Here is a 576,716-nt window from a genome sequence, read left to right as displayed (position 1 = left end):
CATCCAGCCTGACCATGAATGTCTACAAGGATGGAATATCCACCAAATCTCTGAACAACCTGTTCCAGTGCTTCACCTCACTCACTGTAAAAGAGTGAGTTTTCCTTATATCTAACCTAAATCTGTTCTCTTTTAGTTTGAAACCATTTCCCCTTGTCCTATCATAACAGTCCCTCCTAAAGAATCTGTCCCTTTCTTTACTGTATCTCCCTATATCCTATCTAGATATTGAAAGGCTGCTCTCAGGTCTGCTCAGATTTTTCTCTTCTCCAAGCTGAACAGCCCCAGCACCCTTAGCCTGTCCTTGTAGGAGAGATGCTCCATTCCTAGAATCATTTCTGTGGCCCTCCTCTGGATGTGTTCCAATCTGTCCATATCTCTCCCGTACCAAAAAGCTCAGTACTCTTCTTTACTCAGTCACTTCTGCATAAAGCCAACCAGAGTGCTTTTAAGGCTCTTTAATTTGGTTTCATTTCTTCTTGTAGGTAAACAAGCTTCATTTCAGCTACTTATCAGGACTCAGAAACCCAGAGTCCAGCTCCAGTCTGACGTGTGCTTGCAGAGCATCTCCCAGTCACAAAAGGTACCCTGACAAGTCAACTCTTTCAGAGTTCCTCATTTTTTCTCTCCATTTTTCACTGTCTTTTGAAATTTCATATGCTTTTCTTTCCTCCCAGGGATGGCAGCATTTTTGGAGTGCTTATCCATCAGGAAATCTATCTGCTGACACACTATGTCACCTCTTTGTGCTGCCAAAACTGGTGCATAGAAAGCAATTGTGATCCAGACCAGGACAAACATTTCTGCATGTGAATCTCTGGCAGATAAATTGTTCTAGTCATTTTATTTCATTAAATCTCATTTCAGTGGCCTGTCTTATTCCTCTATCTTGCTATTTATAGAACCAGTTTGCAACAGACCTCATTTTTCTAGCACAACCTCTTGCCTTAGCATGGTTAGCTATGAGTTCAGCAACCTCCCACCAGACGCCACTTTGATGTCTGGCTTCATCTTCACTGTAGGTTCTGGGTGTGTTACTGGATCCCAACACATCTGGCTGTTCTCTGAACTGAACAAGCCCAGATCCCTCAGCTTCTCTGTGCAGAGCAAATGCTCCAGCCCCCTATCATTATAGTAACATCTGATGAACTCCCTCCAATTCACAAATGTCTTTCTTGAACTGAGAGGACCAAAGCTAGATGCAATGTCCTAAAAGTGGTCTAATGAGTGCTGAGCAGGCCCACTGCTAGCTCATGTCTACCTCCCCATCTACCAACACCCAGGACAGCTTCAGCAGAGCTATCCTACAGCAGCTCTTCTAGGCCTGTATTATTGCCAGTGATCCTCCCCACCCCAGAGAAGAGCTTTCAATTTTTCCTTTTTGAATGTCAGGAGGCTGCTGTTGGCCCATTCCCCCAGGCTGCCCATGACCCTCTGGCAGCCTTGCCCTCGAGCACATTGTCTGCACCCTAACTTGGTGGTAAGCTGAAAACTTTCCTCTACTTTCCCCAGGCAGTCTCTGCTTTCTCCTCACCCCCTCCCTTTTCTTAGATCCTATTTGTTTGTATGTTACTGCTTACTAAGCACAAGGTAAATTGAACTCTGCTCTGCTGTTAGAGCTGACAAGCAGAAATCTGCATGTTTTAATCCAGATCGCATTCCTTCTGACTGAATCCTTTCTCATTCATAACATCCAACCACATGGACCCAGAGAATGTAAATTTTCTCCCTGCTGCAACAAGGCATTTTTCTCTCAGCTATGTAAAACCTTAATCAAAGCTTACAGTAGCAGGGAATGCAACAGTGCACTTTTGTAATGCATCAGTAAGACCAAATGCCAGCTCCTTCAGTGCCAGCTGATTAGTTTAATCTCAGGCAAACCAGCTAGTAAACCATGCTATAAGAGTTCTTCCAAATTGGATTCCTTTCTCTGATATGCAAACAGTTCCTAAAGACTTCTAAAGTGCTATTTTTATTTTAATGAGTAGAATTTTCATAATGAGCAGGGGTTTTTTTAATGTTCATTAGTGCGTATTTTTAGCAGTGATAATACTCAGATCAGCATGGTTCACAGGTGCTGATACTTCCAAAGGAAGGAAGAGTTGGTCATCCTGTATGTGCTTTAGCTTATTGTTTCATTATACAAACTAATGAATTATTAATTTTGAATATATTTATATAAAGCTGCCTGAAATTGTAAAGCCTGGAGCCCAGTTATTGTTCAATATTTTGTTGTTCCCCTAAAGGAAAAAAAAGAGTAGGGGTCATTTGGTTATAAAAATACATGCAGAATATATTTTGCATATCAAATACATGTCAGAAAGTATTTATGAATCAAAATAGGATTACATGAAATAGATTATACTAAAAATGTCAATGAAAATATTAGAATGGAAATACACCTCCTGTTTGTTTATCAGCCAAATACTAAACCAGGACTAATGTTTTTCTTTTGCCAACCTAGTCTGGCTTTTTCAAGCCTATGATTAGCATTGAGGAGAAAACCGTGTGTTCTGTGTGACTGTAAATATTCATATATTGCATTCCCCTGAGCTGCTCTTTTGTCCCCTGACTGAGATGTATGGATGTTCACCTGAAAAACAAATGCCTGACTATCATTACTCATGTCTGAATGCCAGCTGCAGAACCAGGAGAAGCTTAGGCTATAGAAATAAGCAGCAATCAGGACAAGTTTTGGCAAGGTAGATACTGGAACTCTGGCAGCAGCCTTTGTATGGTAAGCTTGTTCCCTTCGTGAAGGCTGAAGAGACAGACTAATTTCAGGCTCAAGAACTGTATCCTTCCTCCAAACACCACTTAACAGTTGTTTTGGTAATGTCCAAATCAAACTAAAGAGAGAAAATAATATCAACTAAAGGACACTAAAGATAGTACTAAAGACATTGTATAGAAATACGGTTCCTGTTTATTTGTCAGGCACATGCAAACCCAGGTTTAGTACTTTCTTTTTCTAAGCATCACTCAGTGTCACACATATTTGGAGTTCCCTCCAGCAGTCAAGTTGCTGGATGCCCCGTGCCTGTCCTCTCCAGTAAAGTACATTTTATTGGAGCACACATAGCTTCACAAGAATTCATTCACTGCCTCACATTAGAATAGTTCAGGATTATTGGTCATAGGTGTATTAGGACTCCCAGACAACAGATAGAGATGGGCTGGGAGATATTCTTTTAATTGGTATCACAGCAGTACTGAACTGAATAAATGTAAATATTTAAGTGAGGTTTTGTATGGAGGCAACTCTACAGAAGAATACAAGAGGTCCCACGCTCTTCGCAGCTCAGAACAGAACTACTGGATGGTTTTGCTCTTGCTGTGAGTAGTTTGTTCACTATGGAGAAATCTGTGTGGTTAGCACAACAAACCTCACTTCAGGAGGTGTAAGAACTAGTTTTAGGTGCTGAGACAGTCCCATGTATGTGCAAATAATTCACCCGGAGACCCTATTTTTCTGGTACTTGGGTTTCTTAAATGGAAAAAGCCCCACACTTATCAGATCGTTTTCCATTTAGAGCATGAACTGTTCACGTCAGCTTGCAGTTTTCTGCAGATCTTTAATTTTTTAAAAGCAATTCACCGCAAACGCTCCTTCTCTTTGAGTAGAACACTGAGAGGAAAGAAGGACACGCAGAGGAGATCACGCTACTCTGCACTATGGCATTCTCTCCCCACTCCAGGTGGAACAAGCAATGTAACCAGTAATGGATTTTGTAATCAGGATGCCCCACGTTGCATTGTAGTCTGGCCTCTGTCTAACAGAGTCATTTTAAGCCTTGTGAGTTAGTTAACTCTGGTGTAAAATCAGTCCAAAGATACGGACTTACCAGGACTTCTCAAAAAAAAGTTGTTCAGTGAATTCATATTTTCCAAACTTCTTAAGGCTTTTTAAAGAACATACCTGACAAAAAATTATCACAGAATTATGAGACATGTTTTCAATGTAGGGTTATACATGGTGTGAAAACACTTCATGTAATGCTTAATGACTATTTTTAGGATCTTTAGTACTTTCTTTCTTCAGTACCAAAGAAACTGATCAAAAATATTTATTGAAATAACTACAAAAATGATGTCATGAGGTAGAGAAGGTATTTCATTCTGGCTTTATAAATAGGAGTTTGTCTTGCAGACAAACTGACATAAACCTGGCTGTAGCACATTGGAGATGGCAGAACTGGGAACAGAAATTTAGGATGGAAGTCATCTCAGCACTTCAGTAAACTAAATGTTAAATATCTGGTCTAAAGTAATCTCTGGGAGAGGAAGAAAGCTATCTCTCACAGTATGTGATATCTAAGAGAGATGGCTAAGGCACTGCCCTCTGAGAATGCCTCTCCTCACTGACAGTGACAGAAGCTCAGCTAGAGCCTTCAAGCAACTTTCTGACAGCTGAAGCCCAAAGTTTAGCTTCAGCACTCTTCCTTCCTGTGTAAAAAATTAGTATAGAATCACTGAGCTGTCCTTGCTCCTGCAGCCCAGGAAGAAGCCTTACAGGCACTTTTTTCCCCCACGCATATCTGCTCACATACAGAGGAGACTCTTCAATAACATCATAACAGTTTTGATTCAGTTGCATCGCATCAGCCTTTCTCTAGTCCTGAAGTCCTGAAGGGAGAGGAGGAGTCATGCTGTTTTGGTTGCTCACATAGTGGAAAATAAAATCTGTTATGAAATAATAAATGCAGTTAGTAACTGAGGTATGAAATACCCAGTGCAAGTCTAATCACTCTTCAAATCTTTGTCTTAAGTGGGAAAAATGCCTGTGTTTCTCAATGACAAAAAGTAAGGCTGAAGAAAAATAAGAAAGAAGAATAAAAATGCTTTAATAGGCTTCCTCTTTTCCCCTTCCATCCCAAAGTCTTAACTCCAATACTTGATTCATGTCTGCATTAGTCAGAAGTGCCATGCAATAACAATGGATCTGCAGGGTGAAACACCAGGAGCTGAGGCACTGGAGGCCACTTGGCCAGGGCTTCAGGGATCAGTACTTCAGATAGCTCTGCCTTCATGGACTGAATGCCCATCACTGGCTGGAACATGCCCAGGCTCTCCTGAAGCTGTGTTCAGTTCAACCAAGAGCACATGTTCAGATGCTCTTCTCCATTACACAGGAGCAAATGGGAGGTATTCTTCCTTAGTCCTTACTAAAGTGATCTGGATTTATTAGACATTTTTCCAAAGATGTGCTGGCAAATAAAAACTGCACAGCTAAGCAGTTGTCTTTCTATAGCTTAGTCTATAGTGCTGAAATTAGATTGTCAAAGCCCCCTAACAGGGATGCAGCTCATATCCTGAAAAGGAACAATTTTACTGGCAGCATTACATCATACTTGTGAGCACCAAACTTTATATTGGCACATTTTGCCTGAATAAACTACCTACAAACTGCAGTTTTCATGTTCCTCGCTAACTACGACTTCGGCAAAACTTTTTCATCCAGACTTTTCACCGACGCTGTGAAGTCTACTCTATTCTGAATGAATTAAAAACAAAAAAAAAGTCAGGGAAGGAATTGAATTACCCAAACCTTCTCCCTTCCTTTGGTGGACCAGAATGCTTTTCCTAAGCACATTTGATTCCAGCAAAATAAATCTGGCCTCATGCACTAAGCGCCTGTTCCACGTCAGTCTTAGCTGCACTAATCGGATATTTGCGTGAGCTGGAATCTGCTTCAAGTAATGCTTAAATAATCATGGAAAGAATGTGGACTGTGAGAAGCCTTTAATCCTCTCATTTCCCCTACATCACCGCCCCCAAATGCAGGTGCATACAATAACACTGTGCAAAATTTTGAGCATGGGTTTCCTTCAACCTTTAGTGCTCTTCAGCCACTTTTCATATATAACCATTTCTCCATGTCACCTCACACATGCATTCTCTCCATGTTCTTCAATACGTCTTGATATTTGGATGATCCAGTTTTGAAGACACGAGAACCTGAAAATGATGTTGCTCAGGGTCTTTGCGGGGGCTCTCAGCTGTCAGAGTGAAACCCAGAGTTGAGATTTGGCTTCAAAAACTCAGTTATCAAAGGGACATGATCCTTACAGTAACAGCTGTCTAAATCTTGTCATTGGGAAAAACAGAACATAACAGAAGGTCTTAAACTCTGACCCTCTCATTTTAACTGAGACAAGATTGCAAGAAGATACTTTACATATATTTTTCATATACATACTTTGGACACACTGGACACACTGAAGAGCATACTGTTCACTGGACAGCAACAGTCTCCGAAGGATGGTAGAGAAGTGATCTCTTGCATCAAATTGCATGTAAGCTGAAGCTGAAATTCTTAAATACAGTTTATTTGAGTCCTTGAAAGTGAAACTGAGCAGAGAGCAGGAGGACGAAACTTCTGCAATATAATTCAGGAATTTTTCAATTCTACCTTGATCTTGTTTCACACATCCTTTTCCTGGCCAAGCCTGAATTTTGATGAGAAGGAAAGCCAGAAAACATTAATCCTAATCTGTTATAATCAGCCATCATATACTGGAATAGATGGATGCTCACACAGGTTCCATGTGTTTCCAATCTAGCGCTTTCTAAATGCTTTCTAGTTACCTTACAAAATCTGGCTGGTTGGTTATCTGCACAGCGTAAGTGTAAAGTTGGTACTGTAATAAAACATTTTAAAATTTGGAGCTGTGTGTAGAGCTATAGAGGTGTTTTTTTGCTTTCTGTCCAGCCTTCACCACCCTTTTGTTTTCTCCAGATGGCTCTGAATCCAGTTAATCTCCTGGCTGTCACTGCAAGAGCTGAACTACACTCAGGAGGTCAAGCTGGACTACCAGACTGTTTGGCACCGACTCTCTTTAGAGAAATGTACCTGGCACCTTTTTCCTTTGGAAAGACCAGGATGCTCTATAAAATGCTGTACTACTGCCTTTTGAGAGAGGAGGAATCCCCATACGGCCTCTGAACTGTTCCGCTTAACAATATACCACACAGAAACTCAATGACAAGTGTAATAAATTTCTCCAGGACCAAAAATCCAGCATTATTGAGCACATATAAAAGCTTTTTTGTAGTCTTGAGTCTATGGAAATGACAAATATGCAGACAGCTAACCAAATTTATCACCTCAGAACTACATTTGAGGCTGACACATACACCTTGACTGGCTTCACTTTGGGTTTTTGCAGTAATCTTAATGTCTCATCAGCTTGGAGAGCTGGATTTCGTATCTGGAAAGGACAGAGTCTGAACTGGCAGCACATGCTTGGCTTCATCTCCAGGCCATTGCTACTGCTTGGAACTAATCACATTCCTACTGGCTTTATAGAATAGTACATCTTGTTTTGTTCAGTTCTTTTAAAAGTGAAGAAGCAAAAAAGGGGTGTGCTTCAGGCCATGGCACTTTCATTTTTTGTTCTTTAAAACCAAGAGGGTAGTGGAATCACTAGGAAATCACTTGTGCAGTACTGTTTTTGGGGGGCATCTTTGAGAATCTGACAGCCGAGACCACTCACTCATGAAATTTTCCATAACCTTTGGCAGTCAAAGAACGAGGCCATTATGGATGTCTTAACTGTTTGAGTTTCAATAGGGCCAAGTGTCGGGTCCTGCATTTTGGTCACAACAACCCCAGACAACCCTACAGGCTTGGGAAGGAATGGCTGGAAATCTGCTTGATGGAAAGAGACCTTGGTGCACTGATGGACAGTTGGCTGAATATGAGCCAGCAGTGTGCCCAGGTGGCCAAGAAGACCAGTGGCATCCTGGCTTGTATCAGGAATGGAATGGTGAGCAGGACTAGGGAAATCATCCTGCCCCTGTACTCGGCATTGGTGAGGCCTCATCTCGAGTGCTGTGTTCAGCTTTGGGCACATCAGTACAGAAAGGACATGGAGGTGCTGGAGCAGGTCCAAAAAAAGGCAGCAAGGCTTGTGAAGTGTTTGGAAAATATGCCCAATGAGGAGAGACTGAAGGGGCTGTTTAGTCTAGGGAAAAGGAGGCTTATTGCTCTCTTCCAGTATATGAAAGGTGCTTACAGAGAAAATGGGGTTGATCTCACTGCTGACAGGTGACAGAACAAGGGGAAATGGCCTCAAGTTACACCAGGGTAAGTATAGGTTGGATATCAGGAAACACTTCTTTACAGACAGGGTTGTGAAGCACTGGCATAGGCTGCCCAGGGAGGTGGTTGAGTCACCATCCCTGGATGTATTTAACAACCATTTGGATGTGGTGCTCAGGGACATGATTTAGTAGAGGGTTATTAGAGTTAGGGTAGGATGGTTAGGCTGTGGTTGGAATCAATGATCTTTAAGGTCATTTCCAACCTGAGCAATTCTATGATTCTTCTGCAAAGCCTTTTGCACAAATTGAGGAAGGTAGAAAGGTTATCCTTAAATAACCCTCTCACACGGTAAGTGGGATATAGCCCCGCCTGTATACCTCATGTAGACACATAGTACATTGTTAAAAAAAGGTGAATGAAATGCATTTAAGTAGATACCTGGAATAAACTTCTGTTAGAATACTTGTCTTGTTCATTTTATTGATTACATATGCAAAATAAAATGATTTTAAATGAATTTCTGATGAAAGCATAAAGTGATTATAAATAAAGCTTAGAATGAAATGGTGAATTATAATGATCTCCTGAATGAAGAAATCTTCTCAGTATGTTTTATTAATCAAGCAGTTGGAGAAAAAAAAAACATTTACTTTGGGCCTTTGAAAGTAAGGTGGTGTCCAGTAGAATATTAAAGTGATGTAGATTACGCTGACAATGTAAACAAACTTAATAGCAGCAATTCTTTCTCTCTCTGTAACTTCCCTTTTCATGGGAGGAGAACTAGTTATCCAAGTTTCCATAAATATTACATTGGTCATTACCATAATTAGAAACTTTGAGATGAAAATGAAATAATCTCTTTTTCAAAAACTTTTCTCAAAGACACGCATGACCATGATGAACAGAGAAAACTTAGCATTGCCAGAGGACAGAAAACACTCTTTGAATATTCTTCTGAGTCTCTGGGAATGCAGTACAGCAAAGAGACTAATTGATCTCACTTGACATAGGGTATCCACACAATAGACACCAACTTTTAATGTAACTGAGGGCTCCTCTATTAAGGAGGGAAATAGATTTTTTTAGAGCGTGACTTCATAGCTACTTCAAGATGAGATTTACAGCACCTGAGAAGCTCTTGCTTCTTTCCACGGGCTAATAGAAGACATAGATGGAAAGTTCAGATATAGATGTTCACAGTAGATGTCTACAGCTAGTCACCGAAATCTGCAATAAGTGAATAACGGCATACATGCCTAGTTGTAGCATGGTGAAATGTGATGAAAAATTTTTACTCTTTACCCTGCTGATACTCAGGAATGATAGTTATTAGGCCTCTCCTTCTTCTCCTTCTTATATTTTATTTTAAGGCCAGTATTTTGTGAACATGAACATGGGTGGATGTGGGAATACATTGCACTGGGAGGAGTGGCTGACATGCCAGAGAGCTGTGCAGCCATCCATAAGGACCGAGACAGGCTGGAGAGTTGGGCGGGGAGAAATTTAATTAAATACAACAAGGGCAAATGTAGACTCCTGCATTTGGGCAACAACAACCCCAAGTATTAATATAGGTTAGGGACTGACCTGTTAGAGAGCAGCGTAGGGGAAAGGGACCTGGGAGTCCTGATGGACAGCAGGATAGCCATGAGCCAGCACTGTGCCCTTGTGGCCAAGAAGGCCAATGGCATCCTGGACTATATTAGAGGGAGTGTGGTTAGTAGGTCTGAAGAGGTTCTCCTCCCCTTCTACTCTGCCCTGGTGAGTCTGCTTCTGGTATATTGTGTCTAGTTCTGGACCCCTCAGCTCAAGGACAGGAAAGTTCTTGAGAGCCACAGAGATTATTAAGGGAGTGGAACATCTACCTTACAAGGAAAGGCTGAAGGATCTGGGTCTCTTTAGTTTGGAGAAGAAGAGACTGAGAGGTGACCTCATTAATGTTTATAAATATGTAAAAGTGGGTGGAGCCAGACTGTTCTCAGTGATATCCAATGATAGGACAAAGGACAATGCGTACAAGTTGGAACATAGGAGATTCCACATAAATCCCAAAAAGAACTTCTTCGTGGTGATCGTAACAGAACACTGAGACACAGAATCTTAGAGTTTGTGGGGTCTGATTCTTGGAGACATTCAAAACCTGCCTGAACGCATTCCTGTGTGACCTAATCTAGGTGTTCCTGCTTCACCAGAGGTCCCTTCCAATCCCTGACATTCTGTGACTGTGATTCTGTGATTGGCTTATATACTTGAAGTAATCCACTGATTTCAAAGGAAATCCATTTATTCACAAAGGATTTGTGAATATGTTTTAGTAAGAGTAAGGCCTACACTGCAAGTTATTTCAATATTCCCATGGCAGTTTAATTACATAAAATGGTCACTGACTATGCAGTTTCTCCTGAAAAGGGTCAGGAAATAAGAAAGAATTTACATGTTCTAAAAGTCTTGTCTGTAGTCTCTATTTATCTTCTCCCATTAAATTTCTGTCATCTTTCTCAGGAAAGTCTAAATAGCTGTAAAACTAGATTAAGTTTCTTACACGGATACTAAGCTAAACAGGGCTAAATTCAATTTCATTTGCTTTTCTTCTAAAATCCAAAGGAAATTAAATTATTGTAACTGAAAATATACTTCATTTCATACAGTAGTTTTTACTGGCATGGGGGATTCATGTAACTTCAGTAATCAATTTCAAATCTCTATGTTTAATTTAGGAATTTTTCCCTCAGCATCAAAATGTGGACAAGCTCTGAATGGGAGTTATTTATTATAGTGTATAAGCCCCTAAGAAAGGATTAAGAATACTCTTAAATAAATAAATGAATAAACAAACAAACAAATAAATAAATAAATGCCAAAAGAAGAGTGGCCAACAAACAGCAATATAGAATGTCATGGTTCTCAGTCAGCCATTGCTGATGGCTATTAGGTGTGCCATGGCTTCACCAGCAGTCTGCTGACACAATCTACTGTTGCATTTACAGAGCAGTAAAAAATATTTTTAAAACAACGTGGTGACAATGAATTTGGATGACCTGATTCTACTGGACTCAAACAAGCCAGTTTGCTGAGCTCTTCTCCAAACACATCCCACATTGTAGGTCACAGATTAGACTTTGATACAAGCTTAGCTTTTAGAACAGCTTTTGCATTCCAAAAATATTGTCACGGGCATGGGATTGGACTGCTAATTTGGCAGGATACCATTCCTTTCACTAGCACTGTGACATATGGGGGTGGAAGAACAGGAGAGGTGGGAGGAAAAGGTGGTTGGTTTGCATCCCTACTCAGCTCTACCTCTATTTTCTTTTTAACACAGTCATCCATTGCAATCATTCATTGAATAAAGTTGGCAGTCACAGGGATCAGATGTCAAAACCTGGCTTTGACAGTAACTCTCCAATGCTGGCATTTGGTTGTGCCATTAACTTATTCCCAAGCAGCCAATTTCTTTCTTAAAATGGTAAAGCCGTTGAGTTATCTTGGTTGTCTCTCTGCATCCAATTCAATTATTTGCAAATAGCCATTTTGCCATGGAAGATCCAAGAAGAGGGTAAGAATATGTAACTCCATCCCTATTATTTATGCTAGTAGGAAGGAAGTAATATATGGTTAATTAGCTATTTCGTTCGTAATCTGTAGTTCATTATAGTGGTATTGAATCCAAATACTTGTTTGTTACTAGTTTATAAGGACTCCAGTGTTCCCTCTACTCTGCTTTTGCATTTCAGATCTATTGTGGATGCATGCCAGTAAACAGTAAAGAAATGTCACAATAACTTGTGTATTAATGGGGTCGTGCTCAAAGAGAGCTATATTTCAAAGATAATTAGAAAAAAAGATCTTGGAGAAAGTGAAAGGATTTCTCTAAAGTGCTGCTGTATTCGACAGCTGCAGACATGTACCAGAGCTTGCCACCTTCTGTGGGGAGTTTCAGTTTTCTTATACAAACTCTTCTGCATGAACAGGCAGTTGAGATGGGCCCATAATCAAAGAATTTAAAGTCTGATTCCTTTTGTGGAAAGAGCAATCTGCTACCCAATTGATCGGAGATGTATCCATGGAGCTATATATTGCTGCCCAGTGATGGGGGAGAGATGTGGGAGATGTGTCATCATTCCAGCTCTTATAAAAGAAAAATGAAAGCTATTAGTTGGAGAAAGAAGATGCCATTATTAACAAGAAGAATGAAGACTTCAAGGAGGAAAAAAAAAAAAGAAAAAAGCAAAAAAGCAATTGAGAGAAAATGCATTATAATATTGTTTTAAAATATTCATTTCCATGAACCAAAGATACTGTTCATTTTTATTGACTAAAGGTGCTTCACATTAATATTGGAAGCTTCTATATGGACTCTACTACATTTTAATTATTTCTTAATAATTTATTATTAAGAAGATATCCCTTAATAATTTATTATTAAGGGATATTAATGTTGTGATTACCCTTGAAAAAATATTACCATTTGTGATTTATGCAAAACTCAGCCAATTCTAAGACTCTATCAGTTTGAATTAAAAGAAGCAATGGAGGAAGTATGTTTCTATCTTGTAAACTGTAGATCTTCATTATTTTTGATAGTTGATATGGTCAGTGTACTTAAAGCATTGCTACAGTCAGTGTTCTGGAACTCTTAGTTTCCTCAAGCAACAAATCACTAAGTGAGAAAAAAAGTTTGAGGTCTCCACAGTTATAGATAAAGGAGTATAGTAATACCACAAAGTAATGTGTTTCATTTGCTTTGCTTTGTTTAGATTCAGCATTTCAGGCCAATGCTTTTACATTTTAACTGTTAATGGCTTAGCTGGCCAGAAATTGTCTTTAATAGATACAGTTTTCTGATTATGTTAAGCTTTATATGATCCATCTCATGACACTCTATGCGGTTGGATTTAATCATAAAGTATTTGTACTCACTGAAACTGAGTTACTGCAAATGTTCAATAGACTCATTTATCTCAATGACTTAAGATATCAGGAGATCAGAAAATGCCACTGTGAATCCCAAGGATCCTGTTTCTCTAATTACTAATTTGGCTGTGGTCATTTTAAATCTCATCTGGAGTTGGCAGTTCCTTCCTAAATCCATTCCAGAGCTTGTGAACTTGCTTTTCTGGTCAGCAAGGGATCGTTTTGCTTTCCTGGACAACAAGAAACAAGGCCGTGATGCTTGATCTTAAGGGCAGCTTTACTTCAGTCTATTCAAAGAATGAACTACCTCACTGTCTTAAACTGGAGTCACTGAATCTTTGCTCCAATCTAAACAAACTGTCAGGGAGCTTTTGACTACCATGGAATATTTACCTTTTGATCCCCAGAATGGAAACATTTTTGAAACAGAGGAAGAAACTGGTAAAAAGTGAGGCGTTTGCATGACAAGGCTGCTAACAGCATTAAGCAGATGTTCGTCACTTGTAAAAAGAGCATTTCTCTGTTCTCTTCACTGTATTCAGTCCCACTGGCAGCCTCGTAGAAGCTGTAGTGTAAAGACAACAAAACTGTCACGATGCCAAGGCACAAAGTGAGAAAGTTTATTTTATTCTGTTTTCCACACTGTTCTGTAAACAAATAAGGGATATACTAAGATATCCCACAATTAATATTATTGCTTAGATTTCCTCCACAGGAAATGCAGTATACAAAAGATAACATGAGGCCCCATTTGTCACCCAGGCCCACTCCCCATGGCATGTCTTTTTCTGTTAAACCTTGTTTTCCTTCCACACTACAGCTATGGAGACATCCAGATGTGAAAGTGCTGATCACAAATCAGTCTAAAAATCCAGGTTCCTGGGTGATATTCGGAGAAATAATCCATTTAAAAAGGATGTCACAATAGCCAACATGTTGTGTGAAATACATCAAGTTCAGGTACCAGAACCTGTACTCCTGTTTTTAAAAGACAGTGGGTTGAATATCTGTTATTCATTTGAATGAGTTCTGATTCTTCAGAAGAATACTTGCATTAACATACACTCCAGAATATATTTTCTAGCCAGAGCGAATAAATGTGCTTTCCTTGCAACACTCACTTAAATATCTTGTGTCTATCAACGGACAAGAGTTTCTAGAGCTACAGTGGCTGTCTCTATACACTATCCCTCTCAGTATGATGTTTTGAGTCACCAGGTACCACTGGAATTATGCATAGAGTATGTTGTTTTCACTCTGAGACAAAAGCATCCACTCTGGTTCTTCTATACTCTGTCTTTTCATTAGAGAAAAGGTCAAACACTATCTTACACTACCTGCTTTACAAAAGCACTTCTTTATTTCCTATACTAGCAATGAAATTATATGAGTTGAAAACTATCTGAAAATACAGTACAAAGAAAAACTTATAAGGAAATTTTCAAAAGAGAACACACCGAAATATATTGGTTTAACTACAATTGCTATTGCTGGATATATTAGTTAAACACTGAAAAAGCTATTGCAGTTATCTGGGGTTTTCATGAAAACACCATAAGTGTGTACAGCACTTTGTAAACTCAGGAACATACATGCTGAGGAAATTTTTACCTGCCTTTTAAAAAAGCTGAATGTGTACTTGCTGTGTTTCATTCAAACAGGCGTAGGAAGTCATTTGAAACACTCTGCATTTCTGCTAGACCACCATTACAGTTTTTTTTCTGGTAGTTTCCTTGACTAAGTGATAAGCTATCATTTTCTCTGTGTACAAGATTTACTGTGGGTAGAAGCCACAAGGAATAATTATCATGTTATCATAAGGCAGATTACTCATAGACCACTGTGGACACTGCAGCTAGACCCAGAGAGTGTGCTCATCTGGTCTGCCTTTATTGACAATTTCTCCCCATGACTGGAAAAAAGCACCAAACATCTGCACTGTAGATAATAGTACCCATCTCCTGCTGAGTGAGATCACACAGTCTTCTTCAGTACTTGCAATGAGAAGTTGAAAAGTACTTTCAGCCCTCACTATTTCATGAAGCGAAACATGTACAGTGGCTGTCTCCAAGATAGGAGCTCTCTGTGTTGACCCTGAGAGCATCTCTTAAGTGTTGTCAGAATGACAGCACTTTGAACAACCACGCCCAAAACATTATTTTTGGCAAGCCAGAGTGGGGTGTCTGGATCATCCTCCTGCAGCCTGACCCCAGTGTGGGCAATAGGCCCACTTAAAGAGTGAGAACATGCTCTTCATTCAGCCTATGATGTACTGCACAAAGAGAAGCTGCAATATACTCTGAAAGACAAATAGCCAGTCCAGGAATCCTTCCACACCGTTATCTCAAGAAACTAGACTGTCCCTTTCTCTTTCCTGGCTTCCTCATAGTTAACCACAGGCCATATTCCCGGCTCATAGTTGGACTATTGACCTCTAGCATCTGCTCCAGCTGCATGGCCATGTGAGATTTTCCAAATGGTAGTACAGAAACACAGAATTGCAGGGGTTGGAAGGGACCTCCAGAGATCATTGAATCCAACCTCCCTGCTAAAGAAGGTACTCTACAATAGGTCTCCAGAGACGGAATCTCTGGAAAGCCTCTCTGGAAAGCCTGTTTTACTGCTCTGTCACTCTGACAGTAAGGATGTTCTTCCTTTGTTCACATGGATCTTCTGTGTTCCAGTTTCTGCCCACTGCCACCTGTTCTACTGCTGCATGCCACTAAAAAGAGACTGTCCCCATCGACTTGACTCTCACATTTCAGAAGGAAGCTTTTAGGTCCAATCAGCTTCACCATTATGACACCAAGACTTGTGTGTCAACAGGCACTGTTTATAAAGCCTGTCAGCAAAGAGGCAGAACTCAATTCATTTGCATAATGTTCCCCAAGATTACAGTTGTGCAAATGTATTATCACCATTCTTTTACTTGGACCTTTTAGTCACTCAGAAACTCTTGCTTGTGTAACCACCAGCATTCTGGGGCAAAAGTGCTTTACTTTACATACACTATACTTTACGTGTTCCCTTCAGTCAGTCTGACCATAGTTCAGATCAATATGGGATACTGAAAGAGTCTTTAACCAAAAAAGTCATGTCTGCCAAGAGTCACTTAATAAGAAGATAGTCATACAAACATGAAATAACCAGTAAGGAAGCAGGGATACTGTAACAGTTCATAGATGCTTAGGAAGCAAAGCTTAACAAAACTAAAGCTAAAAGAGGGTAATTTCATTTTCTATCTGTAAGCCTTGATGACAAAGTACGAAACTGTCTCTAAAAAAAAGTGAATGAAACCCACTACATGACTCAGCAAATCTTTTCCTATTGTTCTCCACATTCCACTGATGTCTTCTCCAGTTAAAAATTCATTTTCTGGGGTGTACAGATCTTAGTATCCTTATTCACATCACTGTGGGATCCTTCACATTTCACTGAGACTTAACACTTGAGTCAAATTGCTGAAACAAAGCTGGACTGGCCAGTGCATGCATAAGTAAGAAGTCAAAGACAATATTTTTGGTCCAGTCTTTGATTAGATAATGCTTTCCAAAGTCCAATTTCCCCACTTCTTTTGCCAGCTCAGCATCTGTTAGAGGAGCCGTGCTTCCCTAGAATGTCTTCCAGAATGAGTCTTCTTCAGCAAATCTTACAAGATCAGGTAAAAAAATGGAAGCCCCAATCCATTTACGAACTTGGATATAAGTAACCAAGAATAACATGGACATGACAGCAAAAAGACTGTTCACCCCAAACCAAATAGGTGAGGGAGACTCCAAGAATTTACTTTCCAACAGCTGAAATGCAAAATTCCCCAAGCCCTCTGTCTCGACCCTCCATCACTTTTCAGAATTAGTAGCACTTTCTCACTTCAAACATTTCTTAAAAACAAAAATTCTGCTTCCTCTGCCTTTCTGCAGGAAAATAACAGAAAAGTTTATTGTAGTGTCTTCTTATATATGTATGACTTTTCACTGGCTTAAAGGGATTTTCCATTCAGCATCTGCTAAACTAAAGCTTCACCTCTTGCTGCGACTGTTTGCCAGATGATAAGCCAGAACGACATTTTTTTTATGGTGCAATATGTACACATATCTGAAAACAATGAGTTTAGTGCCAACAATAGATTGACTTTTAATGAGAACAGCATTTACCAACATTCACCAGAAATTCACTTAACACATACTCTCGTTAATGTACCAGTAATTTTAAATTGCTGCTGCCTACAGAAGCTTTGCTTACAGGGTCCTATGAAGTCAGCATCTTTGCCTTTATGTAGGCTGTAGCACCTTGCTTGGCTAGAGAATCTAATGTGTCATTTATTTTTACTGCCTCATTTGTACATTGTTCCCATTTCTTTCAGAGGCTCTGTTCCCCTTTCCATGACCAAGCTATCTATCAAATGAATAAGAGTCTCTTTAAAAAGGCTCAGTGCCAAATGCTGTACCTTATTGAGGCAGAAATACATACTGCCACATTGCATTCTGAAAAGCAAACAAAAGAACTAATTGAAGAGTTGCACGATCTCCAAAGAACTGTTCAGCAGATATCTCAACATCAGAACCACTGGGATTATTAAAGGTGGAGATGGCTTAATTTCCCCACTTGCCATAAGAAACTCTTTCAAACTGTGTACAGAGAGCAATGTGCGTGAACTGCCCAACATCTCAGGACAGCATTTACTTAGATGTTATAATTAATTAGAAAGAGGGAGAGTTGTTACCACATAGTTCATGACAAAGACTGTGAATATATCATTTCATTGTTTAAATTATTTCTGGGGGGGGGGGGAGTGAACTCTTCTAAACCAGCCCAGATAAATGTGCTTGCAACATCTCTCATCAATCAGGAAAGAAGTCAGATTTTTTACAACTGAGGCTCAAAGATAAAGCTCTGGAAAGAGGAGGTTTTGTAGTTCACACTGATGTTTCTATGCCCATTCTTTTTCTTCTTCTTCTTTTTTTTTTTTTTTTTTTAAATTCTTTGCAAAAATCAGCTTTGTTAAGCAATTTGCAACATTAGTAATGCTGAGATGACTGGCCAGAAGATGCAAACAACCAGTAAATTCTATAAATGCACCATAAAACTGCCAGCAAACAACCAATTGCCTCTATCCCTTCTCTTCAACAAGGAATAGTTCAACATTTAAATCACAATGTCATTTTTTGTCATATTTGCTCATAGAGAAGTTACATTCATAGCCTAGAAGCAAGCAGTAGGTAGACTTGAATTACCATTTATTTTAGAATACCCTTACTTGGCTTCGATCTACACTGGGAGGGCAAAAACTGGAGGGAAAAATATGCAGTCATTACAGAGGAATTATAGTAATTTGCAAACTGAAAAGTGGGTCAAATCTCCTGCATAAATTATTCATAATGAATTGTTCGTTCACATCTATATTAGATAGGTTTGAAAACTCACTGAAAATGAGATCAGAATTGCTGTAAAGGTAAAACTACTAGCATATTACCAAGAACAGCTGTATTATTTTACTTTACAAAATATCAAATTGACATTTATTTATTCATTAGGGTTACCGACATTACAGATCAACCCATTCACCCAGGAATCTCAAAGCACAAAATGCCACAAAGAGAGCAGGCATTGAGTTGAAAGTTAGCATTTAAGGAGTGTGAAACTTAGACAGAACTTGACAAAAAATATCTGCCAGAACTAGAAAATCACATAGAGACTTGAGTCTCCTGGGTAATAAGGTGCAGGGCAGTTTGGCAGGCTCAGAAGCTGAATGCAAGATGCATCTGTCTATACAAGTGATTCATCCTTTCTGCTGGCATAGACTGTTTTCCCCAGCAAGCAAACATTTAATCTAGCCCCCTGGGGATGTTTATGCTGATAGATAAAAAGAGCTCTGTTTCGATCTCACTAACTAGCTGTTTCCCATTCACGTGCACTCTAAGCAGTACTAGCCATAGGCATGGTTAAGGTCATTATGTATAGATCAGTGCCAGGATTTATTGAGAGGTATAGAGGGTAAGGAGGTCTCTATGGACTCCCCTGGCACCTCTCTGACCCTACTCCATTATGGAAATGCATCTCAGGGGAGACCCAGGCCAAGCCCTTCAGGTACTGGACCAGAGCAGTCTCTGCAGCCCAGTCACTTGAGCAAAGACAATATGCTGCCACAAGAATTTGCCTTCTACTGATGTCTTTCTGGATCCCAGCAGGAGCACTAATTTGGCTAAGCTGTGGGGCTTTGGGGAAGGGAGGGAATCTGTTTCATTTTCCCTAATTTTTTGTTTTGTTTCCCCTAATTTATTCTTGGCAACCGCTTTGGTTTAACAGGCACATCTCTTGGAATTCTTCTCTCAAGAGAAATTTGTCCTTGACAGAATTTCACTGATTGGAATACTTATATCAGGAATGAATTTGGCCAATTATCTTTTCAAGATGGGTTAACATCACTTAGCTGCTTTAGCATGATTTGTTCAGATAATCAATATTTATAGCAGACATTAAAATGAAAGCACATCCACTACATAGATCCACTGGAAACAGCTGACAGTACATGCTATAGAACTTTGGCAAGATAATAGAAGTGTTGCAACTTGAAAACACACCTACTATTTCTCCTTCAGCCAAGGCCCATTCCTGGCTTTGATGCCCAACAGAATACTTCCTAAATGCTCATGACTTTCATTCCTGTTTTTCAGTATAATTGGTACAAAAGAGAAGTACCTTGGCTCTTAATATTGTGCAGGATTACACAGTATTAGAAAGATGACCTTTTTATTCTTCTCCTCAAGTTACATAAAGTGCTTGTAAAACATGCTGAGCATTGCTCTCTGGGTTGCTGAGTGGCAGAGAAATTATAGCAGCTGAAAGGGAAAGGTACAGGTTAGATAACTATTTTAAGAGAACTTTTTGTCTAGAAGCAGCAGCAGCATTTTATTTATTGTACATTCAAAAAAAAAAAAAAAAAAAAAAAAAAAGTGATACATCTAATTTTCCTTACTTATTGAATCAGTAGAGGGGGAGGCATTCTTCTGTTTTGCAGATGTTAAAATTTTGCATACCTTTTTTGCATATCCTTACTCAGTAATACAGCTGCCACCTAGGACAAACTCAGCATCAGTGTCTTATTTTCAGCTGGAATGGAATTGTTTTCTTAGCATTGTCTGGTGTGATGTTATATCTTGGTTCTAGCAGAAAAACAGTGTTGATAACATGCTAATGCTTATAGCTGCTGCTAAGCATTGCTGTGCAGAGCCAAGATTCATGGAGAAGGGCCCAAGGAACTGGGAGGGAACAGAATGAGGACAGCAGACTAAACTGGCAAAAAGGACATTCCATACCATATGACATCAAAAAGAAGTTTTGAAGGGGGGTAGGAGTTAATCTTGCTCTCTTTCACTGCTCTGGGGGCAAGTTGGGCACTGGTTGGGAGGTAATGAGCAATTGCTTGTGCATCAGTTGATATATACATTTATGTATACATATATATATATGTATTTGTCATAATTTTGTCCTTTTCCTTTTCTCTATCTTAATAAATACTTTTATCTCAACCTGTGAGTTCTATTTTGTTGTTTGTTTGTTTGTTTGTTTTTCCCTGATTTTCTTCTTCATCCCACTGGGAAGGAGGGGAATAAGCAAATGACTATGACGTGATGAGACACCTGCTGAGTTAAACAATGACGATCAGACACATCATCTACCCTTAAATCTCCTGGCCAGTTTGCCTCAAGTCAGAGGTGCTGGCTATGACATGGCCACCCTCAGCTGACATCTGGGATTCCTTTAAAGTATGGCACTCCAGTGTCCAGCTCTCCCAGGACCAATGCTGGACAACTCCTTTCCTTCACTCTCTTTCTCACTGAAATATCAAAGGTTATCTTTGTTCCCCAGAAAACAGCTCCAACCTGTTAAAGCTGGCATCTCAGGAACTCAAGGGTAGATGTGAATCTGTGCATCTGGAACATCAAAGCCCATGAAATTCATACGCAGATCACAAAAGGCTGGTAAATCTGTGGCTAAAAGGGTTGAAATCAAACACAGAGAAGTCCTAATTCATCTCCCTCTGAAGAAGGGATCTTGCTCTTTAGCAGCTTCCAGGACCTCCTCATGAGGACTTCATGGTTCTCAAGGCCTTCATCCAGACATGAGAGGCTCTGCTATTTGTCCCTTAATGTTTCAGCTGGAGATCTGACATTTCACATGGTCTGATAGTGATAGGATGAGGGGGGGGGGGTTAAGCTAAAAAAGGGAGATTTAGATTAGATATTAGAAGGAAATTTTTTACTGAGAGAGTGGTGAGGCACTGGCATTGGCTGTTCTGAGAAGTTGTGGATGCCCCATCCCTGAAAGCATCCAACACCAGGCTGGATGGGGCCTTAAGCAGCCTGATGTTGTGGGTAGCAACCCTACTCGCACCATGGGCTTGGGACTGAGTGGGCTTCAATGTCTCCTCCAATTCAAATCATTCTGTGAGTCTGTGAATCTTGACTGATTTGGTGTTACCATTTCTGAAGGTATCATGGAGAACATGTCTGTTCTCTCAGCTGTTAACTGACTGTTAACAGCTGATTGTCTTTGCTTAGACATGTTTCTCCTTTGAAATTTCATCACAAGGTGGGGTTTTAAAAAGAAACAAACACACAGGACAGATTTATACATAACAAAATGGCCTTTTATTTATAGGAACAACCAGAGAAGCTGTGTGTTTTTTGATATGGAAGTGGGCAGACATGAATGAAATAGTCATAACTAGGTTACACCTTCAGCAGAAATGAAATAGCACTCTCAGCATCTTACCTTCCTCAGATCTTCATCCTGCAAAATAACAGAATCACAGAATGGCCAGGGCTGGAAGGGACCTCAAAGATCACGAATCTCCAATCCCCCTGCCACATGCACAGCCACCAACCTCCACATTTAATATTGGACCAGGCTGCCCAGGGCCCCATCCAACCTGACCTTGAACATCTCCAGGGATGGGGAATCCACAAGCTCTCTGGGCAGCCTGTTCCAGCATCTCCCCACTCTCATAGTAAAGAACTTCCCCCTGACATCCAACCTAAATCTTCCCTCCCTCAACTTAAAACAGAATCACAGAATCACAGAATCACAGAATCACCCGGGTTGGAAGGGACCTCAAGGATCATGTAGTTCCAACCCCCCTGCCTAGCAGGGCCACCAAACATACACATTCAGATCAGGTTGCCCAGGACCCCGTCCAACCTGGCCTTGAACACGTCCAAGGACGGGGCATCCACAACCTCCCTGGGCAGCCCATTCCAGGGCCTAACCACTCTCCTTGTAAAGAACTTCCCCCTAACATCCAACCTAAATCTTCCCTCCTTCATTTCCCCTTGTCCTGCTGTTATCTACCCTTTCAAAGAGTTGATTCCCCTCCTGCTTGTAGGCTCCCTGATGTTCTTGGCCTCATACTTCCACCTGCTAAAGCTGCTCCAGACGCATGGAGCCTCAGGGCTTTTGTACTGAAGTATGTCATTATGTCACAAAAGAGGACACAAAAGTCTCAGCTCTGGAGCAGCAGATGCTCCATCACTTGTGTTGGAGCTGTGCCCTCCACAGGGCATACTGAGACAGCTGCTAATAGCAAATGACTGTCACTTTGGAGATATGCATCAGGGACATTGGAAAGCAGATTTACAATCCCCTCATTAAGGATTATTTATGCAAAGCAGTGTTATACTGTCAGGAAAGGCCTTTCCCTCTGTGCCCCACACAGTTCTTGTCTCTCTGGAAGTTCTCTTGGGGAAACAATGCAATCTTGTACCTCTGCAAAAGAGTGGAACCTGGGTTCTCCATCACCTACCTTAGAGAGTGTTCCCATTCTTATACATAAGGGAGTAGGTGTCAGAAAAAGTAGTAATATCACCTCCTGAGTTTTGCCTCCTCCATCACCTTCCTTTCTGCTTAAAATCTCTACTCAAGTTCACAAATTGTCCCAAGATAAATGCACTCCTCAAGAAATGCAGTCATTGAAAAAATCAGCTCCTTTTGTTAGATGAAACCTGGACTGAAACAGTGAGCCTCATTTTTGTCAGAAAATGAAGATCTTCACACTCTGGCTCTAAAATGGCCATCAGAGATTCCCTCAACTGCCTCTCTTCTCAGTGCCTTTTCATTAGTTCTCATTTAGGAGTTTCTCCTTGTAGAAAGCTGTTTCTCCAGCACACAATAGAAACCAGTACACCAGCAATTTTGTCAGGAAAAAGGAAGAGTAAAAGGGATCAGTGATATAGCTTAGCAGAGAGTCAGGAATGACAGTTTGAGGCTTAAGATATTCCATTGTATAATCTGAATACTACAACAGCTTGTGGAGAGCATCCTTCGAGTGCACATAAGTAGGGCAGTAGGTCATGGGACCAGGATGGATACAGCCTTCCACAATCACTCCTACTCCAATTTTAACACTATAATCACACAGGATATGATCCTACATACTGTTTTTCATATTCTTACTTATATTTGGAAAGGCTGTACCAATTGCCAACACTCTTATGACCCGGTGTCCCAATTACCAGAGCCTTGAAATCGTGCACTTCAGGGAGCATTACTCCATATTTAGTGCACCTTTCAGAGCCTTCCCTGTTACCAGAAGAAAATATTAGAAATCACCAACAAATTTATGTTTTTTGTTCAGCTGCTGCAACTGTTCTGCAGTACTCTGCCATCACCTCAGTGCAGAATTAGCAGTCAGAGGTGCTGAGGAGCAGAGGCTGCCATCAACACCACCCTTACCCAGTACAGGACTGTAAGGAATTGCAAGGGAATGGCTTATTCCATCACTAAACAAGATGAAAAATATGGGGGAAAAAATCTCTTTTGGCCTATCAGAGGCATCAAGAAATTGACTAAGCATCTTATTCTATTCTTGGCAAATTTATTTGGCACAATTTTATTTACATTTGATTCACAGACACAATATCTTACTCACAAGAGGAAGATATAACACTAGACAGAGGCAAGTGTTATGTGACAAGAGTATTAATCTCATGAAACAATCACCTGAATCAAATGATTGGGGCAAGAAAACAGACTCTTAGTAGTACTTTCTACCATGCCACACAACTACAAATTACTTCACATCATTCCATAAAAAGATGCTGAACTACTTATTTGAACTATAAATCATTTTTAAAACATGAATAAAATCTAAGTTGATGTCAAAGGTTATTTCCTAATATTTCTTTTTTTTTTTAATTGGATTCATATTCTTAATGTTACAAATTTCTCTCAGATAAAGTATTTTACGTGTTAGTAATTTTAATTGTAATCACTGAATGTGCATTAATTATCTATGAGCTGCGTTTGAAACACAGACTCTTATTAGCTGGTTGCAAAAATGTGTATAAATGCAGTTTAATTTGATTTACTAACCAAGGAATAAGCCACAATTTCATTAAGAAATAGCTGAGGAAGTGAAGTTTTCTTCATTAACTATAAACAAGTAATGAGCAGCCCAGCTGTTTTACAAACCAGCATACTGCTTATAGGCTGGCACACTGGCATCCTAGCAATCCATTGCTATACCCCATTAGGGCAGCTTTGAGTTCTTCTTTAGAGTGAATTGCATTTGGAAACAAGCTTATTTCAAATTTTTAGTTAAAAAAGAAAATAAGACCTTGATATTTTCTAAAGTATTAGTCAGGCAAACTCTTGTGATATGATGTTTTGAGGATCATGAAGAAGATGTGCCAAGGAATAGTGCAGCCTTGGCACTTCCAGTGGGGCTGTGAGAAAAAGCAAATATCGATAGGGGTAGGGGGCTGCAATTCCTCCTCCATCCTCATCCTATGAACAAACATGCTGACAGGACTTCACTCAAGGCAGGGAACAGGAAGTGGGGTGTAGTTTGGATTCCAAGAAGTTCAGAGGTGTTTGATACATGATTTCTGGGGAAGTGGTCAGAAATAGACCATTTCCTGATTTACCACCTACTTTTAGCTGTGTCTGTACCCTTCTGTGAAGCTCTGCCCCAGCAGATGAAATTAGAAAGTCAGGAAAAGACGTGCAACACATCAGGGTGTCCCCTCACATTGATGCAGGCATAATCTTATTTTCTCTAAGTCGGTTAACTCAAACCAGGTTAGGAGAGAAAAAAGATGGCATTATGTCACTTCTGGCATAATTCTCTACTTCTGATTTGCAAGTTATTGGCTGTACTCTCCCAGACAGACCCTTCCTTTTGCATGAGGCATTCTTTCAACTGCAAAAAGGAATCAGCCTGGGGCAAGCAAACAAAATTACTCCTTGCTTAGTGAAACCATATTTGTCAAGGCACACAACTGAGTAAACAGCCTGAAGAAAAACCATTCATCATAACCCAATGTATCAGAATGTAAATAAAACACAAAGAATGTAAATATCCCTTAAAGATGTCCCATAAATAGAATTATAGCAAGCTTAGTTTATTTGCTCAGGTACTGCATGTATAGTATGGCAGTCATCGATCTGTACAGGTAAAATTCAGGCAAAAAGCAGTATGATCGATCAAATCTGAAGCTTTCCTGCAAATGGAGAGAAAATTGCTTTTTAGGCGATATACAGTATGGCATAACTGCATGACCATTGACTTTGAATCAGCTGGGACACATGCAAAGTCCACCAATCATGAAGAATTTTCGCAGTACTGGTGCAACTTCGTAAAAGATTTATTATTTTGCATACGTCCTGCCACAGTGTTTCAGTGCATGGTTTCTTTCTGAGATATCTTTGCTTAATAACTATAGCTTCAAACAATCTGCCCATGCAGCAGTGTAACTGTGCATAACATTTGTGAATTACTTCCAAGGTCACTCTTAACTAGTGGGAATATTTCATTGTGTGGGGTGTTTTTTTGTTTGGCTTTTTTTTTTTTTTTAGAATAAAGCATGTTGAAACACAGTTGGTAAAACATGGAAACTCAAAAGGTCTACCTCTTCACAGTTTTAGGTTAAGCTTAGCTTTGAAGGTTAGCAACTTCATCTCCAAGAAAATCTCTCAAAGACTGAATTGAAGGTATCAAGTCCTCTTATTTCACATACTCCATTTGGCAAATTGAGCACAGTCCTACCAAAAAGGAGATGGTGGTAATGGTGGATGGCAAGTGGACATGAGCCAGCAATGTGCCCTCGCAGCCCAGAAATCCAACCATATTCTGGGCTGCTCAAAAGGAGCATGGGTAACAAGTCAAGGGAGTGATCCTGCCCCTCTGCTCTGCACTGTGAGACTTCACCTGGAGTACTGAATCCAGGTATGGAGTCCTCAGTACAGGAAAGACATGGAGCTGTTGGAGCGCATTTAGAGAAGGGCCACAACAGTGATCCAAGAGATGGAACACCTCTCCTGTGAGGACAGGCTGAGAGAGCTGGGGCTGTTCAGCCTGGAGAAGAGAAGTCTGCAGGGAGATCTGAGAGCGGCCTTTCAGTATCTAAAGGGAGCTGTAAGAAAGAAGGGGACAGACTCTTCATGTTGTGATAAGGGGCAAATTGTTTCAAACTGAAAGAGAGGAGATTTAGATTGAACATAAATAAGCTTTTTACAGTACAGATGGTGAGGCACTGGCACAGGTTGCCCAGAGAGGTGGTAAATGCTCCATCCTTGGAGACATACAATGTCAAGAGGGATCAGGCTCCGACCATCCAGATCAAACTTTAGGTGTCCCTGTTCATTGTAGAGAAGTTGAACTTTTAGAGGTTCTTTCCAACTCAAATGGTTACTTAATTTTATGAAATTGGATTACAATTGCAGCAATGCACCTTTGAACAGCAAGAACTAATGTGACCTGGCACAGTGAAGGAGTCCCTATTATATAAGTCTGTTATAATACAGTTACCTCAACCTACTCAGGCACAATCTTTGCATGTAATGACAGTTGTTTTCCTGAGTGTTCCCATATGAGATCCCACAAACCATTACTGAGCAGCCCAAATAGAGTCATTGTACAGGAGCAATTGGCTGGAAGGTCAAATCACGTCTTTGTAGCTATGGATGAGAGAAAGTGATTTTTTCTCCCATTCAAAGGATACTGAAGAACTCATCTGGTATTACATGATAAGGTTTGCACAGCTGTGAGGCTGTTGGGTGGGCTCTGTGAAAAGAGTCAGCAATGTGCACTTGCAGCCCAGAAAACCCATTGCGTTCTGGGCTGCATCAACTGAAATATGACCAGCAGGGTGAGGGAGCTGATTGTCCCTCTCTATCCCACTCTCAGGAGATCTCAGCTGCAGTACTATGTTCAGCTCTGAGGCTCCCAGCGCAAGGTCATGGACCAGTCATGATGAAGTCATGCTGAGGGAGTTGAGGTTGTTCCAACTGGAGAAGAGAAGGCTCCAAGGAGACTTAGATTAGATATAAGGAAGAAATTATTCACTATGAGAATGGTGAGGCACAGGGTGCCCAGAGAAGTTGTGGATGTCCCATCCCTGGAAGTGTTCAAGGTCAGTTTGAATGGGATTTTGAACAACCTAGTCTAGTAAGAAGTGTCCCTTTCCTATGACAGGGTTGTTGGAACTAGATGATCTTTAAGGTTCATTCTAACAAAAACATGATTCTATGACTCAGCTACAGAATCTGTAGCTGGGCTTGTAACAGCTGCTTCTTTGGAAAACAAGCCTGGGAAAAGCCTGTGCAACTCAGGGAGTGTCTGTGAGGCTGTATTTCTCTTACTAAGTAGAAGAAGGCAAAGCTGGTTACATTATTTCAAAGTCTCTAGAATGTGTAAATCACTACTGCACAGGAAAGCCTAATGAGAAGTTCAAGTGATGACCTGAGCTGGAGAAAAATATTTAAAAAATGTATATATATATATGGATACATATTAAAACAAAACAAAGCAAAGCAAAACAAAACAAAATAAACAGGCATTTATTTAGATTCTGAGGCACTTCATGTAGTGTTAGAAATATGAGAGCTTTATAGTCTTTGAGTAATAGTTAACTAATGTACTTTGCCACATATTTTACATCATTCTTACAGTAACAGAGGAGAATCATGACTCTTTATGTATTCTATAGCTGAAGAACATCAATAATGTATAATTCTGGTTTTTATTCCAAATGAATTGGAGCTTAAACCACTGCAATAAGAAGCTGGCATCTTTTTACTGCGGCACTGTTATCATTGTGTTATATAGCAATGTGAACTACAAAATGAAATGTTTAAGTTGCACAAACACGTAGGTAAGTATTTAGTGAAAATCTATCTGGAAAAGAGGGCATGATTTGTTTGAAGTAATGCCTGAGCAGATGTAACAAACACAAACTGATGCTGCTCTACCTCACCTTCGGTGTTATATTTCAATTTAATTTTTCACCTCCTTAAGCAAAAATTAGCATCCATGAAAATACAGGTAGCCTTAGAGAATGACTTTGTCTGTGTGCTGTAGCACACCTGTGAGCAGCCCCACTACTGTGATTCAGAAAACTGCATAGCTTTGTTCACATGAGACCCATGGGCAGGATAACAGGACAGAGTAAAGCATATACAGAGCATAATGTAACATAGATAGTGCAGCACAGAATAAGACAGGAATCATAAGGCAAAGGTGATAATCATTTTTCTGCCATGCACCCAGGCCTGCATGCATGTACACTCAATACTAGTCATGCTGCCAAAAAAAACAAAGGCACTAAGTCAGTAATGCCCATGGAAGAAGAGAGGCTGCAGAGGCTCACATCTGTTCACAGCTGATTGTCCCACTGAGCTGGTATCCTCTGGCCCTCCTTTGCAGCAGCAGAAGCAAAGCAGTGCCCATTTACAGCCATCTCCTGGTCACACTGTGCCCTATGGTGAGAGGCAACACGAAGCAATGAGCAACGACTCATCTGAAACTTTAAAGCTAAACCTCACCAGCAGAATGTCTATGTGCTTTATTACTATTAGAATGAAAAAGGACATTTTGCCATTTCAGAGAAGGAAGTCAAAAGTGCAAAATATAAAGAAGTTTATGGAGGAGAAGAGAAAACTAAAGATGCTCTCCCAATGTATGCAAATTAGATGGAATTTGGCAGTTAGATAAGGATGGAGGTGCTACCATATGCTGACTTCTGATTTACCTTTTATTGTCCTGGCTCAGCAGCACTGGGTCCAACATTGCACGAGTCTTTCTACAGAGGATTTGATACAAAATGAAATCCTTCTGACCTTCCTTAATTCTTCTCTGAACAGCTGACATCCTCACAAGTCATAGATCAAATTCACCACCACTTGTAGCAGTCACGTCTGTTAGCACCATTCTTTCTACTTTAAAAATAGACACTATATAATTTACCATCTCACTTCTCCAGACTCTCAAGTTTTACAGATGAGCCTTTCCTTTATGCAGCAGAAGGGAAAATACTTCAGCTCCCCAAAGGAAGAGGCCCGGATCATGGACTGAGTGACTTCATATTTTTATGAAGCTCTTTGTTGGAAAAGTGAACAGCATTTATCTTACTTATAGTTGAAGTCTACCTACCACTTACCTGCCACATGCTGCTGGATTTATCAGGATGATGGCAGGATGCAATTGAGATGCACTGCCCCCTCACATGCTCACAGCTTGACTTTCACGGGGAAGAAGAAGAAGTAGAGATGGAAGGACACTTCATCTTCTTTACAGTTCAAATCCAGATCTGCAAAAGAATGGAGTACAGAAACACATTCTATCTAACACACAGAAGGTCTGACAGGTGCACAGCTTTTGATACGGCAAACATAAGCAGTACAAACTTTATGGAAAAAAATATCAATTAATTTAGGAAATCGCACCAGTTCACAGGACAGATACAGGGAAAACATACGGTATTAAAAGTATCCTCAGTCAGAGAACACCTCAGGCTGCCCACAGAGTTGTGGTTTCCTCGACACAGGTATTCCTTTCTTTCTTCCTCTTCACCCTGCAAAAATATTTTTTTCTTGTCTGTACAGTTGTTTACGGAAACACATCAACCCCTGGCTTAGGCAAGTCCCTGTGTGATGCACTTTGCACACATGCCCTGCTTTTATTCTCTTCTGGATATATGCTATTAGTCATTTCTAGACACAAAATACTTGGTTACATTAACCTCTTTCAAACTGTCCTGACCTCAGGATGATTTCCAGCCCGCTGCAAAGCTGCCATAAGATTTCCACATTAGTAGTCCTCCCTTCCATCTTTCTTTGTAGATGTACATCACCAGCTACACAAGGGACATCTGCTTTTTTTTTTTTACACCTGACAGATGCTGCTGCCAGAGCCAACCCATGCCCCTGGGAGATGCTTTCAGCTAAGGTTCACCCATGGGACCCAGCTGGAGCTGCAACCCCTGCCACCACGCAGCCCAGTCAAGAGGCCCTGGATCAGCAGCTTTCCTTATTCTCACTGAGAAAGTAACAGAAGCATGGTCAAAAGTATCTATCACAATTATTTATTGCCCTCTTTCTTCCTTCCATATTAGAATAGCAACCTAAGTATGAACAATTATCTCACATGACTTTGGCATGCCTCAAGGCACAAGTACCCAGCACAGGAGCAGAAATGAGTACCTTCCAGGCATTGCAATGCTATAAGGTATGGTTGACAATCACACAGAAACCCAACTGGTCTTTCCTTACATGTCTAGGAAGGAGTTCTTTAGAAGAAAGGAAAATATTCTGCTCTAAATTTCAGTCTTCATAAACATTCTCCTCCCTCTTCTGATAGCTGCTTGGAAAACACTACTTTCTGTGTTTCCATATATAGTACATATTTAGCAAAAATATAGAGAGAGCTACACCATGTAAGATCTTGCCTTTCTTTTTGTTTCTTAAAACGATGAAGCAAATCCAGTCTCAAACACTGTTCAATAGTTGCAAGAACATAAATAAGCCAGACACATTTGTCTCGGGGATACGATCTCAAACGTGCTGAGTGACACTCTATTCAAGGCATAATGTATCAGAAGAATTAAAATGGCTCCATATAAACACGTATTTTTGATTATACACTTTATGCAACATTAGAGATTCAGCTTACATTTGCTGTAACTGTTAATTAAGAACAAGCCACAGATACGTTTTTGGACATGAATTTCTCTGAGATAGGAATGCTGAAATCTAATATGCAAGGTCTGGCCTCCTGTCTAACAGAAACGTGCTCAGTCAGAATTGGTCTTGTTAAAAATCTAACACACTAGATCCAAATCTGGCTTTATTGTTATTCATTATTATTCTGCAATTTCATTCTGTTATTTATTAAGCCTTTGCTTAGAAAAACAACCATGCAATGGCATGCAAATTTTGTTCATGCACTTCTGTCTTTTTCCTGGGAGGAGATGCATTCCTATGGGCTACTTCTGGCTCCACAAATTTCTGAAATCCGAATTGTCTGTGAAGGTGTACAGGACTCTAGGCTACAAGCTGCTTAAAAACTGAATGACAGGGTCTACGTTTCAGGTGTCTGAGAAAGGCAGTTTTCATAAATGGAAGAAACAGACAGGTATACCTGTCCATGCGCCAGTTAGGAAAGTTTTTTACGGGGTATAACTTAAACCACAGTTCCGTCCTTATTAATTCCAGTTTGTTTGGTGACCTTCAGTGCTCAGTAAGATTTGTATCACATCTGAAATTCTGCCAGGCCTGTTTCTGAACAGCAGTCCTTGTTCCAAGCACATCTTGCCTCTGCTTCAAGGAATAAGTGGGAAAATATCAATTTGAAAAGCCAGAGAGAACTTTTCATTGATATTGACATGCCAAGGATATAAGATACGTTTTTCCTTGAACTTCTGGGCATCCCTGGAAGCTCTCTTGGAAAGACTTACTAGAATTACTGATTTAATAGCCAGTAATTAGTGATTTACAATTTGAATTTAAATGGGATTGCAGAAAATGCTACGAGAGAGAAAAAAGTCAGAAAATTTAAAAATAAATAATAAAGCATAAAAAACAGAAAAGAAGATTAAAGAAAAAAAGGTGTGCATGATAGGTAGAAACAGCTATGCTAAGTTATTTACAGCAGGAATGTTACTTATGGCACAATTGTATAACCAGTATGTAAAGAATGCCCCCAAACGAGTGTGAGAAAAGCTACAAAGACAGAAGAGTGGCAAAATGGAAACTCAAGACTTGGCTGTAAAACCAAGGAATGGATCCAGATATTTCAGAATTAAAGAGTGTCTCATACTAGTACAGTAACATTCAAAACAGAATGGTTTCTACAGAGTTTGGTAGGCTTTTACTCAAACCCCATTTCTTTCAATTGGTTCATCCTTGGAAAAAAAGACTTCCATTGTTCAGAAACAGCTGAGGAAACTGCTGTTTTGCCCCACTGAGACAATCATCAGGAGAAGGATGTGCTGTACTTTCCTTCATTCAAGTAATCTCTGGAGAAAACAATGACTGTTTCCAACCGCAGCTCTCAAAATATTTACAATTTACTTTCTTTGTATATGCATTAATTAGACCTCTGTGTCAATACCCTGTATTCTTAGTTTACTTAACAATATTACTGTACCTATTTATGTCCTAAAGAATCCCTAATTAATCAAATTATCCATCTAGTCTGATTACTGGTGGTAACTGACCCTGGAGATTGATTAATACGTTCTCAAATTATTCAGGAAGGCTCTCGAAAGAGCCTACAAAATTTACCCTTTTCGAAACCGCAAAGTGCCTTACGAGGCCCACAGCTGCCTGAGGGTTGAATATAATCAATAATCCATAAAGATAATTGTTCCCACATGATTGGTGAACAACCTCAAGCTGAGTGCATAAGGGCTAACACAGTAATTGATGTTTTGCTGGGTTTCTACACTTAATGCAATTTGCCTTGAACAAGCCAACTCATCCCTTCTGTTGGACAGTAAATATAGATTTAAGCTTTCCTCCGGGGTATTACACATGAAGAGAAAACATACTTTACGCTCTGTTGTTAGTTAAAAGCCTGAGTTTAGCAGAATTTATATTTTAATTGCCCAAAATATTGCAACTAATAACACTAATACTTTACAGCCATATAGTAACTTCCATCTCATATGTTCTTCCAAGTGATTAGCACTGCAGCATTGCTTTGAGGCAGTTAGTTATATTTATCCCAGTTTCACAGATGAGGAAATCATTACAACCCAATGCCATGTGTTCAAAAGCATTGTGTCAGGGCTAAAAAGCAAGCAATTGTTTTAGAAACCCTAAGACACTCATTTTTAGCAAAAAAAAAAAAAAAGTTATTGTTTTCAGCTATTAGTGAGCTCAGAAGACTAAACATCAGGACTTTCTCAAGACTTGGCAGTAAAAACTGCAAGGAAGCCTAGCATCCTGATGTCATAAAGTTTGAAGCTTGAACAGAAAGAAAAAAAAATGACAGATTACAACGTGAAATAGTGGGAAGAAAGTGATGTCTCAAAATCATTCAAAGTCAACATTCACAAGAGGAGACCAGGACTCAGACCTCTCTGAAGCCACGTCATTTTTTATTCTCAAACTTCATTAAATTTATGCTGTGAGAGTTCAGCTTACTCTCTGTTTTAGTCCTCCAGATATTCCCAAGCTCTAGAGGAATTCCAGCAACAACTTTTCTGGTTTTAGACTTAATTTGCAAATGCACTGGCATGAAATACATGCAGCACCATTACTTTGTGACTCAAATGTGGGCATCCTTTACATGTTCATGCACTGGCAAGCTGTGGGCGTCACATGGGCTTTCCTGGGTGACCTCTCCACAAACCCAGAACTGCAGTGGGCAGGCAGCATCACAAAGCCCAACACAAGGTTTCTCATCTTGCCAGGGAAGGAAGAAGTGGAATAAGCAGTTATTCAGAGCATTCAGGCTCTCAGTAATCTTATTAGAATGCAATACTTCCAAGTACCTTGGCTAAAATCCTTGTATCCTTGTATGCATGTATTACTGTTCATTGCAGTACACAGGGATAATTCCTGAAGCTATTTTAATTTGAAGAGATTCTCAGAGACTCAGAAAGAGGGAAAGAAACAGTGAAACAAAGCACACTGTGGATGTTTCCTCTTTCTGGAGGAATGAGGATCATAACTGAGTGCAGGAAATGCTATAAACATAAAATTCAATTATTACCAAAACAACTGGAAATCTTACCAAACAATTGTAAACGTACTAAACCTTTAATTACATATATACATTCAAAATCTAAAAAGAAGAAATAACCTCACGAGAAGCTAGGAAATAGCTGAAACTTAGTGATGCCTTTTGGAAGAAAGCAAGTCTGATGCTTACTCTTTTTCCTTTAGCATTTTTCCTGTATTTTTGCCTTTTCATTCCTCTTGAGATTTGCAAACACTAATTTTTTGTTTTTCCCAGACAATATTTCATCATGTTTAGGAGAGGAGAAATAGGGTTGTGCTTGACTTTACCCATCTTAGGTCATATCACACTCCTAAAGATTTTCAAAAAGGTTTTTTTCTCCCTCTTCCCAACAAGTCTCTAAGTGTTTCCTCTCAAGAGTACCTGGTTGCTGCACCTCTCATACACTGGAATTTGACTGGTCAGATTTATAATAACAGCAGAAATCAGACAATTCTCTACTTGTTCCAGGTCTTTACAGGTATCTGTGTTGACCTGTCAGAAGGAAAATAAAATATAAAAGAACAAACTAGCCTGTGCAATTATAATTCATGACCAAAAAATGCTTTAATATTAACCAACGATGAAAGTAACTGCTAGAGAAAGAGCATTGTCATTCAGGTCGTCAAAATATTTAATTGCTATTAAAGAGCAAACGTGAAGGATTACATCAGCTTCCATCAGCAAGAGTAGAGCTGTGCCGATCTCTGAACTGCACAGAACTGATTTAGCATGGGGAAAAAATCCTATTCATCTCCTTCTGTGGTTGCAAGCCAAACAGCAGGAGAAGACTGAAGCCTATTTTGCCTGAGGTTGCACCTTGATATGTTGAAGTAACAAAGTATTTTCCAATGATTATGAACTCTGAACTCACACACACTTCTATCATTTCAACTTCCCTCTTTTCAGCAGTCTTGAGGAAGTGTGAGTCTTTCTATTTATTCCGTACTACAAAAGAAAAAACATTGGATGATGTATAAACACCAAAGGATGTTAAGTTGTTGGTACCTTTTGTGGCAAGAGCAAAAGATAAATACTTGCTGAGATATTTTACCAGTGATGGCATGAATTTAAGAAAGGGACAGTCTCTTCAGCAGACTCTGCTGTGATAGGATAAGGGGAAACTCTGTTCTGATAGGATAAGGGGAAATGTTTCCAAACTGAAAGAGGAGGGATTTAGGTTAGGTCTGGTACAGTTTGCCCAGAGAGATGGTGGATGCGTTGTGCCTGGAGACATCCAAGGTCAGGCTGGATGGCACTCTGAGCAACTTGATCAAGCTGTAGGTGTCTCTATTCATTGCAAAGGACTAGATGACCTTTAAGAGTCCCTTCCAATCCAAATGATTCTATATTTTTCCTAGGTTTGGGATTTTTTCTGTCATTTATCTTTACATTACGCTGCCTTCCAGATATGGCAGGGATTTTAGACTCTGTAATTATATGTAAAAAATATTCACAAAATGTAAGGTTTAAACTAATTAAGGCCAAAGGTATGAGTTGCAATATTCCCTAAAGCTGTCATCTTTCTGCTTTTCAGCACATAAGACTATTTAATTGCATGTCAAATAATAGGAAAGCCTCCCAACTATTGTATTCCACATAGCTATTTTAACCTGTCTAATAACTTAATCACAGATTCTTTTTTCTATATACTAGTAGTTATGACAACCTGAACCAATGGAAATGTTTCTTACCCACCATAAAATTTTCATCATTGTCTTGAGGGAAAACTGTAATAAACACAAAGTTCATGGAATTAAAGGAAATATATGTTACACAAGTATGAATTAGGAATAGGAAACACAGATTTTTGGGGGGAAAATCAATACTTTCAGAGTAGATTGGATATACTAATGTGGTCTAGGAATTCTTTATCACATTATGGAGCAAATTTTAAATGTTTTATGTGCACAGATATACCTACTGACCTCCTTAGAGATTCAGGTTGTTGGTTTTTTTTTTCCCTGTAAAAAAAGAACAGTTTTCCCAAATAAATTTGTATGCAATATAGAGCTATTTCCTTATACCAGAATAAAAGATATTTGGAAGAATATAAAAGTCATATCTTTGGAAATTCTGATGCCTATTTCTGGCTTTATGATGTGTATTTTAGGTAAAATATTCATGGCGAAACTGATCTTTATTGGTGTACTGTCATGGTTTTATGATTTTTGGTTATCAGTATTCCACATCATCACATCATGTAGTGTACTGGGAGTTAAAGTGTTAATGCTCCAGTTCTGGGTACCTGTCCAAAAGAGAAGAAGAACTATGTAACCCGGGGGGCTTTGCGGTCAGAGAGCAAATAGAACCCCTGGCAAAGTCACCTGTTGTGCTCTTCTTCATCAGGCTCTTCCTGCTGTTCAATCAGACTGCGCATCTCACCTCAGTGTTGTGGTGAGTCCTCTCTGTCTTTCGGACACTCTCATTATATCTGATTTATTAGCTTCAATTCTAATTATATTGTATCATAATGTGTTATCTTGCATTCTGATTCCATATTTAGTAAATTAGTTTGTTTCTCCTCAGATTGTTGCCACTGTTTTTAATTACTTTGGGGTCCCCTGTTTCCCTTTTCTGGAGGCGCGGATTTTGCAAAATCCCACCGCCCCATTAGTCACGGAACCAGGCCTAACTGTTGACATGTACATTTACAGGAACAGAATAGCATGAAGTAAATGCCCCTAACACAGTGAAGAGAAGGAGAATGAAAAACTCATTGCAGAAAACGATGACAAAAGAATTCAAAGGTAACTGTGGGTTATAATGTTTAAATGTAATTTGAAAAACAGGAGTTTCAGCTCTCTCTCTGATAGTCATTTGCAGATCCAAAATCAGTCCTATCTGATTCCAGCCCAGGAGCTTCCTCACCTGGTTGTGACAGATATTTAGGAACTGTCTCTGAATTTCTCTTCCACAGGCTGGTCTGTCCTCCCATTTAAGCTTTAACATCCACAAAAGCCACAGGCACTTTGTTCACAGGTTGACTACACTAGATGAAAAATATCTCTTTTTCTTTGCTTGATTTTAAATTGCCTTGTATGCTCAAATTTTGCTACTACATTTATTGGGAAAGGTGGTGGATATCAAGCCCTAATCCTCCTCTTCATACCTGTCATGGAGCTTTGGGCTCCTGTCTTATCCCCTTCCACACAAGCCTCTTTCCCAGCCTGAACAGGCAGTTGATGCTCAAGTGGAAGTTGTTCAGTTCACATACTCATTTTCGCTGCTCCTCACAGAACCTTCGTCATGTCAAATATCTCCTTTTGAAGATGAGGACACCAGTGTTCTATGTTGTACTTAAAACATGGGCAAACCATGAATCTTTACAATGGCATTGTAACATTTTTTATTTTGTTCTTTATTTCCGTCTAATGATTCCTGACAATTCCAGTTGTGTCTTCTGGATATCAAGACTGACATTTGGAAATATTTATTGTAACTTCAAGATCTTACTCTTGACTGGGAATGGTCAGCTAAAAGGCCATTATTTCACGTGCAAATTTATGGTTGTTGTGTTTGTTTTTTACCTTTCACTTTCTTAATTTTATTTACCTACATTGAATTTCACCCATTTTTATTGTCCAATCATCCAAAGATCTTTCTGCTGGTCTTCACATTCAGCCTTTGCCCTCAATCCCACTACTAGTAATTCTGCATCATCAGTAACCTTTGTCACGTTATTGTCTTCTACAGATTGTTTATGAATTTGTTTAACAGTCCTGGTGCCCATTCAATATAAGTTCACCAGTGCCCTCCCTCTGTTGCCCTCAGTCTCCAGTCATTTTTTCTGACTGGGATCCTAGCTTTTAAACAGTAAGTCCACAAGGAGAGGAGAGGAGAGGAGAGGAGAGGAGAGGAGAGGAGAGGAGAGGAGAGGAGAGGAGAGGAGAGGAGAGGAGAGGAGAGGAGAGGAGAGGAGAGGAGAGGAGAGGAGAGGAGAGGAGAGGAGAGGAGAGGAGAGGAGAGGAGAGGAGAGGAGAGGAGAGGAGAGGAGAGGAGAGGAGAGGAGAGGAGAGGAGAGGAGAGGAGAGGAAGATGATTTCACTGTGGATATTTTTAACAAATTTTCATGCTATTCAGCATAAAACTCTTCTATCACATGTTCAGCATTTACAAGCAGATGTGACAAAATGCTCCTTGGAGCAAAATTCACAACTTTCAAAAAATGGTAGTTAAGAGAGAACTTTAAGTGTATCAAAACAGCTGTGTGTTTTAAATTGGTCTTCATTTAAGTAATCAGCAAGGAGTTACTATTATAGCACACACCTGTGTTTGTATAGTGTTCAATATACATACACATACTTTATCCTTACTGATAAAGTTGCAAGTTAGTAGGAAGCAGCTAAATAAATACACGGACTACACCTACCTAGCAGCATCAGCTATGACTACCACTTCAGAAGGGGAAAGTTTTATAACAAACTAGATTCCTTCCAGAAACTTGGTTACAAGGGATACAAAGAAAGCTGAGGTGCTCAATGACTTCTTTTCCTTAATCTTCACTTGCAAGGGCTCTAGCCACCCAAGCTGCAGAAAGAAATGGTAAAAACAGGAAGAAGGAAGATTTTCTCTCTGTAAGTGAATATCAGGTTTGAGACCATCTAAAGAACCTGAAGGTGCACAAGTCCATAGGACCCACTGAGATCCATCCACTTGTTCTGAGGGAACTGGCAGATGAAATTGCAAGCTGTTATCCATCACATTTAAAAGGTAATAGAAATTTGGTGAATTTCCCACTGTTTAAAAAAGGAGAAACACAACCCCCATTTATAAGAAGGAAAAAAAAGAAGATTCAGGGAACTACAGGGCTGTTAGCCTCACCTCTATGCCTGGCAAGATCATGTAGCATATTCTCCTGAAGGCCCTACTAAGACACAAGGAAAATAAAGATGAGGTGATTGGTGGTAACCAACATGGCTTCACCAAGGGCAAATCATGCCTGACAAACCTGGTGGTCTTTTATGATGGAGTTACAGCATCAGTGGATAAAGGAAGAGAAACTGACTGGACTTGTGCAAAGCATTTGATACTGTCCCACATGACGTCCTGGTCACCAAATTGGAGGAAAATGGATTTGATGGATGGACCACTCAGTGGATGAGGAATTGGCTGAATGGTCACACTCAGAGTTGCAGTCAATGGCTCTATGTCCAAGTGGAGACTGGTGATGAGTGGCATTCTTTGCAGGTTGGTGCCAGGACTGGTGCTATTTCGTATCTTTGTAGGTGACATGGACACTGGGATTGAGCACACCCTCAGCAAGATCACAGATGGCACCAAGCTGAGTGGTGCAATTGACATGCTAGAGGGAAGGGATACCATCCAGAGGGACCTGGATAGGCTTGAGAGATGGAGGCATGCCAACCTCGTGGAGTTCAACAAAGTCAAGTGCAAGGTCCTGCACCTGGGTCAGAGCAATCCCAAGCACAGATATAGTTTGGGTATATAATGGCTTGAGAACAGCCCTTGAGGAAGAAGGATTTGGCATGTCATTTGATGAAAGATTCAACATGGGCTGACAATGTGCACTTGCAGCCCAGAAGGCCAACCATATCCTGGGTTGCATGAAGAGCAGCGTGACTTGAGGGAGATGATTCTGCTTTGCTCTTGTCATACTCCACCTGCAGTACTACATCCAGTTCTGGAGCACCCAACACAAGACGGACATGGAGCTGTTAGGGCAGGTCCAGAAAAGGACAATGAAGATGATCGGAGGACTGGAATATCTCCTCTCTGAGGACAGCTTGAGAGGGCTGGGGCTCTTCAGTCGGGAGAAAAGGAAGCTGGAGAGGGACTTTTTATACAGGCATGTAGTGACAGGACAAGGAGAAACAGTTTTCAACTGGGAGAGGATGGATCTAGATTGGTATTAGGAAGAAATTCTGTACTGTGAGGCTGGTGAGACACTGGAACAGGTTGCCTGCAGAGGCTGTGAATGCCCCCTCTCTGGAAGCATTCAAGACCAGACTGGATGGGGCTTTGAGCAATCTGGTCTAGTGAGAGGTACCCCCTGCCTATAGCAAGGGAGTTGGAACTAGATGATCTTAAAAGTTTTAAAAGTCTGATTCTACGATTCTATGAAAAATTGCTAGGGATGATTGGCAACAAGAATGTATTATTCACACACAATTCTGTTGACTAGACATTTTAGAAGTCTAAACTGAAGGATCATCATTCATCATGAATCACAGAAAATTAAGAAAATTAAGAAAATTCTGGGGAAAAAAGTGGGACCAATAAAAAGATCTGAGATGCTCAGAATGCTGCATTTCAATTGTTCTGCTCAGAAATTTTTTACATCAGTATTCAAATGAGACAAGGATATATGATATTGTATAGAGACATACAAAATGTTATCAAAAAGCATACAAAAAGCATCTTATTGCCACAAAAAGAATTAACAAAAAATCTTTTAAAGAAAGTGTTCTCCTTTTTCCTATTCAAAGATTTGCAAAAATACAGCACTTTCCAATTAACACCCTTACATCAGCAGAATATATTATTTTCTAGAAAAACTACTCCATTTAAAAAACAAAAAGTAGATTTTTTATCTGATCACTTAACTTGACTATATTCATTCAGTATCAGACCACAACACAAACTTTTCTGCGCTCTTTTTTCTTACCCATGACAAGTACTTTCCTTCTTATATTTTAATTTCTGGAATCATCCATGGGGAAGGATTTGTATGGAGACAACTTTATCTCCTAGAAAGGTAGTTCATAAATTTACTTCAGGAGTTCTATTGCAGAAAATTTTAACTAGAAATATGCAACAAAAAGTGGGATTCAGCTAATCCATGTTAACCATTTAGAGTAATTTTTTGGTGAGTGGAGAAAGACAGGAGCTGCCCACTTGCTCTCTAGAGAGAGGGTATAGATTTATATAGCATGGTGTGCTGTGATGGTGAATAGCAAAGGTATGTAACTAGGGGAAAGGGGGGGGGAGGAGGGAATATCAGATAGAACAATCCCATTAATTTGCAGGAGAGCTGCAGATTTTAACAAAAACTAAAGATGGAGTGTAGTTCTGTCCTCCCACTTCAAGAAGTGACTGTATATCGTTGGTGATGGTGGATTCAATATTGCTGTTGTTCTTGAATTAGAAGGCAGCTATTCCATGGAAAGTGCTGAATCAAACCTTGGTTCACAAATTAATATTTAGGACAGGAGTAAGAAGTCAAGAAGAAAAGGAAGGAAATCAGCATGGCTAGGCAAGGACCTGCTGGTCAAACTGAGGGAAAAGAAGGAGACGTACATGCAGTACAAGGCCTGAGAAGAATACAGGGATAATATCTAGACATGCAGAGATGGGATTAGGAGAGCCAAGGTGCAGATGGAACTGAACTTGGCAAAGGATGTGAAACACAACAAGAAGGGGTTCTACAGGTACCTTGGTCAGAAGAGATAGACAAAGGAGAGCGTATACCGTATCTGATAAATGAGAAGGAAGCCACTCTCCATTATACTTGAAAAGTCATGGCTGTCAGACAAAATCTCCAGTGACTGGAGAAAGGGAAACACCACTCTCATATTCAAGAAAGGGAGAAAGGAACACTGGGGGAACTACAGGCCAGCGAGCCTCACTTTTCTTCCTGGGAAGATCATGAAACAGATCCTCCTGGAAGAGATGTTAAGGTACATCCAAGATGAGAAGGTGATCCAAGACAGTCAGCATGGCTTCACAAAGGGCAGATTATGCCTGACCAATCTGGTGGCCTTCTACAATAGAGTGAGAGCATTAATGAGTGGAGAAATTTGGATTTGAAGGCTAGACTATTCAGTGGATAAAGAATTAGTTGGATGGACATAGCCAGAGGTTTGTTGTCAATAGGTTTATTTCCATGTGGAGGCAGGTCACAAGTGGTGCCCCACAGGGTCCATCTTGGGACCAATACTCTTCAACATCTTTATCAGTGGCATAGACAGTTTGATTGAGCATACACTCAGCAAGTTTGCAGATTACACTAAGCTGAGTGGTAGAATTGTCAAAATAGAAGGATGAGATGCCACCCTGAGACATAGGCTTGAAAAGTGGGCACATGAGAATCTGATGAAGTTTAACAAGGTCAAGTGCTAAGTATTGTACCTGGGCTGGGGCAATTCCAGATATGAGTAAAGTCTGGGAGAAGAGTTAATTGAGAAGTTCTGGTGGACAAAAAGTTGGGCATGAACCAGCAGTATGCACCTGCAGCATGGAAAACCAACAGTATCCTGGACTGCATCAAAAGAGAGGTGGCCAGCAGGGCAGGTTGGTGATGGTCTCCTTCTACTCTGCCCTCTTAAGGCCTCTTCTGGAGTACTGTGTACTGCTTGTGTCCAAGCCTGGGTCTCCAGCACAAGCTGTTGTAGTGGATTCAGAGAAGGGCTGGAGCATCTGTCCTATAAAGAAAGGTTGAAGAGTTGGGCTTGTTTAGGTCGGAGAAGAAAAGGCTCTGAGGAGAACTCATTGTGGTCTTCAGTACTTGAAGGGATCTTACAAGCAGAACAGGAGTGGATTTTTGCATGATCTACCAGTGATAGGACAAGAGAGAATGGCATTAAACAAAAAGAAGGGATATTTAGATTTGGTGTTAGAAGAAAATCTTTACTCAGAGCATGGTGAGGCTGCCCAGAGAAGCTGTGAATGCCTCATCCCTTTTCAACTCAATTGAAATATTTCCTACCTTCCTGTCAGTAATGTATTCACTGGAAAAGAGGGGGAAGGGACTATTCCTAGAAAGGCTTCTGAGTTATGTAGTTTAATACGTTTTCTTACTGCCGTCACTTGATAGCTTTCTTAACTGAAAGGGAGTTTTTCCTGTAGAGCCATGCTAGGTATTCCTGAGAGAACACAGCATTGCTCCTCAGGAGACCTGAAACGATCCTGAGAATAAATCTAGCCATAAGACAGGCCCTCTGTGTGTTAATAACCAGTTAATTATGGCTCTCCTGAGAGTGGCCCGGCATTGGGCACATATTCATAGAGAATTTCTATAGCAAGGCAATGAGAAAAATAGGAGTGGATGCCTTCTTCTGCAAAACACTTCTCCTCTCTCTATTTCCCTGCCCCCCCCCCCCAAGGGAAAAACTCATAATTGGAAAAGCACAGAGACTTGCTTATCTCACTTTTGCTTCTTTTCTGTCCTGGGGAAGGCCTGAGAGTACCTGGTAAAGACACTAAATGATGCTGACTTCACTGGTGCTGTCAGGGAAGATAGCCTGAAGCACAAGCAACAAAGAAACCTCCAGAGGACTCTGAGAATGGAGGAATGGTAGGAGCCTTTGTATCCCCAAATCAAAATCATCTGAAGTTGATGTTCTAATGAACAGTCTTTCGTGTTTAATTAAAGAAATAATCAAATAGGTGCTGTACCTATGATTACCTCTAAGATATCCTTGCAAAGGATAAAGTTTAAAAGGAAAATGCTTGTATGTAATTAGTACAATTTGTTCTGACCTGGCTGTCTGAACCAGTCAGTCACAGTGCATATGAGCTGCCAAGGAGCAGTGGAAAATAGAAGCGTCCATTGATCGACAGATGGATTTAATAGGCATTGAGAGTGAGATTCTCTCAGTAAAAATATATTTGGGACTTAGCACATCAGCTGGGCATTGTGTCACTTTTCAAATCCACCCTTACCTTTGTCTTTGAGTCGGGTGGAAGGACAGACTTCCAAGTCATGATGTCCCTGGCAGAAGGTGAAAGGTGATGACTGGAAATGTGTTGCACGTGTCTACTGGGCACCAGTCAGATCACTCAAAGTTGCATGAAGAGCAACCCAGAGACAGATAGTGTCAGGGTGGTAGCAGGGCTGGCAACCTTCGCAGTCCTTGGCAAGCACTCTTAAGCCTCAGCAGTGAGAACAGAGTTCCTGAGTTTGCCAGTTCCATGTCCTCACATGCCTGCACGTCTGTACACCCAGCAGATGCCCAAACTGTTTTCATTAATGTTGCTACAATAGCAACACATAAAGCAGTGAGTGAGCATGCTGTTAAGTCTGTTACAGGGAGTTGCATACATTCCTTTCTAATAGCATTATAGATGCAGCTAGTAAATATGCACCTTAATTTTAACAGCCATTCTGTGATCTTCTCAAACTCAGTTATTTTAGGCAATAAAGGCATTCTGTCTCCCTTTAAACCACAGAAAAATTTTCTACTGCATATAGCCTCATGGGTCAGAAGCCCCTTCCCCTACTCCATTCCTGAGTGCTGTCATCTTTCAAGTGAATATCAGATTGCCTTTTTCTGTATGAGAGTTAAAATGATTCAAAATATTAGGACACCACATTCAGTCTCCTATTTCTCCTTGGCAACATGCCCAGGCACTCCATATCATGCATCTCCCATGACCACCTACAACTCCTGTTTGCTGGATGTACACAGCTGTCTCCCTAGCACTCTGTTATCTTGAGTCATTCGGGCCTTTGCCTGTCATAACCACTTACAAGAACCAGCAGCACTTTTCAATAAATAAAGAGATAATAACATGAGAGAATGAAATTCTTTATGGCTGCATGCCGATATTTTTGTCTCAAAAATAATTCATATCTACCTCATTTTTTAAGTCTGTGTTAAAGGTTTGTTATGTTTATATTCAGCAGATCTCTGTTTACAATACCGGATGCATACTTCACTTGCATGTTCAAAACCTCACTTTTGTTATCTGTATGTTTCTTCTTGATTGAAGGAAATATTCAACAATATTGAGCAGAAAAAAAGAAATGACAACACTAAATTGATTTGCAAAATAATTTGTCATCTAGTAATAGTATATACCCTGCACTACTGCATCTGAAACTCTGAACAGTTGGGTGGCTTTGTATTTGCAGAAAATAGTTTAATTCATTATATAATGCTGACACATGAGTGATAGGCATGTGAAAAGCAGGTATTGAAGATTCAAAAAGAATAAAGAGAAGATTAAACATCACACTGCATTCCAATGAAAAGGGAAAAAAAAGGGAAAAGCTACTAAGGCGGGTGTCTGCTCCCATGACTAGCTGTTGCTCACTCTTCAGGAGCAGAGAGATAAAATGGAAGGAAGAATCACAGCTACATGAGAAGCAGATTTGGGTTGGCTGAATAGCATCATAAGGAGCAAGCACCCTCTTCAACTTGAAAAGAAGAAAATGTCATATTTTTCATATTGCTAACGATGGCACATGGTGTACAAACAAAGTGACAGTAATGATCTGCATCTGCATTCAGCCATCCTTGCGCTCAGAGTGTGGGTGCTACAGCTGTCACTTTTGAGCCCAGGCATAGCTCTGGGAGCCTCCCAGGACCCTGAGATACCCTGCTCTGCTCAGCCTCAGGGCTGCTTGGATGATAATGAAAGCTTTTGCATTAGTAAACAGCAGAGGCAAAGATTCTGAGGAAACATTTGTAGTTCAGAAAATATGTGGCAATCCTGGGCTGCATTAGAAGAGGGGTGGACAGCAGGAAAAGGGAGGTGATGGTTCCCTCTGCTCTGCCCTCATGAGAGCCCATCTGGAGAGCTGTGTCCAGGCGTTGGACCTCAGCACAAGGAAGTCATGGAGCTCTTGAAGCAGGTCCAGAGGAGGGCTATAAAGATGCTCAGAGGGCTGGAGCACCTATCTTGTGAAGAAAGGTTGAGGAGATGGGCTTGTTTTGTCTGGAGAAGAGAAGGCTCTGCCGGACCTCATTCTGGCCTTCCAGTAATTGAAGGGAGCTTATAAGCAGGGAGGACAACAACTTTTTATATGGTCTGATAGTGATAGAAGAAAGAGACAGCGGCATTAATGTAAAAGAGAGGAAATTTAGATTAGGTGTTAAGAGTACATGTTTTACTCAGAGGGCAGTGAGGCACTGGCACAGCTGCCCAGAGAAGTTGTGGATACCCCATCCCTGGAGGTGTTCCAGACCAGTTTGGATGACATCCTGGGCAGCCTCATCTGCTGAGTGGCATCAACCCATTGCAGGGGCATTAGAACTGGACGATCTTCCAACTCAAGTCTTTCTATGATTCTAAATATGATAAAACATTTCTATTGATAAAGAGTACACAGGTATAATTTATTTATTTATTTTTTGCAGCTGATAGTGCTGTAAGTAAAATATGTGAAATATAAAATCTAATTAGTGTGACAGATTAGTCAAGTGTTTTGAATTCAGTTATCTGAGCAGTCAATTCGACCTATCTATCATTTCAAATCCTAGAAGCCTTCCTTAAAATAATGGCTGTTCTGTGTGTGAATGTTTATGTTCAGTACTGCACAGAAACATATTTTAAGATCCACTTTGTAAAGCTAATGAAAACCTTGAAAAATCAGCAATGATAGAACAGAAAATAGCAAAGTAATTTTATTTTATTACTTTCATTTATAGGCCTCAACTGAAATCAAATGCCATTACACTAGTTACTACATGAGTGGGCAGGAAGCACTACTTCCTTCATGAAGATCCTACTATCTGAGATTGATTATAAAATAGACAATAGATGAGATTGATCTCACATAACTCTAGCCACATAAAAATTTGGATTGAGAGATGAAACAGTTGTCAGAGCTCCTCCAAAGCACAATGGAATGGCAAAACCTCTTCCATAGTTGAAGATTTTATTTCATCCATTTCAGAAACCTCTCCTGAAATGAAGAACATGCAGCTCTCTAATTCTTCCAGTCTCTCTCCATCCAATATATAGAGACCATCCTCTCAAATTTGATTTCATTTGAATTCATAAAGTCAATGTACTCTGTGGCAAAGGTATCCTGATATTTGTTCATTTCTCTGACACAATTAAGTTTTTACATGTTTACTTGGTCCTTCAGTGCTCTAAGAGTAAATAACACAATATACGATTATAATGCTAAGATCCAATACTGCTAACTAGAAGCTGAAAAATGAGAAGAAGCATCAGGAAGTAAATATGTAGAGTGAGTTAAATTTAAAAAATAATAATATTAAAAATGGTCAAAATCTAGAAAATTTCCACTCCACAAAAAAACCTATAGAAATGTTGGAAAGCAAAGAAGGACCTCAAACAAGCTGAAAAATGGAAGGAGGTATGAGTTAGGTTCTCCACTACCTAAGAATAAGCACCAACTGAGATTAGTGTGCCATTATGTCTGAGACCAAACTGATACTGAATATTTTCCACAGACTTGTCCAGATCTTACAGCTTGTGAAACAAGGAGTCAAAGAAGCAAAATGACGTATGACTGCAACTCAGAAATTTTTATTTTTTCATTATTATCATCTGTTTTTTTTTTTTTTTACACACTACTGGAGTGAAAGTCAGAAAAATAATTGAAAACTTATAAGAATTTCACAGGCAAGCCCAAACCAGGAGGTCTGCTTGAAGTCCTAGATATAGTAATGACAAACATATTTTTAATAATTGCAAACTCTTGACAGGTTACTGGTAATAATTGTGTATCCTTGGAAATTAACTAACAATGGTAGCACTTCTTTTCTTTCAGCTAATTTGCTTGCAAGGATATTTGTCTAAGTTCTTTCTTCCCCAGTCAAATCCTCCTAGTTCACTGTGAGATGAGATGCATGCAAAATGGCTAAAACTGAAACAGCATTAAATAGTTAAATTAAATAACAGAAATACCAAGCCACAAGCTTAATGGCTGCTGCCATGAAGTTTCACCATACACCATTTGTTACATTTCCCCATATCACCTTATTGCTTTTTTTAAGGCCTGTTCTTGCAGTTCACAACCAAGAAGATGGTAGAGCTGAATGGAGATGTTAATATGCAAGCTCCTCAGGGTACAAACTTTGTCATGGAAATAATTCCATGTGGTGCACAAGACACTCGTAGCACTGCACAAATATTACCTGAGAAAACATAACAATAAGTTCCCCACAAAAGCCATTTTACTGTGGATCTATAGATCTTCAAATGTCTTCCATTATAGCAGAAAAAGAAGAAACATATTAAGCAGCCAGTTCTCACTCCTACAATGCTATTCTTAAGGGATTACCCAGTACCATCACATCTTTTACTGACACCAAGCATTAACAACATCTGCAGTACTTTCAACAATGTTATCATCATCTTTAGTGCACACATCAAATAGCTGAAAAGAACCTGCTGGACATCAATACTTAAATGTGCTTTACAACATGGCTGGGGTAATGGAGCACCTAATTCTGGCACTGCTTCTAAGGTGATAAAAATCTAAGTAGTGGAAGAGATGAATTGAGTAAAATAGAGCTCACAGTCAAGAAACATCCAGGTTCTTTACAGAATATGTTGAATTAAATTAATCCTACTGAATTACAAAATGCAAGGAATTCATCTAGTTCAGTCCATGCCTGAGGCCTAGTAGGAGAAGCTCAGACTGAGAACAAATCAATTTATTTCCAGACAGGTCTAAATTTTTGAGAGATACCTGGACCACTGCTGCTGTTTGGGGTATAGAGTTACTACCACTTTAATGGACACTATTAATACCAAGGCTCAGTGCAGCACAGAATAGAAGGAAAATGTCTTTCCCAAAAACTTCTCTCCAAAAGGACCAAAGTGCTTGTCTTTCACTCCCAATTTAAAGGCTTTTATGCTGCTTTGATGTCTTAAATAGTATTAAGGAAAATGTGAGCTTAAACGAGACAAAGCCCAGGCAAGCCGAGGTGACCGTCCTCTTCTCTCTGGGGTGCAGACACATAGGGGTACAACACTTCTCAATCTATCTGCACATTTGACTATAATCAGAGCTGCAGGGAGGTATCTTCTCCTTTTTTGTGTGCTCTGCCTTGCATAGTCTTGCAAACCTGGTTTAACTCCATTACATCAGCGAAAGGACAGTAACATAAAACTGAGTGTGAATGAGGTCAGATGGACATAGATCTCAGCTAATGTGTAAAATGCACTCTTGGTTTCATATCATTGATTTGATCCACCGTTCTGCAATTAACAATCAAACATTTTTTTAAGAGCCTGACATCCAGACCCAATATTTCAAATCAGGAAATAAAATACTATCCAATCACATTAAGGAAATGGAGAGCATGAACTGAAGCTTGATATCTAATTACATTATTAATATCCACGGTGCATATTCAGATTACAAAATTCTTGACTAAAGTAGTTTGCAAAAAAAGGTCTCTGATTTCAGCTTACTCAGAGGCTGATGGACAAGAGGCTTCATGCAAAAAGAAATGTTTCACAAAGAATACGTACTCTGACAATGAACCAGGATCCTGCATGTGAAAAATTCATGATGAGCACTAGGTCCTCCAGTGCTCCAAAGGAGATAAAATAAATAGAGCTAAAAAAAAAAGGGGGGGGGGGGGGGGGGGGGGGACAATGAGCAAGATCTATCCTGTACTGTCTTGATATTCACTGGAACATTTTACTGTGAATTGAAATCTCCCTTTATAGGCAATGGAGGGATTGAAAAGTAAAGGATGGAGCCAAGTAGGAGATTCTCTCTGGAGCACCATTCTACATGAGCCTTGTCCTAGAGGCAGTCACTAGGGAATTCCCACCCTCCTGAGGGCTTGATTCTGGTCACAACAACAACACTTCTGCCCAGAGTGCTGAGCCTTGGCTAAGGGGAGGCACTCAAACACACAGCACTCACTTATTTCAAGCTACAGAATGAGCAATGGAGAGGCATGGCGGCTGAGATCTTGATCCCATATTCTCCTGCCTGATGAGGTTGTATACAAATGAGCACACAAATGCAACAGACTTTAGACTTTCTTGGATCAAGGAAAGAGTAGAGAGATTCTAGATGATTTCTGGACAGCCAAGAAGGAGCTTTCACAAGACAGAAAGACCTAGAGTGAAGGACTGTGGCTTCTGCTTCAAAGTTAGGTCACACAGGTAGGAGACGGGAGTTCTGTTTCCTGAATATGGCTTTTATCAAATAAAGATCTAATGTAATATGCGTAAGCAGTCCAGGGACTTTTGTTGATCATTGCCTTAATTGACTAAAGTGCAAGGATACTGTTCTAAGTATTGATTTTCTAATCAAATTTTACCCTGGTATTTACCCTCCATATGTTTATTCCCCTGTTGTGCAAGGACCACTAATGGCCCACAGGGATAGCATCTAATTCATAACTTTATTACCCTTCTCCTTCTCCAAATATGCACAGAATGCATCACACTGTCATTGTCTCATAACTATGAAAAACCAAATGAGGTGGAGAATTTTTTTAGTCACCTAATCTGCTTTGCATTAAGGGGAATCAGTTCATTATTGTCTGCACTGCTTCAAATTTATTCTTTGCATGAAAATGGCCTCTCTCTGCCTCAGTGTCCCAATAAAAAAAAATGTGATGAAGACTTTGGAATTTTAGGGCCAGAGGCAGCAGCAATTAGACCACTGAAGTCTCACTTGGAGTAGAGAAGGCTGCAGCATCTCTGTCCTGACAAGCTACTTCTGCTCCTTCTTACTCTGACATTTCCACCAGCTCCTCCAGCTCCTTGACCTGAGAAGTGAGTCTGGGATTTGGTCCTAATGAACAAGGGGAAAAAAGGCATAAACATTTCAGAAGACTCGCATAATGCGAAAGGGAAAAATCTTGTTACAGTACACTCCGAACAGCTCAGACTATTCAAGGTAATCACATTTATATTTATTAAATGAGGCAGCAGTCACAAAATGTCAGTGTTGAAGCCAAGACATAAACAAAGTTACCCGAGACATAGTCCAGAAGCAACAGAATGGTTTATGACACTTCCTGTTTTCAGAGTTCTCCTCTCTCATTCCTAATGATCCTTAATAACAGAATGTACCAACTTGCATGCACAGCCATCTCCAAGCTAGCTGCTCCATATGAATGCCTTTCTCAATAAAGTGAAGGAACATCAAGCAAGGTGGCATAGTAAAAATCAGTGACAAATTTCTTAGCTTAAAATGTAGTTATGTATACTCTAACATATCATCTTCATCTCCAGTAGGTTTTAAAATGTTTACTTTTCAGATGAAAATGACTTTTGTAAAATAGATGTAAATTGAATTCAGTTACTTATCCAACGATTTATTTAGTGAATCCATAGTAAAAGGAAGCAAGTATAACAGCGTGGATCTGAGGCAGTTGGAGGTTATGAGAAAGCTGTGGGAATTTTCTTTGTGCGGAAATGTAAACACTCTGAAAACAAGCCCTTTCAGAGCAAAATCAATCTAAACTGAGGGATCTGTGCAAAGGGGTTTCCCTCACTACTGGTTCATGTGACAAGACAGCTGGAAGAAAGATTAAAACTAAAAGAATTTGGCTTATTTTCATCTGAAAAAAAGCAAAATATGGCACCTGAAAATATACCGTAATTGCAAACGGTAATATTCCAAGATCACTGAAAATAAGCACAGAACAATAGATGATTTTAAAAATAGGCACTAAGTCTTGTTGAATATAGATGTGATTCCAAACCTTGAACTGTGAAATCCTCTGGGCAAGATTTTGACAATGGATCTGAAGTTGCCAATACATCAACATCACGCTTTAATGAATTTTTACACAAAGAATTGAAGAGTGTTTGCTTCAGGATTTTCATACACATCACCACCGAGGATGAAATTACTAAATTTTAAGACAATGCATTTGAAACAAGTCTGTAGTGGTAAAGAAAAAAGGAAGGTTACTTCAGAACCTGGAATTTGTCCTGTGCTATGGCTCTTTTAATCAAAATTCAAACAGCAAAATCAGCATTCCTTCCATGGAGTGATAACGTGAGATGATCAGTGCACCAGAAGGTTGAAATTCACTAAGAGAATCAGCATGATGTCATTTAAATTGAACTTACAAACCATAAATAAATACCCCCCACCAAAACTGTACTCATAAGACCTTTAAAATGATACACAAATGTATAGAATAATGGATATTTTAATCAAGATGCCTTACTATTTTCTATGGTACTTTACATATTGAAACACTTCCCCTTCTAGGCTTCAATTGCTATTTGTCTTCTTTTATTTTGATGTGGCTTCCAAGAAAGGCAAAGCATTGTAGAGTGTGGTTATCAGGTCTGTAATATGCTCTGATGGGCAAAGCATTTCTGCTGTCTTAGAGACATTTATTAATGGATGGGCTGATAATGCCTATTATTTGCCTGAGATAATCTCAATAGAGCCAGCAAATACAGCTAGAGGTGAATAGTGTCTGTTCTTGCGAGGTTTTCTTGGCAATAAATTGGATTTCCAATGCAAATACATCACATTTTTGAAGAAAAAGCAATCAGAACTTTGAGGGTCTACTAGCTGTGGAAAGTGGTCGGGAAATAAGCAAAGGCATATGGCATGTCTTCAAAATCATTTAATTCATCAAAGGGTAAAGAAATCAGCATCCCATTGAAACGCAGCCTTCTGGATCTTTGTTTTAATTCAAGAGAGGGAATACAAGTTCTCAGTATTACACTCTCTGGTAAGCAGGATTGACAAAAATACAATCATGTAACTAAGATAATAAAGAAGAGGTGACCCTCTTCTATTTCCCTGATTAGTATTTAATCATATATTTCAAAAGAATATCTGAAAATATAGATTTTCCTGGTACTATCACACTTTAAGATTCACAGCTCCAGTTAATGCTAAAGTATTTATTTGTAACAGAATGCATGCTTTTAAATGAAATTAGTTGTTGAAGCTTACTTTTCTGCCAACTATTATTTGTCCGGCAGGAAAACAGCTCCCTGAAGAAATGCAAATCATTCATGGATGCTAAGGGTTAGGGGACAATTGCTGTGCCATGTGAGTTCTCAAAATTGCAGTAAGTAAGTTATATAGCCTTGGCATCCTCCTTCCATATGGCTGCGTCTGAAATAAGATGCTTAGGTGGGTCGCAATGTGACATAGGTTGAATACGCATAATTGTATCTTAAGCTCAGCTACAAGGCCAAGGCCAACCACCAGTTCAATAAGGGATCAGACGGGGGGGTCAATTAAATTCTTTGAACGTTTTATTATCTGTGAGCTGAATGTCTGTAGCTGAGATTAGGCAAATGCCAGTCTTCGCAGATTACAAATACTGCACCAGTGCACTGTTTCCAAGTTAAACAATGAAAATTGTCTCATATCAGACCTAAAACCAAAAGGAAAATAATGTGAACAGGTAATTGCAAGAGACACTGAAGAAAAAGAAATGATTCTGTAACTTTAAGGCTTTAGACACGTTATATAGTCCCACCTTTCTAAAAGCTTTATGAGCAATTAAGTAAGAGAGAAACAAAGACAAAGCTGGTAGCTCTTCTAGACATGAAAGTGTAAAATATTTTTCTGCTGTCAGACTGCATTTTTCACTGGAAAAGACTTTGCACCAAAGTTTCTGATCAGCTTCTAATTGTTGCTCATTTCTTCACAATGGCCAAATTGACAGTATTTATTTAAGACAGAAGAGGTGGCTTTTCTCTCTGTTTAGCAAGCCTGTCTTAAACTGCACTGATTGACAGAGTTCTTTAGGAAATATCACAATGCTGCTTGTAAGAACACACAGCGGGGGCCAGCAGTTACACTAAGTGTTTCTGCTATTCTTCTCATCACCACATTTCGTCTTTCTAATGCTTCATGTTATTCCAGTGAGATGGACTGCAATGTGATATACAAAGCCCCAGATCACAGAAAATTTGTTTCTTTGGGTTTTTTTTTGCCTTCTACTGTCCTCTCCTTTCTCTTCCTAATTATCTTGTAACTCTCAAAGTCATTTGTAGTTCACTCTTATTTTAAAATATTGGTAATTCTTTTTTTATTCTCATTATTCTTGCAAAATTGTATGATTTTCCTTCCCACTTTTAGGTATTTTAGGTAGCATATTCAATGCAAAACAAATATGAAATTTCAAATTCATATTTAGAATTAATATTCAAAACTAGATTAGGAGAGTACTCTTTTCTTAACAAAAAAGCATTTTAGCTACTTCACAACAACAGTTACTGGATTTGGACTCTGTTCTGAGGTATGTGCAAACTCGGTCTTAATAGAAGTTCTGTGGATCATAAAGCAGTAATGGAAGTAGAGGAGGGGACATATCATTGTTTCCCCAAGCGACAGTAACTTCACTATACAGAGTCTGTAAAAAAGCAATTGACAGCACAGATTATATGAGTACATAAATAGATCATCGAAATGTAATTTGAAACTAAAAATTAACTGCTTATATTTTCTGGAGCAAACAGCGTCTGATATTTTGCAGTTTGATATCTTATCACTCTTAGACTCCTCACGGATCTCGCTTCTTTGTTTACCGAAGGCATGGTACTTTGTTTAGTCTAAAATGTAAGCACAACCACAAAGACAAATGGCAGGGACTCCTACGCAAGGAATTTCTAAAATAATAATTTTAAAAGCAGCATTTTTAAAAGATAAACTCAATTCTGTCATTAAGAAGGCCTATGGAAAGAAAGCCCTTGAAAGTAGATGGACATTTCTGTCAGGTAAGTCACAGATGTACTTCAATTCTACACAGCACCACATTCAAACCCGCTGTCTTTCTTAAAAATCTAGAGATTTTTTAGAAGATTTACTATAAAGGAAAAGGAAAGAGTATATACAGCACTTACAGCGAAGTTTATCATATCAGTGAAAAAATGAGGTCCAAGATGGTTCAAAATAAAGCCAGGGTGGGTCTGCATTTGGAATTTCAACAGTGGATTTTGAGCTACATGTCATAGTTTAGAATGACCTGGTTTACAAACAGTAGTACCAAACATTCCAAATTGCACAAGAGCAGCATGTGTTCACCTCTATGAGAACAACTTCACGCCTAGCTGTGAGGGTACAGATTACTTTGTGTTGTCATTTTAAGAGGTTTTGCCTTAGTGCTTGGTAGTTCACGAAATCAATATAAAACATCAAATGACCAAATAGGTTTTCTAAGCTAACATCTTGCTATGCATTTCCCTAAAAATATCGCAGGTACTGGAACTAATCATAAAGCTGGAAAGATTTTGATACAGAAAGTAACGAACAAAAACAAAAACAAAAAAAAAAAACACTGTTCATGATTTCTAATATAGTAATGTCTAAAAGTCAGATTCTTCTCTTTGTTGCACACCTGTGTGCACATAACAAACAAATACTTTCTACCCAAAATAGTCTAAATAATAGTCTAAAATTCAACCAACTGTTGTTGCATAAGAGAGAGGAAATGGCAGAGGTCTGTGAAACAAACGAATCACAATATCACAGAATCATAGAACTATTTGGGTAGGAAGGAACCTTATAAATCATTTAGTTCCAACCCACTTGTGGACAGGAATGTCTTCCAGTAGGTCAGATTGCCCAAAGCTCCTTGCACCTGGCCTTGAAGACCTCCAGGGATGGGGCAAGCTGCACAAGTACAGGCCATGTGCTCTGCTTTATCCCCTGCTGTTGCATGAGAGGCAAAGAACGTTTAATGAAATCAATGGTTACCCAGCTGAAAATTGCTGCAAGAATACATATATTTTGATGAAATATAATTGGACTCAGAATTCACTATGACAAGTTGTCACCGAAGGTTTCTACACTGCTAAGTAAAAAGTGGACCAGAGAGTTGCTGGGCCTCTGGGCATTTCAATTGCTTAAGTGTTATCTTAATTCTTGACTCTCTTCTCAGCAGCATCAATTTGCTTTCTTGCAAAGCAATATTTGGAAGTAGTTCCCTTTGGGCACAACAACCTGTATAGATGATAAAACACCAGTTTGTCTCCTTCTGCACTGTTCTGTCATCTGAGGGTATCCTCAAAGGCCCAGATATTTCCAGATGCTCTCCAGGCCACAAAAGACATGTCCCCAGTAGATTCTGACATAGTGCTGCTGCTATGTCAGATACTTTGAGGGGAAAAAATAATAATAATAAAAAAAAGAAAATAATTATTATGCCCTAGGACTACTATTTGAGTCTTCAGGAAATACTAAGCCAATCTGTTTTATTATGACACACTCCAGTGTGAAGTGGCAGTCTGAATGTTAGCCAGATGGTGCCATCAGTCCTGGGGATGGAGATCATTTCCTGGCCTTCTGAAATGCAAGATGTGCCATAACACTTGCCCTCAGGCAGACAATAGCACTGGATCTGTTATATTTACTGGCATAAATTTAATCAATGAGTGTAATAACTCAGGATGACCAAAAAAGTATCTGGTGGTTGCCAACACAGCATGAAAACTCACACAAATGTACAAAACAAATGTATCCTTAGCTAAGAATCCTTATCTTTCAAGATGTAACTTAGTAGCTAACACTTGTGATATTGTACTATGTGTACAAAAACCCTTCACACACTACTGTTTTGATTCAGTCTGGCAACTTCTGTGATCTTAATACTGTCACCCAGTTATTGATCACCCAATATATCCCTCAAAACGATAGTCAAATAATTCCTTTGCTACCACTATTATTTACAAAGTTTATGAATTTAAAGCTTTAACCTATTTCCATCATGAGGTGCTATATTATCACAATAAACTATGCTAAGTGTCTACGAGTTCTTCCCCACAAGGCATGTGTTTTCTGATATTAAGAACTTCCTGAATGAAATGAGTGTTCTCCCCTTAGTGAAAGTAGGAGATGCCTAGCATTTCAGGATTATACTTGAGCTTCTCAATCCTTGCCTGATTCCTGCCAAAATCTGTCGTCTGGCCAATATACCACAAGTTCAGTTTGCAATCACCACATGATCCTTCTACAAGTAAAACTCATTGGGAAAGATTTGTTGAATGAAAGGTAGACAGCTGAAAGCATATGCTCCAATGTGACCTAATTGTGTTCCCTTCACTGGCCATGAAGGGAATACGAAGTTCTACAGAGCAACCCATTTAAAGCAGCACAGGACACTGGCTAGAACTGACTTCATTACTTCTAAAGGACACATGCCTTTTAGAAGTATTCCAGACACAACCACATGAGATGTCTAACACTAAGTGAGGTGAATCCCACCACTACTTAATGTCATTCAACAGCTGTATCAGTTGGACTCAGTCCATGAGCTCAATGCAGGTACTGCATGATTCTTACATGCACAGAGTTGCTTTCTGCTGCTTCTCGTTATGCACAAAACTGCACACATGCCATAATTTTTCAACTCTTTGAAGTGTTCTACAAAAAGGATTAGTTCTGCAAATAAAAATCCCTTTGCTATTATTCTTAGACTACAACAGAACAACACAATACCCACTCTATCCATCTTCTTTTTTTTTTTTTTCTTTTCCCATGGCAATTGGTCAGCAGCACAAATGCCAAACATCAGCATAAATTGCTGTTGTTGCTCCAGCTCCCACAACAGACTCTGCTGCTGCTCACTTCCTGTGACAGGCTCTGTGGTCACTCCAACCCTTACATCTAAAACAGAGAGTCAACCTGTGCTGCTATGAGTTGCTCCTATATACAACACAAAACAATGGCTGCAAAAATCAGCTTATTTGGTAAGAAAAGAATCTCCTACTATGAAAGAAATGAAAGAAGAGGATGAGGAAGACTGCAGCGAAATAGGGCCATCACATGGCTGGAAGGAGGAAGAGGCAGAACTCATAAAGGAAGTCAGTACCTAGAAAAACCTTCACGTGTTACCATATCAGAATTAGATTCAGGTATATATGCTCCCACTACTAACACCCTAATGCCCCTAACACCACCACTCAGCCACATGTGTACAAACATCAACAGTGAAATGGGAGACCTGCAGTCACTTTGTTCTTCTGATGCCCTCTTCCTACATGGTTTCCTGAGCCACCATTCTACACTAGCGTAAGGCAGAAAGGAGGAAGTAGAGACAACATCCTGCCGAAGCTCTTTCTTGCTGCAGACAGGAATGAGGCAAGAGAGCAAGTATGAGAAGAAACTTGGTGAAATTTCCCTTCAGAAACAAAAACAGAGAGAAAAAATTGGCACTCCTGTTCCTATTTCCTGGTTTTCAGACACATTGCACAGATTGATTTGGAAACACAATTTTTTTTCTTTGTCCTTTACCTATATTTTCTTGGGTACTCTTCTAGAACAAACAAGATAAAGATGTTAAACTACTGAGACTTAGGAAGAAATTAGGGCTGCTTTATAGGCACCTCGTGGCATTTAACCCAATATGTGAAAGGAAAATAAACACAACTACATTTTTTGTGAGGAATCGAATCTTTGCATCATGAACTCTGCATTACTGAAGAATCAGAGATCTAAGGGCTTACAGGCAAAAAGATTCTTATCTGAGTTGTCATCATATTAGGGCACTGACTCAAGGAGGAGAAAATTTTGGCATAAAAGGGAGCTTTCAAGTGAAAGCCTTGGTACCCTAGATGTTAATGGCATTTGGTTAGGTGCCTCTAGATAGATAGAAACTTTGAACTTTGAGGAATTGCAAGCACCTGAATTTTTCTCTAGTGTCAAATCCCCCTGTACAGTTTTTGTACCATCTGAAATAGCAACTATCCTTCAATTGAAATAAGGTAGTATCTAAAATTAAAATAGAGAACAATGTGCTAGAAGGACAAGGAAGCTGAATAAGAGTAGAGTAGGAGAAGAAAGTGAGCAAAAAGGGTGTAAGAAGAGAAAGGCAGAATTAGGATGGAGTGGGAGAAAATGAGAACAATCAGAATTAAAAATAAATGCCAGCCACTTTTCATGTTGCAGCTTGCAGCAAGCAAGCTAATTGGCATCTTACAGCTCTGCAAGAGTGTTATTAAAAGAGCATTTGAAGTTACTGTAACGTGTTTTACATATTTCATAATCACATTTGTTAATTGGAAGTTGCATGATTTTGTATGAACTACGGTCTAACACTTTACCACTAGATTATAATTAGTAAATCTTGCTCAGGAATGAATGCGGGCTTACTTTCTGCTCAACAAAATTGTATCTACATTATTGGAAGAATACCATTAGGACTGAATGCCAGACAAGACTGGCTTTATTAATTTTCATTTTCTCTAACATAAATATATGAACTTTTGAATTACTTCAAAATCCTAGTGGCATTCAGCTCCCCCCACTCCATACTTCTCCCTCAGCTCTCTTCCATTTTCAGCAGCAGAGAACTTCCTCCTGCTAACAATAAACTCCATTTGCAGCTGCCAAAACTTAAAAATAAATCAGACAAAATTAAAATTAATAAAATAGGCAAGGATAATTGTTCATTTTGTTATGACCTGGATTCAACCTATTAAGGAAGAGTCTAAGACTCCCTTCTAGTTAAATTGACTGAATCATTCTGCAACAATGGAGAATAATAAAGCACAATTAGAAGTGAAAGTGACCTGGGGCTTTAAATACTCAAGAACCATGTTAACAGAACAAGAAGACCATTTAAAGGTCAGCAGCTTATAAACAATATCCTCAGAGCAATTTCTCAAGAGGAAAATCATTTCAGATGAATGTGCCACGTAGTTTATAAAAGAGAAGGCTTATTCCATCCTGAAGGAAGCCAAGCAAAATTAAATGCCTACCAGGAGTCTCTGGCAGCCATTGTTTCATGTCTCAGGTTCAGGAGAAGCTAATCTTATTCCAGCTGGCATTCAATGGGATTGCCTGGCAAGGAGTATCTAATACCATGCTGATGGTGTAATGCAGTTTCCAAAAGACTTGCTTCTTTGGAGAGAAAATCTGGGCCATTATCCATGAGTTGTGCTGCACAGCAGGCAGTGAGCATCCAACACCTTCACTGCTGCAGAGCAAAAGGCAAGAGAAAACACTGAAACCTGCAGTTCTCTCTGAGCAGATCTCCCTTCTCACCCCTTCCTGGCTGCGCTTCTCTGGCACAGGCTCTTGTGAACACTCATCTCTCAGCACAGATCGGGATACTGTCAGCCTGCAAGTGTTCTGGCACCAGTGCAGGGGTCTTCAGCCCTCCTCTGTCTTGCGTGCTCTGGTCTATGACTTGGGAAATTTGTATCTATGAGTGAAACTATGGAAACCACTATAAAAACTCCGTATTGTTCTTTATATTTATGGATATGCTGCAAGCATCGTAAGAATAAAATAAAAAATAGTAAGGCCTTTATTTCTTTATTTCCTTCTTTTTTTTCTTTTTTTTTTTTTTCTTTTTTTTCTGTCTCTCTATTTTTTTCCCCATTTTGACCTCTGAAATACATTTTAGATATATACTTCTCTGGTGAAGGATGAAGTAAACTGTCTTCTTTTCAGGTTTAAGGCCTGGTTCTAAAAATCTTGGTTTGCAAGGAAAGACTCAGAGATAGTATTCCATTCAAGCTGGGTCTGCAGCAGAAAGCTAGAAATATAGATTATAGCCCAGAACCTCTGTGTGTAATTCACTGCAGGAAAGTAAGCCAATTCATGTGAACATCCATCAGAAATCTTTTGAGAATGTATTGCCAGAAAATTAATTTTTGCCAGGCAGGAATATCAAATACAGTGGTTCAACAAAGACTGCTTTGTATGCAGCAAAAACCGCTAGGTTAGAAATGCAAGATCCAGCAAGTTATTCTATATTATTTAAAACCACACCAGAGGGAAGAAAAAAAAGATTGTACATATTCTGCACTTCTTTCTCCATCTGCTGCCTTTCTTCATTTTACAAGCTCATTGGATATTTTATTTACTCTGCCTTTCATTATTTTATACAAAAAACACATCAACCCAATGACTTGAAGTTTGAACCCTACTGTGTTCAGGTTTGTTCAAGAATTAGCCAGAAGCATTCATCCTGTTGTGGCTGTGTGTCTTCCATGAAGTTCCATGTGTTTTTTTTAAATCCAACGTTACACTGTTACTGATTTTACCAGAAAATGAGTCTCCCCTCCATTTTTCGCCAGTACAGCTCCTTTCCAGCAGGCTGACCATGCACTCACTGTGCACAGACAGTGCATGCAGAGCCACAGGAGCAGCTGATCAAACACAACCAAACTAAATTCAACTCAGTGTATTTTCCATTGCCTATAAAATCAATTTGTTTTTTACAGATTTTGTCTGGGTATCACTTCTGAGCTATTGGTATAAAAATAAGACAGGAAGCTGGGCAGATTTTCTTGTCTCAAAACTGTAAAATCTCTCAGTAAATTTTCTTCCATAATAAAACCCTTAAAACGATGGTTGAAATCCTGGCTCCACTGGAGTTAATAGTAAAACTCCTTTTCACATCAGTCAACTGATTTCTGTGCTAATGAAAGCCCTTTAACAACACCAGGTATTCTACATAATGCCCTAATAGAATAACATGTTAAAAGTTACATACTTGTTTTCCAGTCAAGATTTCACAATTTTTTTGCTAATATTACATTTTTAGAAAACACTGATTTTTTTTTTTTTTTTTCCAGCAAAAAGGACCATATAACAATTCCCATTAATGCAAAACAGCAATTTAGGAAAGTACTCCTAAAGAAGACTGTGGAGATGAAACTGCAGAGGGAATTTACGCAGGCAGAAAGAAATGGCCAAGGTTGTTTTTAGTCTCTGCTGGAAGCTGGTGTCTCTAGGATCAAAGTAAATGCTAAAAGCATCTTTGGTCAAGATAGATTTGTTAAATTCATACAAAAACTGGGAGGAATTTGTAGTTTTCATCTAAGCCTTATATTTTGATTTAGGTTGATTGGAGCATAGATATTAAGCACTCAGGCAGAAAAAAATAAATAAATAAAAAAATAAAATTAAAAAAAAAAAATTCCAGTTTATTGCTAGCAAAAAATGGATTTTGAAGAGAGATATTCACTTTGTCAAATGTCTGTTCACAGTGCTGATAAATCCCAGTGTGTAATTGCAGCATTAGTCATGCTGGCTAACAAAGGCACCACAGTGCAGGACTGACCACAGAGATATCATCATCTGCCCAAATCATGAGTTTTCCTTATAAGTACCAAGCATTGAGTGTGATGCAGAGCCGGTCAGGACCTGTTGTCCCTCCATCCCCTGCTGTTGGCTTGTCTAAGGGGTAGGCCACCACCCCTGCTGCTTTTGTGGGTGGCTGTAGCTGGGCTAAGGTCTTTCTGCGTGGCATATCCAGCACAAGAGGGACAGACAGGACCTCCACATTGTTGCTGTGTAACCATTCCTTCCCTTGTTTTGTGAGAAGGATGACAGAGGCACAAGGAGGAAGAAGCTTACATCTGAGATGATCTTCCTCTGAATCCAAGCTTTGGGGTAACAAGTGCAGATCACAGTGTCTGAAATGAAGCCTTTCTCTTCAACCAGAGATCTGTTTTGAAGACACTGCCCTACACTTTTTCATTATATCAGTACTACGTTAGGATTTTAATTCAGATCTATGCAATTCATGCAATTATTCCATCATTTTGCAAATAGTGACAGGGGAAGAATATTTCTCACAATGATATCTCTCATATCAAGCAAGTATAAGATAAGAGCAAAAGGCAGGGCAGTGTGTAGAAGCTGACATCAGACGAATTCAGACAAAAATAAACAAGTTGTCACTGTTTGCTCTAATGGATGGTCAGAATTATAAATACAAAACTACGAGAGCAATCTATCAAAGAATGTGTGAGATTGTCCACCACTTGAAATCCTCAAATCAAGAGCGGATTTCTTCAAAAAAAAACACTGCAGCTCAATCACAAGACAAGGTCTGTGTTACCAGCCTTCATTGTTTATGCACCGTATAAGCAGAAGAACACAGAAGCTCTTGCACACATTTACAGTTGCGAATCTTTGAATCTACTTTGCCAAACTGTTTCAGATTTCTTTAAATCCCAAGATTCTGAGTTATTTCATCTTTCATATTTGCTAGCTTGAAAAGAAATATCAAAAACAAAGGAACAAAACCCAGTCTTTCAGGATATAAATAGGTTACCAGATCCTAGAGGGAAAGGTACCTGAAAGACCCTGACTGAGTTCTGGGCCCTCCAGAAGTCTGTCATTAGATGCAGTTTTCACAAAAACCCACTGTTAGGGGTATTTGAATTGGAAGCAGTTCTTGGCCACAAAACAAGCTCTGAAAGCACACTTCCTTGGGGGTAAAAACTTCAGAAACTTTTGTATAGGGACTTAAAAGCATCTGAGGAAAGATTTTAAAATACAGTATAAAGGTAGAAGAGCTGAGGACATAATTTCTTTCAAAGCTTGGAGAGTGCTGATGCAGATCAAGAAAATGCTTCAGTGTTGCAAAGCTGAAGCATGCAGCATCACACAGAACAAACCTGCACCATTACTCCAGTTCTGTTTCCTCCTCCTCTGTGTGTTGTATGCCAAGGAGGAGACATGCCAGTATGTAAATTCCAGCCACTGGCTGGAAGCAAACCTTTTTTATTTCTTTTACCTGGTCATCTAGATCGCAGTGTTATAAACTATAAGAGATTGACCACAGTTGAAACTAAACCCTCTACCTTAACATCTGACACTGCCCACATATGTACCTCAGGAGTCTCTCCACTGGCACGTCGTGCAAAAATAAGACCTTGGAATGGCAGGATCTTAAATCTTGCTATGAAATGAACATGGGATTCACACTGAAGCCATACAAATTCTTCAAACTGTACCATTCCGAAAATGGAACACTTTTTCCTTTAATACTCAGTACAGTAATGCCCCTGGGACAGATAGGCATTGCTGCAGCAGAATTCAGTACAGCAGAGTAAGTAAAAAAAAAAAGTTGATTTGCATGACTAATCAATAACATTTCCCTGAATTGTTAAGTTTTTTGTTAACTTTCTGGTTTTACCAACCCACTAATTAATAGCCATTGTCTCCAATCATCCCAAGCCTTGCTGCAAAGTACTGCATATTCCCTGTATGGGGCAGGAAGCAAGGTCAAATGGGCCATGTGCAAACAGCAGCCTCAAATTTCAGACTCCTTTACTAATTTTAGGTGCTTTTGCAATTTGGAGCCCTGCAAAAAAACATACAAACTTGAAATCAAAGAGAAATAAGGGCAAGACTGGGAAAAAAAAAAAAAAAAAAAAAAAAAAAAAAAAAAAAAAAAAAAAAAAAAAAAAGAGAGAGAGAGAGAGAGAAGAAAGGAGGGACAGAGAAAAAAAATGTTTCAGCCAATCTGAATTGAGGAAATATATATAGTGTGTGTTTTGGGGCTGAAAAACAAAGCATGTAAAAAGTAAAAGCACAGGAATCCAAGACGAAAATAGCCACTGTGAAAGAAAAAGCAAGGGAAGCTGGGGAAAGGTGGTGGGAATAAATAGGAAACAAAAGTTGTTTCTTTCTAGCAAGCAGTAAATGCTTCTTTTGTGCTCAAAGAAGCACAAAAGTTCTCACCTTGAAGAACCTGGCGTGTTCTCTAGAGGATGATGGGCTTCTGGAACCTGAAAGGCCACACTGCATGGGTCCGTATGCACCATGAGAGGTGTCCCTGCCCATGGCAGGGGGCTAGGACTAGATGGTTTTAAGATCCCTTCCAACCCCAACCATTTTATGATTCTATGAAAGAGGATCCTCATGGTAACCTGCCAATGGTCTATATGTTGGTTTAAGCCAGCAAGTTGGGAGTGGTCTCACACGTCCTCCACCCACTGATATGCAAGTGTCTAGCAACTGCATTTGTCAGCAGTGCTGATTTCTGTACTTGCAGATTCAACCTTTGCCTGGGTTGTGTTAGATATGTATACGCATAGGATTAAAATTGCTCATCAGCTCTTTGGAAAGAATTCTGTGTCTGCCCACCCCCTCACTGTAACCTTTGGGCCCCTACCATTCCCTATCATCTTGAATAAGCCATCTTATGTCCTTCTCTGAAGACCACGGTAATATAATTAATAGTAAGAGCTAAGCTACAACTGTACGCATTCTCTCATATTCTCAGCCAAGCAAATCTTTCATTTTGTTGGTTAATTTTTTTTTAATGTGGTGGTTGCTATTATTTCTTGATAGTGATAAAAGACCTAAAGCAAAACTCTTTTTCAGAGAATTTGAGATTAACAAAAAGTCTTTGTTGGCTGAAAGGAGCATATTTAATGCATGCAGAAGGTGTTAATTAAAAAGCTTAAAGCTACCATTATAGCCCTTAAAATCGGAATATTTTGAGTCTTAAATGTCTCAGTTATCATCACAGAACATGTCTGCTGTGGCACCCATTTCTCTGCCCTGAGGCATTAGTATAAAATTAAAAATGGCGTTTGGAGCTAGTAAGCTTTCATGTAATTGAATTCATGGTAGGATCAAATCATAATATGCCCACGATTTTTTGATCCCATTCCTCTCTTCTAGCAAGATTTTGTCAAGTGATACTAATGGACACTTAGAGCCAGCTAAGACATTGGCTACAAGTTGCTTTTATTCAGTGTGTAATTTACTGCCGTGTAGAAGTTTATCTTGAAAAACAAAACAAAGGAAAAGGAAAAAAAATGTACACACAGCAAACGGCAGAGGAAGCTTCCCAGTTGCTAAAATTCAGTAGGTATCATTTGCCCCTATATGTTTTTCTAGCTTAGTGCACAATATACTGTGCAAAGTTGAATTTAATTAATTTTGGAAACAATTTCTTTTTATACACTCTCTTCTGCAGATCCAATTTCTCATTTGTTCTAAGAATTCATTTGGTATGAACAGAGTTTGTAGAAGAAAAACTGATGAATATTAAATCTCCTCAATCTAATGAATAGTGCCTACCTGAGTTTCAGTGAAATACAGATGTCTATATAGATACACCTATATGTATATTTATCTACATATAAATATAAGACATAATCAATGTATAGGTTTTATTGAATTATAAGTAGAGTTTCTAAATAAAAAGTATTTTTTTCTCTCTTTTTAAAAAAGTTTTAAGCTAGAAAAAAAAAAGAGTATTTGCAGATAAAAAGTGGCACCAGTCATCAGTGAACAGAGCGCATGGAATCTGAAATAGCAAAGCAATTGAACATGAAAAGTTTGGCATAGAAAAGAAGAGTGAGTAATTTAAACCCACTCAGGAACAGGTGTGACTTGTTCATAAACCAGTCATGAAAAAAATGTGTTCAATTACTCCTCTCTGGTAAATAACAAATTACCATAGCAACTCCATCTTCAAACAACATATGCATATATTTTGCTTCTGAAAGGGTTGAGTCAAAAACTGCATTTCCCTACCATGCCATTCCTTCTTTGTTAACTTTAAAATCCAAATTCTATGAGCTTGAAGTTACTCATTTATACTCAGTGCCCTGCCCATGAGCTGAAACCACCAGCTCAGGGCTGACTATATTGTTCATTTCACATGTTTCTGCCTGTTGTCGAGACTGTTACATGGAGTCAATCTCGACAATAGTATATAGTAACAGATAGGGAGTGTAAACTGTTGTCATTTTGGGGGTGGATTTCAAATGATTTGTTAAAATTGAATGGTTTGGGGTTGTTTTTTTTGTTTGTTTGTTTGTTTTCAACAATTACAAATAACCTAAGGTATACACGTGTGAATTTCTGTTTTTTAAAATCATATGTTTGTGGCTGTAGTTAGGAATCTGCAAGCATACACTCAGTTGCTTTCAAATTATGGTCCAGGCTTTAATGGACACAAAATTTCTCAGCAGCAATTTATATACAACATATAATGCTAGCATCATTTAAGATTAAACTTTCTATAGAAGCAACTCAAACATAGGCAGTGTCACTGCCTCTGTACCTAGATCTATGTAAAAACATGTAGAGGCTACAGAGGCTCTGTCAGGTAACATCATTTTAATACTCCTAGTGTTTAGAATTCATATGATCCTAACCTCACACCTTGAAGAGTAACTATTTTTTCACATTCATGTACTGAAGGCTTTCCCACCTGGTTGAAATATGTTCAGGCTGAAAATAGACTCCAAGTCATCTTCAGATGAGGTGAGGTGACCAGAATGTATTGTTACTGACAGGTCTCCATTTTGCAGTCAGCAGCAAGAGAGAGTTTATTCAGTGTTCCCATAACCATCTGTTACCTACTCAACTGTAATTTCACTCTGGATACTTCTATCCTATCTATGTTTACATGATTCAGAAATAAATATCAGAATGTGCAGCAGAGTAATGAACACCATTGCCTTCAATTTGAGAAATATTTCAAATCGTTTCTGATTTTATAAAACCATACTAGAAGATTGGCCTGATAAAGGTGCCACTGTAGGCTCCCCATTTTTCTGAATAAGGGAATAAGGTGGAGATGAATACGAAAATATAGGTACTTATTTCTTAGCTAGTCTCATCTTATAGTTCATTGGGCATCATTTTTGCTTGAAGACATGCTCTAAACCAAATCACTCAGTCATCAATAGATGAAGTAAAACAAATCTCTTCTCATTCCATTGGAAATATACAAACAGTAATACATCTCCTGCCTGAAGAAGAATTCCCTGTTCACACCACAGTAATTTGTCTCGTAATATTGTCTTGCTTTACTTAGTCTCATTATTTTGCTTGTTTGAAGCACTTAAAAGAAAGAAAAAATCATCAACAGAGCAAACACAATTAGTGGATCAGGTTCACCTGTGTCCAGTGACTCAAACTGAACTGCAAATCTTTTTCAGGTCATGATATATGGGTTGCATCAATGTAGTAGCACGTTAGAAGAATCTATAGAAGCATTTTATTCTGTGGCATCCGTGCAGTTTTGAAAGAAGTCTCCTAGTTGTTCCCTACTTTCAGTACCTTGGTTGACATTGTGGAGAAGAGTCAGTATGCTCCAGCTAGGTCTCTCTCAGTGGACCTAAACTGGGAGATGTATTTCAGGGGAGAATGTCAGGCACTCAGACCACTCATGGCTGTTCAATTCAAGCAAGAAGGATAGAGCTATGCCACAGTAAGACTCCTTGAAATGCAGATAGACACCAGGTCCACAGCCTCGGATGCTTTGCTCTGCAAATCCATTCCTCTTGGGCTGCATTGCCTACTAATATATGTTTTGCCACAAAGCCTTGCTTCAGAAGACTTTCTTGCATGAAGTGATTGTGTCACAGGGATGTTATTAATATCTCTGTTAACATTACCTCCTGCCACCTTCTGATCTTTGCATTCAGGTAAGAAATGCAATTTTACAGCAGCATAAACTTATCACATCCTTGTCATAAACTGAGTGATACACTTGCCATAAACTGAGTGACACAATAACTTGTCTTGTCAGATAGTTTCACAGTGTTATGCATCAGCTGGAAGGCTGAGAAAGAAGCAAACACTGAAAGGTTTTCATACCTCCCCTCGAGCCATGAGAAAATGTAAATACTGATATATAATGACAGTACGGTTGGTTTGGGAAAATTCTGTAGAGTTGCTTTAGCACCAAGATGGCAGCTATTATGCAAGGAGTAGCAGTATCTTCTCTCAAATTCTTCATTTACTCTTTTTTCATGAAGTCTGAACATACTCTAAATACAGCGAGCTTTCCTTTTAGATACTGAGAACCGAAGAATTTGCTTAAACAAGCACATGCAACTTTCTGAGTAAGAGATATAGGGGCTTGAATTAAAATTGCACTCTTCTTCTCCCAACATTGTAAAGATGCCAGAAGTATGCAGATATAAAATGAAAATACTGTTCTAACAGCTGAAGACATCTTTCTTGCAGCATCTTTTTTACAATTCTGAATTTTCAAATTCTTTACCCTGTAGCAGTGAGTATCATGCAGTCATAGAACATCCCCTCTGTCCAAGAGGGTCATCTGTAAGATCTTGACTTGCTACACCTCTTGTGGTCTGAGCAATAGAACTGCAGGACTACATTTTTCCTTGGCTTTGGGGGAGCATCTAGTCAGCAAAGATTTCCTGATATAGCTGTTATATTGACCTTTCAACAGTATCACTGGTCATAATCAAGGGTAGAAAGGCATTATAAAGAGATTTAGACAAATTGGGGGGCTGAGCAACCAACTGCACAAAGTTTAATTTGGCAACTGCAATATTCTGCACCTGGGATAGGGCAGTTCTAGATCTACATACAGACTGGGAGGATGAGATGCTGGAGAGCAGCCCTGTGGAAAAGGATCAGGGAATCCTAGGTGGAGACAGATTCAGTGTGAGACAGCAGTGTGTCCTGGCAGCCAAAAGAGCCAACCCTGCCCTGAGGTGCATCGGGCCCAGCCTTGCCACTGGGCAAGGGGAGAGACTGTTCCTTCAGTGCTGTATGGCCCCACCTCCAGCACTGGGTGCCACAGTTTAAGAAGTCTTTCTCCATAGTGCTGCTCTCAATGAGTGTTTCTCTCACACAGTACTCATATCTGGGAATGCCTCAACTGAAGTGCAACACTTTTTGTTGAATCTCATAAGATTATTTTGTACCCACTTTTCAAATGTGTCCAAGTCCTCTGGATGGTGTCCCTTCCTTCTATTGTGTCAATTACACTGCTCAGCTTAGTGTCATCAGCAAACTTGCTGAGGATACACTCGATTAGCTGTCTATGTCATTGATAAAGATCTTGAAGAGCATGAGTCCCAAGATGGACCCCTGGGGGATATCAGTCATGACTGGCCTCCACCTAGAAACAGAGCTGTTGACAATAAAGGCTGTTGATGTAGTCTGTGTAGATTGGAGTAAAACCTTCATCACTGTCTCCCATAGTATTCTGTATTCTCCTGGAAAAGCTGGCAGCCCATGGCTTGGACAGATACACTCTTCGCTAGGTAAAGAACTGGCTGGACGCTGGACCCAGAGACTGATGGTGAATGGAGATAAATCTAGCTGGCAACCAGTCACAAGATGTTATTAAGCACTTCTGACTGCATCTAGCCCAGTTTCAATTTTAATTAAGAGACTACAATCAAATTGCAAGGAAGGGAATTATACTCATGATGACCACCTCTGCTGGTTCTACAGTGAAATCTCCAATACTTTTAGAAAACTTGCAATTTCATTCTTCTCTTTTATTCCAAGTGTTTGCTGTGTTTTTAAACCCTTTAACTCTTTCACTGTGGTAGAAAGTTGCCTCTCTTTTAAACTTCTTGGGGGTCTCCCAAATGTCAGCTTTGTCAGTTTGGTTTTTCTGCATCAATTTTTTCACTTTATCAGTTGCATTGTCAGAGCCTGGCTTTCACAGTCACATCTAATTTTGTTTAGTAGCTTCTTACAGTGTGAAATTTCTTACAAGGGAGCTCGTAGCTGAGTCCCTACTCCTGAAGCACTTTGAAAAACATTGCAGGAATTCCTAGAATACACACGAATTCTGTCAGTTATACTCACACAATTAAAACAACTAAAATTTAAATTGTTACACCTATCACAAGAGATGCAGAGCAGCATAACCTCATCCTCCACTTTCTTATCCTCAGCAAAACAGTTGCTTATCCTGTGTGAAAAATCAGCCAAGGTAGTTTGCTTCCATAAAAAAAAGCATCAGAAACCAAAGTGGCTGCAGGAAAATTTAACAGTCAGGAGACCTGGATGTCTGCTCACAAAATTTGCTTGTGTGAGAAACGTGCTGAACTGTGCGGGGCATTGAAGGATCACTAGATCACATTCACCTCTGTGGCCCACAGAGTGCAGTTCTTGAGGGGAATTCCCACCTACAGTTCTAGAGGTGAATCAAGAAGAGTATACACATGGCAAGGTCACTGAGATGGTATGCTGAGAAAATAATGGGTCATCTGTTTAAAATTCTTTGGCATTTTATAGTTACAATGATGGAGCATTTGTGTCCCAAAATAGTGTATTTGGGAACCTCTGCCATTATGTGACAAATCAGGACGCTACTGACATTTCTTTGCTTCACAGCAGACCTGAACTCTGGGGCTATCTTACAAGGAAAACTGTGCAAGTATCATCACCTGAGAATTTAAAACCAGGCTGAACAATACGCCAGAGAATATATGATAAGAAATGATCTTCCTCTGACAAGTGACCTAGACTGGAAGGTAGAGTAGGACTTCTCCAGCTTTTACTTTCTTTATTCCTTACTATGTGATTATTTGGAAAGGCATAAAACTTCCTGTCAATTCATAGACTGTCTTTTTATATGCAAAATTCAGAGTACAGATCTCAGCACTACGAAGTGTACTTTGCAAATAACATTTTCAAAAGCATTTCTAGAATCCCATTTTTATCAGGTACTGTACAAATATCCAGCCAACCTAAATAAGAGCTATCCAGTTTCTTAAATCCTGACTTTGCTTCACCGACTCTATTTTGATACCATAATAAAATGGCATGTAGGATTTTATTCTTTCCTTCATTCATAATTGCCCCGTTGATTTTGAAAATAATGCTTCTCGCTAACAGCAGTGTGAGCTGCATTCAGTTTGTTATGTTACCATAATTTGAGCAAATATTATAAAGCAGTTCCACAGAGGGACAGAGTGTTCTCATTTCTTCAATTACTCACATTTTAATACAATGTTCACAAGGATACTTGCACTTATTCTTCTTTCTTATAATTGAAAACCTTAAGATTAACACTGTTGTTTAAAATAAGATACATTTGAGTCAACAAGCTTTTCTAAACTTTTTTGACCCCACAGATTACTCATTTTTTTCTGCTGTAACATTCGAAAGCAAACATATTTATCACAGAAGTGTACATTTTTAAATGTTATTGCTAATTTCAGCTCAGTTTGTCACGGAGATCCTAAACTAATGATGCCTGCTCAGCTGCTATAGCCACTGAAAGCATCCTTCTAAGGGACTTGTCATTACCTAAACTCAATAAAATTCTACAGAGGGTCATTGAAATGAGTTTTGAACATATCACCACTTAGCATGAACAACCAGTTTCTCAGATTCATGCTTGCATCTTCAACTTTACGTATACACCTAGCAAGTTATGCTAGAGCCGAGTGTAAAGGAGGAAGCATTGTTTTGTAAACCAATATGCTATGTTCACAGACTGCAGAGCTCTTTGACTGTTTCTGGGAAAAGAGTATCTCCTACAAAAAGGCAACAACAATCCCTGGAAGCATTCAATTCGTGGAAGTGTTCAAGGCCAAGTTGGATGGGGCCCTGGGCAACCTGATCTGGTGAGTGGCAGCCCTGCCCACTGCAGACAGGATGAAGCTTGATGATCCTTGGGGTCCCTTGCAACCTAAGCCATTCTATGATAAGCATGTTTGCATATAACCAAAAGGGGCTCCTGGGGTCATTGATTCTGGTCCCTTGATACTACTAGCAATCATGTTATATCAGTAGCCCAAGCAGTACAAGAAGCTGGATCGCTCTCTGTCTCACACTTCATGCAGTTATTCCAGCCTGTACTCACAATGAGAGGCACTTGGCCCCACAGCATCTGCTTCCTGCTAGCCTGCTGGTGGAAAGCAGCTGGCACCCAGGATTAGTCAGGCTTATCGTCTATCTGCATAAGAGTGCTCACTGGACTGAGGATATCACAATGGATGGGTTCCCAGATGCCACACTCATTTCACTTGCAAGTAACGCTCCTACATAAAAGCACATCAAAGTTCAGTTTTTTACCACTTTTCAAAATTAACTTTCAGGCCTTGAATTTGGAATTCAGAAAACCTTGAGTTGGAATAGAAATGTTGATGCTTACCAGCCCCAGTCCAACACTGCAAACGAAGATTACTGCGGAAACTGCCTGTAGAAACTGGACAGTACACAATGCCATCTCCCAGGTATTGTCCCTTCAGCTATATACCTGGCCAGACAAGGTATGGGCATACAACTTCTCCATGGGCACCGCTGTAGAGGAACCAAAGCTCCTCTCCTTGACTCCTCTTTTCCTTTTAATTTCCCCAGAACTGTGCCTGTGCTTTTATAATAGAGATTGAATAGAGAAATGCGGCATTTTTTGACAACAGAAGATAACTTCTGTCTGGAAATAGCATGAAATGTTGAATGCTTTCACAAGCACACAATACGAAGAAGAACAGTGACATATTAGTGGCTGGAAACAGAGAAATGTAGGTATTTAAAGATGATCGGGGCTGGAGCACCTCCCCTATGAAGACAGGCTGAGGGAGCTGGGTTTGTTCAGACTGGAGAAAAGAAGGCTGCAGGGTGACCTCATTGCAGCCTTTCAATACCTAAAGGGAGCCTACAAACAGGAAGGGAATCAACTCTTTGAAAGAGTAGATAACTGCAGGACAAGGGGAAATGGTTTTAAGTTGAAGCAGGAAAGATTTAGGTTGGATGTCAGATGGAAGTTCTTTACAGAGAGAGTGGGGAGGTGCTGAACAGGCTGCCCAGAGAGGTTGTGGATGCCCCGTCCCTGGAGGTGTTCAAGGCCAGGTTGGATGGGGCCCTGGGTAGCCTGGTCCAGTATTAAATGTGGAGATTGGTGGCTGTGCATGTGGCAGTGGGGTTGGAGATTTATGATCCTTGAGGTTCCTTCCAACCTCGGCCATTCTGTGATTCTGTGTTATTTTATTTCATCAGTGTGGTAGTTAGTGTTACAAACTGAAGGAAATCCAACCACAGGTATATGAGACATAGCAAGTGGATTAAGGGCATGGCACATACCTGTAAGTAGGAACATGTTTCTATTCAAACTTGTATCAGGATGTACACATAGAAAGATTTTTTAACTCTGTGGCATAGCTCAGAAATATTCTTGATCAATCTTTTATAGTAGAATGGTCGTAAGACACATCATACTTGGAGTCCACCCTCAAATAAAGAGTACTTTTTTCATGACTTGAATTACTAGTGAGCAGTCATGTCCTGCCTGGAAAAGGACGTCTTTCGGTTTAGTGAATTGGACTGCTTCATTCTTTGTGCGTGGAATGAACGGCCCGTTTGAGACATACTTAACATAAAAGCATTCTGGAAGTTATTTAAACCAAACGAAAGAAAGTGAGGCCAGCCTTCAATACCCTAGTGGGGTTTGTGCCTGCATATTCCTTTTTGATTCCCCAAAAGTGATGTACTCATTAAAATGTCACCTTAAAATAATTCCCTAGTGCACTGGCTTCTGCCTTCATTAGCAGTCAAACTAAAGCTAGTAATGGAAAAACAGATTACCTTGAATTTATGATGGGCTAATTCCACTGCTTTTAGCCATAATGGTAAATCACCCACTTGATTATAATTGAAAGACCAGTAATCTTGAGCAGAATGTAGAATAGATGGAAGAGTACAGTTTTAACTATAAGCACAGTTCAATAATGGGCCCAGAATTGACACCACAGTCAACAATTCAAATGTGAAAATAAGCTCTGGTAAAGACCAGCGAACACTTTCAAGCTGTCCTTTAACCTTCTATAATGGCATTTCACTTGTGGAGAATTTGCTGCCACAGACACAATATCTTTAAAAGAGAAGTGTAATCCTATACACCTGAGCAGAGACTTCATTTCTGGAAGATCATCAACTAAAATTTATTAGGATTGAATGCTGAAGCATGTATAGAAAGAATACACTCTAAAGTAGGAGCACTTAATTTTGCATTTCTATGGCTTAGGGATCATCCAAAAATATGCAGATTTACTCTAACTTGTGTTCCCTCTGCAGGTGCTCTATCAGAGCACTGCTGTGTAAGTACTTGTAGGCAAACTTCAGAAGTATGGGATAGATGAATAGACAGCAAGATGGACTGAGAACTGTCTGATCAACTGTCAGAGCTAAGAGGACAGTGTTCAGTGATGCAGAGTCTATTTGGAGGCCTGTAGCTAGTGGCTACCCTTTACAGGGGTTGGTACTGGATACAGTCTTGTTTAACATCTTCATCAATGACCTGGACAAGGAGATAGAATACATCCTCAGCAAGTTTGCTGACGATACAGAGTTGGGAGGAGTGGTTGACACACCAGAAGGCTGTAATACTATTCAGTGAGACCTGAACAGACAGTTGTGCAGAGAATTTGATGAGGTTCAACAAAGGAATTGCACATTCCTACACCTATGGAGGAATAACCACATACATCAGTAAAGGTTAGGGGCTGACCTGCTGGAAAGGAGCTCTGGGGAGAAAGACTTAGGGGTCCTGGTGGGCAACAGGTGGGCCATGAACCAACAGTGTGCCCTTGTGGCCAAGAAGGTCAATGGTATCCTAGAGTGCATCAAAAAGAACATGTACAGCAGGTTGAAGGAGCTGATTGTTCCCCTCTACTTTTCCTAGTGAGGCTACATCTGGAGTACTGGAGTGTCCAGATTTGAGCTCCTCAGTTCAAGAAAGATGAACTACAGGAGAGAGTCCAAGCAACAAAGACAATTAGGAGCACAGTGCATCTCTATTGTCTAGAAAGGTTGACAAACCTGGGGCTTTAAGCCTGGAGAAGACTGAGTGGAAAAGACTGAGCATCTTATCAATCCTTATAAATACTTAGTGGGTGGAAGTCTTTTTCAGATGTGGAAGGGGCAGGGGACAATAGGTCAAACTGGAACACAGGAAATTCCATACAGACATGGGGAAAACTTTACTTTAGGAGTGCGAAAGCACTGGAACAAGCTGCCCAGAGAGTTTGTGGAGGCTCCTTCTCTGGAGATATTCAAAATGTGCCTGGATGCTTTCCAGTGCAACCTGCTACAGGGAACCTGCTTTAGCAGGGCACTAGACTAGATTATGCGATGATGTCCAGAGGTCCTTTCCAACCCCTATGTCTCTGACTCCTTGCATCAGCAAAAATTAATCTGTACTGAAAAGACCCTCTGAGTAAGATGTCTCAGTTTGTTTCTCTGGCTACATGGAATAGTTCAGTGTTATTATATTAGAACTTATACTAGAACTGACCTTCATTTCTTTAATTCTTTAATGGAAAAAAATAAAGAAACAGAAAGAAAATAGTAGAACAAAAAGAGAGAGATATCATGATGAAGCTACTAATGCTGAAAAGGTAACAGAGTTTATTTCCAGAAAAAAACTCCCCAGATAATCTTTGTAGTGGATGATAATTCACACTGTATTGTTGTTTTTTTTTTTTTAATTAACTTGTGCTTTTTAATCCTGCTTTAAAAACACGGATAGAAAAAGTCAATTAATAGAAATGAATAACACATAGCCACTTAGTGTTTCAGCACAAGGCAGGAAAAGGTCTCACCCTTGTAGGCACAGTAAGGGAATGTGGAGTCATTACAATGTATTGGAGATGATAGCAAATTCTAATTTATAACACTGTGCAGATACAACATATGTGGGGGGGGGGGTTAGAAACTTTTCCTAAGAGCTTTTTTATACCTGTCAAAATATACTGCAGTTCTGTAAAGAGATAAGTATGAAAATTTGAGTTAAAATTATCAGAGTATAAAGTAACTGAGTTTCACTTCTGCAAATTACTTTTCATACGTCTACATATCTAATTGCGTATCTGTACTTTCTGTATTTTCCAGCAATTTATCTGTTCTGTTTCAGCAAATTAGGAAAAGCACAGAATACTAAGTGGGAATAAAAAGGGGGGTAAAGGGGGATTTTATTGGCATAGAAGTTTCCTAAGGGATGAAATGAAATATTTTTGTTCATCAGGCAAATATCATGCCAGCTTCCAATAAATAATAAAGAATAATATTCTCATTTAACTTATTCAAAGAAAGCAGTCCTCACAACTACCTCACGTTCCTTTTGCTTTCCAATGAAGAAAAGTTGTAATTATGCATATATATAACTGTTGAGATGGGGAAGCATCTATTAAGTTTGTTTGCTCCAGAAAAAAAGTAACTGTTCTCATCCTTTTTTTTTTTTTTAACCTTCAACTCTCTCTTTGTCTTTTTTTCTTTTCGAATGGACTTTTATTCTCTCATAGTGGATTTATTGCCTGATTTCAGACAGCAGAAAAGTAAATGAATACCCTGATAAAAGATGTGTTCAACATAAGATGCAATCTGGTATAGACCACTCACACAAATAAGTTGATTTAAAAAGCTCTTGCAACTATCTTCCTCTCAACTTCAATGACATAAGAATCACATTCCTACTCTGCAGTGGACAACCAATGTAATCCTGCTTACTGCATTCAGAAAGAGACTCAATTTTGCCCGAAGAGCAGAGTTTATCAGAGCGAAAGATATTTGATAGAAGTATAAACTGAAATATGCTGCAAACTTGCTTCCTCCAAACTGCAAAACAACTGCTTTCTGTGTTTTATTTTATAAATCTCCATGAATGGATGTGTCAGGAACACGTTTCTCAGACACTGTGAGAATACTTTCCTTTCTTCAACAGTTTGGTTTTTTTCACTTATTTAAGTCATAACACCTTCAGGATATTTTACTCTACAAATGCGGAGTGAGATCATTCACTGCACATGCTTGGAGAAGCTATCAAACTTGTCAGCTGCACTACTTTTATTTATCTCATTGATATTTGGTGTTTTTCCTAAGTGCCTAAACTCCCTGGCTGAGGCAATTAAGAGTTGGGTGGAGGAAATATCTCAGCACTTGCGGTTAAAGGAAGAAATCTGTAAAACTTTAACATTAAAGCAAACAGAGAAACCAATACTTCTGAAATAGTGAGATTGTAATTCCTTTCAAAACTTATTAGACTCGATGTTAATAAAAATGTTGCCACGACGCACATAATATGTAGTAGGCAGAATGTTTGCTAAAAACAATCCTTCATTAGCAAGCTTCTGTTCCAACAATGAAATTTAACCAAAAATTAATAAACCATGTAGCCATGTGAGTATTTATTTACGTGGCTGTCATTTTCCTCCCAGTATTATGAAAAAACTCTTCACTGTCTTTTGCCTTCCCTGTTTTTATGCTGACAGTTGTGAAAGTCTCTCTTTACAAACAATTACAATAGTCCCTTTGAATAGTCACCTTACTATTTTTGGTTAACAGTGCTGACTTAACCTAAAAATTACTACAAATATCTCATGTTTTCCCATCCCTTCCCTCAACAAATTTGGAAAAAAAGTTCCAACATTTTCATAGAATCATAGAATCACCAAGGTTGGAAAAGGCCTAAAAGATCATCCAGTCCAACCGTTCACCTACTACCAATAGCTCCCACTAAACCATGTCCCTCAACACAACATCCAGTCTTACCTATCTTTTTCTGCCTTGCAGGTCTAAATCAGAATCTGCCGTTATGGTTTTTTCTCTCAAGGTGTTTTCTACAGATAACTCATTAGAAAAATCATTTTGATAAGCCAATTTGGAGAGAGTAGATGTCTAAACTATCAAGTTCTTAGTGATAATAGCACCTTGTTACAATGGCTGGCTGGTCTCTCTGAGTGTCATGTACCTGACTGCCATTCAGGATGAACGCAAAACTCCTTCCTTCAGCCCTCTCACAGGGACATCAGGGACATTTCGAGGGACTTCAAAGCAGTAATTTCTCCTAGCCCATAATAGCTCTAAAGGGATCTTTAGACTACCTACAAACTGTGGGACAGACCCCAAAGTCAGGCAGACTGGAAAGGGTACACAGCTGATTTCTGGTCATTTTCTTCCACTGGCAGATGCTCTCCTTTCTCCCTTCTGGGGAATCTTCAGTACAACTTCAATCCAGACTTTTGTTTGACAAGCAATGAAAATACACACCTGTGATGTGCCAGGCACTATCCTTGTAGTCCAACCAAGTAACATAGATTTTTATGAAGAATTCAACTTATTCTGAGTATGTTTCAAATCTACATGTCAAATGTGCTTTTTATCTTTTTTTATATGATACTGCAGAAATTCGTAGAGAAGAAAAGAAAAAAAAGAAGCAATTAATTAAATATAGCCCAAAACAGTGGGTTATATAATAAGATTACAGTTAAGGTTAGGGTTAGTGTTTGGGTAATGGCTACAGTTACAGTTAGGGTGTGATAAAACATACAACCTCTGTCACTGAGTTATCATCATCATGGCACTGACAATTTGAGCTGATGGTTCACAACTAGCCCTCAACTAACCTGATCAGCTTCCCTAATGCCTTTTCTGTAGGACTTTTTCTCCATACAGACTTTCTCACATCTTTTTCTGAGCATTTTGTGTTGAGGTCATGCAGTTGTGTTGTATCAGAGCTTCATCTTGGGTCCAAGCCCGTGGTCAGAAAGCCTGGATGGCAGGGGATGGCTTACAGCCAGGCCCGTGGAGGTTGCAGCAGTTACACACAAATGTAATACATTTCTAAGAGCATAAGTATAAATCAATTGTTTCCATCATTATAATGAATCCAGAAATATATATATAAGTTCCCTGTGAATTATAAACATCTTAATCCTCAAGCCAGCTAGTTACACAGGATTCTACATGGCAAGATACGTAGGACAAGTCCCTCAATACACTAAAGTAGTATATAAAGTGTTAGCATCTCTAGATACCCATATCTCCTAATCTACTGAGAGCTTTGGAGACACAACATCTGTAAAACTGGACACAAAATGATAGAAAAGTATTGAAGTTTATTCAGAATAATTTACTTCAGCTTTGGGTATTCGATAGATGATAGAGCTTTTACTTGTTGCAATTGTTAGGAAGCGTTACAAGGACAAATGAGAAACAGAAATTTATAGATTGATAAATTTTAATGCCAGAAGAGCCGTCTAATTTGACCTGCATCACGTAGAGGATGAAATTTTACCCAGTAATTTTTTAAAAAAGTTCATTAATTTGAAGCTAAAGGATCTATCTTATCTCCCCATAGTAACAACTGCCAAAGAGCAACAGAAAAATACTTTTTAAAAGTTAGAGTGAAATAAAGAAATTTGCTAATGCAATTCTATTCATCATCTTCTTTTTTTTACCCGTTTGGTGAATGTTTTCAGAAAGCTGTACTGCAGTAAGATTATAGAAAATAAACGAGAAGTACCTATGCAGTTTGCACATGACATTGCAATTTTTGACTATCTAGCAGCCGCAGAGAAGAGGATAATAAATTATCTTTATGCAGCAAGCAAGAACTGAGGAGTTAAAATAAACACAAAGAAAACGAAAGGTGACATAATGCATTTACACACAAGGAAAAATACTTTTGGCAAATGGAAAGTAATAAAAAAGCCAAAGCATACATTTGCTTTAGATAGCTTTTCACTTTAGAAAACGATGATCATGAGCAAGAAATTATAAAAGAGCCCAGTGCAGAAGAATCTAGGATAGATGGAGAGCGTTTCAAAGGATGAACACAGTTCTGGAAAACAATAAAGGAATGAAAATACAAGAAGATAGGTTGGTAAATGAGCAGTGAACAAAGTTAGTAGATGAACAGCAGTGCTAAAAAAAAACCTTGCTTTATATGGATTTGTCACATGTATCCCACATCATAGTACCTCCATCTGCCCACACATCTCTCCCCTGTCTGCCTCTTAGGACTTGCTGGCTGGTGAGAAGCAACATAGGTACAGAATTAGAATCTCACCAATCATTCACCAGAAGTAAGAAGTAAATCAAGATCAGATTTATTCCTTTCACTCAGAAGAAGCACGAACAGGATCAGTCTCCTCTACTTGGTCCCCCACTTACCAGAAAATTTGTAATATTTAGTAGCCTTTGAGGCCTCTACCAAAATTGGTTAAAGCCAGACATTAGGGGGCAAAGGAAGTAGAGGACAATGAGATAACACAATCTCATTGTCAATATTTCTCTTAAAACCAGAGGGGAAAAAAAAAAAAAAGAGAGAGAGAGAGAGAGAGAGAGAAAACATCATCTTTACAGGACTATATGCTGATGTGCAGGGTTAATAGTTTGCAAACAAAAGCCACTTTTACCTGATTAGGCAGGATGCCAACGCCTAATCAGAATAATTGGAGGATCTCAATATTATTCATCAGTTGTTTTTTTTTATTGTATGTGAGTTGTATGAAATTGAGTTTAAACATACTGGTCAAAAATAAGGCCTTTGAAGGAGAAACACACTTTAGATGTTTCCTGAGGAGAGTAATGTACAATTACCAGTAAAAAAGATGACACAAAATGTGAACATACAGGAAGGTGAAAGAATATCCAAGGTATAGCTTGAAATTAATCAATGAATGAATAGATTAATTAAATAGATGCAATGGCAAAAGCAACTTCTATGAGAACTAAGCCATTAGTTCTGTGTGCCATTTTAATTTAAAGTTCTTCATTTCTTTCAACTATAAATACTGCAGAATCTCTTAGCATATAAACTTATATGAATAACTGTTTAAGTAAATAACACTTCTATAAATATAACAAATGTTTCTATAAATGTGACTGCATCCTGATGAATAATAATTATTTTTCTATTTTCTCAAGTCTCTCAGCAATAGATACTTGAATAAATGTGAGACAGCATCATTCTAACAAATGACTGTAGGAGAAACTGGGGAGATAGGAAGGAGATGGATCATGAATTATTTATCTTTGTTACTGCTACAGGTTTTTGCAAAAAAAAACTGATGCTTGAGTGCCACCTGGAACATGGAACTGAGCTGTCTCCCTGACTTGATGGAGTTTCATGCTACTGATAGATAGATCAGAACCTCCCGCAGTGATGCTGATAAAACACTGACAAGCCCTTCAGTGAATAGACATCATTTGGCTAAAGGAGATCCAATCTGCCTATTTTTAGGATGGCATTTTGTTCCCTAAGCTTTTCTTCTAGAACAAGTTGTTGGCCAACTGCTGCTTTTTCCCAAAAGAACAGTCAGTAGGGAACTTCTGCCTTGTCTTTTTCTCCCTGTTCTTAAGTACTCTATCAGAAATGAAAGCTCCCACTTAATGCCAAATCTGAGCCCACCTAATTTCAGCTCTTGTATCCTGTACTGAAGTTGGTCACTAAGCTTCCACCACAATCAGTGGAGTACTTTCAGTAGTTGATCACCCTATTTAGGAATCAACTTTAAGTTTGAAACTATATTTGGAGTACTGATCATTATTTGCACAGTTAGGAGTTGTACTTTGCTGGGTGGTTCATTCTTCTATGACTGCAGACTTTAAGGCTGCAATCAATCATGACCAAATAGGACCAGCCTGCTTTGAACTTAGATACAGGAATTTTTGACTATGTTCAGAATTGTCTGTAAGGTAAAGGCACATATGCATTATATAGATACATTTACTGCAATCAGCTTCACGTGACAGTTGTCCAGGTTCAGTCAGGAGGAAGAGTTGCCCCAAGGACACCCAGCACACCAATGGCTGGAGATGTGCTGCATATGATTCCAATTACACACGACACAAAATCTCACGCCTTGATGAAATAATTACTGAAGCTTGCAGGAAGCTGCAACAATTCATACATATGCATCAGGAACCCTACCGAAATATGGGCAAACAGCAGCTGACTTCAACTCAGTATCGTATTATGAAGGGGTACTCCTCATATCCCTAGGGGACTGTAGGATCCATCCCCCCTAGAGTAGATGACACATTTATTACTGTAGCAAGCACAAATGGTGCAGGTTATTCATTAGGAGAAGAGTCCTAACAAGAAATAATATTTAGTCTTATGCCAGAGAACAAAAAGTGGGTATTATTTTCTAAAGTTCATTTTCCTCCTTGCCCCTTTTTGTTCTGTGCTTAAGAATACACATCTCTGAGAGAAGTTGTAAGACCATATAACAAGTACAACACATAATATATTCAACATATATATATATTATATATTTTACAAATGCTTAAATGTGTTAGAGTTCTGAGATGATGCACAGCAGCACTCCGTAGAGCTGCCCCGAGCACATGCAGACAGGTAGGCTGCAACGTAGGCAAACCATGAAAATGGTGCATAGGATAAAATTACAACATTCTTCACAAATTAATGACATTTTATTCTGTCTTCTAATGTATAACAACTAGTTTTACTTGTCCTATTAATATTATCTTAATATTATCTTAATAATGTATAACCTGTAAACTTTGTATTTTGTATTTTGTATACTAGCCTCCTAAATTCCTTTGCATTATGAATGTATAGACACACACAATCCTACAATTGCATTTTCTATCATGATTCCCACCAGCTAAAAAGCATTAGGATTATCCCTGGCTGAGGGAAAGTAGGCTCTGATGGGGACCAAGGCAGATTTGAAGAGTTGGATGCCAGCTCTCTAAGTGAATCACCTTGAGAAGCAGCTCATCTGTGAGCTGAAGGGAACACAGCTTGAAGCCAAAACAATGCGCAAGATAGCTGTAAAGTTTGTTATTATTTCCCTTCCCTGTGCTTGTCCTAAATATAGAAACCGATCCCTTACCTTTGCATTTCAGTCAGATTTAACTCATTTTGCTGGGAGGGTGGAAGTTTGCCTGTAGACTAGCAATAGTTCTGGCAAGGTGCAAGTACCGCATGCCCCTGGACAGAGAGCCCACAGACCTGGAGCCCCGGTGCTTTCCCACCAGGGATCTCTTAGACACCAGCAGGAGTCTCAGAAAAGCACCAAGGCTCTGCTTCCCCTGGCAGAAAGGCCAAAGGGGAATTTGGCAAGTGTGGACTAGCACCCCACAGGCAGGGTTTCCCTCACCCACCTGGGAGGGACAACTGGAGACAAACTAGAAGATGACACCATCGTTCTGAACTAATCTTCACTGAGTGCAACTCCCATGACAGGAGCAATATTCAGTTATGTAAGTGACCTAGCATTTTATTGTACTTCACAGAGAAGGGAGGTAGGGGAAGCTTGCTCCTTGGAGATCTCCAAAAGCCGGCTGGACGTGGCCCGGGGCACCCTGCTCTGGATGTCCCTGCTGGAGCAGGGATCAGCCCAAGTGACTTCCAGCAGTTCCTTTTCACCTCAACCTGATGTGAGTCAGTGATTCCACAGTCTTCTTAGTCCTATTTTGTTAGCAATCATATATATACAAATGAAAACACATCGATAGCTGGAAGCTCTTAAATCATATTCTTCTATGAAGCAGATGTAAATTCTGAGGCCTATAAGGATATGTTTCCTTGACTGAGCATTTCTGCTTTTCTGCTTAGGGTGAGGAGCAGGGTGAAGGCTGCTGAAGGAGGATGATGTGCGGCTGCAGTTCAGGAGCAAGAGTCTGCCTACAGCAGTCCTCCGATCCCTTATCCCTCCTGTACAACTGCTTCTGTGTCCTTTATTTTATTTCTCTCTTTTTACCACTAGATGGTAGTAGTAGGTAAAGGCTTGTTTTTTTGTTTTTTTTTTTTTTCCCCCTTTTCCTCCCTTCCCTTTCTTTGTTTACTGTTTCTGCGTAGTTGTAGGACCCTAGTTCCAGCACAAGGTTGATTGTTTATTCTAAATGATCAAATGATTATATAAAATAAGTGCTTCCTTCTTTTCCTAATCCTCACAGCTCCTCTCCCACGTGACCTCACTGGATCTGACCAAAGAGCAGAACACACACTTTCACCCAGTGCCAACCATGACAGGCAGAAAAAAACCTTCTCTCCCATGAAATCCCACTGAAGACTTCTTTATGCACTACATATTAGATAGCATTTTCATCAATTGCTTCTTTATGGGTGTTAAGGAGTTGAGGCTGCTGCTGGTAGCCCTCCAAAGCACATCACTTCCCCATCCTGTGCTGTGCCTTTCTTCACACACTTGCTGGGTTTTGGTGCAGGGCACCAAGGCCCCTTGGCTTTGTTGGCCACAGACAATTTTTTGGAGTGGGACAAAAGGTACTGTATATTCCCCCTCAATATTCTTTTTAGATATTTTTCTTTGGATAAAGGCAGGCTTATCTGTTCGATTTTTAAATGGAACACATTTTTTGCTCTGTAGAAGAGGCCAGAGGTGATTAATAAAACATTGCTTTAAATTATTTAAAATTATACCAAACCCTTACTAAGAGTTCATCAATATACACCCTAAAAAAGCTGTTCTGCACAATGATCATCCTGTAGGAAGGACAGAAAACGCAGTCAAGTGCAGCTGTCATTTGATATTATCAAATATCCTTTTCTACTGATGGAGTATCACAAAAGCATCATTTAGGAAGTGCTCAATGACACAAATATGGATTTTAAGATGGAACTTTCTCCACAGATGTTTATTCTAAATGTACCAGAACAAATTAAGTACTACAAAGTTACAAGTACTGTACACACTCTCTTAGTCCCTGAGGTATATCCTCATATTCACTTTTTTTCATTTATGTGACCCCATCTATTACTGCACAGGACAATTTACTTAGAGCCTTGTTTACTTTTTACATGAATGGTACCAACCTACAATAATGATAACTGAAGGAGAAGTCATCCTTTCATTTAGAGAGAAAAAAGCTTTCCATAATTTCCTCAGTAGGCTTATCTTACCATCGTGTATTTCAATACAGATGAAAGTGCCTGTTTAGCAGATGGTTCGGGACTCAGTTCTGCTGATATTTTTATCCCTATTGCATTATTATGGGCACAAATCAAAATAACACGCAAGGAAAATGAAAATACTTATTCCTTTTTTTTTTTTTTTTTCTTTATGATAACCTTTACTTAAGACATTGAAGATGTATTTGTTTCTTCTTTCATACTGACTTCTTTCTGACTCTCCAACTTCTTGCTATAGGAGGTAATTAAATGCTTTAAAAAATTAAGTTAAAACTCAGGTGCTGAAAATCAATATTGCTCTAATGAACTCAATTTATGCAAATTTTTCTTAGCTGTAAAAGAGGGCCCATAGGACTTTAATTGCACTTCAGCAGCTGATGTACATTTTGATAACAAAAGAAGAAAGCAGGCAGTTCTAAACAGCCCCTGAATTTTCGCTAGAATAAAGTGGTGTAGTGAAGCAATTTACAGCTAGAATTTCTCCTTTCAATTTCTAAGTATATGCACTCTCAATTCTGTAGCCTGCATATTCCATGTTCATTTCCATGTACCTGGTTCAATTATAAAATGTTCAGAGAAATGAATGCATTAATAAGTCAAACCTCTATCACAGGAGAAATATGTTCTTATGATGGAATATGTTCTTATGGTTTATGCTGGTATCCAGGCATTTTGGACAACATGCTCTCCCTGACACTTTCTGTGTGTTCCTCCATAGGTCACATCCATCCATTTGGGCCCTGAGTGATAGCCCAACAACAAGAACTTCATATCCTGAACTTCATTGTGCTCATATCAAACACTCATTCTTTGACACAGAAGGCAGAGCTGATCTAGCAACTACAGTCCAAAAAAACTCCTGCAAGTAAGCATCTACAATGAGGTATGGCACTGCTGATCTGAATTTCACAAATATTTTAAGTCAACAAAAACAGCAGTCCTACTCTTTCTCTGCCCTCTAGCACCTCGGTGCACACTCCTCCCTTTCTCACGTCCCTGTGTGAGTGGTGGTGCAATTGCATGTCAAATAGAACTGATAAACAAACTTGGACCAAAAACGATCCAGAAAAAAGATTCATACCATCCTACATACGCTGCCCATCTCCATAGCATGACAGTTGCCATCTGGCAGAGTGTATGCAAGCAAGTAAAATGGGTCATGGGCAAAAGGTGTGGCAAGGTATCCTCTACCATAGGTAATTTTTCCTCAAAATTAAGATGAACTCATCCATATTGCTTACTAAGATCTATACTGTGTCCTAAACCAGGTCTGAACATGGTGTTAGATGGTGAAGGCCAAAACTGTGCTGACAGAGGCCTATTTCGAGCCTACTCAGTTTACTGTCCCATCTCACGTCCTCAGAAGCATTCAAGATCAGGCTGGACAGGGCTCCAAGCAACCTGATGTAGCTGTAGGTGTCCCTGTTCACTGCAGGGAGTTGGACCAGACGACTTTTAAGGATCTGTTCCAACTCAAACAATTCTATGATTCTGTGACTGGTGTAGACAGAGCACCATGCGAAGGAGTAGAATCTGCTAACAGTGCATAGCGACTGTGTTTGTGACAGGGAGGAAGGAAGCCCTAATCTCTCCAGATATATGTTGTCTTGCCCAGTTAGGTTTGTACAGTCCTGGAGAAAGTCAAACTGCCACCTGAGTGTTTTGAGTAAGAATTACTTTCTCATGGGAAAAAAAATTCTAAGGCAAAAATTGTTTGAATCACAACATTTTGTTTTAGTGCAGTTCAGTAGGAACTGGATAATAAAGCATGCAGTTTTAGCATCTTCCATCTTCTGTGGTTAATTCCCTGCTCAGTCCCTATATACAGGCACAATGCACTCCCTCCTCTTGCGGTCATCCCCACTGCTGCAGTGCAGTGCCAGAGATGCAGCCCTCGCCCGAGGTCATACCACAGAGGGCAGAAGGACACAATAGGAGATTCAAACTCCAAACCCCACTAGGCAGCGCAACACTGGAAATATGCAGCTTTTGTGCTTAGCTGGGAAAAGAAGAAATGTTCAATTGTTTCTGAACCCACGGATTGCAGAACATTCTGTCCCACGGCGCATGTTGATATTTTGACTTCTTGTCCCAAAGCGGATGGAAATTCCAACTTTTATTCAGCCCTTGCTGCACCCTCTAGCTACTGCTGTAATAGAAGTAAACCAGTTACAACGAAAGAGAAAGAGCTCTTAACAAACAGAAGTGCAGTTTCAATGATGCCTTTTACTACAGTCCTAATATTTTAAAATTAAAATTTATTCTTTACGGAATGCAAAAGATTTCAAGTTACTCATAATAGCAAATGGCCAGTTCCTATCATTCATGTTACATTTTGTGCATGCTATATATTTCTTCTTGGCCTGACTCATGACAGGACTTTCAATCTTAAGATATAGTACATTCTGCTCTCAGTTACTTTGGTGCAACCACATTGATTTTAGGGTCTGTGCTGAGCTTTGAATTCTGTTCCCACAACCGCATGTTCGTACACTCTGCAGTCAAATATATTCTCTGTTGCATTCCCTTGGGACACAATTTCAACAGTGAGTCAAGATGTCTAAAAACTCCAGTAGTGGTTGTCGTTCAATACAGTTTGTGCCTGACGGTTATAATTAATCAGAGCTTTTTACTCTCACTGACATTGTGATTACTTCTGATTTTTCTTTTTTTCTTCTTTTTTTTCTTTTTTTCCTTTTTTTTTTTTCTTTTTTTTCTTTTCCTTTTTTCTTCTTCTTTTTTTTTTTTTTTTCTTTTCCTTTTTCTTCTTCTTCTTTTTATTTTTTTTTTCCAAGACAAAAAAACTGAGGAAAGCAAAGATCATTTCTAAAAATATATTCCAGAAAAGCTTATTATGCCATGTTGAGTTACTGCTGGGAGTGCTTTAATATTGGCAGATCGCTTATGGTTTGAAATCAGATTGCAGTTCTGTTTCTTTGTGGAGGGGAAATCTTTTGCATTATAGAAAGCATAGCTTGCAGTATAATGAAGATAATGAATGAGTGTGTTCTTAACAGCAACTACATATAAGGAGGTGCACATTCTAAGTGGTTAAGCTGGCTGCAGGTTTTTCTTTCACAGAATTTGTCCAGATATGAACATTTGTCTATATGCTGAATGATATAACAGTGCTGTATTTTTAAAAATCCAACTCTGATTTTTGTTGCTGCTTTTGATGGATGATTTAATTAGCACACCATCATACCAAACCCTAAAATCACAGTTTTAGGCAGCAGCATTCCTTTTATGCCCAAAACTTCAAGCATCCCATTCTCTGAGGTACACAGGGGAGGGCTGTTTGAAAGTCAGTGGCTTACCAAAGAGCGGGAGAAATACTCAGATAGCACGAGAGTACCTCTTCATGTTTAAGGACTCCATTGTATCATCAACAGTAATGACAAGGAGAGAGAAATCTCTACTAAGGAAAAGTCTTAAAGATTATCCATATCACTTTAGCAATGCGTTAGGAACCTTAAAGATCAGATCTGATTTGCGCTAGTAATGCCTTTGCTTTTTCATTTCACAGATGCAAGCCATCATATTGAAGGCAAATTTCTGATAAACAGATCAGGCTTCTAGCAGCTTGAGTTCTCACGTGTTCAGCTTTCTGTCAGCATCCTTTGCTTATTTAACTGAGTGGTGGAAAAATAGAATATGTTACAAACAACTGCTGGTATCAAAATAGTTTTTTTAGATATGTCACAGATCAAGGTGTAAAGACTTTTCAGAGAAATTTTGCAATCATTTCTGTAGGCTTAAGGCAGGGACAGATTTACAGAACATATCAAGGGCTTCATCTGCAGTGTAAGCAACCACATCCTGCTCAGATGAGCTCCAACTCTGTCCTCAGCTTTGTACAGATCCTCTATATCTCAGATACCTATTTCTATACTGAGTCTCTGAGTATATTTGCTCAGTACTGAGACTTGTAGGTGCATGCTGCAGGTTCCCTACATAGAGAAAATATAATCGTTAAGAAGTGACTTGTGCTTTTTGTGGGACACCTACCTCTTCTTCACATTTCCAGCATAGAGGTGATTTGGGTTTGTTTTCTGTCAGAAATGGAAATTCAAACCTTAGATGGAATGTTTCCAAGTTAAAGAAGGGAACAAATCCTCTAAAATACTCCCCATGAGTTTGCTAAGCTGGAAGAAAAAAACATTGAACATTCACAGCAAAGTGGACTTAGTTCAAGAATAATACAATGGCCATGCAACTCCTCTGCATCCAGTGGTACGTATCAGATATGAGAGCTAAGCAGAGAATGGGATTACATCTTGTTAAGTATCAGCAGTGGAAGCAGACTGCCCAGGTGAAGGAAGGAAACTGCTAGAGGACACTTGTCCCAGGCTTTATATGCCTTGGAGAAAGAAGTTTAGTTTCAATACAACATCTTGATTTTAGGAGATAGAGGTCACTGTCATAATCAATTTCATGTAACAGCTGTGTCTCCAATTTGTATGAGGCATTCCATGGGCAGTCCACATGACTTGTATGTATTGCAACTTAGTAAAAATATTCTTATACTTTTCATCATGTTAATATGTTTGATGGCAACTCCAAAACTATAATTATGTAGAGAAACACACATAATACAGAGTGGAGAAGACCTAAAGGGACTTTACATCCATCCATATGCCAGTAATGGCTACTGTACTCTTTATCTCACAGCTCTTCATATGTTTCCATATTATTTAAATCAGAGACTTTTGAGTCACTGAGACCTGGTATTTCCTGAACAAGAAATACCAGTCCTCTGCAACCCCCCACATGGAACAGCCAAAATGAGAACAGACTACAGCTATTGTCTCAGTACTTTGGCAATTACCACCTTTGCATTTTACTGGCCAATATGCTTTTAAAACCCAATCAGTGTTTTACAGCAAACGCATAAAAATCAGAAATGAGTAATGCAACCACTCACTGGAATCAATTGTATAAAAACCCTACTCAGGCTATGAATTTAACTCATTAATCATGGCAAAAATTGCAAAGGCCTGCTTATAGAACCAGAGGGGTTTTATGTTCGTTTTTTCCCTGTTTGCCTGCCGTTTTGAATGTATGAGATCAGGTGAGATGCAATTGGAAGGAGGAGACAGAAGATGAATTATAAAAAGTTATTTTGTATGCTCTGCACTTAAATTAAAATGAGCACACTGTAAAAGTGCTTCGTTTCCAAAACTCAGGAAATTCCTCCCAGATATATTAATATAGACATACTTGCAGGTAATAGTAAATAGGATGCATAAGCTTACCGGATTGTGGAATGTGTTAGAAGTCTATGCATTGCCCTGCCTCAGTCCTGGCATTGGTCCTGGCATCATTCCCAGTTCTGTCCACACGAGACTTCAATTTTTTCAAAGTCAGCATACTTGGTAAATCATTTAAGTCTTATTTGTTGCCAGTTGCTCCACTATGAAACTGGGATTCCCCCTTGAGAGCATTTCCTTGTTTGTATTAGACTACTCAATTAAAATGAGTTTGGGGAGGAAAAGGCTGTTATGGGTGCTGAGTAGGGCATGCTTGTACCTCCTGGTGCAAAAGCATAAGCTTGTGAGCTTACACCATGGTATTTATACTTCCCAAGCTTGATCTACACACAGTACTAAACTTCAGTAATTATGTACTTTTCAAGGTAAATTCTTTGCATGCTAATAGGCTATTTTTAAGCTGCCATAACAGGAAATAGCTTTGTCTTGTTTGTGGTTCACATGGTGAATCGAGTTTTTCAGAGACAGAAACTTCTCTGAAATGAGAACTGGTGGAAGGTGGTGAATGGAACATAAAATAAACAGAATGTGAATTCAGAAATAGCAGTGGCAAACTGTTCATTTGCAAGTTCGAGGATATTATAAAGCCACAAAGAATAGCACCTGGTCTGTGATTCTTAATAATAAGACCTGACTAAAGTTGATGATTGTGGATGAATCTAGTTGCAATTCAGTCTAGAATAAGAAAAGCAGAAGCCTTTATAAACTTGAATACAGAAATAGCCTGTTTTGCTATTATCTGGAAATATTCATCCAGAAACAATGTTCAGTGGATATAAAGCACTGCTACTGATGGCCCCAGTCTTGCTTGCAAAGATACCCTAGCTAGCTCCAAATATGATTAAATCTGATCTGCTGGATTATCAGCAAACCTTCTCATTCCTTGCATTAAGCTAGTCAGACAAAGTATCATGCCGGTTGAGATTATTTTCAGTGCAAGGAAGATACAAATCACTGAATCATAGAATCATTAAGGTTGGAAAAGTCCTCCAATGTCATCTAGGCCAACCATCCAGCTAACAACAGCATTTCCTCCCTAAACCATGTTCCTTAGTACAACACTGAAACATTTCTGGAACACCTCCAGGGACAGTGACTCAAACACCTCCCTGGGCAGCCCATTGCAGTGTCTGACTGCTCTTTCAGAGAATAAGATTTTCCTGCTATCCAACCTGAACTTCCCTGGCACAACTTGAGGCCATTCCTTCTCATCCTATCACTGTGTCAGAAGAGGCTGACCCCCACCTCAATACAATCTCCTTTCAAGCAGTTGTAGAGAGCAATATGGTCTCGCCTGAGCCTCCTCTTCTCCACAAGGAACAATCCCAGCTCTCTCAGCCTCTTCCCATAAGATTTGTGCTCCAGGCCCTTCACTTCTCAGGACACGTTCCAGGGCCTCAATGTCTTTCTTGCAGTGAGGGGCCCAAAACTGAATACAGTACTCAAGGTTCAGCCTCACCAGTGCTGAGTACAGAGGGATGATGACCTTCCTGCTCCTGCTGGCTGCACTGTTTCTGATACAAGCTAGGATGCCTCTGGCCTTCTTGGCCACCTGGGCACACTGTTGGCTCATGTTCAGCCAAGCATCTACCAATACCCTCAGGTCCTTTTCCTCAATGAAGTCTTCCAGCAACACTGGTCCAAGCCTGTAGTGTTGCCTCGGTGATTGTTGTTTTTGTTGTTTTGGGCTTTTTTTTTTACCAAAGTGCAGGACCTGGCACTTATTCTTGTACTTCAGACAAAAAATATTATTAGACGAAAGTATTAAAATAGAAATTATCAGGCAGTAGGAGTGAAACAGCCACCGATGTGGTGAAATTCTTGAAATCTTCCCTTTTGTTTAGCTATTAAATTCTTAAAAAAATCAAAATAAAAGAAGAAACTGCTGTAGGCACAACCTGGCAACCTGAACTATTGTCACAGGGTTAACTAGATCAATCTATGCCCATGACAGGGGGGCAGTAGGCCCCTGGGTCCCCCCAGCCCCACAAAATGGGAAGGGGAAGGGAAAAAGAATAGGGAGATAGGAGCTGGGCTCAAGGAAGGAAAAAAAACAGCGGCAACGACTATGGAGGAAATCTTATTTTACTAACTATGATATCGGAATGCAAGATAACACAATATAATACAATCTAATTAAAATTGAAACTAATAAATCAAATAAGATAGAAGAGAGAGAGTTCCTGAGACCGAGTCAAACCTGAAAAGCTTGGAACAGCTAGGAAAGCACCCTCCAACACCCACTGCAAGGCAGTAAGAGAGCGCCGCACCCAGTAGGGCCAGATCCCATGACTTCCATGATGTATAGGGATAGGTAGCTGGAACTGAAGCATTAACATTTCAACTCCCAGCACACTACATGATGTTATGATGTGAAATACTGAAAACCAAAAAACACAAAACCGTGACAACCATAAGAATATGAGAAATGAAGAATTCCAGTCTAAGATATCGATGACTGTCAAAAATATATGATGTTGTGATTCAGGAAAAATCCATGGCACGAGTTCACAGAAGTCTGCATTATAAGATTTTCACTGAACATTACAGTGGAGGGCCTGTGTATGGGAAAGCTGATAGATGGCAATTCAATATAATGATTCTGTACAGTGTTTGATAAACTGAGAAACTGGAAGGTAAAACATGAAGGTCAAAGATGATTTCCAAAGAAGCATGAGATCCTTGCGACATGTCTGAGAACACGTTTCATTTTCTTTTGATATGATAAGACCATGGGTAATGATAGCTTCTAGAAAGGGGAGGTTGAGTACTGAGAATAAATGTCTTCATGAATTAAGTGTGCCATGAAGGAAGCACAGAAAATGCATTTAAGAAAACAGGAAAGTTTTTTAACTTCTTCACTAGCAGCTCCAGAGAGTGGTAGGTCTATGACACAAAAAGAGTTCTAATTTGATAATGGAAGTCTGTAAAACTGAAACCTGGATCTCTTAATGTCAAGAAAATGTCTTAACCACAAAACCATTCATCTTCTGCTCTGTTCCATAGTTTCATCACCACAAACTACCATGAATAATTCAGGAAGCACTTTGACACTGATCTCATTAATAAGACATATAATCAAGGAGATGTTTAAATAATGATGTAGGAAAGACAGAAGAACTCAATAAATATCTAATTTCATAAGAAGGCAAAGAAGTGCTTCCCAGTCCATCCCTAGTAAAGAAGAAGGGTGTTAAATTGAATGCCTCTGAGATGTGGATATTGGAGAACAAATGGTTTAGGTTAATTTTTAATAAATCTCAGATTACTAAGGAAATTCCTAAAGACAAAAACAGTGCTAATGTTATGTCAGTGTTCACAAAAGGATACTGCAATGGCTGGTAGGTCTTTTGAGCATGGAATAGGCCAGGACCTAATAACAGAAAAACTGTAGTAAGAGATGAGAATAGAATTTCAAGAAGCTAAATCAATCTGGTCAAACCAATCTCATTTTTTTACACTACAAATTTGTTTGATAAAGGAAGTGTGGCAGAGGTTTGTGAGGTATTTGCCTTTGTATCACATGACAACCTGATTAAACAAGAAGCTCAGAGAGCTAACAAAACCTGGCTTTCTAGGGAATTGCCTCTCTCTTGGTTAATTGACTGTTCAACAGTATTACACTTAGATTTTCTGTTTACTCTGCATATATCAACACAGGGCTATTATTTCCTGCTGCAGAGTAGTTAGAACTGACCAACATGGTACCATTTTTAACTATAGAAAACACTCAGCGGAATTAGAAGTTATTGAGACTAATATTTGAACTCTAGTAGTGTTTTTCTATAACTATCTACTCTTATGAAATATAGCTATGTTTGATGTGTTTATCTCTCCACAAACGTGCTTCAAAATGATAAACAGGCTGAAAAATTATTGGCAGAGTGAGGGCAAAAACAGACACCTTGCTTCTATGGGAATTGGAGTTTTATAATCACAGTAAAACCCTAGAAGAAAAAAAGGTCTTGCATGGGTTGGAAACTCTGTCTGTTCAGAAAGCAGTACTCAGTACAAAATCATTATTAAATAATAGTGTTTATAAAGTAACCCCTCAGAGGTTGTATTAAAAAATATTATCAGATTCTGAATGTTAAAAAAAATAATAATAGTGAGCATAGAAAAGACATGAGAGTAATTTATACTTCGGACCCTTAAAACTACTTTTTAGGAAAATAGAAATCAATACCCAGTAGCCAGGAACAAGTGAAACAAGCTGTACTACAGAGCTGAGGAATGTAGCCTAAAAAGCATGAATTTCAGGGAGGGTTTAGAGATCAGTGTTAAGAACTGAGTCAGCATGGGGCTACTGTGAAGGTGTGTGAAGGGATCTTATTCTATCCAGGATGTAACACAAGAAAAATATATTTCACATTTATACAAGGCTCTTAAACCCATCCTGACTAATGGCTATGAGTAACTGTGCTTATAGTGGGTAATCCAACTGACTGCCTTTGGAAGAAGGAAACTTCAGAGGTCAACAAAGGTTAGTAAAGTGCAAGATTTAAAACTTCTCACTAGCTGGTGATGCCTGTTCACAGAATTACAGAATCACAGAACTGTGGGGTTAGAAGGGTTAGAAGAGATCATTGAGTCCAATCCCCCTGCAAAGCAGGCCCCCTACAGCAGGCTGCACAGGTAGGCGTCCAGGCAGGTCTTGAACATCTCCAGAGAAGGAGAATCCACAGCTGCCCTGCATAGAATAGGCCAGGACAGCCTGTGCAGTGCTTTGTCACTCTCACTGTGAAGTTCTCACGCACATTTGTGCAGAACATCCTAAGATTCATTTTCTGGCCTTTCCCCTTTTCTTACCACCACACGTCACAAAAAAAAATAGTCTGTCCTCATCCCTTTGCCTCCCACACCTTAGATATTTATAGGCATTAATCAGACTCCCTCTGAGTCTTCTTTCCTTAAGGCTGAACAGACCCTGGTCACTCAGCCTTTCCTCGTAAGAGAGGTGTTCCAGGCCCTTTATCATCTTCGTGGCTGCCTGGTGGACTCTTTCCAGGAGATCCCTGTCTTTCTTGTACTGGGGGGACCCAGAACCAGATACAGTACTCCAGATGAGGCCTGACCACGGCAGAATAGAGGGGGAGGATTACCTCCTTTTAATGCACCCCAGGATGCCATTGTCCTTATTGGCCACCAGGGCACACTGCTGGTTCATGGCTAAAAGCCTGTTCACTGGCTTAGAGGAATGCTTTGGCCATGACCATACAATTAAGCTGCCTTCTTCCAAGGCAAAATGGCCACATCCAACCTGCCTCTTTGAACAGATATTTGACTCAGAAGTTTGTTAACTCCTGAATGCTGTAACATTGATAACATAACAGCACCAGGAATCATTCCAACAGTTTAACCTTGGTGATCATCTGGGGCCATGTCTTGGTGTCTCATGATTTGCAATTGCCAACACAGTGACTAAGAAGAAATCATAGTGTTGCACAAGTGGTGCATTTTGCAGCATGCTCTACATTCTCTGGCTGCCTGGATGACTGTATGAAATGAATCTCTGCAGCCCCTGCACCATCCCCAGCACTCTCATCTTTGTTCAGACCCATGCAGGTATCTTCCCACAGTGAAAGCCTCTGTGGAGTGAGATACTTCTTTTCAAGCCCTTGCAGAAGAACACAAGGAGTGGAAGGTTTAGCTCAGCAACACTTTCCTCAGAGAATATTAATTATTGTGAAATGTGGGATTTTTACCATTTTATCTATTACATCTAAAAAGAATGAATGCACAGATGGTCATTGAACTCTTGCAATACACTATATGCTGCATATTAATCACTGCAGCAGAAACTCCCATGAATACACAAGAGGAAGGATTTTCTGGGGCATGGATTTCATTCATACATACCTTTTCACAGATCATATTTGCAGTCCTCGTATAGGTATTACATTCCATCCACCTCTTTGTGCTTTCATGTTCATAACTAATGGGATTCTGAGACATTATCTAATCAATATTCATTTATTTAATATATTCACAGAAGTACCATTAAAAATGGAAGATTTTTGCTTTTATCCATTTAATATAATTTACTCTCTGCTATCAGGTGTCATTAAAGTACAGTCATCTTAAATCGGAATTTTCAGCAGAACAATGAAAACCATAGCTACACATCTCTGATTAATTTCAATTTTTTTCAGCAGTTTTTTGTTTTCAATGTGAGATCTGTTCAGACTTAGATTGAATAAAAAGGCTTTCTCATCTTCTCACATGGTTACTTCAATCTAGAAAATAATTTAACAAGTTTTTCTTTAAAAATACTATATCTGATCTAAGTATATCAGATTACAACTGATAAAGAAAAACCATGAAAGAAAATGTTTATAAACAATGCATTTTCATCCTTTAGAAGGCTAAACAAATAATTTTGGCACAATATCTTACCAAATGCATGTGTCAGTTTTAATTTTTCCTGTTGCCATATAACCAATCACAGTATCAGCTTTGTTTATAATGGCCCTCTGTATATAATGCAATGATAGTATCACAGAATCATGGAATTGTTTGAGCTGGAAGGGACCCTTAAGGTCACCTCATCCAACTCCCTTGCGATGAACAGGGGCACCTACAGCTCCATCAGGCTGCTCAGAGCCCCATCCAGCCTGACCTTGAATTTCTACAGGGACAGGGCAACCTGTTCCAGTGCCTCACTACCCTCATTATAAAAAATTCTTCCTTATATCCAATATAAATCTCTCTTGTTTTAGTTTGAAGCCATTTCCCCTTGTCTTATCACAACAGACTCTGCTAAACAATCTGTCCCCTTATTCCTTGTAACCCCCCTATAGATACTGAAAGGATAATAACTGAAAGTGTAACTATATACTTCTAATGGCCTGCAAGTACCTTCAAGTCCTAGCAGCAGAGAAAGACCCATATTGTACCAAATGCTGTACAAATATAAAACAAAATGGTAGACTTTGCCTAGCAGATTTTACTCATTAAATAGTAAGGAGACTCATACATAATCACTTTTCTTCCATGGAAACTGAAGAATCTCACAGGGAGGTAAAACTTGTTATCGCTATTTTGAAAGGAACGAAACCTGCGTATAAATTCAGTGATTCAGAGCAATTTTGTACAGCAAGTCAGTGGTGAAACTATTAGGAGCCAAAGCTGGGTATCATTGTCTGCAATTCCTCATTCATTTCTGTTCATAAAATGTGTGAGGCCTGAGGGCTAAGCTTTTTGTTTTATGACAGCATTTCCCACTCTTCCCGCTTCTTTACTTTTATACCTACATCAGTGTCCTGCATTCTTGTCTTATAATGGCCATAAAACTGAAACACTGATTTTTCTTTCAGTTCTGAAATACACTATTAGAATTAAATAAACTATTTTCTATTGTATAGTGAAACTAAGTGAATGTCTGTATTTATATTCAAAAGCAGTTTGTAAGACTAGCGAGCACTGGTGGGGACTAGAAGTACCTGGTATCCTTAGCCAGTGTCACAGGTGGGTTTCTGACTTCAGGGCCTTATGCCTCTGCCTGCACCTAGACCAGCCTGGAGGACACAAATCAGGTGCAGGTTTGGATAGGGGAAGCAATGAAACTTTCCTGGTTTTAATTTCCCTACTATTCATTTACGGAGGGATATGGAAAAAGATGGAGAGGATTTTTTTTTGCAGCATTTTCTTTTCCAGGCTTAGTTTTCCAAGTTGGTAATGCCCTGAGCCCCTGCAGCCCACCTTCTGCATCCCACTGTAAAAAAATACTTTATATATTTTGTAGCCCTTCATAAGTCTGCAAAACAGATAAACTGGAGTTCGAAGTTTATTTCATTGGGGTAAACCCTGTCGTGGAAATCCCTCTTGGGTAAAAGTATCTCAGGAAGACACAGCCACACACTGGGGATTAGAGTCTGGCTGGGTGGCAATGGGATCACCATTCCAGTTGGGTTCCCTCTCCTCTTGAATGAGGTTTTTGGGTGCCTCTGCAGCCAGCAGGTTGTCTGGCTGTGCTCTAACCACCTGCACTGTAGTGTTGTTCCACATCTTTGGACTTCCTCAAGGACGTAGGACACAGATGCATGTTTCAATCCCAGCTCTCCACCGAGCTGCTTTCTCTTCCCAGGATCTTATTGCCTGCCTTTATTGGTCAGGGAGGCATAAAAGGTCTTTATGCAACTGTAGGAATCAGTATTTTACTTGCTTGAATAAAAATATCTCTCTTGCACATTGTTTCCATCTGGTGAAGCTGCTAGCTAAACAACTTTGATGGATGCTTCGCAGTATGAAAAGAGGAACAAATCCCTGACCTCACAAAGGGTAGAGCCGTGACCTAAAGCATGATAAATGAGCCATGGATTGTGCAGGTTGTGCATCTGCCCCCATGAGTACCTTCACAGTTGCTTCATCCTTCTTTTGAGAGCAGTTTGGCTGGGAAGCCTGTGCACTTGCAGATTCATGAGCACACCTCTGCTCTGGAGTTCACATTTCCCCTTTCCCAAATGTTCCAAACACCTCTGTTGTGTGCTTTGGGGGAATACACCTTCTGTACCATACACCACAGTATCATCAGGAGTTTCCATAGCATGGTCAACACTGGGGAGTTCTGTGTTTGCCCTTCCGTTTTCTTTCTTTTCATAAGCATACTTATTTCCCTTTCTTGCATCTTTCTATTTGCATTTCCCACTAATTCTTCCTCCAGAAGGAAATCTGTGTAGAATACGAGCTGTCAGATGTCATTACATATCAGCAGGAAACTACATTGCTATGTTTTAAGAAAATGCATATTTCAGGGCACACTGATCCATAATGTTTGCATACTTAATACATTTTTGCATATATGAATCTCCATGCCATTTGGAGAATTGCCAATCAGGGAACTGCCTGAAGAGAGGAAGTCAGCAGCAGGAAGGAGAGTGATTCAGTGCCTGATCACCTATTCTGCTCACTGTTAGCTGGCAGTTCTAAAATGGTGATGCTAATGCAAGCAACAGCAGAGCTGATCTGCCATTGTGATTAAAATAATTTATGTTGTCTACATGTCAAGAAGTGTTCAGTTGTGCTTACCAACAAAATAATAGCAATAAGCACTAAGCACTGATGCAATGATATTAACACCCACTGATTCTTGGTAAACCAAAACTGTTTCAATTTCACATTAAATAATAACAATAAAAAAACCATCTCAAATCACATTGAGAAGTTAGCAGTGTACCTTATGCAATGGTTCTTTATTGTTGACTGAAGGTGCAAAAAAGCAGCTAAGAATTAAGTGTATCTATGAAGCTATGTAATATTATTCTGTGCTCATTCTGCTTTTAAATTTTCTTCATTGTTCCTGTAATTTACTAGAGCTTGTCAAATCAGTTGTCATCTTGTTTTGAACACAGAAAGTCAGGTTTTTTTGCTGTTGTACATTATTTCTTGTGAAACTGACATACATATATATATATGGATACACTTATACATGCAGCAAAGATTCATATACAAAAAAAAGGTACCTTTGTCATTAAGATACATGACTTAAGAGGCAGAAAATTTTTCCTTCTATCCTGCTTTAGGTAGTTTCTGTTTGCCCTTAGAGATAAAAACCAATGTAGTTAGTTTCTTTCTTTCTCCATAAAATAATGTCCTAAACAATTGCCTGTCTTGTAGAAACATTGTTTAAAGCAAGTTTCTTTCCTTGGCAGCAAGCTGCAGTGTCACATACGGATTGATAGTTATTAGCAAGCATTGATGAACATCATTGAGTGCCATGTTTTCCATACTGAGGAATTCAATAACGCACCTTTTCTTCATGCACACTCCAATGTCAGACACCATTCTGTCAGTCTGCCTCTCTGCTGCCATCTGCCACATGGCAACAACGTGTACTGATGAAAACCTTCAACCTCTATTGTCATACCACCAACATCTGCCTCTGAAGTCGCGGACCAGCATAATAAAACAGGAGGCATTACTTTTGGAGCAGTCCTTGTGCAATAGTATACACGTTTAGGTTTTGTGAAGCCAACTTTGAAATTTCATATAGTATATGAAATTCATGAATTCATATAGTATATAGTATATATAACATGTTAGAGTAGTTTCTGTACTGTAAATACCTATCTATTGAAGCATCTCTCATCACTTTTCACGGGCTGGAAATGACACTGAGTCTGTTTTGCTGTCTCTTCCCTCTGTTGCTCTATGAGACTCATGCAGGCACCACTGGTGCAAATGAATGCACAGAAGGGCTGCCACAGAAATCATTTCTGAATGGGCGATCTGCAGTGGAGTCATCTGAAATGCATAATGCATATTGCATTTCAGCTTGACTATGATTGAGTGGAAAAAAAAGACCAATTTGCATTTCATGTCAACTTTAAATATGATGATGGCAATTTAAATGCAACGTTAAATTGTGAACTACATCTGAATTAAGAAAGCATATGTTAGATTTTGTAAGAAAGAAGATACTGCAGTAACATGTCTGGCATAGAAAAAGTATGTATGTTTAGTATTTGTACTGTAGCCAAAAGGAGAAGCTCACTGGCCTGGGGTCATGTAGGACATTTAATGAATATCCCCAAACAGTTTGCAGGCACCTGAATGTGTAGTCAGGCTGCACAGACCTAAGGGTGTGCAGCAAAAGAGAAATAAGCAGACCAGGCCTGGGCAAAATGTGTGCAGGATAGCAAGGATAGCTATGGGTGCACAACAGTACACCCATTCTGTACAGTCAAAAAAAGTGGAAAAACACATACATACAAAAAGTGCCTGCTTTCCACAGGTACGATGATTTCACTTTGGTAACATCTGGAGATCATCACAGGACACGTGAGCATCAGGTGGCCAATGTGGAGATTTTGGTGGAGTTCTGCCACACGAGTGGGTTGGGGCCCAATTAACACCAGTTCCCCTGTGCTACAAAATCACTACTAAGACACACGTGAAAGAGAGTGTAAAGTTGCTGACATCTGTGTGTTCTGGTACATACTTTAATAAGATCTTGAGGATTCTATGCTTCTTGCTTGTTTTATTTGTCTTTAAACATAATGTGTTGTTGCGGTAAGAATATACATCAAGGTCCAGCCAGGCACTGCGTCTTGCATACCATAATCTGTCATCCCAGCTTGCATGAAATGTCCTCCCAGAGCCATGGAAGTTGTTGTTCCCAGGATAAGGTCAAAACTAAAGTGAAAAAATGGTTACTCATGTTATTTCTGGCTCAAGCTCTGGGAGGATTCTTCTGCTGATCTTTGTGTATTGCTGTTTTCAAAGGCTGAGCCCCAGCAATTTCAACAAATTGTTCCACTCTGTTGAGAGGGTTGCTATGGAAATGAACATCATCAAGAACTGCTAAAGAGCACTATGATAGAGGATGGGGAACATTTTTAAAAGAGCAGAGTGGAGGGGTTTAACATCTTTGTTTAATCTGAAGCTGACAGTTTCTGTGGGTTTTTGAATTTTGCCAAATGGGCAGAGATTGGGTGATTTGTTGTTGGGTTTTTTTGTTTTGGTTTGGTTTTTGTCTTTCTACAGAAAATTAATGTAAATTCAATTAAACAAGATGCAAGCAGATGATTTTGAAATCGGTCTCCAGGAGTAAGCTTGTACAGACATAAACATCTGTATTGAATTATTTTGTGTTAATAATGCCTAGCAGAAAAATGTGATTATAATGGAACTGAAGGGGTTATTGAAGCATAACGCGTTACATGTTTTTTTGGGATAGTTACAGTTTGCCCAAAACCTGAAGCAACTGTGGCATTCAGAACATTTGGATGGAAAAATATTGCTATGGCAACAAATTACTTTTATATTCACATACAGCAAAAATAGATCTCTCTCCCTTTGTGGGAAGCACATATTTTAAAGTGCATGAAAGATTAAAGGTGATAGGCAGAAACAGCTGCATGAATATATTTTCATTTCTTCATTAGGTTTATACATATTTCTGTGGGAATCTGAAATGCAGAAATAATTTACAGCTAGGAGCATTTTGCAGCTAGAAAGTAGAAACAGACTAGGAAAGGAGAAAATGTATAATACAGTTGGAGTTTATTTTGATTGTAGTGTAGCAACATCAGACTTCAATTGATTAAAACAAAATATTCCCAATGTCATTCAAAAAGGAGAGAGAAAATCCTTTTCTTCTATGTGTATCTAGAAGGACTGAAATCATGTTGTATCCATAATTTAAGTAAAAGACAGTGGTCTTTTTCCTAATTTTTGGTCAGTCGTGCACACTGTCAAGCTAAGGAAACAGACCTAATGACCTTTATTGATTGCTTCATTTCAGCTGTATCCGTTTGTTGGATCTTTTTATTTAGAAGGCAGGAAGCTTTTACTTTTGTGGAGTGAAGAGTTTATGAATCATCTGATATGTGTGCCATCTGCAAAGGATGTATAATCTGTCTATATTCTATATTCTAAGGTCTATCCTAAGTTTCCCTCTCAGTTATACATGACACATGAGCTGTATTACACCCTCTATATCTCTTTTACCATGCATTGCAGAGAAGCCCACATTTTCTGCTTCTTAGTTGCAAAAGAGAGGCCTGCTTAGATGTCTTTGCTGTTTTTCCAGCTGGACTCTATGGACAGCAAAGAGAGGTACCAAAGAATTGCAGGTCAGAAGCACAGAATATGAAGGACTCTGCGGGATGGTCACTGACTTCCCGTTCTCAGACAACAACACAAAGGAAATGGTGGCAAAGGGGATGAGCTGGGGCGAGCTAAAAGTGTAGTAGTTTCTGACTGAATTTATCTGGGGGAAATGTAGAGGTTTATAATATAGTTAGTTTGCAGACCTGAGTTTGAAGGCACCTTCAAAACTGACCAGACATTTCAAGGGGCATCACATCCCTTTTGTCAATGTCCAGAGCACAAGAGGGGCTGTAAAGGATTTCATGATGCCACTAAGATGAATTTAATATTGTCCATGCTATGTAAGAGTTTGCAGAGATAAAATTTTAGGATAAGGAAGGAAAGGCTCTAGATATAATGGATACAGAAAGGGGAATCAAAGGAGTATTGAGTTATCCTGCATCGCTGCAAAATCTCATAAGCTGTTTCTCTTTCTGTACTGCTTAACAGGAATGTGCTACAGAGAAATACTTGAACATAAGGCCATTTGAGGCAAGCTGGTTCGCATCTTGATTGCCCAGGGCAAGATCTTTGTCAAGCAGATTGGCTTCATTCAGTCTATAGAATCATAAAATGGTTTGGATTGGAAGGGACCTCAAAGATTATCTAGCTCCAATCCAGCTGCCACAGGCAGGTTCCCAACAGCTTAAGTACTAGCTCAGGCTGCCCAGGGCCCCATCCAGCCTGGCCTTGAACACCTCCAGGGATGGGGCATCCACAGCTTCACCGTGCAGCCTGTCCCAGTGCCTCACCACGTTCTCTGTGAAAAACTTCCTCCTGATATTTAATTTAATTTTCCTCTCTTTCAGTTTAAAATCATCTCCACTTCTCCTATCACTATCTATCCATGCAAAACATTCATTTCCCTCATGTTCATAATCTCCTTTGGAATACTGGAAGGCTGCAATGAGGTCTCCGCAGAACCTTTTTGTCACCATGCTGAAAAAGCCCAGCTCCCTCAGCCTGTCTTTGTAGGAGGGGTGCTACAGCCATCTGACCACCTTCGTGGCTCTCGTCTGGACCCCTTCCAAAAGCTCCATATCTCCTTTGTGCTGGGGGCTCCAAGCCTGGCTTCCATCTTCCAGTGAGGCTCATGAGGGTGGAGCAGAGGGTGACAATCCCCTCCCTCTCCTTGCTGTCCGCACCTTTTTGCTGGAACCCAGGATACCGTTGACTACGTGGGATGCAAGCACATATTTGACTATGAGTTTCCCTATATCTCAAGTGATGCCTTTTTAAACAGTATTTTGTTAGGTTGAGTTGTCTCAAATACTGTGACACCTTTGCTGGAGCTCTCTACATTCATGTTTGTGCAGTGTGACACAAGGATTATGTCATGCCCTGAGATGTGGCAGGAGAGGACATGAAAGAGCTTCAAGATCACAAGCAAGACTATCATAAGCCACCTAGCTGCAGTTACAACTCTGCTGTGCATTGCAGACAGTCTCTAGAGTGAGCTCTGCTCCTGCCTTGGGTGTCTTGGAGAGATCCAGTCCGGCCTGGTTTCAGCTGACACAGAGTAGATTTTCTTCACGGTGTCTGCTATGATGCTATGTTTCATGTTTTGGCTTCAGCAGAAAAACACTGTTGATAACACATGGATGTTTTATTTGATGCTGAGCGGCACTGCACACAGACTAGGGTGCTTCAGTTTCTCAGCTTCTCGTACTGTCCTGCCAGTGAGGGGGATAAGGGACACAATGAGCTGGCAGGGGACAGAACCAGGACACCTGACCTAAACCAGCCAAAGGGATCTTCCATACCATATCACATCGTGAACAAGCAGTCACTGCTGAGGGACTGGCTAGACCACAGTGCAGGCAAAGAAGCTCAAGGGTTAAGCACTGCAGGTGAGCAGAGATCTCCTCTAACTCAGTCCCTGGCTCACTTCAACACTGTGCTGGCACAATTTTGACCATACTTGTAGTCATAAACAAACTCTGGCCCTGAGTCAGGAGTAAACATGGGCCAGAGACTCTCACAAGCCAGAACAGGTGCAGCCAGCCTATACAAAGCAGTAAGAGTTTTTGGTTTGTCTGTTATGTCCCAGTTGGCTGTTGTGTCCCAGTTAGCCTCAGTGCCAGCACAGTTCCAAGCACATTTCAATTATTGTTGTTGGCTGCAATATTAATACCACTAGACATGGTGTCACAGAGCTACGATCAGAGTAACCCAAATAAAAAGTTGCATCTTGTATATTTACATCTCTGCAGCAGTTTATCCTGGATTTGGAAGGAAAATTGAGTTAAATAGGCTTTATAACACAACTCAGTCTGGACAAAATTTTAGTACTTAATATTTTCTGGCATAATTGTCAGCAAAAATTTTGGATTCCATCCACAGCTACAGTATTTTGAGTACACTAACTAGATACTTTAAAATTTGGGCATAATCACTGAAACCAGAATTACACCTTAGAATGCCATGTTGACACATCCCCAATTAGACTGAAGCAAATTTGATTTTATCAAAGGAACAGAAATGGACAAGAGATATTTTTATACTTGTAACTTGTATACAGAAAGGGAATGGAGAGGTATGCCATGTGAACCTTCTTTAATGTAGTCCTCAGAAGTACAGAACTCTTCTGCATATTCTTCCCATTTTTCACGTGCACAGATGCGTCCTCTGTGTTCTCATTTTGGTTGTGCTCATAGATGTCAAATGCAAATGTAGTCATGCCTTTAGTTTGGAATAAACAGTAAAGATCTTGATCACTGTATTCTGTGTACTTTCCATTAGGAAAAGGTAGGGTAGCATGCATTTCATGTTTCTCTCTTGTTTTCTCTCTAAGAAGAGAGAAGATTGAGGAAAATGTGCAGCATGACAGAATGCACATATATAACTTAAAACATCTGAAGTAATTCACCCCATTTTGCAAACAGAAGTGGGTAATGACGTGGTATAAAGCTGTCCTAATCTAATTTTTTTTTTTTTTCTCATTTGAACCTCCTATATTCCTTTCCACTCTTACTGCATAGGTATTTTTGGAGCCCTTAAGGCTCTGTTTGGCACTGTGGTTTTTTTAATTACTTAAAAATGAATGGAGTTTTATATGTCTTTTTTAACACTTCTCCCCCAGCGCACTCCAAATGAAGATGAGGCTCAATGATTTTAGTAGCAAGTGGTGCATCCTCTCCCAGTGATGCTCCCACTGGTGGTTATTTGCTAATGAGAAGTCGAACAGTGAAGGTATTCACAGGAAGCCATTTATCATATTTTGTCAGCCAAAATCCAGTGACTGTTTTATTACTGCAGATGTTGCTGTACACTACCTGTAACATACTGTTAGTAATACACTGTGCATGGTGTCTTCTACTGATATAAATCAGTATCGTGAAAAGCAAGGAATTTTGGAGGGAGACTTCAACAGGCTGTGACTAGAGTATTCATTTATTCCTCTATTGTTGGTGCAATCTAACGGAATTGCTGCACAAGTGTTTTTTGTTTAGTTTAGTTTAAGGAAGTTCTTGCAGAACAATGAACAAAGGGATTTGGGGATTTATACATTCCATTAGAGATATAGTGGTGTTTCCATGACCCTGTTTAGAAGAGTAAATTTTCTATTTCTCTCCTGCTGATTCTGTCAACATTAACACATTAAGTTCAGTAGAAATCCCCCAGGTACTCCAGTGTCAGACCACAAAGTCATTTCAGCCTTTTAAAGAAAATGCTGTGTTTCAAGGAACAGGGACTATGGGGAATATTTTGTGCAGTGGAAACCTGGAGCAGCAATGCAGACAAAAGAACGGAAAGGCTGTGCACAGAACAGAAAGCAAGGAAAACAAAATGACAATATATGTCTTCTGAGTTTAGTTACCTTGGTGAAAATATGCAGTGACTCCACAACGTCTACAGAATCTCCAGGAACAGCTCAGATTAAAATACGTGCCTGCCTGAAGATAAAATGAACTGCAATAAACAAAGAGGAGAAACACTAACCTGTGCTGGCAGCAGATATTTGGGGAGGCATTATGAGTTTTATGGCATTATGAGTTTTTCTTTTCTTCTTTCCACAAATATTTGTCTTGCAGATTAATTCAGACCCATTTAAACAAAGTCAGTCATTACAGAATCCAATTACTTAATATTCATTTCCTGCTTTCTGAAGGATACTCAGTTCATGCAGTGATGTTGCTCTGTGTGCCATACACTCCTTTCCCCAGAAATTTGTTAAAATGATGGCTGATTTTAACCAAAATAATGGACAGGTAACAGGCTCAAAGGTACCAAGTTACAACATACACAGAAAATTTGGTGTGTGTAGAGGAAAGAAGTACAAACCCACCAAGGAATAAGTGAGTATAAATTATCCTTGTACCCTTGTACTTCTCAGACAAAGGGTCTGATTTTTGTGTGGTCCTGTGTGGAGCCAGGAGTTGCATTCAGTGATCATAGAATCATAAAATCATAGAATCATAGAATTGCTCAGGTTGGAAAAGACCTTAAAGATCATCAAGTCCAACCACAAACTAACCATTCTACACTAACAACCCTCTGCTAAATCATGTCCCTGAGCACCACATCCAAATGGTTTTTAAACACATCCAGGGATGGTGGCTCAACCACTTCCCTGGGCAGCCTATGCCAGTGCTTCACAACCCTTTCTGTAAAGAAGTGTTTCCTGATATCCAACATAAACTTATTCTGGAACAACTTGAGGCCACTTCCCCTCGTCCTGTCACCTGTCAGCAAAGAGAAGAGACCAGCCCCATTCTTGCTGTAAGCACCTTTCAGATACTGGAAGAGAGCAATAAGGTCTCCCCTCAGATTCCTTTACCCCAAACTAAACAGCCCCCAGTTCCTTCAGTCTCTCCTCATAGAGAGAGACATATCTCCTCCCATATTCTCCAAGCCCTTCACAAGCCTTGTTGCCTTTTTTTGGACCTGCTCCAGCACCTCCATGTCCTTTCTGTACTGAGGTGCCCAAAGCTGAACACAGCACTCGAGGTGAGGCCTCACCAGTGCCGAGTACAGGGGCAGGATGATTTCCCTAGTCCTGCTCACCACACCATTCCTGATACAAGCCAGGATGCTACTGGCCTTCTTGGCCACGATCCAGTCTATCCAGGTCCCTCTACAGTGCTTTTCTACTATCTAGTAGTTCAACACTCTCCCAGCTTGGTGTCATCTGCAAATATAATCCTTATATGGGTCCCTTCCAATGCTGGATATTCTGTGATTCTATGATTTTGTAAGGCAGTGATGACTAGATGTTCCATATGTGTTTGCTCTCCCCAAGGCCATGGACCTAGGTGAGTGTGGCACACAGAGCACCAGGATTTTGAGGTCCTTATAAAATACAAAGGGAAAATTTCATTGCTACGCACAGAGGTAACAGCTTTGGTTACTATACACAGAGGTAACAGCTGAAGCATGAAAGAGGGCACATCAGAGCAAATCACAGAGAGTTAGAAATGGTGGTTGAACAGTGAGATGAGAGGGACACGAGACGAAAGTGTCAGTATGTCATATCTTATGCAGAGTATACTGATCTTGGAGCTTATAAGGCATAATGGCATAGAGTAATGCTAAAAAGGATTTGAAGGATGCAAATTACACATTCTTAAAACATGGAGCTGCATTTTATTTTGTAATATAGAACTCGTGCTGAATTGCTGAAACAACAGCAGAAAATAGGATGATGATAGAGCAAGTTGCATCTGCTTGTTGCAGAGCACTATTGATTTGGCAGTATCTTACAACCTGATGCCTTCTAAAGTGTACCCTGTGGACCTAAAGAGAAGTTTCCTCAGGCTATGGTTGGCAAAACACAGCACATGCCAGATGTGTTATTTCCACACTTTGGTATATGCCAGTTTCCCACTACAAGGGCTTTTGATATTTGCAAATCACCAGTAAAGATAATCTGCATCAGGCTGGATGGTTTCTCAAAATAGAGTTTAGGTTTGGATTTGGTTGTGTAGGATAAATTATCATCATTGCATAATGAGGACAGGGCTGGTATGGATTCTGTATAATTTTCGTATTAGCTGTACAACTTGAAGTACCAGCTCTAACAGCCTTGGATTTTCATTGGTGTAATTGAGAAGACAGAGACTTTCAAAACACTTTAAGATTTCCCAACCTTCAATCTGCTGAAAATGTACATATTCCGAATATCTTTCTCTAATTGGTTTAACTTTTGGGAGCCAATGTGAATCAAAATTTCACACTCCTCAGTGATTCTTTTTGTGGCTTTGCAAAGAGGATGCCCACTTAAAGTTTCGTGTGAAGAAACCAGTGATACTGTATCATCTGGCATTCAAAGTCCAGATTCCAAATCCCATCACAGCAAAATATTTACTTGTCAGATCTCGTTTGTTGCCAGTGTTGAAATGCATGTAATTTCCTGCAAGGGAGGGTTTTGGATTGTGAGGCCACAGCAGTAATGAAGGGAATTTGTATGGTCATTGAACTGGTAGAGTGAGTGTGAGAACTCTGCATTTTAAAGTCAACACAATGCCAGCATTAGCATTCAGATGAAATTCAGGCTTCTGTGAAGAGGCTCTCATCCAGTCAATTTGTCAAGATAAAACCTCACTGTGCTTATACACCCTGCAAGTGCATCTGCAGTATTTCAGAAGTGAAGTGCAAGCGCTTTCTGGCACACTGCTGTTGTTCCTCCTTGGTATGGGGTCCTTTGGAAAAAATGAGAGCTTTTGGCAGCTGGTCCCTGTCTACACAGGCTCTTGCCTGTATGTTACACAAATAACCGAGCACTGTTTTAACTATTTAACATGGAGTGGTACTTAGGGTCATGGACTGGGACCCTATGGTGCAAGGCACTGCAAAGACGTGGACAAAAGAGCTTACAATTCACCTTTGTAAACTTTTGCTTAGAGATACGAATGGCTGTTGTCCAGGGGCTGCATTTTCCCTAGCATGGTGCAGTGCCCAATGAGGAACAACTCTACCAGTTCAGCTAATGCGGTTATTCCATTTCCAGTGCAATTGTATTACCACAGTACAGATGCATCAGAATGAATATTTTATAGCCAACATGAGCTGGAAGCAGTGTGTTTATGTCTGCCACAAAGGCAGCTCGGACCGGAACTCAGGAGACAGCATGGGGTTGTTAGCAGGCAGGGGAGTAAGGGCGATGGAAAGGCAATTGTGAGTCAACAACCATCTTGCTACAACAGCATAAGCCTTTTCTACTCCTTAGTGGAGTCCAGATTGATCCTGATTAATTTCCCACAAAGAATGCAAGGTTGTAATGTTTTTAACCAGGTACGTAACTGGAGCCCAAAGACTTCTCATTCGGCCTCCACTGTGTGGAGACATTCTGTTAAATGTAGGGAGGCAGTGAAAAATAACAATCTCTGGTCAGCAGGTGGGCTCACCATGTTGTACACCCTCAGGTCCTCCTACACGTCACCCAGCTGGAACCCACAGTATGTGCTGTCAGTATGGGCAAAGCAAAGCTCACAAAGCCTTTGCTGAGTAGTGGGAGGGGAAAATGAAAACTAGAACACAGCACCTACTAAAAAATGTATTTCTCTAATTTATTAATGTTTTTGAATGCATTTTCAGCCTGGTGCCTGATGAACAGATGGGCTTAGTTTGTCCTTTAGGAAGGGTTTGATAAAAAAAGTTTTTTTCATAGGAATTCGTTAGTAAACTTAGAAACCACAGAATGAAAGAATGAAAGTCTTCTCATGAATTTAAAGCAGCATAATACATGGGGAAAATCATAGAGTTATAGAATGGTTTTGGTTGGAAGGGACCTTAAAGATCATCTAGTTCCAACCCTGTGCCACAGGCAGGGCTGACAGCCAGCAGCACAGGCTGCCCAGGGCCTCATCCAACATGGTCTTGAGCATCTCCAGGGATGGATGCAGTAATAAACCATCCATTCTACACAGTCACAGATAAGTTCGTGCTGTGTCCTGACCGTCATCCAATGGGATGCAACAGTAAATGTGTTCAGGAGTTAAATAGCCAGTGGGCAAAATACAGTAGTAACACAGATACAGAACTAAATCCAACCTATCAGATACGTAATTGGTCGAGAGTGCAGATTGAAAATTCCATTTAAAATTTTAACCTGATTTTTAAATAGTAGACAAGTATACAGAATTGTCTCTAATTTAGGTTATATTTATACATAAAGCAAATTTTCAGGAAGCAAGACTCTTACGGACAGAGGAGCTGGTGTGTTTTTTTGCTGCTGTGACTGTGTCAGTCAGCATGTGCCCAGTCTTCCTATGAATTGAGTGAACTGTACAGTTTGTCCAGTTAACTAGTTCTGCATGGGTTGGGATATGACCACACAAATGCAAATGCTTTTAACTTTCTTCAGAATCACACAAATGCTTGTAATGAGAAACAGCAAACTGCAGGTGTAGAGGGCAGGAAAAATACATACCTGGAAGATGGTTAGAATTCTTTTGGTACTTACATTCTAAATTTAACACCTGCACAATAGCTTTCTCCTTATTCTCATGACAAGATTATTGTCTGACCAGCAGTCATTAATTTAGAGGACAAATATTTTCTAAAGGCATCAATGAGATCATACTAGAGCCCCAAATACTCCTGCATAGAATTGGTGTCAAAGCAGATTTAATAAAACTGGCATTTGTATTCCAAAGAAGAATAGAACAGCAAGATATAGAGGATATAACACAGTCAAAAGGCACACAGAACAGCTAGAAACAAGGTAAGAACAGAAAGTATTTCATAAGATAGAAGTGGCCCACTTTTGTAGAAAGGTGGCAAATATTTTTGAAATAAAGGAAAAACTACATAGGGTGAAAAACATTGTGAAGGGATAATTTAAAATGAGTGTCATTATTTTTAAACAAGTAAACTTTCTTATTTGAAAGCATACACAATACATATATACTAATTCATTGCACGTGTCAGTAAGCATATTCTTTGTCGTTTAACACAGGGATACATTTTGCAGTTGGTTGAACCTTCATTCAAGGGAGAAGAGGCAGGACAGGCAGTAACAAATCTATTCTGCATAGGATGATGATAATCACTCCCAGGAATGATACAGATTTCCCTCAGAGTTCCTGATATACCCTGCATCAGAGCCAGACCTCCAGGCCAGAAGCACCTTCGGGCTTTTCCAGCGTAGCAATTGATTTATTTATGGGTTTAAACCTGGGCCTGCAGAAATGTTTATGAGCCATTACTGACATAACGTGATCTAAATTAATCTTGTTTCATCTATTTCAGATAATGACTCTTTAAAAATTGGTATTCAGTGGAGAACAACTATGCTTATAAGAATTTTCAATTTTCCAAATACGTAATCCAGAATTTGTAATTAAAAGAAAGGCACCTTTCCTTTCTACTAAATAAGTTTTTGGCCTCCCAAGATATGAATTATACTGAAAGATTTAATGTCTTATGATTAACTCTAATTTACATGCATACTAGTGCTCTGTGCTAGTGGAATCAAATTCATTCATCCATGTGTCTCAGAATCTTTACTGCTAAGAGATAATTGAAGTTTTTCTATAACATAGATAGAAGGGAGGTGTGAAAAGGTAATTCTTCTCCATCTTTTTGACTTACAATCCTGAGAATTGGTTGATCTCTGTCACAAGTTATTTGGTTCTACATTTCTTTACTCAGTGCTGGCTACGACCCCACGTACAACCATGGCTTCAATGTTGTTCTTGCCATGAAAGATCACTTATGTAGTGAGACATAGACACTTAGGTGTGTTGCTTTGCATGAGCCATGAATGTGATACCAAACTACAGGAGCTCCTTGTGCAAAAAGGCCACACTCTGGTCTCCCTAAAGCACTTTAAACAGAAATGATGACTTCAGATGACTTACAAATCTGGAACTTTAATCACTGCAAAAACAAATAAATTCATGTGTTGCTGTAGTTCACCAAGAGTTTCACTTCCTCAGTGAACCCTGTATGCTTTATTGACTTTTCAAGCTCTTATAGGCCATGATATCAAACATATCCATCTTTTATAGACATTTTCAATCGCCATGGTTTCATCTAAGAGCTACTGTAGGACACAATTCTTCTGAAAAGCATAAATGACTGTTCTAATAGGGAACATTTATTTCAGATTCTAGAAAGTTTTAGCATCTCTCTAAGTAGCAAAGGTTTTCACTTCCCTTGGAAGCTTGGACTGATGTCATTCTGCATGGAGCAGATATTTTGACACTGAATTTCTCTGATTATTTTGCTATACAAGGAGCTATATTCCAGTCTATTCACCATCTGGTCATTGTTCCATTATCTTTTCTTACTCCACTGAAGAGAAAAACGTGGAGAAAAATTACAATTTTGTCAATTTTTCCTTTAATTCCACCATAAAATGTTATTGAATTTTTGGCACCTTATATCTCATTCCTTAGGTCAAGAACACTGAATAGGACAGATTGAATACACAAGAAAATTACTATTCTTTGTCACAAGTTACAGTCCTGATGGGGACACTGAAGCGTTCCTTTGGCTTAAGAAGAAACTTCTTTATTTTGAATTATAAAACTGTATTTATTCCAGAATGTACAGGACTGCTCTGAAAGTAATGCCTCCTATTTTATTATGTTGGCCCATGACATCAGAGGTGTTGGTGGTATGGTGGTAGAGGTTGAACCTTCCCACCTAATATCCCATTACATTTTGTTGCCGTGTGACAGCAGAAACGGGACAGTCTGATAGAATGGCATCTGACATGGAAGTGTGAGTGAAGCAAAGGTGTCACTGAATTCCTCCTTGAGGATAAAATGACACCCACTGACATTCATTGACAGTTGCTGAATGTCTATGGAGACCAAACAGTGAATGTGAACACAGGGAGGTGGTGATGGTGTGTTTCAGCAGTGGTGACAGCAACATGAAAGACATGGATGAGAGATCTGGATGACCATGTAGACTTTTACAAGAGTGGCACACAGGATCTTGTTCATTGCTGTCAAAAATGCATGGCTAATGATGGTGACTATGTTGGAAAATAGTGTTTTGTGGCTGATAATTTGCTCTATTAAATATTGTTATTGTGCACTTTGTATGCACTATAGTTCCCATGGAAATGAATAGGAGGCATTACTTTCAGAGTGACTTAACTATTTCTGGCAGCTTATGTATTTTTTAAATCTCTATATGTTCTTTTATATAAGTGGCTGAGTTATTGCTAGCAAGTGCACTTTATTGCAGAGAACAAATCTCTAAATTTTGCACAGCTTCTGAATCTCACACACGCCAAGGCTTTCGTAGACTTGAATTCAATCAGTTTTTTGGACTGAGGGACATGTGAACCTCGCCCCCATTAGAAGGAAGGGAACCTATTTGTTATGTTGGTCAGCACTTTAGAAAAGAGATAAGAATACTCTACAGATCCACTTTGTCCTAAATAATGTTCACATTAAAAGCAGGTCAGATGCATATCTCATGGCAATAATAATTGGTACAAAGTCACATCACTTTAAGATCAGGCTCCTAGTTTTTGGCTAATTTCTTTTAGTATATCCAAATCCTGGAAATAACTACAGCTCACTGAACACTTTTAAAACACCTATAAAACAGAGGAGTGTAGGAACTGTACCGATGACTTCAATAAAAAAAATTTCAGTGCCAAACTGTGAATTCATTCATGCTGGTATAAAGGCAGTTTCTGTTTATAAATATAAATATATATATGTAATATCTGTTTATATCACTTGCATTACTTTGGCATTACAATACCATGACACAAACTAAACCGTAGTTTAAAAGTGGCTCCATAGTGCATTGAAATTTTAATGGATTCCTTTTTCTCTCACTTGTTTTCTTTATTTCATATTTGTTTGGTTTGGCATAAGAAAATAACTTAGGCTTTCTCCATAGCCTTGGTTTTTTTGGTTTTTTTGTTTGTTTGTTTGTTTTTGTCTGAAGTGAGTTCTATAGGGTTTTACTTTGTTCTGAAAGCAAAGAAATAGCAAGCAAATTGCAATTATTTTCATTGTGAGCCAGCAGGCAACAGTTCCTATTCTTTGTATTTCTGAAGGGTTTTTAAAGTTTTGCCTTTTTTAAGCTGAAAGGTGTTGCAAAGTGATCATCCGCTCTGTCTGTTTTCATCTCAGCAACATAAACCTTGGAGCTGTGCGCACTATTTGCAGACAGGTTAAAATCTGGAGGCCTGAAAGACTGGAGCCTTGCAACTGTTGTAACTGTCAAAAGTAATTCTGACCAGAGGCATCTGGGCTTTGTATTCGGCATAATTGAAGAGACCACTTGGAATTGTTTGCATACAAGGAAGAAAACAATAGGCATTGAGACTTCATTATTGAAAGCAGCTGCAGCAGAGGAAGTCCTGCAGCCAGGGATAGGTTGGTAAATCGTGTTCAAGACATTGTAATGCTGCAATTCAAATTCTCATGATCCTTTCTGTGAGGCTGGAGGCTATTTTGCACTGTCTTCTTTTCTGCCCCGTTTTTTCCTCCAGTATAAGGTGTATCAACCCTGTCAATTTTAGAACTGTTGGAGGACCCACTCTGATTCCACAGAAAAGTGTGGGAGTAAAATATGGGATTGTATATAACACCCCTGCAAACACGATGAGATGAGCACTGTAGAAGCAGCTAGGTCACTGTAGAAGCAGCTAGCTAAGAGGCTATAGCTGGAATTCACTGTTAAGACTTTTCAGCTTCGGTGGACTTCTTACAGTAGCCTTTAGTTGCTTATGATGAAATCATTCCTGTTTAGCTGAGGCACCGCTACACAAAGTGAAATTTCTTGTTTCTTTCTCTTTGGTAGGGTAGAGCAAGGAAAGAAGGGATGATGGGTCAGTCTACTTAACAGAAGTGCAAATTTCTTACAGTTTCAACAGAGAAAAAGTGGATCCTTCAGAAATCTTCTTGTTATTTAACTACAGTGCTTTTGTGTTTTGACTGGCTGTGCTGAGTATGTGGATTTTATGGAGGTTGGTGGCCCTGCCTATGGCAGGGTGGGTTGGAGCTTGATGGTCCTTGGGGTCCCTTCCAACCCAAATCATTCTATGATTCTATGATTCTATGTCTCTTCCTATTGCTTAAGATGCTACCCCAATCACCAGCTTCAAAGCTGATGCATCCAGTTTAAATCCAGCATTTGCTGAGTTGAAAGGAAGGAAAGCCAAAAGGAAATATGAATATCTTCATCTACTGTACTTCATTTGTACCGTAGAATTTACTTTTGAGGAAAATTCGGGGCAACAGGAAACATTATTTCTCAACATCAGTGGAGGAAATACAGCAAATCTCAGAGCATTGCCTCAAAATGTTAATGGCTCTAGTCAGCCTCTCTGCTCTGGAGCGTCTCCTAATGACAAAGTAATAGAGTATCTTAGGCAAAAATATTGTGTCCCTTTGTCTGTGTTTAAACTGCTGAATTAAATGTGATCCTGAGAACAACACCAACTCTTTTTTAATCCTGCCATCACCTACCACCTCTTTATAGCATGTGCAACTTAGAAAAAACTAGACAGGTCATTGAAACCCAAAGACAGAGTGTGAGCTAACAGCAGGGCTGCACCTGAAGGTTTTGTCTATGGTATTAAAAAGAAGTTAGGGACTAATTCCACTAATTCCCTGATGTGTAGGACAAGTGTAACAGTCTAGCTTGTGTCTGTACTGTTTAGGACTGGCTTCTTTTAGAGCAGATTGGCACATGGCTGTCACTGTTTTCTGAGTCTGAAATGTTAATTCTGAGCCCATAAGCTATGATTATGTGAGACAAGAGCATGCTTTCTTTTTGTTTTCTAACTGTGTAGTCACACCTCTTTTATTTGCTGATCGGTAGACAATAACCATGGAGTAGACGATGTTCAGATGTGTCAAACCCTTACTCTGACCTCGTGATCAGAGTGCTGAGCCAGAAAATAGCAGTGTTGGTATCCATGGCTTAGATTCCTTAAGTGTGTTTGTATTTTATACCAAAATTAAAATTCAAACCAGCATTGGGACAGTGATTAGAAGTCCACATCCATCATGTTTCCAGCTCAACTCACTAATATTCAGGAGAAATTGATTGCTTGTGTTCTACTGGAGAAAATCTCCTGACTGCCACACAGTAACCCTGCTTCCACAGGAGACTGTAGTATCTTCTGCCTCTACATTTTCTCTTCTGTGTGCTTGCTGATGGGAATAGAGCCTTCTGTATGCTAAATCACAAAGCCTAAACCAGTGTTCTCACTATTGGAGTGTTGTACTAGAGGCTGCAAGCAGCAAAGTTAAAACAGATGAAGTTGATTGTATCATTGATCAGCTCTCCTGTTCCAGAGGGGCAAGCTTGGAGTTGAGATATACATCTGGACTGGTGGCAGTATCATCATTCAGAAGGATACCAGCAGGCTGAGGAAACAGGCAAACAGTAACATCGTGAAAGCCAGCAAAGAGAAATTCAGTCCTGCACTAGGGAGGATTAATCCCTGAGCTGTCTGTGTGCTGAAGGCTAACCAGCTGGAAAGCAGCTGCACAGAAGGACAAGCAAATTCATCTGGGCTACACTAGGAAGAGCACTGCCTTCCAGTCAGCACTGGTGAGGCCATACCTGGAGTGCTGGGCCCAGTTCTACCTCCTCAAGCCAGCACAGGAGGCATGGTCCTACAGGAAAGAGGCCAGTGAAGGCCATGAAGACAATGAAGGACCTGGAGCACCTTTCTTGTGAGGAGAGGCTGAGAGAGGTGGGGCTGCTCAGCTTGGAGAAGAGGAGGCTCACAGGGATCTCATCAATGTCTATAAATACCTGAAGGGTGAGTGCAAAGGGCAGAGACAGGCTCTGCTCAGTAGTGCTGTGACAGAACGAGAGGTAATGGGCATAAACTGAAATACAAAAAAAAGGTCTGCTTAAACATAAGAAAAATTCTTTCTATCGCTAGAGCGATTAAACAGTAAAGGAATTTGCTTGCAGAGAGGTTGTGGAGTCTCTACCTATAGACCTTCAGAATGACTGGATATGCTCCTGAGCCACCTGCTGCAGCTGACCCTGCTCTGAGCAGTGAGGTGGACGAGATAGTCTTCAGAGGTACCTTACAAGGTCAACTATACTGTGATTCATTGATTGTAAGCAACAGTGCCCATCATCACCTCAGGAGATATTTGTGGGCATCCAGAACTGCTGTGATTAGCAGTCAGAATTCGGGGTACTTTCCATCTGAACAACAGTGCATCTCATGTTTGTTCAAAGCACTCAGCAGGGCAGGAAGGAAGGCAAGGGTCTGCTTACTGGGACTAAGGTAGGTGTTATCAGCCTATTGCATCAGCCCAATCACAGTGGTCCTCTCCTTAGATTAGGCCACTGCACTTTGTGCTTTGTTGTTTTGGGGCTGTTTTTAGCTTGGAGTAACTAATGAAATGGAGTAAAGAGTGCAGATCTCTATGAGGAACAGTTGAAGAGCTCTCTTCTCACTGCCTTGACTGTCACACTTCAGCATTTCTGTAGCACCAGAATTTTAGAACCAACTTTTTAGGGGGCTCTAGTCTGTTGGATGACTTTCTTTTCTCTGTTCTTACACAGATTAGATTACCCATCTCCCCCCAGGCTTTATCTCTGGTTGTTGGTTTTGTATTTACACTTGTATTTTTCATTTCTCTCTCTATCTCACTAGGTAGCTGCTATGCCATGGCTTCATTCCTAAATCCTTCAGAGATGTTGTATTAACAAGCACTGTAGCACAGAAGAAGATGGAGTAGGGAGAGATCCTTCTGGCATTTTAGAATGGTTCTTCCATGCGGGGCCACTGTGTCATCTCTAAATGGACAGGATGTTTTAATGACAGTCCAAAGTAATGTGAAAACAGATTATTGACTTTTCTTTCATAACCTGCAATGATGCTTCCATGTGTGCTTTGATGTTTCATTTTCTCTGTATTTTCTGCTCTGTAGTTAAGGGTAGAAATAGAGGCGAGGAAAGGGGAAGCTTGTTAAAATGATCGTAAATCAAGAGCTGATAAATTACCTATTGTGATGTCAAAACTGCAGCTGTCACTAAGCAAAATTGAAAACACCATTCAACTTGGCTGTATCTGAGCAACTTAATCCATCTCTTAGTTCTATCTCTATGTTCTTCTTTTCCCAGGAGGGAATACAAGGCCAGGAGCTCCCATTTCCACTGTATGGCAGATGTCCCCCAGGCCAGGCTGGGCCAAGCATGGGAGTTATGAAGCGGAGAACTCCTCCTCCACAGCTGAACTGGCAGGGCTCTACATCATCTGGTTTTCTCTCCACTTTTGTAAATCCACAACATTTAAATCCTTAGTCCTTCACTGTTGAATTATTGCCAGTGGTTTCCAAATCCTAACTCTTTATTAAATAAACAGGATCAGACAACAAGCTGGAGCGCAGATGACCAGTGCTAATATAGATTGCATTTATCTGATCAAAACAGATTTGTAAGGGTGTGCTGGATACATGCAAAAAAAGATTACCAGACACAGATGGCAGTGCTCAGTTATAGCAGTAGAACAAGAATGTAATAGTATTAATGAATGAAGATTCTTATGTTGTACATGGGGAAAGTGAACGTATTACAGAGAGATGCAGGAGAGAAATTTGATTATGTGAGAAACTGGCAATCTTTTCGTGCCTAGTTAATTGTCAGTGACAGGAATGACAATGCTTAGAATATTTCCAAAGGTATTAGCATTTTAGCCCCTGTGTTTTAATGCTGCCTTGAGCCCAAGGTGGGCAGGGTAAGGTGAAATAGAGTGTATAATGTGTCCGTGGAAAATCTCTCAAGTGCAGCTGCATTGTCCATACTGTCTTGTCTTGTGCACTGGGGTGTTCACAAAGACTTTTCTCAAAGCTGGACAGGCTGTCAGTCTCACTCCTCCACAACACTGTCTCTTTTACTCATAAGCAACAGGCAAAAATATCAAGATATTAAACCTCAGTGATCCCTTTAATAAAAGAATATTCCCCATGGAAGATGCACCTATACTGGATTCTCTATTAGATAAAACCTAAGCAAGGTGATTTATACCCTCTTCAGATGCTTTTGTGAAATTTGCCTTCATGTCCTTACTGTGTTGGTCCTGTGAAGATGGAAAAGGAGAGCAAGAGGGTTTTTTTGTCTGTTAATCCAAATTACAAAGTAATGGATTCAGTTAGTACAGACACAAACATTTTCAAGCACATATATGGCTATTTTGAACTGATTATAAGATTTTTCAGACTTACTGCATGTAAATAATTTATACAGCTTTGCCTGTATCAAGATAATATGCCTGACACTGCTACCACAAAATACCTACTGCTTGGTTAGTTTCGGTGCAGGTGTTAACAGCTGTTTCTTCAGGTGGCTTCATCTCTTTTGTTTATTTGCTACAAATCATTAAACCTGGTAATCATTTACGTTCAGGGAATTATCAGAGGTTTGGTGAAAAGTAGTGTTGGATCACGTTTTACTCTGAAAAGGTCATTGACTGAAAATCTGTAAGAAAATCCCATTGCAAGAGTGAGCAGCGATCAACATATGCATTTTCTTGACTGCGTGGTTATTTGCCATTGTTCATAAATTGCTTTTGATTTTTTACTGTTGTTGCGGCAGTGGTTTCTTTTAAACAGAAAGTTCTATATTGAGAATTATTTTGCATGATATCCCTGTTCCCATCAGTCCCTGAACTGTAAAATGCTGTCATGCACTGTTCTGTTCAGCTGACTAACTGCATCTACATCTATAAAATGGTTCAGTTTTCAGTGCCCACAGGCTCGTCTTATTATTTTCTTCCACTTAAATAACTCTTTAAATAAAACACTGAATGTGCAGTTCATTGGTTTTATTGGCTTTTTTTATACATATATAAACTATTATCTTTCTGAAGTAATTCAATTCTTCAAGGTTGGAATTCTATATGTAAATATTAGCGCAAATAATGGAAATCACATGCATAAAACCTTAAGCACAATGCTGGAAACATTTCTTCCTCTTTGTTCCCAGGTACATTCCATCTTTGTGCCTGAGGCTTACGAGAGGGAAGTGGGGAAGGACTTGGCTGTAACACAGTTCACACAGATACATACTTTTTGAAGGTCTCTGGAGCGGGGAAGGGGAAGCACCCAATTTACAAGAACTTCAGTTTAATGCTTCTGATTTTATGCTTTCCATTGGTACAATCACGTCAATTTTTATCATGGCATAAAGTAGCACTATAACATTCAATCCAAGATAATCCAATTACTACTTCCCTTTCTTGGGCATGTCTTAAACAGAAAAAAACCCACCAGATTATTTTATAGATTTGCATATACACTGGGTACTATAAGTATATCCTGTTACTTTGCCTTTGTTTTCCCATGTAGCTGTTACAAAGAGGCTGTTTCAGTGCTGTGAAAAGAGATGATAGTTCTAGAAGGTTATTTCATAAACTCTTAAAGGACTGTCATTGTTATAAGCAAATTTGTCGATGTCTCTAACAGATGGAGCTTGACTTATTAGGGAGGGATGTACCAACACGCAGAGTTTAATTCAGCCTCAAGAAGGTTTGTATGATGAGGAATCTGAGTCTTATCAGTGTTTTCACAAAATGCTGCAAATGAAGCTCACAGCTTCTTCTGATGGAAGGGCAAGGGCTGATTCAGCTGGACAGTGGTGTCTCACTGGCTCTGCTTTAGATGACTTTCTCTGATACTTAAATGCTACTACTGGATAATGCCAGCAACCAATATAACCAGAGCATACAAGCTGGTGCTCACTTCCTTGCTGTTAATAGCATATACCTATGGCAAACTGGGCTGCAGCACCCAGGAGTGGCACCATGTGTAAAGCACGTCCCTAATACACTCCTACATAAGGAACACTTTGGAGAGACATTGGCTCTCATTTGCAGGGCAGTTCTTCATTTGGAGCGTTTTCTTCTGCTCCGTTTACCATAGCACTTCATGCAGCAGCAGCATTCTTAGCACAGATGCATCTCCAAGGGAAATTTTGTTGCTTACCTCTCTCTCCCAGCAGCAGCACCATGTCAAGAACAGTGATCTATGATGATGCAACTTCGGTATATTACTTGTAGCAGTTGCCAACAAGTTTTTATAAAAATTCTCTTCAGATGTCAGATGAATTGGGCAGGACATGAAATTTTTGTCACAACTCCAGCTGAGAAGAGTCAAGTATAAGAGGCACAGCCACATAGCTTCTGGAAGTGATGTCTCCACAAGGGATTTGTAAAAAATAATAAAGTTTATTTTCTTTCCACGTTAGGACAGAAGGATTCTTTGGTTCTTTATTTGAATTTCTCTGTTTCTTCCTTTTCTGAGCGATAGCTGTTGCTCCTTTCATATATTGCATTTACTCAGGCACTTACAAGGGGTTCCTAGGAAAAGATGTCGTACAGCTACACTCGCAAAGGGCTGAGATTGACAGGTTATCATTGCAATACAAGCTAGCAAGATAGACTTCTGTCCATCTATGAAGGCAACAAGGACAGGTACTGAGGAATCTTATAAATGGTTATTGCTAGTAATTCAACCACCATGGAAACAAAGAAGTCCAAGAATATAGTGCTGACATGAGACAAAGTGGATTGACAGTTATTTAACACTTGGGTATCGTGTCCTAAATTCTCTCAACATGCTTTGCCTCCCTTATGGAAATATACAGACAATACTGTTTTTTATATAAATACTAAAATTCAAATCCTGAAAGACATGGAGGTTGTCAGTGTGTAGCTTAGATCTCTGACATCTGGCTCTTTCTCTAGTCTAAGGGGCCACAGTTTTCCATTTCCATCAGGCCCTGCTTCTGGACTGCACTCTGTCACTGTGGAACCAGGTTTCCACAAGGATACCCAGAAAGCACCATCATCTCTTCAAAATACTCAGGCTTTACTCAAGGATTATTTTCCTGGGAGAGTGAGCCTGTATCAGTGTCTGGTTTTCCATAAGTTCTGTGTTTTTCTGAGTGAGCACCACCTCAGTCTCACAAATCCTATCCTTCCTATCTAGTTTTTCCTTCCTGTTTCTCTTGCACATAATCTTCCCCACACTGTAAACACAGAAAGGCACGTACAGACCTTCTGCTGCAGCTCCCTTTGGCTTTAGAAAGGTGGGAGTGATGCAGCCACTGTAAGAGGATGAGGATAGGGCTGTGGGATGTGCTTCAGGAACTAGGAGCCTGTAGGAAGGCTGCATCGTGCTACAGAAATGTTAATACAGCATGGTGGTGAGCCCCTAAATGGCTGATTAACTGTCAAATTGTGATGCTGTGCCAGTGCATGATGGTACCTGGGAAAAAAGGCACCAAGGGAAGCTAATTAAATACTAACCTGGAGTTTCTCTACAAGTCTTCACTTTTTTATGTTCTCTTCTTTTTCTGCTTTTTTTTTTTTTCTCCTCTTTTTAATTTTCTTCCTTACCCTTCATTTTACCTCCTTAATATTTATAAAATTCCCTGTTATCGTTTTCTTCCCATATAACTTCTTTTAGCTTTCCTTTTCTCCCCATCCCACTGTGCCCTGTGTTGTGTTTCCCCTCCTGTTAATCAGTATTTCCCCACATACTGACATCTCATGGAAGTTGTTGTTCAAGGCCCTTAAAAACACTTCAAGCTTTTCCTCTCTTGTACTTTTTTTTTGTATTCTCCTTGAGGGTAGAGGCTGCAAGCTTGACTGATAGAGTGGTGTTGTGTCTGGTCCTGGAGGTGGAAGAAGAACCTTACTGAAGCCCCTTTACCATTGTGACAGCTAGCATTGGGATGACTCTGAAGTTTTGCTTCCAAAATCACAACTGTGCCCGTAAGAATGTGATGCAGTTCAATGTTTATGTATAAGGTGGGAATGATGGTAGTGAAGGTGATACAGAGAAGGAAAATAATTAAGCAGACTTTCAAAAGGTATCATCATGAAAATATTCATTGAGTTTCCAAGGATCCATCACCTGCAGTGAACAGAACTGCTCCTGATGGTTAGAGGGAAATCTCTTGTGTGCCAGTGTTTGCCCATGGCCTCTAGTCCTGGCACTGCATACAACTGAACAGAGCTTGGTTCTGACTTCTTTGCACTCTCCCGATAGTTATTATGGACACTGATGAGATTCCCCTGCATCTCCTCTTCTGAGCAGCCCAGATCTCTCAGCCTTTCCTCACAGGAGAGGTGCTCCAGGACCTTCATCATCTTCATGGTCTTCACTGGACTCCCTCTAGTATATCTATGTCTCTGTAGTGCTGGGATGCCCAGGACTGGACTCAGCATTCCAGATGTGTCTCATCAGAGCTGAATAGTGGGGAAGAATTACTTCCCTTGACCTGCTGGCAACACTCGGCCTAATGCAGCCCAGGATACCATCAGTCTTTCTTTGCTCTAAGGTCACATTGCCCTTATGTGGGATTATTTAAAACTAATTTTTCCACCCCAAAACAATGTTTTTTTAAGATTCATATATAAAACTTAGGAGTTTCTTCTAGAAGAAGAGGAATCTTCAAGAGGAAGTTTTTCACGCAGAGGGTGGTGTCACACTGGAACAGGTTGCCCAAGGAGGCTGTGGATGCCCCATCCCTGGAGGCATTCAAGGCCAGGCTGGATGTGGCTCTGGGCAGCCTGGTCTGCTGGTTGGTGACCCTGCACACAGCAGGGGGGTTGAAACTAGGTGATCATTGTGGTCCTTTTCAACCCAGGCCGTTCTATGATTCTGTGAACTTGTAACACAGCAGAAACCACCACACCAGGAGAGTGATGTGGATTGTGCTCTAGATATGGGAGCCAGAGCTGCCTCCACCAGCTCCCAAGGTGGGCCTCTCCCTAGGGGTGCTCAGGGCTGTGGAATTCCCCCATGCATGGGACATGTGCTGAGGGCTTGTGTCCTGCATGAGTATACAGAGAACTCAGAAAGTTAACAATCATTTGGAAGTTTTTAATGGATTTAAAACTCAGATTTAATTTCACATTCAATCTGGTTGAGTGAAATTTAGTTTAGATTTAGGTAACAGGTATTCAGTCTGTACTGCTGCTCTGCATCTCTTTGCTTTCCTGCCTATTCTGATGAATAGATTTTAATTTTTTGCTTTTTCATGAAGGTAGCGATGTGTGTCCCGTAAGGAGAGACCTACATTCCCCAAAGCCTCTGTTATGCATGTAAGCAAACAATAGCAAAGTAAAATGTCATTATGTGACATTTGAAGCACTCAGTATCCAATTCTGTGTTGAAGTCTTTGAGGTACAGATGAGCATGTAGAAATCATATGTTTGAATGTGAATCAGTCCCTTAGAAATGATTTTCCCCCAGGCCAAGTTGGTTAGGATATCTGCTTTCTGATTATGTTTGCTCCTTGTTTTTGTCATGTAGGTTATAACCACCTTCCTAGGATTGTCTGAATGTTTTTTTACTCTATGTGCTCAAACATCTCTCAGATCTCCTCCTCTAGTGCACAGTACTGTATACGGTTTTGGGTCTGTTGTGCTAGAAGCATTAAATGGAGCATTGACAAGTATTTTGTGGTTTTGAGCTTGGTTAGCACAAGAGATGGGTGTTCACTATACTTCTCTAAGCAGAAATGTCTATAGCGCAGCTGCTTGTGGTTACTGGGCACTGGTCAGGCTGGTTTTCTTGTCCTCCAGCCTCCCTGCAAAAGAATTACCTTCTTAGAAGAACAGTATAGAAAACTCAGTTTAAGAGTGCCTTATAGAACTGGATTTTTGAAATTCAGAGAATCCAGACCGTTATCCCCACTCCTGAAGCTACCAATTTAGAACAGACCATACTACAAGCCTTTGTTCCTTTTAGGTGAGAATTAATTAAAGCCTCCATGACATCTCTTTTGCTCATGTTCCAGAGAAGTGACCATGAATGCACGATTCAGGTATTTTGGTTTGTTTGCTTGTTTTGCTGTTTTGGGTTTTTTCTTTTTATTTAATTTCTTTTTGCCATTGTTTGAATGGATGTCTTACTCTATGTGTTCTCTTCTGCTAGGTGCTTTCGTAAGTTTATTCTTTTTTTTTTTTTTCACAGTGATTAAGCATCTTAAGAAGATAGGTTTCAATTCCCAGGCTACCGCTCTGCCTCAGTGAGCTACACTGAGTATAAGCCTGGAGTTAAACTGAAGCAGTTCTGTTCTCCTTGCTCTTGTGATCTTATATCAGTTCACCAGTTATTATTTCCTCTTGTCAAATGAAGCAATAGCAAAGCTTTAAAATGATGTTGCAGCTCTTCCAAAGAACAATTTCCCTCTCTTCTCTCGCCTCCTTCTGCCATTCCCTGTATATTTGAGAGTACATCAGCTTCCTCTTGATATGATCCCCAATAGAGCACTTCAGTTATTTCAACCATAGTTTTCTTGAAGGCATTTTTTAAAAACTAGCTGCTACAGCAGAGTTTGGTTTTAATGAAGAGCAATAAAAAAAATCCTTCTGCCTTGGAAAGCCGTCTTTTATGCAGTAATGCATGTGGTGAACTCTGTGCTTGGGATATCCCCACTGAATTCCCATTTCATGGCACTGTTTGTGCACACAAAGTTAAGCACCTGTGTAAGTGCCTGCAACAGCTTTAAATCTCACCAGAAGCTTAAGACAGATGTCATAAAGCACAGGAAAGACAATTCAGAATCATTTTTTTTCATTACCTGTGATTCTTAAGTGGCTGCCATCTAGTAACACAACCAATGAAGAGAACAACATTGATCTTCCAAATAATCTCTTTACTTCATTCCAACATTTCTCATCACTTTGATACAGACAGAATAGTTGGAAAAATTTCAGTGTGGGCCATTTCACAGCAATGCTGAGTGAGCATCTGATATGACAGAAGAAAGCAAGGCCACTGAATTTAATCCTAGCATAGTTTTTCAGATCTGTAAATTACATGACCAGAATCCCTCTAGAATCAATCTCTCACTGCTGCTTACCGCAGGACTGAATCTTATCTTAGTCCTTTGATGTAGTTGCCTAGAAAATCCCTGGACACATCTTTGGAGTCAACAGGATTTCAACTGCTTATGAGTTTGAAAATCAGGAGCATATCAGGAGTGTATCAGGGGTCAGATGAATGGCCAATATGCACTGCAGACATCTTGGGTGCTGTCATGGATACCTTTGGCTCAGAGAAGTTATTCTCCATGGAGTTCTTTGCAGGATGTGAGCAGAAGAGGAGAAGTCTGTCTTGGTGGCCCAAACCCTCACATAATTCAATGGCAGTGCTGACATGGACAGCATATGTTTAATGAAGTTCACAGGTTTTTTAGCTACATCAATTGTGTTGGCAGTTTTTTCCTTTACAGAACTTCATGAATAACTGAGCCATAACTTAGGATGCAATAGGCTGTTCACAATACCAAGGGGTTTTCCTACAGGCATTGTTTATTCTAGTTCACCATGGCAATCCAGAACAGCTGCAAAAAAAAAAAAAAAATGATTCTTGGAAAGCTTGTTCACAGTAACAAATGGTGCCAACATGTTGTTCAATGGGAAGGCCATAAGCATGCATCTTCCAGAGCACTGAATGAAGAGGAGACATCATGGGTCCTGGGGATTTTGTTTCAGATTCCGAGCAGCTTTTGGTATTTATCATCATTTTCAGTTGCTCTTTTTAAGATGTGTCTGAAACGAAGAACTGAAGAAGTACCTTTTCGAGGAGAGTTTGAAAAAGGGCAGAAGGCTTTATGAAACAAAACTTAAAAGCTTCCGAAGTACAACAGTATAAGCAAGTTAATAAACATTGAATACCAGATCATAAAATTCCCATCAGGTTTATATCAGAAAATGGTACATTGGTTAATATCATACAATAGATACCTTTCTTCCTTTAAAAGCTTCAACAGTTTCTCTTTAACAGCAACATAATATTTGGAGCTACTGTTTACTAAATAATGTCATCCTGCTTAAGTTAACAGAAATGCATGTTGGTAACAAGTTTCAGTGATTGTGTTTCTCCCACCCTTTCTCTAAGACGTTGGTGAATTAGCCCAGCATTATCTGTGATGGAGAAGTAAGCAAATCAATTGAACAAGGACCTCGTTCATAGTTTATATGAAAAAAAATTGCTCCTTACATCAACGATGCATGCTACAACACATGCCCAATGAGCATCTGTGCATTTCACAAGAGCAACAGGGAGCCTCATTGCTCCAATTGGTGAGTGGGGCTGTTTGTTATATTGATAAAGACAGTTCAGGTATGTTTTCTCCTTCTAAAATCAGTATTTATAGCAGAAGAATTTGGAGCCTGCAAATCGATTAAATCAAAACATTCAGACCAACTACCAAATGTTTCTCCTATTTTGCTTTACCATTCTAAGGTATTATTGGTTGAGGGAACTGGGCTTGTTTTGCTTGGACAAAAGAAGGCTCTGGGGAGATCTCATTGTGGCCTTCCAATATTTGAAGGGAGCATATGAACAGGAGGGGGTATGACTGTTTACAAGGGTGGATAGTGATAGGACAAGGGGGAATGGTTTTAAACTGAGACAGGGGAGGTTCAGGTTAGGTATCAGGAGGAAGTTTTTCACACAGAGGGTGGTGACGCACTGGGACAGGTTCCCCAAGGAGGCTGTGGATGCCCCATCCCTGGAGGCATTCAAGGCCAGGCTGGATGTGGCTCTGGGCAGCCTGGTCTGGTGGCTGGCAACCCTGCACAAGGCAGGAGGGTTGAAACTGGATGATCATTGTGGTCCTTTTCAACCCAGGCCATTCTATGATTCTACGATATGATTCTATGATTCTATGAAGATGATTATGAAGTCTGACTTTTCTCAGCATATATTAGTTTTGAATTTCCCCCAAAGGAAGGAAGGAGGGAAGGAAGGAAAGAAGGAAGGAGGGAAGGAAGGAAGGAGGCAAGGAAGGAAGGAAGGAAGGAAGGAAGGAAGGAAGGAAGGAAGGAAGGAAGGAAGGAAGGAAGGAAGGAAGGAAGGAAAAGAGAGAGAGAAAGAGAGAAAGAAAGAAAGAGAGAGAGAAAATCTGGGCTCTGGCCCAAGTTTAATGTCTGATACAAGTACAGGCATACACAGGATGTGAACTATGGTCTGCATAAGGTGCAGGGAATTATGTTAGCCAGATGCATTTATCTCCCTGATCTTATTCTGAACTACAGTTTTTATGATGTAAGTGAGGAAGCAAGATTTTAAAATCGATATTCTACTTTTAAATGCATGACTTTATGTAGTGAAGTCCAGATAACTCTGCAAACAAATTACCAAAATTTTCATTAAGATCCATTTTACTGCTGACGTTAAAATAGTTCTTATCTAAACATGTTTGCCTTTATTTCAACACGAGAAGTATTTCAGTTTGGGAAGATGCAAATTTCCGTGTCACAGGCCCCATTATGAAAAGGAAATTGTGTGAGATACCAGAAGAAGAAACTCTGCTGTTGTCATGGTGACAGCAATTAGTAGCACTTAAAACAGCAAACAATGGGTTTAATGGTTTGGTCTAATAGTGGCTTAATTGCTTAGTATCCTAGTTTGTCTATCAGCATTTCTATATAGAGAATATTTTGGTGCTGTGCTCCCACTATGTGGTGATTTCACTTATCATTTTGAGTCTATTACAAGGAGAACTGCAGCAACATCATTACCATAAATATTTTTGATTCTGTATGTAGTGGGAAGACCAAGGTAAATGCTCTCTCGCAATCCTGCTTGAGCACCTCCCGTCATGCAGCACAGAGCCTGCTAGACAGATAGGAGCACTCTGTGATCATTTTACTGTAATAGTAAAAATTCATCTGAATTTCACTGCAATTGTATCTGTTCCCAAATGAGTGGGGATTTTCAAACTATTGCAGCCAGCCAGGGGCTCAGTTCATTATGGCTTGTGTAAGGAGCACATTTTCCTTGGTGCAGACACCGAATGTCTGCCTTTCTTTCTCATCATTTTTTCTTCAAGCTGTGGAAATGGAAAATATGTTCGTATCAGTTCTCAAGTCTATAAGCTAGGCAGCAACTCCTGCTTCCTGATGTTGGAATCAGCACAAAATGAAGGCCATGAAGCGATGGTAAACCATCGCTTGTGTCTGCTGTACCAAGGGAAGAGCATCCCTATCCACCAGTGATGGAAAATTCTGCATAATGTTTATGTCTATAGCTCAGATTTGTACAAGGCCTAAGGTTTTTAAGCTGTCTTCTCAGCCTCTTCTAGGTTAAATTTGTGATTTTTATTTCTCCTTCAGTAACCAAATTTGAGTTGTGTAGACAGAAGAAATCCATCTTAGAACAAGAAAAAAATAGCATTGCAAACACAGTGACAAACTGCAAAATGGGTAAGTCACACAGATATGAGTTGCACTCTAGCAAAGCGCTACTAGATACAATGTGAAAAAGAAGAAAGAAAAAGCTTATCTGTGCTTTATCACACAACAGAGACGTTAAACAGTCTCTGTCCAAAAGGCAGTGTAACAGAATTTGCTTAGGAAGACTTGGGAAATTTCCCAAGCACAGTATTAAATCCTTCTGCTCCTTCCCAAACACTGCTTTTTATTCCCACTCTCTACAGTCTGTCAGCCAACACAGTTGTTTCTGTGCTTATGAGAGGAATGACCATAGCACGCATCCAGCAGAAAGGAACCCAGCAAAAAGATTGTTCTCAGCTGAATTAAATCCCCTTTGCTTCACTGCAGCAAGGCCTCTTACAGCAAAAGCAAGGGATAGCAGAGAAGAAAAAGGAGCCAACAACAAAGCAAGCAGAAGTACTTATTTCAAAGGCATAAAATATCCATCAAATAACATCAAATTTCACTCCTTGTCAGATTTTCTCTTGTTGTTTAGTTGCCCTTTTCTACCTAACTTAATGATGGAGGTACTACTTGCCTGCCACTTTGAAAGCAGACACGGAATGGTAGCTTTAGTCTTTGTTATTTTTCTCTTAAGTTTTGAAGTTTCTTGTTAGGAGCCTTGAAATTACTCAGCCGCTTCTTACAAGTGAGGTGTTGAGGTTATGCTGATTAAAAGTAGGACGATACTGTAAATTAAACAAATTACACTGCTCAGCAAACTTGATTTCCCTTTTCTCAACAAAAGGAGTGTGAAGGTCTCTAAGCCCTCTTACATCAAAGTGCAGTGTTAATATTTCACATCTCCTAAAGGCAGTGAGTAGCCTTACACAGCCTCTCCTCCATGTCTCAGGTGACCTTTCTTTAAGCCCTGGAGGACTTTACTTTTTAAGTTCAGGTTTATGCCATATATTTTGACATTTGATAGAATGTTGAGTTTGCAATGTTGTCTCTGGTCCCTCACTCTACAGGGCTATGAACCCACTCATATGCAGTGTCTGAAAATCTTCCAGTCATAAATTAAGAAACATGCCCGATAGCTGACAGTCCTTTATTATGATATTCAGCATGTTCTGGAAATCTTGGGTAAGGAAGTGAAGGATAATTCTACCCTGTTAGAAAGAGTAAATAGGAGTGTTCAAAAACTGCCTGTCTGGAAAGAATCTGTGCCTCAGGACTGCTTCTGACCAGACTCAGAAGAGTAGTGTGGCTGAGATTGTCACTGAGATGAGGATGGACTACGGATATCTCCATCTACAGCAAGCTGAGAGCTCTGTTTGCATGTCTGCTGGGTGAGGTGAAGAACACAGAAAGACATTTATGCTACAGGTGGAATTACATAGGCACCGAATGTGGCCCATTCGTTAAAATGGACTATAACATGGCTGCAAATTGCAAAGTTACCTGTTACAGCCTCCACCCTCACAGATCATGTGTGAACCACGCTCATGATCATTATCACAGAAACACAGAATGGCTTGGGTTGGAAGGGACTTTAAAGATCATTTAGTTCTAGCCCCCTGCAGTGGGCAAGTTTACCACCTGAAAAAATAGGCTCAGGTGCATTGTAAAGTTGCAAATAACGTGTTGCATTGTTGTGTCTACCTGTATATACATATATATGTATGTATACATGCATACATATAAACTAAAGCCAGGTCTGTGGTAGGAAAAATTGGCAGATTAGTAATGACAATCCTAGCTTAATGATTTTTCCTTGTTTTCAGTATCTATTGCATATGAACACATAAATAAGCATTTTTGCAAGTTCCATGAGTGGTGTATCTTACATTGACAGGTTAAATATTAGGAGGAAGCTTTTCATACAGAGGGTGGTGATGCACTGGAACAGGTTGCCCAAGGAGGCTGTGGATGCCCCATCCCTGGAGGCATTCAAGGCCAGGCTGGATGTGGCTCTGGGCAGCCTGGTCTGGTGGCTGGCAACCCTGCACACAGCAGGGAGGTTGAAACTCGATGATCACCTTGGTCCTTTTCAACCCAGGCCATTCTTTGATTCTATGACAGAAAATAAATCTAGACATGATGAATCAGCAACATTTTAAAATGCCCTGCTTTCAAAGGCATAAAATGTCCATCAAATAACATCAAATTTCACTCCTTCCTGCACAAGGAGACCAATTTGCCCTGTGAATATGCAGTTCTTTCCATGTTTCCACAGACTTAAGAAATCGTATTCACTATCCCAGTGCATTCACAGCATTGTCTTAATTGAGATTTAATATTATCAAACAACAGAAATAAGTGCCTTTGCCATAAATTGATGAAGTCATTCCTGTGTTAATGAAATTAGCACTTCTACTTACAGTAAAAGAGAACACACACATCTTTCCACTTTGGCTAAGGAATTGCTCACATCCACAATTCAGTATGGATTTTTTAGCATAATTTTATCTTTGTCAAGATGGTTTTTTCCTTTACTTAGAAAGATCCTGTTCTGTGTTAATAAAAATCTTTTACATGCTGAGTTCTTAGACTTTGATACAGGCGGGGGATAAAAAGCAGGTTTTTTCTATTAACTTGGTTAACTAATTTCTTTCTTCCAAATATAAAGGTGAAGATCATTTTCTTCTCTTAGTAGGAGTCCAATACTCAAGTCAGTGAAGGTAAATTATATTACTGAAATATCTGATCATACTCTTCATCTCAGTGGGGAAAAAGGTTTCCATAGTGAAGTGCATCAAATGGCTTTCCTTACCAGCATGTGAAAATTAACTTTGTTTTAATCAGTAATCTTTTAGTTATGTGGTAATTTAACAGAGAAAGTCAGGGGTAACTTAGGGAGGTAAGGCCACACAGTCCTCTAATTTACACCGTCTGAGAAGGATGCCTGTGCAATTACAAAGAGTGTAAGTCTTACAATTTACGATGTGGAAGAGTTTCTTAGGGAAAAAGTCCAAATGAAATGCTCAGGAGTGTTTGCTACGATGTAAGTTCTGTCTTTATGGTAAAAATCAATGAGACACTGAGCAGGAGGAAACCAAGTGATCAGAAGAAGAATCATATTGGCGTGGTTGTATCACACTCTGGGGCCAATTAATATGAGCACTACATGGGGATGCAGTGATTCCATTCTTTCTTTACCCCGAGAAGAAAACCCGCATTTCTGCATAACATTGGTTATTTCTGCATACTGCTGAGCTGTGTCGTACAACCACTGCTACCTGCCACTTCTCCAAACTTCTATTTTTCCTAAGGATCAATTGGGAACATTCTAATAAGGTTTTTCTTTTTCCAAGTAAAATCCAGCGTGAATAGAAAATGATATTCCTTGAAAGTAGTGATAAGAAAGGCAAAATAAACATTCTTTCCAAGTGTAAAAGACAGGTGTAACAAGGTCTGCCATGACAACATTAGGAACTTTCTAAGGCCATAGAAATTTGAAAAAAATTACAAAAACTATCAATAACTGTAAGTGCAAAGAACTAAAGTCAGAATGACTACAGCATAACAAGAATTATAACTAAAAAAAGGTTTTATAAATGTATGCAAAGCAAGAGGATAACAAAAAGGGGAAAAAAAACCTAAATAACCAACAGAGAAAGCTGGTGATGTCAGTGTATTTTCCTTTGGTCTTTACAAAAAGGTATTTGTGATCAGCTATAATTAGATTTTCAATCAGGAGACAAGAATTTAAGCAGTGAAAAACAAATAGCTTGAAAGTATTAGAAAACGGAGGTTACACAAATTGTCAGGAAATCATGAAATTCATCTTGATGAGCTACTCAGATTTGGCACATTATCTTTAATCATAGAATTGTAGAATCATTAAGGTTGGAAAAAACCTCTAATATCACCTAGTCCAACCATCTATCTTACACCAATATTTCCCCACTAAATCATGTTCCTTCATACACCTTCAACACCTCTGAGGGCAGTGACTCATCCACCCTCCAGTGCCTGACCACTCTTTCAGAGAATTTTTTCCTACTATCCAACCTGAACCTCCCCTGGCACAACTTGAGGCCATTCCCTCTTCTATCACTGTTACATGGCAGAAGAGGCCAACTCCCACCTCACCACAACCTCCTTGTAGGCAGTTTTAGAGAGCAATAAGTTCTCCCCTGAGTCTCCTTCAGACTGAACAATCCCAGCTCCCTCAACTGCTCCCCATCAGACTTGTGCTCCAGATGCTCCAGGGCCTCAATATCTTTCTTGTAGTGAGGGGCCCAAAACTGAACGCAGCACTCGAGGTGCAGCCTCACCAGTGCTGAGTACAGAGGAACGATCACTGCCCCACTCCTGTTGGCAACACTATTTCTGATACAAGCCAGGATGTCCTTGGGTGCCTTGGACACCTGGACACTCTACTGGCTCATGTTCAGCCAAGCTTTGACCATCATTCTCAGATCCTTTTCCTTTACGCAGTCTTCCAGTCACTCAGTCTCAAGCCTGTAGTGTTGCCTGGGGTTGTTGTTGCCAAAGTGCAGAACCTGGCATTGGTCTTGCTATACTTCACCATATTGGCCTCAGCCCAGAAATCCAGCCTGTCCAGATCCCTCTATATGGCCTTCCTGTCCTCAGGCATATGAACACTGCCCCCCAGCTTGGTATCATCTGCAAACTTACAGAGGATGCACTCAATTCCCTCATCCCAATCTCAATAACGACAAATAGGAGGGTCACAATACTAACCCTTGGGAACAGATCTCCAGCAAGCAAAGAAAGGCAAACATGGTACTTGTTCTCAATACAGAAGGGACAACAAGAGAAAGCCAACTTAGCTTGGATTTATGCAGATTTACTTGAATAAATAATTTAAATAATCTAATTTAAATAGAATAAACAATTAAAATCTACAGAATGACAATACAATGTGAAAGAGCCGACAAGCACTTGTCAGGAGCAAGTCAATCTGTTTTCCATCTTTAACAGGGTAATCATCTCGATAGATAGAGTGGTGGGAGAAGGCATGATTTATCTTGACTCTGCTGTCCTTGTTGTAAGTAAAATAAGTAGTTAAAAATACAGGAACATATAGGACTGAAAAATCATTCTCAAAATCGATACACTTTTTCACTGCTCAATCAGAACACATTTCAAAGAGGATCCTCTTGGGATCCACTTTACCTGTTTCTATTCAAATTTTTAATTAACAACTTCTATTGTAGGCTAGATAGCATATTGAACAATTGGAACAGTAGGAGTTGCTTTGGAAGATGAGATGATGTGCAAATGATGGAGAGGCTGTTTGAAATCAACAAGGAGAGACACATGAACCATCCAGAGGAAAGTACCATACTTGGAAAGAGAATATTAAATGAACAAAGTAAGAAATAACAGTTAGATCAGATGGTCCACAGACCAAATATATGTGGGTAGCATTGAGCTATTACAAAAACAGGCAAATACCCTTCTGCTGTTTTATGGAGGCCAAAAGAATGAGCTACACTCCTGGAGTTGGTACTTTTTAGATCCAAAATAGAACATGGTATCTGCTTTTGGGAATCACACCTTTAAAAGTTTGCAGTTAATGTGGAGATGTTTTCAATAATTGAAGTTTAGGAAATATGAATTATTAGACTGAAAGAAGCATAATAGTCTTCATCTTTACTTTACACAGGAGGGAAAAAGAGATAATCATCCTAACCTTCAGCAAAGGTTGTTTGCTTCAGCTTAGCCTAAGTTAAGTTGGTTTTCATTTGGGCCAAGTATTTTATTCTGCCTTGGAGCCAGGATGAGAACTACCTTTTTTTTCTGTATTTGCTCAAATGTGCTCAAATCTGCTCAAATGCAACCTGGCCTTTTGGGGAAAAATCCATCGTCTATCCTGTATCCTGCTGCCCTTCTGCCAGTGACTAGCTCTTCTCCCAGGAGGCCGGAATATCACAAGAGGGCTCACAAGCAAAGCAGAAATCCCACCCATATTGGGAATTCCTGTTTTTGATGAGATGACCCACCAAGAACCCTTGCTTCTTTTGAGACATCTGCAAGTTCTGCTTTCAGTTTTGGCCTCATCACCAGTAATGTTTTACTTAATGGGAATAGGACAGTCATTTCTATGCATGCAATGGCAAATTCTTACAGATGCAGAAAGGTGCCATACGACCTGTGGCTGACATTTGTGGTCTTTATCTGTTGTTCACACAGCTTCTCTCCCTGGTCTTGTCAGCTGACAGCGCTGTGCATCACTGCAGATCTCACCAACAGCAGGGAGCTTGATTTTTATCTCAAATCAGAAGTTTTGTGTTCCTGCCAGTGAAATTTTCATGCAAGTTATAACTGATTAATCAAAAAATATCCCAATCTTATTTCCATACTTATGTCACGATGGGTTCAGGTCACAAAACCTGACATTTTTTTTCCTTGGAAAAATGCACATCACAAAAAAACAACCTCTGCCCCTTGTGGTTTTTCTAATTCCAAGTAACTGCAGAGCAGAATTAGTACAGAATCCAAATCTAGCTTTCTATTTTGTATAATACAAAATATGTAATACGGTATAAAACCTGCTCAGCGTTTCTAAAGGCAATTATTTATTTTAGACCACAGCAAGCTATTAGTGTCCTTATTAAGTTTGTCGTGTTGATAGTACACCTCTTTTCAATCTCAGCCACATGTTCTTTACAAATGTTACCTGGTTACAAGGCCTTGACCAGCTGTGTCATTTAATGAGTTGACAGCATGGCTCTGGCTTGTTAGCATGTGGCTGATATCCTCTGCTCTGACAGCACACAGAGCAACACCAAGGCATGGAGAGCCAGAGTGGATCCAGAACGGCGTTCGGGCACCTGAGATGGCTGTATCTGCATAGTGCCAAGGCTTCTTTTGCTGATTTTAGCTATAGGTGTCCCCATGTCTTTGTTGCTGTGATGAGCATTTCAGCTTCTCAGAATTATCTCTAATATAAACACAGAAGGAATCCCACTGAAATCAGCGTAGCCACTCAGATGCTTAAAGTTAAGCATGTAATTATATTCCTGAATCAAGACTTTAATAAGCTAATTAAATTTCATAATTAAAATGATTTTTATAAAGGCAGCACTGTCATTTGCAAATGCTAACCATTAAAGAAGAAATAAGTTTTTCAATCTAAGTAATTAAAGAGTTATATTTTCAAAAGAAAAAAAAAATAATGGAAAAACTGTTTGTCCAGCAATTCTTTTTAATAGTTCTTTTTTATATTTATTTTTCCTCCCTTTTTTGTCTTTGATACAACCCTAATAAAGGAGAACAAAGTCATGCTGAACTTACAATCATGCTTTCTGTATATGTTCCAATTGTTCCTATTATTAGAACAGACAGAGATAAAGTGACATCTGAAGTATATGAACAGTATATTCAAAAGAGTCTCTGAGATAAAGATTTTGTGATCCTTAAATACTTTCCAAACGTCTCTGAAGGGATTTAACTCGAGGGAAGAAATTTGACTGAGAAAAGCTATTTGTGATTACACAGATTTCTTTGCCATTTAACAGGGTTCAAATTGAATTGCTGACCTAAAATATTCATTCTCAAAATGACTTCTTAAAAATAAATCAAAGTTCTTGATGCTTTCAGTTCTGTTCTCCAAAGATGACTGAGTGACTTAGAAGTGTATCTTACACTGTCTGTTTGTCCTAAATTATCACTTTGAGTAGGATTAGTCACAGTATTAACTTAAGAGAAAGAGCAATTAATTATATTCTCCTGAAATGAAGAAGAGAATAATCTTTGAAATGTTCTCCCTCCCTTCTCACTCCTTCCGTTTCAAATCTGAATTCAATTATGTATTTTCAGTTACAGAATATCTTTCAGTTTTCAATTTAAACAGAGTGGTGGGAATAAGTTGCGCGTAGCACAAAATTATTTGTTGATTAACTTTCAGGAACACTGGGGAACGTATGGCCAAAATCAAAAGAAATGCTTAATTGCTGAAAACTGCTAACTAAAATGTGAAGGTGAATGGTGGAACTGGATGATCTTTTAGGTCTTTTCCAACCTTGGTGATTCTATGATTCTACGATTCTGTGATTCTATGATTCTAAAATGTGAAGTCTTGCTGCTGCATGAAGCTGGGGGTGAGGGAAAGGGTGATTGGACAGTGCTCTCAGACATTGGGATTGGATTTGGGATGGTGCTGTGTGGAGACAGGAGTTGGACTCGGTGATCCTTGTGGGTCCCTTCCAATTCAGAATGTTCTATAATAAAAGTGTACAAGAACTGCACAGCAGCGAAAAAGCTTTGAATATTCTTCTGTGGGGAAAAAAAAAAAAAAAGCAGGAGGATAAACTTCCAGAAGAAACGATTGCAGGCAGGCAGATGAAAGAGAAGGGTGTAATAATAAGGATGTATCAGTTGCTCTGTGGTAATCTTGGTGAAAATGACCACAGAGTACCAGGAAAGATTGCAAGGGCTGTGAGGGCAGCAAACACGATATTGGGAAACTTCAATTATCCATATGTAGGTTGTATAAATGATACACAGAGGCATGAGGCCTCTTGGAAAGATTAATCTGATAATGAAGAAAAGGAAGAAAACTCTTATTAGGCTGAATCAGGCCCACATCAATAAGTAATTGTACAAGAGCCATGTTCTCTCAATGTAATGTGGCCATAATCAAACCTTCTGCTAGAAATAAAAATGCTATAAAAATCCACCGTGTAGGACTTTAATACCAAAAAGAAAGAAACTGTTAAAGAAAATGGAAAAGCCAAAAGGGTGAAATGTTAGCAGACAAGTATGGAAAGAGCTGAAAGACTCCTGGTGAAGGCTTAGTGTAGGTGTATGGCATCTATAAAAAGGACGCTGTTCAATGCTGTTTAAATTCCTGTGTGATTTGTGACTACAAAGGAAATGAATAGGCTAGTGATAAAGTCTGCTGATGTCATAGAGCTATTCAGGACTACAGACCGCACAGAATCACAGAAAAGTCTCTCACAAAACTAATGACCACACTGCAGAAAATTACTTGTTGCTAAATGCTCAGTAACGTGCATAGGAAAAAAGAACTAAGCCTACATCCATGGTGGTACTCTATTGCTCAAGAAAGAAATGTTGAAGTTGTTTTCAGTTCTCTGATAATATTTGCTACATATTCAAATCTGGCCAAAAAACAAAAAACAAACAAACAAAAAAACCCAAAGCATTCAAATGTGAAGAAAAAAAATGAAAACAATCCCAAAGAGAGGAATGGCAGAAAAAAAAAATAACCAGTGCATCTGTATCTTCAATGCTGATCAAAATCCAGGTATTCTCCATCTCTGCAAAGATATAGAACAGGTAAAGATCCCTACAAATATCAGAGATGCAAACTATTTATGTATGAGGATTAGTTAGTGGACTGGTGCTCTACATCTAAGAAAAAAGAATATCATAAATTATCACAGAAAAAGTGTACAAATCATGCTCCTCCTGAGAAAGAGGAGATAACACCCTGGACCCCTCTAATTATGTAAGATCACTGAGTAGGTAGATAGTGAATTTCTGTGGCTCCTTGCAAGAGGAGAATATGTGTGGAACCATTAAGTAAATAGGAATTAAATTGCAGACTCCTTTGGCAGATGAATTTGAGCAATCAGATGTAGAAGCAAATGCAAGAAAGTGTCCATAAAGGATGAATCCAACACTGATTGTTAGATACAAGGTCCTGCCTGGCACTGAGGATGCTCTTAAGCTGTTGACCACAGGAAGCCAAAGAAGGGAGTCACCGTCTTTTCCTTATTTCTTTCCCAAATATCTGTTGCTGACTGCTGCTGCTGACTGCTACAGCAGAAAGATGTTTAATCTGACCAAAATGAGTTTCCTCTGCCCTATATGCAAGCTTCTTTTCTTTTTGTGGTTTAAAAAAAATATTTTTTTTCACTGAAAGTACCAGGCATAAAAAATACTCCTTCAAGCATATGGACCCTTGTTCTATAGTGCTAGAATGGTGGGAAATCCTTCAAATACATCAAACAGCAGGAGAAAGGTTGTACTAGGAGAACAGTGCTGAGGTATCAGCCCCAGCACCATCCATCTGCCTGTGTGATCTGCAGAAGGTGCAGATTTCAATCATCTCTAGCAGAAGGGTGCAGGCTCCTGGGCTGAGATCAGGTTCCTGGGGGAGTGTTTGAGCCTCTGTGGCATCTCTATATCTGACAGAGCACCATTACAGCACATTACAGATGGTTCAGTTTAAATAGAGCTTCAGTATACAAGGAATTTAATGTAAAGAAAAAATGTATAATTTTTTTATAAGCAGCTTTCTTTAGGTGAGTGCGACTGCATGGTGACCATGGAACCTGCCAGGTTCAAAGCCATGAATAGCAATTCGCAGGATGATTTGTGATTTCTGTACAATGCATTGCTGCCCCACACAGACATTCTGTTTCATAGAATCATAGAATCCTTAGAGTTGGAAGGGACCTTTAAAAATCATCTATTCCAACTCCTCTGCAATGAGCAGAGATCCTACAGCTAGATCAGGCTGCTCAGAGCCCCATCCAGCCTGAGCTTGAATGTCTCCAAGAACGGGGCATCCACCACCTCTCTGGGCAACCTGTGCCAGTGCCTTAATACCTCTGTGTAAAAGACTTCTTCCTGATGTCTAACCAAACTCTACCCTCTTTAAGCTTGAAACCATTTCCCCTTGTCCTATCATTGTAGACCCTGCTAAAATACCTTTCCCCTTCTTTCCTTTAGATATTAAAAGGCCTCTCCTAGATCTCCCCAGAGTCTTCTCTAAGCTGAACAGCCCCATTTCTCTCAGCCTGTCCTCATAGAAGAGGCATTCCATCCCTTGGATCATTTTTGTGGCCCTCCTCTGGATGCACTCCAACAGCTCCATGTCTCCCCTGTACTGAGGACTCCACATCTGGATGCAGTGCTCCAGGTGAGGCCTCTCAGCACAGAGCAGAGGGGCAGGATCACTCCCTTGCTCTGCTGGCCATGCTGCTTTGGATGCAGCCCAGGATATGGTTGGCTTTCTGGGCTGTGAGGGCACATGTCCATCTTGCCATCTACCAACACTCCCAGGTCTTTTTCAGTAAGACTGCACACAATCCTTTTATCCCCCAGCTTGTGTTCGTAGTGGATGTTGCCTTGACCCAGATGTAAGACCTTGTACTAGGATTTGTTGAACGTCATGAGGGTTGTGCATTTTTAAACACAATGTATCATCTGTAGCTTTCAAAATGATCTGACAAATTTACCTCAACAACACCAAAACTTTACTCAGCATGAGATTTTATTAATAAACCGCAATTTCTTAAATGGCACTTTATGCCTTTTTAATTAAAAAGGCCATGATGTTTCAATGTCAAAGTCTCAACTACTGCTCAAGAAGACCTAAGCTTTTTTGCAATTGATTTCTGTTCATCTCATCTCCAACAAGTGAATCCTCCAGGCAGAGCAGCTGAATAACTAAACTTAAAAGGCCCTATTCCTTTAAAGCTTGCCTTTTGATCCTCACATTGCTGCCGAGGCTCTGAATGCATCATTCAGGGCAAGCAGAGTGTTTTCCTATCTCAGCTGGATTTCACACTGTTATTCTTTTAATTGTAAAGAGTCCCTTTTTCTGAGGCAAAGTGGATCGGATGGTGAATGGCTGTCCTGACAGGCACATACAGGCTGCACGTACAGCACTTCTGCTGGTATTTCCTATAGTTACCTCTTCTGAAAGAGTTGAAAGCTCACACCTGTTTTTTTCCCCCTTGAAAGAAAAAGGGTTTGGGGTTTTTTGTGTTGTTTTGTTTTGTAAAAACCAGCACCTCAACAGTTGAACAGGAAAAAAAAAAAACACCAAAAAAAAAAACCAAAAACCACCTAGTTTGTTATAACCTGAAGTGGTTCTTGTAGAAGTATCTGCCCAAATTGGCGCAGGCATTTTCACTGAAGAACATAAAAGTCATAAAAGTTTGGATAAATGTGTCCACATCTATTGCTTTTTATTTTTTTCGGCATCTTTAATGTTTGCCCTTTTCTTTCTGTCACTATTCTAAAACTGTTCCATATGTCAGATTCTTATGTTCTGTTTCAGATTCTCATGTATCATGTGACATAATTCATTTGGCACAGCTGAGATGTTGCTGAAGACCCTCCTGTGCACCAGGACCTGACCAACCTCAGCGCCTGCTGTGACCTCCACAACTACACATTCTGAGACCAGATAGCTATCAACCTGCAGAGCTGCCATCAGGCAAGTTCTGGACAAAACACAAGACCAATTGCCTTATTCGGGACAAACTTTATCAAATTAGAGTTAACCCTAGACTAAATTCTTGCTCCAGCAAAGATGTGCAACTTCAGTTTCACCACTGTAACCATGAGGTGATCTTGCCATGCATGTTTGTGTTGTGTGTACGGTTACACAGTGAGAGTGGGATTTCCTAGCTATTTGTTTTTGTAAAAAAATGCATGATAATTACAGAAGTAGACAATTGTTGGCCAAGTGTCATTCACTTGTACGTTCATGATCTAGATGCATCCAAAACCAGTAGGGACCCTTACCTTCTTTGTTTTTGATGCCTGTCAGTAAAGGAGGAGAAGTGTGCAAGCAGGTTTAACTTAGCCTTACTTAAATGGATATTATCAGCATAATCACTAGCCTGGCTATTGCAAAAACCATGTGTAGCCTCAGTATATGGCTTCCTGGTCAGAAGTGCTTCTTTCAGGTTATAGATGAGCATTAAGCAAGGATAAAAAAGCAGCAGGTTGCTTTGCTACCTGCAGTAGACAGTATTTACAGACAGTAATTTTGTGCTGAGAAAACGTGGCTGTTGTGATGTTTACTGCTGATCTGAAAGATGTTGCTTGTTTCAACATGCTGAAATGAATTTCTAAATTCTAATGTGCTTTTAAAATAAGTCGGTGTGTTATGAACTCCTGTCACAGCTTAGAGATAGTATAACAATAGCACAGAACACAGCAGAAGATAAATGATCCGCTCCTGTGGTGCAAGCCAACAGCTGCCAGAGTGCCAGAGCCAGTCCCTGTCCTTACCTCTGCATTCATTAGTGTCCTGAGGGATGCTTCTTCACCTTATCTCTTCTCTTCTAGTGAGTCTCCATTTTTCAACAGGAGAGAGGTGTATGCAAGCCATAAAGGAGATGGCTCGCATCTGGAGAATAGGAGGCCAGATAATGATATATGTGTGGGCAGTAGAGCACAAGCAGAGATTCGAAAAGCAAGATGTCTTTGTTCCTTGGAGTCCTTCACCTCCTTCTTGCTCCTCAGGTCCTGCTGGTGCGCAAGGAATACACAAATCAATTTTCAGGAGGACATACAGCTGGCTTTGAACCAGTCCTGCCTTAAGTGGGATAGGGCTTGAGAGGCTCACAGAAAAGTACAAAGCTCATCCTGCAGAGGGGAGAAAAGCTGTCATGCACGGTGACAGATAAATCTCTGAGATGGTGTCTCAGGATCACTTCACTCAGTATTCAATTTGATTGATCGAGAAGAGCTATTACAACGCTCAGTTGAATGAATTAAACAGGAAAAAGAAAGCTGAAATAAAAAAAAACAGAGTGTGGCTTTCTGAAACACATTTCCAACTTTTTTCTACACTGAAACCTAAGTTTTGAAAATGCAGCAGCTTTTGAAGTGCTTGTTAAAGTTGTGCTGCCCACGTCACATCGATCCAAGGCTGTCAGAATTTGCTATTCAGAATTAGGGCAAGCAACTACACAGCTCCCTATGGCTGCAGATACTATTTGTGATTGCAGCAGAGGGGTGATCTGATTTTGTATCAGAAAGAATTAGCTGTCAGACAGGCAACTTAAAATAGATGATCACCAAAACAAGGAGCTTGCACAAACCTCAGGATAGGCCACTCTGCAGAAAGAGCAAGAAGTGTGCAGCCTGACCACACACAGCAGGCAGCAGTGATGCCCTCATGAGACCTGGCTGAGATATCACCATGTTTCTAAAGAAGGGATTTTGGCTGAGCTGATAGAACATCACCATCCCTAGCTATTATTCATTCATACATTGGCCGTGCAAATTTGTGTGTGATTGCAGAAAATAATGAAGTGTGGAAGATCTGGGGAAACATCTCGATTGAAATGCACAATGAGCACTTCAGGGTTTTCTGCCTTTTGAAAGCTCAGTGCCTTTGAAAATCCTTCCTAAAGCTTTTTATAGCCCTGGGTTTGTTTTGGAGGAGAGGGGGGAGTATGAGGAGGAGTCTGCTTTGAAATTCCCAGGTTCTGTAACTTTTCTTCTTTGATTTTGTTCTTAAAATACATTTCTATTGAAATATTTTTCCTAGTGTTATTACCTCTGACTGAGCACATTTTAGCACACTGATCCCCTTTAATAAACAGCTGCCAGCTGTGTTTTACTGCTTTAAAATAGGTAAAATACATTTGGAAGTGGATTGCTGGATTATTTTTTATGTGTGCATTAAAAGTCTTTGTTACCCATTTATAACTACATCATCATTCACATCAGCTTGTTCTGGCAAAATTTACTGTACTCTGACACTTGTTGTAACATACCACAGGAAGTAATTGAAAGATGGACTATTTTATTGCAGGCCTCTTTGTCATCTTATATAAAACTTCTGACTATACCAGGTAGGCAGTCTTTTACAGGAATTACTGGATGTGTAGGGCCCTTGTGACAGGGACAGTAACTCATGACACTACCATAGTAGAGGTCTTTTTCATTGCCTCATAACCATCACAGTCAACAAAGCAGATAAATATTTGCCTCCATATATGTCACTGCATGAAACCCTCTAAAAACAGATTTAAGAGTGAACTCTACATGTATGTTTGAGCTTGAATTGCTATCCCTCTGCCAGCAAAAACAGGAGTTAGAAGGATTTAATAACCCATTCAAATCTGTAGAATAAAAGAACATAGCTAAGAAAACTGGCCCACTGACCATTGGTCTACTGAGAACAGGTTTGTTAAAACCAGCATGAAGTAACAATGCTTTTATGTATAGGTCTGCCTTTTGCAAAGAAGTGAAGTTCAGATTCATTACCTGATTTTTAAAGATGAAGAAACAGACGTTATTAAAGTTGCTTAAAGTAATGTGAACCAAATATTTGAAATAAAAAAGAATTCCAAGTGACATCGCTGCTTTGCTAATGATTATTTACATCAGGGATATTTGTTGATAATTCTACTTTCTGCCCTGGTTTATGTGGGTTTGTGAATCAGCAAGTCAGTGATCAAACCTGTTTTACGGGAAGTATGCCCCTGTATATTATTTATGGGCCTGTCAGTAGCAGATCATGTCATCTTTTTAAGAATAGCATGAGACTGCACAGTAATGGGAGGTTTTTTAATGCAGCTTTAATTCAGTTTGGATGTAATATCTGTAATCACATTTCTGCTACTTCCTCCCATGGAGTTCACATTGGCTGTATCATACATCTTGTGTTTTCAGGTGGGGAAGCTGGAGGAGCTAATCAGCATCCTCCATCAGTAATCACTGCCTCTGTGGTGCTCTGTTTTTACCCCTAAGAGTAAGCGTCATTGTGCAAGTGAAAGTTTCTCAGTCACAAAACATTGATGCCATTCTGATCTGACTAGGCTGTTGCCTTCAGTTCACGCCTTTTTCCATGCCAAAGAGGACTTGATAACGTTTTACTATTTTTTTAATACAGCTTCAGGTTGTGCTAAACAACAGGAACAGCACATTGCAGGTCTGAGCTTCTGTGTCACGTCCTTTCCTGCTGTTCAACATGTTCCTAACCCAGAGCACACACCAGCAAAATACATTTGATCATTGCTGCCAGTCCGTGTCCTCAAGCACACCTGGTGTTTATTTGTTCTGGAAATCAACCCAATTATTTTAACTGATCCTCACTATTCCCTTCAGAAGGGTTTTGCTGGCTCCAGTATTCACTGAACAAGTGGAGCTCAATGACTTCAGCTCATGACACTACCAGATTTCTCCTAATTCTAATACCCCAGGTCTTCTTCATCCAGGCCAGGTACTTCTACAGTAGAGCCATATCACCTTGAGCTAATGGGTACATGAGGGAAATGATGGCCTTTGGCTGAATGGGAACTCTTCCAACTGCTCTCCTAAGCAGAGATTAGTCTTCATTTACCTTCCTCTTGTAATCTTTGCTTTTCTGAGCTAGATTTTAAAACTGAAGGGTACAATTTTTCCAGCCATTTTTAGGCCTCAGGCTTGCTCTGTGCCCTGAATTGCCTGCAGCATTAACAGCAAGAAATATATCCTTTAGGGGATGAATCCTGAAACATGCCTTGAGCAAATGCTGGAGTTAGAGAGCTCGTGTTCTGCTCCTGCTCTTCTCTGTCTATTGCTGACAGGAGGAGTTTGGAGAAGAACTTAGCCTCAGACTTGGATGCTTCAGTTAGCAAAGATGGATCCTATGTAGGATCTAAGAATGGAAAAGAGGAACATGAACCACAGTAAAGCCAGACATATTCTTCCCCAGATACCTTTTGGTCAAGCACTGCCATCTGTATCTCTGTTTTGCAGAAAATGTCATTGTTAAGTAGGAAAAAAGACAAGAAGCAGCAACTTAGCTTTCATGGTTTTGGCTGGGATAGAGACAATTTTCTTCCCAGTAGCTGGTAGGGTGCCATGTTTTGGTTTTAGGATGAGAATTATGTTGATAACACAGTGATGCTTAGGTATTGCTGAGCGGGGCTTACAGAGCCAAGGACATTTCAGCTCCTCACACTGCCCTGCCAGTCAGAAGTGAGGGGCACAAGGAGCTGCGAGGAGACTGAACCAGCACAGAGCATCTCAATTCTGAACTCAGTTGCCTGCTGGGTTAAGCCACAACACCAACTCAGCTCTTCTGAGGTGTAAAGATACTTCTTTAGATCATCAGCCACACCAAAGCTTATGTCCATTCACTTGCACAAGGGACACTCAAAAAGTCTTAACACCATCTTTGATCTACCAGTGATTTTCACCTTTACAGATAAAGCCAGTGCCTCCTTGCTCCTTCTGATTTCCTGCTCCCTAAAAAACTTCCAAGTGTGGGAGATTTCTCAATTTTCTCCACATACATTCCATACGATGATCCTAATATCTTCTGTGGACCCCTTGGAAACCATCCATATACACACTGGGATCCATGAGTACACCCTGGGGTCCTCTGTTCTGTGCTCTCATGTTAAGCACTGTCACATTGTGTTTAATGCAGATGCCGTGAAGCTGGCACAGTGGCTGCAGCCAGTGATGCTCACATCCCTAGAGCTAAGAAACTGTGAGCAAGCACTGTTTATCTTCCTCTAGCATAAACAGGTTCGATGAGGATGAGCCTATCATAAAAGACTTCTGCCCACTGGGTAAATGTCTTTTCTCTAATTGTCTGCTAATTGGCAAAGAGCTAATCCCACTTATTATCAAGATTCTTTCTCCTGAGAAAACTCAGCCAAGAGCTTCATAAATCCTTTTCCCTCATCCTTCTCAATTTTAAAAGCTATTCCAGTATCATTTGGTGGCTATCACCTAAGGAGGTGTTACGTTTGAGTTAATCAGCTCCTGCAAGGTTATATATGATATCCAAAAGTGCGTTAGTCAGCATCTTAATTTCTGTCTTAATTAGTGTTTGCTGGACTAAAATTGTCATTTACTATAGGCATTTGTACTGACCTCTCAAATTACGATCACCCATTAAATTAAATTTGGAAGAAACCCATTGGGTCACTCATCCTTTTCACCAAAGCGTATTACTCGTGATGTGTGGCAGGGAACTCAAGTGTAGAATATGATTAAGAACACTGCAGCTAACTCGTCTCTGAAATGTAAATACAATTAATGAGTGTACCTGTCCTCCTCTGGCTTGCCCTTGTCTGCTTCATCCTTCTGACTTCTTTGTTTGGGTTTTTGATGTCCTTGCCTGCCTCCCCACTCAAGATTGCAAACAATGTTTTGCAAAAGAATTCCCAGTGACTAAAATTACTGGAAATATTTCACAGATTTCTCAGGATGTTTGTTGCACTTTAATATACCTTTAACATCTAATTGTGACCAGGACTGTGCTAAGTGTCCCTTTCATAATTTGGCACCACAAATAATTTCATGTGAACATGGTAAATGCAGTATTGAAAGTTGAACATCAGTTGGCTTGTGGTGAAAGCCTATATTTGCAACATCAAGCTGTAGTACAGCCACATCCATTCATTGGCTGTCACAGACTTCCAAATAACAGCAAGTGCACTAGGAAATTGAAGACATGCTTGGGAAGCACTGACTGTGCCATGGCAGGAGGCCCTGACACTGCTGGATGAAAAACAGCGAGCTTTGTTGCATGCAGCAGCCTGGAGCTCTGGGGAGGAGGAGGATAAACACTGGGGATACCTGAAGATACTGTGTTTTAGGGCAGGGACAGGGGGGTGTTCCAGCACCTCCACACAGAGAAATGCACACAGGCCAGTGGCGCCAGTTTGATTTGGATAACGAAAGCAGCAGTAAAGACCTTCAGCCTTCTTTCACTTGTGTTATCTTATGTCTGACTCATACTTGAGTCCCCACTGAAACACTATCTAAAACTCAAATAATTGATACCATTTTTTCCTCGTTCAAGAGATTCTGAAACAGAGTATATCATTTCTTCCAGAAGTTCAACACACACTGTACACAAACATAGAAGAAAATCTGTTATAAGCATGATTAATAGCTAATTGGCTCATTTTTCAGATAAGAAAATCATCCACTGCTTTAAATATATATATATATACACCAAATGTGTTAGGCTTGGTTGTCCTAATTAGTTTGGACAGAAAATTATTTCAATTTCGATGTTTTGATGACAGAAAAAAAACCAACTGAGTCAATTCTTCAATATAATGAAGTTAATGGCAAACTCCTTGATCATGTTGTGAAGCGAAACCAATTCCTGACACGTAACTCAGATGACATACCATTTACTGATTAGTCTGCAGGGCACATGGATAGTAAAGGCTGATTCCTTTTGCATGCCTCTATACTTGCTTTCCTTCCCTCCACATGAAAAATAAAGAAGCACTGAATCCAGTAGTATCTACCTGCCTGTGGCAGAGGGATTGGAGATCTTTGGAGTCTCTTCCAACCCAAACATTCCGCAGTTCTGTGATTTCAATAACTAGAAGAACGTTTCACTGTCATCTTCAGACAACTTTTATTTAGTGGGCTACAATTTGGGTTTTGTTTCGGATCATTGACTGAAATCCAATGCAATAAATCCATATAGCACTAATTGTAAGTGCAGGCACAAAGCATTAAGCAAGGATTAAAGACTGCTCAGGCATACCAGAGTTCTTTCCAACAAGACAAATTGCAGTTATTATTTTATATCAATGAACTGTAATAATCTTGAATTCCCTGCACTGATAGAGAAATTTGTGATAATGAACTCTTATCTATCTTACCTTCTAACCTGCAGAGAAAGTTTAACTAAAGTAGTTACCATCTTAGGTTTCTTGATCTTTTTGATAAAAAAAAACCTTTCACCTCTGACTTGTGCTGGCAATGAAGCTGACTCCTATGCAACCTCTTAGGCTGTGCAGAGTTTAAGTCCCACCTGGATAGGAGCAGTTTTCAGTTCTCATTTTGAACTAGCGGGAGGTGATGCTGGATGAAAGCAAGGCTAATCCTCTCAGCACGCTACTCAGAAGCAACTCTAAGCAGATCTCAAAAGGTGAAATCAGCCAAAGAAACATCACCTAGAAGTCCTGTACTATTCAGTTTAGTAGTCTTTCTGACTGCCTCTCCTGCTAGGTATGTGAAGCAGGAGCGCACTGCTCAGCGTACACTGTCATGAAGAGAGCTGTTGTGCATTTACACACATACAGGAGGCAGAAATACCCACACCAAGATGCTTCCTCACCCCACAAAGGTTCTGCTTCTGTGGTAGACATACTAGGCTACCACGTGATAGCGCCATAAGTGGAAAAACCAGCAGAAGTCTCCATTTTTTCCTGGTAACCATCTGCTCATACAGTCCCATGAACCCCACTTGCTGATACACAGGCTCTGCATGGCAGCAGTGCCAAACCTGCTGGAGTTCAAGGAGCACTTGAACAACACTCACAGATGTAGGGTCTGGATTTTGGGTGGTATTGCATGGAGCCAGAAGTTGGATTTGATGATCCTCATCTTTCCCTTCCAAATCACGCTGTTCAGTTTTGATGACTACCTCTAAGCACACTGAAAAATTTTTGTGTTGAAGAATTCTACCACTTACTAGCAGTCCTGGAAACAAATGCACTTCTTCTCATACAGGCACTGTAGGAGACATGTATAGACTTATGAGATTCTGTGCCTGCATACTTAAGTTTGCATGTTCCAGGCCACGGCACATGAAGAAGCACGATCAACAGAAAGAAACAGCAGCTTCCTGAAACAGCATCAGCCATTTGCTCCACTACTGATCATTACCCTTTTTCTTCCCCATCCTTGATTACTCATCCCAGGTGAGGTAGAGCACAACAAAAATGAAACCACTCAAGCAGATGAAGCACAGCCACAGTCACGTTGGGATTTTAAACTTCTGCATTGAGCAGGTGAGGTCCTTTGTAGCAACAATCCACTGTCTCCAACTGACACATTTTTTCTCTCTTCTCCATGTGAATACTGATCCTGTTTAATTTATGAGAATGAGTCACAGAGCAGGATGTTAAGCTACAGATGATACAATTTCAAAACACAGTAACAGATAAATGATGAAGAACAGAACTCAAAGAAAGCAGGATGGGAATAGAGAGGCAGGTTCACTAAGTTTTCCAAGTCATTATGCCTTTCATATCCTTTCACACTCTTTCCACAGACAATGCATTAAAAGTAGAAGCTAGCAAATATTTGTACATGGTGTCACTTAGCCTTATCATGACTTCCTTGAGTTACAGCGGGCAATAAGGAAGTCATGGTTGGTTTTGAAAATGGGTACGGACTGGCCTCCTGAAAGAGCAGGCAATTAGTACACGTTGTAATTACACCCCCCTTTCCCAGTCCAATGCTCTCTCACGTAAAATAGTTGAGCGTTTATCTCCACAATTACTGATTCTGCTAACTTACTTCAGAATTAACAAAATGAGTTTTCTGGGATCTCCATCAGGATTCTCACAGTGCTGTAGATCTGTGGCACAAGAGTAAAGACCAAGTCCATCCTCCAGACTTTCTCAGTCACGAAACCAGTTCATTATAAAGCATGCTAGCACTGAACAGGAAGGTAAGATGTGTATTAACAGAACACACATAAATGCTCCAGCTTCTAAAGACTATGAATGAGGAGAGGTGATTAGGAATTGAATTCATTTCCATATAATATTTTTTCCAAGTATCTAGCAGTTGTCTAATCAGACAAGTGAAAAAATGACAAAAAAAGCATTAATTTAGTCAATAGTAAGGAACCCACAGTACATAGAAATAACATATGAAAGACCTGCAGAACAAATTGATGTGGCTTCCTTTACTTTGATGTTTCCCTGAAGACACACTAGGAGTATTGCCCTAGTGTATAGGGGAGTATTGCCCCACTTTTCTCAAAGACAGTTTATATCAAAGTAAAAGAATGCATATACCTGGTTTAAGAGTTTAAGGTAATCACCTACATGGCATAGAACACTGTTTCAGTGTTTAATCTGTTGTTCACATTCTTTTCTTTCACATCTTAAGAAGATATACTTGTTAAAATTTGAAACCTTACCACTGATTACACCAGTCAAAGCAATTATCTTTACCTGAGCAGTTATGTGTGTTAGAACTAACATGAAAGCGTCAGCTGGCATGTGGTCTTAATTTATATGGGCATGTTCCTTTTAAACAAAGTTTGGTGCTGCCCAACTGACTTACAAGCAAGACAGAAGTATTACTCATCTAATTTCAGCACAACTGCTTACAAATGAGAGTCAGAAAACATTGTGTCACCGCATCACTGACAATATTGTGGCTAAAACAAAGAAACAAAACAAGCAAACAATGAGATATATGAGTAGGCAAAATATATACATGTTCAAACAGCCATTTACAACATGGATATATGTCTTACTAACAGCTCCGGCCCTAAAAAATTAAAAACAAACAAAAAGCATGTTCTCGCTTATTAATGTAAGCTTACAAATACTACAAGTAGACACCATCTTATCCATCTTCAGAGGTAATCTTTTGCCTTTCTGAAAGCACAAGGTATTTTCCATAGATCTACTGATGCTGTTAAACAATCCATCTGATTTCCAAAACCAAACTGTTCTTCAGTTCATCATGGTTTATATCCATAATCCAATAAAGTATTTGACTTTGAACTAGACCCACATGCCAAGAGACATGGACAGCAGAAAACTACCATGGCATACCTATGATACAACATTTTGTATACAACTACAGGTATTGGGCTTAGAACATCATGTCATCTAGTCCATCCTCCATAAATTTCTTGTAAATTGCCATAAACTTTGCTACAAATGCTTCAAGATGATAAATGGCTTTGCTGCCCAGTTGCAAGCGGTGTTCATAGAAGGCTGCCATCTGTGCAACTTCTCCTTTCAGTTGTCCATCACAGTTATTCAAAAGTTCTGTCAGGAGACCCTAAAAGGCAAAAACAAGGCAATATTTAATAAGTTTTACATTTTTAGTTAAGAGAATAACCTCAGTTTTCCAGAAATAGCCAAGCAACAACCACCAGCTCATTCAGGAATCTAACAGAAAAGATGTTCAAGAATCTTTATTACATCATATGTCAAATGAAACTAGATTTATGAAACTGAGTCTCTTCACAGCATTCTTACTGGATAAGTAATTCACACCAAAGCAGCAGGTAGCTATTATACTCTTAGATGAGAAAACAAAAATAATTTAACTACTTGTGCTTTAATAAATGAATAAATTAACATCATCTTCAAATACTACAACATATACTTGCATACAGGCATATGACCAGGAGAATTATAGGTAAAGTTGGCTAAAATTGCTTATTTCCTATTTCCACTCTTCATGATTTTACTGGTCACAAAGAGTAATAACCTACACAAAATAAGGTTTTACAAAGATAATCAGGGGACTGGAGCACCTCCCCTACGAAGACAGGCTGAGGGAGCTGGGCTTGTTCAGCCTTGAATAAAGAAGGCTGTGAGGTGACCTCACTGCAGCCTTTCAGTACCTAACGGGAGCCTACAAACAGGAAGAGAGTCAACCCTTTGAAAGGGGTTGATAACTGCAGGACAAGGGGAAATGGTTTTAAGCTGAAGGAGGGAAGATTTAGGTTGGATGTCAGGGGGAAGTTCTTTACCAAGAGAGTGGTGAGGTGCTGGAACAGGCTGCCCAGAGAGGTTGTGGATGCCCCGTCCCTGGAGGTGTTCAAGGCCAGGTTGGATGGGGCCCTGGGCAGCCTGGTCTAGTATTGAATGGGGAGGTTGGTGGCCCTGCATGTGGCAGGGGGTTGGAGATTCACAGTTCTTAAGGTACCTTCCAACCCAGGCCACTCTGTAAGATAAGAGCTTATTTAAAGCTTATGTATAGGTTCTTGTATGGGCACAAGATACTTTACAATACTTTACTCATGAGAAGAAAAAAAAAAAAAAAAAAAAAGCACTTCGATAAGGAAGAAAATCTCAGCAAATCTCTATTAAAACTTGGGATCAAGCAAAAAGTATCATGAGCATATCTGAAGTTGAGGAAGGAAGAATGGTCTTTATGCTGAAAGTGTACACTGAGAGGACAATGCAGGATGCACTAGCCCACTATCAGCAAGGATGATTAAAGCAAAATAAGTACTGTGACCATCACAACACAGAAGTCAGTTAAAACGACCCAAAAAACCCATATTGTTTTGTAATCATGTCCAATAGCAATGTCCAGCTAGGGTAGCTGAAAACATGAGCTGCTCCTTTTTTTATTCCCGCCCTTTCTTCCAGCATCTCCCTAATACAAGAACATACACATCCCATTTAGTGGGAGGTTTTTGTGGATTGACTTTCTTTGGATAAGAAGAAATCAGCTGCTCTAGTCATGAATGTCAATGAAGGAAACATAGCAACTTCTAAATATTTCACAACATTTTTACCAAAAAGAACAAACTGGATCAAATTTAGTCCGTAAAGCACGCCTGTGCTTCAATACAGAAACACAGCATAGAAATTCTGAGGTGGACAAAGTGTATCCTCCATTTTTTTACTCAGCTTTGCCATCAATGACACAGTAAGTTTTAGTAAATCAGAGAGATCTGAACAAGGAAGCCTGAGAGGGAAAACATCTGGTGTATTATAAGTTAGAGAACAGAACCTTCCTGTCCTCAAAAGCTACACAACTCAGTCAGGATCCAAATGTATGCAGCTATGAACGTAACAGTCCAGTAGATCTATTCAGAATAATTAGAATTGAATGTTATGCATCTACGTGTGCAGAACAAGGTCTTCAGCCAGTGCTTCAAAGCAATAACTTGGACTATTTTGGTTACTTAGTAGAAAGAAACACAAAAGCATCATAAAGTCACTCACAACCATTTGGAAAGGACAAAGGTTTTCTTCAACATCTGGAAGATTTTGATTTCCATTTTTATTTTTTTTAATTAAGATTACCAGTGTTAATATCTGTACTACAGTTAAGAGTTAGAATACCTTCATTATAACCTCAGGAGGAATGCAGTGTGTTAGGAGTTCATAGAGCCGTCCACGAACCTCTAGAAGTCTGTAGGAGAGACCATGAAATATCAGATGTAAATCCACAAGGCATACTCATTTTCACTACTTGAAGTATGTCACAGGACAGGAAAAAAAAAAAGCAAACCAGGTAGAGGGTTCTTGTCTTGTAGATTCTAAAACCAGAAGCATTGCATCTTGGATAGTTTCAACTCAAATAATACATATCACCTTCTGTTCAAAACAATAAAGTATAATACATACAGCATATTTACATGCTTTTGTAATTTACAGCTAACTTTGAAGCTAAAAGGCTATCAGAATTTGTTTCCTTAAATTCTACTTTCCATCTAAATTCTTATTATTTACATTTAATATCAGTAGAAGACTACAAAAGATTCTACATGTACAAGACATGAGTTGGACTAATGCAGAGAGCACCTCACACTGTTCTTGAAAGAGAAATCACTGATTTATTATTTCACATGAAGTTATTTCACAGAATCATATTATGACAGAGGTGATGAAACAAAAGCTTTAAATACTGAAAAATAAAAAGAAAGCAAACAGCATAGCACTCAACTAAGCTTATGTTCACTTTTGAATACAAAGCTACAACAAATTGCACAGAAGATGCAGAGAAAGTGATACTTCACCACCAGACTGAAGCAATCAAGAAATCACTCCAATTTAACCAAAGAACTGAATATAGTTAAGAGACCTAAAAACTCACGAACATTCAAGACAATCCATCTCTAATGCCTCAGATTACTGTATTTCGTATTTATGAGCAATGACAATCAGAAAAAGGGCTATTCCTTTCTTCCTTTCAAGTCTTTCTGTATCTTCCCACTCTCTAAATATCATTCTTTTCATAGAAGTAATGTTATCTATTCTCTGAGCATTTTTGTCCAACTTCCGCAAACTCCAACATTCACTTAAAACTTTCCAGCGCAATACTTAGAAATGGATATAGCATTCCAAAGCAAGTCTCACTAATAATACATAAATAGCATAGCAGAGATAACTGAGACTTACTAAGCTTTCATGCAGGCTGTTTGTTATCTTGTATATTTATCTACTAAATTACAAAGTCTAGTGAAATGCCAAAAAATTACAGATTACAAGAAATGCAATACCTAAAAAACACAGCATCTTTAGCATTCAGCATAAAGCAAACAAACAAGTGCAATTTGTAGCTATGAGTATATTTATCTACCTCTGTGGTGTCTGTTGACTGACAATAGCATTTGCAGTTTCCCTCAGATAAATTTCCCAGTCCATCTCAGGAATGTCTTGATCAGCACTGAAAGGATACCTACATTGAAGGTAATAAAGCAAACTTTGTCATCTGGTCTAACAACAATACACACATTGATTCATATGTCTAAAAGCATAGGTTGAATTAATTATTAGCAGCCACTTACTGTTGTACTCTGCAAGACTCACACATAAGTAGTGCTTTCCGAAGATTCCTGCCAGATTTCTCTGCAAGCCTTTGAGCCAGTTCCTGAGGAAGAGTCAGGCCCTCTTTCTTACACACACTGGACAACACATGACAGATCTAGATGGGAAACAGCATGAAGTGTGACATTTAGCAAACAGTTTAGCACCTACAGATTCTCCTACTTGAAATATTTCTAAAGCAGAGCTGGACTGAGCTATCATGAAACACGCTTGACAAGTCACCCACCACTAAAAACGAGGTTACTCTGTGGAAATAAAATATCACCTCAGCCCACAACAAGAACTTATCTAGTAAGAAGTTTTAAAGGACCGATTTCTGCTTCTGTTCCAACGTACATCTTCAATGCTGGGAGCAGGCACTCGTACTGTCAGGCACCTGCTTTGAATAGGTCCTATAATTTTTGATATGGAGTTGCAGCACAGGATCAGTCTGCAGGTTGCCATGTACTTCTCCATTGTTCTTCGCAAAGCGTGCTGGGCATCTTTAGTGAGCTTGTCGACTTCTGTTAACAGCACCACTGAAAAAGGAAAAAGAAGCATACTGTACTCCTTAATAAAAGGTGTACTTTTATGTTAAAGTGATAATGCTAAAATGAATCACACAAGCAGCAAAGAGGTAGCACAGTTGCACACATACGAAACCAAAGCAATAGTAAGACAATCTGTGTGCTTTTTTGACTGTGTAATCTGCTTCTCCCTCATATTCTATGCCCATGTAATAGAATTTTCTTCAGAGCCAAGAAGTAATTCAGGTAGGTGTAGAAGCTTTCACCCTGATAACAAGTACAATAACTTTTTAGAGAAATTCTATGTAAGAAACACAAAAAGCATTTATGGCATAAGGTCACAGCAAAAATGCACACGTTTCCTGAAGACTCCCCCCAGTATATTTTATATTTAAAGCTGATGTTTTATCTTAGCAAAGGAGTGACAGAAAGCTGTTGTGTTATAGTAGCTGCAGGTATATCATGGTATTTCAAGGAAAGAGAAAAACATTTCAAAAGTGCTTTGGAACAATCAAGAGATGTCTGACATGAAACTACTAAAACATCAAAATTCAACACCATTGTCAATTATTTTTTTCCCCTCAAGATTTCCTCTCTCCTTCAATTTCTTATTATATAGTTCTAGTTTTGCTCTTAATTTATTCAAGAAGAGGAAAAATAAATCAGTTGTAGAAACAAGTGTCTTAAAAGACTCAACGAAAGCCATCTTCATTTTCTTATTCAGAATCCTGCTGTACATTGCAGATAAAATGCTTATGAACCTTCTGCTCAGTGCAGCTCAAGGCACCTCATCCTCCAAATAAGCAACTAACTCAACACAGCACCATTAACATAATCATAGAATAGCCTGGGTTGAAAAGAACCACAAAGATCAACTTGTTTCAGCTCCCCCCCCCACCATGTGCAGGGTCATCAATCAGCAGACCAGGCTGCCCAGAGCCACATCCAGCCTGGCCTTGAATGCCTGCAGGGATGGGGCATCCACAGCCTCCTTGGGCAACCTGTTCCAGTGTGTCACCACCCTCTGTGTGAAAAACTTCCTCCTGCTACCTAACCTACACCTGTCTCAGATTAATGCTTTCCTGCCCCTCAATTTAATATTAAGCATCAATAACTCAATAACTACTGTAGATCACCAAAGTAAGTTACAGTGCATTTAAGTGGTAGACTTGAAAGAAAACAGTGGGAATCCCAATTCCATTTGCCCAGCCACTGTCATTCAGCTACATCCAGTCTTCCTTAGAAACAACACAAGATACAACCTCATATTGAGTATTCAACCACAAACTTTTCACAGAAAAAGAAAAATGCTAACTTGGTTAACTTGACAGAGGCTTACTTGTATTCACATACAAGACACATGTACACACAAAACAATCACCTGAAATCTTTTTTAAAAGTTTAATTATTAGTACTTGGACTGGGTTTAACTGCTTTTACTCACCTTTAAAGTCTCGTTGAGTACTTGTTTCAAGTTGCTGGGATTGTGCTACTGTCTTCAAGAGTTCCTGAATCACTACACGATCATTATTTCCAGCATCACTATATTAAGAGTTCAAATAGAACTTTTAGAACAACTTCATACAACATACAAAAACTATGGTCTTAAAGTAGCCCCTTGGTCAACCAACTGACAACAATGACAAAATATTTCAGAAGATATCAAGGTTAGAATTAACCTCAAAACACATTTTATGAAAGTTACCTTCCTAGTAATAAAAGTCTCAGAGCTTATGAAGGCACAGCTGGATTATCTGCACTGTTTTGGAAAGCAGCAAAACTGCTGTCAGATGATTTTAATCAGCTCATTAAAACAAAACTTTTTTCCTTGTATGAAAAAATCAAGTTTTATCGCTTGCAGTTTGGACAGATATTTACTGTGAAGGTTTTTGCCCATGATTACAAGAAAAAGTCTAACCACAGGGAATGGTGACTAAGTCAAAGGACTGATTTAAGTGCATTTTCCCTTCAAGTTACATGCTAATGTAAAGTTGAATGGCAGGCACACTCTGAAGTTCTAAGAAGTTACTAATGAAAGACAGATATTGCACAGGTGGTTAGTTTGTTTCTCTTAAAGTCAGGAAAACATGAGGAAATAAGGTGATCTTCCTAGTTCTTCTCCATACTATCACCCACAGTGGCACTAAGCAGCTTTCTTGGTCCCTAGGATGTATCTAGGTCAGCTACATACCACAGTCACTGGGGGCTGACTTGCAACCTAGATTACTGACACAGCAAAGGAAAGAGGAAGCAGCTCTGCAACATTTCACTGTCAAGCAAATGAAGAAAGCATTTGTTTGTCCTGCTCAAGTCATCACTCAACCAGACCTTTCCTTTTCTTGCCAAGGAGCAGGCAGCAGAATAGGCAGAAGCAGCATATCATCAGCTTAGTTCAGCAGTTCACAACCTGCTGAACACATTATGCTGATTCTGACTGAGGTGCCTACTCAGTTTAGAGATGTTTCTTTCACAATCTGATCTGCAATTACAGAGGGAAAAAAGCAAAAACACCAACACTTATACAATCTACTTCTACTCTATGAGTTACACCAGCTTTTGGAATGAGTTTTTAAAAATACTTTCCTAGCATTTGAAGTGCTTTCTGCAGTAACAAAGAATCCAAGGTCATAATTTCATACTGAAAGACTATCACTGATACTATGCAATCAGAGCAAATAATCCAGGAAAACAATATGCAAAAAAGCTAACTTCACCCACAAACATACTTTTCACTGTTCCTTTTTCTTTCACTTCCAAGTTACTCAGGGGTATCTATTTTATAGAATCATAGAATGGCCTGGGTTGAAAACAACCACAATGATCATCTAGTTTCAACCTCCTGCTGTGTGCAGGGTCACCAACCACTAGACCAGGCTGCCCAGAGCCACATCCAGCCTGGCCTTGAACGCCTCCAGCTCAAATAACTACTCAAATACTACTGTTATAGCTCAAATAACTACAGTTCAAGCAACCAGCAGACAAGGCTTTGGAATTAAGATGACAGTTTCCTTTTGGAGGAAAAAGGAATGGTTCTGCCTAACAAAGTTCCATAATGAACTCAGTGTCAGTAGTATCCTACCCTTTTCCAGAAGCTAATTTCCTTTCCCTGATAGCCATTTATCATGTTACAAAAGACACACTACACAATCTCACAGTATTATAAATCAGTCAAAATTCACAGACCAAACTGATAAGCATGAAGACAACACACACAGGTTCACTGGCTAGTCAGACATAAACATGGCAACTGTTATCACTTCAAGTCCATGCATTAACTCTTACAACTCAGTCATTGTATATAATGCAGCAATTCCACAATTTTAGGATTTTTTAAATATAAATAACACACATTTATTATGTTGTTTCAAATTGAAATTACTCTAGAAAGTAATGAGCATTTGTAGTATTTGGTTAAACAGATCGGAAGACATCTCTCATATCACCAAAGTAACATTTATTTTTGTTTATTCTTGTGTATACAGTTCATTAGCAAAAGCCTTAGCTTCACTTGTCTGAAGTGAATACCAGCAGATACTCACTAATCAATATACAGAAACTAAGAGCAGCACAAGTTTTTAAAGGAACACATGTGAAAACTACTTTGAAAAAGTAAAGCAACATGAGACAACATTTAGTAATTAGCACAATGCTAGAAGTTACTTCAGGATAGACACAGTCTTAGAATTCCAACTCTGGAAACAAAGCTACCATAACCAAAGCCTATTGCTGCATACAGACATTTACTGTCCTGTGATTTAAAGCAACATGAATGAGCTTCAGGTAAATGTAAGTATTACTTTGGGCTACTGTCACCAGCAATTCCACTACTGTCAAAGAAGGCATACAGCACAGCATTATAGCTCCTGATATTCAACTCAACAACTTATCTACTTCACGACAGGACTCCCAGTATTTTGTGAGCATTTCCATTGTTACTACTGTTTTTCTTTTAAAAGGGGGAAAATTCACCTCTCTGCTCCATGCCATTTTAAGACTTACAGGGTAAACCTTGCTTTCAAGTCACTTTATTTTTGTATATGTGACAGAAGTAATGACCTAGGATCACTGGTTCAAACAGAAGTTTCTGGTTGCAACATAAATGAGTAAACCAGAATTTTTCCTGGGTAGTGAGTCCTCTGCACACTTATAGTTAAGTTCTGGGTAGTTAAGCAGAACATTACTGCTAAATACACAGAAATCCAAGTTGTCTGCTCACTCAAAGCTGTTTAATTAAAACTCCTTTCCCTACCCTTATTTGCAACCCAAACTTCAAATCATTATCTAGTTTGCTCAGGCAATAAATTGAGCAGTCAGGCCCTTATATACTCATCGCAAAACCACTTCAAATGTAAGACACTGATCACATTGCATGTGGGACTTCTTTTTAGGGTATACTTACCTTGGGTTAACTTCAAGGTGGTAATTACTTGCAATCGTGCTAATTTCAATTTTCTTTTTAGAAGGTGCCTATGTAGAGAGAAACCATAATAAATTAGTATCCAAAGAACTCTTCAAGAAAAGAAATCTTGCAGATTAGAAATTGTTAAGTCTCAGATCAAATGAACACTAAGACACTGCTCCTATGCATCTCCTACCCCAGGAGGAGATAGAGGAGAAAAGGAGCACTGATGCATCATCCAGCCAGTAGAACAGTAATTATAGCAACATGCAGCTCCCATTACTGCATCATCCAGGTATTATATTTGTTCCACTATTGTTTTTTTTCCTTCACAACAACCTATAAATAGGATTTGGTAATTCCTTACTGGTTAAGTTTTCCATAATAAGGATTTTGAGTAGATAATTAGTTATTACTAGAAGGTTGTATTAAATGCCTAAAACCAAGGCAGATTAAAAAAAAAAAAAAAACACAACAGCTTAAACTAATTAATGCTGAAATTGTCATTTTGAACATTGAACATTTGAACATTCTGTTCTCATTCAATGAGAACAGAAGTTATAAATTGCATGAGAAAAGTAACGCTTACAATTTGAAAATTAAGGGTTACCTTTACAGAAAATTGAAATTCTCTACTAGTCTATTATATACACTATTGTTCAAACTGGTATAAGAAATAAAAACAAATCACACCCATCCACAAACATCTAAGCAACAAGAATATCCATTAACAGTGGTAAAAGTTATCTATTCAAGTAACCAAACAAGTATAATTAATTGCATAAACAAGCTAAAAGATACTGAATACAGAAATATATATATAAATGCATATAAATATAGATGTCTCACAAAAGAAATGTGACAGTACACAAATATCTGCAGTGCTTAGCAGGAGAGGAGAATTATTTTTTCTACCGTTATACTCTGATGCTCAATCCTCAGTTTCTCCACACCTGCACCATATAATTCTCTTAACAAACACATTATCCTTGTCTTCTTCCCAGCTCCTGATGGCCCATACACCAACAGATGAGGGAAGTCACCACACTGAACCTGAACACAAAGCAATAAGATCCATTAGTTTCAACGGTATTTTCCTTAAGTTGCAAGAGAACATTTGTATATGCATTCATAGAATCACAGAACAGCCTGGGTTGAAAAGGACCACAATGATCATCCAGTTTCAATCCCCCTACCACGTGCAGGGTCACCAACCAGCAGACCAGGCTGCCAGAGCCACATCCAGCCTGGTCTTCAATGCCCCCAGGGATGGGGCATCCACAACCTCCTTGGGCAACCTGTTCCAGTGCATAACCACCCTCGTGTGAAAAAATTCCTCCTGATACCTAACCTAAACCTCTCCCATCCCAATTAAAACCATTCCCCCTTGACATATTGCTACCCGCCCTCGTAAACAGAATTGTCATACAGTCCACTGTCACACAAGTTCACATGTCATTGTTTTTCTTGTACAACTCAGTCCTAACTCATTAAGAACTTAACTCCTTTCCTGCAATATTTTCTCTGGAACATTTTCCCATCAAGACAATGTATAGCCTCATTTACCTATAAATCTCAAAAACAACCAAAAAACAAACAAACAAAAAGGAATCTAGATTCACAACAGTTGGAAAAGGTCAAGAACATCCTGACAATCGTTTTGATCATCATCTAAAATCACCCGATCCGATCACCAGCCCCCCACCACTATGCACACTAAACCATGGCCCTCAGTGCCACATCCACATGGTTCTCAAACACCTTAGGGAGGGTGACTCCACCACTTCCCCGCACCAATACCTCACCACTCATTCTGAGAATATTTTCCTAACATCCAATCTGAACCTCCCCTGACACAGCTTGATGCCATTACCGCAATAAACATAGAACCACAGAATGGTTTGGGTTGAAAGGGTGCCCAGAGAGGTTGTGGATGCCCCGTCCTCGGAGGTGTTCAAGGCCAGATTGGATGAGGCTCTGAGCAGCCTGGTCTAGTATTAAATGGGGAAGTTGATGGCCCTGCATGTGGCAGGGGGGTTGGAGATTCATGATCCTTAAAGTCCCTTCCAAGCCTGGCCACTCTGATTCTGTGAAGACCATCGAGTTCCAACCCCCCGCTATAGGCAAGGGGGTGATGCCACGCTAGATGCCTCCCTCTAGACCAGGTCGCTAACAGCTGCATCCAGCCTGGCTTCGAATGCCTTCGAGGAGGGGGCATCCACGTACAAGGAAAAGGAAGAAGACAAAGCTTAGAGGTGTAATATATACACGCACTCAGCTCCATCAGGTGCTCAGAGACGCTCCAGCCTGACCTCGATTGCCTCCCTGAACCCTCACAACTTCACAGCACCAGGTATCATCGAGGCTCGCTTCAGACCTCCGCCTAAAGTCAGCTAAAGAAGACAAGCCCCGCTATCAAAACCATCGACCTCTCCCACGTACAACACGGGCAACGCCAGCCCGCCAGCCCCTCGTTCCAACCCCACCTCACGCTCCCCCTCCCCCGCCACGACCCCTTCAAGGCCAACCCGCACAATTGGGTCCTTAAAGGCACGGCCGGGCCCCTCACCAGGCTACGGAGCTGCGCCGCCTGCTCACGGTGGAAGTCCAGACGGCTGAGGGCGCTGGGCCGGTACTTGTCCACCCACAGGCTCATGGCGGTTGAAAAGCGCGCCGTTCCAGCGCCCCGCGCAGCCCCGGCCGCTACCGGTGGGAGGAGCGGTAGCTACGGCAGCCGCCGAGGACACACAGCGGCGGGCAGCGCTTTCCTCTCCCGCCCTTCCCCTCATTTCCGCCCTCCGCGATTCCAAGCCCTGGCTCCACACCACCGTCCAACAGCCGATCCCGATGTCTGAGAGTGTCCAAGCGCTCCTTGAGCTCCGACACTCGTGGCCGTGCCCACAGCCCTGGGCAGCTGTTCCATGCCCACCGTCCTCTGGCGCAGCCCCTTTCCCTCACCCCCAGCCGCCCTCCCCTGACGCAGCTCCATGCCGTTCCCTGTCGCTGTCACACGGAGCGGAGCTCAGCGCTGCCCCTCCGCTCCCTGTGAGGAGCTGCGGCCGCCATCAGGCCTCCCCTCAGCCTGCCCTGCCCTGGCGCTTTTTTCTGCCCTAATGAACAAGCTAAAATGTGTCAGCATAATGCTATACATCATTTTTGGAAGGAAAAAAATGTATGTATATATATATATATATATATATATAAAATTAATAGTTCATGTGACTTCCAATTTTATCAGCTCTGTGTTCACATTTATTCTCAGTCAGAAAGCCATAATGTAGGTAATGGGTTTGTTTTCCCAGACACTCATGTTACTTCTAAAGGTCTCATCAACTAGTGGGGGCAAAGAGAGCACATCAACAAGTAACACGGCCGGTTTCTTTGGAAAAGTCATGTTATGTACTCTTCCAGATGCTTGCAAATCAGTTTTATTTGCAGATTGCCTTGAATGAGCAAATTCACCTTGTACTGCTTGGCAAGCACCGTCCTTAAACGTGATTGTGCCTGTGGAAGCACCAGGCTGTGTGTACCTTTGAATCCCTTTGCTCTGCCCATCACCACAGCATGACCTGTTCCTCTGCTGCTTTCTAAATTTACATTTTGCAGTCTACAGTGTTTCTCATGTGGCTCTCCTCTACCATCTGTTTCTCAGAGTAATCTCTAAATTTGTCCATGAGTGCTTATTTTCCTTTGTCTCTTTTGTTAGTCACATTTATGACTCGCCTTTACAAGCTTTTTCAGATTCTCTGTTCATTTACCTGGCTTTTAATAATTTCTGATTGATGTGCTACTCTTTTGTCTATCAGTGTTGCGCTAGACTTAATTGCAATCTCTGACAGAACTCCTTATAATAACCCTCTGAGTGTTTCCAGCCCCCAGAGGTACTTTGTGTTTACAAATTCCTTCCACCTTCTCTCAAGTGCTTTGTCAGACTCCAGGCTTTTGAAAGTATCAGCAAAACCAAATCTTCTTTGAATGAGATCAAGCTTAAACAGGTAGGACGCCACCCAGCAGGCTTTCGATACTTTCAGCGCTCAATGAGATCGAGCAGAACTGAAGAAATCTAACAGCTCTTAAGAGCCCTAAGCTCTTTTTACTGTTAGGTCATTAAATTTCCTTAGCATCTCTTGTTTTTCCCAAGGAGAAAATGTTGGCAATTGTGTGCTGCCTCAGTAATGTATGGGCCTACACTTATGTTTTCAGTTAAATTATTCCTTGCCTTACAAAGTAATTAAACAGATGAACAAAATTGTTTTGCTAAGTAAATATCTTACCATTTTAAAACCTGGGTCTGCATGAAGCATTGCAGTTGTGGTACCTTTTAATAGATTAAAGTGCCCTAGAAAGCTTTGATTTTCTACTTCATTAATTTTTCAACTTCACTATAAATCTAAACAAAAAGAAGTAAATATCCAAAATGGAATGGTTTGACCATGTGCATTACAAATAAATTAATGTGAAGGATACAGGAGATTGTGGTAATTTCAGTTGCAGCCACAATTCACTCAAATGTAAGGACTGTAATAATACATTTTCACTCATTTTGTTCAGTCCAGCATAAAGTTCAAGAGGTAAAATGACTTCTCTGCGTGAATAAACTAGGGAATGTGTCTTGAAATAGAGATTTTAATTACATATGGCATTCTGAGCCCCCTACTAGCAGCCATGTTATTAGAATGTGACACCATGTCAGGCACTCTGAAAGAAGCCCCATCCTGTACTAAATTGAAGTAAAAGATCTGGGCTCGGTGTTTAAACATACACATACATTTTAACCAATTTTAAACTGATTATTAATGCAACGTTAGAAGAAATTAGAGCGTTCTTACACTGACCTCCTCAGTCATTACAGTGTGATTGCTTCTAGCAATCCAAGTTAGCTTTTAACTTGTCCAAGTACCATTTTGTTGTACAACAACTTCTGTTTTTCTGACAAGACTGTCTGGCATCCTTTGATCCTTCAGGCTGCTTACTTGTCTGAGATAAATTTTCTTTTCAGTTTCAAATATTTTAGTAGATTATTGCCACTCTGTTAGCTGTCAGTCTCGGTTACATCACCCTGTCCCCATCAGAGTGCCTATATTGCTGCAAGTAAATTGTAGCTTATCAGGAAAGAGTAGATCACTAATTAGAATAAAAAAAAAAAAAAAGACTGCAATAAAGTGACATCTGTTCTGTTGGTGACATGCTGATGTCATGCAGATTGAATGTGACAGTGGGAAGAAAAACACTAAAGGTGATAGCCAAAAAAAATCTAAAATAACAAATATTCCATATAGACTAGCAGCACCGAAGAAACTGCTTCTTTATAGGATGTGCAAAATGAAGAAATCCAAGGTCTTCAGCAGTCTAATAGGTTATCTTACAATCCTGTTTTTACCCTGGAAGAGTAACGTAAGAAATATAGCACAGAATTTATCTATGCAAGGATTAGGCAAGCTATAAAAAGGCACAAGAAGATACTGAAGGAGCATAATGGAAAAGGCAACAGAGATAACATTTAATTGGAGGATACATCTTGTCCATCAGGCATTACTGCAAAAGCTTTTCTACATCTTTCCACCTCAAAAAGATGACGCAAATTCTTTTACTAAAGAACAGGTAGGATGAAAAGAAATAGGTCTATTAAAAAAAAAAAAAGAGAAAGTTAAATCATTGTATGTTCACGCACTCAGGACACTTAGCAGTATCATAAAATTATTTAATCACTACTCTACATTCCAATTTCTGTTGCTAAGGACCAGACCCTTCTCAGCTTTTCAAGTCTCTCGCATGCCTGGAGAATTAAAAGATGAGATACACTTTACTGTTCTTAGCCCTCTGTAGCCACATTTAAGTGTAGCTGTGCAAACCTAAGATGTTTTGTTCTACCACTAGGAATTGTTAAACTACGCGTTTAAGCAAGATTTACAGCAACACAGTTAATCAGGGCAGAAAACATAGAAAAAGAAATGATGTTTTTATAATATTCTGAACATAAATTCATAAATTCAAACATCTATTTGCAGACATAAAGACTTGTAGGTCCATTCTACAGTATTTTGAATAAATATTCATTTTCTACAGAATTTTGGGATAAAATCCATAGGTTATTATCATTCATAGTTTAGGTCTTTCCCTCAGATTTACAAGGTCACTGACTGAAATATATATAGCCATGTTCTTCAGTTTTCATCAGCCTGTATTTTGCAGTAAGAGAAGAGCTGGAGCAGAGCAAGTTCTATCCATTAAGACCTGAAGCTATGGATTTACTGGTCTTTTGAAAGTCTTGATGTATTAAGAAATATTCAACATTCTTTTCTGGGTATATCCTAAATAAGAAACAAGCTCTTATAGAAGCTAATCACGCAGCTCTTTGAAAATAACATGTTGTCAGATACTTAAATATATAAACAAATATTGGCACTTGATGTTAATTAAGAATTAATTTTGCAAGGATGCTGACATTTGGCATTTTTTATCTCTGGGCAAGGAAGTATAGGGTTGACAAAGGACTATGAATTATTTTGAGATGTGAAATTATTTACTTCTATTTCCACCAGAAATTGAAGTAGATTTTTTTTTAATTGACTGGAGTTGCATTTTGATGAAAAAATCACCAAAAATAGTGCATTCTAAATAACGTAGCCAGCATAATAGGTGTTTTCTAGATTTCTTTAACTTTCACCAAGATAATAAGTGGTCCAGCTCCTTTGAAGTCATAGAAAGTTTGTAAAAGAAATCCAGAAACCTCTAAACACATATTAAGGTATTTCCAATTATGGTAATAATTGTGGGATGTAAAATGAAATTCCTGTTGTATTGCTAGGGAGAAAGTTCTCGTAATCTTTTGTTTTCTGCTGTGCAATGGGCAGAACATACTGTTTGTCCCTAGTTATGGTTTGTATGCATTTACTGAAACTTGAAGGTCTTATAGCATTAACTATGTTTTATGAACTAATATTTCAGAGCTTGACTACCATAATTTCATCTCCTATGAAATTTTACTGTTCCTAGTAGCTATCTAAATATTATCTTTGTGGGATTTCCTTTTTTTCTGGGGCCGGAGTGATCTTTCTCCTAATTCACGTCTCCTAATTTGTCTTTCACTTGTAGAATAATCATATTTGTGTTGGCTCAACAAGTGTACAAACGCTTTTGAATTTCTTGGTTTTCTTCTGTGACTCTTCATTTTCACTAGAGCTTTAATCTCTAAGTTTGATGTTAATTTCAGTATAGTTTGCTGATGTTTCACATTTTGATCTGAGGCCAGCCCTGTTTATACACACTGAGGTGGAATCGGCTTATTGAGATGGGAACAGTTCTCTGTAATCCAGATGAAAGGTAGCAAAGAGTGTATGACCAACAACAATTTATCCTCACACTTTTCTGACAAGCAGCACATTTTCACAATCTCAATGACCATCTTTCACTTATAAACGTAATTTTAAAAATAATACATCATGTTACACATCACATTTTTATATATTTAAATGTCCAGTATGCAATTACAAGATAAATGTGGGATAGAAATGTAATTTAGAAAATGTTTACCAGAGACACACAGCTTTTCGTTACAGTAGATGTACACACAACATTATCACATAACTGTGATCTTGGAAAATTACCACAGAGCAATAGACACTGTGAGCAGCTATTAGTATTGATATGCCTTCAGACAGCTGTATTGCTATTGATGTGAATTGGAACAAACCACAGTCCCAGAGCTCTTCATGATGAAAAGCTATACTGGCTGAGATTAAATGACTGAGTTCCTATTGTCTGATATTACAACTCTATAGTGACAGAACTGCTGATTTTTGTATTACTTGATGAAAAGAAAACTGCCATAAGTTCTTCTGATGGTTCTTCTTGCTCTTATCTGTCTTAAACAAGCTCACTTTAAAATAAGTGGGTTTTCTTATAGTACTCAATGCAAAACCAAGCACTGACATACCTTGTGGAGAAGACTGCTATGCTGTTGAAATTAAGAGGGGCGGGAAAAAAAGGATAACTTCTGTCATTAGATATAGACATTTAAGTAAGCATTTTGCATTAGGTCTCATTATTGCTTTTCATACTTTGTGTTCTCAAGGAGTCTGTCTGAATGTACAGTTCTTTACACTGAAATAAAGAATTGTTTAAAGATTCTCTTTGTTTCATCTGAAGTGTAAGTACAAGTAGAACTGAGCTAATATAAATAATGTGCTATATTCATGACAAATCTGTTCTCGTTTTACTTTGCCTCAGGTGTCTGCCACTAGGAAGAAGCAGCTTAAACTACTAGATGTGCTGGCTCTGAAGAGCAATTAATGCAAGATATGCAGCTGTTTACATTTATGGATTATTTTCTAGCTTCATGTATATGGAACAACACTGTATTTTGTGATGAAGAAACAAAATAAGGTGCATATGCATAGGCTACCGCTCCATAACATTTTAAAATTATCTAAATTGTGGCTGCTGTACTTCCTTCTCTCTGCTCCCCATCCCTCCAGTGTTCTGCTCTTTACCCTTTGTTGTCATTGTGCTTATCCAACTCACTGAAAAGCTGGTTTAGTGAACTAAATGGGCAATAACTATAATCATTTCTTTATCAGTTTATATCCCTGGAATTTGTGCTGTAGTCAGCTTTGTGTAGGGATTTGGCAAGATTTGGCCACCTTCAATCAATTTAAAATCTTATGGAGCCACACTGTCAGAATAATGCACCAGGGTTATTTTTGCTGTCCTGCCCTTAACTTCATTTCATTTTCATATGCAGACCTAAGTGACGGAGACCAGCTCAAGACGCCTGGGACAGACGGGCTTAGGCTCTGGTGGCGCAAGAAGCAAAGTTTATTGTTGTTACAGGGTTTTTATATCTTTTAGCTACAGGAGTATACAATACTTAAATCAGATAACATTCATGCAGCTGACAGCAATACATCATTACTTAATTAGCTCTTTGTGGATTATGGTCAGTACAGTGATCAAAATGTGTTCTCTCCACAGAACACGTTCTGCTCTTGGTCATGGAACGAAGAAGCTGTAACTTATGCTTGCCAGTTTCACATGGCAGTCCTTCCCTTTCAGGAGGGGCCGCATGTTTCACGTGGCAGTCCTTCCCGCATGTTTCACATGGCAGTCCTTCCCTTTCAGGAGGGGCCGCGTGTTCCCTGTTTGACCCTTTCAGGCCAGCCAGGTCTGTTTTGCTTAACAGTCTTCCTCACCTAAGAGCACTCTTGATGCTTTGGTAATTTGCTTCAATTTTATAGCTCCTTGTATGAGTGACCAGAAACCTTCCTGATTCTAAAGTTTTTCACCAAGTCAGCTGTTTTCAGGGATGTGTGTGGTGGCTTCTTAAAAGTCTATCAGAATTTAGAACAGAGATGAGTTCTTAGTAGCAAAATGATAAGCTAACAAGCTTTATAGGAACGAGCTAAAGAGAGAGAACAAGCTCACCATGTTTTGCCTCTTTGGATGGCAGCATATGTTTTTGGGCCTGGCCAATGGGTCCTGACATGCTGCATTGCAGATAGTGTCCAGAAGGCTACATAAACTTGTACGGTACTATTTGTGCAAGCATTTCCTTCTTTGCTAATCACAACCAGCATCTACATATAGTAGTAAATAAAAGCAGAGTGACAATTCTAGGTTAACAAGATTAGCTATCACCAAATGTTAAGGAGTTAGGACACCCTGTTGTTTATTCCTATCCATCAGGCCTATTGAGAATAGAATGTGACCTTTGATAGTCCCCAAGCTACATTCAAGCTTCAGTTTGAGTAAGTATTTACTGACCCAAGATAAAATCATGCCAAGGATCATGTAAACAGTTCAATGATACCGGCCCTCGCCCTTTGTGACGCATTTATACAGATACAACCTAAGGCTATGCCTGTGCTGCATTGTTGAATTAGGCCTATGGACCATTCTCTGGGCCTTAAGCTGAGAGATGAAGACTGTGCCTAGCCTAGAGACATTACGCTTGGCTATCAGTCTCCTCTGGTCCCTAAGAGGACTACCTAAGTACATATACAAGACCATGCAAAATTATTTTTCTGTGTGCCTATTCATCATAAGTGTCTGATAGAACGCAAGGACTGAGTTGCATCCAACAGAACAAAGCTGTCACAGCGTGACTCTGAAGGTATATGTGACATATCCTGGAGCTGTACTAGAGCATGAAGGGTCTGCTAGAGTAGTGCTGGAGGAATGGGTTAGGTGGAGAAAGGCAGCTGCTGCATGTTCCACATCCTTGGAGACACTTGAGCTCAGGCTGGATGGTGCTCTGAGCAACCTGACCTAGCTGTAGGGTCCCTGTTCATTGCAGGGGAGTTGGACTAGATGACTTTTAAGGGTTCCTTCCACCTCAAAAGATTCTATGATTCTGTGAGTGACACAGGACTGACTTGCATTCTTTGGCCTTTCTCACATGCCAATACAAGTGAACATGAGTGCTGTATGACTTCCTGCTCATAGCATTTGCTCACTGACCAGTCACACTTGACTGTCTCCTAGAAAATCCTGAGTGGCACAAAGGACTGTTTCCTTGGAATAATACGGGCATGTACTAAAAACAGCACTGCACAGGTTCAAAACAAGGAGGATAGTGTGGAAATTCTCTGAATACATGGTAACACAGCAAAAGTCCTTGCCACAAGACGCTGTAGAGGCTAAAAGTTCACATGAGTTCAGTGAGTTCTTACAGAAGAAAAATCTTTAATTTTAGTGAATTTGTGGAAGGTAATTCTGGCTCAGATAGACCCTAGGAGGCAATTGGTGAAGGCTGGCAGAATGTGCATGCAGATTATCACTCCATCTGCCCCAGCTTTTCTGCTCTGCCTTGTGCATCTTCTTTGTCCGCTGCAAGCAACTGGATGCTGAGAAGTGCTGTGCTCCCACACCTTTATCTTCAAGCCTATCTCCATGACTGTGCATGTGTCTGCTGAATGCAGATATATAGAGTTTGTCTGCAGTTTGGATTGCTGATTTTTTTTCCATTGCTTTATGTGGATACTTAAACCAGATAGGATCAAGTTGTATGCATTTATTCAGGATCAGCGGACCTAGGATCTTTTGTCATAGTGAGCTTCCTGCTTAACTTACTAAGCTCTTAATTAGCTTCTATATCTTTTCTGTCAGTCTTCCACTAAGCCATGGCAGATTTTTGCTCCTAGGAAGCAGAAATTAGGTTTTTTAGGCCATTTAGTACCTCTGTTGGGAAATTATTTTGTCCCAGAAAAGACTACTGTGATTCTTCATCATTACCAGGCAGTGAACCCCTTCATGCTCTTGTATCATTTCCTGTTAGCATCTTGTTTATCTTTCTCCAGAAACTGTTTTTTGATGCTTTGCTGGCAACCAATGGAAGCAGTCTTGAGCCCATCTGCATTCTGCTGCAGCATGCACAGTCTGAGTGCAGCATTAAGTGTCTGTGCTTACTATGTCAGATCCGTCATGCCTTTTCAGTTTCAGTTCTGTTACCATTTTTAACTGCATGTCCTTCAATTGGCCCATCTTCTGGAAAAGTGAGCAGTAATTTACTATGACATAACTTTCCCTATTAAAAATGAGTACATCTGTTCACTCAGCTACAGCTTCCTCAGCATCCTCCAGTAGGATCATAATTAAGAGCTCTGATTGCAACCTGCTAATGATTCCTTCCCCAGATATCCCCCAATCTAATTTTAAATGTGACATAACAAATGGAGCTAACAAACTTTAAGAAAAGAACATGATAAGGATAAATGAGTTATAGTAACACCACATATGAGCATTTATTTAAACATCAGTAGAAGTGTAAACTCACAAGCTTCTGTAACATTGTAGGAGAATTGTCTTGGAACAAGGTTTCTAAAAGATCAAGAAAGGTTTTGTTTCATATTTATGGGTGTGTAAGATGACAAAGATAGATATAGGGGTGCATTCAGGATCACATTGCTGTGGCTATCTTGCATCTATTGTAGCCTTATCTAAACTTACCGATACCAAAGATATATAAAAAAAGAAATCTTTTATTTCTAGCAAGCCTTAATTTTGTTCTAGAAAGTGTACTGTTCTTGTGGAGGAACAGTGATTACCAAAGTACTGATAATCAGAATATTTCAGAGACCTTTCTCTGATTTCAGAAGGCATCTGATCAGCTTTACTGTTTAGCTGCTTGGATACATATGAAGGCTGTATGCTATCAGTAGTCAAAGCATGTCAGAGAAAAGTCAAAGGCATGTAATTTTAAAAGATGACACTGCTGAAGTTTTCTTGTACTATCAAAAGCTTCAATTATTAAATAGTTACAGAAATGGGTTAAATTGTAATCACAGCGAAGGAAACGGTTATTTTGTTGTTAATTTCCATAGGCTCGGGATTTTGACTAAAATGAACAAATAAACTTGACTTAAAATCTTAATAATTTTAAAATATATTTAATAAGATAGTGGAATATTCATTCTTTGCCATTCAGTTGTTCTGTTAAATGTTACAGAAGCATCACAGATTAAGAGTCATTGTATTCCTTCCTGTTTTATTTCCAACATTAGTTTATCATTGAACACATGGTGCACATCCTGAACATCATTCATCAATATAATATAATGCTTTCTGTTTCACAGTTGTTGATCTTGGAGTCAGTTATCCTGCGATTTCAGAATACAGGGGTTATACAGAGATTGTTTCTTTCCACCCATCAAACATTATGGTTGAATTTTTATATAAATCTAATTACCTTCTATTAAAATTAGAAGATAAAAATAGGGTTATGTAAATCTTATGCATCAAAGACTAAGCAGATTGCCAGCAAAGGCCTAAAAGAATTTCTTTGTTCTCATGGAGTAAGCGATAAATAGGTGGATGGTTAAGAACAGGGCTTTTTCTTCATCCTGCAATATCAGATATTGGCAAAAGTCTGAAAGAGGATTTGGTATATTGATCTACGGTCTTTCTAATTTAGAATGCCATCTTTCTTAAAGCTTTGAATTATATTGTAGGTAACTAAGAAATAGGCATGATGAGTAGGTTGTTCTGCAGTTTACTTAGTTCTCTGTGTGCTAGGATTGCCAAGAGAGCTGCAATGATTAGCAGAATTCAAACTTTATCACCACTGTAAGAAAATGCTTATGAGGTTATGTCAAACATTTTGAAGCTATTCAGCTGGAGGTAAGGGTAATAGGAAGAAATACTGGTTATTTTTAATATTTGAAAGTAATTTAAAGCAGCTCCTGAGATTGTTTTTTTTTCTATATGTTGTTTGGTTTAAATGATGCTTTATGTGATTTTTTTAAATGATATCATCTTTGACTTTTACACATCATATAAGCAAGATCTTATATGATGTGTACATTTTAAGAGAGAGAGAATTTTGAGAGAATTTTAAAATCTCTCTATTAGCAATGCAAGGCCTTAGAAACCTTGTTGCAGTAGTCAAGCTGTATCAGAAAAGAAACTGCCCAGTACTGCTCAGTGAAATACCAACCTGAGGAAACTCTCAGTATAATTCTGTAAACCTGTTTGAAAATCACAAAAAAAGATGAGAGTCTCAGAAAAAAAATGCCTTGCAGAAAATCAACAGTATAGCTTTGTTCTGTTTTTGTGTTTCTGTACTGCATGATGGGCATTTCTCCAGATCCTGCTTAGAATTATGATTATTAACTTGTTACTTATTAAACTGTACTCTGTAGTGGCTCATTTGGAGCTTGATTTTTCAGTTTGGTTGATAAGCTTTGTCTAGCTTCAGCAGGAAAGGGATTCTTTTATTAAAGGAAAATGTGAAGGTGCAACTTGATGCAAATTTGTGTAAATTGGTGTTTTCCATAATTTTGAATGGATGTCATTTCAAACTGTCCGTGTAAGTAAAGTAAAATCCCCACTGCTTTTGAAGAGAACAGGAGATAGCTTTGAAAAACTTAACTCAGACAAGATAGCAAAGAGAAAGAAAGGGTTTTCAACCCTTGCTTCCACCTATTTCCATCCCAGTTCTCCTCCCTCATATCCCAGGATATAAAGTCCTATAGGCTGACTCTGATGCTGCCTGCTGCTGGCTCTGCTAGGTTGGGAGTGCTGCATGCAGAGGACATCCTTAACCTCTTAACTCTGGGATCCTAAAATCCCAAGCCCTTTGTCAGTGAGCTTGGGAACCACACTGATTTCAGTGCCTAGGAAGCCTGGATTTTAGGGTGAATGAACTATCTGTTTTTAATGTAATTTTGAAAAAGTGCTGGTACGTACAGTCTCAGGACAAATTAAAACCTCAGCAGGAGTAATATCACACTGTGAATAGGTTGCAGTTGATGCTTCTATTCTTTACTGTAATTGTCTGAGGGCTTCAGGATTATGTACACCAGGCTCTGAAGGAAAGTGTGTTCATAAGCCCTATGACCTGTGCCATAAACTGGCATTTTGAGCAGCACAGGGATATGAAAGAGAAAAATAATACCAAATAAGGGCTGGATGAGAAAAACAAATTAGCGCTTTCTCCTGTGGTTGTTGCTGCTCACAAACTCACAGGTTTGGCTTTGTTCAAAAATAATAAAAAATGCTTCTTAGCTTTAAAATTAAGTTATTGATAGTAAAAACTAAGGAGGCAGATGTTTTCTAATCAAGGTCAGCGTAAGAAAAATACACACCATGAGTAGCTTCCCACTGTGGCAGAATTCAAATGGCAACAAAAATGGAAGTATCAGTATAAAGGACAAATCAGCAGGGGATTTTATTGCACTGGCCTGAATCATCAGGTTGTTTCCTCATAGGTGAAGTGATGCAAATCTCACTGCAGCTGCATGTGTCCCTCTAGTCTCTGCCTTAGCTTTTTAAGCCAGGCTGAGCAACTCTCTCAGTGGTACCAGAAAGTATTGTGTTGTGTGTCCTAACATTTTCCTTATCTACCTATCTACTGCTGCTTAACTATTGTTAAACAAATTGATTTTATGTGACTTCAGTACAAAGCAGATAACATAGCAAAGTCACCTAAAATCTCTCATGATAGCATACTTGATTTATTTATTATCTTAAACGTATTTAATACAGAAATAATTGTTCTTAGTACATTGCTTAAAATCTACTGAAATGCGCATTTCTTTTCTTTCTTACCTTTTATCCCTGTGATTGGAGCAGTTCAGGTAGGCTTGCTTGGCCACCAGAGAAAGAAAATCATTTTGTACCCATTTCATCAGCAATTCATCTACTACCAGAAGTTCAGAGATTTATCAAATGATGAACAGTTTCAATTTGAATGCACTCAATGTTTGCATTCTCAGCTTACTTTGGAAATGAGACTTAAGGGATGAAAGCTATATAGATATACCGAAGTATTTTCTTTAAGCTCACTTTTTCTTTGTTTCATCGGAGAAATAACAAAAGTACCATTTCCTTTAAGAGCTGGGCATGTTTATTTAGACAAAAATGATTCCTTAATACATACGTGTATCCCTGTAAATGTGGCATTTTCACATACATTTCGTCTTTTTTTTTTTTTTTTTTTTTTTGTGGGTTCCCACTTCAAGTGGTTACATGAAACATAAAAATCTTTTCATTCTTCTCCTGATAGATTACATGCAAACTGTTTGTTAAGTGACATGGCTGAAATTGCCTCCAAGTGTTGCGGACAGCCGCGTTTATGTCACAAGATGACCTCATTGTTTGGGCGCCTGCCACAATCCACTGCACTGAGACTTTCTCCATTGCAGCACACAGTAATTTATGTGAGCGATGGATCGCGTGTTTGTACCCAGTCAAGTGCAGGAAGGCAGAGACATGAGATAATGCTGGAGAAGCTGTAGAACAAGAGCTCATCCACACTTTCCAAGCAGTCCAGACCATTTCGATCCTCTTAGGCAGGAAACAGTTCTGCTCAAAAGTCAAAAAGCTGTCAGTGCAAAAAGAAACATTCGATAAGTAATATTCTCACCTTGAAATCGGCAAGCTTGAGTTTACAAATGCTTAATAAAAGTACAGATATATTCTTTCAACGAAAGACATTTGTAGGCCGAACCAAACGATGTATCCGCACGGCCCCCAGCTGCCCACCAGGTGGCGGAGCGCGCCCGGGGAGCGGCGGGGAGCAGCCCGGCCTGGGCGCCATGGCAGCGCCCGCCTCACAGCCCTTTCCCGCTTCCTCGGCTGTCGGCAGCCGGGCTTCCTTTCCGCACGTAGAACGTTAACTTCTTTAGACCCGGGAAAACAGTAAGACGGATGTGGACACGGAGCTGAGTTTTTCTGTTGTTCTCAAACCAAATTTGTTCAGATTTACTCGTCTTTCAGCTTTTCGAGGAGTAAATGTGAAATGTCTGAGATGCTTTGAAAAACGTTCTCCCACAAGGAGCGTCTGTCGTGATTTAGAAATGCTGGTCACAGAGCTTCTGCATCCTCCTATCTGTACCCAGACCAATGGGAAAACACCTGAGGGTGACTTTCTTCTCTTTTCTAACTCCCGGGCATTAAGGGAAAGCAGATATAATTAGTGCAGTGCTAAATGAGAGTCAGCATATGTTATTGTAGGAGTTGGTAGGAGTGTGGTATTCATACCAAGTGTGCCAATCCCTCTGAAAGAGCTGAACAGGAGACTTGTTTAAAGAGATTAAACGATGCAGAATAAAGCTTTCAAAAACTGTAATTGAAAGTGACAGAAACATTAGCTTTGAAACAAGTAACATTTAATCACACAGATTATACAGAAACATAATTTTTGTATGTTGTTTTCTTCAACAGAATTTAATTTTAATCTGTTGAGACAGCTCATCACTTTCAGCTGCCTACTTCCAGAGGCCTGTCAGGGTACGTAAATGGAGTGGCTATGACGAGGAGCGGGACCTGTTCATTCCAACGCTGGCCATAACTGCCTAAATTACAGTTGCCCATACCTGCATCTGTGGGTTGCAGGTTTAAGTGGTTGCACTGCTTCTGACTTCTGTGTGCACCATTGAAATGGTTAGATTAATGAGCTAGGGCAAGCAGTGGCCCCAGCAAAAGCGTATTTGTACAACCATAAGTAGAAAGTTATTAATGAGCAAAGGCAGGAAGGAAAAAAAAGCAAGAAAAAATCTTTACTGGCCTGGATACATGCTCAAACCTATGTAAATCATAGAACAGAAAACAATCATTAAGGTCTGAAAAGGCCTCTAAGATCATCTAGTCCAACTGTCAGACTGTCCCCACCATGCCCACTAACTACATCCCTCATTGCCACATCTCCATGTTTTTTGAACGCCTCCAGGGATGGTGACTCCACCAGCTCCTGGGCAGCCTGTGCCACTGCCTCACCACTCCAAGAAGAAGTTTTTCCTAATATCCAACCTGAATTAGCATTTGATTTTCTTCTCTTACAAATCTGCAGCAAATAGCCACAGTGACTAAACACTGAGAGTTCAGAAGTGAAATGATTGGCTAGGGCACAGAATAAAGCTTAATACACTATCGTTTTGCTATGATATTTATTTTAACAGCTGCTGTGCATGCTGCACAATGTGTGCATTTTCCACTGTCCCTGTCTTGACTCCCATGAAAGAGAGCTCTGCATTTGCAGAACATGGGAGTGGGAGCAGACGTGACCTTCAGGAAGGCTGATGTGAAGTACTTTCACCTCTCAAGGGCAACAGGCAGGGAAACTCACAATAATACTAACCTGCTCCCTGCAGCAGCCAAGAACTACGTGTGAAAGCATGTCAAAAACTCCAAGCATTTTGGATGGTTACCATCAAATATTTTGAGTTTATTTGCTTGTGTTCTAAAACTTGTTTGAAAATGGAGCCAGCTATCTAAAAATCGTTTTGAACTACAAGGTTATAGGGAGGTTTATTTTATTGTTCTCTGCCAAAGTCTCTCGAGGCTAATGTAGGAATTTAAAATAGTATGTTTCACCTGCAGTTCACTCTCAGCTCCTTGCAAAGTCTGAGTTATTAACAGATGCCTTTTGTTTTTAGGAAGGTCACATCAATAGGTCAGCACGGCCAGAGTTTCAGAAAACAAAGATATTTCGTAAGAAGAGGAATTAATTCCAGCTCACAGAGAGAACATTACAACAGAAACAGGTTCATTGTGAAGGGCAGTCAGATAGATTCTGACCTCCTAAATTTGGAAGAAGCCAGAATGTCATTGGTAAGCCTTTAGGGCACTACAACAGTCACTTATATTCTGTGATCAGCTTTCAGCTTCCTTGGGAGCTATGCAGATGTATTTAACGACATTTCAGACCAAAAAACATACCCAGTGTTGGCCTTTGGATGAGAAAATCAATGTGTGGTGCAAGGCAGGAACGGTAGCAATGTCCCCTCCTGCTCCCACACTGAGGGTCTGGCACCCCTGAGTGCACACTGGTGGGAGCAAAGAGCGTGTGGGAAGCTCAGCTGCTCAGATGAAAAACAATTGATTTGTCAGAATTCAAAGCAGACGATGCTCTCTGCATGGCAGGGACTGTTTCACCATGTTTGTTTGTAAGTGTCTGAGCCTCGTAAATGTTGTAAATATCTCCCTTTGTCAACAGTAAGTAGTCATGTAGCAAGGAAGGAAATGGACTTCAGAAGAAACTGCCAGCCAAAAAAAGAAGAGCAACCAAAACGAAACCTGCAGACTTAGGTTTAATATGGTCACTAGGAGAGACACAAGCTCCTACCAAAGTAGATTTATTATAGCTTTCTGTCCTTACAGGACATATAGTCATCCTAATGCAGAACAGCATGCACTGTATTGTACTCTGAATGAGTAATGTACGTCATGTGAGTAAGTAATTAATGTATCAGATCTTTCCAAAACTGTATCTGGACAGGCAAAGAGATCACCAGGACACTAGCTCCTTTGTTCCACTTTAATGGCAGGGTACCATCAAAAGGTTTTCCTGGCCAGCTGCATAGGGATGCTGCTTGAGTAAGAATAAAGCCATTGGGAACAAACAGCCCGGAGTGGCCTGGGGCTGCTGTGGGGTGCCACAGAGTCTAAGCATAGAACAAGATCATAAAATCATTTGGGATGAAAAGGATCTTCAAGATCTTCAAGTCCAACTGCCAACCTGACCTAAGTGACCTTGATTGTCCCCCAAGTGAAGAATCCATAGAGATTTTGAAAAGCTGGAGTTGCTCATCTCATCTTTTCTTGAGGATGCTTGGTTGTAGTTGGGGTCAAAACATCTTAATTTCTGATCTCTCTACAGCTTGTAATGATACTAATAAAGGGATTTAGCTGGGTTCCAGAATATTCCTCTCATTATAACAAAGGAGTAAAATTATTCCTAAATGATGCATTGTGGTTTCCTTGTTGGTATAACCCAGGCAATTGCTATGGGTCTGTCTGATACAACTGTATTTTGTATTCTTACTCCTCTGGGCCAATAAACACCTGAAGCAACAGTGGATGATGGGGAATAGGAGTTTAATGGCAAGACTTCAGAGCAGCATGGTGGGATGCTGGGCCTCAGACCTGGGCCCTCCTCAGTTCTGGGCCCTTCTCAAGACCACAACTGACATCATTTGGAAGAAATCAGCAAATCTGGAGTCTACTTGAGTCTCAGTTGATTGGTACTTCATTTGGGAGTGCTGTTAGCACATAGAATCATGGAATCATAGAATGGTTTGAGTTGGAAGGGATCATGTAGTTCCAACCCCCTGCTATCGACAGGGATACCTCTCCTAGACCAGGTTGCCCAAAGACCCATCCAGCCTGGCGTTGAATGCTTCCAGGGAGAGGGCATCCACAGCCTCTCTGGGCAACCTGTTCTAGTATCTCACCACACTCACAGTAAAGAACTTCTTCCTGATATCTAGTCTCAGTCTACCTTCCTCCAGTTTAAAGCCATTTCCCCTTGTCCTCTCTCTACATGGCCTTATAAAATGTCCCTCCCCAGCTTTCCTGTAGGTCCCCTTCAAGTACTGGAAGAGGACCAGTTCTTTTCATGGTGATGCTTCTTACAAGGCCTTTGAGTACAAAAGCACATACTTTTGGTGCTGCAAAGACCTGTACAGATCATGATCTGTAAGCTGGTAACTGGTCACTGCCACACATCTTCAAAGGTACCTTCAGAACACGATGCAAACTTAAGAAGAAACTGCAAGTTTCAAGGAATGCAAGTGGACTTGGAGGATAAAGGAAAATGGTGGCAGTTTATTTATCTGCCCATGTGGAGATGTCTGACTTAGTTGATAAACATCAACAAATGCTTCTGAACAAGCTAAATAAATAGGAGCTTTTATAAAAAACAATGTATTTCTGAAAAAATGCACCTTATTTATCTGAGCTGGTCAAAAACAAAACAAAACAAAACAAAAATAAAAAAAATAAAAAAAAAACAGAATAGAAAAGCTTAATATTCTGCTGTTTAAGATTTATAGCAGAATAGCTGCCCTTAAATTCAATGGAATTTCAGCAGCACTAAACTATGCAAACAGAATTGGAAAAAGATTATAATGAATTCAAAGAGAAAAGAAGATCAAGGGTTTGTATGCTTATTTTTTATGATAAAGTAAATACTGTAGGAATGTAGAAAGCTCTTAAGTGATTAGGTCAAAGAAATCAGCAAGGATTTAATACAGAAACACTGATGGTAAACTGAGCAGATTTTTCAAAGACTAAGAATGATAATTTCTATTCTTCAAATTAACAATCCCTGTGGTACAGAATGTGTTATTAATGTTCTTTATACTATAAAAAAGACCAGATGATTACTTGTGAAAGGAATCTTCTGCTTCTGAGACATAACATACTTTCTACTTCCTCATATCTGGCATTAATTTTTTAGCCTTATTTATTTCCTGTTTTAAAATACTGAAAAACTTTCCACACAAACATCTACATTTCCCTTGCAAAAATACCCCAGGCATAAAAAATAAGCTTTTCTTTTGCTTTTTTTTCCCTCTAAAATCCCTTTCTAAACTCTTTCAAAAGCTGCCAATCCAGCAGTTTCCCAAGATGTCTTGTTATGTCTTAGTAATTAAATTGTAGTCTCTGAGCTGTCTTTTTCGTAACTAAGTTTACAGAAAATGCATCTTCATCCTTGTCTAGCACAATATAGAAATGTTCTGCTGGGAATACAGTTGTATTTATTGATTCTTCAGAATTTGTAAATCCTTTCAAAAGAAATTTGGTTAGTTCTTATGAGCTTTCATGAACTGATGAAGGCAGAAAACAATAATTGGAAGAAGTACTTTAAAGGAGTTTATGGCCACATAAGATCTGATACAGGATCTGCAGTAGAACTGTGTTCTCCTTGGTACCTGTTTATTCTTTGCAATAACCATTTACAAATAACAGCATTTTTAAATTTGTTATGTGTCTGATTACAGGATCTCTAAGCTTATATGCTGCATTTAGAGGAAAGTGAGCTAATGCAAAGTATGAAGATCTTCCCCCCAACACATAAGAAAAAAAAAAAAAACCAGCAGAGCTGTAGAGAAGGTAATGATCAGAATTTATCTCCCGAGTAAGTGATCATGGAATCATAGAATGGCTTGGGTTGGAAGGGATCTTTAAGATTATCTACTTCCAATCCCCTGCTATAGGCAGGGACACCTCGCTCTAGACCAGGTTGCTCACAGCCCCATCCAGCCTGGCCTTGAATGCCTCCAGGGAGGGGGCATCCACAGCCTTGCTGGGCAACCTGTTCCAGTGTCTCACCACCCTCACAATAAAGAATTTCTTCCTAATATCTAATCTAAATCTATCCTCTTCCAGTTTAAAGCCATTTTCCTTTGTCCTGCTGCTACATGCTCTTATAAAACGTCCCTCCCCAGACTTTGTGTAGGCCCCCTTCAGGTACTGGAAGGCTGCTATAGTTTCCCCCCAGAGCCTTCTCCTCTCAGCCTGTCCCTGTAGGGGAGGTGCTCCAACCCTCTAATGATCTTCATGGCCATCCTCTGGATCCACTCCAACAGCTTCTTGTGTAGGGAGCCCCAGAACTGGGCGCAGTACTCCAGGTGAAGTCTCATGAGAGCAGAGTAGAGGGACAGAATCACCTCCCTCAACCTGCTGGTCATGCTTCTCTTGATGCAACCCAGGATACCGTTGGCCTACTGGGCTGCCAGTGCACACAGACGACTCATGTTGAATTTTTCATCAACTGACATCCACAAATCCTTCTCCCCAGGACTGCTTTCAAGCCATTCTCCACTCAGCCTGTGTTTGTACTTGGGATTGCCCATCCCAGGTGCAGGACCTTGCACTTGGCCTTGTTGAACTTCATGAGTTTGGCATGGGCCCACTTCTCAAGCTTTTCCGATTCCTCTGGATGGCATCCAGTAATGAGAACTATTTCCAGTGATCTGCTGAGAGACTGCACCTCAATCCTTTTTATGTTTGTATTTAAGAGACTTTTAGTGGAATTTTCCTGGCTGAAAGTTTCCTGGATGGCCTTGGATGTCAGGGCGGAAGGTAAAGTAAAGCAGCCATTGATTTGTTCATCCTTGGCAACTACTCAGAGGAGCCATGAGCTGCAGTTGGTTTTGTTTCCCATTGGATTGTTCTTAACCAAACACAGTCCCCAGGCAAGGCAATTTTGTGGTAAATCCATGCTATCAGTAGCACACAGCCAGCACAGTACCAAGTGCCTGTGACTCCGTGTGCATGAGCGCTCACTAAGAGTCTCCATTGGCATCCGAGATCCCAAAGCTCCATTCATAATGCTGGCCACGGCAGTGCAATGGGAATCATGGCCTGAGGACCATCTAGAAACCACTGCTGCTGTCCTGGCCATGCAAGAAACCAGTTTTATGGGATAGGAACTGCTCATATGACCTAAGTCATGCTGAATTTATCTAAAGATTTCAGGGCTTGTTTTCCAAGGGCTGAGTTTGTATATCATGTTGGGTATGGGGGCCAGATTCAATCTTTTACTCTGTGTTAGCATCTCAGTAAACGAAATGCAGCAAGAGGCAAGAAAGGATCCTCATCCTGTTGGCAGTGTTTCACTTTGAAGTATTGCTGAGGCCCCAGGCAGCAGATTTCCAGGAGGACACCCAACCCCCCGTGCTAGAGACACATATCTGGACACTCTTCTTCTCATCTCCATGTCTATTGAGATGTCATACAAATCAACCGAGTCCCACAAGGAAAGCTCAATTAGTTCCCACCTAAGGATAAACTAGAGACTTGTAATTAAGTTAGGCTGCTGACAAATGAAAAGCTTTGATATAATTCTTGTGGACAGCTCATTTATTCAAGTGATTTTATCCTGCAATTTCCCCAAAGAAATTTCTCCCTGCAATATGTAATGGTTTCCTGTCCTTCTCATTGAGCTGTCCCACTTTTGCATCCAGTGATAAAATACTGGAATTAAATGGAAATAAGAACCTCAATTCCTCTTAGCATGCTTTTTTAAAAACCAAATATACAATATCTTCCTACACAAATAAAAACAATAAAAACAAATAAAAACAAGTCTCTGCAGCCGTGACCTGCTGAGTCATTTGGCTGAATGCTCTCAGTTTATGCAGCTGCATCCATCATGAAATGCCCTTTGATCACACAAAGAAATGCAGTATCTGCTTTGCATTAAAAAAAAATATACCTAGAAGGTATTAAACTGTTGTAGAGTTCAATGTATTGTTCTCTAATGCAGTTATTACAACATTTTTTGTATTTTTGCTAGTGAAAACAGGAGATCAGCATTTCTAATAGTATTGACTGATATGTGATTTCATGCAACTACATGTTTTCCAGTGTACGTGTTGCTCTTATTAAAAGGTATGTGTTTTTCTGGCATCAACAAGTGTCTAATATGGATTGCAGAAAAATTTCCAACATTATGCCCATTTACTCCTTTTTTTTTTTTTTTTTTTGTCATTGTTGCATACCATTTTAAATTATTATGAGATTATTCAGAATAGCAAGCTTTTCAAATTTGATTTTCTCTTAAAATATTGCAGTTATGTTCCATTCCTCTTGATAATTCAAAGACTTGAAATGAATGATTTAAACATGAGTCATGCACATTATGAACTATTCAGTGTATTAGGAACACAGATGTTTACTGACATCAATTATTGACATCATTTTGGGATGAACTTTGTTATAACCTTGAAATGAGCAAGCTGATGGAGAATATGAATTGATGTCAAACATCTTCTGTAGCTCTGACATGTCTCTCCCTATGAAAAGCTGCAGAAGCATTTTAAAAGCAAAACTTAAAGCTCAAAATTATCTAAAGAAATCAGAAAACATTTTTCATCTATTGTAAGAACTAAAATGGGTTAATTTATATTACTTCATTAAAAGTAGTTTTTTGTTTTAGTCTGTTCATCGGAAAAGAAAGGTTGTTCTGAATAGGCTATTGTTAGTAACAAGCTTTGCTTCAAGTCAATAAATAGCTGAATGCTGTATCATGTAGCTTCAGTTCATGAATTGTGCATCTGTTCAAACCCTGACAGACTGAGTGTGCCTGTTTAGATACAGCAAACATTTTGTTGCTTGCAATTTCACTTTTTGATAAAGAAATGAAATGTAGCATCAATTGCTAAAGGAGAAAAGTCAACCTAAGTGCTAGGATACTTACAGATATTGACCAGTATATCTTATCTCCGAACTGTGAATGACAATGAGTCTTGCAAGGCAAACTTCCCAAACTCTCTGTTTTGTTGAACATAATAACTATCACAGCTACTTCCTCCCAGCGTATTAGTTTGAGTGACACAACCAAACAGATTTCAGGTGACTATCAGCACCTTTATTTCTTGAGCCATGTTTGCATAACCACTGATGCTGGGTGGAGATCCAGCAGGAATCAAAGAATGTCTGTTTTCTAAGCAACAGAGACTGATCTAGAAAAGGTCAAGCACAGAAAATGGATAAACACAGAGGCAAGAATTGCACTGTTTTTTCTCTAGCTAGCTAAATGGAAATTTCTGAGGCTATTTTCTCTGGTTTGTTATGCTTTAATGAAAGTGAAATATGATGTACAAAGAATTGTGAGTGTAGCATTTTACTTCCTGGCTTTGACATTTCTTCTGGGTTACTATTAATGAATATCTGTGAGCATTAATGGCAGCAAGAGCTCCAGAAACTGCCACTGGAAAGTAGATACACACTAAGTAAGGAGTAGCATAGCATTTAAAGCATCAGTGGAAGCTGTTCTGGACAGCAGGCAGAACACAATGAGGCAAGGCAGCTACTCGGGTTGTAGGCAGCATCGATACTTTCAGAGATAATGCAGCTGAGCAGCAGTCATATCATTCTTTTCTTAAATGCCAAGTCCCAAATACCTTTGGCCAATTCTGGCCAGGTTTGACAATTAAAGGGCTCAGTGTGGCAACTCTAAGGAGTCTCTGGGAATATGGTGTTACAAAGACGTGGGTGGACTGGGGCTGCTAAGAGGTGTAAAGGCACAGAACACAACCTCCTGAAGGGAGGTTGTGGTGAAGAGAGATTTGGCCTCTTCTCCCAGGTAACGAGCAGGACACAGGGTAATGGCAGCAAGTTGTACCAGAGAAGGTTTAGGTTGGACATAAGGAAGAACTATTTCTCTCAGAGAGTGGTCAGGCACTGGAATGGCTGCCCAGAGAGGTGGTGGAGTCGCGTCCCTGGCAGTGTTCAAGAGGCGTCTGGATGACGTGCTGTGCGATATGGTTTAGTGCTTGTGGTGGCAATGGTGATGAGGAGACGGTTGGACTGGATGATCTTATAGGCCGTTTCCAACCTTGTGATTCTATGATTCTATAAATTGAGAGGATTGATAATATTCCATTGGTCTTGAATTCCATTGATCTTGAAGAAACTTCTACCTTCATTCAGGGATGGTAAATCTTAAGTACAGGCACCTTCACTTTATCTTTCATCCTGCACTCCACAGATGAAACTTTTCTGTACATTGTGTTTTGGGGCACAGACCTGCTATATATGTTATTTCATGTAATGAAAACATTTGGCCAACAGACATGAGTGTATTTATTCACACAGTTACATAGTTGTTTAAATTTTATGCTATGGGTATGTTCTTTTATTCACATTTTGGATATGTTATTCTTGTAGTTACTGTTTTAATTCTGAAGGGAACAAAAGCTGCAGTTCTAAAGTGGTCAGTTGAGAGGTGTGAACTGTTAATTCCTTTTCCTCCTTTAGCTGCATGTAACATATATAGATTCTTCAGACTGGTAAGTCCGCTTGCTCCTTCCAAGCCATAGTAATGAGATATGGACATACAGAGATACTCTATAATGTCTGGCTCTGTAGCCATAATTCCCATACTTCTAGTTGCAGTGTTGATTGGTATTTAGATACTAGAAATTTACAGAAAATACTTCCATGCTAGGCAGTATGCTATTCTTCACTAAATACATTATAGCCACAATTTCACATTCATAAGGATTTTTTCAGTGTAGAGGCAAGAATACTATGTAAAATTGATATGATCATGGTGCTTTATTTAGGGTCCTTTATTCTTGAAAAGAGTGTGCTTCAAAAGTTTGTGTGTTTTTGTTTTTGTTTTTTTTTTTAAACAAGAACCTGAACTTTCATACTATTAATTTGATCACAAAATCTCATGCATATTTAATTTTTACAAGGCCTACAAAGCTGTCTCATATAATGAATGGCTATACAAGGACAGCCCTTTTCTATTTATCAGTTTTGTACCAATGGGTGGCAGGATCTGGGTCTGCAGTTGCATACATTAGGAAGAAAGAAAAAAAAAAAAGTCTTAAAAGCTCAGATACACAGAGAACCAGGTCTAAAGTCAACCAACTTCACTCTTCACTGCCCAGCTCGGAGACCAAAATTTGCAGTCTTCCTTAGTTATTTATGTAAATATCCTGTTCAGGTGAGGAGAAGAGCCAGGCATGTGGCAGTGGGATTTACAAGAGCCAAGAGCCAAGCAGAGGGGTGCAGAGAAATGCTGAAATAAGGGATGTGTCTGAATTGCCTCCTCCTCCTCTCTTGCTGTGAGATTTGGCTTCCTACGAGAGAAAGATACACATCTTTGAAGTCCCTCAGCCACTTCAGTTGCTGCTTGGATATGAATGATTTCATTTCTGTTACTCTTTTAAAAAAGAAAATGCCTAGCATTAGTCATATTTTAGTGGGCAACATTGGTGGTAAGTGGACAGTTGGACTGGATGATCGTAGAAGTCTTTTCCAACCTTCATGATTTTATGATCATTTTGATGACCATGTAGTTTCTCGCCTTTTGTGTAGTACAAGTAATGAGCTTCACCCAACAGTGATGCTCATTCTGAAGACTTTGGGTAGTATTAGGGCTTTGAACGTTGCTTTGTGCTGAGTTTGTGTTGTTGGTACAGTTTAGCAGTGCGTAATCACCTCAATCTACAATAGGTATCCAAACAAGTGTTTGGACAATGCCTGAACGCACTTGAAGTAAAATATATGCTGAGATACCTTATTCAAGATAAGAAGGCCTCTGGGAAAACACACTCGATGTACTTCAGGTGCCTAAATAACTTCGCTGATGACAGCTTAGGTGCCTCTCAGGTATGCATGCCACAGGCGGAATTTGTGTGACTCACTCGCTAGAATTCAGGCATCTACATTCTGCTTGAGCGATGCCATAGGCACCTAAAGGCTTCTGGAATCTTCTCCTAAATTATTAGAGTTTATAAAAATGTCTTCTTTCAAAACTATGACAAGGATTCAAACTGCTCCTCATTTAACTGTGTGAATGAGTAGGAGGTGATGTTTTAAAATTTTCTATATTGCTTCATAGTCTTAACATAATTACCAGAGTAGGATTTAAATTCATCCAGCATTTTCAATCTCTTCTGAAGAGATTTCACCACAGGTATATACTGAAGGACATTAAAAAAATTAAGCCAGTAGCTTACGACTTCTTCACATTTTCTTTGTCAATCTCTTTATTTTGCAAATGTGACTGTGAGACTAGATGTTTGTTATCCCAGAAGATTGTTTCAGATAGCATATATTAACTGTTTTGCATGTTATATACAACGTTTATACCCTATTTGCTGGATAAGCACCCTCGTCTTCTATAACCCTTTACAAATTCCCCACAGCAATGGGAATTTTGCTGTATTGTGAAAGGCAGAGGTGAGAGAATGTGCTGCTTTATAAAAGTTGGAAGATAGCTTTCTCTTTTGCCTCATACAAAGTTTTTTCATTAGCACCTGGAGCTGCAGCTTGGGGGCTGCAGTTTTAATGGTCTACTGACAACAGTAGCTGATCAGCTATGCAGAGCAAGACTGTGCAGTCTTACAAGACTAATACTAGAAAGCCTGGAAAAATAAATCTGTTGTGCTAGCCTAAGATTTTACCTGTTTTACAGCAGTCCAATTTAATAAATCCTATATGTTGTTGTCCTGTCTGGGCATTTGGTTAGTGGCTATAGCTACATCTAGGTGATTTATTATTGCTGATGCCACATCCTGTTGCATTAATGTATAACATTACCTACACTGGTAGCCAGACACACATCAGAAAATATGAGCTGTACTACATCTTCCCCCCACCCAAATATCAGTGGTATCTCATTCCACATTTGTCTCTGTGGTATTACTGTGAGGGCAGCAAGCAAGGAGAGGGAGAGCATCCATGTGTGCAGGACGCTACGTTGGGAGTAATGGGTAGGAAGCAGCTCCCTCCTGCAGCTGGCAACTGTGGTTCAGGTATCACAAGATGGTGCTCTTGTACCTACAGCAAGCTATTCAGGAGCCAACTCTTGAGATTTTTGAGATTCTCACTCAACTTTGTCCTGCAGATGACAGTTTGAACTGAACAGTACCAGTGGTGGTTTCAGGACAGAAGAGATGCCTGGTGAGAGCAGCATCTCCAACGTAGTTGTGCATCTCTTAGTAAGGAATGAGTAAAAGCTATGGGTTCACAGAATAAGTGTTATCTTACTCTCCTGTCTTCTTGATGCTGCACTGAAAGATGTTCACTTGAGCAGCCATCATAAAAAACTATGCTTAATGTTTCTTTCACATTTCCAGTTCTCTAGTGGGAAGAGAGTTAGACCCAGAAGATCTGCTATGAAGAATACGTATCCAGGCATCTTTTTCCATCTCTTTGAAAGTTTAGCCCACCACCACTCCTCTCCAAAATCAAAATCTGTTGCTGTACAGGTATGTGTGATACATCCCATTTAAATTAGAATGTTCACATTTTTTAATCCAAGCTGGGATCTGTTTGTTTCCTTTTTGCATTTATCATTTATCCACTGTTTTTTCTCCAAACATTTTGGCTGTCAGAAGACCACGTTAAAGAATATGTCTATACTGTCCTTGTGAGATCCCACCACAGTACTGCACTCAACTTTGGGGCCCCGAGTGTAAGAAAGATATGGATTTGTTGGAATGGGTCCAGAGGAGGCCATGAGGATGATCAGAGGGCTGGAGCACCTCCTGTCTCCTGTGAAGATAAGCTGAGAGAGATGGCATTATTTAGCTTAGAAAAGAGTCCAAGGAGCCTTATAGTAGCCTACCAGTACTTAAAGAGGTCAAAATAAAGATGGAGAGAGAGTATTTATCAAAACAAGAGATAACAGTTTAAACTGTTCAGAAGAAATTCTGTACCATGATTGTGGTGAAGCACTGGCAGAGGTTGCCCAGAGAAGCTGCAGAGGTGATATCTCTGAGGAGTTCAAGGCCAGGCTGGATGGGGCTTTTAGCAATCTGATCTAGTGGGAGGTATCCCTGCCCATGTCAGGGGGTTGGAACTGGATAGTTTTTCAGGTCTCTTCCAACCCAAATCATTCTATTCTATGATAAATGATACACTTTTTCCACAAATCTGGCAGATAGTTCTTATTATGAAGAGGCAGAAGGAGGCTACTTTATGAAACTGGAACAAGCAGCCATGCTGTAGTTAGTAAAGGCTGTTCAGTAGTCCACAATGGCAGCAGCTCATTGTACTTGAGTGACAATGAAAATCTCTTGCTCCATCTTTCTCTGTGCATTCCTTCTTTGTGTATCAATTTTACTGCAAGTAATAGGCTGTGTCCTATAAGCATTGTTCTGTACCTGAAATACATTACCTGTTAGCTCGGAATTGTAGTGTAATAAGATCAGTGCTCTACAGCTTTAAGCTACCTACTGGCAAATTGAAACCCACTGCTTGTTTTCCAATTGCCTTTGAGATTTTTTCCTCCTCTTCATGTTTAGTGATCCTCTTAGAGCTCTGAGATTTGTAACAAATTCTGCATGCCAGACTCTTAGCTACTTCTTGAATATTTCAGTATCACTTCAGTGAAGTCAGGTACACGGTGGAATGATGCTGTTGGCTGCACTGCACACACCAGCAGTTCAGATGCCTGCAAATAAAAACAGTACTAAATTGTACAAGTTGGGTGCAAACTCTCAGATGGTAAAAAATGACTGTAGTAGCCATCACTGACAGCGTTGCTTCAAAGAAATACAGATAAAGTTTGAGCCTGCTGTGGCATTCTGGCAAACAAAAGGAAATATGTTGTGAACAAAGCAGCTTTTCTCTCTCAGTCAATAGCGCTGCTTATTCTTCTGACCGCCCCAGTCTGGTTTGATCACCATTGTAACTGCATGTGCTGTCCTCTCTTGAAAAGCTGTCTGTAGTGGAAGGAAAAAATTGCTTATATTTTCTTTCATCTTATCCTGTGAGGACACTGGAAAGAGCTGTGCACAACATGTTCCCTACTTGATAGGAAAGATTATGTTAATGGTGGTGCCACTTCTGTTTTGCAGTCTGTTGGATTCCATAAATGTGACTATATTGTCAAAAGTACCCTGCTGTAATGGTGTTGAAAATGCACTTGAGAAAATATCTGATTGTATATTGGTAACAAAGTTCTTCAGTATAATTGCATGACTCAAATAATGTATCGTGGATCTCAGTTCATTTTGCCACACACTTCTGCATTCCAGATTAAGGGTATTCTCCATAAAAAAGAACACGGCATTCAAACTTGTATGATTGTAGAAGTAGTATTGTTCAAATTACTTTGACTGTCCCTGAATGTGTAGCATTGAAGAATTCCACCTCAGGGTCCCTCATTTGCTTCTCTGTGCAATTTCTTCCCGTTCCTCTTCTCAAATGCCAGTTCTGGTCCTTCCAATTCACCAAGGACCCTACAACCAAGCTTTTCCACATCACAAATCAGACCTTCATCCACACTCAAAAAACTTCTGAATCTCCATGTTATGTTTTCATCATTATTATCCAGGTTGCTGCATGGGTGTCACTGAGGGTAGGATCTGAAGATAATGATGTTGCACAAATTGCACAAATAGAAAGGTACACAAGTTTCTGTACATGCTTTTAAAGCTCCTCTTCTATAATGCTGTATGGACTGAAACCTAATCCACAACATTCACTCATCTGGGGAATAAGTATCTCCTGATTATTATATATGTATACAAATCTATGCACATCTATTTATATGTATATATATACATATATATATAAATATATATACATACATATAGATATTATATACATATATAAAAATATTTCATCTTAGTTTTGTTTCTGTTGTTGGCAGTTTGACATAAGCAGTGAATTTCAGAAGGTTTTAAGCTGTTCAAATTATTGAATAGCTTGCATATCTTTTTATTTTAACTTTTATTCTTTGCTCATTCATAAGATAAAATGGCTCAGTTTTGCAGCTGTTACAGAGATACAAAGCCCGTATAATTCTAGTTGAAGTCAGCAGTTAACACATGCTTAATACTGAAAATTGGCTCAGAACTCACCAACAGAAAACTTTACGATATTCAAATTGGAGGTGAAATAAAAAGCCAATAATCAACTCTTCTGCATGTTTGCAATGCAGTGCTGGAGCCAAAGGGAAGTTCAAGATAACTAAGGCATCAGCAATAAGATAGTCATACTAGAGCCCTTCCCTCCACCAAAGTCCTGGGGCTAGGATACTTCTTCTGAAGTACAGTTGTTCAGTTTTTGGGGAACACTGTGTTAACAGTTACCTTGCTTCATCTTGTTCACAAGATCTGGCAGTTTCTGTGCATGACACTACAGTACAGACTGTCCTATCTTTAACCCATATCATTACGTCAATTGGTCATCTCTCTTTATGGGCAGGGAGGATGTGGTGGATGTGATACAGCTTGATTGTAGTCAGGCTTTGTATATGCATGGCATTCTCATTCAAAAGTTAAGGACGTATGTATGGGCTGGAAGAGCAGACTCACATTGGTTGAAACTTGGCTGCACCTCTGGGCTCACCCAGAGGAACCAGTGGCAGCTTAATGCCCAGCTGCAGTCTGGTAACACAGTACACTGGAGGCTGGCAGTGGGGCTCATATAGTTCCACATACTCATAACTATGCCAGTCAAAACTCAGAGTGAACACACCCTTCACAATCTTGAAAAGCAAGGGGGCAGCTGACATTGACCAGAATGATTTAGTTCTGTGTAACTTTGGGAAACTTGAGGACTGAGCCAAAAAGTGCTATGGACTCCTGACTGTTCTTTAGGAAGAAGGGCAAATGCCCACATGTGTAGAGTAACTTCAGTAACTTCTGCACCAGTGTGGGCTGGAGACAAGTGTCTGAGTAGCAGTCTGGTCACACTGAAAAAGACTGGAGGATCCAGATGCCACATGGAATACAAGACAGAAGTGTCCTCTCATCACAGACAAGACAGACTGATTGCTCAGCTCCATTATAAGACCGTGGTCAGCATAGTAAGTGATGTTATTATCCTCTCTTCTTAGCAATGGTGAGATTACATTACAGTGTATCCAGTTTTGTGCCTAAAGAACATTACCCAAAGGAGATGTCAGAGTGTTTGATATGAAGAGGAGGCCAGGAGGAGATCATATAGCAACCTACAATTATGCAAAGAGGTACTACAGAGTCAAATGTTTCTTTGAAGTGGGAGATGCCCAGAAGAGGCAGAAGAGCAGTGGTCAAAGGTTCTGTCTTGAGAGATCAAGGCTGGAGATCAGGAAACAGTTTGGGAGACTAAGAATCACTGGAAGAGGTTGTTGACAGTAGTAGTGGAAGCTCCATCCTTATAATGAATCTCAGAAACTCAGACTGAAAAAGCCTGGCTGATCTGAACTAGTGCTGCCAATAGTCTGGCTTTGAGAGGCAGGTTGTACTGGAGATTTCCAGAGATCTTTCATCTAGCTTTTTTGTAAGCCTATGATCTCTCCTTAAGAGTGTACTTCTGACAAGAAAGTGATTATTTTTGCTCCTGTAGTCACAGAGGATGTTAGAGCAGTATGTTTTCCCTGCAAGCAGACACATGCCTGAAAGATGTTTTCACTTGCCAAAAAAAGAGAACAGCACCCAACACTCCGTGCCAAAAGAAAGAGAAAATCATATGATCTTGGCAAGCAGAATACATGATTCTAGGGCTGGCACACTGCTAAGGCACGAGCTTTGCCCACAGTGTGCACAGTGGTGATAAGACTGAGACTGATCTTTGTGGGTTCAGTGTTTCTGGTACTTGAAGAACATGGAGGTTTTAATTTTACAGCCACATTTGAGAATTTCAAGTTCTGTTTGACTTCTGTGATAGGTTTTTTTAGAAATTGATTCAAGTAAATATTTTAATGCAATTACTTTACAGTGTTTATGCTAAATACAGAAGCTGATGCTGTAAGAAACAGGAACACTACATAAAATTGAATAATGAATAATAAACATCACACTAGAATATAAATATAATAATATGTGTTCTGCAGAAGCGATGGAAAATGGGTTTCATAAAATACTAAGGTCCTGCTTGTCACTTGATCTCACTTCTACTGTCAGTAAAACTATTTTGATTAGACAAGGAAAGAAACACATCTTTCTCTTCTGTATCCTAGCTCCCTTTCATTTCCAAGAGCTCGACACAAATTATCTGTGAATGAAATGGATGTCCTCTTTGTTCACAGTTGCAGGGTATGATCTCTTAAACTTCATATTCGTCCTTATTGCTGCAGCTTTCAATCTCAAATAATGTATGTTGTTGCTTTTGTGGATCAGAAAAAACATAACCATCAAGAACTTGACAGAAAAGGAATTTTCAAAAATGTTGTTGCCTGAAGCTTTATAATTAAAGAAAGATTTTGTCACCAACAACAGAGTGCCTGTCACTGTGGAGAGAATTCTGCATATCTTTGCGGGGTTTATTCTGAATATTCTCATTCATTCTCTTTAAAGCTGGTTTTTGAAATAGTGTAACTCTTGTGGAATTTTTTTAAGTCGATGAGGCAACATCTCAAGACCATCACTTCTGCTTAGGGGATGTGGAACACTTTTAGGAGCAATTCTGTGAAATACCTTGTTTTGTGTAAATCCAATCTTCAGCAGTGGGATAGTGCTATAGCCAGCTTACAGAGACATAGGTTGAAAATGGAGAAACAGGGAGATTTAGGAGGTAATGTTTTGCTTGACCTTGGAAGGCAGCATTTGCTCTTTGAAAGTCACAGTTACCTCTGAGCAGGACTGACAAGTTCTCCCATCTCTGGAGTTCATCGGCCTTGCTCTGAGACAGAGTACTCTTTCTGAATGATTTTTCTAGCATTTTCTTGAGAAAGGGAGCTGCATTATTTGATAAGATTTTATCTGTATTTCTTAAATATTTATTTCTTCCCACTTACCTCTTCCAGACCTACACCTCTCTCCCATGGACCTAGACACTGTTAATGTGTCTTCACTGCAGTACGACATTATGACATCCCCATGTGACATTTCAGTTACTTTCAGTCCCTTCATCACCTTCATCACCTTCCCTCCCACTATGACTTCTGAAGAAGTCTTCTGAAGAATTCTGAATTCTGAAGACTTCTGAACTAGTTTAAGATTGTCCTTTGTAAGTGGAGGGGGAAGTGGAGCTTGATGATCCTTGAGGTCCCTTCCAACCCAAGCCATTCTATGATTCTATGATTCTATGAAGTGAATGGAGGCAGCTTCAGTGAAAGGGGATAGGTAATAACTAGTTTCAATTTTAAAAAGGAATCCTGACAAATGTATGAGTAACAGAGGAAAAGTATACTCTGACAGGTCCATTTCATTAGACTAATGAATATATTTTTTCTTCATATACACCCTTTCCTGATAAAATATCCTTACATTATGCATCAGAACAATTATTTACTGTGAGGGTGACAGCACTGGAACAGGCTGCTTACAGAGATGGTGAAGGCTCCTTCTCCAGAGATATTTAAAACCTGCTTGGACACTTTCCTGTGTAACCTACAGTAGAGAACCTGCTTTAGCTGGTGTTGGACTCAATGATCTCCAGAGATGCCTTCCAACCCCTATGACTGTGATTCTGTGACTTCTGTGACTCCTTGAGTTAGAAAAGATGTGGCCTAAGCTTTGTGTCCATTGTGAGGGACGGAATAAAGACCCAAGCTCACATTCAGGTGATGTGACCTGTCATTATGGAGTGGATACTGAACAAAGTATTTCAGGTCCTCCTACCAAAATTAGATGAGTTTTTGTTTGTTTGTTTGTTTGTTTTGTATTTGGGGCACGTCAGAATGCTTAATATTGACATAATTTAGTCAGAGACCCAACCAAGACATGTTTCTTAAAAATTAAGAAAAAAGTCCTTCTGTGAATAATGAAACTTTCAAGTCCTGTAGTTCTGACTTGCGATGAGAACAAATGGTAAGATGTCAAAATATCACCCCAGAAATATTTTCTCTTTCAGCTCTGCTCTTTGGGAATTGCATGGAATGACATATCTCTTTAGTCATTTTTCACAATATCTGTATGCCCTAAGACTGCTGGAATAATTTTAAAACAGACCTTTCAATCCAAACATAAATTGGCATGTAGCCTTTTGATTCCGTTAACAGATGGTGTATGGTATTTATGAGAACAGTTGTTAAATGCTTCATAGTGTGACTCACCAACTGATAGCTGCATATTAATGGAAAGTGGACAGCACTATCACATTTACAAGTGCTGGACTGTTGAGTGGAGCTGGGGGACTTGACTTGTAGAACTGGTTGTCCTTGTATGTTTGGTCTAGATTATTTGGAGTCATAGAATCATAGAATCATAGAATCACCAAGGTTGGAAAAGACCTAAAAGATCATCCAGTCCAACCGTTCACCTATTCCCAATAGCTCCTACTAAACCATGTCCCTCAATACAACATCCAGTCTTTCCTTGAACACCCCCAGGGTCGGTGACTCCACCACCTCCCTGGGCAGTCCGTTCCAGTGCCTGATCACCCTTTCCGAAAAGTAATACTTCCTCATGTCCAGTCCTTCTCTAAATACTGTTTTTATGATGTAAGATCTGCAAAGATGAAAATCTTTTACACCAGAAATTATATCGTAGTTTCTGGGGAGGAAAAAAAAAAAAAAGAAGAAGAAGAAAATGAACTCAGCAGTTAATTATGTTTGTTTTCTAGAATTAGTTTCTGGGGTGGGTGATTCTGAAGATTAATTTCTGAAATGCTATATTTCTTGTTACTAAAATATCCAGAGAAAAATCAAATACATTTATGATGCTGGTATCAGTATATAACATATTAACCGTTCATCAGGTCAGAAGGCATTTTTGCCTTGTCTTGATACGAGTTTTGAATTTCTGATAGACATTTGTTTTGCCCACTTTCAGACTGTCATTAAAGTTTTTCTACAGCAGTGTGCAATGTGAGCAAGCTCAGTTCAGGTATTCTTTAAAAATCTTTGCTATGAGGTTTTTGATGAAGTACTTTGTGTATCAGTTATTTCAAGAGCTGGAAAAACCACTGAAAACATGCCACACATTGCATCAACTTACAAGGACCATAAAACGGGCCTCACATATGATCCTGCAAATTAATGAAAAGACAATTAGCTGTCGCTGTTAAAGCGCTTGCTTCTTTGCTTTTACCTTGAGTTTGTTTAGGTTGCGTTTATTTGCATTGAATGGTAAAATATCCTTAATGGAGAGACTGAAGAAGAATTGACATCGGTGGCACCATTATAGCTTGCTGGAGTTCATGTGAATAAAAAAATAAGCCCTCATACAAGTAAGGTAAGATTATAGTCTTGTTCTCTGTACATCCCCTGGGCCACATGGGTAGACTGGAGTCCAAAGGTAATAGCCTCTGACAGGGAAAGTCATACACAAGATATGGAGTTTTACCCTTTTTCCCAGGATCTGGTAGAAGCTAAACCCCACCAAGTACTCAAAATATACCAGACTGTGAGCAGCTCCTAATTCCCCTCTGATTACTGATCGTCTATGCAGGAATTTCACTTATCTAAAGTTACAGTCTGGATTTAGGGGCGCTGAAGAGAAGAAGGAAAGTTAGAAAACTGTCTGGGGCAATGCCAGAGGCTCCTGACAAACATTCTTCTGCTGCTCCCCTGAATAATCAAACCTCATTTAAAAAGGGGAATTTTTCCCCCCTCTTCATTTCCCACTAAGCCTCAGTACGTATCGTGAGATTGCAGTGGGATCTTTAGCAGAGTAAAGTGCTCTTTGTGCCATGGGCAACCACACAGCGTCTGATAGCAAAGGTTGGAGAGACACACGTAGTAACCATAGGCTGTTGCAATGCATTCCTCTTTACTCAGACGCCTGCTTGCATCGTGGCTGCAGGGTAGCGTAGGGCAGATACAGAAACACAGAGACGGCTGCAGGTACCAGTCTTCTCAGCTTACCACTGACCCAGCAGCCTGAACTGTCCTCTGATTTACAAACAGGGGTTGAAGCCCCTCCTGGGATTGGCATTTTGGCTGCACAGATCCCACCTCTGCAGTAGTGGTGCTGCTTGGATTCTCAAGTCCTTCTGAAGGTCTGGCCCTGATGCCAGACAACTGTCTGGACACACATTCACCTGTGTGTCTGGGGAGCCTCTCGTGAGTCAGTGGATTCATCCCAGACAGCGGGTTGTTAGTGTGCTTGATGAGAGACAATGCACAAGTTTGCGTCATTAGGGTTTCATTTGGTTTTAACCATCTAAACGAATGTGACCAATAAAAGGAAAGAAGTGTGGAGTTTTGTTTTGGCCAGCTCAAATACAAATATACATTAAACTCTCTTCAATGTGCCTTTATTTTCAGACTTCTTGTCCTTAATAAAAGAAAAAGAACTAAACTACCTTTGGTTATCTTTTGAAAATGAACAAAACTGCGAAGTCTACAGGAAAGTGCAGCAAAAATAGGCTGGAGAAACTGATTAATGAGGGAGAAAATACATAAAGCTTAGCTAAGCAGCAACTCAGAGATGACACAGTAAGTCTATAGATATTTGCAGGCCATAAATACCGAGGACAGGAATTAAGTGTAGCACAGCCAGGCATAATCAGGACTATAGGAAGAGGAAAAAATATATATGTGGGGAATTGAGGGAAAAGAGTTGCTGGTGAAATGCAATAGGCCAGAGAGATGGCATACATGCCCTGCAGGGTGCCACACAGTGATGGTTAGGAAACAGGGAGAGGAAGATGACATGGCTGGAAAGGCGGCTGGTTGAATATCAGCCATTGTAATCATAAAATCATAGCATGGAGTTGGAAGGGATCATCGAGTCCAACCCCCTGCTAAAAGCAGGTCCCTAGAGTAGGTTGAGCAGGAAGGTGTACAGGTGGGTTTTGAAAATCTCCAGAGAAGGAAACCAGCGTAGGTTGGGTGTTAAGCAGAGAGGGCCTTCCTTCCCAAGGCCCTTGACTGCGGGCCAGCTGTGTCACCGTCTCCATGGCCATGCAGGCTGGGGCCAGCTCTCCGGCATGCCAGCACGGATTTTTTTGTTGGGCTGGATGGGGCAGAGTTGTAGGTTTTTGGAATTTAACCCTGAGTAAGATCAAAAATAAAAAAGGAACTTTTATGTCATGTGAAAAAGAATGAGAACAGGCAGAGGAGGCTGACCTAACTGCAAAGCGCTGCCTGGGCTGGGCAGGAAAGTGTCCAGCCAGTTCTGCTCCGATCCCTCAGCACAAAACGTCCCCAGCTAGGAACATGGAACAAGTCTGTTCCTTGTTGTAGATCTGAAAAGGGCCTCACACATCCCAAAGGCATCAGTCGTGCTCCTCCCCACCCCAGCAGTGGCTGATAAAGGAGATCATTCTGCTGAGGTCCTTGATTCTCTCTGACTACGAGCTGTTCCCTGCTCCAGGCCCTCTGGCTGCAGTCTCTTAAAATGGGAAATGCCATCCGAGCCCAGCTCGTCTGTAACATGCTGTTACAGACGGAAGTTCATCATACATTGGGGCATTTCTGCAGGAATTTTTCCTCTGAGAATCTGGTGGGTTCTGAGGGTGGAAAAAGGCGCTTTGTTTAGGTTTTTCATCAAGCTCGTATCCGTCATGGGAAAGGCATTGTAGAATGACTCTGTGGTGAGTTACAAATGTGCTATCCTAGGTTAGACTAGATGACCTTTAAAGGTCCCCTCCAACTCAAACAATTCTATGATTCTGTGAGTTTAGAAGCAAAATTAAGTTCATTAAAACAACAAGTTGCTCACAGAATAGAGCTACCATTTTTCATAACATCCAGCTCTCTCTATAACCAACCTGTGTAAACAAGGCTATTTTATCAAGTAAAACTACTCCACTGGATGAATACAAACAGCACTGGGAGCTGCAAGGTGGCAAGGCCCTGAGGTCTCGTACATAACTGGAAGAAGCACAACTTTGCGCTGTTGTGTTGACTGTTTTCCCTTCCCAACACGTTGCGACTTGTAAATAAGCTTGCAGTAGTGAAACCAAAGCTACAGATGTTAGTTCATCCTGCTCATGTGTGTATTTTTTGATCTGTGAGTTAGTGCACTGCATTATTGCTGTGCTTTCAGGCTGCAATAATGTCCATTCTTCTAACCTCTTGTTATAAGTGAGGGCTTAGCACAAGGCTAGCCAAGAAGCCATGGGTGTGTGTCTCCAAGTAGAGTTTTTAAGTAGTGTGGATTTAAAAGTCATCAGCTTACACAGATGCAAGAAAAAATGACCTCTCATTAACAGGCATAGAGCAAAGCTGTGCACAGCAAAGCAGGGAAGCTGCATGTGGAGGCAGAGAGAAGCAGGGAGCATACAGACTGCCAACTTGAGGCAGGAGAGAGTGCAAGTTTTCAGGGAAAAGGGAGGACTAAGCCCAAAAGACTGACAGAACATGGAGTGCAGGGTCACTGGTACAGCTGTCCATGGCATGTTAAGAGGAGAGGCTGAGCTGTGCCCGGGATTTTTCCACCTGCATGGTTTTTCAAAGATGATATCTGGAATAAAAAGTTGTAATAAGATAAGGACAGAAACTAAAAGGAAAGACTGAAGAAGCATGGGGGGAAAAAAAAAAAAGAGGGAGAAATGGGAAGCGCTTTTATTAAAACATTAAGAAATCAGGCCAAAAGGAAGGGAGCAAGGCTGACTTTAAGGAGCAGTAGCACTGATATGGTCGGCAAACAGCTCTGCCTTTCCTCTGTCAAGGAAGGGATTTCCCCCCCGCCCCCAGCGCACTGTTTTGCCTTCTGCCCGGGGGGCTGCGGAGCCGGGCAGCCCCTGGAGCACCGTGTTTCACTGACACCAGTGTTCCTGCGGCAGCACGGTCACACAGAGCATATGCTGCCTGTGACAGGCATGCAGGGCTGTGCTTTTCCACACGTGCTCCCAAGGTCTCCCGATTGGTGTGCTCAGCAGAAGGGGCCGGTCCTTGAAGTCAGCTCCTGTGCCTATGACAGATAATATTTTCATGCAAGAAAAGAAAACCAGACTATCTGATGGACTGCATTATTTTTCCAGGCGGCTTGGAACTGCAACTGCAAAGTAAGAAGTTTTATGCTTACACTTCAAAACTGTGAGTGGAATTTAAACATCAGTTTTAAACAAATTTTTTTTTTAAAGTGGAAACTTTGCATGAAGTGTATATATCTGCACAATAACTTTCCATTATGGAGTGAGCTGTTGCTAATTCTCCTGAGATGAACTAATGATTGCTTTGGGAAACTTCACGGAGTGCTCGCTGCATTTGCGGCTCCACTCACAGACGTGTCCTGAGAAGGAAGATGCTCTTTTCAGTGCATGCAATTAGTCCAGCTGGACGTGGTTTCAAATTATCCACGCCACTGGAAAATGTGTCTGAGCAGGACTGGTTGTGCTGATGGAGAATCTCCTGGGAATTATCAGCAAATGTCAGGCCGGTCTGCGTGTCTTTGTCATGAGTGTCATTTGCTGGTTGCTTGTGTATGGAGAGGGATTAGGTGAAAACCTGCTGTTACCATTGTGTGGCACTGCACTTGTGAGGTGGGAAGGCTGCTGGTACCAGGTGTTAGCAAACTGGCCAATTAATGATGATTGCAGGAAATTAGTTTAAGACAGTATTGTCCACTGGGACGCAGATTTATAGAAATAATTTTAACAAAGAGATAGGTAGCACTTGTGCACAGGAGGCTCGTTCTTGTAGGTAAAACATTAATAGCCTGCTCTTTTTCACATGAGCTAAATAGGAGTAGTGGAATAGTTTTCCGTGGGAAAGCTGTAGGGGCTGATATCCAGCTCAGAAGTCCAAACCTGAGTTGGCAGTTAGTGGCCCCATATTTGTGTTATTTTCAGTTTCCTGTGGGAACTGCCCAATAATCCCTATGACCCTGTGCTGTTTACACACAATCTTAGGTGCAAAGACCTTTTCTGGATTCACATGAATGTTAATAAAAACTGGGACACGTGCTTTTAAATTGTTGTTTTGAAGCCAGAAAGATTGCCCCACCGCTATCTCTAGGTACTCCAGCACTCATATACAGTATGATTTTTGCTTAGAAAACAAGCAACTTAACATTTCTGAGCCTTGGCAAACATATTCCATCAGTTTATACTCCTATATTCTAGTGGACCCAGGTGAAATCCAAAGAAAAATTAGTGGTGTGTTACTGCTAAGTAGGTGTGGCAGAAATCCCATCCCTTGTGCTTCCACTGCCATTAGTCTGCATCTGGACACCTCCAGATCACGCAGCAACATAAACAGCATCCAAATGAGGTGTGGGCATACAACTGCATTTCTGCAGAATTAGTCAGAGCACATAAAGTGGGACGTGTACCAACTTTATACAGCTGGCAAAGAGGCAACTCAATCCATTGCCAAGTACAGAGTGAATGTCAGTATTTCTTTAACAAATGAACTGCTAGAGTAATTCTCTACCATTTCGGTACTCTTACTTCATTTGTTGAAGAGTTTTTGTTAGAACACTGGAATCTCTAAAGGCAGATTTATGGTATTGAGCCATGGCTGGGGTGAATCTGAACTTACTTGAAATATAACAGTGATAAATTTCCTTTGTCTTCATCCCTTTCCTCTACCTCTTGTTGGTCACTACAGCTGGAACACCCTAGATTTTTCCAGTAGAGCAAAAGACAATGTTTTTTCCCAAAGAATTTGGTTCTAACACAAAAGATACACCCACAGTGAAAATCCTGAATGTCAAGTACTCTGTCAGAGAGGCCTTCTTAGTTGAAAAGAGGAAATCCTGACGGGAAGAAGCATTAATCCAAACCACTAATAAAAGCATAATGAGTTAGTGTTCTGTAAAAACTAGTAACAATTTTATTTTGATAATATTAAAAATCAAACCTATATCGATTTTCTTTCCATTTTCTCAAAATAACAAATTGAGGGTGAAAGTAAATAAGCCTATGCAACATGCAGATATTCTTTCCAGTGGCCCATCATTAAAATGCTGATAAAGTGCTTTAAATAAAGGTCCTCTCTAACCCTTATAATGTAAAGTGTTTCCCCTCCGCACGACACATCCTGGTTCTTCTTGTTCCCTTAATTTGACAGTCTCAGTTAGATACTTTTACCTTGATGAACAGGCCAGATTCATAGCTAGGCAAGCGTGAATAAAGAATAACTCACTGAAGTCAATGACATGACCCTGGATTCGATCCAGTGTGACTGGAGTTGGAATGTGGCTCCATGCATGCAGCTGGCACCCGTGCCAGGCAAAGCAACGAGGTAAACAAAGAGATACTGCATGTTGCTAGCAGGACTGCCATGGTGCTGCCAGCTTCCAGTTGTGCTTTCACCTGGAACTTCTTCCAAAAGAAAAGATCTAACAGCATGATCTCAGCTCTGCCCCACCAACTTTACTTGTTATGTATCCTCACAGTTGTGTGAAGGGTGCCAAACTCTGACACGAGAGTCAAGCTACAAATTGTACGTGTTATTCTATTTCTTTTCTCCCGCTCAGAAATATTTTAGGTTTTTTTTTCTCCATGACTTCTAGGTTTATGCTGTTCTTTGCTGGTAATGTCGTTTCAGGAAAGTTTATTTCTGGCTGTGAAATTGCTGCTCTTTGTGATATTCTGGGATGTCCCAGAAGCTTCTTCCCAATTCCTAGATAAAGCTCTTTTTCCTTTGCTATATTGTGATGATAACTGCACTGCTCCCATGGCCACCTACGCAGCAAAATAACTCCCAGCTTTTTGTCATGGAGAGACTAATGGGAATGTTTTGTACTATAGGTGGGGCTTCCTTATGACTGCTTTGATTTTCCTGTTCTGGGTGCTAGGCAAAGTTGCTGCCTAAAGAGAGGCTGAGTTTTATGCAGCTGTCCAGAGGCAGTCCCATCTCATCAAATTCTTCCCAAAGGAGTAATTTGGCCTTGTATGAGATGGGAGAATCACCTCACACTTAAATTCCTGGCCAGACATCGCTGCTTTATACCTTTATTGCTGCAGTTAAAGAACTGAATTCTGTGAAATGTGCGCTCATGACAGTTCATCTCTGCTAGTTGGAATTGCCAAAGCGTGGAAGGATCTTCAGGGGAAGACTTTAAATGGGATCTGGTGTGAGGATGATTTCCTGGTTACTCTGAATGGGAGACATGCGTGGGATGTGCATATTTTAAGGAGCTCATTACAAATGCTATCTGCTATGTGAACTTCTAGGGCCTCTTCAGTTTCTAAGTATTCAGCATCACCAAGAAAAAAACAGCAGAGCCAAAAGGCAGGGTCTGCATGTTCTTTGCTGCATAACAAGTTCCTGGAATGAAGTGCATTCGTATCTACCACTGAAGTGGGAATTATATGAAGCTAAGGCACAGCTGAACTGTACTTAAAGCAGTTTCTTTTGAAGCGCTTTTTATCATTACTGGGATATTTTTGTGCTGTGTGGGTGTGCTCTCAACAACAGCACTCTATTAGTCCAAAATAACTTACTAAGGTCAGTCTGTGTGGCTATACAGTTTACCTGTAACACAAAATGTTCATATGATACATGCTGCCTATCAAATCTTTCAAGTTTTAGAAAATCTCATCTTCTATAGTGATTTATCATACTGTTGCATCTGGTGCTGATGAGAAGAAGGTATCACGGGCTATTGTTTTGGAATAAGCAGTTTCAGAAGGAAACAAAAAAAGTCTTCCTGATATTTTTAGTTTTAAAATGAATTCCACAAAGGTGTTTGTAAGATGGGGCACTTGTCGTGTAGTTGGGTCAGTAGGATTATGGAAGGGATCAAACAGAAGAGAAGCAGTCGCTTAGCACATACCAAGTTATCAAATTTAAAGAGTTTGTGGACATAAGAGATAACACCTTGACTGCAACACTGGTAAATATCACTGTTTTTCCAGGCCTGAGAAATATCACACTACAAAATCGTAAAATCTTTGTGAATTTTGGTCCTCTGATTCACCTGAGAGAAGCAGTCCAGGGGCTGTGTATGAAAGGAAGGGAGATACAAGGCAAGGGAAAGCACAGAACAAACAGTTTTGCTAATGCTACACAAATGCTTCTTGAGGCTGAAAATGAAAAGTACACAATCTGGCAGGGAAAAAGATGAGCGTGTGAGTAAAAGTCATGTACCTCTGATGTTGTTTTCTACCTTCTGTGCTATGTGCTTCGTGCCTTAGGGAGAATGAATAATACTGTTTTGAAGACAAATTAAGTTACCTTAATAAATGCATAATGCATTGTTTTGAAGACAAATTAAATTACCTTAATTAAATTGCTGATTGTGGGATCTCAGAGAAAAAAAAAAAAAAAAAAAAAAAGAAGTATTCATGTGCCAAAGGTCACACCGTTGTAAGGAGGATGTGTGGAGAAGGTGCACCACTGAGCAATCCAGCAATCCATTATCCATAGGAAGAAGCCAGGAAAATTAGATGGATCCTAAATACAGTTGACCATAGAACTTTTACAACCACATCTTTTAATATCATTTCAAACTCTTTGAGTGCCACTTCATTGTGTCCTGAAATTACAGCACCTTGAATGACATTTCTTGCCATCACAGAAACCTACCTCTTTCTACACTTTGTGTCTCATATACAGACAGCAACTGATACAGTTTGAGATACGTCTGTCTCACTATGAGCAAAGTGCTAAGAGCCTTTTCCCTGGAATATTGTTACTGCGACACAAACAGAAGAATGAAGACAATTGTAAACAACTGGCATTTAAAGATTTCAGCTGTAGCCAAACAAGCATCACTGGCTCAAATATTTTGTAGTTTGGCCTAAGAAAAACAGTCTGAAAAACCCTTTGCAGATTGTCTGTCACAATTTCAAGATGAAACTTTAAATTCCAATCTCTATCTTTACATCTTAATTCATATCTTTGTGCCTTCGTATCATTATGGCTTTGCACCTCCCTTAATATTTTCATAGCTATTGTTCCTAACCAGCAGATCTGAGATCCACTTGATTAAAATGCTGATTCCTAGAAAGAAATGGGGATTTACCTTTTGAGCAAGGCAGCAATTCTAGTCTGTATTTTAGTCAAGAAAATTCATCTCAAAAGAAAATCTAGGCAACTAAAAAAGAGTAATTAAAGGAAACATCAACATTCGTGGTTTTTAAGCACTACATGAAGGATGGCTAAAGCAAGGAGTTCACTTCTGTTTTGAGCAAATTCACTAAACCTAATGGGAACAGAGATAACTTATAACAAAGGTAAACTCAAAGTTAGGTATTGCAGATTCTTTAGAGAACTCCCCCATGTGTAATTCCTGCCTTTTAAGCATTCTGTGATGATGCACAGCAACAGCAAGTGCCCATGGCTCTGGCTTGGGGGGAAAGATAAGGATATTCTGTCCCTCGTTGTTTCAAGAGAGTGGTAGTGGAAAGGTGGACTGTGACTGCATTTGCTGGAATCTGACTACATTTTAGATGAGAACTTCCATTATATGATCACTCAGAGGGTGGTGACACACTGGAACAGGTTGCCCAAGGAGGCTGTGGATGCCCCATCCCTGGAGGCATTCAAGGCCAGGCTGGATGTGGCTCTGGGCAGCCTGGTCTGGTGGTTGGCAACCCTGCACATAGCAGGGGGTTGAAACTGGAGGATCATTGTAGTCCTTTTCAACCCAGGTCATTCTATGATTCTGTGAGCAGGGTTATCAGCATCAGGGCTCTTCCAAACAAACGATTCCATGATCAAAGATCAGCATAGTCTGACATGCCTGAACACAAGTATCAGTGTTCAAGATGCCTGTGCTGTTGGTGTTTCATCATTTTAATTGCTAGAGGTTAAGCTCTATTCTGCCAGCTGCACGCAGGCAGTGGCTGTACACCTACACAGTGTGTGTTTGTGCTCTGCTGGACCTGCTCTACTCCCCTAAAATACCCATGACCTCAGCATATAGGTGCTTTAAGCAAGCCTGCCTTCCTGCAGGGCAGAGGTAGGTCTTAACCCTGCCCACTCTTAGTGCTCAGTCTGAGACCTGTGATGCCTCAGGTGGTGAGTATCAGGCATGCTAAAACTCACCCAGAAATTTTAAGTAAATACATAAAGGTAGCATGTTTTTGATTCTTGCTGTGTCTACATCCCAGCATTGACTGAATAAACATCTAGATGTTAAAAAGGGGAGAAAATGGGATCCCAACTTGTAGAATGTTTTATGTAGATTATTTGCATGCACAACTCACATAGTCAGGAACAGTGATTTCAGAAGCTGCCAGCATGGCTGCTCAGTACTGAAGGGAGAGAGCAGCTTTCCTTCTTCCAGGTCCTCAGTACAATTTTCTGCAACATTGAAGTTGGCAGTCTGTAAGTGATATATTTACTCTTCATTGCTGCTCTTCATTGGGGTTTACAGCTTTTTGGATGTACATGCCACCTTTCTTTTTTTTTTTAATTTTGAAATTGAGTTGCGTTTACATTTTCTCCGAAATGCTGAATGGCCAAATGCTTCCAAGAAGTATCTCCATGGAATTGAGATGCTGCTCCATACCCTTTACAAATGTAAATTAACTAATCTTACTGGAGTAATTGGCAGAAAAGTAATTTCTCTTTATCATGACAAACAGTATTGCAGTATAAGAGTAATGACTACAATTTAAGTAGCTATGAATTGTGCATTAGGGAGCTCTAGGCCTGAACATTGCTCACAATGAAATTTAAATTGCATTTTTTTCTGCATCTAGCTGTTTATAAATAACACTGTGGTTGCAAACACAATAGTAATTTTTGTCACCAATTTCTTATTGACATTGACAGTAGAAACGAAAGATGTAACTAGCTGAAGGTCTGTGCAGTAAATAGAGGCTAAATTATCTTTTATTGCACTCAGACTTCACCAGAAATAGAAACAAATCAAAACCCTAGAACCAACCACAAGATGAAGTGTAAGCATTTGGAAAAACTAAGCAAATATTTAGCAGTTAGGATCTCGTTTCACAGCTGGTGATATATTAAAAAAAAAAAAAAAAAAAAAAAAGAAAACAAAAAAAACTGGATTAAATGTTCCGTGAACTCTATCATATAAATTTAGATTTTTATACAAATTTCTGGCTCGGATCTAACTCTAAGCCTACCTGACAACCACAGGCAATCTAAAAGCAAAGAGTAAGTGGTTTGATAAGTATTGCAGCAGCCTCCAAATCTTGCTAGATCATGTGTGCTGAAGGAGTGTGCTTGTACAGGTGTGCTGTAAGCTCTGCACCTTTCATTCGTGCTTGATGTGCTCCATCCTTACGTTCACTGTGCAACATCACCGCCTTACAGTTCAGCATTCTCACTTATAATCATTTACAGAAAGCTCGTGAGAGTGATCTTCCTGAGAATGAGGGATGGTCTTGCTCTTAGGCATGACTGTTTTTGCATCCAAGTGATGTGATACAGAGCACCAGCTGCCATGGTGTGAACCATGGTTTGATCTTCCTGGAAGGCTGGAGCTCCAGATCTGGTAACTGTTCCTGACATAGGCTTTACTAGGGGATTTTATCTGTGGACATTGAATTGGTGATGGCATTTCTCAGCAATGTCAAAGCAGGTTAATCTGCTCATACAGTCATAGAATCATAGAATCAGAGTGGCTTGGATTGGAAGGGACCTCAAGGATCATGAAGCTCAAACTCCCCCACAGCAGGCAGAGCCACCAACCTCCACATTTAATACTAGACCAGGCTGCCCAAGGCCCCATCCAACCTGGCCTTGAACACTGCCGGAGACAACTACAGTGACAGCCATCCCCACCTTGCATTTCAGTTAGGTAGTTAAGAGTTAAAGCCCAGCCTCCCTCAAATCCTCCACATATCTGTGCTGCAACTGAAGCTTGTGGCTCAGGATGACTCTTGTGAGCTACTGAGAGGCTGAAATGGACAAGGAAGGAACTGCAGCACCTTTCACAGCATTGCTGGGCTGTCCTGCTAGGTGGACTCTGACATCACATACAAGGAGGGCAGGGAGGATGTATAGGCAGGGTGCCCAAGGTTTGTCCTGTATCCTGCACAAGGTAACACCAGAGCCACAGGTGGCAGCCAGATTTGCTATAGAAACATTCCAGACTTCAGCCATTGTCCTTCAGTCCAGGTGCAGTATCCCCATGTCCAGCAACCTTCTGCTTCTCAGATTGCTTGAGAAATGCAACACCATCCAAACAGAGAGAAATAAAATAGCATATTTTCTTTGTATATGTTTAAAATGCCTTTTATTACTCTACAGCTGAGCCACAGCCCTCTAATTTGCAATAGCAATAAATCCTCAAGGGGGAGATTAAAAGAGAAAAAAGTTTATTCAGGCAGGAGATGGTGTAGGTAAAACAAATATGTGAGATGGCATCAAGAAATCTACAGCAAAGCAGACATGGGCACTGCTATACGATGTTTGTTGACTCAACTAAATGGGAATGAGCATCTATTACATTTCTATAAATGAGGCAAAAGTAATCATAAGTAGAGGTAAACTAGCTTCAGTGTACATATCAGCTCTGCTGCAGGCTCCTCTGTGTAAGGGGATAATTTAATCTTGTAAAGAACTTTTTTGCTGCAGTCTGTGAATTAGTTAACATAGCTTGTATACAAGCTGTTAAAAAAAACACAGCTGTTCTTCTAATCATAGAATTGTGGAGGTTGGAAGGGACCTCAGGAGATCATCTGGTCCAACTCCCTGCTAAAGGAAGTTCACTGCAGTAGGTTGCACAGGAAAACATCCGGACAGATTTTGAATATTTTCAGAGAAAGACACTCCATCACCTCTCCAGGCAGCTTCTTCCAGTGCTTTGTAACCCTGAATGTAAATATTTTTTTCTTCCTGTTCAGATGGAATTCCCTGTGTTCCAGTTTGTGCCCATCACATATTGTTCTGTCACTGGGCACCACTGAAATGAGCCTGGCCCCATCCACTTAACGCCCAGCCATTAGGTATTTATAAACATTGAGATCCACCCTCAGTCTTCTCCAGGCTGAAGAACAGGTCTCAGCCTTTTCTCATACAGGAGATGCTCCAGACCCTTTATCATCTTTGTGACCCTCCACTGTACTCCTTCTAGGAGATCCCTGTCTTTTTCAAACTGGGGAGCCCAGAACTGGACGCACAGTATTCTACATGCGGCTTCACCAGGGCAGAGTAGAGGGGGAGGATCACCTTCTTCAATCATGTTCACTTTAATGTACCCTAGGATCCCGGTCTTCTTATCCACTGGCTCACACTGCTGGCTCATGGCCAACCTGTTGTCCACCAGGACCACCAGGTCCTTCTCTTCAGAGCTCATTTCCAGCAGGTCAGCCCCAAACCTTTGCTGATGCATGCAGTTATTTTTCCCCAAGTATAGGACTCTATGCTTGCCCCTGTTGAACCTCTCCAGGTTCCTCTCCACTCAGCTATCCAGCCTGTCCAGGTATAACTGAATGGCAGCACCGCCTTCTGGTGTGTCAGCCACTCCTCCCAGCTTTGTATCATCAGTGAGCTTGATGAGTGTGCATGCTATCCCTTCATTCAGGTCACTGCTAAAGATGTTGAACAAAACCAGACATAGCACTAACTCCGCTCTTGTAGCTCCTTCTCCAGATCTAATTCCAAGTGGGCCTTAGCCTTCCTTGTGGCATCCCTGCATGCCATGACATAGTGTTCCTATATTCTTCCCCAGTGGTCAGACCCCTTTTCCACATTCCATAGACTTTCTTCTTCCTTTGAGTTTTTCCTTGCTCATCCATTTGGGTTTCCTGCCACCTTTCCCTGATTTCTTAGTATTAGGGCCGTACTGATCTTGAGCTTGAAAGAAGAGGCTCCTGAATGCCAACCAACTTTCTTGGTCTCCCTAACCTTCCATTATTCTTTCCTAAAAAGTACATAGCCATCCATGACAGCTTTCCAGTCATGGAGCTATCTCACTATGTCTCCATCCGTGATCAAGATTGATTGTGGCCCTGCAACCACACACAGATCTTTAATCTTCCCCGATTATTCCGTATGCCTTGTGGATATTGACCCTCATAGGGAAAGGATTTAAAAGATCAGCAGAAGAAAATACAGACTGAAATAGCACCAAAGAGACAAATGAATAATTTTATTAATTCATGACTCTTCTGCAGTGTTTTCTGAAGTGTCCCTTTTTCCCTTTATTACTGCTCGGCAACTTTAGAGAAATACAGATATCACAGGTGGCTTATGCCCATGAAGGAGCAAGGTACAGTCTCAACAGGCTAGAGATGCAGATCCCCACGCTGCCAAAAAAAGCAGTAGCTTCATGATTAATGGAAGAAATAGTTTCATGTGGCAGCTGGTGAGAATTTACCTTGAAAAAACTGAATATTCATTCTGAAAACAAACACCTTGAAACTGGTTGTAATTGAAAACTGCTACAGCAGAGCAAATTGGAAACCTTTTAAAAATACATCAAATGTTTCTCCTTAACTGAGACCAGCCCATTAGCTTCATCTGAACATAAATATTTTGAGTCACAAATTTTTTGATAGAAATCTACAGTTACCTTTGCAATATTGCTGGTATCCATCTACTTAGTAAAGATTTTGACTTCATTAGCTACTTAATCATCTGAAATAGTCTATTACCAAATGCTCCAGGAGAACAATGTCTGTGTCAGATTCTGCAGCTGTTTGGCTATGTGTCTAATAACCTTTTATATTTCAGACCCTGCAGAAATTAGTCATTGAAACCTTTCTTCATTCAATCAATCCCCAGATAGCAAATATGGCCAAATTAAATCTTGCTGTCGAGCTGTCTTCACAGTTTTCATCCTCATCTGAGACTTAGATTACTCCAAAGACTATGTCAGCAATTTGTGTTCCTCCAAAATATTTTATAAGTTTTGTTTTTAAGGTTGTGTACTGGTGTGTGTGGTGACTAATGGAAACTCTGTCCTGACCCAGCACTGCAGAAGCAGGCACTGGCATGTGATCCAGCCAGCAATCTTATCTGATGATGAACTTCCAAACTGCCAACTTCCATACCCATCAATTCTATGTAAATGGGACTGTTTTATTCCTTGTTCCTCTTCCCATTTCTCCATAAGGTTGCCTGCTGGATGGAACCTCAAGAATGTGACTATGAGCCAGGAAAACATTCTCCATGGTCTGGACAGCTCCATGTCTTTTCTCTGGCTGCTACTACTGACATGCGTGGGAGACACTGTAGGGTCAGAGCTACAGAACTGCAGCAGGAGAATCCCCAGAAATTTGGCAGGGCCTAGGAAGCATACAAAAATATTAAAAGACCATGTGTCCATTTGTCCCGGTAGGGCTGCGCCCGTAAGTAAATCCCAAATCTTTTCTGCATGTGAGGTATCTCTGGCCAAATTGGCCAAAAAGGCGAGTTCTTCTTAACTGTGCTTTTCTGACTGAGAGCTTGAGTGCTTTCAGCTCAGAAGCCAAGGAACGGCTTCTAAGAAGCTCAAGCCTCATAGGCCAGTGCAATGAAGAAACAAGAACACTGGGATTCTGAACGGGGAGAGTAATCAATGCTCATCCTCATTTAAATAGCAAATTGTGTAGCTGTGAAGTGAAATAACTTAGTATCTAGTTTGTTCTCCTGCCACTGCTGCTCTCTCCACAGCATTCCTTTGTTATGAGTTCAGCCTGTATCATCTCTCACCGTTGCTGATTCCAGATTAAGCTGGCCAAGAGGCAGACAGGACAAGGAAAACTGCTGCATTTTGCAGAGCGCAAACCAAGAATGCTCAGTGACCTTCCCAAGCATTCAGACTCCAGAGAGAAGAGTTCTGTCTTATGGGTGACAGGGAAGATTCTGCAGCTGGCTGGGGGTGGGAAAACAAAAAGGTGTTTTTAAATTTATGTTGTTAATGAGAGATTAGGGTGGGTCTCTACAGCTAAAAAGGCAAAGGGCAAATGGAGGTCAGGACTGTTACACTGGTTCAGCAGATATCTCCCAGACTTCCTGGAGATGATGGTAATGAGAGCACATAGTCTCTGGCCTACCATTAGGGAAAATTGCCAATGTTAGGAAGACTTTTCCCTGCAGTACAGTGAATGCCCTGATGGTCAGATGGCTTAAAAGCCCCACACTTGCCTTCACTGAAGGTTGGGGATATGAGATGACAACATGTGGGAGAACTAGAAAGTAGAAAGAAAGTATAAGCAAAAGCTCACATTCACCTACCCAGTGTCAGATGATCTTGAGCTGCAGGACAGATCTGTGGGGAAGATGAGAAAGCCAACTAGCTGACCTTTAGAAACCAAGATGCAGAGAGCTTTGCTTTGTATCAATTTAAGTGAAGTTGTTCAAAGGGTGCTGAATATTGCAGTGAGGATGGAATGCCAAGAGTGTTGGTGGCTTAACGTTACCAGGATCTGGCCTTCGTAAAGCAAAGCATAAGCATTATCAGTCTAGAGAGACATCCCTTCTGCTGTTGCCTCCTGGGCTGCTGCGTTGTTACAGAAACTGTAAAATGACAAAAATGTCTAAGCAATGTTTTAGTGATGTTACACCTAACTGTAAGCATATTGGCATTCCACCTACATATTACTGTTGAGCAGTCCACATTATTTGAGTTACTTTCTTTAGGAAGACAAATCCGCGTACTGCCTTCAAGGAAGTATCTGGTTTTCCCAAGCCCGGTTACTGCACATTCTCAAAACTTCTCATTTCCCTTCTGCCTACCACCTGCCCAAGTATTCTTTGTCTTTTTCATCCTCCAGGTCTATTTCTGTACCAACCTTTCTCTCTCTGTGCCTAATGCATGTGTTATCCTATCAATTATGACACATTCCCAGTGTTTAATTTCTTCTTTCAAGCACAGATAGCAGTCCATGGAAAATTGCCACTTGCATTGTTGATTGTTTCATTTATTCCAAAGCATATCCTTATCCAGGTTCAGAAACGTCTGTTTCACATCTCCGTTATTTGATGTTACTTCTCATCCCTTCTTGCTTTTCTGCTTCCTGCTCCCTTGTTTCAATTCTCTGTGTTCATCTGATTTACACTGTCAGCTCTGCCAGTCAAAGACATTTGCCCCACTTCTCATCCTAGTTATGGAGATTTACTCTACCAAGTGAGAGAAAGAGGAGGCATTCTGGTATTACTGATACACCAGGGTCTGAATCTGGGACTGATTTCTCTTTTTCAATAGCATATATGATTCTGGCAATATAATTGAATAATAGCCTGTTTTTATTTAGAGTATTCAATAGCAAATTCAAAACCTTTAGAAGGAAGATGAATCCTGAAAACTGTGCTTCTTTTTGTACTTGTCTGTCTAATTAAGTCATCTGAAAAATGGAAGAAGCTAAAGAAGCTCCTGTCAAGAAAGTCAGAACTGGAAATAGGATGGTATTCCCTGTCATGTAAGCCATCAAACCCAGGTGACAGACAGGCTAGCCTTCAGAGACCTGCTGCCGAGAAGACTTTAAAGACTAAGTTTCTTCAAAACATTAAAAAATATTTTAACACTTCTAATCTCAGGAAGGCGACTGGTCTTTGTTTTCTGGAAGACATGAAGCTATGGAGAGGAATAGTGTAAAACCTTCAGTTCACTGAGATCAAAATATTTTTCCATTAAATACAGGCGTACCCTAGCTTCAGCCTTCCTGAGTACTTTTATTTCATCTGGTATTCAGCTCACTGAAGCTCAGTTTTCTGAAAGCATCACACTTTGGCTGAAAACACAGCATGGCATTTTGCCAGATGTAATGATTTAGATATTTGTATGCTTACTTGACTTGCTTTCAATGGATTTAACTACTGGGTTTTGTACCGTCAGCTCCTTACATTCCTGCAACAAACTCTTTCCTGTTATGCACCAGGTCTCCTGAACTCCTTGCCTCTACAGGTTAGGGGACACTGAAAAAATGCGTAACCCTAGAGTGTGATGACAGCTTTTGCAAAGCATGTTGTTGACTGGTGCTGATTTGAGCAACAACAGGGAATTAAGCCTGGCCAGCTTTGCCTTGTGTATATTGGAGCTGACTCACAGGAGGGATAAACTCTCCAGAGCTACTGAAATCCACTGCATGAGATACCCATACAGCTTTCTTCCATGAGACAGAGGGGGGAGAAGAGACAGAGAAGACATGAAAATAAGAGTCTGTAGGCCTTTGTAAGTAATGAAAGGGGGAAAAAAAAAAAGTTTTGCTGAAGTGCCTTTTTCAGCTGCAGGCATTTTCTGAATGGGCACGATCCATAGAGCTTGCAGGACAGAGTAGTGCAAAAGGCAGGCATGGGAAGCACCTGCCCACCATCCGTGCACATTTTCTTGTGGGCTGCATTCTGGTGACCACAGTCATCTTCTACTATGCTACATAGCTCAATTCCTTTCATGGCCACAACACTGCTGTCAAGAAGAGCCATCAGTAATGGAAACAAGCAGTGAACTGACACAGGTGTAACAGTGACAGATATTAAAAATATTCCTAAGACATTCACCATCCCCTCTTTTGTGTGTGGATTCATTTCTGGCTCTTCATGGTCTCCCTGACCTTGCCAAGTATCTGTGTGATGGTGACACTCCAGCTGTGAGTTATGACTGAAGTTATGAATCTGTGCTGTCCTGTTTTATGATGATCATTTATCATTTGTATTACAGTCATGCTTAGAGGCCTCAAGCAAGATCAGGGTCTCATCGTACTAGTCACTGTATAAACATGTAGTGAGAGACAGTGAAAAGATCACAAACAAAAGGTGGGAGGAGGAACAGAAAGACAGAGATGTGAAATGCGTTCCCTACAGCAACCCAATGATAGTACCAGGGCAGGAAACAGCAGCACTCGTGTTCCTTAGCTTCAACCTGACTGTGCCCACACCAGCTTCCACCATCTGTTGCTCATCCACATCCTCCTCACCTGGCACTGTGTAGGAATGGTGGGTTCCACCTTCTTTATGCCTCTGCCCAGACCTGAAAAGCTTCTAAATTAAGGCATGGGTCCTGCAATGACACTGCTGCCTCTGCGGGTCACTGATTCTACCGCCCTTTGAAAACTGTACTCCTTCCTTCCACCATTTTGCACTGTTGACCTGATAGCTGTTGTTGACAGCACAATTGTTGGCTATCGCCTCTAAAGTGAGAGCTCATGACTTCATTCCATTTCAGAGCAAAATAGAACAGGTAATAGAAGACAACTGCTGTCATACATGTAAACAAGTTATCTTTGGTGATACAGCAAGACCAAAAATGTACTAAGCCAAAATCATAGAGGCATACCATGGATTAGCTGCATCCTAACCTCATTTATGGGGTTTAGAGCTTCTTTCTGGATATGCCTAAACAAAACCCTTGCTTTTCCTTTGCAGCAATTAGGGCAGTATTTCCCTCCTTTTTAAACTGTCATTGAGCTGAGCTTAGCCTAAAAGCTGGCTTCGTGGAATGGGATCAGTCCTGTGATAACATGAATTATACACTGAACATGGCACTGAAAATTTTTCAAGCTAACCATTCTGAAGTGCAGAATTGTATGTAAGAAAGAAAAATGAGATGCAGACTTGGCCCATAGATTTTTTTTTTAAGAGGAAAGAGCCAGACTTCACCTATGGAAATACTTGGTTGTACGTTTAGAAATAAAAATACTCAGAGAGCTATTAATCCTGAGTAAAGCAACCAAGAGCAGGCAGGCACACAGGGATGGAAGCAGGGTGACATGGGTGACATGGGTGACAGGTGGTAAAGCGAGGGACCTGAGAGAGCAGTGACATCTTACAGTGGCTTTTACAGTGCTTGCAGGACTCCAAGGTCTGAGAAAAGAAACAGAAGGTGCTGATCTCGAGGGGCCTGCAAAATGCAAGTTGTATCTAAGAAACATGGAAGCATTAAGCTAGACCACTGTCTGGGCTACGCAGCGTGCACAGCCCTCACCAAGCCTCTGTCCTAAGGAATTCACCAGGAAATGACATGACTTTTATTTCCAGGTGAATATTCAGGCTGTCTTGCAACTTCTGAGCTTTCTATTGGTGTTTTTGTGACAGAAAATACTTTAGATAAAAGCAACATATTGTCCTCCATTCGCTTAATGTTAGTGCTGCAGTTGTGGCAGGTAGGGCTGGGCAGGTATTTTCTGCCTCCTAGGTTAATCCTCAGAATCACAAATACATTCAAGAGGTTTTCAAAACTTAGTAATTCCTCACTTCTACTTGGAGCCAGGGGCCAGCCAGACTGCCCTGCTCCAGTAGCTGTGTCTGCTCCCTCTCTCTTCATAACACACTTCAGCCTGTGCTGATTCTGTTTGCATTGTACTGTTACTGTATAATGCCACGAGGAATGGAGACTTTCCCCACAGATGTGTTTAAAAGATTTTGTGCTTCTTCATTCTTCTCCACGGACACAAATAACATCACAGCATGTCTGCATCAAGTCCTTTCTTTAGTAAGGTGGTCCACTAACAGCTGGTTCCTCATCCCCTGCAGGATATCTGCTGCTGTGTAATTCTGAAATCTCCCTGAAGTCCCTACTGTCATACATCATTCGTATGAATTTTTCTGCCATTTTGTGACAAAAGTAACGTCTGGCTTTCTCCAGTTCCTTGAAACTAGTTTATGATTTGACATTTATTAGCAGCACAAGCCTTTATTTTTAATTTACAGTGGAAAACTACAATCACTGAGTGTTTTCCACGTTGCATTGCCTTTTTAACATCTCCATCCTTCTTTCTTTTCTCCATCCCTTCCTATTTTCATAATATTGCTGCATATTTCAGGTATTCCTATTAGGAGTGCTTGCTGGAAAGGGAATTACCAGCAGTATTTCCGATACTGATTTGTCTGTCAATAGCATGTTTTAAGTCACTTAATTTTGCAAATTTGAAAGCTAAAACACAGTCTTCAGAATGGCTGTTTCCTGTTAATCTAGGAACAAAATCAGAGATTTTCTCAGGTACTTTTTTTATTCCTTCTATAAAATGGGCACAAGAGGTGGTGATGGCCTTTGCAGTCAACAAAATCCCCAGTGCCCCAGCAGTGATGTCATACTGCTTCACTCAGTGGTGGTTGAAGCAGCCTTAGCCCAAAATGAACCATCAGACTTTCCAAAAAGCCATTTCTGCTTTTTTTTTTTTTTTTTCGTAAGCCAGTGATAATCCCAATGCTTCAGTCTGGTTGTTAAACCTGGCTTGGTTAAACCAGTCTGGTTTACCTTTCCCTTGCTTTGAACCTTTGCTGCCTCTCTCTGTTCCCCACTGTTCCTGAGTTATGTTTCTCCCTTACTATCAATGTAGCCCAGCAATCATATTTGCCACTTCTGCAGTATCTTTCTCAATGAATTCTCTCCTGGAAAAGGGTACCCACCCTATACAAGCAGACACTGAATGAGCTGTAGGACTCTTCTTACCTTTTCAGTTATAATTTCAGATGCACTATGAAGTTGCAGTGTGCAGTTCTTTGCATCACCAGCTGCCAAATATAAGCCTGATACTCTCAGGAGTATGCAAGTATCAGCATAACACGTTTCTTCGGCCAATAAAATTTTTATAATGCTTCAGCCAACATTTAGTAATTTGGCAGCAATGTAAAGGTCTCAAAGACCACATCTTAGGGCCTCTTGTGAGGTGAAGAGCTTGCATGTGTTTGGAAATCCATTTGGGTTAAATTTTTTGACAGAAGGGACTGGGGCTGTTCAGTCTGGGGAAAAGGAGGCTGAGGGGAGACCTTATTCCTCTCTTTCAATATCTGAAAGGTGCTTACGGCAAGAGCGGGTTGGTCTCTTCTCACCAGTGACAGGTGACAGGATGAGGGGAAATGGCTTCAAGCTGTGCCAGGGTAAGTTTAGGTTGGATATCAGGAAACACTTCTTTACAGAAAAGGTTGTGAAGCACTGGCATAGGCTGCCCAGGGAGGTGGTTGAGTCACCATCCCTGGATGTGTTTAAAAACCATTCGGATGTGGTGCACAGGGACATGATTTAGCAGAGGGTTGTTGGAGTTAGGGTAGGATGGTTAGGTTGTGGTTGGACTCGATGATCTTTAAGGTCTTTTGCAAACTGAGCAATTCTATGATTCTACCCAATGGCTAAACACACTGCTATAAGGAAAGGGAACTAGGAGAGGAGAAGGGGAATTACTATGGTCAAGAGCCTTGGATGCATAGCAGACTTGCAGGCACTATGCTGGGAATTCATCTGAAATACAAGAGTGATCAAAGTTTCTTCAAGTATGAGATGCAGAACAAGTAGCAAGCAGAAATTTAGGGTACCTGGATTTGTTATTTCCACTTCCCATTGAGAAATAAATAGCGCTGATGCAGCTCACTGTCTGTAAAGCAGCTTCACAAGGAAAGCTGGCAGAGCTGAGCTGCTTGTTGGCATATCCTCACTGCTAGAAATCTGGTCACCCAGATTGCTCTGGGACTTCCTTCCTGGCTCCTCCTTTGGAAACACACAGTAGATACAGCAGCAGCAGTGTGAAGATGTTTGGTGATAAAAATCAACTTTGATGACTTTTGCTGAGACGTACCCATAAGCACCTTGGCTGGTGCAGTTCTTATAGGCTGTTAGCATTTAGCAAACAACCCAATGTTACATGTAAGCAAGCAAGGTCTTGCAGGCTGGATCACAAGCACAACACAACAGTTAATTGCAGTGAAGTAAATATTACACCTGTGCGGTGGAAGTGTGGTATTAAAGCCATAAAGGAAACAGAACTGAGCTCCTATGTGGATAAATCTATTGCAGTGTCTATTGCTGCTAAATGACAAAATCACAGTTGTAACAATATGGAAATGGAAATGTAATTGTGTTTAAAATTGTGTAATCATTAAAATCTGTATAAATTTTGCTCACTCAAACACAAGCAACGACTGCTTGACACCTGCTTGAAACATTAGCATAATATTCGTGCCATATGGTTGGCATTTTCTCATTCTTATATCTGTCACTCTTCATTCCTGTCAGCTGCTCATGAGAACTTGCCAGATAATATCTGCCCCATTGCCAGAAATTTCTAACAGCTGGTGTGGTACCGGTTAAACACTCTGCAATGTTGCAAAGTTTAGTGCTCCTGTCTGTGCATTAGAAAGCTGGTTCTCGGAGCAGATGCTTAGCTTTGTTTTTACATTAACTTCAGTCTGCTTTTGTGACCACTGTGTGTTTTTATGCTCTGTCATGCTGCTGTCTTCTGTGAGATAAGTGAGCTCAACAGAGTCCTGGCTTTGGCAGCATTAAAACACTTAAGCTGGCATTGCAAACCTTGTGTAAAAATCTGCTCTGCTCTCTGCTTTGTTGCTAAAGATGGGCTTGGAGGGTACAGAAACCAGTTCAGGCCAATATCTCAGTTTCCTACACCCCTATGTGCCTCCGTGCAGCACTGAGTTGTACATCTACTTGATGCCCTTAAAGCCACTGAGCACCAGACTCTGAAATTGGCATGGGGAGAACTCAGTACCCCAGTGAGTCACCTGGGGGAACCAAGTCACAACGTGGGCTAAAGGACAAGTACTGCATGGACACAGTTTAGAGCTTTGCCTCCTCCAGCTGGGGGAGGACATGGGGCCCTTGCTAGCAACTCGGTTTGCAGCTGGAGAGCAGCCCCAGACTCATCTTCATCTCACAGGGGTTAAGGCCACTGCTGGAGGGTTGGAAGATACATTTCTGACTCTGTAAATACCCTTCAAACATGCTAAAGACTAAACAGGGAATTCCTTAATGCCTTCTGTATGGAAATCTGTGTGAACTTTGAGTGTGCTGAAATCTGTCTACTTGGGTGATTTACATATGAAGATTTACAGTGAGCATGGCACATGAAGACCGATTAGTTAAAAAAACATCCAGTTTCATAAACAGTCTGATTTTGTGGTTAACACAAAATACACAGTTCCCTTCGGGCTATGAGTTATAAAGGCTGACTTACACCTTCAGAAAAGAGTCTTTTCCTTCAGATCTTCTTTTCCTGGAGACAAGCAGTTACATTTTGCTCTCCCAGTTTCACTTCCAATGGCATCACTGACCGGCCTCAACATGGACAGCTGAATTTTGATCCTCTGGCACTGAGATGGAGGGCATTTACTGAAAACCTGATAAAACATCTTTGTGTCACCCTCTGGATTTGCAGGGACAAAACTGGAGAGAAGACCATGCTGTGTTGAGAAAACATCTGCATCTCCAAACTGGCCAACCCACCCTTGCTAGGCTGGTATATAGATATACACTTCATATGTGTCCTTTCTACATAGATGCGTATTAATTTGTGTTACCTTTTGGCACAGAACACCGTTTCTGAACCACATTCTGCTGTTTGTGCTGCCACATAGGCACACAACAAAAAGGTGACTGCTGCCTGAAAAAGCTCCCTGCTTAGCACGAGGCAAGAAAATGAGGGATGGACAAGCAAAGTGCACATGCATGTATAGATCTATGCTATAGGCAGTACTCTTGGCATAGTGTCACCAACAGCAGACTGTCCACCAGCTTTTGCCTTGCAGGATACATAGATGCTGTATCTTGTGTTTCATAGATGCCGTATCTTGTGTTTCTCCTTTTCTTCTTCTCTGCATATACATACCAAGGAAAAAGTACAGCAGAAGGCTGCATATATCAGAACATAGATTTTCAGGATTGTTATTTTGCAAACATTCCTGCTCCTATACAGCATCCCTGGAAATAATCCATCTTGAATAATGGATGGAATTAGATTAGAAACGAGACAAGACGCAATTACTCACTGAGGAAGAATTGGATAAACTGGTAAAATGGGGCCTGCAGCTGGGCCCTGTCAGCATCTGGTTTGTGTGCACACAGAGGAGTCGCAGAGGATTTTATCCTATGCATTAGCTGTAATAGGGTAAACATATTTTCCGTTTATTGTAATAGAGTCTCCTGCCAACATTAAAAATCATTACAGAGGCATCACAATCTATCACATAACAGCTGGCATCACTTATTCTGGTAAGATGCTATCCATACCAAGTCCCAAAGTTGAAAAATCCATGATAGAACAAAAATAATCGTTATTCTTGATGAGTTCTTTAGTCTAAAGAACTGCACTAAGACGCTCATAATGCCTCTTCAGTGCCATGGGGTTCAGCACAGGAGCAAATATCAGCCCTTGAGTTTTTCAGTCCACTCAGTCTTTTTCCTAAGGAAATCCTTGAAGCTTTCCCTTACCATTAGCATTTGCAGGTTCCTTCCAGAAACATACAAGCAAATGGAGTGAGTTTTCATCTTGTGTTGATGGAGAATTTTTCACATAACGCTTGTGATATGAAGGTCCTTTTGCCTGCACTTCACATGGCATGGAAGAGGTACTGCAGTAAGAAACACCAGAAGTATAAGAGCTCTGATATTTCAAATTGGAAGTGTATTCCATTGCTTTTCTTGTCATAAGTCTTTATTTGTGAGCTTTCTCCTTGATGCAGTAAAGTTTCGAATTCCACAGCTGAGGAGGGAAAGTGGGAAAGTTCTGCTACTGAATGTTCAGACTTGATTTTATTTGACTTCATTTTTTTGTGGAATCCTTGAACTACTTTGATGTATTTTGTTTTGCACAGTAATTGAGGCTAAAGATTCAGCACAGTGCCACACCTCTAAAACCTGAGAAGTTAATAATCAAATTACGATGTTCTACTGCAAAAAGAAGAATAAAAAGAGTGACAAAATAGATGTTCCTGGAGGCAAAACATGTAGTGCAGTGCACCTCATTACTTAGTAATGCAGCACACATACATGTGACTGTCATCCATCATTTTTACCATCACCCTGAACAGGGTTATAGCCAACTTATAGGGTTGTGTGGGTACCTGTCATTACCTAAGCATTAAGTCTCTTTCAGCTCAGGCCATTGCAAATCTATCTTTTGAAGTGTCCCCTTTATGTTCTTCAGTTAATGAACGTGAATTTTTGATGGAAAATAATTTCAGTGCAAAGGTAGCCAGACAATGCTTTTGACTAAGCACTAGCCAGCAGGTCAGGGATTTATTTTTTTATTTGTTTGTTTATTTTGTCTCTTTTATGTCTCTGTATGGGATATGTAGGTCGCTCTAAAGATAACACCTCCTATTTATTTTCACAGAAGCTACAACAGATTCAATAAGCCCAGTAACACTGTTTGATAGAGCAAATACTTAGCTACAAAACATTATTTTTTGACATAGTCACCAGCATTAAACATGCACTTTTGACAGTGATTAACAAGAGCCTGCATGCCATGTATGTAAAAACCTGCACCAGCAGGTGACCCAGTGTTTCACACCTGCTAAGATGGCATCATTGCTGGGAAAATGTTGCCCATCCAGCCCATCTTCCATCAGCCTGAGAAGATGGAAATCAGAAGGTACCAAATCCAGCAGTACAGAGGGTGTGGTAGGACAGTCCAGCCACAACTGGCAATGTGCTCCACATTCGAACTGGTGTGGAATTATCACATTGCAAGAGAGAGGTTTCCTTCTGGCCTGACTCTGGCATTCAAGCCTTTAGATTATTCAGCAATGTAGTGGTCAGAATTGATAATCTGTCTGGGTGCCTGGACATCTGGAAGGATCACCCTTTCCTATCCCAAAAGACAGTACACATCAGTTTACCCACTGTGGGCTGCATCTGTAACTTTTTCTTCAATGGGGAATTTACTTTGCAACTCCATGGACTGCCATTCTGCTCCAGCTCATAATGGTGTGACCGCATCTCGGCACTGGTAACGATGTGATCCAGGAAACTGTCATTTTCAGCCCAATATTCATTCAGCAGGTCCTGAAAAACTTGCATGTGGTGTTCTTTCTGTTCCTGTGTGAGTGTATATGGGACCCACTTGGCACAAATACTGGCATGTAACAACATTGCTACCACAGTTTCCAATGCACTGAAGATAACATTCAGCTTCATATATATTTCACCAGTTGTAATCCATTGATTGATGTGGATGAGCTGATTGAGGCACTCTTCATGTAGTTTAACATGGCTGTCTGGAACATGGCTTGTCTTTCACATCGCTGTTACCACTGCTAAATGCACCACCCACCACTCCGCTGTTTGGTCTCCATAAATGTTCAGCAAGTATTGATGAATGTCAGTGGGTGCCATTTTTTCTGCATGGAGGAATTCAGTGACACCTTTGCTTCAGACACACTTCCATGTCAGACACCATTCTGTCAGACTGCCCCTCTGCTGCCATCTGTCATATGGCAACAATTTGGTGAAAAGGCTCTGCTGCCATACCACCAACATCCACCTTTGACATCGTGGACCAAAGTAATGAAATAGGAGGCATTACTTTTACAGCAACCCTCACATATTAATATGAAGTTTCCCAACTCATGCCAAGTATTTCTCTATACACATGCATTTGAGTTGTCCTATTTACTTCATCAGGCTAACGGGAACGTATAATGGTTACTGGGTCAGTGCTTCATTCTTAATGAAACTACCAAGGAAAAGTGGCTGTGGTTGAAATTTTAAAGTGTTTCCCCTAAGATGTGCTACTTGTTCCATTGAAGACACCATGGATGGACTCCATTGTCAGTGTAGACCTAAGAGGCTGCCCCAGAGGTCTGGTGTAGAATATCACATATGTGCAGGGTGGGAAAGGAACTGCGAATACATCAAGATAATATACTTTCTAAAGGGGAGAACGGGGAAAAAGAAAGAATAAAAAAGTCTGGGTTTCTTTCTGACTTTATTCTTTCTCCTTCTGTTATGTTGCTCTAGCCTTTCAATGATTTCTGCTGACATAGATATTACCAGAAGTAGCAAAGACCTTTATGCACTGCAGAGGAGCACTGAACCCTGCTTTTTGCAATCAAACTTCTTTTATTGGGAGTTTTTTCAAAGGCCTGATTCAGAGAGGTTGAAAGGTTGAAACAGCTGTCGATATTGAGCATCATTTTTATAATGGATTTTATCAAAGACTTTGTAGAATTCTAAACCCTTAATGTCTCAGAATTCCTTGTCAGGGTGTGATACTTATCCAGCTTGACAACATGATTAGAAATCACATAAAAGAAAATCAAAGCAATGAATGTGACTCAGTGTTCAAAAATATGTTTTTGTTTTGCCTGTACTTCTCTATGAAATATTCTGCTGAATGTTAGCATAGAAAAATACGGTTTTCTATTTAAATTTCTTGAGTAACTTTTAAGGGTTTCACTTGGCTGACACTTCTTGGCCTTGCATTTATCTTGTGATTGTTTCACAAGAGACCCAGGGAACACCCACTGATAACAATGTCAAACATTCGATGTATTTGCTGAACGTTTCCACTCGCTTGATCATTAAGGCATGCTTTGGCTATGAGGTCACCTGTGTTGTGTAAGGGTAGAATTTATGGGGTGATTTGAAGTATAGGGGAGTCCTGACATGTTTTTGGCAAATACTGTCAGATACCATGGACTGATGCCACTCAGAATTGTCGCTCTGGGATATAATCAGGTTCTAGCATGAACCTGTTGCATTAGCATTCAAATCCTCTGATTACAGAGAAGATGGGAAAAAAGGTTATTTAAACAGCCCATAAATGTAGTGCAGAAGTCTTTTAACAGAACAAGTATTTTTGTCTGTTAAACACGAGAACTTAAAGTCTTTTAACACACACATAGTTTTAGAAAATCAGAGGACAAAGCTTACAGTAAATACAGCGTGCAATCATCATGCTGTCCTTCTGAATCGCTTTTTGCTTTTGCTTTGGAGAGAGCAGCAAAGGGCAGAGGTGAAACAGCGGCAGAAATACCAACCCACCAGCAGGATGGACTGAGCATAGGATACTGAAGCATCTGGGCCTCTTCATGTCCGTTCCCGGTTTTGCCCTGGATTGGGTCGACTCACAGAGTTTATTTGAGTTTATTTGAGCTTATTTGTTTAAAGCTCATTTAAATCATCAAAAATCTTCTCTTTTGTTTTAGTATCTTTTAGTTAGAGACAATTTCTTTGGTCGTCAGACTTTATCATATACCTACTGCCTTGCTCTGAGTTTTCTGCTTTTCCTCCAGACTCTTGTTCCACGTGTTTAAATGGCAAGTTCTTCCAGACAAGGTCCATTTATTGCGGATTGGTAGAGTCTGTTGTCTGTGGTCCTGCTGAAAACCAAACAGCTGATGGTAGCTGCCACTGGTGCTTTAAATCTCAGCAGTTCCCATCCAGTCTCTCTAAAACATGTACATAAACTCAGTTCTGGTGCCGAATGATGACAAGAATTAAGTGCATATTTTAATACTTTGCAAAGACATTAGCTCCTTGACATTAGTCATACTAAGTGGACTTTTAACCTAAACGTTTAAAAAATCTTGCTGGTGGCTGGTTGTTGAGTACTGAACAGCATTTTGGCATGAATTCTGGAAGGAAACACTGTACAGACATTGACATACACTGTATTTCTTCATCCTGTCTATAATATAAAGAACAGAGACAGAATGAAAAACGCAAAAGGAAGTAAAATAAAAGCTAGAAAAAACAGTGATTCTAGGAGTTTCAATATATACTTGTCAGATTACATCTATACAAGACTAGCTGATCCACAGCCAGGGTCTTTTGCAAAGGAGGCATGACTGATACAGAAAATATTAGGTTTAACATATATTTTAAAGAGATCGCTCGCAGAATATGCACTTGGGGATTTTAAAAAGCAGTTCTGCTGCTGTTATGCTGCAGCACTGACAGGGCTCTGCAGTATCTACAAATGTGCTGGGCCTAGGAATCCACCTCTTACAGTGCAGTCCCATGAATGACTCTTGACCCACTCCCTGGAAGATTTTGAGTACTGCTGTTGTAAAATAACTTTGTTTTATGGAGTCATTTGCATGGGGTATGTGAGCAAATACTGTGATCTACCTTTTCATCCCTGTTTACTATTTAAAGCTTTCTATCCTCCTGGGATCAGGCCATCCTCTGACACAGAGAGGGCACTAACATTTTCTCACTCCTCAAGCAGACACTGCCATTCAGATATCTGAAACAATTAGACATTAGAAAAAAAGAGTATATTAATGTAGTGAAGCTGACGTTATCAAGTGTTGTAGAACATAAATGTCATTTATGAGTTGTCACACAGCTATCATTAAGAGAATCTTTAGAAGAACACAGTACATCACACTGACTGTCATGGTGCTTGCTGCAGTCACTGAACAATCAGACATAGCTAAACAGAGAATTTGTTTTGCTTTAAGTACAAACTACAGTTACAGCTTATTTATATGATGCATTCTTTTTATGTGATGCATTTCAGGATCGCACATAATTGCTTTTTGCTAACCCCAGAGATGCTGATCCACAGCATGGTGACAGCTAGGTGGAACAGGATGGGGTCCAGCCCTGGAGCAGAGCCTCCAGTTCAAGATGTGAAGAGATGGGGCTGCTGGTGCTCCAGCTCTGATCCCCTTTTCCCATTTTGGAGAACAGGGTCGGGCAGGTTTGGCCATCTCCTGGCCTGGCTCCAGGCAGGTTGGGAATCAAACACCTGGGAGCTGCTTTTTCCTCTTTGCCTCCCCATGTCTCTGGGACAGGGACCATGCTCTGTCCTCCATTACAGCAACATCATACATGTGCTCTGGCTGCACACCAGCTGGGCAAATTGAAATAACTCCACAGGCAGCCTTAGCTGAAATTGCTCTGCAGCCATAGCTACTGACACCAGCTGAGAGTCTGAAACACTTGATATTAAAATGCACAAAGGTAAAGGAAAGCTAGCATTAGACTTAGAATTTGAATAGGCACCGCTTGAATTGCTGCTAACATCTTTAACTCATACTGTATTCAAACTTTGAACTCTTGATCCTCTAATCTTTTCATGTGATGACCTTCCACTGACTTTAATCTGCCCAGCCATACATTTGAAAGCCAACTTCCCTAATTTCTGCACCACGTGCAGCCCTACTGGACCCCTAAATCTTTCAAGAAGTTTGTAATTTGGTGCATTCCCTAAGGAAGAGTTGGAATGGGTCCAGGGAACAAGACTAATTTAGTAGAAAGGAGAATATGTCTTCTGAAGAAATGGCTCCAAGACCTTAACATGTTGGGCCGTGAAAAAGGAGCAGGTGATACAGCATTTAATTACAGTGCACAAGTACCTAAGGGGAAGAACACAGAGCTAGGTCTGAATCTATAGGAAAAAGGTAAAATATGAGGTCATGGACAGAAACTGAAGAATATTTCCCACAGCAGTAGGCTATTTTGTTGAGTGTAATGGTCTGGCAACAAGGTACTGGAAACTGGTAGTATACATAGATGTAGTAACCTATTCATTACTGTTGCAGTGTGATTACATTGTCCTATTGATGGCTCTTTCAAGTCACAAATTCCTTTGTGTCATTTGGTGCTTCAGTCCCCTGTGCTGCTGAGAGGGTTTCTGGGGGTTTTCCTCGAAGCTGAGCTTCTACAGGTTAGTAATAGAGATAACATTTAAAGACTAACAGCAAGAAATATGTAACTATTTCTTTTCCATGAAATGCTTTGAAGGCTTATATCAGCAGTACGGTAGGTTTCAGAAAACATGATTCTCTCTGTGTTGGTGCTGGAAGAATGCAGCAAATACTGAACAATCCCGATGGATTTCTGGCAGGTAAAATGTGAGAGTTTTCTGTGACACTCAGAATAGTAACATGGCACTGGCATAAATGGACAGTGAGGTTAATCATAACATTTTATCAACTTTGCACCATATATGCAGACCTTTTAGAGAAGAGACTCTTTTACCCAGAATTTGGATTGGTGTGTGGCAGAAATCATAGTTCACATCTTGCAAGAAATAGGAATATTTTAAAACATATTTCACTGCAGATTGCGATGAAAACAAATTTATTAATTTTCTCTAAACAGGGATTCCTGAAAGATTTTATATGAAACCCTATTATTTTTAGTCTTTTATTTTCTGTTATTACAGAAAATGCATTTTATTAATGCTGGTAAAACACTTTCCTAAATCAATTCCAAAACCAAATCAAACCAAAACAAAAAATCCCTAGAGTAATAGGCCTGCTATAATGTATGTTGTACATTACATACAGAGTATGTTGATTATTCTGACTACATTTGTCAGAGTAGTGGTACAAAAAAATACAACAACTGTGACTCATCTAAGTTTTATCTTCTTCAAAAATGTATTTTTTTATTTTGCTCTCAGTTTAATGAAAAGAACATTTTTCTAATAGAAGATTTTTTTTTTTAATAAAATGCCTCTATGGGCTTTCAGTTTTGCTTCCATCCCACCTTCTCACACTTTTCCTCATCTGAGTCCTCCAGCTCTACTAAAAACATAATACATTTATTTTTATAGCCCAGATTGATTTTCCCTGGGTGCAGGAGTCAGTAAATGAATAATGCAGTGATTGAGAACAAATCAGAGTGCTGCTTTGGATTGCTTTAATACATGACACATCTATGAGATGTAGTTATATTAGAGTCATATAATCATGAATGGCTTGGGTTGAAAGGGACCTCAGAGATCATTTAGTTCCACCCCCTGGCAGGGGAGCAGGTTGCCAACCAATAAATCTGGCATCAGATCAGGCTGCCCAGGGCCCCATCCATCCTGAACTTGAACACTTCCAGGGTGCAGACATCCACAACTTCTGTGGGCAAATTATTAATCAGTTTTAACAAAACGAAACTAAACAGCACAGCTGTAAACATGCCAAGTCAAGACTGTGTGAGTCTAAGCAGAAGACACACATCAGCAGTCTGTTGTTCTGTTTCATCTAGTCATTCAGAGCAAAGCACCAGCTGCCTTTAATCCTCTGTTGGTGTTGTTGCTATTTAGTATGCTATTACCTCAGAAACTGTCTGAAATAACTGCATTAAAAACCAGCAGAGGAAGAGAACCCCACCTCTCAACAAGAGAGTCCTAATAGAGGAAATTCTAGATCCAGTTACAAAAGCAAAGAGTATAGATTATTTCACTCAGGAAATTGGTTGAGTTTGTTGAGAAATTACTTTTCCAAAACAAGCCGCCTCTCTCTGAAGAACATTTTTGAAGGATTCTTCTATTTTCTAAGGGTAAAAGTGTTACCAAAGAACTATTTCATGAAAGGCTGTAAGAATCAATCCAGAAGCGATGTGTTTGCAGCAACATATTACTTAGGATAAAGCATCTTTAAATTCAATACAAAACGTAGAGGCCCGCTCTTCAGCCTGTTAGGTCCCTCTGGATGGCATCCCATCCCTCAGGAGTGCCAACAGCACCCCACAGCTTGGTGTCACCAGCAAACTTGCTGAGGGTGCACTTAACCACACTGTCGGTGTCACTGATGATGGTACTAAAGAGTTTCGGACCCAGCACCAATCCCTGGGGGACACCACTGATCTCCATACAGACACTGAGCCATTGGCTACCACTCTGTGGATTTGACCCTGCAGACAGTTATTCATCCATTGAACACTCCAACCATCAAATCCATCTTTCCAGTTTGGAGAGAAGGATGTTGTGGAGTGTCATGTCAGAGGCCTCACTGAAGTCCAGATATATGGCATCAGTGGCTCTTCCCTTGTCCATTGATGCAGTTACACCATCACAGAAGGCCACTAGGTTGGTGAAGCAGGATTTGCCCTTGGTGAACTCGTGCTGGTTCTCCCATATCACCCCCCTGTCTTCCATGTCCCTTAGCATAGCTTCCAGGAGTATCTGCTCCATGGTCTTTCCCAGCACAGAGGTGAGACTGACAGGTTGGTAGTTCCTGGGGTCATCCTTTTTACCCTTCTTAAAAATGAGTGTGATACCTTTTTTCCATCACCAGGAGCTTCACCTGATTATTATGACTTTTCAGATACTATTGAGAGTTGCTTGACAACTACATCCGATAATTCTGTCTCTGGCATACATCTCATTGGAACCCACATATTTGCAGATGTTCAGGTTCCTCAGGTGATCATGAACTTAATCTTCACTTACAGCAGAAGGGACAATTCCCCAGTCCTCTCCTTCCCAACCACTTGTTTGAAGGGTGTGTGACAAGCAGTTATCAGAGAAGATCAAGGCAAAAAAGTTCTTGAGTACCTCAGCCTTTTCCTTGTCTGTAGTTATCAGCATTTGGATGAGAAAGATATTTCCAAACTTCTCTAAATCAAAGTTCTCTAAACTCAGTGCAAAACCAACCACTAAATAGTTACCTGTGTTGTGTGATGTGCAGAAGTATTGGCTGTGAATTCCTTAGCAGGGACTCATTCCTGTGAATCCACTGCATTTTTCATGATAAAGAAGGGATGCTTTGTAGAGTGCCTTGGCCTAATCATAACATAAACAGCATTTTTGTACATTGGCACAGCTCAGTCTCTGAGGAATTAGAGATTTCATCACTTTAAATTCCTGAGTTTTGAAGTATGACCTTCTGTGAGATATTATCCAGAAAAGCAAGAATTATGTTTTGAAAATTCTAGTGCTATTTTAAAATCCCAATCAACCTGGTATTAAACACACTCTTTTTTTTTTTTTTTTTTTTTTTTTAATTTATGGACACCATGTTAAAAAAAAAAAAAAAAAAAGCAAAAAAACCCTGCCTTAGGCCACATTTTCTAACCCAGAAACCACAGATGCAAGTGCAGATATGATGCTTTTAGTAGATTGACAGTACTAGTGGTTGAGATGATTCATACTATTCCTCCGGGCAGCATCCCAGCTCTTCTCTGAGTCAGATTTGGTGTTCCCATATCAGGAGGCAGAGCATTGTTTGAAAACAGTATTTTAGAGCTAAAGCAACTCTTCTCTTGTAATAGCCCTACAGAACTGACAAATTTTAGCTCCCTTTAACAGTGAAACTCCCCATGCATGCCAGTTAAATCCCAAGTGCTGCCTGTGAATCATCTTGCGCACATCATCTGTGCATCACATCATCTTCATTTCTGAATCTTTGTTTTAGGATGACTTTTTACTTTTTTTTTTTTATGTCCCCACACTTTAGCTATTGGCACCAAAATTCAGTGATTTAGTAGGCTCTGGATAAATATGCTTCTAGTATTTTAGCATCACTTTTTTTATTCCTTTTTTGGGGTTTCTTTCTTGTCCAGGTACAGTGCCTTTTTACTCTGCTTACTTTGGCACAGATTAACTCAGCTTCTACAGATCCTCCTTCTGACCCCTTGTCTTATCAGCAGTGGTATACATTGGCTTCCATTGTGGTTTAAGCCCAAAGATGGACCTGCTGGCCTGCCTGATATGTAAACTCAGATCTGGTTTACAAGAAGTCTTAAATTTAACTGCAAGGCCTAGAAGTAGCACTGCACCCTGCTGACCGTCCTGTCAAAATGTGGGAGCTTGGAGTGCTGTGTTCCCTTCCACACCCCCCTGGTCCCATCCCATGACAGGACCCTCACTGTGACCTTGGCACCTTGAAAAACAAGACCCTCTTTCAAGGGAAACATTTCTGGACTGATTTTCTGTTAATAGAACTTATGGTAGATGGATTTTTTAATCCTAAAGAGATGATGCTCTACTGGCAGCAGAAGAGGCTTTCCATCACTTACCTGAAGTACCTGCCTGGGAGTTGGAACATTTCCTTTCTAAATCATCAATCCAAAACACTGCCCCTGCTGTCCAGCAAAGCTCAGAAGCCACTAGGCTGCCACACAGCTCTACTGGGACCCACTGAGACTGTGCCTTCCTAAGGCGGGATGAGGAAGGCCTCCACAAGTAACCACAGAGCCTCAGCTCAGCCATTTTCAGCCAGTACCACCTAAGAGCAGTGATGTGTCAATTCCCTCAAAATAGCATACATGTCCAAAATACCAACCTTCACCATAAATCTAAAACATTTCCAGCTCTCTTGAATATCACCCCCAATTCCATCTATTTCCTCCCCCAAAACCCTTCTCTCGCTGTGCAAGACAACCTTCTCCTCAGGTTCTTTTCTCTAATCTTAATCCTCACTTCAGACGTCAAGATAGGGACACAAAAGTGTTGTTCATATACAATAAGCTTACAGATGCTTGCTCGAGGCACCGCCAGTCAGCCAACTTGGCTTGATAGAAGGCAGAGGTGCTTGGGCTTGCCAGGAGGCAGAGCTGCTGCCTCACTGCCAGCACACTGCCTGGGAGTGCTCCTGGAGCCCACAGCTGGCCGTGCGCTGTGCAGCAGGGCAGCTCTGCTCAACCAGGGCTAAATGTGCCTGCCTGTGAGATGTCAGTCACTGCAGAGCATCCATCAGAAAAAGGGAGGCATCCAAGCACCGTGCTCGGCACAGGTAGGTCAAATGGCAATGCAGGGAATGCAAAGGGGAAGAAAAGTGGGCTGCTAAGGGTTGTCAAAGGAAAGGTTTTGGGCAGATGGAACTGAAAAACTAGATTTTGTAGGGAACAACTTCAGAGAGAGCCAAATTAGTTATTTTTGTGTTTTTTATTCATTCTGACTGTTACTTTTTGTACCCTTGTAGCAGACAGGTACCCATTGTGCCATAATAGCTTCAATCTTCTGGCCTTTAGCATTCCCTCGCTAACTGTTAGGAAGAGGTCGGGTGGGAAAGTGTAGTCAAAATAATTGTGGTCATAAAGAAGAAAATGTCAAGAGGTTGCAAAGGATGATAGAAAAGGTACACAAATTCTGTGGCTCAGTGCCTTCTACAAGCCTTCTATTAAACAGAAGTTCTTGCTTAGTCGATAGATGTGTTACTCAATAATGGCTGCATTTGTTCTGTTCCTCTTCAAACAGTCCTTTTAAGTCTCTTTCTTCTTCTCAAGATGTGAAGTTACTTTGATAGCAGGAAGACAGTTGCAATTCCCACTTCTGCTAACTCTGTTAGATACTGAACTGCAATGCCTTCAGCCCAGTAATGTTTGTAGATCTCAGTCCCTTCCAGTAGTCAGTACATGTCTAACTGTAAGCTCTAGCTTTTAGAAAAACATATTGGAAAAGATGGAAAGCTAATGTTTAGCAAGTATCAGAGGAAATGACAGCATAAATTGAGTTGCAAAACCAGATGTTTGTTCCACTGTAGCATGCTTTATGAATTCATTCTGGAAGATCAATATTTTAAGATTTGCTGAATTTCCAGAGGCAATGTTTTCAATTTGAAAGATTTTTAGCCTAGGTGAGAGCATTGGGAACATCAAGGAGGATGCTCAGGAGCCAAAGAAGGGCTGGTTTTCAAAGCAGTACACTGGAATATCTACAGTTGCTTTAGGTCCAAAGATCAATCAGTTTTACAGTAGACCTAATATATGATGCTTCATCTTTCACCCGTAATTCGGCTTCTGAAGAAGTTGAACTCTATGCATCACCAGTGGTCAGTTTATCTCTACTAGCCCACAGTTCCCCAGGAAAGAGACACTTCTGTCTTTCAGGTGCTCCTTAAATGTATTGCTAAGCTCCTCTGCACTTTTATGGGGAGCGATCTGTTTTTTATCTTTTGGGAGAGGAAGAACATTGAATGCATTTAGTTCAGCCTGGTCCACTGTTCCTGATTAAATGTAGCTTGTATTTAGAAATGCCATGGAGTCATATTAGTTTTTATGGAGTAAGAGGCACTTACAGCATTGCTGAATTTGTAAGAGGCATGCAGATATGCGACTGCTTATCCTCAGTAATTTTATTTCTGTTTATCACAAGCTCCTGAAAGAAATGCTGATGGAACACAGCACACACAGCAGATAACTACACAGAATAAAGCTGTAAATATTTGTTAAAGGAAATGGAAAAGAACAATTGTGAAAATCTTGAAATTTGCATCTTTTTATTTCTTTTGTGGTACCCATCAGAGTAAACAGAAACCTTGTTGCACAGCTGTTGATTAGAGATGAGATGGTGCTTGATAAAAAGCATTCAGTATTGTTTCCATACGTGATATTTCACTGTCACCACTTAAGCACTACACCATATCATTTCCAAGAAACTCAACGTGCAAACCATAGCCAACTTTGTACCTGAAGAATGCAAAGTGGCCCATCATTTTGAAAGACATTTTAAAGGCACTGGGACAATGATGTTCCCCACTCCTCTGCCCCAACAATTTATTTAGAATAAATTGGTCTTTGGTAAAACCATATTCTTTCATCTTATACTGAAAACATAAAATCTCTTTCAAGGTAAATCCTGGAAATTTATAGGCCAGTGTTTCATCTTGCTTGCATAAATGGAGGACCCCAGCTGAAAGAGTTATTCTGGACAACCAAAATGCTGACTCTATCTTCAGCTGGGGCTGGTTGGCGCAGATAAACAGCAGACAGCGTAGTTCTGTGTTTTTCCTTTATTAGAAAAACGGAGCAGTGAGGGAGCTGTGTGGCAGTAAGCACGTATGCTCACTGGTGTTCTTCTTCTTGCTCTGAGAAGAGGAAACTCAACCATATCTCAAGCAGAAGCTTGTAAAAATCTTCTGCCTGCCTCAACCCTCACTGGTATGGTGTTTGTTTAGGAAACTTTCAAATATCTTAGGAATTATTTATGTAAGCCTACATTTCTTAACTGAAGGTTATCTAAGACAAGAATTCTCTAAAAATGTGATGTTGTCAGGTAGGTACCATATTAATTTTAAAGGAGAACTCAACCTTTTGCACAATTACACAAATATCCCATATTGAAGCATGCTAAAACAACACAGATTAGCTATCAGAATGCGTTGTCTAAAGTTAGCACTTTGTGTTTTGCCACTGCCTTTGGTATACTGACACCCCTTTGGTCATCTTCCACAAGTGTGGGATGAAGCAAGAAACCCCAGCCTACAGCATTGTAGGCTCGTGTAAGTAAAACTATATTGTAATAGGTATTTTCAGTGAAAACAAGATAGTGTCAGTCTGATTCTTATCACTCTTTGCCTGCAATGGGAACTTTTAGAAATGTAAAATCATTACAGCCCTCCCAGTGAGTTAAAGGTATGATGGAAGCAGTGCACTGCAACAAGGACATGCCGAGTACATCCTGAGCTCTAATGAACAGTTCTTCTGTGAGTATTTGCATATGCTCCAATATGCCATTAGCGTATGTGATTTTAGGTTTTCAGAACATAAAAATAATAGGTTAAAATGAGATATAAAAAGGCTATAAAAAGGCTAATAAACATGTTATTCTGAATATAAGCAATTTAAGGGAGGAGTTATAATTATCTGTGTATCTCTACACAATCTGTCCCTGACCGAATTTTCATCTGCTGGAGAAACAGCAAATTTAAATACCTACAAATCTTCATTTGCCCATTTCTTGTTTATCATGCAGCATATCTCCTGAGTTCAGAGCACGATTATTCCAGAGCTGGCTGGAGCCCTGAGGATATGTGGTTTTGAAAAATGACATGGCTGATTTGCCACTCTCCTCATTTCCTTTGCTTGTTTTCCTATACAAAGCTCCATTCTTCCTCAGAAAAGCCTAACAGTAGTTCCATTTTCCTCGGCCATTTGGGTATCATCAGGACAAGCAGGGTTTGACTGATGCAGCACAGCCTTGGGCCTAACAACACATTTGCAATCGCAGCACTGCCCCATGTTCACGTGACTTGTGGTGATGAAAGGTTAACAAGACCGATCCCATGTTCCCTGTCCACCAAAAACTCAACCAGTGTTCATCTGCTGAAGGGACGTGGCTGCTGTGAAGGCTCACCAGCTAGAAGAGCTCACGCTGGTGGATGGTGTTGGTGACATCCCAATTTCTAGGCACTGTTGCTGTTCTTGTCTTGCGTTGTTTCCAATTCATGCCTTGTCAGAGGTGTACCAGGAAGTCCATATTTCACAGAACTGCTCCTCTCTGTCATCGTTGTGGCTCAGGGAGCCAGAACTACATTAGTTCTAGTCTCAGAATTTTTAAGCTTCTCCTAGGAACAGTCAGGACAAAGACACACTTTAAAACCAGCTAACGACATTTTGAAATCAGAATTTTTGTCGTTAGATAGATGACCCTTCACAGTTCCTTCAGAGAGGCATTCTTTAGTAGTGCTTGATGCTTTTCAAAAGGAAAGGCCCATGACTTTCAGAAGATCAATCCCTCCTGAGACATTTGTTGATGGAAACATCACAAACTTTGGCCTTAAGCTGTATGGAACATTTGCTAGTGATAGAGAGGAGGGCTACCAGAGTGAAAGCATTTGTTCTACCATGTGCTTACCAGAAAGGTAATGAAATTTACATATACATATAATTACCTGTTTTCCTGCTTTTTAACTAAAAACGGCCAATGCAACGATTACTCCTCATTGTTAAAAAGATTCAACATCCAGCATGAAAAATACAAGCCAGCATTTTACTCTGATAATGATTTATAGTCATTAGGTTTTATACCCACGAAGGACTGGTTTGCTGACATCCCTTAACAATGCTGCAGGCATGCTGAACTGTAATAGACTGTCTATGTAAGTACATGTAATATGCCCAAATGAATACACTGGTGTTTTTAATGAATAAAGACTGAAACTAAATTTCTGGTACTTCTAAGGCTCAGTAAAGGCAACAGGTCCTTTTCATGTCTCAAGGGAAGAACCTTAATAATTTTACTCCTCTCTGATATCTGAATTAATGACTGTCATCTGCAGTACTCTGAAGAAAAGAAAATCTCCCTCCTGTTAACACAACACACTTTGTACTTGTAAAAGAGAGGATGAAAGAGACCATTTATCTCAGAGTTTAATATATTTGAATAGAGCTTCAGAAGTCATTGCCTACTGAGAGGCGGATGTTGACCTTTTGGCTGAATGCTTGTACACTGCGCAGAAATAACCTGGAAATAACCAGTCTGCTTGTTTTAAAGGGCTCTGCAACAGAGCTTGTATCAATGCTGTGCTTCCAGGGAAACTGGATTATTTGAGTTCTGGATGAGCTTCATCCTGCCAGGCAATGGGCACTCCCCTGTGATTCAGATTTCTATATCTCTTTTGTTTTTATTTATTGCAAGTTGGAAATAAATGGTTCATTTCTTTCCAGATTTTTTTTTTTTTTTTTTTTTAAAAAAAAGCTCATTTGTTATTTGTGGACTATGCTTTAGGCACTGTGAGTACAATAACATTTCTAGTAGCATCCAGTAGTGGATTTCAGAGTTTTTCTTGACGGGGTGGTTATTTGGTAGTGTCCAAAGCAGATAATTCTCTATGGAGGAAAGATGAAAAGATGGAGTGCCACAGGATAAATTCATAGCATAAGAAGCCAAATTACAGAAGGTCTAGAGAAGAGTTTTGAAAAGGGCCTCTCTTGGCTTGCGTTTATTGCATGTGCCACATAAAGATCTCTAGGGTAACTTTTTGATATTGCATGGTATATTACAGATATATATCTCAGCTCCACTGCTTTCATAGAACTGTAGAATCATTTCTTATTTCTGAGACCGAGGCTAAGAAGCAAAGAGCTGGTTTAGATATTTCTGTACTGCATTCCATTACACCATTTGGAAAGTTTTGTTGTTTGAGTTTCTCAAAAAAAGCAGAGCTGTTAGTTGACAAAATGTCTATAAGGACCCCCTCTATGGGGAAAATATCATCTGAACACCATAAATCTGATGTAGCCAGCAAAACAAGAAAGTAAGCAGAGGTCTGGAATTTAAGAACTGAAACTGGTAAACAGTTGAGTGTAACTTACTGATCTCAAGATCTTTAAAGAGAAGAGAAGAAATAACTAAAGAGCAGAAAGTAAACAGGGAACTTGTTCAAAATAGCAATTCAGGCCTCAAATATGCACATTGGCTTAAGATACACTTCCTTCTGTACATAAATAAGAATTTGGATACCTCTAAAGCAGCTGTCACTAATGTATTGCTAAGTGTTTTGACTTCTGGTTGCAAAAAAAATACAACACCTAAACTGACTCAAAAAAGGACTAATTCAAAAGAACTGTGAGAACTAAGTATTTATTAAAACAAAACAAAAATGGCATGGTGAAGCAAGAGATATAAAGGTTGAAAATATTTCAATATTCATCTGAACACTTCATATATTTCATTTGAAGCTCTAAAAAATTAAATAGATTAATCAAAAGATGTGAACAGTCCCCAGCTTAAATGGATTCCTTTATTTCAGATTCATATTGGGTCATTCATCAAAAATGTTTTTAAGGAAAGTGTTTTTTACAAAAAATTTTTACAAATAACACCTAGCCTCCGGTGTTACCGTTACATGAGCCCACCATAGCATCACAGAAGGAAACCGAAAACAAGCTATCCATGCACTCACCCTCACCATTATTCTAGGCTTCTACTTCACTGCCCTTCAAGCCATAGAATATCACGAAGCCTCATTTTCAATCGCTGACAGTGTCTACGGCTCTACCTTCTTCGTCGCCACAGGATTCCACGGTCTACACGTAATCATCGGCTCATCCTTCCTAACAGTCTGCCTCCTACGACTAATCAAATTCCACTTCACATCAAACCATCACTTCGGATTTGAAGCAGCAGCCTGATACTGACACTTCGTAGATATCATCTGACTATTCCTATATATATCAATATACTGATGAGGATCCTGCTCTTCTAGTATACTTAGTACAATTGACTTCCAATCTTTAGAATCTGGTCACAACCCAGAGAAGAGCAATGAACACTCTTACATTTATATTATCCCTCTCCTTTATCCTCAGTACTGTACTAACCACCTTAAACTTCTGACTTGCCCAAATAGCCCCTGATACAGAAAAATTATCACCGTACGAATGCGGATTTGATCCCCTAGGTTCAGCCCGACTTCCATTCTCAATCCGATTTTTCCTCAGTAGCCATCTTATTCCTCCTATTTGATCTAGAAATTGCCCTACTTCTTCCCCTTCCATGAGCTATCCAACTCCAATCACCCATCACAACACTCTCCTGAGCTACCGCCATCATTATCCTCCTCACATTAGGCCTTATCTACGAATGAATTCAAGGGGGCCTGGAGTGGGCAGAGTAGTAGAAAGTTAGTCTAACCAAGACAGCTGGTTTCGACCCAGCAAATTATAGTTAACCCCTATAACTTTCTTATGTCTCCCCTACACTTCAGCTTTTACTCCGCATTCACATTCAGCAGCCTAGGATTAGCATTTCATCGAACCCATCTTATCTCCGCTCTCCTATGCCTAGAAAGCATAATACTATCTATATTTATCCCCCTCTCAATCTGGTCTATCGAAAACCAAACTCCATCATTTACCCTTGTACCAATTCTTATACTAGCCTTTTCAGCATGCGAAGCTGGCACCGGCCTAGCCATACTAGTAGCCTCAACCCGAACCCACGGCTCTGACCACTTACACAACCTTAACCTCTTACAATGCTAAAAATCATTCTACCAATAGCTATACTCTTACCAGAGTATACTTAACCAGAACTGCGGACTGCGTAGGATTCCTGTTGACCATACTGCATATAAGGGTCACAAGGGGTTCCTCCAAAATAACTTCGGCTCCCTCTGAAATACCTCACGTTCATCGCAGCTGACATGGTCCTCTATCACAGCCGTTTATATCTCATTGATCTTGCAGATCTCAAGAGGAGGAGTCTGCCCTCTGGCACAGCCCTTGTAGTAATGGGCCTTTATTGTGGGATCACCACTTCTTTAGCATTCGTTACAGGCACTGATTAGAGATGGTGATAAAGACATTGTTAGAGTCCAAAGCCAATACTGAAATGTAAAAATAAAGCGTGGATAAAGTAGCATTTTGAACGAGTACATCTATTTACTGCTGACATTTCCATACAAATTATTTTGTGGTATTAACTTCAAAAGGTGTAGCGGGAGCTTTAATTTGCTGCGGTTCTGGTCTGATAGGTATGGAGACACCAGAGGGTTCTGCAGTACTGAACTCAGAGGTGTTCACACAAACCTTTGTGCTCGTAGTAACAAGAGCTAGTCTGAGCTTACACAATTTAAAACTAATTGCCCAGCCAATGTCCTCATTACCATATTGATGCAGTTCATAAATCAAAGCCCTGCCTATTCAGACTGTTTACCAGCCTTGGATTAAGCAGTGTATTTCAACTGACAAATGTAGCATGCTGCCAAAACGCTGCAGAAACTTTAAAAGACTGACAGCAGTATAAACCTGGAGAGCTGCAACACCACAGACTGATATAACATACATGGCTCTAAAGAACTCGCTCCTGTTTGTTTTCTGAGCATTCTCTGATTTAGCCTTAAAACTTTCCATAACAACATATTGCAGTTAGGGATACAGATTCCTTACAAGAAGAGGGCTGCTGTTGGTTTTGATAAATTTGGCAACAGAAATAAGAGCTAAGGCATGGAAAGGACTGAAGATTCTGCTGCAAGGTAAGTTTGAAGCAGAAGTAGGGCTCTGGAGAGTTGGTTTGGTTAAGATCATTGGCTTATCCCTATTAAGGAGGACCGTGTGCATAGGGGAGAGAAGAGGAGAAGAGTGGACATTTGCAATGAAATGCAGCTCCTTTATAAACAGAACTATTAGGAAGAGTTCAGCTTATAAAAATAAGTCTTGATGATGCCTGTTAAAACCTCTACAACCTCTTCAGTTGTTTGTATAAATTCAATCATGACAATTAGTAAAGAAAAAAAAACAATATTTTATGGATAGAAAATGAAATAAGGCATGACTAAGACATGCTTTTGTGTGATAAAAAAGGTTTGATTCCAGTTTGCATCTCTCTTGCTACCTATGTGGTCACAGTAGACGCAAGCTTCCATTTGCTTATATAGACACTGAATAATAATAAGTGAAATTAATCTGATATCTTCTTACCATAGGCAATGATGTATTTTCTTTTTGCAGAGCAGTAAATAATGTTAAAGAAGCCTGTTTCCCTCTTTACGTGATTCTGAACAGTAAACGCAGTGCAGTAGCAGTGTCTGCCCCTATAAAATGCCAAATAACATCCGTTTTCCAGTGTCTTTTGCTGCTGATGCACATCAGGCCCAGCAGAGATTTCTCAGAGGGAAGAATACAACTTTAGAAGCCAACCAAAATATATCCATTTGCAGGCTGTTGTAAAGGACAATTTTGTACTGACATACAGCTTTCAATAGACAAGAGCTAAGTAGGAAAGAAAATTGCTCGTTATTTACCTAACCTGTAGAGTGAGAAGTGGATGTCTTCTATGTTTTCTCTTTCATCAATTTAAAAGGAAATTTAGAGATGTTAATATGATCCTTAATTCCTCCACTCTGGGTATAAATACCCAAAGATATCCAATGTGGGTATCTTCCAACACGAGAAAGCTGTTTCTTTCATCCTCTTTCCTCTTATGCAAAATGAAGATTAATTTACAGTCTATTGAGCATCCCTCAAATGTATGTAATGGAATTCACATTACAGGCTGTAGAAACAGTGCTGGTATTTAAGCTGGAGGAAGCAGGAGCTCAGATCTCTGTGACTTCTCCTGCAGAAATGCTGTTTCCTGACTTTGGTTTGGACTGCTTACTTAGATGAAGAACTAGGATTTTAACAATGCCAAGAACCTCAACCTGAAGGGAGACAGCTATTTATTTATTTGTTTATTTTCCCTATATGGTTTATTCAGTGTTGCTTTTAAAGTATTTATTACGTGTTGGTTCATTTTTGGGGCCTCTGCTTATGACCAGTGTCTGTGTATGACTGGCTGCCTTTCCTGTCTTATGTTGATTCCATCAGTCATATAAAAACAAAGCCAGAGTGTTCCAAAACAGTATATTAAAAAAATCTGTTTTTTTATTTAATAACATAGATTACAGATAAATGTATATGCACACATGTTCCTTTCACCCCTTCTTTCCCATGAGCATTGGGATCTTCAGCAACTTCACCGAAAGTTTCATTTCTCAAGTAGTTCAGATTGTAATCTTAAATCCCTTGAAATTGCCTCCTGAAAGCATGTAGTCAAACAACCTCAGGCCAACATGTCATTAGAAGCTTGATGCTGTGTTTCATAGGCACAAGACAAAATACTTGAGGCAGTATAGTGAATAAAAAAGTAATAAATACTAAAAGAAGTCGACTGGCTGAAGGAAGGCCAGATCTTACATGGGACACTTCATTTGAGAACCATGCAGAAAAGCATCTATCCGCAGATCCCCATTCATACCTCACTCCTTTCTGCTACTTTATTTTAAGGAGATGCAATTGGGTATGCAACAGGCATATGATGTTTCCAAGGCCACGTTTAGTCCTTCACTTCACTAATGGTTATGCATGGATTCTGCTTAGGACGGTAACCGCTCTGCACAGGATGAACACAGCAGAATGACTGGCAAAGTCAAGGTCCTTATAATGTAAACTAGCTAAGGCTCAGCATTTCCCATCCATTTAAGTTCTTAAAAATTGAATGAGCTGTCTTGCAGAGACATTTGCTCACCTGAGTTGCAATTAAGCCACTGCTCTGCATAGTGGTGAGGTGACCATGATGGCGCTGTTGAGAATGCTGATGATCCTAAGGTCCAGCTGGTATAAGAGCATCAGTGAGGATGGTGGTTGGAAAGCAGCACAGCTGTAACAGTCAAACAGGAGTGTAGGCCCAGCTACATTAGCAAAGTGTCACTGTATCACTGTTGTTCATTGAATTTGAGATTGCAATGCAAAATGAGCTTCTGTCACAGTGGAGGTGGGACCAGCAAGGAAAGGGTTGGTGGTGCAGGCGTCTGTGGACTGTAAGCACTTGTAAGCTGAACTATAAAGTAATTCCTGTAAAATGGCTGCCTCGATACGTGTCTTCATTTGCTGAGCAATTCATTCATAAACATTCCAAATTCTTTGCTGACTAAAATACTGCTTAACTTCCATGAAAGCAATCAGGTGCGTCTAAGGGCTGTCTCCCTCATTCATGCAATGAGTCAGGAGGGATAGAGATTTGGCAGAAACTCTGCCTGTGGATACTTCAAGGTGAAAGATGTAATCTGCTGCTACTGGCAGGCAGGAGCCATCACGCAAATAGAATGGTGTTGCAGCTTTTGCATTTTTGCTGTTTGCTCCAATCAAAGCAGTACAGAAAAAGACAACAAAAATTATAGTATAGCTCAGCAGTCTTCTCATTTTCTAATGGCGATTCATCCCTTCCTTTTGCTGGCTTGGCTTGCAAGTAACTGATTTATACTCACACCATGAATTTTGTGCATCCAGGAGTCTACACTACAGCTCTGCCTTGCATCACGAGACATTCTGTCTGCAAGGCACGATCCTACTAATATATATAGAAGTGAAGACTTGTGAAGTCTTGGCAGCAGATGTAGGACTTGAAGAAACAGACAAACAATAAGAATTTGCCACGTGACATGGAAAGCTAATTTTGGTCTTCCTTCCTATTGCTTGGAAGTGCTACATGAAAAGGCATTTCACGGCCTCCCTTTTCAAAACCTGACAGTCTCCAGAGCAGTGTGTGCACAGGGAGTCTGACTCCAGGTGCTCCAGGTGATAAAGCAAAGCACAGCGTTCAGGTCCTGTTCAGTATGAAGAATGAGGTCACACTGTATTTTTAGAAGCACCTTGTGCTGCTGTGAAGCATGCTTTTGCTCTCCTTTTATTTTTTTCCCCTCTCCTGTTTTTTTTTTTTCCTCTCTTTTACTGTGAATAATTTGGCTGGTGCTTGCAGAAGGCTGTTTTAGCCCCAGGGATTCTCACACATACTTCTGTTGACAGAGCTCTTGTGCAGCAAGCAAGCTGAAATGCCTTTTGTTAAGGATCTGCTCATTTCTTTTTCTGTTCTGCCCCAATGCTTGGAGGATCTTTTGGCTACTGAGTTCCTGTTGTTACGCTCATGGAAATTAACTGAATTGAAAAATATGAGGTTACCTTGCAAAACAGGTAAAATTATCAACAGGGAAAGAAAATCCTGCTCTCCTAATTTGCTGTTAGTCTGTACGTTTCACATTCTCGTGGCTTGTTTGTTTAATTTTTTAGGGGAAGATTGTTTAAGTCGCTGGGAAATATTAAACAAAGTCATCGTGAAAGGCAGACAAATGCATTAGGGGCTACGGGGTAAAAGCTCTTCATTTTGGGTGAGTGCTCTTCCATTGTAGCCCAGACCAGGGCTTGCTTTGCTGGTTTATTCTGTCAGTTCATGTTTAAATAGACTTCTAAAAAGTAAGAAATTTCCACACATTCACATGCTATGCAATGCCAAAATGCATAGTGAAATGCAATTTCAGTGGGTATTGAAATGCACTGATACTTAATCAGTATTTGCAGGTTAGTCTAGGTGACTTGTTGTTACAATAACCCTATGAAATAAAGCATAGTAATTTCCCCAGAAAGCAATTCTCCTGGTAGTAACTCAAGAAAATATAAGTGAGTAAAATTCTCCTATTTCGTGCTTAGCCTAATATGTGTTTTTTGTTTTAAGTTTGTGCAAAACTTGGTGGTTTAATACACATTTTGGTTGTCTAGGCAAAGGAGATTCAAGCCAGTGGAGGGTGATACACAGAAATTTAGCTGTGCATCTGCACAGATACCTTCTCTCTTACCAGACCACAAGGAAACTTTCCTTCCACATCACTGCACTATCTGTACCTCAGATCTGTATTAATCCATTGCTGACTTGTAAGAAGCTTTCCTTAGAAAACAAAGTTCCATTTCTGTGTCAAATGCATGTGTATAGAAAGCTGAAGTTGATTATCACACTCAGATACAAATTTCATATTTTACTTTAAAAAATCCCATATTGCTTTTTTTTGTGTGTGTTCTTCCTTAGGCTGTTTTGGAGTCAGTTTTAGTAGAACAGTTTGCTGTGGTAGTTCCTACACTGCTCTTCCTACTTAGAAAAAGCACCAATACGCCCAAGAGATTTTTGTTACTCAGCATCTGATCCTAGCAGCAGGAGGTCGCTGCTGGTACAGCTAATGCTACAGTATATACTGAGAATCACATTGCATATGAAATAACTTCCCTACTTATGAAGACCTTTTTCAGAAAGATTGTTATTTTTCAGAACTTTTAAGTGCATGCATTCATACTTCTGGTGGTCATTATATTATTTTGGAGGTCTGTGTTACGGGCCTTTTATGACATGTACAGATTTAGCTCTGAATGCGTAAGCCTCTCTACGTTATACATTTTGGTATGGGCAGGATTTCCAACCCACAGTTCTGCCAAAAACATTCAGTTTTTAGGAGCTTTAAAGGTCTATTTTTTTATTTTTATAAAATGCAGAATCTGATGTTTTGTAGAAGGGTGCTTTTTTTGCCCATCTCTCCTAGCTCCAGTAAAGAAAGATGTTCCAAGGATGTATGGGTAAACTCTTTTATCATTTTCTCTTCATAGATTCCTTGCCACACTTGCACAAAACCCATCTGCTCCTGCATGCTTTCTTTGTCCCAGTCTCACTGCGAGAAAGAGACAAATAAAGAGTCCAAGGCAGGAAGCGACCCTGATAAAAGGAAAATCTTTGTCACGCCTTTCGTAATTAAACTGTAGAATCTAGAGCTTCACACCACATCCTTGAAAACTGGAAATCACTTGAGAGAAAGAATTTCATGAAATGTAAAATGAAGCTGGGAGTTTGCTTTTGCTGCTATATTATTCAGTGATAACAGCAAGTACAGTTTTTTTTTCAGGGATTATAATTCATGTTTTGGAGTTTAAAGCACCATAAAGTAGTAGAAATAAAAAGTAATCTCAAAGCTCTTTTGATGCCTTCTGGGTTGTCTTCTTGAATAGCAGCATCTCCTTTCTTGTTTCTGGCTCTGAGAGTGGGAATGTGGGTGCTGGCAGTATGCCTTCCAGCAGGATAGAGCTGCCAGGGGGCTGAAGAGCAGCAGTAATGGCTTAGATAATCGTCAGTAGTCACCTAGATGGCAGAAGGCTTTCTCATGTGCCTAAAATAGCTTGTGAAAGGTTAGTTACCCCAGGCATTCCTACAAAGGGTGTCTACTTTTTCAAAGGCATTGTACTCAGTTCATGTAGCACTAGGGAGAAAGAAGCAAGAGCGTTCAGTGCTTCTGAAAGTGAAGTCACCTCTATTTAGATGACCTTCTTGAAGCTTCTGAGAAAATAAGCGTTCCAATGCACTTTTGTCATTTACATGTAGACATTACAGTCTGCTATTATTGTGCAAAAAAAAAAAAGACATGGGGAGAAATTCTTCTTGGGAGGTATTTAGACTGGATATAAGGAAGAAGTTTTTTACAGTACGGGTGGTGAGGCACTGGCACAGGTTGTCCAGAGATGTGGAGGATGCCCTGTCCCTGGAGACACGGTCAGGCTGTATCGAGCTCTGAGCAACCTGATCAAGCTGAAGGTGTCCCTGCTCATCACAGGGCATTTGGTCCAGATGACATGTAAAGGTCCCTTCTTCTTGCCTTTATCTGCCCATCTAAAAGTTGTGTGAGTTGTGCAAGCATTCTGTCTATCTCTCCTTTATAGTTTGGAAAAGAGGTTCATGCTAAGAGGGAGACTATGTTAAAATATGCATTTACTTTCAGGAAGCATTTTCCTCCCTGTACTGACTCCAGCAGGAGGCCAGTCAGCTAACAATAATGTCTGACTTTTCATAGCTAACAATCACTGAGAGGAATGCTTTTCTAAATTGTGCATACCAGCATGTTTGCACCTTTTACAACCAAAGAGCAAATAGCAATGCTAATACACGACAAATCCAAATTTACTATATACACACAATATTATTTCTGTTACTCAAAGTATGCCTATAAAACTGAAATATGTACTAACCAGCAATAAAATCTGCCTAGCTAGTACACCTTACTTAGCTTATGGCACATGCAGTTTGGCACATGCAGTGATAGGCATGTCACATGCCAGCATCTTGCTCTGCTTGCTTCCCACTCTGACAATCACAGAGCTGCCTTCTGACAAGTCTTCCCAGCAGTGACAGGCTTGCCACACACATCGAAGGCGTAAGTTTCTCTTCTTGTTTTGAAAAGCTTCTGTCCTCCTTGGCTGTCTCACAGATGGAGTACTGAAACAATCATTAAAATAAATACTATCGATATTCAATCTGTCACAAAAAAGTACATTACATATATGAGTGAATGTAAGCTATGTAAGCGATGCAAGATGGGTCCCTCGGCTGCTCCTCTTACCGTGTTGGAGGCCCACGCACGTGCTGTGAGTCCAGAAGTCAGGATTGATTTAAACCAGACGTGGCGAGCTCTGTTGTAGAACTGAAGTTCTGTATTTTGAGCCTTCTCTTTTTGCTGTGCAAATTTACTGGAAGTGGACAGGTGCTGTGCTGGAGAAGCTGAGCAACAGAAGATCCCACCCTTATTGAAACGTTCTTTATTTTCTGTCAGATGCTTTGCCTCCTTTTTCTTCCTTGTGACATTTCAGTAGCTTTATCAGAACGGTGTAGAAGTTCTCAATAATTGAACAGATGGTAAAAATGAAGTGAATAGAGGCAAGTTTTGATAACAAGCATATATCACCAGATTAGTGATTTTGATCCATTCTGTCAATAATCATTGTAAAGTCAGTATTTAAAAAAAAACATTTCTGCATTTTCTAATTCTTTCCTGGTCTCTAGGGTAAGCAAGTCAGAGTTCTGATATTTAAGTTCATTGAATCTGCATACATCAAATGTTTCTCAAGAGAGCCATAGGTAAATTTGATACAGGAATGTCACATTTTAGGATCACTGCTGCTGATGCATTCCGTTGCAAGCAAGGTCCTATCAATAATTTTTTTTCTTATTTCTTTTTAATTTCCAGGAACAGAGAGGCTTCAGATGATTGGTATAAGAATCCAGGCATTAATAATGATTATTTGATCATGGTTTTGGAATAATAATAAGATATTTCCTGTCTGTGTATGTGGAGTGATGTTTCTAAAGAAAACCAAGAATGGAGTCATTTTGATCTCTGATGGGTGAAACTCACTGGAATGGAAACCAACATCTATGCAGCAAACCAAGGCTCGCCATGTTTTACATCTGCCAAGTGCCTGGGGACTCCAAAGGGAGCAAAGTATGAAGAATACCAAAGAAACACAGAAGAACAGAAAAGTCCATCTGAATTTCAGGATGTTTTACTGGAACCTGAGATGAGTTTGCTGTCTGTGTCATCCATATTAGACCACAATGAGACATCCTTGCAACCTGGTGGGACTACAGTGTCTGTTAGTGCCACCAAGCAATCTGAAGCAGAGCAGCTCTGTGAAGAATTACTGTGTTCTGCAAGGCACAAGTCAAAGCAAGAAGCTTTATACTTTACTTCACACACAGAATGGCCACCCCTTGTAGGAGAAAATCCATCCAAGAAGCCAGAAAGGAGTCATGAGATCAGAGTCATAAGACACAAGCCAAGTGCTATCACGTTTTCTGATTTTGAATTTTTATCACATGAAGCGAATACTAAACTCCATATTTCTGAGGCAGGAGAAGACGACTTTTCATATGAAGAGGAAGAAGCAGATGGCAGAGGTGATGATGATCTGTTTACAGAACTGCCACTGTATGAGGCATTTTTCAATGGCCTTCACAGAACGGATGTTTTCCCAAGAAAGCAAGCTAAATGTGAACTTACTGAGTGTCCACACATCTGTCATTTAGAAGAGTGTGACGCTAATTCCAAAATGGAATTGAAGGACCATGACAAGGAGGAAAAACACACGGAGCTGGAGGTAACAGAAGCTATTGTTTTGTTCCAAGTGTGTTTTAAATAAGTGGTATAATTTAAGCTTTGCCACAGGAGAACTGACACACATTGTTATAAGCAGTGATAAACAGTTTTAATTACATAATTAAGAATATAAACCTACAGTAATATACAAAACATTAAAAATATAATGCTGGGCTTTTCCCTTAGACAAATCAGTTTCATCAGACTGACCTCATTTCCATCAGACAGAACTTCAAACTTGAGTTTTCCATTTTCTATTGTAATAGGAACATTGGCTCAGTTTCCCATGGTCCTCAATGATCATGTATTATACTACATACAGCATATATGCCTAGCTATTCTCTAAGTCTGCTGACTGTTCCAACAAGATTGAGCAGAGTCTATTTCCTAATGCTAAATAATGGCCTTTTTTAGAGTAGAGGAACTGTAGCACTACTCTTCCCAACTTACAGCACTGCTTCTACTAAATAGGAATATTTTCTTTTTTCATATTTGATTACAGGAACATGGAGGACAGGTGACAAACGGGTCTATCATAAAATAAGGAGTGGTTTATTTGTGTCTTTAGTGGTGCACATCATGAAAAACCAATGTCCAAAACAAAAACAAAGAAGATTTAGGACAAAATGGAAAATGTTCTGTAAGGAGAATCATCCAACTATAACTTTCCTTTAAAAAAGACTGGAGTAGATTACTTGTGTCTTTTGGAACTGGAAGAACAGCAGTTTTCCAAGAGAATAAGCGAGGCTTTCCTCCCAGCTGATGGCAAACCAAATGCCTGGACCTAATCATGTTTATCACTGTAGTTCAGTTCTAGTACAAAAATATGAAGTTATTCCAAACGCTGGGGAAAACAAACTCTTAAAATTCCAGTGTTCCTGAAATGGCAGCACAAATTAATGTTGAACCGCAGGTCAGTCATACCTTTCCTTCTTTTTCCTCTTTCTCTATACCTCTCCTCTTCCTCCTTCTTTTTGAAATTATTTTCAATGCAGAAAGTCTTTATGCCCTGAAATTTAGGCTGGAGCTCTTTTCTTTTAACCAGTGTCACTTATTTTTCTCTGTCTTCAGTTTATCTTCTTTACTTCTAGCACTTACTAGAAGAGTTAGAGTTGCTTCATTGATTTCTGACCAAAACAAAGGAAGAAGAATTGGAACTAAAATGCCCAAGTTAACATCAAGATTACAGTATATAATGCTTAGTTACTTCTTTCCTTTAATATAATCTTTCTTCAGTTTCGGGTGAATAATTCTGACCTAAAATGAGTGGGAGATTTCTGGTTATATTTCACGCTGATCGCAGTGTAATCAGGAAACCCATCAGCTCACAGAGAAAGAAGCCAGATTTTCAGTCTTCTCAGCAGCTAATATTAGAAAACCAAGGCCCCAAAGTGGTTCCAAAGCAGTGCATCTTTTGATGCAACACTGACCCTGAAACATTCTCGTGACACACATCTTATTAAATAATTGGATTGTTCCGCCACCCTAAGCCAAGGCTTGCTTCCTCATTTATGCGGGAAGAGTGATCCCAACATTCCCATTAATATAAATAAACATCAAAATGCATGCACAACACCCCTTGGATTCTGTTTACTGAAGGTCATCCCCATAGATAAAAGAGAAAGAACGGGTGCCGTTGCCATTTAGTTTACTTCATGTCTGTGCCATTAAATAAACTCAAGGATGCAGTTTGTAGTGCAAAATAATGGATTATAAATTGCCTGACAAGCGTTTGAAATTACCTACTAAATCTCTGAGAATGTGTCAAAACATTTCAGAAACTGTACGGATGCAGTGATGCAGTCCTGGTTTTGATTTTTTTTTTTCCCTATGTAAATAAGCATGTATCATCCTCAAAAAGCCTCCAAGAATTAAAAAAAAAAAAAAGGATTATCTTGTCTCTAAAATTCTAGCAGCGGTCATGCATTACTGCTCAGACTAAAAGCCCCCCCGTGACTTCGGTTTAAACCCATGCTCAGCAAATATGTGTCATCACATTATTTATTTCTGCTGTGTAGAGATGGGGCTGTTGGAGAAATGTCTTTCTGCTGGAAAGAAAATGAAATAGATGGCAAGGGGTAAAAAAAACATTGTCAAAAGCAGCCTTTACTGCTAAGTCTCAGGCCTAAAAATAGTAGGACAAACCTGTTTGGCTGTAGATCCATGCTTTCACCTTGGCCAATACCTGGCTGAATCCTTGCTGCTAGAGCTCACAGTGAAACAGTGATAAAATCGACCCTGCAGGGGCATTCCTAGATAAATGCACTTGTCCCCAGTGCAGAGGGATGCACTGCTGCACATCTCCCATTCTGGGGTGAGCAGTGGGAAAGGGCTGTGTCCTGCTGCAGCCAGGGAGCACGGTCCAATGCAGGCACTGACAGTGAGCAAGTTGGTGTCTGAATCTGCCATTATACCCTTGCTACATGCATTTGTGTGGCAATTCTTCTTTCATTCAAACTAGTAAGCAGAGAAAAGTCTCAGAGTATGCTAAACAGTAAATAAGAACAATAAAGATAGAGAAAGTACAACTTATCCATGCTGCCAGTGCTCTTACAAGGAGAAGAAACATTGCTGAGAGGAATTCACACAATGGTGGTCATGAATAATGCTCTTTATTTTTGTCCAGAGGCATACAGAATCTGCCTGTTCTGCATGGCCCCAGACAGATGACATTTCTGTTCAGTTTGTGAATGCACTGGGGTCTCCGTATCTCCACCCTTAGACCAGTCCCATGTAAACTTCCCGTGTTTCTTCATCACATTTGGCAGCTGCTCCTTTTCAGAAATCCGTAACCAGTGGCATATTTCAAGCCCAAATAGACTTCTGAAGTGAAAAGTAACATTTATTTCAAGTGGGGGAGCAAAATTTTGAAGGTTTAAAAACAAGTCTACTGTGAGTACTCATTTGTGTTATTTCTCATTTTTGGTTGGCGATTTAGGTAAGATCACTCCTAGCACAGCACTGTAGGGATTCTGACTTCCTCTCTGTTTTGAATGGTAACTTTCTCACATCTCTCATGTCCTGGCATTATTTAGTTTTATGAGGATTTTTTCTCAGCAACTGTGATGACCTGAGCCTTTCTTCCTTGATGGCTTTCCTTCAAGCCTTCACATTAAACTATATGCACTCCTTTTCCACGTAACCAGCTCAGTGTGCAGTGGAAATAGAATACGTAGAAGCTTCTCAAACATAGCATTTATGCTGCCATTTCTTCTAGCTGTACTGAGCAGGGCCCAGCTGATAGCCACATTTAAGCAGGAACTACTGTGTAACTTCATCAGTGATCTTACCCTATTTCCACATCATCTCGAAACAAAGTGTGTTAATTTTGGGATAAGCATTTCCTTCAAGGCAAAATTGAAGATATTTAACTGGTATTAGGAAAAAAAAAAAGAAAAGGATTATGAGATCATACTCTTGACAAAGTAAATTATTGCAGATCTTCCCTCTTCTCAGGGATCATAAATCCTGCTACAGTTGGCTGCTGCAGAGGTGTGAGAATTGTCTTACAAATATGGTAGAAAGCTGGAAACCCTCTCTGGGTCAGTTTCAAAGCATCTCTTGGGTAGACCACATTAGCTGTTTTAACAGTCAAACACAGGTTTCTGTCCCTGCTGATATTACTTTGGCCACCTACTGGAGTTGTCACAGCTTCCTCTATTGTACCAGAGAGAGCAGGAAGTAAGCCAGAAAGCCCGAGTGCTGGAAAGGAGCATCTGGAGCTGACCAGGAGGATTTGCTAGGAGCTCCAGCAAGCCCTTTTGAGCATCTCTCCCAACTGGACATTCAGGGTTCTCCAAATGTGTCCTCCTCTTGAGGCTGCTTCTTGATGGAAAAAGGTCACCTCTGAGATGTATGTGGTGGGGAAGATGGGGAATTAAGTGGTGGGAAGGGCTGTCTGTTTGGGTTCAGTTGCTTCCCAGGATGATGTTTGTCCATTTTTGTCTGCAAATGGATTTGTGACAGGAAGATGGATGATCTGTTCTTCCAGTTTCTCTTCCTTTGATGATTCACTTATTGTCATTAATTTGCTTTTTCCATCCTTGTGCTACAATTAGGTAAATTTTATTCTCATTATACAGTCTTTACTGAATGACAAGTTTGACAATCACTGTATAAGCTTAGACCACAAGAGTTCAGATTCAGATTCAGGCTGGAATAATTTGCTGACCTGTAATGTGGAAGTTTACATGATATCTGTCTGACATTTTGTCTAATTCTGGTTCATGTTGTCATTCTCAATTTCACAAATACCAGAAATTAACCAAAGAGAAACAGGACAAGAAGATAAATAGATACGGACATGTAAGAGGAGATAAATCCTCAAGAATTTATCCAAAGCCACAGTTTTTTAAATTAATTAGCTTATAAGTGTTTTAATCTAGTAATCATATCCAGTGAGAAAGGTATCAGAACACTGTAAGTCTTTGACAATGAATTTACTTCATTTGAATTAGATTGAGATAATTAAATTTAAGTGATCAAATCAAAGCAGCAGTCAAGCTTACAACTTACAATCAGTAATGGGCCTGCCAAAGTAAGCTTGCATTTGGATGACTTAAGTTCTGCTGAATCCTTATGCCTCGTGCATTCCTGCTCACTGACTTGTTTGGCCACTCTGAAGTACTTTTCTGAGAGGTACTTTCCTGTTTTCATTAATGAGGCTCAGGAATATTGGTGGAATTTAAGGTATCTTAAAATCGCGCTGCAATAGTCTCTTCTTTAATACAGTTGTATAAGAGCAAAAAAAAAACTAGTAAAGAACATAGTAGAGTAAAGCACAAATTCCTTATCCAGTTCCTCCCATACTTTGGAGGTTTGTTCTTCTTTTTACCCTATCAAACTGAAACTTCAAAACTAGAGGAGGAGAATGGTTACAAACTTGTGATGACTGTTAGCATTATCTCCCTTTTGTTCATCTAATGCAGACGTGGGACATCCACCCAGGTAGGAAAGCTGAGTGCCAAATTAACAGTGACCAGGGAAAGCAGAGAGCGGGTTAAGGGGAAGAAAATGAGAATGGACTTGTTGTGGTAGTAGTGATGTATCTCTGTACAGTCACATTTCCTTTGTGTGCTTGGGAGATTTGGGCTTTGTGCACTCTCTAGAGCAGACAGGCAGGAGTGTTTGTTGAACCTGCAGAGTTTTCTAGCATTTATACTTGTTTTCTGCTTGTGTTGGGAGGGAGTTGGAGAAACGCTGATTATTTTAGCAATGATGCATTATTACTATCTGTCAGTAAATAAACACAATCATCTCTTAATTATAATGTCAGGTAAGTGCTAGCTTAGAAAGGGTCTCCGGTTATTAATTTAAAAGAAACAGTCTATTAATTTCACAAATTTGAGATACTAATGACCAACACAGCATTTGTACAAAGTACATTTCTCTCTAATCCCACTACTCTTAATAATGTAACAATTTTCCATGAGGACAGGACATTTCTTTCGTCTTACTTTTTATTACAGTTGGAGACAGCTGTAAGTTCAAACATACATCTTACTAATGTGGAAATATGTTGTGTGGCTATTTCTACTACAAAATTACAGGAATCTTGGAACAAAATTTGGGGAATTCTTGCTTTTGCCTGTTCATAAGTATTTATGCATGTTTTATATTCATCTTTAAAACTTCAGGATAACAAATAGTTAACAAAAACAATGTTTTATACTAAAGGAAAAAATAATTACCAAAGATACCTGAGGTGATTTTTTTCAGATTGTCAATCCTTTATTTGCTGCGTATTGAAGTACTCCTTAATCATGCAGCCACCTCAGGAAAACAGCTCATCAGAAAACATCAAGAGGATTTTCTTACTGCTGCACTAAGCTCATAAAGTAAAAGAGATGCATTCAGCATTCTCCTTTACAAATATTTGAAAATATCTGGAATCTGTGCAATGTGTGACCATCTGAGTGTCCCATCTGTGTCCACAGCAGTAGAGCAAAAGTCAACAGAAAATCAGCTCTATCTAAGTCAGGGCATGGGTGATCAACATTCCTCTGCCAGAGTACGGGGACAGGCGCTGTGAGAGTTGCAGACGGGGTCTCAGGTGGGAGGAACCAAAGGAAACATGTACAAATCTGTTCTTCTGTGTACCACTGAATTGTAGGTGTTCCTTCAAAATGCAGATGGAGATTCCAGATAAACCTCGGGATGGGCAATAAGCAGAACAACTTATAAAAGTGGAAACAAAAGGTGAGGGAATGGGTTGGGTTTCATTTTCAAGCACATTTGGCAGATAGGTGAGGATTTTGAGAAGTTGCGGATGTTTCTGAAGTCCAGAGTAAGAATGCACTATAGCAAAAAAAAAAAAAAAAGCATAGCCAAATATACATCTTTGAGAATTTCATATCCAAATATGGGAACGTTCTTGGGCAGGAGTAAGAAAAGTGAATTACAAATTTCCTCACATTCACAAATGTTTGGGAACTTCCAAAGCCTGGATAACACATACCTGGTTAATAAAATCAGCAGTCGTCTAGTGCTATACCATCTCTGTGTGAAATGCCAATTAAATGCTTGTTGTTGCAAAAGACCAATGTCCTGGGTACTGCTGGAACAGAAACTCCATCATATATTTTCCCAAGCCCAGAGATCTATCATCATTTTGGTAATGTCACATATTCAGCTATTACATAGCCAGCTATGTATGCTAACGCTGAGGTGCAGACTTGAAAAAAATTCAGAGGAACTTAAAAACAAAAAATTAAAATGTAGTGGACTTCATAGAATTTTTAGGGTGATGGATCTGAGATTTCATTTTATGACATACTTGGCCTATAGAAATTATTTTCCATAGGAGAGGTTATTTTCCATAGGAGAGAATGTCTTCATTCTCAAGATATTACTTAACAATCATTCCAACTATTGAATATTTTAAATTGCAGTAAAAATGGAAATAGACTGTTCCTACCTATCCAAGATTCCTGGACAATGAGTGCATCATCAAAAAAGTTTTGCCTAGTTTTGAATTATGTCAGAACTAAGACTTTGCAATCCAGCCCCAAGGAAAACTCACCTGAATCCATTTGGAATCCAGAAATTCAAAGGACAGGACATTGTGGCCATTTTCTGCATTTGAATCATTTTTCTTCCAGAAACTACCTTCAGTGAAATCTCATTAAACTGTTGGACTGTGTTATTCACCTCTCTCTGCAGGGAGATTCTGCAGTATCTAAAATTCTCATTTAGACTTTCAATGCAACATTTCAGAAATTGAGTCTGGAATGAGAAATGAGCAGATGTGACATTAAGAGATGTGATTTAGTGATGGGACTTTATAGGTCAAGTTGATGATCCTGATGTGGTGATCCTGAAGGTCTTTTCCAGCTTAACTGAGTCTGTGATACTTTGTTCAGTGCCAAAGATTGAACAGCTTATATATGATGAGTATTCAGAAAAAAAAGTTGTCTGGCCTTAGTCTGATCTTTGTAATGATGTATTCAGTACTGTGCTATATAATCTACTATAAATTTTGCAGTATTTATTTATTATTCCTATTTAAACTGTATAATGGTGAAATTTAAGTGATTGCCATGAGGATTTCACAAAAGCCCTTGCAGTTTGCTTATAGGCACTGACTGACTTGAAATAAAATGTCAAAAGAACTGCTAAACTTGCCAAATAGTAACAGAATATTGTAGAATCATAGGATCATAGAATTGCTCAGGTTGGAAAAGACCTTCAAGATCATTGAGTCCAACCACCACCTAACCGTCCTACCCTAACTAACAACCCTCTGCTAAATCATGTCCCTGAGCACCACATCCAAATGGTTTTTAAACACATCCAGGGATGGTGACTCAACCACCTCCCTGGGCAGCCTATGCCAGTGCTTAACAATCCTTTCTGTAAAGAAGTGTTTCCTGATATCCAACCTAAACTTACCTTGGTGTAACTTGAGGCCATTTCCCCTCATCCTGTCACCTGTCACCAGTGAGAAGAGACCAACCCGCTCTCACTGTAAGAACCTTTCAGATATCGGAAGAGAGCAATGCCACTGGCCTTCTTGGCCACCTGGGCACACTGCTGGCTCATATTCAGCCAATTGTCCATCAGTGCATCAAAGTCCCTTTCCATCAGGCAGTTTTCCAACCACTCCTCCCCCTGTAGGGATAGGGAATATAAAACTGTGACTTGTACTTATATCATTTTGTAATACATACAGCATATGCAGGGACCAAGAACAAAGTATGTAAGGCCAATCACTAGAAGAAAGAATAAACAGACCAGCCCAGATAGTAATAGGAAGTTAGCAACAAGATGTTTTTTATGAACAGCATGCCTGGCCAAGGTCAGTGCCTGCCTGTCCTGAGTGTGCAGCTAAGCAACCACGCTCAGAGCTCACTCAAGCTGTACTTCTATCTGCTGTGTGATCTCGATTTACTAAAACAATACAAGTGACTGGTACATTAGATACATGGAAGAAGATTGCTTTCAAAAGGTAAAAGATGATTAAACAAAACAAACAAGCAAACAGACAAACAAAAAAGATTCCTTCTAGAATGCAAAAATATTCTATAGACCATGTTTATTTGAAATTCTATTATGTAACTCTCACACAATTGATTTATGAATGCGTGATCTCTGCTGCACAGAACACAAAATGGAGGCTTTCAGGATGTATCTGAGCCTTGCAAGGACTCAACAGTTTTATTCTTATCTTCATGGATAAATAATCCCACCGAGGAAAAGAGAAAAATGGCTAAAATAGAGAAATGGATTAAAAAGCCCCAGTGGGAAACTCCCAGTGTTCCAAACATGCAGGTCCAGACCCCGTTGTTTGTGAAGTAATGGCAGAAGGGTGCTATACGGGTCCAAAAAATGTTTTTCGCAGACTCAATGAATTGCAGGGGTTGGAAGGGACCTCTGGAGCTCACCGAGTCCAACCCCCTTGTTAAAGCAGGGCCCTTACAATCAGTCACACAGGTAGACATCCAGACAGGTCTTGAATATCTCCATAGAAGGAGACTGCATGAGCTCTCTGTGCAACCCATTCCAGTGTTCTATCACTCTTAGCGTTAGGAATTTCTTCCACATATTAATATGGAACTGCCTGTGTTCAAGTTTTAGGCCATTGCTCCTTGTCCTATTGCTGTGCACCACTGAGAAGAGCCTGGCCTCATCCATTTACCTCCCACTTCCCTTTAAATATTTATAAACATTAATCATATTCTCCCTCAGTCTTCCTCTCCCCATGCTGAAGAGACACAGGTTGCTCAGCCTTTTCCTCATACAGGAGATCTCCAAGCCCTTCATTATCTTTGTGGCCCTCTGCTGGACTCCTTCCAGGAGATCCCAGTCTTTTTTGAACTGGGGAGCCCAGAAATGGACACAATATTCTAAATGTGGCCTCATCAGGGCACACCAAACTCTTCAGACACGACAAAGCTTCCATGTTGCATATGAATGACAGAAAGCAAACTCTAAAACTGACATTTCAAGACCCTTATATGATTTTTTAAATAATTTATCATGAATAGAAACAACAGTAATAAAAAATTAAACAATAGTAAGAATTGCTATAAGTTTGAATGTGTATGTTTTTACAGTTTTTATCTCAGATCACCTTCTCTTCTCTTCAGAGCTTCCACTTGGTGTAAAGTTCTTGGCATTAAGTGGAAGGCAGATATCTAACACCAAGACAAATCAACTGGACCTTCTGGCATTGTCCATCAAGTGCTACTTTTCTTATTTGGAAGTTATGTTCAAATGCTTGCACATGCCAGAGTGGTCACACAAGCAGCCCAGACCACTCAGTTTAATTCCAATGCAAATTAAAATGTGTGTGTGATTGCAGCAAGTATGAGGTTGAAAACGGAACAAAATGAAGAAGGAAGATGTAGTTGACGCACCAAAGAAAATAAAATCAACCCTAATGATCCAAAAGAATTATCCTAGGTGTAGTAGGGCAAATAAAAGCATTTCATATTGCAAAGGAAGTAATTATTTCTAAAATTGAGCTAACTCTGCCCTAGAATAAAACTCCCCACAGATTCACGGCTCTGTGGGGACAGTGCACAGGAGCCTCCAATAATGTGCTAGGTGTGCTGCAAAGGAACTTGGACAGCTTCACTGGCAAATAAAGGTATTTTCTCCAGAGGAATACTGTCGAAATTAAGCTGTCTTTAAAAATTAATTCTGACAAATATCAAATTTTACAATCAGATGCATTTTAAAACTCAAACTGTGATCCTTCCAGCTAATATTCTGGCACTCTGGGGTACAGCATGAGTGCTAACACAGCACATAAAGACTTCTCAGCAAGGAGAAACCTGAAGATTTCACAGTTCTACATTACTCTGCTTTCTCATAGGAAAATTTTGCTTGGTATTGCTATTATGAAGTCTCCTGAATTTAAAAACAGACTGTTTAGAACTGTTTGAAGTCCATAATTGGAGAAACTAGATGAAATTCTAGCCACCTCAAATAAGATTGGGACTTCCTTGTTTTCATTTATCTGCCTGTTATGTCAGCAGTATTTCCATTAATGCAGTTGATGGGGTTATTTTGCTAAAATCTTTCATACGGACTAAGTACACATGAATACAAAATACCACTGCTGATGATCACTCCATGGAAAGTTTTCTTATCTCTTGCTTTGTAATTCTCATAGTAATTTCAAACCATAGCATTGCTTTTTTTTTTTTTTTTTTTAATAGCAATTACTTTTCCAAATATAGATAAAGCTTACAAAATATTTTAACAACAACAGACAAAATTATTGAAGGGTTTTGCCTATGGTACCATTAAATCATAGAATGGCCTGGGTTGAAAAGGACCACAGAGATCATCTAGTTTCAATCCCACTGCTATGTGCAGGGTCTCCAACCAGGCTGTGGTCCAGAGCCACATCCAGCCTGGCCTTGAATGCCTCCAGGGATGGGGCATCCACAACCTCCTTGGGCAACCTGTTCCAGTGCGCCACCACCCTCTGTGTGAAGAACTTCCTCCTAATATCTAACCTAAATCTCTCCTGTCTTAGTTTAAGTACTTCACAAAGAGCCAAGCGAGTGCAGATTACATGGAAGTTGCTCAAAATATAATGAATATTAGAACTGAAAGTCAGTGGTGGATAGGCTAAGCCTCTGCTTGATAATGCAGTCTCTGAGATAGGCTCTTATGGCTTCACCTGTCTCAGAACAACTCTATTTCTTTTATGTCTTGAAGATTTTGCCAAACTCCTTTAGGTTTGTAGTAGTTGCTCCTGATGCCTCTTCTTAACTTGTTCAGCTAACAAGGGCAGTTGCTGTTTAGTGACCTTCATGCTCTTTAAAAGAAGAGCCTGACAAGCCTGTGAGGCTTTTTGAGCCCTGAGCAACATTCTCCAACCTTTGTGCTATGCAAAAATATTTATATGGTATAACCAATATGTTTACATCCTTTGGGGATACAGAATTTCTTTTCCTCCAAGATCTATGCCTAAGGCAATTAGATGAAAATTTAGAACAAACTGATTTTTGTAAAGTTTTATGTCTTTTAAATGATATCTTTTTCCCCAGATAAAAAGGGCATGCTAAAATCCATAATCACTATTCTGTTTCTCAGTTTATGATTTATAGCAGTAAGTCTCCATAAAGTGCTAGTCCATGAGGAGCAAAATGTGCAAGTCAGCATTTTGCAGTAATTATACAACATTACCACATGCTTCAGAGTTATCTTTTTTTTTAATTCTAGCAACTGTTTACAAATATGAATAGTGAAGTTTCTGAAAGCTATTTTGAACACTTAAACTGTATGTACATCTGTGTTTTTGATCTCTGAAAGAAGACATGTAGTTAGAATTTTGAAAGCTTTCAGCAGATAACTATTAAAATATAAGAAAAAAAACATAGATAAAGTAATAAGGAGTAAAAGAATATTTATGCAAAGACATATGATTGTTCTTCTGCATTAGATAATGATCTTAACTTCAGCATTTAAACTCCACCTCATTCTTTCAGCTTATTTTTGCGTACACCAAGGGGTATTCTTGTCATCTAGAGGAAAGAGCATAAAACTACAGTAAAATATTATCATAGCAGCACTCCCCGTGTTGTGGTTTTTCACATAGGAAAGTAGCAGGAACATATATTTCAGATTAACAAATTGCAAAAAACCAAACTGACAAAAAAGAAAAACTAGAAACACAGAGAGATGACTGGCAAGAAATGTCACTGGTGCGCAAGGACTATATAAGACTACCTGTAAGGCAGTGTCTCTCCAGGGTTGGAAGGTTTACCTAATTCAGTGATGGAGAGGTGAAACCTGGGTGTCTTAGTTTCAGCTGAGATGGATTTTTTCTTCAGAGTTGCTGGTATGATGCTACATATTGGTTCTAGGAGAAGAACAATGTTGGTAACACAGTGATGTTTATCGTTGCTGTTAAGCAGTGTTGTATAGAGCCAAGGCCATTTTCAGGGAAGGGCCCAAGGTGCTGGGAGAGAACAGAATGAGGAAAGCTGCCTTGCACTGGCCAAAGGGATATTCCATACCATATGACATTGCATGGAAGGAGTTTTGAAGGGGATGGGAGTTCCTCTGGCTCTCTTCCACTGCTGGGGGCAAGCTGGGCATTGGTCAGGGGATGGTGAGCAATTGCTTGTGCATCACTTGTTATATATATTCATATATATTTATAGTCATAACTGTTATCCGTTTCCTTTGCTGTATCTTACTAAATAGTTTTATCTCAACCCGTGAGTTCTACCTTCTTTTTTTTTCCAATTCTCTTCTCCATCCTACTGGGAAGGGGGGAAATGAGCCAACGACTTAGTAATGCTTAGCCACCTGCCAGCTTAAACCACAACACTAGGCAATTAATTTTCATTTAAAACAGATATTTAAGCATCTGATCATCAATACAGTCTGTTAGGCCTCTTTTTCTCACAGTCTCATTTCCTTCCCAGACAAACTGGGGATGTGGGTGGAGGACAAGAAGGAGTAGGACAAGGAGGAGTAGGAGTGGAAATGTTGCACGTCTTAATATTGAGTTTGGGCACAAGCAACGTATTATCTGGATCTGAGTGCTAGGGAATGTATCCTGTTTCCACATTATAGAATAAAAGCAGTCTGTCAAATCAAACACATGAAGTCCTTATACAGTCAGAGGAAAAGACACCGGTGTCTTTGAAGACCTCCAGAGGGAGATCCCATCTGACTAAGTGCAGGCATTTAAAAGGCATCAACAATGAAAGGAAAAATGTACCTCTTTACTCCTCTCACTCACTTCTGAAGATTTACACATGATTTATTTGTTGCTGTGATCAGTGTCTTTATGTCATTTTGGCAAGCTTCTTGTAATTGAAATGCTGCAACACAGGAACCATCTCAAAAATATATATATACGAAACATTAAAACAGAACAACATAAATGTACCTTTGATAAACCGGGAAGGTTGACATGGGATGCAACACAACTGTCCAGGAGGGGCAAGAATTTACTTGGCAGCGAGCTGGCTGGGCTTATCAACAGGGCTTTAAATGAAAGCTGCTGGAGGAGGGGGTGTACTGCTGAGTGACAGAGAGCCAGGAAACAGTCACTTTAAGAAGCAGTGGGGGAAAACCTCAGATTTGTCCCTGAGGTTTGTGGGACGGCTCTGCTAGGAAAGTAATGCGTCCAAAAGCCCAGCTGAAGTGCCTCTGTGCCAGTGCACACAATGTGGAAATAAGCAGGAGGAGCTGGAAACCATGGTGCACTTGGAAAACTGTGATCTTGTTTTTATCACATAAACAAGGTGGGATGATTCATATAACTGGAATACCACCACTCAGTTTTTAGAAGGGATAGGCAAGGTAGCAGGGGTGGGAGAGTTGGCCTCTATGTTAAGAAGGATAGATTGCAAGGAGCTCCCTCTGAGAAACAGTCAGGAACAGGAAGAGAGCCTGTGGGTTAGCATTAGGGACCGGATCAATAAAGGGCAGCTGATGTTTAGGGTCTGCTACATGCTGCCTGATCAAAGGAAGCCTGTTGATGAGGCAGGCCTTCTTGCTTCAGCTGCAAGAAGTGTCATGCTCACAGGCCCTCATCCTGATTGGACATTTCAACCACTCAGGGATCTGCCAGGAAAAAAACACAGTGAGCTATTTGAAACCCTATTTCAATTTATTTTATGTGACTGTTCTTAATCCAACCACTCTTTTCCCTGGCTGGCATTCCAGAAGGAACTGACCATATCCATGTCTTGATTCTTGGCCATAAGAGATGAATTTGTAATGAATTTCACTGAATTAATTGAGGTGCTGCAAGAGCAGCTGCACAGGACAAAATGGTAGGTCTTCTCAACCTGCCTCTTTCCAACTTGTAAGACAGAAAGTAACAGCATGTGGAAGGTGATTACAGTGAGAGCGGGGCTGGTCTCTTCTCACTGGTGGCAGGTGACAGGATGAAGGGAAATGGCCTCAAGTTACACCACGATAAGTTTAGGTTGGATATCAGGAAAAACAGAAAGGGCTGTTAAGCACTGGCATAGGCTGCCCAGGGAGGTGGTTGAGTCACCATTTCTGGATGTGTTCAAAAACCGTTTGGATGTGGTGCTCAGGGACATGATTTAGCAGAGGGTTGTTAGAGTTAGGGTAGGATGGTTATAGAATCATAGAATCATAGAATCACCAAGGTTGGAAAAGACCTAAAAGATCATCCAGTCCAACCATTCACCTATTCCCAATAGCTCCCACTAAACCACGTCCCCCAACACAACATCCAGCCTTTCCTTGAACACCCCCAGGCTCGGTGACTCCACCACCTCCCTGGGCAGTCCATTCCAGTGCCTGACCACCCTTTCTGAAAAGTAATACTTCCTCATGTCCAGCCTGAATCTCCCCTGCCGTAGCTTGAAAACATTCCCTCTGGTTGTGGTTGGACTCAGTGATCTTCAAGGTCTTTTCCAATCTGAGCAATTCTATGATTCCATGAGTGATACAAATCATAATGTCATAAAACAAGAACATAAAACAAGCACAATGTCCCCAGTTAATATATATATACATATATATACTCTGTTTCTTGATCAGGGGATTATTGCCATTTGTTAAGGAAAAAATGCCATTAAAATCAAGTGTCTCAGAATAGGAAGTGAAAATGTATTGTATTCCTGTTTCTACAGAATGAATCCAGTCACTTCAAAGTGATCACCAAGGTTATCTCAGAAGAGTAAAGAATTGCTCCCAAGTGTTTTTCAGGTTTAAAATGACCACAGTAGTATTCCACAGTACTAACTGGTTTCCTGTAGCTTCCTGGCTCACCATCCATTCTCCATCCCTCAGTGTTTTTCCACCACCATTCTATTTTCTCCACACTTGGCCACATCTCCTCTATTTCCCTCTGCCCAGGATGTCTCCAGACCTACTGTGACTCTAACAAGAGACAGTGTGTGCTCAGGCTGTAGCTGTTTTTCCACGGCCTGGCCAGTCAGCACTCCTACACTGACCAGCAGCTGCTCAGAAGTGCTTTGGGTTGATACCTCCTCATCTTTAGCTTATAGCAGGCAGTCACTTGAGTCTCTTCTGTCTATCCAGGCAGAAAATGTGATTAAATTTTGAAGTTTGATTTTTCTGATATTTCTTCCAATCTTTCAAACTGACTTGAAACTATCTATCAATATATACATGAAACTGTATGTGAACGTTTCTATTCAAAAGCAGTGAGTGAAATTCTTAAGCGGTTGAACCAGCGCCAAGAACGAATGATGTGACTCTGTCCTCTTATGACAGCAGGTAAAAAAAATAAATTGAAAACAAATAATTAAAGTATAATTATTTTAAGCGTAAGGGTGAGTAGAATATGATGGAAGAAACTCTGAGGAAAAATATAGTTAGCATTTTAATTAAATCTATAAATTCCAATAATGAACATTTAGGAAAGAGTCATTAGAAAAAGGAAAATAAACTAGCCAAGTCTGAAAAAAAAGAAATTAATTAATTAATTAAAGGAACGGATTTATGAAAGCCATTTAAAAATATTTTGACTGATAAGCTCCAGTATGTTTGAGTTTTATTTACCATGGAAGAATATAAATTGGGGGTTTATTTACTATCATCCGTTTTGAGCCAAATGACAAAAGATCACAATTAAAATAAAGATCCCCTGACAGTAGGAGCTGTACTGTGATATTTTTAGGCTTAGCAGCCTTGATTCTCTGTTCTACTAAATTCTCCTCATTGCCATTTGTGTCATGGTGCCAAGGTGGGAGGCTGAGCCTCTAAATCTGGATCTGAAGCTTTGCCAGGCTTCATTGCTGTTAACTGAAGGAACTGTGATTATGACCCGACTTTGGCTTCCAGAATCCAGGATTTCTGTTCTTCCTCCCTCCCTCCTCATCTCCTTTCTGTGCATGCCCCCAAATATAAAAGATTTTGAAGAAGAAATTTTTTGTATTACCAGATCAGAAACTGAGACTCCAGTCTGCCCTGTCAGGCTCATTTTAATATGCCAAACCAAATAAGCAAATCTTAAGTCCTTTTGAAAAGGCTCTATTTAGTCACTCCTTTCTTGATCTATACCGAAACTTAGGAGTCTGATTATTTTTTTATCTCACTTGAAGTAGAGCTCTGTCTTACCACTAGCAAAAGAAAGTAACTATACTAACATAATCTGCACCAAATCAAATGGTTCAAGCAAGCTTCTGATGTCAAATGGAGCACTGCTCCTTTGCCAGCCAGTTGCCTAGATATTAGAATTTGGACAAATTTTATACCTATGATTGTCTGAAATTATTCGTTCAGATGTTGCTATTCATAAAAGAGCATTGAAACCAAAGCACTACAGTCAAATCTCTGATTCAACATAATTTCCTGAAGTTGAGCAAAATCAGTCACAAGCACATCATTGTTATTCTGCCTGTCTGGAGTATTGTGTCCAGGCCTGGAGTCTCTAGCACAAGAGTGATGCAGAGCTACTGGTGTGGGTCTGGAGGAAGACCAGGAGTACAATCAGAGGGTGGAGAACCTGTCCCACAACCACAGGCTGAGGGAGCTGGGCTTGTTGAGACTGCAGAGAAGGATCCCAGGAGATCTCACTGTTACCTTCCAGTACTTGAGCTTAGAAACAGGAAGGAGTCTGATTTTTTACATGCTCTGATAGTGACTGGACAAGGGGTGATGGTTTTAAACTAACAGGGAGGAAATCTAGGTTAGATGTCAGGAGGAAATTCTTTACTCAGAGGGTGGTGAGGCCCCGGCACAGGCTGCCCAGACAGGCTGTGGACACCCCATCCCTGCGGGTTCTCAAGGCCATCACGGATGGGATGCTGGTGGGCAGCTATCCTGCCCACGGCAGAGGGTTGGAGCTCGATGATCTTTAATGTCCCTCCCAACCTGTCATTCTGTGATTACATGATTCTGATGTCTTATTTACAGCAGAAGAGCGGATTGCCTGTGAACAGAGTATTCAGAAAATGTATCCATATAGCTGCTATGTGCTATTACCCATTTTTAGTGCTCGCATGGCAGGAGCAAGCTTTGGACATAGATGGACCTTAGCACCAGCACATATACTGCAGAAATACTTCTGAAGATCACTATTTTGATTAAGTCTCATCTAATCCTGCTGGGATGTTGAGGACAGGCATCAGCAATAGCTCCACCGAGCTCCATATGAAGCAGGTCTCAGTGGGAAACTGGGGCACAGCTCTTTGGAAGAGCCACGTTACGGAGGAGCTTTTTGGCCTTCCCTATCACGGCCAAGGAGAAGGGAGGCTGCTGACAGGGTGAGGCGCGGGCACCCAGGCAAGCCGTCCCGGCTCTTCGCAGCCCCGAGGACGAAGGGGCGGGAGCCGGGCTGCGGCGCTCAGCCTCGCCCCCTGCAGGCACAACTCGGCACTGCCTGCATCCCGGCGCTTATCTGCCTCAGGGCGGCGACGGCTGCCGGGGAGGGGCAGGTAGAGGGCACCGTTTCTCTAGAGGCCCACGGACGAGGGCCGGCCAGCTCCTGGCACACAGCGAAAGGCCCTCGCACGGCCAAACTCTTCTCCCGCCGCCGCCTGAGCGCGACTCCCACCCGGAACGTCAGGGCGCGCTCGCGGACCGCCTCCGCCCGCCGCCGTTGCCGCCGCCCGGCAGGTGGCGCTGCCGCCCCGCGAGCCGACGGCCGCCACCACCCCCCCGGACACGTCACGACAGCGCGTGCGCGCAGCGGCAGGGGCGGGGAGCGGAACAAGAGGAAGCGGGTGGCGCTGCGCGCGCAGCTCGGGGCGCTGGCCGAGGCGGGCCCGCGTCCGGCCCTCTCTCACCTCCCCTCCCCCTCCCCTTCTCCGAGAGCGGGAGCTTCTGGAAAGGGCGGGTTCTGGCTGAGCGCGAGCGGCGGCCATTGTTGGCGGGGAGGGCGGGAAGCCTCTCAGCGGGGCGCGCGGCCCCTCGGCTGCCCGCGGCGCCATTTTGCCTTCACGCAGCCACGGCCGGGGCCGTCCGCGTCTCTCTGCCGCGGGCCGGTGGGCGGCAGCGGCGCTGCCAACACGGTGGCTGAGCGGGGGGGAGGAGGGCTGACCGCTTGCCTGACGGTGCGCCTGGGCACAGCGCCCGAGTAGGACGGCGGGTGGCCTCTGAGCCCTCCCTCCTCGCTACTTTCAGCCCCGCTTCGTCAGGGGGTGCCGACAGCACGGTCTGCTCCGTCATTACTGTTGGGATACAGCTTCCCTGTGCTGTATGGGCGGAGGAAGGAGATCTGTTTTTTTTAAGTATGCTGTAGCAAAACAAGTTGTTCAGAGCTAAATATCGGGGGGGGGGGGGGGCTGAGTGAAATCTGGTGGCCTATGCTTCGTAGTGTTAATAAATTACTTCTTAACTGAAGTGTAGAAAGCAGTTCTTTGTTCTTTCTCTGCAGTGTGGTTTGTGGAGAAGTCTTTGTGCTGCCTGTGAGTGGGTTGGGCCGGAGTGTTGTGTGTGAATGCAGCGGGATGTGGGGCTGCGGAGCTGCTGCTGTGTAGGCAGGCCTGTCCCGAAAGCCACCTCCATCAGGTGACCTTTAAAGGTCCCTTCCAACTCCAGCAATCCTTTCAACTGTACCTGTTGGAAATACACGGGAATTTTCAAGAGTTTCAAGTCACAGATACATACATATTTTTTTAATATGTTGAAATGTAGCAACACAAAACTTAGCAGCAAATCCAAAGATTACATTTGTGCTTGGATAATGTTACGGCCTTGCAGTTAAACATAGGCACCTGGGTGCTGAGTTTCTAGTGGTGATCTAGGAGCTGAGCCTAGCTACATTTGTTGGCCTGCCATTAATGCTCTCCCTTTACTGTTAAATGAATGAAATCAGGTTTGCATCATTTCAGTTCTCTGCTGTTCTTTGTCATAATTAATATTGTTGTTGTTCTCATCACCACGTTTTCAGAGCCATCAGAAATTCTCTTCTGCAAAGCGTTCTTTTGCCTTTCTGTACTCCTTAATTCAAGAGTGTGCCTTAGATTGAGTATTTTTTCCATTAATTTCTGATTTCGTCTTAGAAGCACGTTGTTAACCTGAGTATCTTTTTAGTAGTGGATTGTGAGAACTTTTGGGTAGGGAACAATGCTAAATTTTGCAAAACCACATGAATGCTTGTAAATCTTGGAAAGAGCATCATTTCTACTCTGGTTTTTTTGGGGTGCTTGCACTTAACATCTCAAGTACATTGTGTACATTTACATTTAGAAATTTGACAGATGTTTCTTCATTCTTTTTTGTATTAACCTCCAGAATCTGCTCCAGAGTTCTGCAAGGAAATGTTGACAGTGGTGCTTACAGAAAAACGACTCAGCTCTTGTATTGAATTGCCAAAACAGAGCTGGCCCTGACAGCCAGGGGTTGATTCACAGCTCTCAGTGAACCTTTAATGCCGTCTGTCCAGATGCAGAGCACCATCTTTTGTACAAGTGTGCCCTGATAGTGGACTGATTAGCATGGGTGGTGATCTGTGGAGCAAGTAGACAAACCCTTGTTCAATTCAACTGTTCTGCTAGTTATAGTTACCGTTTTATTACTACTGAACAAGAGCGTGCTTTAACTGCAGCAGCAGCAAGTGAAGTCCGGTGCACACTAGCACCTGTTTCCTGCTGCCCTGCTTGGCAGGTGAGGGGCAGGGCACTCCTTTTGGCTGACGTTGTTGAGGGTGAGTGGTGCTTGCCCTGCCTTGGATCAGAGTGTGCCATGCAGCGGCATGTTTGCTCAGGCTCCAGCTCTGTGCTTCCATGCTGCAGTTAAGCCTGTTGGAGTGTTGTGGTTTAACCCAGCGGATGGCTAAGCACAACACAGTCTTTCACTCACTCCCCCACCTCCCAGTGGGATGGGACAGAGAATGGAAAAAAGGTAGAAGTCATGGATTGAGATAAAACTATTTACAGAGATAGAGAAAAGGAAAAGGATAACAGTTATGAGTATAAATACATATATATGTGAATGGATATAAGAAGTGATGCACATGCTCACCATTCCCCAAACAATGCCCACCCTGCAGAAGTGGAAGATAAACTCCCACCCCCTTCAAAACTACTGCTTGATTTCATCTAGTATAGAATATCCCTTTGGCCAGATTAAGTCGGCTGTCCTAATTCTGTTCCCTCCCAGCTCCTTGGACCCTTCCCTGCAAATGGCCTTGGCTCTATACAACGCTGCTTAGCAGCAACTATAAACATTGCTTTGTTATCAACATTGTTTTTCTCCTAGAACCAAAATGTAGCGTCACAGAAAACAATTTCATCCCAGCCAAAACTAAGACAGTGACTTTTCCACAGGTTACTTTACCCTTTATGGGATTTGTGTCTGACATCACCTGACTGCTACATAGGGAATGAGACTTATTTTCAATAATATCAACCTACCCTTATCCCTTTTATTTATGTTAATATTTTCTATACGTTATTTTTTAGCTGATAGTCTTCAAGCATTTACCTTTTCATGTAACTTTTTGAGTTAACTGATCTCCAGGAATGGACAAACTCTGCACCAGTCCTACTTGCTTCCCTTTCTCACAACCATCAAGGGTAGAAATTAGTGTCTAATGTGGTCATGGCATGAGGGGAAGCCTCCATGGGCTCCTTATGAGTAATTGTATTCCCTACACTCTTTCAGATTGGAATCATTTTCCACAGAGGAGCAGTAGTTCTCATTTCCATGTAGAATGGGAAAGAAGAATGTGATGAGGGTGCATCAAGTCTGCATAATAATGTTCTTATTTTACTGTAAGGAGGGCCTTATCTAACATGTAAGCACAGCATTAGAGTTTTAAATCTTAATTAGAATGTAAAAGCTACAGAAGCACAGAATCACAGGGGTTGGGAGGGATCCCTGGAGATCATCTAGTCCAGTGTCCTGCAAAAGCAGGTTCCCTAGAGTAGGTTTATACAGGGAAGCATCCAGGCAAGTTTTGAGTAGAGAAGGACACTCCACTGCATTTCCGGGCAGCTGTTCCAGTGCTCTGTCACCTTCAAGTAAACATGTTTTTTTTCATGTTCAGATGGAACACCCTATGTTCCACTTTGTGCCCATTGCCCCTTGTCCTATCACTGGGCACCACCAAAAAGAACAAGGCTCCATTCTCTTTACACCTGTCCATTAGATATTTATAAGCACTGATAAGATCCCCTCTCAGTCTTCTCCAGATTGAACAGCCCCTGGTCTCTCAGCCTTTCTTCATAACAGAAATGCTCCTCTAGCCATCTTTGTAGCCTTCCACTGGATTATCTCCAGTAGTTCTCCATCTTTCTTGGATAGGGGACCCCATAATGAACACGGTGCTCCAAATGTAGCCTCACCAGGGCAGAGTAGAGCAGGAAGATTGCTTCCCTCAACCTGCTGGCCATGCTCTTCTTAATGTACCTGGGATACCATTGGCTTCTTGGCTGCAAAGGCACTCTTACAGAGGTAGCAGCAATTCAGTCTTTGGAGAAAAAATATTTTTTTCTCTTTACTCATTGTATTGGGATTGAATGTGAGCTGTTGTTTGTTGATGTCTTGGAAGGTTGATATCAGACTACAGCATTTATTTACTACATTTATTTACATCTAGCATTTAGACTAGGCCATTTATTTAACAGACCTCAGATTTTATTTCAAAAAATAAAATCAGAGTAGTGTTTTATTTCTGAAGTGCTGTACCTCAATGAGACTGTGCTTGTGTTTAGTAGAAGGTGGAGGTTTCAGAGTACACTTGAAGCATTTTGTAGTGTGGATGTCTAGGGGAAAATGTCTTAATGGAAGAGCTCTGCTTGTCATGTTTTGGTGGCTAGGATCTGAGAATGCATTCAGAGCTACAATGAATTTTTACTGTGTTTTGACTGAACTGGAAGAATCTAGGACACAAGCAGAATGTGGCTGCTAGATGTACGAGTTCTCTTCCCTTTGCTGTCCACTGTTTTGATACAGATATGACTTGTGAGTTTTAGTGGTGAAAGTTGGCAGAGCATCCCATCTGAAATGCCTGTTTATTTCTGCCCAGTCTTTACACCCTTTCTTCGGGCATCACTGTCTAATCACTCCTTGAGAATGTCTGTTAGGCCAGCCACGCATTTATGGAGTCTGAGTTTTTATATTATTTTCTGTGCTGTTTTCTCAATGTAAGGCAGCTTGCTTGCTTTTTTTTCCCTCTATTGTATCAAAACTATATAATTCAGAGTAGGACTAAGAGCTTGATGCTTTTCCTGATGCTAACCTTGACTGGGAAGCTGCACTTAGTGAGACTGATTACTCTGAATCACTTTGGTGAACATACAGCCTTCGTGTATCTCCCAAGATGAATGTCTTCAAAAATGCAGTGGTGGCTGCTGCTTTATGTGTAAAAGGAAGTGCTGTATTTTCATCTTCCAGGATGTAATGGTTTATCTTCCTCTTAAGAGAACAGTTCAGATTTCTCAACTGCCTGAAAATATAGGCTCATGTCTTTGAACCTTCTGCAAGAATTTCTGATTATAAATCTTTATGGGCATAAGTTCTCTTGTAACTGCAAAAATAGTAAAAGATTTGTTGGACAAATGAGAGATATGTGTGATGAAAGTGTGTCTTCTATGTAGCTTGGGAATTAGGTCTTGCTTGTAGTACAGGGAATACCATTACACTAGTACGAACGAAGTGAAAACTCTTCTGCTCTATTCCCATCAATCTAGGTGCTGTAACCAATGAAGAAGTTCATTGTGTTTGTTTCCACAATGTCTGGAAAAAGAGGAGGAACTTCCTGCACAGCCAGTACTAAAATTATACTATTCTTTCTGCTTATTTTTTAAATGTTGAATATAAAATGCATTAGGCAAAAGATGAGGCTGAGCCTAGCTCTTCCACATCCTGGCTAAACATGATGTTTTATTAAGAGATACACTTTAAAAAAAAAAAATTAAGAGGATAGATGGACTCAGAAAGGATGGCTTATGGGTGCAACTAAAAACGCTGCACATTACTTCCTACATTTCATTACTTACAGATTTAGTGGTATGAGACCCTTCAGCTTTTGTGAAACCCATTCCCAAATGCTGTCAAGATGCGCTGCAGAAAGCTATAAACAGGTTAGTGATATGACAAGGGGGAATGATTTCAAACTGAGGCAGGGGAGGTTTAGGTTAGATATTAGGAGGAAGTTTTTCACACACACTGGAACAGGTTGCCAAGGAGGCTGTGGATGCCCCATCCCTGGAGGCATTGAAGGCCAGGCTGGATGTGGCTCTGGGCAGCTGGTCTGCTGGTTGGCGACTCTGCACATAGCAGGGGTTTGAAGCTAGATGATCTTTGTGGTCCTTTTCAACCCAGGCCATTTTATTATTCTATGATTTTATGAGTTAGCTTTTTCATAGTATGAGTTACAATATTTTTGAAGTTAATAATGTTTACTGAAGTTAAATTCACCTCTAAATATCTATGTGTGTAAATTATTTTGATGTTTGTGATCACTGGTTGTGATATTCACACTGTTGCAGAAGGGGCCAAGCCAGTGCAAGTGAGCGAGTGACGAATTTGACTACTGCTATACAGCAGGTGTATTTGGGTTGCAGGAAGTACAGTTCACTTCCTCACCTCTTACAGAGAAGGAAGTGGTAAGGTAGATAAATGATGAACTGTCATCTGTTCTGAGCAGCTGAAGATAGGATAACCCAAGGTGATAAATTTGTGTGCTGAAAGAGGAGCAGATGTCAATTAAGACGGTTTGTCTGGGCTTTTGGTGCAGATTCTGTGGTTTGTGTCAGCAGTATGGGCTGGTCAGACAGCCTGCTTGTGAAATTTGGTGTTGCCTGACATCATTATTTGTTAGGTATTAGAACTGGGAAAATAAAAAGCAGGGTTTTAATCATTTACGCAAATCTGAATTGGATTTTTTTGTTATAAGTAACTACATGCCATTTTATGTTGTCACTTCTTAAATGAGAGTCATAGAATTATAGAATCATTAAGCTTGGAAGAGACTTTGCAGGTCATCTCGCTCAACCATCAATCTACTGTCACCATCCCACTAAATTGCATCTTTAAGTTCTACATCTGCATGTTTCTTGAACACATCCAAGGGTGGTGACTTCACCACCTCCCTGAGAACCCCGTTCTACTCTTTCAGAGAACAAATTTTCCTAATGTGCAACCTGAACCTTCCCCGGTGCGCCTCAATGTCTTTCTTATAGTGAGGAGCCCAAAACTACGTAGCACTCAGGGTGCAGCCTCACCAGAGCTGAGTACAGAGGAACAATCACCTCCCTGCTCCTGCTGGCTGCACTATTTCTGATACAATCCAGGATGCCATTGGCCTTCTTGGCTACCTGGACATACTGCTGGCTCATGCTCAGCCAGCCATCAACTGACATCCCCAGATCCTTTTCCTCCTCACAGTCTTCCAGCCACTCTACCCCAACCATTGCCTGGGGTTATTGTGAGCAAAGTGTCAGACCCAGCACTTACTCTTCTTGACCTTCAGCCCATTGGCCTCAGCCCATTCATCCAGCCTATCCAGGCCCCTTTGCAGGGCCTTCCTGATCTCAAGCAGGTTAATGTTTCCTCCCAGCTTGGTGTCACCTGCAAACTTACTGAGGGTGCATTCAATCCCATAGTCCAAATCACTGATAAAGTTATTAAACAGGGCTGGCCCCTGGGGAACACCACTAGTGCCTGGTCGCCACCTGGATTTAACTCCATTCACCACCACTGTTTGTGCCAGGTCCTGCAGCCAGTTCCTTACTCAGTGAAGAATACAGCTTTCCAGGCCATGAGCTGCCAACTTCTCCAGGAGAATACTGTGGGAGACAGTGTCAATAGCTTTACTAAAGTATACGTAGGCTACATCTACAGCCTTTCCCTCATCCACTAGGCAGGTCACCTGATCATAGAAGATTATCCAGATTTACCAATTCTCGGTTTGAGAGAGGAAGAGCTGTTAAAAAACACCAGTGAGTCTACTTCTGAGCTAATGTTAATTTGCCTTGAAAAAGACAAATAGTAGAAATGAGTTATGTTATTTTCACATAATACCTCATCTCTGGCTTGCCTTTCCATTCTTGTTTTGCTCTTTTAATGGTTTTTTAAAAATGGGTTTATTGTTCTACATCTTGAAGTTAATATTTCCACACTATTTTTCTGTATTGTACTGTGTTCATCCTGAAATACACAGTTAATAGTTTACCAGAACGCAAATGTGTAGGTATAGAAAGGCATGGCTAAGCTTACTGAAAGAAGAAAAAGTATTTCAATCACAAACTGGAGCTCCAGAACATCAAAGCTTCGGAAAGTTTGATCAGGTTCACTCATGCATGGCTTGTGTCACAACTAAGTATCTTTTTTAAAAGCCATACATCTGAAAACCAAAAAGTAGAAGGGAAGAAGCAACTGGACAGGAGGAAAACAAAGCTCCACACACAGCCATATTTAGGAAGTGTAAACATCAGAGGTTTGGGGAGAAAGGCTTTGTGCTGTAAAAGATTTTTCCTTGAAACTAATTAACTCTATGTTCATATCAGTATTCATTTACCTTTACTTGGGAAGACTTCTGAGATCCTGTTAGCCCATCTTAGCTGCTTCAGTGTTTGTGAGTTAAGAAGGATCTAGCCTTGCTGTGCTTATGGTTGTGCCTACTAACCTGAGAGACTGAGAGACTTTCTCTGATCATTTCTGATGGATAGCATTATTATTGTTAGAAGTGGAAAGGCTGCTAACTGCAGAGTTTATTTACCTGTCTTCTGGGAGGAAGGTGGCACACGGTTGTCCATCTAAAGGCTCTGTAAATATTTAAGCAACACTATAGTGAGGTACGAGGCAAATTCCCTTTGAAATATTTTATCTTCAATATAGAAGGCATGCATAAGCCTATTTTGAGAATAAGAGTCCTTTGTATTCTATATGCTTCTTTTTTTCCAAAAGATTATTTATACTGTTCCAATCTGGCTTCCTTCCCCAGCCCCTGTAGGCAAAGCCACCAGTGGTTGTGACCTTTTATACAGAACTTCTTTTGAGAACAGAGGAGCCCCATCAGTGCGGTGAGAGCAAAATGTGGTGTTTGGTCTCTGCAATTCTTCCACAAAATCATTCTTTGTGGATCTAGCCTGTACATCAGAGAGAATTTTATCTAAACCGATTTAACATTAGGGAGGAGGGTTAAACAGCACTGGTATTTTTATATGTAGAGGTTAGTAATTTATCACTACAAGTTTTACAATACATTAATTATCAGAACAATTGGGTCTATTGAATGGATCTGAGGCAAAAGCCACATGTTATCAGATTAAATTTAGAGTTGTGTAATTTTCTCATAGCCCTTCCCTTGGAAGCCCTGCTGCTTCCTGTATATGATGAGGTCTGGCAGCGAGGTTAACCCTGACCCCTGAGTGTTCTATATGGACTTGTTCATTTTTGCCACATTCTTTCAGTTTAAATTTAGATTTGCTGGCAGCTATTACGCCTATTGCAACAAGCTTCATGGGCAAAACACTGGAACAAATATATATGCCTTTTATCATAGATGTTTTTGCTGAATAAGATTAGTGAAGAACACTTGAAAGCTGAGAAACAGTGCAGAAGCCTTTGGTCCTAAAAGACACAAATAGTTGAATGTCTGGAATATATTTACTTCTCAATCTAAGAAATGAACAAATAATTGTATAGGTGATAGACTATTATTGTGTACACAGTTTTTACCTTTGGAAGTTGTTATTGGTAGCAGTGAAATTTCAGCTGTGTATGTGAGCACAAATTCTGGATATAAAAGTGTGTGCAACAAAAACCTTGAGATTGCTGTTCAAAAACAAGTTGTGACTGCAGGAGGATTTTGAGTTAGGCTTATCACTAGAAGTGTCTTGTCAATAGCTGCGAAGCATAACAGGTGCAGTAATAACTGCTTGAAGTTTAAGGAAGTGTGTACCACTTAGTTATGTATTAACACAGAGATTAATACCTCTTTGTTTTATGTTTTTCATCTTTTTTATTGTGTAGAAAACTACATGGAACTTGAGAAATCCACTTGCCAGAGCAGTTCACATTCAAGACTCACATGTCATTCTCTGCTTAATATATCATGGGCTTCACAGACAGGGTCACTCTGCCTTGAAAAAAAAAACATTTAACAAGGGATTCTCTGGTCTTATTTTCTAGTACTGTTCATCTGCCCAGAGTTGTCCAACATGTGACATACAAAAAAATATTCCCGTAATGCATTTTTGTCTCTAAACTTTGCAGGTTCTTCAGTCAGTATTCCCATGCTCAGTGAGTGACTCCAACAAATAAAGAAGGCCTTGAAAGTGTAGGAAAGAAATGTTCTCCCTGAGCACGTTTTTAGGGAGAGAAACTGAATAAAAAGGCCCTCCATTATTAGATACTTTCGACTCCCATTTTTTCCCTCCTGACGAGCAAGATACAAAACCTTCCAATGCTCTGACCCCACTGCCTCTGCAGTTGCCATGGACAGGATACTCTGAAATTCTGAGTGTTTCTATCGAGTCCAACCCAGTTCCCGGGGTGAAACACTGAGGGGCTATGTTCCTCCTGAATGGATTAGGCAGAATTTATTCTCTTGTTGGAAGTCCTACTGTGTGAGCTGTATATTTCTGAATGTAAGTAGCATCGTGTTTCAACAGGAATTTCAGGCAACCTTTGAAATACGTAGCCAATCAGCGTTTATTCCAAGTGGCACTTTTGTGCTGGATTTCCAATTAGTCAATGGTATTTGTTAAGTAGGCCCGTTTAGCTTTATCTTGAAGGATAATGAAAAGCCATCTTTTTCCTCATCCCCTTCATTCGGTAAACACAATATAGAGTCTTACTGAACTAGAAAGGATGGAACTTAATGGAGAAAAATAGGAGAGTTGTAGTACAGGGAAACTCTACAGAACTTGAATTTGTAAGAAATAACTATGGTTTGAGTTCAGTTACTGTAAAAGAAGAAATTTTTAAAAATAGATAACTCATTTAGAAGTGTTACAGAGCATTGATGAATGCTGGAAGTATTGGTCCAGTAGATGTGTTTGTGAAGGCAGCAGCCAAATGTGCCTCTCAATGAAGCTGTACTGTAACATTTTATCTCATACATGAATTATTGCATGCACTTGGAATCTTCATAATATTCTTAAGCCTTTCTTAGTCTCTCCATGATTTTCCATCTTTGCTTTTTTTTAATGGAAAATTCTAAATAATTGAGGTACTTCTCTAAACCACTGAAATACTGAAATTACAGAGACTGTTTTGCACTTGTGTAAATCTCTCCCACTTTTTAATGAACTGAAAAGTAAAAATTCCTAATAGAACTTTCTATGTTTGTCACACACCACATACGATTTTTGCATAGCTCACTGAAGTCAAAACACATTACATTCATTTTTGTATGTAATTGCTCCCTCAGAATTGTTTACCACTGCTAAGAAACTACATTCTTACAGCTTCTTTTGTTAAATTACATTTAAACAGCTTTGAGAACCAGAGCTTCCTATTTATTTTTGACAGATTTTCTACATTCATTTTTGCTGAGTTAGTTTGTGGATGTTTTTTGATCATTCTTTAGTATTGGAAAGATCAGTTCTTGAGGAAGCCTAACCAGAGGAAAATGTAGAATCTTAACTTGTTTAGAAATGAGTACTGTAGAGATGCAACAACACATTTCCCATATGAGTTCACTTCACTCAGAAAGGATTCCACATGCTGAGTGTCTTTCGATACTCATTTTCTGTAGAACTCCTGTGTTTTACTTTAAGATATTTGGGAAGACACTGAGAAGTAATCATTTAATCTGTTTAAATAATTGTAATAGCTACAGACTTGAAATACAGGTTAACACTTTTAACAGCATTTCAGGAAGAATATTCAGTTAGAGCTCATTAAAAAAAAATAAAATCATAAATATTTGTAAAATTAACAGTAGAGTACTTAATTTTCGGTCTTTCAAAGGAATGTCTGGTAAAACAATATCAGCCTCACTGAAGGGAACATGCTTCTGTAGGTCATGGGGGACAAGGTGTCTGAAGGACTGGGGGCTTATGCATAGTTATAGTGGTGTGGATGTGCAATTCTATTAGAAATTAGGTATGTCAGTGCAGTATTGAAATGAGCCTCATGGATTCTATTTGTAACACTTTGTTCTCCGATGGCGAGCAAATTACAATTTTCTTTGGGTTCTACTTGCTCAGTCTTCATGAGAGAACAAATCTCCACAAAGTTTTGTCAGATGAGAAGAAAAATAATATTATTCTAGCTCCTCCAAGTATTGTGGACTGTTGTTCTGCTGCTTTTGGGATTTTGTCAGATTGGTAATGTAATGTTGTTGTTTGTATGCTCAGACCATTACAATTGGCTGTTACAATACGATCTTCTGTGCAAAAATATGTGACGTTTATGGAAGTAAGGGGGATGAAAGAACTAAAGAAGCTTCAGAACAGAGACTAATGAGTGGCCCTGCAGCTGCCCATGGTGACAGGGAGGTCATTGTAGCTACTTTTCTTTAGGAGTGTCTTCAATGAGGAAAATGAGGCACAATGCAGCAGCATGTACTGAAATTGCTATAAGAATTGTAGAATGATTAAGATTGGAAAAGACCACTGAGATCATCTAGTCCAACTGTCAGCCCATCACCACCATGCCCACTAAACCATATCCCCGAGAAGGTGCTCTGGGAATGTGTAAAAGAGAAAATGCTCAGTGGGAGTCACTAGATGGGACTTTGAGGGAACTAAGGTAAATAGAAGTATTTTTGACAGCTGCACTGCGGTCGTTTAAAGTTTCCTTTACATGGTGAAGCAGTTTAGGCAAAAAGAAAATGTATGCATGAAAACACAAAATGATTGGCAAGGAGCAAGGGGCAGAAGCTGGAACACAGTAAGTTCCACGCAAAGACAAAGAGGAACTTCTTTACCATGAGAGTGGCGGAGCCCTGGAGCAGGCTGCCCAGTGAAGATGTGTTGTATCTTTCTATGGAGATATTCAAGACCCATCTAGATGCTTACATGTGTGTGACCTGCTGTAGGGAACCTGCACTAGCAGGGGGTCGGACTTGATCTACAGAGGCCCCTTCCAACCTCTAAAATTCTGTGATTCTGTGTGATCCTGTGAAAACATTTTGACCATCCAGGCAGATTTTCTTAATGGATAGGCAGAAGAAATCTACAAGACTTAGTCTGGATTCATAGGAAGGAATAAAATACTGTGTACATGATAACTTTCAGTCTTCTGATCCTTCAGATCCTTACTGATAGTATGCAATCAGTGAAGATGCTAAAATAGAAAGAGCCTAAGAAGACATTAAAGTTATTTTGGTTCTTGGTCTTGGTTACGCTTAGTTTGAGCTGGCAGTAATTCACTCAAGATGAAGTGTTAGAAAGCCATTCAGATGTGCAGAGGTGGAGTGTGATCACTTGAGTATGTTTCAACAGAAGAGGAGAGGTAATTGAAGCTTTCTAAACGGACAAAGTTACCCATAGACAGAGAAAACACTGGTTAGCTTTCTTCCAGACAGAAAAATGAGTCTTCAAGCCACAAAAAGCTTGAATGCATTAACATTTAATGTATATTTAATTTCTTTTAGACCCAATCAGAAAGAAGATCGGAATGGTCAGACTCTATGTCATGTCTTATGAAGAAACTGGAACAGCTGAATTTAGATATTGAAGAAGCTCTGAGTGCTAGCTCGTCTCCCTCCAGTACTCCTTCTACCACAAGGAACAAACAACTGGTAGGAATGTGTGTCATATGACACATTTTCTAATATTAGCTATCAGATGTTGGTCAAATAATAGTTTTCAGATCTCCTTGTGTTTCTGGATTAGTTGGGGAGGTTAGTTTCAAGGATGAAGTAAGTTACCGTTTTGATTCAATAACAAAACATTTTGAGATGCTTGGACAACTACAGATCAGATAAACACGAGTGTCACAGGAATTGACTTGCAGGTTTTATGTCATGGCCTAAAATATTCAGAGCTAATTTTTAGGGGGGAATGTGGCTCTTGATTGCATTTGACACAGTTTCTCAAGGTAGAATATTGTGAAATTGAAAGTTCAATATTAGTGTATTCACACATGTCATATTTATATCAAGACACAAAAGCAAGTAAGACACTGTGTATCTTCTTTAAGAGTTAAATTAGTATTTTTTGTATTTCTTTCAGAGATGCATTCCTGTATTTAAGGATGCTTTATGGTGGCAATTTTTGTCAATTAAGGCAAACTGTTACCAAAGCTTTTAATTTGAAGGCAAATGGGATTAAGAAGGAATAATACAATTTTAGCATTTTTTTAACAAGTGAGATGCTTTTTTTATAGAAATGAGTAACTGGAGAAGGAACAGTGTGAGAAGTAGGAGTGTTTGTTCTCTACTTTAGGCTGTGATTAAAATCAGTTCTTAAGATAGAGTTGTTTGGATTTGCAGCTCCACATGTTAGTGCTGGCATGAAATTCCTGGAAATTGTGCTTGTTTGAATGCTTTTCCCATCACTGCTGCTACATTTTGTAACAATAAATTCCTTAAGTAAACATCTGTGCAGGTTATGGTGTCCCTCAAGCTGGGGAGTTCAGAATCCTGCATCTTTCAGTGTTGTATTTTGCAGTATGCTTTTCCATATTCTGCAGTGACAGTGTTAGAAAATTGTCATGCTTGTCCCTCATTTCTTTCTTTCTGTACATTAGCAAGTCAGAACCAGCTTTTTCCAGCTAAATTTGTTTCATCGCTCCTTTATCTTCGCTTGCCCATCTGTTAATGGACAGTATTCTGTGTTCTTGTAGGAAACTGCTCAGTGGCTTTTGTCAGAATGCCATGGCAATGTATTCTGCTTTTCTGCCTGAAAGAGAGACCCAAGCCATCATAATTCATGTACTTCCCTTTGTTACCCAGTCAGATTTTGTTAACTGGTGATCCAGACACCATTTTATGATTTTATGACTGTGCCTATTCTCCTAAGGGAAAAGCCAGTATGGTTAGGCAAAGGTGTTTGTAATCAAATAATTTCTCAGGAAGTGAATTATCTGCCCTAATTTAAACATCTAAGAGTTAGTTGCCTTTAAATGAGTTGACCTTAATGCCATTGTGGCCAATAAGATAAATGGTACCCTGGCATGGCCAGCAGCTTGTGGGAGATTGTCTGATCTGGTGAAGCCATATGTGAAGTACTGTGTCCAGTTCTGGCTCCTCAGTTCAAGAAAGACAGGGAACTTCTAGGCACAGTCCAGTGGTGGGTTACGAAGGTGGTTAGGATCTTGCAGCATCTCCCTTGTGAGGACAGGCTGAGAGACCTGGGGCTGTTCAGCGTGGAGAAGACTGAGATGGGCTCTTATCAAGGCATACTTATAAACATTTCATGGGCAAGAGTCAAGAGAATAGGGCCATGCTCTTTTTGGTGGTGCCGAATGACTGGACAAGGGGCAATGAGCATGAACTGGAACATATGGAATTCCATATAAACATGAGAAAAAAATTATTTACTGTGAAAGTGGCAGAGCACTGAAACAAGCTGCTAAGAGTGGTGGTGGAGTCTTCTCCTGCAATATTCAAAACCCACCTGAACGCTCTTCTGTTTAACGTAGGGAACCTGCTTTGAAGACAAACTAGATGTCCATTTCAATCCTTACAATTCTGTGATACCCATGTAGTCAAAGAAGAGAAATACATCCTCCTAAACCTCTCCATGAATTTAATATGAAGAAATTGAATTTGGGATATCTCAAAACAACAGTTGCAGCAAGGAAAAAAGAAAACAAACATTTTGTACAGCTACGTGACTAACTTCTATCAGTCCATCCCTCTTGATCCATATTTCTTTATATAACTTACAATTTTTTCTATTGGATATTTTACTCCTTTCATTCATAATGAAACTTCAATAGGAAGAAGGTTTATTTCAAACATATGTTTACTAGCACAGGCTTTTATCTTATTTTCACTACATAAAGTAGGAATTGAAATGAGGAACAATGATTAAAAAGAGATCTGAGGAGAAATATTCAGAAATGCAAGACCAACTGGTAGATCCAATTTCTCAGAAGTTTGTGACTACTGCATGAGTTTTACCACATTGTTGCTCCCAGAATTGGTCTCTTTGGTGTGGGCAGTTTTAAATAGATGACTGTATTTGTTTAGTATGGCAAACGTTATATCTGAGGTATACATTCATAATTTAATCACTGGGTTCATGTAGTGAGTCAGTATATTTTCACCCTGTTCATGACAGCCTATCCAGTGCCTCAACGCCCTCTGAGTAAATTATCTCCTCCTGATGTCTAAACTACATCTCCCTTTTTTTTTAGTTTAAATCATTGCCCTTTGTCTGTCAGTCTCCCTTCTGTTTATAAGGGCTCCCTTCAAGCCCTGGAAGGCCCCAGTGAGGTCTCTCCAGGGCCTTCTCTTCTCCAAACTGAACAAGCTCAACTCCCTCAACTTTTCTTCACAGTAGAAGTGCTCCAGCCCTCTGATGATCCTCTTTGCCCTTCTCTGAATCCTCTCCAAAAGCTTTGCATCCTTCCTATTCTGAGGCCCGCACACCCGGTTGCAGAACTCCAGATGGGGCCTCATGAGACAGAACAGATGAGGGCAATCCTCTCCCTCTCCCTGCTGGACACCCCTCTTTTGATGCAGCCCAGGATACTGTTGGCCTTCTGGGCTGCAAGAGCACACTGCTGGCTCATGTCCAGCTTCTTGTCCATCAGGACTCTCAAGTCCTTCTCCACAGAGTTGCTCTCAAGGAGTCCTTCTTCCAGTCTTCGACCCAAGTGCAACACCATGCATTTGACCTTGTAGAATCATATTATATTCACATGGGCTCAGTTTTCAGGTCTGCCCAAGTCCCTCATGATGACATCCCTTCCCTCTGTTTTTTTTAAGCTGCGCCACTCAGCTTACTGTCATCTGCAAATTTGAGGGTCCCACTGTCTGTGTCATTGACAGTGATGTCGATGAGAACTGGTCCCACTTGTGACCAACCTCTAGCAAGACACAGAGCCATTGAACCACTCAGCCAGCCTTATGCACTGAGTACTTCACACTTAAAATCTGTATCTCTCCGATTTAGAGAAAAGAATGTGGTATGGGACCATATCAAAAGCTTTATCAGCAGAGGGAAAACAGCCTTACTGTAAGCAACGTTTCACTTATTTGATATATTTCTTTCATTTACATTTGATGTCTAACACTCATTTTCACTACAGAAAAACAACAACAACAAAAAACCAGTGGATTTGAAGAAGTAAAATAACATTTTTTAGTTTTAGTCATTCATCATTCATGGAGAGTGACAGGGAAATTCTGTTTGATTGCAGTTACCCTGTCTAATATTAGAGAGCCGACTCTTGCTGAACAAAACTTAACTTGCACATTCTCTCAATTATTTTGTAATAATATATTACCTACAAATGTTTTTGGACCGCATACTGAATCTTTTGTCAGCTTTGCAAAGCCTTCTCATTTTAAAGTCTGCAGAATATTCTAGCTGGGAACTATGCAGTTATAGACCAGCAGCAAATTTGTCCTCTTGTCAGCAAATGGGCTGGCTTTGACTGCAAATTACTGCCTAGGGCTGCTATGTGGTGTGTACCCATGATCCTGATTCTCTGATTGATCCCAACACAAATCCTGCTGGATTGCAGTTTGGCTTGCTCCTTGTTCACACACCTCATTGGGTTTTTTTAGACGAATTAGTATACGTGGGGGAATGCTGTGCAAGTTCTCTTGTTTGTATTGAGTTTAGTGTGACCAGGTACACATGGGTCCTATATATTTTATTTTTTTCTTAAGTCCCATTTTAGATCATTTATCTTTTAAAAATTTGTATGGAAGTAAAGCTAGTAAGTAAAACCTCCTGGGCCCTGGGGGACAAGGAAAAGAGGATTTAAAGGTTCAGAGTATGTAAGTTCAGGATCTTCAATTAAGTTAAATAAAAGAACGTAGAATCATGAATTTCAGTCAAATGACAGTTGTAAATAAATCAGATCATATATTGTCTAATGCGGAGATTATTCAGTTCCTTGATATTCAGGAAGATTCATTCTCCAGTTTTATCTCCTAGCTGTTAAGGAAGCCTCTTTACCCCAAGATGTAAAAATGATGCAGCGTGCATTTTTAAGAAAAAAGAGGTAAAAAGTCTACTTCACATCACAAGGGAAAAAAATGTTTTAAAAAGATAAAATTCCAATATTTTTATCTTGCAGTTCACATTTAAAATATTTATGACTTGCATTTATTTACAGGGTTTTTAAAATTCTCTTACAGTGCCCTGTTCAAGTGGAGACAAGCTCTTACAGAAATCATCAAGGAAAAGGATTGTGGAAGCACAGAAGTGCAGATTACCAGGATTTAGACTGCTTACCTTACCCAGTATCAACTGGAGCACGGCCTAAACCTTTTGTAAGTAGCTGCTGAACACTCTCTGACTCTGAGATATTAAAAGCTGCTCTGAAAGTAATGCCTTCTATTCATTTCTGTGGAAACTACAGCAGATACAGTGAGCACAATCACACTATTTGATAGAGCAAATTCTCAGCTACGAAACACTGTTTTTCAACATAGTCAACATTAGCTTTGCATTTTCATCAGCAATGAACAAGAGCCCTTATGTTGCACTTGTAAGAATCTACACAAGCAGAGGTGACCCACTGTTGTCTGACCCACTGCTGAAATGCACCATTCACTTCCTCACTGTGCACATGTCCACTGTTTGATCTCCATAAATGTTCAGCAAGCATCAGTGGACATCAGTGTGTGTCATTTTTTCTGGATGGAGGAATTCAGCGACACTCCTTTGCTTCATCCACACTTCTGTGTCAGATGCCATTCTGTCAGACTGCCCATCTGCTGCCATCTGTCACACGTCAATAACAAGTAATGGAATACTGGTGGGAAGGTTCATTCCCTACTGCCCTACCACCATCATCTGCCTCTCGTGTCGTGGACCAACATAATTAAGCAGGAGGCATTACTTTCAGAACAGTCTTGACTGGAGGAGTCCAGTATGCATAATGAGCACAGATGAAAGTTAATTCAGTATTTGGTTTCCAGGGCTGTGGGATTCATCTCACCTGATGCTGGACAACTATAATGTAGAGTTTTACATCTGAACCATTTACTTGAACTGCCATTATAATCAGGGGAAACAGGCTTTTCTGACAAGTAAATGGTTTTATCTGGAGGTTACATGTGATGGATTCTAGACATCAATGCCACTATTGCATCTTCTTTGCTGATTTTAGCATTACTCTATTGTGATTTTTTATCTAGATGTACGACCCTAGTCTAGAGTTCTGAGTTCTTGGTGAGTGAAAGTGTTCAATTCTGGTGGTTTACTTAAGCCATATTTCTAAACAAGAATAGCAATATTTATTTTGTTTCTTTTGAGGTTGGTGCTGTAATCTGCGCTTAGTCTGTTAAACCCATTAGAGGCATTTCCCAAATGGATTTGATTCACTTCATCAGTAGCTAAATGTTGTTCTATTTCTGCATGTGAAAGTAAGCAATTATAGGATCTGTGCCTTAGATCCAAAATGCAAATATTTTTTCCACTCATCTGTGAATTATTTGAGTGTCAGCGGTATCCATTCACATCACACACCATAAAAATGCCTGCATTTAATTGAATAAAAGGTAGTTTTGGTACAGTGCCTTTTCTTTGATGGGGCCAACACTGGATCTTCAAGAAAGCAGTGTCAGAACAGAGTAAGCAGGTAGCATACCATCTCAGCTTCCTGCAAGGTGTTTATTGTGCAGACCCTTTGAAATCAGATGTTATATCATGCTTTGTAATTAATAGCACCCCAGAGTGGATTTTTTTGCCATTACTTGTATTTTATTCCTTTGAAATACAGAGCATTTTGTAGCAATAAGTTCTAAAGTTTAACTGTGGAGAATGCGGGGGGAGAAAAACAGCTGGTTTTTTTTCCTGACTTTGCTACTGTATCATTAATTTGGTCTTTATTCTTGTACTGTGAAAAACTGAGTCCTAGGAATCATGCAAGTAGTAGATAGTGTGGGACTGCATGTCTTTGACAGTGAATTTTGTCTGTTTATCTTATTCAGTTTCATAAGGCTCTTCTGCAGCAGGTGACAGCCAATTTTTGTTTTGATTAACATCTGTAATTCAATATCATCAGAAAATATCCATTTTTATTTTTCCATTTTCCTGATTGTTCATGCATATTGGACAGACATTTGTTAAAGTGCCAGGTAATAGCAGCCACTGTAAAAGAAAGCAATCGATTATTAACTTATAAAAAGAAAAAGAAAACTGAGAGTTCATTTATCAAAGCAAAGATGCTTGTATTTCCTGGTATCTTTCTTCGTTTTCCTCCCTGACAGCAGAATAAGCCTGTGATAAATCACTTCCTCAGAAAGGAAAGTGGAAGTGAAATTTCTAAAATGGAAGCTCACTGTATCAACCAGATCACCTGTATCTACATGATCACTGGAAGAACATGTCTAGATTCCTGGGCTGTGACCTCCAAAAGTCACACTGACAGTTTCCCATTAGGCAGTGTTACTATGTGTGTGTTTATTCTGCCCTTAAGCATATTTTCTGGTATTTTTCTGCCATGGATATCAGTCCTGCTTGCATTGCTTCCACAAACAGCTTCACAAACATTGTCAAATACTGGCATGTGTGTGCTACCCTCCATTCCTCTGGTCTTGAAGCCAGTAGCATTTAGCAGTAATTACTCATTGAATTATAGCTCAGCAGTTCTCTTTCTCTTGATGATGTTCTTGCTTCAAGTTATCTTCTCATTTTCGATTAAAGCAAAATCTACTATATTAGAGACTTCTTTAGAACTGTCATATTGTTCACCTGCTAAAAAATGACAGACATGTCACCATGCAAATAATGTATTTAATTAAATGAGCCTTCATTCCAGTGCATTGGAAAATTTGAAGGTGGGGTCCTCTTGCTTCTTAATCGAAAATATTATTGTCTTCCCTCTAGCCATTTCCTCTCCTTACAAAATGAATTTGCTGTTTTCCATTTTGGCAAAAGCATAAACATTTGTACTAGTTCTAGTTGGAATATATAGTAGCATTTAGTAAAGAGAAAGGAATTTGTCAGCTTTGTTTGTTCTTCACCTGGGTGGAATGTTTAGGCATGTACGAGTATCATTGCTTAACTGCCCTCCCACCAATACTGTGTAAATATTTTTGAAGTGGTATTACAGTAATACTGTTGTTTGGCTAAAAGTGTGTGGGACACAAATCTTTATCTGCACAATCCATATATTTTATCAGACAAATTTGTGATGCTATAGTAACAGCAATGTAATGCAAAAAGTACCACTGTTGCTTAGGGTGCTGTCTCATCTAGAAACTTACCAAAAGCACAGCCATTCTTTAGAAGCTAATGGTCTGTTTTTAGCATTGGACAGTGCCTTAAATTAGAGATAAACATTGAAAATTAATGTTTGCAGATTCCATTCAAGAGAGCAGATCATTTCACTTCTTCCTTCCAAGTGCTGCTTTTGGTGTATGTAGTGTATTTCAGGCAGATACAAATAATGCCATGTCTAGATCCAGACATTCTTTCGTACTCCTCTGTCATAGCTCTCTAATAACTGAGCTTCCACCATTTTTCCTTTAAGACTTCTCTATACTTTCAAAAAAGGACACATCAAAATCACTTTTGTTATGATTAAGAGAATGGAAAAAAGGTATATTTCCTTTTGCATTGCCCTGAGATTGCTTACATTTAACCCACAGATCTAAGCATTATAATACATAACTTGAGAATAACACAGAGATAAAAGGGACTGGTTGTGTTTTGGTGAGCTGGATTTTTCTTCTCTTCCAGTCTTTCAAGAGTTTGGAAGTCAAAAAGAGCTTATCTGTCTCATCTCCCCAGGAACTACACAGAAGCTCTTACACCCAGGCACTTAGAAAACCAAATATTCTACAGTTTATTGTGATTAGCAAATATAGCCAAGGAGATCAGTGTTAGAAATAGCAGGGATGTAGAAATTTAGGAATAATAGGTGCAAAATTATGCTGGACACAGTTCAATTCTCATTAGAAGACCTAGCTGCACACTTTCATGGTCTCTAACTGTGCTGGCAGCTTAAAATGAAACAGTGAAAATGAAATTAAAACCTTCTATACTGGTAACAAGGTGGGCTTTTGCCTTTATTAGAGGTAAGTCTGCATTTATGCCTCCTTCTTAAGTACAGTTGATGAGCAGTTTTGATTTCTTAAGCTTTAGTTCTACAATTTGGTTGATTAATTAGAGTACTAAAACTAAATATTTTACAGCTTTTAGTCTTGTTTTAATCTGGCTTCTCGGTTTGTTTCGCTGTTCAGCTGCATAAATGTGCATGCCAGAGAGGGGAGAAATGTGCAAGAGGGGGGAAAAAAGGATGGAAATAATATGGTGAGTTGGTTCTTTCAGTATCAGAGCCAGCTTAGCATAGCTTAAACTGTGGAACTTAACTGTGCTAAGCCACTTGATTCAGGAAATGGGATACAAAACAGTGCCTTGTAACCTACATGACTGAGAGGTGTTTGTGATTCTTTTAAGAAAATATTATTCTTTATTTGCTGAGAAATATTGGTTGATGCTATAAGCAGTGTTTCAGAGTTCAGGTCAGAGGTTCCAGAGATGTCTGATATCTTCTGACATTGTTTAGAAATATAAAACTAATAATATTATAATCTATGACTAGAGTAGTTATTATCTCTCTGGAGACAATCTGTTGCCTGCCTGCCCTCTGACACTGTCTGAGGCCAGAAAAATCCAAAAGTAAAAAACAGCCAAAGGAAAATCAAAGTTATTGTGTTTCCCATCCGCTACTTGTTCAATATTGCTGCCCCCCTGACCAGCAGGGATCAGAGTTTATTCCATTACTGAGTGTGTGACAAGCTTTTTATGGGGTAGCTGCCACATCCAATGCAGACGTGAAGTCGCAGTGTGACAACCCACAACAGCTTGTACTTCTTCTGGGCACACCTTTGGAATTGTAGAATCTTTGCATATTTAGCAACCTTAGGCTGATCTTCCACACCTCTGTGAAATACGTAAGCAGGATCTTCATGTTACATCCAGGATGAAGCAGTAAGTGTGTATCCTGGTTCTAAGATAAGTTTCATGCTGCCTTTGTTTTGGATATGGTCATCAATTTATCAGTTCACTACACAGTTTTCAGCAGCAGTTATGCCCATTACCTAGTAGGATGTGTTTCCCCAAATGATCAGATAGATTGTGCTTCATTCAGACCTTGCTCCACATTTGAAAAGTCAGTAGTAAAGCCCTGAGAAGTCTTGTGTGACCTTTGAGTACTCTTAATCTTACTTCAGAGAGCAATGACCATTGTTGGGCCATTTTGTGCAATCCATGAAGTGCAAGAAGATGAGATAAGAAGCCTAGACCAGAGTGAGAGACAGGTCTGGTGCTCCATTTTCTCAAAGAAATTGTATGCTTGAAGACACAATTACTTGGCTTTGCTGGAGCTGGAGATTGCTGTCTGTACTTAAGTGAAATGTGCTTGGTACAAGTAGCATAGCTTCTGCAGGTAGGAGACACAAAGTTCTTCATAGAAATCAGGTTCACACTGACTTTCTGAAAATCATACTGGTTGTTAGCAGCACGATCCACAACAGGATCTAGACACAGTTCCAGACCTGTGTTTTTGCTACCAGGCCTTCCTTCCAGATAAAGGACATCTAATCTAATTGTTTTCACTCTTGCAAAAACACATTTCAAACTGTATGCCATTTAGTCATGTGAATTGCTTTTTGATGTCATCTTGATATTGATATTAATGAGCGAATTAGCTATCTAGTATAGAAGCAAGTAGCCTGAGCCACCACCTTTGCAGAATTTTCTTCTTGCTTTTGGTCTATAATATTACAGAGGCACAGTAAAATAGTCAGGTGAATGGACTGCTCAGGTTCCATATGTGCCCCATTAAGCATGGCCATGCTTGTGTAGTCACCCCAGTAGGGTAACTGTTTGCTTTCTTCCCCTGCTCTGCCCATGCAGTGGAGAGATGGCAGCTATGGCCAAGGAGCACCCTGGGCCTGCAGGTGCTGCTGACATGAAGTGCTCATGGAAATGCTCCTTCCCTGCTTCAAGGTGAGCTAGTTCCTTGACACTAGAGGAATTCACTCTTTGGAAAAGCCTCTTCCAGCTCCAGGAAAAAACAAGGAGGCTAATAGGGAATGAAAGGTAGACAGCTTCCTTCCTTCCTCTCCATTCTAATACAATAAATAATACTCCAGGCTCATCCACTTTCTCATCCACTTTGTTTCCAATACGCCTGACAATGCTTTGGCCAAAGCCTGCTCCCAGCAAGGGGTGTTTGCATAAGTAAGAGCACATAAGAGCCCTTCTCTTTTCCTTTTCGTCTTTATTCTCTGTTCCCACCAGCCTTTGGCTCACTCTTTCCATTATTCAGCCAACACCATGATCCTGCATCATACTGAGGTCAGGAGCAGCTGTGAGTGAGGAGAGGTGGATTGTGGTATAGACTTCAGCTTTGCTCAGTGTGTTTCATGAGTGAATAAGCCTCCAAAATCTCAAGTACTGTGTCCAGTTTTGGGCCCTTCACTGCAAGAAAGACATTGAAGGCTTGGAGCGTTGCCTGTTGCCCAAAGAGGGGCAACAAAGCTGGTGAGGGGTCTGGAGCACAGGGCTTATGAGGAGTGGCTGAAGGAGCTGGGATTGTTCAGTCTGGAGAAGAGGAGGCTCAGGGGAGGCCTCACTGCTCTCTACAACTACATGAAGGGAGGCTGTAGTGAGCTGGGGGTCGGCCTCTTCTCTCGTGTAACTGGTGATAGGATGACAGGGAATGGCTTCAAGCTGTGCCAGGGGAGATTTAGGCTGGACATTAGGAAATACTGCTTTTCTGAAAGAGTGGTCAGGAAGTGGAATGGGCTGGCCAGGGAAGTGGTGGAGTCACTGACCCTGGAGGTGTTCAAGGAACGTTTGGATGTTGTGTTGAGGGACATGGTTTAGTGAGAGCTATTGGTGATGGGTGGATGGTTGGACTGGATGATCTTGAAGATCTTTTCCAACCTTGGTGTTTCTGTGATTTCTGTGATTCCATGAAAATCTTCTGCAAGGAAATTAGGAGATGGGAGTTTCATCTGATAGATCTTCTAGGCAGAGCTAAATTGCATGCCCAAATCTTCTGTCTGGTCATCTCTGCAGAGCAGGGAAGCCTCCACCTGCATAGAATCAGGCTTCATGAATCCACTGGATACTGACAGTCCACAGGAGCAAGCAGTACATCGTCCATCTGGACAAACAGCACCTGAGTAGTGCCTGCAGGACTGATGCCAAAGTTTGTCTCAGGAGCTCAGTTCTGAGGGTGGCAGAACCCGGCCCTGAACAAAAGAGGGTTGTGGAACAGTGTAGGATTACTGTATGTGTCAGCACTAGCTAATAGCAAAGTGTTTCATTTTTATTGATTTTTATATCTAAAATTGCCATAATGATAGAGGCCACTGAGCCTGTTTGTAGGGCACTGCATTTACATTTTTATGGCATCTTGAGCTGTAAGTTCCCCTTAGTGAAGTTTGCACATTTTAGAAGGGATCTTGGCATGTCAGTGCTTATTTATAGTGGTAACAAATGCTGTCATTATTCTTCTTGTTTAAGAGAGGGCAGGATTGTTACCTGTTAATTTAATTGCTGCTTTTTAGGATTCTGCTTCTGCATTTATAAGATTAGAATTAAAATGGGGCTGTTTTGTTTGGAGTGTTCTTTTGTGCTTTTCAGCCATGCTGTTCCCTAGTACAAGAACAAGTGAAATATACAGAGCTCTTCCCAAACACGCACAGCCCAGGAGGTTTTTCCAAAATTGGATCTTGTTATTTATTCTGATTTACCACATACCTTTCCAATTTTGCCTAAGAGTTTTAGTGGGGAGACTCCAACATCACAGCTGCTTTGAATACAGATGATTGGATAGCGAAGGGGTGGCTTTATTTCTTGGTGGTAGTGATCCTTACCTCTAAATGGACTGAAAAGAATTTGTCATCTTGACTGATGAGACTCTGGAAGTGTTAGTGTCCCTTCCTAGTCAATGAAATCTCTTAGATCATTACAATCCATTTAGGAGAACTGACTGAAAAGTATTTATCAGATAGTTTGCTCAGCAAATTCTGTAACATTCTTTGAAACAATTAACATACATTGTTCCTTAATTATTACCTCAGTTCCATTTTTTTTTAACAAAAATATTGAAGTCAGCTGAAGATGGCAGCTGTAGTGTAGCTGTGCAATAATTAATATTCCCTTGAACAATTACAGTTAAATTGCCCATGACGGAGGGGGTTGGTACTGGATGATCTTTAAGGTCCCTTCCCACCTAAGCCATTCTGTGATTCTATGATTCTGTACTTAATCCATGAAAATGCTTATTTTTAAATTACATTAGCAGCTTCCATTTTACACAGGTTTTTGATTGCATCGGATTCTTTCTTTTCATTGAGTTTTCATGAGGATTTTTGGGAGGCTAGGAATGTGTTTTGTGTATTTTATAAGAGCATTATCCATGTAAGAGAAGAAAGAGAGCTCCATTTTCCTTACTTATAAAACAGCTTTGAGAAATAGTAATTTTATGGTAATTATGGATATAAGCAAAATAATTTATGTGCATTTGTTACATACAGTGTAAAGTAAAATGGAAGTTCCAACTCATCTTGGAGTAAGGTTCACTTGATACAGTTCAACAAGTGTGTAAAGTCCAAGTAGGCATTGGGAGGAGACTATAACTGATTGCTTCCACTGCTCTACATTGCCCGACTATTTATATGGTTCAGACTGATAGTGTGTGTTTATGCTGTAAGAAAAACATTGAATTCATGTGCTGTGGTGGGACCCACTGTGGAGTGGAGGTGACCTCAGTCACACACAAGCAGCCAGCAGTCCCAGCGGACTGGATTTTTCACCAAGAGCCCACGGGCAGCAACTGCCATTAGGAGGGATGGGAAGAGCATATCCTGAGCTGGGCAGCCCTGTCCTGAGGCAGCGTGCTGAGGGTTGGCACCTCGGCTCTGCTTTGCTGACAGGGAGAAAGCTGCAGGCAGGCGTGGTTTCATTAATGTATACATTGCAAATTAAGCCTACGTGTCCTACATTTTAGACATAATTATCATATGTAAATTGAAGTGATCACTGTTCTGGAATGACATTTGTTCTGTTAGTTTTCAGATCTTCTAGCTGAATTAATTCTCAAAAACTGTAATGCAAGGTACCCGTACTCTGCAGTGCATTGTTTGTGTTGTGTTTGGGATAACACTGACTGTTCACATGAACACAGCCATATTTCCTACTACTGCCACCTTATTAATCACAGACACTAAAACTGCTGAGTTGTATTCCAGCCACAGAAATGCACTGCCTTTTAGGGACAGACTGAAGTGGCCTCAGGTTTCTGACAGTAGATGTGGGATGCGAGCTGTCAAAATATGAATCTCTGTAAAGGCATGAGAGGAGGTGATGAGGAGCTGCACAGGTAAATTATACTAAACACATGCAGCTAATAAAGAGAATAACATTATTTCCCTGTGGTTAACCTTTTGCTCAATGAAGTGCAAAAGGGAAACAATTGATCTCTTTTCTTCTGTCCTCATGTTTTATGCCAGTAGCAGGACTCCTGCTATTAGATGCAATGCATTGGTTGTTTAATGGGATGACTGCACAGCTTCCTGGTATGTTTGCAGAAAAGAGGAGGCTGCAGGAGGCTCTCCTGTGGGTGAGGTGGGCAGTCCTGTGTTTAATTGGGCCCTAACACAGTGTCTGCTGAGTGTTTGTGGGATTTGTCAAGCACAATTTTACAATAATGTTCACAGCAAGAGCACAGAGGAGAGATTCTAAAATCACAGGTGATGTATAGTTAGGAACGAGCGCAGCCTGTGCTGCGGAGCGTTTTATGGTGCTTGGGAGCTTGGGTAGAGCCAGATCTCCAGTCCCACTTATGCAGTGGTGCAGAGGGCTCTCATAATGCAAGCCCCAGGCTCTTTGTGCTCTCAAGAGCTCGTAGGCTGCTCTCCCCTGTTTCCCACGCTAGGAAGAAGGGACTTCCATCTGTAACAGAGCAGAGACAGAGGCTGGCACAATGCATAGGGAAAGCATTTTTAATGCAAATGAATACAGCAAATCATGCATCTCGTCTCTCTAGCAGAGATAATCCCTCTCAAGGTACAACTTGCTCTTGTACTTCTGTTGGAAGGAGGCATCTTTCCCTAACTGCCACGCTGTTGTTCTGGGGCATTTGCTGTCTGACAGTACTGAAATAGGATTATGCAGCCCTTTGTGTGAGTGATGTGCACTAAAGCTGGTAGAGGCAGGAAGGCTCAGGAGTCTGCTTGAGTTGAGCAAATTTATCCATCAGATAAGTGCTTTTTTTTTCTCTCAGATATCATTTCCCAGGACTTTTCTTACAAATTTCTGTAACATCTTGTAAAGAAAAAAAAGATAGAGGATGAATAAGAAGATAAAAACCACATACATACCTCAATATGCATGTTTTCTGCGGACTTCAGTTTCTTAACAGTAACTCTCTGTACACAGGTAGTTTGTTGTATGGTTCTAGCAGCCTACACACTGTTCTCATGCTGAACTGCATTTCAGTGGCTTCTCCAGAAGCCTCTGTGGTGCTTTATCAGGAGTCAGTGCTACCGAGGGCCTTCTCTTACCCAGAGTAAGTCCTGCCAAGAAGGTGATGCAGTTTTCTTCTACACATTCATGAAACACATCATGGAAATCAGGAAATGTGGGGCGGGGGTAGTAGTCCCAGTCTGATATTGTCTCAGAGTCACGAAGCACATCCTCAACTGCATGAAGGGCTTCAAGGCTGTGAGAGCTTTTCAGCAGTTCTCCTGGTGCTCTGGCCTCAGCAGAGGTTGCCCCTTCCTCTCCCCGGAATGTTGTCACTTACCTACAGAATAGAGAAATAACATAAACATATTGCTCCCAAAAAATCCAAGCCTGGAGAGCACGGATCTGAGAATACACCATTAGTTGAGGATTGGGGTGTTTTTTTTTTGTTGTGTTATTGAGAATGACTTTTCTGAGAGAAAAAAAAAATGCTAAGCAAAACAAAATGCTAAAAGAAACAAGTTTCACTTTCCAACAGGAAGGAGAAAACAGGTTGATATTACTCAGTGTTTTAATTTCCCTAATCATCTTTACAGAAGCCAGTTTTTCTCTTGGCAGGAGAAAGTTCAGATGTGAAAATCTTGCTGTTCTAGTCGCTCAGTGTACACAGCAGTACAGATCAAAGCTTCAGAGACCAAGTTGTTTCCTTTAATTTCTGGATGTCTAGAGGGAAGTACAGCTTCAGAAAAATTATTTGCAGAAAATTTCTATCTATCTACCATTCAGATGACATTTTGGTAAATTCCCAGAACTGAAATGTTGTGATTAAATGGTGATTTTGGGATGAACTACCTGTTGTTAGATGAGGACTGCTGATAATCCACTGCAGGAGAGAGGTTGTACATTATCTGAAGCAGCCACATGTCATAATTATGACCTTCCCTAAATTGGCATTACATGGTTTAAATATTATGATGACTAATCACTTGCTATAAAACCAGAGTGCTCAGGAAATAAAAATGCCAGAAGCTTCCATATTGCAAAATGTCCTAATGCAAATCTTCAGACAAGCTATTAAAGTAGAGCTTGACAGTGTTGTGCATGAGGCAGCGCACTGCAAACTGAACACTTCCAGAGGTACACATATGTCCTACAGCCTGAGCTAATGAACTGGACTTTGCATCTAGGACTGTGAATTTGAACAACAATTAAAGTTAGCACAGTTGTGTAGAGACTCTGGGGGCAATCTGAGAACTTCTGGGCTATTTCCCCAAACCATGTCAGAAGCACCTATACCTATGTCACCCTGACAAAAGTTTGTCTAACTTTTCTTAAAACCCCAATCAACAGACTACACAGCCTGTTCAGGTTATATATTTCAGTGCCACAGAAAGTTTTGCTATGGTTTCTTGCTGTAGAATGTTCTTTTGTTTTCGTCATCAGCATGCAGAACAAATTATGTTCATGTTTTTTTTCCTTCTGCCTTCCTTCTTCAGTGTAGTTCGTCTAGCTTGTTAGTGAAGGTCCTGCTTTCCAGAATCCTTGTTCCATCTTCCACTAACCATGCCTAGATAGTTGCATTTCTCATAGCCTCGTTTAAAGGAATGTGTTTTGGCACTTGAGGCTCTAGCAGAATCTGGGCTCTTTGTGATGTCCGTGGGCTAGTGAGTTAGTTAGGCACTGAAGCAGCTGGTGGAATACTGGCTCTGTAAGCCTGCAATCACCAATACCAAGAAAAGAAGAGGGAAAAAAAAAAAAAGCAATTTAGAACTCAGAGAAAAAATGCAGAATGATGATGATGTCCCATACAGGAATAACTGAAAGAGATGTGATATGTAAGCAGATGTGCTTACACACACACTCCTGTATAGGAGAAATCTGTATGGTACTCCAAAGTGTATATAAACCCACAAAATGGTAAATGGCTAACTTTTCCTGGTGAAAGAAGGCCACTTATTTCTCACCACAAAGCAAAAGCTTCGTGAAAATGATGAAGAAAAAAAAAAGAACAAAGAAGATAACCAGGCTGACAAAAAATCAGAAAAACACTGTTGTTTTTTACTGTTTATCTGGATTGGATGTACTTTCATTTTCTCCATATGCAGTTACAAAACTTACATTTCCAACCACTAGTATTAATTCCCATAGTCTGCATGTCTTTAGTTCTAGTATGTCCTAAGAAATGTGTGGTAGCTTGTATTTTTAGATCAAACTTGATCCATGTCTCTGCCTGTTACAGCAGAGATCTTCATGCAGATAAATACAAAATTCAGCACACCACACTTATCGTCTGGAAGAGATTCCTACGAGATCTACAACCTGATTCAGACTTCCAGCTAGCTTTCTACCACTGTAAGTGCAAAGGGAACCCTATTTTCTTTTAATTTCCCAGGCTGAATGCCTCCTCACTGCGTTTGGTAATTGCAGCACAGCAGGAAGCTCTGTTGATGATAGGCGGGTGGTATCAGGGAGCACTCTGACATGCCCCACAGCCAGAGGATCAGATGCGGTCAGCCTGACAAGAGACAGGAAAGGCAAGGCAGAAGCTGCAGGAAGCCTAACAAGTGACTCAGTAGGTGGCACTCTTCCCTCTGCATCAGCAGCAAGGTGAAGCTCAGCTCAGCTCAGTGCTCAGCATCCATCTGCTGACACACCAGTGCAGGATGCAGTGTGAAATCCAAAGCCCTGACCTCTTTTGATCACTTGTTTTTTATGGAGTTGGCTTTGACTCGTGTATAAAAATAGTTTACCAAAGGTTCTTGAAATTTCAGCTCAGATAATCTGCCTAGTGAGATTTCTATCTATAGCTTTTGCTCTGTAAATTATTCTTCACTTCTTCAGGCAATGCAATCCTAATACAATTGTGCTTTGATGTCAGACATAACTGTCTTTCTAGACTAGTGGTGACTCTGGTTTGTACAGTCTGGGTGTTTTGAGATGCAAATCCCTATATTCTCAGACTGTTGATTGTACTGCACAAGCTTTTCAGCCAGTCATTCAGTCTACTCCAAGAATGAATTTTGTGAGAGCTTAGACAACCATCTTAGACATAACAATGTGTAAGTATATCCCATCCTTTTTAATGAAGTCTTCTTTTTGTGGGGAACCTGTTTTGGGTGAGTAAGGATGTCTTGTCCACCCTGGTCCTTGTGCTTGTGGTGACAGAAAATAAAGATGAAAAAGTACAGAACTTAATCTCTGTCCTTCATAAGCAATCAGCCACCTGTCCACCTTGTATTATTGAAGATGTTCATTATATCAACCAAAAGCGGCGTTCATCTACTAGCTAGCTCTGCAACACAGTCTTATCTACTTCTTGCAAAGTATTTGGTAACCAGGTGCCACTCTCTTCTGGCTTTGAGTGGAGGAGGACACCAAAGAACATGGCCTATGTCAAACACATGATTTTGATTCCAGCAGTTTCATACATCTCTGTGGCAACATTCATCTGCTGTGCCACCAAAGCAGACAACTGCCTGCACAATGAGGGCAACAGTGTTGGTTTTGAGGAGTTTGTTTTGCTCATCTGCCATTTTTCTTATCTCTGACCCAGAGGGTAGAGGAGGTGGCTATGTGTGCATCCCCAACAGCTGTGGGAGCAGCTATCTATCTGTAGGGCATTATATCTGAACATAAAAGTTGTATGGTGGAGTATACGATTGCCTGGAATTTAAGGCACATCTGTTGCTCTATCTCTGAGGTGCCAATGAAAGTTTCAGATCTTATCTTTGCCCATCAGGTGATTGTCTAAGAAAATAACCACAGTCTTAACTTTTTATTAATCACTGTCAACTATTCAAATTTTCCTGTCGTCCGTTTGCAGAGCAAATTAATCTGCCCTTCAAGGAGTTGGATTCCCATCCATTCAGTGGGTTAGTGACATTGGTAACTAGAGCCAATAGTTAGCCAAAAGACAAGACTCTTCTTTTTAAGAATCTTTTCTTAAATGACTGCACAGAGAAAGACTGAGTACCAATAAATTATTACAAGGAGTTTTGATCCCCAGCTGTACTTACAGCTAAGCTTTAGGGACTTCCTGCCTGCTTTGAGAGGAAAGAAGGTTGTGTTATGAGGGCAAAATTTGTATCTTCAGCAAGTACTTTGAATCTCTGTCTCACAGCAAGGATTCAACCAAGAGTCAGCACTGTCTGGTTCTGGCTTGATAGAAGTTTGCACAGTTATTGGCTTTACTTAATTGAGAAGCCTCCTTTTGTCATAATCTGCTTGGGAGCTTTTGATAGTATGTGGCTGTGAGTCAATTACTGATGTTTCTCTCCAGAGGGAATTTTTTTATCAAGTTCTGTCAGAAGTGCTACCTTCTCTGCTAACCCCTCTTTTTTGTATATACCTCTTTGAGAACACTTATTAGGACATTCAGTCTGAATATGTTTATTGTGCTCAATTGAGTGGTCTGTCCTTTCATTTTGAGAGACCCTGATGTTGGTGCTGAGCCGTGCACTCCACGATGTGGAGTTCCAGATGCTGTGAACTGACTGACTGACATCTCTTCAGAAAGAGCAGCTCATGCTTCCTGGAAAGTCAGAATGCTTCAACACTCTTCACATTCCTGGCTGGCCTACAGCATACCTGCAGCCCATTTCCTCTAGGCTGTTCCACACCCTTACTATCCTGCAGCCTCCAGTGTCCATGTGTCCATCCCTGGATGGTCTAGTAGGGTCTCCACAAGTGGTCTTAGTTGGGCATGCTGCTGTTGTGTCTACAGCAGAGGAGAGGGTAATTGCAATCTTACCTGAAAGGTTAATATCCATAATTTCCATCTAATTTGAGGAACAGTCCACAGTATTATCAGTGCAAGGTGAAGTTTTTTTCACTGTATCTGAATTTTATGAAGTCAGTGGTAGAGATGAATTACATGGTTTTATCCATCATCTCAGACAAAACTAAAAGCCTGGAGTAAGGGCTGAAAGAGGTACCGTCTTCCCTGACAAGAGAATCCTCTAGGCTAGTCATGGACACAGGAAGGGTACATTCATGATAGTCATGCCTATATCAAACAAGTCTGTTGAAGTGTTGTGTGGTAGATCAGTGCCATGTTTGCACTGTAACAGGTATTTCATTTTCTTCCAATAAGAACTAGCTTCATGTAAGTATGCAGAAGAAAAATTACTGTTGGTGGGTCTCACCTAGCAATTCAGATTGGAGAGTGTGTTTAGTCATTAGGCTGACAGCAACTACGAGCATGGCATTTATCAACCTGGGAAGTTTTTTTTTCTCCAAGATAAGTATTTCTCTAAGATATTAAAAACTATATTAAAAAGATCCCTTTAGCTCTGATATGAATTACTGGTATTACACATTCTCCAGCTCTGAAGACCTTGAGGTCATTATGTGAGAACAAACGTTAAGTACCATATGGCAAGAGTAAAATTGTCTGTAATTTTAAGAGTGTTTGCTGAAAACAAATTTCACAGCAAAGCAGGCTGTACATTTTCATAGCTTTGAAAAATCACTACGGAGAAAATAACAATACACTGAAATGTACACCCTGACCTGCTTCTTCAGTGTGAGTTTATCAGTAGATGATTATATTCTTTTCATTAAATGAATACTTTCATCAGACCTTTTTCAAACAAATTCTAACGATAATTAACATTTTAGTGTAAGGAACTGAAAGCATTCTGTAAACATGAATTAATTCACATACAGTGCTTCCTGATGGGCATTTCCTTAATAAGAGATTTCAGCTGCCTCAGGAATTTTTGCATCTCTGCCCTTTGTGTCAGGAGGAAAAATGCCACATACAAAGAGGTGGATTGCAGTATTGAGGCTTTCGGACTCAGGAAGGATGCTTCATGCTTTTCCTACAAATATGTCTCATCCACTATCATCATTTTGCAGCTGGAAGTCAGAAGGGCAGAATGCAAGTGATTGGCCTCCAACCCTCATGAGATCTCTTGCAGTACTGTGACTGTCAGCCACACCTTTAGATCTTCAGTCCTGTGTCATCGATCACAGGATTGTCTTCTGCTGGGCAGAACTCTCCTGTATACTGCTGTCAGCACTTGCTTTGCTCCTTCCTACCCAGCCCGTAATGTACAAAATACCAAGTTGCCTTCGTTCTTTGTAATAACATTTACTTCTTCAAAGTTACCATAGTGAGGCAAGTCTTTAATTCATCAGCTAGAGGCATTTATGATACTGTTGACAATTTTCCTTGTAAAATCCACATAGTTACATTTTTTAGTGAGTCCTCATCCCAGTAACACGGTTGACATCTCATAGCCTCCCAGTGTGCATCCCTTTGCTTACAAAGGCCTCATTAGCCAAGCAGGGGCTCTGGCATCTAAGTGCCTCACTCAGAGGATGTTTCTGAGGCTGTGCAGGGTAACTGATTCCTGGTTTTTCTTAAAGGTAATGTTTGTGAGGTATTTCAATGGGTCAGAGCTGGGGCATCCTTATTTTCAGTGTATTTTGTCTGGCAGATCTCACTAAGTTGGATCAGCAGTTAATCTGCGGGAATTGCCTGTTCTTATTTTTTTCCCATTTTTTTTTGTTTTTGTTATTTTCATTCTCTAGAGAACCCAAGGAGTCTAAAAAAGGGAAAATGCTAAGCCTAAATGAGGCTGCTGGGACCTACACATTTAGCTGCACCGACCAGCCATCTGCTTTGCACACCATACCTTCTCTCCTTGTTATACACTTATTATGGGAATATTTATTCCATCAGTGCCGAGCTGTTTGCTCTTAATATGCTTCCATCTGCATATAAATTTGTCAAAACACTCCCCTTAGGCTTATGAAAGCTTGGCTTACCCTTTAGGGTGGCTATAACTACACAATGAAATTTACCATGTAACGATTGGGAAGTTCAGCTCTCACAGCCGTGAGTGTGTGGAAAATGGGCTGAGAAAATACTTTCCATGACTTCACATGAGTAAGAAAAGCTGAGTTTGAGAGAGGCAGCCTGTAGAGATTCCATCTCTACGGGATTTGGGAGTTCTTAGAAGGAGCAGTATAGTGAAAATATAGCAGTATGATGAAAGTGCAATAGTGGTGTAAGTAGTGCCAGCCAATGGCCCAAAAGGGTAAAAAGGGGCTCTGTCACGAGGTGTGCACCACTCAACTGCCTGAGTTGCCCTCATAGGAACTCACAGTGGAAAGCTGTGTGGGAAGACTCCTTGTGGGGCTTCCTGCTAGGAGGGTCCAGAACAAGACCAAGTTGCAGCAGAGGATGAGAAAGACAGGCTCTGATTTCTGAATTATTCAAACTTTTCTGAGTTGTACAGTTCATACATAATGAATTGAGAAAATGAAAGAACTTAAAAGAAAAAAATTGTCTTGGGATCTGGGGAGTTTTGTCAGATATCTTGTTTAGTTTTGTTTTCCCCTCATAAACTGAATCAGAATCATGTATTCTCTCTCTAATTTTTCTCCCATTACAGGCTAACAGAATCCTAAATCATGGGCCAGGTCCACTAGCAGCATTCATCTGAGCATGTGCTTCTCATGACTAGCTGGAACTTTCAGAAATCATGTGCTTTTGAAAATAAATCAGATGTTCCTTCTCTTTCTAATCAATATTGGTAACAATTTCTCTACAGAATAATAATAACAAAACTTTATTCCAGAAGCATGTATTTTTTAAGTGCTTTCCAGAGACTGTTGCTGGGGAAATTATGTGTTCAGGCATATCTCATTTTAAATAATTTTTAAAGTAAACATTTTGCTTTGTCTCGCATATGAGTTATGACCCTAATGATTTCTGGTTCTGAGTTTCCTTTCTCAGCATTTCCTTTCCCTAGAATTCTCCTGATGATAAAGCTGATTGCTATGGGAATGAGACCAAGCTTCCTCTTAGTCCTCTGAACTTACCTGGTGTTTTGCCAGTGTACTACTATGCTGCTTTTTATATAAAAAACCATAATGCTCTGGATCACACACCGTGAGGATGACAACCCACTATTCAGCAGGGTACATGGTAGGCTGAAGTTTTGGTTATGCAGATAGGCAGTGTACGTGCTTGCTGTTTGGAGGTTGATAGGGAAAGCATGGGTTGCAAGTGTCTTGCTGGAGGAAGTGCAGTCCCTGCAGAAGCACGGTGAGCTTCTGCTGTGGGAAACTATGGCATGTAATTAAAACACCTTTTAAGAGCATAGTAATTCTGCTGGTGCCTGTGTTGAAGAGGTCTGTTTTCTCTGTTTAGCCCATGTTCTGCAAGGAGCTCTTGTGGGATTGAGTGCATCCTCAGCAAGTTTGCTGATGGCAGGAGGAGAATCAAATCTTTGAAAAGGTAGATAACAGCAGGATGAGGGGAAATTTAAGTTGAAGGAGGGAAGATTTAGGTTGGATGTCAGGGGGAAGTTCTTTACAGAGAGAGTGGTGAGGTACTGGAACAGGCTGCCCAGAGAGGTTGTGGATGCCCCGTCCCTGGAGGTGTTTTTGGCCAGGTTGGATGGGGCCCTGGGCAGCCTGGTCTAGCATTAAATGGGGAGGTCCGTGGCCCTGCCTGTGGCAGGGGGGTTGGAGATTCATGATGTTTGATGTCCCTTCCAACCCTGGCCATTCTGTGATTCTGTGACACCCAGCACAATCAAGGTAGCTTTGAATGGATTTGACAGAGCTTGATTGTTCCCTCTCCATGTATGATATGCTCATGGCTCACCCCGAGGTCTTCCTCATCTGTCCACAAACTTGGAATAAAAGAATCCTTAACATTTTAACTGCATTGCAAATGATTTAATAGACAGAGTCGGCTTACAGTGAAAAATGATTTATTTATGTGCAGTTAATGTGCTATCTCAGGGAAAAAAAAAAGATAATTGGAGAACAATTGGAAAATTTGCCAGCAGATGGGGGAAAAAGAAAAGTTAATTTGTGTAAAAATCAGCAGTAAAAAGATAATTTAGGTAAGCTGCATTTTCTTTGTATATGTGTGCCTCAACATAAGAATTTCATTTATAACACTTGATATAAATAGTGTGATAACACTTCACAGAGGCTCCACTTATCAGGGGAATTCCAACTTCTTACAGAGTCTGAGGCACACTGGTTGTCATGCCATCCTTGTAAATATTTTATGTTGGCTTAAGACTCAAGGGCAGATATCTATTTTTACTTTGTTTTTGTGAAGAACTATGAACCTAAAAAGCTTCTGGTGTAAAACATGTAGCAGTAGCAAAGCCAGTTCAAAGCTCTTAACAAAAATAGAAATTGCCATGCAGCTTTTTGATTTGTTTTTATATCATATTCAATGTTTGCTGTACTTCTCAGATAAATATTTCTAAGACAAACAGTTTTCCAGGCAATATTGGCAAGGTTGCCTGGGAGTCAATGTTAAGAACACCTTCCTCCTGAAGCAGCTTGCCTTGAATTGACATCTCCGGCATTAACTCACTTTCTTCTTTCATTCTTTTTTTGTTTTGTTTTGTTTTAAAGCAGCTGCAGCCAAAAAGCAGCCTGCCAAAATAATGAGACTTGCAGACTGGCAAAGACAGCTGGTTAATAATCTACATCCTACATTGTCTGGTGTCTCAAAGAACTTTCCTGGCTATCTACATGTTTTTCAAAGAAATTACATAAAACTTGTATTTGGGTATAATCTGAGATTCTTCAAACGATGAAAAAAAGTGTCGTGCTCTTTATTATGATGAGAATCTTTGAGAGGTAAAGACTTTTACATGAAGATAACAAGTATAAGCATTGAGGTACCTAAGCCACGTTTGCTAAGCTGTCCATGCACATCTTCAAACAGAGATATGTAGGCACTTGAAAAAAGTTTAACTAGCATTAATAGATATTTTAGAATTCAGATTTCAATTCAATGCTTTTCTATGTTTGCCTGGCTGGCTTTTAAATTTCACTCAGATTGCCACTACGAGTGACTGTATCTACTCGTTGGCTTCTGCTTGCACCAGCATGGCCCTTGGCTCTGGGCAGGTTTGCGAGGACTGTGTGTGACATCATTAGTAATTAAGTTTGAATACGGAGCTATGTTAGCTATATTTGAGAGCCAAAGGAAGTGCAGGAAGGAAGCTGAGTGTCAGTGAGTCATGTCATATGAATGCATGGCAAGCAGTTATTGATAACATACAGCCAAACCACACTGTTGATTTTGGAAGATTTGGCATGGGAACTAAAAGCAGCATCCTGACCTCAGCTCTGATTTGTTTGTATTTAGATTTCCAATAATGTCATCTCTTTCTTTCTGTCTTTTTTCGAGTAGTTGTTTCTTTTCAGATACTCCGTCTTTACTTATCTCACAGTTCTTGCTAGAATAAAGACCCATGGGGGACTTTATGTTTAATCTGTGTGAACGAGGCATCAGCATTTTTCTGAAGACTGTCTCCCATTTTCTGTGTGAAGGAAAAATGTCTCTTTAGTGGCAGGCACCCTGCCTTGTAATTTCCGTTGTGTGAGCTTGGACATCTGTGCGATTATCCTCTGGGAACAGTTGCAGCTTGACACACATGCATCTAGTCTAGCTATTTTTAATCACTGCTTTTCAAGTGTCTGTAGTGAGTTTGGTGACATGAATGGGAATAGTGTTTTCCAAATTTTAGTCCTCTGGAATTTGCTTGTTGTAGTCCTTCAACCCCACTAAAATCTTAAAATATCATAAAGGTTAATCACTTCCAACTGTCCAGGAAACTTATTAGAAGGCTTGAAAATACCATAAGGCCCACAGAATTTGAATGTAGAGCTGCATTTGAAGATTATAAGAAATAATCTCTGTGTTAAGTGTAGCCATGCTTATACAGGAACATACTGGGAGAGTCCTTAAGCTTTTTAAAGTTATTTTGAAATTAAAATGTAATGATGCATATATTTTGGCTTAACTTACAGGAAAGGTATTCTGCACCAGCAGCAGTTACTATGAAAGTGGTTCATCTTGCTCAAGAATGATCCTGGTGCTCTTTTCATATCATGGAACTGATCCCAAGCAACTATCTTTCCTGGGAACCTACTCATTTAAGTCACAGTTCCAGGGACTGTACCTTTCCTGCTTACCTCACTGCAAGGAACACTTCTATGCCGTGTCTCCCATTGCCAATGTGTGAAGTAGTTGTAAAACAAGACATGAAGAGTGATGATCCATTTCAGGTCTCAGATCTCTGACTCCTATTCCAATCAGTGTAAGACACTTGAAAAAGCACAGCACAGCAGTATTTTAAGCAAGGTCACAGTTGTAAAATTCAAGGATAGTGTAAATGTCTCATTTTATTTTATCAAGTCATGAAGAATACCTTATGTTACAGATTTATTTAAAGCTGGTTAGTTGAAGGTTAATAGAATAAAACAGAAAAAAGGCATTAGCTGATTCCTGTAAAGTACATACTTCATTTTTTTGGACACTATGTAGGACTGGTTAAATCAGTCACTTCTAAGAAACGTTTGCATACTCTGTTCTTGAAGACTTGTGATGATGAAGACACAACAGCCTCACTATGCAACTGCTGTTTCCCTGTATCTCAGCATTAGAAAGTTTACTTTAAAGCACGGACGTCCAACCTTTTGGCTTGTCTGGTCTGCATTGAGAGAAGAGGAATTGTCTCGAGCCACATACAGGTAGCTCACCCTGAAAGTAATGCTTCCTTTTATGGAAACTGCAACAGATAAATTAACGTAGCAACTCTGATAGACCAAATTCCCAGCTACAGAAATCTGTTTTTCAAGGTAGTCAACCACCATTAGCTATGAACAAGAGCCTGCATGTCATGCTTATCAAAACTTAAACCAGCAGAGATGACCCACGGTCACTGTTACCCACTGCTGAAACACACCACCCGCCACTTCACTGTGCACACATTTACTGTTTGGTCTCCATAAATGTTGAGCAAGTGCCCACGAATGTCAGTGGGTGCCTTTTTTCCTGACAGAGGAATTCAGTGACATGCTTTTGCTTCACTTGCACTCCCATGTCAGACACCATTCTGTCAGACTACCCCTCTGCTGCCATCTGCCACACAGCAGCAAAATGTGATGGAATATTGATGGGAAGGTTCAACCTCTACTGCCGTACCACCAACATTCACCTCTGAAGTCATGGGCCAACATCATGCCCGCTTTTAAGGTGAAATCTGAATTTTCCTTGCATGTTAAATTCATTTCTCTTCCTCAAATGTAGAAAAAAAGATTACATTCCTTCTCTTTACATCATGTGTTTGAAAACTGCTCTCACATTTCAGCCCACTCTTTTCTAAATTAGCAGTCCCATTTCCATACAATTTTTGTTGCCCCCCACATTTTCTATCTCCCTGGTCATTTCTGTTTCTCTCCGCTGCTCCACACTCTTTTTGAGATGTACCTAGTAATGCTTGCGGTGACAGCAGTTCCAAAGGAATCACGCTGTAGCTCACAGAGCTCAGTTTACCACAGGAAATGCACTCAGCAGATCACTGGGCTACACGCTTCTCATGGTGAGAAAGGAGCACAGCTTTGCCACTCGGATCTACTAAACACTGCTGAGGAGATCATTTTCCTCATCTACACTTCAACCGTGTTTTCCCATTTGTCATGCCATGCCTCCTATTACTCCTTTTCTAAAGAGAAGATCTTTATTTGCACTTTCAGATTCTTTTAACAGCCCATTCCTTTCTTATAATATTTTCTTCTTAGCACACCCTAGCACTCTATTCCCAGTCTCTTTATTCCCAGTTCCTCAGCTCCTAGATTCAAGGAAGCTCATTTGTGATTTCCCTTACTTGGAGCCTCATGCTCTAGAAATGTCTGTTGTAAACAGTCAGGGCATGGTGACAATCTTCCTATTAAAACCTTAAATCTATTTCTGAAAACACTGGTAGGAGCTGGGCTGTGTGCAAGCTGAGCACAGCAATGCACCAACCCAGTGCACTGCTGCTGATTGTGCTCTCCTATTTGCTGTTGTCTTGTGTCTCTTTTACATTTACAAGGAAAGTGTTTTGGAATATAGGGCATCTTATATGTCTCATAGGAGAGGTACTTAATGCGATAGTTTTACCTATACTTAATACAATCATACAAGTAAAAGTACTGGTAAATATGAGTGAAGTTCTCAAGAAGGATGGCCTTATGCAGAGCCTGCTGTCCACTGTGTGAGGAGCCAAACATTTTGGAGACAACTCTTACACCCTCATGTATTTTTTCCAATCCACAGAGTTGTGCTTTAATGGTATTTCCACAGGAGAGCAAGGTGAGCCAAGGCCTGCTCATTACAGATGTTTTTCCATGTAATTGAATGGTTCAAGAGAACATTATGAAAGATTATTTTGGCAACAGATGTAAATGTGAAGAGCAGCTGGAAATACCGCAAAGACTCTGCTCTTCTATAAATTAATACACACTGCTTGGGATACTGACAATTTGTCTTGGAAGTGAAATGGTCGAGATCTTGGCACTCAGTCACCAAAAGATAGGGCACTCATGAAGGCAGAACTGTATTTATGACATAGTAGAGTGGTTAATTGGTTTGAGATATGTTTTTATTAATATGAGAACTGGCACATAGTTCTGATGAGTATATGTGTGTAAAAAAATGGAAATGCATCCCAACTGCAGGGAGAGAATACTTCCTTTAGTATCTTATCAGCAGATTGTAGCTTTTACCATAAGAGCTGAATAAAACATTTTTGTGATTTTGTGGTGTGCTTCGTTGTACAAATGGTTTTCTCACAGCCCTTCTCCTCCACCGTCTTAATTTTACAGCCTAATGAGAACAAGATGCAGCAAACTGTAACTGAGCTGGGATCAAAAGAACAGTTTTAGAGGGGTAATAGCTGAGTACATAGCTTAGCAGTTACATAGCTGGAAGGAAGGCCAGGAGACGTAGATGTTTCTAATTTATACGTGCATCTGTACATATGCATGTTGATATAAAGTAAATGTGTTTGGTAAGCATGACATTGATAACAAATGCGTGTGGATAAAAAGATCAGATAATCAGACGTACAAAAACCTAATTCTGTGTAGTTCAATTAAAAGTAGATTTGTTGGAAGCAACTAGCATGAGCTGAAAGTAAGCAGAACTGGAATGCTGAAAATCCCTTCAGGTTTTTATTGTGGGAAGGCCATGATTTTTTGTCACTGTCTTTCCATGGCTTTTGTGCATTTAGGTTTTACAATATTTTTGTGTTTGTAAAAGCACTTTTGTTCTGAAAAAGCACTTTTTTTTTTTTTTTTTTTGTCTTGAGTGAAATAAGCAGTCTTTCCAAGCATTCATGCTCTGTACCTGGGAAAGGAACACTGAAAGTACTACAGCTTTCTTTCAAGCGGATTCCTTTTTCCTATTCTAAATCCTAAACTGTGACTATAGATCCAGGGTGTGATCTAGATTATGATTCTGAACTCTTCATCATAAAAGGCAGAGAAGCCCATCCCAGGACATGTACTGCATTCTCGGGGAGATAGGGAAAGATAGCCTGGATTTCACTCTGTCTCTCTTCTGACAGCTAGCGGCATTTCCAGCAGAGGCAGTCCATTCTGTACCTGAGAAGAATATCTTCTATCTCTGCATCTGCTCTGCTGTGCAAATAGCCCGAGGCCTTTCTAGAATTACTGGAATCATTCTGTGAAAGCCCTCCCAAGGTCTTTTGGGACAGCATCCCAGGTCAAATTGATATTCTGCATCTGCCTATGCTGACCTATACAGCAAAGCTGGTGGATCAGTCTTTATTTCATTACTTCACTTGCTTTAGCAAGCGCTGGCTTAAGTGCCGATATACTGATGTGTTCTGATGGATGCTGCCAAATGTGACTCACATTTTCTCTTAGTTTCCCTCTACAGCTTCTCCAATTGCTGCTGCAACTTCTCAGCATGAGAAGCAATCTTACTTCTTAATAAACAAGCAAACAATTTGGCAAGAGCTCGAGACATTTAGATGTTTTGGATAAAAGGCTATGCTCATAAGTATTTCTCCAGCAGAGAGTAGTAAATTCCCAAGCCATGCTGTCTGGGACAGAATTCTTACCCTATGAAACTGTATGGCTCTGGAGAAGATAGAAGAGATTACCTTTCCAAAAATTAAAAGCTCCTTTTTGAGATCTGCCTTGCAGGCTGTCCTGGATGCACGTCGCGCTGTAACATAGTGGTTTCATGCTTTCTTTTCTTCTAAGGAAAGATTACAATTTAGGAATTTAGGAATGCTCTGTGGGATTTAGTTTATCATGAGTTATCTCAAGTGTGAGATGTACACTTTTGTCTTCTGTGGAAGACTCTTTGAGAAGCTAAGAGAACTGTCATTGCCAAACTCTTTACCCACATGTGCAGCTTAGTGTCTTTGAAGGTGTGCTAGAGAGAAGAGTCTTTGAAGTATCCTTTTTCTCTCCCTGCTTTTCCCAGAGGGGCCAAGCTGTCTAGTGTTGCGCTGCTTGAACAGGCCAGATATCACATAATTTCAGAATTATGCAATGGACAGGGTTGAGTCTCTGTTTCATTTGCCAGTATGGAGAGGAAAAGAGGCCCTGCTCAGTCCTCTTCAGATAGGCCTCATGCAGAACATCCCTGGAGGGCTTCAGGACCCCTCACCACAGCTGATTCTGATCTGCTTACGGGAAATATGTGTGCATCTGTGCAGTGAAAAGCCTTTCAGAGCACCTGTTGGTCTCCTTTTTACCACAGTAATGGTGCAAGCAATACTAGTGCAATTCCCCTATATTTGGAAGTTGTATCCAGCATGAGTTCCGTTATTGAGCACCACCTGCTTATCTCATGACAGATCTGAAAGTACAAACTGGTAAACAAACTTAGGCTTAGTGGAGACTCAGAGACTTATAGAATGGTTTGGGTTGGAAGGGACCTTTAAGATCATGTAGTTCCAACCATCCTGCTATAGACAGGGACATCTCCCCCTAGGCCAGGTTGCTCAAAGCCCCATCCAGCCTGGCCTTCCATAGTGGGGACATCCACAACCTCTCTGGGCAACCTGTTCCAGTGTTTCACCACCCTCACAGTAAAAAAATTCATCCTAATATCTAGTCTAAATCTATCCTCTTCTAGTTTGAAGCTATTTCCCAGCAGCCAGTCACTACATACCCTTATAAAAAGTCCCTCCTCAGCTTTTCTGTAGGTGCCCTTCAGGTACTGAAAGGTTGCTATGACATCCCTCTGAAACCTTCTCTTCTCCAGGCTGAAGAGCCCCAGTTCTCTCAGTGTGTCTCTGTCTCTCTCTCCAGCCCTCTGTTCATCTTCCTGGCCCACCTCTGGACCCACTCCAACATTTCCATGTCTTTCTTGTGTTTGGTGCTCCAGAACTGAATGCAGTATTCCAGGCAGGGTCTCACGAGAGCAGAATAGAGGGGCAGAGTCAATTCCCTCGACCTTCTGGTCATGCTTCTCTTGATGCCACCCAGGGTATGGTTGGCATTCTGGGCTACAAGCACACATTGCTTGATGCTGTTGAGTCTTTCATCATCCAACATTCCCAAATCCTTCTCCTCAGGGTTGCTCTGAAGCTGTTCTCCAGCCAACCTGTATATGTGCTTGAGATTTCCCCCAACCTGGGTGCAGGAATTGTATAATTTCTCAGGTTGGAAGAGACTTTAAAGATCGTCAAGTCCAACCACAACCTAACCAAACTACCCTTACAACCCTCCACATAGAGGTATAGAATCGCTCGTCTTGCACTTGGTCATGTTGAACTTCATGTGATTGGTGTGGGCCTACCTCTCAAGCTTATCTAGGTCCCCTTCCCTCTAGCTGTCAGCTGCACCACTCTGCTTGGTATCATCTGCAAACTTGCTGAGGGTGCACTTGATCACACTCTCTGTGTTGCCTACAAAGATGCTAAATAGCACCGGTCCCAGCATTGATCCATGAAAAATACCACTCATCATTGGTCTCCACTTGGACACCGAGCCATTGACTGCAGCTCTCTGAATGTGAACATCCAGCCAATTCCTTATCCTGTGAGTGGTCCCTTTATCAAATCCATTTTTGTTCAATTTGGTGACCAGGATGTCATGCAGGACAGCGTGGAACACTTTGAGGCATTTTGCACAAGTCCAGGTAGACAACTCCAGTTGTTCTTCCTTTACCCACTAATGCTTAGCTCCATCATAAAAGGCCGCCAAGTTTGTCAGGCACGATTTGCCCTTGGTGAAGCCATGTTGGTTACCACCAATAACCTCATCTTTATTTTCCATGTGCTTTAGTAATGCCTTCAGGAAGATCTGCTCCATTATTTTGCCAGGCACAGAGTGAGACTGACTGGCCTGCAGTAGTTCAGTTCAGTAGTTCAGTTGCATGCCCCCTGATTTCCTGGGTTTGCTTTAAATCCATGAGAAAAAAAAAAAACAAGAAATAGCAGCTCTTCTGGTCCAGAGCCAGGCTGTTTGTGGGTACCCAGTTCCTTCTTTCTTCATCAGACACCTCCCTCTGTAATCTTCTCAAAGACCTCAGAAAGTCCAAACAAGGCAATACGAATGTGATGCCTGGCATGGTCCCATCACATTCAGGTTGGCAGCCACAACCAAACTCTTACCTTCTGCATGTTATCTCCCAAGCACAGGAAGTGGCTTCAAAGAGAAGTCTGACATGACTATGCCATGGATTTTGAGTGGTGCCCGTAAATCTAACATCAGTTATCTCAACAAATGTTTAAAATATTTTTTATATCTTCTTTCCAGTTAAGTTTGACTATGTGTGTCTCTTTGTCCCATATCCCATCCTTGTTAAAGCTCTGATAGCTTTTTTTTTAATATTATGCCCATTTCCCAAAATAAAAAAGGGAATGGGGGATAAGTTTGAGAAAGAAAGCAATAATTCAGTCTCTAGCAATTTCATTCTCTAGCTTGACTTCTTCATTGCTTATCCCAGAGTCTTCATGAGATGTGGCTGTAGGAGTCTTATTCACTCCCAAACAGATCTGACAGCAGTTGTAAGAACATGCTTGCAGATTGGTGTGTAATTAGGCCCCAATCTGATATAAAGTTGGCAAGTTTGCCCCTTTCTGCACTCAGTCTTGGCTCTGTTTCCATCCTGAAGCAATTTTAAGTGTTCCTTCTCTGAGGTTGGCATGGCTGATACCTGAACAGGGGACTTTTTGTAGCACTTAATTTGATTTCTGTACTTAAGGTTGTTTTCTTTCCTCTCAAATGATTGAACTCAACTGCTGATAAAATGCCTTTTCCACAGTCTTTAATTAATGACTAACTTGGGCTGGGCTAGGAAGAGGTAATTCAGAGCAAAGTGCCATGTTTTAATATGAAGCACAGTGAATCTACACAAAATTATGTGGAAATACACTTCCAAGTAACCATGTTCCTGAAATTTGAGATTCTGCTTCTATTAGTTTGATCTGCAGCCTTGGTAATCACAACTTCATGTTGATTTAAGGTGACCCCCTTCTCAGCACACAGGCAGCAGTCCTGCATACAGCACGATCTGAATGCAAAGCTCCATCTCTGGTGATGGGTCATCAGTGTTCTGTTACAGGCTTTCTCATAAGTTACAGAAGCCTGGCATTATTTAGGCTGCTTTGAAGAGAAACTGTGTGTGAAGTAAAAGGTATAGAAATCGCATGGATGTTGCCAAAAAAAGAAATTCATTAAAAGGATCAAGTAAAGTAGGTCAAATTTTAGCCTAACTGCATTTAAGTTGTTCCTTTTAAATACAAAGAGAGAGAGAAAATAGGCAGATGGGAGAACAGAAAAGGGAAATAAGCCAGAGTGATTAGCCTGCTGACCTTCCCTTGTTTCTGCTGGGTTTTGCATGTATGTGCATCGTGCCATTGTTTTTTATGAATAAATGTAAGATATTCCATTTTTTTCCTAAAAGAATCATAAATTCAGTAATTTACTCACTGCTACGTTTCCAATTTATGGTGTGAGTTTTCACTTTGGAAGATGTTGTACTCATTTTCTATATTTTGCATATTTATTTTGTGTTCATATCAAAGATACACAGCATGGAGAATAATAGTTTTTAGAATAGCATCAGGACTAATTAAGAGAAGAAAATAGCTCAGAACAATGGCATTCTCATTGGTTTTTGTTCCTATGCCATTTTTAAACAGTTGAACATTGAACACTCAGAAACAGATTAGCTTATTCATCAGCTTTCTAAGAGCTAAATTTCAATGGATTTCTCCCTTCCTTATATTCTTTGAAATGATTTATATAAAGGAAGGTTTTCACTGTATCGCAGCAAGAGTTTCCCAAGAAGTTCCCAACTAATGCTTAGTTAAACAAATTGAGCAGAAATTTATACTGTAATTAGTTTGATGAGCGTTGCACAGCCCAGATTATATCTACAGTTTTCCACTAAGGGAAGCAAGGAAGTGAAAAAATGAAAGTAAAAATGGAAGGATCTTCATTCACAGCTGTTATTTGTTACTTTGAAACACAAATGTAATTAAAGATAACCAATATGTGCTCTGGTGTTCAGCTTAACTTGTCTGTGAATGCTTGCTAGATGCTTGAGGGAACACAGAATTTACCATTTGGATGAGATCCTCTCTGTCATTTTTCAGAGTGACCAGAAACAGAAATTTCAAGGGACGGCACCAATACTCTCATAGTTTGCTTTACCTGATATAAGCTGCTGGCAGGTTAGGCCTCATCCTTCACCCACAAAACTTGGCTTCTCTGTGGAAATAGGTTCGTTCATTTCATTTCCAAAATGCACTATCTTGAAAATTATGAATATTTCTAATACTTGAGTAGCTTTTGCCTATTGCTAAGCTCTTGATTGCAAAGCTTCCTATAGAAATGTTAGCCATGGTATGTCCTGTTTCATGAAAAATCTGTTTCCTGTTACCATTTTTAAAATTCATTTTTTGGATGTCCTTGTTGTGGAGTTACAAATTAAGTAAGACAGAAGTTCTTGATATACTTCTTGTTCTTTCTATACTTTTGGACATCTCTTGTGTTTATGTCCTTCCAGATCATTCCTTTCTTTTCATGCTCTCATCATGAAAACTCTCAGTGTTCTGAATCCTTTCCTTATCTATGATTCTGCATTTAAGAGATTATCATGGTTTCTATGTTGCTTACTTCACAAAAGGATATAGTTCATTAAACATCATGTGACTTTGCACTACAAGACACCACTTTGAATTGTCAACAATTTGCTGTCATTCACCTGTTGAGAATTCAGTAAATACATTTTTAAGGATTAGCTCTGCTGTAGAAATAAAATCCTAAGTTTCAGATTGTTGGAAATGCAAATGTTTTCCATAAAATTGCACAAACATCTACTGTCTGCTTGGAGGCAGCTTTGATATCACATGCATATTTTTAACTGAGATGTATTTATTCTGAAGAAAACAGATGAGCATCAGGAGCTTTATTCCAATATAATTTATTTCTTCTTCTCTCCTCTGGCATTAATACCATCTTCCAAAGTGTTACTGCGTCAGTATTGTCTTCATAGAACTTCTCCAGCAGAGCAAATTGATTCTGAAATGCTCTGTGTTGTTAATTTACTAATTGTTTCCCCTGCAAAACCATTAAGGTGGCTGTGCTTTCTACTACAGTCATGTCAGCACCTCAGAAGAAACTGAGGAGACTCAGGGATAAAATATTTAGCTGAATAATGTAGGCTATTAGATAAAAACTAAAAACGTTGAGGATAGTGCAGTTAAGTACCTACTCTCTAACATGGTTTTCTCTGCAAAGTAAGAGATATGTGAAAATATAAAAATAATTACAGTTATTACTGGAAGGTCAAAGTTTTCTGTTCTTTGTTACTACTACTCAGTAAGCTTTCTGACTAAGCAAGATTCTTAAACTCAAAGCATGCTGGAAACAGTTTCGGAGCAAACGGCACCTAGGTCTTCTCAGGAAAAGACTTTCTTTCTAAGTATACTTTTACCTCAAAATATATAAATTAGAACCACAGACTATCCAGTGCAGTAATAACGCTCAGGCACTGCACAGTATCTTCAGTATACCCTGTTCTCCAAGTGAACGTTACACTTAGAGCATCTCTAAAGTAATAATGCTAAAAAATTACCTTTGCAAGCATATTTTAAGAAAACTTTCCCGTTTTACTTGCAGCTTAGAACAGTTGATGTTGAATTATCTCTGTTACCAAACTCTTAACTCTTTCAAAGAGAAACACATGCATGTATTACATGGATGGCTGATCTTTATTACTCTATCAACACATTGCTTTTATGAAATTATTCTGTGTTTGTTTCACTCTCAAGCCCAATATCTAAAAACAGTGATGTGTGGCATAGCAATTATACCCACCTTTCAGGTGGGTAGATGGGAAATGTAACTGGTTTCTGTTGTATTGTTCTGTTAATGTACCTAATCTTAGACCAGGCAACAACTACCCAACTGAAATCAATGGTAATCACTAGCAGCACTGTTTAACATCTCCTGGCTCATACAGTCCCCCTATATTGACCTTTTCCTTTATGTTTTCTAGTTTTTATTTGTAACGCCAGAAGAACAAGGGCTATAATTGTAATTAAATCAATCTGAGAACGAGTCACACTGTGGCAGCTAAAGAGGAATCAGGAAAAAAATAATCTAATCTTAAACATGAATGGTATTTGCTGGAGCGAAGGGAGGAAGGGAGGGTATATGTAATTTTTTTAAAGGGGAATGTAAAACTTGCTAGGAATTCATTACATATTTTTGTTACTTTTTTTTTTTCATGACCTTTTTCATAATCTTTTACTTTATGATCTAGCATGGCTGCTGAAACGATGTATGTTGGGAAATAAGTGCCATATTGAAATCACACATAAATACCTATTTTCTTCTGTATGCAAAATAGCAGGTTTTAATCTTTTACTTACAAGCTTTGTTAGAGGCATAATAAATGTCAGGAATAGCTGCCTTTTTTTGTTTGTTTTTTTGTGCCCATTATCTGCTGGCACTGGTTCAGAAATTTTAAGGATCTGCAGCAGGCACCCAAGCATCCTCTACAATCACTGGCAACAGCCACAGTTCTTGGGAGCCATCTGCACAGCTTCTCTCTTGGAACAGGAACCTACAGCTGGCAAGTCTGAAGTGCTGATCACAGGGGATTTCTGAGCTCCTCAGTTTCTCCAGAGCTTTTATGTCTGTCTACACATTTTATTCTTCATCCATTTGAGATCCAAAGTTGGATTACCCTTTTTTGAGTAGGTACAAAACAGAGCAGTGCTGTCCCCTTCACATTCACATATCAGAGTTTACCTTCACTGAAGCATTTAGAATGAAATTTAGGCTCTAAGATCTTTGAGGCAAGGGTCAACTTTTCATCCTATACTTGCACACGGTTTTTCAGTTAGTTTTTCATTTTTGTTACTTCCACTCAGTCCAGGTTGCATCCTGAATTTACAGTGTTTTGTAATGCAAGTAGTAAAAAATGACAACATTGTGTTAGTGATAGGCTGCACCATTCTCATGTTGCAATCTTGAATTGGTTCCTTAAGCTCATACAAAAAAGAAGCTCTAAATAGGTACTCAAGAATTCGATGACCACCAAAAGACTAGCAAGTACAAGCTAGCTGCCAAGTTACAACACAAGATCAAAAATTGGTGGAGTTATGTGAGATGGGTATATTCTTGCACCAGTTATAAAATGACTCCTGTCTCTTTTTATTTCCTCTAGAGCAGTTTAAGATGACAGACGTCCTAGAACTGCCATTTGTCTGACTGTTAGTTGCTAAAACCAAAGTGTTCCAGCCAGAACACAATTCAGTATCCAATGCACTTAGATTTAAACTGCATTTGGAATAGAATGAAAGTGAACATTTCAGTAAGTAATTGAGAAAGTGCAAGATGTCAGACTGTTCTCCATAAAGAGCCTCGATAATGTTTAGTGTGGAGATCTGAGGAGTTCCAAGCTGTGTATCTGAATGGTATGTATGGCCAGTGTTTGGTCACTGGCTGGGCTTGCATAGCTATCCATTCAGACTGAAGAGTTATTAAGATTTTGAAATGTAAAAAAGTGAAAGAACAATCATTCCTTCAACTCACAGTCAGATTAATTTATAGATGTAACCATTCCACCCTTCTTAAGCCAAGTATTACTATTCTCATTCTTTAATGGTACGTATGATAAGGCAGCTTGGCACAGTGCATAGTTGCTATACACAATGAGGTGAAACATGCTGTTATGAGATGCATCGTTGTCTCTCATTTTTTGCTGTTTTATTTGATTTAGTGGAAACACTTGGCTATTTTATCTTTTAATTGGATGTTTCTTCTTTTCATCAACAGTAAAGCAGTAGGCATTTCTAGTAACAGATGAGTTTTAAAGACCACCTGAAATACTGGTGGGCCCTGAATGTGCGACTGCAACTGACTGTTAAGATAACTACTGCTGTAAGTGATTAAGCATTTCAGCTTAAATAATAAACTGATCAAAATTCCAGACACTCTATAATTACCTGTCAGCAGATCTCTACTACGTCATTATAAGGTTTGACCCACAAGATTGTCTCTCTGTTTCTCATGGGTGCAAGAGATCCTAAGTGGACTCAAGTCCCAACCTCCATACTCAGTATACTGTCCAAGGAGAAGGAGCTCAGGGCTTTTTCTTCAGAAGTCAAGTGGACATTGGCAAAGGAGAATCTAGCTTCTGAAAATGTGGTTGTACGAAGATGTGCTTCCATGTGCTTCCATGGCTAAACAGCCACTGATAATTATTTAGAGGTCCCAACCTACTGCATTTGCATATCCTCAGCTACATCTTGTTATGAACTGGAGTGCAGGATGCAGAGTGACCGTAACGCCATCTCTTTTTTCTTATCATGTAATTACCCTATGAAGTACTATGAGATTGCTCCAACTATGGAGACTTCTAGGAAGTCTTCCTAGGACATAACACAGAAATGTGCTCTGATAATCCACTGCTAGTTCTTCTTTTGTCTGCTGTTTTTGCTAGCAGAGTTGTCCTCCAGGGCTTTTCTTGGAAATACCTTTTGTAAGAGAACAAATTGTATTACATTTTTATGCTTTCTTTTATTTGTTCCTTCTTTATGTTCTTAATCTTTCTTTCATATTCCAGAAACCCATGCAGAAGACATAAGGAAGTGAGATTTCTTTCTTACATTAATTAGTAGGTTTTAACCACTGAGGGGATCTGCAAAAGCATTGTGCATTTAATTAATCAATTCTTTCTGAAAAATTAGAATGCATCAATTAGAAAAGGTTTATAAAAAGAGCAATAATCATTTGTTGAGTTCAGATGTTGTGTTAGGAATTAGTATTTCTTTTAGTCCTTATGGTTCTGTGAGTAAAATTATACAGAGAGAGGATAGGTATGGATCTGTAGACGCATCTTTTTCCATTTTCAGCACTGAAACCAATAATTTTCATTTTAAAAGTTTGTCCTTGCTGGACCTGACTTTCCATTCATATAAATCAGACCTTCCTTGATTTAAGATGGGCCAAAGCAATGGTGTGTTTTGTGAAATCAGTGCTTCCCAAAAGACAAATAGTGCCTTAAATCTAGCTGTAAAAACAAATTTCAAGCCCTCGCCATTTACTTGAATTACGAAACAGAAAACAGTGAAGGATATTTGTCTCCTAGTGATTAAGGACAAGCAGATTTGCAAGGTGTTACAAAAATACTCATCAATCTGTCAGTTATACACCATCATACACAGCACTATAAGAATTATGCAACAAATGTTAGGCAACGGTTTGAAATATTTAATCTTATTTTAATTGTCTTTAACCTACCTAATATCACTTTATTGGAATTTAATAATCTTAAATTCAGTTCAAAGATTATACTGAGCTACCCAGAGTAGTAATGCTGTGAGAGGATTGTGAAGCTTTCCACTAAAGGATCCTTGAAGATTTTTAGGAAGGTCATAATGCCTAGCTAAGAAAAAATAAAAATGGAAGACAAATGAAATGTTTGCCTGCATTGCAGAGAAGCATAAAATCAGCTCATCGTATGGGAGCAAAAGGTACAGAGACAGTTCTGCAAGTATATTTGTTTTGGCTGATCGTGACAGCTGAGAAATACTACATGCCAATTTTAAAAACCCCCTGTGGGAGCATAATTATTTTATCCTATTTCAAGAAGTAAAGCATGTCCTTTTCGGTTTAAAATATCTCAAGTCAGTAGTATGTATATTTAAATGACTTTCAAGCTGCTTTAGGCTATGCAGGAATGTGTATAAGTGTGTGTGTTTGTGTGAGTAAGAGATTAGGACAGAATTGAAGCCAGCCCCTAACAAATCTCTGCTCTTCTGTTGGGAGGGAAGGATGCACACAGGACTTTGTGTATCTCATTATGATTTTTGTTCATGTTTTTTAAACGTGGTATAATGCAGAAAACTCAACATGTTAATGCTTCCTTGCAGACATTTTATGATATCTGTATGAAAAGAAGGGATAAATGATGAGATATAGTTATCATTGCAGATATCCTGGAATCTTTTATTTCTGGCTTGCAGTTGGGCTTTGGATGTGGATGTTAATAGTGATGCAGTTGCAGAAGTTAGAGACCAAAGGGATTAAGCAGCAATCCACAAGAAGCTGTGTGAGTGATGCTCATGGCCAGCTGATCCATTCATTCCTTCAGTCAGTGCTGCACTGACCTGCTGGAGGTTACCTTTGGTAGACAGGCACACGAATCTCTGCTCTCTGAGAATCTCAGCAGTTTTAGAAGGGAAGAACTTTGGCAGGTGGGTGACTCAAAGGCAGTCATATGGTGCAGGTGGTTATTTGGAGTGGAAGCATGGTGTGATGGTGCTTGTACTTTATACATGTGGTAGATCTCTCACTTCTGCTGGGCTGGATGAAATATGGCCCATCATCACAATTAGGGTATAGAAATAATTGATTTTCAGTGTGTGGTGTGAGAGCCTCAGCATGAAAATCCTTGGCTTTGTACTTTCTGTGTTCAAGAATGGTCAACTTCTATCCATAAATTCTGCACTAAATTCTGCTTGGATGCGGATGCAGGTCATGTCTCAGCAAAAGATTTAAGCATGTGCTTAGCATTAACCTTATCTAGTCTAAATCATTTCAAACTATACCTGTGTTTGGGTCCTTTTTGTTGCATTGCAGCCCTCGTGTGCTCAGTTCATATGTGCAGGTTCTTGACTCCCAATGCAGCATAAATTCACACAGCTTTTCTCACCATAGGGTTGCTTTTCTGCATAATCTTAGCTGGAAGGACATAAGGTAAGGCATAATGTACTGCAGATGGCTGGGAACAGGGAGTTCTGAAGTTGTGTAGATGTGTTGGTAATCTGAATTGCACTGGAGCATTTGTTGACAGCAAAAGAGACAGGAAGGAGAACTTAAGTTCAGTGAATTGTCTATAGAGGATGAAGAGTTCGTTTTGAAAATAAACAATGTGAGTTGATGTACATCACAGTTAAGGGTTCATTTTCTTATGGACTGCAGCTTACATAATAGTGGCCTCTGAAATCTCGTGTGAGTTTAGTGTAGGGGTGTAAGGTGCTGCAGTAGGTGGCATCACTTTACCTGCTGCTGGTGATGCTGAAAGACGTGCTGTTCTTTCTTAGGAAGGGAGAGCTATGAAGCCGCCTGTGGGGAAGGTGTATCATTTGTTTAAATCTGGCGTAAAAGCAAACTGATGAACAGAAAATATATAAAGAGATAGGTAAATAGGGAGGGAGGGAGAGAGAGAGAGTGTGATAGGTCGATAGATAGATGGACAGATCGACAGACAGACAGATAGGTATCACAGAATCACAGAACTGTAGGGGTTGGAAGGGACCTCCAGAGATCATCGAGTCCAACCCCCCTGCCAAAGCAGGTTCCCTACACCAGGTCGCACAGGTTGGCATCCAGGCAGGTTTGAACATCTCCAGAGAAGGAGACTCCACCACCTCCCTGGGCAGCCTGTTCCAGCCCTCTGTCACCTCTGTCAAGAAGATATTTGAAGCAGATTTCCAATATAGAAGTGTCATATAGAATCTGTAATTATAGATAAAATAGTTACAAAACCATCAGTTACAAAGCAACTGGTATCTCTGCCACTCTTTGGGACATCATCCTTTGCTGTCACACCAGAACTTCTCCCCATGCATGCTCCCAGGAGGAATTCCTATAAACAATTTCTGTAATTTTCGATGACTTTTTTCGAACTCCCTACTTCAATTTACCCTGTTTTTGTTTGCTTCCTTGTTTAACTGAAAGCTGAGTATTGAACCTATTTTAGTTTTGCTTTTCCGCACAAGGCATAAAAAGTTGAGCAAGATTTTTACTAATTACTAATATATCCGTTTACTAGGAAAAGAACATTTTTAGTTAAGGTTTTATTGCAATGATAAATTTTATTGACTGTCAGAGAGAATAGCTGATATCCAGTTAGCGCTCAGCATCATAAACCACGTCTGTGGACACTTGATAGTGAATACGTGCAAATGCTGCTGATGGCAGTCTGAAGCTCATTCCCAGCCCTGTATTGCTCTGGAGCAAGCTAAAATAACCACATAGCTCTAGTAGAGCTGCAAGGATTGGCTTTAATTTTGTACTGTGGATTACTGCTTGATGCTCTTTGCTTTAAAAGTCATTAATTTCCCACAGCAGGATGGCAGGATCCCCAGATTTCATTCCACTCTTTGTTGTTTGGTGACCTCTTGTAACTTTTCCACTTCATTTTATCTTTAAAATAGATACAGCACTTCTTCCTACTTGAGAGGGTAGAAATGATAGTAATGAGTGACTCACTGCATTGTTCCAGGACTGTTGAAAAAAAAAACAGAGACTGTTCTCACTTTTGTCCACCTCTTCTTGGCAGTCATTGCTCTCCTTTTTGTCTTTCTTCCTCTCACCTCTGCCCCATCCCATTTCCACCTGACCTGCAGGCATGCACCATGACAACCAGAACGTTATCTCCCATTTTTGCCCCTGTCTTTGTTTGTACAGACACATAGTTGATTATCTTAACAAAGGACCAAGCATTAATTGATATTTGAACAGTTCTGAGCATGTTGATGTAACTCCTGCTGCAGAGTCAAGAGCTCAAAATAGCTAATTGCTCCTGGGACTTGCCAAAGTTAAATACATAAATAGGACATTTTTTGCATTTTCATTGGAACAGAATTTGCTGAAACAAGGCATAACTGTGTCCTGTAAGGAAGCGATTGCAGAGGGTGGGTTTTGGGAATAAGAGAAGGTGAGCTGAACATTCAGACCAAACAAGCTGATACATTTCTTCAAAATTTCTTCTCATGCAAAATGTGCAAGAACACAACACCAAGCTGTGACATTAGATTTTAATTAGATTTTAAAATATCAACTACCATAAAAACCTATTTAAAGGGGAAAAAAAAATGTTGGGTGGCAGCATCCTGGTTTGCTGCTCTGATCACCTTCAGGGCACAAGGGGCATCCGTTTCTGTGGTGAGTCATCCCTGTTCTTGTTTCAAGGGTGGCTCCAGCTGGCCACATCGTGCACATTAACAGATAAACTTGCACCTGGGTCATAGCAATCCCCACTATCAGTACAAGATGGGGGTTATAAGGATAGAGCAGAGCCCTGCTTAAAAGGGCCTGGGAGTACTGGTGGATGGCAAGCTGGACATGAGGCAGCAATGTGCCCTTGCAGCCCAGAAAGCCAGCTGTGTCCTGGGCTGCGTTCAAAGCTATGTGGCCAGCAGGGTGTGGGTGATCCTGCCCCTCTGCTCTGTGCTGTGAGGCCTCACCTGGAGTACTGCATGCAGATGTGGAGTCCTCAGTGCAGGAGAGACATGGAGCTGTTGGAGTGCATCCGGAGGAGGGCCACAAAAATGATCCAAGGAATGGAACAGCTCTCCTATGAGGACAGGCTGAGAGAGCTGGGGTTGTTCAGCCTGAGGAAGGCTCTGGGAGGATCTGAGAACGGCCTTTCAATATCTGAAGGGGGCTGCAAGAAAGAAGGGGACAGTGTTTGTGGTGATTAGACATCTGTCTGTGGTGATAGAACAAGGGGATATGGTTTCAAAGTAAAAGAGGGAAAATTTAGGCTGGATTTTTACACAAGGGTAGTGAGGCAGTGGCACAGGTTGCCCAGAGAAATGGTGGATGCTTCATCCTTGGAGTCACTCAGGGTCAGGCTGGAGAGGGCTCTGAGCACCTGTAGGTTCCCTGAGGTATATCAAACATGGCCTTGCTAGTCAGTCAAGGGAAAGGACTGTCTCACTCCATTGCAATGGTCCAGCCTCATGCTGAGAACTGTGTGCAGCTTTGGTACACAGTAAACAGTAATGACGACTTACTCATTTGGATGTTCATCTTTTTTAAATCAAATGCTGTACACATTCATTGATGTGTACATCACTGTGTAGTGAAAACTATACTGAAAACACTGAAAACTACCAACAGTTTTTTACACTGCAAAGAGTGACGACTTTACTTGGTATTTATTACTCTTAGTGGTAAAAATGTATTGGGAGCTTCCCTGCTAGATGATGTCTATGGATATCAAGAAATTTCATTGTTCTTCCTGTGTTTTTCTATATAACAAAGATTAAATGCATTTACCAGTTCTCTCAGTTTGTGTAAATTCAGGAGACACTATATTGCATTTGGAAACTGTGCTATGCTTTTTCTACTTCTCTACACATTCAATAATTTCACGCATTTAATAATTTCATGCATAGTTCTGTGTGACAGCTTCCTATATTTTAGGATTAATAAGCATTGAACTTTTAGCCTGCCCCCACTCTAAGCACTTTGTTTCTTCCCAAATTAATCTTTCTTCAGTTCTTCAAGAAACAGCGTCTTGCACCCAGCATTTTTTATAAGTGAATCATAGAATCATTTGATTGGAAGAGACCCTTACAGGTCATCTGGCCCAACTACTCTGCAGTGGACAGGAACATCTACTCCTCAATCAAAGTGGGATTCCCAGTGGGAATCCAGCCTGACTTTGAATGTCTCCAAGAAAGGGGCATCTCTGTGGGCAACTTATTCCACCTCCACCCTGGGCAACTCATTCCAGTGCCTCACTACCCTTGTTGTAAAAAACTTATTTCTCGCGTGCAATCTAAATCTCCTATTTAGGTTTGAAACTTATTTTCTTGCTCTGAGATGTAAGATCCTTGAAGTCTTTAAACTTAGTGTATCAGTCTTCTACTCAGTATAAGCTCTGGGCAGCCTTCACATCACTGATTTTCATTTTACTTCCCACAGCAGCTACAGATATTCTCCATATCTGACTTTACTACCTTTTTACTCTTAGCTGACTTTGCCTTATGGAACTTTCCTACATCTATGGCTATTTATCAACATTTTAATTATAATGACAACTTACTGTGGGAGAGGTGCCCACTAACATTCTGACTGGATACTAATACTAATTCCAGGTTTGTTGTCATGTAGCCTTATCTAGAATTTTAAAGGCCCTTTGCACTCTACTGCTTAATCTTCCAGCTATTCATTTACATGTACAAAACTAGGAAGCCACGATGTCCACTTCCATTTGTTTCCTGGTATGGGTAATCTCTTACAGTGCACTAATTTCAGTTACCACTGAAATTGTGTGTCTGGTGCAGATAAGTAATACTTCAACTTTGAAATAACCTCCTGTTCCTATCTGTTCTACTAATTAATTCTGTGATGGAGCCCTGTTTACCTTCTTTAAGAAACACTGAGATGTAATCAATCTAGCAGAAGCATTTAGTGCATTGAAAGTGTGTGGGTGAATTCCTGCAATCAACTTTCTCTGTAACGTTTTTAATATTCCTAACAATATGATGTTTTTTGGACTCCAGATTGCAAACCATTGACTATTCCAGTTGCTAACAAAAAATGTCGCTTTCAGTATGATGGAAGAAGTATGCAAGAAAAGAAAAGGTCTCTAAGGAGACACTCGAGAAGTAAGAAAGTGTTATTTGCTTTATTTGTTAGCCATGAGTAGCAGTACATTTTCAGTTGCGAAAACCAAACAAACATAAATCATTTCACAGAGCTCAGAAGGCATAAGGTGAAAGTGTCAAGAAAATAGCTGGTGAAAACTGTGAAATTATAGAAAAAGCTTTTGTAGAGAAATATGGCAACTGAAATTTTCAGCGTGTTTGTGTACAGAAAGATAAGCATTTGGTCAGTTGGCATTAGTTCATCTGGGAAGATTTTTCTTACCTTTTCAGACTTGCCTTGAGTAGGATTTCAAAACCTAATGTTCATTTGCTAACAGATCTGGGTTGTCCCATCTAGAAGCAGTCAAGATAAAAGAGTTTTTAACTTCAGGCCAACTATTCCGAAATCTGAAAACAAGGTGAATTCACAGCTTAGTTGGCTAAAATCAAACTGAAGTTAATTAATTATCTGTGGCCTGTATCTTGGCAATATGAGATGAAATTAGCTTAGTCATGATGATTGGATTATTAAAAATTGGTGGTAGGTGGATGGTTGGACTAAATGATCTTAGAGGTCTTTTCCAATCATAATGATTCCATGATTATTAGAGTAACACGAGTTCCTTCATCTGTTTGTTGGGTCCACGCTTGTTTGATTAGCACTGTCATGACTGTCTATTTTCTCACCATGGAAAAAAACTTACGGTTGTATGGCCTTCCCCAGGACCAGAAGAGGGAAAACCTGCTCAGGTAGAAACAGCAACTCCAATTGCTTGTCAATAACAAAGAGACTTTCTCTTTCTCTTTCTCTTTCTCTTTCTCTTTCTCTTTCTCTTTCTCTTTCTCTTTCTCTTTCTCTTTCTCTTTCTCTTTCTCTTTCTCTTTCTCTTTCTCTTTCTCTTTCTCTTTCTCTTTCTCTCTCTCTCTCTCTCTTTCTTTCTCTTCCCTCAGAAGCAGACTGAGAAGTAGATGTTGGCCTCCTAGTCTGCCTCAGCTGTGCTTTGCCCAGTGGTGGGGTACTGACATACTGCTGCTGCTGAGGCTGCCTTCTACAGGTCAAAAGCGAATCCTGGGGGATGCTGCTTGCCTTCCTTTTCACTGGTGCAAGATAAATAGGCACAGCCAACTGAGCCAAGAGGTGTAACCTAATCTGGTGGCAAACTCAGCAATTAGGCTGATTTAATACTGTAAAAACTCCTGCAAAACCACCCACCCTCTGTAACGCTCACTGCAGGCAGTGCTCCTTTGTGTTGGAGCTGAACCACCCCCACTAAAATCTAGGTGTTACCAGCAGTGCTGCAGGGATTTGACAGTTTGAAATCATATTTCCAGCTTCCGGAGTAGAAGTACCTCTTTTCTATTATACAATGCACTTTCAAAGTATGATAAGATATCGTTAATAAAATTTACATTTACAGTTTTTCATCTTTTTAGAGTATATAGTATACCTCAGTATATTAAGTCTAGGGTTTTCAAAAGACATTTCAATGTCCTTTGAGTTCTTTGGATGTTGGACGCTTAAATCCCTCCGGCTCATTTAAAATATATCATCATGTAATATTTCAGCTCAATTTTCTTTGCACATGATTAAAAGATTCTGTGTGCTACATCCTCAGAAAAAATGGGAAAAGGACCATTTCTATAATTTTACCAATTTAAGGAAAATAAATTAATTAGAATTTCTAAATTAGACTCAGTTTATTTTACTTACATTCCTTTCTTGACAGCCACATGAAACTTTAAGTGCTCTCAGGAAAACAAGATGAAGTGACAGAGGTTTAAGATGTCTGTGAAAACAGCATGTCTGCAATTCTGAAGAATTTGACTCATTTATGAATGGCTAGGTTCATTTTTTGTAGCATACCTGAATGCGGGTTAGCTGCATTCAGATAGCAAGCCACCTTAGAAATGCCTTCAAGGTGCATCAAGTTCTATAAGTGTTTGTTCTTACATCAGGCCGAATCTATGGTTTGCTGAGGTACTCATACCCATTAATATCAAGTAAGCAAGCTGATAACATATTTGGGCTACATGTGTTTTTTGTAGTAACAGGAACACATCATTTCCAGCTTCAAAAATATACGATAACCTTATATTGGAGGTTACCTGAAGTAGCCTATGACAGCTGGCCATAAGATAACATAGAGAAAACGTTCTTCATGTCAGCATGGTTGTTGGAGATAGGCTCTGCAGAGCAGTGTGTGTCCACGTCATGCAGTACTTGGCCCAGGGCCTCCTGTGTCTTCTTTGTGCTCTCTGTTCTCGCACAGCCTGGTGCTCATAAACACACCAAGGTCTTCAGCCCAGCAAGGACCCTGTGCAGCCCAGTACTGACAAGTTCCACTGGCACTGGCTTTCATGCAAGAACCCAGAATGCCTTGGTTGGTGCTGTGCATCTTCCCCATGTCTTATGGTGTCTTTAAGTACCATTACATGTTTTCTTATTCTGAGTACTTAAGAGTCTAGAAAGGGGTATGGACCTAAGTTTTCTCACTTGTGAAGAAGCAAGTGGACTGGCTTGATTAAGAAGTGAGTAGCCATTTTCTTTTCATTTTTTTACCCCTTGACTCACAAACAATTTTCAGGGTAACAGCTCAGCTTCAGTTTCCCATTCTCCCTTCTTTCTAATCTGGTGAGGAATTGATATTTTTTCTAAAAGGACTAATAAAGCTGTTAATCAGATGATTGAGTTTTGCATGGAGGTTTCTGGTTTAATTCTTTGCAACTGCCTACACGTAATGGAAACTCAGCAGATTATCATACTGGTAGTATCAAGAACCAGCAAGATTTCCAGTCTTTACACCTTTCAGGACTTTTCTAGCTCAGGGTGCTTTTGTTCTGTGCCATTTTGCTGGTAAGAAGCCATACAGATTTGTCATTTTTCCTCTCTGAAGGAAGTGGTGTATCTCATGGTCGAGCCGCTGTCTTATTACCACTGAGCATAACCTTGCAGAACCAAGTCTTTTTATTAGCAGCAGATGTTAAGCACTCCTGTCAGAATGCCAGGGTTTATTTGATAGTGGTGATAGTTTGATACCATACCTACCTTGAATAAATCTGGCTTTTTGTTAAACATCCGAAGTGTCATTTGCATGCTGGAGAAATGTGCTAATTTTTTTTTTTCTTTTTCTGGAGGATGTGATTTGTTGAGAGTGGATGATGACATTTTGATGGGTACTCTGAAATCGATCAGTGGCAGATCTGGCATGTTTGAAATGTTTATGTTTAGAGGATTAAATAGCTAATAACTAATAAGCATTGATGAGGAAGAAAGAATCGCAAGGCTTGGATACGAGATGATTCTTCATTTTGGAAATGGTGTGTGATGTTATGGGATTGGCTGGTATTGCAGAATCCCTGTGCCATTACAAATTAAAATGGTTTTGATGTTGTTAAAGTCAGCAGTTCCATATTCATCTTCTGTGTCAGAAAAAGGCTTTTATGTGACAATCAGCTCACTGGGACATTATTAAATCATTTAATCCAGTTGTTTGCTGAGTTCCATGCCCTGATTTCTTATCACCACGAAAGATTTTGTATACATCAGAGAAACGATTTTTTGATGAGCGTATTTATTTTGCTCGTAGAGCTTATAGTGCTCGTGTTTTGCTTCTACCTTCATTTCCACTTAATCCAAAGAGTTCATTTGAGTAATTGGTTTCCACATATGTGGCCTTTCAGGAGAGTTTTTCACGTTCTTCCTGAGGGCCCTGTGTGCCCTCTCCTCCCCCAGGGAGATCTGGAGCCTTCCTCCACTCTTCTCCTCTGTGCCCCAAATACACTTCTTCATGCAAGTGGCTCTGTAGGAGAAGAGTGGCTTTAGTGGGATCATTTACACAAAGGTGCACCTGTTTTTAGTATCTGTTGAACAGAGACAGCATTTTCATCTTGCTGTAAGTGCAAATTCAGGTAACAAAATTCGAAGTCCATCTGATCTCTACAGGGCTCACGCTTGTAATAGCAGAGGCTGTGAGGTTGTGTTCACAAGCCAATATAAATGAGAGATATGGAGCAGTGCCTAGCACAAGGCCAAGCCTACCAGAGCCTTCCCCATGTCCCTGTCCTCTCGGGACTCGAGATCTGTCAAATGCATTTCTGCTTTCTGTGTGCTGGTTTAGATGCTTTAGCAAATACAACATGGTTGTATCAGCACAATGTATTCATCCTTGGCTTCTGTTTGACACTTCCATTTGCAAAATTGCTACAGCTGGAGTTGTGAGCAAATGATTTCTTTATTATTCATAAGCAGCAGGTGCTGCAACAGCCTTTTGGCTAGAGTTGTACTCTCTTGGTCCATGGTTTCTATATATTTGATTAGATGGTGTCGTGCTGCTCAGATGGGATGCTAGTACTTCAATAAACGTATTTTGTTACACAATCGGCTATATAGTGCATTATCATTATTGTTTCCATAAATCACTTTTAGTTGACAGCTTTCTGTTGCCACTTGGGATTTTTCCAGCAATAATTTGCATCTTTTTTGTCTGGTGTCTTAAAAGTATTTGGAAGTTAATATAGTGTGGACTTGATTTTACAATAACTGGTGCCCTCATGGTTAAGCTAGAACACATCAAGCAGCTATCCAAGCAGGACTGACATATTTATCTTGATTCATATATCATTTATGTCTTCAGGAAATGTTCTTCCCAAGATCCAGTACAGCAGTTTTAGCACCCGCCTGCAGTGTGTGCATGCCAGTGTCATGGTGCTAAAAATCAGTTGCCTGTCCCCAGCAGAATGGTGGAGAGCAGTGCAGCTCATTGCACGGTGGAAGGGCCAAATGATGTTTCTGTGAAAGGTGGCCCCTAGCACACATCTGGGGCATTTGCCTCAACCTTTCCCATCAGCCCAGCGTGTGTCCAAATTGCACCCTACTCTAGATGATCTCCAGAGGTCCTTTCCAACCACTGTGTTCTGAAAATTCCCACTTCTCTAAGAAAGTGAGTTTCTTCTGCTACAGCCTCTCCTGAGGGCTTGGCGCTCACATTCATATGCAATTCTGCTTGAGGAAGTGTTTCTTACAGTGCTGTAGTCCTGCTTTAGCTCTGCACAATGGACCAATGCAGAGGTGACTTGAGCCAAAAAGCCCATGCATTCTTTCTGAGCTATAGAAGATCTAGAGGAAGAGGAATCTGAAAAGAAGCCTGGGTCAGACTCAGCTACTGGTGATTTATGGATTTATGGCCTGGAAGTGACCACCTCACATGGCCCCTGTGGGCTAAAGGCAAACCAACTTCAGCTGTGTCTCCAGCAGACCTTCATACTGAGTAAGGGGCTTGTTTTACAGTGAGATTGCCTTGCAGAAAGGACAGCAACTATAGCCTGCTCTACCTATCCCAGCTGTGATTTCCCTGCTACTTAACAGAAATGCTCAAGCAATATTCTTCTGTGCTCAGAGTAGGAATTTTCCAATATCTCTAAAGATTTTCAATAAATAAAAGGTAAACAAAAAGCATGTTTGTATGGATAGATATTTACTGTATGGATAACAGAGCAGTCAGTTCATCTGACAGACACATGCAGATGGCTGTCCATATGGGGACGAGCCCATAGCAGGCACTGGCAGTGTGTCAGTGCAGGCAGAGGAGCGGCTGCTGTTTGGACTGGAGGCAGGCTGGGCAACTCCCACCTATGAGCTCACTGCTATCTGGAAGAATCAGCTCAGCCTTCACTTTGTTTAAAGATTGGGCTAGTTTCATTTGCAGGCTGCCTTGCTCAGAGCTGTTAGAACTATAACACGAAGGGAGAGTGGGTGATGCATATTTAATTGCTGGTTTGAAGTGAGAATAACCTCCTGATTTGGGCATGGAAGGCTGTTAAAGAGAAAAGTAATGGACCAAGAGGTGCATCCGAGGATGACATTAATGGGACTGCTTCCATTCAAATGGTAAATGGTACCTGGAGTGGGGTGATGAAAAATATGAAGAACACAATTTTGAAAGTCATTTTGGCCACATCCCTCAGACAAAAGGATCAGGATGACCAGGAGATGAGCAGGCAGGCTCTGGTGTGCTGGGTCACGTGTGTTCCTGTTCTGCATGTTCTGCTCGTGTGAAGGACAGCTCTGAACTCACTGCCTCCACTGACAGCAACCCAGCCTGGGAGCACCAGGCTGACCTTAGCAAGTCAACTTAGATGGTCCCTGTGACTTTTTGTGATGAACTCTGAATCTCATGAACTTCGTAAGGTGATGACAATTCTTAAGACATGCATGTATTGTCATCCTGAAACATGCGACCTATTTGAAGGAAATTATTAAACAAAAAATATCTTTTTCTTGCAGGTGCTGTTTCAGAAGCTGTCTAAGGAGAAAGCAGGTAAGACGTGGCATTACTTCTTCAGTGTTACTTGGTGACTCATGCAGACGTATGCATTGATGGAAAACCCACGAGAATTGCTGATGTTCCAAGTTTTATTTATTTTGTGCACTTGCCATGATTACTTTCATGCCTTCAGTCATGAAGAAGACTTACTTGGTTCTTAGGAAAGCTGATAATTCAGCAACCTTGAGTTTACACCTTGAAACATCAGCTCTGTGGTAACAAGGGTAACACAAAATATTTGTTCCCAGTGTCAGGGAGAAGCAAGGCACTGAAAGGCTTGTGGTGTGCTGATGTATGTGAGTGAATCCTCTTTAGAAGAGGCTGGTGACAGGCTCCCTCTGCAAAATCATAAAATGTAAATGCAGATGATATAAGCCCTGTTCCAGCCTTGCCCCCAGTGGCAGAGTCATGATGCATCCATCATTCACCAGCATGAGCTTACTTGCAGTCGATGGGATTGGCAATATTAACAGCATTGGAATGTTTGACTGATATGGGAAAATGATTTATTTACAGCTGACATTCTGCAGGGTACTGGGATCAGAGCAATTGGCAGAGTTATAAAAATTGATACGCAGACCTCCACTTGTGTTAGCAGGCCAGGAGCTAAGGAAAGGTTTGGGTAGGCAGCAATGTTCACAGAAGTCCTGATTCAGCAAGCTACTTAACACGCAATTAAGCCTGCATTTGACAAATCCAATTCATTGCAGGGGAGAGTAAGCAACTGCTTGAATGATTTGCTCAATTGAGGGTAAATGTCCTTATTAAGTTGAAATAAGCACAATTAGGAACTATAGAGAAAAGAAAATGCTTCCCAAAATGTGAGATTACTGAAAGTTAATAACAGCCCCACAGCCCTGCAAGAAGAAATGTCCCCAAACTCTAAGGAAATCCTCATTCCCACAGAAGCTTTTGCCAGCTAGCACTACTTAAATAAATCACAAAACAGCTGACCTCCGGAGCTCCCCATTTCCTATTTCTTTTTCTGTCTCATTAGTCAATGTGTATGCAGTGTGTGTCAATTAAAATGAAAGCAATTGGACATCTTTGTTGTAATTATCCATCTGTCCCCAGATGACTTAGCAAAGCCAGTTTGCTAACTCAGTGATTTCTCCTTGCTCAAAGCAGCACTTGCTGCTGCTCCGAATGGCACCCTCAGCTCTTTCCAAGGCCAGCACAGCCATGTTAGGAGCAGAACGAGTCCCTTTGCTGCCAGCTTTGCCAATGCAGGGGCTGTGCTACCAGGAGTCCTGTCCTAGAAACTCAGCAAGAACACAGGCAACACTGTGCTCAGGTACTTCACATAGGTCAGTACATACATGGAGGCTGCTGAACATAGTATAGGTTTAAATATTTCCTTTCAAGTGCTGTGCACAGTGATTTTCTTCTGCTTCATAGGGTATATGAGTACTTGTTCCGTGATGACATTTGCCAGTGGAAAATATGCCTGTGCTTTTCCAAAGCTAAGCAAATTCCATCAATTTTGAGATTGATTTAGCAATTTTTGATTGTTTGCATTGCCTGGACCAAAACCTCTTTGTGACAAAGAAAGATGATTATGTTAACAGCGCTCCTGTTTTTGACTGTGATAAATACTTGAATTGTTTTGTGATAACATAAATTTGGTCACTGAAGAAGAGATGAAGATTAGCACCCATCCAGCAGCTAGAAGGTGATAGCTGAAAATTTGATAAAAATTGATAGCTGCCAGCATGAAAGAAGAATGTCAGGTAACTGGTTTGGTTTGGTCACAGAGGTTGAACTTTACTCACAGAAATTGAGCTGGTAATGAACTTATCAATTAAAACACTTTGGGCAGAAAATGCCAATTCCTTCAAACTGAAGCACTTTGCAGGAAAGGTTTGCATTTGTGAGTTCTTTTTTTGCAGCCACTTCTGTATAATAGGTGTGCACTTCTTGACATGGGATCTTGGAACAGTGTTCAGAGGCAGAGGTTTGATTTCTTTTTTTTTTAACTTTGAAAAATCTGGGCTTTGAAATATGAGTTACGTTAAAGCAAGGCATGATTTAGGTTACAGCCAACATATTATTTAAATTACCAAATTGGCAAAAATTATGTCTAAGACTGAGGAAGAGAGTTCCTTTCAGCTCAGCAGTTCACAAATTTCTGATACATTCTCTGCCTTCTGGCTTTTTTTCTGATTTGGAATTTCCCATGTGAGAAGAAACCCCTTCCTGCCTGTATCTGCCATGTGTAGAATGCAGAACTCTCCTCCTCAAGCTCAATTATTTTTTGCACCACATTTAGACTGCTGTCATTCTCTCTCATTTGGTTTGTTTGTTTTTGTTTTTTTTTTCCTTTGAGCAAATAAATGCAACATTTTATGCTTCGAATTCCTCAGTTTTTAGTGTGTGTCTGCCTATGTGCCTGTGTATTAACCAGAATGCTTGGATCTCCTTCAGATAGGCTTGCCATTAGGCTGCAGTTTAGCAAGCTGTCTGATCTGCTTGGAAATAGGAGACAGCCTACTACCTGTACTCCTTGTACATGGCGACAGGAATGTTAAGTTTTACAAATAAATAAAAAATATCCTGTTCTGTGGTTTTAGCAAGACCTTTTAAAATGCTGGATTAATTCACTCAACCCCGCCAGAGTGAACATGGCTCTCTTGATGCTAAAGTTTTTATTCTAACCACTGTCACATACTTGCTGTCATTGATGAGCGTTGCCTTTAATAGGACTGCCCCACTTCCATCACTGTGCAGTATAGCACTCTGTCCCAGTTGTCATTGCCAATGGTTTTCTTCTCATACTTCCAGGCCCATAACACCTGGCACAGGGCAGTCCTTTACCACTGTCCCCTGGCCCCGTTCTAGATTTGTTACTCAGGTTCTTTAATTGCCTGCTGTGGTGCTGTGGAGAGCACCTCGGTGAGCTGCTCCTCTTGTCATAAGATTGCTGAAGAAATGTTGTTTTTAGCCTATGGTAGTCACTGTTAAAACCTGACTGGCTGATGGTATGCATTCTTACTCTCTCCTTTTATACCTCTTAGTAAAAATTATTCAGCTTGAGCATTCTGGCTGCCTGGTATATTTTAAAGTTAGCACTGCATAGCTCAAGATGACCAACACAGCACGCTTCATCACTGGTAGGGAAAATGAGCTTTTACTTTGCTAACAAAAATTTGAAGTCAGATTAAAAGCTGAAACATCCTGTACTTCAGTGATATGTATGAAGCACTAAATATAGCAGCGTGCTGGTGTATTTGCTGATGCATGGTAATGTAGTCTCTAGCAGAGCAGCAATGGGCTGGCAGGGAAGATGGTGCACTGCAGTAATATGATAAAGTCCTCAGGTGACCTTGGCCCCCGGGTATCCTTGATTGATGTGTTATGAAATTCAGATGAAGGCAGATGTGGTTCCAGGGCTTAACAAATAGCTTGATCCTGCATTATTTGTTTAGGCACAATGCTAATTGACTTCAAGAAGAGATCTCCTTCACTTGAGAAACTAAAACTGACCTATACAGCAGCTGAATGACCACTGCCCACAAAAGGCCTGATTCTAGGAGCTGAGAGGAAACTGCAACTCCGTCTGATCTTTGCTAGATGCTGCATGTCTCACCAAGTCAAACCCAACCAGTGTTTCCCAGTGACTGCATGTTTTTTTGTTTCCTTAGTCATATAAGAACTTGATGTTTATATTTTACCCATGCTACATTCCCCAGGCAGGAGATACAGGTTGACTGCAGCAAGGAAGACTGAACAGGAAAATGGATATGGCTCACAGAACCATCCTCTGTTCTGGGGTTTTCTTCTTGCTCTTGTGGCAATGGAGAAGGCGGTTGGTCTCTTTGAGCCCTTTACCTGATATGGAAGCCTGCAGTTGCTGGAGGTGGAGCTGAGGTTATATCCATGAGCTTCCCTGTCCTACCCTCAGCACAAGAGAGCAACAGTGGAGTTGGACACTGCATTTCCTCCTAGGCTGAGGCAGTACTTGTGACATGCTACTGTTATTCCAAATACATAAGTTTACCCAAGATGAAATTCTGGTGTTACAAACCAGGGAAAATAAAACCTTATCATCCAAAGCTCCTGTGCATTTACTAGAAAGGTGAATGGGGTCACTTGGATGTGTTTCCAACATGAAAACAAGATACTTACTTTGGCTTGAAAAATTATCAGGCTCTTCTCCCCACAGTAGTATAGTGAAAATTAGTTAGTGAATAGGCCACCATATGTTCAGTGGCCTTGGCCTGTTGAATAGCTACAGTCTGTATGGCTCAATTTAGAAGCAAGTAACTTGGTCCCTCTGCTTCCAGTGCATGAGAGGGTCCTTTCCTTTGGCTTCTGTTCAATTCCTGTGCTTCTGTTCCATTTGGCTCCTAATATTAAGCAGTAAGATTGGCTCTTCCTGCCTTTATGTTCCTTTTGGAATCAATAATGACAGAACAAACTCCTTGCTTCTTCTGAATAGGAAAATCTTTGCTTTCCAGCTCCTCCTGTTGTACTGAGGCACTGAAGGCAAACTGTGGTCTTCAGCTCTTGCAGTGGAAATGAGTAAAATAATAACCCTTTATACATATTTCAGGATACTACTATTTCTAAAAAAATAATAAAACTGTTTACTGTTTTACTATGTGAGCTTTACATAAAAGTTTGAACTGTTAAGAAATACTTTGAATCTTACATTGGAAACTTCACCAACAAAACAAAATAATGTATAGACATTTTATACACATAATGATACTCAGTGCCTTTCTAAATATCTTCCTCCATTTCCCTATTCAACATCTCTTTCTGTAGCTTAGATTTTTTGTCAATATTTGTAATAAAGAAAAAGAAAAATATTTGAAAGACTACAGCTGGTAAATCTTAAAAATCATATATCTTCTGTCATTGAAAATGTGTAGTGAAATAGACTTAATAAGTGCAAAAAGTGTCAGGATGAAGATATTATTAACAGCTTTCCTACTTTAACTCATTTTTCTTTACACCTTGGACTGCTGAAGAGTTGAACACTAAGCTGATAGATGGATTCGGGTTTGTATCTTTTCTTGGGACTTGGAAATTTCTGATGGTATCCTTGCTGGAAATGATCTCATACAATTGATAAATTGCTCCAAAGTTTGGCCTTTTGTTGAGTAGGAGAGTACTGCTCCCAGCAGCTGAGGTCAGTCAGTGGGCTGTAGGCTTTCCAAGTCAAACAGCCATATTCAGCTGCACTGCATCTGAGCAACCAACTCTCTTTAAACTCAGGTTTTCCAAGAGGCATGGAAGAGGACACGTTTTGGTGTTTTATTCCAATTGTAACAAAAATATCTGGAAAATTTTAATTGTATAATAATATGTATATATATATATCATAGATCTGTTTTCTATTTCAAGTAGGCCTTTCCCTCAAACCTCTGATAACTGCAGTGTAAGCTGTGTACTTAACTTTACTTGCTGGGGAAGGTATGGCTTCAAAACTGTAAAGGTTAAACATTTCAAAGTATGGAGGGTACAAAGTAAATCGTTACTGTTTTATAGTGCTGACTGAGCATTACAGCTCTGAGAGATGCCTGGAAGAATCAGCTGTGTAGAAGTGTCCTCCTGACACAGGCCTTGTGCTCCAGTGGTCCCAGTGTTCCTCACCAGACAGCATCACTGTTATCCTAGCAATTATCTTGGTTCAGTTCTTGCTGTCTATTAGCATCGAATCCTAAGGAGTGGCTCACAGTGACAGTGACATCACTTTCCACTTTCACAGAGATAAGAGTTATGAACCCCGTTACTGCTTCTGGTGTTACTGCACCTGGGATCTTCAGGTGTGAGCCTCAGCACGTTGGCACTTAACTAATAACCTCATTGACTCAAGGCAAGCAACGACTGCAGGAGCCTCTTACTAACTGTGGTGGGACCACTAGAGGAGGACAAAGAATCATGCTGTGGTAACTCAGCTGCCTGGACAAATTCCTAAGAAACCACAGAGTTGCTTTTGCAAGCTTTTCAATTGAAATTCACCCAGTTTTTGTCTTTCCTGTTTTCTGTATTAGATTCCACCCAGGCCAGCAAGTAGCTAAGACAGAAATGCTCATACAGATGCTGTGCTGAATACTTACTGAGCACTCAGCACAAGGAAAACTCCCACCACGGTGTTAAAACACAGCTGAAGTGCAGTGCTAGGAGGAGGCAGGAGCTGCAAACAAGCACAACAGTCATGCCAAAGCCATCACATGCATCATTCCACAGCATGTAATGGCATTTATCACTTGTGAACTTGGCTTGGTATCTTTATGAAGGTAGAGCAATAAGAAAGGCAGGTTCAAGAAAGCAGGTGGCAGAAAGGTTGCTTTCAGTGTGGGTACTGTTAAATGGCTCTGATGCTACTCTTCTGGTCTTGGTGCAGGGTTGGTTTTGATATGGGGGCTAGGAAGGTAATAGCCTTAGTCTTTTATTTGGAATTTGTTTCTATTAGGTACATACACACCCTGGAGTATTTCTTTGTTTCCAAGGACTCAACTCTAGAAGGCTAGTATGTATGTCAGGAAAAACTTTTTAAAGGTAAAAGTACAACATTTTCCCTGGTGTAATTCTTGTGAAAACTAATGGTTTTATACCAAGTTGACTTAAGCACCAATTCAGTCCAGGTACAAAATCAAGCAAGATGATTAAATAGTTGAAAAGTTGCCCAGCACACTCTGTGCCAGGAACAGGTCTGCCTGATTGCTGAGAAGGCTTTTAGTATCAGCTGCAAATTGATGAATAAGAAGGACTAGCTACAAAGTGCACATTGTTTGGAATTCAGATTGGGTGACTTCTGTATGGAAATTTGAAAAGAAATGCTGAATTTATTGTTAAGCAATGTCGACTAAAATTCATTTACTCCGTGAAATAGAATTAGTAGTATATTTTTAATTACTCGGACAGTTACAGTTGTCATTGTATGAGGGCTGCTCCCCTTATTTAATTCTCTTGGCCCAGAGCATCAAGAGGTGGATGTTGGTGGTATGGCAGTAGAGGTTGAACTTTCTCACCAGTGTTCCATTACATTTTGTTGCTATGTGACAGATAGCAGTAGAGGGGCAGTCTGATAGAACTGCCTGGGACATGGCATGGAGCAAAGGTGTGGCATTGAGTTCCTCCGTGTGAAAAAAATGGCACCCACTGACATTCATTGACACTTGCTGAACATTTACAGAGACCAAACAGTGGATGTGAGAGTGGTGGTGCGTTTCAGCAGTGGTGACAGCAACAGTGGTCACCTCCCCTGCTGCAGATTTCTGCAGGTGCGGAATATTGGCTCTTGTTGAGTGCTGGCAAAACACATAACCACATTGCTCATGGTGGTGATTCTATTGAGAAATAGTGTTTTGTAGCTGAGAATTTGCTCAATCAAACAGTGTTATTCTGTTCTTTGTATCTGTTGCTCTTTCCGTGGCAATAAATATGAGATATTACTTTCAGAGTAACCTACTACTTAGTGGTAACTTACTACTAAGAAGTCTACAGCTTCTAGGGGCTGTAAGGATTTCTCCTTACTTTAAATTCTGTCCTTCCTGTAACATGTGAGCATGTGTGGTATGGAATTATCACTGAGATAACACTTGTTAGAGATAAACAAAGAGACAGAAAAATGGCCATCTGTACGTCTCACTTAAATTATATTGTTTGTTTTGGAAAGGATTTTAAAGCTCCAGCTGCCTGCCATAGGCAGGGATACCAATTCCAAATGATAATCATAAAATTATTTTAAAATTGCCTTAATTGTGTAAACCAGTTCTAGCATAGAACCTTGCAGTGTTTTCCTGTAGCATTTTAAGGATTCTTAATTTGAAGAACCTGATTCTTTGCTGATTGCAGTAACTGGCAACTTGGAGAGGGTAGGATCAGTCTTTTCATGATACATTTGCAGATAAAAAATAAATCATATCTGTAAAGATGTAAAAAGATATATGATGCAGCATTTCTGCCTCGTATAATTCCACTAATCTGAGAAAATGGGAAGCTGAGAAACATTATGTTTCATGAAATATGTATTGTTTCTTTTAGCTAAGTCTTAAAACTACACCTTACTTGGACTGCTAAGTTGTTTTGAGGCATGTTGGCAGTCTATCCTTCACAAACATCACAGCTTTACGTTACTGATCACTTTCTTCATATAAAAATGTGAAGGTTTGAACATTTACATTGAAGTCAACATTCAAATAATTTGTGCAGAGGTTATTTTCTTGCACTTTGGTTGATGGGCCAAGTGGTACCCTAGTTGTGATCCCCAACCTGCCAGGAGTTCTTTGCTGCTCGTTTTGATTTCCGTTGTTTTTTCATAGGTAAAGCAGACGCACAGCACAGTCTGACATCACTAGCAGAGTGCGAATGTTGGCATTTTTTGTTTTGCAAATATATTTTGCGTAAAGTTCGCTGTTTGTCTTCTTTTCTTCTTGCCTGCTGACTAATGCATGCTTGTCTAAATCTTTGATTTACGCTCTCTGGACTCAGCAAAAATGTAAGGTGAATTTCCACAGTTAAACTCAGATTTCTCCTCTCGTGTATTTTCACCTACTTATAAGACAGAATGGATGCAGTACACTCAGTGGCTGGCTGATGAACTGGAGAACTCAAAATACTCAGTAGCATTTTAAAGCAAACTTTTTCAATTGCTGCTTTTGTTGTTGTGCTATTTTTATTGTCTGCCTTGCTAGGGTGTGTATATGGAACACAGATGTAAGTAAAGTACATACTGTGATTCCTTAGGTATTGATAGACTTTGTGTCTTATGATCACTTACCATAGAATCATACAATGGCTTTGATTGGAAGGGACCCCAGGGATCATGAATCTCCAACCCCCCTGCCACAGGCAGGGCCACCAACCTCCCCATTTAATACCAGACCAGGCTGCTCAGAGCCCCATCCAACCTGGCCTTAAGCACCTCCAGGGACGGGGCATCCATAGCCTCTCTGGGCAGCCTGTTCCAGTACCTCACCATTCTGTAAAGAACTTCCCCCTGACATCCAACCTAAATCTTCCCTCCTTCAACTTAAATTTCCCCTTGTCCTGCTGTTATCAACCCTTTCAAAGAGTTGGCTCCCCTCCTGTTTGTAGGCTCCCTTTAGGTACTGGAAGGCCCCACAACCTTCTCTTTTTCAGGCTGAACAAGCCCAGATCTCTCAGCCTGGCTTCTCTAACTTCCTGATCATCTTCGTGGCCCTCCTCTGGACCCTCTCCAACAGCTCTCTGTCTTTCCAGTACTGTGGGCCCCAGGCCTGGACACAGTACTCCACATGGCGCCTCGCAAGAACAGAGTAGAAGGGAACAATCACTTCCCTGTCCCTCCTGGCCACCCCTCTTCTGATGGAGCCCAAGATACCATTTGCTTTCTGAGCTGCAAGAGCACCCTGTTGGCTCATGTTCAGTTTTTCATCCACCAGCACCCCCAGGTCCTTCTCTGCAGGGCTACTTTCGAGGACCGCTCCTTCCAGTCTGTATGGATGCCTGGGATTCTTCTGGCCCAAGTGCAAAACCTTGCGCTTTGCTGTGTTGAACCTCATTAGATTCACCCGGGCCCACCTTTGGAGTCTGTAATGATTATGAGCATGGGGAGGAAATACTGTTTCTCTTCAAGTGCTGGTGTGCAATGGCTACACATTATTCCTAGGCGAATCAATTTGGATGAGCATGAGTATTCCTTTTGCACAGCCTTGTTCCCCTGGGTTTGATGCCCCTTTTACTGAGTCCTGCAGCAAACCATCACTGACAACGTCAGCAGAGACCAAGGCGATGAAGCACTGGAGCTCTGTTGTGCAGTGATGTCCTTTGGAAAACTGTCCTTTGGAATGCAGTCACCTCTGTCTGCAGCCTTAGTGTTTCAGGACTGCCCTTTAAATGATACAGAAAAGCAGCCCCTGTTTTTTTGGCAGAAAACTCTCCCCTCCATACACTTGAGACTCTTTTCTTCTCTTTGCCTCCTCTCTTTTCCCTAAAAATGAAGAAAACACGTTTGTTTGGGCCATGGACGGACAGAGGCAATTGATACTCAGCTGTACTTTGGATTGCCAGGCTGGTAGGGGCAGAGGGAGCAGATAATATTGAGATTTCCTCTGAATTCCTGCTCTGTTTTCCTCCTAAGGTTACAGGCAGCGAGTGTGACTGTTCTCAGTCAGCATTTCCCACAGTCCGTAAGACTTATCTGACAGCTAAGTTCATGTCAGCTGTCCAAAACTAACTGGGAGATATCTTCCTTTTGCCACTCCTGTGCTGTTAGTGCTTATCAGTGACACTCTCCAACTTAAATGGCTGGTTAATTTACAGACATACTGAGACAACTTCACTTCTACTGCAGCCCCACTGAGCTCAGAGAATTGCACTGGGAAGGAGTTTGGCCGAGGTGTCTGAAAAGCGTAAGCGGTAAGAACATGATCTGAGCAGACTCAAGAGCTGTGCCACAGTCAAAGCAAAAAGGAAGCCCAGAGCTTTGGCAAGGCTCCCATTTCAGATTTCTGGGGTGTGATTCAACAAGGTGTTCATGTTTTACAGCTGGTGCTACAAGAGAAAAGATGTTATTTTACAGCAAAACAGTTCCAGTGTTTCCACATCAAAACGTGCCTGTGTTAGAAAAGAACAAAAGGAGAAATAACTCACAGGATTGCAGAACACAAATTCTACTGAGAATCGTGATGACTTTCAAATCCGTTAGAGACTTCCAAAAATACAGAATGAAACTGAGATTTTCATACTCAAGCTGAGATTTTTAAATGAGCTACATTGGCTAAGTACTGAAATCCCACTGAAAGTGGCCCCCTGAGCACTTTTTCTATCAGTGGGAGGAGAGAGGCACTCTCAGAGTGTAAAATTTTTCCAGCTGGAGCAAGCCCTCCTCCACAGATCTCTTCCAGCAGCTCTTCCAGCCAGCCGTTCTTGGGTGAGATGTTATAGGACAGCCTTTTCCCTCCATCTCCTCACCTCCCTTAGTTCTCTTTTAACAATGGGTTCCTAATATTAAGGCGTATGAATCTTGTACCTATTACTTTTGACATTTTCTTAGATTTTCTGACTAACGGATTGCTAGAAAGAATGAAGTGTAAAAATGAGCATTTTAAAACAGTTTAACTCTGTTAATTCAGTTGACCTGAACTAGCAGCACAAACACACGGCGCTGTAATCGGAATACTTTGTAACAAACTGCAGACTTCTCTACACCACGCATATTTCCTGTCCACCATATTTGTGTCATATAATCCTCTGGGCTCTTTTATCTGAGCTCATTCTCTTTATATCCTTCTTTGCAAAGTCCAGTTTTAGTTTCTCCTGTCTTACCATTTCCATTGACTGTTCTGTTTCCTCTTAAATGCACTGTTGCTTCTCAATCTGCTTACTCTCCTGCTCATCATGCCTTACAGTATAGGAATCTTCTCTCTGCCTCTTGGCTCCATCCCAAACCTCTGTGTCCTCCAGAGCTCCCAGGTCCTCAGTGAAATGGGCAATGGGCTCTGCCAGCTCTAAAGCCATGCATAACACTCATCTCCCTAACCTTGCTATCAGAACATTTTCTTGTTTTTCCTCTTGCTGGTCAATTATCCTATAATGATCTATCATTACATCAGATATGAATGTGGGTGACTTTAAATCATGGCTTTTTCATGCCTGGGTAGGGTATTTCCAGACTAAATTCCCAAACATAAGCATATTCTGGAGTCCTCTTTGTACTGTCAGAAGTTGATATAAAAGTGATACACTCATCAGCTCAGTTGTGATAAATACAATACCCATATTTAAAGAGGAAAGGAAGACATTGTAGGCAACAAAAACAAGTACAGCGTCCCATATTAAAGATCACATACATTTCTGGGGAAAAATAAAAAATGAAAAAACAACCAAAACACAGCAAAGGAAGCTGTAATACATCCAGTCAGAATACAGATGTAGGATCCACTGTGACTCTGTAAAAGAGAAGAGAAACAGCTTTTTCATAGAAAACAGGAAGAGATAAAACTTATCTGGGCTTTCCAAGCTAGTATTCCAGAGATCTTCAAAACAGATAGGAAACAACCTGAGAAACGAAAGCGTGTGAAAGAAATACTTGTCCGTGAACAAAAACTTTATGAGAGGTCATAAACAGCCACACTAAACCTGTTCATCTTTAGAAAGAAGAGAGGCTAATAATAGGTCGCCTATAAGGCCTTTACTAGGAAAAGTATTGTTTAAAGCTTCTGTATCTTGACAGATGAGTGAACAGACAGCAAAACTCAAGATTTCCTTGGGTACTGAGAATCAAATTCAGATCACCAAAGCAAGGTGATTTGACAGCTTCAAAGCAAATGGGATTTCAGTTTGCCTAAGTGTGAGGTAATGCTGGGAATGATTGAAGCATTCACTGATATCACATTCTTGATGAAGTGTTACCAGTTCAGAAAAACGCCTAAGCAACATCATGGACAGCTTAATTAAAACAGCCTAGTGAAAGCAGCTGTTCAATTTGCAGCACTCGTCACAAAAGCAAATAAAATGCCAATTTATGTGAACCGTACAGAACAGCGTTGATTGTACTGTAATCACAGAACTGGGGAACTGTATCACAGTCATTCCAGCATTGTCAACACTGCAAAAGAGAAGGCCGTAAAGAATGATATGCATAGAAAATATAATCATTTTACTTATAATAAATCATACTGCAGTAATAAATTTCTACTCATGTTTAAGCTAGGGGGATATCCTTTGAACAGAACAAGTAGTACCCCAGGTTGCTGGAACCTCTTTTCCCAGTGATAAGGACCATCAAATCAGCCAGAATCTGAGGGAGGTTATACTCACATATTCTTGAGGAGCACAATGGAAATGAATGGGAAAAGGAAAGTGAACACGCTGGACACATTTTTCAGTGAAGCACATGGGAATTTTGAAAATTACCACAGCATGTCAAGAATTTCACATTAATGTGAAGTTGTTACTTAGTCTAAATTCTGTGGGATTATTACTATTATTGTTTTACAAATGATGCTGCCTCCCTACTCTGTTCTCATGAAACTCTACCTGGAGTACTGCATCCAGTTCTGAGGCCCCCAACACAAAAAAGACATGAAGCTGTTGGAGTGGGTCCAGAGGAGGGCCACAAATATGATCAGAGGGCTGGAGCACCTCCTCCACCAGGACAGGCAGAGAGCTGGGGCTCTTTGGCCTGGAGAAGAGAAGGTTCCAGGGAGACATTATGATGGCTTTTCAGTACCTGAAGGGGACCTACAGGAAAGCTGGGGAGGGACTTTTTATAAGGGCATGTAGTGACAGGACAAGGGGAAATGGCTTTAAACTGGAGGAGGGTAGATTTAGACTAGATATTAGGAAGAAATTCTTTACTGTGAGTGTGGTGAGACACTGGAACAGGTTGCCCAGTGAGGTTGTGGATGCCCCCTCTCTGGAAGCACTTGAAGCCAGGCTGGATGGGGCTTTGAACAACCTGGTCTAGAGGGAGATGTCCCTGCCTATAGCAGGGGGGTTGGAACTAGATGGTCTTAAAGGTCTCTTCCTACATAAGCCATTCTATGATTCTATCATTCTATGATTCTATGGTAGGTCAGTCTTTGTAGGAAGGGAGCCTGCCCTTTGTCAGAGATGTTAGAGAAAACCTTGAGTTTCATCAGCTGTGCACTGAAAGGTAATTCCTACCAGTACAAAGTAGAGTAAGGTGCTACTGTGACTTTCTAGTTTCGTATACTACCCACTTTGCATTTACCCTGCTCAGCTATAAGAGATGAGCTGTAGGGCAGAGAGGAGGAGGGAGGAGAATAATCCAAATCTGTGTAAGTCGTAAAGGAGAATAATGTTTTCCGGGTGCAATTGTATTCTTTATGACTTGATTGACAGCAATGAGCTCCTTTATATCCCTCCAAAACCATCTAGCAACATTTCAGAATAGAAATTGGGAATAGCCAGTGACTCTGTTGGTCCAGTCCCATTGTGGTACAGTGTGGCAGGTGATGGGAACACTTCCTCTAGCTCTGCCTTTGGCACACTGGGCAGTAACAGAGCAGTCCCTGCTGTTGCCTTTCTCGGGAATTATGCTGCTTTACAATGAACAACTTTCCATCCCAAGAGAGAAAATAATATTTTCTAGCTTTCTCCCATGGTGTTTAATGTTTCTATTTATGTAATGGTAATTTCATATCATGTGAAGATGCTCTTAAAAGTGAACAGGTAAATAGCATAGATTCGTTTGCTTTTTCCATGGAGAAGTGGGGCTCCATCTGAAAGATCACAATAATTTTTGGTTTAAGTGGTGGGGACTATTTCATTTTCACAGTGGCATTCTTTCATAGAGACTGTGATTACACAGCAGCACATCAGTATGTAGTATTGTCAGTATAAAGATATAATACAGCTTTGTTTCCAAGATACTGTGTATTGATTGAAATTAAGCCATTTTGTGAACCCGCTCAACTACATGCAAAAGGTAAGAATAGTGTAAGCAAAATAAAGGTAACGAAGCTACAGATTTGATGTCACAAATCAGTTTTAAACTTCTAGTTCACAGCTATTTATGTTTTACCTACCCAACTACATGAAGCCATTACTGAGCCAGTATCAGACATCCTTTGATAACTTTATTCCCCCTGCTGTCTTGAGCAGTGTCGAGGGCAGTACAATGGGTCTGTTCGTGTTTCAACTAAGAAAAGGAGAGCCCTCAGCAACTCACAGCAAACCGCTCTCAGCTCGGCTCTAAAATCTGAAAGTACAGTTGTTACTGCTGATTTGTTAATCTAACACAGGCGTCGACATTTCCTGGTTACTGTAAACAATGAAATGCTTTTGGAGTTAATGGAATACAGGTGCTGCCTGATATTACCAAAATGTTCTCACAGAAACAGAGACATTTTTGGACAGAAAGAGCTGTAGATCCACCTAGGCCAGCCCCTTCTTCACAGCGTGAACATCCTGCTTCTCAGTGGGAATACCCAGATTTGTTAAATGTCATGAAACAAGCATTCTTCCTCAGCTTAAGTTCCTTAACACCAGCAGGAACTAGGGTACCACTGAGCTGCTGGAACACAGAACACTGTAAAGCCAGAGCTGGGTGATGGAGGGGGCTTAGGTGGGCTCTGGTCTGCCAGGCAAACCTTCCCTGTGGGGCTTTGGGAAAGGATGTTCAATGGCAACTAGATTTTCCTCATGTAAGACCCAGACAATGCTGTGACCAGCCGACCAGTCCCTGTTTACTGGGATAGTAAAAATAAATCTAAAATCAGCCTTAATATAATGACTGAAGACCTCATATAATTATTTAGATTAATAGGAGTTAACTTGGACCTCAGCCAAATTGTGACTTTGGTCATTAGAATTTGCCTCTCTGAAATCCTATCCCCTATTGCAACTGGAGAGGACATTCTTTATTTCCTGTAAAAAACTGTTAGTGGCATTGCTTTGCCGTCACACAGCTGCTATGCAAAATTCCAGAAATGGCTGCATTTCAATTCCGTTCAATATTTTCAGAAATCTGCAAAAGAAGTTAAATAGTAGATGCACAACAAGCAGCAAAGGAAGCTCTGTAAAAATGCACAGCTTACAACATATTATTATTGGCAATATCTGCCCATCAGTCAGTAGCTTAAAATCTGGGAAAGTGTGTGTGCACATGAGCTGTTGCATAGCTGAAGTTCTTACTTATAAGTAAGTTGGTCTTGGCAACAATTCCAATGCTTTGTTGTTAGAACCTGTTGTCAAAGCTGATCAAGTTTGACTGTGTAATCCAGGAGAGTTATACAAAAAAAAAAACAACAAGCTCTCAGGTCTCTGAACCAATATCCAGATATGCTATGTGCTAAATTGCTACTGACTGCTGCAAGGCTTTCTTACACAAATGTTCCAATTATTTCAACTGTGATGATAATAGCAGCTGGAAACTTGAAATAAAATTTTTAAAAAGTCCTGGTTTATACAAGGTCCCAATACAATATTAAGGAAACGAGCACTTTGAGACCAAAGAAAGATGTAATTTAGAATAGTATATTTTTGTCAAGCAACTAAGAAGTAGGGAAAAAGAAAACAGATCCCAGAAGCTAGAATGAGAAGAATGGGGGCAATATTCTGTGCTGAGACATTTCTTGTTTCAACATATCTGTGCACTTTTTCAGAGACATTAATCATCTCAAAATGTCAAGCTCTTAAAAAATACTGTATTTAAGCACATAAAATGTATTCCACATTCCCAGTTGCATAATCTTTGAAGAACTGTTTCTACAGCGACCAGCTTTGCCCAGCCTATGCTTTTGTATCTGCAATATACTGTATTTTAAAGATGTCCACAGAGCATCTTGTGAAAGGAAGCAAAAGTTTATTGGCACTTGGTTCGTTTTGGCCATTCTTCTCTCCTGAGAGATAGGCAAGGACTTTTGTGGCTGCAGATCAGAGAGACTTTCAGTTTAAGTTTTTTCTCCTGCTAGAAGTGGGCACTGGAGAAGTGGGCACTTTTTACTTAGACAACAGCCATCTGTGCCACAGTACCTCCCTGTCCCTTTTTTGCATCACTCACAGAACTCTTGCCTCTCACACAGGGCCTTACCCTGGAGTTCAGCATTAGAATCACCCATAGGGATCATGTAGTTCAACTCCTAACTCCTTTCTCATATGACATGGTAGATTGAGTTAAGCAGGCAAAATAAGAAAGGTAGAGAGATTATTTGGAAAGAACGTACAGGAGCTAACTACAGCTTGAGAAGGGGAGAGAAGTCCAAGTTAAGATTGGCTGGCATGTGAAAATCCTACTCCACTGTAAAAATAGCTAAATGGCAGTTCTTTTCTACTGAAAAAAATGGAAGGAAGGAAGGAAGGAAGGAAGGAAGGAAGGAAGGAAGGAAGGAAGGAAGGAAGGAAGGAAGGAAGGAAGGAAGGAAGGAAGGAAGGAAGGAAGGAAGGAAGGAAGGAAGGAAGGAAGGAAGGAAGGAAGGAAGGAAGGAAGGAAGGAAGGAAGGAAGGAAGGAAGGAAGGAAGGAAGGAAGGAAGGAAGGAAGGAAGGAAGGAAGGAAGGGGGGAGGGAGGGAGGGAGGGAGGGAGGGAGGGAGGGAGGGAGGGAGGGAGGAAGGAAGGAAAGGAGGGAGGGCAAAGAAAATGTTCTCTAACTTTTATTCTGTAATAAATTAATCATATGTCAGAAGGAGCTTGATGGGTGAAAATCACGGTTGCTGTAGAAAACCTTCTATCCCTTGTGTGTGTCATCTCATCTCTTTCTCATTTACTCCGCCTTGATAGACACAGTCTGGTCTACTGCAGTGCATCCCAAAGGCAAATACCCTGGCAGTGCCCCGCTGCACTGCTCATTGCAGCTCACCTGCCTTTACGTTGCATCCAGTGGAGGCCACTTGGCTGAAGGCTGTAGGCCTTCCCTATCTATCATTTGCACGATATTAAAAGCTTGATTCCCACAGTCTGTCTGCACAGGATGCCAGCTTTCATTGTCTACTCATTACATCTTCATTACATTGCCATGCTTTCTCTAAAACTGCCCCTCATGTTTGGCAGTTGGTCCTCTGAATATAGTAAGATATCGCATTGACCTCCCTTGAGACCATCTTGTAAATTGCTTTGTGTCACTGCCTCCAAACTTAACTCTACTGTGTGAACACCAGAAGTTATTACACTGGCCAGCATTGTTTTATTGTCCTCTTGCACGCTACCCTTCCTACCCCAATTAACTCCTCTCTCCACTGGTATCTTGATTTATATTTAGTTCGCAGTCTCCTGAGGGCAAAGATTGTATTTTTGCTCCATCCAATTTCTGCTTCTAGGTGCTTTGATAATGCAGTTTATTATTAATAATAAATTACCATATGTCATACGAGCAGAAGAAAAGCTTGATTTACCCCTACACCCACCCCCTCCATGCCAGTTTGAGCAAGGGAGGTGGGGCACAGTCAAACAGCAGATACTTTGTTACTAGGGTCTATATCTGAGCCTGGAGCCTCTGCACATTGAATTCTGCAAGAAGTCTGTATTCTTTGAGCATTAATCACTGCGAACAAAAGTGAAAGAATCTGGCCCTGACTAATGAAAGCCAGCAGTGCTCTGCTGCTGGCAAAATGCGGGGTGATCCTTTCCCAGGGCCTCAGAAAGCTGAAGTGGAGAGGGATGAACAGACAGGTGCCAGTCTCTCCATAAGGAGAGAAGCTGCTTTGCAACTGATCCCCACTGAAGCTGTCTTAAAATGATGATAGAAACATAGAAATAACAAGCAAGGAGAGTGTGCCAGGGAACAAGCTGTGACATTTTGTCCTCATTCACACTGATTCTTATTTTCCTCTCTCCAAAATGTTTGTTTGTTTACTTAAATGTAAAAGAGAACACCTACTCCTATGCCCTTGGTACTATTCACAGAATTTCAACCACAGAACTACCATGTAATTCCCTGCAGTCTGCTACTGGCAGAACAAGTACTGGAAAACCTCAAATCTTTTCTGCCCTTCTCGTGGTAACCCAGACTTGCAACATCGGTCTCAGGACATTTGGCCTGTGACAGAAAACAAATTCCAGAGCTGTAGGACCCCCAAAGAGATAAAGATCATTGCCAAAGTTATAAATATCACTCGATATGTTTATATCTGGACTGTCTGAGTGACTGTTTGAGGCTGTAAAAGCACACAACACCACTTGGAGTATGATAAATTTCAAGAAGCTTCATTAACTTACAAGCAGTTCCTGAGGACTTGGGTGTATTACAAAGTTTGGTATTACAGCAGTAAACATGAGATTGCATGAGCGATCTCATAATACTAACTGATTTCCTCTTTTGTTTTGTTATTTCTTTTTAAGAGACACAAGTTGAGGAGCTTTTGTCCACTGAAGAGCGTTAAACTAACAGAAAATCCCGACTGCCCATAACTGAGGTCTAGAGGTCAAAAAGAAAAGAAGTTACACTTCTTCTGTAGTCCTTCAGTGGTCAACAAATGACAAACCGATATGTTGGCATCCTTCTCTTCCCTTCGGCCCAATTCTGTTCTTATCAAATACATGGCAGTTTTTATAGGGACTTTATTAAGACTGGATCAGGCTGCATTACAGAATCTGCAACAAATTAAAAACGCACTGCTAATGAGAAGCCAGATTATATGTAATATCAATTAACTTGACATTTAATTACCACAGTGATTGAGAGGAAATACAAGTTGCTAAATACGTAATAAGAACATTAGACTTTGGTACCACAGTGGCATAAGAGCACAGGTCTAATCAGGTTAGATTTGTATGTGAGTGCAAGACCTCCAGAGACAAACACTGCCAATATTCTATTGTCGATTAGAAAAGACAGACTTCATAGATAACTTATTTTAGGGCAGCTGGGAATTTTCTCCTTTTCATCATACATCATGTTTTTATGATAATTAATCTCAACAGAACCATCTTGGCATGACAGGATGAAGCAGGAAAACTGCTCTTTCTGTGGAAAATCCATCTTGTTCAGGATATCAAAATCCTGCAGACAAGAGCACTGGTCAGTTGGTTACTTATGCCCTTACCCAAGAGATGTGTGAGGAGGTCCAGAAGGCCACCTCTCAGTTACTCTCTAACATCCTAAGAAGAAGTGGAAAGTCTTTGACCTGAGAATGATGCCCAGTGCATACCTTCCTTCCAGCAGGCTGTGTAGCACTGCTCGTATTGCAAGTGCTGCTTACAGGTGCGATGCATCAGAAGTACCTGGGTTGGTAACTTGACTTTTGAACAACTGACTATGATTAAAAGCATAGAATGGGAATGGCCCAGTTGCTGCATGAGGCATTTCCTCATTACTCAGCAGCAATGTTTTCTTTGGGGAGAAAAGTACAGTATCTGATTGTACTGCCAGATTTAATTTTCCACAATAACGGCAGGTACCTGAAACTGTAAAGATTTTTGTCAATGCCAACCACAGAATCAATAGAGGATTGTTAGTTCTGTTCTGCTGCTGATTATGAAATACAACCGTATCGTTTGGGTTTATCTCAGTAACCTGCAGCGAGATAACGTGGCATTTGCAGGTCTTAGTAACTTAGTGCTAATTGGCCATTGTCAGTAAACTGAGATGTCTTGGAACATTTTTGATAAAGTAACATCTTCCAAGTGGTACAAAAAGGAAGAGGATATCTATTACAGTGTTCTGGCCATCACAGACACCAGCAAGAGAAATGAAGACCATCTCCCAGTCAGGCTGGACATGGTGAGAGGGCACCTGCAAGCATGGCCACCAGAGCACTGCTGGGTCACACTGCTGAATGACACAGACCAGGACTTGTGGGCAGTGACGCAATGATGTGGTACAAAACCTTTAAAACTGAAGATGTGGCTTCATTTATAAGCTGTGTCACAGTTGATCTTTATGCAGCTGCTGAGCAGGGTATCAGAAATGAACTACTAGGATGAGAGTTAGCGGCCTTAAGTTGCACCAGAGGAGGTTCAGGTTGGATATTAGGAAACATTTCTTCAGTGCAAGAGTGCCCTGTGCACTGGCACAGGATCCTTAGGGAAGTGCTGGAAGTGTTCATGAAATGTGGAGATGTGACACAGAAGGACATGGTTAGTGGGCATAGTGGGGATGGGTTAGCAACTGGACTAGGTAATTTTAAGGGTCCTTTCCAATCTGAATGATTCTATGATTCTATTAGGCATCGCTGCCTGGTTCCTAGCAGCTGGGTCCCATGACAGAGAACAAGTGCTGCGAGTTACTGGTATTTCTGTGTTTGTGGGGAATTAAATAAAGTGAGGCAGAGGTCAGAAGCCGATTTATGAAGCAGAGGAGCTGGTTGTAAGAGCTGTAATCCTCTCTCCTTCTATTAACATCAGCAGGTGTGGGGGTATTTACATGGTTATGCTGTCACCCATCCAGATATTAGGTGCATATGGCCCTGTGGGACTTTGTCCACTCAAATGGAGGGAGGATGTTGAGCTGGAACTGCCGAAGGACAAATAACATACGCCTTCACAAGTTCTGTAAATTACATCATGTCCACCATATCAAATAAAATATAGCAGCTTAAGATGAGCTCTAAGCATTTTAAGAACAATGACAACATCACCAAGTAGGCAAAAGACATCAGTGTAATTGAGTGGTAATGTGGAACACGGTTGTGTGTTTGCCTATAGTTTGCGTGGGTAATGCCGACATGGCAGAGACAATTTTAATTTAAACAAGATGGGGATATCTGTTATGTTTGACATGATTGCTTCACCAGGGTATTCCACTGCTTCAGTGCATGGCACTCACATCAGCCTCTTCATTGCACATCATGGACACTCCACAAAAATAGTAAGTAATAAATAATAGTTTGCAACCAAATGAAATTAAGCCCATGTTGTCCTTCCTTGCTATCACTATGCTGCCAGTAATGCTGGGAACCATCCGCTCTGTGGGCAGCCAGGATTGGAAAAGGGCAATCATTACTACAATATTTCCCAGATCCCAAAGGAAGGAGAGGCCCCAGCTGGGCTTCCCAAATGGGGTAAGGGCACAATGTTGTTCTCTGACTTGTCTAGGGATGGAGGAATTGGGATTCCTTTCTGTCTGCCAATGTCTGCAAGAGGTGACTGCCAGAGTTCAGCTGTGAACACTTTCAGAAACTTGTTAGAGGAGATAATGTAAAGGGGGAATGGGAGGAATGAAGCAGAGGGAGGCAGGCGGAAGATGAGTGGGTGGCACACAGAGAAAGTGGTAAAGAAATAGGAGGTACGTAATTGAGAGGAGAGTGAGCTGAACTCTGGTGGACAGTTAATAAGCGGAGACTTGGAAAAACCGTCTTCTTCCGGCAAAAGTGGTGGTGGGGTGAAGTGGCCATCAGTACTTCCCGAGGAAAAGATAACCCCCTGCAGCCGACTGCGCTGTTACTTCACAGCCACTGGCTGCCCTCAGCTATCCTAGGGGGACGGGGCAGTGGGTGCTGTGGGCCCGAGTGTGTCAAGCTGCCCCAGGTTGAGTACCTGGGGTTGTGCATGCCAGCCTGGGCCTCGGTGCCGGCTGCAAGGCAGCAGGACTGTGATGGGACAGAGCTCAGATGAAGGCTTCCAAAACACAAGCAGGGTCACGAAATGTAGGAGCTGGGTCACAAGAGATGCACAGGACACCAAGGCATCGAGGTGCCTGAGCCCGAGGGGAGCGGGATAAGCGGGCACCCGGCCAAAGGCGGCCACCCCGCACTGCCGGCCCCTCACGGAGGGGGCGACCTCCGGGCCGCCTCCCGCCCCCAGCACGCCGCCCCGCAGCGGGGCCGGACCCCGGCGAGCCTTCGTCCCACGGGGAAGGAGGAGGAGGAAGAGGGAGGGAGGCGAGCCGCCGGGCGCCGGGGTCGGGGCGCTGGGGGAGGCCGGCGGCCGAGCGGCGGCCCCCGGGGCGGGGGCGGGCGGCGCTCAGGTGCAGGGGCCGCCCGCCCGGAGCGGCGCTGACGCGGCTGCGGCGGGGCTGCCCCGCGGCCCCGTGCGGCCGGCGGCGCGGAGCGGGGCTGCCCGGGGCGGCATGCGGAGCCTCCGAGAATGAGCGGCCAGCGCTTCCCGGCTAAGGCGCAGCTCCGGCGGTCGCTGAGCGAGCAGCTGCGGGACTCCACCGCCAAAGCCTGGGACTTGCTGTGGAGGAATGTCAGAGAGCGGCGGCTCGCAGGTCAGTCCGCAGGGGCACTGGGGAGCACCTGCCTCGGGGCGCCGGAGCGCGGGGACTCGAGCGGCGCGGGCGGCGGGGCGGGGCGGGAGCCGCGGTACAGGCAGCACCTGTCCGGGTCCCGGCGGTTGCGGTCCTGCCTCGGGCTCGCTGTGGGCGAGCAGCACGTAGCCCCGAGGGCTGGCTGTTTCTCCGGGGATCGGGCTCACCTGCCGCCGCCGTCGGTTTTATGAGGCCGTGGCAGGATCGGGTGCGTTCCTCTGGGGGTTTGCACGTGGAGAGGACCGTAAGTCCCAGAGCAAAATGGACAGCTTCGTTTCAGGCGCTGTCGTGGCTTCTAGAGCTCCTCGCTGCTCGCGGGGCTCCCGTCCCCGTGTGAGAGCAGCGGGACGGCGCCGTGCCGTGCTGCGGGACGTCGGGTCACGCCTGCGGCACCGCTCCGTAGCCGCACATGCACTGGAGAGTGCAAACATAGGGCTGGTTTGAGTTTGTGAAATGCTTCGTCAAGTCAAAGATTCAGGGCGTCCGCAGAGTGCGAGGCAGAGTTATTGCAGTGGAAAGCTGTACATCAAGATTTATGAGTAGCATTGTGAATAATGAAGGCTAATTGGTAAAGATGGATTTCTCTGCCACATCCCACACAGTGTTTAGAGCTCAATGACCTTGCCTAGGGCACCCTGACGTGCTGGTGGTGTATATATGGGGGTAAAGTGTGTGATACAGGCATCTACATTGTCTCTGCAGCACGTTGGTTCATAGGCACAAACAAATTAATGGATTTAAGTGGAATAGTAAGTTTTGCAAAGCAAATCTGAAAGTGGATAGTTTTGATAATGAACTAGTAAGCCATCCAGTTCTATGGTGTTATGGTTACCCAAAGTATGAATGCCTTTGAGTGCAATCTGCATGCTCCTGTGCTGGAAGCTAATGCCAGCAGACACTCAGCAATGACACTGTCTGTTTTTTCTTTTTTGGTCAAAGACAACTATTGCTTGATTGAGCAAAGGACCTGGGCAGGCTGCCATGAAGCCGTAGCCAACTTCTTAAATTGACTGCATATTAAAATTGATGGAGTCAGTCTTTATGGTAAGGGTGGATAAAACACTAACGTCCTGGGTTTATGCATTGCCATAATTTAAGCGCTGTTCATAATACACTGGTGAGACGTGAATACATGTGCCCTTTAATTAAATGAATTATCTGACAGCATAACAAAATGTGTTCAAATAACATCTGTTGATTTCAAGGATGTTCTGCTGTTGAGATGCTTTTATGTCTGCAGGATTTTTGTCCTTGTTTCTATATTTGTTTGTTCCTCCAGTCCCTGTAGTTGTAGCGCATATTGCTATGCCTCTTCCAACTTTTGTTAATGGGAAGGTAGCAATTTAGGCTGGTCTGAATGTGCCGTTATTTGCTGGTTGCCAGAGCAGCTTCTTCTCCACTGCTGTAGACCCAGCCATACTCAGGTGGGCAGTGTACAAGTTCCCTCTTTCTCCCGAAGTACACATCCATAGTTCAGCTCTGACAGTCAGAGACAAAATTGGTAGTTAGTACTCAAGATCAGGGACCAAAACAAAAAGCAGTTATAATCATCAGTCTGCTGTCATAGGCCAACCATCAAGACAAAGAAAGGCAGTAAAGTCATCGTTTTGGTAACAGCTTTGTCGGCACTCATGTAATTACTCTTTTGATCTACTTCACTTTTTTTTTATCTATTTGTTGAAGTTTCAGATGCCAACAAAGCAAAGCGAAGAAGGCAAGCACAAGATAGCTACTCCTTTTCTCACAAAAATCATATCCTCGTGCAGGTTGGAAGAGAACCAGGAGGCCTGCAGTGCCCCATATGGGCTTAGCAGTGGGAGCAGGGCAGGCTGTTCAAGCCTTTCTCCAGAGCTCTTAGGGAAGATGCTCTGCAGCTGCATTCTGTGCTGAAGCAGAGGGCAGCACACAGCTGGGCAATGGAACAAGAAGACAGCAAGAAGACAGCTGAGCCTTGGTACACAGAGAGATACACAGCATGGCTGGGCTGCTGTGGGAAGAAAGCTGTGTATGAAAAAGCTGTGCTATGTGCTTCTCTTCTCCCTCCATCCCATTGCCCTGCAGCAGAGGTGAGGAGCAAGTGGTCCTTGGGACTGCCCCATGCTGTCTCCTATTGGGGCTGTAGCTGTGCTGCCCAGCAACTCCTGGCCGCTCTTTCTGATCACTGACCTGGATTTGGTTTTTGAACAATGCGTGTACTCACTGCAGTGATACAAATGCCAGCTTTAGCTTTTTTCTGCTTTTTCTTTTTGCAGAGGTAATTCACACAGTGGTTATGTCCTGCTATGCTTATGCTTTGAGTTAGGATTCACAAGCTTGTTCCTTGTTTTTCAATCAGTTCAAGATGGGGAAAATAAATTAAGCTGTTAAAAGGTATCTAATGCACTAATTTTAGTGTTTACTACTTTTTAAAGAATATGCAGTGAAATGAATTTTTGTTTTTTGCCACTAGCAGAACAGAGTTGCTTAGGCCATCATGAAGCACACACCCTCTGCCCATTGATAAGGAAATGAGCAAAGATTTAACTCTAACAAGGGAGTGGGGCCTGAAAAGTCATATTAAATACTGGTGGTTTAATGTTAGGGTAATTCTGGACCACTGTGCCATTATGGAAAGCCATTGCTTTAGGAATTTAAGGTAGGTATTAATAGAATATTTAAAAGTAATGAGAGCTCTACTCAGATCATGATCACTCATTAGAGCAAAACACAACAAGTCATACTTATTTCATTGATTGCATATGGCTGAAAAGTGCCACCTTTTACCTAGTATTCTGTTAACATACACTGAAAAGTTCAGAACAAATATATTAAGTTTTGAAGTTGAGGACTGCACAGTCAGAAAGCCCCAGACGTAAGGCTGCCTTGTTGCCAGTCTCCTTGGGGTATCTTTTGATCATCGTAGAAGCATAGAATGGCCTGGGTTGAAAAGGACCACAATGATCATCTAGTTTCAACCTCCCTGCTATGTGCAGGGTCACCAACCACCACACCAGGCTGCCCATAGCCATGATGCCATGGTTGCATCCTCGTCTTTGAACAGAGCTTTTCCACCTCATCAAAGGTACAGGATCCCCACTGCCAAGGGGAATCTACCCCAGAGCCTGATGCAAAGTATAGATTTCCTTACTGAGTCTTGCGTACTTCAGATCATTCATATTTTGACTGTATTCCTAGAATGTGCCAGGTGATGTTCTCATGTTACAGAGAGGAGACAGAAGCACAGTGAGGTTAAACTCCGCAGTGTCAAGATCTCTGAGTGTTAGAACTTGATTTTTTTTCCTTATACAATACTTTACTACTCAAATTATGACCCTCAGTAACTCCTACTGTGCAGCACTTGTGTAGCTTCTAGGAGACAATTGTGCTACACCAGGGAATGAGTAAGTTGCAGTTCCTTCCCATCTGGACAAATATTTCAGGCGGCTCACTGCCAGACACAGACTCTCAGGAGCACCATTTGCTTGGTGTGGTCTTAGAAACTCCATTTTTTCCCTCTTGTTGTCTCCCACCCTTTCCTGCTTGCTTTCCAGCGTCAACAAGAAGAGCAGCGGTCCTGCAGCAGTTGGCTTAACTGGTGGCAAGACACTGATAAATGGCCTGATCATTGTCCATCAGACATGAATGTGATGATGCAGCAGAGACGTTGTCATGGCGAGTTGAGGGTTGAGTTGGGATTAAATGAGTGACTTTTTCTCTGAGACTTTCTGGTGTTGGAAGACTTGATTTAGTTACTGTGACATTCTTTTAATAATAGGAAGTTTTTAATATTAGGAAGTCTCTCATTTCCTAGGTCTGGCTTTCTGCCTTCTCTGTGACTGCAGTGTATATACGCCCTCAGCCTTTTTGCCAGGTCTTTTCCCATTTGGGTTTCTTGTCCCAGCACACTTGCTATTTCTGTCTTCTCGAAGAGATGAACGATGCCCCATTTGATCTCCTCCAGCTCCTCACCTTCCTGAGAGCTGGCGGTAACGCAGGACCAAATATTCCTTTCAGCCCTCTGAAGACACTGCCTGGTGTGATTTTGGGCAAAGATCTCAGCTGGTCTTCCGCAGTTTTGAACGTGGCCATTCCCTGTGCAAATGGAAATCAGGACAAGTTTTCTACAAGTCTTGAGTGGTTTGTTCAGATTGTTATTTCAAAGTTTTATAAATTGTCCAGGTTTGGAGAGAGCTTTCAAAGAATCGTACTAGAATGACTTCTGGGTCTTTGCTGTTATGGATGAAGCACTAGTTTCTTAGTAAAGTAGCATGAAAATGTACAGAGAGTCAACATAGGATGGCCTGAAATTATCTTGGAAGTAGGTGACTCAGGCCCACAAAGATGATAAGGAGCCTGGAGCATCTCCCATATGAGGAAAGGCCAAGAAACCTGGGGCTGTTCAGCTTGGAGAAGAGAAGATTCAGAGGCGATCTCATCATTGTTTGTAAATATCTAAAGTGCAGGAGTGGAGTGGATGGGACCAGACTCTTTTAAGTGGTGTGCAGTGATAGAACAAGGGGCACTGGCAAAAACTGAAACACAGGAGGTTTGATACAGACATGAGGAAGAAATTCTTTACTGACAGAGTTGACAGAGCACTGGAACAGGCTGCCCAGAGAGGTGGTGGAGTCTCCTTCTCTGGAGATTACTAAAGACCCGTCTGGATGCTTTCCTGCTCAGCAAACTGTAGGGCACCTGCTTTGGACTTGATCTCCAGAAGTCCCTTCCAACCCCTACAATTACGTGATTCTGTGTGATTCTGTGACTTGCACCATCAACAACTGTAACAGGAACATGAAGTAGGCCTATGACTTAGCAAATTTTAGCCTAAGCAAGCCAAAATTAAGATGTTTACATTGAAGGGTTTAAAAAACCTACACTTTGGGCATCCGTACTTATTCAAAAAGAACTTACTGACTGATTTGCAGCTACAGCAATCTGTAGAAAGGTGACTGAAAAGCATTCATGTCAGGGGTGAAAACAAACATTTGAAGTAGGATAGATAATGGAAATAGTTTGTCCAGCTGAAAATGCAGGAAGGCATTGTGAAACAGAAGGTAAATTTCACATCCAGAATGTGGCACCAGCGTCAAGACAGTGCCCCTTTAGCTCCATGAAGTAACTTACAATTGGTTTGGGGGTCACTGGGTTTTTATTGGGCACAGGCAATCAGCCCCAAGTTGTGCTTTTACGTCTGGCATCACGGTGCTCCTTGGCACCAGTAGGTCCCAGGATCTGAGAAAGGGAAGAGTGGCTCTGGAATTAAGGTGGCCACATCCAGTGCTAAATAAATTTCAGCACAGATTTCTGTCATGCCAGTGCGGAGCCAAGAGCAGCCGTGCTTCTGAAGCCTAATTAGAGGAGTGTCAAATCGATCAGAGTCTCATAATTTTTAGCTTTCAATTAATATGAAATGTTTTTAGCAACTCCAGGCAGCACACTTGTGCAAGTTTGCCCCTGGGAAGCATATCTAATATAGCAGATCTATTATTATTATAGCAGCACTATTTCTGGTGTGGTGCATGCTGAGGTCAGTGCAAGGAAAGCCCGGAGGAAACACACGTACCAAGCTGCCAGGCCTCAGAGACCCTTGAACTCTGCCATGGGGCCAGCCTGAAGTCTACTGCATTTTAACCGTGTTGTATTATTGCTCTTTCTTCTTTATGTAGACCTTTGTGTATAGTGCAAATGCAGCAGTTTAACCTAATTAAAGCAGTTCAATTAGATCAGTATTTTTTTAATGTAAAATAATTTTGCCAGGAGAGTTTTCACTGGGGAGTGAGGGAGGAGCGCATGTGAAAAATTAGGCTTTTGTTGGGACCAGTCCGTGTGTGCCATTTTAAAATTCTGCAGGTTTTTTTGGAAGGCAGAGCAGGAGTAGGGAAGTCACCGACACTGGTGAGGCCTCACCTTGAGTACTGTGTTCAATTTTGGGCCAGAAAGGATGTGGAGGTGCTGGAGGAGGTCCAAAGAAGGGCAACGAGGCTTGTGAAGGACTTGGAGAATATGGCCTATGAGGAGAGAGTAAAGGAACTGGGGCTGTTCAGTCTGGGGAAAAGGAGGCTGAGCTGATTGCTCTCTTCCAGTATCTGAAAGGTGCGAGAAAGGGCTGTTAAGCACTGGAATAGGCTGACCAGGGAGGGGGTTGAGTCACCATCCCTGGATGTGTTTAAAGACTGTTTTTTTCAGGGACGTGATTTAGCAGAGGGTTGTTACTTAGGGTAGTATGGTTAGGTCATGGTTGGACTCAATGATCTTTAAGGTCTTTTCCAACCCGAGTGATTCTATGATTCTGTATTGCAGTCTGCTTCCCTGGCAGCACACTGGGAAGCACCAGATGCCGATTCTTATGGATGTTGACAAGATGTAGATATGTAACCTTCCACATAACCCTCCCCATCAGTGGGAAAAGGCTGTCCTTTGTCAAGGAGAAACGTTCTGAAAGATGTTCCCTGTTGCAGATGCAGTGCTTTGGGGAGGAAAGAAAATGACTTATTAGCAATGCTTTTGGCTTTGCATGCCAGGAAATGTTCTGTGGTTCTATCAGCCCCCCAGAAAATACGTGATGTAGCCAAAGAAGTAGTCGTTGATCTCATCAATTATATTAATTGATAAATGTGTTATATTAATGGTAGTAAGGCACTTTAGGGGAATTTCTGAAAATATGCAGATGCTCTTCTGTGCACACATGCTGTGTCGGTGCTCTGTAATGTCCCTGTCCTTCCTGGGCGCTCCGTGCAGAGCCGTGGCTTGGATCAGAGAGGGGCAGTGGTGGCAGAATACAGCCATTGTCACTACGGTCGCCTTCCCATGACCCGCGGGAGCCACAAGTTAGTGCCAGAAATACAATTACAAAAGTACCAGTATGCTTAACAAGCCAAGTATTTCTCTATCAGCATGAGACTGTGGCGGGGGCTGACCGATGGTTCCCCGCTGTCTCAAAATTCAGAGAAAGATGTGGTTTTGTTTTACCCACTCCTGTGGCTCTGCTGCCACCCACCACGTGAGATCATCACGTGAGATCTGGAGGAGCAGCAAGGATCCGGGAATGACAAGAGAATTAATCTCCTGGTTTGACATACAATACATACATTCTGTGTTTGAACGAGTCCTGCGTCTGTATCAGAGATTATTTTCCTAAGAGAAATTCAGTTTTGATTACTTAATTTCCTAATGTTAAGAAGTACAAGGCTCTGCTGATGAAATGGAACAGTGCTGCTGATGACAGGGATGGATACCATCTGAGGCAACTGGCCTCGATAAATCTCACTCTGTCTGGAGCTTGGGTGTTGTCTGATTTTAATGGCATCAATCTGTAGAACATATCCTTTTTTCCTAGAGTGTTACAAGGTTAGTTCTGTTAGTAGTACAACTTCTTTATGTGTATTTTTGCTGTTGACTTTTGCCACCAGGTTCTTTCAGTAAACAAATATTTGTCAGTATTTCTCTGCACATACACAACATGTGACTTGTTTCACCTGTAGATGGTGGCTCATTCCATCTATGTGAGCAGAATAAAGCTGATAACCGCTTATTGTAGTGTACCATAGTTTTATGAAGGATTCCTGTTATCAGTGCAAGTATTGCTGCTGTCTGCTGACCATGACTTGAAACAAATCAGTGTACTGTTTTTTTTTTCCAGAAGAATGTATAGTTCTTATTGTTTAACTTCCTATGTATTTAGATAGGAACTTAATGTTGGATGTGCTTATTGGTGTTCCTCTATTTTTATGATACATAGGAGCTCATAAGATTGGTGTAAATATTTAACTTCTTTGTTTGACATATAACTGTAACGACATTTCTCCATCCCAAGATTGCTTCTTAATCCCAGTCGTGGTATACTAAATTATATGTCTTAGTTATTTTCTATGAGCTGTGTTGTAATTATTTGTATGAGCATATTTCTACAACAAAATTCCTTCAGTATCTCTGCACAAGTGACTATTTACAATAAGAACTGTGCCAGACCATCTATATGGAGCATTTATACCACAGTAAACTTTTAGCTGCTACGTGAGCACCACAATAGTTTGCATCAGTGCAGCCTTGCTACTGGCTGGCCAGCAGATCCCAACATGGGGAGCTCCTGTGCCCAGCAGGGCTCTGCCAATGGGATTCCCACTCTACTGCTTTCCAACTGTATCCACAGCAGGATGAGATTTTCATGTTCAGGAATTACCACAGGGTCATTTCTGATAGGAGTTCTGTGTCATCACTTTCTGTCTGACTGACAAAACCACTGCAAAATAGGTCCACAATTTTAATGTTTTTAGAAATAGTCGTAAGGGTTCTGAGAACTTGGATGAATTCACAGTTTGTGATACTTGCAGCAGTACTGGCAAGTCCTTAGAGGAGAGCAGTTGTTTGATTTATGCTTGGCTTTCCATATTCTGTATTTCTCAGTTTTTGGGAGACAGATGTGCTGTCTTGTTCTTTTATTCTCCTGTCACAGCATGGCCAATTCCTGCAACGGTATGTATCATAATTCCTTTAAAACATTATCAGCTTGAGTCACAACTCACTGAGAAATCCAGGTTTCTTGTGAAAGTATATTTTACTTTCAATAAATGTGAGGTTTATTTTTACCACAGGTTTGAAAAGGAAAGCTTGAAAATGTGATCTTTAGCCCGGGGAGAAGAAAACCAACAGAAGTGATGTATTCTGTAAAACATAAATCTTTTAAGTCAGCCTTAAGATTTTAGAGAAGTAACACCTCTCTTACGGTTCCTAAAAAATTAGTTTGGGGAATGTTATTTTCAATTATTTTCAGTTTGGGTGATGGTTTCATTATTACAGGCTTAAAAGTAAGACAGTATAAGAGGCTTCTTGACTGGCATTGAGCATCAACAAGATGCACTTCAGTGGCTCCTTGGCATGTCTGTTTACAGATCAAAGAATAAAATATTTTTGCAGTCACACCATCCTGGTGCAGCATATCCAGCAAACAAGCAGAAATTAAATATATACAGAAATGAGCAAGCAAGTAACTGCACTTGGTACAAGATGGGACCGAGAACATTTGCAATTAAGTGTATTTGGTTTCAAAAAACCCCAAACTCCAAAAATCAATCAAATTAATTTAGGCAATAATTAAGTTAACGTGAAATACTCTGCCAGTCGTTCCAGTAGAGGGCAGTAATTTACATACAGTAATGTAAAGGAGTATGTGTGCACAGTATGCACTGGCAGATACTGGGCACAATAGCTGGTTTTACTGGGACTGGGCAAAAGAAAGTGCTGTTGTTTGGGATCTACCAGACTGCAGAAGGAGGACAGGACTCAGAGGCATCCTAAGCTTTGCCTGTGAAAGTAAGCAAGCTCTGTTGAAGGCGCAGCTTTGTGAATCCTGTTCACTTACAGGATTGCCCAAACTGACATGGCATTTCACCTATCTTAGTGGCAATTCTCTAAATACTTAAAAATGTGGCCCTAAAGTTCATTAACTCAAAAATAGCTCTCCGAATTCCATTGACGGTGCTAATTTTACGTTACAGATCTAAGATGATACAAGGATAGTGGGTATTTTCTGTTGCTAGACGTAAATGAATTGTGTTGGTTCTCTCTGGGAATTCAAGCAGCCTGTTTTGGAGCTAGAGTACTCATGATGAAACAGAAGACACCAAACCTTCACAGGTTGTTCAACGCAGCAGCACAGCGGAAGCAAGAACTGTAGTGTTGGTTTTATTATAGAAAAACTTAAAGGGAACATACTTTCAGCACAGAGTTCCAACAGGACCCCTATCATATGTGGATCTATCTGAATCTGAGCTTGAAATGTCTTTGGTCTTTCGTCACTGCGGTTTTGGAAGAAGTTCTTGGGAGTGCCAGCTCCAAGACGGGAGCTTGTGAGGCCCCATCTGGATTACTGCATCCAGGTCTGGGTTCCCCAGTACAGGAAAGATGTGAAGCTTTTGGAGGGGGTCCAGAGGAGGGCCATGAAGGCGATCAGAGGGCCGGAGCACCTCCTCTGCAAAGACAGGCTGAGGGAGCTGGGCTTGTTCATCAAGGAGAAGGCTGCAAGGAGACCTCATAGCAACCTTCCAGTATTTAAAAGGGGACTATAAATAGGAGAAGTATCAACTCTTTACTTGAGAAAATAGTGATAGGACATGGGGGAATGGTTTTAAGTTTAATAAGGGAAGGTTTAGATTACATGCCAGGGAGAAGTTCTTTACTTTACACAAGTAGTGAGGTGCTGGGACAGGCTGCTCAGAGAGGTTGTGCATGCTCCATCCCTGGAGTGTTCAAGGCCAGGTTGGATGGAGAACTGGGCAGCCTGGTCTAGTACCAGATCTGGAGCTTGGTAGCCCTGCCTGTGTCACAGAGGTTGGAACTTGATATTCCTTGGGGTCCCTTCCAACCCAAGCCATTCTATGATTCTAATGGGATAGCGTGAGGGAGTGTTGGGGGAGAGAGGTCCAAACACTGTTCTTACCATCAGAATACTGAATAATTATACCTAGAAGGTATAAGAAGGGTTCCTAAAGGAATTCCTAAAGATTGAGAATCACGTGATACTTTGGTATTCCCCAAAGTGCATTGCATATGTCTTTGTTTTGGATTCTCTGCATGGAGGAGTGAGACCTGAACATTCATGTCAGCACACTGTTTTTAAGTTATTTTCAGTGTGAGTCTCATCTCTCTGCCATACCACCCCCACCCATCCTGAGCTGAATGACATGCTATTTAATAGTTTACCCAGAATAATGCTGTAGTAAATTACTTGAGACCGTGAGTTCTTTATGAGTCATTTTACTGCTGAAAGAATATGCGATTGGCATCTCATGGTTTCACTCATTTTAAGAGGTCTCTTTAACATATAAGGACAGATTTCATTGAAATGAATCGATTTTATACAGGGAGATTTCGGCCACTGGATGTGTAGTTAGAAAGAACTTTTTATTTATGACATTGGAGAGACCACAGCTGGGAATGCACCCATTAATAGACACAAACAGATGGATTCTGACAAGTCTGTGAACTATTCACACTCTTTTCTTGTAAATATTTTGCAGCTATCCCAACTTGCAAATGCAATTTCAGGAGCAAATATGGAATTATCTGTCTCGTGGTGCAAAACAAAAGAGTGGCGAGCGATTTTAAATGCTGTGGATTAAAGAAGCGTGTGACATTCACATGAAACTTAGAAAGGCATGCTTTTAATAGACAATAGTTGTGCTTTGGTGTAGTATATGTTTTTAATAGTAAATAAAAGTAACAGAAGATATTTTCATAGGTATAATGAAGTTAGGATTTTCAGCAAAGCTTGGCACCAGTTTATGTTTTAGAAAACAAGTGATTTTCAATTTGATGATGTCACTGGATGAAGTAGAGGAAAATGCACACTTTCAGAGTAGCAGAAATAGAGGAAAATCAGACAACATGGGCAATTACTGAAGGAGTTGGGAGTTGAGAGAAAGCTGACGGGAAGAGGAGCGGCAGCGCAGCCAATGACTCGGATCAGGTACTTTCAAATAAAACCGGTGCCTGGCACAAATCATTCCTCTTCAATTTTTAAACTTTAATTTGTAGCTTTAATACTTCACTGAACATCACTGCGTTTCTCATCTCATAAGAAAGTAAAAATGACAACTGATTGTTCTTTTCTCCGCTATTTATTACTTCATCCACCTTTACCATATCTTCTGTTACTTTTCTCAGCAGAGATTTTCAAAGCTCCATATTACCCTTGAGCCCATCAACTATCTTTGAACAGACTGGGAAGTTACACAGCCAAAAAGACACGATTAGCTTTCAAAATGTCAATAATCTTCATTAGTATGCATAATCAGACATATGTAACCTGAACTTCTCTACCTACCACAGGGTGAGATGTTTGGGTTTTTGCCAGTTTCCTCCCTTGGAAGATCTCCTATAGTTTCATTATCAGTTAAAGATTTGAACTTTTATTTTTTTCTGCCAGTTGTACTGAAAAAAATACAGAGCAAGTTCTCTCAAAGCAGCAGAAATGCTCTGGGTTCTGATTAAGGATGGCTGTTATCTCCCTGACTTGCTCCACTCTGTCACTCCTGAAAGCATTGGTTCCCAGAGAGCCAGAAGCCAGACAGCTTTACATCAGCTTGGAAATTGCATATTTTGTTAACAACATTTGTTCTCTATCTATGTTCCTAAAAGTTCCAAGTGCTTTTATTTCAAAACAAAGCTGATAATTTGATTATGGCCTCAATTCAGCAGAGCAGCTACTATGCAGCTATGTAAATTTAAGCACAACATTAAATGTTCACTTCTCTGGCCTCATCTGTTTTGTTCCATTTATCCTCTAAGCTAACAGCATCTTCTTTTAAACAATACTATGTGTGAAATCAGTGTAGTGGGATGCGTAAGAGTTCATTAGGAGCTGGAAGTTACCACACATCCACAGTGCTAATGTATAATGGAAGTAGAGGCTACTGCACCTAATCTTCAAATGGAGATCAAATAAACCTCCGAATCTAGGTTACAAAAGACACAACCAAATAAAATTGACTGTGAAACATCTGTTTTGTTTTATACAAAACCATAAAAATATGTACTTACAAAACTGCCTAAGCTGTTTCTTTTGAAACAAGGACAACAGGACAAGTATTACTAAGCTGAGGCACAGACATTAATTGTGGCAGAGCAGCATTTCAGAGAAGCAGTTTCAGAGGGATTATAAAAACAGATGGGTTGAATTGTAGGTAGGAACACCAGGATGCACAGAGCTGTTGTAAATCTCTGGGGATTAGGTCATAGCAGAGGCTGCAACACACAGCACTCACTCCTTGCTGCTCTCTCTTAAGGAAGGATCATGATTTTTAGAGTGCTGGAACGATTCTCTTCCTCTTATACGGAGAGGATCAGTTGGTGCAGTTGCCAGGGATCTTGAAGCTGGGAAGGGTTTTATTGCTGTGACAGATCAGGCAACATATGGAAGGAAACTAGACGTTCTCCAGAGACAGATTAAGTTTTTGCCAAGGCATTTTATTGAAATTTTGGAAAATAAACAGATCATTAATTGGGTCCAGATTTAGCTACTGCAAATAGTGCAAAGATGTTGCAAACCAGATGCTTTTCCCTATTTGTTTTTACAGCCCTTTCTATTTGTGGATGCTCTTATTTAACAACTTATTCCTTTAACAGCGAGCATTGTTTTACACCGGACATCTTGTCTCTCAATTATTTTTTCCAGTAGATGCCTGAGTAATACACACATATGCACATGGCTTCAAGGGAAGAAACAGCACAATAACACAGTAAGTAGGAAATAATCAGGAGGCAGCTGTCGAATACTGTAGTTTTTATAAAACGAGCACTGAATTCTGTATTCCTTAGCATATAGCAGTTTTGAGTCTTTGCTTGTGCAACCCATGCTAGTGCAGTGGCAGAAACAAAGATGCCTGTCTGACTGGCAGGCGGACCCAAGAGAGGCCGTTGTGCTTCCTCTTGCACTTATGTATTGTTTTGTCCCTGGAGAAGAGATTTTCTGTTGTGCTCTGTCGACACAGCCCTGCGTTGTGTTACAAATAACATATGGGATGGGAATCATCTGCCCTGACTTGAAGCAGCAAGCATGGTGGGGATGCCTTCTGGAAGGACCGAGCAAGTCACACTGAGTCCTTTATAGTCAAGACAGAAATAGGGGCTTCTGTAGGCAGGACGTCATCTTAAAAGAGCTGTCGGAGACGGAAGAGGCAAACTGCCCTTGGTGCTGCTTGTTGTCCTCCAGGGTCCTGACCAAGTGACAGCACTAAAGATGTGTCTGCAGCAGCTACAAGTGGGAGAAAGCCAACTCAGCTGCCACCTGAGTGCATTTGATGTAATTTAATGGTGATACATGTATCACCATTGCATTTGATGTAATTAATTGGTGATACATGATCACTGCAGAAATTTAGCCAGCTGTCCTGGTTTTCACAGGCACTACCAGTGGGCTCCTCTGGAGTGAGGCTATGACAAGTTTATAGCACGAGCTCCTACCTTGCAGGTTTCAGAAAATAGTTCTGTGCTGATGTTGTTAACGAGGCTGCCAATTAGGAACAAAGTCAGAGGGAGGTTTATGATGTGACTGAGCACTTCCTAGCTGAGCTGCACCTACACTGTGGGACTCAGAGCCTGTTTCCCGTTCAGTCTTTTGGGAACGTGTAATCTTTCATATCACAATTGCTATTTTTACAAATTATTTCCCAGTCATTCAAAGGTGCCTCCCTGTCACATGGACTTTCACTAGACTGAGCAAAGTAGGATAAAAGTTTATTTTAAAAGCAATATGGGTTTATTAGTGACTTGAATGCAAAATGCTCAGAATGCCATTTGGTTTCCTTTATTGTACAACCTATTCTGTTTAGTAACGTATTTATGAAACAGTGAGTGCATTATTTGTCATAAGTTCCAGAGGGCATAAAAGGGGGAAAAATAAAGCCTGAAGTCTGGGAATCACTGGTTCAATCTTTTGCAATCTGTGTGTACCATACATAGGCAGAGCTTCAGAGACAGTTCTGATCTACGCCAGTGCAAATCATGATGACTGTCAAATGATCAGTGATTTCTGGTTTGGTGTAAAAAACTTCCACAGCAAAATGGTCCTTCATGTTCCAGTTTTGCCTTAATTTCATGTCCTTATAGAGCAAACAGCACTTAACCTGTCAAGATCTAATTAAGCAAATGCAAACAGAATCAACCTTTTCCAAAGGTCAGGTGCAACTTCAGTTCTGCAATTTCTGGTTGCCCAATTTGAGGTACTTCAAAGAGGGCTTATGTTCACACAGAGGAAACCAACGCTCCCAGAAAGCCAAAGCTTTGTGAGTGTCATGGAAAATCGACCCAAGATGAGTAGTTCCTTTTGAAGGTTTTGGCCAAGGAATTTTTCCAGTAAAACTACATTCCATAAACATGGAGCAACACCTTAAGTAGACAACAACAAATGAGGAACACGGTGGGGTTGATTTGAAAGAGAGCTGTATGTTCAGAATGTGGGACAAGGAGGAAGCCTGGTAGAGGGACTTGATAGGGTGCCAGCATAAACAGAGGGCAGACGGCAAGATTTTCATCACACTGGAATTGAGATAGTAAAGAGAAATTCAGTGCTGGTATGGAGCTTATCAACCAGCTCTCTTGGTCTGCCTGTTTCGAGCAGCGGGGGAATCAGCAGAGGAGAGGCTTTGGTGAGTTGTTGCTGGAGGGGGGAGAATGTGCAGTGGGTGTAGGGTTGGGGGAGAGGTGGGGAAGGGAATGTGCTCCAAGGCAGCACGGCTGACGCTGACACGGACAGGACTGGGGGGGAGATGAGGGAACGTCTGCTGGAGGGCAGTTTGTGTGATTTGCATTGCTGCAGTGCCTAGGGTTCTGGGCTCCCTCCCATCCTTCCCACTCACCAAAAGCATTTCCCAAAGGCAGGAGGGGAAGGAGGGGAGCAGGCTACGTGCTCGCTCTCAGGAGAAACAGTGTGGTGGCTGGCAAGGGAGCTGGGCAAAGCCCTTTCCTCTTCATGGCTCCAGCTATTTGGCAGGCTCCCACCCTGGAAGAAAAAAACAACACCTGCAGCTTGTTGGCCAGGATGACTCTATCCAGCTAGATAAATGAGCTCTGCGGTGTCTATGCAGTGCATTGCAAACTGCGAGTGGAAAAAAAAAAAAGTGCAAGGAAGAAGTACAGGTTCCAGGAATGGAAACCTTGAGTTGTGCACAGTGCAGTTGGCTGCAGGGAGAGAGAAAATCCTGAACAGTTCACTTGTGCAATTCGTGAATATCTGTTTATGTTGTAAGCTGTTGTACTGCTGGCTTATTGTGGAAACGCTGCCAGGGATTACTTTTGTTTTTAGCAAAAAAAAGGAAACTAAACCAACAACCAAACCCACAATCTTATAACTGTTTGAAACTCATGAGCTTCTGATATTAAAAAATAATAATTGGGGATTAAAAGCCAAAAGTAGCATGAATTCTGTTACAGACATAACAGCACAACTAATATACTGCAGAGATATAGATGATGCTAATTTCTGTCTTTGGGTGAGGGATAAGAGGTACGTGCACACTCTGCATTTTTCCTACCTCCTGTATTTGTGAAGATACTGTTTGGGCACCAGGATGGCAAAAAATCTGCAGCCAGCAGATAAGGTATTGTGGGTCACAGTTGCAGCATCATAACTGGGACTAGTGACCAAATTCACTGCTCATCCATATTGCTTTCTACCTTACCTTTCCACTCATCAAGCAATCTGCAGTTTTCCTGGATCTCCACAGAAGCAACCAGCAAAGCAATGGCTTTACTGTGCTTCACGGCTCTCTTGGTCATAATGGTTTGGGGATTGTAGGAAAAAAGGAGCTGATTTAACTGGTAGTCAGCAGCATGCTTTACGTGCATTCTGCAGAGCCACCTCAGCCAGTGCATGGCAATAGAGCCAGGACCTTCGGTTGTGCATCTGCTTTGTAGAACCACATGTACAAACACAACGCCTTTGTTATGCAGGGTTTGTAATACCTGTTAGCATGTCTTTAAAAGTGTATTGGGAAATCAGGTCCAAGTTTAGGCAGTAAGTATCTCATCTGAAGGAACCCATTTTTATTGCTCATAAGGAAAATGAACCTGCTTACAAACTTATATTTCCTTTTTTTTTTTTTTTTTTTTTTTTTAACATATAATACCACAATTACTGTTATTGGTTAGGAAATTTGTGCAGAAACGGGCTATACAACTTCCCTCACAACAGGCCATAGCCATAGCCCTGGCCCTCACCCTCAGGTCAGCCTTCCTCACTGGACCCCAGAGTGAAGTCATGTAATAAATATTCAGCATTTCTGGCCAGAACAACCTTCATGTTCCCATGCAGCAGTCCCACGCTGCTGTGTTTGAAATAGTGTTGCCAGGTGCTATTTTATTACGCGTTGTGTTTTTAGGTTATATTGCATCGTTGGTTTTTTGCGGGTCAAAACTTAACTTGAGGGCATTCCCTCTCTGGCACAGACCAAAAAAAAAAGTCTCAAGACCAGTTCAAAACGTGCAACTTCTCTCTTTTGTTCCCCTGTGATCCTCCTGGTCTCCTTTTGAAAGGAAAATAAATATCGGAGGCCTCCCATGAAGTTGGTGCAGGCACGAGCCTTGTGCTGCCATAGGAATGTTTGCCCACAGTTCAGTGACACCAGCAGTAGGGCTGCGTAGGGATTTGCAGCGTATTTGGATAACATAAGAAAGTAAGTTTATCTAAACACTTTCTTACGTTATCACTGTGTTATCCAAACACTTTGTAAGTGAGTTGGGAAGATAGGATGTGTGCTAGCCCACCACTACTTAAATATGTTCACACGGTTCCTGTGGGCTTGGTGTCTTGTGTATGGGTTTAGTGAATGGAATTACACTGAGGGTACAGAAACTACTTCTAGCTCGTTCCCCTGACAGTGCTATCCAAATGCAATGGAAGAAGCCTGTCACCTGACATGTCTTCCTCTCTCTTGACCTCTCTTTTGAATTCTCTTTATTATCCAGCTTTATTATTATTATTATTATTATTATTAATTTACTGTTGAGAAACACCATCTTCAGGGACTTTGCACTGTGGGATTCTGGATATTCTTGGCTTGATTCAGAGCTCAGGTAGGCACATGAAGAGTTCAGCTAAGGCCAGTGAAGCCTTAGCCTATATTCACAGACTGGTGTGGTTTGACTGAGAAAAAATAGGATGTTTAAAAGTGAATAGGAGTGAAACCATAGTGCCTAAATTAGTAGCCAGATATGGACAATCACCTGCTTGCATGAGCCCAGGAGCACCCCATGCCCTCCAGTCTCATGGGAGAGCCAAGGGGACAAGGAGATCACATCCCTGAGACTGCACAGTGGCCAGCAGGCATGGCAGAGGGATGCCAATGGGCATGGTACAGATGGTATAGCACAAGGACATCGAGCAACAAGGACAGGGACACTGACTGGAACGGCACAGAGACACCAAGTGGGACAGCACAGGGACACTGATGGGCATGGCACAGGGACACCGAGTGGCATGGCACAAGCAGATGGGTCAAGAAGGCATAGGACGATAATGGCTGGGCCATCCTGCAGCCACAGACCACAGCAATGCTTATTCTGATGCATTTATGAAGTGGCAGTGCAGTTAGTTCATAGTCACAGCTATTTTGAGAAAAATGTAATGGCAGCTGAGTGTGCAGCAATACTGTGTGTGCTATGTGTCCAACCCCTGGTACTGTGGTTCAGGGACCTCCTGAGCCTCCAACTGGAGTTCTGTGTGGAACAGCCCCTGTTGGCTTCTTGCAGGAATTTACCTGATGTCTTTTTGAAGTCTTCCATCTTCTGGCAGCTGCAGCATTCCCTCACAGTGACTTCTAGAGTTCAGCTTTGCATAAAATAAAGAAATATTGAAGAACAATTTTTCAGCTGAAAGAAATTCTGTTCATTTGCTCTGAATCTGCCCCACGAACGTTTTGCTTTATGTTTCCCACTTCACTCACTACAATAAGAGACCACAGAATTACCAAGCTGTGGGCAGACCTTTATAAAGATGTAACGACATTTATTGTTTTGCTCTCAATTACTTTTCTAAAAATCTTAAAATCCTCTTTGCTTTTTTGCTTCCTGCTGAGCACTTGTATTGGATTTTCATAAACCTGTCCAAAATCTATTTCCTCAGTGATAATAGCTCTGTTAAATCCCATCATTACGTGCTGTGCATTGTGTACCTGTAGGGTGTTTTTGCCTGGTACATTTATCAGCACTTAAAAGCTGCAGTTTTAATGCCTTCTTAATCAATATCATAAGAACTTTCAGTGCTTCCAACTAGTTTCTGCTTTGACTTCCAGACTGATTGAGCATTTTGCCACCTCTCAAGTTAGGCCCTTTAGAAATTTCTGCATGGATGTGTGAATAATGAATGTGTGGATAATGGATGCATGGATGGTGGATGTATGGATATTGGACAGACCTCATTCCAGTGCAGTGCAGTTTCTGGAGGAGTCTGCAGGAACGCTGCACCGCTGTAAAAACACCTACTTATTGCCACCTTTGTTTCCCCGTCTTTAATCAGCCATTGAGCCACAAGTGGCTGTTTCCTTTCTGTCCCTGATCTCTTAGTGGGTCCTCCTGGTGGAGCCTTTTGCAAAATCAAAAGCCAGGAGAACAACCAAATTGCTTTAAAATTTCTCCGCAGATTTTGGCCTTGACTTAACGCTACAAAAAGTGCTGAATTTTCTGCCTTGTATCAAATTATTGGCAGTTAGTAATTCTGTTCTTTTTACAGTTTCTTCAAGTTCTCCCACCCCAGATTCCCAGGTTCCCAGGAAGGCCCTGTGTGAAAACCATATCACTAATTTCCACTCCTCTGATGAGGGAGCTGGCCCTCAGGGTGACAGCACAATCGTTTTACATCTGAGCTCGTTTAGGACCCTGGTGCAGCCTGTTTCATCTTGTGGAGTTGTTACTGCTTATTTTATTGATTTGACATCCCTGAGGTCCTCCAAGGGAGTGCTGACATGCGGAATTGCTTCAAATGCCTTGCCATGATCCTCATCTACTGGACTTTTTACACAGATCCTTATTGCTATAAATTGATGTTATACCTCTAATATATTCTTGTTGCACAAAGCTTGTGTATCTTCTAACATGCTTCTTGTATTAAAGCAGAGGTTTTAATAGTAGTAGTCTGAGTAGTCTGGCCAGGACCCTACTGCTTTTATAATCGGGAGATACGTTTTGTACTGGGCCCATCCCCTGAACATGTGAGTCTTAAAATGCAAATGCATAATCCTGTGGTGCTGGCACTAGGACACCAGAACCAAAGTGATGTAGCATACTATTCAGAAGCCTGTTTTCCTGGCTGGAAGTTTATCAAAGGTGCCTGTAAGCCTGTCCCATGGCCTTGCTTGGCCATGTTCATTTTTTAAAACTCAAGAAGTTCACACGGCAGCTGACTTGCCTTCAGAGCACCTCAGGGTCAGGATTTCCAACTGGACAGCTCTCCAGTGCAGTGCTTTCTCCATCCCACTTTTCAGCCATGTGGAAGTCACCTGAGCTCTTTTCTTTTAGCCCCAGTTCAGCTGCTGGCAGCCCTGCGTGCTGCAGGGGTGTGGGAAAGCATCTGGAGTACCCCTGGGACTGGTTGAGCTTTTAGTCATACATCTGCATTCAAACATAAAACATTAATACACTCAGGCCCTGAAGTTCTGCTTTTAAATGTCTTGCTCTCCATGACAGGATTCAAAACACAAGAAAGACCTGAAACCCTTATAATAAACACAGCTTTGGGCTCCCCAGATAGGACTCCTCCCAGATCTGATGAAGAATAATCTGCTTTTAATGTCTTAGCAGCTGCGTAGGCATCTATAAATGCAGATATAGGCAGGAAATCATGTAGCATATTCATGTTTTAGCCAAAACCCAGCAATTGAGATTGTCTTCTGCCTGCAAAATTATAGGAGCTTCAGAAATCAGCACATTAACGTCAGACACTTCATTTTTTTTTTTTTTTTTTTGGTCTGTGACTTGAAAACAAGAGTTTCTGGCTTATAACACCAAGTAATTAATGTTAATAACACCTGCGCTACACTGGGGTTGGGAAGCAGTGCTGTTCTCATAGCATTCGTACATTCAATTGAAGAGAAACTACCTCGTTGCCACTTAATTTTAGATGTGCTATAACCAGATAAGTATGAGTAACAATAAAAGGGAAATGGATCTCGGCAGCCAGATCAAGTGACTGATTACTGTGTGAGAACAGGAGATTTAATCCGAGCGCAAGGAACTCCATGTCTGTGGGACATCGTGGAGCTGTCTCATGCATCCCCTCCAGCCTTGGTAAACCATGCACAGATGCTTTCATCTATTTATGCTTTTATGAGAGACGCATTAGCATGAAGTTCAGTGTTCCTCTATTAAATATTCCAGAAGCTGTCTGTAAAATTGAAACTGAAATATTCATTAGCTCTCTTATATAAGCTTTAACAGTTTATGCTTCTCTAGTACTTTTCATCTGAAAGACTGATGTTCCAGAGGTGTTTTCTCATTTGAATGACATGTTTATGCAGTTTTGAAAATACGTGGTGAGTGACCAGATAGTCACCAAGCAAGGAGATGGGGCTGTTTTAAGTGAAATGAGAACTGTGTCTTCCCTCCACTGTACCCAAACTCAATCACAAGAGCTTTCAAATGAGTGTTCTAAGAGGAGCTAGCTCTTGTTGCTTCTTGTTTTATTTGCCTACTATGTAAGGGCTGGATCGCAGCCAAGAATTCAGCCCCCAGAGGAGGCAGCAGTGCCTGCTGCAGCCTTGCAGGTCTGACATTGGGGGTTGACCCTTGTGTGTGGGAAGGAGGGAGATTCATGGCCTTGTCTCTTGTTCTGCCCTCTTGAGATGAGAGGTGCTGCTCAGGGCTGCCCTGTATCATGCATGGGAGGGGGCACTGGGTACATCGCTGTCTGATATCCTACCATAACTTACAGCTGGGCTCTTGGGGCTCAGCCCTTGGCAAACTTGTTCCCCAGTCAGTGTCACACTCTTGTTCTTGCTTAGGCTTTTTTTTTTTTCTTTTTTTTTTTTTTCCTTGGTCTGGTTTTTGAAGCATTAAATCCCCATTAAACTGGTTGTGACTTTCTGGAAATATTGCAAGTGGAATCTCATCAGATGACAAAGTCTATGCGTTTTCCAGGAGAAAAAGAATCCCTATGAAAATTTAAACAGAGCACTATGAAAAGTTAATAATTGCTTTTCGGCAGCAGCATTTCATAAGCAAAATTAGATCACAGAACTGTAGATTAATCAAATAAGATTTTCCCCACATAATGGCAATGTCTCTTTGGGTAAATACTGTGCATATCATTGTCATTCAGGAGTCCCTGGGATATTTGCTCTTTAGAACACAATAGAGGGGTTGGGTGGGAGCAGTGACCATCCCTCTTCTGCTTGTGCCAGAGCAACTCTCCTGCCTCTCCAGGTGGCAGCCCCTGATCCATGGCTCCCAGCAGCAGCCTGCTGGGGATGCCAACCTGCATTCCATGTTGCCTTAGGTTTGAAGTCATCCCCTCGCATCTCAGAGAGACTCACAGCCACATCTGGAACTGGAGACAGCAGCTACAGGACTTGCAGGTGGCTGTGAATGGTAATAACTGCTCCTGGTGTGAAATCTATGCCCAGGGCTGTGATACGGCTTCTCATCTGCCTGTGGTGCTCATTATGGGCACCATCCCAGGCACGGGGCACACTGGCAGATCTGTGAGAGATTAGCTGAGTCTGAGTGCTCACTGAGCCAAAACACTGGTAGTCTGAAATATAATGGAAAATTAATTGCTGGACATTTTTGGTGTTACTCTGTGTATGTTTTTACTCCTATTGACTACCTGCGTCTTGCAAGCTCTGTGGTTGATATGTAGGATGGAATGAAAACAGATGCCCCTGTGTTAAATAACAGTTACATTAAGGAGCCAGAATAACCAAGCTTCCTCTCCCTTTCCTTCACTTTTGCTTCTTGGTAACACTGATACTGAGTATTTTGGGGTTTGTTTACCAACTGAGTGCCTACTGCTATGGGTTTCTGTTGTTTTGCTGTGTTTGTTTGTTTTTTCAATTGGAAAGGCTTCATTTGTTCCAGTGCTCCTTGTACTGTGTGGTTTAGGGGACTCAGCCCAGCCCTAAGCTGACTTTTCCTTGGCAAACACTGGTGTGATTTTTATAAAATGAGTAAGGGCATCATTGTAGGAGATGACTCGCCAGCTGTGTGGCACGGAGGAGGAAAAGGTTTTCAGCAGCCCTGCATAATAAGGCGTTTTGCAGGCTAAAATAGGTATTCCCAAATGCCTCAAGCCTTTTTAAATTTGTTTCCCGAAGCCACCCTGTGCAGTTCTGCCACGCTTTGCAGTGCAGAAGCCCGCTGTAGCCGGCAGAACGGCGTGGGGCTGTAAGTGCAGGACAGCAAGTCAGCCCAGCACTTCCCTGGGCTGCTCTCAGAGCGATTGGCCCTCGCAGATCATGTGGGAGAATCAGGAATCCTGAGTTGTAGCTTTTGGCACTCCTTTTTCTTATTAAGCGCTTGCTCTTTTCAGCTCCCAAGGGCTTGTTACCTCCCTCCTTTCATTACCCTGATTATAATCTAGAGTAGCCATAGGAAAGCGAAGAACGGATTTTAAAGGAGCAGAGATGTTGAAGCAGGTGCCCAGGACGTCAGGCACAGGCTGCTACTACCTAAACTCAGTGTCACCCGAGGGCCAGGAGATGTACCTGTGGTTTGACCAGACAGCGAGACGCCCTCCCTACAGGACAAGCAGGATTCTTGCACGTCAGCAGCTCCTGACCAAGATCCAGCAAGGTGAGTGAGTGCCTGGCAGGAGCCCTCCCCAGGTCCCCGCTTTCGTAACTGAAGGTGTTTTCATGCCTCAGATTTTCCTGCCTCTTTTCCTCTCTGCTCTGAACTAATCTGCCTTGGGTCAGAGTTTGAGGTAGTCATTCATAACTAGTTTTTCCTACACTTTGCACATATGCACATATACGGGCAGAGAGACAAATGCTAATCCCTGTTTAGCTACTTAACTCTGCTATCTTTTAATCATAAACTAGAGGGAGTTCTAGGTGCTGAAGTTCAGCTTTTCCAACTGGCACAGCAGTCCCTGGCATCGATACCTCAGCTCTGAGAGCTGCAGGTAAATCCCACCTGCTGTAATGCATGGACTGAATAGCTGATCAGTCAGGTAGAAACATAGCAGGGCAGCTGGGAGAGGAGGTGAGGTAACCTCTTCTGGATATAAGCATGTGTAGTTGTCAGAGGATTAGGAAACTTGTCATATGTCCTCAAAAATAATTGCTGACTTGGCTTGCTGTGATTGCTTATGCATTTATCTGGATGGTCATTGCAGAGTATTGATTTTTTATGAGTATCTACAATGCTGAAGCTAAATGCAGATTGGCCTCAAGACAAATCCTTTGGCCTGAATGTACAATTTGAATTATCTTCTGAATGTTTAAAGCAAAGATTAAAAAAAAAAAAAAAAAAAAAAGTCGACTGAGCTCCTTTTCCAGATTAAAAACTCATTATGTGGTAGCATCATTTTCGAAGAATGCCATTTTCCAAGGTAGGTGTGATCCAACATATAGAGTATGCCGTGTCTTCGCCATCAAAACAAATCCTGAAGATAACGGTTTCTCAGGTACTTTCTTGACAATTCACAAAAGATGGTTGATTCTGCTAACGAGGGACAGCCAGAGAGTTAATATCATTCACTGTCTATATCTGGGAAATATAAAAGGAATTGGTGTGAGCTTCTGAGCAGCAGCAGTCGCATAGAGTGGCTATTTCTGAGTGTTGCTTTCAAGTAACATTGTGTGTAGCTGTGGCTGTCAAACTCTGGCAAAAGTACAGGGATATAGTGATGAAACCTTTATTGTGTTTATAAAGAAAACAATACGTATTTCTTTGGCCAGCTTTTAAAAAAAGATGAAGAAGATGAAGTTTCTGTGGCAATTAGGAAAATGCAGTTGTTTGCAGCGCGATCTCAGGAACTGGTCCTGTTTGAAGGATCCTGGTCCTTACTGCAGCTCTGATTTCAGGAAGGATATTATGTCATTCTGTGTACACAGTGTACAGCTGGGATTGAATGGAAAGGAAGGGTAATTTATTTCTCCTCAAATTCATTTGGAATAGCTTTAGGCATGGTATTAGAGCCAACTTAATTTTCAAGAAGCAGCTACTGATGAAGTAGTTTGATGTGCCTCCTCTGCCTGCTGTGCCCTATAGCTTTCTCTCTTGGTCTTACAGGACCAGAGCTGTTCCATAGTGCAGGTCTTCTCAAAATCCAGTGCTAGGTGACAGACTGGAAAGGCTGGAGTTGAGATTGTACTTGAAGTATGATGTGCATGTTCTCTAAAAATTAAGTCATTTAAAGCAGTCTTGGCTACGTGGTGCAGTGGAGAGGTACCTGGATCCTGCAGTTAGTATTGAAGATGAAGGCAGTAAGTACTGCCATGGCTTAAGATGCAGCATGGTGGGACAGAGAGGAATTCCTGAGTTGTAGCTTTTCTGCTTGCAGTTTGTTGTATGATTGCTCAGCATGTGGTGAATCTGCCACAACCTTCCATAATGACCTGTCGTAATGCAGTAGGAAATTACACATGAGGGGATCTTATGAGCACTCAGTAAATATCTAATGGGCAAGGCTTTTTAGGGATGGGGCCAGGTTCTCTTCAGTGGTGCCCAGCGACAGGGCCAAGGGCAACGGGCACAACTTGGAACACAAGAAGTTCCACCTGGATGCGAGGAAAACAATATTTACTTGGATGTTGAAGAGCACTGGAACAGGCTGCCCAGAGACGTGGTGGAGTCTCCTTCTCTGGAGATATTCGGAGCCTGCCCAAACACTTCCCTACTGTAGGGAACCTCCTATAGCAGTGGGGGTCAGACTGTGGTCTCCAAATGTCCCTTCCAACCCCTACAACTGTGATTCTGTGGTTTGTATAGTGCTTTGGTGATGTAATCTGTATTGCAGTTCAGTGTGTACCCACACAAAAGAAAATTATGTATTTCAGATTCTTAAGAATGCACTTCTTTTATTGATAATAAACCAGAGACAGTCTGCTGTTGGTTGTGCCAGTTCATTAGCAGTAATGATATTGAATATGCAGATAGGGGCTGATGTGTGTGTGTGCCCACATGCAGGAATAGACAGGCCTGGTGGAAAATCAAATGCAAGGTACACAGTGCCCCAAGTAATGAATAATAATTTTGGTAAAAATAGCTGTGCTAGCAACACTAAAGAAAGCTAAGTCTAACTACTAGAACTCAGCCCCAACCCTCCTGTTTACACAGGATAAAATCCAAGATCCAAGTCACCAATCCTAGCCAAAACACTCACAGGCCCCTTACAAGTCCTCCCTGGGTCGATCTGTCCTGCTCTGGGCTTCCTCCTTTAAGCTGAAGAACACTGGGGCTGCTCCTGGTGGGACTGGCACTATGTGCAGTTCTTCAAGCCTTCATAAGTCAGTGGAAGAGCTGATGTGTGGGCAGAGCAGGACTATGATATGCTCTCAGCCTGTCCCTTCGGAGAACAGTGAGTTTTACAAATTGACAAGTGCAGCTAGTTAGCAGTGCAATGCCAAGAGCAACTGGACAGGGATGTGTTGAAAACTCAATTAGGAGATGCAGTATGAAAACCCAAACCAACTCTCAGTAGCCCCATTCAGTAAAACATGTAAGTCATTCTTCCATCTCCCTGCATTCATACATCACTGCACATATTTTTTAAGGCCAGATGATGCCATTAAGAGAATGTATTTGAGCCCAGCTACCTTAATTCTTCTGCTAGCACCTCCCCAGTTAATCACTGTTTGAAGTAGAGTGTATGTTTAGAAAAGCATCCAGTCTTCATTTCAATATCTTTGGAACGGTGAGCCTTGCATATTTAATTGCTTTGCTGGAAAGAGACTTGCCACGTGGTTAAGTGCTAAGCTGCCTTGGGGCTTGTTTGAATACCTGCTCTCTGCTTCTTGTGCAGCTATTTCTTAGTTCCTGGATTTCAAACCAGAGGCACCCACAATAGCAGACACTGAAGTTCTTACATCAGGGATAATTCTCTTTAGTGAAAGGACTGATTTATAAAGCAATGCGCAGGGCAGTCAGAGCTTCCATGCTTCACTAATGCAGAATGATACCAAGTGTCCTGTGCACTTGTAGCTTTTCTGTCATTAGTGGCATGTGCTATTCTAAATATTGCTATATTACAGTTTTTGTTCCTTCTTTAAAAAAAAAAATCTTTTGCTGAGGAGGTTTCCTGCTTTCCTTTGTGTTTTCCTTTGGTGATTGTTAGAAATAAATGCAATGAATCGTTATAGGAATGTTGTTATTTAATCATTTCCAAAAAGAAATCCACCATAAGAGAAATGAAATAAACTGGACTGTTATTTTAGTCAGATCATGCTTTGAAAGTCGTTAATATTTGGTTTGTGTTCATTCTGACTCCATGAGGTGGAATTACATGGTGATCTATGAATGTGAGCAGCAATTATCAGTCTGATAATAAATAGGTATTTCCAAATGTGATCTTGTGATGATTTCATTTCCCCCCTAAACCTGTTAGTTGCCATGCTGAAGGGGACACATGCCTCAGTGTAAAGGAACAGGGTGTAGCATGCTTGATCCGAGGTATTTATTCAAACTATGTGTGTAGTAGCAGTATGAGAATTCATTAATGATTACTCATGCTCGCTTTAAATAAATAAGGTGGCGACTTTCAAGAATTTATTTTACATGAGTCTCAAACTTGTTTTTTCTTTCAGAGTATGTGGCTAAATGCAGACTAGAACAGAAAATATGAAGTAGTTGTAAGTGAAAAGCAATGAAGTATTAAGGCCATAATCTGAAAATATTGTATTGAAAGCAGGGGCTGTGCAGCTCAAGTACAGCATAAGTCAAGGTGAAGGAAGCCACGTTGTGCCCCAGCACTTCCAGGCATTCCTGTTAAAGAAAGTTCTCAGTTTATTTACAGGGGAATTTGTTAGACTGCACTTTTAGTAAAAAGAAAAAAAAGAAAAAAAAAAAAGAAGATGAATCTCACTTCTCAGTGAGTAAATTCCTGCCCTCGGTGAGTAATGCTCTGTTATTTGTCTCAGTTCATGTCCAAGGCAAGAGCGGTTTAAGAGGATCTTCTGATGGAACAATCTCAAAGCATATTATAACTTTTCAAGACAAACTCTCTGTTCGTCACTCAGCAGATGTTTTATACTCTCGTATGTTTTAAGTTCAGTTTTGAACTTCTGTGAGTACAGTAACTGTATGTCACCTGTGCTTGTCTGGTTTGAGTAAGCATTAGTAGTACAAACAAACATGCTTTTTCCTATATATCGTCTGTATTCTTCCCTTTGGACTTCAACATGTTTAACTCTTCTCCTTTCTAAGCATGAGTAGCGTCCAGTTTGTGGAAGGTGTTACAGAGGTATATGAGTGAAATCTGTGTTTTAGGTGACTTCGAATTTTATCTGTCAATGAAAACACTATCAGCAATAGATGGCTGTAATGCATTCCTATAGAATACTCATAATGAGAACCTGAAGTCACTACAACATGTCAAAATGTTGTAGGCTATGTTTAAAAAGTCCTTGATCACATTCTGGGTATGTGTACAGGTAGGGAGCACCTGTCCATCACATGAGATTGGAAGCAGGATATGATTGTGTAATTAAAGATGTGGTTTTGTTCAAACATACAAAGAGGCCGAAATGTGGTTGTTCAGGCAACCTCAAACATTCTGGATGCTGGCCACCTACCTCTACATCTGTTAACCTGACTGTCTGAACCCAAGAAACCAGAAGATGAAGCAACGAGATTCAGCATTATTACAATGATTCGAACCCCCCACTTAGGTTGTCTTTGACCTATGGCAGTGGCCTTCCTGCCTTTTGATCTCCTGGGGTAACTCACAGCAGAAACTGTGGGTAAGCTGCTCCTGCTCCTCAGAGGTGCAGCAGGAGGAAGTAGAAGGCAGGAAGGGACTTTTCTGGTCTGACCTACCAGGAGAAGCATCCTCTGTTGTTGGGCTGCATTGCAGACTTCAGCTGGGACATGGCCAAAGTTAGAACAAATTGGAAGTTCATGCACTTGCTGAGGCAGAAATAATCAGAAATAATGCACCGATTGCTGGCTAAAATCCTGAGGCCTATGGCATACAGGAGATCAAACTGAACTGTAGTAATTCCTTATGGCCTTACCCAGCTGGAAGGCAACTCTGCAGAAGGGAACCTAGGGATCCTAAGTTGAAGTGGGACCGTCAAAGAAGGATGATGGTATCCTGGGCTGCATTAGGCAGCGTTACTAACAGACACTGTGGGGTCCTGTTCTGGGCTCCCCAGTACAAGGGTGACCTGGGCATACTGGAGAGAGTCCAGCGAAGGACTGCAAAAATGATGGAGGGCCTCAAGAACCACTCCTGTGAGGGAAGACTGTGAGAGCTGGGGCTCTTTCACGTGGAGATGAGGATGTTTGGGGAATCTCATCAGTGTCCACGAACACCTGGAAGGAGGGTACAAAGAGAACAGAGCACTGAGCTCTGCTCAATGGTGACCACTGCCAGGACCAGAGGCAGTGGGCACAAACTGCAGCACATGAGGTTTCCTCTGCACACCAAGAGCGCTTCAGTACTCTGGGTCCCTGCTGGAGCAGAGTTGGACTAGGTGGCCTCTGGTGGTCCCTTCCCAGACATTCTGTGATTTTGTGTGGCACAAATCTACAGCCATAGAGTGGCCAGGCTACTTGTGCTGACACAAGCAGTTTAAACAGAGGAGATGTTGGATCACCTTCTGAGCTGGGGGACTTTTGCTCTTGATTTCACTGAAAGCTGGATTTCTTCCGAGGTGAAATCTAAATGAAACATTTTTGTTTTGAAATTGCTCATGATGAAATGAGCAGCTGTATGTGCTGCTCTATGTCTGCTGTATTGATGGCTGAGGAGATTTTTAATTTTCAATCTACCCCTGTTGTGTAATCGGAGCCAGTAATGTTAAAAGGCCTTTAATCCAATAAATGTAAGATGTACACTCTATAAATGAATGCTTACTGTACTGAAAATTTATATATATATATATATATATAAATTAGTTTAAATTTAGAACTGATAAATCACTGGGATATATCAAATGCTCTAGAATGCAAAAGTGAAACAGAAATTACTCACAGAAATAGATTAATAAAAAAAACCCTGAACATAGAACTTCTGTTACTGGGAGGTTCTTATGCCTGTATTTATACATAAAGCCCTGAAAGTAAAGTGGAATATTTGTGCCCAGTGCAATATGTTAATTAAAGAATTCACCAATGTTAAGTTCTAGAAAGATAGTATGTTTATCTTTAGGTAATGTTTTCTAATGTGCTTTTTTTATTGGTTTGGTTTGGTTCAACTGCTAACACTATGAAGTTGTTGATAACATCTTAGCCATAGTCATTGTTTTTATCTTACCTGTATTGTACAGTATTTTCAGGCTTTTAGTTGCACTTAAACAATTATATGTGCTGTTTCACATCAGACATACTGTGTATTTAGATTAGAGCCTAAGCCACTAATTGAAGAGACTTAAAAGCCAGCTCCCTTGTAATTTGGTTATTAAACAATTGTAGTTTTGTTTGTTCCACTTTGTAACGGCTGCTTTCAAAGGCGGAATACTGAAATCTATGGCCTGTATGATCCAGCTGTGCTAGTTGTGTCATTTCGTATTTATTCTTATTAGACAGATAGTTGAATGTGGGCAAGTCAGTAAAACCTCATCTTCGTGCACCAATTACTGGCTAAAATCCTGAGGCCTATGGGATAACAGGAGATCAAACTAAGCTGTGGTAATGGTTCCTCTCTTCTTGTGCATACTTTTTTACTTAAAAACCTTTTGAGTTTCCCACCTAAGATTCAGTTCCGCAGATCAGCTGATCTGACCAGAGCCAGGCTTTACACCACAGCATCCCAGGGGGACAGCAGGGCTGGAGCACCTTGAGCAGGGCGTTCAGAAAACCGTGAAACACAGACAGCATGATTCAGAGAATTTAGGAGCTTAGCTGAAAAGCATGTGCATGACTCAGTCTGGAAACATGTTGTGGCTTTTCGCTTCTGATCTATTACTGAGGGGAAGAAAATTCTACTGGGAGACGAAAATTGCTCCGTAACACTTCAGGTTACTGGGGAGTCGCTAATATCCACCCACAGACGAGCACAAGTTTCTGTCCTTATGATAAGTTAGGTGAACTCAGAGAAATAACTTAGTTTAAAATATGGGCTGTGCAGTATGTCTTAAGTAAATACCATCTGCCAGGCGTGGAAGCTGTCTTGCTGGAGCATACCAGACACTTTGCTTTCCACTTGATGTCCTTTGCCAAAGAAGGACTCAGCTCTGCAATGCACTGTGATGAATCTTTGTACTAAAGGAGCAAAGTAATAAATCCTAATAATGTCAACTGGTATTGTTTTAATGAGCTAGATATTGCAGGCCTTTGGCAATAATTGTGCTCTCTTCTAACAGGATTGTGGTTGGAGAAAGGTCTGTTTGTTTGAGTAAAGGTTGCAGGATTTGGAAGCAAAATCTGTGTTTGTTGTTGCCTCTCTTGTTCAGTCCTAACGGCCTAAAAGATATTCTGACTTTTTCCTCTTTAATGAGTTGCTGCTGTTTCTCACATTTGTTTATTTTATCAGTTGTGCCCTGTTTGTTTATTAATCTGTCACAGGCGTATTATGGGACTACGGGAAAAAGCAGTAAGAAAATGTGAGATCCTTAGATTGAATTATTGCTCCTATCCTCTTTATTCACTACCCCACCCAGCGCCCCCCCTTTCTCCCTCAAATCTACCGTCTTTCTGTGGGATTTCTCAGCTTCCTTCTTGGAGTCACATTTGCAGGAAAATACAACACCTTTTCTTTAAGGAAAGATGTTTTTCTAAAGGTTCCAATACAACTTTTGTTGTTGAATATGTCTGGAAGGTGGGATGACAGTACAGGTTTTCCTCATCTAACACTTCTGTACAGGTGAACTGCTGGTTCTGCAAACCTCCAGCACTTGTGTTTTGGCTTTTTTTTCCCTCTAGATCTCCAAGTGCTATTGTTGCATTCCTTACTATGCGCATCCTTTGGGCTACTTCTGTGTGGATTATCCATGTTTCCCCAAGGTCTTGGCAAGACTCCCTGACTCTGTTTTGTCCTTCTTCAGTTAGTGCAACACTGAGCAGGTTTATTGGAGAGCGAACTGGTCCCAGGTAGCACAGACATGAGCCAAGTGATGCTATTTAACAAATAAAAACAGGAATTGAGCTGTCTTTCTTTTAGTGATGTATGTTTGAGAAGGAACCAAAGATTTAAGAAGACCAGAGAAGTCTCTGTGAAGATTCAAATCATACAAGCTTAGCATTTGCAGAGCTTGTGTGAGAGGCACACAAGTCACTAAAGGGTGGATCTATTAGTGATTTTTAGTCTCAAGCTGGGATGGGAGTAGGAATCTGGGCAGCACAGGGCTCATATAGCCACACAGTGTGGCTCTTTTTCATAATATATTTGTCGAACACGAATGTTCTGTGGGATGAATCTGAGTTTTGTTTTGTGCCTTTAATTGTATCTGATGGCAGCAGCTGAATACCTAATCATTTTGTAACTTCAAAGATAATGGCTTTCTCTTCCTGCAAACATTTATCTGAGGAGGATAATGTAAAATCCAAAAGTTAACTGCTTGGCGGAGATGATGAGACAGTGAGTCCTTGGCTTTTTACTTTCCCCTTATTAATTTTTACGGCTATATTTACGTGTTTTTCCTAGGAATGTTTAAAACTGCCATTCTGTCAGTTTCACTTCATTAAGAGTGGCAGTCTGCCTAAGTTAGAAGGGCTTTATTTTCCTTTAAATTTGGCAAGCATTCGTTGGTGTATATCTGGTTTAAAAGTCCCTTCAAAATTAACAGGCTGAGATATTCCAAATATGTAGTCCAAAACCTCTTTATAACTCAAGCTGCTGATTCTGCATTAAAATTGAATGTTCCTTGCCAAAGCCAGAGCCACTGCAGCAAAAGCTGCATTTCATAGTACTGCCTGAGCAATGCATCAAACAGTGCTGCTGGTGATGCACAGCCAGCAGTGCAGCCTTTCCTCATTCAGCATCTCACCTTGAAAATGAGAGCTGACTGTCATGCTCAGCTCTCATTGCTGTAGAGATGCTCATTCAGCTATCTGAGGCCATTTCAGCTCAGAGCTCTGCCTTTATCCATGCAGGATGGGGCTGTAGTGATGTGCAGGAGGCAGTGGGGTGCCTTCACGCACACCCAGCACACACGAGTCACAGGGTTTCATCTGTTCAGGCCAAGAATGGTCTATTCATGGGCAGCGCCAATTTTCTAAGGAAGAGATTTCCTGTGACATTTTAAATCCCTTTTATGTTGAAGTATTTTTAGTCATTGCTGCTGCCAGTCATGTCCAATGCTTTGTGCCTTTGAATTTCAGCTAAACTGCATAATAAGCGTTTCAGCTCACTGACACATAATGGCAGCGTTATTTGCTGAGAGTCTTATTATCTCAAATGGTCCCTTATGTTATGATCAATTCATTAGTTCTGTCCTCTGAAGTTTAAGAGACAACAATTGCAGCTGTTAAAGAAAAAAAATATTTCTTTTTTTTTTTTTTTTTTTTTTTCAGTAATCCTTATTTTCTCAACTTTCAGGCCCTGAAAGTCTCTTTTAAGATTAACAATGCAGATGATCATAGAGTGATAGAACAGTTTGGGCTGGAAAGGACCTCACAGACCATCTAGTTCCAACCCCCGGCCATGGGCAGGGACACCTCCCTCCCACCAGCTCAGGTGCCCAGGGCCCCATCCAGCCTGGCCTCGAGCACCTGCAGAGGTGGGGCACCCACTGCTTCTGTGGGCAGCTGTGCCTCACTGCCCTCTGAATAAAGAATTTCTTCCTTACATCTAATTTAAATCTTTTAGTTTAAAATCATTACCCCTTGCCCTTTCACTGCAGGCCCTGGGAAAAAGTCCCTCTCTAGCTTTCCTGTAGCCTCCCCCCTTTAGGTACTGGAAGACCGCAAAGGTCTCCCTGCAGCCTTTCTGTTTTACAGGCTGAACAAACATAGCTCTCTCAGCCTCATCTCATAGGTACCGTATTATCAGAGCATCCTAGGATGGATCAGCTGTCTTTGTGTTAGCCAAGCTGCACAGCAGGACCTCTTGCCACCACTAGCCCATGGGCTAGCCTGCAGTTTGGTTAGACTGTAATGAAGAAGTTGAGCAACCAGTTTGTGTCTAACCGTTTACCTCTCTTCTCTTTGTACATATATAGTTATTTATATAAATTTTTACACCTATTTATAAGCCTGAAAATGAGATCTCTGAGGGCAGTAGGCATTTTAAGTCCAAGGATTTAAAGAGTTCACCATTGCTGGAACTTAGATCAACTCAGAACATTCTTCCCTCCCCCAAGCACAGAGTGTACTGCTGAGTATCAGGCACAGTAATACAACATCATCCTGTCAGCTATGAAAGATATAAAACAAACACAATTCTGTACTCATTTGCTTGATTTATGTAGAAATTAATACTTGAATAAGTATAAAATTCATTACGTTGGTACATGAAGAGGTCTATTCTGCAATAGGTTCAGTAAAGCCAGAGATAATTCAGGAGTAGAGCTGAGACCTTTCTCTGGCCAGCCTGACAGGTGCTGCATTTTGCCCTGTACAACTGGAGTTTCACCCTTCTGCTTTGCTTTATTCTTACGGTTCTCATCTTCACTTTCTGGTGCTGGTGGACATACCTTTTGAAAGCTTCATTCATTAACTCTCTGATAACCTCCAATTAAGACTGCTGGCCACAGTTGTTCACAGTGTACTTGTCTGGGCAGGCTCTACAAACAGCAGCCAGCTAAGTGTGAGATGTGAAAGAAAGAGGGTATAATACCTTATCATAGTCCTGATAATAATTTTAGAATGTTTTCTGTTTCCTTGACGATAAGGGTATTTTGGACTAATCATGCCCTGAGTTTAGAGGCTTTGCTACAAACCAATTCTTTTTTCATAACTTAGCACAGAAAGATTGTTCAAGAAGGCATTTACTTACTTGACATTAACCTAATAGATCTATGTTAATCAGAAATGATAGACATTTTAATTGCATTATTCTAGGAGGCCATGGTTTGGACCACTCCTGTAGAACACTTTGTAGTTAAGACAAATTCTGCATTGATCTTGGACTGTAGTTGGGCATAGGACCTACATTTTGCATGCTGCTGAGAAGTGAGAAGATGATCTTCACTCTCTATAAGAAATGGAGGATAACTGCAGTCTGAAATCCTGGAAAAATCCCATCTTAAGGCTTTAGTGAGGACCAGTAAAATACTACTGGCATTTTAATTGTAGCTCCTCAGAGCCGTTTATTTCCTCTACTGACAGTCCTCCATTTTATCTGCTGACTGATTCTGAGAATGGAATGTTTTTTTTTAAAAAATGTCCTGGTTCCAATAAAGAGTGACTGCAGCTTTAAGAATACAAAGCAGATACAGAAAATACCAAATTTGAGGGGTAAGGATGTGAACAGTTGCATGTCTATGTTTTGTTGTTCAGCAAAATGATTGTTATTACTGTGCTTTTCTCCTCCTGAACATTTGAAGCTGATGTTAATGCCTTTTTGATCCAAACTACTGACATACAGGTCATTTTGTAGAAAATGTATGAAAAACTGAAATTGTAGAATAATTGTTTTTCCATAAACGTTTGGTAGAGATGGTTACAATGCTTTTAAAGTGAATCAGAAATACTCCCCTCATTTTTAAGAGCACTCCTTGTTGACTATGTAGCAGCTGGAAAACTATAGCAAGTTTTAATTACCTTCAGAAAACAAAAGGCTCTTGCCAGCACATGCTGGTTATTATCGGCAGCTGCTGTATGCTGACATACTCTTTCAGCTCGTATGAGCCTCAGCTGTCTTAAACAATCATTGTAAAACGTAAAATAGATTTATAGTGATGATCATTTCTTGTTAGATAGTTAACAACTGATGTCATTCACACTGAATTTAGGTTCACGTCATTGTTTAAGCTGTGATAAAACCATACAAAATCATAATCAATGTTTCACATAAGAAGGGCAAATGCCATGCAACAGGAATCGAAAGTATTGAAATGTGGTGCCTTTAATTTCTTTTTAACAACTCAAAGCTCCCGTTGTCAGGATTTTAGCTTTTGTATAAGCTTAAAATTTGTCTTTCTGACTTGGAGTAATAATTGCTGCAACTTCACCACGTAAAAAGGTTACAGATTAATTTGCTGATGTAAATGGCATTATTATCATTTATATGCAATCCATCTATTAGACAAAGTGGAGATCTTTATGGCAGTAACTGCTTTCAGATCAGATGCTGTCATTTTGTTTATTGTGCAATTTAGGAGAGTTTGGTTTTTTTGTAACATTAACCTTCTCTTCAGAATCTGACACACCACACACAGTATTTATGCTTCAGCCTTCTGCAGAAGTACATATGGAGATGGTAGATTATTTGCTAGTGTATCTACATCGACTCCAGAGGAAGATTTGCAGTGAATTTGGTTCCTTGTGGCTGCTTGCTTTCAGTGATCTCTTCTACTTTTCCTATGATGCAAAGCAAGTACAAAAAGTGTCAGGTGATCTGTAAAATGTTTTGTTTAGTTGTTGGCATCAAGGCAATGTTAGGCCCCTTCCTGCTGACATAAATGATTGAGATGTGGTACTTTCTATTCTGAGGCTTAAACTGGAACAAAGTGTTATATTCAGCAAACTGGACAGCTGACATTTTAAGGAGTTCTTAAATACAGATTAAAAACATTCATCAGCCTCCACATAGTTTTGTTTTACTGAAAAGGTCATTGTCATTTGGACTTGAGTTTTCACTGTCTGGTTTTTAATCAAATGGCAGCTAGAACAGTGTTCAGGTTCTAGTTCTAAGTAGGACACAGGTGACAGTGGCCTCTAGAATGATGTAAATATGATTATATACTGTCCTCACCCCTGCTTTTTAATGGATACTTTCCTTTATCTCGTAAAACCAGAGTTCAGGTCCCTATTTATACTGCTCAGGAATGCAAAGAAAAAACCTTTTGATGAAACAAAAAACCTTAGTTTACAGTCAGATAACCTGTGCGTGGGCATCCCAAAGTGCAAGAAACATACCTGGTTGTAGTCTGATGTTCAGAAACAAGTACTGCTGATTAGAAGTGAGGTTGTAGCGAGGTGGAGGTTGGCGCAAGAGGGAATGGCCTGAAGTTGTACGAGGGGATGTTCAGGTTGGATGTTAGGAAGAATTTCTTCTCAAAAAGAGTGGTGAGGGAAAAGGCTGCCCAGGGAGGTGGTGGAGTCATCATCCATGGAGATGTTTAAGAAACGTGTAAACATGGCACTGAGGGACATGGCTTAATGGGCAATATTGGTGGTAGGTAGACAGTTAGACCTTAGAGGTCTTTTCCAACTTTAATGATTCTATGATTACAGTCTGCTTCCATGAAGTTTATGAAGTCCTCCAAAACTTCAATGAACAAGAACTTTTGGGGCACTGACACCAAAGACTTCACAGATTCACAGAACAATTTAGGTTGGATGAGACCTAAGAATCTAGTTCCTACTCTTAACTGTACAACTGGATCAAGCTGCTAAGGGCCACACTGAGTTTATTTCTAATTATCTCCAATGATTGATATTCCAATTGGATATTGGAACTGGATACTCCAGTTGGTCTTTGACCAACTTCATGGTGAATTTTCTTTGCCTTATATCTAATTGGCTTTACAAGGCTGCAGATTTTTTCCACTCATCCTGTAGGTGCCTCTACACCTACAGTCTGCCTCTATTTATTCACAGACATAACACCATGTCTATAAATTACCTGAAGTTCAAGATCTTGTTTACATTCCTGCTCCTGCTCTTGCTCATGCCAGGGTAAACCTTTCTCACTTGTTGCTCTTTTTATTTTCAGTGCTGTATAAATTAAAAACCATACATCAGCACACAGAATTGAACCAGGACCTCAGACTTCACTAATCTGTGCTGTGAACACTGTATGCTCAATCTCAGTACACTTTCGTTGTCTCTGTTATTCATTGAACAAAATTAACCTGCAGTTCCTCTGCAGAATCTAAATTGGGAAGTATGATGAAAGTGGAGGAAAGTACACTTACTTTGCAGACTTGCTTGGGTGTGATTTAGCTAAGCTACTAACATATACTCAGCCTAGTCAGTTCAGTCAAGTACAAGAGTTGGTGCCATCTGAATTAAATTGTTTTATAGCAGCCTGAGGAGGTGCAGACGAGTTGAAGAAAATATGGGGCAAAGGAAAGATGTGAGATAACAGGAAAGGCAGGTCTGTTCCACCTTTCACAGTACTGGAACCTCTCGTGTGAAGTGTGAGATGGGGCTGTCCCGGCAGAGCAGATGAAGAAGCCACAACTGAGATCAAATGTAAAACAAAGGAGGAAAATCTGAAATTAGCAGAAGAGGAAAAGAAATAGAAAAAATGCATGAATTTGAGCAGCGGGCTGGGTATGGAGTGAGGAAATACACCGGGCAGATCACTGCTGTTGTTACTGTAGTAGATAAAGACCACCAAAAATATGCAGAGCTCATGAATTAGTAGCTTTTTACCCTGACTTCTGAGTCTTTTTCCTGTCAATGGCAATGGAAAGTTGTATTTAAACTGTCATTACCTCTCCAGCACTGCAAGTATGACTGGGATAAATAAGGGCAAGTACGTGCAGGTCTGCTACAGAGAAATGTACACATAAGAAGATGAGTCTGGATGGTTCTTTATTCCTACAAAAGTAGGGCTTTACAGTAAAACTAGAGATATTATTGTTACCTACCCTTTTTTATGTTGCCTGCCACAATTTCTATTGGCATAGGAAAAAGATTCCCAGATAACAAACGCATATGAAAACTTTTTATTCTTTTTAATAAACATTACAAAGCCATAAAAGATTTCTTTTTTATTATTTATAATAGGTCTGGAGTATTTAGCTTAGCCAGAGAAAGTTTTACTGGTTTTGACCACTCATGGCTTTAATGTAAGTAAGTAAAGTAAGTAAAAAAAAGGAAAGAAATTCTGAAGCACTATCTTAAAAGGTCTGGGTCTAAAAGAGCCTCAAGGATTTTACATTGTATGGAATCCACTGTGATTTTCCATCTAGAAAAACTTCCTGAAGTATCCTCTTAATTGGAATGTTTCATACCGCATCAATAACTAGAAAAAGTTCCCACTGGCTAGCAGAAATCATTAGGCTGATGAAAACTTCGGCGGTGCCAATGCTCACCTTTTACTATAAGCAATGCTATGTATTTTCCAAGTACAGCATGATTTTGAGGATGTGTTTTCTGAATGTTCCTGACCCTCCTCCCCACCCCATTTAAACACCTGAGGTAAGCCTCACTGACAGGTGTTCAGCATCCTTCGAAAATGGGTCCCTGCTGGTAGCAGCTCTGTAGTGAGAGGTCTGTAGATGTTGCTGCATTTTAAAAACCAGAAGCTGGACACAACAAAGCACAGCTATTTTGATGGAGGATGAGAAGGTCGTGGTAAAGGTAGAATTAGAACCCTGGGTTTCCCAGCACAGTGTTCAAGTACAGTAGGTCATGGTGCCTCTCCAGAATAGAAAGTCACATAGAAGGTACATAAGTTTTAAAACACCGTCACTTCATGTGGCATTTCACCTTAAGATTTCCTAAGCTCTTTCCAGAGGAATTGGCTGACAAGGTGGCATTGCAGCAGCAAGGTGACAGATGCTGAGGTCATCAGGTGCTCAGCAATTCCATGAGCCAAAGCAGTGGTACCAGATGCACTCAGTACCCACAGGGGCCTTTTGCTAAAAACTGCAGCACATCATGTTTCTGGCTTGCAACTGAACCAAAACTATAGCCACTGCTAGCTCTGTTGAAACCTGAATAAAGCTTCTTACACTTACAAGCAATATAAGCAGTGTTTTTGAGCCTCAGGGTGGGTTGGGCCTCATTTGCTTTGGCTGTGATCTGGGTGCTGGTGTGGAGGTGTGACCGTGTTGCTCCTCAGCCCTCTGTGCTGTGCACCTTTACTTAATCCAGCTGAAATGCAAGTTTTAAAATGCAAGGGTGGGTTTGTTCGTGGCCAATCCTTCTGTTGGAGCAAATCTGATGTAACTGCAGGATGGCTTGGGTCAAGATATTCATCTATAAGAAAGGATGTGCTTATATGATTCTGCTGCAAGGAGGTGGTAAGAATACAGTATTGAGGGATGGGGCTTCTCTTTTTAATGTCAATCAGCAGTGCCACTGAATTAAGAGCAAAGTAAGCCTATGGCTGCACAGCCAGCGAAGGCAAAGGCAAAAAGCAACTTACTGTGTTGGATTTGTTTGCACATCTCTGATGTGTTCTTATTTCATAAGTAAGTAGAATTACTTTAAATTACATTAAATAGATTTACAGCAAGGTTATCTGCGGAACAAACTGCATTTTTTATTTTACATTCATGTACAAGAATCTAATAAAAAATCCTGGTTTCCATTGCTGAGCCATTTGCATAGACTATACAGCTTTTGTTATCTGTGATATATTGATGTTTGCAAGTCTCTTGATTACTATTGGCGGGCGGCGTTATTAAATAGTGTTTGTCATTATTAACAAAAGTTCCCCAGAAACTGGCAGAGCTAAAGGATTTAAAGGTCTCATTCTGAAATGCAGATCGTATCTTTTTATTAAGAATTTCTTTATGGATATTGGAAATGTAAAGTTGACATTTCAAGAGAGATCAGTGGAAGCAAAGCACGCAGTGCTTAGGCAGAGGAAAACCAGATTCTCTTGGCATTAGTCATAAAGAAATATAGTGGGAGCTCATGTGAACCAGCAGGTAGGAGGCTGTGATGTGCCAGTGATATCATAGTGCTCTTGAGCATGCTTGGGAAATGCAGAGATTGAGAACAGGTCTAAGCTCTTGATTTAATTGCTTATCTTTCTACTAGTCCAAATTTTTCCCCTCTGTTTGCTTTACTTTCTTGCCTTATCATTCTCTACCACAAGAAATAACAACACAGATTTTGGCTCTGTATTTTGCATCTGTCTGCAGAGATAACTTTCTGTAACTGCCATTTTCATTTTGGTATTTTTCCCTTCCTTATCACACTCCACACACGCTACCTCTTCCAAATCTCCTTACAAAGTATGCTAACAATGTGCTTTTCCATGTTTTACAAAGTCTAATGTGCATAAGATCACTGATCAATAAAAAGAAACTATTTAAACAAAAGCTTCCTATTTATTTTTAGTTTATGTATATTTTATTTCAGCATTTCTACATAGTTTAATTTGGGTGCACAATTTTTCCTTGTGTAGTTGCCCCATTCACCTTTTTTCCCCCCTCTTGCCTCCTCACTCTGTAAATGAAATGGAAATAACACCTTTCAGCTGATCATTACAAATCCCACAGGTTTGGAATGTTTTCATTGTGTATCTGATATAGCTAAAATTCTGCAGTTTTATACTTGAGAGCCTACTTTGCTGCACACTGAGAAATCAGAGAGGTGCATGCTCATCTACAGGCACACTCATGAGTAAAATCAACGTGTTCCCAACATGTGTGTCACTGGGGGAGGCTGTGGTACAAATTCCCTGCAGCTGGGAAGGCAGGACTACCTGCGAGGCAGCACCAAGAGAGCCTCTCTCCGCCAGGGTAAACCTCTGGAAGTACATTTGTCAGATCTCGTTTCCCAGTGGGGAAACTACCAGTTTCTGAGGGTTAGGGTGATTTACTTCAGTCAGTGTTCTTAGTTCTTTTTGATTTAGGCAGTCATGCCCATGGCTTGTTGACGAGCCCTTGCCCTGAAGCAGTATAAAAGGAGATCATACCCATTGGAGTAGGGCATGCTGTCACGTCATACATTTTGTCGCTTCTTGCCATAATGTTGTATATTCAGATGCTGGTACTACTGAACTAATGAAAGTTCTCATAAGCTAGACTGAATTTAAGAATTTTTTTTATATCTATTTTATGTTCCAAGCCATGATTCAGCTATACAAACTCTGCCTATAAGGTCAATATGCCCTGAGTAACTCTTCTGCACATCACAGAGAAGATGAAACATAGCTACAAAAGAAAGTCTCTGCTGTTAGCTTCATGTGTGAAAATTTCAGCAGCACTGCAGCACCAGGGTATCAGTCATCTGTTTTTTTCTCTCATCTGCAAGGTCAGTGTGGTTCAAGGCCTGCCATTTCCACCTGTGAATGTTCCAGCCAGAACCCACACAGGAAATTCTGCTCTGCCCTGTGCACATCTGTACACCCAAAGCAGGGTGTTTCTCAGCGCCTTGACCCCTTGATGAATCGTGTGTCTGTTTCTGTGGGCTGTCAGGATCGTCCCCATTGGGCTTTAGGGTAACATGGGAAACAAAGGCCTTTAGGTGTTTAAACTCCATGGTCAGGCATGGAGCCAGTTCTGCAGCCCATTGTGCCATCATGGAGTAAATACCGTTTAGGAGAGACCTGTGTGGTATTTCAAAATGGCTTGTGACCTGAGACAGGATTGATGAGATTGGGAACACTGAATACTGACAGTACCAGCGGGCAGACAGCTGCTGTGTGTTGCAATCCCTGTGGCACAGCTGTATGCAGACAGGAATGTCTGGAGCAGGGTGAATACTCCAGTGAGGGGATTACATGGTTATGGAGATTAAGATGATCAGGAATGCCTTGAGTAGTTTGGTAATAATTCTCTGGAGGTTAGCTGGAGGTAACTGCAGTTGCAGCATTAGATCAGTGCAGCCCAGAAGTTAGGTGCCACCGCCGAACAGCAGCTGCCTTGGTGCCAGAAGCCAGTTAGCAATGTCCCACAGGGAATTTGAGAGGAGCCAGAGGTGGTGAACATGGCCAGTGTGTGAGGTGCTGTTTGCCTCAGGATGAATTAGTTCAGCTGTGCAAGGCTCTGGTGGCATTATTTGTTTGCCTCACCTTTCGGGTTCTGAAAATTAGGTGGCCAGAAAGAGATAAAAGGATCTGCTGGCAGTGTGCATGGTGCTGACATGACCAGGAGATCTGGTATTTAACTGCTTGAGGAAAGTGAATCTCCTTTTCCTTGAAAGAGAAAAATTGCGTTTTCATTCAGTTCCCATGACTGTCTGCATGTGGGATGCAACAAGAGGAAGAAAATTGCATTTTGAATTTGGTTGGTAATATGCACATTTGGCTTGATGGTGGTACCTGCAAAACCTGTTGGATGCCAGCATGCTCAGATTCTTTGAACGCAACCAGAAAGTGCATTTTTCATCACAGAGGCCATGTTTGGGCCAGAAAGGGGAATAAAAGATGCCTTGTGTACATATCCCAGTGTCACAGACAGCCACTATAGCAGGGAGTGCAGGACAGTGTGATGTTGCAGCATCTCATTTTCTGCTGCTTTTATGTCACTAAATGAGGCTAAAATGAGTCTAGAAACATGAGATGCAGGTTTGTGTCTTCTTTCTTAATTAAGCTCTTAGAGATGGGCATAATTCTGAGTTATAACATTTGATTTAAAAGTAAGTAAGCATCACACCCCCAGCGTTTCGAGTTCTAATGTCAATGAAGTGGTGTGGAATAGGCAAGAAGGCTGGAAAGTACAGTGTCCTTTGTAAGCTGAGCATCAAGCGGCAAGTGCTAATGGATGTGAGTGTCCAGCAGGGACAGAGCCACCAGGCACACTGTGTTCAGGGCTGGGAGCTCAGCATAAAAGCCTGGTGACATTTATTGGATCAAAACTTCTCATCAGTTTCCAGAACAGGCTTTCTCCACCTTCGCTGTGTATAGGATGATGTGTGTGTTGTGGGGGCTGCTCGGAGGCCTGCTCAGGTAGTGCTGAGTGCTGTTTAGTGCCACACTGACTGGGGCTGGGTGTGCATTTCAATGTCAGCTCCTTTAATATGAGCACTAAATGCTGTGATAATGCTTTTTTCAGACATGGTTTCAAAGTTAGGCAGCATGTAAGTATAGCAAGCTGCATGGCTTAGGGTATGAGATTAATGAATATCATTGCATTGCATATTAACTGCCTTAGCAATGTCCTTATTAAAAATTTAACTGGCTATTTCTACAGTAAACAAAGTGATGTTTGCCTAGCAATAGATAACAAGATGGGTTCATCAGTGCCAGGTTCAGCAAAGGGTTCCCTGAGCAGAGTTTGCAGAGAGCTTGAGCTTTGTGTGGATTTTCTTAGGCTTAAAAAAGATTGAATTTGTGGTGAAGTCTTTTCTTCATTGGGCCACTAAGAGGCTCTCTTTCCATTACCCTGCTGCTTATACTGAGAAAATTTGTAAGATTTTAATACCTTTGAGCCATCTGTCTCACAAAACAGCCAATTCACTCAAAAGTTACCAGGGAAGGGAATGAGGAGCCTGGCATTGACAGAAGGACAGGCAGACAGACCAAGCACCACACAAATCATGGTTCTGTGAGCATCATTTCCTTAGGAAATTGGCTAAAAATGCACTGCACAAACAAATCATTGGAGGGGGTTGTTGTGGACTAGTCATCTTTATTACAATTTTCTGCAAGTTTTACATGAAAAACAGTGATGGGTTTATAGTAGTAGGTGGAAGAGAATTTCAGTTTACAAATGGGAACCTTCCCCTATTTTTCAAAAGCAGCACAAGGGGAATCCCCAAACCACACATGAAACACAGCAGTAGTACTTATTGAGGAAGGAGTTACTTGGCTAAAGGAGCCATCCAACTGTGTCGGTGGGATCTGCTTAGAGACCTGCACCTAAAGGGCATGGATGTCTCACCACATCTGCAGTGCCATTATTTACATTGCATGGCACCACATCTATCCACCAGCTCTGACATTGCTTGTAGAGATCAAAGCTGCTCAAAGTGAATAAGGCTCTTAATTCAGCCCATGCCAGCTCAGTGCACGCTGCTATTGGCACTGCAGAAGCAGCTGCAGCACCTTTGCTCCAGGCTTTTGACAGACATTTGACAAAACACGTTTACTCAGAAAGCTTACAGTGGTGTCTCTGAGCCTTATCTTTATACACTGCGTGTAGTTCCACACAAACAAAGGAGATTATATTGAGCAACTGCATGAGTCACTGCAGGGTCGAAGCCGAGTGTAGGCTTAGGGACGACAGTTGGTTACAGCAGACGGGAGGAGCACATGCAAGAAAGATATGACTATCAGCAACTGAAAGCAAAGCAAGGCCAGAGGCTTATGATGTGAACATATGGATTATGATATGTACAGATATAGAGTTTCTTCTCCATTCAGTAATTAAAAACGTAAAATTTATCAAGTGGGAAATTTAGGTTTCTTATGTTAAAAAATGGAATATAATTGCATGAGATGGTAAATTAAGACCAGCATATAACATTTGTCTCCACTTTGCCCTGTACCGGGGACAAAAATATTCTTAGGTCATAAATACCAGTGGGCCTTAGTCATAACTGTAGGGCTGTTTCCTTAAGTTACTGTAATGCAGCAGGACTGCCTTAATGGCCTTATGGGCTGTCCGCACCCACATCTGCCCGGGAGTGTCTTAGTGACTGTAATCCCTCACACAGCTCACTGAGTGGCACTATCTTTTGCTCCTGGGCATCTAAAATCTGAACTGTTCCTGCAAAAATGGCAGATTTTTTTCAAATGGGATGTGGTTGCTATAGCAGATACCCTTTTTGTGGAGCATCCGATGACCCTGGCAGGAGATGCTGAAGCAAGCTGGGGTTTCTTTCACACTGAGATTTCATCTCAGGACCTGAGAGTCCCATACATTAGGTGGCATCACAGTATGCGTGTTAAACGATTTGAGCTGCTAACCCATTTGTGGCCACTGTGTTTTCTGATTTATTCAGTAATGATATGATATGGAAGATCAGATCCAGTTTCAGCAATACAGGTTTTTCTGCATTTTCTAGTAACTTTATGCCTAGAAATTAATTGATAGAGCTGCATAAACTATGAGGGTCAGAGTCTGTCTGTGTGAAGCCCTGCACATGTTGACCCAAGCATTGAGTCTCAGGCTTGTATGGATAGCCATGTAAAATATATGGAAAACTTGCCTCTGCCTTAATAGGATTGCAGAATCTATACACACCAGTCATCCCATGGCAGGGTAATTTCTAACGACCTGCTTCTCTGCAGTGCCTCACTCTTGCAGGCAGCCGTCACACAGCTAATCGGAGCGAATGTGGCTCCATTTGTACTTGTCTGTCAGGCATCTCTTGTTAGGGCATCTCACTTATCTTGGCAAGGAGATACTAACAGTTGATGTTATCCTGCCTTTTCTAATTATTGCAGGACACTTTTAATAAATGGGGACAGAAGTAAACAAGTATCAGAACAGTAAATGAAGGATTATGTTAGAGCACATGTACTGCTCAGCATCCCACAAATCAGCTGGCTGCTAACTATAATCTGTTTTGCTGAGGACCTGCATTTGCAAAATCCTTGTTTCCAAGCCGATGATACATATATTCAGTCTTTCCTACTTCATTAATATTCACAGGATGAGAGAAATACAACCATGAATAACTATCTAGCAATAGGCCATATGGGACAGACACAAAAGTATTGATTTCTATTTAACAGTGTTCAGTGATCATTAATTTCACCACACCAGTAATTAAGACTCTCTCAACTGTGAAAAAATGACAGCATCCCACACACTCGGTGTTTTGACATGGAATGAATAAAGCTAAATTTTTCAACCCAGCTCCCACCTTTCCAGGGAAAGTAAAGACTTCCCTTAAAACTTGGCTTTCATACAGAACAGGGTTTAATCTGAATTGTTGCCCACTCTGATAATTAGTGTTGTCTGCCTCGATACGATGATTGAACTGGTGCCCACTCCTCTGGTTGCTGATACTCCATTTCTGGGGCTTAATGCCCCAGGAGCCAAATGCTGCCCAGGCCATCCTCATCAGAAGCAGTGACAAGTAATCCAGTACTTTCATGTTTTCATGTCTCTGAAACTACATTTTCTTGTAACTTGCCTTATTCCTTAGAGCTCAATGAAATATTTTTCTAACATTGAGCAATTATGCAGCTGTTTGGATTTGGCTCCCAGGGAAACTGTCTCATACATGTGTCTGATTTGAGAACAGGTAAACTGTTTGAATTTATGTTTACATGCATGGAAATCACCACTGGGCTGAGATTAAACACAGAAAGCGTCAGCCCCAAAGGCAGTAGTTTGACAAAACTTCTAGGAAATGTAAATGAGTGTTAAGAAGTGAATTTGTTGTTGAGCAGTTATCTTCAAAGCAACTAATGCTAACTGATCTTCTGCATCAAATGATGGAATTCTGCTGCATGGGAGAGACGGCCTGCAAAATCCTTCAGTAGCTGTACATGATACTTGCAGCCTTCAGTAATGCAAAAAAAAAGGGCTGGAAATAGGCAGGAGAAGAATGGAACACTGGCTGGAGCCTCAGGCTTTGCAGAAATCTTGCAGCCCAGACAGGTGTGTGAAGCAACGCACAGCAGGAAGGGTTGCTGGGACCAGGTGGGGGTGTCTTGTTGACTCTGGAGGAAGAGGATGTTGTTCTCCAGTGCCTTTGCCCTTCCTAGGATGACGAGCTCAGGTCTGAGCAAGTAGTGCTCACACCCAAACTCATCTTCAGACCTAAGTCCAAATCTTTCTCAACCACTCTGCGGAACTTCCAGGATGTAAAACATCAGGGAGTACTGAGCATTGAGGCTGGAGTTTCTGTCTTGAAGTACACAATTAAAAAGGGAGTGTTTTCTGCTCTCAAGAGAAGAGACTTCCTTCTCACTCTTCTCTAGCTAATGATTTTTTACTTACAAGTAAATGCTTTTTCTTCTTAAACTTCAGCTTTAGAAAATTCCATTCTACATTACCAAAGCCAATTCACAGTTCTTGTGGTGTGCAGTTCAATAAACCAGCTAAATTAGGGACATCTGTCTGTAAGAAGTACTTCTAATTTGAAAAACTTTGAATAAATCTTGCTGAATTTTTCTTTGAGTGTTATCATAAAAAGTACTAAATGCATATAAAAGGCAAGAATCCAAAATCTAATGGTAATATGTCATTTTAATAAATATAATTTAAGCATACTATAAATATATGCCTGTTCTTTAAAGATAATAAAACGCCGTTCCTTGCAAATTAGCTAATAGAAATCTTATGATTCAGTTGCTAATGCAAACACAATGAGAAAGGAAAATAATTTTTTTTCTCTGGGTTTCACTTTACTGGGTGTATTGGCACTCCCTCACTGCCTGTCCTGGGAGCAGCACTCAGGGTATGACACGCTCTTGTTGATCATGGGAGAAAGAAAACTGTAACAGTAGACTGTTCTTTCCTGGAACCAAAATTACGGTTTATTGCTTGATTTCAGTGTATGTCATTTTTGTCTCAGTGCTGCCCTCTTTCCTAGGTATGAGGCATTAAATGATTTGTATGTTTCAATTAAGTTGCTATAAAAAATGAGTAGCTGGAGGGCACGAGTTTATTACTGGTATCCAACTCTGTTTTCATTTACTAAATGGCATTCTGAAAGCTTCTATTCTGAACATAATCACCTTAGGGCATCTGCAGAGTACAGTCCTGAATGATTCAATTACTGCTGAACGCTCTTCTCTCCGCAGAACACAGGGCTTCGCATATTAGCAGCATGTTGAGTGTTTCACAGTTGTTCTCTTTGCACTCATCAGGGTGTTCCCAGGAACAGGGTGGAAGGATGCAGCTTACAGCTTCTTTAAAGCACAATATCTATGTTGTCTCATGGTAGCTCGCTTCTCCAGATGAGTATGTTAGTGCAGATGGACGTATTTTTAATTCTGCTTCTTTACGGCTATGTTTTCTTCTCTCTATTGAACCATTGCATATTTTTCATAAAACTAAATTACAGACATTTGCAAGGCATGCCTTGTCCACATGGATTGTTACACCCAAATGTATTTTCTGCAAAGAGATTGTGTCAAAAAATCAAAATCATCCTCTTTGCTCTGTTTCTGAAACTAACACATATTCCAGAGAACACAGAATAGTCAGACCAGGAAAAAAAAAAAAAAGGAAGAAATATTAGAGGGCATGTTAGTCTTTCAGTCAAAGTTTCTCGGGTTTTTTATGGTGTTGTGCTAGGATTGAAACGTTTATTAAAAGCATGCCAGATTTGACAAAGTTCTGATGGCTCAAGGTTGACTTGAGTAGTTGGTTTCTGGATTCCCTGTGTCCTGATCAGGAGACTGGAGGTCATGTTGAAGTCTTCCATACACACAGTTCAGATCCCTTTTGTTTTTGCAAAGGTCTTCTGAGTCCATGGACCCAGGACGGGTGACCTCAGCACACCTCAAAACTGTTGAACCTGGAGCTCATCATGGTGCTTCTTGTTTCCAGTGCTGCTGTTGTTTAAGACTCGGCCCTGGATTTTGTATCAGTGTGTCCCAACATCCTTGTTCTTCATTTGGGAAATGGAAAGGCAGTGGTGAAGTCCAAAGCCAAACCTTTTTTCTGGAAGATGAGTATGTTAGAATTTCAGTCTGGAAAAAAAAAAATTAAAAATCACTTCTGATTAAACTGAATTTCTGCATCTCCTGCATGCAGCAATCCTATAGGCACATTCCTTCCCAGTTGCTCAATAATCCTAGAGCAAACTTTATGATAGAGTATCAAAGTTAGATGTCCCCACTAAAGACCAGAAAATACATATATTTTTCTCTACACTAACCTGAAAAATAGATTTTTATTTCTAAGAGAACATGAATAGCACACCAATTCCTTAAGGACTGATACTTGCATCCATTTCAAGATTGGCAGACAACACAAATGCATTAAAGTTTAACTCCTGTTGCTTCTGTAATGTATGTGCTGTTGTAAAACACGGAATGCATGAGGAAACTGAGGCATAAAATAGGGATCAAGGGTTCATAAAAGTATTGTTAAAATCTCAGCACGTGTGAAGAGATCAGGTTTAATATTTCATCCATTTGCAATTCAGTGGTCTTGCAGCAATGCAAATGTGATTAAATAAAGGGTAGTCAGTTTCAATTAATTTTATTAATGACTGCAGCTGTATTCTCTGTAAACACAGTTTCTGACACTTAATAGAACGATCTGACCAATAAAGCATAAATCCATCAGCTGTTTGGGCCTGGCTTCCCATCTATCTCCTGCCTTGTGATGAGAACATAATTCGGTTGCTTAGCTTCAGCAACCTTCCCCAAAAAGAATTCTTTCTTGCCCTGCAGACGAAAATAGAATCTACCACATTCTTTGGCAGTTTGATCTAGAATTAAATTCTCTTGTGCAAAAAATGTATAAGGCATATGCTTACCTTTAAATTTGAATATGTGCTCACGTTTCAGATGCTGGTTCTTGTTAAGCTCTCTTCATGGAATGAAGAGATCTTCACTCTTGGATGCCACTACACTGTGATAAAATTCTCTCCCAAACTTCTTTTTCAGATGAGTGAAACTGCTGCTGCTTGTTGTACAATATCCAACGCTTTCATGCTTTACGTGGTTGTTTTTTGAATCCCCTCAGATCTTTTGAAATGAATGTCAAAACTGTCCTCAGCATCCTTCCTTACTTTTTTTTCTTTTCTTTTTCTTTTTTTTTTCCCCTGATGTACGTTAAAGTTATTTTTTCCACATCACTATTTCTCCACTCGAGCTTTTTTGGAATCGTTGACTTCCAGGATGCATTTGCCCAGTCTGCGTTCCTTTTTCTTCTTCTCATCTTTTTACATCATTTAATATTAATGTGCATTTAAAGCACAGTGCAGATCCTGCTTTTAGCTGTACCGTTCTTACCATTTCCTACCAATCTACTATGTTTTAATCCATCCTTCAGAATACTCTTGCAATACCTGATTCGCCTTGGGCACGTCTACCATGAAATGAATCACGATCAGAGCATCTTTTCGAAAGATGCAGTCTCTCACCTGGAAAAGGAATGAGTTTTACTGCTGCAGGTTGGGGCTGTTTGGCTATATCTCCGGTGATGGAGAGCAGATGAGAAGGTGCTGGAACATTACTGATTCTGAAGAAAAAAAAGTAATTTTGTTTCTAAGAAAAGCTAGCAAATCCCCTTGCAGTAGTCAAGGGGCAGGATGCTGTACTCTGAGCTTGACAGTTGAGAAGTACTGAAATGGAGGAGCAGGAAGCACCAGGGCAGTTGAGTGGGACATGAGTAGCATGCACTGCACATTTATGGGGATAGTAATATGTTGGGCTTATTGCTTAAAGTACTGATCCACAGTGATACTGCCCTGAAACTGCTTCTCTCTTACTTTTACTATGTTTTTAGTAACTCTCCAGAAAAATGGCACATTTTAAGTTGAAAATCTCACATATATTCTAGTCCGAGTCAACTTCTTGAAAATCCATTAAAGAGCAAATCACGGGCTTCTGCAAAGAGAGGCAGAAAAATCTTAAAAGCACTAAATTCAGCAATTTGGAATAAAGCTTAAAACAGGCAACATCTGTTGTTTTCAATCCCATGGGATTTTCTGCTTTTTTTTTCTCCAAATCCTGGCCCTTAAGGAAGAGCAGTGTCAGATTTAGAAAGGACGAAAAAATGATTTATATAAAATTAGAAATATGTCTGGAAATATGGAATCCTTGAGTAGCTAAGCCAGCTCCAGATCCTTCTCTGCTGATGAACAGAGGTCCAAATACTGTGTGATCACAGCAGTTTTCAAATAGCCTCACAGTTATTATGCCAGATGCCAAAATTACATTTTTTTCTTGCTATTATTGTTACTATTTTGCATGCTTGTTCATCAGGACTATTAATGGTAGAGCTTTCTTTAAAGGAGATGTTGCCTACATAATGAGGTTGGTGAAGAAAAAAATAAAAAAAAGAAATGGTGAAGCTATTGAGGCACATGAAAAAATTCTCTGTTCAGATAACTGTTTCATTATCACATTCTACCTCAACATTTTGTCTACAGTGCTGCCTCAGATCATCACTGCAGTTATTGTAATTTTTTTTTTTTATTTTTTTTTTTTTACAACCTTCTAGAAAAATGAAACTATTCAGAATAGCTTGGTGGACTCATAGGGATGCCAGCTAAGCAGACTGGTGTAATTACACGCTTCAAAAGTGAATTTTATGCTGATAATACCTTTTATTTGTAGGGCCTGAATAGTTGGTCATGAATCAACCATCAATCAATTGTTTTGTGGGATCACAAAACAATTCAGACAAATGCACTGTTATTAATGTATTTCTAGAAATATTCTCTTATAGGTTTTCTAACACTACATTTCAATTTATGAAGTAGATTGCATTCTGTCAAAAAAAAAAACTTGCATAATCTTTTCTTTCTTAGTGGTTTGTAAGGCTTTGAAGCAATTCTGTGGTACTGAGTCAAGATACCAAAATCTTAACACAGTGTTGTAGCTGACAGGACTGTAAAGTGTCCTAGGATTTCCAAGTTCAATATTAAAAAAGCATTTGGAACGGAAAGGATTCTGCAAATGGCTACAACACTCAACAGTTCTGCAAAACAACTATAGCACCTGCAAATTCCATAACAACAGGTATGGAAAGTGTTTTTGCAAGGTAAGCTTGCCATATGCATCAACATATTTTTTACCTTGTGCCATGAAGACAGAACATGGACTTGCTGAATTTTACAGTGATCTGGAAATTAACTGGCTTGCTATGCAGATTTTTGTCTTAAGAAGAGAATGAAGTTGATTGCACAATATTGATAAGAGCTTTTTTGCCATAAAATCATAGAATGGCCTGGGTTGAAAAGGATCACAATGATCACCTAGTTTCAACCCCCCTGCTATGTGCAGGGTCACCAACCAGCAGACCAGGCTGCCCAGAGCCACATCCAGCCTGGCCTTGAATGCCTCCAGGGATGGGGCATCCACAGCCTCCTTGGGCAACCTGTTCCAGTGTGTCAACACCCTTCTGAGTGAAAAAGTTCCTCCTAAGTCTAATGAGCATGATATGATAAGCATATACCTAGAAATTTAATTACTGTCCCACTTGCAAGTGCAAATTCATGTACTCACAGGTAATGTGAAGGGTTTTTTAGGGGCAGTCAGAGAAAGGAACATCAAATAAAAAATAGCGGTGCAGGAGCTTCATTGATTTCTTAGAGAAAGGTTGGTACTCATACATTAGTAAGTGATTCCATCCCACAAAGGGAAGGTAGTAAGAGAGGTCTTATGGGTTAGTAGTCAATATGGAGTAGTCAGTATGTTCATAGCGATATATTGGGTTAGGAACAGAGATGTGTAGGAGAGGAAACAGGAGCAAGCATTGCCAGAGATCTTCCTTAACTTGCATGCATGGCTGTTTGGTTCCTTATTTGTTTCTACCTTTGTTCCTTATCAGAACCGCTGCTATTCCAGAAGGCACTGTGGCAGGGCTTGGTATGTTCACAGACATGAAATGCGCAGAGGCTGAGGTGTAAATAAATATGACCTATGTCATTAATATGGAGAATAAAGGGTAGTACCACAAATACACATATTAAGTATGGAAATGAATACAGAAATACAAAATGAATGTGATGCCTATAATCAGCTAAATCTCAGGATTTTATAACGCACTTTCAAAGTCCTCATGACTGAATTCACCATCATGAGCTGCCTAGTTCACTTGTTCACAGCCAAAACCAGATGAGTATGGTCAAAATAAGTAATACAGGACCAACACTGAGCAATGATATGGCACCGCAAACCCAGTCAAATGTGTGTGTGCTCTGTTAGCCCTAGGTATAGAATGGAAGGATTTGTCAGAGCAAGTTGCATTGATCACCAGTCCTACCAAACGAACATGCCTTCCTGTGCTGAAAATACGATGGGCATACATTTTTTCCATTACATATGCCTGATCTCTGTCATTAGTGCTGTTGCAGCCTTTTGGTTGGTATTCAGAGCACTCCTGCAGTTCAGAGTGCAGTTCTCTTCTTACTTAAAGCTCAGTGAATCAGGTGAGTGTCAGCAATCCCTGTCAGCTGCCTTTAGGTCAGCACACAGAATTCAGTACTTGTTTACCCATTTGCAAAGACCTGTGAATTGGCAGTCAGATTAACCTTAATCGCCATTCACTGTTCACAGTCCAGATGTAATCAGCTGGAAAGCTGAGTATATGTCTCAGGGAAGGAGGTTTTAGAGGATGACTTCAGGGCCCTTGGAGGAGGTGGCTGACGGTTTGAAATTCAATTGCAGGACACATGCACAAAGAGCCACGCAACAAAACTCTTTGCTTAAGCCTCCCTTCTTCCTCCCAGTTACATTCCTATTTGATTAAGAAAATGAGGTAAGAAACAGAAATGTAGGCTGAAAGGCATGTGGTCTTATGGAAGGCCTTCATTTGCATAGCCCCACTATTACCTATAGCGGGAATAATTTGTATTTGCCCACAGTCTGCATTGAAGAGTATTTCTGCATACCTCCATAAAGCTATTTTATAGAATCTTTACAACCAACACGTGTATGGAAAGAATTTACAACCTCTGGAACAGATTAATTTGTTAAAGCAACATTTGTATGGCTTCAGAGTATACTTGTAACTTCAGAGCTCTATTTCCATTCTCACTAATATTGCTGCCACAGAATTGCAGTGGCACAAGGAAGGATTAGCTTAATTCCAAGCTTTATTGACGATACTAATATGATTATTATATTAAGAACTTTATTATTTTAGCTTAGTTTTGACTGCTATATGAGTTATATATACCAGCAAAAATAAGGGAATGAAACTGTGGAGTAAAGCCTGTGACTCAGTTTAACAGTGACAACTTTATCTGAGTTTAAGCCATTTTCTATAGGATTCAAATCTAAGCCAAGCTCTGTGGCTATGTAGGATTTCTTTTTATGAATTTGGTATCATTTTGTCATTTGCAGCAGTCCTGTAAGTCTAGATGATTTAAGGCTCATTCACTGTGAGAACTGACCATCTGCTCTCAATAACTGCGAATTCACTTGCAGTATTAACAAACTGTTTCTGTGTTCTTGCATGTTTCTACAATGCCTCAAGCAACTGTTCTTTCTTTAAATGGAAAAGTCACGACAGCTGTGGGATTCACAAGACATTGGTGCTTGTCTCCTGCTGCACTTCTGGCAGCAAACTGCAAAGTGCAAATAACTTTTCTAACTGCCTAATAACTGCAAACCTATTAAGTGTGACTTCTGTGACACCAGACAAAAAAACAAAAGATTAGATTAAAGAGTATGTGAACACCTGTAGCTGCTCTCAGGGCTGCCTATTAAGCAGAGCATGTTAGAAGTCAGTATGAGATAAGGATTTTGCTTCTCCTTGAGCGTCGATCAGAGAAGCTGTGTGATGCCCAGCGGAGTTTGGGCTGCAAGCAGAGAAAGGAGGCATCTGCCTCAAAAAATTCCTCTGCTGCCTTTTAGAGCTTATCTCTTTGTAAAGGTGGGATGCAAAAAAAAAAAAATCTCCATCCACATTGTGCTATCCAAGTTGTATATTTAGGTGCAAACTACCTGATCACTGGTTTCTTGCAAAACAGCTGTCAGAGGAAAAGAAGTTTCACTTCTTGAATAATACCCTAATATTTTGAGGTATCTGCACACAAACCTGAAGAGACTTAAATCCACAGTCCCCAAATCAGTGTAATCTCTATATTCTATATATATTTTTTTAATAGAAAGTTTGACCACAAGGTTGCCAAATACATGAGGACTTTTTCAAAGAAGAGAAATAAGTGAACATTTTCACTAAGGCCATTGCCTTTCATTGGGCTGCCTTGAAATTTCATTTTAGGAATAGTCTGACATAGTTGTGTTGTTTAATGATCTATTGCAAAAGCATGGAAAACACCACAGAGTTTTCAGAAGACACGAAAGTATTCAATTAATCCAGACAGCAGAAGATAAAGGGACTTAAATAAGCCATAATTAAGCTGGATTTGTGAACAGCACAATGGCAGATGAAACTCAATGTTGCTGAAAGCAGGGCAATCAATAACTGCAAAGAATAATCTGATCTGCATTGACCCTTTGTCGGTTCCTAGATAACCTGCAACAAATTATGTTTCCAAGAAGACATTTAACTCTGATTTTCAGTGCTTTGTAGCCCCGTTTTGATGCTTTCCCATTAGAGCACAGCTCTTCTGCAACTGCTCTCATCTCCAGTTTTTTGGCACATCTGCTGTGTCACTCACTCAGGGTATGATGTGTCCCCCAGTGTGTTGGTTCATTCCTTTGGCCAGCGGATCCTGAACCATTCTCCTGTTTGCCTTCATCCTGCCTTATGATGACAGTCCTGCCTCTGTCTGAGCCTTCCACCTCCACTGTGCTGACCCAGTTGGGTCTTCTCTCACCTCACCTTTCTCTCACACCAACAGATACCTTCAGGTTGCTTCCCAGCATGTCAAGCCTTCTCCCCAGTGTTTCTGTCCATGTCTGTTCATCGCTTTAATTCTCCAGCAAACTGCCCTCGTTAAATCCCACTCACACTTGACATCCTTCTTGTTGACAGCTGCAGCGTGCCAGGCTCTGATGCAGTTGTGAAGGATACTCAAAAGGAAGAATTTATTTTAAAAGAATCCCATTAAGTTTGACTGCTTGTTGTTTGCGCTGGGCTTGTCATGAAGGAGCAGCCACCCGCTGCCCCACACGCTCCTCCCTGTCCTGCTCCAGCAAGGTCTGTTCCACGTGAGAACAGCTGGTTGCCCCCACTGGGCTGCCAGGGATGGCAGAGGTTTAGAGATTTTAATGCTCATGGGTTTTTTAAGTTTCAGCACATTTTCCATTTCTCTTTTCCTTTTTATTCGGTTCTGGTAATCTGGGTCAGGAAAGACATAAGTGCTTCACGGCCTCTAGTGGGCAACAGCCAGAGCTGCAGGAGTTTCCAGCCCGTAAATAAATCTATGGAAAACTGTTCATTTTAGCCAGTGTACAATTCCCTTGGTTTCCTATGGTAGCAAGACTTACAAAAATACACTCTTTGTGCAGTCTGTCTCTGCTGCCCACCCTCAGCAGCTCTGGGGCCTGTTGGCTGATTTCACCTAAGTTTGGTTGAAGTTGCTGAGGTCTGAAATACTGTTCCTTAGAGTTTTATGGTGATAGATGTGCTTGAGGATAAACTTCTGTCACTCTATCATGAAGGTTGTTAGTACGATGCAACTTCACATCGTACAGGATGTTACAATAGAATAGCACAGAAAAGAAGTTGCAGATCCAAAAAAGAGCTGCTTGGAAAACCTCTGCGAATCAGGCTGGTTTGTTCATATGCTGTTGTAAGTCCTGACCCTTAATTATATTTGATAATTTGGTTGATGTAGTCTCAAAGAACACGATGTCTCTTCCATGCCACTGCCGGACAATCCTGCTGGGAGATGGCATATGATTCAGGGTGCTGGCACTGCTCATATCACTCATATCACACTGCCATTTTCATCATTTATAAGTCTGTAGGGATGCTTCAAAAATACCCACAGTTCTTTCTTTTTTTTTTTTTTTCTGCTTTCTGCTTGCTCATTCAGACTTCTCTAGCAGTGGTATTTAAAATATGACAAGTATAAATGAAACTCGTAGGTCAACTTTTATTCAAAGTTCATACAAGCTGCTCCCATATGATAAGAACATCACTGTGCATATTCCTTTAACTGTGGATTTGTATGAGGTAAATCCCTTAAGTTTCTTAAAACAAAGAAAAGCTTTCCTGAAAATTGGTCTTTTCTCCGTGTTTTTACTTGGCTGTAATGAAGTGGAGAAAAGAAAACACAGCAGAACTATAGTAGGCTCACTTTGGGTTAATCCAAGAAAATAGGCCGTCCTTGGCATGAGCAAGGGGAAAGTGTATCGCCTCCTTCGGCATCTGTATCACTTACTGTAGCATTGAATTTTCCCTTGAAGAACTCTTTTTCAAGTCAAATATAGGATGCCTTGCTTTACTTAGAGCATCTGAAAATACTGTTTAAACATATTAGATTGAAGTTATAGTAAGATGATCTCAGAATGTCCCTGAAGTAGCATCTTATTGTAAAGACTTATTTTTTATCTGTGGCAGGCACTTGAAATGACAAAGTTGCTGATAGTGACTTTAATGACTTTCCTGAGTTCATATGATGAATGCCAAGCCTGCAAAGAAATGACTCACAGTGAACCATGCAGCATTGTTCTTGGGTGCGTAGTATTTTGAGAAGGATTTTTTCAGCCCTTTTTCCAAGAAATGATGTTAGAAAACAAAACTGGAGTGTGGTCTTTTTGTGCCAGGATGTCTCTGGTGCCTTTTCCACACGAGGTCGACAAGACTGTCACAGACTTTTGGTCCACAAAAATGAGTCCAGCTGGGACTGTTAAAGGAGGTAGTAGAATGATATGAATGAAATAAAATCTTGTGGTCTCTGACTCTTCTGACAGATCCCTTCTTTCTGTTTGGTTGTGTTTTGGCTCTTCATTTCTATAACTAAGTAGCATCCTCTGTTGGCTACATCAGCTGTGATAGCCTCATGTGTCCTAGTAGCTTCCAAGATAATACATGTAAGCACAATTCCTCAAGCAAGTTTTGTTTTGCAGGAAGCAACACTGGAAGAATCCATTCTTTTCTTTCCCCAAAGCTGTGCAATGTACTGCTGGTTTTTGTCTCATTTGTCGTTTTCCTCTGTAAAGTGCTCCGAATGATCTGGAAGACAACAGAAATATGATTGGCAAAGCTATTTTAGTGCATGTGTGCATTCATGCCTGTGATGAAAGAAAACAAATTTGTCAATACAAAAAAGCAAACTTTAGATCTTTGTGTTTCTGAAAGGTCAGGAAGACTGAGTTTCATGCCTCAAGTATGTTGAATTTTGCTTAAAAAGGGTGTTTTAAAAGGAATCTTAAAAAAGAATGATGCTGTAAAGTAATCACAAACTGGATTCATTTGCTCTCTTCAATCAGTGTGAATATGAGAGAATCACAAACTCATTGGCACAGCTAGCATTGAGAATTTCCACCCATTCTTATAAGTGCTTGTTCAAAATAAGCTTTTGATGTGTTGATTACAGCCTGTTAAGCTCCAAAGCAATTGCTCAAATGAATTGTCATGTAAGCAATTTTGTTTTCTGCTGATATTTGTGAGGATTGAGGTAGGACAGTGCAGAAAAACTTTGCCTCCCTTTGTTGCTTAGATACAGTCTTTACCTGTAATAAGTTACACTGTTCTGTTTTTCAACAAATTCCATCTTAAAGTCTCCAGAAAATGCAGGATATTCTGCACCAGGTGAGGTAATCCTTGTAGATTTGTTTGGAGGTGGTTCTCTGTGGGAAGGCTGGAGGTCTTTGTATTCACCTATGGCTTGAAAACATTGCCTTTTTGATAGAAGTAAAAGAATGTTCTGGGATACTTGCTTTCTTTGAAGCTGAAGACTGCCTTACTATAACTAATAAGAAACTTGTAACAGGATAGCTGCTTTGAGCAGAGTTCTGCTTGTCTGTTTTCCTAAGTATGGTTATGAATTTTTGCACGAAAATGCAGGAGTTGAATTGCTGTAGGGTTTTTAAAGCCTGGCATACTTCATTCAATGCTTTTTCTACATAGAGGCTTTCAGGCATTGGAAGCATTCTGCAAATAATTAAAGCATTGCTGCATTTTGACAGTGCTTCTTACCTCTGCTCTGGAAATGCATTTTGGTCAGATCTTAAGAAAATGATAAACAGAAGCATGTAAATGTTGAGGTGCTGTTGTCTTACTGCATTTACCTTGATACCTCAAGGTCCACAAGAACAAATATCGGATCCTGCACTTTGGTCACAACAACCCCAGTCAGTTCTACAGCCTTCAGGCAGAGTGGCTGGAAGACTATGTAGAGGAAACAGAGATGGGGGCATTGGTCAACACCCAACTGAACAGGAGCCAGCAGTGAGCCCAAGTGGCCAAGAAGACCAATGGCATCCTGTCTTGTATCAGAAGTAGGATTGCCAGCAGGAGCAGCATCCCTCTATACGTAGCCCTGGTGAGGCCACACCTTGAGTACTGTGTTCAGTTTTGAGCCCATCACTACACAAAAGACATCAAAGCCCTGAAGCGTGTTCAGAGGACTACAAAGCTGGTGAGGGGTCTGGAGCCTTATGAGGAGTGGCTGAGGGAACTGGGATCGTTTAGTCTGGAGAGGAGGCTCAGAGGTGACCTTATTGCCCTCTAAAACTACCTGAAGGGAGGTTGTAGTGAGGTGGGGGTCGACCTCTTCTCTCATATAAAAGCAGTAGGATGAGAGGGAATGGCCTTAAGTTGTGCCAGAGGAGATTCAGGCTGGATGTCAGGAAATACTGCTTTTAGAGAGTGGTCAGGCGCTGGAGGGGCTGCACAGGGATGTGGTGGAGTCACCGCACTCAGAAGTGCTCAAGAAATGTTTAGCTGTTGTATCGAGGGACGCGGTTTAGTGAGAAATACTGGTGATAGGTGGACAGTTGAACTGAATGGTCTTTGAGATCTTTTCCAACCCTGATGATTCTATGATTCTGTAATTCCATTTATATTTCCATTTATAATATTTTAAGCAGTTTCAGATCCTGTGTGCTCAGAAACAGACAGTTTGGAATTATCATGGTCTTATCAAACAAATTACTTGAAAAAGTCACAGATCTGGCATTGAGATTTTGTGATAGAAAGTCTATATTTGTAGCACAGTCAGTATGTTAATGACAGCTCCTGTGAGGTATGGAAGAAATTTCACCCTGGGCTGTGATCGTACCTGATTTCAAAGACGTAAGCATTCAAGCTAGAGCAGTATTTGGAATGAGGCCCTTGAAGTGTTCAGCAGTACAGGATGTTTTCTTGATGATTTACTGCTCTCCAAGTCAACTATAATCTAGCACTTGGCTGGGTCTTTAGGGAACGCTCTGTTTCCATAGGTATTAGTGCTTGAAACCATTAAGTGTTCCACAGTTCTTTTACAAGAGCAGTAATTACATCCTGTCGGCAGAAATTTCTCCTGCTGTTTAATTTGGAAACCATATTCTTTTCTTCCAGTCTTTTATTGTTGTACACCGCTGCTGCAACCTATCAGTAGCTGCTACATTTTCTGTCCACAATGACAGCACTCTGACCCATGGTTGGAGGATGATAAGTATGATGTCTCTCAGGATGACATTTCAGATGGTAGTTTGCTTATGACTCAAGTCATTTTAAACTGTGCTTGACTTCAGAAATTTAACTTTTCCTTGCAGTAGCAGAAGTAACTGTAGTAGCTCTTGTTTCGATGCAGGAGAGATCCTGAGTCAGCCCCTGAGCGCACTGGGTCTTGAGACAAATGCTGATGCTGAACTTTTCTTTCTTACTTTGTCATTTTCAAGTCTTTTATGTACAGAAGGACATTAGCACTCCAGATGATTATTGTCTGTTAGTGATGTTTTTAATTACGTATTTTCAGGACATTTTGCTGAAAACAAGATTTTTTTTTCCTCCCCTGAAGCAAACCAGTGATTCACAATTTAATATAAACTTCAGTAAAAAGTTTGACTCATGTAAAAATTCCAAGAATTTTTATTTCTGAGCTCTTTGAAGGATTTGATTGAACAACTGAAACATTTTGCTTTTGCTGCGCTTGAACTGAACCTCATGTTAAAGTGGGTTCGTACTATTCTAAGTGCAGTAATAACATTTTGTGGCCCCTGGGTTTTATCACAGCTGTGTTGACCCACAGGCGCGTGTTATCAGGAGCAGATGTTGGGGCATAGTACAGGGCAGAGGATGCAAGAGTTCCAGGAACAGGAAGACAAGGAGGAGATGGCCCTAAATCAAGGGCAGCAGTGTTGGTCCTTGGGAAGGGAAATGCGAGGGCACAGGGCTTGTTGGAGTGTTTTATGCCACCAGATGGGAGTCAGAGTGGGAATTATCACCCATTTTGACCCAAACCAAGCTGCTTTTGGCTCAGCACTGAGAGCTGCCTGTTTGCAGCAAGCCAGGTGGGTTGTTGAGCAGCTGTTTGGTAGTGTGATGAGCAAATCAGGAAGATGCTGCTGGACTTTTGTAAGTGAGACTCAAGCTGTAGAGTTTTGACTTGAAAAACATTTACATTGACTATTTAAGGGATCACATGACACAGAGATATGTCATGGAAACTACGGAGATTTTCCAGCAGGAGAAAGACACTGAGAATCTACAAGAGTACAAAGTACAATTGAGATAGATTTGCCTGAAAAATGAGTTAGGTAATACATATTTTGATCTTCTAAAGAATGTCTTTTATATAAAAATGCAAAAGCATATGGCTTTCTCATCAAGTGGAGATGGTACAACTGTCCTATTTTACATAAGCACTGAAATCATAAATCTATGACAAATGGCTCAGGAACCCTTTGAAAAAATGTCAGTCTTGGCTAAGAGCATGAAAACTACCTATGACAGTTTTTCACACTCAATGTATTATCATTGCAACTTTCAAATCACTTTTTTCTTTTGATTTTGCCTTGTAATACTTATTTAGATGCAGAGTTTCAAATACAGTAACCTAGGTACTGTTTTTCTTTCCCCTTGTTCCCTGTCTTTTTTTGCTCAATGTGTATCAGTGTTATCTATAGATATATTCTCTCTTATCTGTAGCTTTTCAGAATTTCATAATCTTTAGGAAAAAATGTGAGCGTGTTTGTAGGAGAAACCTGAACTCTGATGAATGTACATTTTATTTTATTTGAAAGCAAATAAAATGTTCCAGAGTTTAGGATTTCAGAGACCAGTTGCAAATCAAGGACGTTTTGCAAGAGCCACAGGCAGGAGACAGTGTTCTCTGACGTTGGGATTAAGCCAACTGCAGAAGGGAGAGGACATCTTTGACTGCTTGAGGCCACTGCCTCCAGACCATAGAATCACAGAATCGTAGAATCATAGAATGGCTTGTGTTGGAAGGGACCTCAAGGATCATCAAGCTCCAATTCCCCTGCCGCAGGCAGGGACACCAACCTCCACATTTAATACTAGACCATGGGTGTCCAACCTTTTGGCTGGCCAGGGCTATACTGAATAAAAAGGAATTGTCTTGGGCTGCATATAAAATACATAATATAGTTCATATATATTTGTAACAAAACTTATTTTCTTTCTTTTTTTTTTAATATATTTATTTTTTATTAAAATGTAAAGAAGAGAGAAAAAAAAACCATTAAGTTATGTCTTTTAATGGCATCAAAGAAGCTATTTTTTCAGTGATGTATTTGTTTTTAGTACCTCACAAAAACAGCACATTGAGCCATATCTATAGCATTGAAAACTTCATGTATCACCAAAGCATAAGGTTTGAAAATAGCAACTTTACTCTCCGATTTTTTTTTTTAGTAGATTTCCCTCTTTCTTCAGTGTGCCTGGCTATATTCTGTTGAGACAAACTGGTTTTAGAAAAATCTTTTTTTAATCAAGATAAGTTACATGCTTTCCAAACATTGCTTAATAAACTCGCCATCAGTAGATGGTTTAGATTTTTTTTCAATCACATTTGCTACCACATAACTAGCTTTTATAATACAGTCTGTTTGAGTTGTAACTTTAAATATATATATATATATTTGATATGACAGACTTTTTTCCTCTATTTTATCTTTACAACATTTTCTTAGAAATACATGGAATTTGGCAGCACATTTTAGCATACAATGTCTTCTCAGTTATGATCTTTGAAAACTGACATGACTCTCTTGGAAATTAAGCATAGAGCCATTTTATTTGTCTGGGCACAAAAATACTCATCTGTCCATTTTTTGTTGAACACTTCATCTGTGATTTTTTCTTTTTTTGCAGTTCTGTTTTCTTTCAAGACAACATTGCTGCTTTTCTGAAAGAGTGGTCAGGTTCTGGAATGGGCTGCCCAGGAAGGTGGTGGAGTCACCGACCCCGGAGGTGTTCAGGGAACATTTGGATGTTGTGTTGAGGGACATGGTTTAGTGAGAGCGATTGGTGATGGGTGGATGGTTGCACTGGATGATCTTGAAGGTCTTTTCCAACCTTGGTGATTCTATGATTCTGTGATTAGATAGGTTGAAATGCTGTTCATTGCAGGGGAGTTGGACTAGATGACCTTTAATGGTACCTTCCAACTCTAAGGATTCTGTGATTCTGTTCTATGATTCTATGAAATATTCTTGTCCACCACTATGTTTACTCACCAAGTGGCACAAGTGCATGCTTCATGTTATACAAGTGGGTTTCAATTCAACTGAGTGTGTATGGTGGACATGAGAGTTAGAGCTGCTTTGTACCTTCTCTGCGTCCCATTTTCAGCCCATACAGTGCTGATGGCACACCAGTGTGTGGCTGTTGCTGAGCAATGGATGCGTGCTTGAGGCCAGGCCAGGCCAGGCCATGGGGAAGAGCTGCTGCCACGATGACGCGGAGCAGGGGGCAGCCGCAATAAGAGCCTGGCCAGGCTGCATGCAGCACGCGGGCCATGGGTTTGGATATGCCTGCCCTAGACTCTGCTTGTCCTGGTGGCACAGAAAACCTCAGATTTTCCACCAGCATCCAGGATTAGCTCAGGAGGAGCAATAATAAAGGACTGAAGGTAACTGGCTGACGGCAGGGCAGAGAGGAGCACCGGCTGCCTGTGTCCTGTGAGTGCAGCCCGGCTGGCGGCTGCAGGGTGGTTATCAGCTGTGTGGCCATGTGATTACAGGACAGCAGCAGGAAATACCTGCTGTAATCTGGGAGGCTGGCAGTTGAGAGCAGTGAAGAACAAAGGCCTACATGTGCTTGCAGATTAGAGGCTAATGGGAAGTCAATCACTAATGGAGCCTAACAAGGCAGCCCCACTGCTGGCCTTGCTACCAGTTCATTTCCAAGAGGCCCCAGCTGCCAGTTCCCTTTCCCCATGACCCAGCCTTGTTCAGCTCATATTGGTGCACTTGGAAAAGCTATTAGAAGGGAAATAGCTCATTGATGGAGACTAGGCTGTGTTTCAGTCTCCTGTCCATGGGTAGAGGCCGCTTTCCTTGCCTGGTGTTGTAGGGTGAAGACTGAAGATGGATACCAGATTTTGAGCTGGAGGGCAGCGCTGGCTGGAGAACAAGGTGTGTAGCTCAACCCTGAAGACGTTTCAGCTCAGAATGAGTTTCTCAACTACCTGAAATCAAAGCAGGGAGGAGATGTCTGTCAGGAGCTGAGCGAGCTGGCGCAACGTGAGTCCTCATCTCCTTGCAGGCTGGGCTTGGTCATCTTTCCAGCAGTGTCCTAGTACCTCTTGTTTCTTCTCAGGAGGCTCATAATCCTTTTTACGGCATCATAAGCAGAAACATTGTAAAGTCAGAGTGCCTTTGAACTATTAAAACCTTCCCACCTGTCAGCCTTGTGGTAGAAGGTTTGGCGCAGTAAATGTACTCAGTTTCCAAGAGTAATCCAGGGACAAACACGCATAGCTGCCCTCATTGCTCTGAGAATACAGATCTTTACAAGTTGCCTAAAAGAAAATGGCAAATAACGTATTCCTTCTCTTTCTTTCCAGTGCAGTTGTAGGGATCTGAAACTGTGCACTTGGTGTTTCAGAAGGGCCAGAAAGCCAAAGGGGTTGGTCTTGAGATCTCCTGAGATCCTTTTCCAACCTCAGTTACCCCAGGGCCCTGTAATTTCATTATTCAGCTTTCTAAAAACAAATCAGGACAGACTTTCGCCAAAGCTGTGGATCTCTGCAGTTGTTCCTTCTGTCATAATTTTATCACAGGGGCTGCGAGCACAGAATGCCTTTGGATGGACAGCTAATTCCTTACAGAGGAACTCTTCTGTCAAAGATTTTTCTCTGATAGAAACCGACTCAACAAAATGTAGGTCTATGGTTCTTCTGGTGTCAGTCACCAGGGAGAGATTGTAGGTAAGCTGGCCCAAATGAAGATCTGTGTCTCACAGTATGTGTTACCAGCAGAAAGCTGAGTGAAGTCTGATCTGGTGTCCAGTCTCAGCAGATCTCATGACAAGCTCAAGGAGAGGGGGAAGTGAGGACTACAGTGTCTGTGAACAGTGGCAGGAGGGACTGTCCTGCTGTCCTTCATCCCTGGATGATCTCTCGACCACCAAACTACCAAACCCTATAGCATATTTTTTTTTTTCATGTTATTCAGGTGATGGTCTGTGTGCCGAGAGCATTACTCCAGGCAGTAGACAAAATGATCTCTAAATCAGTCCAGTCCTTCGAGGATCCTCATCTATATAAATAGTGCATGTTGCACTGTGGTATCAAGGCTTCAGTCGCCTCTTACAACATTTGCTAGGGACTCAAAATTCTGTTATTCAAATGGCTATGTACTACTGATTGGTCTCATTTATGGATTTTCAAGTACATTTTAAAGGTCAAACAAGTAATTTTAATCAGTCTTCTGTGTTTTGATAACTGATAAGTATTGAATGTACAGCAGCACGTGGAAAGCAAGATTAATTATGTTCGCCCTTACATATTTGTATTGGGCACAGGGATGGTGCTTTCCCCTGCTCCTTCCACTCTCCATCATCAAGCTACTGACAAATCTGAGCCATAACTGCTTGGATGAAGGCCCAAGACCCATGTCATATGGCTACTAATTAAGAGTAGTAGCTACATCAAAGCCATGCTGCCCTCAGCTAAGAGCATTGTTGCCTACTTAATCTGCATGGCTTTCTTTTAGGCTTCCTGGCTAGTAACTGGAAATTTGTCTGTTGTGATTGTTTTCAAATACTTATGTGGAGGTTATAGAGAGCTTTCAGATTGCAACTGACCATCCTCAGTGACTGTGTGCAAAAATTTTTATCACAGATACTGAACATATTTTCCTATTTCCACAAATTGCAGTCACAGTGTAAGAGCATGGTTTGAACTCAGATGCTGTACTGTTAGCCTCTGCAGTGAGAACTGAAGGACCAACTGCATCTCTTACTGGGAGTGGTGGTACACATAGGGATGGGAGTCAAGGCTGATCATCGTGGGCATTGAATAGATGAGATTGTTCAGCATAGAAGAAAAGACGATTAAATGGGTTATGACAGAAGCCTGTGAAGTCGTCTATTATGTGGAGAAGCAGAACTTGTAAGAACTGTGGGGCATGTAATGAAATGGTTGGTGAGTAGGTGTAAGTAGACACGTGTACTTTCTTTGTGCTTTTCCACTATATTTTTAGCACATGCTGTGAATAGGCATAATCATCTTCAAAAAGGGTTGGATTCATTCACAGAAGACGGGTCTGCTGTGAGTACTGAGCACTGCAGTCCAGCTCCAGCATCTGTCTGGTGAAATCCATGCATCCCTGACTACTGGGAGCAGAGGCATAGCTGGGGGAAAGCCACTCCTGGCACACTGTTGTGCACTTCGCCCTAAGCTGGTGTCCAAATGAGACTGAAGGGCTCCTTCTTCACATCTGAGACTGCCATCCTCAGCTCATCTAGCCATGGGCTAGGTCAGGAGGCTGTGTGCCACGGGGTCATAGTAGTTGTTGTTGGGAGACTTCATCTTCAGGCAGAGAGCCTTCCAGACCTTTCCAGCCATGGTGCGGCTCTCACGCCAGAAAGAGCTGAGAGCCCCTGGGTTTTGCAGCCCATTCAGACTGGATCCAGATCTGCCCAGTAATTTTTAATTTCCACAGCACGGTTTCTTAAGAAGATCTGGAGGGTGGAGGATTAAAACAATTTGCAGTTTACAGAAGCAGCTTTGTTTTGCTCTGCTCATGGGAACAAAGTTCGCGGTGCTATTTTTATGGTACCACCTTGCTTTTATACTCCATGCTTTGTTAAACATGATAATGAGTTCAATGCTGTGTAGAGTATTCAGTGCCGTGCAGAAAATAAAAGTATTTCCTGCTCACACTTCAAAAGAGCTGGTGTGGTAAAAGCTTTTTCAAGCTAAGGGCTGCTAGCCTAAACAGTGTGTATTCGGGGTTAGCCTGTCAAAAGCCCTATATTGTAAATGTAAATTTATCTTTGTAAGAATGACAAGCTCTTGTTCAAAGCAAAACATTATATGAAACAGTTCACCGAGGCAGTGTGTTTTACTATATTCCCCCTCTGGAACAGAGAGGAGTTTTGTGTTACATTAATCAGCTTCTGAGCCCTGAAGGTCACAATTATCTGGCCACTATTTTTCAGTATTAGTGATTTTAGTACATGATTAACTTTCATGTGTGCATCATTAAGATGAAGAATTGTTTTTGAAGTCTCAAATAGAGCAGCAGGTCTTAGCTGTAGTATTTGCCATACTTGCTCAGCTGCTATTAAAAGGGATGATTTATAGAAAATCCAGCTGTGAGTTTTCGTTTCTTCAAGAGTGGGAGGCGGGACTAGAAGCCAACCTAAAACCAAGCAGAGCATTGATCAGAGTAGAAATGATGTAGAGCACAGCTCCACAGACAACAGCTAAGCCTGGTGGAAGTATTAGCTGGCAGAGATAAGGAGGCAGAAGCTGCACTCAGTGACAGAGGAGCCATCTGTCAGAAACTGAGAATCACATTTCAAGAACCCAGAAAATGAAGTACAGAAGAAAGTGATTTTGGTTCAAAGGTACAGTGAAGCCTAAGGATATCTATCTGCAGACAGTAAGTTTCTACAGCGTGGCAGTAATGTTTGATACAGCAGCTAGTAGTGCTTAGAAGGGCTTTTCAGCTTTGAAAACAGATTTAAGTGTCTCCTTTATAAAATAGCTTATGCTTAAAGTTCTTATTTATTTTTAAGATGTAAGTAAGCTTATCTGTTTGTGGTGGCTCCCTTAAAAATGTGTAAACTAACTTTAAAACTGCTGGTGTCCATCAGCTGAGAGGCTGCTTTTATTTAATAAGGTCATCTCCTGTCGAGGATAAGATTTGTTCATAACCTTTCTGAAAAATATTGTAGAAGAAAGACTGCTTTGGCCCCGGTTGTGAGGTGAAGAAGGGTAGGCAGGAGTATTCTTTCTGGAAAGGGGAAAGGAGTTCCCACCCAAATAGATCTGAACTAGCTGGAACTGCGGCATATAAACACCCTGGGGCTATATTCTCCCCCTGCTTACGCTGATGTAAGTCAAGTTTAAGTCTACTGCAGTTAATAAAATTACTTCTGATTTAATTAAGGATAGAATTTGTTTGCACATTTCTTAATGATGAAAAAGCCCCATGGTTCTTTCCAGAGTGCATTTAGTGTTAACAGATTATTAAGGACTTGCTTTAAAATACTTTTATTATAAATGAATTGTAAACTCACACTGTGATGCATCTTTTTCATGTATTTGTATCCTTCAATGAAACAAGCACGAAAGCCAGCATAAGAGATTGTAAGCAATCCTATTATTTTCTGTTAGTAAGCTCTCAGATGAGGTTTGCACTGCTCGTTGTTTCGCCTTCTTTTCATTCAGTGGCTGTTTTTGGAGTGATATGCTTTAATCCCAAAGGGTCTGCGTGGCTCCAGAAGCGAGAAGACAGTGTTAGCTGTGGCAGATAGTGTGAAAGTCCTGTAGGAGACCCCAGGCTGTGCTTTTAGCAATGAAGCAGTCATCTTGCAAAGTGTACTGAAAAAAATACTCCCGTTGCAGTGATTTTAATGTGCTAGTTACTCCATGCTAGAAGCAGAAGCATTGGCTGTTGACTGAGGGGGGAAAAAAAAAAAAAAAAACAACACAAAAAAAACCCCCGCTCACTATTATGGCCCAATATGGATGACAAAACACTGTAGCATGTGTGGGAAAATGGCTGCGGTCCAATGTCTGGAACCGTTTATCTTCTGGTAGAGTCTGGAAGATGACTGTTTTATGTATTATACAGAAATCCCTGCTGATTGATTTCATTTACTTTAGGGGGAGGGGGCATGGTGACTGATGGTGGGGACAACTGGAAGAAAGAAAAAACCGCGTGGATTCTTTGCATTATCCTGACATCCTGCTCTGGTTAGGGTTGCTGGCACCTTTAAAGGAGACTGGACCATTGTGGGCAGCCCCATACTTCCCATTGCTGTTTTTCCTTCTGCTCACAGTTTTGCTTCTTGTTTCTGGGTCTCAGTGAGTGAAAAGTTGCAGGCTGTGCTTGCCACCATCCCCTCCGTGGCATTGCCCTTTTCCTGACAGCATTGGGTACATTTGGGGAATTACTTGTAAAAGAAGAATGAGCAGAACTTCATACAGGTCTCTGTAGCCTGACAGCAGTCTGGCCAACAGTGGGCAGTGTTATTGAACGTGGAGGAAAGAGTCAGTGACCAAAACTGAGATTTCCTGTCAATGGGGAAAAGCATGCAGGGCTTGCTGAAAAAGCTAATCCCACTTTGGCACGTGACTTCTGCATGCTAGGATGATGACACAATTTATTGTTAAAATAAGCACAATTTTTCTTCTTTTTTTTCCTCTCTTTTTTTTTTTTTTTTTTTTTAATTAAGAGATAAAATTGAAGTATGCTGTACAGTTTTACAGTTTTACCTTACTGCTGTTTTTCTGTGTGCTCTGTCTGCCTGTCAGCCAGTGTGTTTGCCTTCCACTCAATTAGTCTCGCATCATGGCATGACAGTCACTGTGCTTCTTATATGCCAGGCATATCTACAGACATTTACTTTAATGCTGCAGGAAATTCATGCCAGTGTTTTAGTATAATGAAACAAGACAACGTTTACTGGTCAGTACACTGCTTCTGTATTGAAGACAAACAAAAAATGGGAAGAAAATGGATTTTTCAGTTGACAACATGACTTCATTTTACACTCATGAGTCTCTTCACAGGGCCTTCTGCTGATGGCTACAGTGCTATGTCTGCTGCAGGGTCACACAGCAGAGCTGGAGAAAAGGAATTATACTGTCTCCATCCCATCACATCCAGTTTCCCATACATACCACTCAGTACAATCAAGACATTCTTCACTGACAGAGCAGAGAAGAAAGAAAGGAAAAATCCATATCTCACTCCAACAGCCAAGGAAGCTTCACATACTTACGAAATGTTTTCATCTGATTGATAGGAATCACTAATCACTGTGCTTAAACAGTGTCCCAGGAATACAGCCAGCATCACCTCCTTTCTGAACACTGCCTGGTGTTGATGTCTTGTGAAGTTTTTCAGCATGCTGTGGTTCTCTGCTTTCATTGGTCACCAGGCAGTCTTAAGGTGTTCTCATTTTCTGTGTGTGTTTGTTAGGGATATTCTTACAGATATCAGACTTTTCTTAATTGCTCACATGTTGACTTCGGATTTGTAAGCTTACAGGAATTTAGGTTCATCTTAACGTTTTCTACTTTGCTAGTTTTGTTATTTTTTTTTTCTTTTCAGTGGAAGTTTAGGTTGGATATCAGGAAAAACTTCTTTACAGAAAGGGTTGTTCAGCACTGGCATAGGCTGCCCAGGAAGGTGGTTGAGTCACCATCCCTGGATGTGTTTAATTTGTGGTGCTCAGGGACATGATTTAGTGGACGATTGTTAGAGTTAGGGTAGGATGGCTAGGTTGTGGTTGGACTCAATGAGGGCAATTCTGAGATTCTATGATCATAGAATCATGGAATGACTTTGGTTGCCCAGGACACATTTTGGTTATTCTCTTACAGAACATCTTTTTATTAGAAGCCTCCCAGTGGGCTAGCCATTTTTGGTCTTGATCAAATGCATTTGATTCTTTCCTGGTTTTGATAGATCTCATCAGGGAGAGTCAGTTGTTGAGTGGTTATTGATAGCATGAGTTTGGGGTGAAGCTACCAATCCTTTTCTTTTTGGTGTGCCCATAAGCTGCCCTATGACAGGGCAAATGTGGTGTTCCTGTGACGACTTCAGATCTGCCGTTAACATGGAGTCCCCAAGGGAGAGCACCTTATTCAAGAGGTGAATGAAGACAAGACTCTTCAGTGAAGTAGTGCTAGAAAACAGATCCAGTGTAAGCATGTGGTATACTGTTAATAGAACCCTATTAGATACCTCTTCTCTCTCTAAGCTCATTAACTAAGATGTTTCATTTTATCTATTCACTTTCCTGTTCTAGAGAAGCTGCATCTGACGTGAACTTATATCTTGCTTACTTCGATCATGCATTTGGCAGGAGGGAAAAAAAGCACATGCAAACTTGTTTTCTCATCTATTAGGACTGCATTTGCCAAGTATTTTAGAGCGAGTTTGGGGACTGCTTGCCCTTGTGTTGTTCCTCTTCTGTAAAGGTTTGTAGAGCTCTGAGTCACAGTATGTGTTTAGGCCCAGACACATCTGCTCCCATGGTCTTTGCACTTTGGTTAGTCAGCTCATTAAGTCTTTTCCTTGCCTAAAAGCATCCTTCATGTGGCTGCTGCAAAGGTGCCTTCCGGAGTAGATTGCTTACACTGTCATTGCACCCTATCTTTCTTTTTGGTAAATTTCATCCTTTGTTCTTCGCAGAGTAGTATATGACAAGCACAGGGCAGGTTGTAGATCCACAGCTGTCTCTTGTTTTCTTATCAGATGAAGCCAATGTATTGTTTAAAAAAAAAAAAAGAAGTCAGATTTATATATTTTTTTAAAGGGAGCTCTGCAGGCTATGGAACATTACAAAGCACTTCACTGAATGTCTGTGCAGGACATATGGCAACAGGAAGGCTGCTATGTACCACATGAAGTTGCAGAGTGAGCCAACTGGAGGCGATGCATAAATGATTTACTTATTCATATGTAACTCTAACCTAGAATCACAAATTTTTGCTCTCCCGTAAAAATGATGGCTTCATGTGATGCTTGAAAGCCTTCAGCATTAAGTGGCATTAAGTTGATGGCTACTTTTTTGTACCTTCAGTGAAAAAATATGCATAAATCAAGTAGTATTTCCTTGTAATGTACTCATAATCCTCACAAAGCAAAACTCCCACCCAAATCTAGTGATCAAGCTTGGTTTCTTGAACTCAGCAGAAAGGTCACCTCATGAAAAACATGGTGGTATAATAGTCAGGCCACCCAGACAATTGTTTTTGGCTAGGACATTGCTTTAATTAAGTGATTGCAAAGTTAAAATAATAATAGGATTCTTATTTAATCAGATAAAAGGCAGGGGAGCCTACATTAAACTCCGTTTCCATCCATGAATACATCCAGATGATCTAAGATCAGTCGCTGTTTGAAGAACGTTTTTGCATGGAGGGACAGACAGGATGGGCTGAGGTTGAGGCCTAAATGTTCTGGGGTTTGTGTATTTAAATCAAATCCTTAGCATTGTTTTGTTCCTTAATTACCTCTGGTTTGGTGATTTATTGATGCCTTTGAAAGTAAGTAGACTCTGTAAAGTATAATCATACTGTGTCACGTAAAAGCTTCTATTGAATCTGTGCACATTTTGCACAAAAGGAAAGGATTTACTGAGGGGACTTCAGTGATCTTATACATCAAGGTTAAAACAGAAGTAACTGTCATTCAAAGCTGCAGTGAGGTTACTTACTTGCAGACCTCCAGACTTTGCTATAGCTTCATGGGGTACCCCAGTTTCTCCAGTAGACACTGTCCTCGTGGCTTCCTACTGCTGTTGGATGCTGAGGACCCCATAAAGCAGCTCTGCTTGTTTCCTCTAGCAGAACACAGTGCTCTTTCTTCCCTCTCTCTCTCCTGTGTCCCAGCAGAAATACATAGGGCAGGAAAATGGCCATCTCTTGTTGGAGATGAGGGATATAGCAAATTGTCCAGGAGATATTTTTTCATAACAGAGGTGCATCCTTCCACCAGTGGCCAGTGACTTATTTAGGCAGCCCTGTCATCCTGATTTGGTTCATAGGGCCATGTCTACAGATGACCAAGAGCCATTGGGATATACAGGCACAGCAGTGTGGACCTCTCATGTGTTTCTGAAGCAGTGAATTCAAAATATAGATGTATATTAATATTTTGTGCTTTGTACATTAAATCTCCATAGACCTGTAAAAACACGTCTAATTTATACATCCAAAGTAATAGAAGAGGTAATCACACATAATAGTCAGCCTTTTCATCACTTAACTCAGTGAGGAATGAAGACACTGTTTTGTTTGGACTGTAATTACTTATACATACCTGAAAATGCCATCCCGTATTCCCAGTTCTTTCTGAAAACACCACAAGTTTGGCATTATAAGAGCATTTCAGGCAACTGCATAATGAATTAACTTCATTTTTTAACCAAACTGGAGATTAAGAGTCTGTCTCACATCTCACTAAGATATCTTCGCTGCAGTTTTTCAGTGACTTTAGGTGATAAACTAAACTAGTTCATTTTAAAATTCTGTTTAAAAATTGTTATTCAGCAAATGGAGTCTGCGAAGCTCAATGCTGATAACAAGCACTTGGGCAGACTTCTAAGACAGCAGTCAAATGCCCTCGTGGTTTATATTATTTATTTTTATTACTTTTATATAGTTCACCTGAGCTTCAAGTCTGAATTCAGTAGACAGCTATAGCTCTGTCTTAATTCTTCAACCCTGCCTTTGATGGCATCAAAGCAAGGAAAGTATCTGCCAGCTCCACATGGCTGAGCATATAGATGGGTGAAACATGCAGTAATGTGGGGAGCCACGAGGAAGAGTAATGACTGTTGTCAATGATTTTTGCATCCAAGGACAAAAAGTTGTGAACATTGCTTGAAATTGTGGACTTGTTTAGGTAGAATGGAAGAAGCTGCCTGTATACCCAAAATACATTTATACTAAGAGGCTCTGGTAGGTAGGTTTGAAATAAGTTCCTGAACAATTCACATTAAATATATAATCAGAGATTAGAAGGGGCTGTATGGTGTCACCAGTAGTCATCCTCCATAGCTTCTCTCTCTCTCATAGCTCTGTGATGAATTCTGCTCAGCCCAGTAGGATTATAACGGTTATTGAATGAGGCAGCAGAGTTAAGCCTCCAGGTTAAACATCGATAGGAAAAGAATTGTAAGTCTTGTGCAAAAAGAATCCCTTCTTAATTTACAGTCCTCATACTAAGAATTTGCCCTTTGAGGTCTACACAACGGAATACATATAGAATCTTCAAGTTCAGGCTTTTTAATATTGACAGTGCTCAGGACTGATATTCTAACGTGTTGGTAGAGTTCTTTTCCTTTCCAGTTTTCATTGTTTTAAGTCACTTTAGTTGAGAGGATTAGTTTTCATTGAAAGCAATTTTTTCCCTACATTTCTTGTTTCCAGTAAGAAAAGAACAAGAACAAAGGCTACCAAACAAAATACAACTTGTCTAAAATCTCATAAAAGCTCTTACACAAGAATTTATCAAGCCTGGGAAAATATGTGCTAGTTTGTGAAAACATATTTTTCCTTGAAGTCACTGCAAGATTGCAAAAGTTCACATAACATATTGGTATGTGTATGTGTTTATGTAAGACGGACCTTTGTATTTCACTTTCTGATGTCAGCGTTCCCTTGACAACTGTATTTTATTGATTAATAGAATGTATATAGTTTGTTTCTAGCTACATCATCCTACAAATTCATTTTCTTTGGGAGAAGTGCTTAATTTTTCTTATTCTCTGAATAAAACTATTCTTCTGATAAGAGAAATATTCTTTGGATCTTTCTGGAGGCGTTTCTGTGGCTGTACACAAAATCCAACAAAGTTGTCTGATATACTTCTATAAAGAAAATTGTTAAATTATGTATTATCTGCTGATATGTGTATTTCTTATTAAAATTCTTTTACCATATATTTTGAATTAGAATCTTACTTGTAGCCTCACTGATGAAGCAATTGGAGATTCTATCCATATAAATCCACTTATTTGTGCATTTCATCCAGAGATTTCAAATTCCCATTAGTAATACTTAATGGAATCTCTATGAACGAATTATTATAATGGGATTATTTTACATCTAGATAGGCAGAGAAATTGAAAGTTTGTAAGTTAGCTTGTGATCGTAGTAAATCTGAAGTGGTACTGAGAATAGCTCCTGAAAAGCCAGAAACTTGCACTATTCTAATCGGTTTTAGGTTTTTCAGGTTGAATAGTTTGTTTCTTGCTAATGACAGTAGCGTTTCAAGAACCCTTTGTCCTATTGCTGTGATTGCCGAACATACTTATGCAAAGTTGCGATTCTGACCTGAAGACCTTTCATCTTCATGTAGAAGGGGTACAAGTGAGTGCCACCAGCAATAGGGAAGAGGGTAGGAAGTAGGGATACTGTGTTCAAGTTCAGATGGAGCTGTTGCCTGATTATGTGCGCAGTCTGAGACGTCTACATCGTTAGTTATATCAAATATCCTCTTACGTTGGGCTTTGCCCTTTTCCCCCCATGTTTATTTGTTTTGTGGTTCATAATTAGCACAGCAGCAGAGAGCAGCCAGGGTTCCCAGATGGAATCAGACAAAGGAGCAACAGGGAGAGAACTGGGAAGAATGAGAAAAAGGGGGAGGAGAAGTACAAGTAGTGGATGAGAAAGTAATGGAAGTTTAGCCAGTTGTTGATGTAAAAGCTGTCTTTTTAATGTGGAGCTGAAAGTGTAGCCATTCCTACAACCCTAATATTAACAATTTACAAATTATACCAGTGACTGTATCGTATATGACACACAGAGTGTAAATGATGGGAATGGGTTGTCAACGCACGTAGGAAAACAAGTCTGAAAATCTCTAGCACTTTCTTTAAATATAATAGTTCCCGACAATTAAATATCCCGTTGGTTACTATCCAAATATTTATCTTTGGTTAAATTGAAAGAGGTCTGCAGCCAGAGAAAACCCATGCTCTTCTGTTCTATGTCTTACAGATTGAATTACGTTCTACCTTTGAAAAAGCTCTTGGTTTCTGGTTCTATTCTGTCTTGTTTTTGTGGATAACTTTGAGAAAAAGAAAGGGAAGAGAGTCTGCCACTGATGGCAAGCAGGGACAAAAGCACTATTACTAGACTGTGGTTTTGAAAGCTGTTTACCGCACTAAGAGACCATAATGTCAAATCATGTTTTTAATCTTTCGGATAAAAATGTTCAACAGACCTTCCTAGCAACAAGGCTCCACCTAACACAGAGCCTCATTTTCTTGCAGGGATCCTGCAGTTTTACATGAATTTTCTGGGCCAATCTTTGGCAGCAATAACACTAATTTATTCCAGATGAAAGTCAGGCCCACTACAATTAGCAATACCACTGTATTTATCTGAAAAATCCAGAAACACTGGCGTTTGCTAGAGAGGCATTGTATCTTGTGGAGAACCCGATCCATTTAATTCAAGCACTTAGGTACATGGTGTTAAAGAGATGATCTGAACTACTTGACATAGCTGCTTAAATGCAGTCCAGGGAGAGAGGTATTTGTTTGCTGAAGACCTACAGAGGGAGACCCATTCCTAATGTCCATCCACCCACTCGAGGATGAATCAGTGTGCCTCGAATAAGTAAATACCTCTTCCATTGGGAATATAGAGGAACAATAGGAAATAAATGCTGGCGTCTCCATGCAGTTGGGATCCATTTAGTCATTTGAAGATGGATGTGACTTATCTTCCTCTTGCATAACAGCTGAAGAATTGGAGCACTCAGCCTGCAGGGAGGAGGTCCTGGGCTCTGTTCTTGAGTAGACTGAGCTCACATCTTCCACATTTAAGACAGAGGAACTTAGTTCCTGCCTTCTCAGGATGACCATTCGTAAGTCTCCGTGCTTTTATTTCTTATTCTTTCATTTTGTGTCTGTCTGTGAAGACTGTAAACTCTGTAAGGCACCAGTCTGTTTGTCACTGAATGTCTGAGCAGCACTGACTTCTCTAAGGCTTGGGTTTGGGCTGAGGTTTGTAACGAAATATAAGTAATAGCAATGATAGTGTGTATTTCTCTCTTCACATCACAGAAAAACAAATAAGAAAAAAGAAGAAGGGGCAGAATAAAAGCTTTGTTCTGGTAGATGCATTGCTTGTTTTTGACTAGTATTGGTAGATGATGGTCTGTGACAGCATTTGCTTATGACATGTTTGTGGAATCTGCATGAGTCTCCAATGCAGTTAAACTTGGTGTGTATTTATGGTATAGTATATATGGTATGGTATATGGAGCTGGCTGCTCAATGATTTTCTATGGGCGTGACTACTTCTTCATTTTTGTTTGTCTCTTCTAGAGAGATTTGTGCCTGAGTTTAATACATCTGGGAAATATGGTGCCCCAGGGCTCTGCCTTGCAACTCTCTTAGGAACTTCCTTGGATTTAGGAGAGTATATAATGCAGGAAAGTGGAATGCTGCAGAGTTCCTGCTCCTTGTAACAGCCCCTTGGCATCTTCTCTTAGAGTTTCTTGAGGGGGACAGATAGAGGGGGAAGGAGCCACGAGGACAATGTCCCGCCTTATGCAGTCACTCCTGCAACATTGCTGAGGAATTCACTAGTGATGTTTTCCTTCTGTGAGTCATTGCAGAGCTGCCAAAAGCTGGATGAGCCCACTGCCCAGTGATGAGTAGTAGTTGACCTTTATTCCCAAGACAGAGCTAAATGAATTGCTTTCTGAGCATCGGCATCAATGCAGCCTGGTTCCCTGTGGATTTGGATTCCTTCTCCACACCTCACTGAATCCAGAGCCCTTAATGTAAGAAAGTAGAAATTAAAAGCATTATGTGGAAATCAGTGCATGAAACTGTGTGATACATACTATGGAGACAGAAAGGGAGCACAATTGTAGGTTTGCCGTGAAAACTTTCAAGTTATTATAGTGAAGAATTGTTGAGAAACTCATCATAAGGAAAATATGGGACCCACCCCATCAATTCATTTCAAATGTATTTCAGCCCAGCAAATGAATAGCTTGTGATGAATTTGGTGAGTTTATCAAGCTTAGTAACTAACTGTACAGTCTACAAACAGCTAACGTTATATAACTGCATTGCTCCTATAAAGTGGCAGTTATTTTTATCATTTTCTGCTTTGGCACCTTTAGAAGTATTACTGGCTATATACCTAACTTTTATTAAATAATATTTAAAAGATAAATGAACTTGCTTTTACATCTCTAACAATATTAAAATGTTCATAAAGGGAAGAAGAAAGTGTTGAGATCTCCTTTTGCATCTCCCCATCCCCAGTTTTAAAGATACCACAACAACATACCACAAATGTATGGCTTATTTTTCATATTTAAAAAAATGTAAGTAAGGAATTGCTATGAATGAGAAGAATTTTTTTCCATTGGCTTGGAGTTGCTCTTCAACAGCAGGATCAGTTCAGCTCCTGATGGTTCATGAAGGGCATCCAGAGATGCTAGCCACTCTTGAAAACTGATTTTAATCTTGAAAATGAATTGATACAAATTGTTCAGTAGAAGTCACAGAAATGAAATATTCACCTGTCCCCAAAATGTTTAGCAATTGGAACCCACAAATGTGTGAATAACTTAGAATTTACCCTTTACTTTCAGATCTCTAACCTCTTTCTCCTAAAGCTGTTCTGGTATTTTTTGTCTGTCTAATTCTGCATAATCATTTCTCTGTTTGTCTGAGTCTGCATAATCATCTCTCAGCCTGTGGTAATCCATCATGATCTATTAACTTGATTGATTTTCAGTGGCTGCTTGGCTTAGGATTGTCTTGTGCTAGTGCCACATCTGAAAACGGGAGCTAGGAGAGTTAGTGGTCAAAAACTGACTTCAGCCTGATGGAATCCATTTCCCCAGTTCACCCAGTATTCGGTGTTTAGATACAATTAAAAGAATAAACCTCTACTTGAAAAGGCTGGCCCAAAATGTTAATCTCTGAGAAGAGCAGAGCACTCTAAAAACATCACTACCCAAAGACCCTGAGCATTAATCTGAAAGCCTTTCGATGCTCATCTCCCAGGCTGACAGAGAATGGTACCCCTAAATGAAGGAGCTCAGTATTAAACAAGTAGTGCCAAGGTTATTCTTTCCAAAAATTGATAGAAGTTAAACTCTCATTTTGAAAAGTTAACTTCTCTGAGCATTGATAAGAATGTAATAGATTGCAAAGTGGCAGAATGTTGACACATAAAGAAGTACAGGTCAGTGGGGACTTCAGCATATGTGTTAAAAATATATGAAAACACTGTACGTTTCCATCAAGTCATAAAGGAGTACTTTTAGGAAATAGTCTCTCTCGTAACCTAACAGGAGATTTTAAAAACTAAAAACTTAGTGGCCTAAACCAGAAAGTAACTTGAACCAAAGTATCCTCAGATTAGGCATATTCAATATAAGCACAAATGTGAATACTTTTGATGTCTCTTCCCCTTAGCCCTTTTGACTTTATAAAGGGCCTTTCTAGAATTCTCTCTGAGTGCCTTTTTTATTTGATTGCAGGTGTACGTTTTCCTATTTGAATCAATGTGTCATCTTTAGGCAGTGATTGAAGAGACAAGGAGACTTGATGGTCTCAAGGTAGCATACTCTAATTGGAGATGAATTATTTACTCTCACTAGTTAACTGGTCTCACTTTTAGTTCAAGTATCCAAAATGGAGACATGGAGAAGTGCTTGTAAGATTAGTGCAGTCCACTCCTGTAAGCTTATGTGGCATAGATAGTTGAATTTACCATCTGAGGGAAGAGTGGCAGTAAGAGGAGGCAGTGATGGTATTAGGAAGATAATTTCAGAAATAAGAATTCAGTTTGGAGAATGTTTCTTAGAAAGAGATTCTTGCTGTGATGGATGTAGGATTTTAGGAAAAACATGGAGATTGTAACCCATGTTTTTTCCTAGATTTACCCTGGCATATTGAATAAATTGTTGTACCCTATCATATTAAATAAGTTGTCTGTAACGAGAAATCCCTGCACTGTGAAAGCATGCATCCCTGATATGCACAGCAGTACGCTGGATATCTCATAGCCTGGAGTCAAGCTGCCCAGTCCTCTGCTTTTAATTCTTGGCAGCTATTACAGTTGTGTCCAACAGAAGATGATTTTTGTTGGGACTGTTTGCAGGCGTCTAAACATCCTACATTGTATATAGTTAGGGATCGAATAGAGATAAATTGCTAGGTAATTCCAAGGTAAAAACAAACAAAAACAGTAAAGTATGCGTTATATTTCAGTTAAGGAAGGTAAGGATCGTCTTTCATCAGAACATTCCTCAGGACCCATTTGCTCTGCCATCCCTTCTCAGTTTTTCATGTCTCGAAAGCCAGGTTTGCTTTCAGGGTATGGTATCCTCACAGCAAGGGGAAGCTGGTACTATTGGTCTCACTGCCAGCTGCTGTGTTTTAAGCAGCTCCTTTAGCACACAGCTGTTGAAGACCATGTTGGAAGGGCCTTTGCACTTACTCCAGGTGCTAGTGCACCACTGTCCTCTGAAATGATGGAGGAGAACGTTTTGCCCTTTACATTTCAGGGCACCATAAAGTCCTGCAGACTTCTGAAGCCAGTTGCCAGATGTAATTAAAAATTAAGCAGAGCAGTTGTACTTGATCCCCTTGTCAGACACTCGAATAACATATTTTCCTAAGGCTGACTTTTAAAATAATTCCTTTTGTATCTGTATTTCTCTCCTTGCTGGTCAAAATGTCAACTTCCTTTTTGAAAAAAAAAAAAAAAAAAAAGGAAAGGTGTTAGTGGACATTCTTGAATTTTTTTTTATGCCATGTCCTGCAAAATATAAATGGATTCTGTTCACTGAACATAGGGTGAATCCTGAGACTGATTCCAATCGAAAGCATAAAATAGAGTCAACAGGCATTAAGTGAGGAAGCAGATAGGGCTCAGATTGGTGGTGCAGGTGCTGCCTTCAGTAATTGTGCACACTCAACGTGTGTGAGTTGATGCTTGATGTATTGCTTTAAAACCTGCGTGCTTTGGAAGAGAGAAGAATGTTGTTTTTGTGTGCGTGCTCTTACCTAAGCCGTGAAATTCAGACTGGATATATTTTAAAGGACAGGAAATAGGGAAAAAAAAGGAGAAGGTAGGGAAGTTTGTGATCTCTGCATTGATGCTTCAAGAGGTCATGGGGAGTGTTAGTGCTTAGGCTCTTAGGTTGAAGAAAAACAGTGATATGATGTAAGTAGTACAAATAGTACTAATTAATACTTCTCTGCAATTCTATATACACAGAGCATTGCAAAGACACCAGCTAACTGTAGAGACTTAGTTATATGTAGAAAGGGAGATTTAGTTCTTCAGATCTTGTCCGTATTTTTGAACAGCTAAATACAAGGAAGCGTACTTTTGACTGAGCATTTCCCTGCAGAAGCAGAGAAGAACAGGTGTCACTACTATGAACTGTTCATAAAGCTTTGCATTCAGATATTTTTAGGGTTATGAGTTCTGATATTTTCATCCACACTACATAGCAATCTTTGAGTTGTTAGTAGTGAGAATGATGCTTGGCAAAAAAGTAGTTACTCACAGTCACTGTAGCTACACAGTTACCCCAACAGGAAAGTGATAAATAAGCATTGTTTGAGGAGTCACCATTTTTCTTTTTCGGGTTTCACTGAAACACATAATTATTCTTAGCTTTTCTTTTTTTTTTTCATTTTTCCTTTCCTCCAGTCAAATCCTCAACCTTCAGATACTCAGTTGTGCAGATCTCTCATCCAAAGAAATTTGGGATTGTTTGGAGAGAGGCATGGTTCAGTGCTCTTTGGAAGTGGGGGTTAGCTAACTTGAAGATACCAGCCATGTCTCCATTTCTCTAAGCGGGAATGTAAATAGTGTTACTGTGCCAGTGCAAGAGGAATATAATGTTTGCAGAAAAAAAGATGAGAAGTTTACTGAGTTTTTGCTGAATAGCTACTGATGTGGCGACCCAGAGGTAGTTAAATGCAAAAAGTGGAAAAGTAAGCAGCACATTCCAGCCATGGCAGGTGAACAGTACCTACGTTAAAGTCTCCAACAGAGGACAGAGCTGAAACTGTGTCATGAAAACTGCGCAGAGTAGTAAATTTGCCACCTAGCTGGTCTGAGACCAAAGCAACCTGTTTGGTCAGGTGTATCTGGGAATATATATCTTTCAGAGTTGTCCTGAATCCCACATTCCTCTGAGGAAGGGGAAATATTAGTCCTGTTGGTTTCAGTAGAGGATGGATTAGATGAAATTTCGCCTTCTCTTTGACCTCATTTTCTACGGTTAATTTCACTTTCTTGGAGGAAGTCTTTTCAAGATAAAAAAAATGAGTGTGGTCATTTGTGAGAGAAGAAAAGCTCTAATCCTTTTTTTTTTTTAAGTGGTCATTTTGCAGGATGTGGCTACTGTTACTATCACTCCAAAGTACATGAGTCAGATGGTGGTATTATCAGCTTATTCCTCACTGTGTGTTTGCATAACATCCACTGCAGGAGATGTGGTTGTCATATTCAGCATTTTCCTACACCCACTGATGAGAGCAAATGGAGGAATGAAGTAAGACAGTCAATGAAGTGTCCTCATCACTAGCAGGATAGGTGTGGGAATGACAGCAGTAACATAACAGCTGGGGAGTCAAAAAGAGAAGGTACACTTATGGCAATGAAAGAAAGAGAAGAGCCCAGCATTAAGGAATTGTTTATTGTGTCCAATATACAGGAGAGATGAAGGATGTGCATTTTTTCAAATCTGTTTCTTGTTTCAATAGTACAGCACGTGCTTTATGGCACAGTCCAGCAACGCATGCAAGCCAATGGATGTTAGAAATGTTGAGGTACAGTGATTTCCATTCCACTTGCAAATCCATGGAAAATCCTGAACGGAAAAGCAGTCTTACTCAAGACAGCCCTGAGCTGTGCAGTTGCACTCCTTAAAGCAGCAGCTGGAATTCATTTTTTCTTCTTCAGAATAAGACCTTAAATGTATCTCTTGATTGGGATCTAGGTTACAGGAACAGACTGCTTTACCAATGCAGCAGTAGTGGAATTTTCCAATCCAGAAATAATTCAGTGTCCAAATACTTATTTTATCTGATTTATAACTTCATAGCCATATATATCCCAGTACTGCCAAATAAAATTTTCTTTGCTGTGGCATGCGTGCAGTTCCTCTTCAGGTATTTGGAATGATGACTAACATAGAAATTAAGTAAAAGTTTTATGCTAGAAATATTCAACTGTATTTGTATTTTAAAAGAATAACATTTTATTTTTTTTTAGGATACCAGTGCCTAAATATATATATTATGTTCTTCACAAAATGAAAGACCCAAATAGAAGCAAAAGCTGTGTAGTCGTACATAATTGTTTGGGTTCTTTTTCTTAGTACTATTGGAAAAGTACTGTTCTGCACTCCAACAATTTGACAGTTTCATTGAATGTGTATCTCTTAGGAAACCAGTCAGACAGAAAAATGACAGTGAATTTGCCTTCAGAATCCACATAGGTGGATGGATGTGTTGCCAACACCGATGTAGAGACATTTAATTGAAAGAAATTTATGTAAGTTCCCTGCAGTAATGGTGGCATTCATTAATGGTAGTGAATGTTACGGCATATAATAATAGCAATGCATACTTAAGTGTTAATCATTTAGTGCAGACTTGTCAGAAGAATTAAAAATACCATGATGTCCTTCATTTATTTCTTTTTATTTAGTATAATATACTGCTGCAGTCTAAATCTCCTCAGTCTCTTTAATAAAGAAAGATTTCTTCTCTTAATTTGGAGAGCTGCATAATTGGGATGCTAAATCATCCTCAAGGATGTAATCAAAATGATCCTCCTGTGTAACAATTTGCTGTTTCCTCTGCTTTCTTCAGAGCAGAAGAAAGATTTAGACAATTGCAATCTGTGCTCTTGTCTTAAAAATCAGTCTCTGATCATTTACAATATAATAGTTTTGAAACCAAAGCTCTCCAGGTCCTATGTAAATAGATCTAATTCAAAGTTCATCATATTTGTTGTGGCAGGTATGGTTTTTAATGTAGGAAAAGCTGATGTACAGAGATCATAGAATCGTAGAATGGCCTGGATTGAAAAGGACCGCAGAGATCATCTAGTTTGAACCCCCTGCTATGTGCAGGGTCACCAACCAGCAGACCAGGCTGCCCAGAGCCACATCCAGCCTGGCCTTGAATGCCTGCAGGGATGGGGCATCCACAGCCTCCTTGGGCAACCTGTTCCAGTGCGTCACCACCCTCTGGGTGAAAAACTTCCTCCTAATATCTAACCTAAAGCTCCCTTGTCTTAGTTTAATACTAACTGTAATCTAACTATATCCTCTAATCATAAACCAGCAGCAGGATCTGGAAGGAATGGCTCAATTCCAATCTTGACCATTATAGTTACATAAAATGTGCTATAGAAATAACTGCCTACTTATAAAAAGTCCTGGGATCCAATTGCTATTCTTGATGTGAAGGTAAGAGGAACGAGTAGAGCCAAGCCATCACTCAGGAAGCACCCAAAACAGAGTAGGAATCCAGAGACAAGACCCTAGGCTGGGATCCCTGCACATGCTGCCCTTTGCCACCTGCTGTGGCTGACAGCCTACATGTCTGTTAAATCAGATTTCCTATTTTTATTTTAAAAAGAAGCAATTAGTATGGTAAGACTCCAACCCCAAAACATATGGTTTGGTATCTACTCAGCAGAAGGGACTTCAGCTTGTTTGAGCCCTTGGAGTTATGCTGAGCTGCTAATTTAACTACTTGGTGCATGATGAAATTCCTGCAGTGACACTTGGCAAAAAGAGTAACATAGCCAAGAAATGGTACAGACAATTCAACAAAAGTTTAGTTGAGTCAGGTGGCTCATGGACATGGCAGCATCCTCCTGGTGATGGCCTGCCTCTGCTTATTGAGAGCATTTGTCCTGCAAACGGACTGCATGCTAATTTCTCCATGCACCCTCAATTTTCACTGTATAATAGCATTAATGACCTTGACAGAAAGCATTTCCTGGGGATTAATAACCATTTGAGGTTTAATTACCTGAGGCTATGCCTCAGGCCATCAGCTGCTCCAAGCTGTTCATTAAATCCTTAGGATACGCAGTCTGCTTCAGTCATTCCTGGTTAAATATGTGGTCATTGTCTCCTAATAACAGTATTTTCCCTGAATCATTTCCTCTTTAGGAGTCCTGGTTTTGGAAGTGTGTTTGTCCTTAAGTCTTTGGGAAAAAGAACTTGTCATTAGTTTTTTAGGTGACTGTATTGCATGTTGAAGCATTTACTCAGGCTATCATTGAGTTTCTGCTTTGATTAACACAGTAAAAAGGGCTGAGACAGTTCAATACATAAATTGTGCCTTTAAATATGAGCTATTTGTTTTAGGTGCTGACAATCTCATAATGTAAATCAAGAGCCAGTAGCCTCCCCCAGTCCAATTGCTGGCAGTTCAGCCGGAGGTAATTTATTAGACAAGTAATGCAGGGCAAGTTACGACTTCCGAGCAAATGGTGGCTTAGTACTAGCTCTGAAAGATACCCCAAATTCATGTCTGTGTGGAAGAAACACTGTAATAGAGAGTGTTTGCTTGTTGCAATGCCCTTCCTAGGACAATTTCTTACTGATGAAGTCATAAGTCAAAGCTGGTGTATTGTGCTATGTTATGGTGCATATTTGTGAAGGGTGAGCTTGTTTTTCTGTATATGATTTTTCATTGAAGGGAACATTCTCCCCACATCCAGATGGCATTAGGCACAATTGGATCTTAGTTAAATCTGCTGCTGTGGTGTTACATCGTGTTCCTTGTTTATTTGTGTAGCAGCATGGTGCCACATGCCAGCAATGGCACAAGCCAATTGCTATTAAAAGTTTCCTTCAACAATTTCTAAACTGAAAAAGAAGGTAAGGGAAGAAGGTAAACAAAAACATTTTAGGAAACCACTAGAATGAGGAAGGTGCTGGGTTATGTGTCTACAAATCAGATCTGCTATGCCCACATCGATCATGTAAATGCTCTGGTGGGGCTTTGCCAGCATCGCATTTGCACATCAGTTTGCACTGTGCGCTGAGCAGCCAATGAATTTGGTAGACTAAAGGGTAGGAACAGAGTTCTTTGGGAATGAGAAGAAGGGGTGTTTGCCTCTCTGACAGGTCTGGGAAGATCTGCCCTTAAAATGGCAATAGCTTAGAAAAAACTTCTCGTCCTGTGTGTGAGCTAATGTTGGCCAGAGACAACCTGCATTTTCAGAGAAAGAAAAGCATTTTTCTGACACGTTCTAAAAAGTTTAAGTCCTTGCAGTTGTTTGTATGCTTAAAATATTAAAAGAAAACCAGATCTTGATAAGAGTAGTTCAATTCTGTTGAGTGAGATTTAGGTATATCCTGTGGGAATCAGGAGGTGAATAAGATACAGATGGAGCGAACAACTCAAGTACTTACTTCCTTGCTTGTGTTTGAGATTAGTGAATTCTGAGGTCAATTAACTTTAATTCAATGACATGCTTTGTGTGGGAAAAACATGCTATTTGTGGTAAACACTGAGCATCTACAGAAGAATGTTCCTACGTAAGTCTCAAATCCCTTTACAAAGTCGGATACAGATCATTTACTCCATCACTGCAAATGAGGAAAATCAGGTGCAAATAGGAGAAGTTACTAAACTTAAATCACACAGTATATTAGCAGCATATGTCTCAAAGAAGTTATTTCATATCATTGGAAATGTCTCCAACTTTATATGCCTGTTCTACACAAGTTGTCAGTATAGTCTGTACAGAAGGAGTACTTTCTGGGCACAAGGCATTTTACCTCTTTTACATTAATTTTGAGATAGGATGAATATTTTCATGGAAGTGACTTTTACTCTCCACAGTCCTCAAGAGTGTCTGGGATGAACAGTTCCAGTACAATTGCTTATAGATGAGGTGATTCCTAGCCTTTATATCCAGAAATCCTTATGTATGTATACAAGTACTCTACATGCATGACAAAATGGCTGCTATGAAGGCAAGACAACTAGATACTTAAGTGTGTACTTAATGGTGAGCTTCTGACCTATCCTGCTAAAGCGTGGTCTGCCGAGACCCTTAACATGTTGCAGAACAGGGGGGTCTACTGCTGGTCCAGCCTGTGCGCTGGTTCTCCTGGCTGCTCTTGCCTTGAAACAACCATACAGTATCATTATCACATAGATTTTAGATGCAAGGGATACACTTCTGGTTGGAATTTCCTTTCTGAAGTCTGCTAAGAATTCACATGAGAGCCAGATGAGATTTTTCCTGCTCATTTAGAAGAATGCAAAGCATCATGAGAGACGTTAAAACTCTTAGCACTCCCTGAAAGTGCTCACCACGTTTTCTGGAAAAAAAAAAAGTGTTCCAACAGAATTCAAGCTTGCAGGTCATAAGCATTCACTTTTTTTCTGCTGCTGATTAGGAAGGCCCAGATTGGTAAACAATGAATGGAGAAAATGCTTTGAAATGCGTTAAACAAATAGTAGCTTTGTAAACTGTTTTGAGGCTACAAAGACCCTCTTAGCAACTGGCTTTGCTTTTGTTGAAGAAAGATCAACAAAAAGCCCTAACTCAGCTCCCAGAATCAGAGTCAGCTAATGGAATATCACAGCATGAATTTTCACCTTTTGGCAGCGTTGCCTTCCTGCACATTCTCCAGTGCAGGTAAACTAGTGGCTGGTTTGCTTGGGTTATTGTTCACCTTTGAAGATGAACCAGAAAATAAGGAACTGTAATTTTTAGTTCAGCAGTGTGATTACTTAGTAATAAGTGGGCTTTTCAAGGATTGCAGAGTAGATGCAGACTACCATGGAATCACAGAATCAGAGAATCACTAACCATGGGTCCAGTATTCCTAGCTACCAGTACAGAGCAAACTGAAAATACAGCCTATCTACTAAATGAAAATACCTTTATCATTTGTTCAGTTTTAGCCAGTGGTTCAAACCAATAAAAAGGCTCTTAAGATGGTTATTTAAAATCTTTAGCTTCCATTTTGCTGAGATTTTGTTGTCAGATTTAGGCTTCTTCTCTTGAAAATTGAGCCAGGTGTTTTTACAGTAAAATCCATAGGAGACATGATCTTTTGTAGGGAACCGCCTGCTTTCTGCTTCTGTTTCTGTCTGGAGAATGACTTATCATACTTCTGGCATATCTGAGGCTAGGCCCTGCCAAAATCTGAAAGTGAAATAAACCATCAAAAAACGTCAGATTCTTAAAAGTGCAGAGCAAGGTCAAGGCTAGAAAAATGCTGGACTTAGAAAATAAAGTACTTCTTCAAAATGAACACACCCAATTTTCTGTCTTTGTATTTATGTGTATATCACATAAATGTAGCACTGAAGAACCAAAAATGGCTCACACCTTAGGCACATCTATTCATTCTCCTGATCTCAAGGGACATGGTGCTAGAGCAGCACTAGGAGCCTGCTCGTCATGGAGCCCATTTGGAACAGGGAAGGAGCTGATGCCAGGTGGGAGCTGTCAGCTGGCACAGCCCTGTTGTGTGCCTAGAGGTGACACCCGAAGAGGGGAACTGTCCTCACACAGTCCCTCTAGAGAAGGTCAGTTGCTGCTGCTTAGAAACTTCATTCCCAAAAACCGAGTGGAAATTTCACCAAACCAATTAAACCTCAGTCCCTGAGATTTTCAATAGGAGCTATTTCTCATCTCTTCTTTAAACACTGTGAGGCACGTTGCTTTCCATCTCCTTAATCCATTGTAAATTAGCTCCTAGCAGCTACTGCCAAACTACAGTATGGCACTTGCACAGCACATGCTCCTTCAGCAGTGAGCACAAAGCAGCTTCTGTTTGTGGGGAGGATGTTGCAAGTCTATGAGTGACACACTGCAAGTGCTGAAGATTATGAAACATTCTGACACCGAGCAAGCCATAAACACTTCATTTTTCATAAATAGCCACGTTATTTCTGTCATCCTGCTTGGCAAACATATGCACACAGATCTTGGTGCATCCACGTAGCACACGTTGAATAAGCACCAAGTACTAAAGCAGCAGTGTGCCAGCAACACTGCAGTGTTCAGAGGAAATATTTCAGGTATGCATTTCAGCACTCTTCTGGGCTTTTATAAAATATCATGATTGGTTTTTGTTTATTTTTCTTTCATTAGCTTCTCTCTTGGACTAAATTGACCTTAAATGGTGGCGTGGAGTTGTATTCATTGATTTCTGCGGGAGTGATCCTTAAATGCTCAGGAATCAGGTCATGACTTAGGATAACTCCTAATTCCAAGCAGGATAAATCTGTTGGAAGAACAAGTTGCTTATGTCTGTCTGTGGCTAGATTCTCCCATGAAATAGGTAAATCTAGAGATTAGTTGAAGTTTTGAAGCAAGTCCTTAATGACTCTGGAAGTGTTCTTATCTGCTATCCAAGCCCCCCAGTCACCAAAGTCACATAGGAAAGACATCTCATATAAAGTGGCTTTGTGGGCCTTTTATACTTGGGACACACTTCTGAGCGTAGTGCATACTTAAGAATATCAACTCAGGATTGTTCTTCCTGGAAAAGGAAGAACAGTTCTTCCCATTTTGAATTGAAGTGTAAGTGTTAGGTGACACGTCTTGTTTCCAATTGAAAGTCTGACTGAGTAAGGAATTAGTTATTACTTTCCAAATATCTGACTACCAGCACTGCCTGGTGACCAAAACATCCCAGCCTACAGCAGGCATGTAGGCCTGTGAGGCCGATGAGGATATGCACTTAGCAGCCAGAGCACAGGGCGTCAGTCCATGAGGTGGCAACTGAGGCTGTCTGATTGATTTCCCCTCAGCTATTAGAAGATTAAGAAATTTTTGAAATTCAGCAAGCAAGTTAAAAAGTGCCAGGGTCTGTATTCCACTAACATTTGCAGAGACAACCCTTCTATATTCCCTCTTTTTATCCAGCTAGAGACATTTACATGAAAATGGTAGGTTGAGGATTTGGTAGCTTTACCATTTCTTGCTGCCTACCCTACAGGCTCTGTTTCCTGCACCATCATAGAGCAGGCACTGCTAGGTCTCTGTCTTTTCCACTGTCTTCTTCTAGGGTGATGCATGGCACAGAGCTGAGGAGTAGACTACAGCTCTATAGAGTGGTAACTGCAGGCATCTAGCTCACATAAGCTCTTTCATGCTATTTGATAAAAGAGCAATTTATGTCTTTCCTTCTTGTAGCTAAAAATAACAGTGAAAAACTGTGGAGCGTTGTAGTCCTGGGTGGCGTGCTAATTAGTTCTTTGCTAATTCTGCATTATTGCTGGCGATGATTACTGTCAAGTAATTACAGGGTTCCTGTGAGTCTGGCTTCCATTTGCTCTGTGGTGTAACACTGGTAAGGCAATGAGAAATGGCGGTACTGTGGATACCCAGTGCTATTTCTGCTACAGCAAAATTTTGTGTTATAGGAACAGTTATTTTGTACAATTGTTTTAATAGCTGGAAACAGACCTTGGTGAGCTGTAGAATGGAAAACCTGTATTTCCACTACATTAGAAGTCTTTTTGTACTTGAAGGAACATATAAAACCCCAATGGCCTTCTATTTTAAAAAAATATATGGAAAGGAAACTAGAGACTTCAGCCAAAATACTAAAAATAATAACTACATTGACATAGCCAAGTTGTCTGTTCCTTCTTTCCTCCACTATGAATGAATACATGTTTATGTACAGCTGTCACGTAGGACTTGCTTTAGCGTGATTTGTGTACGTTGCTCTGTAGCTATACGGACCACAGCTTTCATTGCAAAGGTGCTAAACAAAAGAAAACTATGATATCTGTGAAGAATTTCCTGGAAGTATTTTAGTTCAGAGATCCAGAACATGTCTGTACACTGGTAAAAGATTTTACTCTGTAATCTTGCCTTTGTGTTTTCTGAGCGTATTTAGATAAGTATGTGCCACAGCTTTGTGCAGAGCAGCCACATACTGCAGTCCTGACCTCCTATTTCTGCAGCCGTGTCACCGCGCAAAGGTGGGATCGGCTGTAGGAGAATCCATGGTGCAGAGGTGCTGGGGCAGGCAAATGGGAGCTGGATACTTTGAACATCTTTGAAGGCTTAAACTATTCCCTACCAGTTAGCAAACATAAATACCCTTAAAATTCAGCCCTTTTGGTTCACCATGTTGATACCAAAAGTGATTTTCACCGATTCCATAAAATTGAACAGTATTTCTGTCATGTGATGGGTAACAAAAACGGTCTGTCCAGATGTCTGAACATCTCTCTGCTGCTGCTGTCAAACACAGCCTTTAATCTGTGAAGTTTCTCACAATTAGTACTGTTTTTGTGTTTGAGAGAAACGTTGGCCTGACACTTTTGTAAAAATGGATGTCTTTCTGAAGGCAGAATGTTGAAAGATTTTCTTTTCTAAGTGAGTAATTGTTTCCTTTAATTTCTTTGCTTTTCCCCTGATTGTATTAAGATCAGTGTACAGTACTGTAATTAGGGGCTCTGGACTAGATCATGCTGAAGCACACAAAGCAAAGGGTAAGATGTCGTTTACAACAGCATCTTCACATGTTTTGCTAATTACATGAAATAAGTTTAAAAAGTAGTAGAACTGTTGAACAAAGGAGGTTGTCTGGTCCGTCCCCTGTTCATGGTGGAGCCAACTTAATGCATCCCATCACATCATGTACTAAAATGGGATCAGTCTTCATTCCAGATAGGAAGATGTTCCAAGTTCAGAATGTCAAGTTAAAGAAAATATTGTTTATGTTTAAGGTTAATTTACTGTTTTTCAAGTTATTTCATGCAGTGATAAGAAGACTGCCTGGCAGCTCTCATTAGTAATATTCTTGTTGTAAATAGCTGAAGAAAAATCTTGAATGGAAATAGGTGTTTGATGTTTAACGATCTCAGAAATAAAAATAAAGTAGATGTCTACTAATTAGATTCACTTTCATTTTATAATTATTCTTGACTAACAGTCTTGAGGTGTGATGAGATGTTAATAAAGTTGATGTACTTCTGTGATAACCATTACAGAATAGCTGTGAATCAGAAAAAGCAATCTAGGTTTGTAAGTACAGGTTTGGCTGTACTTTCAGGATAATGCCAGTTCTCCTGTTCTTGGGTTGTGTGGAGATGACAGCTTCTTCATAACTGTGAACAACTGGCATTCTGCTGTTAGGAGTTTGGTTTTGTTCAGAAATAATACACAGCCTGTCTTTCTCAATAAATCTTTTAATGGAAAGAACTAATAAGGAAACAGTGGGATCTAAAGGCAGTGCCACTTGATGTGTTCATCAGCTGGTAATTGCAGATAATATTGATAACACCAACACTTTGCATTACATTCACCATGCAGAAGCCATATATAAAGACTTCTGACTCAAGTATCTTGAATATTTCAGCTCTTCCATATGTGCTGTACCTTATCAATGTTTCTTGTGATACAAATTACTTTTCTCACTCAGAATTCCAAAAGAAATGGCTTTAATCATAGTTTATAATAAACAAGAACTGAGAAGTCTTTCTTATTAATACATCAAAGTATTATCTCCAAGGGAGTTAGCTTCATAGTTGTGCTCTGTGTTTAATATAAATTCACAGCATGAAGGCCACCTCAGATGGATAGAGATTCTCTGATGTATATCTGATTGCTTGCATGTAATTTGAACATCTACAGCACATGAAGGGTATAATCAAACCAAAATTAATATGATGATAAGGAATTATGTTTTGTACTACTTATTTGCATAATTCAGGGAGAAAGTCTGCTGTGACTGCATCTATCTTCTGGGTGATTGTTTACGTTTTCACTTGAATTATAACATGAAGCATTCTTCTGCATTCCATAGTGCCTTTCATCTGAGGAGCTCCAATTACTGTTTGGCCAATTAACTTCAGTACCGCACACATGCAAACCATGTTGGGTATTGTGGAGAAACTAGGCAAAGATGTTTAATTCTGAAACTTGACCTCCAGTTTAGGACACTGAGCTTGAAAAACATGGTTTCCAGAGATAATAAATCTCTGTTCTCTATTTGGAGCTACAAGAGCCCGTATGAGCTGAAATGATACTCAGAGCAGCACTGCTTGCTCCTGGGAGCCCTCTGAACATCAAGCCACTCCATAGACCTTGGGCATCCTGCATGCTGTGAGAAATCAAGCTGTCTTCAAACACCCCCTAGCCTTGCAAGAGATGTCGTTTTCCAAAAGCTTGCAAGAATAGGGTAGATTAAAATTGCATGTAGAGGGGTCCATCTGTTGCATCCAAATTCAAACCAGGTCTGAAGGGCAGAGCACCAGAAAAAAACACCTTGTAGATTTATGTGCACTACAGAAACACGCACTGTATATGGAGGAAAGAATTTATTGCTAGCGTAGTTAAAAGTGTTAGCAGTCTAAGCAAAGAGCCCACATGCAAAGAAAATAATTCTGAAAGCTAATAATTCCAAGTATTCAAATATGGCTACTTTCTAATAATGGTACAGCTGGAATTGATACATATGTGCTTTCTGTTAGCTGTACTGCTTTTTTGTGTTATGCTTACCCTTCCTATGAATCTCTGGGTCCTAAAATCAATGGTGCTAGTGTTCCTCATAAAGAAAAGAGCTGCAGAATGGCTTGAAAGTCTTCATCTGAAATTCTTCACTAGGAGGAATATGATGTTGATGGTGGAGATTTTGTCCTCCTCACTAATAGATCAGCTCAGGGCTAGTTTTACACATGTCATGAAGTACTTACGGAACCACAGAATGACTGAGGTGAGAATGGACCTCTGGAGGTCACCGGCCCCAACCCTGCTCCAGCAGTGACACACAGAGCAGAGTGCCCAAGGAAATGTTCTGACTGCTTGGAAGATCTCCAAGGAGAAGATCCCACAGCCTCTGGGCAGCGTGTGCTTCTTCACCAGCACAGCACAGAAGTGCTCCTGGTGTTCAGAGGAAGCCTCTTGGCCTCTGGTCCTGGCATGGCACACCGCTGAGCAGAGCCTGGCTCTGACTTCTTTGCACCCCCATCAGGGATTTATGAACATTGATAAGATCCCTGTGAGCCTCCTCTTCTCCATGCTGAGCAGTCCCGGCTTTCTCAGCTTTCTCTCACAAGAGAGGTGCTCCAGGACCTTGATCATCTTGGTGGTGCTTAACTGAATTCCCTTCAGTATGAATATGTCTCTGTTGCACTGGGGAGCTCAAAAAAGAACTTAGCCAATCCAGATCTGGCCTCATCAGTGCTGAATTGTGAGGAAGGATCACCTCTCAACGTACTGGCACCACTTTGCCATTAACCTTCTTTGTGGCAAGATCTCTCAGCTTGGAAACCCAAAAGCAGAAACTCCCGAGAGTCTGTTTTCAGAATCTGGCCTATAGTGACTCCATGAGTCATTGAAAGTATTAGAATAGATCCCGAAGGATGAGGCTGTTACCCCTTTTGTGCTTATTTGATAATACTCCTTCCGCATTAAAGATACAATATTTTATATTAGAACCCTTTAAAGACTCACGTTTTCCATGAGTTTATCCAAACAGATTTTTCAGTGCATACACAGTATTCATGCACGACTATATTTGAAAGCCTTGTTAATTCTCAAGTCATGCTGCTAAGCCCAGCAGCTTTTGCATGGCTAACTGAATAGGTGGGAGAGGCGGCGTGGTCCTGTAGAACAGGTGGGTAGTGTTCTGTCCTCTGAATCTGCAGAGCCAATACTCATGGGTGCTGTCAAAAGGCAAGAAAAGGAATATAAATCCTACTGAGGAGGGGGGAGGATGTGAAGGGAATCGAACTCTTAATCACTTCTGGCTATTAGCAATATCAGAGTATTTTTCCTAAGACGAAAGGGAGGAGAGCCTGGTGTCCTTGTCAGCTCCCAATATATATATTATTTGAATTTTATCTCGCTCATAAATCCCACTAGTAGTTTCAGCTGGATAAAGTATTCTTGTTTCTTGTCATAAACTGCTGCAGCGTTCCTTTATGTCACTGCCACATTTCATCCTAATGCAGCTGCACTTCACCCACGGATGATGTGATCCCTATATATAACATTCACATCAGTTTTTATAACCATTTAAAGTGCCTCAAGAGGACATGTGGGATGCAGGGTATTGTTTTATTAGTGTCATCACAAATAGCTGTATTGTACAGATCAGTTGTAAGCTAAGAGGAAAAGCGATTTCAAAGGGATATTTGAAGATAGGGAAAGATTTTGGCAGTTAGGAGGAATTTATAATTCTGATTTACAGATTTAAAAGGAATATAGCAAAACAAAAAAAGGAAGCAAACTAACATGGGGCAAGGTTGCATAAAGTGTATGGATATGGAATAGTGGTTAGCAAAAATGTCAGAGTAATGGATGGTGGAGAGTTAATTTTAAGGGACTTTGGAGTGGAAAATAAAGAAAAGGAGAAAGGGAATTTCAACAGTAAATGGAAGTGGTCATGATGATAAGCTGCAATTAAAGATCTGGAGAATATGCTGAAGGAAGGGCTGGATCTTGGTTTTGTCATACAGCTGAACCATCTAATATTGACATGACTTTTCAACATTATTTGGCTCTGTTAAACATCTTTGCTGTGTTTTTAATGTAATGTCTGAGACTTTCAAATGTCTGAGACTTTCAGATAAACTTGGTGTCCGTGTCTCATTGCATTCTCATATTTAAGTGCCTGACTGTGCCAAACATCCATCACCTGTACTTCTGGAGTTACTTAGAAATCTGCAAAAGGGCAGATGACTTTAGGTGAATACTGTTAATATAGACACAGTATTCCCAAACCTGTAAGGTTTTTTGTCTGGTGAACCTGCTATAAATGTCAGGCCTACCAGTTTAACTGGTATCACAATTAATTCAGGAAAGGAATTTGTCATAATCCTTTCATTCAGAGAGGAGTTAAACTGCTAATTCCTGGCTGGAATGACAGACTTTTCTTCTTGGGAAACACAGCCTAGCTGAAGGTGAAAGCGGATGAGGAGGAACCCATCCACCCTGGACTATATGGACTTTAGCATGTAGAGTACAGAAGAGAACAGAAGAATTGTCACAGTTGATCAAAGAAATACTTCATATGATCCCAGGCTATCTCTGAGCATAAGAAATGTCAGTGGCTCAGAAGGAAAAGCTGAGTAAGAGGTTGTCTAACCAGGAAAAAGTAATCTGATAGCATTGTTTTTAATTTGGTTTCGTTTATTAGGTTCAGGAGAATCCTTTTCCAAGTCTGAGGTGGCCGCACTCAGATAAGACTAGAGCTCACTTTTAAGCCCACTCAATCTCCTGATCCCAGTGTCCTTTGACAATGAATTTTATGGTTGCTTAAAAAAAACAACAACTTATCAGTTCACATCGCTGTCTTTCTTTTTCCATTCCTTCAGTTTCATTAATCTTCCTGTCCTTGTGCTACAAAGCATAGTGAATAGAAGCTCTCAATTTCCTATTTTCATATTACCCATGATTTTGTACCCTTTTATCATAACCATTCCTTATTCATCTGCTCTCCAAGGTAAACAGTCTCAATCTTTTCATCTTTCAGTATATGAGATTTTTTTTCATCTCCATAAATAACCATGCTTCCCACTTTCATCCTTTCTAAAAAGTCAGAGTATGAATGGACATCATCTGACTATTATTCACCAAGTGTAAAGAGCTACAGAGAAAGAAACCACTCATGAGCTTGAAAAGATCTTTTTTTTCTATTGACATTTGAATTATTTTCAGCCATAGTAATTTAAAAGGTCCATATTTTATTGTATTATTACTGGTACCACAATACTCTGCAAAAGCTTAATGTCTATTAAAATAATGCTTTGACAGCTTTATTTCTTCCTCGGTTGCAAAACAGAATCTTGCCTCTAATAGTAATTATACAGCATAATATAAAGCAATTCCAATGAAATTCCACTTTTGAAAACGTTATTACCAGGATTTATTGAAGAGCATGCACCATAGTGTAGTAATATAATACAAATTCATTGTATGCTTATGTTTTATTTTATTTGTGATAGATTAGTGCTATAAATGGTAATTTTATGGTTACAGTTGCCTTTGCATTATTATTGGAATCCATCTGGAAAAATCCTACAGAGTGGGAGGAAATGGGGCAAGCCGTAAGAGCTCAACCTGAAAGCCTTCTCTCAGATGGAGGTCTTGGGAAATTATGCTAAAAGCCTAAATAATTTCAGAGACATCAATGTACTTTACATAAAAATTTATGCTGTCCTATAAATAGAACTTACGAATTTTTCCATTTAAATAATTCTGTTGGCTATAATGCAAGATGAAAACATTACAGAAAATTTTGCCTGTTTTTACACTGGCATTTTTTCCTTAGGGAACATGAAAAGATTTATATTTTTCCGTGATGTACGCCAGCCTGCCTACTGTGGTGAAGAAAGAGAATAAGTAGTTAGGGGATTAACCTGCTCTTTGCAAGCTGCAGATGTGAGCCTCTGTTCTGCTGTGACCTTGGAAAGTGTTCTTTACAATTTAGCACCTAAACCCTTCCTTAAGGTTAATTTCTTTACTCCAAAGTGACTCAGCAAATGCCACTCATTGGAAGCCTGTCAGTCTTCAGTGTTATGTAGCAGCTGAGTGACAATGAAGTGATGCATTTAGGTATCTCAGAACTTCAGAAATTTGACATTTGGCCTCCAGGCAAGATTTCTGAAAGTGTTGGTATCTGAGGAGTAACACAGACTTATTTTAACGGGTGGTTAAAGGAATCACACACTTACTTCCCATGAACCCAATCTCTGTCCTGCTCATGTACTTTTGAAGTGCTCTAAATCATCATCTGGAAAATAAAAATAACAGCAATATGGATCTGGATCTTAAAGAATATGAGATGGAAGAGCAAGGGAGCAGTGGGAACCGCTGAAGTATCCCCACCTTGGGCTGCAGAAAGGATCTGAAACACACTGGATCTGCTCTCACACAGCCCCAGCCTTCCTATCAGATCCCGTCTGCCCCCATGAGTTCATGCAGGTGACATGGCTTTTGTGTGGCATGGCATGTGTACAGGGCAAAAGGGATGCATTGAGCTCAGCTAGGCAGGGCTGGACTCACCCACACAGAGCCTCGAGCACGCCTCAGGTGTGAGATAGGATTAATGTTTTGTCCCTCAGTACTGTCTGCTTCGCCTTTCTCACAGCTGTGCTGGGGCTACTGAAAGTAAAGGAAGTTCTTAGGCCCAAGGCTGAGCTGAGCCTCCCAACTGACCCTAAAATGTTAGGTAGACATTGTCCCAACAGCTTTCTTCATCTTGAAGGAGTGGATAAAACAAGGATTTGGATCCTTTGTTAGTATGAAGCATAGCATCAAGCTGCAAATACTGTAAACTGTAACCTAACTGCTGTTCTGTTTCCAAACAATGCTTGCAGAACGGAGACCCATTCTACCTAACAGACCAGCTCCTGGCTTCCAGTGAAGCCACTAATGTGACTGTGCAAGAAAAAAGATTCCTTTCCAACAACTTGATCCATCATTTACACTAACACTCCCAGATCTTTTATCTGAAACCTAGTAAATTAGATTTAAGTGGTTAGCAAGATGGGGGGAATAAAGAAGAGAAGAAATAGTGATTTGTTACAGGCAGTCGAATAATAAATGTTATCACGTATAAAGTTGACATAAACAAAGTAGATTAGGCAATTCTGTACCTTTTTTTATTCTTGTTGCTATTTCTTCTTCTGGATTGTGCAAAGGGATATCTGCATTTTCACTTAAAATTACAGAAGGAAAAAAAAAAAAAAAAAAAAAAGAGAGAAACACCAAAGCAGAATAGAGAGAAACCAGGAGGAGTGTGGCCAAAAGGCTGAAATAAGATGAAGTTGCTGATATCTGGATGGGAGAAGAAAAAGAACTGTAATAACTGATACAGACAATACTAAGGTCCCAAGCTAGAAACAAATTTACTTCCATGCTTTTCTCTTGACAGTGATTTTAACTTAACAGTTTTTAGGTAGTTCTTTCTTTCACGTGAGGAATGGCTGTCGCAGTGGTTTGGTTTTCTTTGATTAATGAAGATGCAGTTAACATGTATTAACTCGAGACACTTGGAGGCACTGGGTCAGCTTGCTAATCCTACAGCATTCCCAGATTTTGGCGTTAGACTTCTGCCAGCTTAGAGGGTTAAAAGATCTCCATTGGATTGGCCAAGAGTTGATATGTCATAGAGTGAAGTAGGAGAAGGAGGCAGCAGGGTGGGGGCAGGCTGGTTCCTGTTGGGAATCTCTGACTGCTGGAGTATTCTGGTATCAGGCACCACTCAAGCAGTTCTCTAAGAGTTTGTAACAATATTGGGTGAGAGAAAGACTGCAATCCACCATTCCATTTCAATTCCAGAATAGGCAGAGCATTCACAGGTTGTGTGGGCAATGAGTGCAAACCTAGCACCAAACATGGACTTGAAGTCATATCCCAGCTGTGCTCTTGCCATCTGTCAGGATTTTTGGGTGAACCTCGCTTTCCTTATTTCACTTTGCTTACATCTTAAATAATTGGAAAGAACTGATGTGAGATTTGCACTTCAGTCTCTGCTGTGCCATGTGTGCTTTGGGTTATTGTATCAGTGTCTCTGATACGCATTTAATTTTATACACAGTGGGACACCTCCAGGAAGATTAAGAACTAATCCTGAAGGAATAAAAAACCACATAAAACCCAATGGCATGTCTGATTGAGGAGGAGGTTTTAAGCCACTGATTGCATATGTGCACTGAAAGATTTGGGTAAAGAAGGAGGCAGCTTCTGAGGTGCCCCTGGTGCAAGATATGAGGAAGGTCAGCAGTGACGTGTGAAGGGGACTTTGCATGAGCCACCTGTTATGTGCTGGTGGATCAGAGGAACTGGAGGCCATCATCAGCCTGATCTCTGTGGGTGCTTTAGGAGGAGGTTTAGTGGTGAATTTGGTAATGTTAGATTATGGCTGCTCTTGGTGATCTTAAGGGTCTTTGGCAACCTAAATGATTCTATAATTCTATTGTTACGTCTCCCCAAAAACGTGGCTGAAGAACTTTTGACGAAGTGAATATCAGCTGTAACTTGCTACAAAAGAGCAATGGAAAGAGTAACTTGTTTATTGCCAAGCTTCAACTAAAAGCAAAAAAAAAAACACCCTGAGAACTCTAGCTATGTAAAATATACTGATGCATGTCAGTATTTGCAGGTGAGTTATTGCCTTGCCTCACTAGTGAATGTCATTAGCTGCTACCCAAGCAAGTAGAAAATTATCCATGACTGTTTTTCAGGCAGTAGAACAGTACAGTAGTGCATAAGCAAAAACCCACCATTGCATCAGCTGGGCATGCAGCCTTTTGGTCATAGAACCCACAATTTCACTTTCCCAAATTCCCAGCAGAAGCCAGGAGATGAAGTCCCTGAGGCTGGGTTTGTAAGCTTCTGTGGCATTCAGCACAAGTCTGGGAGCCATGTCCTTGCTCAAATCACTCTTCTCAGTGTGACAGCCCTTCTTTGTGCAGCTGACGACCTGTGAACACATGTAGTTTTCCAGGTGCTTGCAGGATTGCACCAAAGCAGCACAGCTGCCACAGGCTGGCTTTGACAGCTGCTTTAGCCTGAACGTGGGAGCAGAACCACACCAATGCTGCCAAAAATATTTGTGCAACCCTCCATTGACATCTTCAGTGAGGTCTTTGTGGTGCTCTGCTCATCTCTTCCCGAATAAGCCTTGGCTGATGATTAACTAGCAAGCAGCAAAAAGCAAATACAGAATATTAAATTGAGCATCTCAAATTGTATTTTAAGCATTAAAATATCCAGTAATGAAAAAATACGTATTGCATACTGAACCATTACTTGGATTACATGCCCGAGGTGAGATAACAGAAATCAACTTTCATCTCTGCTGAAGGGCAAATGCTAGTGCCTTTTCACTCAGATTTGAATAGCAGCCAAGTGGGGAATGACTGAAACAAGTAGCTTTAACAAGGAGAAATTATCCAATGTAAGCAAAGCCATCCTTTCGGCTGGGCCAGCAGCACATTGCACTTCTCCCTGTCTGCTCTCCTCTGAGTAAGACCTAGAAGCAAAAGAGTGAGGGGAACTGGGCAGTGATACATGTCTGAGGCAGTGTGCTGAAAGCTACTTTTGCAAATCTTGTTCAAATCTGCATCTGTTTGTTTGAGATGATCGTTCTGAAAATCAAAATTACTCCCAGTAGACACCTTCATGGAAGGGACAGTCGAAGATTTGAAGTGAATCTGTCAATCAGTTTGAGTTTGGGGGGGTCACAGTATGTTACAAAGAGCCTGTAAAAGCAGTGCTCTTAAACAACAGTAGCCTCAAACAAATGCTGAATGGGTGAGATTGTTGCCTACAGTTATCCACTCACTGCAACTGGAGATTTTTCAATCTCACTTGAGCTGCAAGAGGATTTCTCAGCAAGCTCCTCTGAGAGCCAACTGCAAAAAAACATTGAAATGTGATAAGCATATAAGAGCATTAAATGGTAGCATTCTCTATCACCCACAGTCTCTGTTAGTTGTGCTTCTAGATGAAGCTAGAGTGTACGTACAGCTGTTATGAGTTGTAAAATACATTTTGAAATGGGATTGATTCATCCATGTTTCATGAGATTGAATTAAGCAAAAGTATAAAGCCTTGTCTTTTCTCCAAGCATTTAATAAAAATATTCAGCCTCACTGGAACGTAATAGAGATGTGCTTTCAGCACACAGATGTGCAGTAGTGAGAGCCACGTTTTATGTAAGCTGCTCATTCTTTTGTGTAGTGTTAAGAACTGAATGTACTTTCATGCTTCGTTTTTTGGCCTTGACATGAGCTAATGTCAAAGCAAATGAAGACCTGGTGGCAAATCCTATTCAGCAGTGCTAATGATTGTGGCCATTGCAGAGCTGTTCCTGGCTGTCTAATCATCTTTGGGAAATTGGGCTTTTGATAAGTAGACCTTCTATCCTGAATTTTTATTTCTTCAGCAAAATTCACTGGTGTGATTCAGTGTATGAAGGATCAGAAAAAGGTGTGTGGGTCACATACTGCAGAGTGTATTCAAAGCTGGTTTTATGGTGAGCTTCAGTAGGTAAAGTCATTAGGAGGATTTGAACAGAACTGCATAGGGAAAAATTTGTGTCAGCATCTCCTATCTATAAAAGTGCATTTTAGTACAAAACAGATTTATGACTGGGATATTTTTGCATGCAAGGCAGAACATGCAAAAGAGCAACTGCGCCTGATTTTATTTTTCTAGTTCTATTGCTTGTTTTATATTTAGGGTTTCATATTATGACTGCATAGATTTCACAGCTCCAAATGTGCCAAAACTCTTGTCTGATTAATTCAGATTGAATAATAAGCAAAATAATGTCTACTTTCTTCAACACCTGAGCACTCATTCCATTCCTTAGCAGAAATACATCTAGTTTTTTGCAAAAATAAGAGGTGCAGGTATGTTTTGACTTCCATTTTGTAAAGCAGAACCAGTTACATGGTAATTACTGGTCTAGATCTGAGTGGCAAGGATGTGTTACACAGATTTCACTGGCAATCCATGTGGATCTGGGTGTTCCTCTGTTTTTAGTTCTTGGTAAAAATTGAGTGACCCATTTATATAATATAAATGGGTTATCACAGAGGTCGAGAAATATCCATGTCTTGAGCATAGTTTTCTTCCATTCCACCATACTCAGCTATCCCTGCTGTCAGCCCCAGCCTGAGGGACAGATACCTTGTCCAACTTGTCATTCCTCTTCCAAGAAGCTGGTTTACGTCATAGAATCGTAGAATCGTAGAATCATTAAGGTTGGAAAAGACCTGTAAGATCAAGTCCAACCATCAGCCCATCCTTACCATGCTCACTAAACCATGTCCCTCTGTGCCACATCTACACATTTCTTGGACGCCTCCAGGAACAGTGACTCCACCACTTCCCTGGCTGCCTGTTCCAATGCTTACCAATGAAAGCTGTTTGAAAGTGGAAAGCTAGTCCAGAGCAAGCTGTGCCTGTGCTTCAGGGAGAAAATAAGACAAATTGATTCATCTCCACACTGCTTAGTGCTAGCCTTCTCGAGAGAAGAATTGTCTTGAAGAGAGATAACTGAAGCAGTCCCAAATAGGCTTGGAAGTGGACTCAAATGAAAGAAGAGTAAGTGCTCTGGGTGCAGTGCTGGAAGCTGCTGCCTGTCATAGTCTTTATTTCATCTGGCTGCACAGGCATACCTGCAGCTAGCAGTTTATCCTTCCTGTGTTAACAGCCACAAGAGGAAAGCAGTGTAAGTGATCTATCCCACCTATTGTAGACAGCACTTCAAAGTGAAATAAATCACCCTTCCGAAGTAACTGTCTATTGACTGTGGAGGGATTCAGTGTAATTGAGTTCAGATGGCTACAGCTAGGCAGGTGGATCCCACCTGTAGCATAAGACCTGTCCAAAGCTTTTCCTGGCTTCTTTGTGAGAAGTGTCAGAGGAGGGGAAAACCTCCTCTGACAGGAGCATGTTCCCTGTCATTTCATTTCCACCTGGCTTCATCTTCACCTTTCCCCAGCAGTTTGTCCATAGGGGAGGATAGGACCCAGGGCCACAGGCCTGGCAAGCAGCTCTCCTTCCCTATGGAGGTGATTAAAACATAACTGTCCATGTTTCATGCACCAAGCAGCTGTGCAAACCGTGGAGACCTGTGGAGGCAGGTGAATTTCTTTGATGGGTTCTATTTTCTGATGTCATGAAAAAATACGTCTGAGTAATAACAATTATTTTAAGCAGGGAGCATCTATTACCAAATCTCATTGCTATTTCCTTGTAATTAGAGAACTTCTAATGCAGAATAACAAAGTGTGAACTCTTTTCTCTTTCTCCTCAGAAATCGAAGCAAAGGAAGCGTGTGACTGGTTACGTGCAGCTGGATTCCCCCAGTATGCTCAGTTCTATGAGAGTAAGTAAGTTTTGCTCCTGTTTGTGCAGAACTGAAAGCTCAATGGGTGCTTTCCAAGAGAGCTTGCAGTCAGCCAGCTCTGCGTTTGAGTGAGTTATTGGTATGGCTGGCTGCTTCACAAAGCCTCATCTGCTGGAGTTGTATGAATGCCTAAAGAAAAGTAAGATTCCTGCCCTCAAGGCCATCAAAAAAAAAAAGAGGGGGGGATACAGCTTGTGTAAACCTTGAAGGTTAACAGAAAAAAACAAAAGGTACAAAAAATCCAAATACATACGCCTCTTATTTTTCTTTAATTATTATTCAAGACTTTTTAAACCTTCAGAAATAAGATTACAAATAGTGAATGTTTTTGAAGATTTCAATCTTACTGAAAAAAAAAAGATTGAAAACTCTGCAGAGTTACCAGCAGTGAACTACTTGAGCTGTGTTCAAATTTCACCTCACTGTAAAGCAACAAGAAGACATACAGCAGGGCTAACCCAGTGCAAATGGCTGCATCCCCTCCTGAGTGCTTCTGCGGTGGGTGGATGACACAGTTGTGATCAGGATGTGTCACCACAGGACAGGGCGAGTGTTTATACTGTTGCTGCACTCAGGAGCGGTTTTGGGAGTGGGAATGTTTCTTTTCTGCTCTCCGTAGCTCAACGCTGACAGGGAAATTGCAGCTGATCCTCATTTTTTCCAAACTGCCTATTCTGCTCTTGCCAGAGACCAGGAGCCAGCTCAGGCCCACTCAGGCCTATTAGCCAAAGTGCAGCTTTGCCAAGCCCTGCTGGACACTGTCCAGGGTCAGCTTGGGTCTGGAGGCAGCACAGCTCCTTGCACAGAGCCAAGGAACCTCGTGGGTCAGAGCCAGCTCTGCAGGGCTGGAAGTGGTGGGGAGCACGGTGCCGAGGGCACCTCTGTGGCTCCTAACAGCCCGCTGGGGGCCTCGCAGGTGCACTGCACAGAGATGGTCAGACAGCTCAGGGGCTCTCTTAAATCCATCAAGGAAGTAGGACTAATAAACCTGTCACACAGAGGTGACATAGAAGTCCATCTACCTCGATCCCTCTGCCCAGCAGTACCTTTTGTTACAATCAGAGTACCTCACTTCCCCTCTCCCCCAGAGAAAGGAGAGTCCAGTGCCTGCTGAGTTCACAGGGATGTTCCATCCAAAATGCAACCCATGCTGGGCTCCCACAGTCCCTCTGAAAACCAGTATGCACTCTAGACAGGCGGCCTCTCTGAAAACAAGGTCATTTTTCCAGGCAACTATTATATAAATGTTAAGCACTAGTGTCTGAAAATGCTGGCTGCAATCCCTGTGTCTCAGCTTCCCGCTGCGGTGCCTAAACATGGCAGGGCGATCTGGAGTGCAGCCATTGTGCTGGAGCCCATCCCACTGTTGTGGAGCCCACTAATGTATTGCAGCCATGTCACTTTTCATTACAAATGTCAGCTTCCAGAACACTAGTCTGTTTTTTTGGCTGGTATTGGGGGTTATAATTCAGTTCAGTTTTTCATCTCTGTTATGTGAGTAGCCCTTAGTATGAAATTGTTGTTGTTGGGAGTTGTATTAAAAACAAAAAGCTCAAAATGTTCCTGTTTCATGGGAAAAGTCTATCCAGCAATTCATTAAGTTGCTCTGATGGGGACGGAGAACCTTATTGCTCATGTTGGATAATGAAAGCATGTTGGTAGTTTTCTGATCTCATTTGTTTGTGGTAGGCACCAGCTAACAATTTAATATCTTATTAAAGCCAAAGTGAAATAATGTTACTGTCTCTGTGCACAGGATTCTCAGCAATGCATTTAAGAGAAAAAAATAATAAATTAACTGAAAGGGTCACTGATACTTCCCAGCTGGAAGGGAACCAGAGCTGAGTGAAGTCAGTCTTACTGTATTTCAGCAAGCAAGTACACGCAAAGCATTTTTGTTGTAGACAATTTATTTTAATTTAAATAGCAAGCAGTCATCTTAATATTGTGTCTCCTTTTATAGACTCCCAGTTTCCAATTGACATTGCTGCAGTAAAGAAAGATCATGATTTTCTTGACAAGGACCTTGTAGAACCACTTTGCAGGTAAATAACACCTAAAATTTCTTTTATGTTAATTTAAAAACGTGAGCTGGTTTGTTGTTTTTAGCACAGTAGCCTGGCACAAGAGTCAGAGTCACAGAATTATTAAGGTTGGAGAAGACACAAGATTTGAGAAGGACCCAAATCCAGTGGATTTGAAACCCCTTCATTTTTAACAAAGAACCAGCAGTAATATGAGGAAATTCCGAGTAAGTAAAGGAGTCATGTGTGAGTTGCACATGAACAACTCTGTGTCCAAGCACATCTGAAAAGATAGAATCTCATTGCACAGAATTCTGCAAGTACTTTCTCTGGCAGAAGTCATGACTTTCATGTTGTTGTGATTCCCTTGGTACTCTCCATTTGGCATCACCAACAGAATTAGAACCAGAACCCCAGCACTGTAGCGATTCATTGGTCTGCCCTTCCCAGAGGCTTGTGTTTGCTCTTTTTCTAGCTTTTTGTACTCTGCCTGTGATGAATATACTGTATTGCTTTGCGCCAGTACTGCCCCCCAGGACTTAAGAAGCAACAATTCTGTGGTAGTTCTGCAAAATCTCATTACGGAGACAATGTTTCCTCCTTCTTTCTCCTGTTCTCTTCTCAGGCTAGTTTCTTTTCCTCTCCACTTCAGTAAGGACAAAGGAGCATCTGGCCCCTAAGCAAACAGGCTTTATTGCATGTTATGAAAACTTGCACAACTCTAGCATCAAAATATTGAGCAAAACTCTATTTGCTCTTCTGCAATTGTGGATAAAGTCATCAGAGAGTACACATACAGTGTTCCATGGCACACTGCTCTGTGCTTGCAGGCTTTAATGAGGATGTGACAGAGGAGTTCAGAAAGGATTTCCTTCAATGATAGGAAATAGGGCTGGAAGACAGTTAATCTAGCCCCTCTTTCCAGGCCAGGAGATGCTGTCCTTCCTGGAGGATTTATGATATTCTTGTGCATACCTGTCAGAACGCTTTCCCAGAACTCCCTTGCTGCAAATTACTTCCCAATTTGTGTTTTACAGATATGGGGAACAGAATATTTGTTTTATCTCTGTAGTAACCTCAATGTTTAAGAAATCTGCAGGAAAAAAAAAATCTGTATCCTTCAGTAATTGCTCTTAGGAATGCCTGTAGCCTTGATTAATTGCTGTTCTGTATGACCTAATGGGAAGGATTTCTATACCCGTGCCTAAGAAACTTTCTTCCCACACATGCACACATCCCACTGCTTTAATCTGGAACCCCATTGCTGTAGTCCAAGAATTGAGAAGTGGTAAGAGGTTGAAGTTTCTTCCACCTATTCTTTCCCACAAAATTGAAGCACCATCCAAAGTTGCAAGTATGATCTCAGTCCCTGTCCCATTGTCATGAGAGCAAACAGTGAGTGGCTTGTCATAGCTTTAGGACTCTCACCAGCCACTCTTTTCTGAAGTACTTAGCAATAGTGGCACTTCAGTTATGATCAAAAGCATCCAAGACCTATTCAACTAAGTGGTAACAGCTCACCTTTTGCTCTTTCAGACTGTAGACTCACATATACACCTAAATGATTACCCTAGATTTACATTTACAATGATTTCTTTTTGAGTAGAACACAAGCTAGAAATTGATGTTTGTTCTTTTTTCTCTCTTTTATTGAAATACAAGACTTTTAAAAATATACTAGAGATGTACTACTAAAGACAGTATATATTTGTATATATATTTATATTTGCCTAAACTAAGTGATATTGCTAAGATCTGCAGTAAGTAAGTCTTTCCAAGTCTTCTGAAATTATTTTTTTGAAAAATAAAGGTCTTAGTGACTATCTACTAACTTCTGTAATAATTTTATTCAGAAGATAACATTCTTTGGATTTAATTTTTGTTGAGTGTTTTTAAACAGTTTGTAGTTTAGAAGGAAATGATACTATGTATATGAGCCAGGTATAAAGAAAAGCATTATATACAGCATGTATAGATGGGAGAGTCATGTTTTCAGTTTGCAGACTTTTAATTTGCAGTAATTCAGCAGCACTAAACCTTTAGCTGAGAGTGACCGACCCATAAAAAGCAGTTGTGCCAAATGTCAAGTTTCTGGTTCACCAGAAAGAGTAAACAATGTCAGCCTCTCCCCCTGCTACAAGCTGTGTTACTGTATTAGTAACCAAACCAACATCTTCCAAGTTTTCCAGCACACCATAACTCCTCACAGCTCAGCTGACCACAGTGGTCAGTGTTCTACCCTTGCTTTGTTCTGTGGTGACATTAGCACAAGGTGAATGCCAATATATCCATCATTCAAGAGCAGTGGACTGTGACATGCTTTTCTGAAACAGAAAGCTAAGAAAAGGTTGGTTGTTATTTCTGTGGATACAGATTACCAGGTTGGGTGCCAAACTTCTATTCTTCTTACACCCAAAACTCCCACTGCCTTCAAAGCAGTGCATGGCCAAGCCTTTGCATTGGCTAATAGTGCATTCAGGGCATGCTAGTAAACAAAGAAGGGTACTCGTTTTTATTGAGAGGATAATTTTAAACACTGAATTTTGCTGTTCTTCTGGATTGAAATCAAGTTCTTCACCTCATTATAATCAGTTTTCTATGACATTCAATATACAAGACAGTAAGAGGCACAAATACCGAGAAATATTTTTTACAGCAGCTGGTAGTACTTTAGTCAGAAAGCCTGTAACTCCCTGCTGCAAAAGATTTCTGTGACCTTTTTGAGATATTCTAACACTCCTGCTGTTTACAATATCATTTGAAAATTTGGCAGAGCAAAGCCCAAATTGGAGGCTTTTGGGTTAGAGGCATATCTTTTTTGCTATCAAGAGATTCCATTCAGATTTTATTGAGTAACGAACAATAGAAAATTGCCATGCAATCTGCAGGCAAGCGCTGTCAACCCGCCAAAATAATAATTGGGCATGAAAATTTTGTAGCTGGATCTTTGTCATTTCCAAAATAGCAGCAACAAACTCTGCTCTGGGAACTTTTTTGGCCACTGTGATAAGAGGGTGAGAAGGAAAAGCCAAACCATGTTGTACGTTTTGCATTCAGGTAAATACAGTGACTGGGAATATAAAGAACAAGTATGAAATACAGGTTTGATATGAGGGCCCTAAATAAGGCTGTTTAAATTTGAACTGTGCCAAACAGCCAGCAGCCTCCTTTTCCATAGTCCATGTCTCTTTGATTGTTAGCAATCCAGAAGTCACTGTATATGGGATAGCATACTATTAGAATTTGAAATGGTGATGTATAGTTAGCAGTTAAAATTGAGTTAAAATTGCTGTGAGTCCTGTTAGGAAGTAAGCCAGGCTCTCCAGATACACCATGGAAAGTCCTGCTTTAATTTTAGTAGAATTTCCTAAATTCCGTCATACCAGAAGAGGCAAGCTAAGGGGCATTTGTATGCAGCACCTAAACATGGCTAGGAATAATAATAAAACAAAGAAACAGTGTAGGATTATTTCCCTCAGAGAGGAGTTTATAGAACTATAAAATGTGTTTGCTTGGTCATGATCGATAACAAAGGACATTTGCAGAGGTAGGAGATGCTGCAGCCAAGTTTGCTGTCCATACCAGCCCTCCCCACCCCACTGGATTTGGTACCCTGTGCTGCCTTCCTCACCAGCATGTCGCACGCAGCTGCTGAACAGGAATTCATGGAGCTCCAAATTGCTTCAAAACTGACTTTCTATTATCTAGATGGCTTTTCAAGCAGGGCAACACTTTACCCATGAGGTTTTCCAGATAATCTTTGCTACAAGATTGTATTTATTTGTAAGCGCTGCTTAGTGCTGTAGTATGCAAAATGCAGACATTTTCTTCAGCTGATCAACTTCCATCAGGTGGGTTAAGAAGTACAGCACTGGGAGTGGGATTCAGAGCCTTAAATACCTGTGTCTACTCCACTTCAAATCTGCCAAGATAACTTAGACTTCTCCATGGACTGGCTTGACCAAGAGCACCTGCAGCACCTGAAGGCCAGGCTTGATAATTCTGGGGATCTAAAATAGCATTAGACTGTTGTTTGGGCACCTGAATAATTCCTTGTATGTTCAAGCATTGTATCAAGGAACACTTTTCAATGTAGGGATGATGTTTCACCGTAGTGTTCACCTGTGGTAACCTGAAGAAGAAATAATATTAGTGGGAAAGTACTTACTATAGTGAATGTTTTCCAAGCTTTTTTTTTGAACGCTGAAGAGCTCTCCAAACAAGTATTCAAATGCATCCTATTTGATTTGTTTTCTGTAGAGTCACCTCTCCTGTGTTTATTTAATGTGATATTTATGCCTTTTCTCAGTCCAGATTTTGTGTTTTGTTAGCAGGCATCCTTTTCCCATCTAGTGCCTCTCTCGCTTCAGCTGGGACATTAATAGCAGCCCTTTTTAGCTAGAGACTTTTATTTTTTTGTTTTTAGAAAGATTTGTTGAGGACTTGGCTGACAATCATCTAACAACTTTAAGCAGATCAGAAAAGCTTTCTACCACAGCTGGCACGTAACAGCGCATAAGAAGTTGGAACAGACTCGCTTTGATTGGAGTTGTTAGTAACAGGCAAGCTAACAAATCTGATCATTAGTTTTCTAATTTCACTGGCAAATCTTTCCATGGTATTGGAGGAGCCCCAGGCAGCATGCCATTGTTTTGTAGATGTGTAAATTTAAAACCTAACATCGAGCCCTTGGCTCCCATTAAGAAGTAGTTTTAGTTTTGATGGAGTGAGCTCCTTGTAAAAAAGCCAGATTCAAAAATGGCCAGGACAGTGCTGTAGCTTTCTAAGAGTCCAGTTTGAGCAATAGTACTGGCTTGGATAGAGCTGACCTGTCAATGCTCTGCTGAGACTAATGCAGTTAATAGGAAGGCAGTTGCTTTGGATGGTTTTGTTTTTTCAACCATGAGCTTTCTGCTCCTTATGTGCTTAAGAAGAAACCCTTTCGTACAGAAATACCCCAACCCTTTCTGCGAAGTGTTAAGCTGCTGGCCGTCACTTTCTTCTCACTTTGCTCCTAAAATGCATTGCGTGCTCTGGTGGTTTTAGATGGAAACAGCATCATACTGAGTGAAAGAAGTGTTGGCTCCCACATGTGAAGTGTTTTCTTCTGCGTCTTCCAGAGAAGTGGTGAATGCCTCATCCCTGGATTCATTCAAGGTCAGGCTGGACTGCTCTGAGCAACCTGATGTAGTTGTGGGTGACCTGTTCATTGCAGGGAAGTTGGACCACATGGCCTTTAAGGGTCACTTCCAACTCAAATGAGTCTGTGACAGAAACACTATGATAGGATTTCCCAGTTTGTGGTCTGGCTGCACTCTGGCTGATGCTCAGTCAGACGAGGTCCAGCAGACCCTGGTCTTCATCCCCAGTCTGTCTGACAGAGGAAAGAAACCCAACCCATAAGACCTAGGTGGAATCTCAGGACATTGCCAGGTCTCTCTCGCACTGACAGGAAACACAGACTGAGGGCATTGCAGTGTTCAAGTGAATCCAGGTGCCGCTGTAGAGATTTGTAGTGGTGCTTTTTGCAGTCCAGATGGGCTTATCCCATGTAAAGTCACTGCAGCAATTTGATTCAGATGTGTGGCCAGGTTTGGTGTCCAGGCAGCACATCAAACTTTTCTCTTCCAGCACAGAGCAGTTAATGCAGAGGCATGGGGACTGAGGTCTGAGCTTCTGGTTTACCTCACAGAGGAAGCTGGCTCCACAAATAGAATGTAGGATTGGAGTCCTTTGAATGTGTGTCTGTGTCTGTGTGTATTTGGAGTTGATATCAATACACAAATTTATCAAAACAAGCACAGAACATTGCTCAGCTGGAGCCAGAGAAAATGCAACTTTCTGTTGTGAAATTCCATGTTTGGGCAAAAGATGAGTTTTGCAATTACAGATGTAACCCCTGAGGAGGAGTGTCTGTGGGCAAAAGGCTGAAGATAGTGTTACAAAGCCACAAAGCCTGCGATTTATTACAAGAACATGACTACCATGCATGTGGGGCATGCTTGTGCATTCATTATACTCGCATTAATGTGATGAGCATAGGGCTTTTCTGATATGGCGTCAGGGTTTTATTGGCCTGAGGAGGAGCATTTTATCTACAGATGAGCAGGTGGTACTTTGCAAGGGAATTTTTTTCTGGAACGTCTGCATTTGTTTAGCCAGTTCTTTACGAGCAGTGGCATTTTGAAAGGGTTTTTAATATTACAGTGCCAGGGAAGAGGATGCTAATGCCATAATGCTTTAGTGCTGAATGAGAGATTGTATCACTGATGTGATTTTTTTTTTCACATGTCCATGTAACTTATCACACATATTTCAAATGCTATCAGTTCTGGAGATTTGCAGCCTCTTCCTGGGCTGCAGAAACAAGGGGCAGCTGTTGCTGCAAAGAGTTAGGAGATAGCAGCAGCCCACTGAAGTGTTTTGAGGGCACATGCCTCTCTCACTCTGCTCATATTTCAGCCCTAAATGAGGAAAATGTTTACAATTTTATCTATTTAACTCTGAGCACTCTGAGCCTCTGTTTTAAAAAGTAGATGATTTCATGAATTGGGACTTTTGAGTCTAAATAAAAATGAAATTATGCTTATCATAGTAGGTTCACTACTGAAAGAGTATGTTTTCTGGTGCTCTGTCTCTGCACATGAACACACACTAACACGTATTCACTTCCCATCGTTATTAGATTGTCATTTCAACCCATTATTTTCCTGGAATAGCCATGGATTTAAAAAGCAGAAGTCTTGCATAGATTCTGGTAACATCGTTACAAACCAATCATGGTCAGAAATAACAAGAAATGCTTAAAGACATTAAATCTGTTTCCTTTAATGTGTGCTAACCTTTCTCTAAGACCCGTATGTTTAAGGAAGGGACTATCAGCTGCAAAAGAAATATTTAATTGCTAAAAGTTCTTTGTGTCTTTTTAAAAGCTGTACTAACTACAAAAGTGAGGAACTGAATCCGAAACTGACTTTTTGTTTTGTCTTTCACAAGTGCTTTGAAATCTCCAAATCTCTGAATATTTACATATGTAATTGTTTTAGACCAGGTATGTTATGTTCCTACAGAAAGCAATTTACCTTCCTATCTTCTTGTCATTTTGCCACACATTAGAGGTGTTTTATTCATGCCAGTTTCCTTTGTCAAGTGCTTAAGTGTCTATGAATTAAAAAGCAATATAGGAAAACTGACTATCAAGGAATGTAAAGCTAAGACGCCCTTTCAACGCAGTGGTTTCATAGCTTGGAATAATATGAACAGTATCGTTTTCTGAAGCCTGTTGTATGCAGTTAGCACTTTACAGGCAGATAAGAGAAAAGCTTTTGAACTTATGAAAAGTCATGCCCTTTAGTCTGAGGCAGCTAATCTCTTGAATTTGCTTTCCTCTGTAGACGACTGAACACACTGAACAAGTGCGCCTCAATGAAACTCGATGTGAACTTCCAAAGAAAAAAGGTAAGGCAACTTCACAAAACGTACTGGCTTTGCCTGGGCTTTCATGATAACAGCTCCCAAATTAGGTTTTTTGGTAAGCTCTTAAAAGTTAAGCGTATTTAACTCTGAACATGTGAGTCAGAAATATCTGAGTAGAACAGTTTGCTGAATCTTGAAAATACAAACAAAAAATGAAAAACTGAGATGAATACAGTGGGAACAATACCACGTTGTGTTAGAAGGGCACATGCAATACTTAAAACTTCATGTATCTGCGATTCAAGTTAGCGGGTGAAAAAATTGTACGTTACACATTACTGGCTTGTTTGCCAGTGCCACGTGAGTACACAATGGAAAATGCTGCCATGGAAAAAAAGGAAGCTCCTCGAACACAAACAATAGCTTTTCTTTATTTCTTGTACCAACTTATTCCTAGTTAAGAATATGAAAAGAAATCCTGTCTTCTTTAGAAACTTCTGTGTAACAATGGAATTAGTTGAGCTTAAAGGGTTTCTGTTAGGAATGCAGGAGCTGCCTATTGATTTTGAGTATTTTGTAACATGTGTTAACTCTTGAACGTTTGGTTTTCCAGTCAAAAATTCCCCCAGGCACATCATTAGTGTACAAAGATGGGAACTGGCGCTGAGAAGTCTTGTACTATTTGTCTTTCTTAGGCTATTTGTCTAATTCTTTTTAAAGACTGCCTCCAAGAACTGCATTTTTTGAATTTTTGCAAATTTAATCTGTTCATACTCAGTTTATTGTTTGAGGAACATTGCACAAAGAATGGGTTCACTTCTTAGATATTCTGCCATCTGCTTTTGCCCATTTGTTCCCCTGTTCGTGTAGCCTACTTAGCATGCATTTTGTCCATTCACAAAGCCACTGGGATTCCGTCTTTTCACTGCCTCAGTGCTGATGGATTTTTCTTGTCTTTCTAAATGCCAACACTTCCCACACGAAACACTCACCTCACACCTACATGACAAACAGTAAACTCTCTTGGCTGTGGGATCACTTTATGGTTTGGGCAGCAAGAGGTTTTGGGACAGATAGGTAATACAGCAAGAAGTTGAGGTTGATCAGCAAAAGCCAACTCAAATCAACTCAAGTTGACCTGCTTGGAGCAGTTTCAGATCTATATGCATACGCACACATACTTGTGTTCAAGCAAAGATATCGGAGCTGACAGAATTACAGAAAGCAGCATATAGGTGAATGCCAATTGTCCTATGGAAATTTTGTTTAGATGTTATTTCCTATCTTTCTTTTGGCTTTGCTGTGAAGTTTGTATGCTTGCTTGCTTGCTTTAATATGTGCCTTGTAAAAATGGAGGAATTTTGTTATTACCATTTTTCTTAAATTTTGCTGCCACTTCTTCCTCTTCTGAATGGATTGAAACTCTCAGCTGCTCTCCTGGCAGATGACCATTATTTTGCTGTGGACATGAGGCTGCCCTGCCTGGTACCATTTCAATGTATCAGCTAGGTCAGTCTTTAAATGCACAGTGCCAGGAAGAAGCAGAGCATAGATGCCTGTGGAGAAAGAGGGGACAAAAGAGATTTGGGATGGTCGGTAATGATCAAGTGAAAGTAGGAGAGAATGTAGGGGAAAGGAGATAAAGGAGGAAGGACTGCTGACAAAAGAAAATATAAATGCAAATGTAAAAGCTGAAAGTTGGGTCTGGAATTAAAGATTGAATCAAGTAAACGTTTTTTGTTTTTGTAGTAGCAACTGCCTTTCTTTATAGTCTTTATGGTGACCTGAACAATGAAATGCAAAATCAGCTTGCTTTGGAGGTTCAGCATAACAGGTTTGCACAGGAATAGAGCAGCTGCTTGAGCAATCCACCCAAGTACAGCCAAGCAAGCTGCCAGAGGAGGTGACTGTGGAAGCCAGTGAGGGTGTGCATTCCCCACCACCTGCTTCACACTAGAAGGTGCACTCATGCCTCGGGCTGCTCTCTTCCTGTTGGCTTCATCAGTATGCACGCAGAAACCCTCGTATATGTGTTGCAAGTATGTCTGTAAGCGATTTGGACAGGCAGAGATTAGCTTTTGGATTAACTGCCTTCTGCAGCTGTCAATTTATGAGAATTCCTGCCCCCAGCTGGAAAAATGTGGCAAAAATCCACTGCAAATAAACCTACTTTTTGCCTTTTGTTAGCATCCCTCTGTATCTGAGGAAAGTACACCCTCAGTCAAACACCCGTACCATTTTAAATCAGCTGTGACAAATCCATGAGCCAAAAACTCTTTCTCTTTGGCAAATGTTATCAGTCTCTGCTCAAGAAATTTGCCCCTTCTCGTCTTCCCAAGCATAGTGGTATTAAATTGGCTTTTGAATGTGCTCCAAAGCTGTGCACTTGATTTTGACCTAGGTCAGAAGAAATACACACTCAGTGCTGCAAGATCTGTGCTCCTCCATGTGAAATGAATCGTGCCTTTCAGACTGTCCCCGTAGCTGGTGACACGTCAGCTGGCAAAGTGCTCCCCGCATTTTTGGGGGACTGTCTCATTTGTCAGGGCGCTCTGATGTATAACAAGAACACTGGGTCATTCAGGATGTTTGTGGGTTCCAGAATTTCTACTAATTCCATCAGAAGAAAAAGCACATTATGTCACAGGACACACAGTGCGGCCGAATTTGGAGTGAGTCACCATGGTAGCATTTCAGTATCCAGATAATTCGTTTGATTTTTCTTCTGATGGAGCACAACCATGTTTCATTACCAATTCAAACACTACATTAAATCTTTTCTTTTTTCTTCTCAACACCAAACATCCTCTATATTTTCTGACTGGTTCTTGGGCAGAATGTAATCCTCTTTTTGTTGTGGTTAGTTGCAAAACTTGTTTACTGCCAATATCCATTTGGACTCATCTCTATATATATATATAAAAAAAAACAAACTTATTTTCCTCTAAAAATTATTTAAAGTACATTCACCACCAAATTTATATTTATTTCTGTCTTCTCCTGCTCTATGCACTCCTCTTGTTGTTTTTCACAATGCCTCCACCATTTGGGCTAGTTTAATCAACTCCAGCTTGTAAAAAAATACAGGCTGAGCCCTGTGAGGTCATGCAGTAATGTCAGAGCAGCTACAGGGATTTGTGTCAGCCAAGAATCTTCTTTAAGGTCCCTTTTGTTTATTGGGATGTATAATAAATAAAAATATATTTTTTTATTCCACCGATTAGTGCCATCGACACTTCAGCAGCGATGTGCTTTGTAGATATAATCACCACTAAATATTTTCAAGTATGTACCCCTGTGGTTTCTAAAATATCCACTTTGTGGCACTGTGAAGGCCACAATAGATGGATTTTTAAATGCCTCAGTCTGTGCAGTCAACCAGTCTGTATATGCTTACAGCAAATTGCCAAGCTGAAATGAAGGTAGAACTGGCTGATACTCCATTTCTTCCCCACAGACAAAACAGCCGAAGAAGCATTATCCTTCTCTAGTCCCTTTCCTGCTGCATCACTTGCTGCTTAATTTTTCTCTCTAGCTAGCAGCAGAACTAAAATATCCATCCATTCCCACACACTAACACCAGCTGCAGGAGTTGTGTGTCTCAACATTAACAGACAGAACATTTTGTAGTTTGTACGTGATCTAAAACATCTGGCTGACTTGAAGTGATAAGCCAGGAAGAACTTGTGGCAACAAGGAGACCTGACTCGTTGCTGATCCCAACCTCCATCTCTTGAAGCTTCATATTATTTAAGGTTTAGAGGTTCTGATAAAATTTGTTTTGCATTTTTCAATTAGACCAACTAGTGGAGATCTAGTCAGAGATGGGAGATAATTTCACCATCAAAACTTCATTTAAAATTACTTCTAATCATAGACTTTTAAAATAAGTTGTTTTCCATACCCAAAATAGTCTTTCTGGTTTGACACCTTGTTTTGGTCTGACAGCCTGTAAAATTTTACTGCCTTCTGCCAGCTTCCAAGAATGTAAAGAGCTGTGTGGATGCCATGTAGGTGAAGTTAGTTTGCTCTGCCATGAAACAAATGTACAGGAATAATGCAGTATTAATCTGGTTGAAAGTCAAAGAAAGGATACTATTAGCATCTGTGGGCTTTGCATCTTGTGAGTGCAGCAAGTTCAAAGGTGCATGCTTCCTGCTGAAGATGTGTCTTTTTTGTTTGGGAAAGCAGACAAGAGAAATGTCATAGGGAGAACTTTTTGATCCAATTTTTTTCAAGGTACATGTTGTCTGCAGTTTATATTAGCTCCTGGAACTGCCAAAGCATAAGCACAATACTGTATGTCTGAGGCTGAGGGCTCACCTCAGCACTGGACACTGCACCATCTAGGACTGAGCATTGCTGCTCCTCTTCATAGAATCATTGAATGGCCTGGGTTGAAAAGGACCTCAAAGATCATTTAGTTTCAACCCCTCTGCTACGTGCAGGATCGCCAACCACCAGACCAGGCTGCCCACAGCCACATCCAGCCTGGCCTTGAATGCTTCCAGGGATGGGGATCCACAACTTCCTTGGGCAGCCTGTGCTAGTGCATCACCACCCTCTGAGTGAAGAACATCCTCCTAATATCTAACTTAAACCTCCCCTGTCTCAGTTTAAAACCATTCCTCTCTGTCCTATCACAATCCACCCTCCTAAACAGCCATTCGCCCTCCTGATTATACACTCCCTTCAAGTACTGGAAGGCCACAATGAGGTCTCCCCGGAGCCTTCTCTTCTCCAAGCTAAAGAATCCCAGTTCCCTCAATCTTTCCTCATAGGAGAGGTGCTCCAGCCTTCTGATCATGCTGCCTCTTCCCCACACCAGCCCTCAGGCATACTTTGAGCAATGCCTTCAAAAGTTTGGGGTTTTTTTTACTGTTATTTTAAGCATTGCAGCTGTTTATCTGGAGATGTGTTTCTGAAACAAGGCTTGTTGAATTCACATGCTCTGTGAAGATTATTGCTGCTCTTGCAAATGATTACCCAGTTCTCTCTGCAAAACTAAATGCAGCATTGGGTATTTTCTATCTTGTGTACTTGAATGGCTCACCTTGCTGTGGTGCCCAGTTGCTGCCCAGTCTGTACTGCTGTGTATCTTAACACCATCCCTGCTTGGACCTTTAAAAACCTTTTTTTTTTATGCACAGTCACTATGAGCATCAATCCTATACAGTGTAAGGTCTAGGCAAATCACCCCACAAAAGCGAAGAGACATTGATAGGACTCATAAGCTCCCTAACAAAGATAAGGCTTTTATTACATACATGTTAAGATGCTCACTGCAATCTTTACAGTTAAATGGAAAAGGCTGTTATGAAGGGGCTGATGGCTGATCTTTCATAAGACTCAGTTCAAGGAGACCTTGCAAGCTGTTGCTCACATGAATCAGCAGAGTCACATTAATTAAAAAAAAAACCAAGAAAAAAACAAGAAAAATACCTGCTTTTAATGTATGCCACTTGCTGTTTTCTAGAGTGAAGATTCAGATGAAGAAGACCTCTGTGCTATCAGTAATAAATGGACTTTCCAAAGAACAAGCAGACGATGGTCTAGAGTGGACGACATTGATGCTTTACTTCACCAATCAGACAGACATGGATCTTCGGGGGATATTAAAATGAAAAATACAACAAGCAGTGAGAGTGTCCTTACAGATCTGAGTGAACCTGAGGTCTCATCTGTTCACAGTGAGAGCAGTGGGGGAAGCGACAACAGGAGTCCGTCCAGCATTAGCAGCATCGCCAGGGAGACCTGTAACTGCTCTGGCCAGCATGAGAGCACACTGCTGCCAGACCTAATGGTGATAAGCACTGCTCTGTCCCCCAAGGACAATGTTAAGAATGAGAAACCAATGCGAACCAAAACAAAAACCTTTCTAAAGCGCATGGAGACACTAAAAGCAAAAGGTGTGCATGGAAAACTAAAAGGCTCAGGAAAAGCAGGTCCTTTAGAGATAAGCAGACCTGTTCTTCAGCGTGAGCCGAAATCTTTGAAGGACATGCACTGTGTACAGATAGTCAATGGGGATCTCCAAAACTTAGCACAAGATTCAGGCAAAAGAGGACTTTCCTTTTCTGCCAAATCCAGCAGTGAAAGCAGTCAGTCTGAAAACAGCAGCAGTGGGGTGAGCACACCATGTTTGAAGGAACGCAAATGTCATGAAGCGAACAAGAGAGGTGGGATGTACCTGGATGATCTAGATGTGCTGGCAGGAACAGCTTTACGGCAAGTGGTGGACCAAAACCGCAAAAATGAATTTCATTCCCAAGAGAACTTGGTTGTGCATATTCCCAAGGACCACAAACCAGGGACCTTCCCAAAGGCACTTTCTATTGAAAGCCTCTCACCTACAGACAACAGTAATGGTGTAAACTGGAGGACGGGCAGCGTCTCTTTGGGAAAACAGAACTGCTCTACTCCAAAAGAGACTGGATTGATGGCTTGCTGTCCTAAGGAGAGCAGAATTAGTATTTATGACAATGTGCCAGGTTCCCACTTGTATGCTAGTACTGGAGACCTTCTGGATTTAGAAAAAGGTGAACTTTTTCCTCATTTAGATGACATTTTGCAACACGTCAATGGACTCCGGGATGTAGTAGATGGTTGGTCAAAAAATGTGTTGCCAGGTCTGCCAGTTGATGATGTGTCAGTCAGAGAGTCTCCATCGTTACCTTTCCAGTCAACCACACAGATCACACTTGATTTTGAAGGAAACTCTGTCTCTGATGGCCGGACCACACCAAGTGACATGGACAGAGATGGAACATCCCTGAATGAATCAGAGCCTACTGGTGTTAGAGAGAGGAGAGACTCTGGGGTGGGAGCATCTCTCACAAGGCCAAGCAGGTTGGTATCAAAATTTGGTATGGAAATCCATCTTTCCTCTTTCATTAACAATAAGACAGGCTGTGAAATATGACAAATGAAACAGAAGCTCTCAGTTCAAGAGTCATAAGGTTGACATCATTACATCATTACAGTTGTACATCCTGTATGGGAAAGGGGACTTCCCAGGGAAAGTGTGGGAGTTCTGAAGAAAATGCATCCTACTGTGGAATTTTTTAAATGCAATCAGTGGAGAATTGGCAAACTAAGGGTTCTTTTTTTTCCTCTCTTGATCCGTAATATTCAATTACATAATAGAACTCTGTATATATTTTGCAATCTTATTTTCAATTTGTCTTTCAAATTATGTACTCCAGTGTGTATGTTTCAGTAGTCTCATGCACTTTTTTAGGCTCTGGTCTACTTTAAAAATATGTCCCTTTATTTACGAAGAGTATTTCCCTACCCTGCCTCAGTCTCTTGCATATCTGGTATACAATTAACCTGTTAATAGAAGGTCAGGATCAGTTCTGCTGAGCCAAGGGAGCACGGCTCTGGGTAAAGGCCTTTGCGGATCCATACTGCTGTGGGTTTCTGTGTGGAGAAGCAGTAAGCGAATACCTATTACTTTCTAATCTGCAGTCAGTCTTGAATCCTCACAGAGAATTCTTCCATGCCATAGTTTATTGCTGCCTGTGGTTGCTCACCACTGTCACAAGCAAGTGAACTCGGGGTAAGCTGCTAAGTAAATAAGCTGTGTCAAAGTTTGTATGAATTGTGTCAGAATTCATGTTTAGCAAAACAAGAAACTGAAAGGAGGTTGTTGGTTTTTTTTTTTCAATATATACAGTATTTAGAGAAAATACATTGGAATAAAGAGAAGATGTGAGTGTCTCAGTAGCTTGGTGGTTATCAGTCTTCCCTAGGAGACTCAGTGTTCAATCCCTTCACTGAAAAGACCACCAGTATTTAAAAATAGAGCTGGTTGGAGAACTTAATCTACAAATACCTTGGTGGTTAGACTGTTCTCCTGAGAGGTTAGGGACCAGGCATCAAATCTCATTTCTGAGTCAGGAAGAGAATATTTTAATCTGGAACTCCCACATACTGTTGAAGTGTGTAGGCTAATGGGCGTAAGAGGTCACACTCCTTCCTTTAGTGCATGTATGAGACCCTCACCCTCTTGGGAGTATAATGTAAAAAAAAAAAAAAAAAAAAAAGGCTTGAATAATTCCAAAATAAAAAGATCAAACATTGTTTTGTATGCCTCCAAGCTATATTTTCTTTCAATTGACACAGCATGCATGGTAATGTGAGTATGTTTTTGCATGTTTTGTACATTTCCTTATCTCACAGTATGCTATCTTTTTCTGCCCAAATAAGAGTTCTGTTTTTCTATTGTTTTTTGGTTTTTGTTTTTCCTAAAGGCAATTACGATGGCATAGTTTCCAAATATCTCATCATCTGAGCCACTCCATCGCATCACTTCACATCAGCAATCAGTCAGCAGCCCAGCTGAATCTGCTGCAAAAGTTCTCTCTACTTCGTCTTACAGCCATCATGGAAAAGTACTCCATGTCAAACAAACATGGCTGGACCTGGTGAGTACCATCAGTATCTGCAGAAGAGATATATTTAGAAGGAAATAGTTTTTTCTAATTCTGTTATTGTGATAGTAAACTGAATTAATACAGTTGGGAGGTACAATTGACAGTAATTGTAGCACTTGAAACTGTCTCTTTTAATCTGTTGCTACCTAGTGACTCAGTGGCCAGGTCAGATCCTGGAGATCTAACTTCATTCCTGTGCTCTTAACAGAGAAACAACCTCAGCTTCTCTAGCAACGCTTTTGTTCCAGAAAAATAAACAGGAGTAGGAGGAGAGTGATTGAAAAGAGGAAGTGTTTACAATAAGTCTTCCCCAAAATTGATTTTGTGATTCAAAAAGAAACATCTGCTGATAGTATTTCATGTATTTGATATTGTTTTGTTTGTGCTTTAAAAGAACAGTTAGAACAGTTTGAAGAATTTCAAATACAAATAGAAAGACACACTCTTACTCTAGGTCTGGACTTGCATTAAAGTGAGCTTCTAGTTGTAACAGCTATAACACCTACCTGGTCACTAGGACGGTGGAGTCAGGGTAAGATGGACAGGAGTGGTGGCAACATGGCCCTTTTGTATCCAACCAGCTACAGAAATCTACATACTGACCCTGATGCAGCATACAGTCTAAGGCAGCCTGGAACAGAAATGTACATACACAAGAGATTATAAGTACCTGAGAAATAATGAAAAGGATGTTTTTTCTCCTAATATATGGATTCTGTGACAAAAAAAATAACATGACTTGACATTTACATTATGATTTCCACTTTCAAAAGACTTCACCAAAATTGCCATAAATTCTTCTGAGGGCTAAATGAGACAAGTTTGTGGTCAGAAGTGGAGAAATAGATACAAGGGACTACATGTGAGAACCACCTCAAACACATCAGCCACTCCAAAAATTTGTAAGTCTAATCTGAGCAAATCAGGTTGGCTGCCTCTGTGGTCAGTGGAAGAAGACAGGCAACCTCAAAAGCAACTCATTCCATCCAAGCCAGAAGGTTTGGGTCAATCTCCAAAGGTGTCTTATTCCACATTGATTGTAGAGGCAGTCTGGACTGCTAAGTCTTTGTGAAATCTATTTTTAAGAGCTAAAATTCAGTAAGGTGAGCCCCCAGCTTGCAGTTCTCTTTTGGTGAAGTTCCCTTTGTCTAGGTGACAACTTGTCTGTGCTGAAATGAGTCTCACTTTACGCAACACCAAACAGGCAGATTAGAATACAGCAAATTCTAGATTTTGCTGTTTGTACTGAGGTTTCCTTCCCTGACAAATCTTTCTTCAGTTTATAATCTGTCTCTTAAAAATTTAGAAGCAGTGGGACACTATAAATAGCTTAGATCTATATGTTGTTTTCCTTCAATAGGTCATTTAATCTTAGTTTTATTTCCTTCTCACACGGAAAAGAAAATCTTCATCATATTCAGGTCATATTCTTCTTTTTTTTTCTTTTTAATTCCACTGTAGTCATGACTCTGACAGGGGGAATCCAGTTTCTTTCATTTTCACCATCGGTTACGGAAGAAAGCATGCTTAACAGCTTCACTTAAGTAACTTGGCTAGAATCAACTGTATGACACCAGGGATGCGTCAGACACGTAGGGATTTCCCACCAATCCTTTATTACTGTAAATTATTCGACAATGGAAATACTAAGTTACGTAACTAATACTATAAAACATGTTTCAGTACACAAGAGAACTGAACTTCCTTTTCTTTTAGATACCCGCTCCACTATCCTGTGCTATTCCTTTGAATCCTTAATAGATGTTTTAAATTATGTTGGTTTCAGCTGGATGACAACTGCACAGTAAATGTGTTTTGCTAAAGCTAACTGTTATGCTGTATCTTAGAGCCAGAGGCCAACAATCTATAAAAGTTGTTAAGATGTCCACAGATTATACAGATTATAAAATGTCTATATATTGCCCATTGAAAATTACTTGATCATCTTTATAAAATAGGAACTGGTCCCACTTAACAATTTCTGCTTGCAGTGTTACTCAGAAATGCTCTGTAAATATTCAAATATTTTGATGCACTTTGTTCACATCAATTTTCAGGTCTGTACCAAAGTTCATGAAGCGGATGAAAGTCCCTGACTACAAGGACAAGAACGTCTTTGGCGTGCCTCTGATAGTTCATGTCCAGAGAACAGGACAGCCTCTTCCCCAAAGCATTCAGCAAGCACTACATTACTTAAGAGGCAACTGTTTAGATCAGGTGAGAACTTTGCTACCAGGAATATGGTTGATTTTTCTATAAAAACACTAAGCAAACAGTGGTGAACCTTTTTGTACTTATTATCAGAATTATTTGAAGTCTTATGCCTCATGTTGGGCCCAGATCTCTTCCATTGATTTGTTACTTGGTACCAATACTGATTGTTTGTTATTTTGGAATTTGTATTCAATGAATTAGTTGAATTCTTGTAGATGTAACAGTCCTGATGACTTGTATACAGTGATCTGCCTCTGGGAATGATGTGAGATTTTCATGTCAATTGAGTCAGTCCTGTAAAAAGCTCAGGAGTCCCTTTTTCTACTTGTATTTGCAGTGCTTATGCTTCATTTTTGCCATTAAGAGTTAAATGCATTCACCATTTCACAAGATATGGTACAAAAAGTTTTATTTACTTAGCAAAGAAAAAAAAGTCCAAGAACAGAGAGCAAACTCAGCAAAATATTCCAAGTATTCTGTTGACAAAGTCAGACATATCCAGATAGATTTGGGTCAGCACGGGTTCAATGCCAAAGCCATTATGGTACATTTCCTTTTATAGCGTTCTTAGCTGCAACAAGCCAATTGGGGGGCCTGTGTGCTCAAAGTATTTTGGATGTTTTCATTCCCTTTACTTACAGAGCAAGGACATAGTCATCATATTTTTATTGTTCTTCCACTAAGAATGATGAACGTAGGGTTGAGAGAAACCCCCTGGCTCACTGAGTTCAGTTCTTTACTGTTGTTGGCATCATGTCATATAACCTCTTCTGTAAATGCTCTTTGATAGTTTCAAGTTCAAAAAGGAGCAACCACCATTTTAGTCTGCAGACATTCCTGGCTCTGAGCAAACAGGGTGTGGGTGGTAGTGGTCAGTTCTGTTTCTGATCCTTATTCTGTCTGCTGTTCAAGTTGTAATGTTTATAGAATCATAGAATCTTCATTGGAAAAGGACCTTCAGGATCACCAAGTCCAACTATCAACCTGACCTACTGTATTCCATCACTAAATCATGTCCCTCATACCGTACCCGCTCATCTCTTAAGTACCTCCAGGTACTGAAACTCCACCACTTCCCAGGGCAGTCCCTTCCAATGAGGAAAATCTTCCTCATATCCAACCTAAACCTCCCCTGGCATAACCTGGGACTGTTTCTTCACATCCTATTGTCACCTCAGCAAAGAGACCAACACTCTACTTGATGCAGTCTCCTTTCAAGTAGCTGTAGTAGTTGAAGAGAGCAATGAAGTCTTCCTTTAGCCTCCTCTTCTCCAATCTAGCCTAATCCTCTTTCCTCAGTCACGCCTTGTTTTCTAGACTCTTCTGCAGCTTTGTTGCTCTTCTCTGCACACACTGGAGCAAATGAATATCTCTCTTGTAGTGAGGGGCCCAAAACTGAACACAGTATTCAAGGTGCAGGTTTATCAGTGTTGAATACAAAGGGACAATCACTTTTCTTGTCCTGCTGACTATGCTATTTCTGATACAAGCCAGGATGACATCAGCCTTGGACACCTGAGCACACTGCTGGCTCATTTTCACTCACCTGTTGACCAGCATTGCCTTGTCTTTTTCTGCTGAGTGACTTTCCAGCCACTATTCTAAAACCCTGTACACTGCATGGGGTTGTTATTACAGAAGTGTGGGATCTGACTCTTATCATTGTTGAATGTCATGCAGTTGGATTCAGCCTGTTGATCCAGCTTACCCAGATCCCTCTGCAGAGCCTTCCTGCCCTAAAGCATGTCAACAATCTCGCCTCACTTGGTGTTATCTCTAAAGTTACTGAGGGTGCACTCTATTCCTTCATCTAGATCACAGATAAAATGTTAAATAAAGCTGGCCCCAGTAGTGAGCACAGGGTAGTGCCACTGCTGACTGTCTTCCTACTGAACTGAACCCCATTCACTAGGACTGTTTAAGCACTGGCCATCCAGCCAGTTCTTCACCCAGTGAGCTGTACATCTGTCCAAGCCATGAACAGTTATTCCAGGAAAACAGTGTGGGAAACTTTACTAAGATCCCGGAAAGCAACACCTACAGCCTTTCCCTTATCTATGAATGGGTCATCTTATCACAGGAGACCAAGTTAGTCAGGCAGGACCAGCCTTTCATAATCTCATGCTGCCTGCTTCTGATCACTCAGTTGTCCTATATGTGTCTTGTGATATTATGTAACAGTCATCTTCCCCAGAACGGAAGTCTGAACATTAAATGTCTAGCTGTGAATCACATCTGTTTCCTTCTGCAGCTAGTGGGGAGACATAGGCAGAACTTCCTGTCTTTCTGTTGACTACAAAGAAACCGTATACTGGTCAGACCTTGATATCTAACTCTTGGGTGTTGAAAAAGAAGTGAGATGAGATCTCTCTTAAAACATGAAGTGCAGGATACAAGGGGTGGGATGGATACCTTGTTGAAAATGCGTTGGTAGAGGATGGAATTGAAGATTAATAGAGAAAAGTGAAAAAAAATACACTGAAGAGCTAACATTCCTGGTTATCTCTGTGTTAAGCCGTTTTTGTGGACTGAGCTGGGAAACCCCGTGTAAGAAACAGTGAGGCAGCAAACCTAGAATCAGTGATGAGACTGGAGGAGAAGATAATTGTCTAAGCATGAGAAAAGGAGATGGGGAGACAGGAATGGGCCAATCAGCCAAGTAATAGAGCAGTAGGAAGAAAAAGTAAAGACTGGGGAGTAAACAAGGAAGAAAGTAAAAGGGAGAGTAAAACCAAAGAGGAGGAGAAAGCTCTCAAGAGATTTGAGACAGTCAAAAGCAGTGTCACTGGGAAGTCTCAGGCAAGTATCTGTGCCAAGAGGGAGGGTTTGGTTGCTGGGAAGCATCAGAGCTACATGAAGGGTCATTTCAGCTCAGCTTGAGTTTCCCCTCAGGGTGGAATTGGGAATAGAAAGTGAAGTACAAATCAGGACAATTTAAAATATCTTCCACCAAAAGCCTTTCTGGGCCAAAAACCTCCAGGCAACTCAGTTTCTCTGCTTTAAAGTCATTCCTTTTGTTCCCATTTAATTCAGAATCTCCAAATGCCTGTCCAGAGGTCTGAGCAGCCTCCAGTCCTCCCAGCAGCTTGTTTGTGTGTCTGTTCTGTGCATTGCGGAAGTCCTGAATAGGCATCAGAGCTTCTGCACTTAGTAAAGTTGAGTTTGCTGTAAATCATTGTAAGATCTGGCTTCTGACACCGAAATGCCTAAAGATGATACGAAGATCCTCACCGTTAGTTGTAGAATATATTACTCGGTTTCAACTTGGGAAGTAGAAACTGCTATGCCTTTGTCAAGTGCATCTTTATTTCTGTCATGCATCATATGGCTGCTTGCAGGGCAGATGATCCACAGCATGAGGATAATAAAGAGATTGGGCCAAACTAATCGCTGATAAATCACTGGATTTATAGTCTCATTTTTATTTATAGAATTTTGAAGAACAGAGATGAAATATCTCTTCCTATCAAGAGAAGAAGTGGTTCTCTTTTGATTAATAATGAATTTATTTTTTAAAAAAAAGACTTCAGATGAATATCATCAAATAAAAGCAGAGGTCGAGAGTAGCAGAATGCTGTCCAGCAGGAGATGGCACTGGTGAGATCTGATGTCTGACCTCTTGCATCAGCCTTAGCTGGAAGATTTTAAAGCTGCTTTATACCAGCAAGAGCGCTTTCCATCCGAAGCAGTGAACTGAGCTTTTGCTCTCGCATTTATCTACCACACACCCAAGTTGTATTATTTGGATAGGATTAACGTATGTCCTTCTGCGTCTTCAGAACACATTTCTATGAGGAAAAGGGATTTGAAGGGATGAAGAGAAAGAGAAAACCAAATGAAAAGAGTCAGATGCTCTTTCTTGTATTCTTTTGTTAAAACTAAGGAGAGCTTCACCTGTGAAGGGAGATACAATACACAGGATGTACAAAGGGCAAATTCTGCTTCTCTAATCCCTACATATAAATTTAGATCACGAGCGGCACTGCACTCACAAATAAGAAGGCATACAGAGGAACAGCTCACTGCCACTGTTTGCAGTCTGGTGTAATAGTTCGTCTCCTTATAAACGAATACATCTCCTCTCAGAGCTGCACAGTGTGTGATTCATGTCATCTGTGCTATTAATGTACAAGCTAACAAAAGTCCTAAGTACCTTATGATTGAAGTGTTCTAGAGAGGCAGTTCAGGATGAGCATGTACCCAGGTAACCTCTTTGCTGGCAGAAGTGAGAGGATTAAGGATGAAGGGCATACTTCCTTGCCTTTACACTTTTTACTTAGTGAAATACAGTGTAGAAAACTGAAGAGTGAGACAGCAGACACAGAAAAGCTGACATCCAAGCCATAAATGTGCTTTTTTATAGATCTTTCTCAATAGTTCACCTTTTCCCCTGCAAAAATGAAGGCAAAACATTGCTTACACTTTCCAAATGAAAGCATGGAAACTCGGGAATAAATAATGTGGTTCAGGCTTAGGAATTCGCCCCAGGGGAATTCCACTTGTGAGAACTTCTGTAGAAGGGCAGCACCGCTGTGAAGGCACTTGCAGGCCTCATTTTAAGAATTACCACTTCCTCTAGAACAGAGAGCAAACAAGATAAAAATGTATCTTAGTGACACTGCACAAATAATCCCTCTGCAGCCTCCACTTTCAGACTGGGGTTTTCAGTGGAATTTGGGGGAAGCAGAGAGCAGGAAGGGGAAAAAATAGATTTGGTCTTGATTTGAAAGCTCAACCAGGATGTACTAATCTGTTGCCACAGCATTTATTACTTAGCTGAGCATAATATTTTCTTGTTAGTCTTCAAAATATACACTCAAATAAAGACGAGGAACAAGATTCTCAGCTGGAGTAAATCAGCAGACAGTTTCCAAAGCCAAGCAAGCCACGCTGATTTATATCAGCTAAGCATCTTGCTTATACTCTTCAAGCAACAGCGTAACCACATGCACTCTGAGTGCTCCATCTACCATCTGATACGGATCTTTAGTGAGGTTAACTCTTACAGTCCCATCACTAGAGCATGCAATTGTGTACAAGACCATAGGCAAGTCACAGCTGTGGCATCTACAGGAGTTCCTCTTGTTCTCGCCTAGTGTAAAGTAAGCAAACATAGCTTTTGTTGCAATCAAAACCTCCCATAAAAGGGAATTTTTAAAATATTTTAAATAACTTTGGTTTTTTGTCCCATTCCACGTGGCACCTTCTTAGGTGGGTCTGTTTCGAAAATCTGGAGTGAAGTCTCGAATCCAGGCCCTGCGTCAGATGAATGAGAGCTCCCCAGAAAATGTCAACTATGAAGACCAGTCAGCATATGATGTAGCAGATATGGTAAAGCAATTTTTCCGTGACTTGCCAGAACCCCTCCTCACAAGTAAGCTGGGAGAGACTTTTCTACACATCTACCAATGTAAGTAGCATGATATTTATTACTGTATATAGCTCAAAGTTATTATAAGTTATGGAATCATAAATTCTAAGTAATTTTGATGTGTTAACGCTGAATGGAATTCTTTCTGTTCACCTCTGAGGTGCATAAAAGAACATCTCTGCTCTCAAAATACTTAGCTGAGAGATTTTTAGAACTGTCTAAAATTGGCAAAATATTGCGAGCATGCAAATCTTAAGAAGCTTTAAATGTATTCACCTTGCAGTCAGGAAGACAGCAGAAAGAAAGACTGGCCATGAACATTAAAAATGTAAAACCACATTTCTTTAAACTGTGAGCCCATTTTGTGTGCATTTTAAATATAAGTGAGTCTTTTGAGCATGGAGAAGCATTATGCCCCTGAGAATGCATGCCTGTGCAGTCTGTTCCTTCCTGTGACTTGATTATTTGAAAAGCTTTTATGTGAAGATCTCACAAAGAAATAAAAAAAGCCACGGATTTCTTGCTTTCATTTCAGCATCAGGATATGTCTGCCTATGTGCACATCAGTGAGCTTGTTCATAAAAGAAACAGGAATAATTGGTGCTCGTAAAATGACAATCATAATTGCTTCCATCGGTGAACTGACTGAGGAGAACACTGGTGTCAAAAAGGATGTGTTCTACATGTCCTTGGAAACAGACTGCTTTTAAACTATTGCTCGATGAAAACTGGAGTGTCCTATCTTGGCATGGGAGAGACTGCAAACGAACACAGAAATATGGCAGATCTCAATGCCATCAGTGTTATTAAGTCTGTAGCCAGAAAGAATCCCATCTCCACGTCAGGAGCAAGGCATTAGGATTCACAGCAGCCAAAAGGCTGAACAGTGAAACAGTGCTGCCAGCCAACAGAAGATGCTGTAGAAGAGGGCACAGGCTGAGTCTGCACTGATCTGCAGTGAGAAATCTGAATAATTGTATACATTTGTGAGAGTAAGAATAAGGCTTGGAAAGATATTTTTGTGTTTCAGAAGTATTTTGAAGGAATTCAGGAAGTCTTGATCTGTTTAGAATGAGGTGAGAACAGGAAAAGATAGGCTTTTGTTGACACCAGAAAACAATGATTGGATTAAAAACAAGTATCAGTGTTTTTTTTTCTACTTGACCAACAACAGATATGTTTTTCTGTTTTAGATGGTACTGACAGAATCCCTTTCACAGAAAGAAAAATGTTCAAAATTGCTGGGATACCAATTGGATTTCGTAACGTCTGCAATTAAATAAAGTTGTAGCTGGGACGTTTTCTTCCCATTCATTCTGTTTAACAAATTATTTCTGTGAGGTTAAAAAGGATTCTTCCTCTCTTAGTTTACTGGCAAGGGATTTCTGGTTCTCTGGGAGTTACTGAACATCTTTTTCAGATATCCAGGATGTTTTTCATGTACCCAAAATGGTTTGATTTGCTATAGCACAGCAGAGTGGGGATGAGATTAGCGTCACAGTCTATGTGGCTTAGCACTGATGGAACTTTCTCCATTTCCCTAAAGCCCTTCATTGCCTAATGTTTACAAACCTCTGAGATGAGAGGCAGAGGCTCCTCTGACTTCCCAGAAAGACCTGGCCTTGGTGCTTCTTGAAAATCAGAGACATTGCACTGTGTTCAGTTTATCATTCGTGTCTGAAAGCTTTTAAAATAAAGTGCTTGTGCAAGATTAACAGGCAGAGCTTAAAAGGTGGCTGTACCCTGTACAATAAATCTACTTTTGTTGTTTTTCTTCAATTGTATAGAGCATATGTAACATGGAGAGGAAGGCTCCAAATCCAAACTGAGAAAACTTAGAGTAGTTTTAGAAATGAATCTGAGATGCTGTTTAAGCATATCCAGTACTTCTTCCATTAAACTGTGCTACAGTTTAGGACATTTTAGTATCTTTCAGAAGCTCCCCTAGGTGCTTTGAACTGTCTTCCCAAGGGACAAAAGTAACCTGAAAAGTACCAACTGAGTGCTCCTTCCATAAACTTTAAATGAAATTCTTTCTTGGTAAATGGCCTTTCCAGCTATTTCTTTGATCTTACAGTTAACCCCACTGAACATCACTTGCTTTGCTGCAGATGTCCCCAAGGAGCAGCGGCTGCAGGCCGTGCAGGCAGCCATCATGCTGATGTCAGATGAGAACCGAGAGGTTTTGCAGACACTGCTGTGCTTCCTGAGCGACGTCACCTCTGTGGAGGAGAATCAGATGACTCCAATGAACATAGCTGTTTGTCTGGCCCCTTCCCTCTTCCATCTCAATATAGTGAAGAAAGAAAGTTCTCCAAGGTAAGTTCATTCTTAACACCATAAGTAAGCCTGTCCTTGACAAAAAAAAGCAATACAGGATAAAATTTTCCAAGGTGTCTGCTCTCTGTGACATGTTACCCAGAGCATGGCTTCAGCAAGAGGGAAAAGCAGACACTGCATAGCCAGAAGCGCATGCACTGAAGGTATTTTTGCAAGCCCAGCAAGGTGTTTCTGTCCGCATAGTGTGAATATGCAAGTGTCAACCTTTCATGCAAATTTTCACTGATGTATTAGTGAGTTTTACATTAGCAATGTTGTCTTCTGTGAAGGGAAAGAGCTTGATTTTGCTCTGGGTGAAGTCAAAGATCGCTCATGTTTTGAAGGATTTGAACACATAGTCTTTCAGTCCGTGGATGTTTGCAGAAATGAATGTTTGCAGATGCAGTGCTTGTTAAAAGAACAGGCTGGACAAATGCAGGATGGCAGATCAGGAAATCTTGATCTCGTTTGTATCGCTGAGTTTATTTCAGACCATGTTAAGATGTATAATGCGGTGAGTGTAGACTAAGCAGGACATAGACCTGCTAAACATAAGTGGTCCCAACTTGATGTCCCTTCTGACATTTTTTCCTGTCTGATTTAGAATATACTGAGATTTATGGTTGTGTACATGTATAACATTTTCTGAGCAAGAGCTTCAAGCAGCAGCATTGTGCCTGCTGGAAATCCTTTCCAAAATATATAATGCCTAATGCAGGACATACGTAGTCTTTTCTGCTTTATCTTTGCTGCAATAGTGCTTTAGGTACATTTTTCCTTTAAAAAAGGCCCAGTGGTCTGAACAGTCTTTGTGACAAACAGAAGTTTAAAGATAGACTTTTTGCTCTGGTGTTAAGAACATCCTGCCACTATGTTTGCTTTTGTATTGAAAAGATGCAGCTCTTTTTACCTGAGATATTGAATTCAATTACAGAGTAATACAGAAAAAATATGCAACAGGGAAGCCAGATCAGAAGGATCTCAGTGAAAACCTGGCAGCTACTCAGGGACTTGCTCACATGATAATGGAATGCAACAAACTTTTTGAGGTGAGTGAGAGACTCAAACGGCATTATTCATGGACACATAATGCAGCATCCTTTGAAGTATTTATGTTTATGCTTGCGTTCTCTATCTCGCATTAGCACAGAGATTGATGGGGCCTCACTTATTTGTAAACATGCTCCATCTGAAATTTATCTATCTCATTTCTTTATGATTGTTCCCTTCTAGCATTTGAAGATGCTGCTATTAAAAATGCAGAGTAATTATTCTATGGCGGTTTTCAACTCAAAGATTAGTAAATCTTAGTTTAATTAAAAACCAAATATGCTGTTTTAACATTTCATTTTATTATAAAGCTTTTAGCGCATGAATTAAAACCAATCCATCTCAAAAAGAAGAGCTGATACATTTTCTTTCTTTGTGTCATGCAATAACATTAAAATCACAGGGGGAGATGTAGTCATTCCTGGAGCTGCTTTGGCTGAAGGACTAGGAGAGGTAGCAATTGTAACTCCCCTCCCTGGAAGCACAAAGCAACATTTCTGGGGACAGGCGGGTAATTCAATTGTATTGTCATAGAATTGATCTGTCTAACATGATTTTGCATGAGTAATGCTATTCTGACCCATTGACTGTTCCATTATATTACCTTGATTTCTCAGTAAGGCAAAAATAGCTATCTACTTTACTGACTGTAGGCTCATTGCAATTGGACACTAAGTGATCTGTCAGCCTAGAAAGCACTGCCTTAAGGAAAAGATCTCAGCAAGAGATTTTCCCTGTGTGATTTCTCCCACTTTTGTGATGCAGGTCCCACATGAGATGGTCACTCAGTCCCGAAACTCCTACATCGATGCAGAAGTGCATTCTCCCACCCTGGATGAACTTGGGAAACAAGTGGATGAGGAAGGAGGGAACTACCAGATGTACCTTGAAAATCTCATGCAGAATCTCCACAAAGAAGCAAAAGACAAATTCAAAGGATGGGTCACATGTTCCAGTATGGAGAATACAGAACTCGCCTACAAAAAGGTAATTAGGAGAGAAGTGGAAGAAAAGGTAAACAACCAAAAGTGAAATAAAGCTATGTAGCTATGGGACCCAGTGACTTGCATAACTAAATATATATCCTTCCATTTGCTGAGGCAGTGATAGTCCAGGGCTGCTGGAATTATAAAAACAGAATAGAGGCCCACACACCAGAATGCCTGATGTGGGGAGGTGGAGGCTAGGGTTGACTCTGGCATTGTAGGGAAAGTAGTTACACCAGTACAGGAGAGATCTGGACATACAGGAGAGTCCGGTGGAGAGCCAGGATGACAAAGGGACTGAAGTACCTCTGCTCCTAGGAGAGGTTGAGAGCTGGGACTGCTCATCTTGGAGAAGAGGAGGCTGAGGGAGATCAGTATTCTTAAATCTCTAAAGGGAGAGTGCCAAGAGGTGGGAGCAAGGCTCTGCTCAGTGGTGCCCAGTGCCAGGACAAGAGGCCTTGGGCAGTAGCTGGAATAGAAAATGTTCCCTCTTAACACCAGGCAGGTGGCACAGGCTGCCCAGAGGCTGTGAGATCTCCATCTTGGAGATCTTCCAAAGTGGTCGTGACATTTGGGCACCCTGCTTTGGGTGTCCCTGCTGGAGCAGGGATTGGACCAGGTGGCCTGCAGAGGTCCCTTCATGGCTCAACCATTCTGTGATACTGTGAAGGGCACTGGAAGGAGTGTGCAGTCTGGATGGTGAGGGGACAGGAGGCAGCATTTGCCTGTTAAGTGCAATTCCTTTGTTAGCACTGAGAAATCACAATTACTCTGGTTTATAGTCAGCTTCTCTCTGTGACCCTCTGGGGAGGTACTGTGGGAAGTTTTAGAGTGAGGAGAAGGGCAGAGGTGAGAGTAGGATATGGGAGTGGGGGATGCTGGGGAATGGGACATGGATATGTCTAGTGTCAGGGGCATGGGGACTGAAGAGAGGACTAGGAGAAGTCCAAAGTGGGAGGACTGGAGAACTGAGATCTATGGGGAAGAGGAGTTAGAACAACATGAAGTAATTTAAGATGGAAAAGGTGGGAGCTGGGATTCTTGGAACACGATTCTGGGTCTGTGGGAGATGCTGTGGGTTTCTGGAGCACTGGAATTTATATGTGAGGATGCCAGCATTGGAAGGTGTAGGAAGACAAGCCTTGCAAGATCCAGTTGACTCGTTTGCTGCCTGAAATACAACAGCCCTAAAACCACACAGAAATGCTGCATATGAAGAATTCAGGTTATTCATATTGCACATGTCCCAGCACTTTCTGCTCCCTTATTGCTTGCTATGAAGGTGTAACAGTATCCATGAGTTACAAAGACCTGGCAAGTAGCTTATGTTTTCCTTCTTTGGGAGGTGCTTTCCCGATACTCTCTTGCAGCTATTTTGAGGAAGAAACACAGAACTCAGAAGTGAATCAACTTATTTTCTGTTCCTTCATGTTCTGTTCTTCCATTTGGCAAGCTGACCCTCAGTTCTGGCTACTGCATCAGGTTGCCCAGGGTGGTAGCTTTGTTTCAGAGCAGTGTTTCAGGTCTGGTTTCATCTGTTGTCACTTTTACACATCCACATTCTTCACTGTACATGGGTTGCTTGAGGTTATAATAGTGCCTGTGACACCAGAAATAATCAAGCTGTCCCACTGGTATGAGAACTGGTCCAGATATACATTGGTGTGAAAGCAGAAGTACTAAATCACTTTGGTTTTCCACCCAGGACTAGTATGCACAAGTTTTTACATGCAGAGAGCAGCAGTAGCAATAGTAGTGATGATTAGCAGGGAAATTTGCATGCTCTCAAGCTTCATTTTAAGCTCAGGCCAGATAACCATACCAAGATTTTGTCCTCGATTATTCTCTGCTGAGTGTTTGCGTATATTAGCATGGAGTTTTATGCTCTTTGCTGCTTTCCTCCAGGTTGGGGATGGGAACCCTCTAAGGCTTTGGAAAGCCTCAGTGGAAGTTGAAGCCCCACCATCAGTTGTTCTGAACCGAGTGCTGAGAGAACGTCACCTTTGGGATGAAGACTTCTTGCAATGGAAGGTTGTTGAGAGCCTGGACAAGCAGACAGAAGTTTACCAGTATGTTCTGAACAGCATGGCTCCTCATCCTGTCCGAGACTTTGTTGTTCTAAGGTAAGCTAAAGGCAATTCTCTGATATCCTTGCTGTCCACAGTGCAGACAAGCAAAATCTGTTCTTATCTCACCTCAGCCTTAGTATCTGTAAACTGTGCTTTGAGAACTCTACTTCTGGGCAGCAGCATTTATTTCTTAAACTGAATTAAAATTACACACCTAAAGCACGCTGACCTTTTCTCTGATGTAATTTGAGCAGCACATACTCCTGAGACCATAAATATTATTTATTCCTTAGAACAGATGTCTGATAATAGCTGCTGTTCTTTTAGCTTTGTTTGTTGTCAAAACAGTGCAAACAGAACCCAATTGTTTTTTACATTGCTTTTGCTGTCCTCTAGGGAGTGTTTCATGTTTAAGAGCTAAATGTTTAGTGAAGAAGATAGCAATGCTTTTAAGCTGAGCGTCTTATATAGCCTCTATATAAGTTGTTATTTTAGATTTGAGGTTGAAGACTGTAGACCAAGAAACGCAGAAATACTAACCCATAAAAATTATAGTGTGGGAATGAACAGAGACAGCAGATTTGTGCTCTGACTGTTTTCAGGGGATGAGATCTGTCAAAGAAACGTGTAGCTGTATATCAGTATTCCAAATTCAGCCTCAGTTCTACCACTGTCTACGTGCCCATACGGAACAAACAAAAATATATTCCTCTAAAGTACATCCTGCCTTTGAAATCCCTACCCTTTTCCTGCGAGGAGCTATTGTGGAGCTGCTGACATATTTCACTTGCAGGGTCAGTCCTGCAGTTACTTATTTCAGGATGATTTTGTGTGTTCCCATTCTCGGTCATTGCTTTCTTTGACTAAAATGATGTGCCAGACAAATATTAAGCAGTTTTGAGAATGGAAATAGTCCAGTGAGTCAGAACTGTATTAGAAGGAGCAAAGATTGACGGAAAAGGATGAGCCCAATAAAATATAATTTTAATAGTACATCTCTTTTATGAACTTCATTATTCTCTTGGAGAACTATAACAAGCAGATATTGCTGGAATGGAGGAAGAATTATTGGAACTCTTGGAGGAAGATTTTTGAAATATTTTCTGTAAGACTTCATAATGTGAAAACTAGTTCTCCCATTACTCTATTTCCTTTGCCTTCCCGCAGAATATTGGGCCAAATTAATTTAGTTTATAATTGATTTTCTTATATATTATCAGTTTATACAAGTGATAAATTTGACCCTCTGTTTAGCACCCAGAAGAGCTTCTGGGAGCGGCCAGGAGGTTTTGATGACCATAATTCTGTCCTCTTATTTGCCACTTAATTCACTATTAGGTTTCATGGTGTTTTATGTTCTTTAAAGACCTGCTGTGCAGCCACATCAGTTAAAGCAAAATCTTGCCATCAAATCCTCCTTCATTTCACTATCCCAGGCAGAATGACCCCTAAGGACTGAAATATATATCATAAAACTGAATCCTAGTGGGCTTTTGAGGTCTGGAAACAGCCGTCAGGCAGATCTGTCACTTTCTGTTGTTTATCTCTTTTGATTTATATCAAGTCTAGAGCAAGGTTAGCCAGAGATATCGCAGTCAATTTGATACATTATGATCGGTGGGAAGTGAACAGTGAAACTGTATTCACCTCTGGGGACATGAACAAATATATTTTAACAGACTGCTGTTTTCCCCTTTCCAGTCAAACTGGTGGCTCTAAAAGGATAAACCTCGTTGTACTTTGCTTCTTAATTTGGCAGGGGATTAGGCTACCTTGAGGGTAAGAGCATAGGGCCAGTGTTTCATATACCTGGGATCTGAGGCAATTTTCAGCTGCCCTGAACTTACATCACTTTTTGTTCAAGATTGCTCAAGTGTTTAGCATTAGTTAAGTCTTACTGCATGTCTGTGAGCTAGGTATCATACCTATTTTTTTTCTTGCAGATATTTAGAGAAGTATGGTAACCAGCCTAAATCCATATAACCAAGAATAGCAATTGTAAGTCTTCTGCAAAGTCAGATATACATCGTTTTCTACTTCAGAAATGACACAACCAAGTGTCACACAGTTACCAAAATGATGTGGTCACAGCTGAGCACTGTGCAGGTGGTGGCATGGCTCAGCATCTCGCAGGAGAGACCTCGTCATGTGTTGCATCTCCTAAGAATAATTCATCATTTTTAATGATGTACATACACATGAAATCAGTATTTTTCTGAATTTTCCTGAAGAGCAGCTCAATTTCATGTCAAAAATGCAGAATGTTAAAGTATCTGTTGTCCAGATTTCATCAGTCCCTGAAAACTGCTCACCTGCTCAAGCATGCAGCTTCCCACGGTAGCTTAATCCCTATCTCAGACAGTCTGTGGCAAGGTGATGCACGTAATGCAATGCAGTGGAAATTTCTTTTTTCCACAGCATAGGAAAATAATGCAGACTATCCTGTGAGATTCCAGGCAGACAAGAAAGACGTGAGACACCAGGAATTGTAGAGAATTCCAACAGAACAAGAAAAAAATGTTAAGTATTAAAGTCTGGATCTCCTGAACCTGTGAAAAACGTCTGCAGCCTGTCAGAGGCTAGAAACTTGGGAGATGGAAAAGATGAAACAAGTGATGGTGCTCAAAACAAAAATATGTCATAACAAGCCAGCCTGAAATTTGGTAATAAAGAAAATAAGAATCTGTAATTGGCTGACAAATGTGGTGATGTGTTCATGAAACTTGACAGTTATTATTTCTTTCTGAGTAAAATTTGCTCAGTAGTTTTGTAACTCTGGTGAAAGAAAATGCCCCTTTCTTCCTGTAAGGAAAGAGAACATAGAGTGTAGATCCTATTGAGAGAAGAGGTAGAAAAACACTGCTTCCAGGGACTGCAGAAGCATGTTGGTTCCTCCTGTATAGCACTGGAAGAAAGAAATTTTTCATGGAAGAGTCTCTTTCTGGAGTGACAGAAGGACTGAAGCAAATGGACACCTTTGTGCTGGGTAATACATCCCTCTGGGATACTTAGATGTTGGTTCAGATGTTTGTTTGACAGCAAACTGAAGTCTGACAAAGGAAAGGAAGCCTCAAATTCATTATCATTCCTAAGAGAGTTAACGTAAAGTTTCAGCCTTTGGCTGTTGCAAGAAATTAACCATTAAAGACTGTATTTTGACATTGTCACTTGGAGTGTGCGATGGCAAATTATAATGATGCAAGTACCATCAGCCACATGAGGAGTCTTTGCCTCAGCTGCTGTGCATCAGTGGATATTAGCAGTAGAACACCCTGATAAAACATGCTGCATTTATACATAACATCTCCAAGATTGTTGTACATTCGCATCATTGATTGAATAATTGCATAACTGAAAGGACACTGTTTTTTTTTTCAATCCAGATGCCCTCAAATTGTGTTCTGGGAGTTGCAGGAGCCAGCAGGAATTTCTGATGTGCTACACTGTATTTGCTACTCTGTAATAGTCTGCATGGGTGCAATACAACATTTCAGCCTTTGCTGGATGGCTGATGCTCTCTTTAAAGCCTTTCCAAAGCTTATGAAAATGAGCTGATTCCTACTTCAGTGGTGATAATGTCACTGGGAAGTGCTGTATCCCATCCGTTACTGTGCTGCACACAATCTGACTTCTCACTCCTGCAATAATTCAACTTGTTTAGAGTCAGATGTATGGGCAAAGTGATAGCCTGTCTGCCTGCAAATGGCTGTGTCATGTCTCTAATATATGATGGTTACAAAATCCCTGTGGAGGGAAGCAAACTTTTTTCTACCTCATGCCAGCAGCAGTGTCAGCTGTTCCAACTCATGGTCAGATTCCCAGCTTGTTGGGGCAGCAGAACCAGGTGGACACTGACTTTCAAGAAAACAATGCAGATAGCATTGATTGCAAGATTGTCCCTGGGTCATTTCAGAAGGTGAGCTTTCAGGGGGTTGATCAGCCTCATTCTATGCCAAAATATCCTAATCTCCTAGCAGTTCATAGCAAAATTATGGCACCCACCATTAAAATTAATACATTTCTGGGAGGAGATCTAATGGCTGAGCTTGATAAAATTTCTGTATCCTGTTTTGAGCAACAATCCAAATGGACTTGTAACACAAAACCCCTTCAGGAATTCACAGGACATAACAGGCAACAATTCCATAGACAAAGTCAGTTAATGTGTCTGTGAGAAGTTGGTTTCTCATGGACATCCTGTACATTGCTCTGCCAGTTGCCTGCCTCAGTCTTGTCCACTCTGTCCATGTTCTTGTGTCAGCACTACGTTTCAGCTTAAATACGTCTCTTCTCCCACTCTTGTATTTTTCCCTGCATGTATTTATAGCCAATATTTTGTCATCAGCCTTACAAGGATGTGGCTTCCTGGCCTTACAAGGATTAGCAAGAAAACAACCAGTAACTTCTCTTCTGTGTCTCCGAAAGACTAGTTACTAAAGTGATTCAATCTTGAATATGTTGCTGCAGGACGTGGAGGACAGATCTGCCAAGGGGAACATGCATGCTGGTTGCCATCTCTGTGGAGCACGAAGAGGCTCCTCTTATGGGAGCGGTGCGAGCCATCGTGATGGACTCTCAGTATCTGATAGAGCCGTGTGGCTCAGGAAAAGCCAGGCTGACCCATATCTGCAGAATCGACCTAAAGTAAGTATCCTGTCTGCAAAGTGCAGATGTTCATTCAGTGAGGCAAAATCCTTCAGCTCAGAGAGGGGAGGTGTTGGAAACAGATGGCATAGATAACATAGCTTTGCTGTTTTGTAGTCCTCTTGTGGACTTTTCTATCCACCAGGCTCATTTCTATGTTCAGCATATACCACTGTTATGATGTGATCATAGAACTAAATCTGGTTGTTTGATAACAGCAAGGAAGCACTGCTTACAGTCACAAGTACTCAGAGTCCCCAACAACACCATGGGTAGCGGAGAGTAGAGGCCATGGCAAGACCCTTCCTGTGGAGTACAGTTCTTATGCACTTGGGCTTCTCAGTAGCTACATCTTTTTTTGTTTCTGCAGAGGACATTCCCCAGAGTGGTATAACAAAGGCTTTGGACATCTGTGTGCTGCAGAAGTTGCCAGGATCAGAAACTCATTTCAGCCTCTGATTGCTGAAGGACCAGAAACAAAAATCTGAGGAAGTGTTTGTGGAAATGTGTACGTGTAAATCAGGGTATGGCAGAGAACAGGAAGACAGAAAGCAGAGATCTTTTTTAGGTTACAGAAGTCTGACCAGACCCAGGTCTGTACAAAGGTGAATTTTATAGGATAGTTCTTTTATTCTGGAGACTTTGCCTCCCACGTCCCTTCTGCATTAATTTTAATTGCTGAAGTAAAATTTTCTTCAAAGACCTTTTATCTTTATTGTTTTAAAATCATACTATTGCCATGACTTGTGTGTTACATAACTGGTATTTAAGGGCTTCTAAGAAGCATATTTTAATTGTAAATAAATTATGTACAGTATGTATATATTTATATTATATCTATCTATATATATGTATATGTATAAATTAATTATTTTGTATATAACTCAGTGCTTTCTAGAAGTCACTTGCATCAGTTGGACCTTAAATGAATCCGTCACTTGTTTCTTAGTGTGTCACTGCTACATAAGCTGTGTTTGCTGTTATCACAGGGCTACCAAGCATAACCCGTGTGATAACAGAAGCGCCTGTTCTCGGGTTTGTTTTGTGTTTGTGTGCTACGAGAAGGTACCTAGAAATAGATGTAGAAGAATTAAGAGAATTAAGGAAGAGGGAAGTGGCTGTAGGTTAAAAAATAATGAGCGTATCCATTTTGACAGATACAGTGCATGGAGTGTAACAGAGACATTTTGAAGGCCATTTATATTCAGCTACAGAAAGTTTTGACTGTCAGTACAAGGAGATGTTGGAAACTTAGCTATTGCCTTAATGGCCTGTCTGTCACTAGAGAACCTCACTATGTCAGTGTTCAGTGTAACTGCTCATTCTTAGCAAGTACAAGATAACACTTTGTGTACTGAGGTATCTGAAGTCAGACTGGTGAGTTAATAAGCTGTAAATCTTTTGTTTAGCATTTCATCTAGGCTGCGAGGAAGTATTTCTGTGTTGTTCTTTCCTTCATCCATAGAGGTAGCTCATTATTAAGAAGCTCCAAAGTAGATTTTCTACATCCAATGGACACAAAGATGTACGGATGAACACCATGCCTTTTAGTACTCTTCCTATAAAAATAACTAAACTTTTTGAAGCTTTTAAACACATCTCAGAGATGTAAAAGATTAAATGCAGACTATGCTTGGGAAGACTGCTTTTATAGTAACAGCAAGCAATTTTGTATTATATTGCACTGATCTGCATGGTCCTGCCTCTGTAGGCATTGGTGGGAGCAGGATCAGCCCCTGACTATGAGGAATAGGAGCCATGTATGCCTATTATATCGTTTCATTTTCAGGGACCTATTATTTGCTAATGGATGAATGCTTTAAAAGTCCTAATAATTATTTGTTGATGTTACCATTGAGGCAGGGTTCTCTTCTGTTTTTAACTAACCTAAGACCAAAAATGATATTACATCTATGATTCAGTCAGAATGTACAAGCCTGTTAACATTGTTCATTAATCGCATTTGTTCACCTTGTATTTATTTATTGCTGCATAAACCAGTTGAGACATTCATAGCCAGTGTTTTTACTATCCCTTGTCAGCTGCTGCTCTCTTTGTCTCACCCATGTTCTGTTGAGCTTATTGGACCTCGGTTGCCTATGAGCTCAAATGTTGAGTTTGTTGCCAATGTTCACAGAATCATAGGATGGTTTGGGTTGGTTTAAGATCATGTAGTTCCAACCCCCCTGCTGTATGCAGGGACACCTTTCTGTAGACCAGGTTGCCCAAAGCCCCATCCTGCCTGGCCTTGAATGCTTGCGGGGAGGGGGGCACCCATAATCTTGCTGGGCAACCTGTTCCAGTGTCTCACCACCCTCACCATAAATAATTTCTTCCTAATATCAAGTTGCAACAATTGTTGCAGCATGCAAATATTGGGAGTTTTCAAGTATTAAGAGATAAGTGAGAGCATGTGTACCCTATGTGCTCGCCATGACGTCCTTGTTCTCCCAGGCAGGCATGGAAACCACCCACTACCCACATCCAGCCTTTCCCCTGCTGCCATTGGTTGGGACTGCAATCCCAAGGAGCAGCACCTCCTCCCACCAATGCCTGTAGCCATGGCAGCAGATTTCATACCAGCTGTTTTCCAAAACAGGAGCAATTAAAGTGCTTCTGCTACATTAGTTTGCATAAATGGATACAATTGTGCTGCAGATTCTCTGACACTGGGAACGGCAATTGTCTGACACTAAATTCTGAAAGAATTGTAGGGAAAACCTGGACAGTGGTTTTATCCTATCTGAGAACTCATCACTCTGCTGGAAGGGGCCCTGTGCCACTGCCACCATTAATAAGGTGAGTTTGTCTTCCTACCATTGCAGAAGCTGTCCTATGCTCCCAGCATCTCTAAGCCATGTATCAATGAAATACATTTTTGTTAAAAGGCACATTATGCCATCTCTACCATTCAGCTACCACAGTACTATTGTTACGTTGCCATTGAGAATACATTATGACGATTATGTTTTGAAATGTTATATTCATATCAATACCTCATATTTTTACCTCATCTGTTGGTATCAGTCATTTAGTTGTAAATAAATCATTGCAGAATTGAATAAATTTGCATACATTAAAGAAAGACTTTGTTCGATGTGTTCATTTCATCAGATGGCTCAGGACAAAATATGTAGCCATTGCTTTCTTTACTACAACCTGCTGTGCACTCAGCTTTTCTGATACAGGACCTCAATAACTACTTCGAGCTCAAAATGATATTGTTGTCTACCATGTTTTTTCTGTATCATAAGCATACCAGAACTTCATGACAAAGATGAAAGATAAGAGGATAAGATATGGGAAAAGTATTTTCCAAAGAAGCCAAAAAGTTGGAAGGCTGACTTGAGAAAGGTGAACTCAGGTCTCCAACGTACTTATGCCCCTGATTCCAATGAATCATGAATTCAGCCATGTTTCTGCACCTACATACTCTGCAATAAGTTGTGTGATCTGTGAGAGTGTCATTGCAGATAGGATGCTGAATGTTGGGTCCACATTCTCAGATGCTGGCTGTCTCAAATCCACCATTGCCAAAGAGAAAAATGGTGCAACAGCGGGATAGTGATTCCTGAGGTTTGTCCTACACATATCTACAGGTAGAATTTACTTCCCTCTGGATGGGCCTCTATCTCTCCAACTGTATTTAATTATCAGAAGGAATCTCAGCAAACTGGATGCTGAATTGGAGTCAGCTATGAGAGATCATCTAGGAGGGAATAAATCTTTATGTCCCACCATTTACAGAAAGCTAAGTATTACAATTTGTACTAAAAGAAAGCACTTTTCTCCAATTCTCTGCCATAGTAAAGGTGAGCAGCTGTGTATGTTTATTTTTTCTTGCAAAAAATTTACATGTGATGTGATGTGTTCTCAATTCCTTTCTTACCTCCACTCACCAGTAGTGATGTCAGAACATTATAACTCGTATGACACAGATTCTTCAGCTCCTGGTATGTGCAGACTTTATGATGTTGAATTCTTGGGCAGCATCCTCCTTGTAACTTCTTGCAGAAGTCACAACCAACGCATCCTTCTGTCTAATGAACTTGCTTTGCAGAATTAGTGTCAGCCTTGGATGATCTTGGCATGCCTAAGAGATGTTGTTCTTTGGATACTTGTTAGATGAGAGCACAGGCTGGACATACTGAAATGGCTGTAGGATGAAAATGTTGAAACACCTGCGCAAAAGACTGCTGCAGCCTGCAAATCAAGTAGGAGAGGATGAAAAATGATAGTCAATAGTAACACAGCAGAGGCAGGCAGTGATGTTGCAAGCAGCACTTGTAGAACATGGTCCATTCACTTTTTGGGGATTTAGCTTGGCCATGTTGTGCTGTCCTTATGAGATGTGCAATAGCCACAGCTGTACACTGGCTTTATTGAGATGAGTGCTTGGCCAGGCTGATCATGTTGCAACCTCACCATGGTGTGCCTGGACCAGGGCATGGGGTTTCAAATCCCATGTTCAGAGCAGGCTGTGTGCTTGGACTAAAACGTGCAAATTTAAATTATAAGGCATCTAGTTCCTATGCCCTCAGCATCATGATTGCCCAAAAATGTAACGGATGCCAAAAAAATCCACACATGTCATGCAACACACAGCAACTGTAGGCTGTAGGCTATAGATCTGAGCAATGTCTGGGTCAACAAATAAATGACAGGGAAAATGCCAATAGGCTGACCTTGTGGAAGTTCTCACACACTTCTCTGATACCCTCCCTAATCCATAAAACTACCCAGACACCAGAAATGTTACTATGCCTCTAATGAAGGCTAGCACCTTTTTGCATAAAATGTAACCTACAGGAGCATTGAGTAATCATGGCCAAGCAGTCAATGATCACAGCCCCACACCGGGGAGGGCACTGCCATCCTGCCAGGGCTTGTATCTGCAAGTGTCCATGCACCACAGCAGATTAAATGAGAAAGCTTTGAGCAAAGACTTGAGCCACGGCATGCAGTTCATTGGCACCAATTTGCAAGGAGACAGAATAGGGTCAACGTCGTGACTGTACTTTACCAGAAAATGTGTTATTCTGGGGCAGTATCTTCTTCTCCAGAAGAAAACCACTCTGCTTGGAAAGAGCAGCTGCATGGAACTTCACTGACATGCCAGCAAAAGGATTGCAGTTTATTTCTTAATCAAAATACTCAATTCTGCAAAAGGGCATTAGGGAAGCTCAACCTAAAACTACAGACTCTGCTCTTTCTTCCTCACCAGCTTGAAACAGCTCAGAGACAGACACATGGCTGAAACACAGAGCCAGCACTTGCTACAGCAAAGATTTGCAACAATTTGCAATGTATGGGTGCAATTGAGCCTCATGGCCATCTGTCCATTCCCAGACTGCCTGACATGTTCTGAAGGTTCACTGGAACAACTCTTTCTCCTTGAGAGGCCACCTATTGAGTTATACTATTTGTTTCCTTTTTTTTTTTTCTTTTTTTTCTTTTTTTTTTTTAATTAAATTAATGTGGGAACTGCAGACTCCCACCCAGACAGCAGTAATTCTATCAACAGCATCTGCTGGTTGGCAGCACCCTGTATGTGGGACAGAGGTGAGCTGGGTACCTGTGGGCAGCCTGAACCCAAACACCCTGAGCGGCAGCCCAGCCAGCTCCAACACTCCTCCACACCCCACCAGCTCCAACTGAACCTAGTGTTCATAGCAGTAGAAGGTCCACAGAGCAGGAGTCCCATAGAGTAGCTGTTCTGACTTGACTTTCTTTTCCCCACACTCCTTCAGTTTTGAGATCTGCCAGGAGGGAGCTGCTTTACCCACCCCAGCACCCGTCTGCATCCAGCAATATTGACTGTCACCAACCAACATGAATGAGAAGCCCACCACCCCTGTGAGTGCAGGTCATATTGGCTTCATGGCTGCCCCACTGTCCTACTCAGTGCTGACCTAGAGAGAAATTGACATTTTTTAGCTCTTTAGTTCTGCTTCCCCGAAGAGTCACCTCCCTGCTGAAATGACAAGACAAAATGGCTTTAAGTTGCACCAGCGGAAGTTCAGCTTGGATATTAGGAAAAACTCATCCAAAAGAGTGGTGAGACAGTGGATCAGGCTGCCCAGGAAGGTGGTGGAGTCATTGTCCCTGGAGGTGTTCAAGAAGTTTGTAGACTTGGCATTGAGGGACACAGTTTAGTGAGTAATATTGGTTGTAGGTGAACAATTGGACAACATAATCTTAGAGGTCTATTCCAGCCTTGACGATTCGATGATTCTACGATTCTTTCCTCCAAGATGTGTTCATGACATTCTCACAGCACTGTTGGTAATGCCCATGCATAAATCACACCATCAACTCCATCTCGGGGTGAAGGGATGGAGAAAGAGCCATTTCAGAGTCAGCATTTGGTCATCCAACATCTCTGCTTCTCCCAGGGCTCCTGAACTAGCTCCAGGCTGGACACTGCCCCTTCAGCCATCAACTCACCCCATCATGAGCAAGCCACCACATCCATGTTATTTGCAGACTCTCTCCAAACACCAGACCATACCCCATCTTCAAGTATCACCATGAGTGGGGTTTACTCCCTGGTCACACTGTCTCACAAACTTTTCATCGTGTTGAGCTGCTGGTCTCAGCCTGAGGGATTGCTTCTTGCTGCACTGTTCTCTTGACATTTATGATCCAAGAATATTAGAATGGTTTGTGTTGGAAGGGACCTTTAAGATCATCTAGTTCCAACCCCCCTGCTAGAGGCAGAACACCTCCCACAAGACAAGACAAGACTACTCAAAGCCCCATCTGTCCTGGCCTTGAATGTCTCCAAGGTGGGAGCATCCAAAACCTCTCTAGGTATTTGGAGAGCTGCTGGAACACTTGGAGCATCAGCATCTTTCCTAGACTTAGGAATGCAGACTTCAACCTCATCAGTGAATTGCCTGACAGGTTGACCTGGGATAAAGTCCTGGAGGGAAGAGGGGTCCAAGAAAGTAGGTCAGTATTCAAGGACCATCTTTTTCAGGCAAAAGAAGTAGTGCATCCTAAGAAAGAGGAAAGCAGGCAAGAATGCCAGGAGGCCTCCATAGATCAACAAGGAGTTCCTGGACATAGTTTGATGTGAAAAGGAAGTCCATAGGGAATGAAAGCAGAAACGGGTGACCTGGAAGAACTACAAATAAGTTGTCCAAGCCAAGAATCAGGTTTGGAGGGCTATATCTAATTATATCTAGCCAGATACATAAAGGGAACAAGAAAAAATTCTGTAATCTATCAGTGATAAAGGGAAGGCTAGGGAAGATGTGGGCCCTTTCCAGAAGGAAACTGGAGACCTATTCATAAGAGATACAGAGACAGGTGATGTACTCAATGAGTTCTTTGCCTTCATTGGTAAGGGCTCTAGCCACATGACCCAAAGTTGCAGAAAGCAAAGGTAAGAACTGGGAGATGGAATTTCTGCCTGATGTAAGTGAAGATCAGGTTTGTGACCATCTAAAGAACCTGGAGGCAGATAAGTCCATGGAACCCAATGAGATCTATCCACAGGTTCTGCGGGAACTGGTAGATGGAGTTGCCAATCCTCTATAAATCATATTTCAAGTATTATGGTAGTCTGGTGAAGTTCCTACTGTCTGGAAAAGGGGAAACATAAGGCCCATTATCAAGAAGGGAAAGGAATAAGATCCAGGGAACCACAGGCCAGTCAGCCTCACCTCCGTGCCTGGCAAAATAGTGGAGCAGATCCTCCTGAAGATCCTACTAATGCACATGGAAAATAAAGATGAGGTGATTGGTGGTAACCAACATGACTTCACCACGAGCAAGTCATGCCTGACAAATCTGGTGGCCTTTAATAATAGAGTTACAGCATCAGTGGATAAAGTAAGAGCAACTGATGTCATCTACCTGGACTTGTGCAAACCATTTGACACTATCTCTCATGACGTCCTGGTCGCCCAATTGGAAAAAAACAGAATTGATGGATGGACCACATGCTGGATAAGGAATTGGCTGGATGGGCATACTCAGAGAGTGTACTCTTCATCCTGGAGAAAAGAAGGCTCTGGGGAAACCTTACAGTGGCCTTCCAATACCTGAAGGGGGCCTACAGGAAAGCTGGGGAAGGACTTTTTAGAAGGGCTTGCAGTGACAGGACATGGGAAAATGGCTTTAAACTGGAAGAGGGTAGTTTTAGACTAGATATTAGGAAGAAGTTCTTTACTGTTAGGATGGTGAGACACTGGAACAGATTGCCCAGCGAGGCTGTGGATGACCCCTCTCTGGATGCTTTGAAGGCCAGCCTGGATGGGGCTTTGAGCAACTTGGTCTAGAGGGAGGTGTCCCTGCCTATAGCAGGGGAGTTGGAACTAGATGATCTTAAGTCTCTTCCAACCCAAACCATTCTATGATTCTATGATTCTATAATTCTATTATCTATCTCACCACTGACATCCCCAGGACAGCAATGGAACAATCTGTGGCTATTATCACTACAACTGAAAATAACTGCTACAAATAATGAAAAATTAAATGGGTGTCACTAGGCTAAGCCAAAATGTTACATTATGACTTACTTGGCTTCACCAGGTTTCTTGCCTTGGGCAACTTTTTTTCAGCAATCACTTGTATTTATCAGAGAAGATACACATTTATTGCATTTGGATTTTTTTTGAATAATTGAGTAATTTAATCTTTTAAGTGCCTCTGAGATCATTTGCTGTAATTAAAGAAGAAGATGAATGACTGCAGAGTAAGAGCACTGGAAGACTTTAAATATGAATGTGCCCTCCACTGCATCTCCTGTGCATTTATATAATGATTATTCTGAATTAATACGACCACAAAGACAAAAGAATAAAACAGAAAGAGCTTTGTCATGCTATTTTTCCTTCCTGCCCAACAATAACATGTCACCAGCTAGAGCAATGTACACGTGAGCACCAGGCACGTGCTGTGCAGTGCCAGGCCCCACAGCCACCAAGTCTGAGACACAAGGAGAGCCAGTATCAGCTCACACATCCTGCAGCATTGTGGCTGATAAACAAGTTACAAATGTACATAAAATCCACAGACTTCCATTAGGGGTGGACTTAGAGGTCCTTAGAGGCCCTGCGATACTCTCCAGCATGTGCTATTGCTTCTGCCAGCCTACAAAACTTTCTCACCTCATAAAACTTTACAGTGCAGGCAGTTTATAATGCTGCACCTCTTGAACTAAAAACACTTGGCCAATTCACAAGTCCCTCCAGCATGAGGGAAAAAACAGATTTCCATAGACAGGTGTGCAGCCCTGCACAAGGTTCAGTGCAGGGTCTGTAAGGCAGAAGAACCAGAGCACAGCCAGCTGTTTGCTCAGACCCTGTTAAGCTAGCACCACACTACTGCGTGCTGTGGGCACTGGAGGTGCTCAGCCCAAGTTAAGTGCCCTGTGGCACTCAAGGCTCCACAGACATTGTCCTCCTAGAAATCAGGGCAAGGAATTCACACATTTTCTTGTGCCTTTGGCTTTTCTGCCCTGCTTCATTAATGTTTTCCCTGGCTTCTCTCTGCTCCCCTGGTCCTTTTGCCACGCCTGCCCAAACACACACAGCACCACGATGTACTAGCCAGCAAAATGTCAGCACCCACAAGCATCTTGGCTGCAGGCTCCTGGTATTGCAACTTTCTGGTTTCTTAATGAATTTGTTTTTCTTAGAACTGTTGGACAAAGTGGTGTTTTTGCTCAACTCACAATACAGAACAAAAGCCCCTGATACACCAGATTCTGCCACTCTGTCACCTTATTATTCCTTCTTTTTTCAGACTCTATAAAGAGTGGGCTGAGCCAGCCAGCACCACCCTCAGCCTTGTAGTTGTTGGCAAAGGGCGTTTCAGCAACCCGAGAGCAACGTATGAGAGAGGGGACAAACTTTCTCCTTTCATTTCCTCACCTCTGCTTTGCAGCCTTCCATAAGGAAGGGAGGAACAAGTCTGGTCTTTTTCAGCTGAAGCTGAAGCACCTAGAAATGGCTATTTTACCCTTAGGAAGGATGGAAGTTTTTTTCCTGTGAGATTTTTTCAAACCGAATGAATTTCTAAATGACTCAGAAATAAATAGATACAACACAGTTAGAAAAGCAATGTGTTTGTTTAAACATTTTCTCACTTGCAAGGCTGCTATCCCATTCATTAGCTTTTTTTCCTTTCTGCTCTTACTGCCTTTCACTGTGACATTTGCTTTGCTAAAGCTGCCTGCTTTGTGCCGCAGCCCTGCTGACAAATTCCTTCAAGGCTCAGAGCAGGGCTGCTAAAACATAAGAGCCATAAAGTTTACAGCAGCGTTACTAGAGAATAAGCTATCACAACAAACAGCTTAGAATCATGGAATCACCAAGGTTGGAAAAGACCTCCAAGATCATCCAGTCCAACCATCCACCTACCACCAATATTTCCCCACAAAACCATGTCTCTAAATACAAAATGTAAATGGTTCTTGAACACCTCCAGGGTTTTGGTGGTGTTCCACCACCTCCCTGGGCAGCCCATTCCAGCACCCGACTACTCCTTTGGAGAAGAAATTTTTCCTAACATCTAACCTCAAAACTTCCCATAGGATTATAGAATCATAGAATATCCTAAGTTATAAGGGACCCACAAGGGTCATTGAGTCTAACTTCTACTAGCAAGGTTACTTCCACAGCTTTTTCACTAGTTAAAGTCACTATAAAAATAAATAAAGAACCCAAACCCTTCTGATGCCTCAGTCAGAGCTCTGCTGGAAAAGCCTCTGCTTAGGTGCAGGCCCCAGCATTCTCCCTCAAAAGTCAGGTCTATTCATGCAGCACTGGAAAAACAAACAGCAGCACAAACGGCTTGTGGAGCTACCACTAGAGCTCCTTGAAAGGAACTCTGCACCTCAGACAGCAGACTGGAAAACTGGACAGATTAAAAATTAAGAGCAGATTGCCATTTGTTATCTACAGTTATCTTTATTTCATTTCTAAGATTGTTATAAAAACAATATAAAATTCATTCTTGCAATTAGTGAAGATCCCTCTGGTGCTCACACTGCACAGTCTTGAGAAAGAAAACAGAAGCGTTGCACTCAAGTCACAAAAAAATATTTTGAATAAAAGTGTATATATATTATTTTATAACGTTTAATTTGGAGCATTGAGCAACAACATTTCAGTCCAGAAAATCCCATGGCTGCAGCTGGATCACAGGAGGTGCTGGCTGGAGCTATCTGCATGAGCACACCGCTGCTCTCCTTCCTTGGCCAGGGGCTGATCTTTGCCTCCAGGGTTTTTGTGCAGAGAGTGTTTTTAAGATTGACAAGAAGCATGCACTGGCCCCTGATAACCAACAGTCATAAAATCATAGAATCGTTTGAGTTGGAAGGGATTCTTTAAGGTCACCTGGTCCAACTCCCCTGCAATGAACAGGGACACCTACAGGTCCACCAGGGCACTCAGAGCCACGTGCCATGCCGCAGGCAGGCTGCCAAGGTCAGAGCTTCAGCAGTCGCCAGGGCCCACTTAGCAGTGACATCTAAACCCTCTCCTGAAGGGCAAAGCACCAAAGACTGTGTTATTTCTACGTGCCATGGCACCATTACAGGATGTGATCACAAGGCTTTGCAGTAGCAAAAGCCACTTTATCTACAAATTAACTATCCAGCTGGTGCCATCTGCCTGTCGGTGGTTACATATCAGCCAGACTGCGGTGTCTCCTTGCTAGGACTGCTGGCTTCACCCCTCACACTGTGACCGGCCTGTCCACTAGCACACCAACACGACGTGCAGGATGGAAAGCTGTCAGCTTAGTGCCAGCACAGTCCAGGCACTCAGTGCCCACCAGCTCCACACTGTCCTGGGTTTGCCTTTCCAGGTCTGCTGAACCTCTGGAGCATAGGGAGGACATGGAAGCTCAGCTGACCAAAAAGATCAGGCCTGGTTTCATTTTATTTTACCAACAACGAAATCATTAAAACATACACAAATACAGTGTCACATGTGACCTGGCTACATTTTAAATAAAAGTCACTTTTTAGCATGGATTGAGACAGTACCTGACACAATGGAGTAAATGCATTTGCTGTGATTCACTGCCATGACATGGAGAAAGCCATTTTGCATTTCATACATTTAGGCTAAGGCATTTCTTTGTAATTTCCTCACTGCACCAGGCAGCAACACATAAATACAGCAGCTTAAAATTTGCTCTTCTTCAGCAAGTGCTATCATGCTATAAATAATTTTTATGTACATTTTTAATAGTTCTTGACTTACTTGGAATTTTTCACCTTAATATCAAATATATTTTCACCTTGATATCAAAATCTAGATTAGTGTAAAGAGAGACCATTTTAATACTGGAGGATATATTAATAATTGTGATAAAATACTCTTTTCTATTTCTGCAGATTACTTAAGAAAAACAAATACTTTTCAGTCACAAATGAAAATAGTATTTCATACATAAGTTTTAATTTACAGCACAGAATCACAGATTCATAAAATATTCGGATTGTAAGGAACCAAAGGAGGTCATTTAGTCATCTGTTAGCTGTCGAGGAGATAAACATCACATTTAATACAGCATAATCAGCTTAGTAGATAAATAATTCTTAATTAACACAGAGCACATTTCCTTTAAAATATTCTTTCCAGTGACTGACATTATTCACATAGCAATAAAAACACAATTACAGCTGAAGGCTGTGCAGGCCCAGAGTTAGAAGTGGAGAAAAATGGCCATACTGCTTTCTACCACGAACATTCCTAATGCAGTAATTCACAAATCAGGCAAAATAACACCAAGTTTTCCTCCATCTCTATTTCTACTAATAAATGATGCCGCTAATATTTTGCTAATTTCAGCCCAGTCATAATTTGGGAAGGAAATGCTATCAGGGCCAGATCCCATTGCTCAAAAGAAAGCGTCCCACAGAACCAGAAGAGCCTCATGGAAAATGGATGACTCATTTCAGCAGCAGCGTCTCCAAGATCTCAGACCGTGGCAAAAGCAGCAATAAAGTGCTGGATTATTACAGCAAAAGGTTGGGATCTAAATTCTCCATGCTTAACACAACTTATGTGCAGAGAAAGGTCCTCTCTTCTCAACTCTTCCCGTCAGATTGCACAATGCCTGCCACCCCAGGACAAATCCCTGCTGCCTTTCCCTCTGAGAAAGACACAGGTCCTTGAAAGAAGATTCCTGAACAGATCCTCAAATCCTGTGCAGTCATCAGTGTTGATTTGTGCTCAGAAGCACAGCAGCAGTGAGTTTGTGTGAACCATGAATCCCAGCAACCAGAGTTGCTGTTTGTGCAGTTCTCAGTCTCCGCTCACCCACGTGCCCTGCTCCAGGGAGGTGTTTGCTTTGATCACCTAACATCAGCATTAGAGCCTACTTTGGAAGTATAAATCATCTTGTTTCTCCATCTTTTCTTGGATAATTTTGGCATTCAGGCTCTTCCACCACTCAGTGGTGGTGCTCAAAACAGACCTATCAAACTCAATAAGGGAAAAATCACAGAGGGCAAAGCATCTGCTCAGCCAAAGGTCCCAAGGAAGGTTGTGGTATAGCTCCTACCACAGGAATTAAAGACTGGTCCCAAACCATATGTATTAAACCACAGAGAGTGGCTTCTGGAAGCCATATGCTAGCAATATTTGCTCGCTGTCAGTGTCCTGCAGCAGTAAGCAGTGTGCATGCCTTCCTAGTGCTGAAGTCACCACCCCACTGTGAACTCCCATTTCAGATCTCCCACGGGGATGTGAGAAAAAGGGCCTTGGGTGATGGATGCAGGGGCAGCTCTATTTATACCGCCTTTCTGCTCTTCTGGAGTAGTACATAATGCAGAATACAGTAACAATAAAAGCAACAAATATGAAAGAGATGAAGGCAAATAATGATTTTCTGGTTCGGAAAAAGTGGCATTCAGGACACACAGCAGTCTCCTCCGGGCACAGCACCTCAGCAGTGTCGGGAGCAGGAAAACCATTATTGTCAATTATTTCTCTGTAGTGCTTCATAGAAGGCTTTGCTTCATATTGATTTGCAACATAACTGTACAGACCATATTTAGGAGCGGTCTTGTCATTAAAAGAATAGACGAAATATCCTTGGAGATTAACATTATCCAAAGCGTGAGCTGCAAAATAAACAAATAAATGTCACTTTGGCATTCAAGTGCAATATCATATACCAGTACATAGTGCAGGAACAGTAGGCTGTGAAACCCAGATCTGGCCCCTCTCTTCTTACAAATAAGGTAAGGCACATGTATATCCATGCAGTATTTGTCATAAAAAATGTTTCTCAGTCATTGCCAGACAATGTGATCTGACTATCCTGTAAATTATTTCCTTGCACTTGGTAAACACAGCTGTGAGCACAGGACTCTGTTTAATGATCAGCGTGAAGCCTACTGTGAAAAGATGGGTCAGCGGAAAAGAAAGCAAGAAAGCAGGTTTTGGTGTCCCTGCACTGGGGCTTCTGCAGCCTGTTCCCCTGGTTCCCAAGAGGAAGGCCAAGGAAGGAGGATACCAGGCTGCCTTTCTCACTGCCAGTGGGATGGTGCCATCAGGGAAAGGTACACTGATGCTGCCCAGACCCCCAATCAGCCTGGCCTCAAACACTTCCACAGATGGGGCATCCACAGCTTCTCCAAAAGTAGTTTTCTCTGCAGCCACATGCAAGTCACCAAGCACTTCTAATCCAATTCTCACATGCAAAATGAGATATTTACCTACCCTTTAAGAGAGCTGTTATGCAGGATAATTAGTTTGTGTTTGTAAAACTGCATGTGGATTTAGTGCTGTCACATAAATGGTTATTGCTGCTCTTTATTTTCACTTGGCAAAGATGAACATAAACACTCCACAAAAAAAAAAAAAAAAAAAAAAAAAAAAGCAGTCTCAGCTCAAATGGTTCTGTACTGTACCCTGGAAGTGTTAATCTGCATAAACTTATTGGCTCCTTTGGAATGGTGCAGGAGAGCAATGTGCCAGCGCTGCCACATAATCACAGAATCACAAGGTTGGAAACGTCCTGCAAGATCATCTAGTCCAACCACCCTCCCATTCCTATCAGTGCCACAAGCTACTAAACCATCTCTCGTAGCTCCATGCAGCCCCAGAGACCAGTTGGAAGAAGGCAGAAAAGAAAACTCAGGGTGAGACCACACATGTACTTAGTGCAGTGTGACCCCGAGGTAAAGACAAAAGATTTTTTGTTCCAGTCAGAGCAGAACATCTTGCAGAAGAAAAATGTAAGTCCTGGAGAAACCTGAGTCAGTCAGGGGGGCAAAGTTAAAAGTTTGTTAGGTGGGTAAGGAGAAGATGGACAAAAGCACAGTAACAGTGCGTCGGAAGAACAGAGAGTGAAAAAGCTCTTTGGAAGACAGAGCACTGGGTAATTGTGACTGGTTAGCAGGGATATGTTTGCCCATGACAAAGAAGGCATAAAGCCTGGAAAATATGTCTTACACATAAGTATTATGCTATTAGTGGGAAAATATATGGCTATTTCCAGGCTGTTTAGAAGAGGTAGGGAGTAGTTGAGTGATGCTGTATGAGTGACAAAGTTCTGTGAACAATGGGAGTATGTGCAGACTAATGGGAACTGAGAGAAAAGCCTATATTCACATACTTAGCGACATCCCAAAAGCTGGTATAGCCTAAAGTGTTAGGAAGGAGACAAAGCAAACAAACCTAACAGATTGAAACCATGAATCCAAATACATCTAAGACATGTTTTTAACTGCAGATGCAGAAAACATGCATCCAGTACTTCAAAATGTTGCCAAAGGAACTCTTGGGCACTTAGTATGGATGTTGACTAATTCCTAAAGGAAGTGTAAATTACAGCCATCACTTAATTCAGTGGACAGGATGATGGAACTGCCAGCCATCCTTGAATACCTACTAAAATAATGGGATAGATTATATAAGGCTTGATATATATGAATTACTGGAGATATATATGATTAATGCCAATCAGCTCAGCTCTATGAAAAATAAATCTTGTCAAACTAATTTGACATCTTAACTTGACATCACTTTTATGAGATCAGTAGATCAATACAAGTAATGTTTGATGCAGTGTTCTTACAACTTCATAAGATAACTGACTTGGTATTATATGGCATTTGGATTGAGAAAATGAAATGTTATGAGGTCAAGGTGGGCCCATAATAAGCAGATTTCAGCTGGACTCAAATAGAGCAGGTAAGTTTAGAAATGTAATTGCAGAGAGTTAATTGCCCCAGTAGATACATGTACCAGCAGGTGGTCATGAAAAAATGGCTTTTACAACTAAGATATTTAATCATCTTTTAGTGGCCTGAAATAAAACTATTTCTCACAAAGTTTACAAAGAACACAAACATTAGAAACATCACTAGTGTAGCAAGTTTTCCACCAGTAGGTTAGAGGTACTTGAGCATGAATAAAAACAAGGGTGGCATAGAGGTAGACCACATTTCAGTACAAACAGTTCCATCCTGAGGGGAGGGAACCTTTAATGAGTAGATAACAGCAGATAGCAAGAGACTGCATGTGACCAACCTGCTGCCAAAAGGGCTAATGGGCCAATGGGACTTTGAAAAGAGGAGTAAAACTGTAAAAGGTAACATTATACACACTTCATCTACAGGTGTGTCTGCAGTAGGAACAGTGTGTCCAGACCTGGAATTTACATATCTCAAGAAGAATGCTGGCAAACAGAAATAAGTTTAATAATTGAAAGATTCTAAATCATGTTTTATCTAAGGGACACAAAGAGCTTTGTTGGAAGTATTTGTCAGAGAGTTAAATGAGAGGTAGCTTGCAGAACCATAGAATCGTTAGAGCTGAAAGGGACCTTCAGAGTCCAACTCCCAGTTGGACAGTGAACAGGGACATCTACAGTTTGATCTGGCTTATTTTCTGCTTGTGACAGCCAATACATGGAAATGCATTACAAAACTGTTGAAAGCTGAAGACAAAGAAATTAAGACTAGAAATAAGTTTTTTAATAGTTATATATATGAAAACAGTGGGTAACTTGACACTGAAACAGCTTATATTGAAGTGTATGAGATTCTCCATTAAAAATTAACTCATCCAGGTCTTGAGTTTTTCTAAAAAATCTCTTCGTTGTTTGACAGGATGACTCAAAATGCCTCCATTTTACCTTATAATTTATGAATCTCTGAGACAGAGAGAACAACTGGCTTGAATTCTGAATAGCAGGATACAGTTTAGGAAGCAGCATATGTGGTAGAGAGGTGAAGTATTATGAAAAGCCAAGATAACTGCTGGATTAGATACAGAGACAGCTGAGGAACAGAACTCACATCCAGCTCTGAAGCACATCAGTGAAGAGAGAAGCAACGAAGAAATAGAATGGTTGAATTGCAACAGGAAGAAAATAGGACTACACACACATGAAGCTACTCACATAACGTCTAGTTAAAGCTCTTGTACCCACCAAAAAGTTCTTCTGCATGGTTATGCAGAATGCAGGCAAGTAACACCAGACAGTTGTAAAAAAGAGGAAAAACTAAGCTGTAATAATTTACGCAGTATTCTAAGCAAAGCTTAATTATTATTATTTTTTAATTAAAACATCCTCTTTCACAAAGTATACTCACTGAAAGTGGTATTTGTGACATATGAACAACATATGATTCCTTACCTTTTAAAGCTTCATTGATGTAATTCTGAATGTAATACACTCTGAGCCTATCGTGCACCATATTCTGGTCATCATCAATTCCATTAGCCATAACATAAACTGGGACATTGCCATACTTTGATTTAACCCATCTGAGCACTTTACGCAGTCCCCAGGGCACTACTGCAGCTCTGCTGGGGGAGTGCAGCCATGTGATGTCATTGATCATCTGAACTTCAAGGTAGTGGTCATATTTCAGTGCATCTTCTTTCTCCCAGCCCACAAGGGTAGTTGTGTAGTGGCTTAAGGCAAAGAAATCAAATGAGCCCTGAATTAATTTCTTTTCATCTTCTGAGAAAGAAGGCAAGTGGAAATTATACAGGTCAATGCTGTTTCTCTGGTGAAGCCATGCCCTCATCACGTCTGGGTAGTCACCACTGCCAAAGATGGGCTCTGCAAGCCAGCCAATGTCAAACTCTAAAATTCTGTCAGCAACTTCTTGGTCATTCTTGGAAAAGGGACAAGCTGGTTCTACCCAGTCAGCTTGCAGAGCTATAGATATTTTACCCTTCTGAGATCTTCTGAATTCTTTGTCATAAAGACGCCATGCTTTCGCATGGGCTTTCAACAGATTGTGTCCTGCAGTGTATGTCAAGTTTTTCACAGATGGTTCATTCATTGTGATCCAAAATTTTACATAGTCCCCAAGACTTGCAAAACAGAATTTTGCATACTCAACAAAAGCCTGAACAGTTTCTGAGTTTTCCCAAGCTCCATATTTGGCAAGAGAAGGTGGAAGCTCTTGATTCTCAGCCATAGGTTGCCATAAAGCAACAACAGGAGTTATATTAACTCTGAGAAGTTCACTAGAAAAACACTGATAATACTGTACAAGTGTGTGGTTGATTAGAGAAAGATTGCCTAAAGGAAGGACTGAAGACCACTTCAGTGAAAAATGGAAGTGAGTGACATGCATTTCCTGCAGAAGAGAGATCTGGAATCTGATGGCAGCGAAATCAACACAGTGATGCTTGCGTTTGGAGGTGAAAACTCCATCCACTTTAATTAATTTCTTCGTCTGGTGAACATCCCACACATAAACATTAGGATCAAGAAACTGGGCAGGAGTTGTGTCTACCTAGGTAGAATCAGAAAGACAGCAGATTCAAGGTGTTTGTTCTAGATATGTGGGAACATCATTTCCATCAAGCACAACTCACTGACAGAACTATGCAAGACAAACAGTACATTTAGCACTTCACAGATCTCTGATATATTAGCATCTCTGGCTCATATGAAAGAATTAATCCTCTGCTAACATGTGATGTCAGAACAGTACCAAATTTACATATCTTTTTCAACTATTTGCCATACAAGCTTATAGTTACTGTGCTTATACCATCTCCAGATTGCTGCGTTACTCACAGAAATGAGGGAATGCTCAGGGCTAAAGCATTAAAACAGCAGCAGATCTCCAGAGAAGCAGATTTGTAGCAAAGACTGTAGGCCTTTTAAATATGTTTAAGCTACACTGCAGGTTCTGGCTGTTGTAAATTACCCACTGGCATCTCTTTCAAGACCACTCCTTGAACACAGTAAAAGAAATAATGAATGCAACATCATTTCTGTGTCCATTTTTTTCATGACTATAATGCAAGATGCATAAAGTTCTGCACTTGATTTTTAGTACAAATTCAGTTGACAAGCAAATTTTTCTCTCTTGCTAAAGAAGTCCCTTTTAATTTAATTACGCAGAACTCAATTCCAAGTTATTTCAGCGAGGTGTCAATTTATGATGGATTTTTTTTTTAGACTTCTGAGTATCACGGAATCACAGAATCATACAATGGCCTGGGTTGAAAAGGACCACAATGATCATCTCGTTTCAACCCCTGCTATGTGCAGGGTCACCAACCAGCAGACCAGGCTGCCCAGAGCCACATCCAGCCTGGCCTTGAATGCCTCCAGGGATGGGGCATCCACAGCCTCCTTGGGCAACCTGTTCCTGTGCATCACCACCCTCTGTGTGAAAAACTTCCTCCTGATACCTAACCTAAGCCTCCCCTGTCTCAGTTTAAAACCATTCCCCTTTGTCCTATCATTATCCACTATATGTCACCCCACAATAAACAGTTTTCCCGTAAGTCTTAAGGCTTCAGATGTCAGATGTGCCTGTTATGACGTGCCAAACACAGTAAGACATGAGCTCCTCCAAGTCCTGCAGAATTATAATTTCTCATTTAAGTGAGCATCACAAACATGACAAGGAGTGGAGAAGGGGAAAATGAATTCCGTAAATTACTGCACGAAGTAAAACCCTTTTTTATATTCTAGCATAAAACAAAGATCCAAACTTAAAGGTGCTGTTCCTGTATATCTGTTTATTTGTCCCTCTTTCTCCTTCGGGCACAAGATTCCCCTGAGTTAAGATTTCCTTGTCCTGCCCTCTGTTTGAAAAGCAGGTGTCAGCCTACAACCAGTGTTCAACTCATAGCTGAGGCTCTGCAGACCGCATAAAGAGCTGCTGAAAATCAGCTGCTATTTTCTCCGGAGAGGTCAGTACAGTGCTTATAGAAGAAAGTAATAAAAAACAGCGTGTCTGCGGGAAATTGCTTTTCTGGAGAATTGTCCCTTGTAGATTACTAAAGCATGCATTTCCACTAATACTCTGGGAATGCTGTCAAAAGAGTTTTTTCCAATGTGATGCATCTACAAATCACGCTACCTAAGCCTTACAGCACAAACTGTTTGGACAGCATTTTGAAATGAAAATATTCAGCTTTGAAGGTTTAGGGGATAGGGGGGATTTTTACCTGTCTTAAGCTGAGTGACTCCGTAACTTCACAGCAGTTATCGATCCCAAAGGCAGCAATTTCATTTCCAGGTCCCTAATCTATCTATGAGCTGGGAGGATAATGACAGTTGAATTTTCTTGGAAATCAATGTATCAGATAAGGAGGGTGCCGTATTTTTTAGAAGAACAAAGTTTGATCTTAGTTTGGAGTAAGAAAAAACAAACAAGCCCCCTTAACACCAGCCTGAAGAAATATTCTGTCTTTGTGGAAAATCTAAATCAAAAATTCTGTTCTTGGATCCAGTTTCGGAGCTGAGTTTAACTGCACATCCTCACTGTGGTGGGAGGAGCCCTGTAAGCCAAAGCAGTGTCTGAGAATTACAGAGCCAAACAGTTAGAGACTGTAACTAAGCTACAGTTTTTACACATTATGAAGTCTTAACATTTGAAAGGTTCTCTTGAAATATCACATTTAGCAGAAATAAAAACAGTGCGAGCTATGAACTGGATCCTCGTTCACTCTATGTGTTATCCAGGGGCACTGAAGCTTCAGTCAGACACAGTCCTATTCTAATGGGCAAGGAAGGAATACAGAAATTTTATCTAAATCCAAATAATTCACCTTTTTTTTACACAGAAGTCTTCTAACAGAAGTGCAAAAATGTATACACATGAGATGTAGAAACACACCATTTTAAACGCTGGGAGTTTTCAGGAAATTTTCTTAAACATGCATAACCACAGCAGGCAAATACATTGTCATTGACTTGAAAAAGCAGTAACACCCTCAGTCTCATAAATTAGGACCTTAAGAAATATGCTTTAGCACATCTAAGCAACTTCCATTAAACAGAATTAGAACTGATTTCAGTAACACATAACACATCCAGGTAAGAGGAGTCTCAGACCCTTTCTTTTCTCATGTTTTTCTAGGCAATTCTTTTCTAGACTGCAAGCCAGAATAGATCTCCCTGGTCACACAAAGATTAGTGAAGGGTAAAAGGCACAGCATTTGCCATAAAAGTCTTATAACCATTTCCTCACAGTGCTGTGGTAATATATGCTAGCAAAGACCTCATTCAGTAAGTTCACCAACATGATCTTGTCCAGTGGTTTGGCTGGAGAACCAACTGGCTGCACCATCAGACTTACCTGAATGTAGTTGTCAACAATCCCCCAGGCAAAGCCACAGGGAAAGACCCCTGCTATGGGCTGGTTTTCAGGCAAAGGAGGGAAGCCATTTTTTTCTATCAGCTTTTGATAGAACAAGACAGAAGATTTTGGTATCAGCTTTTTGTCGTGGCTTTGGAAGTCAACATAAAACAATCCGCGCCGAATGCTGTATCCCCTGTGCCATTCAAAGCCATCCAGGAGGGACCAGACTGTGTATCCAAACACATTAACTCCATCGTACCGGATGGCTGAGGAAAGAACAAAACCCAAACTCATTGCAGTGCTCTTTTTTTTCTGAGTAGATTATGCTGTATCAGCAAAGTAAGCAGTTTTTACGTGTAAGAAAAATGCAATAGGTCAGATAAGTATCTCAGGGCCTGCTTCAAAGCCCTTTTAAGAACGATACTTCTGCTGCACTCAGGATGCTCTGGGACATTCTCACAGGGCATGGGCACACTGTGTAGGGCAGCAGAACTACCTGGCTTGACTTTAAAGAAGCCAGATTTTAAAAAATGAAGTAGTGCAGCAGCGGTTCAAGCAGTGATGCTGACTAAGTGTGCCAATGCTTGGCCTTGGAGCAGGGCATGCTGTGCCTGAACAGCGTGCAGCCTCTGACACAGCTCTGCTAAGCATGTGCTGCAGTTCACTTGGAGCCAAAGTGTCACCAGTGTCGCATTGCCTGGTCCCCAAACCCAGACAGACTCATTTTTCCCATTCCTCTCTACTACTAATATAGACGAAGAAAACCTGGACAACACTTCTGGGCGAAGACAGACTTTGTTAATTTTATCCCTTTATATCTTTTATGGCATAGAGTTTTCCAGCTTAAATATTCAAAGATTTCTAAAAATATAAATTCTAGGTCATCTGTTTGGCTTTTGTGAATCTCCACACACTTTCTAGGTTAAAATAAGAGTCTACTGTCAACTTTTAGAATTGCCACTGTTATAGCTTTGAGATTTCAAGCGATACTCACATTTAGTTGAATTAAACACTAAGATTCAGCAAAATGTTCCTGGGCAAGGCTCAGATTCAGGAAAGCACACAGGAGAGTGCTTATTTTAATTACTTAATTAGACCCACCTAATTCAGCAATGCATTTAAGTGCATTGTTAAATGTTCTTTTGAACTTGAGTTTGGCTCAGAAGTCAGAGGAGTTTGTCTTTATTACTCAACATCTTCTGTAAACCCAAACTGAGCACCGACTGCACATAATATTTTCCAACTTAGCAACACTCAGAACATATTTCAGGGAACCAGAGCATCAAGATCCTCATTTCCTGGTTTTGTTAATGTACCTCATTAAAGTAAGTTATGAAGGACCACGTGGATTCTTGATTATAACCCTGTTTGAATCAATTGAATTAGCTATGGTTATATAAACTATAAATTTGGCTCAGTCTCTATCGCAGGCCATGAGAAAATGTCTCAGGAAGTGGAACACGTCTCCTCCTAAAGGCATCATTCTTTTATGTTTGGCATATGCTGGTATTTTTCTACCCTGTGCTCATACACACGATGACATCTGCTGTACCAGCAGCGTAAAAGCCGGCACAGGTCCACTTTGTTAGACAGAATTTCTCTTTGAACAGCACATCACCCCTTCTGTAAGTCATCACACAGCACTCCTGCGCTTCCTGAACACCTAAAAGTTCTCCTCAAAACCTCCTTTCAAAATGTAATAACTTTAAAGTGTAGCCTGTGAAAGAAGTGACTTGAAAAGACTTTGCAAGTTTAGAAGTCTCAAACAGTTTCCCCTGAGAATTGCATATTACTGAAAAATAATACAACAAAAATGAATGTCTTTTTTCCTTTTTATTTTTGCTTTGTCTCCTTGCCCTCTTTTTAGTGCCTGTCAATGTGCAAACTAGACCCACTGAAAGCTAAGCTCTCCGGGTGTCTGAAACTGAGTGCCCTTGTCCATACGTCCTGTGGGAAATAATGCCTGAGCCGAGCAGTCCCCATGGCACGCCCAGACGTGTGCTGCTGCACAGAGCCGGGCCAGCACTGGATTAATGATTAAACAACACTGGCTGCGTCCTACCAGCACTTCAACTCCTGTGCAGTTCAGCTCAGTAATCTAGAAACAGCCTAAGAAGCCACGTCAGTCAATACCACATAAAGATTCTTAAAGCCCTGTGCTCAGCGGCTGTCCTACCCCGGAGGGGTGGCTGAAACCCACAGTCCATTTCCACATGGAATTTGCCCAGGGATTTATGTTTTGCCTTCCGATATACTTGAGAATAGTACAGTCCTGACCCGACAGAGGCCTGGCCATTCTTATTCTTCTTGCTACTCCCTGAATTTAGATCTCCTAACTCCCCAGGTGACCTATTGTCTCAGCTAGTCAACACAGCACAGAACCATCACACCCTTCTGTTCTGCATGCTCAGCTTCACAAGAAACAATCAATTTATTTGTTGCATCAGAAAGACAGCAGAGTGTGATCCTGGAGTGAGATAGCCACCCATGAAGATACCACGAAGACACCTACTGATTAGCAACTTTAATTAGTATTTATATACTTTATATTATAGATCTATTCACTCTATTCTGTCCTCACTGTTATTGGGAAAAAAACATTCAAATAAAATTAAAAAAATAAAAAAGAGTAAACAGCAAAATTTGAGGATGTGAATCCCAGATAAAAAAGCTCTTTCTAAAAGCAAAAAAAGCAAAACACAAACCCATGAGGCTTCTCTGCTGCACACAGTGTCTGAACGGATGCCCACTTCAGCTGAAATCAGAAGCTTGCTTTTTAAGCAGACCTCCTAGCTGCCTCAACTTACCCCACCTTGATTCACATCACAGAAAGGTCTGAGGACTCTTGTCCTGAGTTCCTATGGGGTGAAATTAAAGCAGAGATAGGTTCCAGGAATGCACACAGTGTGGCTACTTGGCCCTCAGCACCATTGGGTTTGTTCCTATGAGGCTGTACTTGGCAGTATAGACAAAGAAGTACAAAGTTGTGATGGTACTGGTGCATGCACACAATGTATCAGGCAGAGATACTGGAAGGAGCAAAATCAGATCTATGTGGCCTTGGATCTAAATTAAATATCCTTCCTTTTCAGTGCTGTAAACACTTTACTGCCATGTCACTGCTGGAGTGAAATCTGGTGGGGACTAGTTCATGAGTCTGTTTGTGATAGTGCTTTATTACACAGGACAGACATGTCCTAAGTCTCTGACAGAGACAGTATATGCCTTTGTCTTTGGTCTTTCGTGTTGTATAACTTAAGACTGCTCACTACCACCATGACGTCTTCTGTGAATCTTTCTTAATTCTGTAGGTGCTGCACAGGGAACTTTGATATTCACATTGAATAATTCAGATTCTAATGCACAGAAGAGTTAAGTGCAATAGTTTTCATTGTAATGATATCAAAGTCCCTTCTGCAAATCCAGTGCTCTGTCTTTGCTTTTTTTTTTCTTTTTTTTTTTTTTTCCTCCTGTTTAAAGTTCAGACATATGTTGGAATTCACAAGTTAATATAAAGACAACACTCTCGCTGTCATTGTTGTTGCTGCTATTACTATTTACAATAACAGGAAAGAAACTGTAAATTGAGATTGTTTCCAGCCAGCTATTATTAAAAGGTAGAATAATGTATGTATATCCAGGACTTTATAAGTGGAGCAGAAATATGGGTATCAGCCATATTATCCTAAGAATCATAGAATCATGGAATGGCCTGGGTAGAAAAGGATCATCTAGTTCCAACCCCCCTGCTATGTGCAGGGTCACCAACCAGCAGATCAGGCTACCCAGAGCCACATCCAGCCTGGCCTTGAATGCCTCCAGGGATGGGGCATCCACAGCCTCCTTGGGCAACCTGTTCCAGTGCGTCACCACCCTCGAGCCTTTTCAGTTCAGTACTTCATGTGACTTCATACAAACGAGTAATACTGTGCACACAACAGTTACTGTTGCACTTTTATTACTGCCATTTCAGATGCACTGACTCATGTATTTATTCATCTTTTAATTTATTTCTATGAAATAGGTTTCTGAAATAGCACATTACATCTCTGACGCTGAGAGTACAACTAAAGTTGTTTCTGCCTGTCACATGTATGAAAATGGCAACATAACACAACGGCTCTCTTGTCTAAAGAAATACCTACAAGAATATTGTTTTTAAAACCAGAAAAGTAAACTGTAGTCCTAAAAGTCAATTACTCATTTGTAAATTAACAAATTAAAGACTATGAAAGTGGAAATTGGAACTGCAGCAACTCATTGATGAGGACTGAAAGAATTTGTTTTGGAACAAAGAAATGGGAAAACAGATAGTAACAAGATAGTGTATTTTTCCTACTGTGAAAAAAAAGATAGGCTAACAAATAATGTAGGTTACATAACACTCAGTTCTCCTTAAACTGATGTAAATTCAAATTATTGTGATTGATATTGAGAACTGCATTAATGTAACATTTGCACAAGTGCAAAACTGAGATGCAGAATGAAAAGTATTTTTTTTACCTATGCCTTTTTTTGCACAGGAACTCTTATTGGATAGTATTTTCCTTTCCACGTATGTATTCTCAAATTCTGAATATGCACTGAAGATATGGAAGGTGATTATTAATAAATAACTTAAAAAATTTCCCTAAGTCCACTGAGAGTACAGTTCACACAGTTGGCACTTCCTCCCACCAAAGACAAATGAAATTTTCCTACTGACTTCAAAGACAGCAGCATCAAGCACACTAAATGCTATATGCAGATATGATGAGTCTTCCAGAGATGAAAAGAACAAACCCAGAAAAGAGATCTGGAGTCTCATTTCACAAATGCCAACATGAATGTTAAAGACTAAATTAGATTTCAGCCTTTTTTTTTTTTTTTTTAAACAAATCTCTTTAGGCTGTTATTTTGCATAATTATTTTGACAAGCACATATAAATACAACCTCAGTCCTACCTTTCAAGGTTTCCATAATGAACTTCTTGAGATAGTAAATGTATTTGGCATCATCTCTCTTGGTGCTACCAGAAACAAACCAGCTGTTTTCCACAATGAATACTGGGGGGTTGTTGTATTCAGTGGCTATCCAGTAAAGGAGCTGCCTCAGGCTTATTGATTCCAACTGCTGGAATTTCATGTGAGAGTCCAAGAGCTGGAAACTCAAGGTAGCTCCAAAAGAAAGAGCAAAAAAGTCAGCTGTTCCCTTGATGTACTTCTTGTCTTCTTCACTGAATTCAGGCAGCAGAGATGAGAGGTTGCTCCTCATGCTCTCTGGATAGTCGCCATTAATAAATATGGGCTTTGCAAACCAGCCAAGCACAAAATCAAGGGATTTTTGACATTCTTTTATACTTTTTTCAGTCATATGTTGAGGTTTTATCCAGTGAGAGCTAAGGGCAATGGACACTTTTCCTTTTTGAGTTGGACGAAAATGATCATTGTACAGATGCCAGACTTTAGCGTGTGCCTGTGGAAAAGAAAGGCTGTCATTAACGCGCCTGAAGTTCCATTTTAAGTATTGTAATTTGTCCCAAATACAATGTAGCGACCACATAAACGGTGCATTTGAGGGCTTGATCTTATTGATTCATCAGCAGTTTACAACTCCTAATTTAAATTCTCATTAATTATAATAACAAAAGACAAATTTCTAGTTGTTCTGGGAAAACTACGTTGCAGCTTCCTATGAGATAGATACAACTCCAGACACTGAACACATCATTCAGTATTCAGCTAGACGTCTTTGTTAGCTTTTATTATTGAGTTTGGACATATTTCCAAAAACAAGAGTGAATTTAACTAAACATGTTTCAAAAGATGTTTTCTTTACATAAATATCACTTCAGATTCACAGATGTATGAAGAAGTTGGGTGTATTTGTACAATCTACTGAGATCTCTCAAACAATTCAAGACAAAGAAAACCCATACACTTGTTTCTACTTGAGCTAGAACACACAGTATAGGAAAAACTACCAACCTGGTTTAGAAATGTCTGTGGAAAAAAATAAAATAAAATAAAAATCTCTGCAGCTGAAGAATTATTCCAATAATTCAATTTAACTTATTCATTAAAATTTGCTGTTTATCTCAAGCATCAAATTTCAACCATTTGACTCTTGGTATAACTTTATCTGCTACTATGGACTGTTTCCTACCAAATTTCTTCCTCGTGATCTTACAGAGTTAGTTGAAACAGATTCTCAATGTTCCCTTTGAAAGCTAAATAGATTAAGTTCCTGGAGCCTTTCATTATCTTCAGGCATAGTTTCAAGCCACTCTCACTGTTCTCTGAATCTCTTCCAATTTTTCATCATCCATCTCAAACTGCAGAAGCAGGATTAGACATAGTACGGTGGTGATAGTCTTGCCAGCAGTGAAACCAGAGGTAATTTAATATACTGTTTCTGCTTACGTGGCCACAGCCTTATACTGTGAGCAAATACTCATCTAAAATACCGTGATATCTCAAGAGCACTTCACCACCTGAAACATATTTTTCTCTGCACCTAGCTTATCAAATTTTGATGGATCTATGAATCAACATCGTATCTTTTTGTCATCTTTACATTAGTAGAAATTGTAATGCTTCTTTCTAGGTAATTGCTTAAAGGCAAAAGACACAAGAGCTTTTCATTACAACAAAGTCTGCCTGATAACTATCCCCAGTTTACGCTTGCGTTCTGAGACTTATCAGTCAGTATTTGTTCATATAACGTTGCGATGACATGAATTTTCATCCATGCTATACAGGTGTGCTGAATGTATGACAGAATATTAATCAAAATGTCACAGACATTTTTTCAGCCCTCCCTGGAATAAAAGCCATACAGAAAATCAGTCTTCCAATTCATGCAGGTGGTATGTTAGCAAATTTTATCATTAATATCATAACTTTTCTTTTCAGATTCCTTTTCATACACTCTTACAATTCAAACTTTCAACTGCAATGGCTTCCGGTTGCAAACCTTATTAAAAGCATTAAACGATTAAGATTATTAATAATTTTTACATAGATACTGTTAATTACCAATGAAAAACAATGACTTCCATCATTATACTGTTCTTGTAGAATTTTGATTGGAAGTGAAGGACAACTAAAAGTAAGATCAATAATTAGGGCTCAGTTCAGTTGCCCCCGTACAGAAACTTACTGTTTTTGAGTCATTATGGGGTATGTAGAACATCTGTGTGGCTGACACTGCCAGCAGAGGAAACTAATGCCATGCCCTTTCAGAATGTTCACCAAAACCCAAAGAACTTTGAAAACTCAAAATCGCTGTACGATACACCTATGTGAGTGCATCTGAATGAAGCTGTCAAGTGCAAACTTTGACATAAATATTCTCAGGTACAGTATACCAACAATTAACACAATGCAGTCCTGCCACTTGTCTATATTACAATTGATTCTGATGCTAATGAGAAATTGCATATAGCAACCACTTCAAAGTCTCATGACAAGAACGAAGCTGACTGGCACTTACTTAACTTTACACTGAAGCACCACTGTGCTGACAACAGAACAAAAGACATTAGGCACCATGACCAACCAACATCGTAAAGATGATTTTTAAAATATTATTGGGAACAAATATGTCACCACTTGCACGGTCACAGGATGTCTGGAGATATATTATTGATAGTACAACAAAGCAAGGAAAGAAGGTATCCCACAGGTCAGCCTTTTCCATAAAGAGGTACTGTTCACTATCTTATAAAAATAAAAAAAAAATATATGAAGTGCAAAAATGTGGGATGATCTCATTCAATTTTACCTTCTAAGATGGTCATCTAGTCTGTCTCTGCAGAAAAAGAGGAGGCTGGTGTTAAAAATAAGCAGGATGAGTCATTCTTTGCGAGTGCATCTCTTTCCATTGCTGACAGACAAAACCTATCATTTAGCATAGACAAGACTTATGATCCACAGACAGCTGAAAGCAGGTGAGAGGAAGTCCATTTAAGCGTCTGCCTCCTGAAGTGTGCATGAAGTGGAATTATACTACACATAACTGTATACTACCCATAATAAACCAGCTAAACATAGAAAATAGGGCATTACAGTTCCCAGGCTTGGTAGACATAGTTTCATGGAGTAGTTCAAACATGCACAGAAATAAAGCTGGAAGGAGCCATGACAGAACAGAGTATCTGAATATCTGGGATAGGATTACTATTCCCAAAATCAGATGTCTAGCACAGCTTTACATGCTTCAGAGTATTCCAGCCTCTAGTTGGAGTTTCAGAAAGCTCTGAATCCCATACAAATTCTAAGCTAAAACTGCCAGCCTTACAGACGTGCCTAGTGTACTATAGAGTGTTGAATGCTAATTTGCACATGCATAACTATCTTCATGCAAATACAATCCCACTGCTAGGTGTGATTCGGTTTGAACTGAAGGCACTTCAGATTCTGACATCCACATGTAAGCTAGATGCCCAGGCTACCTCTGTAGACTCCAGCTCCACTCAGCTACCTGAATATGGACATCTATTTTCCACTCCAGAATGATGGCTGTTCCATGTAAGAGCCCTAAACAGCCTGGGAAAACTCATATGGCACTACCTATACTGAGTTAACAAGATCCCACTCAAGTCTAACTACTTAATGAAATCTAGAGAGTGATTCAGTGGTACAGTACAAGGGCCATACCATGGCACTCAGCAGGACTACTGCCTAAGTCCCAGAACTTTAGGGATTAGGAATAAAATTCAGAGTAGGTGTGCAGGACCTTCTGAGACCAAAACAAGGCTGGCAGATACGATTCAGAACCCAAATGGTCATCATGCTCTTCTAAAGCAGTAACTGGAGGCTAGACAAAATATCCTAGGGTGGCTCAAATCATAGAATCATAGAATTGTCCAGGTTGGAAAGGACCTTTAAGATAATTTAGTTCCAACTCCCCTGCTATAGACTTGTCCAGATCCCTCTGGATGTCCTCTCTTCCCTCTAGCATGTCAACTGCACCACTCAGCTTGATGTCATCTGCAAACTTGCTGAGGATGCACTTGATCACACTGTCCATGTTGCCTACAAAGATGTTAAATAGCACTGGTCCCAGCACTGACCCCTGAGGAAGGCCACTTGTTACTGTTCTCCACCAGGACATTGAGCCATTGATAGCAACTCCATGAATGTAACCATCCAGCCTTATCCAGCAAGTGGTCCATCCATCAAATCCATTTGTTCCCAATTTGGCAACCAGGATGTCAAGAGGGACAGCACAGAAAAGCATTAGTCAGTCTACTATTGATTGTATTTATCTAAAATTTTACTTGTTCATCTCACTGACTTCCCTAGAACATGTTTTAGTCCACAGTTGACCAGGATTAAGATCATGGCAAATCTACACTTCAGTACTTTTCATGACACATAACATGTTGACTCCTTGCAAGCTGCTGATGACTCTTTGTTCCTTGTTAGCTCAAACAGGTGTATGGTGCTGACAGATCACTTGGCTTGACTGGAAAACCTTACCAAAAAAGGCTAGTTACAAGAGCTCTGCAGTCACCCGTGTTTTGAGCAGAACTAACTGCTACAGCTTGCGTCCTAGTTTTGAGGTTGCTGAATTTGGGTAGTCTTATCATTATTACTTGCTTTCAGACAGTAGCACATATTGCTAGATACCAAACACTTGACTGACACCTTTTTTTTGAGGATACTCCCCTACATTCTTAGACTTGAGTTAAGCTGTTACTGGGAAAGCTGCCAGTTACTATGGGGATTCTGTGCTCACTATGGTACGTTATTTAGGAACATAATCTCAGCTAAGCTTTTAAACACTTATTTTACCCTTAAAATTCTTACAGCACTAAAATAAAAGTTTTCCATCACCACAAAAATGGAAAAAACTCTCAAGACATAGCTTGTTCCTTGTCTAAGCTCATCCACATCATTGTACTTAATTCATATTTCAAGCTCTGTCATAGCCCTGTTTTCAGGTCAAATATATTTTTTTCCCATAATTTTCCCACACAATATGCCTATTCAATAATGCTCAACCTATAATCAACCTGTGAAATTCTGGTATTTATCAGCCCAGTAATGATCAAGTTCAGCCTAGATGAAGTACCAAACACATTTCCAAGGCTGAAAAGCCCTTTGCAATGCCATAGCATGGGCCAGTCTACAAAGTCCAAATTCTTGCATTAGTAGCAGAAATAATTCAAGATGGACAAACAGTCTTCATATTAATATGTTGTTGTCATATCCTACTCTACTGCAGTGCTGAGCTACACAGTCCAAGAATCATTAGGCAAAGTCAGTTTAGTAACATACAGACATTTGTTTCCTGACTACTCTAAATTCCTGCTCAAGACCATTAAGAACTTCCTGGGTCTGGCACTGGCACGTAACATTCTACAAGTTCTCAGTGCTTATGTCCATCATGATGCATAACTTTCACAACAGCAAAGCAAGAATTGTAATTGGGAACATCATGATTCAGTAATTTGTGCTCATTCCTCTAGAACAAGTTGCCTCAATTTCCAGTTGTGTCTTCTCAACCAATAATAATACCATTCATTTCACAAATAAACTGCACAAATTACCTGCTCTCCATGCTCAGATGAACTGTCTGTTTTAACTCTCCATTTGCATGTTAATGAAGTTGAATAGGGAAGTGTTACTAAAACTCATTTTGTAATACAAAGAGAAGAGTTAATTGGAAAAGATGTGCAAAGGATTTCTGATTACTAGGAGGCAGACTGATGTAACTCCAACAAAAATGTCATTACTCGGTCCTATATCAAAAGCCCTTCTGAAATGAGTATAATTATTGGAATGGTATGGGAAACTCTAGTGTATTATTAGCCCAAATATACTTTGTACCAAGAAGAGAAAAGATGCAATTACTTTTTTTTTTCCCCATTTCATCAAAAACAGGTATTTTAATCAAAAGATGCAAAAAAAGAAAAAGTGAAGTAGGTTTTATCCAGACAGTGTTTTGACAAACATTGTTTTTCACAAGAAAATGATATTCTTAGCACTGAGTAACAGATACAGAAATTCAGAAACGACTTGAGAATTTTCCTATATTCTAACGCCAATGTATAGAACCTTCACATTGTAGATAACATGCTAGTTGTGTAATTACTTCTTTTTTTCCTCTATATTTTTTTCAGAAATATCTATTTTTCTAGTTTCCTGATAAAGTCCATTAGTCACAAATAATTGATTCAACTAATCTGGTATTTTTGACCAATTTCAACAATGTAGGACCAGAGTTAGACCTGTAAATGATACATAGGATGCTAAGTGAATATTTTTAAGTGTTTAAACATCCGATGTGAAGTTTACTGCAATGTTAGCTTTCAGAGTTATAACACACCTGAACTACGTTATTTTGTCGCACTTCCTTTCTTAGTGCAATTGAATCATGGGTTTTGTTTGGCTGTGCGGGTCACATTCGTGCCTCACAAACGTGAGTGAATTTATGCCATACAGAAACGATTCCTATTTTAAGAGCAAACAGAGATATTATGGCATTTGTAGAAGAAGAAAATTAAAACAGGTACCTTAACTTCTGGAGCAGAGCATTAACTCCAGAACAACGCCTCTGGTTGGTATGACTCTCATCTCTAAGAAAAAGCACCAAAAATGGCATTAAATATTTGTCTAAAGGCACAAAGCTCTCTGAACCTCATCCTGCCTCGCACGGCCAAGAAACCCTGGGGAACATTAGCAGGATGATGCACACCTGCCCTGCAAATCCCACTATCGCCGTCAGAGGCTGAGCAAACACAACCATACACCTCTGGGGGAAAATTCATCTCACCTCATTTTTGTCATCACCTGCATCTGAGCAATTCAGGCAAATGGCAAAGGCGGAAGATTCTAGGCCACAGGTTCACCCAAGCCATTCTCATTTGCCAGATGAGAGTGAGATGAGAAGTGTGCATTTCCATCCGCTCACCCCACAGGTGGGTTGGCACCACATGGGAGCCCAAGTTCTGTCTGAGTAAACCAAAGCATCAGAAGAGAAGCAGGCTGGGAAAGCAGCTATGGGTCTCATGAGACACTCTGAAAATATAAAGGTCATCTGGAAAAGAATTAGGCAGCATCTGACTTCAAGAAGCAATGGGAGACAAGATAAAAATAGCTTTATTTCTGACAACAAATGCTTCTGAGACACTTGATGCGTTTAATCATTTTCCGTTACCTCTGACAGAAAAGATTAATTACGGAACTGCACAAAAATAGTTCAAGGAATGCTATGACCCATGTGCATATTAAAGATATGAGAGACTCTTAAGCAGAGTACAAAAAGAAGATAAAAGTACAGAGTAGTCTGAGTGATTTAAAGCTGAAAGACAATCTTGCTGTACTGAAGGGAGCCTAAATTAGTCCCTGACAAAAGACTTGACTCTGATTGGAATCTGGGACACAATACTCAGGCAGTATTTAGTGGAAGACAGAGAAATAATCACTGCTATCAAAACTGGTTTGGAAGCACTGAAGCTACATACACATATAAAAGCTCCAGAAGTGAGACTGGCCTTCAATCCTGTTGACATGTTCAAGCACACCAAAAATACCACCTAAAAAAGATGTGAGGGAAAAGACATGGAGAATTTATCTGTAATCCACAAAAGCAACTGCATAAAAATGTGCATGCAAGGGATGGGAAACCTCCCCTACAAGGACAGGCTGAGAGAGCTGGGGCTGCTCAGCCTGGAGAAGAGAAAGCTCCAGGAGACCTGAGAGTGGCCCTTCAGTATCTAACGGGGGGCTGTAAGAAAGAAGGGGACAGGCTCTTCAGCAGGGTGCTTTGTGACAAGATAAAGAGAAATGGCTTTGAACTAAAAGAAGAGAGATTAAGATTGGATATAAAGAAGAAGGTTTTTTACAGTCAGTGTGGTAAGGCACTGGCACAGGCTGCCTAGAGAGATGGATGCCCCATCCCTGGAGACATGCAAGATCAGGCTGGATGGGGCTGTAAGCACCTGATGGAGATGTAGGTGTCCCTGTTCACTGCAGAGGAGTTGGACCTTTAAGGGTTCCTTCCAGCTCAAACAATTCTGTGACTCTCTGTTGCTGTCAACAGTGAAAACCGAGATAATAATACCATTTTGCAAGAGCTGATAATCACTGGAAATTTATGCACTAGAAAAAGGATGAAAAAAAGTACCAGCAGTTTGGAAGAATCTTTACCAGGAAAAATGGTAAAGGTTGTGGCAACTGAATATTTTATTACTCAAAAAGAAACAGGAACATTAAAGGATTTTAAGTCATACACTGCTTGAAGACAAAGCATGCTAGAAACACCAGTGAGCACAAAAGTTAGACATATAAAATTCAGATAAAAGTGGCCTATGATATTTATGGAATATAAATATAAAATGTTTAATAGTGACAAAATAATGCTGCGTCACAGCACTGAGATTAAACAGATGCGAAAAGACAACTGGAAAAGAGAAAACTTGTAATAGTATTGGTGAGGAGAAGGCATCAATTCCTGATCAAACCTCTGGTCTCATCCAGTTTTATACAAAGTGCATAGCAAAAGAAACAAAATAGTTGAGAAAGAAGTACAGCATCTTCTCCAGGAATCTCTTAGACCTCAGACTACAGAAAATAGCTCCAAAAACTCCAGAACTCACAATTCTCCCTGTGCTACGGCAGGAGCCAGAAGATAAGATATATAAAGGGATTGCTCTGCAAGTCACATGGTGAGGGGGGCAACCACACTAACATATCCATCAGTTGAAAAAAAGGGAAACTATTTTGTGGTTACATGTAGACCGAAAAGATCTGAATGAATATATAAGAGACAAACATTTTCCATAGATAATGGGGAGAAATGCACCCATCTGTGCATATTCACCTCTTCAACTTGGAAATGTTTGTTCTACACATTGCTGGTCTATGTTTGTTATCCCAGTAGTTAAACAGGGAGACCGCATTTCTGATGGTTCAGTGGGTATCCAGACAGCAATGTGATCTAGGGAAAAGCTGTAGAAGTAAATGAAAAGAATGCTTTGAAAAGTCTCAGAGAAGTTGGCAAAAGCTAAACAAAGAAAAAAGGCTAATTCCCTATAATTAAAATTGTGTGTTAGGAAGAAAAAGTACATTAACGAGATGTAAACGAGAAGTAAATACAGAGGACTAAAGCCCATTATTACTATGTGTCCTGGACAAACAAGAAAGTAATAAAGAGGTTTTCCTGCTTGCTGGGATTAATCTAACTATCTGTATCGCAACACAGATGAGAAAGATGTTGAAGACAATCTACAATTTTGGGTATAAATGATAGAATAAAGAGCCCCGGACTAAAAGCATCCTGGGTAGAAGAGCTGTGCTCTATTGTGAATGGTTAACCTAAAATCTTAACCTGGGCACAGCAGTGGACTCAAAATAAAGTGGTCCTGCTGAAGTATGGAACTATCCCTGGAGATGTACTGGAACTTTTTGTGTGCAAATTAATGCTAAGAATTTTCCAGGAGAAAGACAGCAAGAAACCCCAGTAATGTTAATTTTATGAATGAGTATCAGCTTATTCTGATTTGGCAAAGCAATGTTTGTAGAGCTGGGATAGGCTGGCAGAAGGGCAGGCAGAAATCATTCCTGAGCTACAATCATTTGCTGCCCTAAAAGCCCCAGATGTTCTTTAGCCCCAGATGTTCATTTATCTTGGAGATGAATGGATAAAGAGGCTTTTACCTAACAATTGTCCCAAAAGAAATTATATTTCAGAAGGACCCATGCCAAAGTATTTATGGATCCTGACCATCAGCCACACAGGCCATAGAAACATCTCAAACTACAGAGAGAAGCTTACTGGAGCAAGGAAAAATCTCATGAACACTGAACATTTCTAAGGCTTTGATGTGGCCTATCATAAAAGCAACAGAAATTACACTTAGGCAGAGCTGAAAGAGGTAACATGCACAAGCCGTAACCCTGGGAGATCAGTTTTAAGAAAACTGATGAATATAGAATAAGTGGCACAAGGCAGGAGTAATATTAAGGAGTACACCAATTACCTTACCAACAATGAGCAAATATGAAACCCCTTTCTCTACAAGTCTGCATGAGCTCAGTTCTGTTCTTGTTTATTTTTCTCTATGATTTTATATCCACTATATCCACTAAGACTTTAACCAACTCATTAAGCCTTGCATGGGAGTGGAGATTGGAACAAAATTTGACCTCTTCAGCATACAAAGAAGGCGAGTACTAGTAGCCACAATGGAATGCTGTTTAAACAGGGCCACTTTATGTGCATGCCATCACCCCTCCATGAGGAAAGGCACTCAGTTCATCCTGCATGAAAAGAAGCATGCAATGCTCTTGGGAGACTTAGTGCTAACATAATGGGAAGATCAAGAAAATGTAGAGTGGGTGAAAGGTGTAATTAGCAAACTCAGTCTATTTAAGAATATCAGTACTGTGGATTCAGCAGACCAATGAACTGCAACAATAGGTGGTCCCAGCAGCATACCATGGGGATCACATCCCATTAGTTCACAGGAAAAGTCACTTTGAGGGGGCTAGAACAACAGAATCACAGAATCACAGGATGGCCAGGGTTGGAAGGGACCTCAAGCATCATGAATCCCCAACCCCCCTGCCACAATGCAGGGCCACCAACCTCCACATTTAATGCTAGACCAGGCCAGGGCCCCATCCAACCTGGCCTTGAACACCTCCAGGGACGGGGCATCCACAACCTCTCTGGGCAGCCTGTTCCAGCACCTCACCACTCTCTCTGTAAAGAATTTTCCCCTGACGTCCAACCTAAATCTCCCCTCCCTCAACTTCAAACCATTTCCCTTCGTCCTGCAGTTATCAACCCTTTCAAAGAGTTGATTTCCCTCCCCTCTGTAGGTTCCCTTTAGGTATTGAAGGGCTGCAACGAGGTCATCCCGCAGCCTACTTTTCTCCAGGCTGAAAACAACAGAAGACAGTTCTCTCTGGGAGAAGACATTAAATAATGGATACAGAAGTATTGAATGTATATTATAATAAATGCTTCTACTAGATAGATCCCCTCTGTCTTCAGCACCCAAAGATAACAGCTCCATGGTTGCCAATATTAATTGGCAGGTACTTAATCTCGCAACAAAACACTAACTGCTGTATCTGGCCACTAAGTATGATGACAACCAGGGTTTCTAGCCACCAAATGGCATCAGAAGGTATTTCTGGATGAATGTACTGGTGGGTAGCTTTTCTCATTGCGCATTCCTCTATGAGAAACAACAGCCACTAGGCAGTAATAGCAAAGAAGGAATCAGAAGTCTTCAGTGGCTAACAGAGGGGCATTCGGTCCTAGACAGTGGTATAGGAATTATAAACTCAGGCAACGGATGTGCAACCAATATATTACAAACTGTAGCAGACCATACACCGCAGTTGTTCATGTCCAAATCTAGCTCAATCACTGATGAGATCATAACCTGATTTACTTTGCTATAACCATGGCAATTAAATGTAATCATTCTGAGATCAGAGTTTTGCATCACTAACAATGGGCTACAGAATAGGACAGAAAGTTCCAATCAATCTTCTAGATGAATGCTCAAAGCAGGTCACCACGATAAGCTCTGTATATGGGATGGTACCAATTTTCAATCTCCAGACAACTGTTTGGATCATTACTTGACCAGATGTGAACACAGAATTCTTCCTTGTTTTTCTAATCAGTCTGCAACTGTTTATGTGAGATGCAGCCATGCCTGCATGCATACCCAATGTACAGCAATCACTATAAATTATCTCATTGTTCTGTTTTGTTCTGTTTTGCGTGCATTTAACAGAGCTGACTGAATGGTGTGATTTCAATTATCCAGTACCTTTGCTTAAGCTGCAAAAATCACTGAAATTGTATACCACATTAACTTCAATCCAGTAACTTTTGGAACAGATTTTGCACGGTTATTGCCGATAGTGAAGCATTCTGTAGCATCTGAAGTCCAGTTGGTTGTAAAAACCAGCCAAAAAAACAATGATTATAGCACACTGCAAAACCAAACAAATTGAAATAACAACTGCAACAGAGAAGGCTGAGTGTCATTCTTGATGGGAATCCCTCTTGTGTGGTCCCCTTCAGCTGCACGAATTTTGAACTTAGCTCTACATCATGTACCTGTAATCCTTCCTGTGTCTTTTTTACTTCATGATTTGTGCAAAATAGAAGAAAAAATGAGCAAACTGGGGAATAGCTATGCTTGGGAAGAAAGAATCAAGGACAAGGCTTGATGTCTAAGTTGTCTGCCTAACTTTACAACACTATGCAAGTCTGACTGAAAAGTTTGAATTAATACACTTGCTATTACTAGCTGTAATTCTTCCTCATGCTGCACCTCGTCAGCATCCCCAGTCACTGGGGGAGGCAAACCTTGGACAGACAAAATTATTTAGTAGAATCAATGCACTCCTCAGCAGCCATTCAGCAGATTAAGTGCAGCTGTTCAAATCAGATCCCAGAAGAGAAGAGAAAAATTTAAGCACAAGGAAAGATAGGGAAAAGATTCAGGTGGGGCAAGAGAAACTCTTGGGTATGGAATTTTTAAAGACTCAAACAACAGAGCTACGACATCAGTAATAGACAGAACAAAATGGGACATCCAATTGCAGAGAGGGAAGGGCAGAAGGAATTTTATTTTTTCAATTTCTTCAGAGGCAAGGATAATTTATGTGTATTTACTCAGGTTTTTCCACAAGCTCCCAGCTGTACTGCAATCATAGATTAAACTGGATCCAATTTATATTTCCCCTGATTTGGGAATTGCATTTAGAACCTCATCCAACGCTTGCTGAAATCATGAAAATACACTTTTCAGATATGAATAAGTCTCTTTATGTCTGTTTCTAAATGCATGTTTAATGGCATTTATAAAATTGCTCTGCTACAGTATTAACTCAAAAGTGTACAAATGTAAGTTTTCCTGCCGAATTCTTCCAGTCTGCAAACATAATAAAAAGCATCATTTTAGCTCTTAGGTGGAATCTTACAGAACAGAAAACTGTGACAAACAAGAAACATTTAAAGTAGATTGTGTAACTCTTACTTTATAAACATAATGCTCATTTTGTTGATCATCTGTGGAAATTAAGCCAGGTTTCACCAGCTTGTATACAAGGAATCTAACTAGTGTGGCTGACACAATACTGAATAAATGTTTTAACAAAATGGATGGGAAGCTAAATGTTAGGAAAGGTGAGATAAAAATACAAGCTACAGTTTTTTCTTTTTAAAAAATATATCCTATATTTTTATATGATGCAATATAGAGTAGGGAAAAGGTCAAAACATCAATGTACTGCAATCCCAGCCTTAGCAATTCAAGGCAGAAATCACAGGAAAAGAGTTGTCATTCAGTCCTTACAGAAAGAAAGAAAGGAAAAAGAAGGCAGAAAACAGCAAAAGAGAAGAAGGATGTTGTCAGCACAGTCTGAGTCATAAAGAAAAGGTCGTGTGTTGGTTTAATACATACAGTCTTAAAAACTGATCAGCTACTCCTCTTCCAGCAATCCCTGTTTGGTCTCTGTACTCTCACCGCCATATACTGGGCAGTACCTTGTAAGTATCACCTGTCTTAAAGAGGGGCAGTTCGAAGCAGAGCCAGAGAGGCACCTCACTTCTAAGTCCCTGACTTAAGAGCTACATGGGTATAGCAAAACCTCTCAGTAGATGTCCACGAAGACATCCATCAAAGCATTCTCAGAGCTACGTAGGTTTCTGCAAACTAGCAAAGTGTTACAGCCCCTCTTCTAGAGAGCAGACATCAGGCTTGAATAGTGGAGGGTAGGAACAGCAAGAAACCCAACGACTGAACTGTTTTTAAACCCTGTCTGCTTTTTTTTCAGCAGTACAAGCTCATGCAAGCAGCCAGATGTCTTACATAGACTCTGGGCTTGTTAGATAGAAAAGGAGATTAAGTGTATCCCTGTGCCTAATAAAATTATAATATGTAGCTGGTTAATTTCCAGCGATAGTGCCCACATCTCCTTTAGCAACAGAACATAGAGCCAATTAATTGGAGGACTCACTATCTACAAAACTCCATGGGCCAGAAGCTGATTAGCAGCTGGAGTACATGAGGTGTGCTCCTACAGAGCAGTTTGCAGATTACCTCCATCCAAAACCAATCCTGTAGCACTTCAGGCTATGAACTATATTGCAGCAAATGGAGACAAATAGGAGATTGATGATGCACACACGATCCTGTGCAGAAGCATACTTAAACAGCTTAACTCTATAAAAGCAAGAAGTCTTTCATATTTCTCATCAAAATCCAACAGGAAAACAATCTGTCATTGTGAGTGACCTTGTGTGGTGTACAAGGTAGTGATAGAGTTGTACAGCATTTTTTTTTCCTAAAGAGAAAGATTTTCCTTAGTTAAAGTCATGCCAACACAACCTCTAATGAGAATATCATACAAAGGGTATTGTGGAAAAAAAAACAATACACATTTAGGAGAAGATAAACTGCATCAGTATGATGCTTTAGATATTCAAAAACTCACTGACTGCACAGCTTACATAACTTTGGTTCAATCATGTTAACCAGCTGCCCAAACATCAATGGAAAGCAAGCTGCTGGTCTGAACCTGGGGCTTGAAACACCAGGCATTTTGCAGAGATGAAGGGAGGAAGGCAGGAAGGGAGGTAGAAAGGAAAGAAGGAAATAGAAGAAATTCTTGTTCCCTGCATAAACTGAATTTTGATTTTCACTGTAAGTTTTTTACACATGAATGTATGTTGTTACAGAAGAGTGAAAAAAGACTGAACTGTTTGCTCTGAGTTTCTTTTACTCTCCATGGAGGGAATCAAGAAATTTCAAGTTCCAATTTAACTTACCTTAATGTATGTGGCTAAAATTGGTCAGAAGTATCGTGCCCTAAAAGTCTTCCCAGAGCCTAAAGTGAGCATAAGGTAACTAACTCAGATGTAAATGCATGCAGCGTAACATCTAAAGTAAAGTGAGACAGTTATACCAGTTTTTTTAATTGGTTCTTTCCAATTTATAGGATATTGTTTAGCACACTTTAATTAAATACATTTAATATATATGTAAAGTAAGAGAAGTTTATTGCTACCCTGAGTGCTGTCTCCATAATCCCTCCTATGGGGATGACTCCACTGCAGGAGAGAAAAATGAAAGAGAAAGCAAAGTCCTGATTCTGAAAAGTCTTATTTACTGCAGAGCAGGGGTTAGTTCTGCTAAATCTGAGTCTCTCTAGGATTGTGCAGGATGGTGGTTAATCAGTTGCTGCATTTTCACTGTGGACCCAACAAAAGATTTCACATAAAAGTATAAAAAATTCTGAGCAAGGCACTGGAAAGGCTTTGTTAAATCATGTAATATTGCAGAAGAATGTGATGAGTGGTATTATTGTGAAGGGATTCTGACTTCAGAGAATTTTCACTATAAAAAATACTTCACTGGAAAGTCGTTACCACCTTTTGATCCCATGTCTACTACCTGACAGGGATTAGAAAAACAGGATTATAAATTTAAGAAGAACCTCAAGGGCACCACTTTGCTGCCATGGGCATATATATGATACAAACCCACTCATAACTTGATGCAGATTCACTCTGACATTGGCGAGGCATTTTGTTCTTTGTATTACCCCTGGAAGACTACTGCAGAGTCATATTTCACAAATGGTTACCAATTATTTTGCAATTTTGAGTTAAGTTTATCCATGTTCAGTCTAAACACTTTTGTTCTTATACCAGAACTATCCTTTGCCTTAGACAGTTATTTTCTTTCTTGTTTCTGCTGTTGATCTATTAATAGAAAGCAAGTATATCCTCTCCCAGTGTTCTTGTTCAGGTAAATAAGCCATGTTCCGGTAAGATAATTCCTCATCTCCGCTGGAAACATCATCTGATACAGACATTTCAACTGCTTTACTGAGATAGCGATTAAGTTTATCTTCTTTTCTTTCTCTAGATAACCAATTATCACAGAAAGCTATCAGCTTGATTCTGATACCATAAGTTTGCAGTGTTTTGGGTCCACTGCACCTGTAGTTATCTATACCTAACTCCCATTCTCATTATCTTTCCTGTCTAAGCATCTCAGGGCTCAACATGATCATACTCCTTGACAGATCAGCCAAAAAACATTAATTGGTTTTGGAAGTATATTTATTTCCTCACTACTTGATGGCCATATATCTTACCCTGTCCTACTTTTCCTTATGCAAAGTAAAAAACCACATGATAAGGCTATCAGTATCCATGAGATGTTGCAAGGAATACCATGGCCATTTGCTTGCTCCACTCTACAAGACTAAGGAGGCACTGCCTGGGGCAAACTGTATTGATGTCCATCAAATGCTTCCCTGTGTCAGAAGACTCAAATGGGGTCTCAGGAAAAACAGGGAGGAGCAGGAGATACAAGATTTCCTCACAGATCTGCAGAAGGTAGGATATGCCTTAAACCTGTAAGGCCCAGACAAAACCAGCATATGATCACATAGCAGAGCACAAAGTACTTCAAGCCAATTTTTGAGCTCTCCTCATTTGCCATCTATCCCTGGAAGCCCTTTAAGCACTGGCATAGGCTGACCAGGCAGGTGGTTGAGTCACCATCCCTGGATGTGTTTAAAAACCGTTTGGATGTGGTGCTCAGGGACATGATTTAGCAGAGGGTTGTTAGAGTTATGGTAGGATGGTTAGGTTGTGGTTAGACTTGATGATCTTTAAGGTCTTTTGCAACCTGAGTGATTCGATGATTCTATGATTCTATTTCATCCCAATTCTCCTCACCTCTATTAACCCACGTGTGATAATCTGTCTACGAAAAACTGGATTTGAATTCCTCACTATGGATTGTTTATACCCCATAGACAGAGTTGGGAGGTTTTTTTTGTTTTTGTTTTTTTTTGTCTTAGGATGAGATTCACCGTGCTCACTTCTCTCCAATACCTGTAAAAAGACCCATAGATCTGGGTCTTACAGTCTGCTGAATATGTCTAAAGTTAGCTCTAAAATTATCTCAAGTTATTAGCTCCCCTGCGTCAGTTCCACAGCCTGCAAGAGACAGCTGCTTATCTGGCTATCGCCAGCTCTGACACAACACCATTGTATTACTCTCAGGTTCTTGATTCACCACTTGAAAGGATCCACCTCTATGTCAAAGTTTTGCAAGCAACCAAAGACAAGTTAGTCAGGGTCTTCATTTTCTAACTGCGGTGCAGAGCCAAAGGACATGAAGCTACACTCCCAGTCAGCCCAGTGGACAGCTGACTCAGAGCTGGAGAACAAGTCCTAGTCACACTTCCCTCTGGGATCACTGGGAATGCTGTCAAGCCACATAAAGGGAAATATCTTTACACTAGACCACTTTTTATAATGGCTATTGAAAGGCCAAGTCTTGAAAAGCCAAGCAGATGCCAAACTATATCTCGGAGCTGATGGAAACACTGCCTGGAAGACGGCATGGTGATGCTGGTAAATTGCAGGGCAGGATCTGTTTTCCATGCTATGGCCTCGCTCAATCCAGCAAAACACCCTGCTGCTGACAGCTGTAATTCAGGGTGGATGTGAACCTCAGGTAGTTTAACATTATGTTTTCAGACACTGGATAAGTATAATTTGCAACTGATAAACTTTGCAGGTTGAAGATTATCTCAGCTGTACCCAGTGCCAACAAATTACCTTTATGATATACACAAAAGCAAATGCGAAGACACTGCCAGCTCTAATCTCCATCCATCTCTCCTATTAGCACCATGATGCTCATCAAGAGCTGGCAGCCAATTGACAGGTGAAACATCATTTCTGCACTGTCTGTGTCCATCCTTGACTAGGCACACTGTTCTTCCCATACTGCCCTCCTGCATCCTCTGTCTGGAGGAGATAAACTGATAAAAAAAACTGCTAGAACATCTCACAGACTGTTCTTCACTTAGCCCATCTACTTCACAGTCAGCAAAAAGAAGCCAGCCTTTTTTCAGCAAGAAAAGGCATTTAACCATGTCCAAATAACCACATCACACTACAGTTCCAATAATCCACGTTGCTGTTGTTTTTTTTTTCATTTATACTGGCAGCATCAATTCCAGCAGTGCAGAACTGCAGTGGTTTCATTGGGCACATTCCAGAATGACACGCATTGTCTAATGTCCTCAACTCTAGATATTTTGGTCTTTAAACATTGTGAGATAAAAAACTGAGGGTTTGGGCTGGTTTAGGGTTTAGGGTTTCCCAAATCTATACACGATCACTGCAAAAAACAATAGTGAATGATTCAGTAGCAAGGTCAGTAATTAATCTTACCAGAGATATAACATAGGGGCCAAGAAAGTAGTGTTTTTTTCATACCTGTGGAAGAGAATCACTGCAGTGGGTCAACTGTCCAACCCATCTCATATCTGCTGAAGAAGATCCAGAATAAGATAATACACAGAAAAATGTGAAAGCGCCCCAGAAAAATGTGGGATATTCCACCTTCAAGCATCATACTGATTTCTAAGTGGGATCAGTTTAACCTTTAAAAGATGAGATATAATTTTTCTTTCTTCTTTTTTTTTTTTTTCAAATGAATCATCATTTTAAGTTGTTATCTGTATTCGTTACAAATCCTGGTTTTTAACTTTGCCTGATTTTTGGTCTGAGTCACCTCTTTCATCAGTGAGCTTCATCAGATTGGCCATAACAAATTATTTTCTTATTTTAGTTTTCAATTATTATCTTCTCCATTTATTGATTGTTCCTGAGAACATACGTAAGATATGAGTCCCTCACCTGCCTCTAAGCAAACACAAATTTCGAGTTGTGTTCAGTTTCTTCCCAGCCCACAGCTGAAACCTCTCATGGTCTTTAGCTATAAAGTCGTATTCTTGTTATCTACTGTCAAAAAATTGTATAACTTTATAAGTTAGTCTACTTTAAACATATATCTTATTTAAACTGCAAAGTGCCATATTAATCTGTCCTATCCTTCTCCTCCCAGTACGTCACATAAAGGCCATCATTCAGTGATTTATGGCAACAGGAAACACAGAAGTCATGTACACAACTTTGGCTGCAGAAAAGCCGAAGGCAGATTGGGGAGAAAACAGGGAGACCAGATGGGGAGACAAGACACCTTAACAGGATATGGCACTTAAAAAACTGACACAACTCCTTTGCTTGAAATCAGAATTGTTCTTCACATGTGTACTTTTAAATGGCTACTGCCACAAAAATAGTGGAACATCAGAAAAGCCTCTCAGAACACGAGATCTAGATCTCCTTAGTTCAACATTTCTTTTTTGTTTTTTTTTCCTCAGGCCTTCATGGTGATATCCTATCTGCTAATATATGGTAATTAATCTTTAAAAATACTGCCTGTTTTCCTTTCTAGCTGTTCTTAGCAGATTCAGAAATCCACGCTCTCAACTAAACTGTGTGTCTTCAATACAAGATCATCCTTCTTCCTTTAACTATAGATGAGTAGGTGTTCAGTCCAAGAACAGTAAGCATCTAAGGAAGAGCAGATTATACTGAGCAATACCCAAAAGATCTGCAGTCTTGCAAAATAAGGATGGAACTCCAGCTACTTCCTGAGAGGAAAAACAGTAAGGAAATACTGAAGGGAAGATAATCCTCTGTGCTGGGAACAAGGAGACACAAAAATAACCAATGATGAGGAGAATTAAGCTATCATGGGGAATAGGTTTGAGAAGAGGAATTATATATGTCAGATAGGACAAAGTAATAAGGATGAGCAGACAATTTTACTATGAATGGGAGAAGCCAACATGTGGACAAATACCAGAAAAAAAATGAAAACTGATATTTAGTAACTATGCTTTGCCCAACTTACTGAATTTGGCAAAATGACAGAGCTCAGTTTTGATGTCTTTCAAGAACCAATTTCTTTTGATTATTACTAGAGGTAGTCAGGTAGTGTCAGTACCATATTAGGACAGATTCCAACATGTAGTATAAAACCCTCCTGCAAAATGAGCCAAATAAAAATGCTTTGCTATTCATGATAAAACAAGATATGTTGTGTTTTATTGTACTGAGTACAGGAAAACCACTAAAACCTTTCTAACTATAGAATAGAAATACTGCAGAAAAGTCTCATTCCAAATGAGGAAGGCTGTCTCCTGCAATATATCTTGGCCTATGAGTTTTTTCTCCGATTCTCCCATAAGATTGCAGCAGCCAGTAAGATGTCTGAAATTGTTTTATTACACAATCTGTGATGTAACAAGTAAAAATGAGCCTGCCTGGCAGCTTTTCGGGCAGCTGTCATTGCTACTGTTTCTGTCTTATGTCTAACGTCAACATTAGTGTCACAGGAAGTCATGTTCTCCAATAGTTAATTTTGGTGAATTTCTCTATAGATTTGACATACGAATTGACTTGCTTTTCCCTGCATACCTCCCAGTATGACCTTTTCTGCCACATGCTGAAAAATCCTAGGCATTTCTGCATGGTCTAAGGGTCTCAATCCCCTATGAATATGAAATGCAAGCACTTCACAAGTCTTTTTCCAGACTCCCCAGGTCCTTTCCCACACTGGGAACATGATGAACAGGCTGGAATGGAGCAACCTGGTCTAGAGGGAGGTATCCAACCCTGCAGAAGGGTTGGAACTAGAAGATTCTAAAAGTCCCTTCCAACCCAAACCACTCTGCTATTCTATGGTTCTACGATACAATGTGTATTTGACCCTTTCCAGTTCCTCTCTAACTTTGTAGTTCACACTTGCATACTGATTTCATCCCTAAAATTATCCCCCCTCAAGAAGTACTCCCTCAAAATGAACAGTCTATCAGCAAAAAATTGGATCACCACATTTAGTATTACAGCAAGCTTCCAAACCCAGATACTACTCAGTAGCATTCACTGTTCAACTTCTTTCCCATGTTCATCGGATTGTGAGCCACAAAACAAACCCAGAAGCTTTTCAATGCAAGAAAAACCACCCAGGTTCTCCAAATGTCACAAGGGGCCATAGGAATAAAACTGGAGAGAACAAAGATGTCATCAACTCCTAAGGCCTTGCAACAGAAGGGAAGTTATTTAGAGAAAATTCCCAATTGAACCTGTGAACCTTCCATGTTGCTGAGAGAGGGGAAGAAAGAGGTGACACAAGAACCATCACTGTTCCTTGACAATATAACTTGGGGGAAATTCTTTCCTGACTGCCAGGCCAGAATACCCAAAATCAGATCCCACAAGACAGTACCTTTACAGTGCTGCTCCTATTACCATTTCACCAACAACCAATTTTGAGATGGTGTCCATATCATTACTCTAATCTGTGCTATGGAAAAATACCATTTCTGAGCTGCTCTGTGCTACAGTTTGCCAGTTCTAATATCCAGAGAATGGATATTAGTCTCTGGAGACCATAATGGATATGGTCTCTGAGAATGACCGTGCCAATTTCCTGCTGCTTTTATTGGAATTCTCCCCTCTTTTAAGCAGCCATATTCAATATTGCTTTCCTATTTGCCAGAAACAGGGTGAGGGAGTGGGAAAAATAACTGAGTAATTACTGTTTCACACAAAAGTGGCACAAGCAGCTCATCTATGAATATAAGACATGAGGAAACAGCTACGGTGCAAGAATTTTGCCCTGACAGTTCTGAGACTGTTTTACTTATTTCATCAAAGAATAAAAGCCATCAGATTGCAGCTTCAAGAAGTCAGTCATACTGCAGTAGCTTCTATAGCAATTTCACAAGGGTAAACTGACCCAATTTGAAGCCATGGGCACTCATCCAATGAGGGAATACAGAAATCAGTGGATGAAATGACTGACTGACTCACTGTATTAAAAGAAAAACTTTTGATAACACATCAAAATTGGAAAACAAGAATTTCCATGGCAAAGTAAAAATAACATGATGATCTTTTATTTCCCCTAGTTCTCAGCTTCTTTGGGAAATGACATATCTCTCTCAGATACTTTAACTGGAATGAATCAGCAAATTCCACTTGCACAAGTTTTAGATCCTTCTGACTTGCTCTAACTGAATTACATTACTTTCTGAAAACAGGAGTTATCAGCAATCTGAAGGAAGGCAAGCTGGCCTGATGGAAGGCACTAATGACAGGTAACAATAAGGAAGAAAAAGGACTTTTTGACTGTACCAAGCATATCATAAGGAAGCAAAGCTACCATTGGACCATATTCCAGCAGCACTATTCCTTGCCCTGCTCGTCCCAACCGTCCCTTCACATTCAAAACAAAACGTATTTTCATGGCTGGAAGGGAAAATGGATTTAAAAAAACTGAGTTCTAGAGCTCTTTCAGTGCATTCCCAAAGTCCTACATTTGGCATGGCTGAGGTGATACATGAGTACAAGAATACACATATTCTTCAAGGAATACATCTGTTCAAGTACTTAATTTACTTATCTGCTTGGAAGTGACAGGATTCTCAAAAGACGTTAAAGGAAAATTCATTTCTCAATGATTTTCCTTAAGCTATTTTGAAAAGCTCTGCCTTAACACAGCAGCTCTCCTTCCTTTTTCTGGCTGCTCAGTGCTCCCCACCTCCCAGTGCTGGTGGCAAGGGGAGGACAGCAAGTGGAACACCAGAAGCCAAGACAGGATCTTGGATTGAAGTTCCATCGCTGTGAAGCATGATGTGTGACTTCATGAAACTACCAGCCAGCTTCCCCAGAAAAGCTCCTATGAGATTTACAAATAAAAATGAACCAGCAAATGCCTTACCTCTGGGGGACTCATTTCACATCAAGTTTAATTTTTAGTGCCAAATATGCACACAAAAATGCAATAATTTCTCTTAAGTCCATCCCCCTGCATTCCAACTCAGCACTCGTCAGATTTCCCCGGCTCTTCATTCATTGTCCATTTCCTAGGGGATTCCCTTTCCTATCACTGTCTGCTTTTGTTAAGACTCTTTCTGGCTGGGTTGTGCCCCCTCGTGGGATGTATAAGTGGTTATGGTGTTCTGCTCTGGTGGCCTTTCACTCAGATTACCAACCTGAGCTGTTCAAACACAGCTTGTTCCCAAGTTGACATTATTCTACAACAGGAACAGAAAGTAAGAATGAAGTAAGTGTTACAATTAAGCCATCATAAGCCAGCTAAAGTTTCATTTCAAACCTGAGGTCAGAATTATTGGATAGACTTTTAAGTAAGGTTGTATTACTTACACAATATAAAACGGAAGAATAACCACCCAGTCTGACAATGCAACATATTCCTGATCTACTTTCTTAAAAGAAAATAGATGATGCATAATTCTATCATTTCCATATATATTTTGTAAAGGAAACAAAGTTAGAATAATTAATCAATAACTACAGTCGTCACATGCCTGCAGCAAAAATTATTTCTTAAAATGCTGAAAGTCAAATGAACAAATTCAGTAAACTTTGCCCTCAGCTCTGGAAAACAACTGACCCAGTAGAGCTGTTGCATATTCAAAAGGACAAGGAAAAAGCTGACTGAAGAAAAGGCACTGGAAAATCTCAGTGAGCTCTTATCAGAGCGTGTGAACAACAGCCCCAAGCCTGTCCCCTCTTCCCACCCAACTATTTGCTGTCTTTCCTAGAAATATAATCAAAGCAAACAGATGCTGCTGTCTTCCCAACTGTAAAGCAAATAGCTTGTAAACTTGCACGGCAAGACATAATCCCAGCGGGACATACATATTCTAGCCTTTAGTAAGGGCACTAAACTGATTAACCTACAAGAGGGTTACTGGTTGACTTTTGGACTCACAAAATAACAAGGCTTTTCCACAGCATAATCTCTCCTGACCAATTTTAAATGACTCAGCTGTCTTCAGAGGTGCACTAAGCTGAGTAAAACAGAACTCAAAGCTCAGCTGTTACCATGACCTAAAGAGCAAGTATCAAAATGTGCAGACTGAAGTGACAGCCCACTGGAAATGGTGTGCATGGCTAGCTTTTGCTCAAAATCCTGTTGCAGGGTGCCCTGCAGCAATCCCAGCCTTTCAGCATCCCAGGCTGGCTGGATCCTGAGATGTGCACAAGCCCCTGTGCTTCCCATCACACAGAAGCAGCAGAGCCCATCTGCCCATCCACAGTCCAGTTCCCTCAGTTCCTATACCAGGTGTTTTAAACAGCATCTGCAAAGATTTTGGTAACTGGGGGAATTTGGAATATCTTTTTGTTCAGAATCCAAACAAAACTAAATTTTAAACTTTTGTAGTTTTCCATGACAGTGAACACTATTTTCTTCCCAGACTAAACATATATACAAAGGAAGCAACACAAATATGCTTAAATCTGGCCAAACTCAGAGACTCTTCAGTGCTTTGTTTTACTTACCCCAGTATGTGACTAGAAGGACCTCCTCTGCCAAATCTCCAGGGCAATATACCACAAATGCACTACAGAAGGCCAAGGTTTTTGTGTTTTGTGCTCTCAGAATAGTACTGAAGCTGTTACAGCAAGCCAGAAGTTGCTATCATCAATATCTTAAACAAACTATATTCACTGTTGATATACATCATATTACAATTTTTCTTCCACTGAGTTTCATTTGCAGAGTTTAAATTGTGTCATGTATCACTCTGCTATGAATTTGCAAGCAAAGAAATATATGAATATACAATATAGGTTTACAAGTCACCTCCATTGCCAAGAAATGCATCAGAAGTGTCATTTCTCAAACTGTTCTACCATTAACACTGAACAGCCATTACAGACACAAAAACCTTCAACACCTTCTCAGTGTTCTCCACGGGCTACCAATGTCTTTCATTAGATAATCTCATTTTATTGGTGTGGAATATTTATCCCTTTAACTCTACATTTTCTTCCTCTCCTTGATATTTATTATACCTAGAAGTATTTAGAGAGAACACTGGTGTGAATATAGTTCTTGTACATCCTTGATATCATTATCATTTGTTTCCTACTCACCCCACTTTTCTGAAAGCTCCAGTCCCTGGCTATGGAAAATGCATATCTTTCCTCTTGTGCTTAGCCATCTACTCCTCTTTCTTGACAACCCACCTTCTGCTTACGCTGGCACATTTTCTTTCAAGTGCAAATTCAGTGCTGTTTCTCTTCCATAAGCTAGACTTTTCTTTCATGTTTATATTCATGGCCATATTCCATGGGTCACCTTCTCACTCAGATATCTGTCCAATATTTATTTCAGTAATTTTCAAAACACTCTGATATATTTTCTACAACCTTATTGTCCTGGTTTTGGCTGAGATAGAGCTAATCTTCATAGTGGCTGGTCTGATGCCCTGTTTTAGATTTAGGATGAGAGCAATGTTGCTAACACACTGATATCTTAGTTGTAGAGCAGTGCATACACACAGTCAAAGACTTTTCAACTCTTCACACTGCTCTGCCAGCAAGGAGCTGGGGAGGCACAAGGAGCTGAGCGGGGATGAAACTAAGATCTGATGTTGCTTATTGAGTGACTGGGCATCTGCGAGTGGTGATGACTACCTTAATCACCAACGCAGCATCTCCAAATCACTGCATGCTGCATTGCTTTCAATTTTTTGTCCTTATGGCTGCTGCTTGAAAATGGTACTACCAGATATATAGATGTATTCACTGCCTGTACACGTCTACTTGAAGAAATAGTAAAAGATGAGGGACACAAATATTTTGTTTCTCAGAGTAGACTACAAGGGAGATGCTGTTACTCAAAAAAAGAGTTAATAAATGTGAGGAATCACGCTAAGGTAATTGCCCAACTGTATTTACCAAAGCAAGAGAGATCAGAATTTGACCCTCCAGAAGATGGGCATGTGATGAGTGAAGCAGGTTTCTAATGCCAGAAAACATTTTATCCTCACAGGAGAAGTCATTTGAACCAGAAAGGACAGTTTCACAGCTAACAGTTGCTGAATAGAGGCTTCTTTTACTTGACCCATCATAGGGACAGCAATAGGAGCTTCTTGCCTTTGGTCAGAACAAAAAGGTGGGAGACTAAAAAACAGCCAGCTCTCTCAAATCAAAACACACATCTAATTCTGCAAAAAAATGAGGGTAGGCTTTATTTTCCAGATCCCAATAATATTCCAAAGTATGTGTGGGAAACGTGTTCATCAACTAACTACCTTCAGTACTGGAAACCTTTCATAGAAGATGAAGTGGAAAATGGAGAAGTTTGCCATACAAAGGAACAGATGGTGACAGGAGTCCTGCCATACACTTCAGATTCCTCAAAACAATAAGAAATCTCTTCTAGCTGAGGAAAGAAGTTAAAAAGAAAATACCAAGAATGTATTGATTTTCTGTGGCCTTATTAATGGGAAATAAAAAGAGTATCAAGGGGCGGACAGCTTTACACTCATGTACCCAATAAAACTGCGCTAGATGTGATATTTCTTTTTGCCTATCTAAGTGCCCTTTTCTATATAAAGCTGTTGTTAATCAGTACTCGTTATCTTTCTGGCACAGAGCAGAGCCCTGCCCAATATGTTAAGCAAAAACTTTGATCTTAAATGAAAAGCATGGTATTTAAAAAGGAAGCATACTAAATTACCTTGGATAGGAACCAGAAATATCACCTTGGTATCTCCAGCAACTGCTGTTGTAACAATTAATGCTCAGGCACATGGCACTTAAAATGAGATGTAAAGACACAGATTTGGGGTTGTCTGTAGAATTAAATACAAAGATTCACAGCTTTTCTAGGTCCTGTGTGTTGAGTGTTAAGAACATTTTCTTTAGTTTCTAAAAAAGCTTTTTATGTTACAGAATGTATACACCTGAGGGAGTCCACTTTTACTTTTCCTTCTCCAAGTAGTCCTGATATTTCTATAATTAAGCATCAAGGCACTCTTCAAAGATAACAAACCAGTTTTTATTACAGTAGAATCACACAGAATCACAGAATCACCCGGGTTGGAAGGGACCTCAAGGATCATGTAGTTCCAACCCCCCTGCCTAGCAGGGCCACCAAACATACACATTCAGATCAGGTTGCCCAGGACCCCGTCCAACCTGGCCTTGAACACGTCCAAGGACGGGGCATCCACAACCTCCCTGGGCAGCCCGTTCCAGGGCCTAACTACTCTCCTTGTGAAGAACTTCCCCCTAACATCCAACCTAAATCTTCCCTCCCTCAACTTGGATCCATAAGAATATTTTAAAACAACATTCCTTTAGCAAATGCATGTGTTTTCAGGTAGAAATGACAAGAGGAAAGTTATATACTCTATCTTTGGAGGTAATTCTAATAACACAAGTATCAGTGAAAGACCAAACTCCTGTTTACCACATTTGAAAACGAAACTCAATTTATTTTTTTTCTTTTGGTGACTAAAGCTTCAGGAAGGTACGTCAACTTTCAGCTGTTGATATAATTTGCAAACACAGCATAAACATTCCTAGCCACTTGCACAGAAAACTGCATTTGAATTTGCTGCATGGTTTGACTGTAGTTGTTTGTCATCTCTGGCATTTGAAAACTACTTAATTCAAATGCTTGGTGATTAGCATAATCATTACTGCAGTAAATTATTTACAACTATATATACACTACCCAGTTGGAAAAAAGACTGAAATTCAGAACTGGAAATAGAACCAATCTGGTTTTTCTTCTTTGAATTAAGTCTTAACGACAGTAAGGACAGGAAAAAAAATACTATTGCTTCGAATCATTTTTTCTTTTTTCTAAGAAAAAAACACAACTGGATGTTCTTTCACAACTACAATGAGCTGCGTTGCTTTCAGGAAAATCCAAAGTAATTCCACTTGCACTGAGTGAAAGTTTGATGGCTGTTTGAATGCTGAAAGAAACAACATGCAGCAAGAAAAGACCATTCTCCTGTGCTGCAATTATTGACACCTTATTAGGTTTAGAACTGAAGGTCAACTAAAGTGTACTTACCTTTTGTTTTGGAAGGGAAGGAAAATCAGTACTCTGTTGCTATGTGACTGGTTTCCAAGCAGCAGTTCCACTCACTTCTTTGGGGAAACAAAGTGTTCTTCTGTTTCTGCAAATGCTGTTTGTATTGAGTAAATCCAAGTGCGTCCAACTCAGACAATATGGTGTGAACTAGTAATGAAAAAAATGCATTTGCAAAAAACAGAACGTAATACAATGACCTCTATCAACAAGAGGTGCATCAGATACACGACAGATTGCTGGCATGACATTTTCGGGCTGTTGACTCAAAGAGAATGCCAACCTTTATAACCTGTACTTGATCCACCCAATTTATTCTGTGAGTAAATGTGCATTGCTTCCTCTGTTTTTTAGCAGGTTTGAAGTGCATGTCAAAAGCTACGCAAGTGTCAATGGAAATACTATCAAAGGGAGACATTTTCAACAAATAATGATTGACATCCCTGAACAAACAGCTATGGACGCATCCTTAAACTGGTTTTTTTAGATAGATGTTTTTAAATGATTGTTATGTAGTCTTCATGAAAAGTGCCTCCTATTCTGTCCATTCAGAGTCTGATATGTTGCTGTAGTGGAAAAATGAAAGACAATTAACAAGTGCAGGACAACAGGACAAAATCCATTCAAGCCAAACTTAAACATCATTAATCAGATTGAACTTCATCGCACTGTTTTCAGCAACCCTGAACTGAACAATCTGAATTGAATCACAGCCTTATTTGATTATTTATTCAGATAATAAATAACTCATTCAAAAAGAGAGAGCCCAAAATCCACATTCATATACGTTGAATTTTCAAGAATGTAAAGGAAATTATTTAATCTCTTAATTAGTGTCCTGTAAAATAAATTAGTAGACTTCAGCTTTCACTGGCTATTAAGCTTTCTACTCCTGAGGGTCTTCAGTTTGAATAAATGCAGAAAGAAGACATTTAAAGCTGTTTAAATATTATAAATAAGGGAAAAAATGCCATGATAAGAGTCCATCAGCTCATTTGCTGAGAACCAAAAGTTTGTGAGGATATGTTTTACCTTTTAAAAGACAAACATTCTGCAGGCTTAATTTCACTGGAAGAAAAGAGACAAGAACACCACAGAGAAGGAAAACGAATTAGGAAGAAGATTGGGACTGGATGATTCAGGTAATGTAAGACAAAAGCTGCAGAAGTTTGGATTCCTGAAAGGGTATTTTTGTGTGAGATGACACAACCTCATCTTTACTGATGAGGCTGTAAGAACTGGATCTCCCAGTAGCACGGTGCACACCCTACAAGCTATGTGATGAAGAAATAAGCCAGTAACTACTGCTCTTATACAAAACAAGGCTGCATCAGCTCCTGAGAATAACTGACCAAAGTCACCTACAAAACTATACACTGTCCTGCATCCATTAAAAACCATATTCAAATTGTAAAGTCAGTTATGCAACAATTATGTAAGAGGAAAAATTAATTTGCACATGAAAATGTAATTCAAGACTTTTACCACGTGTGGTATCATTTTGACAATTATTACAAGACAGATAGCAGGCTGAGCAGTCAAAGAAGCAACGTTCTCAGCTTCCTATCTCATTGCTTGCATGGTTGAAAGGTCTATTATGAATAAGCTTGGGTAATGTAGAAAGCAGAAAGAGGACTGCAGTGCCAGAACTGGTAACTTTTCTGTCCTTAAGAATCTCTCTCTGCCTCTGCTGAAGCCTCCAACCTGGAGGAGTCACGGATGGGAGCTCCTCTCCATGAGCATCACATCCCCTTCTTTCTCTAGGAATGATCTGAGATTTTGGGTTCATATATGTAGAAAAGCTGAAAACATAACTTACCAATAATAAAAAAAAACCAATCACATAGCGGAAAAAGGACACTAACAATCAGTGGACACTTTTGACCTTAATTGTATCTGTGTTTCAGTTCCCCATTTGTGAAATATGGAAAATACAATGATACCTTACTGCCTTATGCTGTTGCATAAAAAGAAATGTTCACCAATAGTGAACAAGCTGAATGATGGAGACTAGGAGAAAACCAATGCTGAGATTCTATTACTAAACCAAGTACTGGTAAGCTTTCCTGGTTCAATTGTACTTTCTACAGTGCTTCTACAAGCTTGTGCCTCTGTTTCTCCTTTGGTAAATAGCAAAGGCACTTTCCTTCTTCATAGCACTTTTATGAAAACAACCACATGCTTCAGGTTATGAAAGACTCCGATACTGCAGTGATGTGGGATATCAATACTTAGAACAGACAGCACTATGGAAAAGCCAAGGACAGACATGGCATTTATTTGTCTGCTCTCCAAGGCCTGTATTAATTTGAGTCTGAAGCTACAAACTGAACAATGGGTAGAGGGAAGAACTACACAGAATATGAACAGCCTCATTACCTGCTCATTTTGCACAGCACTTCAGAAAATAACAATAAAGTGACAGACAACATTAAAACTCTATCTCAGCAAGCCTACTACCCTTAAGTAATGATTCCAAGGTAATCTTCCTTTTGACAACCTGAGCGCTCACATTTGCAGCTAATGATTTCTGTCGCATGTCATCTGTAAGGAGAGAGACACAGAGCTTCAGCCCCTGAGGTTCTGCACCGCAGGCACCAAGCGACAGCCCTTGCCCTTGTGTGGAGCCCCACTGCCTTCAGAGTAACTATGCAAAGCGTACCAAACAGCGCACCGACAGCTATGCAGTGACTCTCTGAACAGCACAAAAATGTGAGGTGATGCAGCCCTGCTGCAAAACTTGTGGCTAATCCTGCAAGTACTGACGTTTAGGAATAGTTCTATTCATTTACTCAGTTCAGTGAATGGAACTATCACAGCACAAACTTGTCTAGGTGCACCCTAAAGGCTGTTGAGAGTGCAAAGGTTTCTGGACCAGCAATTTCAGTGCCACCTGATATCTTGCCCACATCCTCCCCACCTATACTTTGTTTTAAAATATGTATACCTCTAAACAATGCAAAGGCAATGCAGGAAAGCAGCAAAAGGTTGAATAAGAAGTGTTGGATGTTTTCTTGAAGTTCTCATCTCATGCATGATACTCTACAACACAACTGCTGCAGGTAAGCCATGGTAAGCAGAAGAATGTTAGCAGAGAATGTAAACGTGCACTGAAGTATGACAGACCGTGCTTTGGGGGCCACATCACTCCTGCTAGACAGACAGGAGTCTAGCAGTCCTTTATCCTGCTGGTGAAAAGATTTGCACACAATTTTGCTTAATTCTCCTCAAGAATCCACAAACGCTTCCAGTACAAATTACAGTTATACTATATACTCTGTATAAAAATTATTTATAGCAAAGTATTTATGCCACTGACTAAACCAGCTGATGAGTAGAGATTCTTTTTTTTCCCCAAAATTCTTTATATTGTCAAAAAAGCCTGCATTTTGTCAAGAGCATCCTTCAGTATGACATTTCAGCTACCTCTACTGTCTCCACTAACTCAGTAAGACTTTTTTAAATTAAATGTTTAAATTCTTTCCGTAGATGTGTTGAGTATCTCCACAGTAACTGCAAGCCAGTGCTGAACTGGCACAGCCGAATGTATCTCACCCATCCCCAATAGCACTTGCAAATGTTGGAGGGCAGAAGTAAATATTTCTGTGGCATACCGAGAACAATTCAACTCCATGTCATAGAATGGCTTGGGATGGAAGTGACCTCAAAGATCATCTAGTACCACCCCCCTGCCATGGGCAAGGCTGCTAACCCCTTGATCAAGCACTAGATCAGGTTGCCCAGGACCCCATTCAACCCAGCCTTGAACACCTTCAGGGATGGGGCATCCACAACCTATCTGCCACTTTATTTTGTCACTACCTTAAGATAACTGCAAATACAAAGCTCATATCTCCAGTTTATGAAGCGTATGTTTTTTACCTGCCTACCATCAAGGAGCAGGGGGCTCATTCAGCCCCAGCCGTCATTCCAAACTGATTTAGTTTCCAATCCAGCTGCTGCCCAGCAAATTGATCCATACAATGGGGAAGGCTGTGGGCAGCCTTCCTGCTGACATAATCCATGGGCTGAGGAGCCACCACAGCTCCTCTGATGGGAGGAGAAAGCCCCTTCCCACCACCCACTTTAGGGCCACCCATCATTTACCTGCAGCAAGTGGTGCGCCGCGCGGTAGCCCAGGCGTGGGCCGCCCTGCACGCCGGGTGGCAGCCGCCCAGTGCCATATCCGTGCCAGGCCACCACATAAGGGTTGTCCATGGTCAACCAGTAGCGGACCTGCCCGCCAAAATGCCAGAAGCAGAGCTCGGCGTAGTCACGGAACAGGTCGGGCAGGACAGGGCTGACCCAGCCACCGTAGGCATCCTGCAAGCCCTGTGGCAGGTCCCAGTGGTAGAGAGTGACGACGGGCTCTATGCCCAGCTCCTGCAGGCGGCTCAGGACTCGGCCATAGTGGGCCAGCCCAACGGGATTGATGGGTGCTGTGCCGTTGGGCATCAGACGAGTCCATGCCAGCGAGAAGCGATAGTGGGAGACCCCCAGGTGCCTCAGCCCCTCGATGTCACGGAAGATGTTGTTGTAGCTGTCGCTGGCCACATCTCCTCCCGTTGGACCCGGCGGGATGGACCCTGCTGGAGTAGTGGGTCGGTGGGTGAAGGTGTCCCAGATGGAAGCCCCTTTGCCGCCCTGTCTCCAGCCACCCTCGGTCTGATAGGCAGCGCTGCCCGCGCCCCAGAGGAAGCCGTCGGGGAACGTGTCGTGGAGGAAGAGCTGGTCCTGCGGGTAGGGCAGGCGGGCGAAGCGGGCCCAGGTGCCCGCGCCCTGCCCCGGTGCCCCAAGTAGAGGCCGCCCGAGCACCAACAGCACCAACAGCACCCGCGGCAGCGGAGCCATGCTCCCGGCGGGGCTCCGCGACGGCAGTTTCCTCCTCCCGCCCCCCGCCGCCCCCTTTTATCCTCACTCCTCTACTTCCTCCCCGCCCCGGGGGCCTCGGTGGGCACGGCCATTAATAATTACCTCGGAGCTGCCGCCCGCATCCTTCCCGGCCGGCGAGGGAAGCGGAGCGGCTCCCGCTGGGAGTAGGGCTGCCTCGGGGGCGGGACCCGGGCTGAGACGGGGCGGGCGGCTGCGGGGCGCTGGAACCGAGCCGGCTGCCCTCTGCCCTTCGGAGTCGCCTCCTTCACCCCGGACCCTCGGAGCGAAGATCGCAGCGTGCGCGGCCCTGCAGCCCCCCGGGTCCCTGCGGGAAGCCAGGAGCCCGTACCTGGACGCGGTTTCGGAGCCGCCCTCCTCCCCTCCCTCTTTTTGCTGCTGCTCCGTTAGCCTCCCGTCTCTCAGGGGACCCAAACCGCTTTCCCTAGGAGTCCCCGAGAGCCCCGACGCCGCATTCTCCCACCCCTCGCCGTCAGGGGAACCGCGAAATTCCCGAGCCCCGAGGGGAGGGAGCATCTCTCAAGGGGAAAATGCGAGGAAATAAAGGTGCTGTGCTGATGGCTGCTGCCTTTATGCTTTTTTTTTTTTTTTTTTTTTTTTTTTTTCCATCACCTGTTGGTTTCTTCATGGCACTGTGTCAAGAGATATTGCCACTGTGATCACTTATAATAATAATTAAAGAGAGACTCGGTGACCATAGATCTGACAGCCCCGGTAATTCATGGACCGGCACCCGGCAGCCGTATCACCTTTCTGGAGCTGGAGGCTGGTGTGTCTGGCTGCTTACTGAACACTGAACAATTTCCAATGAGAAATCCCTCGCAGGTCTTTATCCAGAGGAAACAAAACAACACGTACCTTTCATTCTGATTATTTCATTACACTTTTTAACTGTCGGTGTGGGTGCTAAGGAAAGATCTCATACTAAAGACAGGTCTCAGGTTGCTGCTCATGTCTGCTTCAGACAACAAAACATGGGCAAGAACTGCCTCAACACATTGCAAAAACTCAGTACTTGGTTGTGTGAACTCTATCACAAGTTGGGACGCCTCAGAATAAAACACCAATTAGACAGGCCGTTAGAGAGATGTTCCCAAGAGATAAAGTTATTGCTTAACTAAAGAATGAAGGCATTAAGAGCATTTCATGTTATTTTTAGAAAATAGACGCCCTCGAGGTAAAATTACAGGTAATCACTAGAAATGAGCTGATGGATTGAAATGCCTCTTGCAAGTTACTGAAGGTTTCCTCCAGCGCATAGGATGGGGTTTTTGCACCATTCAGGTCCAGGCAGTTTCTATTAATGGTGATTAACTTGTTCCCACTCTGGGCAGATAAAGATCTGGATGGGGGACCACTGTCAACCCTTCCTAAAGGGAGGAAGATTGTGATGTGGGAGCAGGCAAGTGGCAGGCTGGGCATCAGCTGCTATGAGTTTGCTATAGTCTGACAAGCTACTAATGTTTGATTACAGGCTAAGTGATAAGTTGAGCTCCATCTGCAACAACAGAAAAAGTTGTCAGCATCACACAGGGGTTACAGAATCACAGAATGGCCAGGGTTGCAAGGAACCTCAAGCATCATGAGTCTCCAACCCCCCTGCCACATGCAGGGCCACCAACCTCCACATTCAATACTAGACCAGGCTGCCCAGGGCCCCATCCAACCTGGCCTTGAACGCTTTCAGGGACGGGGCATCCACAACCACTCTGGGCAGCCTGTTCCAGCACCTCACCACTCTCTCTGTAAAGAACTTACTATGAGAGTGTTACTTAATTGTAAACTATGTTACTTGCAGAAGCTGGAAGTCAGTTGTTGTGTGCACTGCGTCATTGGTTGGATAATAGGAAAGCTTACCTGAAGGAGGGGTAAGGCACTGGAACAGGCACCTAGGGAGGTGATGGAGTCACTATTCCTACGAGTGTTTAAGAAACGTGAGATGTGGCGCTGTGGGCCATGGTTAGTAGGCAGTATTGGTGGCAGATGGACGGTTGGACTGGATATCTTAGAGCTCTTCTTCATCCTTAATGACTTTGATTCTCTGACTGTATTGCTGTGGTCCTTCCTGTGCGAAGAGTGAAGAGCCCTATTCCACTACTGACACAATTTCAGTGGCAGTGTGCTGCCTTTGCTGGAGCTCACTGCCTGAGCATTTTGAAAAATGGGACATAAAGGAAAGAAAAATCTTCATGGCATTGGTATCAGTCAGCCTGGCTGAGATCTTAGTCAGCTTCTGGATGTGAATGTCTTCATGAAAGCTGTCCAGTGAGCTGCAGTGACTGTGCTGCCAGAGAAGAAGCCTACTTTTGAGGGTTGAAATCTGGCCTTGAGTTCCTAACTTGTTGTTTCATCCCTATATGCAACTGTAACACGAAAGCTATTTTCTCTTCTCTTCTCTTCTCTTCTCTTCTCTTCTCTTCTCTTCTCTTCTCTTCTCTTCTCTTCTCTTCTCTTCTCTTCTCTTCTCTTCTCTTCTCTTCTCTTCTCTTCTCTTCTCTTCTCTTCTCTTCTCTTCTCTTCTCTTCTCTTCTCTTCTCTTCTCTTCTCTTCTCTCTCTCTTCTCTTCTCTTCTCTTCTTCTCTCCTCTCCTCTCCTCTCCTCTCCTCTCCTCTCCTCTCCTCTCCTCTCCTCTCCTCTCCTCTCCTCTCCTCTCCTCTCCTCTCCTCTCCTCTCCTCTCCTCTCCTCTCCTCTCCTCTCCTCTCCTCTCCTCTCCTCTCCTCTCCTCTCCTCTCCTCTCCTCTCCTCTTTTCTCTCTTCTCTTTTTTTCTACGTAAATATAAAATATAGTTGCTTGGAGGGTTGGTTTTTCGTTTTTGTTTTGTTTTGGTTTTGTTTACGTTTAAGTTTTTGTTTTTGTTTTGATTTGTTTTGTTGCAGAGAAAGCTTGATTTCATATTTTAGAACAGCACAGTCACCCATGCTCTGGTCCAATATATATTTTTTCCGCTCTGGCAAATCCTGTGCAGAACCATGCAGAAAGGTCAGCCAAACACTTGCAGACACGGAGCTCCCTCCCTCCTGCTCCTTGAGTTCAAAGCATGTCTCCATTGCACCTGTGCTGCTGAGCCAGCACACTGCCAATCTGCCTCAGGTTGGCAGGTTGGGATTTGTTACCTTCCAGCCTTCTTTGTACTGCTGATTAGTGAGGGTTCAATTTTTGATAATATATATAATGGACACTGTAGGTGTCAGTATAATTTTCATTCAGGCTGTGCTGTGGAATTCTCTGCCAGCTGTGCAGGCAGGACATGCAATCAAATCCGACAGCGTTCTGACCAGGCATTGCTCTTTCTATCCCAGAGAAGCTTCCAATTCCAATACTGACATTTTTAGGTAAAATAGCTCTATTATTGCTTTAGATTCATTTGACAGTTTTCCCCGAAGTCACATCATGCATTGTCTCCAAGCAGCAAATCCTTTTCTCATCTGAAAATCTCTGCAGAAGAACTCTGCAGCTTTATATTGGTAGTATCTGTGCTCATCACTGTGGCAGAACAAGTGCCTGGGACAGCCATCTTCTGTTTTAATGCTCCTTCTCTGTTGACAAGGCTATTTCCAAACATACACAAGCATGCGCTCAGTTGAAAATAGCATTGTATAATAGATTTACAGCCTCAGCATTTCTCAAGGCACAAAACTCACTATCCATTGGGGACACTGCGTAAAAAAATTATCCTCCAAATTAGATTTGTGCATTTTCCCCTACCGCTTCCGCCACCACATAACTGTTCTAATTCCCAACACATTTTACTTCCACTTGCTGATGACTAGTTGTTCCAGTGGAAAGCTGTGTAATAGCTTCTAGATTTACCTTCTTCATCACTGACAGTATGTCTCAGCCTACCAGGCAAATAAGCTCTTCCTCAATTCTCTCAGAAAGAGAGTGCAAGTTCAATTTGCTTAAAAAAATGTATCCTTCCATAGCCATTCCTTCTTCCTCCCTTGATCCCACCAACTGTATGCATTCATAGTACATTCTGAAGGACTTTTAAGGCAAACTTTTTAACAGACTGTAGTGAAATTAGAAACATAGCATTGTCAGGTCCAAAATACCCCTGCTGGTGTAATGAACTAGCTTGGGAATACTTGGGAAGATGTCAAATCCACCTCTGTTATAGCAGTAATTAGCAAATTGCATCAGATTGGATATAATGAGGTCCAGCAGAGCAAAGTGCAAGATTTTGCACTTGGGCCGAATTCATTCCATACATGTATTCAAACCGGGAGAAGAGCTCTTTGACAGTAGCTCTGCTGAGAAGGATGTTGGCGTCCTGGTTGATGAAAAACTGAACATGAGCCAGCAGTGCGCACTTTCAACTCAGAAGGTCAGTGGTATCCTGGGTTCATCAGCAGAGGAGTGGCCAGCAGGGTAAGAGGAGTGATTGTCCCCCTTTATTCTGCCCTGGTGAGCTCCCATTTGGAGTACTGCATCCAGGTCTGGGGCCCTCAACACAGGAAAGATGTGAAGCTTTTGAGAAGGAGTCAGAGGAGGGCCATGGGGATGGTCCAAGGGCTGGAGCACCTTTCCTACGAAGACAGGCTGAAGGAACTGGTCTTGTTCAGCATGGAAAAGAGAAGACCTAATTGTGGCCTTCCAAAATTTGAAAGGAGTTTATAAACATGAGGGAAATCAAGTTTTTGTAAGGGTAGATAGTGATAGGATAAGAGGGAATGGTTTTAAACTAAAGGAGGGGATATTTAGATTAGATGTAAGGGGGAAGTTACTTACTGAGAGAGAGGTGAGGTGCTGCAACGGGCTGCCCAGACAAGGTTGTGGATGATCTGGTCCCTGGAGGTGTTTAAGCCCAGTTTGGACAGGGCCTTGGGCAACTTGATCTAGTACTTGATCTAACAGTTGGCAACCTTCCCTGTGGCAGGGAGATTAGAACTTGATGATCTCCGAGGTCCTTTCCAACCAAAGCCATTCTGTGATTCTATGATTGGATACAAACAAAAAGTTTTTTTACGATAAGAGTAGTAAGGCACTGGAAGAGGCTGACCAGAGAGGTGGTGGATGCTCCATCTCTGGAAACGCTCAAGGTCAGGCTGGATGGGGCTCTGAGCACCTGATGGAGCTGTAGGCATCCCTGTGCACTGCAGGGGAGTTGAACTAAATAACCTTTAGTGGCTCCTTCCAACTCAAATGATTCCATGATTCTGTGATGATTCTATGATAAACCATCCATCTCTGCTTTGTTGTAATAGAGAAGTGTCATAGAGAACCTGAAATGCCTTTTTTGTTGTCTGAGGATTCTATCCATCTATTGTATCTAGTGTGACAAATCCTTTTTGGATCACAAGAGACACTCAATTTTTCTCCTTTATTCTGTGGTGGGATTCATTGTGAGGGTAGGAAATCAGAAATCTAAATTCAGAACATTTTCATTCACTTTTGTAACTGTGTTTCAAAAAAGTGGGCAAATCCAGAACATCCCCTTCTGTGGAAGTAGAATTCTGAATCCTTTGAATCCCTTGTTGGAGGGTGACCAGAAGTAACTTCAAGTCACACCTACAAATGGCTACTTTATTTGTATGTCCCCCTATTAAAACCCAGGAGGTGACAAGTGTTATCTGGATCCTTCCTTTTACCTGAATTGAAGGGGCTACAAAACCTTCCCATTCTTACAAACCAGTAAACCCATTTCAACTCCCAAATTACAGAAGGTGATGAAGGAAGGGAAGAAAGGTGGAATAACTTCTTGAAATGGAATTTTAAAAGTCGTCTTGGAAATGCCATCTTTTACTTCTGGAAGATCTCAAACCACTGTCCATTACCCAGATGATAAAGCAAAGTTGTGTTTAATGTTCCTGTCTTCAAAAGTACCAGGAAACTCCTTCTGAGCTGGTGGGAGAAACAGAAGTAAAAAAGCATGGTTTCTCTTCCAGGGGAAGTGAAGAGGTGGGTACAGCCTCTCTAGTCTGAAAGTGGGTAGGGGAGATGAGCTTGGTTGGCAAGGAGAGGCCAGAGCAGAGGGAGAGGATAGAAAGGGATGGAGAAAAGATAGAAAAAAGTGCTCTTTGCCAACTCAGCCATCCAGTTTTCAAACCACAGGCTTTGTCTCTGTTTTAGACAGCAAGCTAACCCAGGCAGCAGTAGCTGGAGAAACACTCTGGCCTCTGCATAGTCTACTGGACGGGTGAGAACAAGTAACCAAACCAAACCAAACCAGACCAAACAGGGAGTTGTCCGATGAATTAAGGCATTTGTAACGTAGACAGTCCTGGAAAATCAAGGGAGTGGATCACTCTCGAGGGTGAAAGAGATTTAACAACTTATATGGGATCTAGTAGATGGATCTCAACCCTAAGAGCTGCATCCCTGTGAAAATCCCAGTTTGTGATTTCTGATATAATCTAAAAAAGAGCACAAATCATTTCACTGTTCTCACTTCTATTTTAATTTCTGTTTGTGATACACTGTTATCATTTTGAAACCAGTTTCATTCAGTCTCCACATGATGGCTCAAAGCTTGAATCTTGTAGCTCAGTCTAGTGCTATTAACACTCTAGAGACATGTATGGTGATTTTTCATGTACAATCATCCTATTTTTCGGTTCAGGCACTTTTGAGGCATTTCCCTTCACTCTTCAAATTCCTGTTGTTTTAAAACCTCTGCCAAAATGCCATGTCTTCAATGAAGAGGAAGATCCATGGAGGCTTGAATGAAGAAATAAAAAGCACTACTATTAAAAAATGAAAATGCAGTGCTGAGTTTTGCATACATGGGTGTTGGATTTTTTATACATTAAACTCAGATAGTGAAGAATATCCTGCAGAACTGCTTCTATCATCATATCTTTAGATCATTTTCCATAGGAAAAATGGATAAGAATTACTCCTCATAAAGTCATAGAGCAAGACAAGCTAGTTATTGATAAATCTGCATTTCAGTGTGAGGATGAATGACACCTTAGTTCAGATATTTGCTTCTTGTTGGTTTCAGCTCATGCAAGTATTGGTCAGTTTTACTGTAGACAAAGACAGTTCATACAGAAATAGGAATGATTTTAGGAACTGTTGTAGTGTTTTGATTCTCTTTAAGAATTTCTGCCTAGATGACTTTTCAGCAGTTGAAATTTATGCCATTTTAAACTGAGCAGAATTGAAACTTCGTAAGCTAGTCAATTAAACTATATTGCATTGCTGCCTTACTAAATTACAGATAACATATCTGCAAATACAGAAATATTTTTCTGGTCTACAGGCGTATGATGCTTTGATAAACACTAATTGTATTATACAAAAGTAATTTTGAAAAAATAGCAAAAACTCAGTCTGTACTGCTTGAGATGTGTAACGCTGCAGTGTGATTTATAATCAATGGAGAAGCCATTCAGTCTTTTACTGCATGCTTCATATTCACGTAAATGTACTTCAGAGCTATTCCCATTTAATCTAGCAAGGCTGTACTCCTGTGTTCCTGAGATTGACTCAAAACTATTGGGAATTTAAGACATTTCCAAAACACTAAGTATGCACAATAACTTCTAAGAGCTTTCAGGGCCTATTTCTTCAAATATAGTTGCAGAGCTGAACTAGATTAGGCCGAGATATTGCAACAACTCAGACTTGAAAAGTAAATCTTTTTAATAACAATAAGAAAAAGCCTTGAGGAGTATTGCAGAGAATTTCACCTTGAGACATGAAAGCATAGATGCATGCCCAGTAGCCAAAGCATTAAACATTCAGCATTTCTTCACAGCTGCTATTCAGAAGAATCAATACTCCAAAAACCGAAAGTTGAGTAATTTCTACAGTAAGGTTTTTTGTGAGGGTTTTTTGGTAATATTTTTTTTCTTCCCAGTGCTTTCCCTGAGATTTTTGAACAGTGCTTGAGGAAATAGCTTTGTATCACATTGCAGAGCAGCAGTCACCAGCCATGACTGTCCAAGTGATCAGGTCAACTGGAGAGATGGAGGAATTATCTGCGGGTTCCTGCTTGGCCCTGCAGGTGGGACAGCAGCAGAGACTCAAACATTTCTATGAAATCTTAAAATATCTGAAATTTTAAGATTGGAGCTGTGCAACTAAGTGACAAGAAGCTTGAGACTGTATTCACTGGTAGTGCTGTCATCCCACTCTTGTTGAAGACATTTGGGTCCCTGAGTCTCAAACTGAGTCTCATCCCACTAGTACTACGATGGGATTTTTTATCATATTTGTACATCATACATCTACTGCCATGGTTAGTATAATGTCTTGCTTTACCTACATCTGAAATCTTTCGAGAAATAAAACCCCCATCTCTTCTTTAAGGTGAAATTAGAATAATATTTACTAAGAGTGTTCTGATCCTTATACTTCTTCCTGGGCAAGAGTCGAACTGTTACATGTTTTAGGTTTATTGCCTTCTTTAACTGATAAGCTAACAACATCTTCCTTGAACCAGAACAGAAGAGGTGAATTAGGAAGATGTATGCACTATCAATGTCTTCTGTTCTGTGACACTGAGTGCTTATTATTGTGAATTTTCTCAAGACTGGTGATTAGATTTCCACTAGCCACTCTGCATTTCCCCTACAGCGTCACAGAAGGGTGAGCAATATAATAAGCAAAGAGGAGCTATTCCTTTTTTACAGTGCCAATTGCCAAATGCAGGATTAAGTAAGTCAAAGTAAGTCTACAGTGAATAAGCAACACGTTGCCATGTCGATGTGTTAGCTCCTTTCATTTAGCAGGTAGCTTTAGAAAACATAATATCTGTGTGATTCTAAGAAAAATTGCATTTGACATGTCTGTTCAATGTGTGTGAGAAAAGTCCCAAATCTAGGCTGAAGGAAACACTGAATAAGTTTTGATGTATGTATATCTGAGGTACGAGTAAGAAAGTTAAGCAGAATAATTCTCAGAAATTGTAGGGCCTGCAGGAAGATTTTCTGCTGATTGGTACAAGCATCTTCAGTAAGCACTTTCCAGGTGTAAATCTTTCATTTACTATGCTCTTTTATATATGCCCAGAATGTAACCCATGCAAAAATCCAGCTTGAAAAAACACTTTGGAGTCTGCATAACTACGTTCAATTGCATTCGTTGCTGCGAGAATGTTCTCTCTTACCAGCATGGTGTATGTATTCTTCATCCAAACCTAGATTTATAAAACTGAAAAAAAACATCCTTTGTAGCAAAAATTCTTTCATGTGCACACAGTGAGGCAGTCCCACCCACAGTGAGAAAAGCAGACCACTGGCATTACGAAACATGCTTCATAGGAGACAGCAGTGAGTTTTAAATGTATTAGGTACTAAAAATGTGCTAGGATTAGGCATTATCAAGCAATTCCTCCTCTGGGCTGAAACAGGGAAAGGACTTCTTGCAGGCAAAGCAAGGGGGAAACAGTATTTAGTGAAATAATTTCTCTATTACTTATGAAGAGTGGCTATTGAGTGAGCTACGCATTTGGGCCATGCTGTCAGGGCAGGTGTTTGTGGACAACTGATGGTGAGAAAGATTGGTATGGCATTTTCTGCTTCAGCTCTGTAGCTACCAAGAAGAATTCATCTTGCCTTTTTTTTTTTTTTTTTTTTTTTTAATTATTTAAGTTTTCATTTAAATTCCTGTAGGTCTGATCTTCAGGTGGGAAACATAGGTTCCCTGAAAGTAATGGGTCTGTGTCAATTTCTCTTTATTCTTTCTGTCTTCAGTTCATATCTACTTTTTAATTAAAAAGCTGAATTTTTTGAGGAATGCAATTTACTAAATACTTCCATTTATTTTTTCATGCCTTTATTTCATTGCCTCTAGAGAATCTCCTTTCTGTGTGCAGTGGCTTTTCTGGATGTTCCCTGGCAGTGGGTGTGCTGTAAGGGCAGTACCAACGCCTGCAGTGTGTGAGACTTGTCTTGGCATGTTTGTTATTATTATTTCACCCAGCCAGCGGCATTTCAGGGGAGATCATGAACAAATGCAGGAAAATAGTGATTTATCAAAGCGTGGCAGGTATCTGAAAAAAGCTAAGCAAATTTTCATGCAGCATGAGAAGAGTGCTTCCCGAGGCTGAGGGCATCCTCCACAGTTTCACAGCTATCAGCGCAGTCGGTGCTGTCAGACCTCAGGGTCAGCAAATCTGTTCTCCAGGGGCTGCAGCCTTGCTCTTGTCTCTTGAAAATGATGACAGCCTTGGCTTGGTGCAAAGGCTCAGCCTGGTTTACTGCCTCCAAGCCATGGCCTTTACACTCCGATGACCTGATTGGTGAGGCATTGCATGTTTCCCTGAAACAAGGTGTTGACACCACTCTGTAGTCTTCCTCCTGGCTAACGTAACTCCTTCCTAACTCTTTTACAGTGATGCAAACAAACCAGGTATCTCATTTCGCACACATCGTTGCTTAGCCGCATCCTGCCCTTGTACTCTTCCCTTCCTCCATCTTTCATCCCTCTTTCCCTTCATCTGAATCCTAGGCCAATCAACACAGTCGTTCCTTCCACTCATCCCATGAGAGAAACATGCACTCCAAAGCAGCATCTCACACGCTTTTCTTTATTGCTTTAGCTCATGTAGAGGAATTCTGTTTTGTTCTCAATTCGTTAGGCCCATATATGAACAATACTGAATGGTGCTGCAGAATAAACTCTCTAACAATAAACATCACCAAAATATCTACATTCCTTAAGGAAGAGGTAGAAAGGACCTTTAAAGTTCTTATGCAACCTGCTTTTTTTTTTTGCAATGTCTTTTCTCAGCTTTATGTACCCTGTGATATAATAAAGCTGTGTATAGATAGTGAAGCTTCTACTAAAGCATAATATGATAGAATGCACTGAGTTGGAATGAACCCACAAGAATTATTGAGTCCAACTCCAATAGCCTGCTTAGCATTCTGTGGAATAATAACAGTGGGAAAAGTTCTAGTATGGGTGTAGGTTTAAAACTACATATTTAGGTGTAGTTTAAGAAAGAGAATAATCTTCACCAACAGAAACACATTTATGCTCCTTTAATTGGAGCTTGAATCCATGAAAAAGTCTCTGGATGGTAACAAGTTCAGGCTGATCTGCAGTTTGGAGAGAAGGATAATGAAAGATAGAACAAATGTGATTTGGTAAAAATGGTAAAAAATTTGGTAAAAGAGAGAATTCATTGAGAATGAAAATTAAAAATTAGCATTTTTTTCCAAAGTATTTATGAGTGTCTGTTCCTGTTTGGAACTGGGAAATGCCTTGGTCACCCACAGGATCACTGTTTGAATAAAGTAACCCAGCAGCCCTAGAAGGCTGCTATTATATTCCCATGAGGAATGAAACCTGGGTAGTCTTTCCAGAGCCACTTCTCCTGAAATCATCTACTGGCCCAGCTGCACTGGTAAACAGAAGAGCTGTGGTGTGCTTGAGCACTCATCCATTGATCTGTTTGATTACCATTTTCTGGCTCTGCTTTTGGACAAGTCTTTGCAAGACAGATCTGCTACAAACAAGAGCAGCCATAACCACTGTGGACCTGAGCCAAATGGTGTTACTTAGCCAGAAGCCAAGAATCAGTGTCTTTTACGCTCTTCTCTCTTTTTCAGCAGCATAGACATAGACAAAACCACGATTAACTCTTTCTGTTTGGCACTGGCAATATATTTTTAATCTACACATGTATCAATAACCAGTGAACCCTATCTGTAAGTCATCCAGTCTTCCTGACTGCTGCTTGATAAGGTCTTCCTCCTCCAGCAATGCTCTAAATCATAGAATCATTCAAATTGGAATTTAAAAGCCATCTGGTCTAACTTCCCTGCAGTGAACAGGGGCACTTACAGCTTGATCAGGGTGCTCAGAGCCCTGTCCAGCCTGACCTCAAGTATCTTCAGGGATGGGGCACCCACCAACTCTCTGGGCAAAATGATGTACAACTTTCTGAAAATGGAGACAAATATCTGTTCAAGTCCATGCATAATTTTAAAACCATTTTCTTTGAGTTTGTGTCATGATGACATGAACACATTAACTGAGTTTCTCAACTCCTTCTTTCTTGGGGTTGGGAATGTGAAAGATCAGGATTTTATCCAGGTGTTTGCTGGGACCAGCTCACCCCTGAGGACTGGTCCACCTGCAGCTTAGGAGATTTAAGGTTCTTCAGCTGCAAGGAAAGAAGTGGATGAAGGCCAGCTGGGCGTGTGGACAATGTGGGAAAATGTTTATTGGTGAGCTCAGGAGTGTAAAAAGGAGATATTATTTAAATACGTTAAGAGAAAGAGGAGAAAAATTAAATTAGTCAATGAATACAGACTAAAGTAACAGCACAATATCCTCTTTAGTTTCTGTCTGCAAAAAGTCTACCTACAAATTCTCACAAAAATTTCCAATGTCTCTAAGCCCCAACTATTTGGCAGAACTGTTTATCATACATGTTAACATTATTAATGTTATTTTGTTATATCTCTAAATTCCCGATCCCATCTTGACTTCTACCTAGACTAGAAGTTTTTCTTAGTACTGTAGAGTAGAAAGGGAAAGTGAAGACATCATTTAGTGTTCAATGTCAAGCTTTTGAAAAGGAGAAAAGGCACTATAATTATATAAAGTGCTGTGGTAGTTATCAGAAGCTTCTAATAGCAGTTTCGAGTGTCCCTAATGATGATACAGGAAGGATCTCACTAAATATTCAATTTTAGAAGATTACTTTAAAAACAAGTTTCGATAGATTAGACACAACTTCCTTTAAATTGCTGTTGAAAAATTTTCTGAGACTAGTTTTCTTGCTGATAAATGTATATTAAATCCCAAGCTATTAATAGGATGATTTTATCCTAGTGAGCATGTAATCCAAATGGTATTTCTTCTGATAGGTTGGGAATTTTCCAACAGAAAATATTTTTTGTTAGAAAATGTATCTTTACCAAAACCATAGCTTTTTTAATGTAAATATATATTCCAGCTTTAATAGGATGGACTTTTCTTATTTAAAAAAAAAAAAAAAAAGATTTAGAGAAATCATAATAACTTTCTGGCTTGGCTAAGTTTTGTGCCGATGGCAAATGAAGGCTGAAATTACTGCAAGTGCATGATTTTGCCTGGAGACTTGAAGCCTATTTCCTATCTGTCAGGAAAGCACTCCTTTCACCCAGCTTTCACCCAGCTGTGCTGGGATGAGCTGTTTTTAATCTGTAAGCAAGAGGCTTGCTCTGCAGCCCCATGGTCATGACATGCACATGCAGGGCAGTTGCCAACAGAGATGCAATGTGACAAGAGCATCAGCATATGCATAAAGAAGCCAAAGCTCATGTCTCTGCTCTGAGTACGGCAAAGCAGATCCAAACACGGATCTGCCTTGAGCTATTTGACAGCACCTTGTGACTGCTAACAGCCACAGGATAGATGGAAAAATCTCCTGGCAGTGGTCACCCTTAGAACGCTGCATTCCAAAGATATCAAGGGCTATGAAGGGAGAAGAGACTCACAAGAAATAAGATTTCATCTTTCCAAGACAGCAACTGCCCATGAAAGCACAGCCATGTTCTAGAGAAACATAAATGATGCCATGTGAACTGTAAGAATTTTGACTCCACGTATTTTGTTTTTGACAGGAGTGTAGCCATTGCAGATTTTCTCCAGGTACTCACTATTGCTAAGTAAGCACGTCATTACAAGAGAACATACTGTAGGAAGATAATAAATGTGACTTGCTTAACAACTGCGTTATCTCACATGACCAGACACAAGAGTAGATAACATAATCTAAGTATCAAAGTGCCTTAGGCAAAGGGTATGACAAGCTGTAAGTCACACTCTTTAAATTAGCATGTATTCATTTGCACTGCAACCACCCCCCTTGAAGTACACATAAAGCCAGTCAGAAATTAAATCTAAAATTTGTCAAGGAAAGTTTATTACAAAAAAAATGAAGCCTCATATGTGCTTTCCATCAGTGCTGTAAAAGTGTCTGTTGTAATTACACTGCCAGAAATGAGTATTTGTTAAGTATTTGTTGAGTGTCTTTTTCCTCACTGCAAACTGTCTTGACCGTTGTGATTTTTGACCCTGGGTCTGGGAACACCAGATCTTCACATTAATGTCTTCATACTGATGCTAAAGCCCTTCCTTACTGCAGCACTTCCGATTCTTCTGTCTGCTTAGTTTCTATCTGATTATGATGGAAAGTGCAGAATTCATTCTGACATGAAACTTTAAAAAACTATTTCCTATCCAGCTTTCATTTTTGTATACATTAAATTTGTTCTTCGAAATACTATTTTTGTTGCACCCAATATAGTCAGAGATAATGCCATTAATCTCTTTTTTCTGGTCATATTTTACATTAAAAATCCAATTACAAATTACTGTAAGTAGATTACAAGTAATTGCTTTACAGTCAGTCAGTTACTATGGGGTCTGATAGGCTGCTTTGCAAATACTGTTTGCTGTCTTCCAAAATACAATATACTGATTTCCTCTACCATGTAACATGTATAAATGTTCATTAAGCTTACATAGCCTCTTATAAATTTATTTTTATTATTTATACCTAGTGCCTTTGAGCCTCTTTTCATCAACCAAACATCAGTCTTTTAATTACTTTTTAATTGGTGTGTCTTCCTTCTAAACTCTAAATTTTGAATGAAATGAACCTAGATGAGCACGGATTATGAACTCTTTAATACTCACATTTTATTTAAGAGAAAAAGTTAAGGTTATACACGAGTCTTCTCCCGACCCTTGGCTCAGGAACACACTTCACCCAGGGACTTCATCACTAATATGAACTCACCAGCTAACTGCCAGGAGAAAAAGTGGCAGGGATCATGTTAGGTGAAGCCAATTGCATGTTAGCTATCAGGATTGGAGCGTGGGGAGCGTGGTGTTGTTTTTCAGAACTACCAGTGCTTTGTCTTATCTTCTGTTTGCTTTAGGGTATGGATAGCCTCTCAGCAGACAAGAGTTCAAATGGACATTTCATCTCCAGTGTCAAATGGAGCTCCAGCTCAGCTCACCTGCTGGCCCCAGGTAGGTGGCCAACCATGGCTCTGTGTGTATTGGAGCCCACTATGTCTTGCTCAGTATAATGCAGTGAGAGCCTGCACTTCTCTGGCACAGAGAAATACTGAGGAGTGGATGCATCTATCAGAGGGATATGGTCCAACAGTAGCTTTCTCTGAGACACTACTGATCCTCTATCAAACAATGGCCTCAACCATAATGTAAGCATATATGAATTGTTTTAATTAGCTGAATGTGACTATCACATTTATTTTCATCTTGGGACTAATTGCTGCTGATTAGTCCCTATTTTTGAAGGAACATAAGATTTCCTTTGCTTAGAGGGCATCTGATTACCAAACAGCTTCTCTACATTTTGTATTTTGAATGAGCTCCAAAGCAATATTTCACTGCATGGAAAGAGCTGGGCTTATACATGAGCTCATTTGCATGCACAGTGTGTCCTGTCCTGCAAGAATATATTTGACTTGCTTCTTTCCTCTCTTAACATATTTTACTTGCATGATATTAGAAATGATGGCTCAAAAAAATTTAGGTCTTTTTTTGCAGTGAAGTCTTCAATGTGGACATCCTGAGAAATATATTCCTAAAATTTCTCATCTGTCCCAAACTATTTTGTTTTGGTTTATTTTGTTTTGTTTTGTTTTTATGCCGGCATGTCTTGAAGAGTCATGTAACTACCACTGAATGGCACAGTTGGGGAAACTACATTCTCCAGATGCAATAAAAGTTACTGTATTTTATTTCCTATTTTCTGTGGAGGAAATGACTTTTAAAAGCCTCCTATGATTCTGCAAGAAATAAAAACAGGAAGATAAATTAGCTTCTGCAAATTGTACACTTCTACTGCACTCATTTCAATGAAAATGTGTAGGTTTCAAAAGTGGAAGAGGGGTTTTAATTGTAGTGTTCTCCTTTAGTAAGATGTAGTCAGATATTTTATAGCACACTAAATGCATACATATGGATGTGCAATAAAATTCTTATTACTGTCCTCTCTCATGAAGCTACACATAAACACATAAATACATTATATTTCACAAAATCAATTATAATATTTTTTAAAGTAGGAGCAGATTTTGGTTCATTTATGATAAAGAGCTCAGGGCTTTTTAATGTAATTACGTGGAAAACTATGATACAACTCTAAGGATTTAGAGGAATTCTTAACTTAGTTAACTGCACAGCTCAGACTATTTAGATCAACAACATTCTGTGCTGGAACTAGCCCTAAAAAATAATGTAATGGTTAAATAGCTCTAAATACATTGGGGGAAAAAGTTTGAATTGTTTCTTAAATATGCTGGGACTTTGGCCTTGGAACTCACAGCTATTGCCTTTCTTCCAGAATTCTAGTAAAACATGAAGATATTTTATCTGCAGTGCTGATTAGCCTCTTGCCTCTGATAATGGTTTGGGCTGTATGAAAAGGAAGAGATTCTTTAGTTTAGATCCGTGGTAACTCCTCAAAGCTAAACTCTGCCCCCATAGTGCATGTCACCTTTATAAGAATCTATGTCTCTTACACTACACAAACTGTAGAGATAAAGTCATTCTGTAATACAAAGTAGGTATTATATCCTTTGAAAAGCACTGTTTGAAAACCTTGTAGAAGAAGCCTCTGTTCATACCTTAATTTATCATTCATATAAGGGGCAGATTTTCAAGATATTGCTTTCTGCCTGCATTTGAAGAAGTAATCAGCAGTTTTAGATGGATTCCATTTTCTCTGAATCATTAAGGAAAAAGTGTTTAAGGCCTGCTGTCAAATTCATTTTGCTTTGTCTCAGGCTGGATAAAGACATCTTGTGATTTTCTCTGGCCTTGCAGGAAAGTGAATCTACATATGAAAACACCGAGCTTTTGGAAGAGTTAGACTGTTTTCTACATAATGTGAAATTTTAGTGGCATTTGGAGAGTTGCTATTTTTTTAATCTTACAATCTGTTGTTGAATCTTGTAGAATGAGTTCTAAAGTTACTTAGGTTAAAACCCCAGAAGAAAATACCTTGGTATGCATCTGGATTACTGCATACAGTCCTGGGGCCCCCTACACAAGAAGGTCATGGAGCTGCTGTAGTTGATCCAGAAGAGGGACACGAAGACCATTAGAGGGCTGCAGCACCTCTCCTATGAGAACAGGCTGAGAGAGCTGGGGCTCTTCAGCCTGGAGAAGAGAAGGCTCTGGGGGGACCTTACAGCGGCCACAACCTTGTAAGTTGTGGATTCCCCCTTCCCTGCAGGCATTCAAGGCCAGGCTGGATGGGGCTTTGAGCAACCTGTTCTAGAGGGAGGGGTCCCTGCTTGTAACTGGGGTTGGAACTAGATGATCTTAAAGGTCCCTTCCAACCTAAACCATTCTATGATTGTATCATTTTATATTTAACACAACTTGTAAAGTGCTAAAGAAAAGATGACATATTGAATGGAAGATTTTTTAAGCTGTCGTATTATTAACATTCCTATTTAAAAGAAAATGAGTCCAGAAAGGCCATGGATATGCAGTCATTTTCATGTTTCTACATCTCTTACCATCTTCTGGCCAATGCAGAGATATGAACTCCTGTTCTCCCTTCAATAACCCATGTCTTTGGCAGTTTCCCACACTCCTGACCTCAGTTCTCAGTATCACATCATTCATTCAGCTGAAATCACAGAAATGTACAGCTGGGAAGGTTTTTGAGTGCATGTCTACTGACTGAATTCCATCCCCCTGCTGAGAGGTCAGATCACCTTTCAACAAGCTAGATTCCTAACATCAGTTTGTCTAATCTATTTTTAAAAGCATTCAGTAATGAAGACTCCACGACATCCTGGCTTGTGCTGCCAACCAGTGCTCACCGTCCTTACTGTAGGGACGTGCACCAAGAGTACCTTGAACCCTGAACTCGTTTGATTATGTTAATTTGATTGATTTTTTTTTAATTATTATTATTATTTTATTTTTTTTTGAGTTCACTCTTCTCTAGGTTAAAAATAAAATAAAAACTTTGAATCTTTGAATAACAAAATGAACTACTTTATGCCAGCTGAGAACTCTGAAGTGCCAAGTGAAGCAGAGGGACTATTTGAACCAGCCTATTTTTAAGGCTCCTATTTATATACCTCAGTATGATGTCTGCCTTTTTTGCACAATGCTGATTCATGTTTTCTTCTCATCTGCTGTGGCACTCAGATTGCTTTCTGCAGAGCTGCTGCCTAATCAGTCATCTCCTGCCCCGCATTTGTTCCCAGTCAGATGTACAACTTGTGTCTGCCTCTCTTGGACTGAACTGACAGAGAAAGGAAAGGTCAAATGGTTTTCACACCTTTGTCAAGATTGCTCTGAAGCTAAAGCCAGTTCACTTGCAGTCTCTCCAAGCTTGATATCATCTGCAAAGTGAGAAATGAGATCTCTGCTAAATTACCACATTCATTAGTATCAGTTGCTTGTCACATCTTTTGAAAACAGCAGTTAATACCTTATTCTTGGGGAACAGCTGCTAATAGCTTTGTGAATAAACTTTTCCATGCGCTTCACAGAAGTTTCATCTAGACCACGCTTCCCTTCTTTGCTGGAGGGAATATAAGATTGAGTCAAATACTCAGTGAGCACAAGATAAATAATAGTCTCTGCTTCTTTAGCTGTAAGAGGTATTGCATCACCTCCAGATGTGACTTGGCTTCTGTTATTCCGATGGATTTGAAAAGGTAGAAGATTACAGAGCTGAAAATCATAAATGAAGGTTCAAAGAGGAAAACAATGCCTTAACATTCCGCTGGCCTGGTTATAAGAAAAGGTTTTTCACTGTAAGGGTAGTGAAACACTGACACAGATTGCCCAGAGAGGTGGTGGGTGCCCTGCTCTGGTATTCAAAGTCAGGCTGGACAGGGCCCTGAGCAACCTGATCTAGCTGTAGGTGTCCCTGTTCACTGCAGGTGTTCTGGTTTTGTCTGTATTCCATATCATGCAATCACGTGGAGCTGTACTTCCTAAAGTCCTGTGACTCTAGCAATCTCAGCTATTCCTCTGTGAGTTCTGGCTCTCCAAGAGGAAGATGCACTGAAAAGGAACCGGTCTTGCGGCAATATGGTGCCCCAGACAGAACTGAGTCAGATAATGGAACTTCCAAGCAGTTGACCTAGATGAATAGCTGAGACTGCTAGATTCTATCTCAGTAAAGAGCAATTTGCTTAAGAATCTTGTGCAAAGATTATGCTGACTATCTGCTGCCCTTATTCAAGGCTAGGCAATCTTTTCACCTTGCTTACTGTAAGAGAAATTCAGGTAAATGCTGCATAATCTGCTGGGGATCTGACAATCAGCTAGGCAAGCATAGTGGTGTGAACTTCATAGAAATAAATAATACCCTGAGTACCTGTGCCCACCTCCCAGGTGATGATTACTGTGATAATAACAGTGATCATCAACAGTGATCAACAGTGATCAACAGTGATACAGTGATAATAACAGGTCATGCTGCAGCACCAGGGGACTTGAGGACACTTAAGAAGGGAGAATTTCAGTGGTCTGAGCCCCTACACCGTGTCTGGAAAGCTGGCTATATTTGGCATTGCAGGGATTGCTCCTGAATGTCCGGATTAGCACTAGTGAGTGGAGTCCAGGAAGGAAGATGACTAAATGCAAAAAGTTTCATAAAATGGAAATGGAAGACAAGAAAATGGAGTGGGGAAAAAGTAAATCAATAAGCATTTATGTCTGCACAGATGAATGAAATGAGTGGTAATCAGGTGTTCTGGAAAAGCAGTCTATCTATCTGTACTGAGGAGAGCAATGCAGCAGAGTTCATCTTGCAAACTGAGGGTTAATAGTGCTGAAGCTGAATCTAGACTAGTTCACATAACAACCAATGAATTCTTTATCCATTGAAAACCTACGTGTGTTGGGTTGTCTGTCATGGACAATTGAGAATTCTACACCAAGTTTCTAGTTTGTTTTTCTACATGTTGTGCTATAGATTGGAATCTTCATGGTTCCTGTTACTTAGTTAAAGTTAAAAGGACCATCTCTTTGGCCTTATCACCAAGATTGGTTTGTGTCCTGATTTTAATTCTATTAATGTACATACAAATCAAATACTCACGACTCCATCTTGTAGTAGGGATACGTAATTGCTGTAGTGCTTTTCTCCAACATCCAAGGGAACAGGTCAAATAGGCTCCCCTGATGAGCCATTGAGCCTCTTGAATTCCATCAGTTCAGCAATGGTAGGGCAGAAACAGCCCTAATTCCAAAGGAAAATGGATGTATAGGGCAGAACATCCACACAGCTACCACCATGATGTATGACCTGGAGGGCATGCAACATGGCAGTTGATGCCAGCAGGGGCTGTATTTTTCACACAGGGAAAGGCTCCAGATATCTCAATAGACCTTGAGACAATCATTTTCACAGGAGGATAGAAAGGAAGAAGGATCAGAGCAACCTCCAAGGTCAGTAGTATGCAGTAGCACTGTGTAAGTCGCAGTGGGGCTCAGGGAGTTGTTATCTATAATAGTACACCATCCACAGGAAGCTCATTTTGCCTCTTCTCACTGCTGTAACATCTTAAACACATCACATATAATGATGTACCATCATTCAAAGGAATCCAAATAGAGTTGTTTGGGTATCTGAAGAACACATTATAAATAGCAGTGTTGGAAAGTGATACAGCTAAATGAGGACAAGCCAAATAGCTTTTTAACCAAAAATAATAAACAGTTTTAAAACAGTTCGACACCATGGAACTCCAAGACCAGTGATATGATGACACAGATCTTGTCACAAGCAAGCTATGTAGCCCTGCATATGACAGTTGGAGGAAGCCTTCCCTGTCTGCTGTGTCCAGGCCCCAGGAAGGCACCAGCCATTCCAGTCTACGTATTTTTCCTACCTACTGAAAGAAGACTACAGTCTGAAAAGAGGTATTAGACCACCTCACATCTATCTTTACCAGTAATACAAACAAATTGTTTAATTTGCTTGAATGGCTTTTGATTTGATAGAGTGACTTTTGTGAAAAAAGGCAGCATTACAAATCCTACCAATTCTACCCTATACTGTAATTCTTACTGTTGCAATGTCCCAAGGTGACTACCTGAATATCTAGAGAATGCCAGTAGGATGTGGAAGATCAAGGTTTGAGTTTGGTCTCTATATAAGGTGGTTACAGCTCATCACTGATTTGTGCAAAACATTGAAAGATTGCCCGGGAACTTTCAGGGGAAAGGATGAGACTAACACTGAGGTCTTTTAATCTTTTCCACTTCAATAAAATTAATTTCATTTGTCAAAGTACTAACTAAACATTAATGCTTTCACATACAGTCTTTCTCTCCATAATCCTATAAATATCTTTTCATCAGCAAGAGTGGCTGAGTCAGCCCTAGCTCCTCAGTGGCATGCAAATTTGCATGGAAAGTCTGTGTGTGCATTAGTGAGTGCACTATAGAGATGTGTATATGTATGACATATACCCTTGAATTTAAGGTGATCCACTCTGGAGATGATCCTCCCCCTCTACTCTGCCCTGACGAGGCCACACTTAGGCTATTGTGTCCAGTTCTGGACTCTCCAGTTCAAAAAAGAACAGGGATGTCCTAGAAGGAGTTCAGCAGAGGGCCACAAAGATTATAAAGGGCCAGGAACATCTCCTGTGTGAGGAAGGGCTGAGTAACCTGGGTCTGTGATCAATATACCTTCCTTAAAGGAAAGCAATGTGCTTCAAATCCCACTTTGGCTGGCATGGTTGCCTGCTGTATCCAGTGGAACATTGCCCACGGAGGATGAGAGCAGCCCGACTGAGATATGCAGTAGCACCTGCTTCCTTGCCTACCTGTATAGAAGGCAACCTGAAGTGGAGATGTATCTTTTGTAGCGCACTTCTGAAAAAGGGAGCCTTATTCCATGGCTAAGATGATAGGACCACAGTGCGGGTCCTCAGCACTTGGCGAATTGCAGTAAGGGATGGGAAAGAGACCAGCCTGTGTCATATAACCATCTTTCTGTAATATTAAAGATATCCATTTTATCTGGCAATGGCTGTGACATTTCCTTATCCCTTCAAAATATTGAGTGAATTCACAGATGACTTTCAATAACCCATTTGTATTCATTTTCTTTTTCTAAAATAAACTTGTATAAGAGAAGTAATGAATACCACATTCATTATAGTGAAAGCCTTTTGCAAGAAATATCCTGCCTAGTACATTTCTTTACACCCAAAGAGTATGATAAGATAAATTCCATTTTCAAGCAGCTGAATGGTATTACAGTCCCATTAATTCTGATAGCTATGCCCCAGCAAGAGCATTTCCTGTAAACTCTGTTGGCTTTGTTTGGACATACAGTATGGAAACTTACTTAAGAATAAAATGGCAGTTGTGCATTTTTAAGAATTTTTCATTACCTTTGCTTTTTTCCCTAATGCACCAAAGCATTACAAAATATGTGATTGTAACAAACAGCCTCAAAGAAGTAGTGTTTATGGAGTACTTTGATTCTAGTCTAATGCATCAGCAAGCATTTTGGCAAACTTTGCCCATCTGTTGTTGAGCTGTGGGAACCATAGTTTTCTTTCCATGTAGAATAAAAGGTACTAAATATAGTTACTATGAGCATGAAGCAAGTGATTA

At 40.6% G+C, this 576,716-nt stretch overlaps 3 protein-coding genes across 9 annotated transcripts; 1 reads left to right on the top strand and 2 right to left on the bottom strand.

Annotated features, from left to right (window-relative positions):
- Positions 1-151,521: 151,521 nt before the first annotated feature.
- RFC3 (replication factor C subunit 3) lies at positions 151,522-163,259 on the bottom strand. 2 transcript variants are annotated; one of them, XM_052671031.1, is made up of 9 exons: positions 163,109-163,259; positions 161,455-161,592; positions 160,540-160,607; positions 157,585-157,682; positions 155,971-156,152; positions 155,595-155,731; positions 155,387-155,485; positions 154,147-154,216; positions 151,522-152,119 (listed from the first exon to the last, which is right to left on the bottom strand). In XM_052671031.1, the coding sequence occupies exons 1-9, from the start codon at positions 163,193-163,195 to the stop codon at positions 151,928-151,930; spliced, it is 1,071 nt and encodes a 356-aa protein (XP_052526991.1). In that variant the 5' UTR covers positions 163,196-163,259; the 3' UTR covers positions 151,522-151,927. The 2 variants fall into 2 exon arrangements, with proteins under 2 accessions (XP_052526991.1, XP_052526992.1); XM_052671032.1 differs by lacking the exon at positions 163,109-163,259 and adding an exon at positions 162,814-162,946.
- Positions 163,260-200,933: 37,674 nt separating this feature from the next.
- STARD13 (StAR related lipid transfer domain containing 13) lies at positions 200,934-498,043 on the top strand. Of its 6 annotated transcripts, none has more exons than XM_052671001.1 (18): positions 200,934-201,057; positions 248,279-249,188; positions 280,110-280,256; positions 284,778-284,912; positions 332,011-332,044; positions 458,335-458,406; positions 460,391-460,472; positions 467,846-467,909; positions 473,344-474,716; positions 476,123-476,296; positions 478,363-478,522; positions 483,731-483,929; positions 486,002-486,209; positions 487,144-487,258; positions 488,025-488,246; positions 490,151-490,368; positions 494,782-494,958; positions 495,329-498,043. In XM_052671001.1, the coding sequence occupies exons 2-18, from the start codon at positions 248,451-248,453 to the stop codon at positions 495,444-495,446; spliced, it is 4,236 nt and encodes a 1,411-aa protein (XP_052526961.1). In that variant the 5' UTR covers positions 200,934-201,057; positions 248,279-248,450; the 3' UTR covers positions 495,447-498,043. The 6 variants fall into 6 exon arrangements, with proteins under 6 accessions (XP_052526961.1, XP_052526963.1, XP_052526962.1 ...); XM_052671002.1 differs by having other exon boundaries at positions 200,974-201,088; XM_052671003.1 differs by lacking the exon at positions 280,110-280,256 and having other exon boundaries at positions 200,937-201,057.
- Positions 498,044-506,840: 8,797 nt separating this feature from the next.
- KL (klotho) lies at positions 506,841-554,179 on the bottom strand. The gene is made up of 5 exons (XM_052671008.1): positions 553,396-554,179; positions 521,453-521,963; positions 516,506-516,774; positions 512,581-513,697; positions 506,841-509,053 (listed from the first exon to the last, which is right to left on the bottom strand). The coding sequence occupies exons 1-5, from the start codon at positions 554,137-554,139 to the stop codon at positions 508,716-508,718; spliced, it is 2,979 nt and encodes a 992-aa protein (XP_052526968.1). The 5' UTR covers positions 554,140-554,179; the 3' UTR covers positions 506,841-508,715.
- Positions 554,180-576,716: the final 22,537 nt, after the last annotated feature.

Source organism: Tympanuchus pallidicinctus, unplaced genomic scaffold (assembly GCF_026119805.1).
Source record: "Tympanuchus pallidicinctus isolate F22 unplaced genomic scaffold, pur_lepc_1.0 scaffold11, whole genome shotgun sequence".
Taxonomy (NCBI): domain Eukaryota; kingdom Metazoa; phylum Chordata; class Aves; order Galliformes; family Phasianidae; genus Tympanuchus; species Tympanuchus pallidicinctus.
Note: the sequence above shows the minus strand (reverse complement) of the source record. Positions and strands in the feature narration are given on the sequence as shown.

What these genes read in the sequence shown, in the direction of transcription:
- RFC3 (XM_052671031.1), bottom strand. Translation starts at nt 163,195, where the DNA reads ATGAGCCTGTGGGTGGACAAGTACCGGCCCAGCGCCCTCAGCCGTCTG. An exon ending in CGGCGCAGCTCCGTAGCCTG is followed by an intron (nt 161,593 to 163,108) that starts GTGAGGGGCCCG and finishes CTTTGTGTTCAG; the next exon opens with GTTCAGTGTGGTGACTTCCC. An exon ending in CTGCTCCCAGCATTGAAGAT is followed by an intron (nt 155,732 to 155,970) that starts GTACGTTGGAAC and finishes TTTCCCATCTAG; the next exon opens with ATCTGTCATGTGTTGTCCAG.
- STARD13 (XM_052671001.1), top strand. Translation starts at nt 248,451, where the DNA reads ATGGAAACCAACATCTATGCAGCAAACCAAGGCTCGCCATGTTTTACA. An exon ending in GTATGCTCAGTTCTATGAGA is followed by an intron (nt 458,407 to 460,390) that starts GTAAGTAAGTTT and finishes CTCCTTTTATAG; the next exon opens with ACTCCCAGTTTCCAATTGAC. An exon ending in CAGAACTCGCCTACAAAAAG is followed by an intron (nt 488,247 to 490,150) that starts GTAATTAGGAGA and finishes GCTTTCCTCCAG; the next exon opens with GTTGGGGATGGGAACCCTCT.
- KL (XM_052671008.1), bottom strand. Translation starts at nt 554,139, where the DNA reads ATGGCTCCGCTGCCGCGGGTGCTGTTGGTGCTGTTGGTGCTCGGGCGG. An exon ending in TTGTTGACAACTACATTCAG is followed by an intron (nt 513,698 to 516,505) that starts GTAAGTCTGATG and finishes GATTCTACCTAG; the next exon opens with GTAGACACAACTCCTGCCCA. An exon ending in CATCAATGAAGCTTTAAAAG is followed by an intron (nt 509,054 to 512,580) that starts GTAAGGAATCAT and finishes TTTATTTTGCAG; the next exon opens with CTCACGCTTTGGATAATGTT.